The sequence below is a fragment of the Schistocerca gregaria genome, unplaced genomic scaffold (assembly GCF_023897955.1).
Source record: "Schistocerca gregaria isolate iqSchGreg1 unplaced genomic scaffold, iqSchGreg1.2 ptg000286l, whole genome shotgun sequence".
NCBI lineage: Eukaryota > Metazoa > Arthropoda > Insecta > Orthoptera > Acrididae > Schistocerca > Schistocerca gregaria.
This window is the reverse complement of record NW_026061776.1, coordinates 862,844-1,439,559: the sequence shown is the minus strand read 5'-3', so window position 1 is coordinate 1,439,559 and position 576,716 is coordinate 862,844. Positions and strand designations below refer to the sequence as shown.

At 41.8% G+C, this 576,716-nt stretch overlaps 2 protein-coding genes and 1 long non-coding RNA gene across 3 annotated transcripts; 2 read left to right on the top strand and 1 right to left on the bottom strand.

Annotated features, from left to right (window-relative positions):
- The first annotated feature begins 31,757 nt into the window (after positions 1-31,757).
- On the top strand, positions 31,758-89,355 carry LOC126305236 (polyhomeotic-proximal chromatin protein). The gene is made up of 7 exons (XM_049992026.1): positions 31,758-32,706; positions 32,809-33,013; positions 73,299-73,411; positions 75,852-76,092; positions 84,890-85,083; positions 88,574-88,746; positions 89,121-89,355. The coding sequence occupies exons 1-6, from the start codon at positions 31,810-31,812 to the stop codon at positions 88,730-88,732; spliced, it is 1,809 nt and encodes a 602-aa protein (XP_049847983.1). The 5' UTR covers positions 31,758-31,809; the 3' UTR covers positions 88,733-88,746; positions 89,121-89,355.
- A 5,872-nt stretch (positions 89,356-95,227) lies between these two features.
- Positions 95,228-366,502, bottom strand: LOC126305238 (annexin-B12-like). Its single transcript, XM_049992027.1, has 7 exons — positions 366,443-366,502; positions 210,179-210,292; positions 194,171-194,261; positions 158,045-158,181; positions 128,980-129,175; positions 102,688-102,800; positions 95,228-95,531 (listed from the first exon to the last, which is right to left on the bottom strand). Exons 1-7 carry the CDS (start codon positions 366,500-366,502, stop codon positions 95,406-95,408), a joined length of 837 nt encoding a protein of 278 aa, XP_049847984.1. The 3' UTR covers positions 95,228-95,405.
- On the top strand, positions 160,677-169,292 carry LOC126305235 (uncharacterized). The gene is made up of 2 exons (XR_007553348.1): positions 160,677-162,105; positions 165,433-169,292. It is a non-coding gene; the product is annotated as an uncharacterized LOC126305235 (long non-coding RNA).
- Positions 366,503-576,716: the final 210,214 nt, after the last annotated feature.

The following is a 576,716-nucleotide window of genomic DNA, read 5'->3' as shown; positions in this document are numbered from 1 at the left end:
TTAAAAATGGTAATATCAGAGTATGGGACGTAATTTTGGCTGAACCATAGAATTATAAAAACACACGCTGCACAGCTAGCACACTGCTGTATTTGCCATCAAAACTTACCTCTTGCATTAATAATGCAAACGTGAGCATGATTGGTGCAAGAGACATATGCCCCACTACACGTGAACTATACCGGGAATATCGGAAAAACATTAGTGACCAAATACAATCGTGGACCACGTAGCGTTCGGATAGATTTACCAGACACGTAACTCCCGCAATATTTGAATACAGCACTAATAAAAGACGAGTAAATAATCGGAAGTACAAATGACCTTACCACACACAAATGATTCTAAAAAAAAATCTTCATGCACACTGTCATAGAATCACAAAGGTCACTGTGCATATACAGCTATACGGTGGAAAAAAAATGCACTCCTAGAGACTGAGCATTGTACCCCGACAAGATATTTAGCTAGTGGTAGATCCCTCGGCCAGAACTGATAGAGCAGCACTGTAAGGCACAAATCAGATTCTCGGCAATTGCAGGGCACGGAGTCCGCAAGCGTCGGCGTTCTACCTACACACCCTCATCGATCTAATCTCCACTTGGCAACGTGCTTTTCGCTGGGACTGTTGCAGATACTGCTTACCCTTCTCAACAGGAATATTTTTTTTGTAGCGCTGGGCTACAAATACACTATCTTTGGTTGGAAGCATCAGAATTTTACCACCACTTCACGCAATTAAGTAACGTAGTGTGTGGTACTTCTTATATAATATCTTAGTAGTGAAGGGATGTCTTAGCAATGACACACAAATCGGGACCAAGTTCACATTATGATGTCGATGCGCCACTGTGATGCGTCACGATATTGACACATAACTCGTGTAATTTGGTACAATGACCAAAATTTTGGAAACTACAGAGGAAATACGCGAAACGGAGAGTAATTACAGATCTTTCTGGCTGTGGTGTCTGGTGGTGGCTCTAAATATTAAACTGTTATTAACGAATACACCTCAAGTGAGGCAACTGTTGTCTTCTGACTCTGCCTATCCTTATGGTTCCCAGTTCGTGTGTTCTAGTTATAGAACATGGAGTTGGGAGGTATGCTTCAGTATTAGTGACCACTCATTCTGCTTTGTGACTGTCTGAAAGCATCATGATGTCGAAGCGACGTCGGGAATAGTCTTGCATAATTGGGCAAAATACGTAAAATTGTGGTGAACTCGGTAAATATACGAAAATGGGTGACAAATACGTAAAATTGGGAAAATGCAAGAAATGCATAAAACTGAACGTACTTACATATGTAGGTAAATGAAGTCTCTGCTGGTGCCAGGTAATACTTAAACGCTATTAACAAATAGAACTAGAATGACGTAATTTGTTACAAATAGTTAACATCTACCTATGCCACCCAGCTGCAGAGTGCCTCCTGTTATAAAACAAGAAAACAAATGAAAAATATAGAATAAGGAGAGTACTTAAAATATCTGCCTGGCTGTGCGCTCTGTTGGAGTCACGCAATAGTATTAACAAATACACATCCTCTCCCTATGCTGTCCCAGTCCATAGTACCCCCCCCCCCCCTCCCCCCTGTAATAAAAGATGGCGAGGAGGTGTTGCACGATCCTCATGGCGCCATAGGGTGGGATAGTGCGAAGGGGAGGAGCTGGTGATTCACCTTGGTAGATAAGTTGGTTCCCTGGGCAGAAGGAGCACCAAGGGGCCCACGTAGTGGATGTTATCAGTCTAGTCTGACCTCAAGCTTCAGTTCGTACCGGCAGTAGAGAACTGAGGAAATGTGGTAAATGTAGTGTGGGGTGAACATTCGACAACTTTGTCATACACTAGTCAATCCATTACGTCACATCAGTGTAGAGAGAGAGAGAGAGAGAGAGAGAGAGAGAGAGAGAGAGAGAGAGAACACCACAAGCTGAAATGTGAAGTCCGTCCTAATTACGGAACTAATAGTCGTGCAATTCTTTCACGGTGTTTACTTCTCATGTGCAGCGAAGGAGTTTCTTCGTCTGGTTGATCGGCTCCAACATAGCGTGATAGAACTGAAATGAATCTAGGCCATACTTGCAGGTGGATGCACCTGTTAACTCCAACTTGATGTGTTGTTTTCTCGACAGTTAAAAACAGTGCAGAATTCGACAGGTGTTCGATTCTCCAATGTTGCATACTTAACTTCGTTACCGTGGACTGTAACTGGATACGGTTTCAAGCCAGACGAGTTTAAAACACCGCACAAAATACGTGTAATGTTGAAAATAGTGGGACTAGAAGACTGCTGAATGCACACGGTTCGTGAAAGTCACGTTTCACTTTCGTATAAGCACACACTCAACAAAAAATTTCCTAATGCTTATATAAATTTATAATGGATGTTAACATATTAATCTTCTTAAGAAACACCTTTATTTCTACTGCGAATCTTGAATTTTACATCTTTACTTCGTACTCTTGTTTTACTTTGATGTTCATCTTCCAGCCCCTTTCCAAGACAGATTCTATTTCATTCAAATGATCAAGTTCCTGTACCATCTCTGAGAGAATTACAGTACCATCGGCAAAGTTTTTATATCTTCCATTCCCTATCTAAATCTCTCTATGGTTTCCTAAATGCTTGCTGAGTGTTAAGATTGGGTAACACAAGGGATTGGCTACAACCCCTCTCTTATCCCCTTCTCTTCCATGTCCTTGGGCTCTTGTAACTACTGTTGGCACAAGTTAGCCTTTGGCTTCCGTTATTTTATCCCTGATGATTTCAAAATTCCAGTGTGTGAGTCAACTTTGTAAAAACATTTTTTTCTAAATGTACAAATCATACAAGTGTGGTTAAATGAAACAACAAGTTTACTGTTACTGTAAAAGCTCTTTGGACAGACCGGTTGTGTTGATATTTCTTATGCGCTTATTTTTGAAGTTTTAGTAAGTATTAAGTGCACTGTCTAGATTTTAATAGGTTTAATTGCTTTCAGTAGTGTAGTAACTGTTGGGGGAGGTGCCGCATTTTTAAAGAAAGTATTGCAAAACCGTTACCGCTTAACAGCCGTTTTTAGGCCTAAATTTTGTGCGCGAAAGTTAAGTGATTTGAAGTGTAATTAAGTACTTTAATCACATTCATATTAGAGCACTATAGAGCGTAGTAAATAGGAAATTATCTTTTCTTAGTGAAAGCTTAAAAAGTAGGCCTATATGTAAACAATCATGAGTGTGAAGTGTTTTAGCTGCCATAGGGAAGTTAGTTCTGGGGTGCTATGCAGCTGTTGACAGATAGTTTCACTGGGAGGGGAAATGTAGTTGCATGGAAATTGGGGAACAAAATGACTCTTCATAGGTACTGTAGTGTGTGTTCACGGATACGAACACAGCAGAAGAGGGGAAGATTAGAGTCCTTCAGGCTGAACTAGATAAATCTAAGGAGGAACTGATTAGGTTAAGGGGGGAGAAGGGTGAAGTGAAGTGGGAAGTGGTAGCAGGGAACAGGGCCACAGAAAGAGGACAGTATCTGACAGTTTCATTATCAGCACAAAAAATAGATTTGCCCTGGTGCTGGTGCCACAGTTAAGTAATGGAGAGCCTCATGTAGATGTAGGTGTAGCTGATGCACAGCTTCAGAAAAAGTAGCAAGTAAGAAGAAAATTCTGCTCTTAGGTAGTAGTCATGGAATAGGTATGGGCCAACTTCTGCAGAGAAAATTAGGTGACAGCTACCAGGTCACAAACTTTTTCAAGCCTAGTGCATCTCTCAACCAAGTGATAGAGGGCATAGGATCTTTGTGTAAAGGTTTTACCAAGGAGGATCATGTTGTAATAGTGGGTGGAACAGGAAACAGTATTGATAGGGACCAGGGCTACAGTATTGAGAGTGACCTGGTAAAAATAGCATCAGCAACGAACCATACTAATGTTGAGTTTGTGCCTGTTTTCAAGCTGTACAATCGACCCCAGTTGAACAGCTCTGTGAAGAGTTGGATCGACTGCTTTGGGCTGGTCCTGGGTTGGGGAATGGTTCGGTTCCCATTGACACTATTGGTAGGTGGGGCTTTATTTCTCATGCCCTGCACCTCAATAGAATAGGGAAGGATGAACTAGCTAGGTTGATAACAAATTCTTCAATGGGGGACACTGCAGCTCGTGGAAATAGTTCTTTATTAGGTTAAGCTCATTATCTACACGTTCAATATTGAAACAATATGTATCTGAAAATGTTAAGCATAATACTTGTGAAGACAAAGTAACAGTAAATTTACTACATCAAAATATCAGAGGTTTAAAAAGCAAAATTAATGATTTTCAGATCTTTTTAGATCTAGTCAACAAATACTGTTGATATTATTTGTATTTATGAACATCATTTAGGTAGTGAAATTGAAATGCTTAATATGGAAGGGTATGCCTTAGTTTCAAAGTATTGTAGAAAAGAGATGGAGAAAGGAGGAGTTGCCATTTACATTAGAAAGGGTCACAATTATAAAAACATTCTTAAATAGTGTAGTGATCAGCATTTTGAAGCATGTGCCCCAGAAGTAGAAACACATGCAAGAAAAATGATTATAGTGACAGTATACAGGGCTCCAACCGGTAATGTCCAGTTATTCACTAAACAGCTTGATGCAGTATTAAATTTCTTAACTTCTAAAAATAATGAACTCATACTAAGTCGATATTTTAATTTAAATTTTCTGGAGGATAGTTACCCACGATCCATACTAGTCTCTTACCACTTTTTATATTCCATTCCCTTAGTACAGTTCCCAAACAGGGTTATGAGTACCATCAGCACTGCTAATGATAACATTTTCATATATACTACCACATTAGTAAATAATAGTATAAATACAATATTTAATGGCCTTTCGAATCATGATGCCCAGTTACATTTAATATAGTGGGGTCTGATTCAACTAATAACAGGAAGTGGGGAAACAATGCGAATAATAAATGAAACAGGAATTGAAGGTATAAAAAACTGTTTCAGGAATACAGACTAGAAAGATGTATACAATTCACCCGCGATAAATGAAAAACATAACTGTTTCTCTGATACTGTCACAGGTCACATTGAAAACTGCTGTCCTAAGAAAGTATCAAAGCAAATAGATTAAATGTTTCAAAACCTTGGATTACAAATGGAATAAAAGTATCTTGCAAAACAAAAAGAAGACTGTACTTAATGTCAAGAAAAAACGATGACTACAGAGCTAAATCACATTACAAATTATATTGTAAAATTCTAACCAAAGTAATCAGAACCTCGAAATTTATTTATTTTCAAGAAAAAATACATGTCTCTAATAACAGAACTATATGGAACATAGTAAAAAGTGAAACAGAAAAATTACTCAAGCAAATGAGGAAATTATGTTAAATGTAAATAACAAGTTGATTAGAGATACGTCCAACATTGCAGACACTTTCAACAACTTTTTCGTTTCAGTAGCAGACAACTTAGGTTTACATAGTTCCCCAGAAGACAGCTTAAAATATTTATAAATGCATTTCCGCAGAAGTTTGACAAAATTCAACTATATCCTACCTCAGAGAAAAAGATTTCTAATATTATTAGCTCTCTTAAAAACAAATGTTCCAGTGGTTATGATGAAATCAGCACTACCATAATTAAATGTTGCTCCTCAGAACTGGTTGCCATACTGAGTTACTTATGTAATGAATCCCTCCACAGTGGTCCAGATAGGCTTAAATATGCTATTGTCAAACCATTACACAAAACAGGAGACAAATCATCAGTTGAAAACTTCTGTCCCATTTCATTATTGGCAATATTCAAAAGTGTTTGAAACGGTTATGTACAATAGACTTTATAAACACTTAGCACAGAAAAATATTCTCATTTGCAATTAGTTTGGATTTCGGGAAGGTTTGTCAACTGATCAAGCTATATTCACTTTTACGGATGATATATTAGAATCAATAGCCGGTCGCGGTGGTCTCGCGGTTCTAGGCGCTCAGTCCGGAACCGCGGTACTGCTACGGTCGCAGGTTCGAATCCTGCCTTGGGCATGGATGTGTGTGATGTCCTTAGGTTAGTTAGGTTTAAGTAGTTCTAAGTTCTAGGGGACTGATGACCACAGATGTTAAGTGCCATAGTGCTCAGAGCCATTTGAACCATTTTGAATCAATAAATCAAAAGTTATTACCACTTGGAATATTGTGACCTGGCTAAATCTTTTGATTGTGTTAAGCATGATAGCCCTATGAAGAAGTTAAAATATTGCGGGATAACGGCAGTAGTAGGCTCGTGGTTCCCATCCTATCTTTTTCATAGAAAACAATGTCTCTGTATCAGGCTTACAGCATAACAATATTCATTCAAAATATGAAAGCATCAGACAAGGGATGCCCCCAAGGCTGTATTTTAGGTCTCTTGTTGTTTGTGTTATATATTACTGATCTTCTATATGCAGTCTCACAAAATGCAAATTTTGTCGTATTTGCAGATGATACAAGTATTGGTATAAAAAACAGTAGCCGTGATCTCACTGAGCAATCAGCTAATGAAAGGGGTATCAATGGGTGGTTCACAGCAAATGGATTGTCACTGAATTTTGACAAGACCCAGTACATACAGTTTAATACTTCACAAAAAATACCTGACCCTATAAGTACAATGTATTCAAACAATGAAATTAAAGCTGTAGACAATGTCAAATTTTTAGGGCTACAAATTGACCACAACCTAAATTGGAAAACTCACACTCTAGACTTCATGAAACGCCATAGTTCAGCTATATTTGCAGTACACATGGTAGCAGAAATAGGTGATTTAAAAATGAAGTTAGTTTATTCGGTCTACTTCCATTCACTAATGAGTTACGGAATCATCTTTTGGGGAAACTCCTCACACAAAGAGAACATTTTCAAAATTCAGAAAAGAGTCATTAGAAGCATATCTGGTGTCAGCCCTAGATCATCGTGGAGAGACCTCTTTCAGAATCTTGGTATTCTTACTAATACCAGTGCATATACTCATTGATGTCCTTTGTCATTTCCATCATGTCTCTTTTTACACAAAATAGTGCAAAACATGATTATAATACGAGAACCAAAAACAATCTGTATAAGGACTATAAAAGCTTAACATTAGTACAAAAAGGAGTCAAATACATGGGCACTCATATTCAATAACTTAACACAACATATCAAAGGTCTTGTAAGTGATAAAGAATCGGTTTCAGAATTAAAGAACTTCCTATTGGCCAACTCCTACTCCATCGATAAATATCTTCACAAGGATTATAGCTCATAATTCTCTTTGCATTAGAATTGTACAATATCCATGTATCCGAGTGACAAACTAGACTCTTTCCACATTCCAGAGACTCATCTCCAATGGATTCTTGAAAACCGATAAATGTAATGTTACCAGTCACTGTTTATCTCCACGACGCGTTTCAATGGTTTAAACCTCCATCATCAGGTGGATTTACATTTGTTAATATGACATTTATGTGTGTTGTGTTAAGATTTTTTGGAGGAACTTGGGGCAGTCTCCAGTGGTCACAGGTTCCTTTCACTGTTGTGACACATCACTGTCATATTTGTTTACAAAATATGACAATATACAATATTTGTTTAGAAAATATGACAGTATACATGTGATGTGTTAAAACAGTGAAAGGAACCTGTGACCACTGGAGACAGTGAGACAAGTTCCTTCAAAAAATCGTAACACAACACACATACAAATGTCATATTAACAAGTGTAAATCCACCTGATGGAGGTTTAAACTTTTGAAACGCGTCGTGGAGATAAACAGTGACTAGTAACAATAAACTTGTTGTTTAATGCTAATACGTCACAGTAGTGCCTGACTTAAAATGTTCGCATCTAAAAATTAAAATAGAAGTGTGGAATTGTTTTTCTGCAACCCTTCTCCTAAGACAAGTCTCGCATGTTCTCACATTGCTGCATAACCTCAAACGATCTCCCCCGGGGCGGCTTGCACCAGTTGTTGCTGTATGATTATTGAGTTTCTTCGGTACATGTGATGTCAGAAGTTTGTTTCAAAGTAAGTACTGCCACCCAAAGTGCCCACGCTAGAAAAAAGTTTAGCTAGAGTAGCGCTAGGAGAGACAACACGGCAGTGCTTTGTTATGTGATGTCGGTTAGCTTCGGCAATACAGTTGTTACAGACCGTAGTTTCTGTTTTCGTCTGAAGGCTGCAGAAAGCGCATTTCCAGGCGAGTGGGACTGCTGATGCTACCGCAACGTCTGACGGGGAATCTTGTTCCACGAGGAAGTGTTGTACAAGTTGTAATCGGAGACGAGCTTACAGGCAATAATACATGTCATGTTTGTTCGCTCCCGTGTGTGTGCTGCTAGAATCACAGTGAGCCGAAAACCCACACTATAGCAGCCAGCAGTGATCAAATCATTCCTTACAGTGTACACTTTCAGGGGTTTTGCAAAAATTGTCTGATATTAAACGTTTTATCAATTCTCACTGAGGAGAATGACGTGACTTTCATTGGCAAGGAAATTCTACTTATCGACAAACATTTCACTAGTTTTTGTGAACTGTCTAATTTCCCTGATTATATGTAACGATATTTCTGGCAAAGACCGAATGTTCCACAGATTTACGGGAGATTCCTGTCTACTTGCCTAACACAGGAAATTTTTTTTTAGATTTATCACTTGATGCGAGCACATCACTACTAATAATTACGTACATGTGTTTAAAGACAATTCCAATATATAACAGCTGTGCTTTATTCGAAATAGGAAAGCTACAGTACTTGAAATACAGAAGTGCACGTGTTGTAGCTCTTAGTTTGATTGTTAAGAGGACACACAAGAATTTCTGAAACTCGTAGAATGCTTATCTACAGGGTGTATCATAATCAACGGCGTAAACGCATACAGTTGAAAGTACATGATACTAGGAAAAAAAAAAACCTCCAGAAAACAGGGGCTCTAGAATATTAACCTCAAGAGCTATTTGCACTTAATCATCTTCGCTACTGTGAAACATCTCTGTTCTACTGAACAAGTGCTCATAACTGTTTGCGTATGCGTGTTTAAGTACAATGTTTACGAGATCATCTTGCTTCTGGTATCGTCTATATTCAATTGCATGTGTTTACGCCACTAATTATGGTACACCACGCGTACAGCGAAATTCTGTGCTCAATCTGAAGACCTAGTCACTTACCGGTATGGTAATGCAATGCCACGTGATAAAATAGAGAAATGTTATGTTGCGAAGTATGACACATTACTCGAAGAGTTAATTTTCATTTATGATTAAGTGTTCGAACATTGTTGTAGCAATATGTCATTGCAGGTATAGTAGAGGTAATGTAAAAGATAACTTCGGTTGACCACGGCGTAGTAGTATTAGCACAAGTAGCTGCTTTCTTAGTAGGCAGAGAATTTCGAGACCATTATTGTTCTTAAATAGTTCTACTGGTGTAACTGAACTTAGACGTAGTTTTTTTCAGTAACTGTAACATTTACCATGAGCGAAAAGTGTGGGCTCTGTCGTAGGTTTGTGAGTAGTGGATCAAGGTGTGGGATTTGTTCAAAGTATTTTCATTGGGGGGAATGCAGTGGGGAAGCCAGTGGTCATTTTAGGGAGATCCTCTTCTGGGACTGTAGAATCTGTAGTAGAAACAAGTTAATAGAGGAGCAGGAGCTTAAGATCTGTGCCCTTCAGGTGCAGTTACAATGCGCAAAGGAGGAACTAGATAGGTTGAGGAGGGTGAAGGTTGGTGGGGAATGGGAATTGGCAGTTGGCGAGAAGGTAGCTAGGAAGAGGAGGTACTCAGACAGTTTTACTTTGCATACATGCAATAGATACGACCAACTGTCAGAGTTGAGTGGACAGGAGCCTCGTGTAGCCGTAGATGTAGGTAACTTGCAGCAGTCCTCAGCAATTAGGAGGCCTAGGTTAGTTGCAAAGTCTAGCAGGAAGAAGGTTCTGCTGCTAGGTAGTTCCCATGGTAGAGGTGTGGGCCAACAGTTGCAGGAAGTGTTGGGGAGTGAGTACCAGGTCACCAGCATTGTGAAGCCTAGTGCAGGGTTGGCTCAGGTGACTGACAGCATAGGAGAGTTATGTAAGAATTATACAAAAGAGGATCAGGTAGTGATAGTGGGTGGTGCAGGGAACAGTCTCGATAGGGACCGGGAATATGATGTCGGTGGTGACTTGGTTAAGATAGCTACTCAAACTGGTGGTACTAATGTGCACTTCGTGCAACTGTTTCAGCGTCATGATCGGTCTCATCTTAATGCGGCGCGTTAATGTGGGGCTGGGGAGGGCACTGATGGCGGAGGGCATGGATCACATCTCAGTGGAGCCAGTTGGGTCTATCAGTACATGGGGTTTCACTAGGCATGGCCTCCACCTCAATAGGTCTGGGAAGGGGAGTTATAGGTGACAGTGTGGTGGGTGGTGGTGGTAGTGGTATCACTCATGGAAAAATTCCTATAGTAGTTGGTGTTAGAGTTGCACCTTTTTTAGACTGAAGTCAGCTGATAGGTATACCTGCTTAAAGGAAGTGCCTCTAAGGGCTCACCTCCAGAGGATGTAATGTTTCCAAGTAGAGAAGGAATTAGCATATTTCATCAACGTATAAGAGGTATTAGAGATAAAGTCAGTGAACTGCTAACAGATGTTAACTCTGAAATTATTGGTATATCAGAGTACCACTTAAATAATTTGATAATTCAGAGGCCTCCTTTACCAGGCTACAGATTAGCTGGCTGTTTCTCAAGGAGTTCCTTGCGGGGTGGGGGAGTGACCTCTGTACGTAAAAAACAGTATTTCATTTGAGTCCATAGACGTATCACGACACTGCACTGAACAGATATTTGAAAGTTGTGCAGCATTAGTTGAATTTAGTGAAACTAAACTTCTAATTGCTGTTGTTTATAGGTCCCCTAACTCTGACTTCAGAGCATTTTTGCTTAAGTTAGTGGGGGTTCTTGATTCACTTTGTAGGAAGTACCAGAAAGTAGTTCTATGCGGTGACTTCAATATTAATTTTGTACATGATTGTGCAAGAAAAAGAATGTTGGTAGATCTCCTAAATTCTTATGATCTGATGCAAACTGTGTTTTTTCCAACTAGGGTGCAGGGGAACAGTAGCACAGTCATAGACAATATTTTTATTCAGACTTCATTACTAGATGGGCATACTGTTAGTAAAAGGGTGAATGGCCTTTCAGACCATGATGTACAAATATTAAGACACAAAGGTTTTTGTACTCAAACCAATGTCGTATTTAATTACAAACTACGTAGGAAAGCAGTGCCGATAATATAGACGATAAATACAATGCTTTCCATAACTCATTTCTCATGCTCTTTGAGAGTTGCTTTCCATTAGAACATTCTAAACGGGGCACTATCAGTAATGGACAGCCCGGCTGGCTGACTAGTGGGATAATGATATCATATAGAAAAAAGCGGGAATTATATCAAAATGTTAGAAGTAGTCACAATCAAGCTACAGTAGCCCATTACAAACAGTATTGTAAGGTACTTAAAAATGTTATCAGCAAGGCAAAAAGTATGTGGTATGCAAATAGAATAGCTCATTGACAGGATAAAATTAAAGCCATATGGTCAGTTGTGAAGGAAGTGTCTGGTCAGCAGCACAAGGCTGACGATATAAAGTCAGTTTGCAGTAATAATATTTCTGTTACTGATAAACCAGGTATATGTACAGTATTTAACAACCATTTTCTGAGCATTGCTGGTGAATCAAGTAAAAATTTAGTATCTACAGGAAATCATATAAATTTCTTAGCAAAAGCCTTTCCGAGATTGATGTCTGAAAAACTCCTCTGTGATACAGACAAGAGGGAGATTGAGACAATAATCAAATCACTGAAGACTAAAGACTCTCATGGCTATGATGGAGTGTCTAGCAGAGTATTAAAGTACTGTGCTGCACATGTTAGCCCTGTATTTAGCCATATTTGTAATTTTTCCTTTAGGACTGGTCAGTTTCCTGAGCGTTTAAAGTACTCAGTAGTAAAGCCGCTTTATAAAAAGGGAGAAAGGGATAATGCATATAATTTCAGACCTATTTCTATGCCATCAGTGTTTGCAAAAGTTATCGAAAAGGCTGTGTATGTAAGGTTAATTGATCATTTTATATCACACCATTTGCTATCAAATGTACAGTTCGGCTTTAGAAGTCGTTTGAGAACTTAAAACGCTATATTCTCTATTCTCTGTGAGGTACTGGATGGACTAAACAAAAAGTTTCGAACGCTTGGAGTATTTTTTTATTTAACAAAGGCATTTGACTGTGTTGATCACACAATATTGCTCCAGAAGTTGGACCATTACGGAGTAAGGGGAGTAGCACACAATTGGTTCACCTCTTACTTTAGCAACAGGCAGCAAAAGGCCATTATTCACAATGTTGATAACGGCTGTGATGAGGGATCTGAGTGGGGTACTGTTAAGTTGGGGGTGCCCCAGGGATCAGTGTTGGGGCCGCTCCTGTTCCTTGTTTATATAAATGATATGCCCTCTAGTATTATCGGTAACTCTAAAATATTTCTGTTTGCTTATGACACTAGCTTGGTAGTAAAGGATGTTGTGTGCAACATTGACTCGGTTTCAAGTAGAGCAGTACATGACCTCAGTTCATGGCTTGTAGAAAATAAACTAACGTTAAATCACAGTAAGACTCAGTTTTTACAGTTCCTAACAATTCAACAAAATCTGACGTTTTAATCTCACAGAACGGGCATTTTATTAGTGAAACTGAACAGTTCAAATTCCTAGGTGTTCAGATAAATAGTAAGCTGTCGTGGAAAGCCCACGTTCAGAATATTGTTCAAAGACTTAATACTGCCATTTTCACTATTCGAACGGTATCGAAAGTGAGTGATATTTCGACACGGAAATTAGTCTACTCTGCTTATTTTCATTCACTTACGTCGTATGGTGTTATGTTTTGGGGTAACTCTTCCCATTCTAGAAGGATATTTTTGGCTCAGAAAAGGGCGGTTCGGGCAATAAGTGGTGAGAGTTCACGAACCTCTTGACCTCTTTTAACGAGTCTGGGAATTTTGACATTGGCCTCTCAATATGTGTATTCCTTAATGTCGTTTCTTGTTACCAATATTAGTTTATTTCCAACAGTAAGCAGCTTTCACTCGGTTAATACTCGGCAGAAATCAAACCTTCATTTGGATCGGACTTCCTTAACACTGGTGCAAAAAGGTGTGCAGTATACTGCTGCATCCATTTTCAATAAGCTGCCACTCGAATTTAAAAATCTTAGCAGTAATCCACGTGCTTTCAAATTGAAACTCGAGAGTTTCCTTATGGGTCACTCCTATTTTGTTGAGGAGTTTCTTTGAAAAATTAAGATGATTCTCATTGTATTGTTGATAGCGTTTGCTTAAACTTATGGACTGATTTTCTTTCAGGCTCATGAACATTTATTTTTATCTGTTATTACTTTTTATGTTGTAAGTTCATGTACTGACACGTTCCATGACCTTGGAGGTTTGCTCCTAAATCTGGTCCTACGGAACGTGACATTTAAATTAAATTAAAACGTGGAAGAGCTCATTGAAAACCACATAACAACCATTTTTGTAATCATTCAATTCTTGTGTGTGGATTAAACCAGAGAGGGCAAAGGTCAAAAGGAAACGGGAAAGGTGTGTTAACATGCGTCTGTGTAAGTGTAATGTGGCCCTAGAAGAGGCAGATCATTTATTCTCGCGAGTAGGTTCCTCCCTAACTTCGAGGATGCGATAATATTAAGACTTAAAAAAGTTACACAGTATTACGTGGGCGAAGTAGCACACGTCGGAAGAATGTGCAACTTGGTCGTAGGTGTACCTGGAGCTCGCCCTGTGCGATTCTCGAGTGCAGTGCTGCCCGCTAGGGCGCAGCCATGTACACTGCTGCGCCGTCGCGCTATCTGCCGGCAAACGCGCAAAGCTCGTGATTAGCTGGATGCTGCGGGTTGCGGAACTCGAGGTCAATGTGGCTCGACTTACCTTCGGCTCGCTTAATTAAAAGCTGTTCGGAAGGTTGCTCGAAAGCGTAACTTAAGTGTATGGACATACTAAAAACTCGTTTCGTCCTTAACTATCCAAACTTTCTAAGAGGGTGGTCAGCATTTTCGTCACAGCTTTGGTACATGATCACCCCTACTAATAAGGAAGGACGATTGTAAAAGCTAGCGCTAGCTCTCTCATGTACAAGAAATTTTTCTGCTGTAAGATTAAAATCCACCTCTGACGTTTCGTTACACGCACTGATTCGTAGCGATAGAAACGGGGTCGGTGGTCGTATGCGACAAATACCAGTGTGGAGCAGACTTCATAATGATTCCCTCTAGTATCAGGGAATGAACCATGAAGATTGTAATAGACGGATCTACCTCAGATTGTTATAATAGACGTACCAAATGTTCAAATGCACTGGTACTAATGTAAAATTTATGTTGCGAGATGTACATAGTCTCCTAACTACAGAAGATACGATGTTAAGTATTAAAAGCCGAAGTTCAACGTCATGAACTGGTTGCCTGTAATTCTTCACATATGAGTTACAGCAATGATGCGATGTCTCATGCCTGAGAAAATAAACATGTCATGCTAACGGATCTAGCACCTTCCTTTGTCGACAGTATTTTCGACCGTCGGGTGTTCCTATAGACACACAGCTGCTATAAATGCTACAGAAATAAGACATTTTATGACACACACACACACACACACACACACACACACACACACACACACACACACCTATAGATGCTACAGAAATAAGACATTTTAACACACACACACACACACACACACACACACACACACACACACCTATAGATGCTACAGAAATAAGACATTTTATGACACACACACACACACACACACACACACACACCTATAGATGCTACAGAAATAAGACATTTTAACACACACACACACACACACACACACACACACACACACCCTATAGATGCTACAGAAATAAGACATTTTAACACAAACACACACACACACACAAACACACACACACACACACACACACACACACACACACCTATAGATGCTACAGAAATAAGACATTTTAACACACACACACACACACACACACACACACACACACACACACACACACACACTCACTGCACAAGTGCAAGTAAATATGTATATGTGGGTTGGGAAACGGATGCGAACACGCGACCCTTTCATTAGCCACGAGTTCCCAGACAATGGTGAGGGTACCACTAGTGGTACGCGAGGGCGTTTCTGGTAGTATGCGAACAAGTAAACAAAACATGTACTGATATAAGTGAAATTATTCTGTTACTTTATTTTTAAACGAACATGATCGATAAACGTGGCATCTGTAGAATGTTAAAGAAAATGGATTTACCGCAGAATGTTTGGTTCGCACTGTACGCAGGACACAGGAAGGTCGGACTGTATCTTCTTCATTCCTCCCTCCCATTAATCGTCGTTGCGTTAGATGGGAATGATTCATCTAGTTTTGACCTTGGCGATGTTTTGGCCGGATCTTGTTGGTGGTTATTCTTCAGTTTCGTGCCGCTTTGCAACAGTGCTACTTTACACGGTGCACGCAATGAACGGTTAATAACATAAAATTTAATGGCATCGTGATACGAACCGGACTGTGCATACTAAAACGAACTGATTCTGGACTAAATAATTGCGATGTGAAGTTTAACTTGATTGTGTGACTTAATACGTAAATGTTTTAAATTAACCATGACACAATTTTAAGCTAATAAGCTCTTTCTACCACCACGGATGAAATTAAAAACCTAAACCAACACCTAACTGCAAGTATAATGAAAGCCACTTACACTTCGGCTTTACAGTAAAGACCGGTATAGAAACCAGTGATAATCCAATTCTCCATTGCGTTGTATGCTTAGAAACGCTTTCGAACCAATGCATGAAGCTTATTTATTAAAACGTCATCAAAGTGCTAAGCACTGTGAGGTTGAGGTTGTTGGTAAACCTATTGACTTTTTTCCAAATGAAATTTGCATATTGTAAAATATGATCCAAATGCATGAATACTTTTATCAACTCTAAAGCTAACTTGATAAGTCTCATACCAGGCTACTTTCAGAATTGCAAAGGAAGGACCAATTCACCCCCCCCCCCTCCCCCACCTCAGGGTTCGTTAAAAAGTGAACAAGCTATTCTGGTAAGGACAAGTTTCCACAAATATTAAGTGACACGCAATGAGAAAAAGTGTGGGGACCTCTGGGTTAGGGAGTAGTATAGACGACGTACGCCACTGGATCGATGCTTCTGCTGCCAGAATAGTTACAGCTAAAAGACTTGACGCTCGTGCTTGTACTATTACAAGTTTAGTCTATGCCCTAATTACTCACCACCACTTTCCATTTCCTTTATTGACATTTTCCTTCGGCAACTTTCAGCATGCAGTTCCATCGTTTCAGCCTCCTACCTTCCCTCTCAAGAGCTTGCTCTTCCACGCCCACTGCAGAATGCACTGAGTCTATTCCAGCGTCAACCCCCCTCTTTTATCCTGCTCCACATGACCTTACGTGTGAGGGAAAGTACTTTCCAAATACAACAGTTGGCATTTTTTGACTTCCTACACTGTCATTGTAAATTTTATCCTGATGCCATAATATCATGACCATTATCGAAGCACACAACAGTACAATACAAAAGTTAGTGGGGAAAAAAAGTAAGAGATGGCAGTCGACTTGCAGTACTTCTTGCAGAACACCTGTGTATCCAGGTTTTGATATTTTGATGTGTTCAGTAATAACTTCAGTCAACTTCTATTACTCGTCTTGCAGCAAAGAGGCAATTTTTTTCCATGCCACATAATTCTTGGAAAAGAAATGAAATTACTACTCATTTCGCAAATAATTACAAAATACGTCACATACTTCCACACACAACAATGAAAAAGGCAAAAACAAAACCGAATTTAAAAAACTGCTGTTGTGTGTGATTTTATGTTGGACAGCGGGTAAAATGAGCACTTCGTAGCACTTAACGTAGGACATGAAACAGAATGCAGTCTCGGTATACATACAACTGCGTATCTACCGGCTGTCATTGCTAGTTACCTAACCTTTCCTGCAGATCACACAACCATATGTATTACCTTTTGTACGAATTTTTTTCATTACAAAAACAGCTAAAACTAGTTACATTGCTTATGTCGTTCGAAAATCTTGGCAGGCAACGGGGTAGTGGCAAATAACTCATTACAAGCTAACGTTTCAAACAGCGTTAAATTTCTTTCCCCGATTGGTACATAAAAAATTATATGAAGATAAGTGTCACGCAGATCGTAAACTTAGCTTCGACCTGCGTAGTTTTTGTTGCATAAAAGTTAAAATACCAAGTAACACGTATTACGCGAAAAACTTTTTCTTGGAAAAACTGTAGTCCGCTGTATGAATTGGTAGAAATATGCAGTGAACTCTTCTACCTGTATTCTTGTCAAACTTACCTTTGTTAATTTGGAAGTAACTCGTGGCATATTGAGTGCAAGCCTCTATTTTCGGCGTAGATTCACGTTGATAACTAATGTGAAGAACGCTGAATTGACTGATACTGTCTCATACAATCCTGTAACAGCACAAAACAAAGAGGTTACGTTGCAGCATACCATAAGATGGCTTCATTTTCGTCCTCCAGTAGTGAATCATAACATTTACGACCAGTGTGTTACGTGAAAGTTCTTAAACTGTTATTCTGAAAGGAATATTGTCAAACGACACGGCTGCAGCGGTTAAACGAAGCAGAGCAAAATTCCTCGTAAAAATGAGTAAATAATGCACAAAAATAAATATCACTGCAGAAATTGTGCATCTAAATTAGTCACAAACGTAGTTGCCGCCATGACGTCACCGCAACAGATAAACTAACAGTCCTGCAGTATCAATATTTTAGAATACGTATGCGATATGAAAGAATTAACAGCAGATTATCATATAAAAAGAAATTAGAAATTGTACCTTTCATTTTCATCAAAATTCAAAACGAAGATATGATCCTCACCTGTGTAAGATATGGGATAAAACCTGTTGAGATGAATTCTGGCTTCAGATCACATTCTCACAATTAATAGTCGAATAACGCACACGGACACGCCCCCTTTTGTTCGTTTATAAGACGAAAAAGCACAATTCACTCATAAATAATGCAGCGAGTGACAGACGCTGAAACCGGCTCAAAGTATAAAGACAAACACGTTCACAGTGTTTGTTTGTCTCCGGAAGTATCACTGCCTGCTGAAAACGAGATTCGATATTCTTACGAAATATTAAAAATTTTGACTAGTATAATGAAAGATATTAAATTATTTCCATAAATTTGTGCGCAATGACCTCTTACCGTGCTGCTGTTGTGACGAAAGAATAGGTAATTCCCGGGCAAGTAGAGGCGAGAACTGATGTGGCATCCCTGCGAACTTAACATAAACCGCGCTGGTAGTAACTTACACGCTCTCTGGAAACTCGTAAACGGTATCGCATGCCAGCCACCAGCCGCGCTTCGCATCGTGCTACTGCGCACGCCGAGCACGGACGTCCCGCGGTTTTTCACACTCACCTCGGCGCGGCTCAGCTGCTATCATCTCGGGGACTGAAGTAGAGCTTTTAGGACACCTACGATCCCTTCCATTTCAGTTTGACGAGGTTTACTGTCTTTGGAAGAATAAACAGATAACATGAAATGTAGTAGCAGTGCGGATATGGGCAACCGTCAGCTGTATAATAGAATGACAATGAAAATTTGTGCCGGTCCGGAACTCTGATCCTGATTTCCCGCTTATCGCTAGCTCTGCGATGTCGAATTTTTCCGCAGACACCAGGCAGGCGACTTTCAATTAAAAAGTTTCTCCTATACTGGAATATACATAAAGTATAGTAGGTTGTGGATGCACGGTTGACGAAGTTAGGGTCTGCCTGTGAGGCGTGCTCGGATATCGTAATTGTACGACGACCGCTAGCGATAAGCGAGAAATTCGGGGTCGAGTCCCGTCCGGCACAAATTTTCGTTTTCATTCCATTATGCAGCTGACGGTTGTCCATATTCGCAACTGCGAATGCATTTCGTGTATGTAATAACGGCTGCAGTCGCCGCTGTGCCAGAAAAGGCCTCGTTGGTGTTATAACGATATTTATTCAGGTCATTTGTAGCTTCCCGCTCCGTCCATCGAGGACACCCACCACTTCGTATACAGCTGTGCTTGTAAAGGACCTGTTACGTTTAGTCAGCGTACCTGCTAAGCAGGTATGTCATTGGCTTGGGCACGGTCTTTCTCCTTGGGTTACCTCAGCACACTTCCAATTACCGACACAAAGCTACACCGCTTTTGTGTCGTAATCTGAAAAAGACAAACGCCCTGTCGTAACTGCACTTCACTAACTTCACTGGTAAAAGGGATTCAGCGGAGAAAGGAAAATTTAATCTTGCTGCAGACTTCAGCGTCAGCCTAGATGAGTCATTTTCCCCATGTGGTTTCACTGTAAAGTTTCCGTTGCCTGTTACTTCGATACGAGTAAAAGAGGCATATTTAGAATGCCCGGCCAGGGACTTCTTCGTAGAAACGTTGATCACAGAGATGAGTTATAATACTTCGAAACCATACAGAAGACAATGCACACTCTCGGACTGAGTATGGGGTGCCTGCATAAAGCCATCTCCCTTCCTCACACAACCGACGTAATATCAATTGGTGTATAGCTACTGTTCCTGCGCAGCTTTGCAATCCCACTATCGACGATTATACTGCGCTGTCCACCCCCCCCCCCCCCCCAATCCCACCCCTGTCCCAGTGGCTACAGCTTTAGTTTCACAATCCACTGCTTCCCAATGGCCACAATTCTAGGACCGCAGTTTTGCTCCCACATAACTCCCCCCCCCCCACCACCCCACCCCACCCCCTTGGCGTTCACTGAAGTATTCTTCCCACCTCCCCTTCCGACCTCTCCTTAGCTATTCTTCCCCTCCCCTTCCGACCTCTCCTTAGCTATTCTTCCCCTCCCCTCCCCTAGTGGCCACTCCTTAGCTATTCTCCCCCTCCCCTCCCCTAGTGGCCTCTCCTTAGCTATTCTCCCCCTCCCCTCCCCTAGTGGCCTCTCCTTAGCTATTCTCCCCCCCTCCCCCAGTGGCCTCTCCTTAGCTATTCTCCCCCCCTCCCCCAGTGGCCTCTCCTTAGCTATTCTCCCCCCCTCCCCCAGTGGCCTCTCCTTAGCTATTCTCCCCCCTCCCCCAGTGGCCTCTCCTTAGCTATTCTCCCCCCTCCCCCAGTGGCCTCTCCTTAGCTATTCTCCCCCCCTCCCCCAGTGGCCTCTCCTTAGCTATTCTCCCCCCCTCCCCCAGTGGCCTCTCCTTAGCTATTCTCCCCCCTCCCCCAGTGGCCTCTCCTTAGCTATTCTCCCCCCTCCCCCAGTGGCCTCTCCTTAGCTATTCTCCCCCCCTCCCCCAGTGGCCTCTCCTTAGCTATTCTCCCCCCCCTCCCCCAGTGGCCTCTCCTTAGCTATTCTCCCCCCCTCCCCCCCTCCCCCAGTGGCCTCTCCTTAGCTATTCTCCCCCCCTCCCCCAGTGGCCTCTCCTTAGCTATTCTCCCCCCCTCCCCCAGTGGCCTCTCCTTAGCTATTCTCCCCCTCCCCTCCCCTAGTGGCCTCTCCTTAGCTATTCTCCCCCCCTCCCCCAGTGGCCTCTCCTTAGCTATTCTCCCCCCCTCCCCCAGTGGCCTCTCCTTAGCTATTCTCCCCCCCTCCCCCAGTGGCCTCTCCTTAGCTATTCTCCCCCCTCCCCCAGTGGCCTCTCCTTAGCTATTCTCCCCCCCTCCCCCAGTGGCCTCTCCTTAGCTATTCTCCCCCCCTCCCCCAGTGGCCTCTCCTTAGCTATTCTCCCCCCCTCCCCCAGTGGCCTCTCCTTAGCTATTATCCCCCCTCTCCCAAGTGGCCTCTCCTTAGCTATTATCCCCCCCTCCCCCAAGTGGCCTCTCCTTAGCTATTCTCCCTCCTCCCCCAAGTGGCCTCTCCTTAGCTATTCTCCCTCCTCCCCCAAGTGGCCTCTCCTTAGCTATTCTCCCTCCTCCCCCAAGTGGCCTCTCCTTAGCTATTTTCCTCCCCCCCCCCTCTACCTGTGGCCACTCATGAATTATTCTACCCTCCCCCCTCCCCTAGCAGACTCTCCTCCTCCTCCTCCTCCTCCTCCTCCTCCTCCTCCTCCTCCTCCTCCTCCTCCTCCTCCTCCTCCTCCTCCTCCTCCTCCCCCCCCCAATGGATTCTCCTCAGGTATTCTCTCCCCCCACCCTTGTGCCCCCTCCCTCCCCTGTGGCATTCATCACAGTAACTCTACATTGGGTACATATTCATCCAACTACCAGCTGTATACAGGGTGTTACAAAAAGGTACAGGCAAACATCCAGGAAACATTCCTCACACACAAAGAAATTAAGTATGTTATGTGGAAACGTGTCCGGAAATGCTTACTTTCCATGTTAGAGCTCATTTTATTACTTCTCTTCAAATCACATTAATCATGGAATGCAAACACACAGCAACCAAACGTAGCAGCGTGACAACAAACTTAGTCTCTGCAGGCCTCTTCCCACTTTTTGCAAACTCCATAGGGTCCATGTCTCCTCTCCCCCCCCCCCCCCCCCAAATGCTATGGGACCAACAGCTTCAATGGAAAGCATACAGCGAGGCTGTGTAACAATTCAGCAATTGAGGAGAGTATTGCTGAACAAGAAATAAGATATAGTATCTGCCTTTGTAGGCCGTATGCCACATGAACAACTGTCTTGTACAAGCAGGACAGTGTATATTCCACAAGAGCACAATAGGAACACTTTGGAAATACCATAAATCAAGTTGAAGAATAGATATGTGCAAATGGGAAGAGGTGGGGTAACTTGTGACTGGTGTGGTAGACTGTGACACTGATCTCTTAACCATTATGACATGGACTGCATGCACAAAGTGGTGTAATCCTTGAAGTAGCAACTATATTACACTTAATAGAAATTACAGAAATTGAGCTGGTAACCTAAGATGGATACTGTAGAAAGTGTAAAAGGGGATGGGGATTATGTAAACAAAAATAAGAGTTAAAGTCTAGATTGTAAAGATAAATGTATGATGTGTTAAATAACTGTTTATATTGTTACACAACATTTGAACTGACAACACACAAGCTTTTGCTACTCACTGTAGGTAATATTTTCAGGTTCGTGAAACTTTGGCATTTTAGTTAGGGATTACAGAATTTTGTGGAAAGCAATTTTCTGTGAAGCTTTTTGAGAAATAAAAAGGCAGGTGACTACTTCAAGGTGCCCTGTTTTCATTATTTCTCTTGTTGTGTCTGTAAATAAAATCTTCATTTCTTGTGTTGGGAACGAAAAATGCGTGTGCATTGCACAAAAATAGCATAACTAATAAGAAGCAAATATGACTTGGGGCATTATGAAATAAGAGACACACACAGGCACAAATCATTTGCTGCCCAAGGTAACAAATACTTACAGACGGGCAAAAAACATAAGATGCTGTAATGAGCAGTTAAGTGCAGATGTTTCAGATTAACTCCAGCATAGAAACGGTATGCAACAGCAGATGCAAGTTCAGACAATAGAAAACAGCAAAGAGCACCCAACTAAATAAAAATAATGATTATTGCACCACACCCACCCCCCTCCGTGACCTACCTTTGTAGTGGTACAAGGCATTTTTGCTGATACTTAAATATTCAGTACTGCATATTTTTTAAATTTATACTATGTTGTGCAGAAAATACTGCTGTAAGTCTAAATGTTCAACTTCTTCGCTTAGTAAGATCCACCTTTATGAAGCAATAGTTTGTCACACAGTCACCAAGCTGCAGTCAGTGTTCACTACTTTCTCAACTCAGTACTCACTGCAGCATTTTACTGCCAGATAATGGGAAGAATGTAGTTAAGAAAGCCATTGGCATTTAAGCTACCAGTTACTCAGTGATCAGCCTCACAACTTGAGAACTGATGATTGGAATCTGTCTCGTAATAAAGACGCTTTCAACCACGGTAGTTACTTCCAATATCGGCGAAACGTAAGGTACACAGTGTTCAGCTGCCATATCGTGGTCAAAACATAAAAACGCAACTGTTGTGTGAGCAATAATTTTACCTAACAATGTTTTGTGACGTTGATAAGCCTTGCTCGTGACAGCCGAAAGTAATGGCGATACGTCGACAAAATCTCAGAGAAAAATTATTTCATGGTGCACACTGTTTCGTACATTGAAAACTGATTTTGTTAAAACAAAATGTGCAACGAGGGAGTATAAGATAAACGCTAATTACTTGATAAATATCACCACAAGAATGCCTACAGTATGTTCCAACTCCCAAAAGAGGTGCTCCCTACGCCGTCGTTAAGAGAAAGATCCTAAACCGGCCACGAATAAATATAGCCAGAGTGTTTTCGTGTTTGCATTTGCAGGAAAAATCAATTTCTTTGACAGTCTGTAAAACTTGTCTTTTACGAATCCCCACAAGAAAAAATCCAGAGGCGTCAAGTCTAGCGAACGAGTCTGCCACGGCACATCTCCGCGTCCAATACAACGATTTGGGAATTGTCTCTGCAACTCATTTCTAGCCATCAGCGAAAAATGTGCTGGACTCCCATCGTGTTGATACCACACGTGTTCTTAAAGGCATTTCTTCCAATAACAGACCTAATGTTTCTTGCAGGAATGTGGTGTACTTCCTATCAAGAAAGTTTCCATTGATGAAATAGGGCCTACAATTGTCCTCCAGAATCCCACACCATACAGTCACCGACCAGTGTTTTTGGTGGCAACTTGCCGCAGCCAGCATGGATTTTCAGTTGCCCAATAATGCATGTTATGCAAATTAAAATTTCTGTGGTTCGTGAATGTAACCTCGTCAGTAAACAAAACCAAATTAATAAATGTCATCCCTCTGAATCTGAAGTTGAGCCCATCGGCAGAATTCAATGCGACGCATACAACCCGTATCCGTTAATTCTTGGTGGAGGCTGATATGGTAAGGATGATATTTACGGCGATGCAGAACACGAACAACACTGGCTCATGCCAGATTCCCTTGTGATTTGACTATAACAAGGATCTCGACTCATAGTGGCAAGAGAACCAATTTATTTCCTTGTTAGTAACTTCCCTCCGCCGAATATGTTTCCGGTGCGTTAAAGATCAATTGTTCTCAATTTATCATACACATATTTAAATGTACAATGCGTAGGGTGAGTAAGTTGAGAATATCTTTCTGTGTGTAAGTATCTAGCTCTCACTGAATTTCGTTGGCATTCTCCGTAAATGAGAAGCATATCGACTTGTTCTTCGAAGGAACACATCCTTCACTTTCGCTTCATTCGACGACATTAGTCTTACCATTCCTATAAGTGTTTTATTGCGAAACCGTCGAATGGTGTTTACAAGTCAATGGCACGTTAGATCGATACGCAATATTCGGCGAAAATTTATTATTTTCACGATATACGAAGGAGAATGTCAGAGCATGTGCTTCGATAAGTGCGATGTGATAAGGAATACCACTCCATGACAAGAAGATTGCGGTACTGCATTGATTCCAATGGTCATCACTTCGAACACCTTTTGTAAATGGACCTTCATGCCACCTTTGTGACCTTCGTTGACCTTCAAAGACCTTACTGTTACATATCATTGGATTCGTCTCGATAGCCGCTATCAGAAAATAAGTGCCAAACTACAGCAACCCTTCAAAAAAAAAAAAAAATTGACCTTCATATCTCCGAGGCGACCCTACCTAGCAACAAAAAACTCCCTTCCCAGGTTTCTGCCAGTGGTTGAAGAGCTCAAAAGCAGCTGGTTGTAGGGCTTCACGCTCATCCTCAGTTTTGGAGACTGACCTCTCAACCAGGGAAACCCAAGGAGCAGCTAGAGAAATCCAAAAAGAAGACCCCAAGAACAAGGAAATTGCGGTGGCACCCACACCACCACTACCTGCAAGCTCTGCATCTGAGAATGGGGTGGAGATTCTGGCATCCACTGAGTACCTAGATCTCGCCAGACCCTCAGCCACAATGGATATAGATTGCCCAGGTCTATAAGTCGGTGGCAGCAGGCGACTCTAAGGCGTAAACTGCCTCATTGAATGTTCCATGACTTCCCAGTCTCACGATGTCATTCTCCAGTGGAATTGCGGCGGTTTTTTCTTCCACGTGGCAGAGTTACGGCAACTGTTAAGCTGAAACACCTGCTGAATGCATTGCCTCCCAGGAAACATGGTTCTCGTCAATGTGGACCCCTGCCTTCCGCGGCTGTAAGGGATATTACAGGAACCGTAGCGACTATAATAGTGTCAGTTGTAGTCTGCATTAATGTCCTAAACTCAGTCTGTTGTGAACGTGCACCCCCTTCAATCCCCTTCTGAGCCTGCGGCTGTCAGAATACGGACGACATAGGAAATGACCGTCTGCAATGTATATCTTCTGGTGCAATGCCCCTGAATGTATTAGCTGCACCCGTTTGTGGGGTGGCACTGTGCTTACTGGCCGGGCAGAGATGTCGAAACTTTACTGTCTCAGTGCGACCTCTGCATCTTAAATACTGGGGCTGCCACACATTTCAATGTGGCTCATGTTTGTTACTCGGTCATTGATTTATCAATTTGCAGCCCAGGACTTCTCCCGTCTATCCACTGGAGAGCACATGACGACCTGTGTGGTAGTGACCACTTCCCAATCTCCCTGTCACTGCCCCAGAGTCAAGCCCACGGACGTCTACCCAGATGGGCTTTAAACAAGGCGGACTGGGGAACTTTCTCCTCTGCTGTCACTGTTGAATCTCCCTCACACGGCAACATCGATGTGATTGTTGAGCAGGTGACAATTGTTTCTGCGGTAGAAAACGCGATCCCTCGCTCTTCAGGGTGCCCAAAGTGTAAGGCAGTCCCTTGGTGGTCGCCGGAAGTCGCTGAAACAATTAAGGAGCGTCGGCGAGCTCTAAAACGGAATAAGTGGCGCCCTTCCGTGGTGCATCTCATAGCCTTTAAACGGCTTCGTGCCCGCGTTCGCCGACTTATCAAACGACGGAAGCAGGAGTGTTGGGAGGGATACGTCTCGACCATTGGGTTCCAAACGTCACCTTCCCAAGTCTGGGAAAAGATCAAACGTCTTTTCGGGTGTCAGACCCCAAGAGGTGTTGCTGGTGTTACCATAAATGCCGTGTCATCTACCGACGCAAAACGTCATTGCCGAGCACTTTGTTTGAGCGTCTGCGTCTGAAAATCTCCCCCCCCTCCCCCCCCGCCCTCCGCGCTATCAAACGGCTACTGGAAGGGAACGTCCTCTCATCCACTACACGCCACAGTGAATCCTGTAACGTCCCATGTACAGAGTGGAACACACTGCGCTTCCACATTGCCCCGACACAGCTCCTGGCCCTGATCGGATGAACAGCAAGATGATTAAACATCCGTTATGTGACAACAAGCGACGTCTCCTCGTCATCTTCAACCGGGTCTGGTGCGATGACGTCTTGCCATCGCAATGGCGGGAGAGCACCATCATTCCGGTGCTAAAACCCAGAAAAAACACGCTTGATATAGATAGCTATCGGCCCATGAGCCTCATGAACGTTCTTTGTAAGCTGCCAGAACGTATGGTATGTCGGCGGTTGGATACTGGAGTCACGTGGCCTATTGGCTCCATGTCAGGGTGGCTTCCGCCAGGGTCGCTCTACCACTGATAATTTTGTGTCCCTCTAGTCTGCCATCCAAACAGCCTTTTCCAGACTGCAACACCTGGTTGCTGTCTTTTTGACTTACGTAAAGCATATGACACGACCTGGCGACATCATATCCTTTTCACATTGTATGAGTGGGTTCTCCGGGGCCCACTCCCGATTTTTATCCAGAACTTCCTGTCGCTCCGTACCTTAACTGTCCAAGTCAGTGTCTCCCATAGTTCCATCCATATCCAGGAGAGTGGAGTCCCGCAGAGCTATGTACTGAGTCTCTGTTTTTAGTGGCCATTAACGGTCTAGCAGCAGCTGTTGGGCCCTCCGTCTCACCTTCTCTGTATGCAGACGACTTCCGCATTTCCTACTGCTGCTCCAGTACTGGTGTTGCTGAATGTCATCTACAGGGAGCTATCCATAAGGCGCATTCATGGGCTCTATCCCACGGCTTCCAGTTTTCAGCCGCAAAGTTGTGTGTCATGCACTTCTGTCGGCGTCGTTCCGTTCATCCGGATCCCGCACCTTACCTTAATGATGATCCACTCACTGTAGTGGAGACATACCAATTCCTAGGACTGGTTTTCGACGCCCAATTGTCTTGGCTCCCTCATCTCCGTCAGCTTAAGCAGAAGTGGTGGCAGCACCTCAATGCCCTCCGTTGCCTCCGCTGCTGCGGCTCTACAGAGCCCTTGTTCAATCCTGAACTGACTTTGGGAGTGTGGTTTTTTGGTTCGGCAGCTCCCTCAGCGTTGCATTTACTCGACCCTGTGCACTAAGGCGAGGTTTGACTAGCGACAGGAGCTTTTAGGACGAGTCCGGTGACCAGCGTACTGGTGTAGGCTCGGGTCCCTCTGTTGCTGATCAGACGTACACAGTTACTCTGAGCATCCGAATTACAGTCTTCTTTTCCCGCCCGCGGCAGTCCATCTCGCGCATTGGCGGTCCACGTCGGGGCTAACAATTGCGATTCACGTGCGGTCCCTTCTCTCCGAACTGGGGTCTTTCCCTTTACCACCTCTACTTGCGGCCCGTTCACGTACACCTCTATGGTGCACGCCTCGGCCGTAGCTTCGTCTGGACCTTGCACGTGGTCCTAAGGACGCCGTTAACCCTGCGGCTCTCCGCTGTTACTTCCTATCGATTCTTGACGTGTTCCGGGCTCTGAAGTGGTTTACACCGACTGCTTGATGGCTGACGGTCGTGTTGGCTTTGCCTACGTTCATGGGGCCATATCGAACAGCCCTCCTTACTCGATGGCTGCAGTTATTCATGCATAGCTGGTGGCCATTTCTCGTGAACTTCAGTGACTCCGTTCATACCATGTGGAGTCTTTTCTTGTATGTACTGACTCCTTGAGCAGCCTGAAAACTATCGACCAGTGCTACCCTCTTCGTCCTTCGGTAGCGTCCATCCAGGAGTCCATCTATGTTCTGGAACTGTCCAGTCATTCAGTGGTGGTTGGCTGGATACCTGGTCACGCCGGAATCTCAGGAAATGAACTTGCTGACAGGCTTGCCAAACAGGCTACACGGAAACCACTTCTGAAGATCGGCATCCCCGCAACTGACCTGCGTTCGTTATTAATCCGCAAGGTTTTTCAAGCTTTGGGAGACGGAATGGCAAAATCTCAGTACCTCACGACAAACTGCGAGCCATTAAGGGGACCACGAATTGGGGAGGTCCGTGATGAGGGCCTCTCGCAAGGACTCTGTGGTTCTCTGCCGGCTCCGCATTGGCCATGCCTCCTGCGCCTTGAAGACCCATCTCAGTGTCACTGCGGCCCCCGGTTGGCAGTGGCCCATATTCTTCTGCTCTGTCCTCCTCTGTCTGCCCTGCGACTTCATCTTCATTTGCTGGACTCGTTATCATTGAGTTTAGCAGACAACGCCGCATCGGCTGATTTGGTTTTACGTTTAATCCGTGAGGGTGGGTTTTATCATTCAATCTGAGTTTTAGTGCATGTCCTTTGTCCCTCTGTATCCTCCACCGTAGTGCTTTGAGGGTGGAGGTTTTGTGTTGCAGGGTGGCTGGCTTTTACTTTTTATTTTCGTGGTCTGCTAGCCATTGTAATCTGCTTCCTTGTTTTACTCTCTTCGGTTTTTTGCATATATCTGTTATTTTCTTGTCCTCTTTTGTTCCTTTTAGTGTTCGTTGCCTTTCCTTCATTCTAGTGGTCTTTCTTTCCGATTTGTGTTATATGTCTCATCTGTTTTATTCTCACATTGGTGGCATTGTTTTATTATGAACAAGGGACCGATGACCACGTAGTTTGGTCCATCACCCCTCTTTTAAACCAGCCAACCCCTATGACCAGTGTCTCCTCCGGGTCTTCAACCGTATTCGGCTCAAAGCCATTCCCCCCGCCACCTCGCCCCACGCCCCTTAATGGGGGGGGGGGGAGGAGTTTTGTGGAACCTATTCTTAAGTCTGGCAAGGATCTGTCGTCCCTTGTTAGTGGCCCATCAATCTGACTATTGTTCCCTGTGAGTTACTTGAATGGATTATGGCTTGTCGGCTGAGCTGGATCCTCGAATCTTTTTGACCTTTTATCGCCTTACTAGTGCGGCGTTTGGGAGGAACAGTCTGCAGTCAGTTGTCTGCTTCGATTGGAAACTGCAGTTTGGCGGGCCTTCTCCCAGGGCCATCATGTTGTGCCACTTTTTTTTTTTATCTATGTAAGGCGTACGACACAGCTTGGTGCTATCGCATTCTACTTTCGCTGCAGGAGTGGGGTCTTTGGGGCCCCCTCCCTATTTTTATTCGCCAGTTCCTGTCCCACCAGTCGTTCAGAGTTCGGGTTCTCACGATTCTCAGCTCTCTGCAGACTCAGGAGAATGTTGTACCACAGGGTTCTGTATAACATGTCCTTCATTTTCTCATCACTATTAATTGGCTAGTGATCTCCAAAGGACCGCTGGTCAACCCTGCTCTGTATATGGATGATTTCTGTATTTGTCCTAGCTCCCACTCGATGGCTTCTACAGAATGACAGCTCCAGGGAGTCATCCAGCACACTTCCACATGGACACTCTCACATTGTTTTCAATTTCCTTCCTGTAAGTCAAGGGTGGTGCATTTCTGTCCCATACTACATTCTATCCTGATCTGCAGCTCTACCTCGACGCCCAACACCTGACTGTGGTCCCCCAGTTCTGTTTCTTGGGTCCTCCTCTTGACAACGAGCTTAACTGGTTGCCCCGTATCTGCCTTCTGAAGGTCGGCTCTTTGCATAAACTCTGTGTACTTCACTTCCTTGCCCACACCTCTTGGGATGTGGATTGTTCGACCCTTCTCTGCCTTTATCGGACATTGGTTCTGTCTCGGCTGGACTATAGTTGTCAAGTTGATGAATCGGCTGGCCATTACATGCTACTCCTCTTGGACCTGTTTCATTATCATAGTATCCGTTTAGCCACTGATGCATTTCACACCAGCTGTGTCGACAGTCTTATGGTTTGCACTGGGATCCATCCCCTTTCGGTTCGTTAGTTCCAGCTCTTAATTTCCTATGCCATCACTGTCCACTCTTCCCCTGGTCACCTTGTGAAGTTGTTTTTGCTGCTTCAGAATGTCGCCATTCTGCTCCCCTGGGATGGATTTACCGGTTGCGCTCCCCCTCACTTTCGACACCGCGATTTGTATTCCCCTCATTGTTCTCCTCCCCTCGTTCTCTCCTGGCCACCGCCCTTGGTTAGTTCCTCAGTCCTAGATTCAAATGGGTCTCTTTCCAGGTTCCAAAAGCCACCGTCATCCCAGTGGTGTTAGTTGATTGTTCCGCCAACTCTTCGGGAGTTTCAGGGTGCCATTGTTTTTTATGATGGCTCTCAATGCACTGATCATGTCGGGTATGCCTTCACATCGCCTGTTGGCACAGAACACCACCTCTTGGCTGCCACGTGTGGGGTGATTTCTGCGGAATTGATGCCCATCTGTTGGGCTCTCTACTTTGTTAAACGGTCTTCGCTCACCCAAATACTGTTATGTACGAACTCAGTGTTTTTCCTGCCACCCCTTTGTCTCTGCCACACACGACCTTGAATTTCGAGCTGGAAATGGAGTCTTGGTTAGTGTTAACGTTGGTTATGGAGGCCTTGGCCATCCCTCCATACCTGATGGATCTCTCCTCCCCCCCCCCCCCCCCTTTTACCTTACGTTTTGTCTGGCCTTTTGTGCCATTCTGTTTCCGCTTTTTTTTGGTCCTCTTTCCCTGAGGCTGTCCTCATTTCAGTTCTTCTGTTCAATTCTAAGGGTTTCACGGTTTTGTCGTTTGTCATATATACTACTCCGATTTTGCAGCAGGTTTTCTCTTCTGTAATGTCGAAATAAAACAATTCTTTCAACATCTTTCTCGCGATTAGTTTCCCAGGAACGGAAATGTGTGTAATCTGTCTCTTCCCCCCCCCTCCCCCGTAATGACACACTTGTGGTTTGGGACAGCTCAAAGCTTTAAAGCAATTGCTGTATTACTCTGACTGGTTATTACGTCGTCGCTGCCATAATTTATTTCTGATAACGTTTCTATGAATGTTAAACCAACATGACCGGGTTGTCATTCGTATTTATGAAGATTTTACCAAAGAGAATGAGCAACAGCACCCAGATATTACTACGCCGGGCCTTCTGTTTGATAGCTTAGGGGACGTAGTTACAGTCACATAGATTGCAGAAAAATAACTAAGGGTAGATCGTGAGCTACAGGTAGGCCGTGACTTACTGAACAGGTAGTTCCTACGAATGCTATGTGTAAATTTTAGATTTTTCTTTGGTCTCAAATTTCACTGGACGCAGTTTTCATGTGTCTTGTCACTGCAGTCGAGAATAAAAGAGGAAGAAAAATGGTATCTTGCACCACGGTCAATCACCTGAAAATATACATTTGTACTTGCGTCAGCCTCCTCTCTGCAACTTGGGTACGACAACCCATAGTTCCAGCTGTGTAGTCTGAAGTGCCTTACTCCATTGCAGTAAGGATTCTTTTCATACAATCTGATTTGTTTTACTTTTTTGTTTTCAGGAAAAACTGTCCATTGGCGAGAAGAAATAAAGTTCTTCTCACTCGTCCGAAATGACCGAGATAAAAAACAAAGAAAGAATTTTGGAAGCGATTGACCAACTCCGACGTCGTAAAGCGAGACCTGATATTGACAGAATCTGTAATTTTGTGTTCAGAAGATTTGGAGTGGACTGTAAAGACACACTAGCCGATTTGCAGCGGCTAGTAGAGGCTGAAGTTGTCATAAAAGTAGAATACAAAGGAAACACGAGTTACAGAAATGCAGCAAAATGGTCGAAGTATGCAATGTACAAACACAGAGAACTGCGTAACAGCACGGGATCTACGGAAATCCACAACATTCTGAGTCGAGCATTCGCGTCCTTGCTGGTGGAGGACCCAGATTACCTGGACATCGGTGTGCCCAGGACAGAACTGGAAAGGTTTATGCTACAAGACGATCCTCTGACGGATTTGACGGAAATAGAACTGATTCTGACGAAGGAAACCAGCTCGGGATTTCTGGTCAAGCTGAAGAACGGGAATTACTCCCTCGCGGATCATCCCGTGCCACCGAGTACTAGCCCGAAGAGTACTTCCCCCGTGAACAATACCTCCATCACCGTCCAGGCCAAAGGTACACAGCAGAGCATTAGCGTAAATGCTGCCGAGAAGCCGCCAAAATTGAAAACGAGCAGCCCTCATAAGGAGAAGAAAGCAAAGATAGAGGCACTGCCGCCTCCTGCGATCACAACTACTACAGTTACTACCTCGTCGCCAGTGGCCACTACGACCACCTCGACGGTAACTGCACCGACGACAGCAAGCATGGCGAAAACACCGACGAAAAGTGCACCGAAAACTCCTCAAAAAGCAGCCGCTGCGAGTGCACAGGCGTCCGGGAGCGGCAAATCGGCTGAGCTCGGCGCCATCAATGTCGGCGGCTACAGAGTCGGAGTACGGAGAAAGGTGCGTTCAAGTGAACATTTCCGTTCGCAAAATTTGGATTATAAGTGAAAGCCTTTGATTTGCTTGCAACCATTTTAAGTAAATTTAGTCACTTTGTTTCAGACGGCGAAAAAGGTGTTCGATCCTTCGGACAATTACACGCCGACACGGAAACGTGGTCGTCCGGCTGGAAGTGGTAATAGCAGCAAAAAGGAAGTGCAGCAGACAGGCGGAGTATGTTGTCTCTGCAACAGCAGCAGTAAAGACACCAGCACTCGCAAGGCTGCTACCGAGAAATTACTCCAGTGCAGGGACTGCTCAAACAGAGGTTAGTGGACGGATCATTTATTAACATACAGGGCTGTGTTGCATATGCTTCCGATTTTTCCTGGTACCTGGGGGCGAGTAACTTGGTTCAAAAAGTCTCTCCCATTTTACTACTGTGAAATATTACCGAAATTCTACCAAGACTGCTAAAAGCAAAAAAAGCAATTCCCAGTGTGGTTCGAAATGTTGGACGATCAAGACGCTGCTGCTGTGGTAACCGCTTTATTTGTTGCAAGCAGAAGAAAAAAGATAAAAAATTGGTCCAAGAAGTGTCAAAAATTCACTCACAAATACCTGAGAGGGATTTAACGAGATAAATTGTTACTAGAGCTTTTTATACATTGATGTTGGAACATTTGATACGTCACTGCCAAAGGTTTTCCCCTATAAATAATAATTAAAAAAACACTACAAAGAGAAGTAATTGCAACAAGTCTGCACTAATCTGCTATGATATCTTGCTACTGCCAATTCTTTCGAAGACGCGATGTTCCCAAGTGCAATTTCACATCCAACTATTGGGGCCAGTTATACTTTGCATTTATTTAAAATTAAACAATAGGACCCATAAAATTGGAAATTATATGGGCAACTGAGTGTCTTAATTTTCCGGATTTTTTATCATTTTTGACATTTCATTATGCTTGGAATGATTCGTACAATTCGATACACTTTAACGTGAATCATCCTCCTTGTTTTGAACCAATCTTACTAAATAATCACAGTTGCGAACGCAGAAGAAGAGAGGTTGTTCTTAAAGGAAGTACGTGAGCAACTGGCAAAGATATTGTCAATATTGCGCGCAGACGGCCCAATATTTCTCAGGTAACACTATATGATTTTAAAGATTTTCATCTCATTAATATTACTGTAAAATCTCTCAACATAGCTCGTACGTATTCAGTGTTATTGCACACAAGGGCATGTTGAGCACTAACATACCCCGTCTAGGGCCCAAATTAGTATGTGCATTAGTGTGTACGGGAAATGTGTTAGTTGTTTAAACGTGCGGCCGAAAACTTTATGACATCATTCCGGTGAGTAGGAAATACACTCCCCTACAGCTCACCGCTCCAGCACTCGTCGTGCTACCACAACACGGACCTCCGTTAGTGAGATCCTATGAGGATGACGCTGTCGCCACAACTGCTGGACTTCTGCTGATGTTGCACGAATTGGTTTCCAAACTGCTGTGCGGATTGTCGAAGCATTGGTCATTGGGCCAACCTCTTTCAGCTTCGTAAATTAGGCGGCCATTTATGCATGTGACTAACTTTTGAACGGCTGCAGAATTCACATCTGCTCCAACACTCAACTTTCAGTGAGGGGGACAGGGGATTGTAGAATCCCTTCAGCGAGTAGAATGAGCTATGCGCCGCCACATAGGATCAAGCTGTTTATATGAGTACATATTATCCGTTTATTGTGGGTACTTCAACCATAGATCTATTAAATGAGTGTAGCAGTTATCCACTCAGGACAGGGATGGCGAACCTTTGTGCATCTACGTGCGGTTTTTTCCAAAGAAATGTTACATACGGCTATGGTGTGGTATCAAGCAAATCGTAGAACAAAATTTTGAGACGGTACATTACTCTTCTTTCCTGCCTTTATTATGTGCATGTTTAGACTTATGTTAATGCATGAATATATGCGTATTTTAACATTTGATAGTGCATAGAAATTGGGGCTCTACTGACAAATGAAAAAAATACTGAATACTATCGTATTAACACACTTTATCTACAATCACAAATAGACCTTTTATAATGCAATCATAATACAAACATTTTTAGTTTGTTTTGTTGTTGTTGTTGTTGTTGTTGTTGTTGTCTTCAGTCCTGAGACTGGTTTGATGCAGCTCTCCATGCTACTCTATCTTGTGCAAGCTTCTTCATCTCCCAGTACCTACTACAACCTACATCCTTCTGAATCTGCTTAGTGTAGTCATCTCTTGGTCTCCCTCTACGATTTCTACCCTCCACGCTGCCCTCCAATACTAAATTGGTGATCCCTTGATGCCTCAGAACATGTCCTACCAACCGATCCCTTCTTCTGGTCAAGTTGTGCCACAAGCTTCTCCCCAGTCCTATTCAATACTTCCTCATTAGTTACGTGATCTACCCATCTAATCTTCAGCATTCTTCTGTAGCACCACATTTCGAAAGCTTCTATTCTCTTCTTGTCCAAACTATTTATCGTCCACGTTTCACTTACATACATGGCTACGCTCCATACAAATACTTTCAGAAATGACTTCCTGACACTTAAATCTAGTTTTTTTAGTTTATCGAAATCAAAAAATCGTGATTTTTGTTGTTGCAAATTAGATGCCAAATAATTTATATTAGGTGCATACTCTGTAATTGTTATCAGAATGCAAGCTGAACTCGACACCTGACACCCGATTTTTAACAAGTCATTAACGTTATACTTTACAGAAAATGACTCGTATTCTTAGAAACAGAAAATATTGTCAAGATAGCAAACGCCAGTTTCTTCAGACAACCATCTGTCTGGAATTCCACATGTCCACGATTTTAATGTCTGTATTTTTGCTCATATTGCCTGACAATCTTTCTAATTCGTTTACTTCCAATTCTTTTCTTGTTTCGAGAAATTCTTGAGCCCATATTAACTAGACTGGAAATCAATTAGCTGCATTTCAATTTCAAACCAATTAAATTTAGACAGGTTCAGTTTATCCAATGAAGTCACATCTAGATACATTATAGATTTTAGTGTTTCCGCCAACTCTTTGAACTGAGAAAACATCGATGAAAATTCTTCTATTGAAGAGTGTCTTACAGAGGAAAATTCTTTGGTAACTTTTTCTTTGCCAAGCTTTCCGTGTAAATCAAAATCGCTGGTCAATTTTTGTGCAAATTTGGGAAACAACATCAATAAGCTGTTGGACACTGAGCTGACTTCACCCAATAACACTTCGAACTTTCTTTTATTAGAAGCTTGCGACGATACATGTTCACTTTGTCTACGGCCGTTATATTATCAAGGGAAACGAAACCACCTTTGGGGCACACAAGGCTTTGTTGATCTATAATGCAACAGAATTAAAGAAGAGGATGTTCACTGTGTGCTTCGAATAAACTAATAACCTATTTTTTCTCACCATATTGAACCCAATATCAGTCGTTGTCTAAACAGTTTTGTTAAATTCTATTTCTACTTCAGTAAGTGAATTTCTAATGTTCTTACAAATATCTGCGCACTTAGTAATTGCTGGAAACTTTTTATTTGATGTTACTTACAACACAATATCGAGAAAACGCAGCTAAACGGGCAAATTTTGTTACATCTGTATTTTCGTCAAGACAGCGAATATAAGACGACGACTTGATGTCATGTTTTTTTGTTCTTTTACATTTTCTGCCTGGTTTACGATTCTGTCGTTTATTGTGTTTCTAGATAAAGAAATATCTTCTACGCACTCAATTACCTTACCTTTATTTTCAAAATCTTCAAAAAATGACCGGGCACATGCTAACCAAGTTTTCTTCAAAAATTCTTCGTCGCCATAAGGTTTATCACGGTAGGCAATGGTATTTTCAGCAGAGAAACTTGGGGCGCTGACATGACTATCCTTAGTACTGTACTTACTTATAGATGTCGACTGTGTATTCCTGTCCGTAATAGCTCATGCAGTGAATTCCTTTTGCTGTAGTTGGCGTTTTAGACAGAGATTTGTTTCATAGTGCCGTTTTGCAGACAATGTTTTACATACCGCTGTCTCGGTTCATAAATCACACTGATATTTTCTTCAAACATCTCAATTTTCTCAGTCCACCAAGTTTAAAATCCTCTGTTACACGTAGCTTTAACTTCTGCCAAACTAGTCATGATGAATCAAACAAATTTAAAATAGTACCATGTGAAATTGCAGCAGACGACGTAAGCGTGGCAATAAACAAAAATAGACATGTGACCACTGTTTAGGCAGTAAGGTACTGGTCGGTAGAGGTCGGGAGTCGTTACTGGAACAGCTGCCAACCTATGCAATCTAAAAGTGGATGATGATGCATTAGTATTAATGCATTATTATTAATGCACGATGTACTCAAGTAGATTGTGATTCACAGTTAGTGAAAATGACCTATGATCTGTCATCTACAACACTGGAACGATAGCCCGTTCGCGATGAACTTCGCTACTATTACTTCAAATGCAGTCGAATAAATTATTTCGTTTAGGTAAGCCTATCTACATTCCCCATTATCGCCGTGACCACATTATTTGGTTGCGTACCACTAACGACATGCGTGTCACAGCTTCACCATCCGTGACATATATTGCTTTTTCTTTGTTTTACAACTAGTGTCCACTTTTTAAACCATTAACCAATGTTAAGCTTACAAAAAATCACACTGTGCTACTGCTACGAAATGGAACATACTGATGTGTAAGTAAATTAATGGAAAAATGGTTACCTAGAGACAGGTGTCAAACATATGGCAGTGTGTTTTGTTTCCAGTCGCTTTGGTTTACAGATTTCCCTATTGTTGTTTTGACAGTTGTTATACAGAAGTTCGAAAATGTGCAAGGATTACATTATCTCCAAAGAAAGACTTAATAAAATAAAATTTCTATGATGTACGAAACCGGAAATTCTAAAATGTAGAAATTTCACTATGTATAAACAAATTATAAATAATACTACATGTCAGTTTGGAAACTACGTATGAAATTCACTACTTTTGTTTTCATTAACTGTAAACAGAGTGCCAGTAAAATTGTCGAGATAACTTCTGTTTCATAGGTCAGTTTGGTGGAGTAGTGGTTGATTTTTTTTAAATGACTAAAGATTTCGATTTCTTCTACATTGTTCATTTTCTTCCCGTCGCATGGAGGTAGTCAGTGTTTCGGAACGTATTTCGATTGTGATTAGTTTCATTAGATTCTCTGTTTTTAAGTCCAACCTGAAAATAACTTCAATTTTTTTATATACTCCAGAATTTTATATATAACTGATTATTTAATGGTTCTATTCTAAGGATGATGTGTTGTATGATACTTTAAATTTTGTTTTCGGTGCAAAACCCTATTTTGATTGTAGTTGATTTAAAATTTTCACTATATTGCTTCATACATTGCTATAATATGAGAGTAATGCGAAACTAGTCTTTCCTTTAGTTGTTTTTCTATCCAGAGTAATGTAATTGGTGGCAGACTTAAAATTTTAATTACTCATTCCACATTTCTTTTATCATTCGAAGATAAAAATCTTTTAATTTGATTAAATTTTCAAGAATTGCTAATTTTTTACTAATCTCGTCTTCAAACTGACAATTTATCATTTTCCAGAGCACTGCATGAAAGTGTACTTTCTATGGATTGCTGGGTGTCACGATCCCTTACTGTTTGTCTCCGTAGTTGTTGGTTTACAAAAAATTGGGAATTTGTGCATTAAATATTTTTATTAGAGCATCCAAAATGTTAATACAGTTATTTGGAATTCACTGGCGAGTTGGGTCTTCTCACTATAGTACTTGTGACTGCATATTAGCATTGTCCATTACTGCACCATTCAGCTTTCATCATTCAGCCTAAGATGTTGTGTGAACTACTTTCTCGGCTATATGTTTAGATTGCTCAATTTTTTTTCTCTAATACCGCTAATGAATATGTTGGCTAAGGTTCACCCATGCTATTCCCCATTGCTAAATTGCTAAGCTGTGTGTATATACACACAATATTCTGAAAACTAAAGTAGTTTTAAGAAATAGTAAGTTAAAAAAGTTGAATAAGCTGACATATTTCAGCTGGACAGACTGTCGTTTGTAATTATCTTATTTTCAATATCTACAGTTTCTTCATTGGAAACATGACAATATAATATCAAAAGAGACCAGTTTACTGTTGTTATGAATACTAGTATTTTTGATTTGGTCAGTTAAATCTTGCTTATTTTTTATAGTGTATTTCTTCTCATATCATCTTTGAGTAAATAAGAGTTTTTACATAAAAAGTATGAGGGGCTGTCGATACTCCCAGCAATAGGTCATATGGATATGACCCTTTCATGAATCTTTGTGCATGTAGCATTAACGCTTTGCATTTTTTATTCTATCTGTGAAGAGGAAATGGCATTTTTTTGGGTGTTCCTGATTTATCCATAAAATTTGTGTGTGGGATCACATTCCAGCATATTTATATTGCTTTTTTCAAAAAAATTCGTAGATGTTATTTTTGTACTGATTAGTTTGTATTGTAACTAGTATTGCCTTTGTGAACTTTAATACGTCTTGCATCATGTGCTTTTAATTTATTGTTAATGCGTCAAAGTGTACAATGGACAGTGTATTTGTAATTTACACCCTGATAGCTAGGGTCATTTATATTCTCAATTTGCTAAGGGAACTTTTTTAAATTTTCGTATTTCCCTATTTCGTAGATCTTAGTAATTTCATTTTTATGAGCTCTTTCTTCTTTGGATACACAAATACATGTATAAATAGATTTCTGAAACTGTTAGATCACCCTCATTTCTGTTCTTTGTCAACATTATATTATTGCTCATTTCCCACACTGTCTATAAACTTTTAAAATATCAAGAACTGTTAGATTTGTAAACCAAAGTGTCTGGGAACACACAATGCAAATTTGCTGCAATTTTTGTACTATGGCAACTTTTTCTAGTTAAACACTGGATAACGACTTAAAAAGTTGAAACTAGTTGTGAAACGAAGAAAATATCAGTAATCCGAGTGGGAAAATGCCACATTCATTTGACTATACCGTTCCTTCAGCACCCAACTGATGTGCTGATGCAGCACTATGTGTCGTTTGTCTGCTTTTGAAATTCACTACTACCTCTGGTGTATGTTGACCAAGTATGGCAGATCAAGTATGTTTTCAAACGCTGAAGTGACAGTGGTTAAGACGCTGGGTTCCCATTCGGGAAGATGGGCGTTCAAATACTCGTCTTGTAACAAGACTTTTGTTTCTGTAGTTTCTCTAAATCATTTGAGACACATGCTGGGTTGGTTCCTTTAAAAGAGACATGGTCAATTTTTTCTCCACCCTCCCCCAGTATGAACCTGTTCACTAGGTAAAGACCATCTTCGACTGGATGCTCAAAACTTCGTTTTATGTTCGCCCTGTAGAATGCTCGTTTAATGTTGGCCCATTAGGCTAAAGTGAACAGGGTGGCAGGGGACATTTTGGCCAGAAATTTGCTAACAACCTAATCTGGCTTCACTGTTACAGCAGACACAATTGTGCAAGTCAGATTTCACTGACAACAGCGTCAGTACTTCATTATCTCCATGGTCAGTCCAGGAATCATGACATCCTGACACATGCCAAAGTCAGGAAGAGGGGAGTGGGATACACTGTTGCAATTTGCATGAACCACTCCCACCCCAAGTACCCCCGCTCTGCAACCAAATAGCGTAAAAGTATGTGAATTGCGGAAATTTTGTCCATTGTTTGCATTACTGACCTCAAAAACTCGTTTAAGCACTGGCTCACCGGTCACATTGGTAACTTTGATTTGAAGCTGTACGTAATTTGCAATAGAATATTAGCTGTACTGAAAAATCGAGTGTGTTTCGATCATTGTACCACACCAATGGATGGCTCCACTGTTCAAATTGTCCTTAGTTCGTTGTATCATGGGAAAGTAGTGTTCACTGTTTCCAACAGACTGCTCTATAGAGCAGAGTCGCAAGCTAAGATATTGCAGCATTCTCAAGTATCTGCAAAAGACTTCGGCACCGCTAATACTGTGATATTTACGTTGCATTTTGAGGTCAACTCATGGCAGGAAAAAAAAGCTATAGGGCTCAAATCAATCTGTGAAGTCACAGTACTGCATAAATATGCCTTCAGCAAAAAAGTAACTGCATGTTCGCAAATTTCTATAAAGTATGCACCCGAATGATAGATTTATATGTCTAATAAGCTGACATTTGGAAAAGACGCTGAAACTAGGAAGCTGGAAGCGAGACCACCTACAATAAATCAGACCTTAAGGCAGATATCGATAGTTGACAATATGGCGGCAATCGTCGGGGACAACAAATCAGCGTTCTTGCAGTTTCGTAACGTGGTTTTACAGAGATTATTAGCTGAAACACTAGTTATTACCTGTTATTTATGTTACATGCTGTGAATGTCGTCACAAGTGCTACGGTAGTATGTATTTTCTAGATTCTCTAGTAATTCGTCATAATTCAAAGTGTGAACTGTTCTTGCGATGGGTCGTAGCTGTTGTGTACCAGGATGTAAATCCAATTATGGAAGCCGCACAATATTTCAACATTTAAGTTTCCCAAAGAGGAACAAATGGAGTAAACTAATTCGGAGATAATTTTGAAGTGAGCGATGAAACTGTGGTATGCATTAAGCATTTTGACCCTAAGTTTTAGTTGAATGAAGACATTTTTCCTCTGGGATATAGTGAACACATACATGTACCACGTCCGAAGCTCGTGGTCTAGTGACTAGCGTTGCTTCCGTTGGGTCACGGGATCCCGGGTTCGATTCACGTCTGGGTTGGAGATTTTCTCTGCCTGGGGACTGGGTGTTTGTGTTGACCTCATCATTTCACCATCATTCGTGACAGTGGTTACATTGGATTGTGAAAAAACTGGACTGTGTAAAAATTGGGACTTTGTACGGGCGGTGATGACCGCGCAGTTTAGCGCCCAACAAACCAATCATCATCATGTGTGTACCACGAAAAATACCAAGCTAACAAATGATGCAATTTCGACTATCATTCTTAATCGACCTTTGTATCACACAGTTCTGGTCCTAAGGAAAGGAAGAATCCTGAAGAATGTGTTAACAGCTTGTGGATGGTGATGGATGTAGTTTCAGTAGTTGGTGTGAAAATGACAATATACCTGACATTCAGCATTTTAAAAGCGAAGTGCAGAAAAGGAATGTTTATCCATTTGTTTGTGTAATTGATGACAAAGTGTCTTTTATTAAATTAAAGGACGATTCAGTCAGTGGAGTTGCCATTAGTTAGTGTGCTTAAAAGTATCAAGTTCCTTGGTAGTAAGTGGTTCACTAAAATGTTTGCCTACAGAAGCCTTGAAATGGATATTACAGTCTGGGGAGCAAGAGGACTTGAAATGCGACAAATCGACGAAATTTAAATGTGACAAATAAAAGAAATTTGACAATCTGGTTAGTCACCTAAATGGTTTCACAGATAGCTCTGTTGGTATTATTGACAAGGTTATAATTTTAGTCAGTGTTGTCAAACAACCACTGAAAGCTGGTAGTGATTTTATTGATATAGCCCCTAAAATAGAATTTGTTTCCGAGCAATTACAACTTGCAGGTACAAAGCAAATTATTCTCCTGAGCTTTTGATATGAGCAGCAACCATTTGCTTTTCATTTCCTGGTGCCTACTACCAATTGAGAAAAACAAATGTGTTAACATTATCTCAGCCTGCCTATTTAAGGCGGTTTCTGTGTAAAATGGGTCCAAATAAACCATGTATTGGTCTATCACAGATTTTTTGAGGGGGGGAAAAATAAATTTCTTCATGTAAATGGCATGATAATTTCAGTGATGCTAGATGAAGTTTGTTAACTCAAAATTCTCTTATAAGGCAGGAAAGACACTTAGTGTTGCTGAGAATACTTCAGATACTACAAGAGCAGGTACAATGCAGGTTTCCATGGCATCATCTTTATATTCTGATTATAAAGAAGTAATAGGTCTTTTTCTTGTAAAAATGTTAATTCTGATATACTACTGAAAATGACAATTGACATACTATAGATAATGCATGAGCTTGGATATAATATATATATATATATATATATATATATATATATATATATATATATATATATATATATATATGATGTATTTTTGGTAACAGATAGTCATAATACTAATAGGAAAATGTATCAGCTCCTATGTGGTGGCACTTTATAGCCATATATTACAACTCCAATTGCTCCATCCAAATAACTCTTTCTTCTGTTTGACAGTGTGCACTTGCTTAAGTGTATCAGAAATTAAAAAAATTGAATCATTCATAATGACAAATATTGAGGAAACATTTGCTTTCATTAATGTCTTTCTACACAGTGATGAAGGGAATGTTGCATGTGAATATGTCAGTGAAGCAAATTTTTTAGATTTGAGGAACCTGTTTCATTCTGAGAAAAATAAACTGTTGAAACATGCACCAAAGCTAGTGAGAAAGGCAGTGAATCCAACTTCTGTCGAGACTCAGAATGTTACCATTGTTCTCAGTGTTTTTGATTCTAAAAATGTTGCTGCACTAGAAATTTTGAAAAGTCATGGGATTGAGATGGCTTTGGTGGCACTATTCAGTTTTTAAAATTAATCATTAAATGACCAGTTTCTAATATGTAGCATCTCATGAAAGGCAAATACACATCAAATGATAATGCTAGCCCAAACACTGACTCCAAACTTCTGTTTCTTGAAAATTTGAAAACATATGTCTATATGTGGCACGCATTGCACATTCCAGGAAAACTAACTAATGAAACATATACTGCTTTCTCTCACACACTTGCAACAACAGTTCAATTGTGCAGATATATTTTTAACAAGTGCATCTGGACTTACATTCTTACAGCAAAATTACACACTGATGCTTTTGCAGCAAGATTTGAAGCTTATAGAAGGCTAAGTGGCTGCACACACACACACACACACACACACACACACACACACACACACACACACACACACACACACACACACGTGTGTGTGTGTGTGTGTGTGTGTGTGTGTGTGTGTGTGTGTGTGTGTGTGTTTCAGTCAAGCAAATCTTGGAATCCGAGAGGAAACTCAAAGTAATAAGTCTACTAAAGCTCAGATATATGAAACATGGTGAAGTTACTTTAAATGGTTTTGCAGCAAAAGTAAATTACATCCTAAAACACCAAACACGTGAATATTTATATAAATTAGAACCTGTTCTAGAGGAACCAGCAAATATTCCGATGATGGATGAATATTTGAAAGTGTTGGTTTCTGTGGCTAACTACACTAGCAAAACAGAACTTAAAAGCTGAGAAAAGGTTGAAAATGTTCAGATTGTGAAGAAATGTTACAAAGGACGAAATTTCGTTGCAGTGTGAAACCAAAGAACTCCTTTCCTATTTCGACCAACTGAATCGTATGCGATCAAAATGTCCTATTATGATTTCCTCATCTTGTAATATGTATAAAATTTTTCATGTACTGATTAGCAGCACATATGAATCACAATTTCTCAAACTTGAGAATCAGAGAGATGCAGTACTTGCCTTAGGAACCGGATTGTGTGAAAAGGCCATAAGTAACCTCAGTGATGTGTGCAAATGCGGCGTTCCTTTTAAGACAATAATCAACGAAAGTATTAAAGTACTTTCCAATATTTTTATTAATAATTATACAAAACTCTTAATGAAAAGTGTTTCAAAGGAAATTGCTCGAACACTCGTAAAACAAAAAAGAGGAACTCATGCAGACATTGCAGCAAAATAACAAAACGCAAAGTGGAAAAGCTGAGCAGCAAATAAATCCAACGGATACTCAAAATCAAACCACTTCTAACGAATTACATAATGACAGTGGCTAGATTTAACTGCATGTTGTTTAATAAAATTTTTAGCTTTAGCTGCACCCTTCACTTATTATTGCTATGTAGCTTCTGTTTTGCACATTATTATTAGTGTCCAAATATGCAATTTGCATGTGTTGTGTAGTAGTCTGTTTGGATTTGATTTTGAATTGCATCTCCAAATTTTACTTCGTCATAATTTGTGACTTTAATACAACTTTTTGAGTTTGAAAATAGAAAAATACACAATAATGCTTTCTTACCCAATTTAGAACCTATTTTTTCCATTTATGAAGTTCGTAAATAATTCGTATTAGGGTACCGCTGAAGTACTTGGCCTAAGACTACCGCGATCTTGGTTTCTGTGTTGTCTGATTTATTGTAGGTGATTGTGGGTAATCCCTGTAGTTGCGCAAAGCCACTGTGCCAGGGTGACGTAGTGGTTAGGAAACTGGAGAAACCCCAGGTTTGGTATAAATTTTCGTTCGTCACTTCAGTCTGCATATATGCATCAACATGTGTTGAGTCGTTTTATCTATTTTCTGAATTATAGACTCTGACGTTGTCTTTGGAAATTTCACAGCTCTCACTGTTACTTCGGTTGCGTTTTTACGTTACAAGCTGTCCATGTCCATCTACATTTGAAGTGATATTTTATTAATAAAAATACCGTATACCTTCCTTCCCTAATACGACAGTTCTGTTGTGCATGTGTGTGTGGTGGTGTAGTTAGTTACAGGATTTTATTTTCACGAGCTATAGTTTCCAGAAATGCATCTGCAAAGACTGAATATACACTTTACTTATTTAGATACTGCTGCAAAGTCAACATCGCACTTTTCGCAGTGCTAACGTATTTTTAGAATATTTTGAGCAATTTTTCTAGGGAATAACGTGATGCATTATCATTTCCCCTCGTAAAATGGGACATGATAACAATTTAAAGGCGAAAATATTTAATTTCGGGGTGTGTTGTGACCAGCATCGAGAGTAGGCCTAATTACTTAAATTCAGTCTTGTCAATTGCCCACTTAGGGCAGTATTTTTCAGCAAACATGTATTTTTCTGCAATTGTAGGCCCGTTCGGGTTAGTTTCACATCGAATTATTAGGCCTAGATTCTGAAATGTCGACTGTTGTTAGATGTTGAATCTATCATTGGAAGTGCATACTTCAGAGACCTGAATACTAATTTGGCAAATATATGTGTACGTGGACATTTACCTTTACATTTTTTACATTGAAGATGTATTTCTGCAATATTGTGAGATCACTTTGATTAGAGTTCTACAGCGTTTCTTTTTTCATGTATTAGCATGAAGTGCATCTTTCGCCTTGTCGAAGTATTTTGCAGATATTATATTGCAACATCTTAACCGTGGAAAGTAATTTACGACTCCGTTGCGTTTTTTACTGCAGAACCATCTGTTGGCAACAGCAATAACTTATTTACTACTGGTACAACCAATGAACTTTTAGTTGACCAGTACGTTGAAGAAGTCTTCTTAATTGGATAAGCCTGTCTATGTAACTCAGTACTCAGATTCAGAGTAGGCTTTTCCTGCTGTGTCCTATGGCAGATATGTGGCTGATAGTTTCCCATCCACTCAACTTCTTGTGGAACACGTGTGTATGTGATCCCACCACTGGGCTCTAGAGGGAAAAAAAAGGGTAGAGGCGATTTCAAAATGAGGTAGAGACACGACTAAGGCGTGAAAAATGAGTAACGGATTTAACTTTTCTTACTGGCATAAAACCATTTAAAGAACAGTCAAAATTCGTGTATTTGACAATAAACTTTGCAGAAACGTAACATTCAAAAGACGTCTTCCATCACCGCAGTTCGCTCGATGTGCACAGGTTGTAATTTATTAACAAAATACCAGAGTAACTTCAACAATTTCAGTACCTGCATAGTGCAAAAATTGAAATTATTTAGTAGTGTTTTTCCCGTTGCACGAGTTATTGTATCCTGGAAAATGCAGCTGAAGGTAAGTGATTTAAGATTTTGCCTTACCAAAGGACATCTATGAAGGTGTGCTGGTAGTAAAGCCTCCGAATTTTTTTAATCTCTCCTTAATATCGATCGATATCGTGCATATTATGGAGACAACTTTCCCACGTCTGCTGCTACAGGCTCCAAATTGTAACATGCAACATAGCGATGTGTAACGAAACTATGTTGGTGCATGAGAAACAGCGTGCTGTAAATTAGTTTTAACCGCAGAAAACGTACCTCCAATTGAGATCTATAGAAGAGCGAAAACTGTGTACGGTGGTGATTGTATCAAAGGGGCATGGTAGGTTGTTTGTGTCCTTACTGAATGAGTCGGTGATACTAACCTCAACATGTGACAGAGTTTGGAGTGTTTCCAAAACTTAAAGATCGAGGATTTCACTTTGACAGTGATGAAGCTATGCAAGCAGAGGTGAGATTGAGGCTCCATCATCGAAGTTAACCAGTCTACATAAATGGTATCACCAAACTGGTCTCTCATTGGGAGAAATGTGTTTGTTGCCAGTGACTGTTGAAAAATGGATGTGTAGAGATGAAGAACGAAGATGTAGACTGTTAATAAAGTTTGTTTTATATAAAAAGCTTTGAGTTTCACACAAAAAATCCGAATGCATTACTTTCCAGCACGCGCTCGTTTTTTAGCGCCATGGATATATTGTGGTGGTATTGTCATGTTTCTGTCTAAAATTTTCCAAGTTGCATAGAGACAGATTTTCAATCATCTGCGTTCTGCTAAACTCGTCTTTGAAGTAATTTAAAGTGACAAATTGAGTACTGATCTGCATCCTGCTGTGACTCGGTGTCTGACACGAAAGTATATCTTCATTTAGAAACAAGTTTCGCTGTCTACTCAAATTTTTGTTTCTGCTTTCGATTTTGTTTCTTATCACAGCCTTCTACAATCACATTTACTGAGTTGTAAGCTCCTCGATAAAGAGTATCAGTGTTTCATTTTGAACAATATCTGCCTACTTGGAAATAGACTTGTAGTTTGATCGATATCGTTCAGAGTATTAGACTAAGTACATTTCTGCCTTAGAGTTCCTTGTACAGGTCAGCTTACTTGATTGGCAGTTTCAGGATTTCTTAATCTATACTACTATTTAAAGACATACCGCTTAATGTTACCTAAAATTTCGAAAACTGCTTGACTAATATACTTCAAATTTCTACAAGGTACTCTTATAAACATTCAGATGGAGATGGGTACATATTTTTAATATATACGGTATATACATTTATATTTACTACATAAATGAGAAACGTAGTTAGCAAAAATCTCGATAATTTAAGTAATGTACTTCAAATTTTTACACGACACACTAATAAATCTTTGGATGGACATAGGCTACAACTTTTTGAAATATGTGGTGTACTAATACATATTTATAATTTACTCTATTACACCATGCCAAGTCGATGTTGTAAATTTGTTGCTAAAAATCTCAAATGGTTTATGGCCGATTTGCACCATATTTTTACATGAGATTTAAAAAATACATTTGGTTGGACATGGGCTATATATGTTTTTACTGTATATAATATATATCAGGACATAGTTAGCAAAATACACAAAAGTTCTTACCAACTTTTAATTTTTAGTCGATACTCTAATTAAACATTTAGAAGGATATAGGCAGTATATCTTTTCAAACTACAAAACACAGGCTCTGTTAAAACCATCTGCAACAAAATATGCTATGCTCTGAAAATCTGCGGTTTCGCTCGATTTCTCAGATAGAGTTTTAACTGTGATAACAACGCTTTTAAACCACTAGAAAAATTGATTCTGCCATATATTTTTCCAACTGGCATGTAACTTTCAACAAATTATATACACCCACTATATCCTGTGTATGGCTTATCACGTTCTGATTAGAATAGTACCCCAGAATCTGTATCGTGCGAAACTTTGAAATCCTCCCCTTGTGCGGAATGAACCTAAGTGTAATACTGTCATTGAAGCCTCACAGGTCTAGCAACTGGAGAAATACGTCATACCCTTTATACTATTTAACCCAACCAGTTTACCAACTTACTGTAAGGAACTTCAATTCCCAAGGAGTTTTCGATGGCTATAACAATAAACAAGAATCAAGGTGGGCAAGAGGGGAGGAAATGGACATGGAGGGAGGGAGGGGAGAGAGAGAGAGAGAGAGAGAGAGAGAGAGAGAGAGAGAGAGATGGAGAGAAAGAGATGGAGCTTCCTTCTTTCAGCGTACTACATTCCGTGATAGAAAGTCGGATGGAGTATTGTATGATAGAAATAACTTTAAAAAAATCGTACATTATTATGGCCAGACATCGTTTAATAATGGTGATGTTCAGACTGTTTAAAGCAATCATCCAAAAAGGAATTGGTCTGCTCTCAAAATAATTCCCTGGTAAGTGATCATAAATTCACAGAAACGTTAAGTAGTCCGTTTATCCTTTCATCACAACACAATTTTAAACATGAAGCCTAAAATCAGTGGACAGTGACTTTGTTCACGTTAATAGTTCATGTTGATGCTGACGATAAATGCGCGTAGTGGCAATTAAAACTTCAAAATGGAAGCAATATGTCTATTAAATTAGGAACTCTCCCACACATCCCTTTCTGAAACCAATAAAAACATAAATTATGTGTAAAAGTTTATACATCTGATATTTCTGTTGCAATCATAGAGCGGTGTCCTCACCCACTTATTCTTGTAATTTTTGAAATATATCGTGTATCACAGATTATTTGAATTTTGCTGAGATTAAAAATATCATTTCGTTATTTACCTACCTGAGGACCACGGTAAACATACAACCATTATGACGTTTGTTGCACTGTTGTTTAAATAAAATTTGTTAAGAGTTGGTTTTGCACTGCAGTCCTCACACCTTTTGCCACCAGTTGGTTACTCGTCCCGGAAAAGTCCAAATGTTCCTCTGGCTGTTTCGTCTCTTCAGGTTGTCTCGCCATTCCCGTCACATCTTTTTCGACGTTAATGTGCCAGCAGGGTATTCTTGTTTCCGCTTTCGAGTCAGATTTGAGAGATGCGTTTCGTGCGTTTGCAGTTATTCATTGTTCGTATGTGGCCGTAAAAAGGGAACTCTGCATCTGTGTAGTGTGTGCGTGTTTTCTTTTATATGCTCGAACATTTTCTAGTTTCGATTTCTAGATGTGGATGCCGATACTGACAGATTTGTAAAGATGAATTTTGTTGTTAATGTTTCGTGTAGTTTGCAAAGCTACTTTACATTTTTCTTGCTCTTCATCTAACCCATTGGCTGTCATACATTTTCAGACTTACTTATAATTGTTAACACGTGTAATCGTTCCGTATCTGATGTTTAATTGCTTTGTATCGTACTTGATGTCCGACATTAATTTTTTCAAAATATATTTGCAAACCACTGTTCTCCTACTAGTGTTAGTGCATTAATTTGTTCTGTTACTGTTTGAAACGGCGTGAGGTATACACAAGGAACTGTCCGTTGGAGTTGACTAACAAGGGTTGCTCTTATCCGTAGTACTTTCTCATCAAATCCTATTCCTCTCAGTATGTTAATTAGCACAGGACGCTCAGTGGAGTCATTTGCCTTTTCAAAATCTACCTGTTAAATACTGAACCTTAAAAGGTATTCTGTTTTATTGTAGATCAGCTTTTTAGCAATCTTCACAATATTTTGCATTGTTAGTCTGTTTGCACAAAATTCCTCGCAATTAGTAACTTGAAAATAGTCCTTTTCCACATCTAAAAATCTGTCCTCAGCAGCTGTCTGCTTTTCATCCTTCAATGGATTTGGTACAACAGTATTGATGAATGTCATCTTGCGATCTCAGTTAAACGTTTAGTCCAACAAATCTCTTGTTTTTATATTTGATAAAATGGTAAGTTCTATAAATGTCATAGTTGCTTAGACACCTCTCGAGTGGACTGAGAGCTTGACCATTTTCCCCTCAGAGTTATGTCTTTTTTTTAATGTGTTTATAAATAACTTAAAGATGCATATTTTGGTAGCCCTAGAAATTTTTGTAATATTAAGATACCTGTCAGGACATACTTTTGATTTCACAGTTATCATAGTTTATCTCATTGCACTGAAATTTACGCACATGTAAATCTTCACTCACACTTGTTTGTTTGCGTAATATAATATGGTGGAAATTTCGTGTAACATTGTTTCCAAACAGTTGAGATGAAGAGGTGTTCTGTACTACTGGTTTACATGTAATTTAACCTGTCACATACATAACTGTCACGAATGTGATTATTTGAAATCACTTATGCTTGACATCGTATTTTTATACTATTTTGTTGCAAATATTCGAGAGGGAATGCATGTAGGAATAAACATATTTATGCATTTATTGTAGTTACTATAAACGTAACATTTGAAGAAATTAATCGATACACTATCTAGCTTGTCATGCATAATTTTTGCTCCTGGCCTTTTGTGGAGTTTCTGTAAACCACAAAAGGTCAGGAGAAAAAAATTTTGATCAGAATGACAAGCTAAATGGTAATCGATGTTCTCTAAGCGCCTTACTTGTATATAACAACTATAATAAATCCATAAATACTTTATTTATTCATTTCTCTCGCATATCCGCAAGGAAACAGTAAAAAAAGTAAAATGTGGAGCGTAATTCTTGATTTAAATAATTGCTGTAATTACCAGGTTTGTTACCTTTGAAAAGCCAAAATAGAAATACTTCAAATAAAAGGTTGCACTTAATATTTCAAATCGGCAGTTCTTACTAACATTTGTCACTTTTTTCCTCAAACCAAATATTAAACTGCAAATACTATACTTCAAACTTAAAATATTTAAAAGTTAAGAGTATTTACCATATGCATTGTTCGATTCTACTCATGTACGGACACAGGACAATCATAGAAAAGTGCGGACGATCCCTACAAAATTGGGACATGCTGCTACCCTAATTATTACTGATACCGGTTAAAAATAAGTTCCATCTAAGTAATGAATCTATTAAAATAGAACACTTGTGACTTCGTATCAGATACCGTCGCGTATGTTATTTTGCAAATGATGTCCGTGTGTGCGTGCGTGCATGCATTCAGTAAAGGAGGCACAATACATGTAAGTAGATATACTGGAAGTATTATTTCCTAAAATTAGCATCTAAACAATAGAAAGACAATTGCTGGACAAAATTTTTAGTAACACACACACACACACACACACAAAATACTAATGTAAAAAGTAGCACTTGAAAAGGGAAATATTTTCCTGGAACGCGCCGTATTACGCATGAAACTCATGAAGGGCGAAGTGTTTTATTATTTTAATCATTAATGACTTACTTGGAGGCTTCTGAAAATCATCAGTTGAACTTCGACTAATTGCTGTTAGAACGCCATCGTTGATCATTCAGTGTCCTAAAAACAAAGTTAACAACTTACCCAATATTGAAATTTTATTTTTTGTAAGATAGGTTAGTTATCTGTGTGGATCACTTTTTGTATGTCTAGGATCCAACTGGTGCTCTAATGATGGACAGTGGACTGGTACAAAAGCCATTTGTAACGAAATGTTTAATTTTGATCCTAAAAATGGCGTTTCCTTTTTACTTATTGGATAGATTTATATTTTTATGGGATTCCGAATTCTCATAGTTTGCCACAAAAAGTTCAAAGGCTTTTTTGAAGCCAACAGAGACAGTGCATGAATTTCTTGATCATATCATACTTCATGGTACAAATGCGTAATCCTCATAAGATTTGTTTCTCATGGAGTATATTTTCAGTAAGTATTGTAAGTTTTGATGATAGGATATAGATTATTTTGTATGCAGTGCATACCAGTGAGATACTTCTGTAGTACGTGCGTCTGACTGGACCACATTTTATTTATGAATCAGATTGATGAGAACTTCTTGTCAGTCTTAAAAGTATTTTCTCCTGGTTTCATGTTTTACGTATTAGTTAATGTAGAGTTCATATAAATGGGAAGTTCTTAATTGTGCCAGTTTCAACGTTATGAAGTGAAAGCATATAGTCTTAAGTTTCACTTCATGATTGGGTGGACCTTCTGCTAAGGGATCTGCAGTTTGGTAATGAGTTCGTTGTCGTGAAATATTGGTATATTTGGTCACTAAATAATTTATTAACCCACTTAATTGAGAAAGTTGATAGGAGAGGGTATCAGTAATTGCTAAATTCTTTCATTGCTCAGGTATTGTAAAACTGAAAATGTTCTAGACAGCAGAGTCCTTCATTGGTAGTAATGTTATTCTAATACAAAATTCGGATTTCAGTAACTTTAATTAATTGTGAATGATATTTTCTTATTCACTCGTCATATTTTACAAACATTAATTAATAAAATAGTGCAGTTTATTTTTTATGATTCATCAAAGTCAGATGACCACTAAGTACAATGATTCGTCTCCCAGGAAAAAAAAATCTTTGTGCGAAGGTGTACTGTAAAAATGTGCAGTTTTTAACCACAGTCTTCTTGTGAAAGCTAGTCGTGGTTTTAAATATTCTAGCTGTCCCTCATAGTATGTATATTTTGCCATGAAATTCCCGGTAAGTAGTAAATTAAAATTCAAAACGACTAAGTCCGTCCATTACCAAAATGCTTAATAAATCCTTTATGGCTTGAATTGTTGTTCATTGGTGTTGAAATCTCCTAGATTTTTTATATCGCTACGGCAAGTTGGAAATTGCTTTGGAAGAAAGAGGTAAATATTCGCTTTTTATTTCATTTTTTCATGTAGAAGGCACTCAGTCCCGTCAGGTAACAATGGTGCAATCGACAAACATTACTTCATGAGAACTAATTTTGATAAATTTCTCTCACTGAAACATAAACATTGAAAACACCTTACATTGGGAACATTTAGGATTAGCTCTTGATTGTATAAGGTAAACAGCATAGTTTTCACACTTGCATGACTAGCAATGAAATCTGGCCATAAGCTCCCACGATTTTGAGTTCAAATTGAGTTTGTAAGTGCAAACCCTTTTTTTGTCCTGAAAATATTTGGGCGCTATTTCTTGTCATCACTGCCATCTTCAAATTGAATTTCCTCAGCTTCTAGATAATTAATGGAAATAATCTGTTGATATGTAGAGTGGTGTCATTTACTGTTTGGGCTTTAAATTGTTCGAATTACTCAAGAACCTGTTCTGTAATGGAATCACTGCTTTCCCTAATTGGTGTATTCGTATCAAAGAGGGAAAACATCTGGATTACCACATTATCTCCTCTGAATTTTCTTGCCATGGCCCGTCGTGCAAAAGACATGAATCCTCTGCCAGGAACTTTATTGTGAATAACAGAGTAATCACGTAGATGTAGAAGGCAATATTTCTACAAATATTAAATATTTGTGCTTCTAAACAATCATTAGCACAAACAGATTTATCACAAAATTGGCGAAAAATTTAAGACAACAAATTATCACAGTACAGACTCAAAACCAAGCCCAGAATGACCGACATCCAACCACACGCAACAGAGTAGGACAAAGAGTGCTGAAATTAAAACTGCTCTGGAGCCACAGAAAATAGATCTGTAAAATATCTGCGGCATGTTAACAATGTACGAAACTAAGAGCCTATCAGGCTCGTAACGAAAGATACTTTGTTTTTTTTTTTTTTTTTTTTTAAATTGGACTCGGTATCACGTTAGATCATGCAGGGTTAAAATGACTCAGCTGAAAATAGGATGAGCAATGCTACTCCCAAAATTCTCCATTATTTATCTACTCATAAATTGTTAAACTGATCGCAAAGCTATATCTAAAAGGTGAGAAAGTTTGTTTTTGTCATACTTCCGTTGTACAGAATTTTAATTTACAAACGCGTAGCTTGCTTAGTATGAATTACGAGAAACAACAGTAAACAGACACAGCTAAAAGTCCCATATACCACAGATTAATATATAACGTAATGTAAAATTGTTGTTAAAGTCTGCATATAGCATTTTAGTAATATTTACCCATGCAACCTTAAAGCCCTGGTCGGCCGGGGTGGCCGAGCGGTTCTAGGCGCTTCAGTCTGGAACCGCGCGACCGATACGGTCGCAGGTTCGAATCCTGCCTCGGGCATGGATGTGTGTGATGTCCTTAGGTTTGTTAGGTTTAAGTAGTTCTAAGTTCTAGGAGACTGATGACCTCAGAAGTTACCTCCCATTGTGCTCAGAGCCATTTGAATCTTAAAACCCTAAAAACACCAAAAGGTATAGGGGTAAGTTAACTCGACCTTGTTTCTCTCATGATTAGTAAGGGTCGTGCATTACTCAGTCAAGATTTCTGTGCTTGTTAAAATGTCGTAGATACGAAAAGCATATCCTGTGACCGATAAACTAAAAATAACTGACTGTGTGAAAGATTGTGACACAGTAGCAAGTTTAGCACGTAAACTAATGTTGTGCCTTAAGAAATGGTTGAAATAATAAACTTACATGTTTTGTTAACACAAATGAAAGTGAAGTGGAATGGACAGAAAAATGCACAAAGTTTTGGTTTGATTTATATAGGAGCAAATATTTTATTACGTACTATGGTTGGTTTTCAAAGTGGAATTGTTGCCACGGAATTAGCCCACGAGCATTGAAGAAGCAAGGTCTTCCGATAGTGAATCGACCCCAGTTTCCGTAAATTATATACAAAGTTATGGTAGATGAATATTCAAATGATGATGAAGTGTGTAATTGTGATGAAACTTCGCCTTATTATCGACAGTTACCAGCTAGATCTATTAGTTTGCTTGTTGTTTACAGCTCTTTAGGCTGTTTTTCGCAATCTCATAGCCCAGCTTCTCGATCCTAGTATAAATATTCTTTCAAATTTGTTTGTTGCATGTTCTCCACTTGACTTTTCCATTCTCTACCGGGTCTTCGTCTTTTCTCGGCTATTGTTCATCCCTTAATCCCATCATATGCCCATACCATTTTAAACGCCGGTTTTGCATCTGTTCAGTGATGTACGTTAGAGTTAACATCCGCTTCCAAGTTGCTTCAGGATCTTCTATCACCTTGAAACTCAACAACTTCCCAAAATATCCATTTGTACGGCTTCAAGTCTTCTATCGTGTTTTACCATTTTCCAAGTTTCCACTCCATATAAACAAATGTTTTCTACTATTGATTCATATAATTTTGTATTTATTTTATCGTACCAAATGATGGAATTCAGTTTACTGAGTTCTTAGATTGTGTTGTCCTCTGCCTTATTTCTTGTTTACTGGGGACCCTAATCTAAGATTGACTCTTAAATGTTTATACTTTTGACGTACCACAATGTTTCTCTATCTAGGATGGTCATGTTGTACGGAGATATTTTGCTTTTAGAAAAGTACATTGTTAATCCGACATTGTTGTATGTTTCTCATTTTCATCGTGTACCAGTACTCTAGTCTATATCATAGTCACCTGCAGGCAATATTACTTGATCGACGAATAGTAAACTCTGTAGGTAACGGTAGTATTGGTCTAGGCAAGTTCGTTCACAATGTTTCATCCATTCTTTAAGAACTAAATTCAGATAATATTTAAGCAGTGTAATTGCTATGCAGCACGGCTATGGTCGCATTAATCGGGAGATTTTTTCTTTATTTTAATTCTTGTCTCTAATGCCCTGTGAACTTTAACCGCAACAGCATATATCCAGTGTGTATCAAAAAGAATCAACCGATTTAAAAAACAATCGTAACTATTATGCCCTTTGAGGTATTTGCGTGAACAACGTGCTGTTGGAAAGAGCAAACAATTGAGGTTTACATGGTTCCCGTTAGGTAGCAGCAATGTGTGCCCACTTCAGTTCTAGTAAAAATATATCGGGACAACAGAAAGCGTTCTGCGCTGTACGTTTTTTGCAGTGTGGGTCAGTAATAACTGTTCAGCACGACGTTCGTACTACGTATGGTGTGTACCCTCCTACAGCACAGAAAATCAGATGATAGCATGAACAATTCCGAGAAACCCGTTGTTTCTGTATAAGTAAGTCGGCGGCCCGTCCCCGAGTGTCTGATGCAGACGTCGAACGCATCCGTCGTAGTTTCAGGAGTCCGCAGACATCTGTTTGCCGTGCAGCTCGACAGCTCGACAGCTCGACAGCTCGACAGCTCAACAGCTCAACATGCCCCTGATGTCCGTTTGGCACGTGTTTAACCGACGTTTACACGTGAAACCATACTGCAATCTCTTCGTGAAGGTGACAAACGACGACGTAAGGAGTTCTGTAATTTCGTTCTTGGCAAGATGAGTTTTCTTCCGCGTTAGTGTTTCGTGATGAGGCAACATTCCGTTTAAATGGAAAGATGAATCATCATAATATGACAATATGGGGTACGGACCGACGACGTGAACTTGTATATCATGAGGGCCTTTCCAAAATTTGTGTTTCACGCGGTTTCACTGGAAAAGGTGTATGGTCCATTTTTCTTTGCCGAGAACACTATTACAGAAATCTAATATGCTTGAGAACTTTTCTCACTGTTGGAGACTGATTCGAACGACTTCATATACCAACAGGATGGGGCGCCGCCACACTGACATTCGAAGTGCGGTAATATTTAAATCAAAGGATTACTGAACGATGGATCGGTCGCACTCGACCGAATGATTCAGCCTTACATTACTGCCTCCAAGGTCACCGGACTTTGACCGTATGTGATTATTTCTTGTGGGAGGTTTATAAAAGATTGTTTATGTGCTTCCGTTACCAACAACAATGAAAGAACTGAGACATCGCATAACAGCTGCTGCGGAAGCTGTAACTAGAGACATGCACGCTGCAGTCTGGGAACAATTTGAATACCGCCTTGACACATGCCGTGCAACTAGGGGCCGTATTGAACACCCATGAAAAGTTATGAAAAAAACTTGAGTTTTCCGTTAATAAAAGAACAAAATTCATTGTATATGTTTATTAGTTTTAGTAATATAGACGTACCAAATCGGATGAATGTTTTTGATGCACCCTGTGTTTATTGTACTCTCATAAAGATAATGACGTAAATCGTTTATTGGTATGGTGGCGCTTCCTTCTTGTAAATATAAGAAAAAACATGTTTTCCTCTTTTTTCCAGTTGTCTCTCTTATAAGAAATATATTCACAGGATCAATCTATGGCAGATACACTGTTGTAATTTCGTTCTCCAGGTTTTATTTTATAATTCGGCCGCACAGCCATCCCAGTGTCGCTGTAATGCTAATACCCCTGGATGCCTATTTGTTGATCCTTTCTTATGAAATGGTATCAAATACACTTTTTCCGTTCTTTTGGAGGGTCTTGTGTGGTAAACCACTTGTTAAGGCGAAGTAAATTCATGAATTGAAGGGGAGGAAGGGAGGCGGAGAAAGGAAAGGGAAGGAGTTACTGATGTCAGCTGCATCGGGACATCAGTGAGAAGGCATCAACATCAGCGATCATTTAAAGCTTGGACACGTAACTCTATTAATCCTTGTTCACTGTCCACCCCATTTACCTGCTGATGTGTTGAAGTCGCAAGACTGAAAGTTTAATGAGGCTAATATCCCACGCAAATTAGGAAAAATGGGGGAAATAATCAACATAGTTTTGATACTTTGTGAAAACATTCGGTGGTGGTGGTGGTGGTGGTGGTGGTGGTGGTGGTGGTGGTGGTGGTGGTGGTGTCCATCTCCCCCTTAATTCTTTCATTTGTAGTGAAATTTTGCTGAAAGAATGTCAAAAGCACTTTTGCGGCAAGATAACCAGTTCTCGAGACACTGTCTGAAATTAGTTTGGAATTTTTTTAATTTTAATTGAGTTATATAAAAAGAGTAAAGGGAGGGTAAAGAAAAAAAAGTGAAACTCCTTTTATAACTGGCATTTATTGGTTCAGAACAGTTCTCCTCTACAGTTTTTTTAGTCCAGTATTATTCACCTTAATATTTATATTGGAATCAAAATCATTTATCGTGTGAATTATAACGCAGCAAACTGAACTGTCCCGCACGGCCTTAATAAGTCCACAACATAAATTAACGTGGCACGTGTAGGGAAATACCACAGTAACAGTGGTAGGGGAACGGCGAGCGAATGGGAAAGGGAACTTTGCATTTTCACTGTTGGGCAGCTAATCCTGCTTTCAACAATACTGACCACGCAGGAAATTTCATAAAGTTGAAAATATACAAAATATTTCCATACACTTAATTACTCTTTCCATTTATGGAAAAAACTGCAAAAAATTATGCATTAACATAATCCTGTTCCTACTCATGTATCTCTAAAACTATTCGCCTGATTTCAAATATGCATAAGGCCTTTTTGTTTAGAATTTCACGGAGTAATTAGTTTTCTTCGAAAAGTGAATTATTTTGTGCAAAAATTTAAAAAATGGAAGAAATTTGTTTGGTGATATGAGATTCTATTGGAATGTTTTGAGACCCATAGCTAAAGCAACTTATTGGTTTGTGACGTCATCACGATTAGCAAGGTCAAACGACCATCGTGAACGTTTTAGTGTGAAATTAGAGCCAGACAAGTAAGTTTTTAAGAAAATGTGAATTTGTCAGAAACATTTTAGATGGTATTAATTGTGTAATCAACTGGTTATACTTGTAGTGTGCTGTTTTTAAAATGGAAATAATGATTTTTGTATGTACACAGTTCCAGCTTTTTGTTCTTCAAAAGAATCCGTAAATAAGTCACGTTGAATACCTTAACGATTCCAGTACCCTTTGTTTTTTAATTTCGTCACTCCATTAAATCATACTCCCGTATGGTAAAATTTTGTACAAACAAATTATAAATCCAAAATACCGTTGTTGTTGTTGTTGTTGTTGTTGTTGTTGTCTTCAGTCCTGAGACTGGTTTGATGCAGCTCTCCATGCTACTCTATCCTGTGCAAGCTGCTTCATCTCCCAGTACCTACTGCAACCTACATCCTTCTGAATCTGCTTAGTGTACTCATCTCTCGGTCTCCCTCTACGATTTTTACCCTCCACGCTGCCCTCCAATGCTAAATTTGTGATCCCTTGATGCCTCAAAACATGTCCTACCAACCGATCCCTTCTTCTAGTCAAGTTGTGTCACAAACTTCTCTTCTCCCCAATCCTATTCAATACCTCCTCATTAGTTACGTGATCTATCCACCTTATCTTCAGTATTCTTCTGTAGCACCACATTTCGAAAGCTTCTATTCTCTTCTTGTCCAAACTAGTTATCGTCCATGTTTCACTTCCATACATGGCTACACTCCAAACAAATACTTTCAGAAACGACTTCCTGATACATAAATCTATATTCGATGTTAACAAATTTCTCTTCTTCAGAAACGCTTTCCTTGCCATTGCCAGTCTACATTTTATATCCTCTCTACTTCGACCATCATCAGTTATTTTACTTCCTAAATAGCAAAACTCCTTTACTACTTTAAGTGTCTCATTTCCTAATCTAATTCCCCTCAGCATCACCCGATTTAATTTGACTACATTCCATTATCCTCGTTTTGCTTTTGTTAATGTTCATCTTATATCCTCCTTTCAAGACACTGTCCATTCCGTTCAACTGCTCTTCCAAGTCCTTTGCCGTCTCTGACAGAATTACAATGTCATCGGCGAACCTCAAAGTTTTTACTTCGTCTCCATGAATTTTAATACCTACTCCAAATTTTTCTTTTGTTTCCTTTACTGCTTGCTCAATATACAGATTGAATAACATCGGGGAGAGGCTACAACCCTGTCTCACTCCTTTCCCAACCACTGCTTCCCTTTCATGCCCCTCGACTCTTATTACTGCCATCTGGTTTCTGTACAAATTGTAAATAGCCTTTCGCTCCCTGTATTTTACCCCTGCCACCTTTAGAATTTGAAAAAGAGTATTCCAGTCAACATTGTCAAAAGCTTTCTCTAAGTCTACAAATGCTAGAAACGTAGGTTTGCCTTTTCTTAATCTTTCTTCTAAGATAAGTCGTAAGGTCAGTATTGCCTCACGTGTTCCAACATTTCTACGGAATCCAAACTGATCCTCCCCGAGGTCTGCATCTACCGGTTTTTCCATTCGTCTGAAAAGAATTCGCGTTAGTATTTTGCAGCCGTGGCTTATTAAACTGATAGTTCGGTAATTTTCACATCTGTCAGCACCTGCTTTCTTTGGGATTGGAATTATTATATTCTTCTTGAAGTCTGAGGGTATTTCGCCTGTCTCATACATCTTGCTCACCAGCTGGTAGAGTTTTGTCATGATTGGCTCTCCCAAGGCCGTCAGTAGTTCTAATGGAATGTTGTCTACTCCGGGGGCCTTGTTTCGACTCAGGTCTTTCAGTGCTCTGTCAAACTCTTCACGCAGTATCATATCTCCCATTTCGTCTTCATCTACATCCTCTTCTATTTCCATAATATTGTCCTCAAGTACATCGCCCTTGTATAAACCTTCTATATACTCCTTCCACCTTTCTGCCTTCCCTTCTTTGCTTAGAACTGGGCTGCCATCTGAGCTCTTGATATTCATACACGTGGTTCTCTTCTCTCCAAAGGTCTCTTTAATTTTCCTGTAGGCAGTATCTATCTTACCCCTAGTGAGATAAGCTTCTACATCCTTACATTTGTCCTCTAGCCATCCCTGTTTAGCCATTTTGCACTTCCTGTCGATCTCATTTTTGAGACGTTTGTATTCCTTTTTGCCTGCTTCATTTACTGCATTTTTATATTTTCTCCTTTCATCAATTAAATTCAATATTTCTTCTGTTACCCAAGGATTTCTAGCAGCCCTCGTCTTTGTACCTACTTTATCCTCTGCTGCCTTCACTACTACATCCCTCAGAGCTACCCATTCTTCTTCTACTGTATTTCTTTCCCCTATTCCTGTCAATTGTTCCCTTATGCTCTCTATGAAACTCTGTACAACCTCTGGTTCTTTCAGTTTATCCAGGTCCCATCTCCTTAATTTCCCACATTTTTGCAGTTTCTTCAGTTTTAATCTACAGGTCATAACCAATAGATTGTGGTCAGAGTCCACATCTGCCCCTGGAAATGTCTTACAACTTAAAACCTGGTTCCTAAATCTCTGTTTTACCATTATATAATCTATCTGATACCTTTTAGTATCTCCAGGGTTCTTCCATGTATACAACCTTCTTTCATGATTCTTAAACCAAGTGTTAGCTATGATTAAGTTGTGCTCTGTGCAAAATTCTACTAGGCGGCTTCCTCTTTTATTTCTTAGCCCCAATCCATATTCACCTACTATGTTTCCTTCTCTCCCTTTTCCTACTCTCGCATTCCAGTCACCCATTACTATTAAATTTTCGTCTCCCTTCACTATCTGAATAATTTCTTTTATTTCATCGTACATTTCTTCAATTTCTTCATCATCTGCAGAGCTAGTTGGCATATAAACTTGTACTACTGTAGTAGGTGTGGGCTTCGTATCTATCTTGGCCACAATAATGCGTTCACTATGCTGTTTGTAGTAGCTTAACCGCATTCCTATTTTCCTATTCATTATTAAACCTACTCCTGCATTACCCCTATTTGATTTTGTGTTTATAACCCTGTAGTCACCTGACCAGAAGTCTTGTTCCTCCTGCCACCGAACTTCACTAATTCCCACTATATCTAACTTTAACCTATCCATTTCCCTTTTTAAATTTTCTAACCTACCTGCCCGATTAAGGGATCTGACATTCCACGCTCCGATCCGAAGAACGCCAGTTTTCTTTCTCCTGATAACGACATCCTCCTGAGTAGTCCCCGCCCGGAGATCCGAATGGGGGACTATTTTACCTCCGGAATATTTTACCCAAGAGGATGCCATCATCATTTAATCATACAGTAAAGCTGCATGTCCTCGGGAAAAATTACGGCTGTAGTTTCCCCCTTGCTTTCAGCCGTTCGCAGTACCAGCACAGCAAGGCCGTTTTGGTTAATGTTGCAAGGCCAGATCAGTCAATCATCCAGACTGTTGCCCCTGCAACTACTGAAAAGGCTGCTGCCCCTCTTCAGGAACCACACGTTTGTCTGGCCTCTCAACAGATACCCCTCCGTTGTGGTTGCACCTACGGTACGGCCATCTGTATCGCTGAGGCACGCAAGCCTCCCCACCAACGGCAAGGTCCATGGTTCATGGGGGGGGAAATACCGTTATACGCTTTTAATTTAAAAAAGTTATTTTTTCGGGTTAGTTATCATAAAATTTGTGCTGGTAGGGCCCGCGCCACAGGTTCAGCTTAGGGGTGTACACATCTAAAATAGGGGCCTCCATCGCCGTCAGCTGCTCACTTGTAGATGAGGTACGGCAAATATTCATGCAGGCAGTAAATCTAAAGACTGTTACGTATTGAAAGTTGGCCTGGTGGGTCAAAACATCAGTATGCTCTTTGGAAAAGTGTTCCGGTGAAGAAAATGCAACACAGAAGAATATAGTGACATAGTTTTCAACAGCAAATATTCACTCTGCAGGTGATGTTCTGGAGTGCAGTATTTATTTTGAAGACTTCAACCGACTTCTGAGACAGATTGATGCTATGTGAAACGAGACAGGTAGAATAGTTAAGGATGAACAACATAGCATTGACAATGATAGCGGTACACGGGAAATACTGGTTATTATGAACACTGATTACGTGGATGGAGAGACAAAATGAATCGAACTGTACTCAGTTATTGCACCTGATGAATAGATAACAATACGGACAAACGAAAGTGCGTCGGATGACCCTCCAAATGACTCCTGTAAACCGGAGTAAAGAAGAACAGCTTGCAGACAGTGTTCTTAAATAGCCGTGTATTTTTAATACCACAATATATTAAAGTACTGTATTTGGAACTCCTGTAGTGTTTTTTTCATCGTCATTTGATTTAATTGCTGTATGTGGTAGGGTACATAAACTTTTTATTTCTGACCTTTAAATACTGTACAATATATAGTATAGCATTGCATTATGTACTTTTCCGAAAATCCCATGCAGCTAAACTTCAGATTGTTGTTTCCGTCAGGGGCAGTCACTTATTTATAACTCGCATCTGGTCTCAAAATATTTTATTGTGGGCTTGTCGGAACTTCATGCCCGCACTTGTTCTAGATTGATACATTTTGTAACACGTTTCAATTCTTGAAACAGCATTCAGTTGCCAGTCAGAAGTGCCTTCGTCGATCTTTGTTATTTGACCAAAGTTCTGTCACATGATTAAAGACTCTGGAAAATCTATGTAGACGTCTAACAAGCTCTCCTCTGAGCAACGCACGTGAAGAATCAACTAGTCACTTAATTGTGAACGCAGTCTTTCCTGGGCAGTTTTTTGGTGGTCTTGTAGATCGTGTGCCTCATAAATACTTAGTGTGTTGACTGATGAATTTTCCGTGAGTGGGTGTAGTTCTTCTATTCCAGAAACTTGAGTGGTGATCGGTGGAGTGGCGTCAGCAGGTAGAGCTAGTGTACTACCAGCCAGTAGTGTTATTTTGTTGCGTGACTGTAGCCTTCGTTCCAGGGTACATCTAAAATGTTTAGAAGCAATTTTCAGTTAAGTTTACGTATGGCAATGCTATTCTACCTTTGTAGGGTTCATTGTGGGTTCGCACAGCGGATGTTACATTAACAAGCAATAGCTGTAGTTTCCTTGGAGTACATGTCAGCCTTCCCAGTATCCATCGGGTGGAACAGCTGGCGCGTGCGGCGTGTGACAGACAGAAATTTCTCTCTGAGCAGATTGCGTTTTCACTTGCTCTCCATGTGTAATAGAAAAGTCTGGTGTCGACAGGGATTAAACTAACTGATGTTTTTCTCTTATTGTCGTGCTGCCGTACTTCAGTGAGAGTTACGTTAACACTTTATTTATTTCGCTGTGGCGAAACGAAACACACGTACTTCTATTTTTAAATGAAAATGGTTAAGATATCCGGCTGAAGCTTTAGGATTTTTAATTTATTTCTGAGAAAGATTGGATCCTATTAAAAGTTTACAAGTTAGTTGCAGTCGACACAAGGGAACTGTCGTGCACGTTTTTTGCATTAGCATTTCGCGGAAGGGAGGAAACTGTCAAAGTGTGCATTTTATGAGCTGATGGGGAGGAGAGGATAAAATTGCATTTTTCTAAGCTTTAATACATCAAAAGGTGAGGTAAATTCCAGCGAACTTAAACAACCGATGACACACGCAAGATTCCTTAAAATAAGTAAAATTGCTCTGACAAATTAAAACGCTTCATGCAAGATGCGAACATGAGAAATAATTTGTTTCATAACATTTCATGAGACTGAAAACAATATTTCAGACGAGTAACCTTGCTACTCTGTTTAGAAGACGCGGCAGTGTGGCATGAGTGCATTCCTGAGAGCTACTGTTCACGAGCAGAGGCCGCGTCCTTGGAGGCCCAGTAAACCTGTTTTTGCGCAGTTTTGAAGAACTTTCTTGCCAAAAGGTTTTGCTCCAGTTGTCATTACTAGTACACAACAAAATAGTATGCTGCTAACGTAGATCCATTAGACTCAAATTTGAGCACACATGATTTATAGTATCGGCCTACTACACAGTGTGCTGTTAAAATATACATCGCAATTTAAGTGAAACTTGTCATGCACTTAGTTGTTAATTAAAGATAACTACAAATGACGGGATCGATTGTTACGAAGTTCAGGAAGTATATTAACTTTGCCTGTGAAGTTGACGAAGATCCGTGATTCCAAGGGTTAGATCCTTGCTTCCTGTCCGTCTTTCTGGCTCACGTGTGGTTTTAGTTGTGATAGGATAGTTCAGAAGTTAGAAATTTCGAACCATGGATAAAGAGTTACAAGGAGGAAAGGACACAGGTATTAAAGAAGCTGTGGATAACGAGATAAAAGGAGCCATGGGCACAGAAACTGACGAGTCTGATATTGATGACTCTATTGATAGCGAGGTGGAAGACTCTATTGATAGCGAGGTGGAAGACTCTATTGATAGCGAGGTGGAAGACTCTATTGATAGCGAGGTGGAAGACTCTATTGATAGCGAGGTGGAAGACTCTATTGATAGCGAGGTGGAAGACTCTATTGATAGCGAGGTGGAAGACTCTATTGATAGCGAGTCAGAAGAAGCTATGGACACCGTAATAGCAATGTATGCCGTTAATGGAAAAGCCACGGGCTCTGGTATTGCAGACGCCAGCGGCGGCGATACAGAAACCACCGATTTTGAAGAAGCAGGTGACGAGACAGGTGAGAAGCTTTTCTCCAACATTTTCTCCGCCTGACAGATACGATGAAACACGAGGTGATTTACCTCTTAGATCGCAGTAAAAAAAAAGTCCCTGCTTGCATTTGTTTAACGCACGTTAAATTAGTTCATTAGACAGCATTTGGTAGAAAATGCTAGAGCAACTAATTAGTAGTGCTGTTACGCCATTGACCTTGAACGGAGCAATAGCGAATCCCGAACGGAGCAATAGCGAATCCCGAATTGAAGGAGGAAATATCACTTCAAAATTTACAGTTAAATGAAATCAGTTTATCTCAATAATTATAGAGATAATTAAATTGAACCTGATTTTACATTGTGTTTTAGTTGGTCTTTTAGTCAAAAGCAGAAACTGCTTAATGAAAAGTTTAGCTTCCTGTCATGTTCCTTGCTTAATTTTAAACTTACGGATGCAAGTTATTTGATGCTGGAACTCTGGCTTTATTGTTATAACAATGTAAATCGGTTTTAATGTTTTGTAATTCTTAGGCTTGCACATGGTACTAAACTAAAAAGCAAAATCTTTTATTTCCTTGTGGATACTTGTAAACAGTGTTTCTGTACAAATAACAGTGAAGAGTCAAGTTGCAGATGTGTGTCAAAACACGTAGCCAATGTACACACACACACACACACACACACACACACACACACACACACACACACACACACACACACACACACACACACGCCCCTAGTTGGTTCTATTAAGAAATTAAGAGGAGTTGGCCACCAATAAATCCTTTATGCCTATCTTAAATGCAGTATTATTGGCCTTGGCAGCGAGATTGTGTGTGTGTGTGTGTGTGTGTGTGTGTGTGTGTGTGTGTGTGTGTGTGTGTGTGTGTGTGTAAATTCAGGTGGTGGCCTTTTGGTCAAAAGATTACTTGTTTAGCCGACTTTTTGTTGTGGCTGTCTGCAGCTCACCCTTTCCACTTCCTCTATATGGTGAGTAGCAATTTATAATTTTCATAATATTGTCATTATTCCAGCTTGGATTTTCCATTACATGATTTTATTATTGGCAGTTCAAATTTTTATGGCTGCTGGCAAGTTATTGAAAATGTGTGTATCTGAATAATAGACACCTTTTTGGACTAATGTAAGTGACGTAAAATCTTTGTGAAGATTTTTCTAGTATTGATTTCATAAACAGAGCTGTTGGTTTGATAAAAATATAATTTTTTTAATATTTGACAAACTTCATTAATGAATAAATATATTGGGAAACAGTAGTTACGATCTGTAGTTCCCTAAACAGGCCTCTGCAGGGTGTCATGAATTCACAACACAAATAAAGCTTATTACACGTTTTTGGACCAGATAACTTTAGTTTGGCTTGACAAGTTTCACCAAAAAAAAAAAACAATGCCATATTATGACAATATGGAATGAAAGTAAACATTTTCATTTTTATATCCCCTATGTCTGACAGCATTTGCATTGCAACAGGGGATTTGTTCAGGTGTTTCAACAGTTCAGTGGTTTGCTCTTCCCAGTTGAATTTATCATCAGGCTATAATCCCAAGAATTTAGCACTGTCCATTTCTTCTGTCTGGTGTCATATTTTAGGCATTTACTGGTGGGAAACCTGTTAAAAGTTCTAACATGCATGTAGTGTGCTTGTCCACAGGATAGTGACATAGACTTATCCAGGAGCCAATTATTAATGTGCATGAAAATTTCACTAAGTGACTTTTCTAAGACTACATTTGTGTTGCTATTTATTGCAATGTTTGTATCGTCTGCAAACAAAACAAACATGACATCTGATAGTATGAAAGATGGATGTATATGAGAAAATGTATGGGCCCTAAGATGGAACGTTTGAGGCACATGTAATTAGTTCCTAGATGGATAATGCCCAATAGCTTACTACATCTCTCTTTCTTAATGGCACCCTTTGTTTCCTGACAGAGATATAGGATTTGAACCATTTTGCACCATTCTTGTAACACTGTAATAATCTGATTTACTTGAAAGGACTTCGTGATTTGCTCAGTGGAATGCCTTTGACAGATGACAAAATATACCAGTAGCCTTGTAATTTATTGTATAACGAATTAAGTACATTTTCACTGTGTGTGTAATACCCTTCTCAATATCAGAACCCTTTAAAAATCCAAACTGCAACTTTGACAATATTATTTGCTTCCAGATGGTTAATGCCTTTTAAAAAGTTTTACAACACTGCACAGATCTGTTATCTATTATTTACTCTTCATGCTATCTGCCCCTCTTCATGTCTGGTCCTGCTGGTCTAATCCTCCACTGTATCTCACATTGTCTTTATTTTGTTACATGATGTGATTATCTTTGTCTTCTAATGCTTCGATGATGACGACGACGATGATGATGTTGATGATGATGATGATGATGATGATGTCCCATACTCAAGGAGCATAGGGGATGATGCGGGAAACCCGCTCTGCTTTGATGTCCATTTTATTATTTTGCAGTATGTCTTGTAATATGCTATATCATCATCATCATAATCAAAAAGCTGTTTCTGACATAGTTTGCTTTTTGTTTTACAAGATACCTTTACTTCTTGAGTAATCAGTGGCTTCTTTGTAGACTTCAGTCTAATTTGGATTAGTTTCAGGGGAAAACAGTATTCAAATAAGGTAAGTACTTTATTAACAAAAGTGAATTGTGTTTCATTCATGCCATGAATACTATTCATCATTCCAGTTCATTTGTTTGAGGTGGTCCTAAAATGATCAATTTTTTAATTACTGAGTGCCCACTTGAATTCAGATGTAATAGATTTTGCATCCAGTTCAGTATTAGAATTTAACAAAAGAAGCTGCGTGTCATGATGTGAGAGGTGATTGGGTATTGGTTTTGCAGTATGAAGTTATCTGTAAGTACTCAGTATACACTTATAATTATCAAGAATTTAGTATGAAATTCTTAACAAATCTGTAACAGTGGTCATAATGATCAAAGAGGCAGAACATGTCAAATGGGGTCTGATGAGTCTTTTACCTGTGCAAAAAGGTTTTTCATTAATTATACTCCTTAGTCCTCAAATATTGTTGTGCAATAATGATAGGTGGCATTTTACCTTGACAGAGTTAAAACTGTGTGGAAATTAGCTTTTGTGTGATGGCTGAAAATTGTTAATGAAATGTTGTTTGTGCTGAAGCAATACACCAGAATTGTGTTGTTTGATTTCTTTCTAAAATTCTGCTAATAAAGTATGGCACTATAGTTCACTTTTACAGACTTGATTGATGACTTCACACGGATTTAAATTATTTTTTTAGTTTTTGAAAATGAATTAAGTAATCAGCAAAACAATTGTCTTTGAATGTAGGGGCAGACCATTTGCCTTCCCTTAAAGTATTCTCTCATCTCTTTCTTTTTCTTTTTTCCCCTGCATGTACATGCCTTGTGCCAACCACCTTCATACAAGCAAACCTAAGCAGAAGGTACATTATCACTTGCATTCATTGGTGTACATTGTCCACTACAAGACAATCCTAAAACATCAACCAGTTTGCATATAACGTCAGTACTAATTGAAGAGGTGTGGTGAACCTTTTTTTTTTTACAGATGAGCAAAGGAAAAATAATAAAAACAGCAAGTCTGAAATTGTCCAGCAATGAAACAGTGTACAAAAATATTGGAAATGCTTAAGACTATGAAAGTTGCAGTATTTTAATACTTTGTTATAGAGACACACTTAACTGTTTTAATGAATTTCTATCATAAATGGTGTCACAAATGATAGTACAAGGCTGTATACCTCATAAAAAGGTACAAAGAATTACATTGCTTTACATACCAATAGGCAGCTGAAACTTTTTGAAAATCATAAGAGGATGTATATTTAGTGTGTGTAGTGACACTGTAAGTGTACAAAAAGTGGAATGTCCAATACTTACTAACATTTTATACATAAAGTGTATCTAACTCCTGCCCACGGAGTGCAACTCGGCAGCCATTTGTAGACTGTAATGGCTTTGCATTGCCTATTATGTAAATAGTTTTGGTCGCAGTTAATTTAGTCGCAATTGTTACGCAAAGATAAGCACGCATGTGAAATAATTTCACATATAAAAGTACAGTACTTGAAGTGTAAAATTGGGTAGGCTATGTAGAATGATTGGTACCAGTCTAATAAAACAGAATTTTATCATACAGGCGTAATCAGTTTCTTGCCCAACAGTACCTTATATTTACTTCCTAACCTGACATCTATTTATTTTAAATACAATTATTACAAAGGTAAAATTTGCTACACTGTTACTTCTTAAAAGTAGAACTCCCTATATTGTACTCCTCTCCTTTCCCCATATGGCCCTCTTCTCTTTTGTCATGCGCACACGCACACACACGCGCGCGCACACACACACACACACACACACACACACACACACACACACACCCCTCAGTTCTGGAGGCTATTTTGTAAAAAGTACTAAGTGGGATACACATAATGGAAGGCTTAAAGGTGAGCACTCACTATATAGTTCAGGTGAGGCATTGATTAGTTGACAGGTGCACGATTAAAGTAATTGCTTTTCCATATTCAGATACATTTTTCTAATTATACACACTCCATGGAGATGAGCTTGGGTAGAGGAACAAGGAAACTTGATGCTTGAATGATTGTATAGATCACTTGAACTGAACTGATGATACTCTCAAGGGAAGCTGCCCATTGCACCCCCCCCCCCCCCCCCATATTTAGTGGTAAGATTACCTAATGGATAGCCTACCAAAAACTGAACTCAGATCAAGTGTGAAAACAGGAAGAATGTATACTGAATTGTGAAATACAAGCAAAATAGAAACTGTGAATGGTCCAAGCTTAATAAGTGCAATACTTAGCAAGCATCGACAGCCGCAGCGTCATGGTTAAGTTGTCATGGTGTTGGATGGCGAAGTGGATGAGCCATGTTCATAACTGTATTGAGCCATTTATTTTTCTTTCTTCCCCCCCCCCCCCCCCTCCCCCATAACATTATGAACTGTCCTTCTGGTCACTGAAATGTTTGTTCTTTCTGTAGTCTTGGCAGTTGTCAAAGTATACATTGGTTATACAAGGGCTGAATGAAAAGTAATGCTTCCACCCTCGTTAATTGGGTTTAGATGGGAATACTTTAATAAATCAAACTCGGAAATAATTCTTAGAATAATATTTCTTAGAATGTGATCTTTAATTACCAATATTCACTTTTCGGCATAATCACCAGCCAATCAGATTTATGTTAACGACGAAAAAGTTTTCTGAAGCCATCACGGAAGAAGTCTGTTTCCACAACCACAGTATTCATCAGAAGCATAATGATGTCCCCGCAGATAGTCTTTCATTATTGGGAACAGATGGAAGTCAGGCGGTGCTAAATCTGGACTGTATGGAGGATGCCGTACAGTCGTGAGATTCAGTCTCTGAAGTTGTGCCGTGGTGGCACATGAAGCGTGTGGTTTGGCATTGTCATGCTGCAGGAAAACATTTCACTTTTCCTTTCGGACCCTTGGTAGCCGTTGTTTCAGAGTTTGCAACATTGTGAATACTTTGCACTGTAACAACACAGCTATTCAATGCTAAGGCTTTCCGCCAACGGGAGCTGTTGAAGAGGCTACGGAACAAGCCAGTACCTGCCGCATGTTGAAGAGTTACGAATGTGGAGGCATTACTTTTCAGTCAATCCTCATAGAATATGAGTCATGTGGTAAGAATACATTACCGTCACAAGTAAATGTGATGAATAGTGAGAGCAGTATGACATACATGTCTCACAGAAATGAAAACAACAAATAAATGGGTGTGAACTATGTTACAACAAAGGAATTCCAGAGTCAGAACTTCCAAAATGGAGCACAACTTCAAAAACATTAAAAACATATGTAGTGACAGAGCACAGAGAAACTGTGTGATTGTAAAACTGTTGCATTTATCATTTGTTGCAGCTTGTGTGACAAACTATTATGTTTCATTGTTTCCTTGGAAGTGATCACTTTCACATTCAACCGTACACCTAAATCGGGCAAGGAGGCATCTCTCACTCAATTACTAAGCTTACAAATTAGGTGTGTCACTAAGAGATTCCTGTCATATGACACATGTCCTGTCACTAATATGTGTATGGCATCCCAGACATGTTTTCTGATGACAGGGTTGACTTCTCGCCTTGTCATAAAAAGTTTGTGGGTCCCATTCAAAAGCCATTTCCTTTCGGCTGCTAATAGCATAGTTGTTCAGAATCAACTGTTATTATAGGTCCCTTCTTTACACCTCGTTGTTGCAAACGGACTTAAACCATGACAGGCACAAATTTGAATACAGCGAACAGAAGGGAAGGAAAGAAAATTTGGTACAAGGGAGGTCTGAATACAGCTGGCCCGCTTGGCAATACAGCACCGTGACCTCTTAACCACAATCCCATTGCTCTACTTTGCTGTTCTGTATTGCACTTCTTGGCCTTGGAATGTTCACTGTTTCTATTTTTTTCACAGTTCAGTGCTCCTTCTTCCTATTTTCATGCTTGATCTGTTTTCAGGTTTTGACGGGCTATCCACTGGGCCCTCTTACCATAAAATACGATTGGGGGGGAGGGGGGGGGGGCTGATGAGGAGTTTCCCTTGTCAGTACATGTTTGAATACAGTGATGGCAGTGTGTGAATATGCTGAATCCCACTTCATAAGTGGATACTGTGTAGGCAAGCAGTGGAGGTATTATCATGTGGGAATGTTTTACACAGTAAATGGGGGCCCCACACGAATAGTGCCATAGTTTTGCCAGTGAACAGTATGGGAACCCACCTCACTTTGAACATATGTTTGTATATCTGTAACATGTCATTGGCAAAATGTCCATTAGTAAAAAATGCACCGTGCATCCCTCTGAAAGTTTTGAAATACTGTGATGAATACTCTATCTGCTCCTTTGCCCACCACTCCTGACGAGAGAGAGAGAGAGAGAGAGAGAGAGAGAGAGAGAGAGAGAGAGAGAGAGAGAGAGAATTATTTTTTGGATTTGGTTGTTACTTCTCAGTGAAAAATATAGTCAGATACATTGAAATTTTAAGTAGGTTGGTCACTAAATTGATGGTAATGACTCCGGATGGTTGAAACCACTGAGTTTACTAGCAATTATTGTTCATTCTGATCCTCCTTTGTTCTGTTATGTCTCACTACTTACTTACTTTCTTTTCAAAAAGACAAGTAATATGGCATATTTAATAACATCATATTATTTTCTGCTGGGATCATTACTTGTTTTACATCCTGAGGTTAGGTTTGGCATTTTGCAGTGTTTTCTAGCAATCCATCAATTCTGTTTGTAGACAGTTATTAGTTGTTTAACTGCATAAAATTTAATTTCATGCCTCCATGTAGTTTTATATGTTGTGATGAAGACAAATGTTTAATTTTAAAGAAATGCATGTTTTATATGATTTATTGTTACATGACAGAGTGAGTTACAAGAACAGAAATTTCATACAATTTCCTAATTTTGTGGGCATTACATTTTCTTAGCATTATAAATGTGTGCACATACTTCAAAAATATTTTTGTCATAGGAAACTTAATCCTAATTTTTAATTCCAGCTCATCCAAGCTGCATAGTCGGAAAAAACAGTGGGAAGGAAAAACCACAGTTGAATCAGTGGGTGTGCCATGGCTGTAAATTGTGTGCTTTCTGCTTTGAGACAAGTGAAAATGTAAGTAAAAAGATATGTGAATATTTATTGCTTTAATTGCTTGAAGTGTTACTTTATCTTGTTACTCAGTTTCTGTGTGGCACGTTCTGTAACAGTTTAAAGTATCCAGAAACTTTATTCTGTTTTATCTGATCATTGCACATAAAGTTTTGAAGCATTCCAAAGTCAAAAGAGTTCAGTATTTTGTCATTTTGTTTTTAGAAAAATGTTATGAAGATTTTGATATAAATTTCACTAATACATATTTTATACATGGAATCTGTGTTTGCTTTGTCTTGCTCCACCGTGCTTCACATTACTCGGTTAGAAAATCTAAGTAGTGTTTGAAAGCAAACTTTTGCATCTGTAACAAGTTGGGACATTTTAATCACTACTACAGGCATATCTGCACTTGAAAACAATTACCATGTACTTTATTCAATTTTATTGGAATTTGATGTACATATCATGCAGACTCATACATTAGTTGTACAGGGTGATTATAATTAAACATTCACTACTTGAGACAGTGTTGATGGATAACTATTGACCTTATAGGTACCCAACTTTACGTGAATGATGTTCTGACTTGTGTTATTAGTAGTGTTAGTGTTATGACTTCTGTTAGATACTGGCAATGATACTGTGACATAGGGTTGAAACACAAGCATCAGTTTGCATTACAATTGCAGACAGGCAACATGAGTGTGGACAAAATGAGCAGAGCTTCGCTCCTAAAGCTGTTCCATCAAAACAATGACAATAGTGCTGCTGCTCTTTGTGACTGTTGTTACATTAAAGAAATATGGAGATGTTCTCTTTCCACACTGGGATTGAAGAACACTATTTCGAAGTTTGCATTAAATGGTGATTTGAGAATGGCTTGTCAGGGAGGCTGATGGCCAATTGTGCCACAAATTTTTCAAGAATTTATTGTTACTGCAGCGAAGAATGCTTTATGCAATCTGCAATTCTTGAACAGTGCATGAGCTGTGTCAAGACTGTTAAACATTCCATGGTCCACCATTCAAAAATGCTGTGAACAGTTACGAAATGGTATCTGTAGTAGAGTTCCAGGTTGTTGTGGATGCAGATGGCAGTCACATTAAATGATGTTAGCAATCTGGAAAGCAAATATGGTAAACTATTAATAAATGTTTCTTGTGTAAAAATTAAATGTTGCTTTCAATGTTTCTTTCAATGGTTTATTCATTATTTTCTCTTCCTCATGTCCTTACAACGTTTCATTGTCTACAATCGCTTGTGATGGGGTTCCTCTCAGATAGGGAAAGTTTAATTATGACCACCCTGTACATGCTGGTGATAGCATGCAGAGCACGTGGTACTAATTATTATTGTGTAGGCTATAATACTTCGTCAGTAAAAAGTCAATTATTACTTCATAAGTTTTTGCATTTTTTGATATGAAGATAGTAGTGATATTTTTGGTATATTGACATTGGTTTGCATAGTTTGTTATGCAGAATTACTTGCTGATTACTGTACCACTACCATGAAAAGAATATGCGATTTGAATCACTTTCTGAGGTTGAGCCACACAAACAAGTCAAGCAGCTTCCAGGGCCTATCCTTTGGAGGTTACTGGTGATACTGCGATGGAACAACATCCTAATTAACATAGCATATTGTTTGCTTTGTGTCCAATCTTTAAGCTACAGTCTTCTGACCACATATTTTTTGTACCAGTGAATAAAAACTTCCAACATTTGCACTATGCCTTAGACAGAATTATTTTTTACCCATATATGGCTTTGACTAGCATGTAGACTTCATTACAAAATGGAATAGTTACTCAGCTCACTATATTTGTGCACTGTGGATGCTAGCTTAGTGAATTTGCTACCTTCTGCTCCTTTATTGGTCAAGGGTACCAGTGTAGTGCAGTGTCGGAAGAAATAATCTTCAAATTCTCAAAGTTTAAATTTGCAGAAGCATTACTAGAAAACCCTTAAGTCACTGACAAATTTGGTTTCATATCTCACCAACACATTTTTATGCATATTAAATCCAAATTTTCTCATTTCTGTGCAGTCTCGATCTTCTGTTACCCGTTGCTTTCGTTACTCAAAGAGCACTGAGCAAAAATAATTGTATGCACACAAATAAAAACAAGTTAATGAAATAAGGGCACCATGTACTAGTTTACAATACAGGCTATCAAAGAAGTTGCTGGGCACCCAAAGTCAACTGTGATGAACTGGCAGACTTTGATGTGTATTACTCTCTAGGAAACTAGCCTTAAAAATGTTTTCCTTTGTTTGTGTATTCTAATAATATTTGAAGCGATCTTTTGTGAAAGCAATCTCTAGATTTTAAAATAAGTTTTCTGTGGTATTACAAAGCTGTGAGAATGAGTCTTATGAGTTATTGTCACAATGCATGTCCAGTTCCTTGACAGTGAAACTGTGTGTGGTATCTACAGTTTGTTTCTGTGTTGCAGGAAGCAATGGCAGTTTGTGTGGAGTGTGGAGATGCATACCATTTGACATGTCACAACCCACCTATAACTGAAGAACAATGGCATACTAAGTGGCTGTGTTCTTCTTGTGATGATATTGACAAGGCTGATATCAAGCCTCCTGTTGATATCAAACCTCCTGTTGATATCAAACCTCCTGTTGATATCAAGCCACCTCTCGATATCAAGCTGCCTCTGGATATCAAACCAACAACATCAAAAGGTAATTCATTAGTCACCCCTTATTTTTGTCCCATAAGCTTCCTAGTGCACCTGTTAAATGTTGAAGTTGATATGACCTCTTCCCATCAAAATTGTAGACAGAATTTCAATTTGTCACCTATGATTTAAGTGCTATTTCTGTGTAAATATTCCCATCTGCTGTTACAAAGGGTTTATTTACTTACAATTTGACAGTCAGTTTTTGGTTCCATGTCAACAGCAGTTTAACATAGTACTGAAAGAGGTTATAATCTGTGTGTGTGTTGACAAGTTTGAATATGATGTCACAGTAGGAATAGCAATACTTGTTTTATGAGAAATATAGACTGCTGCTCACCATAAGAGACGACGTTGAATCGCAGACAGGAAAAACAAAGTGACTACTAAACATATAAGCTTTTGTTAACCAAAAGACTATTGTGTGTGTGTGTGTGTGTGTGTGTGTGTGTGTGTGTGTGTGTGTGTGTGCATTTTGTCTACTTTAGGAGGAGGTCTTTTGGCCAAAAACTTGCATGTTTAGCAGGCTTCTTGTTGTGCCTGTGTGTGACTTAAAATACTCTGTACAAAGTGAGTAGCAGCATATCCTTTTCAAAATATTGTCATTATTCCATCCTGAATTATTCATTGCTTGAGTACTCATTTTAATATTACAAAAGCATGCTTAAAGAAAATTGGCTAGTTGTCATTTTTTCAAAGATTTAACGCTGTTATTGTCTGACAACAAAATATATGAAACACTGGACTACCAGTAGGTTAGAATGCCAATACCTACCAGAAAATCCATCTTATGTGAATGGAATGATTTTCTGCTGTTGGATGCAATTGCAAATTGGTGGCATTGGTGATTCCTTTTGGCTTAGATTTTTCTAAAAGTAGACAGAGTAGTTCTGTGAAATCCAATAGCTTCGATTAGAGACTGAATGAATGAAAATTCTTGGTTGATAGGTATAGTGATGTGCAAATGCAGCTCATGTTTGAAAGAGAATATGAATTTTCACCAAAAACATCTGAATCAAGTGCGAGGAATGTGTTGGAGCATTTTTGTGATGGAAATGCCAATTTCCTGTTGTCTGCAAATTAAGTCTCTTGCGCCACATACAATCACATAGGTGACAGAGGACATCCTCTTTGACGATTGGTTGACCCTGTGGTGTGTACTTGTGGTGTACTACACAGTGGGAGTCAAAGAAAGCAATCAGCATTACTTTGACATTGCTGCGCAGTTTGTGGCCCTTCTTTGGTCTTGGTGATGAGAAATGCTTCCATTGTGACTACTGGGATTTTGTTTCCGGTTTGTACCCGTACATCCAGGACTTGTCACAAGTGGTGATGGTGTTCATGAAGTCGGAGTCACTGATTGTGGAGTCCAGCATGTCCTGTGAGACTTCAAACACGAAGTTGCTTTTGCTCCACTGTCAGTAGCTATGGCATGACTTTCTCTGACACTGTCTGCATGGCGAAGTCTTTGGTCTCAGTGGAATATGCCAAAAGAACGCTGATGTCCGCTTCACTCAAAGTTTCTCTGATAGTCACACGATGGTCCCGTATCACCACAGCGTTCAGTTTGGCAGTGACCTGTTCATTTCGGCATGTTGGTGGCTGACCTGAGAGTGGTTTGCTTCCACCAATGTGCAGCGGACTTTAAAACAGTTCTACCACACTTTAATCTGTGCAACGCCTATAGCGTTGTCACTTAAAGCCGTCTGAATCTTCCAAATGGTTTCCACCTGACGATCGCCAAGTTTCTGGCAAAATTTGATGCAGCAGGTTTGCTCCAATTGTTCTGTCATTTCCCTTGCAATGAAAAACTGACACAAGCACTACATACTACCTCACTCAACTGCTGCTTGCCTGCAACTGACACTGTTGTCAGGTGGGAAAAAATTCACGCATGTGCACGAAGGTTCAAGGTCGGCTCATAAAAGCGTACTAGATTCAGATCAAATCAGGTGCCCGCAAAAAAATATGGTTGGATACTTTTCTAACAGACCTTTTGCACTGTATAAACCCCTATGTAACATACTTAAGTACTGGTGGAATGTGTGGGATTCATATGTTGAACTAATGGGGGACGTAGAGAGAGTGTGTACAGAGGAGGACAGAGCAAATGAGTTGCCCAATTCATGGACGTGTGTTAGTAATGCTGCGACATTTGGAAGCAGGTGCTCTTAAGAAAGACACTTAACAGTTTTTGAAACCATCCAAGGAATTCCAAAATTAATTGGGAATACTAACTTGGACAGTGACATTTAAATACTTTATAAATGCACCATTTGATTCATGGTACCATGGAAATTAGCCTCTGCCTTTAAATTTCGTCCATGAATTAGGCAATTCATTTGTTTTGGTATACACTCTTAATATCCCCCATAAATCCACAGGTTTTGTGTATCTCTTTAAGTTTAATAGTTGCATGCCAGTGCCTCATTTAAACTGTAGCAAAATCGTTACCACTTTCTTTAATCACACAACAACCTTTACCAGTTTCAGCCATACAGTGTTCGTTTGTAGATTCTATTTGTAGTGATCAATAGAATCTGGAGATGGCCAATGATGGGCCAGTAATAAGTATTATAGTATAAATATGACAATGGCTGCAAAGAAGCAGATTAATATGAGGCCTGATGAACAAAGACTGAGATTTTTTTTTCTAAGTACTCTCTTCCTACTCAAATCCGCTTTTATAGAGCCTCTGCCAGTTCTCGAGCATGTGGTGCAGACCATTCTGTCAGGTCCTTGAGAATTGCCTCACTTTCCATACTCACTGCCTCAGAATGGGCGAGGGGGAGGTGCGAGATCTTGTTTGTAAGGTGGATGTGGTACACAGGTAATTATGAATAGAGCCAGAAGCAGCACAACTTCATGACAGTGCTCAGCCTCGGGTCGCAAATGAAGTCTCCACTCAGTCAAAGAAAGGTTTGGTCATTTCTTTACATTGTGCTTCATCAGTTTAGCTATCACTTATGTGTAGTAAATAATTAATGGAAAATCTCATATAAAGATGTGAAACAAATACTAACAAAGAGATAGGGGGCTGGCCAGTACTTACCTCAGCTCAGTACAACCGATAGATACACAAAAAAACAACCGAAAATTTACGTTCCTAGCTTTCGGAATAAATGTTCCTTCATCAGGGAGGAGAGAGGGGAAAGAAAGGGAAGAAGGGAAAGTGGATTTAGTTATTCACAACCCAGGTTATCAAGCAACAGGGAAAGGAAAACAGGGAGGGTAGCAAGGATGGAGGCATGGTTGTCAGAGGGAAGCCAAAGATATTCTACTGTAGGTACTGTGCCAGCTTCAAACCAAAGAGGATGCATACAGAGGTAAGGAGGTATATAGTATAAAGATGTAGGATGAAAAGATGCATGAATGGCTAAAGAGGAAAGAGAAAGAGGAGAAGACTGAAGAGTAAATGGGAGTGAGGTTGTTTAACGTAGGTTCAGTCCAGAGGGATGGCGGGATGAAAGGATGTGTTGGAGTGCAAGTTCCCATCTCCGCAGTTCAGAGGGACGGGTGTTGGGTGGGAGAAGCCAAATGGCACATACGGTGTAGCAGGTTCCTAGGTCCCTAGAATTATGCTGGAGGGCATGCTCCGCTACTGGGTATTGGACATCTCCTAGGCGGACAGTTCGTTTGTGTCCGTTCATGCGCTCAGCCAGTTTAGTTGTTGTCATACCAATGTAAAAGGCTGTGCAGTGCAGGCATGTCAGCTGATAAATGACGTGTAGTTTCACACGTGGCCCTGCCTTGAATTGTGTATGTTTTACCAGTAGCGGGGCTGGAGTAGGTGGTTGTGGGGGGGGATGCATGGGGCAGGTTTTGCAGCAGGGTCGGTTACAGGGGTAGGAACCGCTGGGTAGAGAAGGTAGTCTGGGAATATTCACGTTGTAGGAAGTGGTTTGTGTCCTTGATGTAGGATGGGAGTCTGCGGGTGATAGGTTGGAGGTGTTGGTCTACCAGAGTTGGTCACCCCCTAACCTCCGTAACATCCTTGTTAAACCCTACAATATTCCTGGCTAGATTTCCACGCTGCTGGCTAGATTTCCACGCTGCTGGCTAGATTTCCACGCTGCTGGCTAGATTTCCACGCTGCTGGCTAGATTTCCACGCTGCTGGCTAGATTTCCATCAGGATTGTAATGATGCAGCTGTGATTCAACATCAGTGATAATTGATTCCAGAAACATGTCCCCTCCATCAGCAAGCAGGTACAGCACAACATGGCTTGTCACCATTCACACAGACTTCTATTTAGGAGTCGACAGATGTGGCACCCAATGGGCACAGAGACAAATCATATGGAGATGATCATGCATAATAGTAAAGACTGTGCTTTATGAAATTCATAACACTTCACTGAGGTTACATATTGTTATCAGCCAGTCCTTACGGACAATCACAGCAGCTGTGTTGACGTTAACTTCAGCCACAATAGAAGCCAAAACACCTGGCCCACTTTGCTTAACACAGACAAGTTGGCCTTTTTTTAAGTCCTTGAACCATCTAAACACTGTTGCATGAGATGCTGCATCACCACCATACAGTTGCTGCAGCTTTTTATAAGTTTCAATGGCTGTATGGTTTAAACACTCACAGTATTTTATTGCACTGTTCTAGTCCTTGTGTGTCATCTGCATTGTTTGGTATGTGAAATGTATAGTGTGTGTCGACAAGGTAGTGTGAGACTACCAATACGAGAATGCTGCCGCCTATGGGCATTATATATAGAAACACGCTCTTTTCAGATATTTGTGGTACAGATAGTTTCCTATCACGGAACCTACAAAGAAAAAAAAGTATTGGTCTTTGTTGAATCCCCCCTTGTATGTCAGTCACTAGTCTCAGTAGACACAATATCGCCTTTTCCGGAAACTTTATCAACATAATTTTTGCTTTAATTGAATTGTATGTTTTTAAAAGGCTGTTGGTCCATAATTATGTGATTTTTGAGTGTGCCATTGCTTGAGATACTACATATGAAACTGCATGAAATAAATACTTCCAGTGCTATGGATGAGTTAACTTGTCATGTTGTGCTCTTCCCAGGTGCTAAGGACATTTTTGAATGCAGCCTCAAGTGTTTTCCTTAAGCACTATTGACGTGTTTACATATCCTTTCCGCCACTTCTCTGTGATGCTGACAAGTTACTTCCATATCACAGTGAATAAAAAAGTTTCGAGTATTTACATAAAAAACATGTGCCCCTTTGCAAGTTATCATTTGCCGTAAAAACTTGGTTTCGATATCTTCAAATGTTTATGAAATATGACCATTGGTATGACCATGTTTTCCGTTATGCAGGGAATATAAAAACCAATATCTCGAGAATGAAATCAGATATTGTTGTGCTCATTTTTAAATGAAATTTTGGTATGTTGTGTATATTTCATACACAGCAATGTACAAGCTAAAATCAACGATACAGAAAGTCTACTCAATGCTTTTTTACCTCTGCAAACTCTTTAATTTTTTTTTTTGCAGTGCTTTACACATCACAGTAACTGTGATGATTAATGAAATGAAATTCAGTCCTTTATTTAGCGAAGATGTCAGCTGATACAATGTCAAAAATAATTTTTTTTCACCTAATAGTTTTCTTAAAAGCGAAAAATAAATATTTCATAGTGTCCAGAATGTCATCTTTTCAGCACAGGTATCATCACTGCACTATTCACCTAATGTTGCTCAGTCGTGCTTGGTACGGACTGCAGAAATCACGTCTGTAATAGTCCAATGGTTAAAGGGGTATCAGTCCATCAGTTAATGTACATTCTATAGGATTCTGACAAAATGTTGTTGTTAGTCAACGACTCTTACCCTTTTAAAAGAGTTATTACAGTCGTGACTTGTGCTCCTTTGAAAATAAAGCTTTGATAGCAGCACTGACAATGCTGTGTATCATTTAATACTTTCTCCTCACACCACGTCTGTCAGGTATTTTGAATACACAATAGAAAGACTTAAACAGGCATAATGTGTCCTAACATCAGGGGGAAGGCAAGAAGAGTCCAAATGAAGTGTGCTCATTTATACCACAAGAATACAGTAAACTTCATCTATTTTCAGATGACTGCCCAGATCAGAATAGAAGTCTCTTGGCAGATTTCTGTTGGACCTGACAGGTACTGGGAGATTCAACAAAATTTGAAGTCACTTTCTACTGATAGGACACAGTTTCTTGACCATACAGTAGAGATTTTGGCATTATAAAAAAGAAACAAGGACAAAGTGCATGCTGTGTCAAGTTCTTAAAAGTTCTAAACCGGGTAAATTTTTTTGTTTGATGCTTGATTTCAAGTCACGGTGGCAGCCATACTACAGGAAAATGAGAATTTCTGAGGAAACTGGAAGTATTGGAAAATGAGGAACGGTGACATTCTTTGTCAGCACTTTGTCATAAGACTGTTTTTGACGACACAAGAAAGCATTGTATTACAGCCCTTATAGTGAGAGACATGCTAGTATCAGCCTGACAAGCACTTAACCTTTCTATGAAAAAAATCTGTAGTGGCCTGCACAGAATGGCAGTCAAGACGATGACTCAGTGGACTGTCAAACACTGATTGTTGCTGTGGAATGATGCATTGGTATTGTGAAATGTAGAATTGTGTCTGTTAGCCGATTGTTACAGACTACATCGATAGGTCCCCTTCCTACTCCTCCTCCTCCCCACTCCTCCTCCTCCTCCCCACTCCTCCTCCTCCTCCCCACTCCTCCTCCTCCTCCTCCTCCTCCTCCTCCTCCTCCTCCTCACACCCCAGTGGTGTGGTTTAAAATTTCAGTGAAAACTGTTTTCACATAATTGGGATTTTTTTTTTTCCGCTTTGAAGGACACAAGAGTTTATATTGTAGACTTAAGGGGTGTTAATGCTTTAATAACTAGTACAAAGAAGAGGGCCTACTGGCAAGTTGAGTGGAGGAAGGTAATCATTTAAAAAAAATATTGAGACTCCCTGGGAAACACACACTACATTGATATGGACCCACAGTAATTTTGGAGAGTCAGTGCCCTTGAAAAGGAGTGTGTGAATTCAGTATCTTATCAGTTTCCAGCTTTTAATGATTAATTACATAATCAAAATATAACATTAGAAATAATTATCTTTTTTTAACAATCACACTTGCATTGTATAACTCATATAAAGTTGTTATGCAGAGTTTAAACAATTTTCTGAATTTCCCATAAAAGTGTGTCAGTTGATTTAAGGCCATCATAAAAATATAAGATTCAGTATTTATATAAGTGTGTGTGTGTGTGTGGGGGGGGGGTGGGGGGGTGTTCATTATGTTTCTGTTATAAGACTGTTACTTCTATTACCTGCCACCATATTTGTGTGCATTGCTTAAATTTTGTTGTTGAAATTCTTATGATCTAATATATCATCAATTTACTCACTGTTACGTACAAAGTTTTCATTAAAGTCCTTACAAATTGTGTTAGCGCTATTATGGGAAACAAATGGCTCATAGAATAAGCTGGATTCCACAGTGGTTGGAAAGCAATTCACTGTATGTACACCCGGCATGAAGCAGTTAATCACGCTAATGAATATGAAATTCAGTTATGTGTAGCTCTTATAGACTTTGAAAAAGGCTTTGGCTTCTCTCAGCTTAATTGCTCTTATACAGAATCTGACTGAACAAGGTGTGGAGATAAAGTACATAAATATTTTATGTAAAATCTATGATATCTAAATGGCTTCTGTCTGCATAGGAAAACACTTAAGGGAATTTTCAATTGGAAAGGGAGTAAAGCAGTATGACCGTATATTCCTGAAACTATTTATAGCAGTCCCTAAGACAACTGTGTCCAGAACTAAGTGGAAAAAAAGAGAAATTAGGAAAAATGGGAGAAGATTCACTAACTTGAGATTTCCAGATGACTCACTCCCGGCCAACAGTATGCTGCAATTGCAGTCCTTCATAAAGGATTTATCAGATAGTTGCTATAAAGTGGTCTTTAAAATAACATTTGATCAAAACAAATACTATGCACAAAAAGTTGGTAACTGCGAGACAAATAATATTGAACAACTACTATCTAAAAATGTTAGCAAATATGTTTACCTGGGACAGTTAATAAGTACCCAAGGAGACTTAAAACCTGAAATTTTTCATTGAAACAAGATAGGTTGTAAGGTTTAAGGAAGAGATTCAAGTTTTTAAATCTAATATTGCCAACAAACTTAGGAAAAAGGTTGTTTTCGAACACTGTGTTCTTTCTGAACTGACATATGACTGAAACTTCATTTTGAATGAGCTTTTTAGAAGAAAACTTAGAACACGTCAGAGCTGTTGAAAGGTTGGAAAACGCTGGAAAAGAAGTGAAGACATATGAGCAATAATAGTAGTTCAGGTTGTAGTGGAATGGCACAAGCTGGGAAAAGCTACAAAATAAAAATGGGCAGGACATATCACATGAAGAAATGATGAAAGATAGACATAAGCATTACTACAGTGAAGTCCCAGAGAAAGGCAAAGACCGCAAGGCAGACCACCTGACTGTTGGGATGAAGAACTGAAGAAAGTCACAGGCTTCAACCAGCAGAGGGCAGCAGGAGAGAGAAGTGTTTGAACAGTGATTGAAATTGTATGTTAGCTTGTTATTAAAGAGGCTACACATTATAAAGTTTGAATTAGCTGAACAATAAATAAACATTAAACTAATAATTCTTAAACATTAAACTAATAATTCTTAAACATTAAACTAATAATTCTTAAACATTAAACTAATAATTCTTTATAATCAAATGGGATATAATTTAGATTATAACATATTTATTACCGTTCTGTTTCAGTTACTACAGCAGCAGAAGTTACATCAACTACGGCACCAGACAAAATTAAACGTTTAATAGAAGAAGACCCATTTTTTAAAAAGTACGTTCCAAAAGAAAAAACTCCTGACCCTACAAATTGGACAGTAGATGAAGTTTGCAAGTATTTGCAAGAACACGGCTGTGCTGCTCAAGCAGAAGCTTTTCGTCATCACGTAAGTGAAATAGCTATAGACCCATTTTGACATAATTTATTTCAACTTTGATTTATAGTGTGTTGGACAAAATAGTGTTGGGAATCGGAGAAAATAGGAAAGGCAGCAGGAAATGTCTCTCTGCAAACCAGGCAGTTGTTGCAGACTTTGCGTGGTACTAGTTCAGCTTAGTGGTGCATTGCAAACTTAACCATTTTTAGGATTCTGTCACTCAGACAGTAAAAACTGAACCTTTATAGGATCACGTTAATTCCTATCTGTCTGTCTGTCTGTCTGAGTGTTAAGAGCCCTTTTTCTCAGGGACAGGTAGAAGCATCAAGTTGAAATTCATGTCAGGTATTAAGGACAAAGGTCCCATGGCAGTGTAAATAATGTATGCTTCTAAGTCAATGCCATCAAAGGTACAACCATGTATGTCACATATTTTGATACTCACTAACTCATCCATCAAACCCTATAGATGAGCTATCCATACACACCTTGGGGCTCAGGGTCTAGCAGTAAAGTTCATACCTGGAAACTGAGAGGATAGGGAATCAAATCTTGGCTGGACTGTGGATGTTTGTTTTCAATTAGTCTTGCCCGCTGAACAGTTTGAGGAGTTGCCAGCTTTGGGTTCCACGATCAACTGTAGGTTCCCTTACCCCAGTTGGATAACTGAGATAGGTTAGCGACATGCAAGTCACCGATCTGGTGTCAAATAGGAAGGCTTGTAAAAGGCCATTGTGCCACACAAAGTTGTTGTTGTTGGTTGTTGTTGTTGTTGTTGTTGTTGTTGTTGTTAGTGTTACCACTACCACCACCAGTCATCTACATACGTAATTTAGTTAGTACGGAACCCTCACGAGTGCGATTCCTACTAGCACTTCCCTGGTTTTTATAGTTGTTTTTGCGGGCAGCCTGCAATAGCTTATGTGATTGATTTTTTTAAATTTATTTATTCTACCGTCACAGCATATTTGATGTCTGTAGATATAGTCTTGCTATTTCTTCCATCCCACAACCCGCTGATCCTGGATACTGCTGCACCCGTTCATGTTCGTACATCCCATTTATAATGCTGGGTAGTTGTCGCTATTCAGTATTCTTTGCCAGTCTGTGAAGCACCTATCATTTAATGTTTACTGTGGCTCATCAATGTAGTGAGTGCTTGAAGTTGCCCTTGCAGTGTAATTCTTGCATAAAAGTATGAACATATATTCCTCAAAGTTGGCAAGTGCATAGAGGGATAGTTCATGAAATCTTAATGTGATAACTAAATTTTGATAAGTTACATATGTAATAATAATAATAATAATAATAATAATAATAATAATAATAAATGAAAGTTTCATACATAATAATGAGTTATGATCCCCATGCCCTGCGCCCCCACTCCCCCAACCCCCCAACACTCCTCCTGGATCTGTGCCTGCTACCAGATGTTGGTTTTCTTTTATTAATGCAGAAATCTTGAGATATGCAGGGTGTGCATAATTAAAGTTTCAGTTTCAAAATGCTGTAGAAAGAGAATCATTGCTCAGAATGGTGTCAAATTTGGACAGGATGTTATTGACGAGGGGCAACATCATGGGGGGAGGGGATGAAAATTTTACCAATAGGGAGCACTGTAAGTGTCTTAATGTAAATGTGGTCAGCTACAAATGACATGAATCACAATACGATGGCTATGGTTAGAGTTGCACATCACATCAGCTATAATGTTAAATATGCATGACTGCACAAGTTTGGCTGTCCTATGGCGAAAAACCACATAACAAGCAAAATGACATTGGTTTGTAATTGTTGTAAGACTGGCACAAGACATGTTACATAGGCTTTCCACCATTTGCTGCCCCAAGTTGAAATTGAGGGACAGCACATTCCAGAACAGAGCGGAACGTCTCAGAGGGTCTCATTCAGAATGTGTTGGACAATGTGTGTCTTCATTTCAGCTACATTCATAATTGGAGCACTCGACACATCGTCTTTCAGATAACCTCTCAGCCAGAAGAGACACGGATTACTGAAGGGAAACAACGGTTGATAATTCTAACATTTCCGACATGCCTCTGCAGCAGCTGCTTCACTGGCTGTACAGTGTGTGCAGTCTTGCATAAAAATAATCCTATCAACACTGTTGAAGGGCTGGAATGATGTTGGTGCGCAAAAGATACTGGTAGCGTTTACCAATGATGATACAGGAAAAGGACTCTCAGGGCTCATCTCCTTAAAAAATACAGCTGTATGATAAATGCTGCTGCCGTCAACTCGCACCACAGCCACCTTTGCAGAATGAAGTGGTACAGGCTTGTGTGTGTGTGTGTGTGTGTGTGTGTGTGTGTGTGTGTGTGTGTGTGTGTGTGTGTGTGTTGCTCGTATTCTGCAGTTTGGTGTGCTGACATGTCCTTGGAGATGGAAATGGGCTTCATCTGTCAACAGAATTTTCCATGGCCATTCATTGTTCGCTTCCATGTGAGCAAGAAATTCCAGAGTGAATGTTTGTCTTGCTGGCAGGTCAGCAGGAAGCAGCTTCTGGACATGGGTCATATTGTATGGATAGCAATGCAGGAGGTTTCATAGGATTTTGTGCACTGTGCTCACAGGCATATCCAACATTTGGGCAATTCTCTGTACACTGCTCGACCCCTCCTGGTATACTGTGGCCTCATCTTCGACGACGTCGAATCGACTGCCTTCCTTCTCCTGCCCCACTGCACTTCAAAAGCACCTGTCTTTTCAAATTTAGTGATCATTTTTTCCAGACGCTTAGCAGACATCAGACCAATGCCTCTCTTTCACACCCTCGAGTGTCCGGGATAGGAGTAATGTGAATATAGCCATTTGAATGTGAATATAGCAACTTACCTTAGAAACTTTTGAAGCTGCTTATCATTTCAGCTTCATGTCACTTCGACAGTGTTTAATTGCTACCCCCCCCCCCCCCCCCCCTCAATATCTAAATCTTACAGCCCTTTGAGTAAGATGCATTCTGGGTTCTTACTCCTCCTGCAGAGTTAAGTGGAAAAGAAAACTTATTTAGGTTTTCTGAAAAGATGTTGGTGTTACTCTTGTCCATGCTGGACCAGCATCTACAGGGACATTTCTGTTATTGGTACATAGAAATGAAATACTGTAATCAAACAAAAAAGCAATTGACAATCTTCCATTCTGTATGAAGATAAGAAACTTCCCCCCGTGTATATGCAGTGCTATTTGTGAGCTACAGTGAGATAATTTTCCAGAAAATTTGTAATATGCTAATTAGAAACCAATGAAAAATAAATGTTTGTAATAGTACCCTAGTATATCAACAACGCAATTTCACCGCTTTCATTTCTTGTAGCCATCTCACGTTCTTGGAAACACATTTTGAGTGGAGTAATATTCAGTGTAGAGAATAAAATTTTGGCGAAACGCTTTGCTATGAATAGACTATTACTATTATGTTTTATTTCACACACTTATTTTTTAATGTAGTAGCAACTAAGTTGTATTTAATTGCTTTTAGGAAATTGATGGAAGGTCATTGTTGTTGCTAACACGTCGTGATGTGCTGTATGAACTTGGTCTTAAATTGGGCCCTGCTCTCAAAGTTAATCATTTTGTGCAGCTATTGCAGAAGAAAGATATCAGAAAAGTTTTCCCATTCAATGAAATGTTGCATTAAACAGAATGGAAATGGTGAGTATGTTGTTTTTATCATGTGAATGTCATTATTAAGCTTACACAGATTAAATTCTTCATTTGTGTAGCCATATTGTCTGTAGTTCCTTGACAACCCTTCAGGGTAGTTTGGTTCTGTCAATGCAGCTACATAAAATGCATTTTTTTCCCCACCAGATGATTTTCGCTTTATTGAGGTATAGCAAAATGTGTCTGGTGGAAGAAAACACACATTTTATGTAGTTGCAACGACTGGAGCAAAATACCCCCAAGGAATATACAGATTTAAATTGATGGTTTTATTATGCAATGAAAATAAAAATGTTCATTATTACATTGTTGAGTACAGCTTACGCATTTTAGATAATTCTATTAAAATTTTTATCTTTCAGGTGATCAGTGGCTCTAAAATGATCATCCTAGTGTTGATTTTCAATTATGTCATTACTGACATGAAGATGCTAAAGGCAGATATAAAAGTTTCTGTGTGTTCCATATTTTGTGAGTAGTTGGTGGTCTCTGTGATGTAATTTTTCTATGCCAAAGCAAGAAAGACAATAAAAAGTCTGACAATTACTTTAGATTGTAAAGTTATATGGAAGATTTAATAAAATCTGATGATAAACACTCCTTTCTTTCCTGCAAGAATATGTTTATTAAAATAGCTGACGCTCATTGTAATAGAAAAAAAGTTACCAATACGCATGAATGTGTGTTAATTTGTCAATAACCAAAGAGGGATATTTGTATCCTTGGAATGAAAGTGATAAGCCATTTTCATTGTTGTGTTACTGTGTATTTGCTCAAAGGGCTCTTCCTGGGTGAGCAGTAAGTGTGTTTGTAAGAAAAAGACTCTTAGTTTAAAATAATTTATGCCTATAATTATCAGCTTCCATGGTCTTTTTCCTATTTGAATTTTACTAACTGGAGCATAAGTGCGCAGCATTAATAGTTATGTTGTGATTGGGTTAGGATGTTGTTTGCTTTTTGCAGTATGTACATGTGTTAAGAATGTGCCTGGAACTGTTAAAGGAGGGGAAATTTTTCAGTCGTAGCTGTGGATTGCATGTTAAAAGCATGAAATGCCTTTATATAAACATGGTGAGGAAAGTCAAGGTGGAAATTGATACATAATCGTACCATGGAGACATATTTAGTTATTTGTTAATGATACAGAATGTGTTTTACACCTTCATCTGCAAGATAATAAGGTGATAGAGTACATCTGTGCACATTGTGAAGAGGAATAATTTTTACGTTTTTGTGGTACAAGAAATTTGTGGTTAGCAAGAAAAGACCGTGGAGGTCAAACTAATGATTATAGCAACATACGTGTCTTCATATTCAAAATTCTTGTAAGTATGTTTTATCTCTTTTATGACGTGAGGATTTAAAAATGTCCCTAAATAAATATACACAAATGTTGGTCAGAAAACTTACTGTGCACAATTATACAATGTTAATAAGGTGGATATCTGCCACCTTAGTCTCCCACAGTTATAACAAATGCTCAAAATGACTAGCACCACTGTTCAGACACTTGTTGTAATGTCAAGTGGTTGATCCACTTGCCATTTGTTTCTTGCTTCTTCTTCAGCTGTTGCTGTTGGTAGCAAGTTGCATTACTGTATGACACATTCTTTAGCATTCTCTGCAAGTAGGTGACCAGCACATATAAGCCGAAGTATGCAGGTGACAGACTTTGTAGTCTTACTCCAGGACCTGATAGATTGTCAAAAATGGGAACACAATATTTGTTGTTGTTGTTCTTCTTTTGGAACTTTTTTACAGGGCTGTTAAACATGTCATAATATTACAGTTTAGTAAAGAGAAACATTGGTACTATGTTCAGACATTCACATGTTTACAAGTATAGTTTGACAAAGATTTGGCAGATAGTTGGTTGTGGCCTTACAGTAGGAACTATCCAAACATTTGCCTGTTAGTATGTTAGGGAAACCATGGAAAACCTAAATCAGAATAGTCTGATGAGGATAGGGTCTTCAGCCACCCCAAATACAAGACTGGTCTGTTACAAACAGTGCAACCTCATTTGGTTTATTCATAGTAAACAATATTGTTTTGTTTGTGTGTTATTGCAAAGAAGTATAATTGCATTATGATGAAAGCTGGTTCTATGCTGTTCATTCATTTTATGAGTGATAAATCCGCTGTTGCAAAGAGTTCTGAGAAATTAACTTATTTGTAGATAACTTATTTTCCCCTCCATTTCCAATACTTCCCAGTTCTTTCATAGTGTAACATGAGGCAGACAGTATATTTCCAGTGACATGTTAATTTTGTTTAAATAAATGCATGTGAAATCATATGAAAATGGTAGTAGTTAATATCATACCAAGAAGCTGCAATTTTATTGGCTAGTGTGAAATATACAATTTTTACTGTCTCCAGTAAAACTTTATTCTTAGAAAAACAGTTGACTGTTATTGTGTTTATGAATTGCACTACATAGACAGTTATTATTTGTATGAAATATCTTGCATACATTATGTATAGAGCCTACAATTTCGTTCACTAGGAAACATTAAACCTGGTGACATGTTTGGGGAAATTTACTGCAACTTCACACTGATTACTAATTTGATCAGATGGCTGGAACTGCTTGCATGGATATAACTATTTTAATATTACCTGTCTTAGGTATGTGATGTAGTGATAGCTAAGTCATTATGTTTGATTGGCATGCGACACACACAAGTAGTGTTAGAAACAGCTGTGTGTTTTAAAGTTGCACTCTCATCATTTGTCTCTCTCTGTTTACGCAGTCATCCAGAAGTTCCGGAATATACTGTGAAAAGTAACTACCATAAAATATTTATTTTGACAAAAAGTTCACATCCTACTTTAAAATTTCTAACTTCTGTCCCTCTATTCTGTCTCATCACACTACCTCTAGTCTACCAGTGTGTGTCTTTTTCTTCAGCAGTGTCTCTGACAGTGTTCACTTCCTATGTCAGCTGATTTTTCAATACATTTGTCTGTCTAGTGCACACAAAGTGGACATAATCACAGAGGGATAAAAGTTGGAGATTTTGAAGTAAAACTAGGCCGCTTTTCTTCATAACTGTATTTCTGCATATGCAAGTATTCATTATGGAAGATATTAAATATGGACATCCAGATGATGGTACTGTGATTCAAAACTAGTACCTGTGTGTAATAGTGCTTTGTTTTTGTATGTTAAAATCAGATGTGGAATTTAGACTATACGAACTTTGTCACCAATGACAATAATATTGGCATAGCCGGCAGCAGTCCTGGAGGCACTCAAAAAAAGCACTGCAGTAGAAAATTGTGTCGTGATAGTCGGACTCTAGATCAGCTTTTTATCTCGGTTGTCAACTGCTTTAAACATCATTGTAATAGCCTTTATACACTGAAGAGCCAAAGAAACTGGTACACCTGCCTAATATCATATAGGGCCCCTGCGAGCGCACACACGTGTCGCCACATGACATGGCATGGACTCTACTTATGTTTGCAGTAGTGCTGGAGGGAACTGACACCATGAATCCTGTGGGGCTCTCCATAAGTCTGAAAGAGTAAGAGACGGTGGAGTTCTCTTCTGAACAGCATGTTGCAAGGCATCCCAGACATGATCAATAATGTTCATATCTGGTAGGTTCAATGCCCATCAACAGTGTTTAAACCCAGAAGAGTGTTCGTGGAGCCACTCTGTAGCAATTCTGGACATGCGGGGTATCATATCGTCCTGCTGGAATTGCCCAAGTCTGTTGGAATGCACAATAGACACGAACGTATGCAGGTGATAGACGAGATGCTTACATAAGTATCACCTGTCAGTCGTATCTAGATGAATCGGGGGTCCCATATCACTCCAACTGCACATGTCCCACACCATTACAGAGCCTTCACCAGCTTGAACAGTTCCCTGCTGACTTGCAAGGTCCATGGGTTCATGAGGTTGTCTCTATACACGTACATGTCCATCTGCTTGATAAGATTTGAAATGAGACTTGTCAGGCCAGGAAACATGTTTCCAGTCATCAACAGTCCAATGTTGGTTGCAAAGCTTTATATTATGCAGTTGTCAAGGGTACACGAGTGGGCCTTCAGCTCCGAAAGCCCATATCAATGATGTTTCGTTAAATGAATGGTTCACACACTGATGCTTGTTGATGGCGTAGCTTTGAAGTCTGCAGCAATTTGTGAAAGGGCTGCACTTCTGTCGTATTGAATGATTCTCTTCATTCATCGTTGGTCCTGCTCTTGCAGAATATTTTTCTGGCTACAGCGATGTCGGAGATATGATGTTTTACAGGATTCCTGATATTCACGGTACACTCGTAAAATGGTCGTACAGGAAAATCGCTACCTTGGAGATGATATGTCTCATCTCTCGTGCACTGACTATAACTGCACCTTAAGACTCACTTAAATCTTGATAATTTGCCATTGTAGCAGCAGTAACCGATCTAACAACTGCACCAGACACTTGTCTTATAGGTTACAATGCTGTTTCTGCCTGTTTACATATCTCTGTTATTGAATATGCATGCCTATTCTAGTTAAGTTAGAAAAAGGTGTTATTCATGTGGTTGAAGGCACACAGTAGCATATGAAGAGCAAGAGAAATTCTCAACACTTAAATTTAGCACATTTGAAACATAAGCTGATATGATACTGTAAAGTCCTGGCCAGAATACAGATAATACAAAATAGTTCAGCAGTCAGAAGGCACATAAACGAGATGAAAAACATTACTGAAGTTTTGGATAATGTCTTCCTTCAGAGCTAACTAATAAAAAATGCTCACGTGCACACGCATGGCTGGGTACATTACTGTGGCCATCTACATTGTCAAAACCCAGCATTTTGAATGGGATGAGTGGTTACTCAGTTGAGTGATTGACAGAAAAATGGAGATACAGGTGAAGGGAAGAATCGTAAATGGCTGGAAGGTAGAGAAAGCAAGGGGCTGGCATAAGAATGTGGCACTGGTGAGCTTACCCCAGCAGTGGTATGGGTGTGTTGTGAAGCACCTAATGAAGTGGCTGAGTTGGTTTGCAAGGAGACAGTTAGGACAGAGGTCATGGGAGACTACAGACAGGAACTGTGAATGTGGATCAGTCGAGTGAAATGAAATGTGGAGATGGGAATAGTGGTGGGATGGGCTTGCAGAGGCTGAGGCAAGGAGGATTTTGGGATTAAAGGATGTGCCAAAAGGACAATTCCATCTGTGTAATTCAGACAAGATATAAATTGTGCCTTGTTAGGACGTAAAAAAAAAAGGTTGTTCTCAGTGTAATAAGTAAATTTATAAATATGTTGATGAGCTGGAATGATGAATTATCAACTTGCCTGATGATGCTGTTGATTTCCAAATACATAGAAGTTTACAGAGAAATATTAAATAATATTAAATGACCGAGTACTTTTTGTGCTATTTACCCATGGTATAGTAATTTACTATCGCTGTTTCAGCAACCAGATATGGGAGAGAGGGAGGGGGGGGGGGGGGATATATTGCTGTATGGAAACAAAACATGTTCCTGTTCAAAATTCTATGTACTTAGTCACCACTATAAGCCCCATCAATATTTCAACGGGAATTCTGTTCAAGGATCACAGGGGAAACACTTGAGACGAACTGTCATACTGATTGCAAACATTGTATACATGTATCAATATGGAAAGAACTGGGAATTATGATACTTCATGAGGCAATAGCTCTAATATTGATGTAGTGGACATCTATTGTGTCTTTTGATCAAGACATGTTAATTAACAGTTACTTAAAAAGAAAAATTAAGGTCACGGCCTCTGATTTGCTCAATATGAGTAACAGAACATTAGAAGATAACAGCCAACATTAGATATGAAACAACTGTTACCAAAATTGAGGATAGACTTTTGCACTGTATTCATTGTGAGCCACAATTTGAAGCAGCAGTTCTACCTCTTGAATAGCTGTTGTTCCAGTAAACAACAAAACTATATAACAATGTACCATGAGCTGTAGAACATGCTTTTGCACAAAATTGAGACTGGAACACATGGTCGCATGACTACAGGAGATGAAATCTTCTGAAAACTCAGTGCCTGTAGAACAGAACCTCTTTGACTAACTACATGTTGGTTCACTGACATTCATCGAGTTGGGACTCATTTATACTGGATCCAAATGCACATGTGATTTATCTGTGGTATATGTTCTAGCAATTGTGCTTAAGGCACCTACGAAGTATTATGAACTTGCCTTACATGTGTTCATTAAATCACAAGAATTTGCAATTTTGCAGAAGATTCATGGTTGGTGTCGGGGTGTTTTGAGCAGAGTTTGTTGACAGTCTACTGCCATCATGTATAATTCCAAAAGGAAATTATCAAGGGAAAAAGATGTAAAATTGTTCACACCATGAAAATCACAGTTGGCTACTATACATTGCATATACAATACAAAACCAAAAATATTGAAATTATATTGATTATGTAACTCAAAATGGACTCACTTGAACACCTTCCTTTTTATTTCATCCATTCATGATATAGTGTACATTTTTTGTTATAAAAACATCCTTTACCCAATTAGAGGAAACTCTGTATTAAGAATAAACATAAGTTACACTTAATTGTCACAGATTAGAAGTTCTTTTTGTATGTGATGTGTTAGTTTTGCAGTGAGAAAAGTACTGCTAAGTAAATTCTCTTAACATATATTTTAGGATGTTATAACCACCAGACCTGAATTTCGTCATAGCTGATCCTAAAGTTTCACCATACAAATGAAAATATACATTGTTTATGTCTGCAAGGTCAACCTGAAAACAAAATGGCCACTTATTACAATTTCAGTATCAAAACTAGCAACAGCTTTTCTCTTACCACTGAAATGAATGAATACGTGTGCTTGTATGAAGAGATCATAACATAGCGTACTACTATCCAAATTTCTCTCTCATTTGGCTTTATTCAAAGAAATCAGGGTTGTTAGATTATCATCAGTTTTCCATGAATTATCAGACATTTGGTTTGTTAATAATTCCGAAAATTCTAAGTTGTGTTAATGCACACAACTGGAGTAAAGTATCAAGAATAGTACACCGTGTACATCTGCCAGTGGTCTGGCTCTTTACATATCAGATTTTGATAATTTTTTTGTATGTCAATAGTAGCAGTTGTTTCCATGGAGACTCCTAAATAAATTTTTTTAAACTGTTTGTTTCTGAGTTACTAATTTTTTAAATTTCTGAAGTTCTGCAATTTTTTCACCGTTTGGAACCTTCAAATGGCTGTAACTCAAAAACTATAACTTACACACCTGAAATATTTATTAGTTTATTCAGTTTCTTATAAAGTTTAAAAATATATGCTGCATTACTATATTTGTAAAATAGTTGAATTTTTCAAAACTTTGTTTTTAAAATTCTTAGAATTTCAAAGTCATATTATTTTTCTTTTGAACAATTTGTTATTTATACACTATTTGTAGTTATGTACACCAAATTTCATGGTGGTATTCCAATGGGAAGATATTAAAATTTTATTCTACTGGTAAGTGCAGCATCTAGCACAATTGGCAGGACTACACACTCATTATGAAGTTGTAATGGAAACCTTAGATGGCAAAAATCATAAGGCTGCCATATCATTGCTATTTTTCATTTAATGGCAATTCATTGCATTATTAGAATTTAAAGTCTGTATTGGCCTTCCCAGGTTAATTATGAAAATATTTGAACCTACAATATAACACTACATGCACAAGAAAGACTAAAAATAATTTACTTAACTGTACCTATATTTTACAGATACATTCATATTAGTTAATATTTAGTAATTACCCATTTGTGTAGCTGTTACTGTGTAACAGTGGGTTGTTTAAATGCCTTTCAGTGAGAAATTTTCTATTCACCTTCAACAAGAAAAAAACATAATGATCCTGTTAAAATCTTATTACACACTAAGATAATACATGCATTCTTCTTTTATATGACATTACTTAGTCCTCTAAAACTAGAGTGACATATTATTGGTATAACAACACATCGTTTTGCATCATAATCTCTGAGGGTTTTCGTTTCTCTTCATCTGATAGTCTGTATGTTCTTCCAGTGGCTGTCGTAGGGTGTAATTTACAGAGTATGAAGTTCTTTGGAACAGACAATTAATGTGGTCTTCTTGGGTATGAAGGAGGAGGTGCTGATTACTTCTTTTTCATCTCTTTCATGTCACACAACCTATCTACCATTCGTCATAAGTGCAAGCAACAAATCCTGTAATCTGTTCAAAGGACATGTCACGTGCATCTGGACTGCTAGAATTTTAAGAACATGAAGGCCTTCAAAATTGGAACAACTTTTGCTTTAACATTGTCTGCTCAGTTGAATAATTGCATGATATTTCTGAGTCCTTGGGACTGTTGTGGCTTCATAAAATCTTTTTGCTAATATCCTTTCTTCTGCTGCATTCTCATCATTTGACACACACAAAAAAGTGACTGACTGGATGTTTGCTTTACCCCACTCAAACATTTGGGAGGGAATTAATATTTTGTTATTGATAAGATTTTACAGAGTACCTTTTTACTGTGCCACCAACACTGTCGCACACACTCTATGTGAAGTAGCATAAAAATGTCATTCTCTCTCAATTCCTTAAAAATCTTCAGCATAATGATGTAAGTCAGTAAAGTTTTTTCAGTACTTATATTTTAGACCTGAACATCACTGAAGTATTACTTTTTTTCCAAGTTAGGAAGAAAATCAAGTTTTATGAACACACTGAGCTGTTTTGAATACCCATACAAGTACTGTGTTGTGCATTAAACTGCCCTATACAGAAACAAAACTGTTGTCTTGTAATAAACAACACATGGATGCACTATGGCCATGGAATTATTCCAGTGGATTCATTGGACACAAAAGGATAGTGTTCAGCAAAGTCACATACAATAGTTGCTTCTTTCTGTATTAGTGAAGTTTTCTTCTCAGAAAAAAAGTAGATTGATGTTTTGCGACAGTCATGTCATTTTAGTTGTGTTAACAGTGTACAAGCATCTTGCTCGAATCCCTGTGTTGATTTGGTTACAATCTGAAACATGCAGTGATCAACAGTAATCCACTGTTTGTAATGTATATTTTCAATCATTTCCTCTTAAAGTGCAGAAATTAAGGCATCTGTAAAAGTACTTGCATCAGGTCTTTACTGATGGATTTGTGAGACTTGAAGTATTTGTTACACATAATTTTGGACATGCAGTATTTGTATGTGGGAAGTGGGCGTCCATATTCTGGTGTGGTGATCTCACTCAAGTTTGCACCAGCAATCATTAGGTTCACATTTTGATTAGCTGTACAAATGCAAACAGTGTGTCCCACTTGTACCAACTATAACACAGTTTTTTGGAGTTAATTCAGCAAATTTTAAGAATCCAGTTTTGACCTGTGTGTAATTTGATTTGATAAGTTTGTACACTTGTCTTAGATTTCCAAAAAAATAATTTCATTGGGCTTGCTCAAGGTTTCCATCATTTATCTCTACCCACAGAAAAGTAATCCTTGCTGCCAGGCATTTGCCAGCTAATATAATCAGTACAGTAAAATTCTATCACTAACAGACTTGGGAAATAAGCACTGTCCAGGCTTAGGATCAGGAGTAGAGACTATGCCCTTTTCTGTCACTAGTAGCCGAGCAGTCCAAGGTGCTGCAGTCAGGGACTGTGCGGCTGGTCCCGGCGGAGGTTCGAGTCCTCCCTCGTGCGTGCGTGCGTGCGTGCGTGCGTGCGTGTGTCCTTAGGATAATTTAGAGATTTCACACACATTTGAACATTTTTCTGTCATTAGTTTTTTGTTTTTCTTGCTGTGTAGTATCTTACTTCAAACTCCTTTTCTATACAAGTGTACAGCCAACTTTTGGGTAGTGAAGTAAACACCAAAAATTTTTCACTTTTGTTGGGAGTGTGAAATTTGTCTTCAAACTGATCAATTATTTCTGTTTATGGGCCATCACAACCACATATTTTCTGACTGTCACCAGTTTCTCCCTAAAAGAAGGTTCATCTATTTTGCGTGCAATTCTTGTGGCGTTATCTTTGCAGTATTTCTTTGAGCTGATATATTTTTTAGTTTTTGGGATTATCCTATTGCAGTCAAAGTAGTGTCCAGAAAATGCAAGCTACCTTTAACATCCACAAACTGCCAGGGGCAAGAGATGTGCTGCAACTTGGTTGTACCATTCCATAATATTCTTTGTTTTCTGTTAATAGCAGTTCGATTCCTTTCAGTGTACGTAAAGTGCAGATTTTCATTCCTTCTTCAGTCCCAAAGTTCAGATCAATCGTCTAAGAAGTTAAATGTCTAAGATCATTAATCAGCCAGTGTGTTTCTCATAAGGGATTACAACAAAATTTTGACCACTTTTTATCCATAGTTCCGATTTCTTAAGAAGTAAATGAAAGACTAGCCACGAACATGAAAAAGATGAAACCTGTAAGAATATAAAAATGTAAAATTGATTAATTTACATTGTATTAAAACAATAATTATGAAGAATTAAAAAAGTAGAACACTTTTTTAGAATAGCATTTTACAAACATATTAATGTAGTACAGTGATTAGTGCAAACATAAAAAATAAAATTGTCATATAAAACGAAAGAGACATAATATGCATTACATTATTTGTTTCATTGTATTGTATCATTTATTACAGTGTTAAAACCATAAACTGAAGTCTGCTTAATTATGCCACAGTAATTTCATCTTAAATTAAATTTTATGAACTGCCTGCTTAGGGTGTGATGTAGTTTGCAAAGCAAATTGCACTAAAATAAACTTTATTTTAGTATGTTTCTATTGGGACACAGTCATGGAATTTCTCACACCCATTAACAAATAGTGTATAAGAAACAATTAATTTCAAAAGAAAAATCTTTTTTTTTGTAATTTTAAGAACTAAAAAAAAATTTTGGAGAATTAACTTTTTTGAATATAGTTAAGTGGCATATATTTTTAAACATTATAAAAAAAACTGAATAAATTGGTACAAACTTCATGTCTGTAAGTAAAATACTTTGAGAGAGAGCCATTTTAAGGTTTCAAAAAATGTTGAAAATTGCATTATTTTCAGAACTTTAAAAATTAATAATTAAGAAACAAAATGGCAAAAAATTACAAAATTCTAACTTATCAGTGTTCAAATTTATTTTTTTGGTTTCACATGAACGCTTAGGTATGAACTCTTCCCAACACTACCATAGCATGAGAACTAAGGGCAGTTTGGTAAATTTTACTAAACATATTGCAAGGATAAGTGTAGTATCGATATTGTCACCACAAGTTATCTGAGCTACTTACCACACACATTTTCAGACTTGATGAATTTATTCATGGTGTGCTCAACATCCAGATTATTGCTACCCTTGAATTTAATATTTTTACACCCACAGTAATTAAGTCATAATTAATTTAAATGCCATTTCCTTGGTTCAGTTGTTAAGTGACAGACTAAGGACCAAAAGGTCTGGGAATTTGCTTCCCACTCAATTGTGGGATTTTTATATATTGCATTTTGCTTATTTCAGTTTTGACAGTGTTTGTTAATGTGAAAATTGGTTGGTTGTATTGCAGTTCAGAGTCAAGATTAAACTGTATTTCCCCCTATAAGTGGCTGGTTCAATCAGTTTTAACATTGGATGAAGGCAAGAGCATGCCACCACCAGTGAGACCATGCCTGTAGTCTGTGCAAGATTGCCTTAGGGGTGACAGCCACGACAAAAATATTGTAGTGAGACTTACGTTGCAGGCACAGTGCACATTTACAGTAATGATATCCCAAACTACCTGCAGCTTAACCTTAGGTTTGATTACAGCTTTACCTTAATTAATTATCATTTTATTTATACCTTCTTCTTTTCAGTTATAATGCTTATTGCATCTAGAAATAAAACAATGTTTTTGGAAGTCTGAATGACTATTATAGAATAAAGAAGTACTTAAATTGGATTTGCCTCTAATAGCGTAATGTGTCCACTTGAGTGATATGTAATGAAATGGGTAGCCAATAGATTTTTAAATACTGCAAACAGGCTTTATTAAAAATTGGTGACGTTACACTTTCTACATAAAACTATAGGGGCACAACATGAATTGAAATTCTGTGCAACCATTTGAAAAGAGAAGAAGCAATCATAATGGTCCTGGGAATAACAGTTCAAATGTCAATGAAATGAATAGGATTGTCTTCTTAGTAATAAAATTGTTAGATAAGAATCTATTTTGAATTAAAATAATAAGTATATTGCAAATTCATAATTTTTTAAATTGAAAGTCTCTGACAAGGCATCATTTGGCCACAGGTAACAATTTTATGATAAATTATTGGACCCTGGCATATTGGTAAATTTATGTTATTAGCGTGATCAGCATGCAGACATTAGAAATCAAGTGTAACATTACTTCTGGAGGAATGAAAGGGGTTAAATGTATTGGTATTGACAACTACAATCTGCAAAAAACTGTAAAATAAGGGTTCTCTTACCACCTCACCCTGTCAGGAAACAATGAAATTGTAGTCTGATGAGAATTACTGCAAAATTTTGGTGTGTATGAGATTAAATATAAACTGGGTACAGTAAAATGCCAAATACTGAAGCATACAATACTGTGCACTTGCTTTGATCAATTAAATCATCAAAATGGCAGAAATGAACAACTCATTGAAGTCCAATATGTGCCATAACAAGACTTACAGATATTCTGATGACATCATGTTCATTGGCTTTGCCAACTCACCAAACTGTGCCTTCCAATCTAGAATAGATTTAAAGCTCTCTCCAGATTGATCTATTTGTCACCACAATGTACAGTCCATAAAATCACTTAAAAGCAAACTATATATGACCAGTGTTCTATCTCTCTTTGCACAGACACACAACATCGGACACAACTACATTGCTATGCCACACTTAAAAGACACAACCTGCTTAAAGATGATCCAATAATTCCTACAACTAATTTAGATATGCATGATGCAAATAACATAGTCTTAATAATACTTGCAGACTATGCTTAATGCATACTCATCCAAACAATGTATACTTTACAGAAGTTTGTCATGAGCAAAAGTACATCTGAATATGAACTCTACAGGCCACTGTACAGTGTATGGTGAGGGGTACCTTGTATAAATATATATTACTTTTTGTTGTGATCCACTGCAAATGAAGATTTAAAAATGAACATATGTGGCTTGGTATGTGTCTTAAACACTCTTACCACCCCCCCCCCCCCCTCTCTCTCTCTCTCTCTCTCTCTCTCTCTCTCTCTCTCTCTCTCTCTCTCTCTCTCTCTCTCTCCCCACCCCACCCCACCCCACCCCCCCACCCCTAGTAGATACATGATGAAGGCAGTAGAAATCTTGCAGTTTTCCATGAATATCGGTTATCTATATAAACTCAACAGGGTTTTTAACAATATTCCCTTTTTACCCAGATATGCGCTTTTAGTCTTTCATATGAACTATAAAAACATTCAGAATTATAGCAATCTGTATGAATTTTGTTGATATGTACTGCAATGCTGATGCTTATTAAAGTAGAGGTCTAAACAGAGGAGCAGTACTCTGGGTAGGTCACACACACCTTGTATAGTTTCCCTTATGGATTTGGCAGTTTTACAGAACTTTCTCAACAAATCTAAGTTGCCCTTTCACCTTCCTTACTATTGATTTTATGTCTTTGTGACATTCCATATTGATTAATGAGACCAGTCTGGTACATTTTCGATAGAATTAAGAACTTATGACAGTAAATTATGCTTTCCACAGTAATGTAGAATCATATTGCAGCAATTACTTCAATGTTCACCTTCTTGTCTTGTTGTAATATAAAGAGATTACCAGAAAAGCCATAGGGTATCCATAATTCTAAGTTGCCCATTGGAGTTCCTTATAATGAAAAAAAACTTGTTTTCCTTACCTCTAATCTCAATACAAAAATTCTCATTAATTTCTCATATTGATCCTCTTCATTGTGAAGACATTTGTATATTTCTTCTGCATAAAATGCAAGTGGATCCTCTATGATGTTCACTGAAATTGTTGGAATCAGTTTTACGTAATAGTCCAGAGTTGTAACATTATTATTATTATTATTATTATTATTATTGCATTTTATAACTACACTGCAAAACTTAAGGAAGAAAGTAACTTTAGCATGATGTGTCACTGTCAATTAGCATAGCTCTGTGAAGCTTGGACCATACATAGAACTGCTAAAATATAGTACTGAATGTAACTGAAAGAAATATGCAATTACAAAAATAGAAATGACACACTTTTCAAAGACAGTACTTACACTTACCACAATTTATGGTGATCCCACAGATGTTACAAGGGCAGAACATGATACTTAATTGGGGGTTTGATAACTGAAGACAGCAATGCCTGCTCCGCAACCTGTTCCCATGCTGGCAACAAGGCTGATAAGGAGTCTTGTGCTAAGGCATTACATTCCTCCATCAATGCGGTTGGCAACAGCTGAATAGTCACTAATGCATGTGGAATTAAACTTGGGGGAGGGACGGAGGGAGACACCAGTACATTTGCTTGAAGAAAACCACACACACACACACACACACACACACATACACACACACCCACACCCCTACCATCTCTTGAGCAGCTCTGTGGGCCAGCGACAAACCACAAGCCACATGTTCCAGTGTCCTACATTCCGCATGAAGAATGATCTCCTCCAAGCCATTCCAAGCGCCTTCGAGGCTGCAAGGCTGCAAAGTACTGGGCAAATGTAATATTAATGATGTGACTTACCAAACAAAAGCGCTGGCAGGTCGATAGACACACAAACATACACACAAAATTCAAGCTTTCGCAACCCACAGTTACTTCGTCAGGAAAGAGGGAAAGATGAAAGGATGTGGGTTTTAAGGGAATCATTCCAATCCCGCGAGTGGAAAGACTTACCTTGGGGGGGGGGGGGGGGGGGGGGGGAAAGGGACAGGTACACACACACACACACACACACACACACACACACACACACACGCCCACGCCGCGCGCGCAACCATCCGCACATACACATACACATACACAGACACAAGCAGACATTTGTAAAGGCAAAGAGCTTGGGCAGAGATCCCTTAAAACCCACACCCTTTCATCTTTCCCTCTGCTTCCCCTCTTTCCTGACGAAGCAACCGTGGGTTGCAAAAGCTTGAATTTTGTGTGTATGTTTGTGTGTCTATGACCTGCCAGCGCTTTTGTTTGGTAAGTCACATCATCTTTGTTTTTAGATATATATGTGTGTGTGTGTGTGTGTGTGTGTGTGTGTGTGTGTGTGTGTGTGTGAATACAGCAAATTTGTATGTTTCTGACTCCAGTAAAGGGTACATCCAGACCCACTACTCAGACTGGATCTGTAAAAAGCACAGAACCCCCACTTCTCAATGATATAGTCCCTAGGCTCCTTGCACCATTGCAAACTGTGCCATCAAGGTGCTGATGTTGATGGAAGACAACATCCTGGTTGTTCGGCAAAGAGATCATCTCTATGCAGTCACTTTGCTGCTGTGGAGCTTCAAATTGTGTGCCTCACAGTCCTGTTAAATGTGGTTGCAATAGCACAGTTGGTTGGTTTTATGTGGTGTGCTTTTTGCCCGATGCAGAGTGTAGCTGTCATCTACTGCTGTCGTAGAGAATGGGCAATCACCTTTCCCTCAAGCAGCTGTGCTTGTGGTTATGAATGTTCCTGAGGTATGTGCAACAGTACTGGAGAAATAGCAAACTCCTGGGCTACAGTCATCACACATCGCCCTCCTTTCAGTTTCCTGGTGATTATTCCCTGTGTGAAGTCATCCAAGATGTTGTCTTCGAGCCACATTGTAATGACCACCTCTGCAGTGCACCGCAACTGTTTGCTGATTGAACACACTGTCTTTTCCTGTTCCTATAACTGCCTTGTACTGTGGGGCCAGCATTATTTGGCACTATAGTCATGCAGACGACACATCGCTGCAACATCCAGGATTTTGTGTGAATGACTAGGAGACCTCTGGCAACATTCTCCCACACCTTCAGTTTCACCAAGTAGTGGAAAGGCAGATTCAGTGTCTTAACCCCTTGCCACATTGCTTAGTAAACCACATATTTCAAAATACTGTGCTGAAAGATTTACGTACATAACCTTTACTGCAGAAATAAGTAATATACAGAAAGAAAGCTGTCCTGACATGTAATTAGTTATATGGAGAACAGCCCCCAATACTGTTGACTCAAACATGCTGAATAACAATTAATGTAAATAAAATTACCAAGGTGATTTTATTATAAGCAGTACTCCTCTTCCTCCATGTGCACTGAAATGCCAGCCCACACGTCTGATGTGTAACAGGTGGCTGAGTAACGCGTAAATTGGTCCCTCTCTCAGGATGTGTGACCTGAGGTGTGAACAGTTGCCTAAGGCAGTTGAGCCCCCCCCCCCCCCCCCCCCCCCCTCTGAGGTGGGGGCACTTGGAAGGAGCATGCCATCAGACACACTAGCAGTCATGGGGTTTTCTCCCAATGAGCCAACCATCATCTTCACAGCTCACATCTACCAAATGTAAACGGAATGAAGGCCGTTAGTCAAAGACCCTCCCTGCTGCACCACGGTTCCTCATGGTTTCATGTATGGAAGACAGTCAGTCCTTTGAAACGGTAACTCCATTTCTTATTTAGAAAGGTGTTGATGCAGTCGCCGGCCCTGTCAAATTCTGCTCTTGTTTACACAATGGCACCTTGCTTTTGGAGACTACTTCTGATTCTCAAGCACAACTACCTCTTGCCCCTTTGCTTCTCCACGGCTATCCTGCTCGTGCCAAGGCCCATAGAACTCTGAATTCTTCCTGTGGTGTTCTTTACACTTGGCTGATCAAGGCAGAAATCCAAACGTACCTCACAGATCGGGATCACGTTGCTAACCATTGGCTGATGAAGAAGGTGGATGTTTCCTTAGTGCCCGAACACACTCTTTTTTTTTTTTTTCCTCACCTTTGACAGAGTGGTGCTTCCATCCAAGACCAAAGCAGGATATGAAGTTATCACAGTCCAACCATACATTCTAAACCCGATGTGCTGCTACCAGTATCATTGTTTCAACCACACTTGAATGTTTTGTGGACACCTGGTTAAATGTGTAACCTGTGATAGGGATGCACATGAGGGCGATTGTCTGCCTATTCCTCCTACTGTATCAACTGCAATGGTGACCATCCCACCTGCTCTCAAGATTGTTCAATGTATCTCGATGAGTGGGCTGTCCAGGAGATCTAGGTAAAGAAAAAAGTGTGTTACCTGGTTGCTTGTAAGTTACTGGCCAATCACAAACCCCGCTTTCTATCATCTGGCACTTAACATTACTTTTATTGCTACATCTCACTCCATGAAGGACATGGCCACACAGAATTGCGACCTCAAATACAGCACTGAGGTTGTGAAATTACCCAGTGTAACGGTAGCATCACTGTCTCCTTGTCCAGCTGTGCAACAAGACACCAAACATTCGCCTCCCTGGGAAAACCACCTGCTACAGGACTGGCAGGCTGGGAAGGACAGAAGGAATACTCTTGCGAAGACTTCATGCATCCCTCCAGCCAACAAACATCTGAGTCTTCCTCTGCCAACCAGAAAAGCTCCAAGAAGTCAAACAAAGGCAAACGGTCTTCCCCTTCAACAACTCAGAGTTCCTCTTCAATGGTGTTGTCAAACGATACCCTCGCCCGACCGACCTCTGTCCCGCCTGTGCCCCTGTCAACCATTTTGCTGCCCTAGACTTGGCAGATCGGCAGAGGGAGCCTGGCAATGTCTGTGTAGATTTCATGGAGCAGGATCCTCCAGCCTCTGCACCCTGCAGTCACGAGTCTTTGAAGCCTGGCACTCGGCAGCTGCCAAGGTGATACCCCTTCATTTTTTCCCTCCTCCCCTTGCCTTGTTATGACTCTCCTTCAATGGAACATTCGTGAACTTTGATCAACAAAGATGATTCACAGGTGCTCTTAGAATTGCAGCATCCACTTGTTCGCTGCCTCTAGGAAACAAAATTGCATCATCATGACTGCTTTGAGTTCCTGCATTGCTTCCCGGTCTGTTTTGACCTTCTCTCCGAGGATCGCATTCCACCTCGTGGAGTAGTCATGCTGTAGATACAGGATATCGTACATAGTCAACTCATCTCCCTGACTATCCATCTTCAAGGTGTTGAAGTTCACCTTTTCCTTCTTCACTTGCCTTTTTCCCTTTGTACTTTTTACATCCCTCCATCATTCAATGTCACTAGGGCAGACTTCCTCCAGCTTATTGGGCAGCAACCTCACCTCTTTCTGCTGCTTGGTGACTTTAATGCACACCATCCCCTTTGGGGTTCTCCCAGAATCTGTTTGAGAGCTGCCCTCTTGGCTGACCTTCTCAATCAACTTAACCTCATCTGCCTTAACGCAGGAGCACTCCTGTTCAGTTCAGTCCACACACACACCTATTCCCATTTGGACCTATCCTTTTTCATTGTCCAGCTTGCCCATCATCTCAGAGTGGTCTCTCTGACGCATACATGAGCGACCATTTCCCGTGTGCTGTGCATTTGCTGACTCGTACTCCACTTCTGTGCATACTCAAATGGTAGCTTACTAAGACTGACTGAAGGCTTTACTTCTATCTGGTGACCTTCGACAAACAACATTTCCCCAGTTGTGATGCCCAGGTGGAATAGTTTACAAACATTATCCTCTCTGCCGCAGAATATTCCATTCCTCGCACTTCCTCTTTGCCACTCTCTGTCCTGGTCCCTTGGTGGACTGAGGCACTGAGATGTGCTTTCTGTGTTTTTAACTGTCATCCTACGATGGCAAACTGCATTCACTATAAACAGGTGCTTACACAGTATTGTCATGTTCTTCGGGATAGCAAAAAAGCTAGCATTATTTAATTCACTAGTTCTTTTAACAGTTCCACTCCCTCTTCTGTTGTGTGGGCCACTCTCTGGCAGCTCTCTGGGACCAAGATCAATTCCCCAATTTCTGGCCTGACAATAGCAGAGAATGTCATCGTGGACTGTATTGCTATTTCCAACACCGTGGGCCACCATTTTGCGGAGATTTCGAGCTCCTCACACTATTACTCTGTCTTCCTCCATCGGAAATGAGAGGCGGCAGCTCAGGCAATACCAGTCTCTTCTCAGAATTGTGAGTGCTACAATGCCGCCTTTACTATGAGGGAGCTAGATCACACTCTCACTTCATCCCGATCCTCCGCCCCAAAGCCAGACAATGCTCACATTCAGATGTTGCAGCACCTTTCTCTCCACTTCGTACGTTCATCCTCATCTGAATAGAGGTGTGAAGCCACTGTCATACTCATACCTAAGCCCAGTAGGGACAAACACTTTCCTTCTAGCTACCACCTCATTTCTCTCACCAACTGTGTTTGCAAGGTGATGGAACATGTGATTCATGCCCGAATGATATGGTGTCTCTAGTCTTGCAATTTACTAACCACTGCACATCTACATCTACTTCTACATCTACATCTACATGACTACTCTGCAATTCACATTTAAGTGCTTGGCAGAGGGTTCATCGAACCACAATCATACTATCTCTCTACTATTCCACTCCCGAACAGCGAGCGGGAAAAACGAACACCTAAACCTTTCTGTTCGAGCTCTGATTTCTCTTATTTTATTTTGATGATCATTCCTACCTATGTAGGTTGGGCTCAACAAAATATTTTCGCATTCGGAAGAGAAAGTTGGTGACTGAAATTTCGTAAAAAGGTCTTGCCGCGAGGAAAAACGTCTTTGCTGTAATGACTTCCATCCCAACTCGTGTATCATATCTGCCACACTCTCTCCCCTATAACGCGATAATACAAAACGAGCTGCCCTTTTTTGCACCCTTTCGATGTCCTCCGTCAATCCCACCTGGTAAGGATCCCACACCGCGCAGCAATATTCTAACAGAGGACGAACGAGTGTAGTGTAAGCTGTCTCTTTAGTGGACTTGTTGCATCTGCTAAGTGTCCTGCCAATGAAACGCAACCTTTGGCTCGCCTTCCCGACAATATTATCTATGTGGTCCTTCCAACTGAAGTTGTTCGTAATTTTTAACACCCAGGTACTTAGTTGAATTGACAGCCTTGAGAACTGTACTATTTATCGAGTAATCGAATTCCAACGGATTTCTTTTGGAACTCATGTGGATCATCTCACACTTTTCGTTATTTAGCGTCAACTGCCACCTGACACACCATACAGCAATCTTTTCTAAATCGCTTTGCAGCTGATACTGGTCTTCGGATGACCTTACTAGACGGTAAATTACAGCATCATCTGCGAGCAGTCTAAGAGAACTGCTCAGATTGTCACCCAGGTCATTTATATAGATCATGAACAGTAGAGGTCCCAGGACGCTTCCCTGGGGAACACCTGATATCACTTAAGTTTTACTCGATGATTTGCAGTCTATTACTACGAACTGCGACCTTCCTGACAGGAAATCATGAATCCAGTCGCACAACTGAGACGATACCCCATAGCTCCGCAGCTTGATTAGAAGTCGCTTGTGAGGAACGGTGTCAAAAGCTTTCCGGAAATCTAGAAATACGGAATCAACTTGAGATCCCCTGTTGATAGCGGCCATTACTTCGTGCGAATAAAGAGCTAGCTGCGTTGCACAAGAGCGATGTTTTCTGAAGCCATGCTGATTACGTGTCAATAAATCGTTCCCTTCGAGGTGATTCATAATGTTTGAATACAGTATATGCTCCAAAACCCTACTGCAAACCGACGTCAATGATATAGGTCTGTAGTTAAATGGATTACTCCTACTACCCTTCTTGAACACTGGTGCGACCTGCGCAATTTTCCAATCTGTAGGTACAGATCTATCGGTGAGCGAGCGGTTGTATATGAGTGCTAAGTAGGGAGCTATAGTATCAGCGTAATCTGAAAAGAACCTAATCGGTATACAATCTGGACCTGAAGACTTGCCCGTATTAAGCGATTTTAGTTGTTTCGCAACCCCTAAGGTATCTAATTCCAAGAAACTCATGCTAGCAGATGTTCGTGTTTCAAATTCTGGAATATTCCATTCGTCTTCCCTGGTGAAGGAATTTCGGAAAACTGCGTTCAATAACTCCGCTTTAGCGGCACAGTCGTCGATAACAGTACCATCGGCACTGCGCAGCGAAGGTATTGACTGCGTCTTGCCGCTTGTGTACTTTACATACGACCAGAATTTCTTCGGATTTTCTACCAAATTTCGAGACAATGTATCGTTGTGGAACCTATTAAAGGCATCTCGCATCGAAGTACGTGCCAAATTTCGCGCGTCTGTAAATTTTAGCCCATCTTCGGGATTTCGCGTTCTTCTGAACTTTGCATGCTTTTTGCGTTGCCTCTGCAACAGCATTCGGACCTTTTTTGTGTACCACGGGGGATCCGTTCCATCTCTTACCAATTTATGAGGTATGAATATCTCAATTGCTGTTGCTACTATATCTTTGAATTTGAGCCACATCTCGTCTACATTTGCATAGTCAGTTCGGAAGGAATGGAAATTGTCTTTTAGGAAGGCTTCTAGTGGCACTTTATCCGCTTTTTTAAATAAAATTATTTTGCGTTTGTTTCTGATGGGTTTGGAAGAAATGGTATTGAGCCTAGCTACAATGACCTTGTGATCAGTAATCCATGTATCAGTCATGATGCTCTCTATCAGCTCTGGATTGTTTGTGGCCAAGAGGTCAAGTGTGTTTTCGCAACCATTTACAATTCGCGTGGGTTTGTGGACTAACTGCTCGAAATAATTTTCTGAGAATGCATTTAGGACAATCTCGGAAGACGTTTTCTGCCTACCACCGGTTTTGAACAAGTATTTTTGCCAACATACCGAGTGTAGGTTGAAGTCCCCACCAACAATAACCGTATGAGTGGGGTATTTATTTGTTACGAGACTCAAACTTTCTCTGAAATGTTCCGCAACTGTATCATCGGAGTCTGGGGGTCGGTAGAAGGAGCCAATTATTAACTTAATTCGGCTGTTAAGTATAACCTCCACCCACACCAATTCGCACGGAGTATCTACTTCGATTTCACTACAAGATAAACCACTACTGACAGATACAAACACTCCACCACCAATTCTGCCTAATCTATCTTTCCTGAACACCGTCTGAGACTTCGTAAAAATTTCTGCAGAACTTATTTCAGGCTTTAGGCAGCTTTCTGTACCTATAACGATATCAGCTTCTGTGCTTTCTATTAGCGCTTGAAGCTCAGGGACTTTTTCAGCGCAACTACAACAATTTACAACTATAATTCCGACTGTTCCTTGATCCAAGCACGTCCTGTAATTGCCAAGCACCCTTTGACATTGCAGCCCATCCCGCACTTTCCCGAGGCCTTCTAACCTAAAAAACCGCCCAGTCCACGCCACACAGCCTCCGCTACCCGTGTAGCCGCCAGCTGAGTGTAGTGAACTCCTGACCTATTTAGCAGAACCCGAAACCCCACCACCCTATGGCGCAAGTCAAGGAATCTGCAGCCAATACGGTCGCAAAACCGTCTGAGCCTCTGATTCAGACCCTCCACCCGGCTCTGCACCAAAGGTCCGCAGTCGGTTCTGTCAACGATGCTGCAGATGGTGAGCTCTGCCTTCATCTTGTAAGCAAGACCGGCAGCCTTCACCAAATCAGATAGCCGCTGGAATCCAGAGAGAATTTCCTCAGATCCAAAGCGACACACGTCATTAGTGCCGACATGTGCCACCACCTGCAGCTGGCTGCACCCTGTGCTCTTCATGGCATCTGGAAGGACCCTTTCCACATCAGGAATGACTCCTCCCGGAATGCACACGGAGTGCACACTGGATTTCTTCCCCTCCTTAGCCGCCGTATCCCTAAGGGTCCCCATTACGCGCCTAAAAATGGAGCTCCCAACTACCAGTAAGCCCACCCTCTGCGACTGCCCGGACCTTGAAGGCTGAGAATGATCCCCTGAAACAGGGCAGGCAGCTGCATCTGGCTCAGCCAGAGACAGTGCCTGAAACCTGTTTGTCAGACGCACCGGGGAGGCTTTCTGATCAGCCTCCGGGGACGCCTTTCGCTGCCTGCCACGCCTTGGAACGACCTCCCAATCAACCACAGGCGAGGGCTCAGCCCCACTGCAGGCAGCAACTGGGGCAACCACAGCAGCAGACCGATCTGGGGACAGACGGGACGAGGTTGACATCCCCGTGATACCAGAGTCCGGCTCCCCACAGTGGTGCCCATTGGCAACAGCCTCAAGCTGACCGAAGTCAGCGCCGATTGCAGCTGTGAGCGAAGGGATGCCAAGTCAGCCCTCATCCGAACACAGCAATCGCAGTCCCTGTCCATTCTAATCGATGTTTAACAACAGTTACCGAAACACGAGTCCGTGCCTAGATAACGCAAGTGGAACACGCAAAGAATGTATCAACTAACCTGTACAAATGCCTAACGACTGCGCTACAATCTGCTGAATTTACGATTACAGTAACTAAAACTCGAAATTGCACCTCCTATACGAAACTCTCACGCAATTTGCACTATTCAGGTACTAAGGCGCGGTGCTACAACCCTCAAATACTATAATACGCCCGAAATATATGAATTAAACAATGCAAGTACCCAAAAACACGCAAAGAAATTAATTAAACTATCTAACAAATAAGTAAGCTAGGGTTATACGACTTGCTGCTGCAGCTGCTTATCCAACGGCGGCAGGGAGCACACTGACTGACCAACCGACACTGGCCGTTCAAAACAAAAACAGAAGACAGACGACTACGCGAATTTGCACTATTCAGGTACTAAGGCGCGATGCTACAACCCTCAAATACTATAATACGCCCGAAATCCACAGTGTGGATTCCGAGCACATTCTCCACCCATGTCATGAATGGTTTTCTGCTGAAATCCCAGATGATGGCTGCATTTTTGATTTTGAGAAAGTCTACAACATCTGTTGGAGGACTGGCGTCCTCCATGTTCTGTACTCACTCTTTCATATGCCCCGCCCCGTTTCCTTCAGGAATTTTTAAAAGGTTGAGTTTTCGAGGTACGTGTGGGTTCTGCCTTGTTGGACACTTTATCCAGGAAAATGCTGTGCCTCGGGTTTCTGTCGTGAGTGTGGTCTTGGTTGCTATTGCTATTAACCCTATAATGGCCTATCTCCCACTGTACGTCTTTGACTGCCTTTTCATTGACAATTTTGTCATCTATTGCAATTCTCTATGGACTTGTCTCATTGAATGGCATCTTAAATGATGTCTCGATCAGCTTCACTCATGGAGCATCAACAGTGGCTTTTGTTTTTACACCTACAAATCTGTTTGTATGAATTTCTGGTGGCACAATTGGTTTCTTCCACCATCTTTACATCTTGGGCCTGTTGCTCTTCCCTTTGTTGAAACTACAAAATTCCTGTGGCTCATGCTCAATAGGAAACTTTCTTGGTCCTCCCACATGTCTTACCTGGGAGCCCATTGTATGTGCTCCTTCAAATGTCCTATATGTCCTCAGTGGTACTTCGTGGGGAGCAGATTGAACCACCCTCCTCTGTTTGTGCCGGTATCTCGTCTGTTCGAAACTAGACTATGGGTGTTTTGTTTATGCACCTGCATATCTGTTTCTTTTACACTGTCTCAATACTATCCACCATCGTGGCATCCATTTGGCCAATGGTGCCTTTTACACTATCATGGTTGAGAGTCTGTATGCGGGAGCTGCTGTCCTACTGCTGTCCTACTGCTGTGATTTTGTCAGCAGATATGCATGCCATTTGTCTGCCATGAGTGGCTTCCCATCCTGTGTGTCCTCCTTCAATATCTCCTTTGATAACCAGTATGAGGTGTGTCCATCTTATCTGTTACCTCCTGGAGTTGCTCTGGCAACTTAACTTCACGCTCCCTGCAACATTCCTGGTGGGTGTGAACCCTTCATCACCTTGGCTTTATGCGGCGGCCTGTGTTCACCTTGGCCTTCATTCACTTGTGAAGGATACTGCTCCAGCTATGCTCTATCGCCTTCAGTTTCACGACCTTAGCATGGAACTTCGAGATAGTACCTTTGTATACATTGATGGCTCTTGGACTGGCCGTGGTGTCAGGTGTGCCTTCATCATTGGAACCAATGTTTCCCAGTATTGGCTTCCAGAACACTGCTCACTATTTGCAGTAGTGCTCTGTGCCCTGTATCAGGCTACGCAGTAGATCCGGCAACACAGGCCCTTCAAAGCCTCTGTGTGCTGTACACCATCCCTTAATGCAATGGATCCAGGAAAGCTGTCTCTTGCCCAATCTTTATGGAGCCACTGTGATGTTCACGTGGGTTTGTGGTTACGTCAGTCTGACAGGATACGAGACCTCTGACACTGCTGCCAAGGCTGCAGTCCTCATACATCAGCCCGCTAGATCTTACATTCCCTCCAGTGATCTCTGTGCTGCTGTCTGTCAGCAAGTAGTGTCACTTTGGCATTATGTCTGGTCCTCCCTTCATGGGAACAAACTCCAGGTTATTAAGCCTCTCCCAGCAGTTTGGATGACCTCTCGGCTCTCTTGCTGTGAGGAGATCATTTTAGCAAGGTTGCCTTTCAGGCACAGTCTTTTTAGCCATTGCCATTTGTTAAGTGGTGCTCCCATCACTTTGTGATCATTGGGCTCAGCTTTTGATGGTTCACCATTTACTGATTGAATACCCTCTTTTTAACCGCTTACGTTCTTGTTTGTGTTTGTCGTGCGAGTTACTAGCTGTTTTAGTGAACGATGCACGAGCTGTCAATTGCATTTTACTTTTTATCCGTCGTAGTAATATGGCGAAGGCCATTTAATTTTTAGTTCAGGACGTCCATTTCTGTATGATGTATTTTATAGATCTTTCTTCGTGTCCCTGTTTTTAGCTGTCTTCTCTTCTGTCGATTGGGATTAATGTGTAGTCATACTTCAGACAGACTTGCTGCCCAGTACTTACACTGAGGAGGCAAAACATTAAGTCCTGAAGATACAAATCTATAAATGTGCACACACTATCCTAGGTTTTGGAACTAATAGTTACTCCTTCAGAGAGGGCGGAGACGAGTAAGTTGGGGAAGGTAAAAAGAAAGGGCAGACCACTCTGGATAAGAGGGACCTATCTGTTGTGAGGGCAAAGGGAGAGGTGTTGGAGGAGGATGAGGAGGAGGTCAAAGATGGTAAACTGGTAAGCAGTACACCAGTTCCGAGGTTACAGTAGAGTGGAGGAGGAAAACGGGAATCAACAGAATGGTGGTGGGAACTAGTGAAGATGTCATCATGCAAGTGAAAGTGACACGCAACTAATACGGTTAGTTAATCTATTCCATACACAGGCAATGGGGATTTCTTTTCCTGCTTGCAACGGGGGTTCCTGTCCTGTAATTTAAGTAATAGTGATCATATCTTGCAGGGAATAAGCTAATTACCCCCCCCCCCCCCCCCACCACCACCACCATTAAATGTAGTGATAAGATAAATTTGTCCTGGATCTTCCTTAGTACAAGTTAAGGGCGGGCAACTACCACAGTTGGCAAAATGCGGCCATTTAGTGCTGAAGGTAGTGGAGGGTTCAGAACCACAGCTGCCACTTATTTGGGATGTAATTTATCCCAATGTCAAAAGGCCAAAATTGGTGCCATTTGTACGAGCCTGAGGCTTGGGATGTAGGTTTTGCACCCTTATTCCCAGTGTTAATGTCTACACAAATGAATTCACTATCAATGCCACACTACATGATATGTTATGAGAAATGGGGGAGACTAGTGGGTGACTAGCTGCTCTGACAATTTATAATTAAAATATTAATTGGCTGATTAATTTTGATATTTAAGATACAGCTTTTTGGAGAGATGACAGCAGCTGCTGTTTCACATCTGCTTTAGAAATGAAGTGGTACAAGTCCAGACACAAAGAGGACAGTGTGAGAAGTAAAGATGGATTGGATGAAGAGAAATAAATAGTGCAATTAAAAGGCTATAAAGAAAGTGAGATGTCATTGGCATGGTAAAGATTTATTGATGACATTTTTATGTTCCGAACTCGTGAAGAATAACTCCCCCACTTTGGGCAACAGTTAAACTTCTTTTCCCTACTAAAATTCTCCTGTGTTCTTGCCAAAAGTAAACCTGTGTTTCTTGACGTTGACCTCATCCTCACCGAAGTCCACATCAAAATCTGTCTGTATAAAATTGAGCAATAAGCAACAATACCTACACTTTGACAGCTGCTACCCCTTCTACATAAAATGCTCCCTTCTGTACAGTCTAGGTGTCCTCTACAAGCACACGGGCTCCACTATTGACTAACTCAACACCTACACCAACCATCTGTCCCTGGCTTTTCATTCCCTCAACTACCCCAAAGATCTTATTTGCAAACAAATTTTCTGGCTTGTGTCCTCTCTCACTCTGACTAATACAGTTCCCATTTCAAAAAGCTCTGAAGTTTCCCCCTTGTTACCCAGTACTACCCAGGCCTTCAAGGTCTCAAAATGTTATTCTGTCAAGGCTATGACTTTATCAAGTCTATCTTCCCCACACCATTCACTGTTGTTTTCAGCCATCCAAACGCACTACAATATCCTACTCGTACCATATGACTTTCCCAAATTGTTATCTTTGTCTCATCATTATCTTTTTTACTTTTACTTTTTCATCTTCATGCTCCTCATTTCTCATCTAATAATGCACCTAGTTCTTAACTGTAGTACTGATTTCTTTTCCCCCAATACATCTTTAAACTGGTATGGTACACTGCTTACCAATGTACCACCTTTGGCATTTCTCTCTCGCCAACACTTCTCCACTCATCCTCATAACTGGTGAGTCTCTCTCACACTGGGAGTGGCCTGCCCTTGCTTGTTAACATTTACCAACCTACCCCTCTTTCATTCCCGAAGAAGGAACTATACAGTGTGTGTACTTTTATAAGAGTCATTCTGCAGAACTTAATGTTTCCCCCACTGAAAGGTAAGCACTAGCCAAACATTCTATCTAAAAACAGGGAAATCCTAAGTTCTGAATACTTTAATTTCTTTGAACTTATATGTTGGATTTTGGAGAATAAAACACAATCGAATTTATCTCTTTACATTCTATGATACTAGCTGCAGAAATTATTATAATTCCTTTTGTTACAGTTAAATTGATACTGGTAATTCTTTAGTTAATATAAACTGCTTACCAGAAACAGTGAAGTGCACAGAAAGATAAGAGGAAATGAAATGAAACAAAACTTCACAGGTTGAGAGGGCATGTGACGTTACTGCACTGATTACAAAATTGAGCAAAATTGACAAAGAAATTGGCAATATGAGCCCACTTGTCAGTATGACTTGAACCTACCCCAGCCTGGATGCATGCACTGATTCATTTGGGAAAGGTATCATAAAGCCTCTGTATCCTCTCCAGAAGCAAGCTGTCCTCCAACTGTTACAACTAGTTGTTGATATACTGGCACTGGGATGGAGCTGATGTACGAGCTGGATCCACACCTGTTCAATCGAGGACAGGTCTGGTGATCTTGCTGGCCATAGAGTACCACATTATGAATTATGATGCAGACAGTTCATAGAGGCACATACCATGTGTGGATGAGCATTGATCTTTTGAAAAATAACGCCATGATACTGTCAGACAAGAGGCAACACCAGAGGATGCAGGATATACTTGACGTTCCATTGCCATGCAATGGTACCAGGAGTAATACCAATGCACCTTTCCCCAGGTCATCACAATAGTCACTGGAAACAGTCAACCAAAGTAATGCAGAACAACTGATCTCTGAACACAATGCAATGCCATTTCTTAACAGTTCGTTTCCCAGTCAGGGCATCACACCAACTGTTTGTGTTGTGGTGTTAAAAGCAGTCCATGCACGAGATGGTAATTCCCTACCCAGATACAACTAGTCTCAAACCAATGGTGTAAGATGACACAGAATGTTGCAGGGAGTCAATTACTTGTTCTAAGATGACAAGCACAGATGTGAAGGGGTTATGATTTGCTCGATGCAGAATACAGCGATCATCTCTTGGTGGTGGTCAGACTTGGTCAATCAGAAACTTGACGATGAGTATGCCTGCTTTCATGTGCCCGTGCAGACTGACATCAGGCCACTGTTACAACCGAATGCTCGATGAATGTGGATATTGCACAATTCACCCAGCCAACCAAATAGAGACCCACAAATAGAGACTATTCAAATTATGTCAGATGCTGATAACACACTCTCACACAAGTATGAGGCATCTTGCTGACTTGACATTGAACACTCATCTGACACTGTTCATACCTCTTATGTACTCTACCAGGCTTGGTAACAACACTAAACATGAACAACACTTATGCAATCTGGTGGCATTCTGTCTGTGCAGAGAACTGCAGCTCTGATCATTTCCATACCCAGTAACGGTGTGCAAGTGTACAAAGTTACAGTTACATTAGACCTTGTCTTCTGAGTGCTTCACTTATTTTGTCAGGCACTGTAGGCATGGCAAGAGCCTGCATGTCATCTAGTGAGGATTTTCTAATAATTGATCAGGGTGAAAACTGATGTACAGCTTAGCTGTTCACCTCATATAGTTCCAAATAGTTTTTAGATATTAAACAGCTTTGGAAATATTTGAGGTGAACAGCTTAGCTGAATCACCCTGTATAGTGTGAATAGCATCATGTGTCATTTTTACCTTCCATATTATTATTATTATTATTATTATTATTATTATTATTATTATTATTATTATTATTATTATTTTCATTGGTGATGGTGAAGTATGTGGGGACAGGATATTTGCAACAGGTTCTGCAGCAGGATCAATTGCAGTGGTACAAACTTTGCTGTAAGGTTGGTTTTCTTGGGACTCTGAATTTTTGGTGGCCCATGTTTGGCCACTGTGACTGATGTAGGAAGTGCAGGGAGGATAAGTAACAGGGATGACTTCACTTCAGAGCATGGTGAGAGAATTCTATCACTGACAGCAAAATACACTGTGAAATAAAAATTGGTATGCAACTGTGATGGAAATGCTGCTGGGTTATTTCTAAATTCAAGCTTGCTTGATGCTGATCATCTTAGGGAGCTCAGGCTTCATTGGCTGGGACTAGTTAGGGGAATCTGAGTTTTCTGAGCTGAGAAATGGTGAGCACCACCAGTCTTCTGTAACCGTATGCTCTGGGGATGCTTTTTAAGTGACAACCATTCAGTGTGTCAGTTGAATGTTGTGTGTCACAGGGAGCAGGGATCTCTGCTTAACACTTTGAGTGCCATGCCTTTAATATTACATTGTCTTCAATGTTGGAAAGAATTTTGTGCCTGAAATATTACTGGTACCTCATCTTAGTGAGGGCTGCATGTCCATAATATTACGGGTGTGACAGTCATCAGTAAGATGATGTGCCTCTAACATTACGTGCCTGGCATTCTTTCCAACATTGAAGAAAACATAATATTACAGGCATGGCACTCAAACTCTTAACCACACATATTGTGAGACTGGCGCAAACTGTTATTATAACAACTCGACCTCAAGGTGTGCAACATAACAAAGGGGTAAGTGGGTGTTGAAATGAAACCTCTTCTGAACCTGCTGTATGCCTTTGGTATAAGGCTTATCCAGGAAATTTTCTCTATCTACTCATGGGAAATCTATGAAGCCAACATGCAATTCAGTGACTCCTAGTGAGTTTGGTGGTCTGTAGAATGGTATTAACACCCAAACCCCAGAGAGACTTCATGTGGCTGTTCCACTTGAGATATCTGTCAATATCAGAGGAAGTGCTAATAATAAATCACCACCACCACCACCACCACCACCACCACCACCACCACAAGAAGTATGATCCACCTCACCACTGACTTATCCATCGAAAAGTTCTCAGGTCATTTTAGAACACAGTGTGTGCTTGGTGGAATGATGAGTGCATTTTGGCCATTTGGGTCCAGCATGTGGCTCTGCAACAGTTTCAATACTGACCAATAGCAGAAAAAACCTTGCCGCGTTTTGGATAGCAAGGGTTAATGCTTGTTAATAATAAAGCAGACCAGGAAAAGGTCATGGCAAGTGTTCTTGGATTCTATCAACTGCTCCATTTGCTCTAGATAAATACGGAAAATCATCAGAATTTCTGGTAAATTCAGTCAAGGTCACATATAACAATGTTGCTCAAGCAGGGGGGTCTGTAGACAACTTCTGGAGACATCACCCATATGATGGCAAAGCATTTTCTTTTGACAACTGCCATTGCCAGCCAGGTTCCAGGATTTTCCTCCTACTGTGCGAGAATGGAGAGGGGAGGAATGGACTTCTGATCCAACAACTCTGAGTCATGTAAGTGATCCTTTTCCCTGTGAGAACTGGATTTGGCACTGTCTGAGACTTATGATACTGCACTTGATTACAATAGAATACTTTACAGCATGCTGTGACACTCGAAAATAAAATCAAAAGAACTCCTCCTAGAATGCTTTAATCCAGTACAGCAAACAGGAAAAGTTCCCAACTCTTGGAGGAAGACAGTTTTGATACCTTTCCCCTTTGCTGTAACAGTCAGTGTGGGAAAGTCACTGGAGTGAATGGTTAAGGCAGCTGGTATAGACATTAGACCAGACATCTACTTAGCTGCTTTCAGTGCAGGTTCAGGTGGTGTCAATCCACAGTAGACAACCTAAAAGGTGTGCGATGCTACTGGGCAGCAAAATACTATATATATATATATATAATAAATAAAACAGAAAGAAACTTCCACATGGGAAAAATATATTAAAAACAAAGATTCCAAGACTTACCAAGCGGGAAAGCGCCGGCAGACAGGCACATGAACAAAACACACACACAGAATTACGAGCTTTCGCAACTGGCAGTTGCTTCGTCAGGAAGGAAGGAAGGAGAGGGAAAAATGAAAGGATGTGGGTTTTAAGGGAGAGGGTAAGGAGTCATTCCAATCCCGGGAGCGGAAAGACTTCCCTTAGGGGAAAAAAAGGACAGGTGTACACTGGCGCACACACACACACACACACACACACACACACACACACACACACACACACACATATCCATCCGCTGTGTGTGTGTGCCAGTGTACACCTGTCCTTGTACACTGGAGGGTGGGTGGGTGAGAAAGAAAGACATAAGAAAAAAATAGTAAATTCAGGCTTGTGAGTTGGTATATTGATGACAGCTGAAATTGGGAAAACCGTATAGAAGACATGCTGAAATGTTCAGTTTCAGCTACTTTTGTCACAAGAAAAAATTCTAACTTTGGGGAGAAAAATTAACCAAGTTAACATATTTTTGCACCATCTCATCCACTGATGTCGCATGGGGTAACTTCTCACTTAGTGATCAGAACACTGGGCTAGCATTTGGGAAGACGATGGTCTAGCCGTCCATATTTAGGTTTTCTGTGACTTCCTTAAATTGCTTTAGGCATATGTTGAGATGCTTCATATCAAATGGCACAGCCGATTTTGTTCTTCATCCTTGCTCATGATAGCTTGTGCCCAGCTCTAATGACCTCACTTTTGATGGGCTGTTGCACTGTAATTGTCCTTCTTTTAACTTCTCACTTAAGTAAAAAGGGTTCCTTGCACAAAAGAAAGTAGCTTCACTCACGTACATCTTGCAGGCATCTACTGAAGCAAATTGAGATATTAATCATTGCCTCACTGTATGTTTATTGACTGATGAAATTTGTTCTGAACAATCCATTGTTGTTTGAAGGTAATAGAGATAATATTCACAAATATAATATGGGAAGGGAAAATGATCTATATTGCCCTGTAGTGATTGTAACTTTGGTACTGAAAGGAGTGAATAATGACACAGGTATGAAACTCTTCAATGATTTACTCATGGAAATGAACATCTTCATGAGTTCTGCTGATATTCCACATCATAGTGCTTATTGTAAATGTGATATCTGGTACTTGGAACTAACTTACTACCTAACTTAACAAATATGGTAACAAAATAGATTGTAATGGCACTTTTGAGGTATGTTTGGACAGGAAGTATTCAGAGAGAAAGGCTGTTCATATATGAAATGTTGGTGTCAAGAGGGCTAACATAAATAGTGACAAGAAATGTTTCTGAAGAAAGATTGTAAAATAATACACTGTGTGATCAAGAGTATTTGGACACCTGGCTGAAAATGACTTAAAAGTTTGTGGCATCCTCCATCGGTAATGCTGGAATTCAATATAATGTTGACCCACCCTTACACTTGATGACAGCTTCCACTCTCGCAGGCATACATTCAGATGCTGGAAGGTTTCTAGGGGAATGGCAGCCCATTATTCACAGAGTGCTGCACCGAGGAGAGGTATTGATGTTAGTCGGTGAGGCCTGGCATGAAGTCGGCATTCAAAAACATCCCAAAGGTCTGTTATAGGATTCGGGTCAGGACTCCTTGCAGACCAGTCCATTACAGGGATGTTATTGTCGTGTAACCACTCTGCCACAGGCCGTGCATTATGAACAGGTGTTCGATCATGTTGAAAGGTGCAATCACCATCCCTGAATTGCTCTTCAACAGTGGGAAGCAAGAAGGTGCTTAAAACAACAATGTAAGCCTGTGCTGTGATAGTGCCATGAAAAACAATGAGGGGTGGAAGCCCCCTCAATGAAAAACATGACCACACCACACCACACCACACCACACCACACCACACCACACCATAACACCACCATCTCCGAATTTTACTGTTGGCCCTACACACGATGGCAGGTAACGTTCACTGGGCATTTGCCATACCCACACTCTGCCATTGGATCACCACATTATTTACCATGATTCGTCACTCCACACAAAGTTTTTCCACTGTTCAATTGTCCAGTGTTTATTCTCCTTACACCAAGCGCGGCATCATTTGGCGTTTACCAACATGATGTGTGGCTTATGAGCAGCCGCTCGACCATGAAATCCAAGTTTTCTCACCTCCTGCCTAACTGTAATAGAACTTGCAGTGGACCCTGATGCAGTTTGGAATTCCTGTGTGATGGTCTGGATAGATGTCTGCCTATTACCCATTACGGCCCTCTTCAACTGTGTGGCCTCTGTCAGTCAAGATATGATATCGGCCTGTACGCTTTTGTGTTGTACGTGTTGCTTCACATTTCCACTTCATTATCACATTGGAAACAGTGGACATGGGGATGGTTAGGAGTGTGGAAATCTTGCATACAGACATATGATACAAGTGGCACCCAATCACCTGACCACGTTCGAAGTCCCTGAGTTCTGCAGAGTGCCCCTTTCTGTTCTCTCATGATGTCTAATGACTACTGAGGTCGCTGATATGGAGTACCTGGCAGTAGGTGGCAGCACAATGCACCTAATATGAAAAACGTATATTTTTGGGGATGTCCGGATACTTTTGATCACATAGCAATATTCACTGCTGCCCTCCCAGGGGAAACCACCTTATAGTTGGCATCTTCAGTGCCATGCAGAGGGTTTGCATAGTTTGTTGAAGTCGAAAGCTGTGCTGGCCATAGAGTAGCTATTGGCAGGGTGACCCAAGCTGGATTGGTCTCAAGTAAGGAGGCAGATGAAGTGTATCCCACAACATAGGGCAAGGAGGGTGCTAGAGGTGTAGTGAAGCCAACTTCCCTAGAGGAGTAAACCAATACAAATCCTGGTCCTCCAGGTTAGAGGTTGGGCATGGGGCTAATAACCCCATAGAAAGTATATTACGGAAATTCAAGAGAGGCCTCAGAAACTGGATGGAAGACGTGTATCACAACCCCGGAAAAGAATACGAATAAAGGGTCTGAAAGTAGCATCATGGTATGTGACGACAATGCTTCAGCCTGGAAAAATGAAAGAAATAGCCAATGAAATTTTAAAATTTCAATATGACGATGTAGGGCTACAGGAAGTAAGATGGCAAGGAAATGGGCAGATACATAAACCAACTACTCATTGATATATATTGGACCAAAAGAAAGATCAGACCAACTTGGAACAAGGTTTATAATTACTTCGGATGTTAGGAAAAGCCTATTAGAATTTGAACCCATACATGAAAGGATGTGCAGATTCAGATTGAGAGGGAAATATAGGATTGTATCAATAGTGAATGCACATGGACCAACAGAGGAAAAAGAGGGTATAATTAAAGAATAGGTCTATGAAGACTTGGAAGAAAGTATGCTGGGCAGTACCTATATGCATGACCTGATGCTAGTAACAGGAAATTTTAATACAAAAATAGGGACAAATGAACAACCATATGGAGTTTTTGGAAAATATTCACTATATGAGGAAAACAACAAGAATGGAGACTTACTATGCTAATCTGCAGCAAGAAATAATAAGTTTATTAAACATACCTGCTTCCCACAAAAAAGAATCCGTCTGGGTACTTGGAAGTCTACAGTCAATGTCGTAGTCAATCAAATTAATCATATTTTAGTGATTGCTCACCACTCCATGTCTGATATGTGTGTATGGAGCTCCAGAGGATCAATCTGTGACTCGGACCACTTTGTGATAAAATCAGTCTTGAGAGAGAAACTGTCACTAAGGAATGGCAACAGAACAGGAAAGATGATGAAATGGAATACTGACAAACTGAAAATCCCTGATGAAGTGAAAAAAATACCAAATAACACTAAGTAGGAAGTTGAGAAATGAAGAGAGTGTAGTGGGAGTAGACAAAAGGTGAAGCAGGATTGAAAAAGCCATTAAAGATGCTGCAGAAGAAATAATAGTCATAAGAAAGAACAGACGAATTCAGGAATGGTTTGATGAAGATTGTAGGTCAGCAATAGAGGAAAAGGACATGGCAAGAACAAAAGTGCTACAGAGAGAAAACACTGAAATAATGTGGAACAATATAGGGAATTAAGAAGACCTAACAGACTGGGCAAGAGAACGAGAAGAGAATGGACTAAGAAGAAATTTCAAGAACTAGAAGAGTTAAAGGGACAGAGTGAAATAAGAAAGTTCTATCATGCTGCAGGCAAAATAAAGAACAGATTGCAGCCAAAAATAATGGAATGTTCAGTAAAGATGGGAAAATGATAAGGGAGGAAGAACAGATAGTGGGAAGGTGGGCAGAGTATTTCAAAGGTACACTAAGCACCAGCCTGGAAGATGAAGAAACAGCTGTACAGGAAGAAAGAGTGGAGCTGAAAGTAGACAATGATGCCAATGAGGCAAGAAAGCCAACAGTAAAAGAGGACTCCCAGGCTGTGCAGTAGTCAAAAAACAATTAAGCCCGTGGGGAAGACAGCATAATCCCCGAATTAATAAAAGCAAGGAACTGCACACATTAATATCAGTTATGTGGGAAACAGAAACTATGCCGTGTAATTGGAAAACTGGAATAACAACTCCCCCCCCCCCCCCCCTTTTATAAGAAAGGGGCGCAGATCAGCATGTGAGAGACACTGAGGTATAACACTCCTAAGCACACATTATAATACCTTCACAAGTATATTAAACAAAAGGATACAGAAGTGCACAGAAAACATACTACCCAAGTATCAGCTTGGCTGTCGACAAGGCAGAGGAACAACTGATTAAATTTTGTGATAAGACAGATGATGGAAAAGTTCTATGAATATGATATAGATCTGTATTTCCTATTCATTGGCTTCAGACAAGCCTCTGACAGCATAAACCAGCAAGAACTCTACAGAGCACTGGAAGAAGTTGGTATATGTGCTAAACTAGTAAGATTAATCAGAATGACAATGACAGAGACAAGAGGAAAAGTAAAGGTCCTTAGCAGAACAAGTGAAAGCTTTGACTTTAATAACAGCATGAAGCAAAGTGATAGTCTCTCCACTTTTTTATTCAATATAGCCCTGCATAGTGTAGTAAATAAAAACAGCAAAAGATGCTCCATGTTTATGAAAACTAGCTACATATGTGTATACGCTGATTTCATTGCTGTAGTAGGAAGAAATATCAGTACACTCCAAGAAACATACCAGGCAATAGGAACAGAAGCCTTAAAAACTGGCCTCATAGTAAATGAAAACGAAACAAAATATATGGTAATGTCACAGTCTGATGCCAGAAGAACCCCAAAGACCTAAACATCAATGGGAAATGCTTAAAATGAGTGTACTCTTTTAACTACTTGGGAGTCCTAATGACAAATGATAACAGTATTGGAAAGTCTTTAGGGGAAAGAATACAAGCAGGAAACAGAACTTACTTTGAAAATATGCAACTTTCCAGAAATAGCTTTGTTACAAGTAAAACAAAACTGCTAATATATAACTTCCTAGTCCACCCAGTCATCACATTTGGGTCAGAGCTGTGGGTCATTGACAGAACACGATAAAAATAAACTAAGAAACTTTGAGCAGAAAATACTGTGCAAAATCTTCGGCCCAATAAGGAAGGAAGAAGGCTGGAGAATACACTACAATACCAAATTACAAGTGTTAATACAATTTAGGGATATAGTAAAATTTGTGAAATCGCAGAGAATAGGATGGCTAGGACATGTGGAGAGAATGGCAGAGGATAGAATTCCAAAGAAAATGAAAGGTGTGATCCATTCAGTTAGGCAAAAAGGGAGACCTAGAAGAAGATGGATTGATAACGTAATAGGGGATCTCACCAGTATGGAGTCCGGGGGTAGAAAAGAGCAGCAAACAACTGAGAAATGTGGAGGAAGATCGCTGAAGAAGAAGAAGAAGAAGAAGAAGAAGAAGAATATTCACTTCTGTGATACATTTTAAGAGAGACAATAAAACATAAAGAATAATGAGTTCTTCAACAGCGACTGGGTAGCACTGGGTATGGCGGTAGCAGATAGCAGTGGCCAGGGTGGCACATGAGACAGGGAAGTCAGGCAATGAAGACATAATGAACAAAGATTTCTTACATTTTACTGTCCCTGTTAGTACATATCTCTGAACCTAGAATCACACTAGACTATTTCAGGACTGATGTATTAAATTGACATGTAACATTTTACTTTAAAAATAATTTTGTTTGTAATGGGAAACAAATGGACACTTTCTGTTGACACTGAGCATTGCATGAAATATGTGATGGGCAGTATTTGTTTGGGCTGACTCGAATTACACATTGCAAGAAGAAAATTTAAAATATCAGTGGAAGTACAAGAGAGAATGCTTGTACAAACTCTTAGGAGAGAGACCCAGAATGTTTTGGAGTTATATGTTGGCTGATGAAAGATGTACGTGTTGCATTGAAAAGTAATGCCTCCGAATTTTTAATGCAAAAATCTTAAAGTGTTTTAAACAAAACAAAAGTTATTAATATTCTACAGCTTTCTTCTTCATGTCTACATATTTGCAGCCTTCTACTGCTAGAGGCACATGGAGATGTGCTATGCAATTTATGAATGGTGGGCTCCGTGTGGTTCCCAAGTTGTGTAAACCATAAAATTATCAAATATGCAGCAACCAGTCACGAAGTCATGTTTTACTTATTCACTTTTGCAAATTGATTTCAACTGATTAACAGCCATCATTGGTGCTTTCAACCAATATGTGTCCCGAGTAGTAGCACTGTCTTAAGCAGAGGTCAAATATAAATTTTATGTTTAATGATGATGGCTGTTAATCAGTTGAAATTGATTTGCAAAAGTGAATAAATAAAACATGATTTTGCGACTGGTTGCTATATATTTGCTAATTTTGTACTATGCAATTGTTGGTGTATGAGAAACAGCATTTAGTAATCGTATTTTGAATTAGAAGAGTTCATCCACACATAGAGCATCCTCTCCTTCAGCATAACAATGCCAGACCACACATGAGTGATGTGACATCTGCAACACTCTGATGTCTTGGGTTCACTGTCACTTATCATCCTCCATACAGTCCTGACTTGGCACCATCCAGTTTTCATCTGTTTCCAAAACTTGAGGAACACCTTCAAGGACTTCACTTTGACAGTGATGAAGTGGTACAAACAGAAATGGGATTGTGGCTCAGACAACAAAATCAAATATTCTGTAGTGACAGTAAGAACTCAATGGTCTCCCATTGAGAGAAATGGGTCATTGTAATTATTAGAGACCCATTGCTGAGCTATCACACAGCTGCTCATTCTGTGAAGGAAATCTGCTGGTTAAAACGTGAGGACACAACAAGAAATATTGCTCTGTTCCATCAATGTATCTGATTATATTAATATCTAAAAACAAAGACGATGTGACTTAGCAAATGAAAGGGCTGGCAGGTCGATAAGACACACAAACAAACACACAGGTGAGGTATGAGTGGCGGCAACTTGAAATTAGTGGAGGTTGAGGCCTGGTGGATAACGAGAAGAGAGGATATACTGAAGGGCAAGTTCTCATCTCTGGAGTTCTGACAGGTTGGTGTTAGTGGGAAGTATCCAGATAACCCGGACAGTGTAACACTGTGCCAAGATGTGCTGGCCGTGCACCAAGGCGTGTTTAGCCACAGGGTGATCCTCATTACCAACAAACACTGTCTGCCTGTGGCCATTCATGTGAATGGACAGTTTGTTGCTGGTCATTCCCACATAGAAAGCTTCACAGTGTAGGCAGGTCAGTTGGTAAATCATGTGGGTGCTTTCACACGTGGCTCTGCCTTTGATCATGTACACCTTCTGGGTTACAGGACTGGTGTAGGTGGTGGTGGTGGTGGTGGTGGTAGGGTGCATGGGACAGGTTTTACACCGGGGGCGGTTACAAGGGTAGGAGCCAGAGGGTAGGGAAGGTGGTTTGGGGATTTCATAGGGAAGAACTAAGAGGTTATGAAGGTTAGGTGGACGGCGGAAAGACACTCTTGGTGGAGTGGGAGGACCTGGCACAGAAGCAAATAACCAGAGCCACTTCCTCATCCCCCCAAACCCAGAACCTCCCACAGAAGAACCACAAAAGTGCCCCACTTGTGACAGGATACTTTCTGGGACTGGAGCAGACTCTGAATGTGGCTCTCCAGCAGGGATACGACTTACTCAAATCCTGCCCTGAAATGAGATCCGTCCTTCATGAAATCCTCCCCACTCCATTACACTTGAATTTTGTGTGTATGTTTATGTTTGTTTGTGTGTCTATCGAGCTGCCAGCTCTTTCGTTTGGTAAGTCACATAATCTTTGTTTTTAGATATATTTTTCCCACGTGCAATGTTTCCCTCTATTATATGAATATGTTAATATTGCATTTTAAAAGAAATTGTTGTTACAAAACATTTAAAAGTAAGTAAATCAAAAACTTAAATTACCATATAGCACTAGGGCATGTTGGAAACATTCTGTCACAAACTCATTTTGTATTTTTTCTTGAATGGTCTTCCCAGTTAATCTATGATATGCTTCAAACATTTTTTTAAGGTGATTGTAGCTTCTACTATTAAGGAAGGTGAACAATACTGCTGCATCTGTGGCATACTTAATCCCAACTCCAGCTGCTCTTAGAACCTGCAAACATTTTAATACAAATACTAATCTGCAAGAGGTAATTTAATTGAAATGTGAAATGTAATATATGTGTCTCATTTTAAAATTTATGTTCATTGTTTAGTGTACAACACAAGCTAACTTATGTTGCCTCCATTTATACTGCTATAGTATTTAAATTAATTTATTTTGTGAATGGTACCTTTGGTTGGTCTGCTGTTAAAACAGATTTTTACATTAAAATTTTGTTGAACAGATTAACATCATCAATATATACTAGTAAATGGTAAGCACCACCAATCTTTTGTAGTGATGCCATGATTAGGATTAGAACATTGTAACTGAAGGACTTAACAGATTTGTGGAAATTTTTCAAGAATTGCTGGTGCGATGTGCTGGCTGTGGAATATTCTCTCATTGTTTGTTGGGTCACACTCTTTTTGTTTGCCACTGGTGCTTCTGTTGATTGCTGGTGCTTCCACTATCTGCACAGTAGCCAACCTCCTCCTGGTCTTATAGCAATATGGAGTTGTCTCTTCAAAATGTGCTAATTTATTATTCAAATTGTTTTGCCTTTTTTAATCTTTTTTACAACATGGCATTTAATATGTAAACTAGAACTCTGCTGACAAACTTTCAGAGATTATTCAGGAATACTTTCTGAATATTTTGATATGAGGAACCCACAGTCTATGGCGGCTTCTTGCAGACTAATAATGAAATTCAAATTTATTTGCTTTGGCACCACAGTCACCATTGTTTCTGTGAAAAGATCTCCACAACAGTGAAGGAGCCTGCAATAAGTAATAAGCAAAACACACAACACAGAATATTGCAACCTATGATGACATACATACACTTTTATCACAGTGCGTTAAGTCTGTTTTGTCCATATAGCACATAAAAACTGCAGAACTGTTCGATTACAGGTATTGTTTAAATTATCAACCACGCTGATTATGGCAGAGTGTACATTGACATATAATTGACTGTCTTATATGCTCAAGATTTCCGAGCATAGTATGCCAAACTGTCATTGTTATTGCCTTGAAGGAAACAAACACTCATTAACATTTACAACCAAGCAAAACAATATGCAGCTTCACCCATAGCATGGCCAACAAATCAGATAAGTATGAAATCAAATTCTTGATTGCTGCTGATGTAGTAATGTAACACATACCTATACCTCTACAAGGAGAACACACATCCATAAAATAAATTGAGAAGAGAGTTGTCTTGCATCTCCCAGAGACATTTCAAAACTAATGGATGTAAGTGATGTCACACAACTTATTTACATTTATCTAGCTAAGAAACTGCAAAAGGATCTAGTGTCAGCAGCGGGAAAAATAAACAAGATGCATCTGAGATGGGGTGTAGAGAATACACTGCAGTTTACAACACCACCAGCTGCAATTTTTTGGGCACAGGGTTTGCATCTTGACTGTACATCAAGGGAAAAAAAGTGAGAATGTCATTTTTCTAAGTGCTGTGCATGACGAACTGCAATGACCAGAGTAGAAAGTCTAGTTGAGAAAGAGTAACTCTCTGTAACAGTTCACAGTACAGGGTTCATATGGCTGACCAAATGACCCATGTACACTACTGGCCATTAAAATTACCACACCACGAAAATGACATGCTACAGACGCGAAACTTAACTGACAGGAAGATGATGCTGTGATAAGTAAATGTCTAGCTTTGCAGAGCATTCACACAAGGTTGGCGCCAGTGGCGACACCTACAGTGTGCTGACATGAGTAAAGTTTCCAACCAATATCTCATACACAGTTGACCAGTATTGCCTGGTGAAAGGTTGTTGTGATGCCTCGTGTAAGGAGGAGAAAAGTGTACCATCACGTTTCTGCCTTTGATAAAGGTTCGATTGTAGCCTATCGTGATTGCGGTTTATCATATCGCGACATTGCTGCTCGCATTGGTCGAGATCCAATGACTGTTAGCAGAATATGGAATCAGTGGGTTCAGGAGGGTAATACGGAATGCAGTGCTGGATCCCAATGGTCTCGTATCACTAGCAGTCAAGATGACAGGCATCTTATCCGCATGGCTGTAACGGATCGTGCAGCCACGTCTTGATCCCTGAGTCAACAGTTGGGGACGTTTGCAAAACAACAACCATCTACATGAACAGTTCGACGACATTTGCAGCAGCATGGACTATCAGCTCAGAGAGCATGGCTGCAGTTACCTCTGACACTGCTTCACAGATAGAAGTGCCTGCGATGGAGTACGCAATGATGAACCTGTGTGCACAAATGGCAAAACGTCATGTTTTTGAGTGAATCCAGGTTCTGTTTACAGCATAATGATAGTCACATCCGTGTTTGGTGACATTGCAGTGAACTCACATTGAATGCACGTATTCGTCATCGCCATGCTGGCGTATCACCCAGCCTGATGGTATAGGGTGCCATTGGTTACACGTCTCGGTCACCTCTTGTTCGCGTTGACGGCACTTTGAACAGTGGACGTTACATTTCATATGTGTTACAACCTGTGCCTCTACCCTCCATTTGATCCCTGTGAAACCCTACATTTCAGCAGGATAATGCACGGTCGCATACAGAAAATGTTCGAGTGCTGCCCTGGCCAGCACATTCTCCAGATCTCTCACCAATTGAAAGTGTCTGGTCAATGGTGGCCGAGCAACTGGCTCGTCACAATACTCCAGTCACTACTCTTGATGAACTGTGGTATTGTGTTGAAGCTACATAGGCAGCTGTACCTGTACACGCCATCCAAGCTCTGTTTGACTCAATTCCCAGACGCTTCAAGGCCGTTATTACGGCCAGAGGTGGTTGTTCTGGGTACTGATTTCTCAGGATCTATGCATCCAAATTGTGTGAAAATGTAATCAGATGTGAGTTCTAGTATAATATATTTGTCCAATGAATACCTGTTTATCATCTGTCTTTCTTCTTGGTGTAGCAATTTTAATGGACAGGAGTGTACAACCAGTGGTTCAGTCAAAGGTCACCAATGCATGTTTTTCTTCACTGTCTTAGACTTGGTGGCAATAAATGAATGAGACATCTGTAGCACAGCATCAAACCAACACAAGAAAAAGAATTTCATACCACAATGAGTGAAGAAAGGTAAGCTGGTAAAGTGCAAAGAATAGAACACCAATGAGAACAGCAGGCAGAAGATGAAGTTGCACCACAAAGACAAATGAAAAGAAGGAAAAAATGTCTAACTAGCTTCTGAAAGGCAGCAAAATTGGTGACTGCCATGAAAAATGCCGTTAAGCATCATACAAAAATATGTGGACAAATAAAAATCTCACATGTGGAGTGTTATTAGTAGATAAAAAGAGACTTACTGAAAGATGCAGCAAATCTAATGCTAATGTGTGTCTCCAAATAAATAATTTATGTAAGATACAAGTTTTTTGTTCAAATCACAAGAAAGTTGTAGTAAAATGTGTAATTTATTACAGGATACAGAAATGACATTCCTGAGATCTGAAAAAGGGCTGCAGGAAACTAGACAGATTTACAGAATGCAACAAGGAACAATACCAAAATAAGTGTTACTGTGTAGACCAAATTGTAGAGGAGACCTCAGAAGACCAAGGAAACATTGGTAACAACTTCTCCTGTGGCTACAATGGTGAACTGCCTAGTCTTTGAAAGTAGCAGCAGCAGCAGCAGAAGAAGAAGAAGAAGAACTGTAGTTCACAATAATTTCAAGCATATTTAATGAGGTGAACAATAAATAGTAATTTATAGTTGAATGAACAAATAAAAGAACTACACTATTATGCAGTATTAGAATGAAGTTTACTTCTATAAGATATTCTTGGCTTTCATGCTACATCATTTCTGGGTAAAGCCTCAAGCTTTCAATGATTACCACCAGTGTCTTCATGAGGAGCAACTGATGTCATGGCTCCTACTGCAGTGGCACCATATGAGGTATGTCAATCAATCAGAAGCCATCCACATGCGATATAAGGTGACATCAGCAGTAGCCATGAATGTCAGTTGTTTCTGGTGAAGATGATGGTGGTAATTATTGTAAGCTTGATGTTTTATCTGAACTGATGTGCAATATTGCTGACTGACTAAAAGAATAAAATAAAATTCAATAACATTTTTGCAATTTTTATCCAAGAATCAAAATGTCCCATTCTTGTAATTCCAGGAATGTCACATTCTCTGCTACTCTAGTGCTAACTACTGCACACTCTCATGACCTGTCCTCTAAGCACTGAGCTACCATATGGCTATAATCTTGTAACAAAGCAGAAAAGCATATACAGAAAAAAAACCTCACCCAGAAAATATTTAGCAGTTGTACCTAAATGGATTCATCATGTGTGTGGTAGAACCAAAACTAGTAGCAGGAGGAAGGCTGTTGTACCCTAGTCCTCAAGAGAGAGATTTCAAGGATACTCATGCCACAGTGCTAAGAACATGCATCCTATACCAAAAGGATGACGTCAGTAAGGAGATGGCTAAAGTAATTGTAGACATTGTACTTGATGACACTTCCCTATAGCCATAAAGAGGAGCCCAGTGGATGTTCCTCACCTGTGAAGAATTTTGAAGCTGCTGTACACACAAACCACACATTAAACTGAACTATTAACTTAATGTAGAGCAGGCATCTGATGTGGGAACTTGGCTTTATCACACAGCATTGTAAATACTGTATGTATGACTAATAAATGTTAGTAACAGGAAGAGATGGAGAGATCATGCAATTGTTCTGTGTGTGAAAGGTAGTTCATGACAGGTCATTGTGGATATAATTAAAGTGCTGTGGTATCTCAGTAAATATTTGACTTAACATATCAAGACAATGCTGTGTCCTGTTAATCTTTCACTAGACTGAAACAAAATACAGTGAACATGAGGGAACATCAATGAAAGAATAATCCAAGTGAGTGAGTGCTATTTGATTCCAGTATCCAACTCGGCAGTTGCAAAACTGAAATTTTTCATCCCAACTCAATATAACCAATCCCATGAGCCACAGTCAATGAAAATGAGATAGGTGGAAAAAAAGTAAGTTCACTTTATTATTTCAAGAGTAATCCTCATATAACTGTTAATATATTTATCACACTGTGAAACAATACGGTCATTGCCTTCACGGAAAAATGTATACAGTTGCCTACAGAACCAAGGTTGTACCTTTGTATGCATCTGTTCATCTGAATCTAATTGAAAGCCATGAGTGTCTTTCTTCTGGGCTTCAAAAATGTGGATTTGCAAGGAGAATGTGGCCCTATATGGAGTATGTGGAAGGGCTTCCCAGCAAAACAACTACTGCATAATTGGAACAACCTCAGCATTATGTGGGCACGCATTATCCTGCAACAGAATGACTGTTGCTAAGGTTGTTTCAACTACAATGCAGAAGTTTTCCTGGGAAGACCTTCCACAACCCCCACATTGTCCCAGTCTCTCACTGTGTGATTTGTGGGTGTGCATTGCCCTGCAATGGAATGAATGTTACCAAGTTTGTTTCAGCTACAATGCAGAAGTTTTTCTGAGAAGCCCTTCCACATCCTCCACACTGTCCTTATCTCTCACCATATGATTTCCTTATTTTTGAAGCCCTGAAGAAAGACATTTGTGGCTATTGGCTTGCTTCAGATGGAGAGGTGCACTCCTGGGTACAGGCAACCACAAACACTTTTCCATGAAGGTTTTGACTGTCCTGTCTCTCAGTGGGATATATGTATTAACAGTAATGTGATTACTTCTGAAGCAGTAACTAGTGTACTTATTTTTTCCATTTGCCTTGTTTCCATTTGAATGACTCTTATAGTTCCCAACTAGCATCTGGATTTGCTACTTATTTGGACCTACAATATTTAGATGTGTTTTGGAGCCCCTCAGAACCAGAAAGAAAGCCAATGCGCACTTGGTATGTTTGGCAGGGGGGGCTCATATGAGATTTAGAGGCCCTTCCTGCAGCTGCTGTGTGTGCAGGGTGCAGCTGTTTGCAAGTTGGGGCTCATGTTGGCACCAACAATGCGTCTTGCTTGGTTTCTGAAGCTATTCTCAGTTCATAAGGAGGCTGGCAGAAGTGGTGAAGGCTGCTGGTCTTGTGCGCAGGGAACAAGCAGAGCTCACAATTTGCAGCATCATTTCCATAGTTGATAGAGTTCCTTTGGTTTGGAGCCGAGCTGAGGGTCCCAGCCAAAGGCTTCATCAACTCTGTGATGGTCTTGGGGCAGATTTCTGGAAATGTGTTATCAAATGGGGATGTCCCTTGATAGGTCAGTCCTGCACTACACAAAGGAAGAGGCTACCCAGGCAGCAGAGAACTTGTGGAGTGCACACACACTTTTTTCATATTAGGCAGTAGTTTGAAGTACTCTGATTAACACTCACCAGATGACCTGAAGATAAAGAAATCACACTGCGTTCAGAGTAAAGGTACTGTCAAAATTTTATCAGTAAAGTGTCAAAAATTTCATAACAAAGTTTCAGAATTTACTACTCTCCAGGAAATCAATTGTGCTCAAATTATTCTCAGGACCTAGAGCAGGCTGAAGCCTGAACTAGAAAGCTCTCAGATATTTAGCAATTAATGGAATATATATTGGAAAGCCAGATTAGAACCCATAGGAGGTGGAGTGTTCCTTGCAGTTAACAAAAATGTTGTCTCTGTTGCTGTCCCTAGACATCCCAGTCTATACTCAATAGGTTAAAGTCACCTCCAACTTTTACTGCATGGTCTGGATATGTCAGTGCTAATGACAATCTTTGAATGACCTGTCATAACAGAATCAGGTGGCCGGTTAAAACATCCAACAACTAACCTGATTTCACAAAGACCTGTTATATATGACAAGATAACTACAATGAACCATGAGCCATGGACCTTGCCGTTGGTGGGGAGGCTTGCATGCCTCAGCGATACAGATAGCCGTACCGTAGGTTCAACCACAACGGAGGGGTATCTGTTGAGAGGCCAGACAAACGTGTGGTTCCTGAAGAGGGGCAGCAGCCTTTTTAGTAGTTGCAGGGGCAACAGTCTGGATGATTGACTGATCTGGCCTTGTAACAATAACCAAAATGGCCTTGCTGTGCTGGTACTGCAAACGACTGAAAGCAAGGGGAAACTACGGTCGTAATTTTTCCCGAGGGGATGCAGCTTTACTGTATGATTAAATGATGATGGCGTCCTCTAGGGTAAAATATTCCGGAGGTAAAATAGTCCCCCATTTGGATCTCCGGGCAGGGACTACTCAGGAGGACGTCGTTATCAGGAGAAAGAAAACTGGCGTTCTACGGATCAGAGCGTGGAATGTCAGATCTCTTAATCGGGCAGGTAGGTTAGAAAATTTAAAAATGGAAATGGATAGATTAAAGTTAGATACAGTGGGAATTAGTGAAGTTCGGTGGCAGGAGGAACAAGACTTCTGGTCAGGTGACTACAGGGTTATAAACACAAAATCAAATAGGGGTAATGCAGGAGTAGGTTTAATAATGAATAGGAAAATAGGAATGCGGGTAAGCTACTACAAACAGCATAGTGAACGCATTATTGTGGCCAAGATAGATACGAAGCCCACACCTACTACAGTAGTACAAGTTTATATGCCAACTAGCTCTGCAGATGATGAAGAAATTGATGAAATGTATGGTGAAATAAAAGAAATTATTCAGATAGTGAAGGGAGATGAAAATGTAAAAGTCATGGGTGACTGGAATTCGGTAGTAGGAAAAGGGAGAGAGGAGGGAGGAGGACATTAGTGTTTAATGTCCCGTTGACAACGAGGTCATTAGAGACGGAGCGCAAGCTCGGGTGAGGGAAGGATGGGGAAGGAAATCGGCCATGCCCTTTTGAAAGAACGATCTCGGCATTTGCCTGAAGCGATTTAGGGAAATCACGAAAACCTAAATCAGGATGGCCGGAGACGGGATTGAACCGTCGTCCTCCTGAATGCGAGTCCAGTGAAAGGGGAGAGAAGGAAACATAGTAGGTGAATATGGACTGGGGCAAAGAAATGAAAGAGGAAGCCGCCTGGTAGAATTTTGCACAGAGCACAACTTACTTATAGGTAACACTTGGTTCAAGAATCATAAAAGAAGGCTGTATACATGGAAGAAGCCTGGAGATACTGACAGGTTTCAGATAGATTATATAATGGTAAGACAGCTATTTAGGAACCAGGTTTTAAATTGTAAGACATTTCCAGGGGCAGATGTGGACTCTGACCACAATCTATTGGTTATGACCTGTAGATTAAAACTGAAGAAACTGTGAAAAGGTGGAAATTTAAGGAGATGGGACCTGGATAAACTGAAAGAACCAGAGGTTGTACAGAGTTTCAGGGAGAGTATAAGGGAGCAATTGACAGTAATAGGGGAAAGAAACACAGTAGAAGAAGAATGGGTAGCTTTGAGGGATGAAATAGTGAAGGCATCAGAGGATCAAGTAGGTAAAAAGACGAGGGTTAGTAGAAATCATTGGGTAACAGAAGAAATACTGAATTTAATTGATGAAAGGAGAAAATATAAAAATGCAGTAAATGAAGCAGGCAAAAAGGAATACAAACGTCTCAAAAATGAGATCGACAGGAAGTGCAAAATGGCTAAGCAGGGATGGCTAGAGGACAAATGTAAGGATGTAGAGGCTTATCTCACTAGGGGTAAGATAGATACTGCCTACAGGAAAATTAAAGAGACCTTTGGAGATAAGACAACCACTTGTATGAACATCAAGAGCTCAGATGGAAACCCAGTTCTAAGCAAAGAAGGGAAAGCAGAAAGGTGGAAGGAGTATATAGAGGGTCTATACAAGGAAGATGTACTTGAGGACAATATTATGGAAATGGAAGAGTATGTAGATGAAGATGAAATGGGAGATACAATACTGTGTGAAGAGTTTGACAGAGCACTGAAAGACCTGAGTCGAAACAAGGCCCCCAGAGTAGACAACATTCCATTGGAACTACTGACGGCCTTGGGAGAGCCAGTCCTGAGAAAACTCTACCATCTGGTGAGCAAGATGTATGAGACAGTTGAAATACCCTAAGACTTCAAGAAGAATATAATAATTCCAATCCCAAAGAAAGCAGGTGTTGACAGATATGAAAATTACCGAACTATCAGTTTAATAAGCTGCAGCTGCAAAATACTAACGCGAATTCTTTACAGACGAATGGAAAAACTAGTAGAATCCGACCTCGGGGAAGATCAGTTTGGATTCCGTAGAAATGTTGGAACACTTGAGGCAATACTGACCCTACGACTTATCTTAGAAGCTAGATTAAGGAAGGGCAAACCTACATTTCTAGACTTAGAGAAAGCTTTTGACAATGTTGACTGGAATACTCTCTTTCAAATTCTGAAGGTGGCAGGGGTAAAATACAGTGAGTGAAAGGCTATTTACAATTTGTACATAAACCAGATGGCACTTGTAAGAGTCGAAGGACATGAAAGGGAAGCAGTGGTTGGGAAGGGAGTGAGACAGGGTTGTAGCCTCTCCCCGATGTTATTCAATCTGTATATTGAACAAGCAGTGAAGGAAACAAAAGAAAAATTCAGAGTAGGTATTAAAATCCATGGAGAAGAAATAAAAACTTTGAGGTTCGCTGATGACATTGTAATTCTGTCAGAGACAGCAAAGGACTTGGAAGAACAGTTGAACGGAATGGATAGTGTCTTGAAAGGAGGATATAAGATGAACATCAACAAAAGCAAAACTAGGATAATGGAATATAGTATAATTAAGTCGGGTGATGTTGAGGGTATTAGATTAGGAAATGAGACACTTAAAGTAGTAAAGGAGTTTTGCTATTTAGGAAGTAAAATAACTGATGATTGTCGAAGTAGAGAGGATATAAAATGTAGACTGGCAATGGCAAGGAAAGCGTTTCTAAAGAAAAGAAATTTGTTAACATCGAGTATAGATTTAAGTGTCAGGAAGACATTTCTGAAAGTATTTGTATGGAGTGTAGCCATGTATGGAAGTGAAACATGGACGATAAATAGTTTGGACAAGAAGAGAATAGAAGCTTTCGAAATGTGGTGCTACAGAAGAATGCTGAAGATTAGGTGGGTAGATCACATAACTAATGAGGAAGTATTGAATAGGATTGGGGAGAAGAGAAGTTTGTGGCACAACTTTGCCAGAAGAAGGGATCGGTTGGTAGGACTTGTTCTGAGGCATCAAGGGATCACCAATTTTGCATTGGAGGGCAGCGTGGAGGGTAAAAATCATAGAGGGAGACCAAGAGATGAATACACTAAACAGATTGAGAAGGATGTATGTTGCAGTAGGTACTGGGAGATGAAGAGGCTTGCACAGGATAGAGTAGCATGGAGAGCTGCATCAAACCAGTCTCAGGACTGAAGACAACAACAACAACAACAACAACAACAACTTCAATTTGACAGTGAAGTGATATGGTCACGTATAACAAGAATTAACTTGATTTCACATAGACCATAGATATGTGACCATGATGTCATCAAAGCACTATTTTTACCAAAGTTAGTAAATCAATCAAGAAGAGGGTGCACAAATAATGACAGGAAAAAGTGACCCCCTGCGGTATTCCTGCCTGTCGTAAGAGGCGACTAAAAGGAGTCTCAAACTTTTCGGCCTTATATGATGGACGCCTGTTGGGTTTGACCTCCATCTCTCAAAATTTTCCGAAGAGCGAGCCGATTGGGGAAGGGCGCCTTACTTGGTGCATTGTGTCCATCTTGCGATCAGATCTTTCGCCAGCTTATACACCGTTGAACTGCAGTCCTGTCCGCTCTCCATCTCTTGGGCATGACTGTGTTTCTGCGTGCAGATTACACCTTGCACTGTGCAGTGCCTCTTTCTGCACCAACGGCGACCATGGACCACATGTTACCTAACATCCAGCACGGTAGCCAGTCCGTTGTGGTGGGGCCGCCATGTACCCTGTTGGTTGTAGCCCCCTGACAACACAGGGATCGCTGTACTGATGCCTGCGCCGTTAACTCCCCACGTATGCCAAGGAGTAGATGCATATCCTCCTGAGGTATCGGGACTCCCGGCAACGGCCATCCTGCCAGGTGGCTCTTGCCGTGGCTGGGTGGCGCCCGTGGGGAGGGCCCTTGGTCAGAGTAGGTGGCAACAGGGCGGATGACCCGCAATGAATCGTGGTACATTGTCTCTCACTGGTGGCCAGCCGCCAGCAGTCTCTAAGCGTTCTCGGGCTCAGTTTAACGCTCAGAAGTATGATCCGAAAACGTTCCCCTCCCTGGCCACACCGTGGGAGGAACGTAAGTCTCAGGATGGCAGAAGCAGTTATTCGCCCCGCTTCTTAGTTTGTACGAGGGCTGATGGGGAGTCTTTCCTCTCCACAAAGCCTCAGTTCTTCATCGAGCATTTAGAGGACAAGTTTGGGGAGGTGGAGGGCTTGTCAAAAACGCGCTCTGGGTCAGTACTGATACAAACGGCATCCTCTGCCCAGTCACGACGATTACTCGCTTGTGACAAGTTGGGGGATGTTGCGGTTACGATCACACCCCATAAGAGTTTAAATATGGTCCAGGGAGTTATTTACTATAGGGATCTTCTTTTGCAGTCTGATGAAGAGCTGCGCGCCAATTTAGAGCCCCGGGGTGTTCATTTCGTCCGGCGCGTTCATCGGGGTCCGAAGGAAAATCAGATTGCTACCGGTGCCTTCATCTTGGCCTTCGAAGGGGATACATTACCGGAAAAGGTCAAGGTGATGGTCTACCGATGTGACGTTAAGCCCTATATCCCTCCCCCGATGTGGTGCTTTAAGTGCTGGAAGTTTGGCCATATGTCTTCTCGCTGCACTTCCAGCCTCACATGTCGAGATTGCGGACGCCCATCACATCCCAATACTCCATGTGCCCCGCCTCCCATCTGTGTCAACTGCGGGGAGCACCATTCACCTTGCTCACCAGACTGCTGAATTTTCCAGAAAGAGCGTAAAATTATGGAATACAAGACCCGGCGTGAGAAACCCAAGAAGAGCTCTCAGGCCAAGGAACTCGCGGTGGCAGCCATCCCACCGCAATCTTCCGGCTCTGTGTCTGAGGATGCGGTGGAGATTCTGGCGTCTGCTGAGGACCTCGATCTCGCCGGTCCTTCAGACGCCATGGAAAGCACTATCACAGGCGCTAAATCGGAGGCAGCAGGTGACCCAGCGGCGTAATCTCCCTTCCCAGTCCCGTCAAGCCTTTCTCAGCCATGGACAACACCATCCTCCAGTGGAACTGTAGCGGTTTCTTCCACCAACTAGCTGAGCTCCGCCAACTTATCAGCCTTCAGCCTTTCTTCTGCATTGCTCTGCAGGAAACTTGGTTTGCGGCAATGCGAACCCCCGCCCTCCGTGGCTACCGTGGTTATTATAAGAACCGGGCAGCTTATGAAAGGGTGTCTGGCGGCGTCTGCATATATATCCTGAACTCTTTTCACAGCGAGTCTGTACCTCTCCAAACACCTTTAGAGGCTGTCGCTGTTCGGGTGTGGACGCCACAGGCTGTTACCGTCTGCAGTCTTTACCTTCCACCGGACGGTGATATCGCGCAGCGTGTCCTGGCTGCTCTGATAGCCCAGTTGCCGCCACCTTTCTTGTTACTGGGCGACTTTAACGCCTATAACCATCTGTGGGGTGGGTCGGTGGCAACAGGTCGAGGCACCATCGTTGAGCATTTATTGGCGCAGCTCGATCTCTCGATATTAAATGATGGTGCCTTCACACACTTCAGTGTGGCGCATGGCACATACTCCGCCATTGACCTTTTGATCTGTAGCCCTAGCCTCTTACCGTCTGTCCAATGGAGAGTGCATGACGACCTTTGTGGTAGTGACCACTTTCCGATCTTTCTGTCACTGCCACAGCGTCAGTCTTCTGTGCGCCCTAGCAAATGGGCTCTGATTAAGGCTGACTGGGACTTGTTCTCCTCCACCGCCGCTATTGAGCCTCTCTCTACCGATGACATTGATGCAGTGGTTCAATCGGTCACCACCGGCATCGTTACTGCTGCCTAATCTGCCATTCCCCGTTCTTCTGGGTCCTCTCGGCAGCGGACTGTGCCTTGGTGGTCGCCTGAGATCGCTGAAGCGATTAAAGCTCGCTGGCGGGCACTCCAGCGTTACAAGCGACATCCCTCAATCGAACACCTTATCGCATTCAAACGGCTGCGTGCTCAAGCCCGCCGCATTATCCGCCAACGCAAGCAGGAGTGCTGGGAGCGGTATGAGTCCACCATTGGCCTCCATGTCACTCCATCGCAGGTCTGGGCCAAGATTCGCCGCCTCTATGGCTATCGGACCCCTGTCAGCGTCCCTGCGCTCTCACTGAATGGAGCAGTTTGTACTGACTCCGACATCATTGCAAACCGTTTGGCAGAGCACTTTGCTCTGAGTTCCGCTTCTGCCAACTACCCCTTGGGCTTCTGCTCCACTAAAGAGCGGATAGAACGTCGGAGTCTTTCTTTTCACACACACCATCCTGAATTGTACAATGTTCCATTCAGTGAGTGGGAATTCCGCAGTGCCCTCCCCGCTTGTCCTGATACCGCTCCTGGGCCAGATAGCATCCACTCTCAGATGCTGAAACACCTTTCAGTGGACTGCCAGCGACGCCTCCTCGACCTTTACAACCGCATTTGGGTCAAGGGTGAGTTTCCGTCGCAATGGCGGGAAAGTCTTGTTGTCCCCATTCTGAAACCGGGGAAGAACCCTTTGGAGGTGGACAGCTACCGTCCTATTAGCCTCACCAACGTTCTTTGCAAGTTGCTTGAACGGATGGTGAGCCGGCACTTGAATTGGGTCCTGGAGTCTCGGGGCCTTCTGGCTCCGTCTCAGGGTGGGTTCCGTAAAGGCCGCTCTGCCACCGACAATCTGGTGAGCGTGGAGTCAGCCATCCGTACTGCCTTTGCCCGCTGTCAGCATCTGGTCGCTTTCTTTTTCGACATGCGGAAGGCATACGATACGACATGGCGTCATCACATCCTTTCTACGCTTCATGGATGGGGCCTTCGGGGACCTCTGCCGATCTATATTCGCAATTTTCTGTCATATCGTACCTTCCGCGTGCACGTCGTGGCCTCATATAGCTCCTCCCAAGTCCAGGAGAACGGAGTGCCACAGGGTTCTGTTCTAAGTGTCTGTCTGTTTTTAATAGCCATTAACAGGCTCACTGCGGCCGTGGGAAATTCTGTCTCCACTTCGCTGTATGCTGACGATTTCTGCCTTTACTACAGCTCTATTGGCATTGCAGCTGCTGAACGTCAGCTACAGGGCGCAATCCGCAAGGCGCAGTCTTGGGCTGTAGTGCATGGTTTTCAGTTTTCCACAGCCAAGACCTGTGTTATGCATTTCTGCCGGCGATGCACTGTTCACCCGGAGCCGCGGCTTTATCTTGACGGCGAGCTTCTTAAAGTGGTGGAGTCACATAGGTTTTTGGGGATGGTTTTTGATGCCCGGTTGACTTGGCTGCCTCATATTCGGCAGCTTAAACAGGCGTGTTGGCGGCATCTAATTGCTCTGCGATGCCTGAGCCACACCAGGTGGGGCGCTGACCGATCTACTCTCCTACGGCTTTACCAGGCGTTGATCCAGTCCCGTCTGGACTATGGGAGTCTGGCTTATAGCTCAGCATCCCCATGTGCGTTGCAGCTGCTGGACCCAATCCTCCACAGTGGGATACGCCTTGCCACTGGTGCCTTCCGGACGAGCCCTGTGGACAGCATACTTGTGGAGGCAGGTGTCCCTCCACTGCGGTTACGACGCCAACAATTACTGGCTGCTTATTCTGCCCATGTTTTTAGCTTGCCCGGGCATCCAAATTATCGTGTCCTGTTCCCGCAGTCAGTCGTCCGTCTGCCAGAACGTCAGCCCGGGTCGGGTTGTCTGATCGCCGTACGCGTCAAACAGCTTCTCTGCGGGCTTGGGTGTTTCCCTGTACCACCTCCTTTCGGGGCCCCTCTGCGTACACCCCCATGGTGTGTGCCTCGCCCTTGCCTTCGGCTGCACTTGGCACAGGGCCCAAAGGACTCAGTCCCTCCGGTGGCCTTCCGACGCCGCTTTCATTCCATCCTGGTCACGTATCAGGGCTCTGGCATTGTCTATACCGATGGTTCGACGGTTGCTGGTCGTGTCGGTTATGCACTAACTCTAGGGGACCATTCTGAACAACGTTCGTTGCCGGCTGGCTGCAGTGTTTACACTGCTGAGGTGGTCCCCATCTTTCGTGCCCTAGAGTATATCCGCTCCTGCTCAGGTGAGTCCTTCGTTATCTGTAGCGATTCCCTGAGCGGTTTACGAGCTCTCGACCAGTGTTTCCCTCGTTCTCGTCTGGTGATGGCTATCCAGGAGTCCCTGCATACTCTTGCCCGTTGTGGCAGATCTGTGGTCTTTGTTTGGACCCCGGGCCATGTTGGGATACCCGGAAATGAAACTGTTGACCGCCTGGCGAAAGAGGCCATTAGTGCACCATCTCTGGAGATTGGCCTCCCGGCAACTGATTTGCGGGCACTATTACTCCGCAAAGTTTTCTTATTTATGGGACACTGATTGGCGCAACCTGCCCGTGCCAAACAAACTCCGCCGTATGAAGGAGACGACTACTGTGTGGCAGTCATCCATGCGAGCCAACCGCAGGGAATCAGTCGTCCTTTGTCGGCTCCACATTGGCCACACCCGACTCACGCACAGGTATTTACTGTGTCGTGAGGATCCCCCTCTTTGCCGTTGTGGGGCGTCCTTGACGGTGGTCCATATTCTGTTGGAGTGCGCCCTTTTAACTGTTCCCAGGCAGACTTTTGCACTGCCTGATACGCTCTCTGCGCTTTTATCTGACGACTCTTCCATAGCGGACATAGTTCTGCGTTTTATTCGGGCAGGGGGATTTTATCGCTTAATGTAAGTGTGTGAGTTTTTGTGTTGATTCTGGACTCTGGCCTACGATTTGTCTGATTTTTAATGTGTTTCTCAGTGGTCAGCTTTTCCCTTTTTCTTTGTATGGTCAGCCAACCACCGTCACACTCTGTGTGATTTTAGTTCGTCTTGTCTGGTCTTTGTCTACGTTTCTCTTGTTCTGTGTCGTCTGTCTTATCGTCTGTTGATCGTTTTTATTCTCTGTGGGCGTTCTTAGTATTTGGAAAAAGGGACCGATGACCGTAGCAGTCTGGTACCTTTAACCCCCACAAACCAACAACCAACAGGAAAAAGTGAGTAGACATTTGTGTGTCTGTTATAAGATTGATGCACAAATCATATAACAACTAATACCATCATACCTTAGCAAAAAGATCTTGCTGAGAACCTGAGAAAATATTGGTCTTATGTAAAATAGTTAAGTGGCTCTGAGGTTTCTATCCAGTTACTCATTGAACACACTGTTGCGTCAATTGAAGATAACCAAAGGAAAACCAAAGTTTTAAATTACATGTTTAAGAAATTGTTAATGGAGGAGAATCATACTGATGTTTGACACACACACAGACTGACATAGTAATAGGCATCCCTGGCAAAGAGAAGTAACTGAAAGTGTTGAAAACAAATAAGTCACCTGGTCCAGGTGAAATCCCAATTCAGTGTTACAGAGTACTCTAGGCTATTGGCAAGCACAAAGTCCGAAGTGACTAGAAAAAAGCTCAGGTGACTCCTCTATAAAAATGGACCCAAAAAATTACAGACCAATCTCTTTAAAATTGGTTTGCTGCAGAATTCTCATAAATTTCCTTGAGACAGAAAAGTATCTGCCCATGAATCAGCACAGTTTTAGAGAGCACTGCCCTTTTCTCACTTGATACCCTGCAAACGCTGGATGAACAACAACAGACAGATTCCAGATTCCCAGATTCCCTTGCAGATTGTTAATGAAACTATGAGCAAAGGAAAAGGTTCCCAGATATGTGAGAGGTTTGAAGACTTCTTAACACTTTGGAGACCAGCCACTTACAAGAATATTGGACCTATGAAGCTGGACATTTATACAGCTATTTAAAGCATTACTGGTACACATGTGCTCGATGTATCTTACAGAGTAATATATACTAAAAAAAGGCCAAGCTCCAATATTTATTTTTCATGTTTTGTTTTAGTTCTTTGAGAGGTTAAAAATTTTAAATTAATTTTGACAGAAAAAAGTTCAAGGTGAGTTATTGAGCAATTTCTTCCTCTTGAGCTTCCAAAATTTCTTGCACACTCAACAAACATGGCTTACTGGTAGCAGAATTTCAGCAAACTGTGAAACCTAATGAGTACACACACACACACACACACACACACACACACACACACACACACACACACACACACACACAAAAAATTGTGTCAATGTGATCATATATGCTCAGCAATTCATGATGGCAGCTGTTACATTTACCAATATTTCTTTCACAATAATTCTAGAAATTGACAATGGTAGCAGCACCAGTCAAGGGGCAGGTTGCGAGATGCCTGTGCATTGTTCTTATATGAAATGAATCCAGTTTTTGAGTGATATTTAGCTTGCAAATTGAGAAAATCACAGTCCAACCTAAACTTGGGCATAATCTTTTAACATAAAGTTGTGGCTCAAGCTATGCTCGGGCTTGGTTTCCAAAGTGTTTAGTAAAAGAGCTCAGTACATCATCCTCACTGGTAAGTCTTTATCGGAGACACAGATACTCTGCTAAACTACTCAACTGTAGCGAAGATGGCTCTGTTAGCTTCAGAGAGGTAGACTGTTTAAATTACTCAATTGTAGCCAAGATGGCTCTGTTACTTCAGAGAGGTGGACTTGTTCACATCAGATAGTCTTTCCCTTAATCCTCAAGCAGGCAAGTGGCATACTTTGTACACATGTAGTCAAAAGCTGTCATTATGCTACCAAGGGAAACGTGTATGAGTTAATCACAGTTTAATTTTAGTTTATTTTAACAACAATATGATAAACTTATATTACAACACTAATTTGCTATTTGATTAAATAAATAAGAATCTTTCATATCATTCTATTACCACAGCTGACATATCAATCTATTCCAACACTTTTGTAAGCACATGCTGAACAAAAACACACTTTCATTGCAGTATAAAAGGAAAAAGTCTTTATATATTGAAGTATCAGTTATCACAAAGTTCCTTTCATCTACACAGTTAATTGTCTCTTGCATTTTCAGGAAATACTTTACACTTCTGACATGAATGCACTGTTTTTGTGTGTCCTTGGCAAACAAAGCTATGGCATGAGTTACACCTTATGGTAGTAAATGTGTTTCTTGCTCATCCACACGTCACACACTGACCTCTTTTTCTTGGTGGCAGGCTCCTCAGTTCATTCAACACATTGTGTATTTCATGAGGAAAGTTGCAATGTCAGTAGGAAGTGAAGGAATATTAGCTCTTTGCACTAGTTGCTGCTTCTTAAGAGACAGTGCTAAATCTTTCAAGGAAATTATTCTCTTCTTTTTTTGGATTTGCCTCATTTGCATGAAAAATTATTGGAGCATTGATTCCTGTTATATCCATTAGAGCATAGAATACAACCAATGGCCATCTTCTTGTCACCCGTGTGATGGAATACGCACCTTGCAGTTGATTCACTGTGTTGACTCCTCCCTTTCTTATATTGTAATTCAAAACTATCTCTGGTTTACCTGTAACTTCGTCAATGGTTCCATTGCATAGTTGAAATTAATATTGTCACAGAAGAAGCTGAGTAGCTCTATGGTGTAGTAGTTATGATACTAAACTGTTGCATGGAGAGTCGTGAGCTCAAAACTCACCTGGACTGTACAATTTTAATTTCTATACTTGGTTCGAGTACTAGAAGTATCCACAAATGTCAAGAATCATTGTAGGAGGCAGTTCACTCCGTGCTCTTGTATGTGCAAGTGCTGAATAAACCTTCATTAAGTGAAGTTAGTGTTCGGCATTCACCTAATTCCACCTTCTTCTCTCCCATCAGGCCACGACAGATGGCGAGAAACCCAAGTTCGAGCCATATTCAACAGATCGCAATCTATCAGAGACAGAAGAAGAAGAAGAAGAAGAAGAAGAAGAAGAAGAAGAGGACGTTACGATGACAGCAACTGTGTGCCACCACATGAGCCATCCTTCCAGGGTCTCTGGTGATGATGGCCAAGATCCAAACAAGTGGCTGAAGGTATATGAGCATATAGCCAAATTTAACAAATGGGATGACACCGTGTGTTTGGCTAACGTATTTTTCTACTTGGAGGGCACTGCCAACCAGTGGTTTGAGAACAACGAGGAGAAGTTCACAAGCTGTGAAGTATTCCAGGTGGAACTGCACAAGTATTTCAGCAACACACAATGACAAAAGTGCAAGTCTGAAGATAAATTAAAGTACAGGGCACGGCGTCCAGGAGAAACTAAAGCATCCTACGTTCAAGACGTCTTGGAGCTGCGTAAAATAGTAGATCCTAGAATGAAGGAGGAAGATAAGGTTGCACGTCTCATGTAGGGTGTTGCTACTCCTGAAGGAGGTTTCGACAGCAGATGACTTCATAAAATGGTGCCAGTATATCGAGACAAGGCATCAGAAAAGAGTTACATGCAAGAAGTTTGAATGGCTTCCAAATGTCTTATCAATGTCTGTGATGAAAGAAGCAACTGATTTCACAAGTGTTATTTGTCAGATAGTGAGAGAGGAAGTTCAGAAGGCACTTGGATTGCACGGTGAGCAAAAAACTGAGACGCTTCAAGAGGTCATGAGGGGGAAAGTGGAACAGACATTGAACCCAATCTCTCGTCCTTCATTTCCCTTTAAAATGGTGAAAAATTTGATACCCAGACAGAGTTACATTCCCACAATGCCACATGAGGAACCTGTTTGTGCACCAAGGAAGACTGACCTCTGGAGGACCCAGGATAGCCAACCAGTATGTTTCCACTGTGGACAACAGAGATATGTGGTGTGCTATTGTTGAGAAAGGCAGTGGATATTTGATGACGCCCGCACCGGAAGAGAGCCAAGTCTAGGATGACGAAGATGAACAAGAAGATGTGGGTGCAGGACGACGTGGGTCACCATCGCCACAAGCTAGTCACTGGAGAGGACACTCCCCAACATGCTGATCAAGGTCTCCATCGCTGTTTAGAAGCTCCAGCCAATCACCTAGCAGCCGCAACCTGGAAAACTAAAGGGTGCGACCTTCCTTGGATGTGAGGCCTCCACTGTCGATCACTACAAAAATGACAGGAAACTACATCGATATCCTCATGGATGGCCAACCAGCCCAAGCTCTTGTGGAATCTGGAGCACCATATTCAGCACCGTCACCAGTTGCAGAAAACCATATTCGACGACAACAAAACATCTCTGCTGAAGGTGACTAATGGGCAATATGCAAAACCTACAGGAAGATGTATCATTCGTGTGGGTGTAAGTGGCCATACACAGGCTTTTGAATTCATCGTCTTACAAGAGTGTAGTCATGACATCATTCTGGATGGGAATTTTTGAAAGCTTCTCAGGCAATTATAGATTGTGGTCGCTAGAAGATTATGCTAGATGAGGTGAGATACTGTGGGCAGGAAGATGCACATCCGAGTGTGTGGAGACTATGTGTGCTGGATGAAGTGATCATTCCTGCAGTCAGTGCTAGAAAGGTAACTGTCACATGTCCTTCCATGCATCAACCTATGGATCTTGTAGTGGAATGTAAGAGAAGCATACCACTGAAGAATAACTTGGTCATCCCACCCTCGTTTAAAAACAGATTTGGTGAATTGTGGATAGTTAACTGTCGTCAAGAACTACAGATCCTTCCAAGATGCATGTGCATAGCAAATGCTGAGCTGTTAATTGAAGAACAGCTGAGAATCATAGAAACTTCCCATGCCGAGTCTGTGGGCGAAATTAGCGTTACCATTACGAGACAAGATCTTCTATCTCGACTATAACCAGATCTCACTAAGTAACAACAGAAGAAGCTACTTGCAATTCTTAAAGAGTTCTCTGAATGCTTCAATCCACAGGTGAAGAGCAAATTAGACAAGTCGACGGGGAAGCACCGGAGACCATCAACCAATAAGCCAGAGAGCATACCGTGTGTCAGCAATGGAATGTCGAATAATTTGTGACAAGGTAGAGGAGATGATGAAGAATGACATCATTCAGTCTTCATAGAGCCCATGGTCATCACCAGTGGTCCTCGTCAGGAAGAAGGATTCCAGTTGGCGCTTTTGTGTTGATTACAAGAATCTTAATAAGATAACTAAAAAGGAAGTTTACCCTCTTCCACGAATTGACGATACACTAGATTGTCTGAAGGGGGCTAAGTTTTTCTCAACCATGGGCATGTACTTGGGATACTGGAAAATTGAAGTAGATCAGGCTGATCATGAGAAAAATGCATTCATCACCCCTGAGGGCCTGCATGAGTTTAAGGTAATGCCATTTGGTTTGTGTAATGCACCAGCAACTTTTTAACAGATGATGGATAATCTTGTAAGGCACCTGAAGTGGATGATGTGTCTTTGTTATGTATATGACATTATAGTGTTATCAGAGACATTTGATGAACATGTAAAGAGACTGAAGGCCATTCTTAAGTGTCTCCAACAAGGTGGACTGAAACTTAATCCAGGAAAGTGTCTCTTTGGAGCAAAGGAAATCAAAATACTTGGACAACTTGTGTCAAACGAAGGTGTGCGGCCAGATCCAGAAAAAGGTGAGGTCTATAACGGAATTTCCTATTCCTAAAAGTATTAGAGATGTGAGAAGCTTCCTCAGATTATTTTCTTATTACCGTCATTTTATCAAAGACTTTTGTACCTAAGCCAGACCACTCCTAGAGTTGTTAAAAGCTGATGCTAAATTTATCTGGGTTTGTGCTCAACAAGACTCTTTCGATGTGCTGCAAAAAGCTCTGATGGCTCAACCTGTATTTGGTCTCTATGATGAGAGAACACCTACAGAACTACACACAGATGTCAGCAGGTATGGGATCCGTGCTGTTCTGGTGCAAATTTTGGATGGAAAAGAGAAGGTTATAGCCTATGCTTCTAGGACACTTACAAAAGCCGAGAGAAACTACTCAGCTACAGAAACAGGATGTTTGCTGTGATCTGGGCCATGTGCAAATTTCGACGTTATCTCTATGGAATGCCATTCACAGTTGTTACAGACCATCATTCACTTTGTTGTTTGACAGGTCTTAAGGATCCAACAGGATGACTCGCCAGGTGGGCACTAGGTTTTCAAGAGTATGACATTACCATAGTGTACAAAAGTGGAAGAAAACACCAAGAAGCCGACTGTCTCTCAACAAACACTGTGCAAGACCAAGAAACTTTGATGAAGATAGTGACTGTCTCTCTGCACTCCAGGATCTCTCTGCTGAGCAGGAGGAGGATGCCAAGATATCTCAAATTATGCTTGCCATAAATTGATCAGAGAATGTGAAACAACAATTTAAGGTAGTTAATGGATTAGTTTGCAAGAAAAACTTTGATCCATTTGGAAAGAGATGGCCACCAGTGATTCCTAAACACATGCACTTAGATGTTCTACAGAAATTCCATGACATACCCGAGGCCAGACATCTAGGATTTATTAAGACATACGATATAATCCGCAAGAGATTTTTATGCCAGATTTATTTAGGAGTGTGCATCACTATGTGTCGCACTGTCGAGAGTGCCAGAGGAGAAAGGCAGTTCCTCAGAAACCACCTGGCCGACTCATACCAATTCCACCAGCCAAAACGCCCTTTCCAGCATGTTGGGATTGACCTCCTCAGATGATTTCCAATGTCTGCTAGTGGCAATGGATGGGTTGTTATTTGCACTGATTATCTGACTTGGTATGCCATTACATAAGACATGAAAACAGTCGAAGCATCCGAGGTAGCCAAATTCATCGTGGAACACATTGTATTAAAACATGATGTCCCAAGGTCGTTAATTACAGATCAAGGGAAAGTTTTTCAATTGAATCTTGTGACAGAGATAAACCGTCGGTGCAACATTACTAATCACTTGATGACTGCCTACCATCCGCAAACTAACGGGCTTACTGAACGCCTTAATAAGACCTTGGCTGACATGCCATCAATATTCATCAATGTTGAGCAGAGCAACTGGGATGAGTTGCTAATTTTGTGCCATTTGCCTACAACACTGCCAAACAAGACACCACAGGATGTATGCCATTTTCCCTGGTTCGTGGGCATGAGACGACTACGGTAATGGAGACTGTGTTTCCGTTACATCCTGATGACGTGGATGATGACTACATCGGCCAGGTGTTAACCAGAGCTGAGGAAGCTCAGCTGTTTGCTCAACTCCTCACGTTGCAGGCTCAAGAAAATTATCGCTGAAGGTATGACGCGAGCCACCGCCCTGTTGTGTACCAACCTGGTGACCTCGTCTGGATCTTTACTCCTGTTCAGAACGTTGGTCTCTCTGAGAAGCTCCTCAGGCGCTACTTTGGACCTTATAAGGTTGTAAGACAGTTGTCTGATGTTACTTATGAAGTTGAAGATTTTGACCCTGACACAAGACGATGAAAGGTCACAGCTATGGTCCACGTCCTTTGAATGAAGCCCTATAAGGATCCTGCAACCCAGGGTGAATTCAAAGCTCCAGCTACAGGAAACAAGCAGAAAGGTGATGAAGAGCATAGCAACAAAAGAAGTTCTAAGAAGATCACTCTCTGCCAGGGCGAGAATCGGTCATCAGAAGTCGAAGTACGCAGGACCAATGACCTGTACCCAGACTAGGAGGGCATAACACTAAGAGACTGTTCTTGTAAGGAGGGAGCAATGTCACAGAAGAATCTGAGTAGCTCTGTGGTGTACTAGTTATGATACTAAACTGTTACATGGAGGGTCGTGAGCTCCAAACTCACCTGGACTGTAAAATTTTAATTTCTATATTTGGTTCGAGTACATTCAAAAAGTATTTACAAATGTCAGGAATCATTGTACTGGAATGTTCTGTAGCTGTATATATACTGTATGTGTTCTGGCCAGAGGCAGTTTCCTCTGCACTTTTGTATATGCATGTGCTGAATAATCCTTCATTAAGTGAAGTTAGTGTTTGTCATTCATCTAATTACACCTTCTTCTATGTGACAGTATATCTGTCTTGTTTTGTTTCGGCATCATATCATTCTGAAAACCAAATAAAGAGGAGTGGATAGCCCTACATTTCCCAGGTAAAATTTCTTGTGGGATCTTGTGTTTGTTTTTTTCTCAATGTGCCAATGTATGTTAGTCGCTTTCACAAAATGGAGTTGACTAAGGAAGAGCTAGTGTACCAATTATCCACAGTAACGTTTCTTCCCAAGCCTTCAGTGTATGTAGCTAGACTTCTTACAATATTACAGGGAGAATTAGAAACATTGTATGGTCCTTAAGGTTGTTTTCCACAATATACTTCAATACTACTAGTGAATAATGTTTTATTTTCTGCTGAAACAAAAATCTCTATCCGTTACTCCACTGCTTTGCTCGGGATACACTGAACAAAAGCTTGCAACTTCTCGTTTACTGTCAAAAATTGTCCTACACTATAAGCGTTCTTGTAGTTCACCACAAAGGCATCCAGTATGTGCCTTATTGCAGCAAGTTTATCAGCTATTCTTCTTTCTTGCCTTGTACTCTTGTCGTCAAAATGGATATATCGTAAAAGGAATAGAAATCTTCTGTAACTCATCATAGCTCTCGTAACCTACATACCAGTACCATCTGCTGTCCACAGTTCAATGGCATTTGTGTGGTTTGGTTTCTTAGTCCTGATGAGATACAGCAATCCTAACAGTGCTGTTATTTCACACCTTGTAGTTTCTTCAGCATCCCTGTCTCTGGAATAATGTACACATTCTTTCTTAGATTGAATGTATAGTTTTGTGTATTTTACAATTTCATCTATCATTTCCAAGCTAAGTATTGACCATAAACCCTCTATTTCACTTGTGACCCCTCTGGCGACATGTGCAGCCTCAGGGAATATTTTCACAATATTTTTTTCTTTTTGGGTTTCAAGTCACATTAGGACATATTTTATTCCATTTACATGTTTTGTTCCTCCCAATAAAGATACCACCAGTGGAGAGTGGCTCTTCACAGTCATCATTTGAATCATGGACTCGATCAGAATTTGAATCGTGGTCACTTTGTGTGATAAATTCCTCTTTTTTTCTTCAGAGTCATCATGATTTTCATTGTCTGGTACAGAGTTGAGCTGTGGATCCTTGTTGAGTAACCAATCAACATTGTTGTCTGTCAGCTTTGATCTTGCTCTGCACAGTGATATAACTGCTTGTTATGCGTTATCTTTTGATTCAATTAAAAAGGAACAAAATAAAAGTGAAGGAAAGACCGGGTGCATGGCGTACTTTGCACACTAAGATAACACTCGCAGTTTAATTTAAATTACTTTAGCTCATGTGAACCTATGACAACACAACTTCTTACTGTGCTAGCTTAAACAATAATGCAGAAATAGGTAGGTGCTTACTTCTGTAAACTGACAATGGAACTGTGCACGACAACGTTTTTTGTGTTTGGCGCACTTTGTACACAGGGATGCCTGCTGAAGGGTTGAGACACCTTTTATTCTGCTTCACCCAGTACGCAAATATGAGAACATGAAAACATGTAATAAAGGAATCTAGAAGTGCTGATAGTAGAGTCTCTCAGATCTCTGGGCCTAAATAATAACAATAACCTTGTTTGGTCAGTAAACATCCTTGACTTACCTAAAGCAATGAATTAAACAGTATTTGCTGTTTAAACTAATGCAGGTATTTGAGACAGAGACATAACCAATGTTAATTACTTAAATAAATCACTTCTGTTGTGTGGTATCATACTCTGGAAAAACTAAGTGCAAGCAAAGAAATTTGTTATTACACAATAGGGATTCACCAGAAATGCATGTGTGTGCTCTGAATCAATTTATGGAAAAGCTAGGACTTGCTACTAATCCTGTTTGCTTTTTACTGTAAAAATCATATCTGTTCAATGTACAAGCAATATAACTTGTGTCAGTGACAAATGAAAACTCCAATTTATACAAAAAGGAGCTCCTCTATCCTTTTTAGCACTTGCTTTCACACCACCAAAGGATTCTCAGTAAGGTGGTTCAACATTAAATAAACAAATTGAAGCAACAGAGGGGAAATGAAACTCTTTAACATTCGCTAAATGTGTGTATTATGCACCAAAATCATTTTTCCCCTAGGACTTACAGAAAGAACTGATGACAGGCTTCAGAGCAGACTTGTACGAGGGTCGGTCCAAAAGTAATGCCTCCCATTTTTTTTCTACTTAAAAAAATTAAGTTAAGTGAAAAACTTGAATTTGGCGCCATTCCTCAAACCTTCTTCTGCAATCCACTGCAGTAGTAACTTTCTGTGTCAACAGGTGGCAGCACAGCAGAAGTTTGTAAGATGGCCGACATCGATGTTCGTTTGAGACAGCGTTGTGTGATTGAATTCTTGAATGCAGAAGGTGAAACGCCCATACGCATTCATGAAAGACTGAAGAAGGTGTATGGTGTTGTGACAGTGGATGTCAGCACTGTTAGACGATGGGTTCGTCGTTGTAAGGAAGCTGAAGGGCAAACACCGTTGACTGACGAAAAGCGGAGCGGCAGGCCGGTGAGTGCAGTGACTCCACACAACATTCAGCAAATTGATGACATCATTCGTGGTGACCGTCGGGTGACTGCAGATGAAGTGTGTCTTATTATTTCTCTTAGTAAAGGCAGTGTGATCACGATTATTAAACAATTGGGGTACTCAAAAGTTTGTGCACGGTGGGTTCCAAGAATGTTAACCGATCAGAATAAAGAGGCAAGGAAAACAATAGCCTCCCAACACTTGCAGCGCTTCCGTTTGGAGGGAGATGAGTTTCTGAAAAAAATTGTGACCGGGGACGAAACATGGGTGCATTTTTTTGAACCCAAATCAAAGAGGCAGTCAATGGAGTGGCGTCACACAAGCTCGCCGAGGAAGAAAAAATTCAAAACTGTGCAATCGGCAGGGAAAGTTATGGCAACAGTTTTCTGGGATACAGAGGGTGTGATTCTGGTTGATTTTTTGGAGCAGGGATGCACAATAAATTCTGTTCAATACGTCACAACCCTCAAAAAACTTAAAGCACGTCTTCAGCGAATTCGCCCAACAAAATCAATGGCAGATGTTCTTCTTTTGCATGACAATGCAAGACCACACACCAGTCGTCACACCTCTGACGAGATTGTCAAAATTGGATGGGAAGTTTTGCCTCATCCCCCATACAGCCCTGACCTGGCACCATCAGACTTCCATCTGTTCGGGCCACTAAAAGAAGCTCATCGTGGGATTCATTTTGAAGATGAGGAGGCCGTCAAAACATCCGTGCGTCAATGGCTTAGGAAGCAGAGCTGTGATTTTTACCATGCTGGGATACATGCCCTTGTTCAAAGATGGACCAAAACTGTAGAGATGGGCGGAGATTACATTGAAAAATGACAAAATGATCCTCAATGTTGTGGTTTTCAACCTATGTAGTTGCATTTAAATTTCCTGACAGTTAAACGTAGAAAAAAAAATAGGAGGCATTACTTTTTGACTGACCCTCGTACATTGGTTAATAACATTTCCACTCTCATTGAATCAAACTTATCATTAAATTCTGTAAACTTGGGATTGTAATATATGAATCAGTGAAACTGAAGAAATTTGTAATACCCAGGCTTGTTTTCACCCCGATATTTTCAATTGTATTGATATACTGGTTATCCATCAGTACATGTGTCATTTTTAGACTCGAGAAACGTATTTACAGTTATGTGAGAGTTTGGGTAGTGGCTTTCCAGTTTAACAAAAATTTCCATCCTTCAAATTGACCATGTGATTTTACTCTTTTATGAGCTATAGCAGGGCTGTTGGTCATCAGCTCACCAATTTAAAAGTGTTTAATAGGAAGCAGTTTGTAGGTTGCAATTCAGTGTTTGTTGTTTCGCAAAGTCATTTGCCATATTGGCCAGAATGGATATAATAAAGCAACAAAGACTGATGTTAAGCAAGGCCATCAACTGGATGCCATACAGTTGACTGTAAATTTGAATTTGTCAACAAATGTGACAATATCAAGCTTAAGGTGTTAATTTCTAAGTTCACTATAATGTTGTGTTGCATTTTTCTGAAGTATTTATTTGTGTTTATATGTTCCATTAATTTATTTTATGTTTTTTGCTCAATATTAATGAAGTTATAGATGACACCTACTTTTCTCATTAATCATTTAGTCTCTTAGGTGCCAAATTACTTCATAACAATACATGAAAAATATGGCATTCTACAGCTCTGAATTCATCATTTCCTAGAACATGTTTTTTTTTTCACCACTGACATTAGACAGTTAATGTAACTGTATCTAACACATTATGTTACAGCATTATAGTTCCTAAGCAAATGGACTTGGTACAGTGGTAACATCAGTTCCCATCATATTACCAAAGCTAAGCATTGTTGGGCTTGATAACCACTCAGATGGGTGAACATATGGGTACGGTGAGCGCTGTTGGCAAGTAGGGTGCACTCACTCCTTGTCAAGCAAATTCAGGAGCTATATCACTTTCATAAACCACTGACAGCCAGGAGAGTGGTGTACTGTCCACATGCCACTCCATACCTTCATCCTATGAAGCCTACAGGCTGAGGATGACACGGTGCTCGGTCAGTACCCTCCAGCTTTGAAGGCCTGTCTAGACAGAGTTTAGGTTTTTATGATTGTTCATAAAGGCAGCTAATTGTTTTAGGTTAATGAGAATCTCAGTGAAACTTTTTAAGCTTTTGTGATGTGAAAAGTTTTCTTGAAAGGTCATAATCTTGTACTTGTCTTTATTTGTAAATTGGTGATTACAGTATTAATTATTATTATCATCTCTGTTGTGTACTTTCTCAAGAATTTTGACTTTATTATTTACCTTGGCATCTTCTTCAACTTTCTGATGATCTACTTTAAATGATTCATCTCTGTCTGTCTTCAGCAATAAAGCAATTATCTTCTGAAAATGGCTGTGCACTTCCTTCTCTGCTGCAGCATCTAGTTGACACCTATACACTGAGACAGAGGAAAATCTTTGAAATAGCGTGGCTGGAAAAGTAATAAAAATGGAATTTTTATGAATATTGTACTTGACTTGTCTTGTGTTAGAACTGTTTGTGTTTGTAGGTCAGATTGTACAAAGGTAAGTAATAATGTATGAAGTTTGGCTTAGTGAATTGGTAGCAATGACTGCCATCTTATATATCCTGCCTGAAAAAAAGTATGTGAATAGTTCTGTAGTATCATTCATAATGTGACTAAATGAGAACAATAACCAGAGATAATGAAATGATTAACACATCACACATGTTGGTCTTTCCTGTAGTACATCATTTTCTCACTTAACACACTTAGCATTGTTTTTTAATGTCAATGTGTTGTTTACATCCTTATTTTTTGAACTGAAAACTGCATAATATTTGAGGTATGCGTAAAAATTGCAATGACTTTTTGGATAAGAAATTAACATTATTTTTCTCAATTAGGAGAAATATAAATAATAAATGAAAACACTATATTGCTTATGTTTGACTGAATTAATTTATTCACGTTAACTGGTTTTTGGCTTATGAGGCCATCACCAGGCTTTAACTGACAATCGTCGCCAGAGAAGTTACAAAGTTTGTAAACGACATGAGAAAAGATGTTACTCATCTAGACTGAGGCACAAACACTCAGGCCCTCAGGTCCTTTAAAAAGAAAGTACATCCCCAAGATACTGCCACAAAATTAGATAAAGGCAACAGTATTGTACTCTTGAACCAGCATAATTGTCTTGAGTCCACATGCTTCCAAGTCCTTCCTAAAGAACCTACTAAATTATTCAAAGATGACATTAAATGTGTAAGCAATTCATGCAAAAGCATATTTTCTGATTTTGAATCAAGCCTGTTAACTGATATGAACCCAGTGCCTCCTAGACTGTACAGGCTTCCTAAACTGCATAAGCACATGTGCCATATGGGAGTTGCCACCAGTGTCTCTCTTGCCTTTTGGCTGTGGTCGGATAGAGGTTTAGTTTGAAAGACCCACTGATTCAGTGTGTTGTGCATGGGATAAGCGACCAATACCTTCTTGCATAGGGCAGTGGTGTGTGGATCTCTGGCATCGACACGGAGGTGGAAGCGGGTTGGCAAGTGTGCTTTGGTGAGTTTCTGCTGTAGACAACCACAAGTACGTTGTGCTGGGTTTTCCATTTCTTGAGGGAATTCTTTGACAGTTTTCTTGAATGGCTCTAGGCTTGTGTTCAAATGTTAACTCAGTTCCAAGTGTTGCAAGGATCAGTCTGGCAGTTACTGAATTTCTTTGGGTGTTGCAGTTGTGATTAAATTTTCATGTGGTTTTAGGTACTGCTCAGATCAGCTGGGCAGCTGTTGAATTCATTTGCAATGATGTAGTTACTGACTGAATTTTCATGGATTTTAACTCTGCTGTACAGATTAGCCAGGCAGCTGTTGGCATGGTTAATGTTGCTGCAGATTTTGTGGGTTTCGCACCATGTAGGTATCATTTAAACATTCAGCCACTATCTGCTACATAGTGACCACCTACAATCAACACCATCATCTGCTGAATGCTACTTGTAAATAATAACTTTTAGGTCCCAGAGGAAATTTAACGGAACTGCACAGTACCTTCTTGGAAGCAACTTGAGGGGCTATGTTGATCCAGGGTGTATGCAACTGCCTCGATAGGATCGATTCAGCCTCTCAGTGCCCACTGCAAGCAATAGTACACGACACCAGGAAAGGAACCTGGATCACTGGCACCAGCTTCTCTTCACTTAAAAATGTAGTACTTGGCTGATACCTTGTGATCATCATAGAAGAGTGTGGCAGTGTTCAGGTTCTACTGTATGCCATAGGCATGTAGACCAGTGAGTTCATGAGGGAAGTGGGTGAGTCATATTTTGGTCCAGTATCATATATGCGTGTCAAACACATCTCATGATTATAAAGGGTAATTTGAGGGCTGTGCAATATTGGGACAAGATATTCTAACCTATTATCTAGACCTACAGTCTGTGTTATAGCAATATTTTCATATTTCATGATGATAATAAATGAGCATGCCATGTCTTCCTTATGTACATGTTCTGCTGGGAAATAGGAATAAATCAAGTGCAATGGTCCCATTGTTTCAATCCATACTGCCCTTCAATCTAAGCCGACCCAAATTCACAGATTTTCAGCTAGTACAATAAATTTTGAGCAATTTATTATTAAATAAATAGCAGTTCTATGGATTTACAGAAAATGCTGCATCATTGGTGAAATGTTGTTTAAGTTTGAAGTTAATGGTGCAGAGTCTGCACACTTCCCTGTACATATTGATGCCCCTCAAGGTTCTGCACTAGATCCAGTCTAATTTATATAAACGACTTATCATATTATTATTATTATTATTATTATTATTATTATTATTATTATCATTATTACTATTATACTGCATGAAGAGTTTGACAGAGCACTGAAAGACCTGAGTCGTAACAAGGCCCTCGGTGTAGACAATGTTCCATTGGAACTACTGACGGCATTGGGAGAGCCAGTCCTGACAAAATTCTACCATCTGGTGGGCAAGATGTATGAAACAGGCAAAATACCCTCAGACTTCAAGAAGAATATAATAATTCCAATCCCAAGGAAAGCAGGTGTTGACAGATGTGAAAATTACCGAACTATCAGTTTAGTAAGTCACAGCTGCAAAATACTAACGCGAATTCTTTACAGACGAATGGAAAAACAAGTAGAAGCTGACCTCGGGGAAGATCAGTTTGGATTCCGTAGAAATGTTGGAACACGTGAGGCAACACTGACCCTACGACTTATCTTAGAAGCTAGATTAAGGAAGGGCAAACCTATGTTTCCAGCATTTGTAGACTTAGAGAAAGCTTTTGACAATGTTGACTGGAATACTCTCTTTCAAATTCTGAAGGTGGCAGGGGTAAAATACAGGGAGCGAAAGGCTATTTACAATTTGTACATAAACCAGATGGCAGTTGTAAGAGTCTAGGGACATGAAAGGGAAGCAGTGGTTGGGAAGTGAAACATGGACGATAAATAGTTTGGACAAGAAGAGAATAGAAGCCTTCAAAATGTGGTGCTACAGAAGAATGCTGAAGATTAGATGGGTAGATCACATAACTAATAAGGAAGTACTGAATAGGATTGGGGAGAAGAGAAGTTTGTGGCACAACTTGACCAGAAGAAGGGATCAGTTGGTAGGACATGTTCTGAGGCATCAAGGGATCACCAATTTAGTATTGGAGGGCAGCGTGGAGGGTAAAAATCGTAGAGGGAGACCAAGAGATGAATACACTAAGCAGATTGAGAAGGATGTAGGTTGCAGTAGGTACTGGGAGTTGAAGAAGCTTGCACAGGATAGAGTAGCATGGAGAGCTGCATCAAACCAGTCTCAGGACTGAAGACCACAACAACAACAATAATAATTATTATTATTAATCATGATACAAGCACTGCATGCAATGTGATAAATATTTCATTCTTACCTGGGAAATAATAAGTGACCAATAGTTCAAGCAGTATACTGTTTTAACCCAGGAATGGGCCACATTGACATCACTGGACTGTGCTGATATAAACTTTTCTCAGGAACACTGCACAGGCTGCAGAGGATAGGAGTATTTATATATAATTGTTTTTGTTACATCACATTTGCAGGGTCTTAAAGTGTCAAGCTAACTGAAGCTGTACAGAGGTTTATTGCATCTAGCTATGCCAATCTGAAGTTATTTTGGAGATTTCCATATGATCTAATTCTCCTTGCTTCCAGCTGCTAGCTCTTCTGACGGTGAGGCCTAGCTAGGAAGTGGCCTGTTCTCTGAATGCTGTAGAAGATCTAAAAAAAACTGTGTCTGGACTTCACCAGTGCAATCTCTGGCTATATGCAATGAAGTAGTTGTCATGGAGAAGTAAGCAGGTGATTTGGTTCTCTTCTTGTACTCTGCTGCATGTCTTTGAATTGGTTAAGATGCATCACCAGCCAGGTAATAAAGTTTCTCGGTTGGAATTGGTCATAGATCTGTAGGTTTCATTTAGGGTGCAGGTGACTTCCTTGGCAATTGTTGATTTATACCATACTGGTCTATCATACTCATCAGTGGAGAAACACATAACTAAATCTGTAGTTTTCAATGATTGTTTGGCTCCTGAAGTTGTGCTGCTTAATATCCAAAGTATGATATTTCTACTACTGGTCTTCAAGTTTTTGTTGGAACAATATTTCTGGGTGGTTAGCACTTGATTTAGAGTAACTCCAAAATTAGTGCAATTAGCACTTTGCCATGGTATTGTCAGCATCCTCAAGGCTTCCCAGTTGTGATGATTTTGGTAGCATTTGGCTTGAGCTGGTTTTCTATGTTGTACTGACCTATGTAATGCAATGAGACAATCTGCTTGCAGTTACATTTTTGCTGATGCTTCTGAGGTCTGAATAATGTCAGAAACAGTGAAGATATTGATATCTGAAGTAGATCAAACCCGTGGTGCAATGTGTCAATCAAGACTGCAGATAGGTTCTACATATAAAATTGAATCACAACATGTAAATGGAACTAGATCTACTTGCTGTTAACTTCCTTGGGATAATAAATGAATCAAACTTGTTTAAACATATAGAAAAGCTAATTTTTGAAATTAGTAAGTGTACATCTGTCTTAAGAAAACTACACCTGTATGCTAATATTCCTGTTGTTGAAGTTGTTTATTGTGCCTTGATATAAAGTCATAAAACATATGGTATCATACTATATGGCCATCAAAAGCTTGCAATGAATATTTTTAAACAGGAAAGAAGCCAGTGAGGATACAATGCAGCGCCTCAAATGTATCGGTTGTTGTTGCAATTGGCTCCTTTGTAAGATCCTGCATCTTTGTCCTTTGCTGAAATGTGGTCACTTCTGTTTCTATTTTCAAAAGCAAATGCATGTGGTAACCTCTCGTGTTGCCTTTTATTGTTTTCAAAAACAACCAAATCAATCATCACGCTTGGGCTGCTGAACTTCACGGCCTCAGTAGAAAGTTTCAATTTGTTACTGAAGTTCACAAAGAATCCTATGCCGATTCCATGGTACGGGATGCTATTATCCGATTGGATTGGCGCCTGACAAAGAAGTTAGGCTACATACCCTACAGTTGGCAAATCTGACTCTAGATGAAGTCCTATCCATCGGTCAGTCTTTTGAAATTTCTCATGCTGCTGGAGTGCAAATCGAGGCATGGGGCGATGTTGGGGAATACAACCTCTGTGCGATGCTGACAAAGCATGTGGTGTGTCCCTGCCGCCGACGTGGCGGCAGTTTGCTCCAAAGCGCAGCCTTGGCCTAACCATAAACAAACCTCTAAGAAACTGCAGCAATACCCACGTCAACTTCCTTCATGTCCGTGGTGTTTTACAAAACATTCACGAGAAGATTGTCCACGACGTTGGGCCATGTGTCACAAATGCAAAAAAAAAAAAGGGTCATGTGTCATCTGTTTGCAAATCCAACCACATACATGATGTTCACGAACATGCCACTGATTCTGATTCTGATACCGTGTTGTCTGTCAATTGACTTCTTCCCTTTCAGGGAAGTTAATCCTCACTGTCCAAATACTTGGTTGAGATGTTCGCATGCGGGTGGATACTGGTTCTGTTGCCACTATCATCAATTCTCAGACGTATCTTCAGTTGGGTTCTCCAATCCTGTCACCTGTCACTAGGCAATTATGGACTACAGAAGATTTCTCTCTTGGGACAATTTGATGCTGAGGTATCTTACAAATCTGTCATTCACACTGTTCCCATATTTGTGGTCGACCATAGTAACGTAGAGAATCTTTTTGGTTTCAATGCCTTTTGCATTTTTGGGTTCTCCATAGATGACTCTGTCAATATTGTTTCTGATGCTATTCCTTTTGCTCAATTGGATTCCTTGTCGATGACATTTTCATTCCTTTTTTCTCCTGGGTTAGGCCGTGCAAACGTATTTGAAGCTCATATCACGCTCAAACCCACTGCTCAGCGTAAATATTTTTTGGGCTTGGCCCATTCCTGTGGCCCTTCATGATCAGGTCAAATGGGAGCTGGATCGTCTCACTGCTTCAGGGGTCTTGCTTCCTGTCACTTCCTGTGAGTGGTCCTCTTCTGTCGTTGTTGTTGCTAAGCTAAATGGTGATATTCATCTCTGTGGCAATTTCAAAGCCACTGTAAATGCTCAATGCCTTATCGACACTTACCCTATGCCTCGACCTGGAGAATTGTTCACTAAACTAGCTGGAGGCCAGTATTTTTCTAAACTTGACCTGTCAGAAGCTTATTATCAATTTCCTCTTGACGCTGCCTCCCAGTAGTTTCTGGTCCTTAACTTGCCTTTCGGCCTCTATCAATACCAATGATTGCCATTCGGAGTTGCCAGCGCCCCTGCTATCTTTCAGCGGTTCTTGTAGCAATTATTACTCACTGTCCCTGGGTGTATAAATTACCTGTAGATAAGGTTTGTGTGTGCATTAACGTAACATGTATTTTGTTTACAGTTTTAGGAAACGATAGATGATACAGTAAGTTGCAGACAGGCACAATTAAAAGACACTTGATATTCCAACCTGGAGTGTCCATTGTTGGACATATTTTATTGAAATGATTGTAAAATTGGTGTATATGTTTATATCAATAACATTTTGACCTCATTGTGTGGGCATATATTTGTATTATGTATTATAATATACTGGTGCATGCAATGCCTTGGATATCCTCTGTGGTTTTTACAAAAATACCTACTCATTCATTCAAACAATGGAAAATCCTGAATGGAATAATGTGCACATTGTGAATGTGTGTGTGTGTGTGTGTGTGTGTGTGTGTGTGTGTGTGTGTTGTCACTCCAACCATCTTTTTGTTGTGCCTGTCTGCAACTCAATGTCTCCACTTATCCTGTTCATAATATTCATACACACAAAAAAACTGCACAAAATATTTGCATTGCACATTTTTCTATAGATTTCAACTTGATGGGGGGGGGGGGGACTTGCATCATATTGTGTTTTTTTTGTTACATTTGTGTTTGTTTGTATTTAGTGTAATATTCCTAATTAGCCCAAACTGTATTATTCTTTTTTATTTAAAAATGGCATTGCAACTAAGACTGTACACCTTAATTCTATCAATTAAAGCTGGATATAGCTAGGAACGAAAAAAACGATCTCTTAATCTTGCTAAAAAGAAAACTGTATGAGCTGAGAGGAACAAATGTTATTGTTTTTTCAGTGCCACACCATTACGACTTGATAGAATGGTCCTGCGTAAAAAAAGAAATTGAAACTGCAAATAAAAAAATGCAAAATATTTGCAAGCGGTTTGACAGTGTAACATTTGTGAACATCAGCAATTTAGGGAAAAGATTTCACACAACACATGGTTCTCATCTAAATGTACTTGGAAAAAATGTAATAGTAACAAAAATTTTAGGACTTGTAAATAAAATCTCAAATGTGCAGTGTGATGATAGAAAAGTCACACCTCTCATGGACAGGAAGTGTGTGTTACCTGTAGACTCCAATGTGAAATCTGCTGTCAGTGAAGCTACACCTCTCCAAGACAAATGTGAAATTTTATTAATGCAACTGAACACTCCAAATGTTAATAATTCACAGAAAGGCACAGCAGTTATGGAACAACAAGCACCAGAAATAAGTGAAACAGCAGCAGCACCATCATCATCAGCAGCAGAACCAACAACGACTGGAGCAGCAACACAGCAATCCTTAAGAAGGAGCCAAAGGAAAAATACATCTGTGTCATTCAGTGATAATTTTTTTGCTTTCAAGCCAAGAAGAAAATAAAAATGTGAAAAACCAGCCTGCTAACTCACAGATAAGTCACAACAACATCCTATTTTTAAACATTCAGGGTCTTGAAAATAAAGTTGAAATTCTGGAGGAGTCATTGCCACAGAATAAGTATTCTTTCTTATGTCTATCAGAACATTGGCTTAAACCAGAACAAATACAATACTATGTACCAGAAGGTTATAAACATGGAAACAATTTTTGCAGATCTCAGTACTGTAATGGTGGTACTGTTATCTATGTTTCAAATGAAATAGAGTGTAGAGAACTAGATCTTAGTTGGGCATGTGTAGAGAAACACTTTGAAATTACTGGGCTCATATGTGATATAATGAAACTTATCATAGTATGTATCTACCATTCCCCTGACTCAGATGATAAAACTTTTTTATATATAGTATAGACAGTGTACTCTGCTACATAACGAAATGGAAACAGTATGTAACTGTAATTGGGGGAGACTTTAATTCAAACTTTGATGTAACATGTAACAAACCCAGTGTAAATAAGTTACTGAATATGCTAAGGCAGCACAACTTCCATCATGTAAATTCAGAACCAACAAGACATCGAAAGGGTGCAAAAAATGGCAGCTCGTTTTGTATTACCACGTAATAGGGGAGAGAGTGTGGCAGATATGATACGCGAATTGGGATGGAAGTCACTACAGCAAAGACGTTTTTCGTCACGGCGACATCTTTTTAGGAAATTTCAGTCACCAACTTTCTCTTCTGAATGCGAAAATACAGGGTGATTCAAAAAGAATACCACAACTTTAAAAATGTGTATTTAATGAAAGAAACATAATATAACCTTCTGTTATACATCATTACAAAGAGTATTTAAAAAGGTTTTTTTTTTCACTCAAAAACAAGTTCAGAGATGTTCAATATGGCCCCCTCCAGACACTCGAGCAATATCAACCCGATACTCCAACTCGTTCCACACTCTCTGTAGCATATCAGGCGTAACAGTTTGGATAGCTGTTGTTATTTCTCGTTTCAAATCATCAGTGGTGGCTGGAAGAGGTGGCCGAAACACCATATCCTTAACATACCCCCATAAGAAAAAATCGCAGGGGGGTAAGATCAGGGCTTCTTGGAGGCCAGTGATGAAGTGCTCTGTCACGGGCTGCCTGGCGGCTGATCCATCGCCTCGGGTATTTGACATTCAGGTAGTTACGGACAGGTAAGTGGCAATGTGGTGGCACTCCATCCTGCTGAAATATGAATCCTTGTGCTTCTTGTTCGAGCTGAAGGAACAGCCAATTCTCTAACATCTCCAGATACTGTAGTCCAGTTACAGTAGCACCTTCGAAGAAAAAGGGACCAAAAACTTTATTGGCTGAAATGGCACAGAAAACGTTCACCTTAGGCGAGTCACGTTCATACTGAGTTGTTTCCCGCGGGTTCTCAGTGCCCCATATACAGACATTGTGACGGTTGACTTTCCCGTTAGTGTGGAAAGTTGCTTCATTACTAAACACAATCTTTGAAACGAAAGATTCATCTGTTTCCATTTGAGCAAGGATAAAATCACAGAAATCGATTCTTTTAATCTTATCAGCTGCAGACAGTGCTTGAACCAATTTCAGATGATAAGGTTTCATAACTAACCTTTTTCGTAGGACTCTCCATAGAGTTGATTGTGGAATTTGCAGCTCTCTGCTAGCTCTGCGAGTCGATTTTCCTGGGCTGCGAACAAATGCTTGCTGGATGCGTGCTACATTTTCATCACTCGTTCTCGGCCATCCAGAACTTTTCCCTTTGCACAAACACCCATTCTCTGTAAACTGTTTATACCAATGTTTAATACACCACCTATCAGGAGGTTTAACACCATACTTCATTTGAAATGCACGCTGAACAGCTGTCGTCGATTCACTTCTGCCGTACTCTATAACACAAAAAGCTTTCTGTTGAGCAGTCGCCATCTTAGCATCAACTGACGCTGACGCCTAGTCAACAGCACCTCAAGCGAACAAATGTACAACTAAATGAAACTTTATAGCTCCCTTAATTCGCCGACAGATAGTGCTTAGCTCTGCCTTTTGTCGTTGCAGAGTTTTAAATTCCTAAAGTGGTGGTATTCTTTTTGAATCACCCTGTATTTTGTTGAGCCCATCCTACATAAGTAGGAATGATCATCAAAATAAAATACGAGAAATCAGAGCTTGAACAGAAAGGTTTAGGTGTTCGTTTTTCCCGCATGCTGTTAGGGAGTGGAATGGTAGAGAGATAGTATGATTGTGGTTCGATGAACCCTCTGCCAAGCACTTAAATGTGAATTGCAGAGTAGTCATGTAGATGTAGACTACAAGTGTGCTTGGATAATGCTTTGTCAACTGTGCTCATGATATGTACTCCACCAAGGTAAAGGAATTTGTTTTCTCAGACCACTCCATGTTAACAGTAGAGTTAAGACATTTTATAAAAGGGGATGAGAGCAAGGCTGCACAAAAGTTAACAAAATCTAATACCTTAATATTAACAAAACACAATCTCATAAAAGTAACACACCAGCTGAGTATAACAAACTGGGACAAATTATTTCAAAACTGTGATTCCAGTGACTAAACAGTTTATGAAACATTCCACAATTACTTAACAGGTATTTTAAAAGCCCATCTTGTTCAAAAGAAATACCATGAAACAAGAAAGGGTAAATTTTGGTACACCAAAGAACTGGAGATTCAAAAAATAAGCTACTGCTGCTGAAGCGCCTTGCAAAGTAAACAATTCTAATGAAATTAAGGATCTTGGAAAAATCACTAAGAAACTGTATAAGAAAGAGTTGCAATTGGCAAAACAAAGATACAACACAAATTTCATAAGAAATAGTAAAAACCAATGCAAAACAGCCTGGTCAGTAATTAATACTTTTAAAGGTGAAGTCAGAAACTTCCACAAGACAGTCCCAATACCAGCAGATACATTCAATAAATATTTTGTAAGCTGTGCTGATGATATCAAAAAGCTGATCAGTAAACCCAATGTAACATGTATAGATTATCATAAGAGAGCAAACCTAAATCCTAATAGGACCAGATCATCATTGAAACTCTTCAAAGAGGTACACCAACATGAAGTTCTTAAAATAGTCAAAGAAATGAAAAATTCATACAGTACAGATATTTTTAATATGCCAAACAATCTATTGAAAGAAATCATACATTACATTGCAGCACCAATAACAAATTCTATAAACCTGTGTCTCGCATAAGGATTTTTTACTGACCCTCTCAAACTATCCAAGGTAACTCCAGACCAATTTCACTAACTCCAGTTCTAGGAAAAGTCTTTGAAGGAATAATATATAAGCAGATGTATGAGTACCTAGAACTAAATGGTATGTTAAGTGAATCACAGTTTGGTTACAGAAAAGGAAGGTCAGCTACACATGCCATAGAGCTCTTAGTCAGAGACATTCTAGCAGCATTTGAGGACCATGCGCACACATAGTTAACCTTATGTGATCTGAGCAAAGCTTTTGACTGTGTTGACCACCCACTTCTGCTCTCTAAACTTGAGTACTATGGAATATGTGATAAAAGTTTAAAACTCATAAAATCATACCTCAATAAAAGGAAACAGGTGATGAGTTCAGGAAGTCATCTGTCAAACATACTCGAAGTTCAACATGGAGTGCCACAGGGATCGAAATTGGGACCACTTATTTTCCTTATACACATAAATGACTTACCAGGAAATAAAGCTGTAAAGACATATATGTATGCAGATGACACAAATTTTCTATCTGTAAACCATGTACTTGATAACCTTGAAAGTGATATGAAATTGGCAAAAGAAAATTCAACATCGTGGTTTAATGCCAATGGTCTGCTATTAAATGAGGAAAAGACCCAGAATATGTGGTTCAGTCTATCAAAGACTACAAAAATAGAAAAACAAAAGGCAAAGTTTTTAGGTATTGTACTTGACAACAGTGTAACATGGAACTCTCATGTTGATCACATAGTGGTTAGATTGTCAAGAGTTATGTATTTGTTGAAGAGACTGATGTGTTGTGTGACATTTAAGTACGTAAGGACAGCGTACTTTGCCTTTTTTCAATCTGTTTTAAGGTATGGGTGAATACTCTGAGAAAACAGCAGAAAAATAAATGAAAATATGGTGATCCAGAAGAAAGCAATCAGAGTAATGGCTAAGGTAGATAATAGAACACATTGTAAACCATTGTTCATTAAGTATAGAATTTTAACAGTTATTAATTTATATATTCTTGACAGTGTTAACTACATACTTGCTGAACTACCTAATTTAAGTGTAACAAATGAAAGGCATGACTACTATACAAGAATGTGTACTTCTCTGCTGTTGCCACAAAATATATTAGCTAAAACTAACAATAGTCATAAGTATATGGCAATTAAAATATATAATAAATTGTCTAAAAATGGGTCAATCAAGCCTGACAAATTATTTAAAGACAATGGTCATAACTTCTTGTTAGCTAATCCATTCTATTCAATAGAAGAATTTTTAGAAATGCCCAATATCAACTTAAATATGTAAAAATTCATTTTGTAAAATTAATAGGTTAAGTGAACTGACGTAGTCTATTGCATGTAATAATGCTGAATGACCAATAAAGAATCTGAATCTGAAATTGGCAGTTAATGGAAAAAACTGTTAATGGTTGAAGAGAAGAGTAGCTGTAGGGGGAGGTGGTAAAGTAGTTTTTTTGTTGGAAGGAAGGTTGTGTGACTGTGTCCAAACAGATTTACGAGTAATATTAACTGTGAGGTTGAGCATGATTTGACATATTATTTGTGGTCCTAAAAATAAATAGAAACAACCTGGTGTTAGGTTAATTTATGTTTCAACATGCTAAATAAGTTTAACATCTCTCTAGCCAGAATGAGATTTTCACTCTGCAGTGGAGTGTGCACTGATATGAAACTTCCTGGCAGATTAAAACTGTGTGCCCAACTGAGACTCGAACTCGGGACCTTTGCCTTTCGCAGGCAAGTGCTCTACAATCTGAGCTATCGAAGCACGACTCACGCCCGGTACTCACAGCTTTACTTCTGCCAGTACCTCATCTCCTACCTTCCAAACTTTACAGAGCTTCTGTATCTGAGCTTCAAAGCAGTCTTGCTACATAATGGAAATGTATTTGCATCTCTTCCTATGGGACACTTGGTTCATATGCAAGAAAACTATAACACATACCTACAATTCTTGAGAAAATCAAATATCAAGAGCATCAATGGATGGTTTGTATAGATTTCAAAATGGGTCAGAAGGGAGATATACAAAATATCTTTGCTGTCATTGTTTATGAGATACTAGATCCAGACAGCAGCAGTGGACAAAAAATGATTGCCCACCATGAGTCAGTTTAATCCCCGGCAAGCAAAACATCAAGACAATCTGTATTCTCCAAGAAAAGTTTTATTGCCACCTCTTCATATTACATTGGGGATTACAAAACGGTTTATCAGTTCACTGCCAACAAATGGGGATTGATTCAGATGCCTGTTTTACAAGTTCCTGAAACTGTCTGAAGCCAACATAAAAGAGAGAGTTTTAACTGGCCCATTTTCCAAAGATAGCTCGAACATCTCATTTGTGAAGTGCCACATACAGCATACTACCAGCACGACATTCTTGTAGTGGCCAAAACTGCTGAGGATCTGGAAAACAACTTAGAAAGATTGTTTTCAGTATTACTGAAAGCAAATATTGAGTGCAATAAGGTTAAGTTTAGCTTTTTTGTTGCACATGTCAAATATTTGGGACACATCCTTAGTGCTATAGCCATTTGTCCCACACCTCAGTACATGGAGGCAATCCAAAAATTGCCCATTCCAAAAGATATTGGCCAACTGAAGTCAGTACTGAGACAATTGAACTATTACCTAAAATTCACACTACAGGCAGCAGCTATCATAAACTCCTCAGGTAAAGCCTAAAGTGGAACTGGATGCCAGTATGTGACAAGGCTTTCAGAGAACTTAAGTAGGCCTTTCTCTGCCCCATGTGTCTCGCCACCTGTGATACACCCCATCCACTTGTCTAAGCAGCAGATACGTCCAACTATGGTGTGGCAACACTCCTATGGCACATTGTCAATGAGGTGGAGCAGCCAATTGCATTAATCTCCAATAGTCTGCCCACAGTGTAATGAAACTCTGATGAAATTTCTGACTCATCATATGCTGTTGTTATCCCTTTTCAAGCCTTCCACATCCATACCCACCAAGATGGCTTGCCGCCTACAGTAGTGGACACTGTTTTTATCTGCATTTAATTATGATATCCAATACCGTGCCACCACATAACATGCGAATGCTGATCTTCTATCCTAATTACCAGTAGACTAGGATCCAGAAGAGGACCCAGAAATATGTTTCCACTTAGAAAGTAAGGGAGAAGAAGCAGTGGTCAGTCTTCTTCTGGTGGCCAGATGCTCCAAAGATGACCCAGTTCTCAAGGAACTCCTTCCTTTGGTGCAGAGGGGGTGTCCCTCTGATTGCAGACACATGGAAGTCCGGGTGTACTGGCACAGAGACATGAGCTTTCCTCCCTCCATGGTGTGCTTCTCCTTACATATCATGATATTACATCAGCGAGGTTGACAACACACCACACACCCCAGCATCATGGGTTGTCCACTTGTCAGGAAAATACATTTTGCCAAAAAGTAGATTTCCTGTGTTTCCACTAGGTGGCACTAGCAGTGTTTGTTTTTTTTGTTAATAAACTTTTTGAAGAATCTTTGATACTGTTTGAATCACCTATGGTGGATACTTCAAAAACCTTTGTACAACACATGCTAATAGCATATGAAACACAAGCTGCAAGATGAGCTTAAATAGTTCATTTCTTACACTTCCATACTGACTATTTTCCAAGAAACTATGGGGCTATAATGAAAAACAGGGTTAAAGATTCCACCAGGATGTCCGTGATATTGAGAGATGTTATCAAGGAAGATGAAATTTCAATATGTGAGTTGATTACTGTTGGATTCTCTGTTGAGAAGCCAGGGTAAAAATTCAGAAACTAGATCACAGAGACATGAAAGAGAAAAAGAAAAGGTTCCACAAGAAAAAAATTTGTATACATCAGAAACAATTTTTTGATTAATTGTAAGAAAATATAATAAGTTTAGTTCATTGTAATAAATGTTTTTATCAAAAATTTGTTTACCTTTTTGAAAAACTTGTAAGTGATGGGATTTTATGGAAGTCATTTTTAGAATCTGTGACATTTAAGTCATATAATTAAGCAAAAATATCGTATGCAACAGTTTTTTTTTTTTTTTTTTTTTTTTTTTTTTTTTTTTTTTTTTTTTTTTTTCCAGCCCTGTGTAATGTTAACTTTGTGCTGTTGCACAGTGGAGACTGCCTGACACTTTAATGAATACAGTTTATTCAACTTTGACCACTTTACACATTATTGGTGCACATATTTACACATAAAGCTACATGAGGTACATAAAATGTCTTGCTATGTACGTCATTGGTGCATTGTTGCATATAATGTGAAAATTATATTTGCAGGTACCTTTTAAATAGTGATTTTTACAGTCAGTAATCAGAATTTTATGTCACTTGAATCTGATTCCTCATACTCTTTTATGGAGTACTATGCTTCCTTCTTAAACCAAACAGCTAAAACAAATTGAAATGTGCTGAAGAAAACAGAATGGGCACCTTTTGGAAGTCCATCAAAAACTCTGGAGCCTAGGTATTTGTGGTTATTGTAAACTTTAGCTAGCCTATTGTCAGATGTATCAATTGATTGTCCAGTTATTGTGTTGTGTTCATGTGCAAAAACACTAAGATTAAAATGATTTAAATTCTAGTTAAAACAGAGAAGGTAAAAATCGTTATTAGTAACAATATGATAAGTTCAGTAAGAAATTTTATTACAATAATCCATATTGTCCAACTCAGTAGCAATACTACCTGATTTTATAATAGATACAGTCAACCATCCATTATCATTACAAAATCATTATTACTAATTCTAAAATTAAAAACATGTCCTACAAAAACAGCAGGACCATCCAGAACAGACCTATGTGCAGTTTCTTTCAACTTATTACTAGTGATATCAACATCAGTACCACTCTTCCCTTCAGTATTGTTAATAGTCTTAATGACAGTAATATGATGCTGCTAACATTGATGAAAGACAGTCATAATATTGAGCTCTTTGAAGTGATCTTTACAAGGTTCTTTCAGAGTAAGTATTGCTATGCATCTGAAATCTAATAGCCTTTCTTCTTCTCCTCCTCCTCCCCCTCCTCCTCCTCCTCCTCCTCCTCCTCCTCCTCCTCCTCCTCCTTCTTCTTCTTCTTCTTCTTCTTCTTCTTCTTCTTCACCACTCAGATACAGTTTGCAGTTTTTGAGCTGTGGTAGTTACCCCATGAAAGAGTTTCATAGGTAAAATGGGAGTGGAAAAATTCAAAATATGCATATACAAGTACAGTTTTCCTTACACGATTCCTGAGCTTGTGCAACAGATAAATCACTTGCGACAGTCCGCAGCATAATTTTTCTGTGTAATTCACCCAGCTAAAGTTCTGATCTATGTAGAAACCTAATAATTTATTTATTTTGTGATCTTCATTGGAGACACTTTAATTGAAAACAATGCTTTCAGTTATATTATTATTAATTTGTAAACAATTTGCCTAGAACCAATTAGTTCATCAGTCCATTGCTATCTTTACATTATGTTGCAGCTCCTCTAGTTCATCAGATTGTGTGGTCAGAGTTATATTATCTGTGTACAATACTCCCTCACATAACAAGTATGAGCATAAGTCAATTATGTGTACAATAAGCAGGAATGGACCCAGGACCGAGTCCTGTGGAATTCCTTTGGTTGTTTGTAGTTACCATCTGCTGTCGGTTGTTTAGGTATGACACAATAAGGTGTAGAGCATTTCCCAAGTCCATAGTACTAGAGCTTTTTGATAAATATGCTGTGGGAGACAGCATTAAAAGGCTTTCTCAAGTCCATTAGAGTTGTACAAGGTATTTTCTTACTGTGGAAAGAATCAAATGTTTTAGTGATGATGGTCTCAACTTCTTTTATAGTGAGAATATAAGGTCTGAACCCATATTGTGGGGAGCTCAGTAGATTATTTTGTCTGAAGTGCTGGTTCATCTGTGTTGTGCATACAATATTCTATAATTTTTGATGTGGTTGATATGGATGAGATGGAAAGATACTTCTCAGAGGATGTTTTATGACTTTTATTTTGGATAGATGTTACAATAGTAGTTTTCGGGCAGTGTAGGAAGATACTTTAATGTAGCATTTGTTTGATGATTTTGGTTAGTGGCAGCAGAATTTCTTTCTTTATGTGTTTTATTAAATAGTTTAGAAGTAGATAAAAATCTTCTGCTTTTGAGTTGCTAAGTTCAGCAATTGCTTCACTCACTTATCTGCAGGATACATGAGACAAGCAGAAGTTGTTATGTGGCTTACTATCTAAAGCTGCTTTATTTCCATCTTCAGTGGGATTATTATTTGAGCAAGAACTTGTGTGTTTAACATGTTTGGTTGAATTGGAATATTATTTTGCTTATTTTCAGAGCTTATCTCTGCTTTAATAACTTTCTACACTGCTTTACGGTTATTTGGCGAATTGGGTATATAGTTGTCATTGATCTTCTTCTTGCCTGCTCTCGTTTCTAATCTATACATGCATCTCACAACAGTGTAAGTTTCCTTCTCAGCTTGACTCTGTAGCACTCTGTCATAGTGCAACATCATTTCCTCCCTAAGGTTGCTCAGGTGTGGCGTGTACCAGTTCCCCTGTTTTTAAGGTTTATTACACCAATTCTACTTCGGGTTTTTTGTAATGTCTGGGACAACATGAGCCAAAGTTTTCTATTAATAATTCTAAAAATTTCTTGGTTGATTCATTGGCAGACATATCATTAGTGAGTACTGTACCCCAGTGTGGGGATTAGTTTTTTACTGATTCTATTTATGTTCATTGGCTGGTCTGATTACCCTTCCTAGTTCATTTGAAGAACTGTCTGGTTTGTTGTGTAGAGGATGTCTGAGCCACAGCCATACCTGATCTGAAATCTTGAGGTTTAAAGTACCAGAGGTCTTATGGGTTTGTTATTTAGACAGTAGAAGTTTAGTGATCTTAATGTGTCTAATTGAGTGCTTGACATTTTTTCACGTTTTTTAGTCTTATATTTAATTTCTATGACAACGAATACCAGAACACTCCATTTCTACATTCTGAGAGCATTATTATCCATTTTTCAAGATTTTCTATAAATTATTCTTCATTATTACTTGGGGGGTGGTATTCTGATACCAGTATTAGTAATGTGTTGCAGAAACTTCAAAAACTGCTTCCATACATAAAGATCTTACATCTATCATCTTTTATTCAAAATTATTTGTTTCTTTGATAAAGACTGACACATCATCATGCTTCAAATTTGTTCTACAATAACATGTTGCTAATTGGTATTGACAAGATACATTTAGTTCAAATTCAGTATGAATTAGAGAGTATAAATAACATACTGAATAGCAGATGGTGACTGCCATTACCTCATTATTATATGCAGTAGACAAAGACTGTTATCTATCACATAAACAGGTCTCACATGAGTTGTTGTATGTTTTGTGTGATTCAAATTTATCATACAAATACGCCATTTCTTTCTTTGTTCAAACTACATACATATGATTTTTATAAACATTCTCCCCAATATTCTATAAGACCATTATCATCATCATCATCCTCACCACCATCATCATCATCATCATCATCACCATTATCATCCTCTGTAAGATCAATAACTGTCAAAGAAATGAACAAAATCATAAGATAGTGTATTTACAAATACTATATTAATTGAATATAATTCTAACAAACTGTGAACTCTTGTATTTCAATAAAGATGAACTTACCCTGGATGCTTGTATTTACCTCCTCCTCACAACATATAGAATACAGTATCAGGCAGCTGAGGAGGTATACTGGTTCTAGTCAGTCAATTGTTTTACATTTTGTAGTAACAATGCATAATGCTGAATAAATAGAATTACTCAACGAACTGGCAAGGTTGCATGGCCTCTCAATAAAACAAATAAATACCATCTATTCTTGCTACATTTGATAAACTGAATCAATGGTTGTGACTGGCCACCTGCAGCTACATCTGAATCTACATCTATATACTGCTAACCACTGTGAAGTGCATGGCATAGGGAACATTTCATTGTACCAGTTATTGGGTTTCCTTCCCCTTCTATCCCTTCAATTCATGTATTGGGGAAGGGAAGAATGATTGTTTAAATATCTCTGTGAGTGCTGTAATTCATCTAACCTTGTCCTCATGATCCCTACATGAGTGGTAAGTAGAGAGTTGTAGTATATTCCTAGAATCATCATTTAACTTTGTAAATCAGTTTGCTCCGGATAGCTTACATCTGTCTTCAAGAATCTGCCACTTCACTTTCTTCAGCATATCTGTGACACTCTCATATGGGTCATACAAACACATGACCATTTGCATTACCCTTCTCTGTACACATTCAATATATCTTCTTAGTCCTATTTGGTACAGGTCCCACACACTTGAGCAGTATTCCAGAATGGGTCACATGAGTGATTTGTAAGCAATCTCCTTTGTAGACTGATTGAATTTTCCTTGTATTCTGCCAATAAACCAAAGTCTACCACCTGATTTACCCATGACTGATCGTATGTGATCATTCTATTTCATATCCCTACAAACTGTTACACCCAGGCATTTGTAGAAGTTGTCAGATTACAGCTGTGACTCACTGATATTTTAGTGATAAGATACTACATTTTTTTCATTTTTTCAAGTGCAAAATTGTAGATTTCTGAGCATTTAAAGCAAGCTGCCAATCTTTGCTTCATGTTGAAATATTAACAGGATCTGATAAAATATTGATGAAGCTTCCTTCAGACAGTACTTCACTACAGGTAACTGCATCATCTGCAGAATATCTGAAGTTACTATTAATATTCTCTGCAAGGTCATTAATATACAACATGAGCATCAGGGCTCCCAACACACTTCTCTTATTCACACCCAAAGTTACCTCTACATCTGACGATGACTTTCCATCCGAGATTACATGCTGTAATCTCTGCTTGATATACCAAATGATCATACTTCTGATGATAAGTGTAGATGTGGTACTGACTAAAATGCTTTTTGGAAATCAAGAAATACTGCATCACCCTCATTTCCTATATTGAAGGAAGTGGGTTTCACATGATCGATGTTTTCAGAATCCATGCTAGTTAGCATGGAGGTCATTCTGTTTGAGATACCTCATTGTTTGAGCCTAGAAATGTTCTGAAATTGTACAACAAATTAATGTCAGTTTTGTGGATCACGTCATCTGCCATCCTTGCAGACTGGTGTCACCTGTTTTTACTTCTGTCTACGGAGCATGGTGTTTTGTTCAAGGAATCTGTGACAGGTTATAGTTAAAAGAGGGGCTAACTCTTTTCAAATTCAGTATATAATCTGATGGGGATTCTATCAGGCCCTGGAACTTTTTTTACAAGGTGTACAACTTTGTTTTCGTCATTTTTCCCCAACATTTGAAGCTTTAATGAACATGTTGGTTATACACGTATCATTCAAAGTATTTTTCATCGCTGACGACCACTTTCTTCCATCTTTCAGGCAGTGGCCACTTTTAATGTTATTAATTAATTAGTGCACAATTTAGAAAAATAATTTCCTATATATTCCTCACACTAGAGAGAGAGAGAGAGAGAGAGAGAGAGAGAGAGAGAGAGAGAGAGAGAGAGAGAGAGATAGACGGTAGTTAGATATTAATCGCTAGGCACGGAATTGTTTGTGTGTTATTTTAATTTTGATTTGTGTCTTTAAAGGAGGATATAAGATGAACATAAACAAAAGCAAAACTAGGATAATGGAATGTAGTCAAATTAAGTCAGGTGATGCTGAGGGAATTACATTAGGAAATGAGACACTTAAAGTAGTAAAGGTGTTTTGCTATTTGGGAAGCAAAATAACTGATGATGGTCGAAGTAGAGAGGATATAAAATGTAGACTGGCAATGGCAAGGAAAGCGTTTCTGAAGAAGAGAAATTTGTTAACATCGGGCATAGATTTAAGTGTCAGGAAGTCGTTTCTGAAAGTGTTTGTATGGAGTGTGGCCTAGTATGGAAGTGAAACATGGACGATAAATAGTTTGGACAAGAAGAGAATAGAAGCTTTCAAAATGTGGTGCTACAGAAGAATGCCGAAGATTAGATGGGTAGAACACATAACTAATAAGGAGTTATTGAATAGGATTGGGGAGAAGAGGAGTTTGTGGCACAGCTTGACTAGAAGAAGGGATCGGTTGGTAGGACATGTTCTTAGGCATCAAGGGATCACCAATTTGGTATTGGAGGGCAGTGTGGAGGGAATAAATCATAGAGGGAGACCAAGAGATGAATACACTAAACAGATTCAGAAGGATGCAGGCTGCAGTAGGTACTGGGAGATGAAGAAGCTTGCACAGGATAGAGTAGCATGGAAACTGCATCAAACCAGTCTCAGGACTGAAGACCACAACAACAACAATCCTCAAAGAGATCAGGTCTATTTTTTGCCATCTGAAAACATTGTATAATTCAAAGTTAGTGGCTATCTGACACCCTGCAGTTTGAATTGTTCTGCTTTGTTAAATATTTAGGTACTTGTTTTGTCTTTCAACTGCTCGCATTGTTTACGAAGTAATGCGTAATGTATTGCAGCAGATAAATCAGTTGTAAAAGATGTCGTCAGAGAAGTACAAGTACAGCTAAATGGGTGGATACCAAGAGACTGTGCAGTGAGTAACTATTGAGTCTGAACCAAAGACATGAGAAAACAGATGAAAAATATCCTGCATCTGGACATTTGCCACAGTTCACAATAAGCCACCACTCGTCCAAAATGTGAAACTTCATTTTCACCCTACAAACACCACTTCAGATTTACAACCATTAAACCAGGAAATAATTCAAAATTTCAGTTGTTTGAACCACAAAGGAACTGCAATGATAATGTTGGATTACATAGAACATCATCAGAGACCCAAAACAAAGGTTTTGGCAGTGATGACTGTGACTGGTGAAACTACCCCAATGATCATTTTAAAGTATTTCAAGAAATGCAGATTCACAGAACCAACTGCAACACAGAGAAAGTGGTCTTCTTGATGACTTAAGAAAAAATGTGACATTTGATGATTTCACAAGTTTTTATGATCATATAGAAGTCTGCAGTGCCCTGACTAATGTTGAAATTTTGGCTGCTCCAGGTGACAAGAATGAAGAGGATAAAACAGAAGCAGAAGATGAAGAGACAGAGCTGATCATATCTGTGATTACCAGAGAGACAAGATGGCACTGGAAGCATTGTATACACTCCTGGAAATGGAAAAAGAACACATTGACACCGGTGTGTCAGACCCACCATACATGCTCCGGACACTGCGAGAGGGCTGTACAAGCAATGATCACACGCACGGCACAGCGGACACACCAGGAACCGCGGTGTTGGCCGTCAAATGGCGCTAGCTGCGCAGCATTTGTGCACCGCCGCCGTCAGTGTCAGCCAGTTTGCCGTGGCGTATGGAGCACCATCGCAGTCTTTAACACTGGTAGCATGCCGCGACAGTGTGGACGTGAACCGTATGTGCAGTTGACGGACTTTGAGTGAGGGCGTACAGTGGGCATACGGGAGGCCGGGTGGACGTACTGCCGAATTGCTCAACACGTGGGGTGTGAGGTCTCCACAGTACATCGATGTTGTCGCCAGTGGTCGGCAGAAGGTGCACGTGCCCGTCGACCTGGGACCGGACTGCAGCGACGCACGGATGCACGCCAAGACCGTAGGATCCTACGCAGTGCCGTAGGGGACTGCACCGCCACTTCCCAGCAAATTAGGGACCCTGTTGCTCCTGGGGTATCAGCGAGGACCATTCACAACCGTCTCCATGAAGCTGGGCTACGGTCCCACACACCGTTAGGCCGTCTTCCGCTCACGCCCCAACATCGTGCAGCCCGCCTCCAGTGGTGTCGCGACAGGCGTGAATGGAGGGACGAATGGAGACGTGTCGTCTTCAGCAATGAGAGTCGCTTCTGCCTTGGTGCCAATGATGGTCGTATGCGTGTTTGGCGCTTTGCAGGTGAGCGCCACAATCAGGACTGCATACGACCGAGGCACACAGGGCCAACACCCGGCATCATGGTGTGGGGAGCGATCTCCTACACTGGCCGTACACCTCTGGTGATCGTCGAGGGGACACTGAATAGTGCACGGTACATCCAAACCGTCATTGAACCCATCGTTCTACCATTCCTAGACCGGAAAGGGAACTTGCTGTTCCAACAGGACAATGCACGTCCGCATGTATCCCGTGCCACCCAACGTGCTCTAGAAGGTGTAAGTCAACTACCCTGGCCAGCAAGATCTCCGGATCTGTCCCCCATTGAGCATGTTTGGGACTGGATGAAGTGTCGTCTCACGCGGTCTGCACGTCCAGCACGAACGCTGGTCCAACTGAGGCGCCAGGTGGAAATGGCATGGCAAGCCGTTCCACAGGACTACATCTAGCATCTCTACGATCGTCTCCATGGGAGAATAGCAGCCTGCATTGCTGCAAAAGGTGGATATACACTGTACTAGTGCCGACATTGTGCATGCTCTGTTGCCTGTGCCTATGTGCCTGCGGTTCTGTCAGTGTGATCATGTGATGTATCTGACCTCAGGAATGTGTCAGTAAAGTTTCCCCTTCCTGGGACAATGAATTCACGGTGTTCTTATTTCAATTTACAGGAGTGTATATACCTCCTTAGAATAAAAATCATAACAGAAAATGCATTTTGCTAAACAAGTTGGAAGACACTGAAGAGATACAGATGACAAATTTATTAACAAAGTAAAAATTAATTAATAAAACATTTCAGTCACTTGCTTTCTTGCCAGATTGTCATATTATGATTAAGAACTTCTTCTAAGGAATAATAACATTTCTGTACCAACATACTTCAGGTAATTTATTTGCACCTTTCGTTGAAAATGTTAAAGTAAATAAAAAACAATAAAACAGGTATAAAAGCTTCATTTTAAATTGTGCTCTAATACATGAATATACCTCCTGCTCCTCTTTGTAAGGAAAATGAATGTTATTAAAATTTCAGTATTATTTTTTAACTGTGTGTACTTAATTTTGACTTTTTCTTGTTTCCACTTTGATCAGTCAAACTTTCAAAGAACTGAACTCTCAATTATTTGAACTATTTTTCAGAATCCTTGAACTCTGAATTATTGAGAAATTAGTTTATGTATAAGAAGTCTTCAAAAAGTAAGTTACACATTATTATGGCAGGCCATGTAACTTTTATCAAATGATGCACCACACATCAAAAGGGCCCAGTTACATAATACTATTTTTCAAGACAGTCATTGAGAATCTGTAAATAATACCGGGGACATTCTACCAATCATTCAATTCTTTTATGACAGAAATCTGCTCCTTGGTCAGGGAGCTGTTGAAGAACCACTGTGTGAATGTCCTCATTGTGGAAAATCAGTGACTGGTGCAAATCAGTTCCTCAACTGTATCCACATCATCATCTGGGGTAAATTTTGATGCCCTTCCTTCACAATCAGTATCACTTATGTCTATGCAGCCTTGGTCAAATTGTTACCACTGTGGTGACATATTAGTCCAAGACTAAGTGTGGACTATCTCTTTTGTTGAACTCACATTTACTTTATGTCATTGTTTTTGCTGCCAGTGCTGTTTTTTTCTGTGAACTGAGTATCCTCATGGTGTGTTGCATGCATTCTTCCAGTAAATTAATAAAGTGTGTGTAATTAATACTGTTCACACTTTAATGTGGATCAAGATTCTCATGAATAGTGGCCCAATAAATGCCACAAAAACATCAGACATGAGGATAATACCATGCATGCCACATTGTCAGGACAGTTGTCCAGTAATATGAGGGAAGTGACTACTGTTCCACAAGTGCTAATAAATTTTGGACAAGTGCCAGGCACTTCATGTGATTTTCAGCTCACAGACTATTTGGTAATAAGCTATATTGCGTCTTCCACACCACAAGAAAAATTCTTCACTCCACCATACATACCACAACAACTGGACCTGTGGTTCTGGCTTTTGGAACTTTCAATTGATACCTATGGTATTAATGATGCCTGACCTTAAATGTTTTAGACATTCAAATCTTGTTGTTATTTGCTGACATTTTGCAGATACATTGTGTTTAATTGAATGTGTAAACTGACAGAACTTTGAATTAGGGAAGTTGTTACAAGTCAAGTTATCAGCAAAAAATCATCTTCTGCCTTCTCGTGTCATCTTCAATCACTTGTGACAGAACCTGAAGTGTCAGAGGTATCACTAAAATAGGTGTGATTTAATTATCTGCCTTTGGTAATGAAAAATGCTGTGGTTTCATGTAATAACACCATTTTACTTATTGCTGTCCAGATACATACTGAAATTACTATGAAATTCAGACCATTAGTTGCTTACAGGCATTGATAAATATCAATGGAGACAGTTGAAAATGTGTGTTCTGACAGGAACTCGAACCCAGGATCTCCTGCTTACATGGAAAATGCTTTATCCGACTGAGCCATTGAGGACACAGAGAATAGTGTGACTGCAGAGATTTATCTCTATCATTTTCCCTGTGAAACCCCCCACCCCTCCCCCTCCTCCCCCCATGAACCATGGACCTTGCCGTTGGTGGGGAGGCTTGCGTGCCTCAGCGATACGGATAGCCGTACCGTAGGTATAACCACAATGCAGGGGTATCTGTTGAGAGGCCAGACAAACGTGTGGTTCCTGAAGAGGGGCAGCAGCCTTTTCAGTAGTTGCAAGGGCAACAGTCTGGATGATTGACTGATCTGGCCTTGTAGCAATAACCAAAACGGCCTTGCTGTGCTGGTACTGCGAATGGCTGAAACCAAGGGGAAACTACGGCCATAATTTTTCCCGAGGGCATGCAGCTTTACTGTATGATTAAATGATGATGGCGTCCTCTTGGGTAAAATATTCCGGAGGTAAAATAGTCCCCCATTCGGATCTCCAGGAGGGGACTACTCAAGAGGATGTTGTTATCAGGAGAAAGACAACTAGCGTTCTACGGATTGGAGGGTGGAATGTCAGATCCCTAAATCGGGTAATGCAGGAGTAGGTTAATAATGAATAGGAAAATAGGAATGCGGGTAAGCTACTACAAACAGCATAGTGAACGCATTATTGTGGCCAAGATAGATACGAAGCCCACACCTACTACAGTAGTATAGTTTATATGCCAACTACCTCTGCAGATGACGAAGAAATTAAAGAAATGTATGATGAGATAAAAGAAATTATTCAGGCAGTGAAGGGAGATGAAAATTTAATAGTCATAGGTGACTGGAATTCGAGTGTAGGAAAAGGGAGAGAAGGAAACATAGTAGGTGAATATGGATTGGGGCTAAGAAATGAAAGAGGAAGCCACCTGGTTGAATTTTGCACAGAGCACAACTTAATCATAGCTAACACTTGGTTTAAGAACCATGAAAGAAGGTTGTATACGTGGAAGAACCCTGGAGATACTAAAAGGTATCAGATAGATTATATAATAGCAAGACAGAGATTTAGGATCCAGATTTTAAATTGTAAGACATTTCCAGGGGCAGATGTGGACTCTGACCACAATCTATTGGTTATGACCTTTAGATTAAAACTGAAGAAACTGGAAAAACGTGGGAAATTAAGGAGATGGGACTTGGATAACCTGAAAGAACCAGAGGTTGTACAGAGTTTCAGGGAGAGCATAAGGGAACAATTGACAGGAATGGGGGAAAGAAATACAGTAGAAGAAGAATGGGTAGCTTTGAGGGATGAAGTAGTGAAGGCAGCAGAGGATCAAGTAGGTAAAAAGATGAGGGCTAGTAGAAATCCTTGGGTAACAGAAGAAATACTGAATTTAATTGATGAAAGGAGAAATATAAAAATGCAGTAAATGAAGCAGGCAAAAAGGAATACAAACGTCTCAAAAATGAGATCGACAGGAAGTGCAAAATGGCTAAGCAGGGATAGCTAGAGGACAAATGTAAGGATATAGAGGCTTATCTCACTAGGGGTAAGATAGATACTGCTTACAGGAAAATTAAAGAGACCTTTGGAGATAAGACAACCACTTGTATGAACATCAAGAGCTCAGATGGAAACCCAGTTCTAAGCAAAGAAGGGAAAGCAGAAAGGTGGAAGGAGTATATAGAGGGTCTATACAAGGGCGGTGTACTTGAGGACAATATTATGGAAATGGAAGAGGATGTAGATGAAGATGAAATGGGAGATATGATATTGCGTGAAGAGTTTGACAGAGCACTGAAAGACCTGAGTCAAAACAAGGCCCCTGGAGTAGACAACATTCCATTGGAACTACTGACTGCCTTGGGAGAGCCAGTCCTGACAAAACTCTACCATCTGGTGAGCAATATGTATGAGACAGGTGAAATACCCTCAGACTTCAAGAAGAATATAATAATTACAATTCCAAAGAAAGCTGTGTTGACAGGTGTGAAATTACCGAACAATCAGTTTAATAAGCTGCAGCTGCAAAATACTAACGCGAATTCTTTACAGACGAATGGAAAAACGAGTAGAAGCCGACCTCGGGGAAGGTCAGTTTGGATTCCGTAGAAACACGGGAACATGTGAGGCAATACTGACCCTACGACTTATCTTAGAAGCTAGATTAAGGAAGGGCAAACCTACATTTCTAGCATTTGTAGACTTAGAGAAAGCTTTTGACAATGTTGACTGGAATACTATCTTTCAAATTCTAAAGGTGGCAGGGGTAAAATACAGGGAGCGAAAGGCTATTTACAATTTGTACAGAAACCAGATGGCAGTTATAAGAGTCGAGGGACATGAAAGGGAAGCAGTGGTTGGGAAGGGAGTAAGACAGGGCTGTAGCCTCTTCCCGATGTTATTCAATCTGTATATTGAGCAAGCAGTAAAGGAAACAAAAGAAAAATTCGGAGTAGGTATTAAAATCCATGGAGAAGAAATAAAAACTTTGAGGTTCGCTGATGACATTGTAATTCTGTCAGAGACAGCAAAGGACTTGGAAGAGCAGTTGAATGGAATGGACAGTGTCTTGAAAGGAGGATATAAGATGAACATCAACAAAAGCAAAACGAGGATAATAGAATGTAGTCGAATTAAGTCAGGTGATGCTGAGGGAATTAGATTAGGAAATGAGACACTTAAAGTAGTAAAGTAGTTTTGCTATGTGGCGAGCAGAATAACTGATGATGGTTGAAGTAGAGAGGATGTAGAATGTAGACTGGAAATGACAAGGAAAGCGTTTCTGAAGAAGAGAAATTTGTTAACATCGAGTATAGATTTAAGTATCAGGAAGACATTTATGAAAGTACAGTCCTGGAAATTGAAATAAGAACACCGTGAATTCATTGTCCCAGGAAGGGGAAACTTTATTGACACATTCCTGGGGTCAGATACATCACATGATCACACTGACAGGACCGCAGGCACATAGGCACAGGCAACAGAGCATGCACAATGTCGGCACTAATACAGTGTATATCCACCTTTCGCAGCAATGCAGGCTGCTATTCTCCCATGGAGACGATCGTAGAGATGCTGGATGTAGTCCTGTGGAACGGCTTGCCATGCCATTTCCACCTGGAGCCTCAGTTGGACCAGCGTTCGTGCTGGACGTGCAGACCGCGTGAGACGACGCTTCATCCAGTCCCAAACATGCTCAATGGGGGACAGATCCGGAGATCTTGCTGGCCAGGGTAGTTGACTTACACCTTCTAGAGCACGTTGGGTGGCACGGGATACATGCGGATGTGCATTGTCCTGTTAGAACAGCAAGTTCCCTTGCCGGTCTAGGAATGGTAGAACGATGGGTTCGATGACGGTCTGTGTGTACCGTGCACTATTCAGTGTCCCCTTGACGATCACCAGAGGTGTACGGCCAGTGTAGGAGATCGCTCCCCACACCATGATGCCGGGTGTTGGCTCTGTGTGCCTCGGTCGTATGCAGTCCTGATTGTGGCGCTCACCTGCACGGCACCAAACATGCATACGACCATCATTGTCACCAAGGCAGAAGCGACTCTCATCGCTGAAGACGACACGTCTCCATTCGTCCCTCCAATCACGCCTGTCGCGACACCACTGGAGGCGGGCTGCACGATGTTAGGGCGTGAGCGGAAGACGGCCTATCGGTGTGCGTGACCGTAACCCAGCTTCATGGAGACGGTTGTGAATGGTCCTCGCCGATACCCCAGGAGCAACAGTGTCCCTAATTTGCTGGGAAGTGGCGGTGCGGTCCCCTACGGCACTGCGTAGGATCCTACGGTCTTGGCGTGCATCCGTGCGTCGCTGCAGTCCGGTCCCAGGTCGACGGGCACGTGCACCTTCTGCCGACCACTGGCGACAACATCGATGTACTGTGGAGACCTCACGCCCCACGTGTTGAGCGATTCGGCGGTACGTTCACCCGGCCTCCCGCATGCCCACTATACGCCCTCGCTCAAAGTCCGTCAACTGCACATACGGTTCACGTCCACGTTGTCGCGGCATGCTACCAGTGTTAAAGACTGCGATGGAGCTCCATATGCCACAGCAAACTGGCTGACACTGACGGCGGCGGTGCACAAATGCTGCGCAGCTAGCGCCATTTGACGGCCAACACCGTGGTTCCTGGTGTGTCCGCTGTGCCGTGCGTGTGATCATTGCTTGTACAGCCCTCTCGTAGTGTCCGGAGCAAGTATGGTGGGTCTGACACACCGGTGTCAATGTGTTCTTTTTTCCATTTCCAGGAGTGTATTTGTATGGAGTGTAGCCATGTATGGAAGTGAAACATGGACGATAAATAGTTTGGACAAGAAGAGAATAGAAGCTTTCGAAATGTGGTGCTACAGAAGAATGCTGAAGATTAGATGAGTAGATCTCATAACTAATGAGGAAGTACTGAATAGGATTGAGGAGAAGAGAAGTTTGTGGCACAACTTGACCAGAAGAAGGGATCGGTTGGTAGGACATGTTCTGAGGCATCAAGGGATCACCAATTTAGTATTGGAGGGCAGTGTGGAGGGTAAAAATCGTAGAGGGAGACTAAGAGATGAATACACTAAGCAGATTGAGAAGGATGTAGGTTGCACTAGGTACTGGGAGATGAAGAAGCTTGCACAGGATAGAGTAGCATGGAGAGCTGCATCAAACCAGTCTCAGGACTGAAGACAACAACAACAACAACAACAACAACAACAACAACAACAACAACCCACATTTGTAGTGCCCCTGCCCTCTATACTCATTACTCGTGGCAGCCAATCTACCGATTCTCAAAGAGTTTGAGCAATGTGAGTGCATTCACACTAGAGAAGATCATTGGCTGGTAAGCCTTAGTGATATGAAGATGGTACCTGTTCTTTTGGACATGGATCCTTTGGACAATAAATTGTACTGATGTGGAATGGGTCATTTTACATTCACATCACAAATTAATTTGTAAATATGGCTTCATGCTGTACATAAGAGTCTTTTTTTGTTATACAGGTGAAAGTTAGTAATTGCTAACCATCATCATTACACATTACAATAATAGCAATTCTTCATCAGAATAGAAGGAGTTGTCAAGGACAAACTTTTTCAATTTCTTTTCAAACTTTACTTTGCTGTCTGTCAGACATTTTGTATTCCTGAGTAAGTGATGAAAATTTTTAGTTGCATCATTGAGCACCACCTACCGTGCTAAAGGCAACCTTAACATGGAACTATCCAACTAACAAACTAACTGTGCATGAGCACTTCAGCCAGCTCATAACAAATCTTACGTGCTGTGAGAGAGAGGAGAGTACAAGCATCCAGGGTAAATTCATCTTTATTGAAATGTAAGATTTCATGGTTCGCTACAGTTGAACTAGAGTTAAAATGAGGCCTATTGTGATAGATAAGGCTTCTTCTGTTATGTGTAATAATGGGACATTTGCTTGAAAAAGATTGTGTCACAATTTTAAATAAGCTAAACAATTTCAGTGTAGCTTCAATTTTCTGTAGAAGAAATAGTACCCATGAAGGCTCATGCATACTTGTAAATAACTCTTTAGAAAACAAAGTGAAAGATGATTTTAATTTTCTAAATGAAGAAGGTGTATTTGAAAACTGCTCAGTTGAATTAGAAAAACAAAATATTGTCATTATATCAATAAACAGAATTCCAGGTATCGCAGTAACAAAATTATTTTTACCAAAGTTAATGGGTCTTTTACAGAAAGTCAGTAATGACGAAAAGAAAAGTGTTTTAATATCCGCTGATTCTAATATAAATTTATCAAATGAAACCAGTGATTCAATGTAGTTTATGGGCCTAATCCAAAAATTTGTGTTCAAGGCAAACTTCATGGAATTCACAAGAGCAAATGACAGTATAGAAACCTGTATTGATAATACTCTAACAAATTATAAATTCAATGCTAAATTAGATCACTGTTGGAATAAAAGTATCTAGTGAAAAAAGATAATTTCACAAGGAACTGAAATACAACAAAGACCCTGTTTTCATTCACTATGTCACACAGTATAAAAGCATATATAGGAGGGTATGAAAGCAGCAAAAGGAATGGTTAATAATAAATACATCTGGGCTCATGGAAGCAAATCAAAGGCCGTATGGTCCATCATAAAATCAGAACTGGGGATTACAACTGACAGCAAAGATACTTCCAAAATTAAATGGCGAGTAAAATTGTAACAAACCCGGCTCAGCGTCAGAGTCATTAAACACTTTTTTTAATAAATATATCAAAATCAGATATAAGTGCATTTTAGACACAAGGCAGAAGAACACTTTAACAAATTTGAGAACATTTCTGTTAAAGCTGTAGAGAAAACTATATTGCAGCTAAAAAACAAAAACTCTGCTGGATGGGATGGCATACCTACCAAAGTTGGCAGCTGCCAGGATAATAGCTCACCCTCTTTGCTCAATAATTAATAAATCACTCGAAGAAGGCCACTTTCCACATGTCCTAAAGTATGCGGAGGTAAAATCTTTGTTTAAAAAAGGCTCAAGAGAAGATATGGGGAACTACCACCCAATCTCTATTCTCGCAATTTTTTAAAAAAATATTCGAAAAAGTGGTGGAAACACAAATTACAAAAATTATAGAGAAATCAAACATAATTTCAGATAATTGAAATGGCTTTTAAAAGGGCAAGAGTACCATAGAGACAATTAATGAGTTTTTGAAAAAAATCAGATCCGCCTTAAACAAATCGAGAAAAGTTGCAAGATTATTCTGTGACCTCACGAAAGCATTTGATTGTGGAAACCATCACTTGCTCCTGTATAAAATGGAAAGATACAGAATTGGGGGGGGGGGGGGGTGCTTTAGAGTGGTTTAGGTCATACCTCATGAACAGAAAACAAAGGGTAGTTATATCCTCAAGTAAGGCAAATTCCTTCTCTGGATGGGTGATTATTTCTCAAGGCATTCCACAAGGCTCAATTCTGGGTCCAATTTTGTTATTACTTTACATAAATGGTCTAACCCTGAGCATAAATTCACTCTCAGTGTTATTCGTCAAGGATGCTTCTGCCCTTGTTGAAAGCAATGACCCCAAACAAATTCCTTTAACTTTCTCAAAACTATTATACAGTTTCGAAAATTGGTTCCAGCTAAATGAGCTAAAATTTAATACTGGGAAAACGCATTTGCTGCAGATTAAAACTAAAAACTCTACGGTAAAAGAATTCCACATTAGTCATGGAAATCAAGAACTGAGATAAGCAGACTGTGTTAAATTTTTAGGCATGCATTTGGACCAAATCTATCCTGGTCTGTACACTTAAATTATTTAGCAAGTAAATTAAACAGCTTGACATTTGCAATGGAGATTCTGTCATATTCAACTAACATGGAGACAAGAAAAATAGTTTACCACAGCTACTTTGATTCAGTTATAAGGTATGGCATTATTTCTTGAGAAGCACAAGCAAAATGACAAGAATCTTAAAATTGCAAAAATCAATTATTAGAAATATGTCTAATGTAAAACCAAAAGTATCCTGTCACCCACTGTTAAGAAATTTAAAAATATTAAGTACTCCATGTTTGTACATTTACAAACTGATTATTTTTGTACACAGTAACACCAAGTTATTCATAGACAATTACTTTAAACAGCAATACAGTACTAGGAACAAGGAGAATTTCATGCTTCCCAATCATAGATTAAAACTGTTTGCACAAACCTCAGAATTCATAGGCCTGAAAATTTACATTCTAAAAAAGAAACAAATCCTCAGAATGGAGATGAGGCAACTAAAACAAAAACTATGACAGTTGTTGGTACAGAAATGTTATTGTTCCTTAGAAGAAGTTCTTAATCATAATATGACAATCTGGCAAGAAAGCAAGTGACTGAAATGTTTTGTTAATTAAGCTTAGGAGTTTGACATCTAATAAATAAATGTAATAATTATTCTTTCTTTTTACAGTAATACTGTTGTTAGGATAGACAGAGTCTATGTATATTCTAAATTAATAATTATTGTTTCTGTAATACACAAAAACTGTAATTGCAGCATTGACGAGTCCCCTGTACATTAAATCTTGTGATTTAACTCTGAATGTTATGGGACAGTAAAAATTCTGATTCTGACAGAAATCACCATTTACTGTTCAGTATGTTATTTCACCAAAGAGTCATATAGTCTACTGTGTGACAGCACAAGTGAACATTGTCAGTAAAAGATGGCAAAAATTGTATAGTACAAGATAAAATTTTTACCCTAGCACAGAAACATTGTAGAGTTTGGCTGAATTTGAAAACTAGTTGAAAGTAGGTAGTTGAAAGCATATCAACCCTTGCTTCTTGCATAAATGAATATGTATTAAATCCATATATCAAAACCACAGTCAAGTATATTATTTCATCGAAGTGTCATGTAGTTCACATTGTACAGTGTCATCGCATAGCTGGTAAAATACTGGTCTGTGATTGGAAGATCTAAATGTGTGTGTGTGTGAGAGAGTATTTGAGAGAAAGAGAGAGAGAGAGAGAGAGAGAGAGAGAGAGAGAGAGAGAGAGAGATATGTGCATTCAAGGTCTTTGATGATGTCATATACCCAAACTCAAAGACCATTGATGATGTCTTGCATTTGTCCCTGTCCCTGGATTTAGGCAACCCAAAAATCAGTGGCCTTATATTTGGTTCAAAGCCCTGTCCAATCATACTGTTCGTGTTTCCCTAAAATGCTTAATGTAAATGCCACAATGGTTCCTTTGAAAAGGTGTGGCAGATTTCCTCCATCATCCTTCCTTAATCAGAGTTTGTACTCCATCTCCAGTGACCTTGAGGTCAGTGGGGTGTTGAAACTAATCTAACTTTCTTTCCAAAGGTCAGCAACCAGCCACTGTGAATAATGCCATTTATTTGCATAAATACTGCCATTACTGATTTTGAACTGACAGGCTCTTCTTCGGATTCACATTTGGATTATGTTTGTTCTTGTTTTATTATATTTGTTTTTGTTTACATTAGTTGTCAGTTGTTTTCTGCCATTCTGTTGAAAGTCTCTTGTGGTGGCCATGCAACAAAGTTCTTGCATCATTATGTTGCACTGATGATTGCTTGTGTTCACATAGCAGTAAAAAATATATAAAGCTAATTTTTGATGTATAAATATGCCCTTAGTGTGGAGCACCTTGCAAGAACACTGAATGGTTTATGCTGCAATTTCTAAATTTTATACAATCAGACATTTATTCTGAATTTATAAAACATCAGAACTCAATATATTATCTTAGAATGTATTGTAGAGATATAATCTGAAACTGATTTATAGACAAATTATCATCACATACAATGCACATAAGACATCCTAAACCCTTAATGACTTAAGTGATTCTGTTTCACTTTTTAAAAAATCAAACAGGGTATGAAATTTCAATCTATCCCAGGAGTGTCTGGAAAACATGATGGCCACTCTCGTTGAGCAATGTATTTATGCTGAAGGAAGTAGTGCACAAGACGTGCATGATGGGTGCACGAATTGTCATCCATGAAGATGAATGCCTTGCCAATATGCTCACAGTAAGGTTGCACCTTTGGTCAGAGGATGGCACTCACATATCATACATCCGTTATTGTGCCTTGAATGACCACCAGTGGCGTACATTAGCCCCACATAATTTCTCCACAAAACAACAGGGAACCTCCACCTTGCTGCACTCACTGGACAATGGGTTGCCTCCAAACACGTCTCCAACAATTATCAGGTTGAAGGCATACGCGACACACATTGGTGAAGGGAACGTCCATTCGGCATGTTGCTGGGCCTATCTGTTCTGCACTGCATGGTGTTGTGGTTGCAAAGATTGACCTCATCATTACAACGGGAGTGAAGTTACGCATCATGCAGCCTATTGCACACGATTTGAGTCATAACATGATGTCCTGTGGTTGCACAAAAAGCATTATTCAACATGGTGGTGTAGCTGTCAGGGTTCCTCCGAGCCATAATCCATAGGTAGTGGTCATCCACTGCAGTAGTAGCCCTTGGGTGGCCTAAGCGAGGCATGTCATCAACAGTTCCTGTCTCCCTGATCCCCTCCATGTGCGAAAAAAATCACTTTGGTTCATTCTGAGATGCCTGGAAACTTCCCTTGTTGACAGCCCTTCCTGTCACAAAGTAACAATGTGGATGCAATTGAACTGTGGTATTGACTGTCTAGGCATGCTTGAATGACAGACAACACGAGCCGAGTACCTCTTACTGGTACAATAACTGGAACTGATTGGCTGTCAGACCCCCTCCATCTAATAGGTGCTGCTCATGCATGGTTGTTTACACCTTTGGGTGGGTTTAGTGACATCTGTGAATAGTCAATGGGGCTATGTCTGTGGTACAATATCCGCAGTTAATGTCTATCTTCAGGTGTTCTGGGAACCGGGGTGATACAAAACTTTTTTTTGATGTGTGTATTTTGATATAATATTACTTCTATAGGTCATAAGTTAAATTTCATTTTACAATCTTCAATGGACAATTACTAGAGGAAATGATATATACTTACTCTTGTAGAAAATCTCCTTGATCTTTTGTGTGTTATTATTATTCTGCGCACCCAGAAGTTCTATAAAGGTGGCTATATCTGCAAACTTTTTCTGCAAAAAATACACCATGCCTCTAGAAACAATATATGTAATTTTGGAATAAAATTTTTATTTAATAAGTAAGAGTCATAGATTAAAATGGCCTGGCTGATACTGTTTGAAATCTATCTCATGTTGGCCAAATTGATTTCAGTAAATGTAGGCGAGACCAATATTTAATATAAGTTGACAGGATTCCCATTTTGACCTGCTCATATAATGTAAGGTATAGCATGCTAGTTTGTGAGACAGAAAACTTAGCGAGACCAGGATTGAATCTGTGGGGCACATTAATGGCTATAACTGATGCACCAGCCACCATGAGTGTGATTTTTAGGCAATTTTTCTATGTTTGTTTAAGCAAATGCTGGGCTGGTCCCAACTTTCCACCTCAAAAAGTAAGGTACGCAAACACTTAATATATGATCACACACAGAACAAGGTTTCCACAATTAGCTGGCAGGTGGCACACATGATTTCCCTCCGTTAGGCAACTAACAACTGTGGTGACAGGAAAGAGTCTCTGGCCACAAAGTTAAATAAAATAAATTTGCCAAATTCTTGAGTCCAGTGAATCATTTACTAGACACAATTGATAATAAATAAAAGAAAAAAAAAGGGTTCCCATTTTATTAAGGTTAAAAATGAGAAGTATTCTGATTTTCAAATATTATTGCCAAACATGCTCTATTTCTGAATCATGAATTTCAGGAGTCACTTTAGTACTAACAAAAGTGTGGCTGTCTATAGTCTGAACACTGTGAATTTAGCTTTCATATTTATTCCATTATTTATTCATATGTATTCCATTATTACAACAGACAGGCTCAAATATGCAATATTCTGCCTGATGACCATTATGGAGCTGATTCATGGTGATTACAGTGACAAAAAGAAGACTATAGGGTCTATAACTGACATGGTTTAATAAGTAATTTAAATTAGATCCATACAAATCAGAATCACAGATTCATAAGCTTGTTATCATTCCTATGACAGACATAGCTACAGTAATTTAAAACATATTTTCAATCTGTGTTATGTATAATCAGAAAATTATTTCACTGTATATCAGTAGTACTTTATTCCCTCTGTATATCCTGACTATTATGAAATACACCCCACATACAGAAAAATCCTAAACAACAATTAGTGGTTAATCATATGCAGCAAGTTCTGGAGGAGGAGGAGGAGGAGGAGATTAGTGTTTAACGTCCTGTCGACACCGAGGTCATTAGAGACGGAGCACAAGCTCGGATTAGGGAAGGATGGGTGAGGAAATCGGCTGTGCCCTTTGAAAGGAACCATCCTGGCATTTGCCTGAAATGATCTAGGGAAATCACGGAAAACTTAAATCAGGATGGCCGGACGCGGGATTGAACCGTCGTCCTCCCGAATGCGAGTCCAATGTAGCAAGTTCTGAAACACATTCTCCTTAAAGAACTTTTCCTTTTTATTTTATTCATTTATTATGAAAATAACTTGAGCTGAGAGTGAGCAAGGAAGACTTCCAGTATACTTGTAAAATAATCATAAAAACCTGTAGTAATGTGTTACCACATTGTTCCATTCCACATGCCTCCTTTTTAATAGTGTCTATAAGCTACACTGTTGTCAATGTACTGGAGGAGAAAAGGCCTGATCAGACATTCTGATCAAAATTTTCTCTAATTTCCTTAAAATGCTCGCTACCATATGCATAGTGATGAATGTTTAACCACCAGGCCGTGGCATCAGGTGTAAGTGTCTGCTGTGGCTGGTGGTGGTCTCGCAGCTATCAATGTATTAAATTATTTCAAATAAATCCATAGATGATTTTTCAATTACTTTGAGTTGATTCCTTCTACAATACTTCTTCAATTTCCACTGTGTCAACTATAAAATTGAATGCATGGTTACTGGTCTATACTTAGTTTAAATGGTTACATTTTTAGTCCTCTCTACAGCTACACATGAAAAGTACATAGCACTACATGTATCATACCTTTCGGTTTGGAGAACAGAGAGGAATAGTTTGGGAAAGGAGAAAAAGAAAGGGCCAGCGACTCAGACTCCAAGATGGGAACCCACCAGTTAATTCCAATAGCCAGGATTGTCTCATGTGGGTCTACTTTTATGAGTGTCTATCAGCAGTACTAAAATTCTTGCCTCCTGAAGTTGATAACGGTGCAACAACTATGCCTCCAATTTTTTAGTTCTTTAATGTGATTTTCCATTTTGTACATTTATATTTGTGTCAATTAGATGATGAGCTCTAACCATAACGCCTACTGGAAGAAGTCCTACGAAGCTGTTGCAGTCTGTTGGAAGCAGTCCCATAATGTTGATGCCAACATTCTGTCAATATTTTCCTTTCTCAGTAAGTATATAATGTCTAACATAAAAACTGGTATATTTCTTTGGCAGTTTATTTACGTGGCCAAGGTTAATGAATTGTGGTCCACCTGAGCTACTTGACCTGCAGATAGAGGACTGAAATGAAGATTTTTCAGATCTGGAGCCTTACCTGCAAGAGAACAGGTGATGAAAAACTTTTCATGAGCAGGCTGGGTGCCATTGTTCTTGGTTCCAAACTGTTCAGTTTTCTTTAACTGGTTTAATGTAGAACAATCATATAACACTAGTTAGGGAAAACTAAATGCCAGAAGAGTCATTCAAAGTATCCTAAGGAAATGTAGTTCATGCATAAATAAGGCAGTCTACATAATCCAAAAGTAACTGCTTCTTGGATGTATGAATTTTATCATATAGAATAAACAAGGAGATTAGAGAAGATTCAAGGAAGAACTCATGTTTAATCACCACATGAATGTCACGGGAATGTGTAGTGATGTGTGTACACGCTTTAAAAAGGCTGCATGTGCAGCAGTGCTATGTCGTCTGCAGAGAGTGCCTCAGACTATTTGTGTGTGTGTGTGTGTGTGTGTGTGTGTGTGTGTGTGTGTGTGTGTGTGTGTGTGTGTGTTTAGAGAGGGGAAGGGATGGGAGGGGGAGACAGAGACAGAGACAGAGACAGAGACAGAGACAGAGACAGAGACAGAGACAGAGACAGAGACAGAGAGAGAGAGAGAGAGAGAGAGAGAGAGAGAGAGAGAGAGAGAGAGAGAGAGAATCACTGTCAGAGCTCACCATGGGCCCCAGTCTGTCTAAGGCCAGCTGAGCTGCTCTTGACCTCAGTTCTCTATGTGTATTGCTACTCCACTTTGTATATATAACTGGTTTCTGCTGAGTGTTTCTTAAATACTGAGTTCAAGTTCTTAATGCTTCTATGGAATAAAGTTGTGTTCAGTCTACTGGCCGTGTTGTGCTTATACCTCATTGCAACACAATTACAGATGAGTGTGGTCCTCTTCTCCATGCAAATTTCTACTCTGCTTGGTCCTCTGTTTACTCTCACAGTGGCTGATGATGTTATGGAGGACATTTTATGCTGTTTGGTCAAACACCAAGAATCGTTCACCATGGTGTTGCACCACCAATCATAGGTGCTGTACAGTCAAACTCAGTTCCTTTGAAAGGCCACGGCCGATTTCCTTCCTAATCCTTCCCCAACCTGAGCTTTCCCTCCGTCTCTAATGACCTCATTGTCGATGGGACGTTAAACACTAACCACCACCACCACCACCACCACCACCACCAGCAGGTGCTTCAATCATTGGCTTCTACTTTTCCAGACAGCATGCTCCTCCATCAGTGTTGCCTGCTGATTTTCCCTCTATGACCCCCAAGGTTTATCTGCCTCCCTTTTCTACGTACAATGAGTCTGTTGAGGATTGAGACACATATGACAAATGTCTGCAACAACACTTTCAAGCTTTTGGGATTGGTGACACTATTTTTTCTTCCTTTCATGGTTATCACCAAGAATGTATCAAGTTCTATGTCAACTAACCCCTTTGCAGGGTCCATCTTCCTAAAAATTGACTAAATGTGTGAACTTCTTTCAAAATACTACTGTAAGCATACCCATGTTATTGCATCCTGCATTGAGTTTTACCTCTGTAGGAAGCAACGACATCATTCCTATTGACCATGGATAGTTGAACTCCATGGGTTAAGTGATTATTGTCATTTTGTGTCCAGTGTACGTAAAGAGCTGTATGCTGACCATATGGTGAGAGAAGTGTTTAGCTCTGGATTGTGAGGGTTGAGAGCATGCCCTTCAGCATGAAAATCCATCCCTCTCCAAGGTTTTAGCTATTGCACAGTCGTTTAAGGTGTCATAAGCTGCAGGTAACCAAACTGAATAATGGTGTGAGGTATTAGCAATCCAACCCTCTCCTCCACACCAAGCTTCAGATAGTTCACAGGGAGAAGACATGGTTGCAACACACAGTCACAGCATCAAGATGGCTGGCCTCACTGTCAGTACCAGCGACACCAACAAAGTTTTTAGTTTTATTTTATTTACTTGTCAAGTTCTGTAGGACCAAACTGAGGAGCAAATCTCCAAGGTCATGGAACATGTCAGTACATACAGTACAACATAAACGTAATAATACATAAAAATAAATGTTCATGAACCCTAAAAAAGTCAGTCCATAAGTTTAAGTAACTGCTGTCAGCAATACAATAAAAATCAGCCTAATTTTTCAAGGAACTCCTCGACAGAATAGAAGGAGTGACCCTCAAGGAAACTCTTCAGTTTTGATTTGAAAATGCGTGGATTACTGCTAAGACTTTTGAATTCGAGTGGCAGCTTATTGAAAATGAATGCAGCAGTATACTGCACACCTTTTTGCACAAGAGTTAAGGAAGTCTGATCCAAATGCAGGTTTGATTTCTGCCAAGTATTAACCAAGTGAAAGTTGCTTGTTCTTGGGAATAAACTAATATTGGTAACAAGAAATGACAATAAGGAATATATGTATTGGGACGCTAATGTATAAAATACCTAGAGTAGTGGACAGAGGTTCGTGAACTCACACCACTTATTGCCCAAACCACCCGTTTCTGACACAAAAATATCCTTCTAGAATGGGAAGAGTTACCACAAAAAATAATACCATACAACATAAGTGAATGAAAATAAGCAAAGTAGACTAATTTTCATGTCGAACGATCACTCACTTCTGATATCATTCGAATAGCAAAAATGGTAGTATTAAGTCTTTGAACAAGATCCTGAATGTGGGCTTTCCACCACAGCTTACTATCTATCTGAACACCTCGAAATTTGAACTGTTCAGTTTCACTAATCATATGCAAGTTCTGTGAAATTAAAATGTCAGGTTTTGTTGAATTGTGTTTTAGAAACTGTAAAAACTGAGCCTTACTGTAAGTTAGCATTAGTTTATTTTCTACAAGCCATGAACTGAGGTCATTTACTGCACTATTTGAAACTGAGCCAATGTTGCACACAACATCCTTTACTACCAAGCTAGTGTCATCAGTAAACAGAAATATTTTAGACTTACCCATAATACTAGAGGGCATATCATTTATATAAATAAGGAACACGAGTGGCACAAACACTGATCCCAGGGGCACCCTCCACTTGACAGTACCCCACTCAGACCCCACATCACAGCCATTATCAACATTGTGAATAATGACCTTTTACTGTCTGTTGCTAAAGTAAGAGGAGAACCAATTGTGAGCTACTCACTGCATTCCGTAATGGTCCAACTTCCGGAGCAATATTTTGTGATCAACACAACCAAATTTCTTAGTTAACTCAAAAAATATGTCAAGCGTTCGAAACCTTTTGTTTAACCCATCCAGTACCTCACAGGGAAAAGAGAATATAGCATTTTCAGTTGTTAAATGACTTCTAAAGCCAAACTGTACATTTGATAGCAAATCGTGTGATATAAAATGATCAATTATCCTTACATACATAGCCTCCTTTTCATAACTTTTGCAAACACTGATGGCATAGAGTTTGGTCTAAAATTATCTATGTTATCCCTTTCTCCCTTTTTATAAAGCGGCTTTACTACTGAGTACTTTAAACACTCAGGAAACTGACCATTCCTAAAGGAAAAATTACAAATATGGCTAAATACAGGGCTAACATGTGCAGCGCAGTACTTTAATACTCTGCTAGACACTTCATCATAACCATGAGAGTCCTTAGTCTTCAGTGATTTGATTATTGACTCGATCTCCCTCTTGTCTGTATCACAGAGGAGTATTTCAGACAACAGTCTCGGAAAGCATTTGCCAAGAAAGTTATTTCCTGCAGAAACTAAATTTTTATTTAATTCACCAGCAATGCTCAGAAAATGATTGTTAAATGCTGTACATATATCTGATTTATCAGTAACAGAAATATTTTTACTGCGAACTGACTTTATATCGTCGAGCTTGTGCTGCTGACCAGACACTTCCTTCACAATAGACCATATGATTTTAATTTTATCCTGTGAATTAGCTATTCTATTTGCATACCACATACTCTTTGCCTTCCTGATAACATTTCTAAGCACCTTACAATACTGTTTGTAATGGGCTACTGTAGCTTGATTGTGACATTTTGATATAATTCCCGCTTTGTTCTACATGATATCCTTATCCCACAAGTCAGCCACCCAGGCTGCCCATCACTGCTAGTACCCCGTTTAGAATGTTCTAATGGAAAGCAACTCTCAAAAAGCATGAGAAATGTGTTAAGGAAAGCATTGTATGTATCATCGATGCTATCGGCACTGTAAACATCCGGCCACTCTTGTTCCTTGACAAGGTTTAAAAACTCTCTATTGCTGTTGGATTAACTTTCCTATGTAGTTTGTAATTAAATATGACCTTGGTTTGAGTAAAAAAGCCTTTTAGTGTTAAAATGTGTGCATCATGGTTTGAAAGGCCACTCACACTTTTGCTAACGGAATGCCCATCTAGTAATGAAGAATGAATAAAAATATTGGCTATTGTAAACAGGCCAATAAACAGCAATGTATGCATTCCACACTCCCAGCCTGCCCTTATTGTTTCATTAACCATGAGTGCACAGACTGTTCAAAACTCAGGGCAACCTCTCATAATTGCAATAAAAAGGTCACATTGCTTCTGTTTGTAATGCAAAAATTCAGCACAGTGATCCTGATAGGGACAGGGATTTAAACATTGTATGAGCTATTTCTGTTGCACTAAACAAGCTTTTCTGTAAAGTTCTCCACATGCAACTGGATACAGGAGCTGTGGTAACCACCTTAAACTCACAAACTTATATGGACTTTGACTGCCCTTCACTTCTCCCTGTGTCATGACAATTAGTAAATTACAACAAACAGAGTATTCCTATTCTAGGCCAGTTCTCTGTCCCAGTGACCTACAAGTCAGTAGTCCAGTTCCTTACATTTCTTGTTGTAGGTAACACACATACACAGAGCCCTTTTGGATTAGATGCTTTTAAGTTGTTTGGTTTTGCCACTTTAGATGAAATGAATTTAGTGTCTGAATAAATACCATATGCACAGTTGGATGCATTATGTTCTTAGTTTTCCTCTTTGTTCTCTCCTGGACTGGGATGTGCCAATAATTTTCAAATGCACATTACTATGAAACCCTCTTCTCAGCCTTGCTTTTTCTCGGCCCGTCGGGTTCCAGTGGCACTCAGGGAACAAGTCAAAGATGAATCAGATTGCCTCATGGAATCCAGCATTCAAGTGAATGGTCTACCCCCTTAGTTATAGTAAAGTAACCAATGGCCCAATTACATCTTTGTGGTGGTTTTAAAGTTTCTGTGGATGCACAATCTATAGTGGATAAATACCCCATACCATACCCAGACAAACTCTTTGCAAAGCTAAAAGGTGGTCAAAATTTCTCAAAAATTGACTTGTCGGATGCCTATTTAAAACTCTCTTTGGGTATGGAGTCGCAAAGTATGTTAATTGTCAGTACCCCTTTTGGACTGTACGAATACTTGCAGTTGCACCGAGCGAGGTGGCGCAGTGGTTAGCACACTGGACTCGCATTCGGGAGGACGACGGTTCAATCCTGTCTCCGGCCATCCTGATTTAGGTTTTCCGTGATTTCCCTAAATCGCTTCAGGCAAATGCCGGGATGGTTCCTTTGAAAGGGCACGGCCGATTTCCTTCCCAATCCTTCCCTAACTCGAGCTTGCGCTCCGTCTCTAATGACCTCGTTGTCGACGGGACGTTAAACACTAACCACCACCACCACTTGCAGTTGCCTTTTGGTGTCACCAGTGCTTCCACTATTTTTCAACATTCAGTGTACATTGTATGAATTTCGCCAAAGAACATAGTATAACAAAAGTAAGATAAGGGTGTACACTTTCCTACATAATACAATGGTTCATTGTACCCATCACAATATTTTTGGGCAATACAACTTTGATTACTGTAATAATATAAAAGTAGGAGAAGGATCTTTTACATGAAATACATTACAAGTAAATAATTTATTTAACACTTTTGTTCAGAAAAACTAACATTGATGCTGTGGTAAGCATTTCATTTATGGTACTATTAACATACAGTAAATAAATGTAGTTACTTGCCACAAGGTTGCTGCAGATATTCATTTATACTATAATATCAGTTGGTCATTAAGAATTTAAATATGGCTTCCTTGCATGTAAACAATGTTTTTATTTCTTTTAGCTGAGTTGGAAGTTTGTTGTACAAAATAGTACCGTGAATGTCGGTTTGTTTTGTGTTAAAGCCTTGTTTACTCTCTTTATGTGGATGTCATTGCACATTCTCGTATTGTATCTGAGTTGGTTTTATAATTATCAATGTGCATTTTTATATTAACAATTTGGAACAACTTACAGCATCTGTGCGTGCTTGTGGAACTACTTAGATGACGTTGTATTTTCTGGTACCTCCAATGACGAACTTTTACAAAATCTCTGTGCTCTTTTTTCTGTGCTCCAAGCAGCCAGATTGAAGTGTAATTTAGAAAAATGTCAGTGTTCTCAACCTTTTATCATTTATCTTGTGTTTGAAGTTTCTCATGAGGGTCTCAGACCCCTGCATCAACATGTTTCTGCTATTGTGTTGCTGCCACACCCTATGTCACTCGAAGAACTTCAGATTTTTCTAGGCAAAGTTGCCTACTTCCACAATATTTTTCCTGAGGCAGTGACAATTATCCAGCCATTACATGTGTTGCTGTGCAAATGGACTCCGTTTTGCTGGTTGGTGGCTTGTGAAACTGCATTTTCCACCCGTAAGACCACGTTACAGTCTGCACCCTGCTTAGTGACGTGCCAAGCAAGCTTCCATTTGGTCCTTGCGATGGATGCTTCACAGTACGAATTGGGGGCGGCACTGGTTCATAGATGTCCCAATGGTTCCAAGCAGCATATTGCTTATGCCTCAAAAATGCTGACTCATGCTCAATTTGGATACTCTCAGATAGAAAAGGAAGATTTGGCCATTGTATATGCTGTGAAGAAGTTGCATGTTTTACTCTATGGTACCAAATTCCAACTGGTCACTGATCACAAACCATTGATTTCCTTATTCAGTCCTTCTTCATCATTACCAGATAAAGGGATACATCACATTCAACACTGGGCTCTTTTCCTTTCACACTGTGACTATGAGATTCATTTCTGCCCTATTAATTAGCACGCAAATTCTGATGCTTTGTCCCACCTGCCAGTCAGGCTGGACCCAAGATATGATCAGGAGGAATTACTTTGTTTTCATATTGATGTTGCTGCAAAGCAGGTGGTTGATGGTTTTCACCACCCTGTAACTAGCACTCTGATTGTGAAGGCGTATCTTCATTACCTGTTCTGTAGAAGATCATAACATTTGTGCAACATGGTTGGTCAGATTCATCACCTTCTCATGTGTCCGATCCCCTCCATATTTATTGCATCTTTTGACATCAATTCTATGATGTGGTTGGTGTTCTGCTTTTAGACATGAATCATGCAGCTTATCTATTAGTGAGCCTCTCAGTGCTTCATTTGGAGGTTCTCTGTTTATGTAGATCATTGAGGTGTATCATGCACAAAACTGTTGGCCGGTCAACATGTGTTTTGGCCTGCCTTTGATGGTGACATTACCCACCTGGTTCACTCCTGTTCACAGTGTGCGATACAACAAGCAGCTTCCCAGGCCTCATTGTCTCCTTGGCCGATGCTGTCACATGTGTGGGACCATATACGTGTGGATTATGTTGGCCCATTTCCCAACACTTGTTGGCTGTTGGCCATTGATGCATATTCTTGTTTTCCATACGCTGTTCATTATGTATCCATATCTGCAACCGCTGCCATCACAGCCTTGTCCAAAATTTTTTCACTTGAAGGCTTGCCCATGATGTTAGTGTCTGAAAATGGTCCACAATTTTCATTGCAAGAGTTTGCAGCATTTTGTGATAACTGTGGTATCTGCCACATCCTCCCCCACCCTCCCCTGCTGTTCCATTAACAATCTAACAGCAAGGTTGAACACCTCGTGCAAATGTTCAAAACTCAGATGAAAAAATATATTGCCAGCTCTGTGTCCAATGATGCCCTAGGCTGCTTTCTCCCCTCATACCATTTCATGCCGTTTGGCGAGAAGAGACCGGCAGAGCTACTCCGTGGATGCCAGCTGAGGACACTGCTACATCTCCTGTGTCTCCACCTAGATATCAACCAATGCAGCCACCATGCCCCTTCTTGCTGGGTGTGGCTTTCTGAGTATGTGGTTTTGGATGTCGCTCTAAATGGATTCCAGCTGTCATTGACAGATGCTGGGGACAACAGGGGACAACCTGTGTCTGAGGCACCATTATCAGCTTTGCCTTTGCGTGCATGCCCAGGTGCCCACTGATATTACATAATTGCCTCTGTGTCCATCCACATTGGGCGTCATATCACTTGCTGCTGCCAATTCTCCACTACCACGTGGGGGAGGGCATCCATCCTCAGTGGCTGAAGCAGCAGTTCCTCTATTGCTTCTGGCACCATCATCAGGGATTCTGTCATCCATTCCTGGTATCAGTATTATTAGTACCATCACCAGAGCTGATGCCTGAGGTTGGCATGGAAACAGCCCCTGCACCTGTGTTACCATATGGTATGACATGGGAAGGTGGATACACAATGTGTTCATGTCCAAACCACTTCAGACTGTATGCTCCCATTGCAGCCCACTACCTTGGATGGAGCCCAGAGGATGAAGAGAAGAACATGGATGTCTCAAGAATTCATGATCTGCCTAAGAGAAGAGGAATGCAGTGACACATGTGCATATTTTAAAAAGGTCACACATGCCTCAGTGCTATGTTGCCCACAATTGGTTCCTGCTGACTGTTACTTAAGTACTGCATTCAAGTTATTACGCTTCCACGGAATAAAAAGTTGTGTTCAGTCTGCTGGTCATGTTGCACTTATTCCTAATCACAATACATACTCAGCCAACTCCAGTGGCATATGCTACAAGAAAAGCTCATTGCTCATAATGGAGTTTACTGTGGAAATTCTGAAAGCATGTGTTACAAGAAGAATCAGGAAACACATTACTTTCTCCCACATATATCTCGTGAAGTAACATAGATTTATATATACACAGTCCAGTCACATTAATTAGACCACCTGTCAAAAGCTTCAATAACCATCTTTTACAGTGCAGACAAGCAGCAAGGTTGAGTATCCATGGCACAAACACCTTGATTGAGGTGGTGTCACAGGTTTTCAACAGAGTTTAAATCCAGGGAGTCTGGTGGCCAGGGGAATATGCTAAACCCCATCACTGTGCTCTTCGAACTATACACATAAACTGCAAACTGCATGATACATTGCTTTTTCCTGCTGGTAGATGCCATAATGCTGAGAACAAAACAAACTGCATGCAAGTTAGTTAGTTACACAGTTACATGTTCCATGTTCCATGGGTGATTTTGTATCATAGATCATAATGATGTAGAACAAGTAATGTTGGAGTGGACATTGTCTCCAAGGATAAATGCATACTCGAGTTAATCCATTGTTTCCTACAGAATGATGAGATCATGGAGGGAATACCACGAAAATGTTCGCCATACCATAATGCTTCCTTCTCTGGCCTGAACCCTTTCGACAATTGTTGCACGGCTGTACACACAAATGGCCGCCCGTCTGATAGAACATAAAACACGATTCGTCTGAAAAGGACATGCGCTGCCACTCAGTGGATGCCCAGTTGTGGTACTGGGACGTAAATTTCAGCGTTCTTGATGAGGATCAGCAGTCAGCATGGGTGCATGAACCAGGCACTTGCTGTGAAGGTCCATATACAGCAATGTTCACTGAACAGTCATTAAGGAGACACTGTTGACAGCCCTTGGCTCCTCTGTCCTGTTGGTTGCTCAGCAATTGGAACTCTGTTCACCTGTACATATCTCTGCAGTCACCATGCACCTCTGTCATCTACAGCTTGTGGTGCGCCACAGTTGCCTCGGCACCAGTTTTGGATAATGTCATTTTGCCATGCGTGGTATACTTTAACCATGGTGGCACACAAAAAACTTAGCCATTTCATAAATTCTTGCATCCTTGGTGCAAAAGCCAATGATCATGCCCTTTTAAACATCATATAAATCACTCCGTTTCCACCTTGAGACAATGAATGCACTGTTTTCTGTGTCCCCCCCTCCCCCAAGCTTTATATACCCACCACTTATAGTGCTGCCACCTGCTGTCTGTGAGTGGTTATTGCATATTGATGTTGAACGTAGGTGGTGGAGACATTAACATGACTGGACCATATATGTTTCTCTACTGGTGACTCTGTGGTGTGCTAGCCAATATGTGGGTGATTGAAGAACTATTGTAAACCAAGTCACTAGCATGGAAAGTATTGAGCCTTGCTACAAGCTACATGCAAAGTGCCTTTTTTGTGAACCTATGTATTAATTGCTGTGGATTTTGGATCTGTGGGTGCACTTAAACACCAGTAATAGTTAAAAGGAAGGAAGATTGGAGTTTAACATCTCATTGACAGCAAGATCCTTATAGATGGATTAATAATAGCAAAAACAATTTAACTTATCAACATTCAGCAGAAGAGAGGATTATAATCTCTGGGAAATCACCCCATTTATGTTTTCTGTGGTTTTCAGATAACTACATGCAAAAGCAACTATGGTTCCTTCAACAGAGCCACATATCGTTCATTCCCTTGTCTTATGCAGGGGTGCTTAATCCCTATCTTTGATGATGTTACTGGGATGTGAAATGCTTCTCAGCAATTAAATTTTCCCAAACAGATGTCTTAAATGAATATTTCTTTTCCTCTTTAATATGACATTCATACAATTAAGAAAGTATTCAGAGTATATGTGAAAATGCTTGGTTTGATTCTTAACAACACATATAAAGAGAATAAAGATGGTGCTATAGTACTACTTGCAGACTGTACATTACAATATATCCAAAAGGTTGTGGAAGCAGTAGTAAAATATTATCTTCAGGATATAAAGTTGATGCCCAACATTTAAAAAGAAAAGTGTAACATAGAAAAAGAAAAACTGAATCGCTCAAAAACTTAATGAACGAAGTAAGACTGGAAACATATGAGCTTCAAACTACACTGCATTCTTACACCATAATTCTCAGACTTTATAGCAGCCCTTCATTTAATGTTTTCAGTATTCTAGATTATCTTGATTCTTCCCTTGTATTATTATTATTATTATTATTATTATTATTATTATTATTTTGCTTCCTTCTTTGTGTGCTTTCATGAGAGTCATCTGTTCTTATCTTCTGCCCTTTTCTTATGTTATTTTGAACCTTGTTACACTTATCATTTCTGTCCTGTTTTTTAGAGAGCCTTTAATTGTTACTATTGTTCTCTGAAGAAGGCCTTATTCTTTCCTTAAGTGAGACATTAGAGATTTTGACCATCTGGAACTCTTGTCTTGCTATTTTCTTGGTACTGAAAACAGTTGATATATTGACATGTGGAAAAATCGGGTCTACTGCCAGATGTTTGTGTTGCTCTGGCACAATATTTTGGCCACGTAACTCGTTGCCATCTTCAGGTGCTACCTGAGACTGCCGTGTTGGAGGATCTTGTCCAGTATTTATGCCCAGAGGGCACTGGGTGCTCTCTTTGCCGTCTGCAATCGCCTGGCGCTGATTGTAATGTGTTGTTTCTTCCCCGGTGTTCTCTCGGATGTCTGCGCCCGACTTGGGTGCCATCTGTGGCAGCTCACTACGGCCTGTTCTGTGTCGGGTGTTCCGTTTGCGGCCCGCACTTGCCATGTGATGCTCCTGAGGTTTTTACACCCTCTGGTGCTCCCACGGACATCCGCACCTGGCTCGTCCACCATTTGTGGTCGTGGCAGTTGTCTGGGGCTGCACCCGCATGTGGCATTCCATTCATTGTCTGCGTCTGCTTGGCGCTGCTCCCAAGGTGTTGGCACTTCCCTGGTGTTCCAACAGACGTCCGCGCCCGCCTAGTCCACCATCTGCAGTTTTGGCAGCTGTAGGAGGCCTGTCTTGCGTCGGGGGCTCTGTTCGCGGTCCGCACCCGCCTGGCGCTGCTTGTAAGGTGTTGTTTCTTCCCCAGTGCTCCCTCAGACATCCGCGCTCAACAAAATGAACCACAAACTCCTCAAGAAGTAGTAAAACTGCAGGAGTAGCGCCAGGTGGGTGCAGACCACGAACGCAACTCCCGACGCAGGACAGGCCTCTGACAGCCGCCACAACCACACATGATGGACGAGCCGAGCATGGACGACCGTCGGAGCACCAGGGAAGTGCCAACACAGCAGGATCAGTGCCAGGCAGGCGCGGACCGCGAATGGAGCGCCCAACAAAGGACAGGCCTCAGAGAGCTGCCACAGATGGAGACCAAGTCGGGCGCGGATGTCTGAGGGAGCACTGGGGATGAAAAAACACCTTACGAGCAGCGCCAGGCGGGTGCGGACCGCGAACAGAGCCCCCGAAGCAAGACGGGCCTCAGACAGCTTCCAAAACTGCAGATGGTGGACTAGGCGGGCACGGACGTCTGTCGGAACACCAGGGAAGTGCCAACACCTTAGGAGTAGCGCCAAGCAGACACAGACAATGAATGGAATGCCACATGTGGGTGCAGCCCCAGACAACTGCCACGACCACAAATGGTGGACGAGCCGGGCGCAGATGTCCGTGGGAGCACCAGAGGGGGTAAAAACCTCAGGAGCATCACATGGCAGGCGCGGACCGCAAACGGAACACCCGACACAGAACAGGCTATAGTGAGCTGCCACAGATGGCACCCAAGTCGGGCGCAGACATCCGAGGGAACACCGGGGAAGAGACAAGACATTACAATCAGCACCAGGCGAATGCGGACGGCAAAGAGAGCACCCAGTGCCCTCTGGGCATAAATACTGGACAAGATCCTCCAACACGGCAGTCTCAGGTAGCACCTGAAGATGGCAACGAGTTACGTGGCCAAAATATTGTGCCAGAGCAACACAAACATCTGGCAGTAGACCCGATTTTTCCACATGTCAAGATCTCCCGGGAAAGCCTGAAGAGTTACAGTTTATATATTGTTTACCGTTATCCTGTTTTCTGATTAATTCTTTTCTAGTCACTTGTTCCCTCTGCTGCTTTGCAACACAGTTTTGTTGTGGTATTCTTTCCTCCTAACTGGTAACAAGGAAATATTTGATTAGAAAAATCATGTTTCGTTGTTTACTTTGAATGGTCACTTCTGTATATGCTCCTCATTCCATGTGTCTCATTTTGTGTTGATTTAATTAACTATTTTGTTTCTAATTCGTAAAAGCTTTTTACTTAATTATTAAGAAGGCATGTGAAGTAGTAGGTTTTTGATAACTATGTTTAATATTTCAGTTGTAATGCTATAATTTAAGGTACATATTATAATGATTTTTCATTCAGCCACATTTATAAATCCAAATTAGCATCTCTTTAAACTCTTAGCTGCCACAGTAATATTTTACAGAAGACAATAACATGATAAAATTAAATTATTATTCAAACTATGGAATGGTGGTAGATACTCAGTCTTTCATACCTTCATTTCACAGTGAATTTTCCTTGCAATCAATTCCCTTTTGTCCTGAAGAAGCATAAGTGCTGCATCACACACATAGCCACCTAGTTGCTTATTCACATCTGTTTGCAGATGCTGAAAAGCCAATACAGTAGTTGGGATATTGCATCAAGAATTGAGGTACAGTTGAGAGACAGCAATAGACAAATGTTTTCATTTTCCTTGCAATAAATATACATATTTCAGCAAGCAAACACAGAGAGAAGCTCTCAGGAATACTAAATATATTATAAGAAGGACATAATTAGCTGAGGGTTTGCAAAATTTCAGTTTGGTAAGGAAACAAAAGCACTGAACCCGTTAACTAATTTATTTGTGAAAAATTCTTCACTTCTTGGATATGAATGAAAGAAAATTTATTGGTTATAAAATTATGGAGTTATTTTAGAGAAGTGTTATGAAAGATACCTAAAACATGCAATTGGTAATATTTCAGTGGCTCATAATACTGACCTGCTTTTATGATGGTGTTAAAACATGTGTATTAGATATAAAACCCATAATAAATTGTTTCTATGATTAAAATGGTGAAATAAGAACAGTAAAACATCATTTTCAATTAGATTCATTTAATAAAAGAGGTGGTTTTCAGGCACTGTTGACGAGAAAAATGATATACCTTTTTAAAGATATGCTTATAGTACTTTGAGTGCAGTTTTCCATTGAGGCATGTTAAAGCAGTAGTGGGAAGATACGAGGTGTCCTGTTGGTGCCATGGACAGACATCAGTTTCAAAGATGCAAAAAGCAAAGTGATTTTTAAAAAATAATATCATCATAATATCACGGTCAGATGCAGGGGACTGCACTGACTTGAAAGTTTCTTCCTCCACTGGTCCTATTTTTTCTGGCACCAGTCCTCATTTATGCCAATCTGCAGAGTCCACATATCCATCTTCATCTTGATCTGCCTCATGGCCTTTCTCCATCAGGAACAAAATGTATCAGTTTTACTGGCCAGCAGCTGGCATATATTTGAATGACATGACATGTCATGTTTGTTTTTCATGGAACCTACAATATTTGGGTTCTTGTACATTTTATCAAATTTACAAATATGTGAAATCGACATTTTTCAGTGTTTGTGGTTTGACTGTAGTACAATTACTCATTTTGATCTGTCTTTTGCATGATGCATCCTCTGTTAAAATCACTTTCAAATATGTGAATTCCCTTACTTTCCATTGGATTGTTATTCCACTGTCAGTGGCTGGAGTTGATTTTTGTCTTTGCTTATTTCTGCTGATGTCATACTATCACTGAAACCAGTAAATTGTGTGGTTTATTTGAAGTGTCCGAAAAAGAAATAAAAGCCATTGCTGACATTATGGGACTCATCTGGAGCTATTGTCACCATCAGCTAATAACCCAGGCTGCACCAAACATGGGATGAGTTAGTCGACATTCATAAGCAGCTGCAAATCACCTTCATTACTGTCAAATGACTGGAAGCTGTTGTGAACCGGTGTGCTGAGAGAGCTCTCGGGAGTCATGTACCAGATTTACCAAAGGTGTCTCAAGTACTGTCCTATCCTGTGGAACCTGTCTCCTCTGCAGGAAGTAAAGGATCTACTACTATTTGTCCACTTGCCTGCAAGTGGCATGTCAGTGGTTCCTCTGTACAGCACAGACAGGAAGCAGGGAGGGCTCAGGGTGCATGTCTAATGAACAGATGCAAGATGCTGTCTTCCACTGAAACTGAAACTGAGGCAGAGGCATTTGTTTCACCTGTTGGGCAATCTGCTTTGTCCTTTGTTAAGACAAAGCAAGTGCTAAGGGGTAGGGCTCATTAATCGCAACAGTATCCCTTAGGGAAATGGCAGAAAGGGACAGGAAGGAACACCAGGTGCATTCAGTGAGTCCATCTGAGGGCCTCATACTGACAGAAAATCAGATGTGTATTACACTGTATGCTGTCTCAAGACCTTAGGGAAAAATGGAAAAGGTGATATGAGTTTGTAATTGGAGGTTTCATAAATGGGCACATCTGCTACATGTTCTATGACTGCATCTATACTACACAAACCAATGTGAAGTACATGGCAGAGGGTATGTCCCATTACATCAGTTACTAGGGTTTCTTCCCTGTTCCATTCACATATGGTGCACAGGTAGAATGATTTGACTTCATAGGCTTTCTCAGTGTAATAAGTCTTGAAAGTTTCTTTAGGTTTGCTGCCGCATCCTAAAATCAATTTGATATTTCGGCAATCCAACTGTTTAACATCCTCAGGAGACTGCTGCTTCTGCTGATGAGACCCACTGAGAACTGACGCCAGGCTGCAAATTGACATCCTATATAGGCCTCTGTACTGTACACAGTGCATGTGTGCAGACCACATTTGCTGCCCTCCAAGACTGGGAAGGTGGCGGCAGTGATAGAATACACTCGAGGATGATTTTTGAACAATCGGACTAGGCGCACCAAAGAATGTTCTGTTTTGATGCTGTTCCATGTCCTGATAATAGGAAACCCATTGTCTCTATTAATTAAATTATCTGCCAACCTAATTTCAATTGCCTCTTTGTAGTTGTTGTTCCAAAAACTGGAAGTGTTGACAACTGCCTCAGTTTCATCAAATTTCATAACGTGTCCCTCATTTAAGCAGTGTTCTGCTACTGCCAATTTTTCCGGCTGTTGTAGCCTCATATGATGCCCATATAGGATGTTGATTTGCTGCCTGGCATCAGTTCTCAGCAGGATTCATCAGCAGAAGCAGCCTTCTCCTGAGGATGGCAAACAGCTGGATTGCTGAAATATCAAATCAAATTGATTTTAGGATCCGGTAGCAAACCCGAAGAGACTTTCAAGACTTATTATGCCAGGAAAGCCTACAAAGTCAAATCACTCTTCCTGTGCACCAGACACTTGTTGTCTTATATAGGCATTGCCAACCACAGTGCCTGCTGTATTCTGCCTGTTTACATATCTCTGTATTTGAATACACATGCCTATATCAGTGGCTCCAGTGTAGTATGTTAAATACTTTCATACCCCTGTGGATAATAAATTACAACTGAATTAAAACATTAATAAACTTATCAAAAAAATTTATTATTATCTGATTTGTATGTAAAAGTCTGTGTTCTGTGTTGAACTCTTGACAAAAGACTAGCATATTATGTATATTCCAGTCCCTGCTGCCTATTTGCATAATCACCTGTGTATTTTGTACAAGGGAGGGTCGAAAAGTTTCTAGCCTAACAAATAAAGAATGACAGGAATTTCATAATACCAGTTTGTTTTCCATTAGAACATCCATGTACTCTAATACACTTGTGGGCATGCTCAGACCATGCTGCAAACCATTCACATAAAAGGTCTTCAATTTTGAGTCCAACCAAGCGTTCACAGCATCAGTCACTGCACCATCATTGTCAAATTGTCGTCCTTTGATCTCCTTTTTTAGGTTTAGCAGAATAAAAAAAGTCTGATGGTTCCAAATATGGAGAATAAAGCAGATGACATAGCAATTCAAACCCATAGTCACGCAGAGTTTCCTGTGTTGTGGGGGCTTTGTGTGCAGGTGCATTGTACTGATGCAAAAGAACTCCACATGCCAATTTTCTGTACCTTTTTTTATCTCTTCTCTGAAACAGCATAGGAGGGTGCAATGATATGATGCATTGATAGTTATGCCCTTTTGCAAGTAATGCACTGTAATTACCCCTTCTGCATCGCAGAAGACTGATGCCATCACCTTGCTGGCTGATTTTTGCACCAGAAATTTTTTGGGGTAGGGGATCAAGAATGTTTCCATTGCTGTGACAGTTATTTTGTCTGAGGATCAAAGTGATGAAACCACATTTCGTCCATTGTCACATACGTTGCAAGAAAGCTGTCTTCATTTGTTTCAAATTGGTGGACAATTTCTTCACAACACTGCACACGCACCTGTCTCTGGTCTGCATTCAAGTCTTTCGGGACCAACCAAGATGAAACTTTTGGCATTCCCAAAATATCCACAACACTGTCATGATCACACCCATAGTAGATCACAAATGTAGTTTCAATGTGCTGCAATGTTGTTCAACAATCCTACAAAATTGTATCGTGAATTGCAGTCACTGTTTCATCAGTGGCAACAGTGCCAGGCCTTCCCCTCCTTGGCACATTTTCCACATTTGTTCTTCCATGTTTGAAAATTGACACCCAGTTCTTCACTGTTGCATTAGATGGAGCACTGTCGTTCAGTGTATTCTGCATGTCATTTGCAATTTCCTTGGGCATCATTCCCTTCAAATGAAGATATTCTGTCACAGCACAGTTCTTGATTCTCTTGATATTCACCATTTTGCTTACACTGCTGTATACAATGCATCCTAGCAGCAAAACTAACGAAGCTAGAGCTGCATAATTTGACTTGCATGCACAAAAAGGGTCACAATAAAAGTAGCTGGTGTTGTTTTTACAAAGTTTTTCGACTGCTCCTCGTATTTAATTTTACATATGGAGGTAATGTCAAAATATATGTGGTAAGTGCAACAAAAAATATATTTTTTTTAAAAATGGGCAATGTAAAATCAATCATCATAATGCAGAGACCTCTTCCAGGGCTTTTGGAAGCCCTATGCTTACATTCCAGTCCATTTACTCCTGGCAAACCAGTTTTAAGAGCTCCATGATATACATGACCGTAACCCAAGAAACAAAATTAATTTTTATTTGTAATATGCACCCCCATGTAGGGTCTAAAGGGAAAGTTCAAATTATGGTTCAAACATTTTTAACATATTACCCACACAAATAAGGGAGGTGGAGAGTATCTTCTGAAATTTGAAAACAAGTTAGAGTGTTAAGCTACCCACCCTGTTTTTGAGATTGGTATTTACATGGACCTTTGCTCCTCACAGAAAAAAATTGCACCAAATGAGCCATCCAGGTACAGTTCATAACCTGACCATAAGCTTCAATCTATAAGTTGCTCACTCTCCTTGTTCAAATTCCACAGTGTCCTCCTACATATCTTGCTAGACTAGCACCAGTAGGAGAAAAGTATATAGCAGAAAATGGCAAGATATATAAACAGTGGAGAAAGGTAGAACTAGGTCATTATTTTAATGTATAGAGAAATTTCATAGAAGAGTACAATTTGCTACGGAGTGCAAGACTGATTCAGTAAATGAAAAGAATACTGTAATATCATCTTGTGCTACCTAAATGTTAGAATTACTTGTTTGAAAACCTGTAGTGATAATATTCATCACAAACAAATTTTAATCATACAGTATACATTAACTGTTATGAGTAAGTGGCAAGTATATTGGAGTAGATGAACAGCAACTTGAAATGCAACAGCTAGGACTTTTCCACTTCCTTAATGGGTGTTAGCAACAGATTCTCTCTCACATTAATTAATAGAAAAGCTAATGACATGTGAACAGCATTCCTGAGCATAGTCAAATATGTGAAATATAAATAATACTACACTTCGGGAACTGTTATGAGGAAATAAACCTGAACAATGTATTTCTTATGCCCCAAGTAGACACTGTAATTTTTAAAAGACTATTATGACTGAAAGGAAGTTCATTTTTATTAAAGCTAGGAAACATGCTAGGAAGAAATTATATTCAATATTTTATGATTAATCCACATAAAATGTAATATGTATTGCTATACTGTATTTTACAGACTATAAGACATACTTTTTTCCTTGAAAAATTGCCTCCAAAATTTAAGTATTTCTAATACTCAAAGTCAATATAGAAATGTCAAGGGTTTGATTTAAAGTTCCCACCAGTCTTAAAAATGGCCATATATTCAATGTTGTTGGAAACCTATCTCTAAACACTGTCTCCCTTTCACCCCATCATCACAAACCCAGAACACTGTCTAGTCTGTGATGTGTCATCATTGTCTATGTTGCCAGCGAACTTGAACTGAAAGTGATTTGTGTTATTGATAACAGTACAATAATTTTGTTAGGAGCTAGTTTCATTATGGAAAAAAGAGGTATTCATATGATGTGGGCTATAAAATGAATATAATGGCATATGCAGAAGAACATGGAACAGAGCAGCTGAGTGGCATTCTGGCCCTCCACCAACAGAAAAAAAACATTAGTAATTGGCAGGCTAGTAAAGAAAAACTAAAAAAATGTAGAAAAACTAAATACACAAATAGAGGATTGAAGGCAAAATGGCTAAAATTATAAGATGATATACTGAAATGGATTCAAGGACATCATCAAAATGGCATTGGAATTAATACAAAAATGATTCAAATACATGCTCATAAAGTAGTATTACACTGGAACGTAACAGACTTTAAGAGTGCATTTGGCTGGTGCTACAGGTTTATGAAGTGTCATGGACTTAGCATGTGAACCAAAACCAAAATATCTCAGAAAATGCCACAAGAGTATGAAGAGATAAAATTATCTTAGCATCACTTTATTATTCAACATCGAATGACAATCAGTATGGAACTAAGGCAAATATGGACAAAAAATCTCTGACATTTGATGTTCCAAGAAACAGAACTGTTGCCATGAAAGATACTAAAATTATAACTATAAAAACAAGTGGACATGAAAAATGCACTACACTGTTGTCCTTTGATGTTGTATTGGCGGTACTAAACTTAATCCAGTGATCATTTGCAAGCACAAAACAGTGCCAAAACCTTCTAAAATATCCTCAGGTGTTGTTGTTAATGTCATGTACATGAACAACAAGGATGGATGGACAACGCTGCTATGAAATTATGGATTGATGGAGTGCGGGGGAGAAGGAAAGGTGATTTATTGAGAAAGACTTTTTTTCTTGTGCTAGATCACTTTAGCAATAGTTTGAAAAATTCTGTGAAAGAGAAACTGAGAGAGGGAAACACAGAGCTTGCTGCTATTCCAAGAAGATATACTTCACAACTGAAACCTCTTGATATCTCAGTAAACAAACCATTTAAAGTGTATATGAGAGAGCAATGGAATAAATGGATGGTGGATAAAACCTAACATGAATTCATGCTGAAGGCAGCTTTAAAATTACATATAATCAAACAAGTATGTCAGTGGATAAAACAATCATGGACTAGAGTGACAGATGACATTATTGCTAAATCTTTCAAGAAGTGTGGCATAAGTAACACTCTTGATGGCAGTGAAGACCGTCTAATGTATGAAGAGGAATCAGAAGCAGAAGAAGAAGAAGAAGAAAAAGAAGAAAGTTCAGATGATGATCTGCAGAGATTTTAAAAGTCAGTTCTATTTTATAACTAAGAATTTTTGTCTGGCTTTGCAATCTAATGACAAAAATGTCATTAAAAAACTGCTTAAAAATTAAGGTGCATCTTATAGTCCATAGCATCTTATAGTCTTAAAGACACACACTGTGCCAACTTTGTTCAGTTGTGCCACAGTTTGTTTTATTGCTTGAATGACTTCAATACAAAAAAATAAACAACACTGAACCTCAAAATCACATGTGACATGAATTAATGTGGTTATTACTACCTACTTGGTCAGTATTTGTTATACCAGGACTCCAGTTTATTTCACAAATAAACTCTATGAAGCAGATAACACTAGTTAAGTATTTGAAATAGGAAACATTACAAACTGTGAACTAGAATTAGAAAAAGCAGCAGATTCACTGCCCCCCCCCCACCTTGGAATGTCTGTTTCTTTTGTTAAATAGTTCAGGCACTAATTTGCATACCAATTATGAATTATGTGTTTACAGACTATGGCAAGTGCCATTTAGAAATAACATAAGTGATAATTGTTTTATAATAATACTTACTAATGTACACTACAGAATATGATTCTCCTAACATGTCTGTATAGCAGTATATATTTTGACTTTGTCAGTATCTCTGAGGATTCTGCCTCACAATGAGATGGGCAGAACTTAGTGTACAAGTGGGCGTATGAATGACTGAACTTCCCTATGTTCATAAAAAAAACGTTTCACCAGTACAGAAATTTTTATTTTGGAAGTTTAGCATTTGAATCAGATAAGGGAAGTGCTTCATAAACAGCTGGCTCATATTGCTTCTACAAAGGGCGCACCCATACACCACTGATACAATTTCAGAGGTTGTTTAGGGCTATTTTCGGAGTATTAAGGGATTCATTATCTTGGGTGACTCATTATAGAGTAGTTATGTAATTATGATTTACTCAGTTTGTTATCCCAATTGCCTTTCTTTTATGAAAATACCTTCACAACAGTTAAAGACCTACAATATGCTATTATAATGAGTAATATGTCATCATAGCTCAGTGTAGCATCATGGCACCTCTCTTCCACTGCATTTGTGGCACCGATGAGGTCAACACCAGAATCGATCTGAGTATCGTCTTTGAACTAAGCTAAACATTATCTTTGTGCAGTGCCACCATGTCAGTTCTGTGTAATCCTTGCTTGTGTAAAGAGGTGAATAAATGAACTATTGCAAAATGGGAGTATTGTTTGGTGTAAGCGACCTGAACTTCTTCCTCACTGGTGACCCCGAGCTGTAACGTCTTCCGTTTTCAACATTTTACTGTGTCCGCAGCCTCCATGTTGGTTATGTTCGCGTGTATTACTTTGACACAGGATTCAAACAATGACTTCGGCCCAATGCCTAACGCCGGATTTTGTGATCGATATGCATCGTGTTGTGGGCGATGTACACCTGCCAGGACTGCAACACAATGCCTCTCACTCGCCCATTTCGCCAGATGTTTTCGAGCCTGCAACAATAAGTGACGTTAGGAGTGTGCATGACTCCGGCTATCTGACGCCTTTGTTCCCACCACATGTGCCCTCCCTCATCGATGGTGCAGTTACCTCTTACATATCTCCATACAGTGCAGGACCAATGTCAATTTCTGCAAATGCTTCATTGGACAATCTACCACCACCAGGACAACGATTTGCCTCACCGCAATCCATGCAGTACCATGCGGATTCCTGCCACGTGGCCAGAGCCTCTATGTTCACAGGTCAACCTCCTCAGCATCTGACCATGCCCGCGCCTGCCTCAGTTGAGCATCAGCACATGCCTTCCTGCTTCGATACCTCGGCCTGCAACAGGAACAATAACTTGTTATCTGTGCCTGACCTCCATCTCCATCCCACGCCTAAGTGTTTTTTGCCATGACATTCACCTTATCTTCACACCGTTGTGAGTGGAGTGACTACGAACAGTGAACATTCACACACTCTGTCCGACATTCAACATCATTTTCCACACTTTGCTTCTGGACAGCCGGCACCAGTCGAGCTTCCGCTACCATTCTTGGCACATCCCAATGTCTCGTCCACATCGATCTTCCGCGACACATCAATCTGATCACAACTGCAACGTGTTGAGCTTCCACAACCACAATCGGCACATTACGGTGTCCCACCCACGTTGGCCTTCCGCGTTATGATGGGTCGCGCTCTACCACTACACGTCACCTTCACGTTGCCACCCAACCAGCCGTTGTACATCCCCGGGAGGCACACTCTCTTGGAATACTATAGCAACAACAGCTTGTTTCAGGCAGTGCCCCAACGAGTTCAACTCAACCTGTTCTTCCGAACATTCTACAACGCTTACCAACACTGCCGTCGTTTAATCCTGACAGAGCAACAACCTGGTTCAAAATTGTGGACGAAGTGTTCAACCATTACAAACTCGACGAGTCAGCCAGGTTTCTGTGCGGCATCACCCACCTGCACGACCAGGAGGACTTGATTGCTGACCTGGTCGACGCCCCGGACTCATCTACCTGGTACACTCTAGCCAAAGAGGCAGTTCTACATTGGTATGCACGCTCAACTAAGACAGCAATACGGCAAGTGCTCCACATCGAGCAACTATGCAGCAACAAACCTTCCCAACTCTGGAGACAGCTACGCGCCCTGGTCTACATCTACATCTACATCCGTACTCCGCAAGCCACCTGACGGTGTGTGGCGGAGGGTACCCTGAGTACCTCTATCGGTTCTCCCTTCTATTCCAGTCTCGTATTGTACGTGGAAAGAAGGACTGTCGGTATGCTTCTGTGTGGGCTCTAATCTCTCTGATTTTATCCTCATGGTCTCTTCGCGAGATATACGTAGGAGGGAGCAATATACTGCTTGACTCTTCGGTGAAGGTATGTTCTCGAAACTTCAACAAAAGCCCGTACCGAGCTACTGAGCGTCTCTCCTGCAGAGTCTTCCACTGGAGTTTATCTATCATCTCCGTAACGCTTTCGCAATTACTAAATGATCCTGTAACGAAGCGCGCTGCTCTCCGTTGGATCTTCTCTATCTCCTCTATCAACCCCACCTGGTGCGGATCCCACACTGCTGAGCAGTATTCAAGCATTGGGCGAACAAGCGTACTGTAACCTACTTCCTTTGTTGTCGGATTGCATTTCCTTAGGATTCTTCCAATGAATCTCAGTCTGGCATCTGCTTTACCGACGATCAACTTTATATGATCATTCCATTTTAAATCACTCCTAATGCGTACTCCCAGATAATTTATGGAATTAACTGCTTCCAGTTGCTGACCTGCTATTTTGTAGCTAAATGATAAGGGACCTATCTTTCTATGTATTCGCATCACATTACACTTCGCTACATTGAGATTCAATTGCCATTCCGTGCACCATGCGTCAATTCGCTGCAGATCCTCCTGCATTTCAGTACAATTTTCCATTGTTGCAACCTCTCGATACACCACAGCATCATCTGCAAAAAGCCTCAGTGAACTTCCGATGTCATCCACCAGGTCATTTATGTATATTGTGAGTCAGTGCCGATCTACTTTCTGACACAGCTCTCCTCGCCATCTGGTCAGATAAACTATCTCCTCACATCCGCTTTGCTCTGGTTCAGAGGCCTCCCGAACCTGTTGAGCAAACAGTGACGATTGCTGACAAGCTACACGATGCACCACTGCTCTATTTCGCCAGCCACTTCCTACCTGACAAGTCTCAGGTTCAGGCTCACCGTCTTGCGGCCGGACGTGGCCTGGGCCGTACTGTGCCGACCATTCCGCTCGCTCCAGAAAGCAGTAAAGAAGCTACTGGGACGTCACCGGCTCCGCCCACGGACATGCCCCCTCCTGCAATTGAGCCTGCTGCGACCACTGAATCTCGGCCACTGCCACTGGCAAAGAACGTTCTGCAGGAAATGCAACCGCACCACCCGTACTGTTACTTCCACATATGGTTTGGTGAGGCGGCATGGAAGCACTGACCACCCTGCTACTTCCCAAATGCCTCCTGCGCACAACATGACAGACACCCCTCAGTGCTACATGATGTCCGGGAACAACCGGATAATTGTGGACGACTTTACATGAAAGACATTTCGTCGGGATAACCCTTTCCTAGTGGACACAGGCGCCGATGTTTCACTGCTGCCCACGTCCTTAGAGTCGTTGAACATCCGCTCTCATCATACTTCACTGCATGCCATAAATTCAACTACACTACAATGCTTGGGTTCAATTGATGAACCTATAATAGGCATTGACTTCTTGCAACACCAGAAACTTTCACCGGACCTAGTGTGAACCACCGTGTTTCATCACCCGTCCAAGACTCACTTCCCCTGTGCTCTGTCGAGCAAACCCCCCCGTGATAAATCGATCAGGGCTCATCTCATCTGTATATGCTCATCTCTGTCAACGATGTTACAAGAAACCACGAATTAGTGCCTTGTCGAGCTCGAAAATGTCGCTCTCCTATGCAAGGAAAACTTCGAGCTCTCCCTCCAGCTCCACGGAACTCAGCTCCAGCTCTCTGACGCAGCGAAGGAATTACAGACACTGCAGCAAGGTCAGTAAGTGCGCCGAATCTGCTTGCAGTCCCAGCCAGCAATCGAGCCTCCTGTGCTTACCTCCCGCTACCCCTCGCAACTTTGCAATCAAGTCTACCATAACGTGTACTGACAGTTCCACAGGACCACACCCCTCTAACACGGCAGCATTTGACACTCAGCCAGACACAAGTGCGCATGTGCGACGAGCGTCACGTGCTCCCGAACTGACAGCTCCTACTCCTCCCCTCGCGGACAGCACCTCAAACTATGCAACTTCGGCTTCTGCTCGCTGCCGTGCGACCACCTCTGACAACACAAACAGTGCACACACGCCTAGAGCTTCGCCCGCGACAGTGCTGTCACAGGCCGCGCCCTCGGACAGTGGACTCACTAAACGCTTCAGGAGCTCTGCTGAGCTCACCCGACCATGGTGCCACTGCTTCGGGCCCGCGGCCATCTTGGCACGTTGACTCCTGGGACACTTCGCCACCTCGGCTCCCGTCTGATCCGCTGAGTAGCTCCGAACACCACGACCACGTCTCGCCTGTCCCGCCCACCACACATTGTAAACAAACCACCTCCCATGCCGCCGGCAACATTTCCGACGTCACCAACGGCACGGTTCACAAGCTTCACCTCATGCCAACCCCCCCCCCCCCCCCCCGATCTTCAGTAAACCACGTCGACTTTATGACTTTATCCCAAGCATCTCTCCGACCTTATAAAACAGATTTCTGAACTACTACGCTCCGGAGTTATTGAACCCTCTGCCAGTAGCTGGTCTACGACCATTCATATGACACCCAAGAAAGACGGGTCCTGGCACATGTGCAGAGACTACCGTCGACTAAATGCACGAACAATTATGCACACCTACCCCCTACTCAACATTGCCGACTTTACCAGTTCCCTCGCCGGTGCGACTACGTTATCTGTCATTGATTTCAAACGAGCCTATCACCAGATCACCATGGCTCCTGAAGACATCGAGAAGACAGCAATCATCACCCCAATCGGGTTATTTCAGTTTCGATTCATGCTCTTTGGTCTGAAAAACGTAATGCAGACCTGGCAACGCTTCATCAACGAAGTGCTATTCAAACTAAAATTCTGCTTTGCATATCTTGATGACATTCTTGTGTTCAGCTCCTCTGTCGAGGACAACATTCCACATGTGCAAACTGTTATGAACACTCTCGCGGCAGCAGGTATTGAGACCAACCAGGACAAATTGCAGCTACATCAACCCGCTGTCACTTTTCTTGGTTTTCGGGTCTCTGCCGACGACATTTCACCGCCCCCTGAGAAAGTACTAACAATACTAAACCTACCCAGACCTTCGTCATTCAAAGAGCTCCGGCGCCTTCTGGAGACGGTTAATTATTATCGCCGAAATCTACCTCGGGCTGCGCAGATTCAGGCTCCACTGACGGACCCCTTGGCAGGCACCAAGACTTCTGGATCGCGGCCCGTTCCATGGACCCCTGCTATGACTGCCTCTTTCACTGCCCTCAAAAATCTTGTTGCCAAGGCCTGCACCATCATGGATCCTCATGCCAATGCGCAGCTTTTCATCACCACAGACGCAAGCAATACTGCCACGGCACTATCCTTAGCCAGACAGTCGACGGCCAAACTTCGCCTCTGCAGTTCTTCTCGTGCAGGCTCACCAATGCACAACGGAAGTATTCTGCGTTTGACAGGGAGTTGCTCGCGGTCTATGAAGCAATCAAGCATTTTAAGACTGATGTTTAGGGACACCCTTTCTATGTTTTAACAGACCACAAACCCTTGGCTGCGGCCAATACAAGCCCGCCAGCTGACCCGCCTCATCACGACTTCAGATACATGGACTTCATATCTTAGTTCACCACCGATGTCAGACACATAAAGGGTGCTGACAATATAGTTGCTGATTTTCCTTTCGCTAGTCGGCGCTGTTCATTTGCTGTTAGACCTCTCTGAACTGCCTAACCTCCAACCCGCTCACAAGGACACGCAAAACCTGATTTCAGACTCTACCTCTTCACTAAACTTCATCCGCACCACTTTCCATGGCATTTCCGGTGAGATGTGGTGCGACAACAATATGGGCACATTATGCTCCCTCATCCCAACCATGCTCCGTCGAGCTGTCTTCAACTCACTGCATAATTTAGCCCACCTCAGTGGTCGTGCGTCCGCCTGCCTTGTAGCGGAGTGCTTTGTGTGGAGAAATGTCAACAAGGACTGCCAGCATTGGGCATGCTCCTGCGTCACGTGCCAACGCTGCAAACTACACAAGCACACTTCACCACCCCGCCCCCCCCTCTGCGCATTTTCAGTCCGTCCAGCATATTCATATTGACATTGTCGGCCTTCTCTCCACCTCTAACAGCTTTCGTTATGTTCTCTCGTCTATCGACCAAACAATTCGCTGGGTCGAGGCTGTCCCTCTCCCCAATATCATGGCAGAAACTGTTGCTCGAGCTTTCGTTGAGTCATGGGTATCGCGTTTCGGATGTCCAACTATCACCACTGACCAGGGCAGACAATTTGAGTCGGCCCTGTTCAACGAGACTTGTAACATTTGTGGCATCCGGCGCATCCATACCATAGCATATCACCTGCAAAGTAATGGGCTAGTTGAGCACTGGCACCACACTTTCAATTCGGCTCTTCGATGCCACAACTCTCTATGGAAGGAGGCCCTTCCCCTTGTGCTACTCGGCATTCGTGCGATCTATAAGGAAGACCTCAAAGGCACAATAGCCGAGTTAATATACAGCCAGAACATTGTTCTCCCTGGTGAACTTGTGAGCCCTTCCGCTTCTCTCCCTCAGTATGGCTTACCTTCCTTCGCGTCAGACGCCAATTCATCAATCTCGACATCCCTCCACCCACCAGCCATTCCCGCCCTAAGGTTCATGTCCCAAAATCTCTGGACAATTGCGAGTACGTCATGCTCCGAGATGACACTCTCCGTGCTCCCCTCCAACCTCCATATACCGGCCCGTACCGAGTTCTCTGGCACTCAGCCAACACATATGACATCCAGATAAAAGATTCAGCTGTTCCAGTCTCTCTCAACAGACTCAAGCCTGCTCATGTCGAGCCTGCTTCTACCCCCCTTCAGGCCATGATGATGCCACTCACTGTCATGGCTCACGAGACTCCAACCAATCCCTCTACATTGGACTTACACACTCGGTCGAGTTACTTCCAGCTCCAATCGTCAAGTTCTTCTCTGACCTCGCCCTCTACTGCAGTCTTACACACTCTGTTGAGTGGCCACATGCTCCCCACGTCGAGCCTACCTACGATCATGCCCTCGCCCTGTTAATGGGTATAGAAACATTGTCTTTTCACAAGTTGGTACTTTTATGTTTTTGTTGTTTGAATTGCACAGACTTTTAATTAGGTTCGATGCTATGTTCACATAATGTTCATTTATGTTTTTGTTGTTTGAATTGCACAGACTTTTAATTAGGTTCGATGCTATGTTCACATAATGTTCATTGAGTATATTGGCAATCTGTTGAGCATCTTCTATCACTTTACCCTCACTTTTAATTTTGAAATTATGGGTCTTGGTTTTACATTTTCCTATGATATTGTTTATAACCTTCCAAATCGATTTTGATTTATTGCTTCCCTTGTTAATGTATGAGTCACTGATTACCCTCTTTGCTGTGTGTAAAACTTTCCTATAGACACTCTTATATTTTCTATAGTATGCTTTTATTGTTGTATTTATTTTAGCATGCATGCTTAGGTTTCTAAGGGTGATTGCTGATTTTTTAATCCCTTGTGTTACCAATGTGTTTGTCTTCTCACTGACTTTAATTCTTTTTAATGGGAATGCCACATCTAGCAATATTTATAAACAGTAAGAAAACTGTCATACTTTTTGTCTACATCATCAGTTTGTTGTATGCTGCACTGCACCCTTTTTAGCATACTATTAGAAACTGTTATGTTGTTTGCATTAATAAGTCTTCTTTGTACATATTTTTCAGTGACTGTGCATTTCTTATTGTTCCCATTCCTTATCATCATTTTTAAAGCCCTATAGTCAGAAAAGCCTTTATCTGTTACTTCAATATTGTACTCACAGCTTTGTTTGCTGGTTAATATCTGATCAAGTGTTGTTTCAGAACCATCCCCATATCTGGTAATTTCCTGCACAGTAGGTTACATGTTGTATGAGTTAAACGGATTTAATAATTGTACCTTGTTCTTATTACTTTTGTTGAAATTAAAGTTAAAGTCACAAAGAACTATTGTGCATTTTGACCTGCCTCACAATTCATTTAAAAGTTCATTTATATAATATAAGAATGGGTAAAGTCACCTGAGGGGGACATGTGGAGGCAAGCAGTGATACTTTGACAGCCTGTAAGTTTACAAATACAACATTCAAAATATTTTTCTGCACACTTCACCTTCCTAAGTTTTACCTCTTTACATTTAACGTTACTTCTAACATAAATGCATACACCTACACATTTATGTTTCCCTGCAAAAGCTACTTATTAAGTCAAAGTATGGTATATTTGCTGCACAAATCTGAGTGCCCCGAAGCCAGTACTCATTGATACACAGCACAGAAACCTCCTTATGATTACAGTTTACAATTACTCCCAGCTCACACATTTTGTTGCTTAGTCCTTGTACATTCTGATGCACCAAAGCTAAGTCACATAGTGTCCCCTTCAGGCTGCTTTGTAGAAAGAAATCCTTCAAGTGTTCTAAATTGCTGCTACAAGATAATTTTTTATTCACTATATTAAGTATTTTTTGGGCCAGCAGTGTCTTTCCTAATCCACTTAGGCCTTGACCATGTCTTGTATGCCAAATTCTCAAGCATTTACATTTCTGACTGCATTGATGTTTACAACTGATACATTGCCTAATATCTAAAAGAATTACATTTTTAAACTGTCTGCAAATCGTTTTAAAATAATTTTTAGCTTTGGTTATTTCTCTGTTTACACATGATGATTCAATTAAAACGTAATGATGAGGTATTTTAAATAATATAACATTTGTGTTTGTTAACTTGCCCAGTGTCGTCTTAAGAGCTGTTGCTGCTGCAGCTGTTTCATTGTGGTGTACACCATTGGAACCACCTATGAGAACTGCAAAATCACTCCTTGAAAAATTATTGCAGTTTTTTGTGTTTTAAGTGTTGGTGAGGATTTGGTTGAATCTTGCTCCAGGTTTCACTATGCCTTCAAATTTTTTTTTTTTTTTTTTTTTTTTTTTTGAGTTGTCAGGGTCTTCATTTTTGTAGCCGTTCCTCTTCCAAAACAACTGGAGTAGATTATGATGTCATTGTTTTTTCTCTTGGTATTTCTTGACTCTGTGTTCCATCTTGTTCTTTATATGTTTCATTTGATACATTTTTTGTTTTACTCAATTTAAAACAGGCACCATCAACTCTTGGTTGCTGCAAGATTTTTTGCTGTGTTTTTTATTATCTGATTTAAATACATCTGCACTTTTTGTGCCACATTCCATGTTGTTCTGTTTCTTGTGTTTGGCTTCAGATGTGACTGTGTATTTCATTATCTTCAAGTCCATTATAATCAGGTATGTCACATATTGTAGGCCTAATAGTTTTTGACCTACATTCATCACAGTTTCAGTTTTTTATGGTTATCTCCTGTCCCTTTAGTCAGGCATCTACTTTCTCACATCCAAAATGAAATATGTTTACACATACTGTGCACTCAACACCACTTCTCATAGTTTGCTGGCATTTTTGACAATGTTTATTGCTGAAACTTCCTGGCACATTAAAATTGTGTGCCGGACTGAGACTCGAACTTGGGACCTTTGCCTTTTGCGGGCAAGTGCTCTACCAACTGAGCTACCCAAGCATGACTCACGCCCTGTCCTCACAGCTTTACTTCTGCCAGTACCTCGTCTCCTACATTCCAAACTTTACAGAAGCTCTCCTGCAAACCTTGCAGAACTAGCACTCCTGAAAGAAATGTTATTTTGGAGACATGGCTTAGCCACAGCCTAGGGGATGTTTCCAGAATGAGATTTTCACTATGCAGTGGAGTGTGTGCTGATATGAAACTTCCTGTCATATTAAAACTGTGTGCCTGGCCAAGACTCTAACTTGGGACCTTTGTCTTCCGTGCGCAAGTGCTCTACCACTTGCCCGTGAAAGGCAAAGGTCCTGGGTTTGAGTCCTGGCCCAACACACACTTTTAATCTGCCAGGAAGTTTCATATCAGTGCACATTCCGGTGCAGAGTGAAAATCTCATTCTGGAATGTTTATTGCTTCTTTCGCCTGTATTTTTACTAATCAAATTTTCTGTTGCCACTTCACTGTACTATGGAGATTCACACTGTTGTTTTCATTGTTTAAGTTTATCATTTTTTAGCTTTAACCCACTAATTCCATCTAACAGAAATGGTTTAATATCATCTTTAGTGTCTTTGTTGTTTACGTTTTTGTGTGTTCATCTTTACAGCAACAGTACCAAGTCTTTTGTTTTGAACTTACGTTTGCACACTTATAGTGGTAAACTGTTTCACATTTTAGACACTTTATTCCTATGGCAATTGTGGGATACCATAGTGACCTTGCCTCTCTCTCACATCCCATACAGTAAGAGAAGAGTTACAGCAGTGTATGACAACAGAAATATCAGACCAATTACGCAGTGGATAATAACATTGAATGTTGACTTGATATGTCATGGGGTAACAGAGAATGTTGAAGAAGGTGTATATCAGTCTTTAGCATCAATCTTAACCACCAGCTCAACACACAAGGTAAAATGGCTCAGCCAACTTGAACTTATGCTGTAACAATCAAATGACAACCCAGCACCTGACCAATGCAGGTACAACCAACTCTCACACCAAGTAAAATGTCCCACAGAAAAACAAATATTTGGAGGACTGAGGATGATATACCAGTGTGCTTCCTTTGCAATGAAAGAAAGCAAATTTTTGATGACTACTACACTGACAGACATCAACCATCACAACAGATTTATTAATGCCAATCATCTGCAGATGACTATAGTCGAGCTGTGGGAGGAAGCTCATTGTTGTACCCGGGATGAGGTTGCTCCCAAACACACCGTAGTCATTCCCTGCCACCCTACAAAGGTACTAGCCAATTGCCTAGCCACCAACTTTGGAAAACTAAGTGAAGTGACTATCTATTAAGGTGAGGCTGCCACAGATGCAAATTCTCCACAGACAACAGTCACCAAGATGTCAGGAAATCTGCCTGATGTGTTGACTGATGGCCAAGTTGTCTGGGTGCTAGTCGACTCAAAGGCTTCCTTTACTGTGATTTGAATGTTTATCATCAGTAGCTAAAGAAGACTGTGTTCTGTGATACAAAAGTGATTGGGCTGAATGTCACAAATGGATAATATGTCTGGTAATCAGGAATGTGTAGTGCAAGAATAACTATCAGTGACAGAACAAGATCTTTGAATTTGTCATTTTAGCCAAATCTAGTCATAATGTTATACTTGGGTCATAAGCCATCATAGACTGTGGAAAATCAGAGCTCTAGACTCACAAAGCCATTCCAACAAGCACACAGAACAAAGACTGCTCTGGATGGTTGTCTGCTGTTGAAAACATTGTTTTTCCACAGTCATGAATGAGATGAGTTCCAGTCATGAAGTGTGAAGCTCAGTTAAACTGTGAAGCTTTTGTCAATTGCAAAAAGCTTCTCAGGGTCACAAAAGAAATCTACATACCAGTAATGATCATAAGAATTGTAGGTCATCGTGGAGAACTTTGGATCACTAATTGTCACGAGCAGCCACAACTCAATTCTAGAGATATGTGTGAAGGGGTAGCCAAACCAGTCCAGGAAGAGTAGCTTGCAAGGGAACACTCCCAAATGTCAATAAAAGACCTTGATGAAACTTGACGGGTGTGTAGATGGGGCAAAATAGTACAATACCTATTCTTTTGTTTGCGCCCAGTTTCACTTGTAAGGGGTAAAACACCTGCTGAAAGGTAATTTGGCATTTTAGGTTTAGAATCTTTGTAATGATTTTTCATATAAGATTTGGTATGTAATGTATAATCCACTTTTGTAATAATTTGAAATTTTGCAAAATAACCCACTACAATTAATTAATTTTGGAATGTGAAAACTTTTGTTACAACATAAATTAAAACTGCTTTCATATCATATACTTTCCTGTGTATTAAAGTTGGTTTCTGAAATACCATTTTTGGAAAATAAGCTCTACACAATGTGCTGCCAGAGTACTTTCAACTTACCTAATTAAAATATCTAAACATACATTACTATTCTAATTATTTATTTTACTTACATTTGTTTTATGTTGTAAATTGTTATTTTATATTTATTTTTATTTTTGTTTTGTTAATTGAAAATAATAAATAACTCATTTTTATGATAGAAAATAATTACAATAATTGACATAAAAGTTTTCTGAATATTGTACCGCATCATAATGTAAAGACTGTACTGGATAAGCCAATATTTCAGCTGTGGTTAAAGTGTCCTTCTTCATCTGTACACCCAAAAGAAAGCCGCTGTAACTGTGCCTAAAAGTTGGTTTCTCCAGTATATTTTTTACATTATGATGTAGTATGATACTCAGAAAACTTTAATGTCAACTGACTCTGGCCATTGAAGCCTAAGCAGTTAAGTTACATTGATGATAATCTATAACAAAATGCTTAAAGTATAACACTTTTTACATCTTGCTCATAAAATGAATGAAATTTCTTCACATAATATACACAACAGAGAAGATAATATACAACAAAATTCAGTAGGATTTCTAATTGTCAGGGGTGAACCTCTAAATATCCTGATTTTTATCAGGAATATTTCAGTGCATTAGTAAGTCTTGGAAAAGAGAAATGATGATGTACTAGTGTATGCAGCTTGAATGTATTGTTTCTCAATTTGAGATTGATATCATAATCATTCAACAGAAATAGATCTGCAAATCTTCTTGCAAAGTTCTTCCAACACCAAAAGCTGTATATGTTCCACAGCTGCACCTGTGCCATTGAGCCATTTGTGATCAACAGATGTTTCTTGCCCTCAGATACGACACTCAAAATGGTTTTTTCACACTGATCACCTGCCTTCTCATAGTTTTAAAAGAAACTAATAATGAGTTTGGACACATGTGCAGCCATGGGATGTATACAGCTTTCGATGAGGGAGGAACTTTGTGAGAAGACTTTCAGATCTAGTTCTGCTGAATGCTTATGATGACTGGTGAGAGAGACTTGGAGGCTTGTGGAGTATGATGTCACAGTTATATGCAAAAGCAGATGTAGATACAAGGATGCTGACTGCTTTTTAAGAAATCCTTTGGTGCCACACATCAGCATGGATGAAAACTCAGTCATCACTGCATTAAATGGCATTGTTGCTGAACAGAAGGAAGAACCAGCATTGCTGAAAACCATAGAAGCCTTAAAGAAAGAGAAACCAACCAAAGGAGAATTCCAGTTAGTAAATGGAGCACTGTACATGAGGAACTATTGTCCACTGGGACAGAAATGTTAGCTTGTCATCCCAGTTATCTACTGTCTTGTAGTATTTTAATTACACTGTAACTTCTGATCACCTAGGATTTGCTGCCTGCAGCAGAACCATTCAACTCATTCATTCATTCATTCTTTTTTTTAATCCAAAGCATCATTTTGTGTACAGAGAGTACTACATGATATGGGACAAGTCATTATAGTAGTTAAACATTTAAAAATACATAACACCAAATTAAATACCTCTAGAGTTCCACTGCATGGTCCAAGTCGCCTTGTTATGGTTCACGCGCCTCCCCTCATCGGAGGTTCGAGTCCTACCCTTGGTCTGGGTGTGTGTGCTGTCCTTAGTGTAAGTTAGTTTAAGTTAGGTAACGTAGTGTGTAAGTCTAGGGACCGATGACCTCAGCAGTTTGGTCCCATAGAAGCTTACTATAAATTTCCAAAATTTCCTAGACTTACTCAATTGTATGATAGTTACAGATTATAAGATATAGTATTTGCATACTCATTAGTTGTTCAAAATTATGGTCAGCTTGGCTTAATTAAAAATAAAATTTGAGGATAAATTTAAAATCAAATTAAGTACAGATAAACATTATATAATATATACAATAGTTAAGATTTACTAGATAACTATAATGAGTACATACAAGAAGATTAATTTTTAACAGTCTGTTAGGCCTTATTGAAATTTACATTTTGAAGATTTTTGTTTTGGACCTTAAATATTTTATTGGATTCATAACTGTGGCCCCCGAAACATGAGGTCATACGTCAAAATTGAGTGAAAAAGAACATGATACAATGATATTATGATTTTTATACTCGTGACTTCCCTGACTGACAAAAGCATAAAGCATACTTTACTTAGCTTGGTAGCTAAGCTGACAATGTGCCTTTTCCAGCTCAGAGTGTCACAGATAGATATTCCAAGGAATTTAGTTACATTTTCCAGTTCAGTACTATTTCCGCCTATTTGTATAGTTGGGACATTGGGATTTCTGTTCTTGACTGTATGAGTCTTTTTTGCATTAAGAGGTAGCCTATTAACTGTAAGCCATGAATCCAATAGAGTTGTACCTGGGTTGACTGCAGTCAGATATCAGAATATTGATGTCGCCTGCAAAAAGGAAGGTACTGCAAGTCGGTAGGTGAAGAGTAAGATCATTAATGAAAATAAGGAATAGGATCAGGCCTAAAACTGATCCTTGAGGGATACCAAGTTTTACAGTTTGCATATCAGGACATGAAACTGTAGATTTTCCTGAAGGGGTGACCTCTCATAACTGCACATACTGTTTTCTGTTTAGCAGGTAGCTTGCAAACCAGTCGTAGGCAGTGCCCCATATACCATAGCTATATAGATTTTGTAATAGTATTCTGTGGTTTACAGAATCGAAGGCCTTTGTAAGATCAAGGATCAACTGTACAGCTGGCTGTTTGTTATCTATGAGAGTAAGAGTTGTATGAAGAAATTTGTAAACAGCATCTACTGTTGATTTCCCCTCCTGGAATCCATATTGAGCTGGAGAAAGGATACTATACTTATTCAGAAATGATTTTAGTCTGTCAGCCACTACATATTCAAATATTTTACTAAACACAGAGAGGACTTCTATTGGCCAATAATTATTGGGATCTTGTTTAGAGTCATTTTTGTGTATCAGTATAATTTTCACTATGATAAGTAATTTAGGGAATATGCCTTCCAAAAATGAAGAATTAATGATATGTGATAGAGGCTTAATTATTATACTTGAACATCTGTGAACAAGGAACAAGGGATTTAATCTTATCCTGCAGAAGGAACCTGTTTTTATTTTTTTGGCTGATTGTATTTTCAATTTCTCCTTCTGTGGTTGGTGATAAGAATAGTGAAGCAGTAGGGGTGTTCGAAAGAGGGGCCAGCAAAGAGTTATTCTTTAAGTAACTAGTAAGGGTTTCAACAGAATTTGTGAAGAAGGAGTTCAACTCATGAGCCGTTTTTTTTTCACCAGTAATCAGTCTTCCATTTATTTCTAGGTTACTTTTATATGTAATGTTTTTAGTCCTATCTGTATTAGTGTTAAATATCTGCCACATACATTTACTTTTGTTAGTTGAATTTTTGAGTAGTATATCAAAATGAAGTTTTTTGGCTGCCTTGACAACATTTCTAAATACTCTCCTGGAAATGGAAAAAAGAACACATTGACACCGGTGTGTCAGACCCATCATACTTGTTCCAGACACTGCGAGAGGTCTGTACAAGCAATGATCACACGCACGGCACAGCGGACACACCAGGAACCGCGGTGTTGGCCGTCGAATGGCGCTAGTTGCTTAGCATTTGTGCACCGCCGCCGTCAGTGTCAGCCAGTTTTCCATGGCATACGGAGTTCCATCGCAGTCTTTAACACTGGTAGCATGCCGCGACAGCGTGGATGTGAACCGTATGTGCAGTTGACGGACTTTGAGCGAGGGCGTATAGTGGGCATGCGGGAGGCCGGGTGGATGTACTGCCGAATTGCTGTCGGCGGAAGGTGCACGTGCCCGTCGACCTGGGACCGGACCGCAGCGACGCACGGATGCATGCCAAGACCGTAGGATCCTACGCACTGCCTTAGGGGACCGCACCGCCACTTCACAGCAAATTAGGGAAACTGTTGCTCCTGGGGTATCGGCGAGGACCATTCGCAACCGTCTCCATGAAGCTGGGCTATGGTCCCGCACACCGTTAGGCCGTCTTCCGCTCACGCCCCAACATTGTGCAGCCCGCCTCCAGTGGTGTCGCGACAGGCGTGAATGGAGGGACAAATGGAGATGTGTCGTCTTCAGCGATGAGAGTCGCTTCTGCCTTGGTGCCAATGATGGTCGTATGCGTGTTTGGCGCCGTGCAGGTGAGCGCCACAATCAGGACTGCATACGACCGAGGCACACAGGGCCAACACCCGGCATCATGGTGTGGGGAGCGATCTCCTACACTGGCCGTACGCCTCTGGTGATCGTCGAGGGGACACTGAATAGTGCACGGTACATTCAAACCGTCATCGAACCCATCGTTCTACCATTCCTAGACTGGCAAGGGAACTTGCTGTTCCAACAGGACAATGCACGTCCGCATGTATCCCGTGCCACCCAACGTGCTCTAGAAGGTGTAAGTCAACTACCCTGGCCAGCAAGATCTCCGGATCTGTCCCCCATTGAGCATGTTTGGGACTGGATGAAGCGTCGTCTCACGCGGTCTGCACGTCCAGCACGAACGCTGGTCCAACTGAGGCGCCAGGTGGAAATGGCATGGCAAGCCGTTCCACAGGACTACATCCAGCATCTCTACGATTGTCTCCATGGGAGAATAGCAGCCTGCATTGCTGCGAAAGGTGGATATACACTGTCCTAGTGCCGACATTGTGCATGCTCTGTTGCCTGTGTCTATATGCCTGTGGTTCTGTCAGTGTGATCATGTGATGTATCTGACCCCAGGAATGTGTCAATAAAGTTTCCCCTTCCTGGGACAATGAATTCACGGTGTTCTTATTTCAATTTCCAGGAGTGTATCTTTTAATAAGCAGTGAAGTATTTTTTTTTAAAATGAACACTCCTGCCATAGCTTTTTTTTTGCTCAGGGAGAAAAGCTCCATCTTTCTTTTGGAGGAGGTTATAATGTCTAAAGTGATCTACTTTTTGGAATAACCAGGAACAACTATTTTTCATTTCAAAGGAAAATTGTAATTGAAGTAATAGGAGAAAATGTTTAGGAAGGATTCATATTTATCATCTACCATTTGTGATTGGAAGTGTGTCTGCCAGTTTTCTTTACCCTTGTGGGATAGAAAATATAGAATATTGTTTTTGAAAAGTTTCTTCTTTCTCTTACTACATTTTTGAGTAAGGAATCCCCATGTGGTAACTTTGCAGTTATAATTATAGCATTGTGGTCTGAGAAATTTCGAAGTTACTCATAGACCATTTAATTTTATGCACAGAGCACCCTGTGGGTTAACCACTGATTGTGGAAAAGTTTTCCTGTCTAGACTTGTACCAGAAGTAATTTCATATTTCGGTATCACACACTGGATGACAACTGGAAAATTGGAAATTTATGGTAAGTTCTATGGGACCAAACTGCTGAGGTAATCAGTCCCTAGGCTTACACACTAATTAATCTAACTTAAACTAACTTATGATAAGGACAACACACACACCCATGCCCAAGGGAGGACTCGAACGTTTGATGGGGGCAGCCGCGGGAACCATGGCAAGGCGCCTCAGACCGCACGACTACCCTGTGCGGTGGATGACAACTGTCTGCCATTCACAGACACTTCATCAAGAAGACAAAATTGCAGAGATGTTGTTCACGTCCTCCATATGAAGCCGTACTACATCCTAGATCAACAATGGGAAGTCCAAGTAATGATATCAATGCCTCCACTGGAGGGGCAATATTCGATGCTCATCATAGCAAATAGGATGTAACAAAATGATGAGAACTTGAGGCTTCAACAATGCCCCAAGGAGCAACTGTAGTCAGCTCCAATGAGAAAGAGGGAGCAAGGCCACCAGCTGTGGTGCAACTACTCACCATATGCAGTTCACATGCAGCAAGATGTTTCCTCTCAACATATGCATAAATGTTACATGAAGATAGTGGAGGCTTTTAGTGATTTTTTTGGAATTTAAAATTTGATAATAATTTCAGTTTGGGGGGAGCATATAAGAGAAACTGCTAAAATGTCTAAACAAATCTTTGTTGTCAAGGTGAATATAGTCAGATATATGCGATATAAAACTAAAACAACATACTTGGTTCACTTTCATTGCATAGTGCCATATGGTATCATATGATGAGGTACTTCATAAAGGTATGTTAAAATTTTCCAGGTTCAAAAACATGTAATACAAATTATATATGGAGTGAACTCAAGAATGACTTGCAGAAGCCCGTTCCAAGGAATGCGTATACTGAACCACTGCTTCTCAATATATTTATTTTGTAATTAAACTTTTCATAATTAATTGTATGTATTTTAAACCAACAACTCAATTCAAAATATCGGTACTAAGAATAATTGCACTTTCAGTGCAAAAATATAATCTGTGTAAGTAAGTCTCTTAAAATGTTTTTGCTTTGATGATGCTTGACTTGCAATAATGTATGAATTATTTTATGTACTTAAGTTCATGTATATTTAAATATTTGTGGTGAGGTTTTTTATTGATGTATAAATCAGAAAATTATACGAGTTGCTACCTTGGCCTCATCCTTAAGGGTAGGTAGAAGGAACATAGCTTAACAGTTCTTCTGTAACTCTATATTATGTATTTTTACAGTATTATGAGAAGGAAAGTTGCTATTCACCATGTAAAGGAGATGTGAGAACAAAACCATAAGTGATCCTTTATGTATTGTCAATATATTCAACTTTCATTTTACAAGTATTGTACAAAACCTCATAAAAACCCAAAGACAAACAAAGATTAAACATAACATCTCCACACATCCTAAAGCTATGTTCTTACACCCTGTAAGTGTACAAGAAGTACAGAATACAATCAACAAACTAAAAAATAAATTGTCTTTTGGCACTGACGGCATTCCAGATAAAGTGCTTAAACACAGCATAAATATTGCTCATCCCCTTGTAGACATAATTATGCCTCTTTCAGCACTGGCATGTTCCCTAAAGAACTAAAGCTGTTAATAATAGAACCATGATATAAAAATGGTGATCCTCATGATGTAAAAAAATTCAGACCCATGTTGTTCATATCCTGCTTCTCAAAAGTTATTGAATCTCCGCTTTCCTGAACACAAGTAGAATATTAGTCAGTGAGCAAAATGGCTTCATAAAAAATAGGTCAACTGAAACAGCTGTATATAATTTCCTAAAACTTCTCCTCATCTCTATAGATCATAACAAAGTAAACTGTTGGGTGTTTGTAGAGTTATCAAAGGCATTTGATCTTATTGATCATGAATTATTGGTTAAGAAACTATATTGCTATGGTTTATGTGGTACTGTTCACAGCTGGTTTTAATCATACCTGTCAGACAGATACAAGAAAGCAGAAATAGTTCATGAAGGAACCTCTTACTTTTCAGAATATAAGAAAGTTAGTAATGGAGTGCTACAAGGTTCTGTGCTGCGACCTCTCTTGTTCTTGATTTTCATAAATGACATACCAAACTGTTTAACACTAGCTAATGCTGTATTGTATGCGGATGATACAAGTCTTTTTATTAAAGCTCAAAATGAGACTAACTTGCAACGCAAAGTTGAAATAAGAAAAGAAGAAACAGGAAAATTGTTTAGAGACAACAGTTTATTTGTAAATGAGAAAAAACAGTATGGATGAATTTCAGCCATGTATCGAATAAAGTAAAGCCCAATATAGTTTTTAAACTTGGTGAACAGAAGATTTTACATACTTCAAACACAAAATTTTTAGGTATCTTGTTAGACGAGCATCTAAAGTGGAATAAACATATTGAAATGCTCAATAAAAAGCTAAGTAAATGCTGCTATATACTGAGAATGATGAAAACCTGCTGCACTGACAAAACAGTACTATGTGCTTATTATGCTCTTATGCATAGTCTATTGTGGTATGGTGTCTTTTTTTGGGGTAATTCAAGTCTGGCATACTGGTCATTCATTATTCAAAAATGAGCATTAAGAATAATGAAAGAGGCTGCACCAAGAGAGCCCTGCAGGGAAATTTTCAAAGAATTTCAAATAATGTGACTACCATATTTATATATCTACAAAAGTCTCTGCTTCTTCAAATCGCACCCCAATTTTCTTCTTTAAATAGTGAGTGCCATGACTACCGAACAAGACACAGGAATGATTTCCACAGAGAAAAACAAAACAGCCCAATATCACAAAAGGGCAATGTCACTATGTTCTGAAAATCCATGTACTCTGTAACACTGTAAAAACATTCTCTTAATAAAATTTTTTAAACTCATTTTTAAAAATGTGAAACTTTTCTATCTTTTTGATGAGCAAGGGAAGAGCACTAAAAGGGATTTTGGGGTGATATATAAGAAATAGAACCTGCTATCAAGAAGCAAACTGTTGGTTTCAAAATAAACATTACTAGAAGTAAATAGAAAAAAGATAATATTGCTGTAAAAATTTTAGGTATGTATAACTTCTGATTGCATGGAACTGTAAAGTTTGGGTAAGACTTTCACGGACTTTGATGGCTTTTCTTATAGCGGTATAATTCTTCTCATTTACTGTGAAATTACCTTCAAATGTGTTTTATCATCCATTCAAAAATGATTATTAAGCAACCTTCAGTTCCTATAACAAATTGGCATGTGAATACACTTGCCTCTTCATCAACCATTCTTTAACCATTCAAACAGAACAGAAAAATGGGCTGAAGTAAGGGATTGCACTATCTCTGCTACTTTTCACCATTGTTATGGATGAGATAATGGCAGGATTGGAAACACAAATAGGAAATGAAAATATGAAAGCGATGGCTTAATGGTGTGGGGAAATGAAGGAGAGGTAGAAGAAACACTATGTATATGGGAGGAAATGGTGATAGAGTATGGATTGAAATTTAATAAAAAGAATTATGAAATGATGGTGACAATGAGGATTAAGATGAGAGTAGCAATGGAGATAAGTATTAGAGGGCAAATACTAAAGAAATTGAAAAATTTCGAGCATTTAGGGAGAATAGCAGAAGACAGCAGGAGAAACAATAAAGAGGTTAAGGGAAGGGGAAGACAAGCCAAAGCATCCCTGCAGATTGTATGAAGTCTGATGTGGAGGAAGGCTGCAGTACCCAAAAGCAAGAAAATTATTGTTACACCATGCATAATATGTTCCAATACTGAAGATGATAGGGGGAAAAAGACCTTGGGACAAGTGGACTGTTGGAGTGAAGGAAAAAACTGGCACAAAGTAGAGAAACAAACATGGTGGGAGGACAGGAAATGATGCAGAGTGAAACAATTAATCAATTTATGAACCTTTCTGCACATTTAGTGATGCAGTGAACGGAGTGAAAATAGTCATATTATGAATATAATGAAATGTTAAATACCATTTTGGAAAAGGTATTGCATTCATACTCAGGAAAGAAAATTACAAAATGTGTTGCAGCACTAATGTAAATGGTATTTCTAGTTGCAGAATGACTTGGCTGACAGTTGTGAATATCATAAAGCTGATTTGTCTGTTGCTGAATTACTGGCAACCACTGTAAATGTGTGTTATGGGTTAACAATCCTGACACTAAAACAGGTTTAAATACCATCTCTTCATCTATTATTATTACTTCTCTTAAGAGATGATTTGCCTGATAAATATCTGTCTTTTGGTTATGAGTTACATGTCACTGGCAGATATAAGTACACCATAGAGGAAAAAGTTAGTTTGATTGTTTGGGATGCAGGGACTATTTTTAATGCAGCTGACATTTTTGTCAACATACTGAAAGTGCTGTCAAACTAACAATGAACTTGATCAATACAACACACTTCACTTGATGGAAAGTGCATGACATTATGGGAAAGGGTACAGCAAGAGCAAGAAAGGAAGAATATATTACTCTCCAGCAGTTAAAACCCATGACAGATCCTACAGCCTGTTAGGGAAATTATATCAAGGAGTGGGAAAGGTCATAATGTGCATTGAGTGTGTTTGCTTCAGTCCTCAGCAATCATTGCGAAGAGACATTCCCAGATGGTGTCAAATGCACAGACCCAACAAGTTGCAGATTTTGTCTCATGTAAAAGTAAATTTACATTTAAATAATTTTTGATAAACTCGAAATGGACAAATTTCAGTTTACAGTGAAGAGTTGATTGACTCAGTGTTTAAACGATAGGAGACAGAGTGTCATATAAGACAATGCAGACAGTTTTAATAATGAATTATCATTTGACTGTGACCACATCATTAATGGTGCTCCATAGCATTTGCTACTGGTTCTGCTCCCATTCTTTCTGTATGTGAATGACCTTCCATATTGTACTTGTAATAATGATTGTACCAAACACACATAGTGAAGTGAACCAACAGAATGAATGATAAATGAAATTTCCACTAAAATATTGATTGGTTTCCTCTTTGTGAGAACAATTCCTGCAGTAAAACTTTCAGAGTAATTAACACACAGTCTATCAATAGCTTCTGTAATTCCCTACAAGAAGTAGACTGGGACCAGATTGAGCTCTTTGACAATGTTAATGACAGGTATAATGCTTTTCTAAATGAATTTATCTGCCTATTTGAAGCGGCCTTTCCTGAAAGGACTGTCAAATCCAAATGCGAGACCTACTCTAATAAAAACTGCTTAACGTCTTGCAGAAGGAAAAGGAATCTGTATGTCTCACTCACTCAGAAATTGATGTCTCTAATACCAAAATTAAAACCATATGGGGCACAATAAAAAGGGAAACAGGTAAAATCCCTGCTGCAGAAAACACAATAGAAATTAAAACAAATGATACCATTCATGACAATGTTGAAATAATCACTGACATTTTTAACAACCACTTTCTGGCATCAGCAGTGGAAACTAAATAAACATGTTCTGTTAATGAAGCCACGTTATCCCTCCAAAAAGCTATTAATAAAAAAAAAACCAAACAGATTAAAGTATCTCCTGTCACAGTACATGAAATTGAGAATATAATTAGAGAGATGAAGAGCAAGAATTCTGTTGGCATAGATGGTATCTCTTCAAGATTACTGAAGGAGTGCTATAAGCCGATAAGAAAAATACTGTGCCACATATTCAATGAATCCATCGAGCATGACATTGTTCCTGAGAGACTAAAGTATGCTATTGTCAAACCTCTCTTTAAAAAAGGCAATAAAACCAATGTTACCAACTATCAGCCTATCTCCGTTTTAACAACCTTTTCTAAAATTCTTGAGAAATTGGTTCAGAAAAGACTTATTGAACACCTCATGCATTATAAGGTATTAAACAGTAGCCAGTTTGGATTTCAACAGGGTGTATCAACAGAACAAGCTATTTTTTCCTTCACCCATCAAATCATAGTCTTTTAATAATAAATTATCTCTTGTTGATATCTTCTGTGAGCTTTCTAAGGACGCTGATAGTGTTAATTATTAAATCCTCTTAGCAAAGGCTGAATATTGTGGTCTAAGTGACTCAGTTGGCTGATGGATTAAATCCTACCTAGCTGGAAGAAAGCAGAAAGTCATGTTAAACGACTCTGAGGGGTAGTCTGTGTCATTTAGCTGGGGCTCAATTGGCTGTGGTGTTCCTCAGGGCTCTGTACTTGGCTGCCTTCTCTTCCTCATTTTTATCAATGACCTTCCCTTGCATACTAGCTTTAAAACTCAATTTACTCTCTTTGTTGATGACACCTCTATCCTCACCAACAAAACTTCCAGCCTCAATCTTGAGGAATCAGCCAATATTGTCTTTAGTGAAGTATGTAATTTGTTTTTAAATAATGGAGTATCACTAAATGTTAATAAGACCCAGTTTGTGCGTTTCCAAGGAAAGAAAAAAGTTGAGGATCAATTAAGTATTACATTGAATGGTAGTGAGTTACTACAAGTTGTGTCAATGTAATTTTTTCTATACCTATTAATGTGTATTTTGTCTTATACCAGATATCCTCTTGCAAGAGGTACTTTTTAGTATTCATTGTAATAATATTATTTGTAATAATTCTGACACATCCCACATCCACGCAAATGCCTAGAAATATTGGATTTATGAGATATAAATAAATAAATAGTCTTGATTCAGGAAAAAACCACAGTTCATTTGATGCTGTGATTGGCAGGATATAACATTAATAACAGTGGAGCATGGCAGGAAGAGAATGTGTAAAACATGATGTTCAAAATTGCTGAGTTAGCATATTGAAGAGAACTTGACTTGGAAAACACATATCATAGATATTTTAAGTTTACAATTGCTTTGTGTGTTTGCTGAATAATTTAGTGATCAAAATGTCAGACATTTGGAGTTAGTTGCTTTGTGTGTTTGCTGAATAATTTAGTGATCAAAATGTCAGACATTTGGAGTTTGTTGCAAGAAACATACTGTAGTTGAACGTCATGCAGGCAACTGATTTTTTTTTAAAAAACTGGAAATACTGACAACAGCTTGACAACTCTTTCAGATCAAATGTCAATAGTTGTGAAATGAAAATAGCAGCACTGTTTAGGATCATGTGCACATTATTGCACACTGACAAAAAATTGTATTTTTGAACATCCTGTGGAATGTTGTAGTGTTATATTTCCAGCTTCCACTGCTAAGCACAATATACGTCAGGCCTACCCAACAGGTGTGTTATGGCTTTTTACTGTATGGTATAGTCCTATGAAATCTATCATGAATGTTTATTCCAACAAACAGGTATAAACTTCATTAATTCATAATATGACTCATTTTACTTTTTAATGTGAGTTATAATAATTAGAATTTGGTCTCAGTAATTAGCATTCCAACATCGGTGGATAAAGACAGTGGGACTTTAATTGATAATGTTTTCTTTGGTGAAGCTCAAAGCAAAAAAATAACTGTGAACCAAATAACAAACGCTCTCTCTGATCATGTTGCCCAATTAGTTAGGATAAATAATATAGTGTCTTACAGTATTGATATTCCTCAGTGGAAATCAGTTAGGATAATAAATGAATCCATGACAAGTATTTTTAAGAATAGTTTATAAGAGATGACCTGGGATAAAATTTATAATGGACCAAATGCTAACATAAAATCTAATCTATTCCATGATAAATTAATATCATTATTTGACAACAGCTTTACACAAAAGCTAACCAGAAAGGACATTAAACAGCCATGTGAAGAACCATGGATCACTAGAGGGCTTAAAGTCTCTTGTGAAAGGAAAAGGGAAATGTATCTTATTGAGAATGAGTAGAGATCCTGCAGTAGTTGCACACTACAAAAAGTGCTCAAAATTATTAAGCAAGGTTATTAAAAATCAAGGAACATGCACATCATGTCAGAAATCAGTAATTCCGTCAACAGACTTAAGGCTATATGGAATGTAGTGAAATGAGAGACAAGACAACCAGCCACAGAACAGGATTAATATCACTACTGAACTGAGTGGATGCGCTATAAATGTGGGTCACAGATGGCAAATATATTTATTAATCATATCTCATCTATGGTAGTAAGTAGAGGGACAAAGAGAAAAATCACAGCAGTATCTTGGAAAAGCAAGTCTCAAAAATTCAACGAGATGAATGTATCACCAACTTCTCCTTCTGAAATTAAGGAAATTATACATTCTCTCAAAAACCAAAGCTCATTTGGTTTTGACTGTGTTTTATATAGAATATTCAATGTCTGTTCCATAAGCCCTGTATTACAGATTTGATCCCATATAATAAGCCTTGTCATATCTGAAATATGCAATGCATCACAAACACAAGGCATCTTTCCACAGAGACTAAAATTTGCTATTTTCAAACCCCTCCATAAGAAAGATGATAGGAGAGACATTGATAACTACTGGCCTGTTTCACTGCTGACATCATTTTCCAAAATTTTTGGGAAGGTGATGTATTCCAGAATAGTATCTCACCTCAGCAACAGAAATATCCTCAGAAAAACACATTTGCTGCTGAAAATGCCATTTACATTTTAACTCAGAAATTTTTACAAGCTTTAAATAATAAAATAGTGACCTATCTAAGGCATTTGACTGGGTAACTCACAATATTCCTGTAGATAAATTGAGGTTCCATAGGATTGATGGTATAGCCAACCAGAGTACTATGTCATATTTAACCAAAAGAATGCAGAAAGCTGTACTTCGCATTTCAACCACTGTAGTAGGGCACATTATTCTGAGTGGGGAGAAATCATGTATGGGGTTTTAAAAGCTCTATCTTAGGTTCACTACTGTCCCTCATATATGTAAATTATCTTCTGTTTAACATACAACAAGCAGAATTAGTTCTTTTTTTCAAATGGTACTAGTGTTGTAGCCAATTGGAGCATACATACAGAAACAGAAGGAATAGTAAACAATGTTCTTAAAAGTATTGTTGATTGGTTTTCTGTGAATGCTCTCACAGTCAATTTTAAAAATACACAACATATTCAGTTCTCCACATCTAGGGGTACTGCATCAATGTTAAATGTGCCACATAGTGAGGAAATAATAGAGCAGAAACTTCAGAATTCTTATATGTTCATATAGATGAGAATTTTAACTGGAAAAAGCACGTTTTGGAACTTAGTACAGCCTCATTTGCACTTAGGGTCATTGCAAATCTTGGGGAGAGACAAATCAGAAAGTTGACATGCTATGCGTATTTTTAGTCAATAATTACATATAGAATAATGTTCTGGGGTAACTAATCTTTAAGGAAGAAAGTCTCCATTGTTCAAAAATGTGTTGCATAAGAGTAATATGTGGTACAAACTCATGATAATCTTGTAGACATCTGTTTAAAGAATTAGGCATTCTGAATACTGCATCACAGTATATTTATTCCCTCACAAAGTTTGTTGAAAATAATCCACTGCTGTTCAATGAGAACAATGATGTACATAATTAAAATACCAGATGACATTCATTACTCCACACTAAGGTTGTCCGTGGCACAAAAAGGTGTGCACAATGCTGCAACAAAAATGTTTGGTAACTTGTCCAGGGATATAAAATGTCTGACAAATAGCAAAGTAAAATTTTAAAACAAACTAAAAATGTTTCTCATTGAGAACTACAATTCTGTTGAATGATTTCTGTTACTGTAATGTGTAAAAGACAGTGGGTAGGAATTACTAACTTCAGCATGTAGTCATATTTAAAGATAAAGTTCTGATGTGTATGTAAAATGAATCATTCCACAGCATTACAATTAACATGCAAGTGATCCATGGAACATGAACATAACTAACTAATCAATTTTGAGACAGCCTGTACATGCCAGTACTTGCAATGGAGGCAGGGTACCTGTCAGTTATGTTTGCCTCTGATTCAAGTGTGGTAAAAACCTGAAATTATTGCTATTTCCAGCCGACGGCTCAACATGTGAATGCTGATGTACTGTCTTGCCTTTCCATGGGCCCTGATCTGGCATTCGATAGGAACGAACTTTTACGTTTCCACCTGGATGTTGCCGAGCAGCGGGTTGTAGACGGGTTCCCCATCACAGGGGGCCGCCTGGCAGTTGCTACGGGTTTTGATCCTACCCTCTCCTGGGTTTTACGCTGTATTCACAAGGGTTGGCCAGATCGTTTGTCCGCTAAGACTTCTGATCCATTGCGGAACTACTACACTTTGCGTTACCACTTCACGGCTTCACCGCATGTTGTGGTACCTGCGCCTTTGCATGCTACAGTCTTGCGCCTCCTTCACCAAGGGCACTTGGGTGTCTCTCACACAAAATCTCTGGCGTGCCATCATGTGTACTGGCCCGGCATCGACTGAAATCGCACACATGGTCGCTGCCTGCGGCCCTTGTGCATCACAGGCCACCACCCCGAAGTCATCTTTGTCACCGTGGCCTTCGCCTGAGGAGCCCTGGGAGCATATTCATGCTGACTTCATGGGACCTCTTTTAGGTACTTATTGGCTTCTCGTTATTGATGCCTACTCTAACCTTCCTTTCATTGTCCGTTGCACATCGCCTACCACCGCGGCAACCACCAATGCTCTAGCTCACATTTTGTCTTTGGAAGGCCTTCCCTCTACTGTTGTTTTTGATAAAGGTCTGCAATTTGCCTCTTCCGATTTTGCAGATTTTTGTACCCGTCATGGCATCAGGCATGTCACGGCCCCTCCGTTCCATCCACAGTGAAACGGTGAGGCTGAACAACTGGCCCGCATATTTAAGGCTCAGATGAGGAAACTCCTGACTTCTTCTGCTGCTGATGATGCGCTTCTCCAATTTCTGGTTCTTACCATTTCACCCCCATGGGCGACCACAGCCCATCTGAGTTATTACATGGACAACAGCTCCGCACGCTTCTTCACCTTCTGTGGCCTTCTACCTCACGTCCGTGGGTGCTTTCGCTTGGCTGGTTCACTGCCGGCGACCTTGTATGGGTACGGGGATATGGCATGCGGCCAAAATGGAGTCCTGGCTGCATCTTACAACACCGTGGCCAACGCCTGTATGAAATCCAGATGGACACGAGTGCTTCAGTGCGTCATTCGGACCAGCTTTGGCCTCGTGTGCTGGCAACGCCTGTTCTGAATGCCACTACACCACCTTCGCCTCTACCTGACACTCGGGATCTTGAAATCTCTCATTACTCACAACTCAGTCCTCTCATCATCATCTCAGTGCCAGCACAAGAAGTGACGCCACCAAGAGACGTGCGCATGCAGCAATCAGATGACCATCATCTTTCGGAGCAACTCTACTCGCCTCCTTCTCCTACGGACGCCGACACATCGCCCATGTCTCCTGTTATAACAACCGGACTTGCCGCAATGGTCAGATTGGGGCATGGGGCCCAGAATATTCGACCCACACGTCTCCTGTCGTCTCGACCTGTTATCATCGGGGACACTTCCGTCCGTACGGGAAGCCTCCTCCTCGAGACTTTTCGGCCAGTCAAACAACACCTATGGACGTTAGCAATCAACAGGCCACCTCCATCAAGACCAGTGCAAAAAATTCAAAGGGGGGAAAAGTGTTGTGACTCGCCGATCTTTCAAAGTGCCGCAGTGCAGTTACGAGTGTGCTCTACATGTGACGCTGTCTGCCAGCCATGCAGCAGCCGTGCCACCTAAGCAGCCAGCCAGCCAGCCAGCGGCCGCTAGACTTGGACTCAGTGCTGATTTGACTGTTAAAGTGTACACACGTCTTTGTTTACTTGATCTGTGACTGACATGTATTGTGTCGTCCTAGAAATATATTTGTTCAACTTGACATTATAACAGTTATCTTACATTTTCCCCATATTGAAAACAAAAGGAATAATGCACTGGTCACTTAGTATGTTTTGGAGCATACACAGCTTAAATAGACAGTGGTCCAAAAATTGTGTGATTAAGAGACTTATTAGTCATAAAAAGTGGTTAATAAATGTTTTATACTTACAACAATCCTATTCGAGTTACAAGTAATGTGACTCAAAACTGTGATTCTCTTTGACATTTATGAGAATATACTGTAGGCCATAAATACAGTGCAGAGTATTTGTTATATGATTATAATATGATCATTTAAAATTTATTTTCAGACATATGATTATGAACTGGATCTCCTGCTCTTTGTGAGTGGTTGCTGTAACCATTTTTTTGGCTATCTTGAAACATATTTATTTCTTTATTTTTGTCTCCTTCCTCTGTTTTTGGCCCATCTTGTATTCATCATAGCCACCTATGCGTTGGCAGTAGCACTTGGCTGAGGTATCTCATTATGAAAGCTTTCGTTCTGGTATTGGAAGTAAGAATTTTAGTAAAACCCAATCGACATTCTTCAAGCGTGAAAGGATCAGAAGACAATAAATGGCAAACTAAAGCTCTTCTTCAGAACTAAGATGGGTCTGAAAGCTAAAAACCTTCTTCAAGGATAATATCTTCTGGAACACTAATATTGTCACTTAAGTTAAAAATCTTGAAATTAAAATGTACACTAGCTCCATTTGTACAGTCAAGCTCTAATCATGGCACAGACAGTGCCATGTTGAGCATATTCTGAAATGTTTTCATGAATTTCTTATGGCGCTTATTTGGCATTATCGTCTGTTCTTGAAGCAGGTAATGGAGCCACTCTCTAATGTTCAAGTACTTCACTTGTCTGTCTGTACAGTGTTCGGTGCAGTGCTGGTAATGACAAGAAGCTTTTCTCCTGTTCAGTTCCAGAACTGGCATTGTTCTTTGCTGCTAAATAAATGTGGCACTTAGAGAACTGCTTGGAATTTGTCACAATATGGACACACAATAAAATGTATTTTCAAGTTCTCCTCTTTTGTAATTAATCATTCCATTATCAAATCATACCAATCACTGCATCCATTTAATGAGAGTGTTGCTAAATGTGTGTGGCTGAAGAGCAGTTTTTAATTGGATTACATTATAGAATGCCTGTCTAAAGTGCTTCCTTTCCAATATAGTCATAGTCTCCAACATTGACATAGTGATATGTCAATGAGAGGGGAAATAATCTGTTGCTCTGTCTAGAGCAGTGGTTCTCAAACTTTTTGAGCTTCGGGCACATTTCAAAGGCTGCAAATAATTGTGGACACACTATATACACATTTCTGAGGGATATTTTACAACAGTCAATAAAGGGAATAAATACTGTGATAAAATAACAGTTAAGTCATTTTATTTTGAATTTCATGTCCAGACTACAGAAAATACAACTTACATTAATCAAAAACATACATTATCACAATATGATCAAATAATTTTTGCATGAAAAATGTGAGAGATTCATGAAACACAATTGTCACCCAAATGCGACAGCCAAGGCAAAAGGCAAGAGAAACTGTTAAGTAAAACGTATTGAAATGAAATAATGCAATAAAACTAACAATTAATTCAAATTATAGAGAAAAGTAATAATGCATTTCAAATGCACCTCTTTCTAGTGTTTATGAGAAACATGAGGTTGATGAGTCCTCACAATTTCTTCAGTGTTTGTAGATATATTTGAAAGACAAACTCTCATTTCCTTGTCAATGTATTGAAGAGTTCCTCTGTTTTTACATTCAATTGTGGTGAGGGTAGAAAATCCTAATTCACATAAATATGACATTGAAAATTGAAGTAATATCTTCAAAACCTGTATAGATATTGACAAATATCCTTCTTTTATAGAAATCCAAAAGGCTTCAAGAGAGAATTCCTTATGCTTAATCATCAGTCCATGAACAGTAGATATAAGTGCCAGTTCTTCTTCTGTTAATGTTAAGCCGAAATTTCCATGAATGGGTTTTGAATGCAATCATACTGTTCAGTGTTGAGTCATGGAAAATATGAACTCAGTTTCTCTTCTAAACTTATTAAATGATCTACTACTATTGGAAGTATTTCATTTATGCACTTGCTCCTTACCAATGGGAACATTTCCATGTTACCTTGAACAGCTTCTCTTTTCCATATTTTTAGTTTTCTGTGAAATGCTTTAATTTTGTTGGTGGATCTGAGGATACTTTCTTCTTCCCCTTGCATGCCAGTGTTCAAAATATTGAACTGCTGAAATATATCAGCCATCTGCAATCTGGCAATCCAAAATTCGCACTGAGGTTTCAAAAATGAAAATGTTTCATTTCTTCTAAAAACACAAGAAGTTCTTGTCATAGCTCATGCACATGAGTAAGTACTTTCTCCCTTGTAACTCTTCAGGCTTTCCCGGTGAGATCTTGACATGTGGAATAATCGGGTCTACTGCCAGATGTTAGGGTCACTCTGGAACTTCCTCTCCCTTGATGACCACCTGACTTCTGTGTGTGAAAGCAACCATTTGTGTTATGACTCCATATCAGTACAAAGTTTTTCGAATAAACAGGTTTTGACAGGTCTTGTTTTAATAAAATTTACCATCTGAACAACTTGTTCCAAGACTTCTCTCAATTTTTCTCCCAATGTTTTAACTGTTAAGGGGTCCCTATGAAGAAAGCAATGAGTTATGATAACATCTTCATTTTGTTCTTGTAGAAAAGAAATAAGGTCCTTAACACAGCCTACCACTGAAGGGGCACCATCTGTACAAATGCCTACACATGACTTCCATGTTAACTACCTCTTATTAAGATAATAATTTAAAATTTTGAAACGTCCTAATCTTTAGTCGACACATTTAATTCTTTGCAAAAAAGAAACTGATTTACTATTTGACCTTGATTAATGAAATGGACAAATGCTAAGAGTTGAGATTGGTTGGTAATGTCTGCTGATTTATCAACTTCCAATGCAAAGTTTGAGTGCTTGAGTTTATTACTGCATACATTTTCCTCAATATCAGTAGAAATTCTTACAATACACCTGTGAACTGTATCATTTGACAAAGAAATCTTGCTTATTTTCATATCTGCTTCATTTCCTAGAATTGTCATGACCATTTTTTTGCAAGTAGGCAAAATAAGTGACTCACCTATAGTATGAGCTTTCATACTCTTTGCTATTAGATCAGAGACTTGTTAGAAAGTGATCAGAGCTTTATCAAAAACAAACATTACACTTTTAAAAGAATTTACTGTCCTTGTTTGCTGTTCAGACAATCTCTTGAAACAGCTTACAGGTTTATCGTGCAAATGTGAATGCATTGTTTTAAAATGTTTGCTCAGTTTACTAGGAAGCAAAGATTCATTTACCATTTTATACCCACATACTAAGCATAGTGGGAAAGGATTCCCAGCCCAAGTGAAACCATAGCTTAAGCACCTTTCATTGTACATATGAGTAGGCCACTGCTTTGCTTTTTTACTTGCACTTAGCGTTTGTTCACTTCCAGAATCGGCTTCTTAGATGGCATGCTTGTTTTTCATTAATCTGTCCATATTATTCGATTGTATTTTGCATATAAGATTCACTTCTAGTGCTTTGAAAATAAGCAATATGCTGTACACAAAACATGAGCCCCATGTATGCTAACAGCACCCCACTGACATTTCACCTGAAAGCTCTGCAACAATGTCAAGCGCACAACAATGGAAACGCGTGTTCCTTCCAGGTCTGGATTTTTGTGTCTCCATGGGTTAACAGTGCTGTCAATGATAATTTTCAAGTTCTATTAACCTAGCTGGTAGCTTCTGTCATGAATCTGCTGAATCACTAAACAGCAGTCGAAATGATGCTCAGAAGTAGCAAGGCTTTATGAACAATGAAAATCATGTTCACATATGATACTCATCTGTAGCAAATAACATGAAATGAAATTCTTTTAGTCATGGACAGCTTGAGGTCAAACAATAAGCAGCTCTCATAGATAATTTCCTCCGTCAGTTTCGCTTTTCAATAACATTTTATTGACAACAGAAAGGTATGCATTTTCAATAAAATATTATTAAAAAATTACTGGTTGCAGATGTTATTTATAATTTTTTGATACACTGTCACAGTACCTAAATAGGTCATAATGGCCAATAATAATAATATGCAATTCACTTCCAATGTGCTGTTGCAGTGCCACTAGGGGTTAGGTGGAATAGGTTCACAATCATTGGGAACGATATGAAACCTTCCAAGTTTTACGGACAAGTTTTGATCACATGCACAGTGCACAAGGCTCAATTTCAGCACAACTACAATCGTAAAAGAAAAATGTCTGTAGGTAAATCATTTGTGAAACAAAAGCACGACATGATTAGATAACATATGTAAGAGTTTCCATCAGAAAAATCTGTCAGTCATCAAATATTTTTTCAATGTTTTCTCCTGATTCTGAAAGTTGGGATCTGACCAGAAATTGATTAATGCTCGACAACACTGTTGATTAACACAATGTTTATTTACAAACACAAGTTTCATACCATTTGGTTACAGGAAGAAGGCACGGAATCAGGCATGCAAAAATAATTTGCAAGGTGCCTACAGGGTGAATGGTGGTGAGATGGGGGATAGTTAGGAAAATTTCATGACCCGTGCTAGTCATCTGTGGATGCCTCTGCAGCTGGTACCGACCAGTGACTAAGATAGTTATATTTTACACACAAAAGTAAAAACGGTTTACTAAAAGTGCATTATTTCTATCAAAAATTGTGAAATAAAGGTAAGGCTGTTGTAAGGCAGTTCTAGTGCAAGAAGTTGAAGAAAATGGCACTTGAGGCATTTGTTAAGTGTGAATGACCATGAAGCATTATGTTGTAAGAAACATTGCAGTCTTGGACTGAAAGTTTTTTTACAACATATCAAATAAGTAACTGTGTTGGTTATACCAAACTTTATCGTGGATAAAGTGTTACATTTATAAATACAGCAACATTAATTATTAGAATTAATCACTCCTGCCACTGCATATTGTTATGGTTGTAGAAATGTGACAATTATCTGACCATTCTGTCACTCCAGACCGCAGCATTCTGCCACCTGAATAATTATTTTTCTCGTCCCACTGTGAATTACACTTTCCCTAGAATTCCTTACAATTCTTGATGGTATAAGGGATGACATTGATGGGCCAGCAATGGCTTTATCATTACTCATTATTTTGAAATATCTTTGCCCACTTCCGAAACAGCCGCTACTGTTAGGTAGCTAAGATCAGCAGCAATGGAATAAACGTTCCCGGGTGGGGGGGACTTAAGGACACATTCCGTATTTAACCTGTCATGAAATGGATAAAATTGAGTAGCTATATTTTCTTTTATATTTGCCCATATGTTTTCCTAAAATACTACAGGACGCACCTGTAAGTGGTCTAGGGCACGCCAGTGCATCCTGGTGCACACTTTGTGAACCACAGGCCTAGAGGAACAACTGCTTTGTGATGGTGTCCACTATTGCTGTAAGAATTTTATATGCTCTTCAAAGAAACTGCTTTTCAGTGGACCAATGAGTGATATAGACTTTCTAAATACATATCTATTAATGCAGAATGCCTCATGTATCTTATCCATTGCCTTCAATTTGTTTTCCATGATCGCTGCTAGATCTGTGCTACCCTTGCAAGTGATGAACCATTTAATTTGTAGTTGTGGGTTGGTTTAGAGCCCTAGCTGCTTCTGTTCAGTTACTTGAGGCAGCCACTGGGAGGCTGTGTCATTGGGATTCCTTCCCAGTGCCATTACTACTGATTTGTTCATGTTGAGCGGTGCCACACTATCTTATCTGTAATCTTAGACAATCTTCTCAATATCTGCTAAGTCTTGGACATTTTTACTAATGACACATCATCTGCATATACATGGACAATGGTCTTAATCCCTCAAAAGGAGAAACCCAGTGAGATGGAGTGAATTTTCCATAGCAGTGGGTCTGCTGCTAAATGCATTTGCTTGTGGAAAATGGGTATACTTGTTTCAGTGCTGTTAAATTGCAATTTGTTATGTGAGGGCATTATTTACTTTTACCTTGGCATGGGTGTTCTCAATACTTCTGTCTAAACTGTTCACAAAAACCTGGCAAAAACACATTATGTTCACCATTGCTCTTATATAGCTGGGTTTCATTCTTTCTTAGGCTGTTTCATTGTCTACACATGCAACACATGCCATGAACTGTGATTCTCAAGTCATGTGAACAAGTTCTCTGTAAGTGGATGCAACTCTGAACATTGCAAATTGTATTATTTAGTATAGACATGTAGATTTAAAGTCCACTTTCAGAAGTGTGAGCATCTCTTACACTGTCAGAGTGTTTGTGTTTGGGTGTTAAGATGGTTGCCCTTTCAGTAACCATCTTGGGTAAATTTTATTTTGCTAAGTCATTATAAATTTTAGTAAGTTTTCCCCCTATGCATGCCAATATTTCCTATGCAGCTCCAAGGTTATGATGTTGGTACCCAGTGACTGGTACATTTGTGCCAACAATATAATCATTTTGACCTCTGTGATGGAGAATGGTTCTGTTAGGTTTTAACTTTGCTGTGCTGATATTGTGATGTGTGTCTTCTTCACCTACAGCCATTAATTTATGTTACCCATTGTGATTCCAGGCATTAAATATATGGGTTGTAAATTAATTAGTGAATTTCTACCCACATCCTGTAAGTTTTACCCTGCACATCCTCCAAGGATGTTATAATTCCATTTTCTATGCATTTGTATTCTCTTATTACATGATGCGTAGTGACTGGATGCTGAAATTTGACCTGTGGTTCTTGCACATGACATTTTTTCACCTCTGAAATGTTGCATAGGATGCTGAAAATTTTTGCCCTATGTCTTCTAATATAAAAATTCTTGAGCTCTTAAATTGGTCTTAATCTTGCAAAATACTTTCCTTAGTATTCTTCACCCAGGTATGTGTTACACATCTTTCTAAAAACTGTATGATTTGGGCTTGGCTACGCAAACCCATCAATTGATGGTACTGTCAAATCTTGCAAACACTATCAACATGCATTGCTAAAGTAATAGAAACTCAATTTGAGTTATACAAGGTGTTTTTCTTTACTTGAGACAACTAAATAAACCAAAAAAACACATGTGGTAAAACAAATCTTCATGATGAAAGTTAATACTTCCAAGGGTGACATATGTGTGAGCTAAAACTGACCCCCTCCCCCACATGGAGGTACAACTTTTCATTTTCAAAAGGGAATCGTCCCACTTTCTTGCAGATTCAGATTCTGTGCCAAAAAATACATAGTGTTTACTAGAAAGATTTTCCGATTTGTGGTAAATGACAAAATTCAGATTTTCCATTTTTTTCAATTAAGAACTAACTCATTTGATTCCACAGTATACTTTTGATAAAAATGTAACTAGACAGTTGACATTATTGTTAAAAATTTAATTTAATTTTGCAAGTTTGCTTGTACAGTAAAACTTTTAGTTTTGGACATTTAAAAGTCTGTTAAATAAGTTACTTTCAATGTAAGTATGTTACATTGAAAGTACTACAGTTTTCTGTTACTTTTGGGGTTGCTTTCAGTGAGTCCCCTCACCATCAGGTGCTTGATTTCATTGAGTCTCCTTGAATCTCACATCATGCCATAACTCTTGATTACAGCAACATCTACTGTTGCTTCAAATAAACCCTAGGTATTTTTGGCATAGAATCCAAATCTGTAATAAGCAAGAGGTTTTTCCATTTGGAAATAAAAAGCTGACACCCATGCAGTTAGGGTTAGGGAGTGTCCATTAGCACAGACAGATGTCTTGTTTGAAAATATTAAGTTTTTCATGTAGTACTTTTTGCATTGTGTTTTTCTTGAGATATTAGTTGTTTCAAAGAAAAACAAGCACCCTTTATATTCTCCAGAAGATCAAAATTTCGGATCTGCATCCCACTTCTCTGCTATACCTTTGTACTCAAAGGAGAATTAGGCAAGTTTTGTTTGTGCAATTGATGGAGAGACTGGCAACAGTCTCTCATATGAGTTTCCATCACAATTTCTCATATGGAGGCTCAATATGGAGGCTTGTTAAACATTTGGATTTAAAATTCAAAATGTTAATTTCAGGAAGGGGTTTGGAAGAGTGGTGGCAAAAAATATGGCATTACACGAGGGAAGGGAATAACGCATGCAATCTGTTAGTGCTTAAATTAGTGGAGTAACATTTTATTAAAGGTTACCTTCACATAATATATATAATTAAAGTAATATGTTTAAGGGGTAGTCTTTGAAAATTTCAGAAAATGTATTTTTTGCTTAAAATGTTCTCTAAGAAGCCTATTTTATTGCAGTGTGCATCCCGAGCTTCCCAGAAATTCCATTATTGAGTTACAATATGATATGTGAAAAAGTGACTAAAAAACCATTCACAGCAGGGAAAAAAATAGTTGAGATATAATTTCAATGACAGCCTAACATTAATTATGCACATTATGAATGTGTGTGAACTTAAGATCAGACAAGTCTGTTCCAAGTTCTCCACAAAAGCAGACAAGAAGTGTATCAAGTGAGCAGAGCAGGAAATGACAGAACCTGCAAAAGAGTGCCACAGGACCACCAAAGCTGAGAAGAAGATTTTTGGTTTGCAAGGACTGCTGTATGGTCCAGAGGTCGCTAACTAGAGGTACGTTTAAGTTAACTACAAAAAATGTAACCCAAAAACTTTCAAATTATTGGAAAGATAATGTGAGAATGGTACATATGGTTTTGATCAGAATTTGGTGCCAGCATTTGATATTGAACATGTCAACCTAACTTCAAAAAGCAGAAATGGATTACAACAGGTATTAGAATCTCTTGTGCAGAGAAAAGAAGATTACACAATACAGCAAAGATACAGTACATGCCTCATGAATTTCATTTGTACCTGAAGAATTATAAGAGGATCCTTAAAAATGTTGTAAGGAAAGCTAAAACAATGGCAAATGATAGATACATTGAAAATTCAAAAAACAAATCTAAAACTATATGGAAAGTTATAAAAAATCAAACAAGTGAAACTAAACAATATAAAAATATAAACTTATGTTATGAATGCCAAATGATTTCTTGCCCAACAAAAGTTGCAGGGACCTTCAACAAATATTTTGCAAATGTAAGTGAACAGTTGGTAAGTGGACTGGAAGAACACAACAAAATATCACCTCCATCATCCACTAGCATGAGAAATGTGTCTACATCATTGTTCCTTTCACCCACAAATACTGAAGAAATTTTATCAGTTATAAAAACCTTGAAAACAGGGCACTCATGTGGAATTGATGGAATACCAGATGCAATTATTAAAAAATGCTGTCTTGCCTTAGCTGAACCCTTGACACATTTGTGCAACAGCTCACTGACATCAGGAACCTTCCCTTCCCTTCCACAGCAAAACTGAAACTACTGCTCAAAAAAGGAAATCCAGAATGTGTTTCAAATTATAGACCAATAGCCCTACTGCCTGATTTTTCAAAATTTTCACAAACTTTTTTATAAGAAATTGTCTGATTACCTAAATAAAAACCAAATTCTCACTCCCTCACAGCATGGCTTCAGGGAAGGCTATTCAACTGAAAGTGCAATATTTGAATTTCTTAATGAAATCTATACTAAACTGGATGCAAGTGAGTCTGTGACAGGCATATGTCTTAATTTATCTAAAGCTTTTGACATCATTGACCATAATGCTTTACTGCAGAAGCTTGAACAATTAGGAATTAGAGGTATATCCAATGAGTAGTCACAAACAGGTGGTTGAAGTGCAATGTACTGATCATAAAAAAATCAGCTACTACTATTCAGGATATGAGAATGTGAAATATGGCATCCCTCAAGGATCAGTATTAGGACCCATTTTGTTTCTCCTCTATGTCAATGATCTTATGTACAACAAGTATTACCATCTACCCTCCAATTTGCAGACAATACACACTTCGTTTTTAGTGGTAAAACAGAAGAAAAACTAAAAGACTCACTATCCAAACACTGAACAGTGTAGAACAGTGGTTCAGCTATGACAAGCTAATTATAAACAAAGAAAAGACAGTAGCATTGAACTTTTATAATCTAAAAGGAAGACATCAGCCAAACGTACAAATAGAACTTAGGGACAGAGTTCTTGAAAGTGTTAACACCACACAATTCCTGGGACTCTGGCTCCAGAACAACACAAAATAGGAGGTACATATTGAATATTTGCAAAGAAAACTAAGCAAAACCTTCTATATGATAAGGATCTTAAAAGCTTGTTGCAACAAAGCCAGCTTATTAAATGTATACTGCTCCTACCAGAAATACAATATCATGCTATGTCAAGATGAAGAGAAAATAACAGAGCCAAGGAAAGTAGCAAATACCTACAACAGCTGTTTTACAAAAATAAGTGGGCAACTAATCAGTGAGGTTACTCCAAGTAACCAAAATACAACAGAATCAACACTAAAGATCACAGTTCTGCTATCTCATTCTATCTGTACCCGACAAATGAAAAAGAAATCCTGATCATCATTAAAACATTAAAAATCGAACAGTCCTCAGGAGTAGGTGGTATACTTGGAAAAATAATGAAAAGATGTAGTGAACTCATTGTAAAACTACTAACATATTTATACAGTAGTTCACTGGCATCAGGGACTTTCAGTTCTTGCCTAAAATTGCAAAATTGAAACCAATCTACAAAAAAGTAAATGCAAAAGTTGGCCCTATTGTCTGGCTTCTCAAAAATTTTAGAGAGGATCTTCCACAAAACACTTATAGTCCTTATGGGAAAAAATCAAATCCTATCCACAGCAAAACATGGGTTTAGGAAGATCTGCTAAACCAACAGTACTATCTATGAATCCTATGCAAAATTTACCAGAAAGTGGAAAGTGGTGAATATATCATTGGTGTATACCTAGACTTGTCAAAAGCATTCAATATTATAGATCATGAAGTGCTCCTACAGAAATTAAATCAACTAGGCACCAGAGGCACAACTAATGACTGGGTCAGGTCATACCTCTGTGGACAGAAACAAATAGTGCAAATAAAACATGTTGACTGCAACAAAATCACAAACCATTACTCAGATTACCAAGAAATGAAATATGGCATTCCCCAATCATCAGTACAGGGATCAGTGCTGTTCTTCCTATATGTAAATGACCTACAAACAAACATATAGCATCAAAATACTTACCAGTTTGCTGATGACACAAGCTTTCTCATTACTGCGAAATCAGAAGACCTACTATGAAAAAACGTAACAAAGACAATGGATAGCATAGCAGAAAGGTTAATATACAATAAGTTAATCATAAATGAAGGAAAAACTTTTGCAATCAACTTCCATAATGTCAAGAAAAAGGCTCCACAAACTGTAAATATAGAATTGTCAAACAAAGCTGTAAATAGAGTTCACCTGACAAAGTTTCTCAGGCTCTGGATCCAGGATAATGACATTACACAACAATTTATCTGTAAAAAAATGCACCACATGAATGAAATCATGAAAACCATCTGAAGATGAATTATAGTGATTCGAAACTGGTAACAGTACCTTTTGAATAAAGCAACTTAGGTAAATTTGTGGCTGGTTGCTGTCTCAACACAATCAACATTTGTCATCAAATAACAGACACCGTCTCCAACCATGTCATCATATGACAACATTGCATGAATAATAATGTACCAGTCTTATCTACTGAAACCATAGTAACATTGTAACCACTGAACAAATACAAGTAATGCACCAATAATAAGTAGTGTAACCATAAGAGATTAATGATATTAAAATGATAGAAACAATATTGTGTTAAATGATTCCAGCATCTTATGTACATTCTATGCACCAACAAAGTCTCATGGACAAGTGAATATAATCTCTATGAGTGGTCAACTGTGGTCTGAAGAGTGCACCCAAGACTTCCAAATATGTTCGTGTCTACATGATTCTCAGAGTGATGCCCAAATGAGCATATGCTAGGAAATATCACATTTTGTTAGCTATTTGAATCTCCTACCATATGGCACATAACAAATATGGTATGAATCACTTATAATCTGTGTAAATGTTGTATATGCTTCACACACTAGTTATTCTTCATGTTTTTCTAGTAATTAGAAAGAAATTACTCAATGGCTATATTTGTGGAAAGATATTTTGGATGTTAGGTAGTTGTCCTTTACTGGAAGGTATACAGTAGCTTTAATAAGGTAAATAAGGCAGAAAAGAAAAAATTGGGCTGTATCAACTTCTTTGTGTACATCATAAGATATCCACTTATACACTCATATTCATAAAAAACAGAACACCTTGAACGACTAGAGATAGGACATTCAGATTCACAGTACATGTATATTAGTATGTTCTGCAGAAATGACTAGCATTTGAATTGTGTCAGCCCATGGGTTCAAGGTCAACACTGATATCGCAACACAACACCACCTACCAGTAAAATGTGCCTGTGGCTCTCTTTGTCACTATAAACTGAAAGTAATGGATCAGTGTGACTTGAGCAGACATGCAAAATGTCTCACAGATGCATGTATGAACCATACTCTTAAATCAGTGAGTTTGAAAGAGGTTGCATTATTGGTATGAGTGAATGTGATGCATCCATCTCGGAAATTGCTATCCTAGTGGGATGTAGTGTTTTGGCAGTGCAACAGGTTTGTGCAGAATGGTTCATGGAAGCCCAAAGAATACAACAAGATGGTCAGGTTGCATCACCTAGACCACCCCCTGAGAAGACCTACACCTCATCCAATTGCAGGACAGATCTGCATGCTCCTTGGCTGTGGCGCAATGGTGGAACACATTGTATACTGTCACACCATTTATTACAGCACAGATTACATGAACATCATGCACTTCTCTGCCTACCTTTGACAAATGTGCAGAAAAATGCTAGGTGGCAATAGTGTATGGAACGACATCAGATAGTGTTTCCAGAGGAATCCAGGTTCTGTTTGTTTGAAAACAATGGCCACATTTTGTGTCAGTGCAAACATGGGGAGTGGCATCACAGTTACTGCATTCACACAAGACATACAGCACCAACTGAAGGCCTTATGGTGTAGGGTGCTATTAGGTACAACTACAAATCACAGTTGCTGTGTGTCCAGGACACTGTCCTACGTGAATGACATCTTGTGACCTGTAGCCATACCCTTTCTGCACAACCAAGATGCCATTTTCAGCAAGATGATGCATGACCACATGTTTCTGCATGAACATGTTCCTTCTTGGTGTCACAGGATGTCAACCCTTTGCCCTGGCTTACCAGATCACCAAAATTGATGCCAATTGAAAATGTGTGGGATATGGTGAAAACATAGTTACATCACTGAGACCCAGTGCCCACCACCATAGGTGAACTTTGGGACCAAGTAAATGCAGCATGTATGGCTATGCCACAGGATGCCATTGACACCTTATACACATTACTGCCATCACACATGGATCAAGTTTTCAGGATCCATGGTGGGCCCTGTACCTACTAGGCAATAGGACACATGTTGAACTGAGGTGACTGAAATGGTAATCATTTCTGCAGAACATACTAATGTATATGTCCTGTGAATATGAACGTCCTATCTCTAGTCATTCAAGGTGTTCTGTTTTTCGGAACATGAGTGTACAGTGATGGAAAATGTGTGATCAAATGTCTCTGTACATGAGGATAGTTTGTCTCTCACCACCTTAGGGAGTAGCCGAGCAGTGAGGAGGAACATAAAAATAAATAGAAAATTGCTTAGCTTTTGGACAATATTCTTTTTCAGGGATAATACACACACACACACACACACACACACACACACACACACACACACACACACACATACACACCAACTACACTCCTCTACTCACATATACATAATTATTTTTGCTACAGCTGAAATACTTCAAAAATTTAGAGAACTACAGTACAATTACATTAATAGTACCTGAGCAGTCAGCAGATGATAATGTCTGCAGATGGCCTGGCATTGCTTATGAGAATGAGTGGCCAAAATGTAAATTATGAAATCTGCAGAGGCTGTGTAACCAAACAGGGCATCTTTCAAGCAGGTGGCTAATTTCTCTGGGCTAAAGTCATCTCTTGATGTTCCCAGTACCTTGAAATGACAAGAAGAAATTATGTCAAGACAACTGTGCATTTGTTCAATTTGTAGGAACTAAGCTAGTGAACATCTGTGTTGATTTTCCAACTACATCTTAATTAGGTAGGGTTGTTCACAGAGTTCAGAGTTGTGCTCCAGTAACAATCAGCTGTCTTCAAAACATGTTTTATTTAGATAATAGAGCAAAATATCTATGGAACACAGAGAGAGACCACTACATTTTGTTAGGGAAGTGAAACAGCAAATGACCAGGTATTTATTGACAAACAGTTATATTTATGTCATTTAAGTGACTGGAACTAGCTTTTTAGATCATAAGGCAGTAAAGCCGAGCTAAAACTTTTGATTCATGAAAAATGGAAAATAAATGGCAACTATGTGACAAGAAGACTTATGAATGAATACAACAACAGAAATTTCAACTGTATGAAACAAAAAGTAGCTTCCAAGAAGGTGTCCTGAGATTATGTCAACAAAGTGTTTGATGCATTTTGCTATAATTATAAATATTGCTTTGATGTTGCATTTCTAGTGAAGAAATAAAAGTTAAGGTAAAGTGCAATGTCCATAGGCTACATAGGCTATACAAGTGAGGAACAAGATTAAAATGGTACCTGCAGATGTGTCATGTACTTAGTATACTCAGTGAGGCCCTGTCTTTTGGACATACATTTACATTGCAAGGGTGCCCTGTAGGCATCTGTCTGCACCTGCTCACCTGGGTGATAGCACTATCTCACACAGTCACATGCTAGTTTGGAGTACCATGAAAAGACTGTGTGCAAAACTCATAGCACACCATAACTAACACAATTTTTCTAGTGTACATCTTGTACCAGCTGTGAGGCACTTTCTCTACCAATTTTCTATCTAAATCCATTACCTAATAATACTCCCAGCCATACTTCACTTGTACAGTAGTGTGCTAAACTTAAGGATGAAATTGACTTGTGTATGATGTGTCACAGTCAAGTAACATAGATTGATGAAACTTGGACCATGCATAGAAAACACTATACAAAATAGTACAGAACACAACTGCAAGAAATACACAGTGAGATGAACTGAACTATACTTTTATTGAATGACAATAAATATGCAGAAGTCACTGTGATTTATGATGGTCCCCTGGAATTAGAAAAGGCAGAACTCAGTTTTTAGTAGGGTGTATGATCACTATGGACAGCAACGCATGCTCTGCAATGTGCTCCCATGTTGGCTACAAGGTTGGTAAGAAGTTCTCATGCCAGGGTATTCCATTCCTCCATCAGTTGCTGGATAGTTGTTTGTGCATTTCCACCTGTGCTGTTTGATGCCATTGCACATTGTCGTCCATAAAAGTGAACTCAGGATTGAATGCACGCTGAAAGAACGTACATGGGGGAAGGAGTAAAGTGTTCCCATAATGCTGACTGATGGGTGTTTCAAGGTTTGGAGGTCAGTATGCCCTTGCAGCATTATGTCTCTCCACACAATATGACCTGGAACACCAAAGCAGTCTTGTTCGACAATGTTCCTGGGTACATTACGTGTTCCCACCTTCCACCTCTTTCCACATGATGGTGCACCCAGGTTACTACTTGGACTGAATCTGCTCTCATCTGAGAAGAGTACACAACCCCACTCTTCATTGGCCCAGTCCCTATGTTCCTGGCATCATCACAAATGGTGCACTGATATGCGGGTGTCAACAGAACACAGCATAATGGTCATTGTGCACAGAGGCCATCAGCATACAGTTGCTGTGCCACTGTGGATCATGAAATTGCATGCCTTGCAGTCCTGTTAAATGTGGTTGCAATTGCATCTGTTGTTTGATGTGGGTCACCTTTTTGCCTATCTCACAGTGTAGGAGTCATCTGCTGTCTTAGTTGACTGTGGTCAACCCCCTCCTCTCCTTTGGGCAGCAGTGCCTGTTGTTCAGAATGCCTCATGTTGCAGGGCCATTCTCATTTGGTACTATAGTATCACTGACCTTGTGCCATATGACATTCAGCTTTCTGTGCATAACTGGGAGTCCTCTGGTAACATGATCCTGCACTTTCATTTCTTATATTACTTTATTTATCTAGTTCTTAAGTTTTGCAGAGCAGTGTTCTACACTGACACACCAAAAAAACTAGTATAGGCATGTGTATTCCAATACAGAGATACGTAAACAGGTAGAATATGGTGCTGCAGTTGACAATGACTATATAAGAGAACAAGTGTCTGGTGCAGTTGTTAGATTGGTTACTGTTGCTACAATGGTAGGCTATCAAGATGTAAGTGAGTTTGAATGTGGTGTTATAGTCAGTGCATGAGCAGTGGAACACAACATTTCTGGTGTAGCAATGAAGTGGAGATTTTCCAATACGACCATTTCACGAGTGTACCATGAATATCAGGAATCCAGTAAAACATCAAATCTCCAACATCGCTATGGCCAGATAAAGACCCTGCCAGAACAGGCCCAACAATGACTGAAGAGAATCATTCAACATGACAGAAGTGCAACCCTTCCACAAACTGCTGCAGATTTCAATGCTGGGAAATCAAGTGCCAGCATGCAAACCATTCAATGAAATGTTGTCAATATGGGCTTTTGGAGCCAAAGGCCCATTTATGTTCCCTTGATGACTGCATGACACAAAGCTCCATTCCTTGCTTAGGCCTGTCAGCACCTAACATTAGACTGTTGATGACTGGGAACATGTTGTCTGGTCGGACGAGTCTTGTTTAAAATTGTATCAATCAGATGGACATGTACCGGTATGGAGACAACCTCATGAATCCATGGACCCTGCATGTCAGCAGGGGACTGATCACTGATCAAGCTAGTGGAGGCTCTATAATGGTGTGGAGCATGTGCAGTTGGAGTGATATGGAACCCCTGATACATCTAGACATGACTCTGACAGGTGACACATATGTAAGCATCCTATTTGATCACCTGCATCCATTGTGCATTTGACGGACTTGGACAATTCCAGCAGGACAATGCGACACCCCATATGTCCAGAATTGCTACAGAGTTGCTCCAGAAATACTCTTATGAGTTTTAACACTTCCAAACTCCCCAGACATGAAAATTATTCATAATATCTGGGATGCCTTGCAATGTGCAGGTCAGGTGAGATCTCCACTTCCTAGTACTCTTGCAGGTTTATGGACAGCCATGCAGGATTCATGGTTTCAATTCCCTCTGGACTACCTTCAGACATCAGTCGAGTCCATGCCACATCATGTTGCATCACTTCTGCATGCTCATTGGGGCCCTACGTGATATTAGGCAGGTGCACCAGTTTCATTGACTCTTCAGTGTATATTTCAACGACAAAATAAACAAACATTGGCCGCTGAAATCTGAAATTCTTTGTTCCCCCCGACCCCCAAAGAAAAGAACCACTCAAATTATTGTTAATACACCACAAGAATAAAACCAATCTATGCATTATAACTTGCAACTTAAAATTATGTGAAACAAAATTAAATACACAAAAAAAAAATTAAATAAAAACAAAATCTTTCATTCAATAATGCACCTAATAAAACTCCAAAAAAATTTAATACATGATCCCTTCCCCTCTACATTGGCTTAATACTGGGTCTTAACACATTAAACAAAGTGCTCATAGATTGTGCAGGAGTTGTCTGCTCTACTTACTGTGTTACTTCCCCTTCTGACATCCTCCCTCCTTTTTTGGGACTGGCACAGGTAATGGCAGTAAAGAGTCCACAATGCTGAAATGCTACGATGATTGTTGTATGAGTAGGAAACTGAAGCTTCATGTTCACTGGTGAGGCTATCTCAATCAATTGATAAGGACCTTGATGACGACTGAAGAATTTATGTGTCTTTCCCTTCTGGGTATATGGGCTCATAAATGTCAACCACTGTATTACACTGTATTCAGGTAACCTAGCATTCTGTTGCAGCATCCGTTCCTGAAATTCCAAGGTCTTTGTGTTCTACACACATCAAAAAAAGTTTTACATCACCCCAGTTCCCAGAATTCCTAAAGATAGACATTGCCTGTGGATATTGTGTCACAGACACAGTCCATTTGACTGTTCAGAGATGTCACTAAACCCACCCAAAGATGTTAACAACTATGGACGAGCAGCACCTATTAGACGGAGGGGGTCTGACAGCTGAGCAGTTGCAGTCATTCCACTAGGAAGGAGGTACATGGCTCGTGTTGTCTGTAGTTCAGCCATGCCCAGATGGTCAATATCACAGTTCAATGCATCTATATTGTTACTTTGTGCCAGGAAGGGCTCTCAAAAAGGGAAGTGTCGAGGTGTATCGGAGTGAATCAAAGCGATGTTGTTCGAACTTGGAGGAGATTCAGAGAGACAGTAACTATTGATGACATGCCTCGCTCAGGCCGCCCAGAGACTACTACTGTAGGGAATGACCGCTGCCTATGGATTATGGCTCAGAGGAACACTGAGAGCAACGCCACCATGTCGAATAATGCTTTTCGTGCACCACAAGACATAGTGTTACGACTCAAACTGTGCAGAATAGGCTGCATGATGCGCAACTTCACTCACAACATCCATGGTGTGAGGTCCATCTTTGCAACCATGACGCCATGCAGCATGGTACAGATGGGCCCAGCAACATGCCAAATGGATTGCTCATGATTGGCATCACATTCTCTTCACCAATGAGTGCCACAAATGCCTTCAACCTGACAATGGTCAGAGACATGTTTGGAGGCAACCAGGTCAGTCTGAATGCTTTAGGCACACTATCCAGAGAGTGCAGCAAGGTGGAGGTGTTTTGAGGTGGCATTTTGTGTTGCCGACATACGCTGCTGGTGGTCATGGAAGGTGCTATAATGGCTGTATGATACGTGAATGCCATCCTCCAACTGATAGTGCAACCATACTGGCAGCATATTGGCGAGGCATTTGTCTTCATGGACAACAATTTGCACCCCCATTATCCACATCTTGTGAATGACTTCCTTCAGGATAATGACATTGCTCAACCAGAATGGCCAGCATGTTCTCCAGACATGAACCTTATCAAACATGCCTGAGATAGACTGAAAAGGGCTGTTTATGGACGACATGACCTACCAACCACTCTGAGAGATCTACACCAAATCACCATTGAGGAGCGGGACAATATGGACCAGCAGTGCCTTGATGAACATGTGGATAGTATGCCATGACGAATACAGGCATGCATTAATGCAAAAGGTTGTGCTACTGGGTATTAGAGCTACCAATGTGTGCATCAATCTGGACCACCACCTCTGAAGGTCTCACTTTATGGTGGTGCAACATGCAATGTGTGGTTTTGATGAGCAACAAAAAGGGTGGAAATGATGTTTATGTTGATCTCTATTCCAGTTTTCTCTACTGGTGCCAGAACTCTTGGAACCAAGGTGATGCAAAACTTCTTTTGATGTTTGTATTTTGGTGCTTCATTCCAGACCTTCTGTTAAGTTGCAAAATACTGTACCAATTCTCCATTCTTCCATATTCTGGGCTCCACTACATCAGGTGGTGATGGCATTTTTTGGTCCATATATTACCTCATATGGTAACTGGCTCATACTTTCATGAACCTTAAGAATTATATGCTGTGAGACATATGATAACAACATATTCCAATTGTAATGATGACTATTTACATGAAGACTTACTAACTTCAGTAATTCATGATAAAATCACTTTGTTTTCCCATTCACTTTTGGACGTAATGTGCTTATGTATATGCAGTAAATGGAGAAGTTGCTTTATTAACTCTGACATGAAATTGGTGCCCTAATCCAGACTCAGCACCTCTGTGACACTAAACTTCAATATCCAATTATTTACTATGGCCTGAGCCACTGTGCCAGTTTGCTGATTTGGGATAGCTACCGTTTCTATGTGGTGTGAAAAGTAATTTATTACAGTCGGCACATAATAATTTCCTGGCAGTGTTTGCCCAAAAGGGCATGTGATTTCCATACTGTGTTAATCTTTGCAGCTGAATATGCTGATGGCTTGTCTCAGATCACTGCTAGGATGGCACACAGCTCTTCACATATTGTTCACCATCCTGATTATGTTTTCTCCACCAGTACTGTTTGGCCACATGCCAATTCGTGGCTCTTCAATCCCTGTGCCTTGCTAAAACATGATTCTGTGCCTTTTTCAATATTTCCCTCTACAACATGGTTGGAGCCACAACTTACACTCTGAGTTTTGTTTTCTTAACATAAGACTCCATTGTGTGCAATTAACAGCAGTGGCATTGCAAATAACCCAGTCTTCATCAACTGCTTGTGCTTTCTGCCACTCTGCAGTGGTGTGACCCAATCTTCGTAATACACAAACCTTCTGACTGAGGCCATCGGAATTCCCTTTCTTCTTGTCAGGTCAGTAGGTTACTTAAAAATTGAATTCACTCATCTCCAGTGCCCAGTGCATTGATCTGCTCAATCAACCTTTCCACCCTAATAGCCACTTTAATGCTGTGTGATTTGTTATTACTTTAAATTCGCTACCATGTAAATAGCATCAAAACTATTTTATGCCATGTATGAAGCTCTGTATTTTCTTCTCCACTGCAGAGCAATTTCTCACCACTCCATTTAACTGATGTGAGGCACAGGCTACCAGATGGTCCACTTCATCTACTTCTTTACTCAATATACAAGCCAATTTCATGATTTTTCGTATCCTATTACAAAGAATTCCCTCTCATAGTTCTGCAACATCACCACTGGACTCTTTAATTTACCAAAAGAATCCCCACCCTCTGACATCCAACGATACTTCAGTCATTTTATTAATGAGTAAGAGTTTGTGCAATTTCTGTGAATTTTGGAAAAAACTTTCTAATATAATTTTTTAAGCTTCTGCGAGGCACTGGGAAATGCTGTGTGGCCTTCAGTACACTAGGGTCTCTCCAGATTCCATCATGACTAATCCCATGTCCTAAATATCATATTTCCTGTAGTGTGAAGTGATACTTCTCTGTACTGAGTGTTAGATATGCTACATGCAACCATTTAAACACTTTGCTTAGCCATAGCACATTTTCTTCCATATCCTTCACAAACACAGTTATGGCATCCAAATATACTATACTCTGCCTTGGTTTTAACTGCTGGAAAGCTCCATCTAATAAATGCTGAAATGTGGTTGGCACATTCTTCAGCCCAAATAACATATGAAAATATTGATAATGTTCTGAAGCAATCACAAATTTATTTTTTTGGCCACTCCTCTGGTGTTGCTTCTAATTGATAATAGCCTCTCTAAAGACCCATGAAGGAAAAAATACCAGCACTATCCCAGGTTATTCAAAGTTTCCATTATATCTGAGATCAGATAAGCATCTGTAATCATATGACTATAGAGATATATGTGATCACAATAAAACAGGTATGCTTTTGTGCCATCCATACAATTTTAATAAATGAGGTTACAGTTTGGTTTATGATACATCAGTGCTATGCACTGGCCAAGAACAATTTTAGCACAATGTTCAAATACAAAATCTAACCCTAAGATTGCACAGTAACCATTGCCTATATGCCAGACACCTGTACACCTATATCCAATAACATCTTATGCTCCTTTCCATCCAATAAGCCAATTAAGTGAGATTCTGCCTCTGCACATGTTTTAGTTGTGCTAAAATTTACAGGGAGCAACATTCAGCATCTCTGGTGCTCAATTGCCATTTAATGGGAGTTACTATTCCCATTCTGTGCCTTTTCATCATGCCTCTTATTCTGTCAGCACTCATGTTATGATTCCTGATGCAATCTTCCTCATTCTGCACCTGACAGCATTCTCATCATATTTGACCTATGTGTAACAGTTGATGTCAGTGGAAAAATCCCCCTTTCGTCGAAGACTTGGACCACTGCATCTGCCTCCTCCAATGCTATTGCCATTTCTGTCACTGCACCTGAGTCTTCAATGAATTCTACCTACACCATCCCCGATACAGCAGGTGGCAACCAACGCAGAAATGCATGTAACTCTTTCTGTTCTGCTTCCTGCAGCCGGACCTTACTAGTGTCATCACTTTCCATCAGCTCATACATATTGACATTAAGCTTTCAAATCATGTCCACAAACTTCTCAATAGACTCACCCTGTTTTTATGATATATTGTTTAATTGCTCCAGGTAAAATCTAAAACTATTCTTTTTCCTATAACGCTATAACAAGCCTGTCCTCAAGAATTCAAACGTTTGAGCATTCCTTAACTCCACATGATACATCGTATATGGCTTCCCATCTCCTGCTAAATCTAACTTGGCGCTATGAAACAATGGAATCCCCAGGTTGGAATGTCAACAGTTTAAGGAAAAGGATAGATTACTACTCACCATGATGATGACACATTGAGTTTCAGACAGGCACAGCAAAAAGACTGTTACACATTTAGCATTCAGCCAAAGCCTTCTTCAGAAAATGAAATACACATACATTCATTTACACATGCAAGCACATCTCACACACATGTCTGCCATCTCTGGCAGCTCGGACCAGAATGCCCATGTGTAACAGTCTTTTTGTTGATCCTGCCTGCAACTCAGTGAGTCATCTTGACAGTAAGTGGCAATCTGTCCTTTTCCTTGGCAATATGCAACAGTTGTCCCTCTAACCAATATCCCAGCTTCATGGCTATTACCAAGTTGTCTGTAAATGCTGAAATATTCTCCCCTGCTTTACCCAAAAAAGGAGAAACTAGGATAAAGGTACTAGTATCTAAGATGGGCACTGACACATTTGATGAGGATTTGTGCTCCCTTCAGGCATCTAATTATTTATGCAAGTCTATGTTGTTTGCCTGCATTTGTGTCATATTGTCACATAGAAGAAGGTATAATTAGATGAATGACGAACACTAACTTCACTTAACAAAGGTCTATTATCACTTGCACAAACAAGAGCGTGAAGCGAATTGCCTTCGACCAGAACACATGCAGTATATATACAGGTACAGAACATTCCAGTACAATGATTCTTGACATCTGTGGATACTTCTAGAATGTACTCAAACCGAATACAGAAATCAAAATTGTACAGTCCAGGTGAGTTTTGAATTAATGACCATTCCTGCAACAGTTTAGTATCATAACCACTACACCATAGTGCTACTCAGCTTCTTTTGTGACATTGTTCCCTCCTTAAGAGAACAGCATCTCGGTGTTACGTCCTCATAGTCCGGGAGCGAGTCATCTGTCCTGCATACTCCGACTCCTGATGACTGATGCTGGCCCTGGCGGTGATCTTCTAAGAACTTCTTTTGCCGCTACGCTCTTTGTCACCTTTCTACTTGTTGCCTGTCGCTGAACGTTCGAATTTACCCTGGGTTGCAGAATCCTTATAGGACTTCATTCGAAGGACGTGGACCGTTTCTCTGATCTTTCGACGTCTTGTGTCAGGGTCGAAATCTTCAACTTCATAAGTAACATCAGGCAACTGTCTTACAATCTTATAAGATCCAAAGTAGCGCCTGAGGAGTTTCTCAGAGAGACCAACCTACCAAACAGGAGTGATGATCCAGACGAGGTCACCAGGCTGGTAGACAACAGGGCGGTGGCTCGCGTCTTACCGTCGTCGATTGTTTTCTTGAGCCTGCAGCGTGCGGAGTTGAGCTAACTGCCGCGCTTCCTCAGCTCTGGTTAACACGTGGCCAATGTAGTCGTCGTCCACGTCATCAGGATGTAACGGAAACACACTGTCCATCGTCGTAATCGCCTCACGCCCATGCTCCAGGAAAATGGCGTAAATCCTGTCGTGTTTTGTTTCGCGGTGTTGTAGGCAAACGTCACGAAAGGTAGCACCTGATCCCACTTGCTATGCTCAACATTGACGAACATTAACTGCATGTCAGCTAACGTCTCATTAAAGCGTTCAATAAGCCCGTTAGTTTGCGGATGGTATTCAGTCGTCATGTGATGAGTAACGTTGCACCGACAGGTTATCTCTGTCACAAGATTCGATTGAAAAACCTTTCCCTCGATCCGTAATTAACGACATTTTGGCGCAGTGTTTTAATACAATGTCTTTCACGATGAATTTGGCTACCTCGAATGCTTCGGCTGTTTTCACGGCTTTTGTAATGGCATAGCGTGTCAGATAATCAGTGCAAACAATAATCCATCTATTGCCACTAGCGGAAGTTGGAAGTCGTCCGAGGAGGGCAATCCCAACACGCTGGAAAGGCGTTTCGGCTGGTGGAATTGGTATGAGTCGGCTAGGTGGTTTCTGAGGAACTGCCTTTCTCCTCTGGCACTCTCGACAGTGCGAAACGTAGTGACGGACACTCCTAAATAAACCTGGCCAGAAAAATCTCTTGCGGATTCTATCTATTTACAGTTTGTACAGAAACCAGATGGCAGTTATAAGAGTCGAGGGGAATGAAAGGAAAGCAATGATCGGGAAGGGAGTGAGACAGGGTTGTAGCCTCTCCCCGATGTTATTCAATCTGTATATTGAGCAAGCAGTAAAGGAAACAAAAGAAAAATTAGGAGTAGGAATTAAAATCCATGGAGAAGAAATAAAAACTTTGAGGTTCGCCGATGACATTGTAATTCTGTCAGAGACAGCAAAGGACTTGGAAGAGCAGTTGAACAGAATGGGCAGTGTCCTGAAAGGAGGATATAAGATGAACATCAACAAAAGCAAAACGAAGATAATGGAATGTGGTCGAATTAAATCGGGTGATACTGTGGGAATTAGATTAGGAAATGAGACGCTTAAAGTAGTAAATGAGTTTTGGTATTTGGGGAGCAAAATAACTCACGCTCGTCGAAGTAGAGAGGATATAAAATGTAGACTGACAATGGCAAGGAAAGCGCTTCTGAAGAAGAGAAATTTGTTAACATCGAGTATAGATTTAAGTGTCACGAAGTCTTTTTTGAAAGTATTTGTATGGGGTGTAGCCATATCTGGAAGTGGAACGTGGACGATAGGTAGTTTAGAAAAGAAGAGAATAGAAGCTTTCGAAATGTGGTGCTACAGAAGAATGCTGAAGATTAGGTGGGTAGATCACATTACTAATGAGGAGGTATTGGTTCAAATGGTTCTGAGCACTATGGAACTTAACTTCTGAGGTCATCGGTCCCCTAGATATCTTGGCGTCCTTCTTCTGCTAAGTAGAAGTGCAGCGAGACAGTCACTATCTTCATCAAAGTCTTGATGGTCTTGCACAGGATTTCTTGAGAGACAGTCGGCATCTTGGTGTTTTCTTCAACTTTTGTACACTATGGTAATGTCACACACTTGAAGGCGTAGTGCCCACCTGGCGAGTCGTCCTGTTGAATCCTTAAGACTTGTCAACCAACAAAGTGAACGATGAGCTGTAACAGCTGTGAATGGCCTTCCATAGAGATACTGTCGAAATGGCCCAGATTACAGGAAGACATTCTCTTTCTGTAGTTGAGTAGTTGCTCTCGGCTTTTGTAAGCGTCCTACAAGCATAGGCTATAACCTTCTCTTTTCCATCCGGAATTTGCACCAGAACAGCACCAATCCCATACTCACTGGTATATGTGTGTAGTTCTGTAAGTGCTCTCTCATCACACAGACCAAATACAGGGTCAGTCGTCAGAGCTCTTCGCAGCACATCGAAAGAATCTTGTTGAGCGCCATCCCAGATAAATTTGCCGTCAGCTTTTAACAACTCTTGGAGTGGCCTGGCTTTGATACAAAAGTGTTTGATAAAACGATGGTAATAAAACATAATCCGTGGAAGCTTTTCACATCTCTAATCCTTTTAGGAATAGGAAATTCCGTTATACATCTCACCTTTTCTAGGTCTGGCTGCACACCTCCGTTTGACACTTGGTGTCCAAGTATTTTGATTTCTTTTGCTCCAAAGAGACACTTTCCTGGATTAAGTTTCAGTCCGACTTGTTGGAGACACTTAAGAATGGCCCTCAGTCTCTTTACATGTTCATCAAGTGTCTCTGATAACACTATAATGTCATCTAAATAACAAAGACACATCGTCCACTTCAGATGCCTTACAAGATTATCCATCATCTGTTAAAAAGTTGCTGGTTAATTACGCAAACCAAACGGCATTACCTTAAATTCATTCAGTCCCTCAGGGGTGATGAATGCAGTTTTCTCACTATCAGCCTCATCTACTTAGATTTGCCAGTATCCCGAGTACATCTCCAAGGTCGAGAAAAACTTAGCCCCCTTCAGACAATCTAGCGTATCGTCAATTCGTGGAAGAGGGTGAACGTCCTTTTTAGTTATCTTGTTAAGCTTCCTGTAATCAACACAAAAGCACCAACTGCCATCCTTCTTCCTGTGAGGATCACTAGTGACGACCATGGGCTCTACTAAGGCTGAATGATGTCATTCATCATCATTTTCTCTACCTCTCCACGAATTATTCAACGTTCCATTGCTGACACACGGTATGCTCTCTGGCTTATTGGTTGATGGTCTCCAGTGCTAATCCGGTGCTTCACCGTCGACTTGTCTAATTTGCTCTTCACCTGTGGATTGATGCATTCAGAGAACTCTTGAAAAATTGCAAGTAGCTACTTCTGTTGTTCCTTAGTGAGATCTGATGAGAGTAGAGCTAGACGATCTTCTCTCGTAGTGGTGGCGCTAATTTCGCCCTCAGACTCGGCATCGGAGGTTTCTATGATGATCAACTGTTCTTCAATTAACGGCTCAGCATTTGATACAGACATGCATCTTGGAAGGATCTGTGTTTCTCGGCGACAGTTAACTATCCACAATTCACCAAATCAATTCTTAAACGAGACGACAGATGCTGGGATGACCAAGTTATTTTCAGTGGTATGCTTCTCTTACATTCCACTACAAGATCCATGAGTTGATGCAGGGCATGACACGTGACAGTTACCTTTCTAGCGCTGGCTGCAGGAATGATCACTTCATCCAGCACACATAGTGTCCACACACTTAGCTGCGCATCTTCCTGTCCACAGTATCTCATAATCTTCGAGTGGTGTATGGCCACTTATACCCACTCGAATGGTACATCTTCCTGTAGGTTTTACATATTGACCATTAGCCACCTTCAGCAGAGATGTTTTGTTGTCGACGAATACGGTTTTCTGCAACTCCAAATTTAGTGAATATGATGCTCTAGAGTCCACAGGAGCTTGCGCTAGTCGGCCATCCATGAGTATATTGACGTACTTTCCTATCATTTTTGTAGTGATCGACGACAGAGGATTTTTCTCTTCGGCAGCCTCACCTCCAAGGAAGGTCGCAGCCTTTAGTTTTCCAGGTTGCGGCGGCTAGGTGATCGGCTGGAGCTTCTAAACGGCGATTGAGACCTCGATCGGTGAGTTGGGGAGTGTCCTCTCCAGCGGCTAGCTTGCGGCGATGGTGACCTACGTCGCCCTTCACCCACATCTTCTTGTTATTCTTTGTCCCCGGAGTTGGCGTCGGCTAAGATCGGTCTGTTGCTTCCTGGCGCGGACGTCATCAAATATCCGCCGCCTTTCTCGCAAATAGCGCAGCACATGTCCTGGTCGTCCACATTGGAAACATAATGGTTGGTTATCAGGGGTCCTCCAGACGTCAGTCTTCTTTGGTGCCCAAACAGGTTCCTCATACGGCATTGTAGCGCTGTAACTCCGCCTGGGTCTCGAAGTTTTCACCGTTTTATAGGGAAATGAAGGACTAGAGATTGGGTTCGATGTCTCTTCTACTTCCTCCCTTATGACCTCTTGAAGAGTCTCGGGTTTTTGCTCGCAGTGCAATCCAAGTGCCTTCTGAACTTCCTCTCTCAGTATCTGATGAAGAACACCTGTGAAATCAGTTTATTCCCCCATCACAGACATCGATGCAACGTTTGGAAGCCGTTCAAACTTCTTGCATGTAATTTGTTTTTGATGCATTGTCTCGATATAGTGGCACCATTTTACGAAATCGTCTGGTGTTGAAACCTCCTTCAGGAGGAGGGATTGATACATGTCCTCAGTAACACCCTTCATGAGATGTGCAACCTTATCTTCCTCCTTCATGCTAGGACCCACTCTTTTATACAGCTCCAAGACGTCTTAAATGTAGGACGCTGTAGTTTGTCCTAGACGCTGTGCCCTGCACTTTAATTTATCTTCGGCCTTGCACTTCTGTCGTTACGTGTCGCCGAAATACTTGCGCAGTTCCGCTTGGAATAGTTCCCAGCTTGTGAATTTCTCCTTGTTGTTCTCATACCATTGCTTGGCAGTACCCTCCAAGTAGAAAAATACGTTAACCAAACACACGGTGTCACCCCATTTGTTAAATTTGGCTATACGCTCATATACCTTCAGCCACTTCTTTCGATATTGGCCATCGTCACCAGAGTACGCGGAGGGATGTCTCATGTGGTGGCACACAGTTGCTGTCACCGTAACGTCCCCTTCTTCTTCTGTCTACGATCGATTGGGATCTGTTGAGCATGGCTCGAACTCGGGTTTCTCGCCATGTGAACGGCGGCTCTGACGTGGCCCGATGGGAGCCACTGTGTCGTCGATAACGAGTGCTATAACAAGTTCCAATACCCAGCGCCTCCACCAGAATAATGTCACCTAGAAGAAGGTGTAATTAGATGAATCACGAACACTTAACTTCACTTACCGAAGGTTTATTCAGCACTTGCACATACAAGAGCGCGGAGCGAACTGCTTCCGCCCAGAACATATATAGTATATATACACCAACAGAACATTTCAGAACAATGATTCTTGAAATTTGTGGATACTTCTAGAATGTACTCGAACCAAGTATAGAAATTAAAATTGTGCAATCTAGGTGAGTTTTGAACTCACGACCCTCCATGCAACAATTTAGTTTCATAACAACTACACCACGTTGCTACTCGTTTTCTTGTGCGACAATATGAGTATGAAGTGATTTCGTACTGACTGCTTCCTAAAAGAAAGACTTCTATGTTCGCATTTTCGTTCATCACATCATTTTGATCGGCTAAACTGTGAATATTCTGAGTGCTGGCCAGTAGGAGGTCCTTTTTGGTGTCATTCCATATTGTCAAAGGTGGCCTTACTCTGTGGTTCTCCCTCCTCTTGCTGATGTTGTATTTTGGTGGCTATGTATTTTGAAGAAGCTCAGATTTCTATGTACTATTCAAAATAGCGTTCTTCCAGGCCTCACTGAAGACTGGGTGCTCAGAGCCACATGTTACGTCACCCACAGCTAACTGGGCACAAACCATCATTCTCTCCTTAGTGTGACCTCTCAAATCAGTGAGTGAGTCCATTTTCACCAATCAACTCTTCAATACGACCCTTCAATCCAAACAGTTAGACATTATCTTCCAGTCACATGGGAAAAAGTAAAGAAACTGTTTGCTTCAATCTGCCACATTTAAATTTTGCAGCTAATCATTGTCCTGTGAACTAATTCTTGTAACTGGTTTTTTCTGACACCAAATGTAATGGCGTCAGAGGTGTGCACTACATAAATGCCAGGACGATCGTTCCTGACCGAGGAAGGTGTGTGCAGGACAGTGTGTATTCTACCAGCACCATGGTGAGAGTGGAATCAGAAGAACTCAATTTACAATAACATTTTTTATTCTGTCATCCGTACAGAGATTACTGGTGTCATCTTGTGGTGTGTATGGCCACTATGTGCAGCCATGACTACTTGAGCATGAAACACAAAAGAATCCTTGGCTGACGGCAGCACGAATACACTGAGAAGGAGTGCTGTGTCAGTGGAATAACAGCAACTAGTGCAGCCTTGCAGAAGCAAGGCTGTTGTCAGGTGTCTGGCAGATGGTGGCCTATGCTGGACAGGCATTCAGGTGCACAGGGCTCATTTGAGGTGCTGAGAGTTTTGCATGAAGACAAATTAGAGGAGGTATTTTCTTTGTGGCACCTGCCCGAGATCTAGTGGTGGCTCATAGACCAGCAGATATCTGATGGTGCTGGTAGACGTAATTGAAGCTGCTTATTCCTCTTGGGACCATTTGCTGGAGTGGAGAATGACACAGTATCGGCTGTAGTTGAAGAGAGGCTGCTGCTAGCGGCTGAGCCCATCTGCGCAGCTATACTGTCACCTTCTCCGATCACATACATTGCCACACACCCTGACATTGTGGCATCACATGTGGAAATTTAGCCCCTACTGTGGCGACCTTTGGTCTTGCACCATGCTGCACGGGAAAGATTCTAGTACTCACCAACAGGATTTTGTAGGCAGCTCTCCTGCCCACCTTTTGATTGTCAAAGCTGGGCAAAGGCAGGTGCCACAACACATGTCATTATGAAATACTATGCAAGTGGCCCTGTGAAACGTTTGCATTATAATATATGCTGTAAACTCATTAGTTCCACTATGTTACATTTCAATATACACTCCTGGAAATTGACATAAGAACACCGTGAATTCATTGTCCCAGGAAAGGGAAACTTTAATGACACATTCCTGGGGTCAGATACATCACATGATCACACTGACAGAACCACAGGCACATAGACACAGGCAACAGAGTATGCACAATGTCGGCACTAGTACAGTGTATATCAACCTTTCGCAGCAATGAAGTCTGCTATTCTCCCATGGAGACGATCGTAGAGATGCTGGATGTAGTCCTGTGGAACGGCTTGCCATGCCATTTCCACCTGGCGCCTCAGTTGGACCAGCGTTCGTGCTGGACGTGCAGACCGCGTGAGACGACGCTTCATCCAGTCACAAACATGCTCAATGGGGGACAGATCCGGAGATCTCGCTGGCCAGGGTAGTTGACTTACACCTTCCAGAGCACGTTGGGTGGCACGGGATACATGCGGACGTGCATTGTCCTGTTGGAACAGCAAGTTCCCTTGCCGGTCTAGGAATGGTAGAACGATGGGTTCGATGACGGTTTGGATGTACCGTGCACTATTCAGTGTCCCCTCGACGATCACCAGAGATGTGCGGCCAGTGTAGGAGATCGCTCCCCACACCATGATGCCGGGTGTTGGCCCTGTGTGCCTCGGTCGTATGCAGTCCTGATTGTGGCGCTCACCTGCACGGCGCCAAACACGCATACGACCATCATTGGCACCAAGGCAGAAGCGACTTTCATCGCTGAAGACGACACGTCTCCATTCGTCCCTCCAGTCACGCCTGTCGCGACATCACTGGAGGCGGGCTGCACGATGTTGGGGCGTGAGCGGAAGACGGCCTTAACGGTGTGCGGGACCGTAGCCCAGCTTCATGGAGACGGTTGTGAATGGTCCTCGCCGATACCCCAGGAGCAACAGTGTCCCTAATTTGCTGGGAAGTGGCGGTGCGTTCCCCTACGGCACTGCGTAGGATCCTACGGTCTTGGCGTGCATCCGTGCGTCGCTGCGGTCCGGTCCCAGGTCGACGGGCACGTGCACCTTCCGCCGACCACTGGCGACAACATCGATGTACTGTGGAGACCTCACGCCCCACGTGTTGAGCAATTCGGCGGTACGTCCACCCGGCCTCCCGCATGCCCACTATACGCCCTCGCTCAAAGTCCGTCAACTGCACATACGGTTCACGTCCACGCTGTCGCGGCATGCTACCAGTGTTAAAGACTGCGATGGAGCTCCGTAAATCACGGCAAACTGGCTGACACTGACGGCGGCGGTGCACAAATGCTGCGCAGCTAGCGCCATTCGACTGCCAACACCGCGGTTCCTGGTGTGTCCGCTGTGCCGTGCGTGTGATCATTGCTTGTACAGCCCTCTCGCAGTGTCCGGAGCAAGTATGGTGGGTCTGACACACCGGTGTCAATGTGTTATTTTTTCCATTTCCAGGAGTTTATTATGTAACGTTACTCAACAGGAAAATAGTATAAGTCTTAAATATTTCGAGTCACATATTACTTTAGCTTATGAACTGTAAACAGACGAGAATAAGTGGCACATTAAATGTCAGTGTTAAGTTATTATTCATATAAAAATAGGGTATTCCACAGTAGGGCATATTTACTGATTGATTAGCAGTGAAAGACATACATATGTAAACAACATGGTTTTTCTCTCTGAACATAGAATAAACTCATGAGCGTGTAGTTCCTAATTAGTTGACAGTTAAGTAGTACCTTTACACTCATGAACAATGACACGGTTTTCATTATTTATTTGATCATTTCACCCACCAGTTGGTATGACCACACATTTGACTTCGCTTTTGAAGTTCTTTTCTCTTTCATCTGTATTTCCCCATTCTCTGCCTCGCACATATGTTTCTTCTGAACCTCAAGGCCCTATATCTTCTTAGTTGTTCTCACAATTCCTTAAACTCCATACAGCGAGAGAAGGGTGCTGACAGTTGTGACAGCCTTGGCGCACGTGCTTCGCGCATCCACGATGGCCAATCAGATAGTGAGGTTTTGTTTACATTACTGTCACATTGCCCCAGTGTTGACATAGTGCTCGACAACGAATGCTTTCAGTCAGTTGCGCCATGTGCTACGTTCAGAAAAAAAATGGGTAAAATGGCTCTGAGCACTATGGGACTCAACTGCTGTGGTCATCAGTCCCCTAGAACTTAGAACTACTTAAACCTAACTAACCTAAGGACATCACACACATCCATGCCCGAGGCAGGATTCGAACCTGCGACCGTAGCAGTCGCACGGTTCCGGACTGCGCGCCGAGAACCGCAAGACCACCGCGGTCGGCGCTACGTTCAGATTTGTGTGTACGCGTGTGTATTCCGCTACTTCTGTGAGTTTCCTGCCATGTGTATAAGTGGAAAAGTTTGTATAAATGGAAAAAGGCTGACAGATTGCGTGTTTACTTTGAAAGGGAAAGGAACAATGGTGGGCCTTTGACATCAGTTAATCAAGTGGTTGACAGAGTGGCAGAAGAATTAAACATGTCTACAGCGACAGTGAAGAGAGTCACAAATGATAAAGAGGCTGCCAATTCAGCTGCGAGCCCTGTTATTGTGACGCCTGGAAAGTCAAGGAAGAGATAGTGTCGTGTGACTGAAGCAGACAACTTTGACGAAAGTGCTATCAGGCAACACATACATGCATACTACAGCAGGAAGGAGTATCCAACACTTAAAAAGTTGATGGCATCACTGTCAGACAGTGATTTGTTCACAGGCAGAACGACAAGTCTCTCCATTGTTTCGAAAAAAATTGGCTTCCGTTGAAAAAAGTTCTCAGGACGAAAGGTATTAATGGAATGCATAGACATTGTAGCATGATGTCGTTTCCTGCGCGAGTTGCTAGCAGTGAATCAGGAAAATGTAATATGGATTGACGAAACATGGGTTAATGTGCGACATACACGTTCCGTTGTATGGAGAGACTAGAAGCGCCACGGAACTATGAGTGTGCCAACTGGTAAAGGAGGGTGACTAATTATAGTTCATGCTGTCTCTATGAACGATTTTGTGTCCGGTGCTACCAAACGTCAGTTCTGGTTGTGTTTTTGTAATGAACAATGCGCCGTACCATTGTGTACAATTAAATAAGGAACCAACGGCTGCTGCAAGAAGAGACGAAATAGTCAGCTGGTTGAAAGATAATAAAATAGGCTTTGAACAGAATATGCGTAAATCGGAACTTCTGGAATTAGTGAAACGATTCAGGCCGGTTGAAAGATAATAAAATAGGATTTGAACAGAATATGCGGAAAGCGGAACTTCTGGAATTAGTGAAACGACTCAGGCCACAGGAGATGCATAATGTGATTGATACATTAGGAGAGAACCATGGCCACAAAATTATGTCTTCCACCATACCACTGCCATTACAACGCAGCTGAACGCATCTGGGCTCAAATAGAAGCAGATGTTGCGGAGCGAAACAAAACCTTTACGTTGCGAGAGACAGAGGGGCTGTCGCTGGTAATTGAGGCTGTCACACGAATAACGTCAGAAAATTTGAAGAACGTCGTGAACCCCGTGTGGAAAGAGATTACTAGGTCAAACATAGAAGAAGGTGTAAGAGAAGAATCCGTTCATAATACTGTAATTTCTTTATCAGACGGTGAGGACAGTAGAAGCGAAGATACCGAAGACTATGTGGTCGTGACGAGAGATGACCAATCGGATGACGATGGTCTTAGGGTTTCCGTTCTCCCGCGCGAAAAATAGAGGTAACGTCCTTATTCGATATTTTACACGTAACGTTTGTGCAATTTGCTTTACGTTGTTAATGTTGAAAATCTGATTGTGTGTAATTTTTATTTTGGCTGTAACCACGGTCATGGTAATTTTCTTAACGATGTTACCGCCGTTTGACGATTATAATTTTATTTTACTGTTATACGATCCAGAGTTCGGCCATAGGCCATTTTCAAGTACAGTAACCTATTTCTCTGTCAAAAGATATCAGACTGGTATGAAATACAGCAAAATTTGAACGGTATAACAATGAAATAAAAATTATACCAGTCAAATGGCTGCAACATCATTAAAGAAAATATTTGTGTGTGTGTTTGTGTAAGGTGACAAAAACAGGTAGTGCATGTGAAGAAATATTCCATAAACACATCGTTCGACAGAATGCTGCCTCTACAGGAATGCTGCAACGAATGATGGGGCATTGTTAGGTTATGAAGGAGCCGAGTGATGCCGCGGGCCCAAGGGTGGGACGGGAAGGTCTGCCATCCCGCTGCTGGCTCGCTGCCCATCCGTGCCGAATACTGGAACTGCACTGCCAGCTGTCACAGCTCTTCTCTCGACGTACGGATTATAGATCCTGATGTACTCCTCTCACCAATGGAATTTGTGTCTTTCTGTTCGCTTGGTAGGTCAATATTGTCATGGCATAACCACAATCAAGTCGAAATCCGAAAGCAGGTCGTCAGTAAAGTATTACACGTAGCATTGAAAGCACATTTATTATGAACACCATTGTACAGACTGAACAGGGCTTTCTCCTTTATACAAACAGTAACTACTATAGAATAGGCAAGCATTACAAAAATATGAAATTTCGAGAATTTCTAGACACAATAATAAATATTCGCTAGTGATCGAACCTTAACTGGCGACCTGCAACATGCCAACCAGTGATGCTAACGGATATTGTACATAAAGTGCAGATCGCAGCAATGCTCCCTCTCCTTGAGAAATACTGACCACCTATTTTGGAAGCTCTCATTGAACCCGACTACAATATCCTAAATCTAATTCTTGTCAGTGGTCCTACGTATGGCAGTAGTGGAGGATCATCGCATTCAGACCACGATGTAACGTTCTCTTCACTATGATGGGCATCAAAAGTGGCACTGATTCTTTGCGATCATTGAGTGGGCCTTCAATTGCTTGAACGACTAGCCCTCACTTCAAGACTGCAGTATGGCTTCAATTGGTGAACATGGGGAACATGTCTGACCTTTTGTCTTTTTGAATGATCCTCTGCTTCGTGTGTGACGTCTGAAAAGTGATGAAGTACACAATACAGCATAAAATAGCATTTTAGTGACATTTTTGGTAGTCCTACTTTCATCACAAAAGTAAAAATCCATACCACATCTCCTAGGCTGTATGTCACTGGCCAGTGTTTGGCATTATAGCACTTTTGGTCTTTCTCCTGAAGGTCCAGAAATGGTACCAGCTATTTAGCTTCTTCACTCCCGGTAATGAGGCAGTTCCCACAGTCATCTGGAGTATCATACAGTTGAAAGAGGAACAGTATATCCACTGTCGTTTCAGCCTCATGACAAGGAGCTGAAGCCTGTAGTTCCTTGCTTCGCTGTGATATATGCGAACATAATGACGGGAAGTACAGTAACACAATCTCTGTTGGTTGGTTGTGTTTGGGGAAGGAGACCAGACAGCAAGGTCATTGGTCTCATCGGATTAGGGAAGGACGAGGAAGGAAGTTGGCCGTGTCCTTTGAAAGGAACCAAAAAAAAAAATGGTTCAAATGGCTCTGAGCACTATGGGACTTAACATCTGAGGTCATCAGTCCCCTAGAACTTAGAACTACTTAAACCTAACTAATCTAAGGACATCATACACATCCATGCCCGAGGCAGGATTCGAACCTGCGACCGTAGCGGTCGCGCGGTTCCAGACTGTAGCACCTAGAACCGCTTGGACACTCCAACCGGCCGAAAGGAACCCTCCCGGCATTTGCCTTGAGCGATTAAGGAAAATCACGGAAAACCTAGATTAGATTAGATTAATACTTGTTCCATAGATCATGAATACGGCACTTCGTAATGATGTGGAACGTGTCAGGTTAAAGAAAGATGTCTACAAGATATTACATTACACAAAATATTGCATGACACTAATGCTTAAGTTAGCTTTTTTTCCCTCCCTTAATTTATATCTAAAAATTCATCCAATGAGTAGAAGCAGTTGTCATCTAGAAATTCTTTTAATTTATTTTTAAATGTTGGTTGACTATCTGTCAGGCTTTTGATGCTGTTTGGTAGGTGACCAAAGACTTTTGTGGCAGAAAAATTTACCCCCTTCTGTGCCAAAGTCAGATTTAACCCTGCATAGTGAAGATCATCCTTTCTCCTGGTGTTATAGCTGTGCACACTGGTATTACTCTTGAACTGGGCTGGATTATTAACAAAAAATTTCATAAATGAATATATATACTGTGAGGATCCATAGATCCTTAAATAGATGTCTGCAGGATGACCGTGGATGGACTCCAGCAATTATTCTGATTACACGTTTTTGAGCAATGAATACTTTTCTACTCAACGATGAATTACCCCAGAATATGATACCATACGAAAGCAGTGAATTAAAGTAGGCATAGTAAGCAAATTTACTGAGATTCTTATCACCAAAATTTGCAATCACCCTAATAGCATACGTAGCCGAACTCAGACGTTTCAGCAGATCATCAATGTGTTGCTTCCAGTTTAACCTCTCATCAATGGACACACCTAAAAATTTTGAAAAATTCTACCTTAGCTACAGACTTCTGTTCAAAGTCTATATTTATTACTGGAGTTGTGCCATTTACTGTACGGAACTGTATATACTATGTTTTATCAAAATTTAAAGAGAGTCTGTTTGCTGAGAACCACTTAATAATTTTGTGAAAAACATCATTTACAATTACATCACTTAGTTCTTGGTTTTTGGTTGTTATTACTATACTTGTATCATCAGCAAAGAGAACTAACTTTGCATCTTCATCAATATGGAATGGTAAGTCATTAATGTATATCAAGAACAGTAAAGGACCTAAGACCGAACCCTGTGGGACTCCGTACTTGATAGCCCCCCAGTTTGAGGAATCAGCTGTTGTATTAACATTACATGAACCACTTATTTCAACTTTCTGCATTCTTCCAGTTAAGTATGAATTAAACAATTTGTGCACTGCCCTCCTCAAACCATAATGATTTAGCTTATCTAAAAGAATTCCATGATTTACACAGTCAAAGGCCTTTGAGAGATCACAAAAAATACCAACTGGTGATGTCTGGTTATTCAGAGCATTTAATATTTGATCAGTGAAAGCGTATTTAGCATTTTCTGTTGAAAAGCATTTCTGAAAACCAAACTGACATTTTGTTAGCACTTTATTTTTACAGATATGGGAGGCTACTCTTGAATACATTAATTTCTCAAAAATTTTTTATAGAGCTGTCAGAAGAGAGATTGGGCGATAGTTGTTGACATCCGACGTATCCCCCTTTTTATGCAATGGTTTTACAATGGCATATTTCAGTCTATCAGGGAAAACACCCTGCTCCAAAGAGCTATTACATACATGGCTGAGAATCCTACTTATCTGTGGGGAACAAGCTTTAAGTATCTTGCTGGAAATGCCATCAATTCCGTAAGAGCTTTTACTTTTCAGTGAGTTTATTATTTTACTGATTTCAGAGGGAGAGGTTCGTGGAAATACAGTTGTTTCAAACTGCACAGGTATGGCCTCTTCTATTAGAAGCCTTGCCTCTTCTAGTGAAGATCTAGATCCTATTTTCTCCACAACATTTAAAAAATGATTATTGAAAATATTTCCAATTTCAGATTGTTTGTTAGTACACTTGTCATTCAGTTTTATGGCACTAAAGTCTTCCTGTGCTCTTGGTTGCCCTGTTTCCCTTTCAATAATATTCCAAATTGCTTTAATTTTATTATCAGAGTTACTGATCTCAGACATGATACACACTCTTCTGGACTTTTTAATAACTTTTCTTAGTACCGCACAATAGTTTTTATAATATTGAACAATTTCACGGTCAGTACTCCCTCTTGCTGTTAGATACAGTTCTCTTTTACGGTTGCAAGATATTCTTATTCCTTTAGTTAGCCAAGGTTTTTTATGTTTTCTTGGAATTATGTTTCACTATTTTCTTGGGAAAAGAATTTTCAAATACCCTTAAAAATGTATCGTGAAATAAGTTATATTTCAAGTTTGCATCGGGTTCCATATACACTTCATCCCAGTCTAGCTCCTTTAGGCTTTCCCTAAAGTTTGCAGTATTTATATTGTTAATTGAATGCACTGCTTTGAAATTCTGATTTGATATACTGCATGGAGCTATGTCATGTACTGTAACTAGCTGTGCACCATGATCTGAAAGACCATTCTCAACAGGATAAGCATTTGTGTCTAAACTTATCTTGGTCTATAAAAAAGTTATCTATCAATGTCCTGCTGTTCTTTCTTATCCAAGTAGGAAAATCAATGACGGAGCTCAAATTGAAAGAACTGAGTAATACTGCAAGGTCATTCTTCCTATTACACTCTTTCAGGGAATCAACATTGAAATCCCCACAAATGATAATTTGCTTCCCCCTGTCTGACAGATAGCACAACAAAGCATCCAAGTTTTCTATAAATAGCTGGAAATTCCCTAAGGGGGACCTATAGACTGTTACAATTATGAAAGTGCCATAATTTAGTTTTAGTTCAGTGGCACATGCTTCCATATGTTGCTCTATACAAAAATTTTTAGTTTCTAAATGTTTTGCGCTGTGGAAGCTTTTGACATATATGGCAACTCCTCCTCTCATCATATTATCTCTACTTACATGTGCAGCTAATTTGTACCCATTGATGCTAACCTTTTGCATATCAGTGACAATGTGATGCTCAGACAGGCATAGTACATCTATTACATTCTCAGTTTCTGTATCTTCTAAACAGAGCAGAAGCTCATCAATTTTATTCTTCAATCCACCAATATTTTGATGAAATATACTAACATTTTTCATTTTACTTTTGTGAGTATCTTGAACTTTTTTAACATCTTTAGTACTTGCCTCGCTGAGTTTCCCACTGGACACTGATCTTACACTAAAAAAGAGTTACCACCATGAGATGTAGTTCCTCCCCCTTTTAAATTTCCTGCTATCAGCCCAGCCAGTTTACCCTTCCCCTTCTTGTTGAGGTGTAGGCCATGTCTAGTATAGTCCCACCTACAGACTGAATCAACAGGAACCACACCAATGTGTGACCCTGCATCAAATCCAAGTAGCCGTTCTAACTCCAAATTAACTCTCCTGACAGTAGAGCTCAAATGAGGCTGGGCGTGGCGCTCCAGAACCGACACAAACCCAACACTGGTATGACTCGATGCCGATGCAATATTTGCCAGGTCACACTCTGTGCTATACCCCAGGTCTCTGTCAATACTGTTGCCCGGCCCACCCACAATAACCACGGTATCTTCCTTAGTAAAGCCTCTACATAGTGAACCTAAATCCTCTGTAACCTGCCCCAGTCCAGCACTAGGTTTGAAAAAACTTGTGACCAGGTATTCTGACCCTAATTCATACTGCAGAAGTTGGCCCACACCCCTAGCATGCGAACTACCTAGCAACAAGACTTTCTTTCTCTTTGCACATTTCCCTACCTTCTTATTCAATTTGCTGCTGAAAGCTTGTTGACCCCTGTCTACATCTACTTCTGTGAGAGGCTCATCAGTTTCCGACTGAGGCAACAGGTCAAACCTATTTTGTACATTAATAACAAAGCTGTCAGAAGAATTTCTTGGCCTGTTCCTTATGCCTGTTGCCACTTCCCACCCCTGTTTACCCTTCTCCCCCTTTAACCTGCACAATTCTCGCCTAGCCTCATCTAACTCAGCCTGAAGGGCAGCAATTTTCCCCTCCTGTTCCACAATCTTTCTATCTCTACTGCATAGCCTACAGAACCACTGATGAGTCTCGCTCATTTTCCCAATTCCCACGGTCTGTGCTTCAAAATGATTTCTTCTGTTTGTCAACTGGAACACTTTTCTATAATCAAAATTCGACACACAGGGTGGACTGAGCTTCAAAATGATGTCTTCTGCAAGGAATCTTGCAATTTCTAGAGCTTTAGCAGTCAGCAGAGCTTTGGTGGCAGAATCATGAGCGAGATAGTCAGTGTGAACTACTATTCATCAACTCCTATTTGTCGATTTTGGGAACCTCCCCAAAAGGTCTATTCCAGCCCGATGAAATGGCGCTGGTGCTGTCAAGATTGGTATAAAATGCTATGGAATTAACTGTGGCACATACTTCCATCAGCGGTATTCCTTACATTGGCGCATTTAGTGTCTAATGGATCGGTGGAGACATAGCCAATGATAAGTGCTTTTGATTCTGTCTAGAGTCTTCACAAATCGCAGTTGACCAGATGTTGGAGTGTCGTGGAAATACTTCAGTATAGCTGGCTGTAGATGGGGTGTGACGATGAGCAATCATTTCTGCACCATTGGGTCATAGTTCTTCTTATACCATGTTAAACATAATTCTGCTTTTGTAAGATTCCACTTCTTCAAAGCTTCTATGGTTTCCAGCAGTGACGAATTTTGCCTCTGTTCAGCGGCAATATCATTTAATGCAGCGATCACTTAGTTTTCATCTACACTGCTGTGTTCCAGCAAAGGAGGCCTTGAAATGCAGTAGGGATCTTTGTGTTTGAGTCCACTTTTGTGTACCACTGTCACATAGTACTCCTGAATCTCCAGTACCCATGTCGCCAGTCGGCCTGATGGCTCCTTAAGGTTAGAGAGTTAGCTTAGAGAACGGTGATCTGTCACAGTGGTTAATGGTTAGCCATAAAAATACGGCTGGAACTTGTTGGTTGCTCAAACAACTGCAAGGCACTCCTTATTGATTATAGAGTAATCATCTCAGACTTGGAGAGTACTCTGGAGTTATGAGCCATCACCTTTCCAGCACCTTCCTGAATTTGTGCTAGAACTGTCTCTACACCTATACCACCAGGGGCAGTGTGAAGTTCTGTTTCAGCATTCTCATCATACAGCGCTAGGACTGGAGAAGGTATTAACACTCTCTTCAAGATAAGGAAAGATCGTCTTTACACCTCATTCCAGGAAAATGTGTCATCTGCCTGCAGTAATCCTTGCAAGGATTGTGCTCGGTACAGAAGTCTGTTATGAAGCACCACTTGTACAAGCACATTCTGAGAACTTCCCACACCATGACTGTGCTGAGGAGTCAGAAAATTAGTCATACTGAATGTATCGTAACCACAATCTCCAAGTTTTTTATTTCTTAAGTGATGAAGATGCACTTTTACGGATTCAGGCAGTGGCCTGTGGTCTGAACACATTCCATACGTTGTCAGGTAGCTTAGATATTCTTCAAATGTCTTCAAAAAAACTATATCCAAATAGGAAATACGCATCATCCATTAAGGTGCCAAAGCAGGTTGTGAATCATATGCTCAAATGTGGCTGGAACATTATATAGTCCAAATGGGATAACTTTGAAGTCATAGAAGCTATCAGAAGTTATGATGGAAGTCTTTTCCCAGTCATTCTCTTCAAACTCGATGTGCCAGTAGCCTCTTTAGATGTACATAGTTGAGAATTACTTTGCTTCTTTCAAGCAGTCTAGGGTGTCATCAATGCACGACAATGGGTAGACACCAGTAGCAGGACAAGGGCGGCATCAGTGAATTTTGTTAGTGTGGGATTCCTATATCAGGGGCAGGTATGTAATCAGTGGCAAACCTATTGTTCTCCTTTGACTGAGAGGTCATCAACCTACACTGTTCTGCTAAAAGGATCCTTCCTTTTGATTGACAGGTCCTTAACCTCTTGTTCCCCCACCCCCTCCCCTCCCACCCCCACCTCTCAGGAAACCTCCAAACCACTCCCTCCCCCTCACTGATATAGGTACACTTTCAGGTCTGAGTTATTCGAATAGCTCCCTCTTGCTATTATCAATTTGGTTGACTATCTAATCAAATTGATCAATTAATTAACCCCACTCCTCTAGTAATCCCCCCCTCACAGAACCCCCCCATCCCATCTCCCCCTCCCCTCCTCAACCTGGAAATTGGCGGCTCTGTGGTGGAGAGATAGGATCTCATGAGAGGAAATTCAAGGCTGTGTTGTTTACTTATAAAAAATTCAGTTTGCGGGGGTTGGATTTCTCCTGCTCATCATTCACTGATTTTTGGGAAGATGCAGGTTTTGTAAGAAGTAATTCAGTTGATCGCCTTTCTTTTTATTCTGATCATGTAAAGAATACCACCATGAAACACCTATCACACATTATTACACAGTTAAAAATCTTCTGATGGCAAAGCACCTACTGCCCACCTTCCCCTGTACATTGGACCACACAGAATGCCACCGCACATGCTGCCAGGACTCAGGATGTACCAGTGGCCCCTGCAAAGTGATGAGGCGGCCATCAGCTACCGAGCCATGTGCAGGTGTCTGTTTAGGTCCCACAAGCATGAGGTGGTGGCATCCCTTTCATATTTGACACCTGAGAAATATCTGCCCAAACACTTGTATACCTAGGCACCATTGCTGGCATTATGGTGCATAGCCTTTGCACCTGCAGTCCAGCGAGATGTTTCCATAGCAGCTCACCCTCAGCAAGACATTTGTATAGCGGCTCTCCCTCCAGGCACAGCTGTAAGGTTGTCGGTGTTATACTGACGTCATGTGTCTATGTAAATAACAGACAAGTCTCCCTCTGGACACGATATAGAAATCTTTTGCAATGCTCCCCAGAATAGCACAGGATGCAGTGGTGGTGGTTAGTGTTTAACGTCCCGTCGACAACAAGGTCATTAGAGACGGACCGCAAGCTCGGGTTAGGGAAGGATTGGGAAGGAAATCGGCCGTGCCCTTTCAAAGGAACCATCCCGGCATTTGCCTGAAACGATTTAGGGAAATCACGGAAAACCTAAATCAGGATGGCCGGAGACGGGATTGAACCGTCGTCCTCCCGAATGCGAGTCCAGTGTGCCCATTACATATCAGTCCCATCCCAGAAATGTTAAAGTGTTGCAGAAATAGTTAATGGTCCTTTTGTTGTTGTAGGAGCTTTCGTGATGTCTCAGCTTGTCTTCATGGAAATTCTTGTCCTAATAGGACCTCTTTACGAAAATAGCCCAGAATAACACCGAAAGCGTTCTTCCTGATGGTCCTAATGAGGCACTCCATGCTACCTTCCTGGAAGTCATGACCCCATGCTTTCAACATACGTCTCAGAAATGGCAATCTTTCGCCTTTGTCCTCAGGTTACAACATGTCTGTGCATGGTTTTGAAAACACCATTAGTCATAAAATGATTCTTGTTCTTTAGAAAGAGACCATTGTCTAAGCAGAGATGGGAAAATCAGGACAATTATGCAAACAGCATTCACACATTACTCTCAGAACTTTCTGTAGATACCTTGCCTCCATCTTGTTCAAACCAATCTGTAGAGGCTCCCACGTCCCAACACAAAGGATATCTTGTGAATGAATGGAGCATTCTGATTGGCTCTTACTGAATTTACCTGCCAAACTGCTGCTGCTGCCAGTGTGAGAGCACTGTCCGCCATTTTTTTCTGCAGACGAGACTTTCAGTGGCAAAACTATTTTGTACAGATCGCCATATTGCATTGACAGTTATAACGCTCCAAAGTGGTCTACAGATCGTCAAATACATCCTACGTACTCACCAAGCCACAGTGCAACACCAACGGAGGAAACTGCACGTGGTGCATCATCGCAGCTGCAGAAGAGAGTGCCAGACAGAGAGAGGCCAGTCGGCCATGGACGACCCCACACCCCAGGAGGACCTCAGTGGTAGGAGTTCGAACGCTATCAGTACTCCCAGACACGAGGCCCTGAATGTGACTCAATGCAAACTGAGTATTTGTTCACTATTCACCCATGCACGGGGGGGGGGGGGGGGGGGGGGAATCATGAGCCAAATCTTCATAAGCGGGAAACTTTCTTGGAGTCTCTGAACTGGTGTACAAAGGATGGACAAGCCACACCCTGGATGAAAGATACTCACTGAGATGCTATTTCTGGCCCAGACCTGCTTGGTTGCTGCTATGCTTTCTATGGCCATCTCCAGACTCACAAGAATATTGGAAGCCAGGCACATATTTATCAGTGTAACTACAATTAAATAGGATTGCTGCTGCAGTCTGACACTGGGTGATGTACTGGAAATGTCTCCTCTTAGCCCGCATCTCGTGGTCGTGCGGTAGCGTTCTCGCTTCCCGCGCCCGGGCTCCCGGATTCGATTCCCGGCAAGGTCAGGGATTTTCTCTGCCTCGTGATGGCTGGGTGTTGTGTGTTGTCCTTAGGTTAGTTAGGTTTAAGTACTTCTAAGTTCTAGGGGACTGATGACCATAGATGTTAAGTCCCATAGTGCTCAGAGCCATTTGAACCATTTTTTTCTCCTCTTAATGACCGTGGTTCTGGAACAAATCTCAACGTCTATAGCGCACATAAATTTCCATGTAAAAAATTCTTTCATCTCCCTTACGGCTATCGCAGTTTTCCACGTTAAATCCACACCTCCCTCACGATAGGGCAGACAGTCTTTTTCTCTGGACATGCCGAAACGCAAGTCACAGTAACTTTACACTGCAACATATATACATTTCAGACAAGCAGTACAGTTATCGTTTATGTGTACAGCACAAGAAAAAATTATGGTATGCCCACACTCACACCAGCTATGTGTCAGGATTCTCTTCAGTTCTAGGAAATTATCTCACATTTAAGTTTTCCAGTGAGTGCTTCCGGAAGCAAACAAGTCTTATAAAGCACAGACGTCTGGCACTATGTGATAATCACTAACACTCCCTCAGGTGAAAGGTTTGGAAAGACATCACTGATACGAGTTGGTGTACTGTAAACAACATCACTGTCGATAGTGCAACAAGAAAAACGCGAGAATACGCTTAGGGCTGCCGATGAGAGGACGTTTTGTTGCAGCGATACTGCCTGTCCTGTTTGTACACTATATCAGGTCCAGCTGAACCCTCGGATTGCAACACTGTGTGATCAAAAGTATCCGGACACCTCCAAAAACATACATTATTCATATTAGGAACATTGTGCTGCCACCTACTTCCTGGTACCCCATATCAGCGGCCTCAGTAGTCATTAGACATCGTGAGGGAGCAGAATGGGGCGCTCAGTACAACTCACAGGCTTCAAATGTGGCCAAGTGATTGGGTGTCACTTGTGTCATAGTTTGTACGCGAGATTTCCACACACCTAAACATCCCTAGGTCCACTGTTTCTGATGTGATAGCGGAGTGGAAACGTGAAAGGACACATACAGCTCAGAAGGGTACAGGCCGACCTCGTCTGTTAACTGACAGAGACCGCCGACAATTGAAGAGGCTTGTAATGTGTAATAGGCAGACATCTCTCCAGACCATCACACAGCAATTACAAACTGCATCAGGATCCACTGCAAGTACTATCACAGTTAGGCGGGAGGTGAGAAAACTTGGATTTCATGGTCGAGTGGCTGCTCATAAGCCACACATCACGCCAGTAAAAGCCAAACGACGTCTCGCTTGGTATAAGGAGCGTAAACATTGGGCAATTGAACCGTGGAAAAACGTTGTGTGGAGTGACGAATCACAGTACACAATGTGGCCATCCAATGGCAGATTGTGAGTATGGCGAATGCCTGGTGAACGTCATTTGCCATCGTATGTAGTGCCAATACTAAAATTCGGAGATGCTATGGTGTGGTCATGTTTTTATGGAGGGGACTTTCATCCCTTGTTGTACTGCGTGGCACTGTCACAGCACAGGCCTCTTTCCTCTGCTGAAGAACAATCAGGGGATGGTGATTGCATCTTTCAACACGATCGAGCAGCTGTTCATAATGCATGAACTGTGACGGAGTGGTTACACGACAATAACATCCATGTAATGGACTGGCCTGCGCAGAGTAGCGACCTGAATCCTATAGAACACCTTTCGAATGTTTTGGAACGCCGACGTCGTGCCAGGCCTCACCGACCGACATCGATAACTCTCCTCAGTGCACCACTCCGTGAAGAATGGGCTGCCATTCCCCAGGAAACCTTCCAGCACCTGATTGGTTCTAGCGTCTTTTAGGTTTATCGATTTCACCACTTCAACGGAGCATTCTGGTATTTTCGATACTTGTAAATCCAGTCAGCACTCAGGGGCGTCTTTTAGATTTTCAGACCGCCAAGCCGGGGTTTGAGCCAGTACGTTCCATCCAGAGCGACCACGACCTAGATCACGCAAATTTCCCCTTACTAAGAAATCATTGCGAGTGTAATATGCATACTAGAGTACGTCCGTTCGGAGTTAGTTTTCACGGGCTGAGCAGATGGGAGGAGAAACCACAAAATTGTTGTTGTCTAAGCACATTTATAAGTTCCTCTTCCTCAGCACCGTACTTGGATAACACTTTGGAACGGGAGGAGGATCAAGCGAGACGGATCTTCCGTTGAAGCTGGCAAAATGGTCTTTGTTATGAGAAAACAAAAGAGCCTGTTACAGCGCCATACAAAGATTTTGTTTCTCACATCTGCCAGAAACGGTGACATAATGATACCGACATGTTTATATCCAATAACATGTGGGTGCGGAAGCTGAATTTTCGGAAAGGAATACCTTGTTGTGTAGAAACCTCCTATAAGCCTGAATGCAAAGAATGTTTTATTACAAGTGTACAATAGACTTCTGTTTGTCCGTTTCAGCGCACCAGCTGTATGTAACTGAATAATAACTACGAATCCATCGTCATGCAGTTATTCGACTTCAACTGTGTGCAGGATGTCTATGAACAAGGTATTGAAATAGTTCTGAGGAGTGATAGTGAGTGTATTGTGCAAAGTACGGTCATGCTGTAGTTGGACAGTGACTGCACAACTCTGCTTGTTCAACAACAGATCTGTGACCACACATTAGAAAAAATATTCTAGAGCTCTTACTTCCTCAATATTTTACCCCAATTAACTTCGAGAACTACGGATTTGCCGGGAAAAGAGGATGTTACTGCTTACAGTGTATTTGATCTGTTGAAATCAAGATATGTATGTAATGTGCTCTCGGATATTTATGTGAAACTGTGGTGTCACCGCCAGACACCACACTTGCTAGGTGGTAGCCTTTAAATCGGCCGCGGTCCGTTAGTATACGTCGGACCCGCGTCTCGCCACTATCAGTGATTGCAGACCGATCGCCGCCACACGGCAGGTCTAGAGAGACTTCCTAGCACTCGTCCCCAGTTGTACAGCCGACTTTGCTAGCGATGGTTCACTGACTTCTTCGCTCTCATTTGGCGAGACTATAGTTAGCATAGCCTTCAGCTACGTTATTTGGTACGACCTAGCAAGGCGCCAGTATCCGTACTATTGTATTGTGAATCATGTACCATAAAGAGCGACGTTCTCCATTAATGGATTAAAGTTAAGTATTCCACCAGCTGCGTCCGTTTTTCTCAATTCTAATTCCCTTGTCATGTTCCAGACCTCACGCCAGCCTGCGTGAGCTAAAACGCGTGCATTTCGGCCTCCTTTAGGTATACGGGTTGGCTCTCCTGCCAACCACAACAGAAACTGATTAAGAGGTGTCGCTACGTGAACGCTTTTGATTACTAGTTCCCTACATAACTTGTACCATCACTGTGTGATATATATTTTATTCGCCACCTGACGTGTTTCAGTGTATGAGCCCCACTTTAAGCACTGACTCGAATCCACCACCGTCAGTGTCCCTTATGTCACTTTACTTTAAGCTACACAGCAATGTGATTCTCATTTTCACTGAGTCGTATCACGGTTAATTCGTTAATAAAGTTTTTTATTGCTTCAAGAGAACTCAAAGTGCCGAAGAGTAAAAGTTCATTCTAAGAAAAACATTGAGACGAATGGTTTTTCAGAAAACGAAGGAGGCGTGACTATGAAGCAGGACGTGTAATTTGTAAGTGTTATGATATTATGTTGCGGATGGGGGAAAAGCAGATATTAAGGATCATTTAGCTGACGTAAAGCACAAATCAAACATTCACTCGGAAGGCACTCAAAGATTCGGACAGTTACTTTGTTCCGAATTCGTTCAAACAGGGACAATTAATAAGAGCAGCGAAATTAACAATGTGCTGCCATACGGTTAAACGTCATCATGTCATTGAAATCAATAAACTATACGTTCAAACTAAGCTCCAACCTGTTTAATGTTTCCGAAGCCCCAAAAAAGAATGACGTTGAAAATAGCAAAATCAAGAGCAATTATGAAATAATTGTTGGCGCCCGACACTGTCAGACAAATACACAATGATCTTTCAAAGTTTCCTTTTTCTTTGGTATAGCTGCAGCTGTTCGCAACTAAAAGCAGCCTTTCCGCGAATCTTTCACTTTGTTTAAGCTGAAGAGAAGCAGTCCGCTTTGTCCCGATTTCTCCTTCCCAGATTACATCCGTTTTTAGTCAATTTGAATGAAATGTTCCGGTTAGTCAGACAGAAATTATGGCCGCCCTAGATACATAGAAAGCTGAACATAGAGTTATCGCTAAATGGGGGGCAGAATTACCTACATTTAATCTTACATCTGGCTGGACGCAGGCAGTGCTCGTAGACCAGCTCAGACTTGTCCAGCCTGGTCAGACCGGCACCGACTTGTACAGCGCGGTCAGACCATCATTCACCTGCTCGTGGGGTAGAATACTGCGTTCCTATTGGCTCCCTGAGGGAAGTGGCGCCTGGAAGGGACCAGAGGGTATATAAAAGCCACTCCATCCCCGGTAGCACTCAGGAGTCGAACTGGCGCTGTATGCTGAAGATACAGCCCTGTTCACGCGCAGCATGAATGCCCAGGTGCTAAGAAACCGCCTCCAACGCGGGTGCGACGCCTTGGGCTCATGGGCAACAAAGTGGCGGTTGAAATTCAACGCCACAAAGAGCCAGGCAGTCGTCTTCACTCGAAGACTTCTGCCGCCAGGGCTTACGCCGCTCGAAATCCTGGGAGAACCCATCCCATGGAGTGGGACGGCGAAATACCTAGGGGTTACTCTAGATCGCAGGCTCACCTGGAAGCATCACATCCGTGATGTGAAAGGGAGAGCAATTGGACGCCTCCGCGCCCTGTATCCACTGCTAAACCCGCAGTCGACATTGCCACCGCAACACGGCATCACGCTTTACCTAACATTGGTTCGCCCACTGTTAGAGTATGCGACCGTGGTCTGGAGGAAAGCCGCAGATGCTCACATTGTGACTGTGCAACGGATACAGAACCGCGCCCTGAAGACTGCTTTGCATCTTCCGAGGCGCTTTTCGACGCGCCAACTCCACGAGGACACCGGAATCCTGCCTCTTCGAGAAGAGGACACCGGAATCCTGCCTCTTCGAGAAAGGTTCCGCGCCATCGCCAGGAAGTTCTACGAGAGGACGGAACACTCCCGCAACCGGCTCATCCGTGGACTGGGCCAACAACCACATCACAGGCCAACCACGCGTTGGCCTGACCTGCTGAGGGATTAAGTTTTTACAAATCACTCAACAGAGTGTGTCTTTCTCTTTTTCAGGTAAAACCAGACAGGACCATTCGACTAGACTGTTAATTAATATTTCTCTCCCCTACAGGAACTGCAGGAACGACATATGTATGTCTATACTGCATCACCTCGAGCCAAGGACAGGCTCGTCATTCCAGCGTCAGCGTCAACCAGTAGCACTCATTCTGTCGTTAACCACCACAGTGTAAGGTCCATCGTCTTGGTCACGTTCGTGCGTGGCAGTTTGCTCCTTTCTTGCGTGCGTGCTACCAGTTTAGGTACAAAAAATGAAACGTTCATCAGTGGCATCAAGCACCATCGATAGCGCCAGTGGCGGCAAACGGCAGAGACCGTTAGTGCATGATGGGGAATTACCTGGTAAGTATAGATTCAAATCAGTAACTGCTAATTTTCTCTTCAATTAGAATTTCATAGTATTGAATACATTTCTTCTTATTATTGTTTCAGTGCATATAAACCAACACCAAAGCGTGGATGAAATGAATCCTGTGGTCACGTCCATGTCCACGCCAACCACGTGAGGTATAGCACATACACCTGTCCACCTCACCAACTCCATCGACTAGTTTTTGTAGTTATAGTATTAGTAATAGCAAGGATCCTGTGGCTATTGGCAGTTCCCTCTCCTGTCCTTTTGGTGAAGGACATCAGGTCAGTGACACCATGCATCAGTTAGAATACTCGGTAATTGCAGACACCTTTGAGGAGCGAATCCCATTCACGCTGATCGAGAACCTGGCAGGAGGGTATCGTGACCCTGTTGGTTTTCTAAGGGCGTGCCTTCTTGTCGTGGAAACGGAGCTTCTCAAGGCAGTGCATGATCTGTGGTATCCTGCCATTAAATGTAGTGAGCTGCTCTGCATCGAAGCTGTTGGAGAGGCAGCTCCTCATTATCTCTGGGGGGAAAATGGCGTGATAATGCGGAGCACGTCAATCTCCGAGTGGTTTCGTAAATCCACCTTGAGCGCTATACTGGCTCAGTTTTGTGGTCTAGCTCTATCAACCTACCTAAAGATATAGCTAATAAAAGGGCATGTATTAATGTCCAAAATGAAAAGGATCAAGCTTCTTTTGTATGGTCAATCCTGGCTTCCTAAAGAAATATTAAACATGATCCAGACCGCACATCCCAATATGTAGATACCTTGACATTCATAAGTGTTATAACTTTAATGGTATCAAGAGTATTGAGGCAACCTACTTTCTGGCACACTCTGCATTGTTGCCAGATCTATCCTAGATGGCGGCGATGACGCCAATCCAATGTGGCGGTGTGTAGGCTTGGCAACAGCACATGAAGTCATCCAAGATTGCTTACATCAGCTGATGATGCATATACGATTATCCAAGATGGCAACTTTTGGTGGGAAAGTGCCACGCCCCCCTACCCTCCTCTTGCCCAGAAAAATGGAGGGAAGTTCAAACTCTAACAGGATTATGCTTCACACCACTGTTATCTCTACTAACCTAATAAAATCGCAGAAAGATAGGTCACTTGGGTTACCTCCACTAACCTAAGTCATCCGACCGCCACCTCATCCTAGAAACAGGTGTCAAGTTTGAATTTTGGCGGTAACGTAAGGTCAATTTGCATATCTCTACTATGCTAAGAAAATGGCACAAAAGAAAGCACACTTTTACTAACCACAGTCACCTGACCGCCACCTCCTCCTAGGAACTGGTGCCAAGTTTGAATTTTGGTGGTAAAGAAAGGACCCTTGGGGTTTCTTTACCAACCTACGAAAATTGCGAGAAACAAAGCTCACCTCCACTAACCTAAGTCACCCATCAGCCACCTCTTTCTAAGGGTTGGTGGGAAAAGGACTCAACCTGCACTGGGGGGGGGGGGGGGGTTGTTTTGGGGAAGGAGACCAAACAGCAAGGTCATCGGTCTCATCGGATTAGGGAAGGAAGTAGGCCGTGCCCTTTCTAAGGAACCATCCTGGCATTTGCCTGGAGCGATTTAGGGCAATCACAGAAAACCTAAATCAGGATGGCCGGACGCGGGTTTGAACTGTCATCCTCCCGAATGCGAGTCCAGTGTCTAACCACTGCGCCACCTCGCTCGGTAGCCTGCACTGGGCTGCTGGTGAGAGGAAGGAGTGTTCTTTATTTATTTTGGAACAATTTATTTAGGGATGGAGTGTATTTATCACAGTGTTACAGAACACACGCTCTGACATGCCACACAGCATACAGACCTGCAAACTACTCCTACATAACTCATGTGTAATGCTCTACACATGCATTTGCTAGTTGCGAAATGTCAAAATAACTCATTGCACAGCCTAGAGACATGCAAACCACTCGTAAGTAACGCAACCAGTTTACGCCCAGAGAGCCAAAGAACTCGTAATATCTCAAAATAATAATCCATCTAAAAGACTCTGCAAACATACTTGCTAATCGTCAACTGTCGAAACCATGCACCAGTGTTTATTTAAACAATTATATGAGGCACCACCATCCAGCATGTTCCGCACTCCAACTGAATTAGTACACAGTACCACTACCAGAGGGTCCTGTCGTCCATTCTGTGCCGTAATCCAAGATGGCAGCCATGATGTCAGCTGATGACGCGTGTGCCGTTATCCAAGATGGCGGCAAACAGTGTGTTCACCACGATGTCGAGACCTAGTACACAGTACTGCCACCAGAGGCTGCTCACGTCCATCCTGAGACATAATCCGATATGGTGGTCTGGAGGGGAAAAATGGCATGAAAATGACTCAGCCTGCGCTGAGCTGCTGGGTAGAGTGAAGAAGTAGTGTACTCTATTTATTGTAGAACATTTTGCTTATGTGTGGAGTATATTTATCACACTGACGCAAAACAATTGCCCTGATGCGCTTGAGGTCACAATACACAGTCTGCAGACCTGTAAACTACTTCTAAATAACGCTTTCCAGACACACAAACCACTCCTAATTTTCCGAAATTATTTTCAGTTCAAACATACAAACTGCTCCTAAATAATGCAGTACACAGATGTGCAGACACCAAAGTAACTTGTAAACTGTCCAAATAGCACACAGCACAGCCTACAGGCCCGCTCGAAAAATAATGCAACAGACACGCAATCAACATGCGCAAGCACCGCCCCCCCCCCCCCCTCCCCGCACTGGATCGCACACGAAGTTAGCGGCTGCCCCCATGAAGTGACGTGACTTTCAGCTGTCAAACCACACACAGATGATCATTATGGTCCCGCACGCATGAGGCGGTGGCATCCCTTTCATACTTGAGCCGCCGCCGGACGCAGGTGGAAGTTACCTCTATTTTCGAGTATACAGTCACTGTTATACTGACGTCACAGAACTCCAAGGCGCGCTCATGCAGACCCCATGTGCGAGACCCCTCCGGGCACCACGTGTGTTTACTGTTGATGACAGAGTTGCACAGGGCGCATTATTCCTAGCACGACATGAGACACGCGTCTTACCCTGCTTAACTGCCCAGTGTGGCTGACCCAGCGCTTCGAAGTGCACCCGTGTAGCTACAAACCTTCGCAAGCGCATCTAAGAATGTTCTCAATCTTATACTGATGTCACACGACTATGTAAAAAAAAAGAACCAAGTCAACCTCGTGGAAGTTGTATAGTGTCCCAGAAATAGTTAACGCTTGCTTTCTTGATGTCCCTGCTTGTATGCACGAAAATTCTTGCCCTAACAGAACCTGTTTACGAAAATAACGCAAAATAATGTCAAATGCAATCTTCCTCGCAGACCTAATGTGATACCCAGTCCATCACATGCTACCCTTTCTGCTTTCAACACACACACACACACACACACACACACACACACACACACGCACACACACACAAACGTTCCCTCTGCTATGTAGAGGCTCCTATATCCCAGCACAAAGGATGTGAATGAATCGAGCATTATGATTGGCTCTTATCGAATTTACCTGCCGAATTACTGTTGCTGCCAGTACCGAAGCACCATCCACCTTTTTTCCTCTGGCAGGCGAGACTTTCAGCGGTTATTTTACACAGATCGCTAAATTGCATTGACAGTTAAACCCGCAAAGTCATCTACAGATTATAAAATACATACACGACTCACAAGAATATTGGAAGTCAGGAAGATATTTACCAGTGTAACTACAATTAAATATTACGATTGCTGCTACAGTCTGACACCAATCGACATACAGTGCTTCTGGAACGAATACCTGTATCTATATTGCACATAATTTTTCACGTAAAAAATCTCTCGCGGTTATCGATGTGCTGAATCTATATGTCCCTGACGATAGGACACACAGTCATCCTCTCTAGTCATGCCAATACATAAACCATACTAACTTTACAATACAATATATACACATTTTACACAAACAGTGCAGTTATCTTTTATAACTGTACAGCAGCCAAAAATATTATGGTATGCCTACACTCACACTGGCTATATGACACGACGCTCCTCAGTCCTAGGGAAGCACCATCAGCCTTTTCTTTCTTTCTACAGACGTGACATTCAGCAGCAATAAACCATTTTACACTGATCACCATATTGCACCGACAACTAAACCTTGCAAAGTGCCATACATATCGTCAAATACGGGAAGACTCTTACTCAATTACATTGCTCTCCCACTGAGGACAGGAGCTTGAATATTAGTGTGTGAAACCGATCTCCAACCCAGCAATATATCACTGCATACTGTGTCAATGTAGTAAACATACAATTCATATCCTCCACCATACAAAATCATCCCTTTTATATCAGAGCACCTTCAGTGGACCGAAGTTGCTCTCAGAACTGTTCTAGAAATTCGAGATCGTTTCGCCTCGGCACAAACGCTTTACTGTTTCTGCTCCGAACCTGCTTCCTTGCTTGCTCGCTTTTCTACGCACATCTCCAGACTCAGGGATTACAAGAACATACGTATTTTTGCATGGTGCACCATAATATTATACCATTTTCGCGGTACTTCTCAATATCAAGCACTAGGTAGCATCCTACCGATAGTTAGTGCAACATAATTCCCAAGATATAGATTGGAAATTATTTCTCCACAAACCCCAAACTTTAGCAAGGTGCAGCATGCTGTAAACCACTGAGTAACTAGAAAACACTAGAGGAAACTCATATTTCCATTCTCGAATACTGATGTCAATGATGTGAATGATTTCAAATCACCTCTATAATATACAAGCCAACTAAGGTCTTTCCCATCTCTAGAGAACAGGCAAGCATGTTTTTCACATGACAGATGCGCACACCACAATAGATCATCTATTAACTAAATAAAGGCGCGAAATGTGCAGAAGCAGTCAACCAAACAATTTACATGGGAGGGAATAACGGTCCAGCGCAAACGCATCTCCATACGCAATCTTCTCAAATTTCTACTTGATCTCGAAGGCCACCCAACACATACTAAGTATTAGTTCGCTATTCGGTCGTCTAGAGGATGGCAAAGTTAACTCAGATACATTCCTACACTCCAACAGGCCTCTGCATTCGGACGGCTGCTGCCGTTAACAGGAAATGTGAATCATTCCCACCACAGGTCACGCATACACGGAATCATTCTAGAAAACCGGTCACGTATGTGTTCTATCATTGTACTTACAATTAAATGTTACGATCTCACTCTCAATTGAATGGTACTCGACAATGAGTGAAGTATCGGAAATACATCCTGCTGAAGGCTGTGGCTCTGGATATGAAAATATCACAACTGGACATGTAGGAACACAAACAGATACATTATAAGCCTGATGGTCAAATGCGAACATTTCACGCAACCCCCACTACTACTAAGTATAATACTTGACCAATAAATGTCTCCACACGATGAAAAATAGTACTGACCGAAAATCAACGATGGGTGGGCATGTCTCTTAGGTTTTTCTTGTGAGTAATACCAACGTGTCTTAGAAAGAGAGACGTCATCGACCAGATGTTAAAAAAAAAAAAAAAACGATCGCAACAACTACTGCATGTTACTGTCACAAGCGGTCTTGGTTCTACAGTTGCACACAAGTATCCATGTTAAAAGTTATACCTGCTTTACAAATCGAGTTACGGCATTACCTCTGAATGAGGTGGTTCTTTCCGGACAAATACCGGGGTTGTTAATCATTGTTGTTGTTGTGGTCTTCAGTCCTGAGACTGGTTTGACGCAGTTCTCCATGCTAATCTATCCTGTGCAAGCTCCTTCATCTCCCAGTACCTACTGCAACCTACATCCTTCTGAATCTGTTTAGTGTATTCATCTCTTGGTCTCCCTCTACGATTTTTACCCTCCACAGTGCCCTCCAATGCTATATTTGTGATCCCTTGATGCCTCAGAACATGTCCTACCAACCGATCCCTTCATCTAGTCAAGCTGTGCCACAAACTCCTCTTCTCCCCAATCCTATTCAATACCTCCTCATTAGTTATGTGTTCTGCCCATCTAATCTTCAGCATTCTTCTGTAGCACCACATTTCGAAAGCTTCTATTCTCTTTTTGTCCAAACTATTTATCGTTCATGTTTTACTTCCATACAAGGCCACACTCCATACAAACACTTTCAGAAACGACTTCCTGACACTTAAATCTATGCCCGATGTTAACAAATTTCTCTTCTTCAGAAACGCTTTCCTTGCCACTGCCCGTCTACATTTTATATCCTCTCTACTTCGATCATCATCAGTTATTTTGCTCCCCAAATACCAAAACTCCTTTACTACTTTAAGTGTCTGATTTCCTCATCTAATTCCCTCAGCATCACCCGACGTAATTCGACTACATTCCATTATCCTCGTTTTGCTTTTGTTGATGTTCATCTTATACCCTCCTTTCAAGACACTGTCCATTCCGTTCAACTGCTCTTCCAAGTCCCTTGCTGTCTCTGACAAAATTCCAATGTCATCAGCGAACCTCAAAGTTTTTATTTCTTCTCCATGGATTTTAATACCTATCCCGAACTTTTCTTTTGTTTCCTTTACTGCTTGTTCGATATACAGATTGAATAACATCGGGGATAGGCTGCAACCCTGTCTCACTCCCTTCCCAACCACTGCTTCCCTTTCATGTCCCTCGACCTTTGTAACTCCCATCTGCTGTTTGTACGAATTGTAAATAGCCTTTCGCTCTCTGTATTTTATCCGTGCCACCTTTAGAATTTGAAAGAGAGTATTCCAGTCAACATTGTCAAAAGCTTTCTCTAAGTCTACAAATGCTAGAAACGTAGGTTTGCCTTATCTTAATCTTCCTTCTAAGATAAGTCGTAAGTCAGTATTGCCTCACGTGTTCCAACATTTCTACGGAATCCAAACTGATCTTCCCCGAGGTCGGCTTCTACCAGTTTTTCCATTCGTCTGTAAATAATTCGCGTTAGTATTTTGCAGCTGTGACTTATTAAACTGATAGTTCGGAAATTTTCACATCTGTAAACACCTGCTTTCTTTGGGATTGGAATTATTATATTCTTCTTGAGGTCTGAGGGTATTTCGCCTGTCTCGTACATCTTGCTCACCAGATGGTAGAGTTTTGTCAGGACTGGCTCTCCCAAGGCCGTCAGTAGTTCTAATGGAATGTTGTCTACTCCTGGGGCCTTGTTTCGACTCAGGTCTTTCAGTGCTCTGTCAAACTCTTCACGCAGTATCGTATCTCCCATTTCATCTTCATCTACATCCTCTTGCATTTCCATAATATTGTCCTCAAGAACATCGCACTTGTATAGACCCTCTATGTACTCCTTCCACCTTCCTGCTTTCCCCTCTTTGCTTAGAACTGGGTTTTCATCTGAGCTCTTGATGTTCATACAAGTGGCTCTCTTTTGTCCAAAGGTCTGTTTAATTTTCCTGTAGGCAGTATCTATCTTACCCCTAGTGAGATAAGCCTCTACATCCTCACATTTGTCCTCTAGCCATGCCTGCTTAGCTATTTTGCACTTCCTGTCGATCTCATTTTTGAGACGTTTATATTCCTTTTTGCCTGCTTCATTTACTGCATTTTTATATTTTCTCCTTTCATCAATTAAATTCAATATTTCTTCTGTTACCCAAGGACTTCTACTAGCCCTCGTCTTTTTACCTATGTGATCCTCTGCTGCCTTCACTACTTCATCCCTCAGAGCTACCCATTCGTCTTCTACTGTATTTCTTTCCCCCATTCCTGTCAATTGTTCCCTTACGCTCTCCTTGAAACTCTATACAACCTCTCGTTATTTCAGTTTATCCAGGTCCCATCTTCTTAAATTCCCACCTTTTTGCAGTTTCTTCAGTTTTAATCTACAGTTCATAACCAATAGATTGTGGTCAGAGTCCACATCTGCCCCTGGAAATGTCCTACAATTTAAAACCTGGTTCCTAAATCTCTGTCTTACCATTATATAATCTATCTGATACCTTTTAGTATCTCCAGGATTCTTCCATGTATAAAACCTTCTTTTATGATTCTTGAACCAAGTGTTAGCTATGATTAAGTAATACTCTGTGTAAAATTCTACCAGACGGCTTCCTCTTTCATTTCTTAGCCCCAATCCATATTCACCTACTATGTTCCCTTCTCTCTCTTTTCCTACTGTCGAATTCCAGTCACGATGGTGATCATAGGAATGTGTATTATCAGACCAACACGTAGCCTATGATACAACCTCATCATAACATTACCCCGTTCTGAATATGATTCTGCTAAGGAACATGGTATGTAAGCGGTATTTGCGACTCCCTCACACCGCCTCAGCTAGATAATTCTATAGTATTTGTAGCACATTCTGTCTTGATACCATATCAGAGGTTCCGCGATATATCCACCGAGTTATAGGCGATGACTGATTGAGAAGCAACACAAACAGTAGTAGTAGATGATGTGCTGACTGAGGTCGCAAGGAAATGTAGCAGAGCATTAGTGTTATGTTATCCGCTAGAAATGATGTCCATTATTTGGAATCAGGTCTTTTCATTCAAGCACATATCTGCGTTGGATCCTACTGACAATTCCTTTAATGATTACAACCACAACTCAGTCATATTTCTGGCACTCTCATATGTCACAGTGACTCACCTTCCTCAAATTTGTCTGCTACAGTAAAATTACAACCTGGTTTTAGTCAGTCCTACGCATCTTGTAACTGATCCCATTTCTACAACTTTGCACATGTTATCATTCCAGTTTGAGTCGGAACTGAGCAGAAGTCAGATAAAGACATACCCACCACGTTTTCCAACCTGTGTAGAAACAGGACTGTGTTTTGACCATTCGGTGGAAATGCGCACAATGTTGTACGTCTCCAAACTAGATACAGATACTACAGTCTGAAGCAGATTCGTGTCCATTCAAATCATTAGCCCAGCATGCTAACATCATTATTCTCTACCCCCCATCAGAGAAAAATTACGAACTATAAAAGTTCCACTAACTTCATCCGATATAGAAGTCACCGAGGCACTGATGATGGCGCAATGATGCATAGCTGCTGTGCGATCCAGTGCGGACAAAGAGATTTCGCAATGCTTCCTCCTAGCATTCGTAACGGGACACCCAGTCCGTCATAGAATTCACCTGTCAAACTGCTAATGCTGCCTATGCGGGATGATACTATTAAATATACAGCTTTTGATCCATTGCAGAGGTCAGTTTAAGGTTTCATTATCCATACAGTAGGAAGATGACTGTATTCCACAGACTATACTGTAACTCGCAAGAGACGCTCCCTGTGACCCTGTGTCGTTGTTGGAAACATTGTTTTCTAACATGCTTTGTACACTGCCATACATTTTCTTTTTCTCCCACGACTTCGAGGTCTGTCTCAGGTCCTAAACTGACATTAAGCACTCTGACCCACGGCCTCTCACAGAAAACTAGACATCGCACAGTGTTAATCATTTTTTTTACTACAGCTACCATAACACTTGACATACGGTGGATGATTTTAAATAAAAGACAGTTACAATATAAGGAAACTAGAAGAGTTTACTAGCATTGTGTAGAATCTCCAAACTACGGTCCGAAAGTGATTGACAATCTCTACATTTAGATTTGTCTCTCACACTGACAGAATTGATGATGGCTCTGCGTTCCCTTTTTACTGATTCCTCATATTGCGCTCATGTACACGATCACTGTTTTGGTGGTAGCAACCCCAGAAGGAGTCATCCATCGACAAAACTCTTTCCCCAACTCAAACAAGCATTGTCAGTCAATCATTATGTGGTAACCAACAGCGCGCCAAAGCACGGATGTGATGGAAAAGACACTGTCGGTGTAATGTAATAATAAGCATCACAGTTAATAGCGTGAACAATTTTAGCAATTTTATAGTAACTTCAACAGCGACCACTGATGTGACAGCATGTTTCCTCAATTTCAATATCATAGCTAAACCATCCCTTCTCCACTATGCGAGTATAATTGCAAACGTGGATAGATGACTGAGCAGTACATACAATCAGTGTTAATTCTGGAACACATTAATCATCAAAGTACACCAGACAGCACTCCACATATTTCTAACACCTCGAGCATAGAGCTTAATTTACGATCTCTCTCTCTGCATATGGGAGTCACAGAGCATTCTCGTTGTCTTAGGGCAAAATTAGAGAGTGGAAGAGCCTCCTCACAATGTCATTGACCAGCCCACCATGTAGCACCGTTACCAAATTAGTCTGCAACCTGCCAGAAGAAGACTGTTACTCCACGTCTCGTGAATGAATGGAGCTTTCCGAGTTCTCACCCATCTCGAGAAGTGTCCATGTCAAGGAGCTTAGCACTCCTTATCGATGTATAGTAACAGATTTCAAAGTGCTGTGATGGAATAGCAGACGGTTAAGAAGAAGAAGAAGAAACGAATGATTTTTATACGCGATGGAGCTCCAGACGGTTGCAGTTAGACACATTTTCACGTAAATCAACGAAGTTATCAGCTCTAAAGTATTGTTATAGTATCTAGGATCGGTACCTGGAAGGTATTGGTAAGAGAGAACATAAACACACACACTCCTAAGGCTACAACGTTCTGCACTAAAACGGGCTATAATGTTAGATCGCTTATTTCCCAACCTATCACTCGTATGGAATGTGCTGCTGCTAATATTCCAATGTGAGAAATATATTTCAAGGGCATGACATGCATCCTTCTTCCCGGTTTCTCTACGATAAACTATGTTGTCTAACCGTAAAACGGAAAACTACTTCCATAAAACATTTGCTCTGCGTGATACGAGCACAATATAGCTTTCCAGAGACGTATAGTGTCAACTGTTCACATCCGATCACGGTTCACAAATTATACGATGCCTGCATCAGGCCTATATAAAATGAACGTTAGTAGTGGGGGATACCTCCTACAAGGAAACAGATAAACGCATAGCAGCAGCGTCCGACATGTGAAAATTACAAGTCATTCCGTCACTAACTGTGTAAACAGCACATCTGTGAAGCAAGTGTGTACACGAGGACTGCAGCACATCACAAGCACCCATCGCTAACTTAGTTATGACAGGGGGGGGATGGAGTACATTGCATAAATCAAAGTTCGTTTAGAGGAATGTGTCAAGTTTCATCACACATGAGATGGAAGTCCTCTGATGACCGACAGGTTTACCGTTAACGATCGCAAGTAGATAGTGCTTTAAACCACATACAGAACTCGAGGCTGTAAACGAGTAGAACGCAGGCTATGTCACGTGACTGTTGCATCCAGACAGAAAGGTGGAAAAACTGACCTGCAGCAATTTCTCCTTCCCTAGAATGCATCAGTCAACCATTAAGTCGTAGCTCATTACAGTTCCATCTCAACCGATCACCCCGTCTGCTCTCTGTTATCCTTCAACGCAGATGCAAGTAATTTTAGAGGTCAATGGTTCTCTGTCTTCCTGAAAAGCATCAAATTCAGTCAACTCACAAGTATCACTGGTACCTCAATAGACATACAATACTGATGCCTCGATGGAAAAAATTGACTGCCTCCCTGATTCCCTTCGTTTCGATGTCGACGTTTTCCTGGAGTCCTCTTGTTGCTGCATACTTGTCCCCATGTACAAATTGTTCGGCGCGAACCAGAAGATAGGCAAGTACTTCCTCAATTTCCCCGCATTTCGGTGTATATTCTGTCAATTTATACCTATTCCCTCATCATTTTTCGCAAGTCTATCGATTTTATGACAGATCTATCCATGCGATCACGAAATAATTGTTTAAATAAAGACTGGTGCATGATTTCGACAGTTGATGGTTAGCAAGCATGTTTGCAGAGTCTTTTAGATGGATTGCTATTTTGACAATTTACGAGTTGTTTGTCTCTCTGAACGTAAATTTATTGCGTTCCTTATGAGTAGTTTGCATGTCTGTAGGCTGTGCAATGAGTTATTTTGACAGTTCACAATTAGCAGGCGTATGTGTAGAGTTATGTAGGAGTAGTTTGCAGGTCTGTATGCTGTGTGGAATGTCAGAGTGTGTGTTCTGTATTATTGTGATAAATGTAGTCCATCCCTAAATAAATTGTTCTAAAATAAATGAAGTACACTCCTTCCTCTCTCCACCAGCCTAGTGCAGCCTGAGTCCTTTTCCCATCAACCTCTAGGAAGGGGTAGCAGCTGGGTGACGTAGGTTAGTGGAGGTGAGCTTTGTTTTCCGCAAGTTTCTTAGGTTGCTAGAGAAACTCCAAGTGACCTTTCTTTACCACGAAAATTCAAACTTGGCGCCAGTTCCTAGGATGAGGTGGCGGTTGGATAACTTCGGTTAGTGGAGGTAACCCAAGTGACCTATCTTCCCTCGATTTTCTTAGGTTAGTAGACATAACTGTGGTGTGATGCATTATCCTGTTGGACTCTGATGTTCCCACCATTTTTTTCGGGGAGGGGAGTGCAGGGGGCGTGGCACTTTTCCACCAAAAGCCGCCATCTCGGGTAATGGTACGTGTGTCATCAGCTGACGTCATGGCAGCCACCTTGGACATATTTGGCAACAATGCAGAGTGTGCCAGAACACAGGTTGTCCCATTAGGTATAGAGTTCCCCGTCAACATGCAGGACATACATAATTTGAGGCGCTGAATACCGGAATATCGGTTCACGTTTATGGTCTGGAGAAGAAACGCAAATCTGTTGAACAAGACAAACATATTGTCGTCCGTCCCCTCCATTTTTCAAAATTTGCTGGTGAGCGTGAGTTGCATGTAAACATGCTGCTCTTCTCTGAAGGTGATAATTATCACTATGTTGTGATCAAAGAACCGAATGAGATGGGCGTTATGGCGTAAGAAAAATCATTGCCATACCAGATTTTAAGTTGGTCGCCATACTGAATAAGAACTTTGCTGCTGCGGAGATGACGAAGACTGCAGTAGAGTTTACGAAATCTATTTATGTGGGGATGTGCATACTAGACCCGTCCAAATTCCACATGTACTACATTCATTATGAGTTTGCGAAAATTCATTTCTCATATCCTAATTTTTTTATATGAATACGAATAGCTTCTCCTATGGGGTGAAGAACTGTGATCCATATGAAGTAATGAGGTATCACGGTAATGAATTCGACATGCCCTCATACACGGGCGATAATCCTTATGGTATTGTCTCACAGAACAAGGATGAGGTGAATGGATTGCCGATTGTGGGGTTTGAAGGTCTGCAATCAAAAATGAATGCTTATTGCACATTTTAAGGTGCCACCCAGAGACGAGCTAAGGGTATGCGTCATCTGGCATCGAGAGCCCTCTCTATCAGTGACTATTTGCGGTGCCTGTACAGTGGTGTTTGCGGAACTGTACCGCAGCCGCCGCATGTGGTACGGCAGATCAGTATTCAATGGAGAGGACACGAGGTGTACAATGTGCTGCAGTCTAAAATCGGTCTATCGCCTCATGACGATAAAAGGGTGACAGGATAATAATCTCGATAGGGTATGCCAGGACCATCCCTGTGAATTCCATGGTAGAAAAGCGTAAACCACTTTGCACTCCTCTGTGTCTTGAAAAGCCATGGTGATACAATGTTTGCAGAGAATGTCTCTATTATTCCTGCATCTTCTGTGTACGCCATATCTTCAAATATTATCTGTTTACGATCATCGTCATGGAAAATATGAAGTAAAGAAATAGGTCATTAAAAAGTAATAGCATTTTACTTGGCTACAGAACAAAAGTAATTATTATTGATCTTTTAAGCTATACAACCAATACAATACATCTTAACTGATGGCGGCCCATCAGTCCGGCATCGTGCGTTCAAGTCAGTGCTTAAAGCAGGACTCATACATTGAAATACGTCAGGTGAGAAATAAAATATACATCACACAGTAATGGTACAAGTTGTGTAGGGAACACATAGTAATCAAAAGCGTTCACGTGGCGACATCTCTTAATCAGTTTCACATAAATATCCGAGAGTACATTACACACATTTCTTGATTTCAACAGCTCAAACATGCTGTAAGCAGTAACATACTCTTTTCCCGGCAAATCCGTAGTCCTCAAAGTTAATTGGCGAAACTTACTGAGGAAGTAAGAGCTCTAGAATATTTTTTCTAACGTGTGATCGCAGATCTGTTGCTGAACAAGCAGAGTTCTACAGTCACTGTCCCCCTTTAATAGCAATAACTAAAGCATGACCATACTTTGCACAATACACTCACTATCACTCGTCAGAACTACAGCAATACCTTATTCACAGACATCCTGCACACACTTGAAGTCGAATAACTGAATGAGAATTGATTCATAGTGATTATTCAGTTACATACAGCTGGTGCGCTGAAACGCACAAACAGAAGTCTAATAAAGCATTCTTTGCATTCAGGCTTATACGAGGTTTCCGCATAACATGGCATTCCTTTTCGAAAATTCAGCTTCCGCACACACTTGTTATAGGATATAAACAGGTCTGTATCATTATGTCACCGTTTCTCGCACATGTAACAAACAAAATCTTTGTGTGACTCCCTAACGGGCTCTTTTCTCTTTTGTTTTTTCGTAACAAAGTCCATTTTTCCAGCTGCAACAATCGATCCATCTCGCGGTGATCCTCCTCCGGAATAAAAGTGATGTTGATTACAGTACACTAACAGTACACAATGCGAGGGTTTAGCTGGACCTGATATAGTGTACAAACAGGACAGGCAGTATCGCTGCAACAAAACGTCCTCTCATCGGCAGCCCTAAGCGTATCCTCGCGTTTTTCTTGTTGCACTATCGACAGTGATGTTGTTTACAGTACACCAACCCGTATCAGTGATGTCTTTCCAAACCTTTCACCTGAGGGAGTGTTAGTGATTATCACATAGTGCCAGACGTCTGTGCTTTATATCACTTGTTTAAGAGAGTCTTGGCAGTTTGCAGCACCTTCCGAAAGCGCTGACTGGAAAACTTAAACGTCTGATAATTTCCTAGAACTGAAGAGAATCGTGACACATAGCTGGTGTGAGTGTGGGTATACCATAATTTTTCTTGTGCTGTTCACATAAACGATAACTGCACTGCTCGTCTGAAAGTGTATATGTTGCAGTGTAAAGTAACTGTGGCTTATGTTCTGGCATGTCCAGAGAAAATGACAGTGTGTCCTATCGTGAGGGAGGTATGGATTTGACATGGAAAACTGCGATAGCCGTAAGGGAGATGAAAGAATTTTTTTATGTGCCTGGTTCCCAATATTCTTGTGAGTCTGGAGATGGCCACAGAAAGCATAGCAGCAACCAAGCAGGTCGGAGTTGGAAACAGCATCGCAGCGAGCGCCTTTGTTCTGGGCTGGGGCTTGTCCATTCTTTGCACACCAGTTCAGAGAGTCAGAGAAAGTTTCCGGCTTATGGCGATTTGGCTCACGACTCATCCTGGATGGATGAATAGTGGGCTAATACCCAGTTTGTGTTGAGTCGCCTTCGGAACTGCGAGAATTTGAGAAGATTCAATACGACGAGTGTTTGCAATGGGAATATTGATAGCGTTCGAACTCCAACCACTCAGGCCCCCCTGGGGTGTTGGGTTGTCCACGACCGACTGGCCTTTCTCTGGCTGACACACTCTTCTGCAGCTGCGGTCGTGGGCCACGTGTGTGGCGGCAGATTCCTCCGTTGGTGCTGCACTGCGGCATGATGAGTACGTAGGATGTATTTAACGATCTATAGACCACTTTGGCGGGGCTTAACTGTCAGTGCAATATGGCCAAACGTACAAAACAGTTTTGCTGCTGAAAGTATCGTTTGACAATAAAAAATGGCAGACAGTGCTCCCACACCGACAGCAGCAGCAGTTTGGCAGGTAAATTCAGTAAGAGCCAATCAGAATGCTCCATTCATTCACAAGACATCCTTTGTGCTGGGACATAGGAGCCTCTATAGATTGGTTCGAACAAGATGGAGGCAAGGTATCTACGGAAAGTTCTGAGGGTAATATGCATAATTGTCCTGATTTTCCCATCTCTGCTTAGACAGTGGTCTCTATCTAAACAACAAGAATCATTTTATGGTTAATGGTGTTTTCAAAAGAATGCACTGACATATTGAAACCTTTTAGCGGTGAGAAGAAAGGCGAAAGATTACCATTTCTGAGACATATGTTGGAAACATGAAGTCATGATTTCCAGGAAGGTAGTATGGGGTGCCTCATTAGGACCATCAGGAAGAACGCCTTCGGTGTTATTCCAACCTATTTTCGTAAAGAGGTCCTGCTAGGATAAGAATTTCCATGAAGACAAGCTGAGACATCACGAAAGCTCCTACAACAACAAAAGGACCATTAACTATTTCTGTGACACTTTAAGATTTCTGAGAAGGGACTGATATACAATGTATGGTGTGTCGTTAGGATCGCTAGGAAGAATGCATCCTGTGCTATTCTGGGGAGCACTGCGAAAGATTTCTATAGCGAGTCCAGAGGGAGACTTGTCTGTTATTTACATAGACACATGAGGTCAGTATAACACTGACAACCTTACAGCTGTGCCTGGAGGGAGAGCCGCTATACAAATGTCTTGCTGAGGGTGAGCTGCTATGCAAACATGTCGCTGGACTGCAGGTGCAAAGGCTATGCACCCTTAATGCCAGCAATGGTGCCTAGGTAGACACGTTTTTCGACAGATATTTCTCAGGTGTCAAGTATGAAAGGGATGCCACCACCTCATGCTTGTGGGACCTGAACCATGCGTGGCTCAGAAGCTGATGGCCGCATCGTCACTTCGTGGGGGGGCACTGGTGCATCATGACTCCTGGCAGTATGTGCGGTGGCGTTCTGTGCAGTCCAATGGACAGTGGACGGCGGGCGGTGCGTGCTTTGCGATCGGGAGATTTTTAACTGTGTAGTAATGTGTGATAAGTGTTTCATGTTGGTATTCTTTGCACGATCAGAATGAAAGAAAGGCGATCGATTTAATTACCTCTTACAAAACCTGTATCTTCACAAAAAACAGAGAATGATGAGCAAGAGAAATCCAACGCCAGCAAACTGAATTTTTTATAAATTAAAAATGTACCACTAAATTTCCTGTCATGAGACCCTTCCCCTCCACCTCAGAGCCGCCGATTTCCATGGTCAGCACACTGGACTCGCATTCCGGAGAACAATGGTTCAAACCTGCATCTGGCAGTCCAGATTTAGGTTTCTCGTGATGTCCCTAAATCGCTCCATGCAAATGCCAGGATGGTTCCTTTGAAATGATGTGGCCGATTTCCTTCACCATTCTTGATACAATCCGAGGTTGCACTCCCATCTCTAATGACCACGATGTTGATGGGACATTAAACTCAATCTTCCTTCCTTCCTTTTGCAATACTTCTAATCGTCATTGGCACGCATATTTATTTTTAGGGCCTGATTAGCTTTTTGCAATCGACAAAAGCTTCACACTTTTTCGGAATATCTAGATTGATGAATGGAATATGCCTTATTGACAATGGCCGGATATCAATGACTTCAGTTGCAAAGAACCACTCACAGCAATGTTTGTTGGAATAGCTTCGCCAGTCTGGAGTTCTGACTTTCTATAATCTACGATTGCTTGTGATGCTGCAAGAAGTCCCGTCCGAGAGTAGCATTATGACTACATTCTGGTAAAACGACGAATCCGAAGGGCTGCGTCCTGTTATTGGGAGTTATTCTTGCATAGATGTTCCTGTTAGCTGGGTATACTTCGCATTTTTGATCTTCAGCACAACCAGCTGGCGATGACAAGATTTCATCGTTACAGAAGAGGAAGCCGCTAGCCATCTAGGCCCGGATAGATTGTGCATCGATGATGACATTAGTGAAACTTCCTGACAGCTAGACAATTGTTGTCCATGGAGAATTGTCATCTGAGGCGGCCTCTCCTCCATAGCTGACCGCCTCGCTTAGCTATCCTCAATTTGTAGGGCCAGGCGAGTGGTCGGTGCCTCCATAAGCTAACAGGGAACAGTTACGATGTGTTGGAGAGTGACCTACACCCCGGTACAGAGTTGGGCGTCATCCCACACGTCGGCAATAATTGTGTATTGTTGACTGGCATGAATAAGCCTGTTGTGATGGTTGCATCCAGGAACATTGTCAATCGTAATCGTTTGGTGATCCATGTGTTATAGTGTGGGGATACATGATGTTACGTGGCTATTCTGCTACCCAAATGTTTGAATGTGGCGTACCCACGTTATTGTGACACTGTCCCCCTTCCACCTGTGCGTCTTTGCAGGCTTGCATTAGGCCCTGATTTCATTTTATGGACGACAGTGAGCGACCGCAACGAATGGTGCAGGTGGAGCAGCTTTCGGAAGGAGAGCATATTCTGCAAATGGTCTGTCCTGCTCACTCCCCCGACTTAAATCCCATCGAGCATAAGTGGAGAAGTACTGCGGCACGTCCAAATGCACCGACGACTATCGAGCAGTGGTCAGCTGCTCGGGTGGAGGAATGGGATGCCTCCCCACAAGAACTCCTTACCAACCTTGCGACCAGCATGGGAGCATGCACTGCTGTTTGTGGTGATCACACACCCTATTAAGAACCGAGCCCGGCTTTTAGGAATGTCCAGGGACAGGGTGACTTCAATGTAAAAGTGTCATTTCTGTGCATCTCATTGCGTGTTTATTTCAGTTACCTTCTGTGCTATGTTGTAGCAGTTATTTCTATGAGTGGTCAAAGTTTCATTAAGCTATGTTACTTGGCTTTGGCAGATCATACGAAAATTATTTTCGCCCTGACGTTTTACACAACAGTGTAGAATTGGTTAACTGCAGGAGTGTCTTTGGAAATGTTCAAATGGTTCAAATGGCTCTGAGCATTATGGGACTTAACTTCTGAGGTCATCAGTCCCATAGAACTTAGAACTACTTAAACCTAACTAACGTAAGGACATCATACACATCCATGCCCGAAGCAGGATTCGAACCTGCGACCGTAGCGGTCTCGTAGTTCCAGACTGTAGCGCCTAGAACCGCTCGGCCACCCCGACCGGCTTTTGGAAATGCCCTCTAACTAGTCACGCTTATAAATCTAACAGTGCCCACTTGGTACTAGGGACAAAAAGCTGATAGAAACTAAGTGTTAGTAGCAACGAAAGTCTAAATTCCGATTTGAATGTGTATCGTAAAGATAGGGTAAGCGCCGGTGATGGAGTCGTGTTTATAGTCGTAAGAAATACGATAATCTGTAGTGAGGTTAGTACAGTTTCCGAATGCGAAATGTTTGGGGTATAGATCAGTGTTAAAGTTGGATCAAACATGGTAATCGAATGTTTTTGTAGTCCCTTTGCCTCAAAAGCAGTAGTGGCGGAATATTTAAGAGGAAACTTGACTTACCAGCGATAAACTGGGTGATTCAAATGGTGAAGGTGGATAGTACAGACAAGAAATCATATGAAAGTATTCTAAATACCTTCCTTGAAAATCGCCTGGAGCAGCTAATTAGGGAACGGACTTGAGAAAATAACACACTGGACCTCCCGGTCACCAAGAGGCACGAAATGTTTTAGTCAGCATAGAACAGGGAATGAGCGATCATCACTGAATACGGCTGTGAATAGGAATATAAAGAGAGGAAGGATATATTCCTGCTTAGCAAAGGCGACAAGAAACAGATTTCACACTGCCTAAGCGGTCGACATGAAAATTTCGTCTCCAGCACAGCAATGGACAAAGTTCAAGAGTATTGTGCAAAAAGTTTCAGACAGGTAAGTGCGTAACAAAGTTGTGAGGGATTGGAAAGACCCGTCGTGGTTCGACGGTCGTGTTAGGAAACTGCTACGAAGGAAAAGAGAGCTTCACTGCAGAAGTAAGCGTAGACACAACCAAACAAAACATGAACGAAGCCAAAATTAACACACTGACTGCCACAAGACCTGAAACCGGGTGCCCGCCTGCGGCCATAACAGAACCTTGCGCCTGTCTTCGTGGCCTTGCGGTTAAACATCCATCACTTTGTGTGCGGTAGTCAATGAGTTAACGTAAAGAGACTCATGTGTGGAGCGTCCAACGAATTTGACAGTAAAATTCTGTCAACCGTGTTGAAAAGCAGCGCTGTATCACTTTGAGAGATACAGAGGCGAGCGAATGGGCCGGGACTTAAATGCCAGGTCACTATTGCCTGCGCCACATCATTATAACGTGTCTCTGCTCAGCATTCAAGCGATTGCACCATAATCTAAGAGTGAAATAAAAAATGAATATAGCTATTTCAAACTTTGTCAGAGTATACTTCAGTTTATTAATGTTTAACATTACTAAGTTTCAGAATGATCTACTGAACATGTTCCGCTAAATATATTATTTTAATAAAGAAATACTCGGCGCTAAATAATGAAGCTAGAAAGCTAATAATCCTTCATAATATGCAAATGTATGTCATAATAAAAAATTGCCAAGTCTCAACTTGATCGGCCAATAATTTGGTCAAAATCGGCGTTTTTACGAAAATTTAAAAGCGCTAAATATTAGACTCAGCAAGGTCCAGGTGTACCAGCACACAGACTGGGACCAAACCGTAAGGGCATAGAATTACACTGTTTAGCATTTGCTGACGACATGGCACTGACCACTCAAGACATTACCGATGCACAGAAACAGCTAGAATTATTACAAGAGCAGGCAGCAAAAATATGATTAGAAATTTCATTTGAAAAAACAAAATTTATGACTGACATCAAAGATGCACCTTCTGATTTCAAAATTGGTAATAACAACATCTCTCGCGTAAAAGAATTTAAATATTTAGGTGAATGGATTGCAGACAATTGTAATGAAAAGAAATCTGTCAGATCAAGAGTCCAGAAAATGGAGAAGACGTTTCAGTTAACAAAAAAGTTTACAACAAAAAGTGTCTCTCGTGAAACTGCAAAATACGACACTACACAACAGTAATTAAACCCGAAGCTCTCTACGCATCTGAGACACTAAATCTTCAACACATAACATTAGAAGTGGAATTAGAAGTGAAAGAACGTAAAATAATAAGGAAAATCCTAGGACCAAGAACTAAGGTGGTGTGCATTACCCAAACCAAATGCAGAAATATATAAAAATATCTCCAAAATAACAGACGCAATGCGCATGAGAAGAATCCAGTTGTCCGCAGCTCGTGGTCGTGCGGTAGCGTTCTCGCTTCCCGCGCCCGGGTTCGATTCCCGGCGAGGTCAGGGATTTTCTCTGCCTCGTGACGACTGGGTGTTGTGTGATGTCCTTAGGTTAGTTAGGTTTAAGTAGTTCTAAGTTCTAGGGGACTGATGACCATAGATATTAAGTCCCATAGTGCTCAGATCCATTTGAACCAAGAATCCAATTCATGGGGCATTTATAAGAATGGATTCAAACAGGTTAACGCACAAAGTCCATATATTTTTAAAGAACGAAACTAGAAGATCGAACTGGTACAAACAGACGGAAAGAGACCTGAGAGAATTGGGGTCTCCAAATCTACATGACAGAAATGAAATCAGAAAAATTACAAACACAGGGTGTTTTGAGGGAGAAGAGAGGAAAACTAACCGACATACGAGGTCTGCGCAACGAAAACTAGCCCATTCGTTGCGTATGAAGGAATGCTGGGTGAAAAGGGAGCCCAACAAACGTTGATTACACGTGGTCCTAAGTGATCCATCTGCCAAGAAGAAGAAGAAGAAGAAGAAGAAGACTCAGCAAGACGAATATTCGCAAGTAGCCTCAGTTTCATGTAAAAATATTAACTAAGCAGCTGCTGAGAAGTACAATGTAGTTTAGCTCACGTGCAGCAAACAAAAGTAGAGGAAGTCGTCGAGTACTTTGATTTAAAATTGGTGGACGTGTTGGAAAAGGCAACTGAGAATCTAGAGGTCGATGCTCCCGTGAATCTAAGTATAAATGTACTTGCAACCAAACAAGATTACTCTCATTCTGGAAGATTACTTAAGCTGGAAACTGATCGAAAATGATTTATTAGAAGACTTTTGTGAGGAACGTGTTCAAACTACATAGAATAACTCACCCAGTTATAAAGTCTCAAATCTCGGGAGTAACAGAGCGTTGCCATTTTGATAGTTTGTCCCAAGCATTATTTGATTCTATTCCTAAGAAAAACGGTCATGAAAGTAAGAGGTTTAAGAGTAATAGGAGCTACTGGAAAAGTTTCTAGACCAGTACAGCATGAAACTTTGCTACTGACTGGTGTAGGTAATATAATAATAGATCATCCATTTTTAATCGTGCTCAGTTTAAACGTTGAAATGTTAATTGGTACAGATCTTTTAACGAAATAACAAGGTAAGATTGACTTTGATCACAGCTACCTAGTATTAACCTTACCAGATTCTCCAGTGATTATGGAGCCTGTTATTGGAAACAATGTGACCAGTAATAATGAAGTATGGGAACTGCCTTTTAAAGTAATGGGGAATAAGGGACACTTGGAGGAATATACTGAATTTGGGAATAATGTGCAAGATGCTAATGCGGAGGAGAACTATACCCTGGAAGAAATTGAGGCTATTGGACAGTCAACAGATCAAATTTCTGATGAAAGAGCGTTGGTTAGAAAAAGACGGTCTGACGAAAAATTTTCACCCACCAGTTTTAGTATTGGTGAACAAGTTTAGCCAAACCTAAAGAAAAATCTATGAAAATTTCAGCGAAAACAACGAAGTTTATGCATGTTTATCAAGGACCATTCAGGATAATAGGTAAACCACATGCAAACGCATACCATTTGGAGTATCTGAAAAGTAAGGGAGAACTAGGTCTACGAAACGTTGTAGATATGAAGCCTTTCTAAACTGGCAGTAATTAAGTGCTGTAGGGAATCTGCCACTCTTTTGTGGATCCTCAGTTTGGTGTAGTGTTCTTCCTCACTTGGATGAAAAATTATTTCCCTTTCAAGTTTAATTCTCTTCTTTCGTTATATCTATAGTATGTGAGGAATATATGTCTTCATGTGGTACATATGTTATTACCTTGCAATGTCTTCCTAGTAAATAAGAATGATTCCGGAAAACAACTATACCTGAATGATAACTTACAAGAGGATATAATAGCGTCACATCATTATAACGCGCCTGTGCTTAACATACAAGGGATTGAGAATTTGTACCATAATCTAAGAGTGAAAATAAAAATAAAAATTAATTTTCCAAACTTTGCCAGTGTATGCTTCAGTATATTAATGCTAACATTATGAAGTTTCAGTATGACGTAATGAATATGATCCGCTAAATATATTATTTTATGAAAAAGATACGCGGCGCTAAATAATGAAGCTAGAAAGCTAAAAATCCTTCATAAAGTGCAAATGTATGTCACGATCAAAAATTACAAGTCTCAACTTGTTGGTGTAGTATTTTGGTCAAAATTGGCGTTTTAACGAAAAATTGAAACCGCTAAATATTAGACTCAGAAAGATGAAAATTCATATGCAACCTGAGTTTTATATAAAAATATGAACTATGCGGTTCCATTACTTTTGAAGTTGTTTACGAAAAACCATATTTGGAACGAAAACACCCTCATTCATAATAGATTAAGTATAATTTGTGTTTGTTATAGAAGGTTCTAACTACAGCACTCGTTTACATTGATGAAATAATACAGCTGTACGAAGTTTCAAGATTTTATTATAAATAATAATTATTACAAGCAATCTTAAAGAGACAGTTCTGAGGCCATGTTCTACTGTCAGTTCCGCTTTAAAAATTCTAGCCAGCGACGCTTAAACACAGTCGAGCTACAACTTTTTCGGTAACTAAAGCAAACTTAACTTTAAATAGATGAAAATTAATAAAATTGTAAATTGTTAAATGACAGAGTTATTAATTGATACGTGTCTGAGAAAGGGGCTAAGATATATACGAGGGTCAGTCAAAAAGTAATGCCTCCTATTTTTTTTCTACGTTTAATTGTCAGGAAATTTAAATGCAATTACATAGGTTGAAAACCACAACATTGAGGATCATTTTGTCATTTTTCAATGTAATCTCCGCCCATCTCTACAGTTGTGGTCCATCTTTGAACAAGGGCATGTATCCCAGCACGGTAAAAATCACAGCTCTGCTTCCTAAGCCATTGACGCACGGATGTTTTGACGGCCTCCTCATCTTGAATCCCACGATGAGCTTCTTTTAGTGGCCCGAACAGATGGAAGTCTGATGGTGCCAGGTCAGGGCTGTATGGGGGATGAGGCAAAACTTCCCATCCAATTTTGACAATCTCGTCAGAGGTGTGACGACTGGTGTGTGGTCTTGCATTGTCATGCAAAAGAAGAACATCTGTCATTGATTTTGTTGGGCGAACTCGCTGAAGACGTGCTTTAAGTTTTTTGAGGGTTGTGACGTATTGAACAGAATTTATTGTACATCCCTGCTCCAAAAAATCAACCAGAATCACACCCTCTGTATCCCAGAAAACTGTTGCCATAACTTTCCCTGCCGATCGCACAGTTTTGAATTTTTTCTTCCTCGGCGAGCTTGTGTGACGCCACTCCATTGACTGCCTCTTTGATTCGGGTTCAAAAAAATGCACCCATGTTTCGTCCCCGGTCACAATTTTTTTCAGAAACTCATCTCCCTCCAAACGGAAGCGCTGCAAGTGTTGGGAGGCTATTGTTTTCCTTGCCTCTTTATTCTGATCGGTTAACATTCTTGGAACCCACCGTGCACAAACTTTTGAGTACCCCAATTGTTTAATAATCGTGATCACACTGCCTTTACTAAGAGAAATAATGCGACACACTTCATCTGCAGTCACCCGACGGTCACCACGAATGATGTCATCAACTTGCTGAATGTTGTGTGGAGTCACTGCACTCACCGGCCTGCCGCTCCGCTTTTCGTCAGTCAACGGTGTTTGCCCTTCAGCTTCCTTACAACGACGAACCCATCGTCTAACAGTGCTGACATCCACTGTCACAACACCATACACCTTCTTCAGTCTTTCATGAATGCGTATGGGCGTTTCACCTTCTGCATTCAAGAATTCAATCACACAACGCTGTCTCAAACGAACATCGATGTCGGCCATCTTACAAACTTCTGCTGTGCTGCCACCTGTTGACACAGAAAGTTACTACTGCAGTGGATTGCAGAAGAAGGTTTGAGGAATGGCGCCAAATTCAAATTTTTCACTTAACTTAATTTTTTTAAGTAGAAAAAAAAATGGGAGGCATTACTTTTTGACCGACCCTCGTACATTCAGAGAGGCATCAAGAAGAGACACTTCGCAGCGAGATATCAACGTGTCTTCCTCACTCAAATGCCTTCGTATGCTGTACCTCAGACATCGTCACAGCGAGATAGCTACTAAAAGCGTTTTCGGTAAAAGTAGGACAATAACTTGCGAGTACTGGGTTCCTTAGATTTCACGGAAGTAACTGTTTGTGTGCCATCCGTAATGTTGACAAAACCGCGTAGCAAGTGGCGAGAGTAAGGCGAGCAATTAACTTTGATAATTAGAGGTCAAGGTGATAGACCATTTTACTTGGAATTTCTCGTAGAGGTCACCTCTGCGCTGTTAAGTGTTGTTCCCGACAGTGATATTATTATTATTATCAGAAATATTATTACGTTTTGTGCGTGTGAACTTTTACTGAGTGTATCAATTAGTTAAAACTCTAAACTGTTATTTATAGTCATAGCTCCCAATCCCACTGAGTAAATAGAATGTAGGGACATTTTCTTTCAGTGAATACAATGACTGATGTGGACTTGTAGACTGGAAATTAAGTTCAGTATGCTCTTCATCGATTTCTGGCTGACGGCAAGAAGAGGTTTCAGGCTGTTGTAATCGGCGGTGACAATTTACCCGCCGCCTCATAACTGGTTTGTCATAATATACTAAGACGTTTTGGCCTCATATTAAATCAGTAAACGAATCGAAGCCAACTGTCCAACAACTCCCTGACCATAACGCCATGGTAACGGAGAATGATACAGAGAACGACGAAATGGTAAACGTCTTTTTCCAAAACTGTTTCACAGGGGAAAGTCGCAGTTTTGTTCGTCCTTTAAATCGTCGCAGGAATTTCAGTGTGATAGATATCGAAATAAGAGACACCGAGACAGAGAAGCAACGGAAATCACTCAGCAGAGAAAAAGCCACTGCGCCCGATGGGATATCACTACAATTCTACATAGGAAGAAGGAACTAACTCCACTTTTAGCAGCAGTGTACCATCGGGTGCTGGAGGTTATTCACATTTTCAAGAAGGTCGTCGAACAGACGCACAAAACAACAGGCCAATAGCTCTGACGTCGCTCTGTTGTAGAATTTTTGAACATATTTTGTGCTCGTGTACTATAATATTTCTCGAGACTGTAAATTTTCTTTTTAGGAAGCCTAATGCATTGCAGAAACTACACTCGCTCTAAACCGAAGTCGTCCTGTTACTTTAAGAGACTCAGAAAGCAGTAGATACCAGCGCCTAGAGATGCTGTGCTGCTTAAATTATGGAAGGCGTTCGATGCAACTCTGGATTACCCGCTGCAGAACAAGATACGATAGTGCGGAATATCAGACCAGTTGTGTGATAGGATTGAAGCATTTCTGGCATACAAAATACGGCGTGTCATTTTCATCGACGACCAATCTTTAGACATAAAAGTAACTTCGAGCGTTCCTTAAACGGGATGTTATAGGATTATCACTTTTCACAGTATATACTGTCTGATAAAAAAGGAAAAAGTAGCCACAAGGCATGATCGAATGTCAGTGTAACTTCTTGCATGTACACACCATTGGCGGGCATGTAGATGATTAGCGTTGCAATTCTCCATGACAGATAGGACGGTCACCAGAGTGCATTAATGTAGTGCGTGTTTTGTGTTTTTACCAGGCCTGGCAGGGCATATAAGTGGCGTGAAACGCGTCATATGTTGAGTGATCACGCCGAATATTTCGGAGATGCTGCATACTCGTGTGGGACAGCGTTATGAGCACCTGACATAGTTTGCAAGGGCCCTTATTGTAGGTCTCCAGTTGTCTGGCTGGTGTACTCGAGCAACATCAAGTTTTGTGCAGCTTTGGGCTGTGACATAGGCCCGATATTGAACTGTATGGGAATGTGAGAGCAGGCATATTCATTGTCAAGGTTTCAGTAGACCAAGTCTGACTACCACAAGGGAGGATCGCCGTATTGCGCAGCGAGCGCTTCCTAACCCCTTCGCATCTGGGCCTGCCAGCTGCAAACGAGTAATCGACTCCTTGTAACACTGTGTGCCATCCTGCACAATTAGTCAGACTATCAGCAGCTGGTCTAGCGAATTACCGTCGCATGTGCAGGGTGCCGTTAACACCGTAACACAAGTGACTGCTTTTGGAGTGGCGCATTGGCCAGGAAGCATGGACTGCTGATGAGTAGCATAACATTGCTAAAAACCACAGTTCTGCACAACCCAGATGACCAGTGTTGACGAACATGACAGTGACCTGAGAGGAAGTCCCTTTCTTCCAATGTTCTGGAAAGGTACGGCGTGTTACTCCTGGCACCGTTGTGTGGGGAGTTATCAGGTATGATGTGGGGTGCGGCTGGTATTGATTGGGGTAACTAACGGCACAGCGGTATGCCATGAACATCCTCTCATGCGATACTAATATGGTGTCACTTTTCAACTGGACAACGTTCATTTAACTATGGCAGGTCTTTCTACAAACTGTCTGCACTACTCTGAGGTACCCCCATGGCCAGAAACATCTCCATATGCATCCCTGACAGAACATGTGTGGAACCAGCTCGGATGTCAACTCTGTCCCAGAGCTGGTATCCAGGATCTACTCTCACTAGAGGATACAATGGCATTGTGGCACCCTAACCAAATCAGAGCAAGCTTGCAAGCCAGAGGGAGTGTAACATCGCACTTATCAGTGGGTTCATACTACTAGGTTCTTTGTAAATTTGATACGATTTTGTAACCACCGAAATAACATCACATACCTGACCAGCTCATGAAGTTTCGTTTCGTTTTCTCCTACTTTTCTGGGTGCTTAATTTTTTCTTATCAAGTAGTGTATATAAATGGCCTAGTAGATGATTTCGCAAGTTCCATGGGTATTTTCGCGAATGTTGCTGTTGCATGCATAGAAGTAGCAACGCTATGAAACTGTAGCGTAATGCAAGAAGACCTGCAGAGCTTAGTGCAGGAATTGGCAGTTGACACTCAACGTGAACACATGCAACGTATTGTGCATAATTAGGCAAAAGACTCATTATTTTATGATTACACGTTTTCTGAAGAATCACTAGAAGCTGTACACCTAGGTGTACGTGTGTGGAGCTATTTGAATTGTAAGGACCACATGAAACTAACCACAGGTGAGGCAGATGCCTCAGAGAATGTAGTCATCCCACGAAAGAGATAGCTTATAAAACTCTCGTTTGTCCAGTACTTAAGGGGACATGCTTGTGAAAATGACCAAAAATTTCCAAAACGATTTTTGGTCTATAGAAAATAGCGTTTCTTGCTGATTTCAAAAATGTATACTTTATCTGCATTATCATTTTCCGTTCGTTCCAAAATTGAGGTTGAACGTAATGTTGCACTGGAGCCACGCCCATCTGCCAGTTTGCTTTATTTTGTTCTTCCGTTTTTTGGTGTCGTTCGTTATGGATCATTGGCACAGGTGTATTCTAGAAGGCACTGACTCCCAGAACTAAAGTACAGGCATGTCTAGAAAGCTATGCTTCATATGTAAACAAAGATCTGAGAATGTATGATTTCAGAATTTCATACACGTGTGGTTTGTAGTTGTTGTGTGTTGTTTTGTTTCTGTGTGTGTGTGTGTGTTTCCTGTGCTACAAATGCCGAGAGTAAAGAAATTTAGCCCCAAAAGTTTCGTGGCAACGAGTTCCCAACAACCGAATAATACACATCACTTGCTTCAAAAGTTGCCAGCAGAAACTGTATCTACAGGTATTGCTTCTAGACGTAAACATTCGCTTTCTGAATGTAATAAGAACAGGCCTAGTAGTATTGTGAGCAGCAATAACGACAGAAATGTTATTGTGAACCTAAATATGCTGTCAAGACTTTTGAAGAGAGCTGTGAAATGTAAGGACTGCAATTGTGAAGATAGTGTTGATATTTGAGGAGACATTTCAGCAAGGAAGGGTCTTTCAAGTCGGTTAGTGATTGGCTGTAACTCGTGTAAGATGCACAGTGATACTATGACATTGTCAGTAACTGATTGTCGACATTACAGTGTAAATATTCAGTTTGCTTATACAATGCAGTGTATTGGAAGGGCAAGGAGAGATGCCCAGACATTTTGTGCAGTGATGGATTTACCTCCACCTCCACTGAGGTTTGACAGAGACAATAAATTAATACATAATGCCATATGTGGTGTAAGTGAACATTCAGTGAAAAGAGCAGCTGAAGAAGCAGTAGCCTTGTCTGACAATACAGGCATTGTAGCAGCATTTTATGAATTTTGGCAGAAGAGAGGTCACACTTCTCTGATTTCTGCCACATTTATTGAAACTAGTAAGATACTATATTATGAATGTCCAACAAAGCACTGCAAGGGTTGTTCAAGTAAATTTATTGGAACCCATGTTTGTGTAAAGAACTCTGATGGGCCAACCAGAAACAGGGAAATGAAACGAGTGCTAAACATTTTTGAAAGATCAGAGGTCAGTCATGATGTGAGGTATGTAGGCTACATTGAGGATGGAGACTGTAAAGGACACATTACTGTTGTTAATGACAGACCATATGGGGACACTGTGATAGAAAAGCCTGAATGTGTTGGGCATGTACAAAAAAGAATGGGAGCTCAGCTGCGAAAATTACATAATGGCTTCAGTGGAAAAAAAAACCGTCAGATGGAAAACACATACGTGGCCTAGGTCATCTTACAAAAACTGAAATTGATTCTTTGACTCAATATTATGGACTAGCAATAACGAGAAATGTAGGAGATTTGGAGAACATGAGACGAGCTGTTTGGGCAACATGGTTTCACAGAGTGTCAACAGATGAAACCCCAAAGTGTGGTTTGTGTCCAAAAGAGGAAGATTCGTGGTGCAAGTACTGGTTGAGCAATGCTACAGGCATACAATATACCCACAAGCATTCCTTACCACGTGCTGTAATGGAGGCAGTTAGCCTGTATATAGGGATCTGGCAAATAAAAATCTACTTGGGAAATGTATGCATGGTCTCTCTCAGAAGGCAAATGAAAGCTTCAACAGCTGTTTATGGGAGAGAATACCCAAAACTGTATTTGTTGGGCTGACAGTGTTGAAGATTGGTGTAATGGATGCAATAATAACATTCAATGATGGTGAAAATTCAAGGATCAATGTTACGAAGAAATTGAACATCCAGACAGGAAGGAATATGGCTTCAGGTCTAACTGCTATTGATAAGTGGCAGGTAACTGAAGCAGAGACAGTTGCAGAAGCTGCTACCAAGGAGTCAAGGATAAAGAAAAGAATGAAGAGAAAGGGTATGGAGGATAAGGAAACAGGGGAACAACTGGAGTATACAACTGGAATGTTCTAAACGAGCATAGTGGTAAGTTAATAAATCTGTAAATCTGCTTTTGCGATTCACAATAAACTTGAATTTTCATCATTCAGGTACACTTCTCTCCTAAATGATTGGAGTTAAACTTACAAACATTTGTACAGATGTTTAGAATGACCTCCACTGTCTCCCTTGCCCACTGTTTCCTGTGAAATTTATAACATGATGATGATGTCGGTGATATTAGAGCTATATTTTTATGTATTTTTGTTGTAGTAAAATAAATTACTTGTCTTTTTCACAGATCAGCATCAGGGAAGGAAACTGGGGGCATAAAACACTTATGTGAATGACACTTCCTAGCAGATTAAAAGTGTGTGCCGGACCGAGACTGGAGCTTTGCCTTTCGCGGGCAAGTGCTCTACCATCTTTTTTTTCTATTTTTTTTAAAGGAGCACATTGGATTAGTAGTCCAACGCCTTAACCACTTTTTTTGTTTTTTTAATTCTTTTTTTACTTTTTTTACGTTAGTTAACCCTTTTGTAAAATGGAACTAAAAAAAAGAACCAAGTGCCACCGCCACTTTTCATCCTAAAAAAGGAAAAAAAAATCTGTTCCACTTCAGACGTTGGCTCCTGACTAAACCTACCCCAGAGAGCTGCCTATCTACCAGGGTAAATATAGGAAATCAAGGTTAGGGCTATCCTTACAAACAAAACAAAATCTTCTTTTTCTGAATTTTATTTTTATTTTTATTGTTGTTATGTAATTATTTTTTTGTTTTTGTTTAGTTTTGTTGTGTCATTGATCAGAGGCCTTCTGCGCCCCGCTGGTAATATGTTGAGTCACGTCTTCTCGAAATTGATGTGTTCTGTTCAATTGTTCAGAAATGTTCATTGGTTCAAACAGGAAACGTTCTTCTCTCTTGGCTTAACACATTCCAGCTGCGAGGCGGGTCGTGGAAAGCACTCCCAAGGAAGTTCGAGAAAAATTGTCTGTATTTTGGGTGACGGACAACGACATAATGACGGTCATTGAGGTATGTCCAAAAATCGAGTACAGAGTCTACAGTTTGTCCAAATAGGTAGTGAATGGCATGTCCGCGAATCCAATTCACAGCATTGGTCTTTGTCCGAGGAAAATATTCACGATCCGGAAATAATAATGAAAGGGGAGTAATCCGATCCGGAATGTCCCGCGATAGAAAAGCGACAATAAGACGAATCAAGTGCCAAACCTCCTCCGCCGGTCCGCAAACAAACCGATGTTCATCATTGTCTGGGACTCCACACGTGGAACAGAGAGGTGATTGGGCGAGGTGGATACGATGAAGGCGAGATTGATTGATTTGCTTACGATTGACAGTTAGGTACCGGACAGATTGAACATTCGTGTCAAGGTAACGGGCGAAAACCGCGCGCCATACATGACGCCAGTCCACCTGGGGGAACTTTTGTTCAATCGGGTTAGGTGGACGACCTAATTGGAGGACATTGTATACTGCCTTTGTCTTGAGTAAAAGCTGTCTTGGTAAAGTGAGGCGTAGATAACTGAGTTCAAGAAAGAAGTATCGTATATAATGTAACTGGACCGGAACGTCCGAGATCATCACTGGGGCCGACAGTGAGACCGGCGTATATGCCGTCAGGAGGAGACCAGTGAGGCTCGTTGGGCATCGTGTCCATACCGTCATCTGGGAGCTGACAAATAGGGCGCGAGCTCTATCCGGCACGTGAAACAGACCTATCCCACCTCGTTCACGGGGAAGAGTAAGGGTTGCATAGTTAACTTTGAACAACAGCCAGAGCTGACGAAAGATGCCATCGCTGCCAACATGCGACGTGCCACAGTAAGCGGGAAAGGTAGAACTTGTGCTACATGGGGAACTCGGGATGCGATATATATATTGACATATTGAGCTCGTTGGAGAATATCTAGGGATCGAAGGCGATGGTCCATAAGACCTGCTCTGATCATTAAAAGGAGGCGTCGGCAGTTGATGGCGGCCGAACGCCGGAGATCAGATGAAAAGTCTATTCCTAAACAGCGAATGGTATCAACGGTGGTGAGAGGTGTAATACACTCCACAGGGAGTCCCGTGCCAATGAACATAACTTGTGACTTACGTACGTTTAAAGAGCTACCCGACGCCTCACCATAAGTCGCTACCCACGTCAAAACAGCTCGAACCTCGTCGGCATTACGTAAACAGATGACTACATCGTCAGCATAGGCCGTGCAACAGAATCGGTATCGATCTATGGACAACCCTACCAACGTTGTCTGAGCCCACATAGCAAGGATTCCAAGGAAAAGGCGTACAAAATCGCTGATAGAGGGCAACCTTGACGTACGGATCGACCTATTTTTACCGGAGGAGTGAGTCTGCCATTGTACATAATCCTGGAAGAGGCACCCCGCAGAAGGCGCATCACTACCGTGATAACGGCAACTGGGAAAACCATATAGTGGAGAACGGCCGTAAGGAACGAATGGTCAACCCTATCAAAAGCTTGACTAAAGTCCAAAGACGCAAGTGCCCCAGAGAGGCGTTGTGCCTGGGTAACGGCGATCATATCCCTGTAGCGGCATAAAGCCGTGCGGATATTATTATCCCCTCCCAAAGATGCTTGGTCTGGCGACACAACATATCGGACAACGGTTTTAAGTCGTGCCGCCAAAAGGCGAGTGAAGAGTTTCATATCACTGTTAAGGAGGGTGAGGGGCCGATAATCACTGATATTGTTGCCACCATGCGGTTTATGTACAGGAATAATAATTCCTTCCATGAAAGAGTCCGGCACAGATACTTCCGGAGACATCAGTTCCCGACATATGGAGGTGAAGGTGGACTCTAACAAATCACGGAAGGTGCGATAAAATTCGAGGGGAAGACCGTCGGGTCCTGGGGAGCGATTGATGGTTCCTGCTCGGATCGCATCGCGGACTTCATCATCAGTCACCTCTGACACCAAGTCAATCGCCGCATCTCCTGGGAGACCACCGAAGTTGAGCTGTGAGACTTCCTCGATCAACTCTGGGGAATGTGGAATTGCGGCGTAGAGCTGCTGGTAGTGGGCGTGAAGCACATTCCCTATTGCAGATTGGGTTGCGTAGCGACGCCCGTCTTGGTCTGTTAGGATGGGAATAAATTTTCGGCGACGATGTTGGCGTTCTTGGATGATATGGTACATAGATGGATGTTCATGAGGCATGCGATCAGGAGTACGAGATCGTACTATCGCTCCTTCCAAATGCCTTCGCATGAGATTGGAGATTTGGGCCTTAGCATGGTTTATCCTTGTATGGCGCTCACGGGAGGCTGGCATCGTGGAGCATTCTCGTAGGATCCTGTAGTAAAAGTCCATAGTGCTCTTCCTCCAGGCGACAACATCTTTGCCATATCGGATCAAAGTTTTTCGAAGAGCAGGTTTTGCACACTGGATCCACCAGGATATGGTAGACGGATACGTGGGACGGCGTCTATTACATGTGATCCAAGTGTCTTCTATTAGTGTCCGTGCCATACTGCCTGTCTTGTGAGAACAACGTCACAGAAGTAAGCCTCATGATCTGAGAAAGCAACAGGCCAGATTTCAGCCTGTCGTGTGTGTTGAATTAGGAATCGCGAGATGTAGATGCGATCCAGTCGGCTAGAGGAGTGCGCAGTGTAGTACGTAAAGCCCAAACGATCACCGTGAACATGTCTCCACGTGTCGACAAATTGTAGCCGCGTCACGACTGTTTCCAGAGCTGCGCATGGTGAGTGACGCGGCACTTGATCCTGAGGTCGCTGGGTGCAGTTGAAGTCTCCACCCATGACCCAGTCATCGTGTGGTCCCATAAAAAGCGGTGTAACTTCATCTGCGAAGAAGGCATTGCGTTCACGACGTAGCTGGAGCCCGACGGCGCATAAATGTTGACGATGCGTACGCCAAAGAGAGTAAGGGCCATACCTCTGCCGTTGGGGAGGTATAGGACATCTTCGGCAGGAAGACCTTCTCGTAAGATGATGGCAACACCACTACCGGTGTCCGAAGCGGGAGAAAGATGCGCCGTGAAGCCATGTGGTGGCGAAAAATCGGCGACATGCACTTCCTGAAAAAGCGCAATATCAATGTCCGCATCATAAATCATATCGCGGAGCAGCGCTAGTTTGTGGGGCGCACGAATGGTCGCGAGGTTAATCGTTCCGACACGATAATGCTGGTATTGGAGTCCCACAGGCACAGGTGGGGCTGCTTCTTGAGGAGCGAGAGGTCGTCGATCTTGCCGGTCCGCGGAAGAGGTTGCTGTTGTGGAGAGCTTGCTGGCGCGGGCGCAACCGATGGGGGCGCCCCATCATCAGCACCGTCCACCCCAGTCCCTTCGATCTCCACGTCGTCTGCCCAGGAGACTGATACTGCGGCGGGGGTACCGACTGTGTACATCATCCATATGGAGAGGAGACGTATTTTTCGGCTCAGCATATAGACTTTCTTCAACGTCGACTTGTGGGGGCGACGGCGCCAGTAAGGAGGGGTGGTCGTTGCCAGTGGTCGCCTGTGGCGGGTCGTTCGCATCAGACGTTTGGACATCATAGAGCGGTTTATCGTCCATCTTCGGTTCAGCATCTCTGGCATCCATCCGTAGAATGGATTCATCAGGGGGTGTACGGCTACGTTTCTTTCTCTTTCGTGTCGACCCTTGTTTTCGAACAGGTCGTTCCGAGTCTGATTGCGGGTGGCCTTCGTCTGACTCCGGACCAGTCTGAAGGAAAGCAGAAGTAGGTACCACTCCCGGATCAACGTCCATCTCAGCAGCATTTTCAGTCACAGTGCTGCGATGATGTGGAAGGTCAGGATCTGGCGTCTGTGGCACCTCAGAAGGAATCTCAGTAGCAGTTGCATCTGCCTGATCAGACGACGTCAACAGAGCAGGAAGACCCTGTGTAGAGGTGCTACCTTCCTGTGGAGCCTTGGCATATGTGACAGGGAGCTGAGTGATCACCGCTGGGGACGCTTCCTCGCCGACCGGCGTTTGGATCAGGCGGCGTGGCCTTCTTGTCCACAACCCGCACATGTTCGGGGTTGGCCGTCGTACATGACAATGGCTCGCACACCGCCAATTGTCAGGTATGATGGTATATGTTTTTTCAGTTCAATTTTTACTTGACGTACACCATTAAGGACATGGTAGGTCGTGAAGGTTTGCCATTTTTCCTCTACGTAACCGATGACGTTACCGTATGGTTGTGACGCAGAGACAACTACGTCTTTCGGCACTTCAAATGGTAGTTCAAACACCCTAATCGTGCGTTGACCGTACTCTGCGAGTTCAAGTGTTACTGCTCCGACGTGACCATCAGAGTATTTGAACTTAAGTCCATTGGTATGGCGGCGAATAACATCTTCACACACCTCGGTGTTTGTCATTTTAATATGAACGACACTACTCGTGATCAAAAAATGGATTCCGATAACGTGGTTAGGATCTAAACGAACTTCTTCACGTAGGAACGTTTCAACTTCATGTGCACGAGGTCGCGCATGTTCAGCTGGGAAGGAAACTTTAAGGGTCGCACGGCGGTAAGCGCTTGACATGTTGCTCGCGGTGGACGGACACAAGCCTTAAAGCTACGACGCGGAAGTAAACAAACCTGCAGCGGAGCACGGGGCCGGCGCGCGGGCCGTCCGCACGCTGCCACGGCTGAGAGACGACTGACTTTACAGAAGCTCTCCTGCGAACCTAGCAGCAGTAGCACTCCTGAAAGAAAGGATATTGCGGAGGCATGGCTTAGCCATAGCCTGGGGTATGTTTCCAGAATGAGATTTTCACTCTGCAGCGGAGTGTGCGCTGATATGAAACTTCCTGGCAAAACTAAAATTGTGTGCCGGACCGAGACCAGAACTCTGGACCTTTGCCTTTCGCGGGCAGGTCCTCCACCGACTGAGCTACCCAAGCACGACTCACGCCCCTTCCTCACAGCTTTACTTCAGCCAGTACCTCGTCTCCTACCTTCAAAATTTTACAGAAGCTCTCCTGCGAAACCTAGCACGACTAGCACTCCTTCAGCAAAGCGAAAAAAGTGGTACAACTAAAACATTCGTGTTTCTTTACGTACTACACGAATATGTAATAAAAATGGGGGTTCCTATTTTTAAAAACGCATTTGACATCCGTTTGATGTATGGCAGCGCCATCTAGCGGGCCAACCATAGCGCCATCTGGTTTCCCCCTTCAAGCTATACGAGTTTCGTTCTTGGTAGTTTCTTCGTTTGGTGCTTATTTCGAGAGATATTTGTCCCGGTCACTATCAATGGACCACCCTGTATATTAACTCCCGCTATGTGTATCTCACGAAAAGACGGTGAAGATAAAATTAAGGAAATTCGAGCTCAGAGGCTTACTAGCACTCGTTCTTCCCGCAAAACATTCGCGACTGGAACAGGAAATGGAGAAGTGACAGTGGTACACAAAGAATCGTTTATAAGGTGGGTTGCAGGGTGTAGATGTAGGAATAGATGTACATGTAGATGTAGATATCCGTTGGCATCTATGGACAAACACCAGAACATGGAACAGTAGTGTTCCATATGATACTGGTTCCTAGCCCAGGGTGTTGTCATTCTGTGCATTTTCGATGTTACCAATGATTCAGTATTAATTAAAATGAGGGAAACAGTTAGTTTTCAAAATATGGCAACGTTAACATTCATGTAGACTGTAGCTGCTTTATAAAGCTTTTATCCATTACGGGTTTGGAACACTGCGACTGTGGTTAATAAAGGTTTCCACACATTACTGCAACCAGTCGTCCTTCACACACCGACGCCAAGAACGCTTCTGATATTGCCCTTCAGTACATCAAGCGGAACTCAAGCGCAAAACCTATGGATATTTTGTGGATCAAGAAATGGAGGAACAAGGAAGCTAAGTCTAGTATTTCATCTGCCACATGAAAATCTATAACTGACTTTCTTCCTAAGCAGTTTCTTGCTAGTGTATAGGCTACCTTCAATTTTTACAGCACTGTACATATATACCGTATGTAATAATAACCTCTTTAATGCTGTTTAATGCAATGTTTTTACTGTAGAGGTGAATATACATACGTACAGTAGACTTTTGGAGTTTGGTGATTCTTTATTTTAACGTAAATCCGTTTTTTTCTGTGTTTTCTGATAATCTGGCCTTTTTGCGTTCCGACCCATACCCCAGTCCCAGAGATGACGAATTACAGGGATTGTAACGTAGAATTAAATATTGGAGAATACAGATAAATCACAACCTGAATTCGAAAACTCACATCAGTAGTATACCTATAGGCATTGTAGCACACAGTGAAAGCATCTACCGCTAGTCAGCACTTCAGTAGTAAAAAAATCCAAGATGGCGCTTGTGGGAAATTTAAAAAAATACAAAATGGTGGTTGTGAGAAATCTGAAAATATTTAAGATAACGGTAGTAGGAAAATTTAAAAAAAAAACAACAAAATGGCGGAACCAGTGGAGTTATGCTTTTTAACCCTCTTCCTCTGATGTCACAATCCAAGATGGAGCCATGTTCAAAAAGTTTGTGTCAAATACTGTACTTTGTAATGGGACATCCTCCTCTAGCGTTAATTTTCCTCCACAGTAGTTGTCAATACCAGTATTATTTCTCGACTTTTGGACACATCACTATTATCTCAGTTACTTTTCTGAAAATTTTCATATAATTTCGTACACAGGTTGTTATATTTTAACCTAAAATTTATGTAAATAAATTACGTTATAAAATGTTTTAGTCTCAATGTTATAATTGATAAGTACTATCTCTGAATGCACAGTTAAAATTATTTGTTTAGAAGCTTTTGAAATTAAGAACTATTGAAAACACTTAAAATATATATTATTAATTACGCAATACTGTACCGGTGACTGTTTATTTCTGGATTCATTTCTGAAATAGTAATCGAAAGTAATAATGTAACAGAAACTAGTAGAAATTCATCGGTTAAAAAAAAAATTGTAAACTGTTTGGAATATGGTTATTTCCACACAGCGTGAGAGCCTCTGATGTGATCGGACGTATTTTTGTGTTTTGTGCGAATAACGTAATTTCGACTTTGTTAATGAGACTGTATGATATACTGAAATGTGGAAAAACGGATTAATGTAAAAACAAAAATTCTGCAAAAACGATATACAGATTTATTTAGATCAATCCAACCGTGAGGACCTAAAACGTGGCATTTTCAGCTTCAAGAATCAGGCCCCTAGACAAGAAGAACTGGCGCCAACTTTACATGACAAGCTAAGTAAACTAGAAAGTTTATTGTAGTTTTCGCTCCTCTCACATCTTCATAAAAGACTAATGTAGGCAATAGGTGGTATTATGGAGGAGGGGGGAGATTATAAACTTCCCATATGTTAACAAACAGCATCAAAAATGCGTTAAGCTTCACCTGGTTTATACAACTGGTGCCACGTTCAAAGGTATTTGCCGTTACTACAGTATTCCCAAAAAATGCATACGTTTCACTCGAATTATGTAAATTTGCACTGCTATCAGAAAAAAATGTTGCCAGTACCACAGTATTTGCATGACGAAAAATTTGTAACCTTCTCCTGAATTGCATAAAAATGGTGACGTGTTTAGAAATGTACTGACAGTACTACAGTATTTCCAAAAATTTTGGAAGTTTGTTCTTCTGAATTGCGTAAATTGCTACAATTCCTCCTCCTCCCCCCCTCTCTCTGTCTCTCTCTCTCTCTCTCTCTCTCTCTCTCTCTCTCTCTCTCACACACACACACACACACACACACACACACACACACACACACACATCTCCAGCCTTCAATGCAGCTACTGGCTGGGTGACCGAGAGCAGTCCAGCGTTAAAAATAACTTGTTTGGTTTTGTGCCCCAGCAGCAGGGCGCCTCTCAGTAGAAACCGCTGGTGCCCCCCAGAGGGATGCATTAGCCATATAATTTTGAAAAACTGAGTTCTACGATGACCCATCATTTTCATTATGGATGCATGTGCATAAAGTAAAAAATACCCTCAGAGCCGAAAGTTTATGCTCTTGCAAGCAACAGTTCGGAAGTTATTAGCAATTAATCGATGTTTAATATGGAATTGAGATCCGATGTACGATTAAATCTATGAATACCAAAATTGGTATGAGCTTTTATTATATATTATATTCAGGGCTTAGTGTCATTTCAGTTTTTTGTGCAAATAAACTGTGGGGTGGAGCTTTTAACTGATTCCAAATGAGGAGGAAATGCATGGCTTTCAAGTAATAAATTAAACGTTTGACTGTAAATACATCTTCATTTTGTTATGAAATACTTCCATGAACTGAAGAAAAACTTTGTGATATTCCAGGACACCCACAGAAGACACCTTGTGAAAGTGTAAACGTGTCTGGGTGAATCAATAAAATAAAAAGAATTCATGTGCAGCATCCAAAAAGGATTTTTTTTAAAAAAACTACTGCCATTTACATAATATTTTGTTTTGTTGACTTTCAACTACAAACAATTTCCTGTGATGTCTTCGATTTACTATATCACCCTGTAAACCGAACATCACCACCCTAGGGGTAATACTGGGTCGTCCAGTGAACTGACGTAGGGGTGATGGTGGTCGCACTGTAGTGGAATGGAACGGGTCAGAACGTAAATAAAGTAACGTAACACGCTAACAATATTCTCTAGAAACCTCTTTGGAACCTCACAAAATTAACGTCTCGGGACAAGAGCTCAAAAGTGTTATGCTAAAGTAAGCACTTCAGTTTATTTTAACAAATCTCGCCAGTGGAATTTTTCCTCCAGGTTGCTGTCAGCCCGACAAACTAATGGAAGACTCCCAAATGGTTCAAATGGCTCTGGGCAATATGTGACTTAACTTCTGAGGTCATCAGTCGCCTATAACTTAGAACTAATTAAACCTAACTAACCCAAGGACATCATACACATCCATGCCCGAGACAGGATTCGAACCAGCGACCGTAGCAGGCACGCGGTTCCAGACTAAAGCGCCTAGAACCGCACGGCCACAACGGCCGGCGAATACTCCCACAGAATAATAACACCACATCGTATGTCGTACATTATTAGACAAGGCTGACTTCGAAAAAATCACAAACCTCTCCTTCGGAAATCGGAAACGCAACAGCGATTGCAAAAAAATGCTGAAAGTAACGTCCACCTCACATCCCTCTGAACGTTAAGAACCTTCCCGTAGGGTGTGCGATACACTCGAAGACAGAGTGAGTTTCGAGCAACTCGTGAAATGATTCAACATTTTGCTCTTTGAGTTTGTCAGCGCTTTTGTTACAGGTTAACTGACTTTTGCAGGAATCAGCCCCTCAGTCGCCAGTAGTATTTGTCTGCAATGTCATAAACTCCGTAAAAACCTCTCATAATACATTTTTTCAATTAATGTACAACTAAATTTCTCTGACGTCAAGAATAAATCTTCGAGAGTTGGGAACTTGAGAAATTCCTAAGCTCATCAACAAACAGCTGAAGATAAAGTAAGCATTTCCGGGAAGCAATTCCAAGATAATTCTTGCACACACAGATATGTATACACTCCTGGAAATCGAAATAAGAACACCGTGAATTCATTGTCCCAGGAAGGGGAAACTTGATTGACACATTCCTGGGTTCAGATACATCACATGATCACACTGCCAGAACCACAGGCACATAGACACAGGCAACAGAGCATGCAAAATGTCGGCACTAGTACAGTGTATATCCACCTTTTGCAACAATGCAGGCTGCTATTCTCCCATCGTAGAGATGCTGGATGTAGTCCTGTGGAACGGCTTGCCATGCCATTTCCACCTGGCGCCTCAGTTGGACCAGCGTTCGTGCTGGACGTGCAGACCGCGTGAGACGACGCTTCATCCAGTCACAAACATGCTCAATGGGGGACAGACCCGGAGATCTTGCTGGCCAGGGTAGTTGACTTACACCTTCTAGAGCACGTTGGGTGGCACGGGATACATGCGGATGTGCATTGTCCTGTTGGAACAGCAAGTTCCCTTGCCGGTCTAGGAATGGTAGAACGATGGGTTCGCTGACGGTTTGGATGTACCGTGCACTATTCAGTGTCCCCTCGACGATCACCAGAGGTGTACGGCCAGTGTAGGAGATCGCTCCCCACACCATGATGCCGGGTGTTGGCCCTGTGTGCCTCGGTCGTATGCAGTCCTGATTGTGGCGCTCACCTGCACGGCGCCAAACACGCATACGACCATCATTGGCACCAAGGCAGAAGCGACTCTCATCGCTGAAGACGACACGTCTCCATTCGTCCCTCCATTCACGCCTGTCGCGACACCACTGGAGGCGTGCTGCACGATGTTGGGGCGTGAGCGGAAGACGGCCTAACGGTGTGCGGGACCGTAGCCCAGCTTCATGGATACGGTTGCGAATGGTCCTCGCCGATACCCCAGGAGCAACAGTGTCCCTAATTTGCTGGGAAGTGGCGGTGCGGTCCCCTACGGCACTGCGTAGGATCCTACGGTCTTGGCGTGCATCCGTGCGTCGCTGCGGTCCGGTCACAGGTCGACGGGCACGTGCACCTTCCGCCGACCACTGGCGACAACATCGATGTACTGTGGAGACCTCACGCCCCACGTGTTGAGCAATTCGGAGGTACGTCCACCCGGCCTCCCGCATGCCCACTATACGCCCTCGCTCAAAGTCCGTCGACTGCACATACGGTTCACGTCCACGCTGTCGCGGCATGCTACCAGTGTTAAAGACTGCGACGGAGCTCCGTATGCCACGGCAAACTGGCTGACACTGACGGCGGCGGTGCACAAATGCTGCGCAGCTAGCGCCATTCGACGGCCAACACCGCGGTTCCTGGTGTGTCCGCTGTGCCGTGCGTGTGATCATTGCTCCATTCTCCATGGGAGAATAGCAGCTGCATTGCTGCGAAAGGTGGATATACACTGTACTAGTGCCGACATTGTGCATGCTCTGTTGCCTGTGTCTATGTGCCTGTGGTTCTGTCAGTGTGATCATGTGATGTATCTGACCCCAGGAATGTATCAATAAAGTTTCCCCTTCCTGGGACAATGAATTCACGGTGTTCTTATTTCAATTTCCAGGAGTGTATAACAGATGACACGCACGTAAGCATCATGACTGATCACCTGCATCCATTCATGTCCATTGTGCATTCAGACGGACTTGGGAAATTCTAGCAGGACAATGCGACACCCCACACCTTCGGAGGTGCTACAGAGTGGCTCTAGGAACACTCTTCGGCGTTTAAACACTTCCGCTGGCCACCAAACTCTCTAGACATGAACATTATTGAGCATATGTGGGATGCCTTGCAACATACTGTTCAAAAGAGATCTCCATCCAGTCGTACTCTTACGGATTTATGGATAGCCCTGCAGGATTCATGGTGTCAGTTCCCTACAGCACTACTTCAGACATTAGTCGATTCCATGCCATGTCGTGTTGCGGCACTTCCGCGTGCCTGCGGTGGCCCTATACGATATGAGGCAGGTGTACCAATTTCTTTGGTTCTTCAGAGTATATTTAACAATATTTTTGGCATATTGAAAGTCACTGTAAGGAAAACCAGTTTGTTAATTCTTGAGAGAAGAAAGTGGTCCCTAATCCGTCTCATACGCAGATTCACAGCACTCACTTCGTCTAGCCACAACGCGAAATTTAACTTAAAAATTACGTTCTGAGGGTAAAATTGACTCACTGTCACACAATATAACTTCTTCCAATATGCGATAATATCGACGGTCACCTTATTAACGTTAAAACAACCGTGTGGTATTAATGGCAATACAATTACCTTCTCAGTTCACTGTAGTCCTCAAAATCTTAATCATGCCGATATTTCTTCAAGTTAGCATAATCGTTCCGACACTGGGGCCGCAACCCAACCGTACGAGACTGATCTGCTTCTTGCTTAAGGGTGCGCGATCTAATGGGGGGGGGGGGGGGGGGACTCTCGAATTGTTCCTTTCTGGAACCTTCCAGAAGACCAGCGATGTTGTCTCCACCGGAAGTAAGTGGTTATAATCGATTACATAGTAATGGTATTTGACAACGGCAGCCCTACAAAGACGAACGAAACACTACGTCCACGTTTTCCTGGCAGAATACTCAAAACGTGTAACAAGTGTACTGAACAGTTGACCTACTCTAAGTGTGTCCCACATCTTCTGAAGCATTACTGCACATTGTGGTGTGGTGTCCTTGACAGACAGCATTCACGGAGGCCGGCCGGTGTGGCCGTGCGGTTCTAGGCGCTTCAGTCTGGAACCGCGTGACCGCTACGGTCGCAGGTTCGAATCTTGCCTCGGGCGTGGATGTGTGTTATGTCCTTAGGTTAGTTAGGTTTAAGTAGTTCTAAGTTCTAGGGGACTGATGACCACAGATGTTAAGTCCCATAGTGCTCAGAGTCAATTGAACTATTTTTGATTTAATTCACGGAGGGCATAGGAAAAATGGAAAGAAGGGCAGCTGGTTTTCTGTTATCGTGCGACAGAGAGTGGGAGAGTGTCACGGATTAGAGAAGTGCATGGAGGCTATCCTTAAAACAAAAGACACTTTTCTTTACAACGAGATCTTTTCATTTTATTTCACTTATCAACTTTCTCCTCCAAATGTGAAAATATTTTGTTGACTCCCACGTGCGTAGAGGAAAATGACCATCGTGACAAGAGAAATCGGTTTTTGCACGGAATAATTTCGCACTTGCTGTTCGCGAGTGGGAGAGTAAAATAATATTCTAGTACACTGAACTGGGTGTTATTGCCTAAACTGCATAATAGTTGTGCGAAGCGGCTGCTCGTCACATTCTATTTTATTCTTTCTCAAAATACCTGCCTTGAAAATTTATGCACTTTTGCCTGCTTCAGTTTATAATTCTGCAAATGGCTTAAGCGTTTTGATTTGAAGTTACAGCTACTTCGTACAGATTTGGGTGTTCTGATAGCTGCTTGACAACATTCGTCAGATACATTACACGAAAAGAAAATGAAGTAAGTTCAGGATTTAACGTTCCGTCGACATCGAAGTCATTAGAGATTCAGCACAAGCTCAGACTGTTTTAACGACGGGGAAGGAAATCGGCCGTGCTCTTACAAAGTAACCATTTCTTCATTTGCCTGCAGCGATTTAGGGGAATTACGAAAAACCTAAAACTGGATGGCCAGACATGGACTTGAACCATCATCATCATCCCAAATGCGAGTCCTGTGGGCTAAGCACTGCGCCGCCGTGCTGAGTTACATGTTACGAAATACGTTTCCACGTTTTAGGGACACGTACAATGTGACTAACATAAAATACACTAATCAGCCAAAATATTATGACCACTGCCTACCGCGACAATGGATGCCGCTTGGTGGTGATGTGGGCACGTGACACGGTAACAAAAGTATGCAAGTGGAGCAGACACGGACGGGTTTTCACCGTAGGGAAGATATGGGCTGCAAATGGGGAAATCCATTGACATAAGCGACTTTGACAAAGGGCAGATTTTTATTACACAGAGCCTGTGAACGAGTATCTTGAAAACGACGAAGCTGTTCGAATGTTCTCGGACTAGTATTGAGAGCATCTACGGAAAGAGGTAGAAGGACAGACAAACTACCACTAGGCGCTAAATGCTTGGAGTCCACGACTCTTCACAAAACGTGGGGTTCGGAGGCTTGTCTGTTCTCGGTGTGCTACAGTGGTTTGAGGAGCGTTATAGTGAACTCGCGTTGATGTCTTAGCGACTACATTTGCCTGATGTAAAGCGTATGGAACCCATCTGTGTTGCTATCTGGCGCCATCACCGCGTACGCAAATCAGCGGCCCCTTATTTACTCGAATTACATGACCTATGTGTGGACATCTAATGCCAAAAAATGGTTCAAATGGCTCTGAGCACTACGGGACTTAACATCTGAGGTCATCAGTGCCCTAGAACTTAGAACTTCTTAAACCTAACTAACCTAAGGACATCACACACATTCATGCCCGAGGCAGAATTTGAACCTGCGACCGTAGCGGTCGCGCGCTTCCAGACTGTAGCGTCTAGAACCGCTCTGCCACCCCGGCGGCATCTAATGCCACATACCTACAAACTGTTGGATCATGATTTGCGAAATCGATGACACATTTCGTTCCAAAAACGGACAAATAAGATATTAATCAGGTTGATATTATATTTTGGCTCATCAGTAACACGTAAATATAAACCATATTCACGTCATGTTGCCCAGAAATTATGTCAAATACAGACTGAATTACTTCGATAAGCACTTAATACAAAATTATAGTTAAGCGTGGAAATACAATTGACACAGTATTTGGGATTAAGACAGCAACAACAGCTTGCTCAGCAGGCACTGGCGGACGGCTATCGCTCCACAGCTGGCTGGCGATATGACTCTGTTATCAGAACACTAGACTCGTTTATCAGCAGAGTTTCATATGGTCCCAACCAGTAGTTAATTTTCACCGTGATATTATAACTTATTGTTATAAAACGTGTCATTGCAACCGAGCAGCATAGGCGTGAAAAGCCAACACTTGCATTTGAGATTACGTTACCAGTTCCCTGGATGTACATATCTTAAGGATACACTTGACTTCGAGATTGTGTTTGCTGTGCCTTGAAATGTCTAAGCGCATGTGCACTGAAATCGCTTCAGCAAAATACACTGACGGAAAAAGTCACAACGCCAAGAAGGCGGCCGGTCGGAGTAGCCGAGCGGTTCTAGGCGCTACAGTCAGGTTAGAATCCTGCCTCGGGCATGGCTGTGTGTGATGTCCTTAGGTTAGCTAGGTTTAAGTAGTTCTAAGTTGTAGGGGACTGGTGACCTCAGCATTTAAGTCCCATAGTGTTCAGAGCCATTTGAACCAACCAAGAAGGCATCGTGCAACATAAACAAAAGTCGGTAGGCCCGTTCCAGTGTCTGAAAGACGATGTCTGTTCAAATTTCGGATCACTCACACAAGAGTGGCACTAGTAGCACCACGATGAGAATGCAAATCAGCCTTGCTTTAAACACACGCTGTAACGGTCTTAAGCGTTAGATACCTTTGAGATTGGGCGTAGTGAGCTAGTGTTAGTCAGGAATGCCTTGAAGGTGGCAGTGGCGCCATTATCAACACCTGACTGAGTTTGAACGAGATCGTGTAACAGGGCTACTGCAGGAGGACTTGGCACGAATGTAGCCACTGTACATGATTGCTGGCAGTGGTGGTCACGAGAATGTGCAGTCGCTAGAAGACCAGCCTGCGGACGGTCACGTGGCGCTACCGAGAAGGGAGACAGGCAAAGCATCGTGTTCCGCGTATGGCTCTGGCGCATCGTATTGTATCTGCAGCAGCAACCTGAGCAGCGATTCGCACCACAATGACACAACAAACTGTTACAAATCGGTTACTCCAAGGACAGGTTCGAGTCAGACATTATGTAGCGTGCATTCCACTGATCCCAAACCGACGACATTTCCGACTTCAGTGGTGTCAAACGAGAGCTCATTGGAGGCTAGGTGGAGGTCTTTTGTGTTTTCTGGTGAAAGTTGGTTCTGCCTCGGTGCCAGTGATGGCCGTGTGTCGGTTAGAAGGATGCCAGTTGGGGGCGTTCAACTGGGCTGTCCGTATGCTGGGCACGCTGCACGTTCACCTGGGGCTATAGTCTAATGAGCGATTTCGTATGACAGCTGGAGTACTCCTGTGGCTGTCCCACGCACCCCGACTGCAAAATCGTTCGTCAACCTTGTGATTCGCCTGTTGTGCTGCTATTCGTGAACAGCACTCAAGGGGGTGTTTTCCAAAAGGGGAATGCTTGCCCACATACAGCTGTTGTAACCCGACGTGCTCTACAAACTGTCAGCATGTTGCCTTGGCCTGCTCGATCACCAGATCTGTCTCCAGTCGAGCACATGTGGACTATCATCGGAAGACAACTATAGCTTCATCCACAACCAGCATTAACCGTCTCTGTATTTACCGACCAAATGCAACAGGCATGGAACTCTATCCTACGAACTGACATCCAGTACCTGTACAAAACAATGCATGAACGTTTGCACGCTTGCATTGACCAGTTTGGTCGTTACATCGGTTATTAATGTACAGCCGTTTCACATTTGCAATGGCTTAAAAATGGCTCTGAGCACTCTGGGACTTAACATCTGTGGTCATCAGTCCCATAGAACTTAGAACCTAACTAACCTAAGGACATCACACACATCCATGCCCGAGGCAGGATTCTAACCTGACTGTAGCGGTCACGCGGTTCCAGACTCAAGCGCCTAGAACCGAACGGCCACACCGGCCGGCTGCAATGGATTATCTCATGCTTATATTTACCTGTGATTTTGCGATATTAGTCAGTTACATATGTTACCTAGACAAACGTATTCCCGATATTTCATTACTCCGAAATAATTATTTTTTGGCGTTGCGATTTTTTTTCCGTCAGTGTATGATGCAAATATCGGCTGGACAGGACTTACTACTACTAAGTGTGGAACATCTTTCATCAGGTCAGAACAACTTGGAACTGGTTGGAGTCAGCTGACTCACCAGGAAGGGGGCTACAAAAGCTGATTCAAATGGCTCTAAGGACTATGGGACTTAACTTCTGACGTCATCAGTCCCCTACATTTAGCACTACTTAAACCTAACTAACCTAAGGACATCACACACACATACATGCCCGAAGCAGGATTCGAACCTGCGACCGTAGCAGCAGCGCGGTTCCGGACTGAAGCGCTTAGAACCGCTCGGTCACCAACGGGCGGCTATAAAAGCTCAGCTGCAGTTTGTAGTTGCATGTTATCGATGCTGGACCATCATGGACATCATTGTTGTTCAGTGCTTTCCTTCTTGGATATATGCGAAACAAAAAATGTAAACCTCGCATATACATTACCATTAACAATCTTACATTTTCACCTACTGATTACTTGCTGTAATTCAGATGGGCTTTTTTTTTCTCATTCAGTGTTGCAGAACTTGCAGGGGCTGTCGTCTAGTACCCAGCTGCTGTCATCGGAACAGCACTCGAAGACCAAAGACTGACGGCCAAGCGTCAGTAGGCTGACCGTCGTGCATATCGTCGACCTTGAAACTAACCTAGCAGTGTTATTGCAATAGTGAATTTGTGTCACTGAAATGCCAAGTTATGGTTGAAACATCTCCAAAGTGTGTTTAATGATCTTGAGTGGTTTGCTGCTCACGGGTATTTAAAAGTCGGATACGTACAGGTGTGATAGTTCATAAGGTCGGATTTAAATAGCCTAGACACTTCTCGGATGCCTGAGCTTACATACTTGAGAACAGAGTATGCCAAATCACCCAGACTCCTGACACTTAGATAGGAACGTCGTTTTACAGGAAGAATATAATTTTTCTGACATATATTAAGTCACTGTTGAATATTGAGATTTATCTGAAAATTGAAAATGAATGAAGTGTTGAAATTCGAAGATTTTAAATTTTTATTCAGTTTCAGAGAGAAATTTCACCAGTCTCAAACAAAGTTTTATCAGCCTTCCATGATATTTTAACCATACAGAAATAACGAAGTCACACGTTGGTAGTCCTGAGATAAAATAACAGAGCAATTTGGAACACTTGGTGAATCTGGAGAGTCACTTTCAATGTTTACCGTATCTAGCACATTATCATCAGAATGAGATTTCTCACAGCAATGTTATGCTGATCGATTGTAGTAGTAATAGTTGCATTCTATTCATACAAAGTATTCTGATTGAGTTCCTTTTCGGATATTTCTCAGCTTGTGTCGTGTTCTACCCTCGACAGATCGTTTTCGTCAGGGACATTATTGGAGTCGACGTGAGAGTCAGAGTCTTTAGGAAACATCCCCTCCGTTATCTGCATGATTCGTATGTTTCTGTTAGACACATTTGCAGGTATTTTTCCAGCCATTGCACTCTAAAAGGACAGCCTGGATTAGGAACCAATACATTATAGGATTCCTTGTTGAATGTAATTAATGAAAAGAGTTACAAAAAGAGTAGTTCCCTATATTCACAAACTAGCAAGCAGCCAAGAAACAATGGTAAAATGAATGGGCCATAATAAATCAAATCAAAACTGATTCTGCGTAAAGTACATACATATGTACAGAAAATATTTTGAACGGGTAAAATTGTAGTTTATAAAGAAAGAGAACCACGCCAAAACGGACTGAAACCGCGCTTGGTACTTGTGATTTTATGAACAAAGTTATTCACTTTAAATTTCTTTAAGGAAACTCACTATCTGTAAATTAAGCTGTAGCGTAATCATGTAACTAAAAATATTATTTAAAAGAGCTTAAAGAGTAAGATGGATTATCCGCCTGTGAGGCACAATTGTGAGATTTCCAGAACATCAGTTTGTGAGGCGGATGAATATTTGCCCTTGTCTGGAACGTTTGCCTGTGAGACCATGTGAGGCTGGAGTGGAAGCAAGTTTTGTTGGGTAAATCGGTACGACGAGGCACGTGATCTTCCCTGCTCTGCGAATAAATACCAAATGAGACTCTAGTAGCCGATTAGAACTGTGGGCGAAAACTAGCGCCTCTAGCGGAACTAACGTAATCCACACCCTTATGTCAGACGCATGTTTCGTTCTAAGTGTTACAATCAGTTTAACTTTCTAAAGTTTTCTCCTACCAAGTCAGGTGATGGAAAACGAGTGTACTTCAGTACAACGTAACATAGTTTAATGCCATATGAAATTGCTGCTGAGTGATATTCAACTAAAGTTATTAACAACAGATTCCAGTTGGGTATTGAAAGAACTAGTTCAGCTGTCTATTAACACAAACGAAAATAAAATGTTTTGTGCAGTATTACACACAAAACTACCAAATAAAACCTCAGTAATAAACTGTCACTCATATGGCAATACCTTTTTCCAGCGGTCAATTTTAGCTGGTTTGTATCCTGTAAATAAGGATGTGAAACATATGTCTAACTATTTTTCACATGCAATCAAATTAAACTTTACTAACATACCTTTTCCTACAGAGCTGAAACATGTTAACATATTCGACAAGAACAATGAAGACGTCTCTGTAAATGTCAATGGCATTTCGGTATTCTGATTGTGAGTGGATGACTGCGGAAGATAAGAGTGACAAGAAAGAATTTCCAGTTATACCGATATATCTTAGAAAGCATCGTCATGAGAAACATGTAAATCTATCAATGTTGCAGGCTACTAATACAAATGCATGTCATTTCCATTACATAAAAAGACTTTCGAGGCTACCACGTAGTAGTATTACTGCTTATCATCTTTCAGCTATAGTATTTGAGCATTGGCTGGGGTAATTTCAATTCAAAGAAAAGTTAGATTCACATTTAGTTGACTGCAAACAGTTTAAGCCAGTCAGCGGTGTCATGCCCAGCTGTTAAATAAATATACAAAATTTAGCAAGTAAGTAACAAGCTAAAGCTGCCTTTTGTAATTTTTACTGATACGTAATACATATTACAGCCAGTTACTACTTGCAGTTGTAGTAAGAACTTTGGCTCTTATTCTGATTCATAACCGTTCAGTGTAACCTATTGGACACACTGTGGCTATGATCAGCAATATTCTGAGTTTAAATTGTGCAGAGGCAACAACTGCATGAAATAGTTTACTGAACAGCTGTACGTCATTGCTGAGACTGTGAATGACTTTTAATTGCAAAATAAGAAGATGGAGTAAGCCCCAAAGAAGAATTAGCACTCAGCAGAGATCTGTCATGATTACCGAGAACCGTTCAAGGTAGGTGATGTTGGGCACAGAAACCACTGTCACTCCTCTGGTACATATCAGGGTGCTGCAGATGCCAGCTCCTCTGTCAACTACAGACTTCATTATACAGTGCCAGTTGTATTTCAGAATGCAAGCAACTACAACGGTCATTTCTTAATCACAGATTTATGTGACAAATGATGACAGAAGGCGGTGAAGAAACTAAATTAAATCCATGTCGCATTTCTCTGCTGCCACCGGATATGGAGAAATATAAAACATTTACGAAGTGCATTGCAGTTATGCGCCAAGAGTGGAGATACAATATTAATTTCCTATTTATTGATTGCAGTTATGCGCCAAGAGTGGAAATACAATATTAATTTCCTATTTATTGATTCACTTAATTTTTTGACACGCAGCCTCGAAAAGTTGGCATCGTACTCGAAATGAGACAAATTCAGAACACTAGGATAGTACTCCGATTTGCATTTGAAAATTAACACTTTACTGCCTGCTGATGCGTTCCAAAACTTTCGTGGTCTGTGTCTTGGAACATATAAACTGGATCCTGCTCATTACACTGTCCTGTATGAAACCGGGGACCTAGAGACGACGGAGAGGCTTCGTCCCGCCGCAGCCCTCAGTGGTACACAACCCAACAGGCACAGCAGTCCACCCACCCCACCGCCACTCCACACCGAACCCAGATTTATTGTGCGGTTTGGCCCCTAATTGAACCCCCCCCCCCCCCCCCCTCCCTCGGGAACGTCTCATTCCAGACGAGTGTAACCCAAAATGTTTGCGCGGCCGAGTAATGATGGTGTACGCGTACGTGGAAACGCTGTTTGTGCAGCAATCGCCGACACAGTGTAACCGAGGCGGGATAAGGGGAACCATCCCGCATTCGTCGTGGTAGATGGAAAACCGCCTTAAAAACCATCCACAGGCTGGCCGGCACACTGTACCTCGACTGTGATCCGCCGGGCGGATTCGTGACGGGGACCGGCACGCCTTCCCTGTCAGGAAGCAGCGCGTTAGACCGCGCGGCTAGCCGGACGGGAGTTCATTACATTACTTCACATGGCTTCGCTGAAAACTACTAGAGCAGGATTGCAACGTATTACCTATACTGAACAACTTTAGTCCGTTGAAAGAGGCATTAGAGGTAGTATTGCTCACTGTTCATACAGCCATGTTGTTGCAAACAACAGATTCATGGCCAATTAATGATGACAAAATTGACAAATCTTACATTATACTCAACTCAGAGTCACGCTGAAGCCAAACCAAAGAAGTAAACTAAAGGAAGTGACATGTTTAGAAATAGAGAAAGTAGCACAGAATGAACTTAAAGTTGAGATCAGAAATCGTTTTACAGTACTGCTGGAAACAGAGGACTCAGATGTAAATCAGCAATGGGAAGAAATTATAAACGTGGTTACAAAGGCTGCAGGATCAGTCATTGTAAAAAGAGTGGCAAGGAAGAAGAAATGGTTCAATGAGATCTGTGAAGAGGCGGTCAACAGGAGAAAAGAATCCCGTGACAAGTGGTTACAGTCAGCAACTAATCAGACCAGTAAGGCAGAATTTGACAGAGTCCGAAGAGAACCGCAAGCGGTATTGCGGAGAGAAAAGAGGAAGTTCGTGAGTGGGGTTATTGCAGAAGCAGAAGAAGACTTCCAGGGAAGGAGGATAAAGAACATGTACAGAAAGGTCAACTATCCGAGGAAAACCTATAAACCTACTGAGAAAATGCCAAAGGAGAGATGCTGACAAATGAATATCAAATTGCAAAGAGATGGGAACACTTGTTAAATTATTAAGACCCACTGACACTCTTTAATTTCCCCCTACCACATACAGCAGATCTTGAATACCTACCGCCAACTGTAGAAGAGTTCAGAAAGCATATAAAACGGCTTAGAAAGGACAGAAGCCCAGGAGAAGATGGCATCCATGCTGAAATAATTCAGGAAGGGGGTGAATACCTTGTCGCAAGAATTCACAAATTAATAGAGACCATTTGTAACACTGAAAACATTCCAGAAGACTGGAGGAATGCACTAATCTGTCCCATCCACAAGAAGAATGACGGAATGGCATGTGAAAACAACCATGGTAACGCTCTGCTTAATATTTGTTATAAGATCTTCTCAAACTATCGTCTAGATCGAATCCAACCATTGGCAGACACTATTATTGTAGAATATCAAGGAGGATTTCGTCACGGGAGATCTACTATCGACCAAATCTTTGTCCTGCGCCAGATCGTAAAGTAAAGGTGGGAGTTTGGCCAAGAACTACACACTCTGTTTGTCGACTTCAGAAAAGCATATGATTCCATTCATCGGGAAAGTATACTGAGGTGTCTGGAAGAGTTTGGTTTTGCCAAGAAACTGGTAAGCCTCACGAAGGCCTGCCTGATGGATACTACAGCAAAGGTAAAAATTGGAAATAAGGTTACTGATTCATTCAAAATAAAAAACTTGGCTACGGCAGGGCAATGGACTATCACCAGCTCACATCTCGTGGTCGTGCGGTAGCGTTCTCGCTTCCCGCGCCCGGGTTCCCGGGTTCGATTCCCGGCGGGGACAGGGATTTTCTCTGCCTCGTGATGGCTGGGTGTTGTGTGTTATCCTTAGGTTAGTTAGGTTGAAGTAGTTCTAAGTTCTAGGGGACTGATGACCATAGATGTTAAGTCCCATAGTGCTCAGAGTCATTTGAACCATTTTTTTGACTATCACCTGTTCTTTTCAATCTCGCATTAGAGAAGGTAATTCGAGAGATGTCATCTAATGAACTCAGAGGAAACCAGACCGGGGATGTGAACACCTAGTGCCTCAGATATGCCGATGATATAGTGCTACTATCTGGGTCGCAAGAAGAATTAGGGGAAATGGCTGACATTCTGGAAACAACAGCGAGGAAAATTGGACTCCAAATCAATTGTTGCGGCCACATGTAGTAAGTGTTGCTTCACACAGTGGAGAATGGCATGACAGAGGCAGCCGGCGATCGTGGCATTGCGAAGTAGGCGCGGCACAGATATCCTTGCTGACAGTTGCAGTCTACCAACCGGCTGACGCAAGGGCGCATGCAGACCGAGCGCCGGGCGTAACCTAGAGAGTACTGAGTAAGGGAAGTGAGGCCAGTACGCTAAGTTACGGTGCAATATACTGCGGCAGGAATAACAAGAAGTTGCCACCGAGGGTAAGAAACGTCGTCCTGCCGGATATAAATAGTGGAGCACAGGCAGCAACGGGCAGAAGCCTTTAGGAAGCAGTTCGGATCTGCGGACGGACGTGGTCCGTGTGCGAATGTTCCATCTTCGTAGGTGGCGATTCCGGAAGTCTGTTCCAGCTCGGAGGAGTCATCCGTTCGCCGCCAGATGTCTATTTGAGCTCTGGGAGTCGGCCAGAGTCCGGTCGGCACCATGGCTGACTACCCACAGCGAGAACTTGCAGCAGGACCGGCAGCACAGGCGCCGCCGGGCTACTGGCGGCCGGACTCCACGGCAACCCGGCCCAAGGCGCGTGGTCCGTCCATGACGCGAGCTCGCGGACATTGCGACTGATGGCTCCCAGCCGCTGGTGCAGCAGGCGGCGGCAGCTGCGGGTGCCGTACTGGGCTGCCGAGCGGCGAGTTCCTCTCAACCACAGGGCATCCTGCTTCAGCGGAGCACTGGTGGCGCGCATTGTCGGAGAATCTACACAGCAGCAGCCAGGCGGAGGGATGCGCAGGGCTGTGCAGCGACGACGAGGGAAAAGTTGTAAAGAAAGCTCAATAAATAATTGTAAAACACCACGCCGTCTCAGTCTTTGGCGCAGCCAGTGTCTGCTGATAACGAGTACTGCAGAAGTCGTAACAAGTGGCCATCTGACCTAACACAATCGTGACACGGAATACATGGCTGTACACCGTAGACATAATGAAACTCGAGAACCACTTCCACCCTTACAGACAACTGAAGGTTGCTATCATCAAGTTAGGGGTTCCTAATAACTGGGCGCAGTATTCAGAGATGAACCATCCAATAAAACGGAGAGACAGGCAAGTCTACAGATAAATAACCGCTGTTAGCACGGCCTTAATGCACTCAAAAAATGTTCAAACGTGTGTGAAATCTTATGGGACTTAACTGCTAAGGTCATCAGTCCCTAAGATTACACACTACTTAACCTAAATCATCCTAAGGGCAAACACACACACCCATGCCCGAGGGAGGACTCGAACCTCCACCGGGATCAGCCGCACAGTCCATGACTCCAGTGACTCAAACCGCTCGGCTCATCCCGCGTGGCCTTTAATGCTCTCCTCAAAATCAAAAGTTTGTCAAGACATTTGAAAAAAAAATCTACAAAACACTCCCACAGTCAGTAGTACTATATGGATATGCCACCTGGAGTACAGCCACGCAAGGTTTGAACAGACTAATGATATTTGAAAGGAAAGTCCTTCGGAAGATTTTTGGACCAGTTTACGATAAAGAGGGTGAAGAATGGAGGATTCGTCACAATACAGAGTTGTGTGATATTTACGAAGAGGCGAACATCGTGGTTTTAATGAAAACACGACGACTCCGGTGGGCAGGGCACGTTGCTTGCATGCAGGATAACCGATGGCCAAAACTGTACTCAACACCAAGCCAACGGGCGGAAGGCCCGTAGGAAGATCTACAACTCGAAGGAATGACTGCGTATCCAAAGACTTTCAGAGAGTGGTACTGCTGGAAGGATGGCAGAAAGGAGCTGAAGACAGGCTGAAGCGGAGGCAATCTCTCAAAGCAGCGCACGGTCCATTGAGCCTAATCGCATAAAGTAAGTAAGTACATTATAATATTTTGACGTGAATAGCTTTTACAGTTGGGCAGTATTACAGTAGCTTCGAGTGTCCAATTTTGTATGGCTGTGGAAAATGTACCAGACGGTTCCGACATACGGAAGTTTTAGAAGTGTATGATAAATATTCTGTGACTACTCACGATTTTCATTCAGATTTACCTTTAAGTCCTGAAAAAACTGCCATCACCGTCCTGCAGTTACAGATAAAAGAAATTAATTTAGACTTTACATTATAAGAAACACTGTTACTACAGAAATCTGAAACTATGTTGCCAGTATGGATTGGTATTAAAAATATTCATAAAATTTTATCGTTTAGACAAGCTCCCTGGATGTAGCCATATATTGAGATGAATGCAGAAAAACATATGAGTGCAATGAAATAATCGAGACTGAGATTGATTGAACAGACACGATGGAAGAGTTACTGTAAAAATTTCATGGGGTAGAGATGCTTTCGTCGATGGACATAGAGGTCAGCTACCGGCAGGCTGAGCTTTACCCCAAGTGTTGGACGTTTACAGCATTCTTATGGACTTCGCTATAACTTTCGGAAATTGCTATTTGGTTAATGTACAATCCGCATCGTTTATACGTCTGTTGAGTATAGTCAGTCCTGATGAGCTGCGCAGAAAGGTCACCTTTTGTGTGGATGATGGGCTGACTGGGGAGAACTCATGGGAAGCACATAACTAAACCATAAGTGAGCCCCTGTGATTTCCCTAAACCACTTCAGGCAAATGCCGGGATGTTTCCTCTGAAAGGGCACGGCCGACTTCCTTCCCCATCCTTCCCTAATCCGGTGAGACCGATGACCTCGCTGTCTGGTCTCCTTCCCCGAAACCAACCAACCAACCAACCTATGTGAGCCCCTACAGGCATTCAAGAAGCATGAGATGACAGTCAACCAAAATAAGTCTGACTCAGGATGCAACTGTGTGATGTTTCTCGGGCATGTAATCAGTTCTGAAGGACTCCGGCCCAATCTAGAAAAGCTGAGGGCTATCCAATAGTATTCTGTACCAACAACGAGGCATCAAGTGTGCGCGTTCCTCAGTGTCACAAATTTCTATAAAAGATTTATTGATAGAAGTGTCAAAACCCCACATTTGAGTTGTAGAACCGGAAAGAAAACAGTCTGGGAATTGGGAACAAGGTGCAGCGGGAATTTGATACGTTGAAGGATGTATTACTAGGTTCGCCAGTCTTACTCTTTGCAGTCCTAGATAAGGACTTCAGACTCGACATGGATAGTTCCCAGGTCAGACTGGGGGCTCATCCACCCCAAGAAAAAGAAAGGGAATGCAAGACAGTACAGCTCACTGTGGCATTTGCAAGTAGAATGTTGACTAAGGCAGAAACAAAAAAGCTATTCTGTTACTGAACTAGAAGCTCTCGTCATTGTGTAGGGTTTCTCTCGATTCGGGTATTTCTTATACAGGAGGAATATTCACATGTACAGCAATCATAGGGCTTTTCAGTTCCTAATGATAGCCAAACTGACACTTGGAAGGCTAGCACACCGTGCATTATTCCGCGTCTCAATACATTACTTGCCCAGAAATGACAATGTCATTGTGGATCCGCTGTTGCATGCTCTACCATACCTGACCTAGTCTAATGATGCTCACCTACAGAAAAATCACATAAACGTGATGTACTTTAAGCATTAACCATTCAAAAATTACATCAGTATGACATAAGAAGATATTGCAAATGGACAGGACAATGATCCAGTATGGGTAGATGTGAAGGTAAAGCCTAGAGATAGGGATCAGTGAACATACAGTTTTCTATTCTAGCAAGAATCTCTTCTCTAAAGAAGTCAAACAGAGGCAGCTGGGTAGTTTGTATCCCAAGGAGTTAATAAACGAACTAATATGGTATATGCTTCTGACCCTTTCACAATTTGGACCGCTGCAAGTACTAAGTAGTGTGAGTCCGTATATTTCTCCAGTGTGGAGAACAGTATTTGGAGAGTACTGGCAATATGGAGAACTTGTACGCTGGCCAAACTATCAATTGCGGTGCTCAAGACTCAGCTAGATTGAGGGAAACTGTGGACACTGACCTGTTTCATCATCTTCCCTACTTTTCATGTCGGTTCGTATAATCGAGACTGAGACTGACTGAGCAGACATGATGGAACAGTTACTGTAAAAATTTCAGGGCCTAAAGATGATTTCGTCGATGGACATAAAGATCACCTACTGGCAGGCTGAACTTTGCCCCAAGTGTTGGACGTTTACAGCATTCTTATGGACTCCACTATCAGTTTGGGAAATTTTCATTTAGTTAATGCACCATCTGCATCGTTTATACGTGTGTTGAGCATGGGCTTAACCTCAAAGTATCTAACACTCACCGCATTGCATGGCACCATCACTAAATCTGTCATGAGGGTGATCGTGAAGACAGTTCAGAAAGAAGTCTAGAAGATAGAAAGGATCTTCTCCGACAACATGGCACAATTTCGGTCCAATAAATGGAGGAAGAATGGCAACGAAGGAAGATCATGACCATTTATACGTCCAGGTTTCACCTAGCCTTGAACCCATCAGAGAGGACCATGAAAGAGATAGGGAAATTATGCCGAATACAACTGTCACAGGCAGCATTGGTGGTGGCATGCTTACCTGGAAGAGTTTCAGATGATACTGAATGATTTGCCCCGGTGTCACCGGTACTGGCTCTAAAGAATAAACAACCAGTGTACAAGCTGAGCAAATCATTGCCTTTCCCACCAGATGAGAGATTATGCATTTGGACATAGTAAATCTACCGACTGAGAGAATCAGAAGTCAGACATGGAGAAGACGGGAGAAACGAAAGGGAACTTTCCAATAGTGTAATTTGGCAGTTATGTGTAAATTATTAATGAAAATACATAAATTATCAAAGAAATAGAAATTTCTCAACCGCAAGTTTTACAATGTATTCTCTGGACCATTCCAAGTATGAAGGTTAATTCAGCCAAATGCAGCAGAACTTGAAGCACTACATACAAAGCGGTTGTGTGCTGTGCACCATCTGAACAATTTAAAGTTGTTCGAGAATGAACAAAGTAGGGGTAGTGGCATGTTGTATAATGATGAATTATAAGGTTAAGGTTGACGTGATGGTAACTGTTCTGTTGTCATCTCAATTTAAGGTGCACGTGAATTTTCTATTGATGGGTATGTATTTCGATTGAAGAGTGGGAATTCTGTGTGTAATTTAGATAAACGGAAGTGCTGTTTAATGTTCCGTTGCCCTAGATGGACATTTCTCTAATGATGGGAGGAATATCAAACTAGTCACTGGGAGTCTTGTTGTAGTGTAACGTGCGATCACTGTGTTGAAATTGTTTGCCAGGGACGAAGGCTGCACCGACCTTATTGAGTGAAATTCCAGATGCAAGGAATGCCATGAGCTTCATTTTATGGTGAGAAGAAAGGGTCGTTTCAGAGAGGAGAGATGATTCTGAAACCGCTCAGGATGAGGCCGCTGGGGAACTGGCGATGTGCAACGCAAAACAGTTTTGTAAGTGATGAGTGTGAAGCAAAACATATGGAGCAGGATTCCAGGAAATATCAGAGACGAGAACAAGAATAGAACTCAGTCCCTATTTCAAGGAGCAGCAAAAAGGAGTGCCAACACCTAAGTGAACAACCGAACAATGGAATGTATGCCTGTGCCACTACCTCTGCGAATATAGGTGGTACATATTTTATCTATCACATTTCGATTTTGTGTGCGAGAGATGTATACATTATTTTTGAAAATGTTGTAGAGTCAGTCCACAGACCCATATTTAAAGGAATCCTGATTTCTAAGGCCAAATACTTGAAGAGAAGAAAGAGAAAATAAGGCACTGATGATAGCTTCACTGGATAGTAATTAAAAGTCTGCCGGCACATAATGATGAAGACAGTTTTGAGTAGATGGGGAAGATACTAAGGAGGAGAAAAACTGGATGAAGGAGAAAGGTTTTTCTACCGATTCTGGTAGTTATTTGAGTAACTGAATTTCGCAGTATACACTCCTGGAAATGGAAAAAAGAACACATTGACACCGGTGTGTCAGACCCACCATACTTGCTCCGGACACTGCGAGACGGCTATACAAGCAATGATCACACGCACGGCACAGCGGACACACCAGGAACCGCGGTGTTGGCAGTCGAATGGCGCTAACTGCGCAGCATTTGTGCACCGCCGCCGTCAGTGTCAGCCAGTTTGCCGTGGCATACGGAGCTCCATCGCAGTCTTTAACACTGGTAGCATGCCGCGACAGCGTGGACGTGAACCGTATGTGCAGTTGACGGACTTTGAGCGAGGGCGTATAGTGGGCATGCGGGAGGCCGGGTGGACGTACCGCCGAATTGCTCAACACGTGGGGCGTGAGGTCTCCACAGTACATCGATGTTGTCGCCAGTGGTCGGCGGAAGGTGCACGTGCCCGTCGACCTGGGACCGGACCGCAGCGACGCACGGACGCACGCCAAGACCGTAGAATCCTACGCAGTGCCGTAGGGGACCGCACCGCCACTTCCCAGCAAATTAGGGACACTGTTGCTCCTGGGGTATCGGCGAGGACCATTCGCAACCGTCTCCATGAAGCTGGGCTACGGTCCCGCACACTGTTAGGCCGTCTTCCGCTCACGCCCCAACATCGTGCAGCCCGCCTCCAGTGGTGTCGCGACAGGCGTGAATGGAGGGACGAATGGAGACGTGTCGTCTTCAGCGATGAGAGTAGCTTCTGCCTTGGTGCCAATGATGGTCGTATGCGTGTTTGGCGCCGTGCAGGTGAGCGCCACAAGCAGGACTGCATACGACCGAGGCACACAGGGTCAACACCCGGCATCATGGTGTGGGGAGCGATCTCCTACACTGGCCATACACCTCTGGTGATCGTCGAGGGGACACTGAATAGTGCACGGTACATCCAAACCGTAATCGAACCCATCGTTCTACCATTCCTAGACCGGCAAGGGAAATTGCTGTTCCAACAGGACAATGCACGGCCGCATGTATCCCGTGCCACCCAACGTGCTCTAGAAGGTGTAAGTCAACTACCCTGGCCAGCAAGATCTCCGGATCTGTCCCCCATTGAGCATGTTTGGGACTGGATGAAGCGTCGTCTCACGCGGTCTGCATGTCCAGCACGAACGCTGGTCCAACTGAGGCGCCAGGTGGAAATAGCATGGCAAGCCGTTCCACAGGACTACATCCTGCATCTCTACGATCGTCTCCATGGGAGAATAGCAGCCTGGATTGCTGCGAAAGGTGGATATACACTGTACTAGTGCCGACATTGTGCATGCTCTGTTGCCTGCGTCTATGTGCCTGTGGTTCTGTCAGTGTGATCATGTGATGTATCTGACCCCAGGAATGTGTCAATAAAGTTTCCCCTTCCTGGGACAATGAATTCACGGTGTTCTTATTTAAAATTCCAGGAGTGTAGTTTGTGCAATGAACATAAGTTTCCTGAGTCATAAGTGACTATCAGCAAGCATCAGTGGGAATGTCAGAACATGGCATGCGGCTTTGTTGCTTAGAGTCTTAGGAGAGGCTTGACGCTCCATTGACAAGTGTGTCTCACAAACGTTTGTAAATAACAGTAGCTCGGGATATTTATACGTGATTGTATGTTAGGTTCTGAATAGTTAACAATGGCATTTTTCTTTCCCAATACCAGCCACATGTGGAATCCCCACCTTAGTAACACCTACAGTATTTGTGTAATGTACAATTACACTGAAGAGCCAAAGAAACTGGTACACCTGCCTAATATCGTGTAGGGCCTTCGCAAGCATGCAGAAGTGCCTCACCTGGACGTGGCATGGACTTGACTAATGTCTGAAGTAGTGGTGGAGTGAACTGACACCATGAATCCTGCAGGGCTGTCCATAAATCCGTAAGTACGATAGGGTGGAGATCTCTTCTCATCAGCATTTTGCAAGGCATCCCACATATACACAATAATGTTCATGTCTGGGGAGTTTGGTGGCCAGCGGAACTGTTTAAACTCAGAAGAGTGCTCCTGTAGTCACTGTGTAACAATTCTAGACGTTTCGGCTGTCGCATTATCCTGCTGGAATTGGCCATGTGGTGCCGCATTATCCTGATGGAATTTCCCAAGTCTGTCGGAATGCGCAATGTACATGAAAGGATGCAGGTGATCAGACACGATGCTTATGTACGTGTCACCTTTCAGAGTCGTATCTAGGCATAGCAGGGGTCCCATACACTCCAATTGCACACACCCTACGCTATTACAGAGCCTCCACCTCCTTGAAATATTCCCTGCTGACATGCAGCGTCCATGGACTCATGATGTTGTCTCCATACCTCTACACGTCCATGCGCTCGATACACTTTGAAACGAAACTCGTTCGACCAGGCAACATGTTTCTAGTCATCAACAGTCCAATGTCGGTGTTGATGGGCTCAGGAGAGGCATAAAGGTTTGTGTCGTGCAGTCATCAAGGTTACACGAGTGAGCCTTCGTCTCCGAAAGCCCATATCGTTGATGTTTCGTTGAACGGATCGCACGCTGACACTTGATGATGGCCCAGCATTAAAATCTTTAGCAATTTGCTAAAGGGTTGCACTTCTGTCACGTTGAACGATTCTCTTCATTCGTTGATGGTCCTGTTCTTGCAGGATCTTTCTCCAGCCGCAGCTATGTCGGCTATTTGATGTTTTACCGGATTCTTGATATTCACAATACACGCGTGAAATGGTCGTACTGGAAAATCGCCACTTCATCGGTACCTCTGGTATACCGTGTCCCATCGCTTGGGCGCCCGCTAAAACACCACGTTAAAACTCACTTAAATCTTGATAACCTGCCTTGTAGCAGCAGTAACCGATCTAACAACTGCGTCATACACTTCTCTCATACAGGTTTTGCCGACTGCAGCGCCGTATTCTGCCTGCTTTCATGCACTGAAGCGCCAAAGGAACTGGTATGGGCATGCGTATTGAAATACAGACAGATGTAAACTCGTGAAATGGTCGTATGGGAAATTCCCCAATTAATCGCAACGACGGAGGTGCTGTGTCCCATCGCTCATGCGCTGACTATAATACCACGTTCAAACTCACTTAAACTCGATAACCTGACATTATAGCAGCAGTAACCGATTTAACAACTACGCCAGATACTTGTCTTACTTTGGTGTTGCCGATCGCAGCGTCATATTCTGCCTGTTTACATATACCGAAGCGCAAAAGAAACTGGTATAGGCATTCGTATTCAAATACAGAAATATATAAAGAGGCAGAATACTCTTTAAATATCGTTTGTCATAGCTAATGCGTATTTAATATGCTGTACTGAATGATGTAGATAAATGCACTTATTTGGGATTGGCTTTAACTGTGCGCTGTCAACCAAGTGGGCCTCTAGCTTTTCTTTGGAATATATACTTTTTTGTAATAACATTTGTATCTGGAATATTTTTGTTTGATTTTTTTCAATTACCCTAGTAAAAAAGAAAGACAGAGAGAGAGAGAGAGAGAGAGAGAGAGAGAGAGAGAGAGATGAAATTTACGAAGGCAGTGCAGAATGTTTTGTGCTGTATAAACCAGAAAGTGGATTGACATTTTCTGATGAGGCAGTACAGTATTTGATAAACGCTTTAGCAGAGTATAAAGCAGAGAAAAATGAAATTTACTGATGAGACATATGAAGCCGAAAGAGAGGGAGGGAGGGAGGGAGAGAGAGAGAGAGAGAGAGAGAGAGAGAGAGAGAGAGAGAGAGATCAATTTTACAGATAATGATGACGAGGCAGATGTGGAAATAATGCAGATAATTATTTTTTATGCTATGTGTGCACATGTGAAATGAAATTTAATGATGAGAGAGTGCAGTATTTGGTCTAAGTGTTTTTCTTCGTAGTGAGATGTGAAAAAGAAAGAGAGTTAGAGAGATGAATAGCGCCAATTTAAGCAGTTTGTATGGAGTTTAGGTAATTTTTAGTAATACTGTAATACTGATAATACATTTTTTAATATCATACTTACGTATTTTTCGACATACTGTGGTATTTGTTATATTTGTTGCAACATGGTGACATCTTACGCAATTCACGTTGAGGTGACAAATTTTTTTGTTGTAGGCGCCCATATGAAACGACCAGTGCATTATTTGGCATGAACATTTTGAACATGGTGCCATACTGGATAGTAACAGCAGAGAAGGGAGAGGGGCTATAAAGCATAACTGGGCAAGTTCCTCTATCTTGGATTTTTTTTAAATTTGTCACCATCGCCATCTTATACATTTCCAAATTTCTTGCATTTTAAAATTCCCACCAGCATCATCTGGCAGTTTTGAATTTCCGTCCAGTACTGGCTTAGATTTTTTGGCAACTGTAGCTCCAACCCGCAGTGGACGCTTGAACTGTGTGCTGTAATGTCTATTAAATGTAGTTATTACACTCATCATTGAATTTATGAATGATTACTGCTACAAGAGATTTATAAATGAGTATTTTTTTATTTTGCTTGTTTTCACTCACTGATGAGTTAAACAATAAATTTTTATGTGGTACACAACTTACAGGGATAGAATTTCAGAATGCAAAGGTATCTTACAAGAATTCTGCCTGTTATTATTTTTAGATTATTCTACAAAAAACTTTATATATTTTGACATCTGCTTCACAGTACATACACTTGTTAACGTATTTTGTCGTCACTGATATTTTTCTTTTCACGAAAATAATTCAATGCATGCATATAATAACAGGATGAAACCAAGCTTTACAAAGAACAAGTTGCAGAGAATTTCGACAAAATAGCATCTGTACAAAGACTTCAAGGGCTTATCATTAGCATAGAAAGAAGTCAGATTATGGTTACCAGATTTCAGAATGCCAAAAAAGGGCATTTTCCATATTTTAGGAAGAAAAAAGAGGACACTTTCTATTTCTTGAATTATTACATAAGAAACAAAAAATAAAATCATTCACACATTTCACACACCAACAACACTTTAGAATTCACGTAGTTTGCATTTGACACAATCTTTTTGAAACTTACTTTTCTTGACACAAATATTTAAAAAAGTTACTACAATCCAAATTTCTAAAATTAAATTTCACCATTGCAATCCCCCTTTCAGAGTCAATAGTGAATCTGTTTATCTCCTTTGTCTGCTGTGCCTGTATTATGGAGGACAACCTCTCAACACAAGCATTATGGGCTGGCAACGGGAAGATGAATTGTGCAGTTTTAATTAACCCACTAAACTGTTCCTCACTACTATATGATGCAACATACTTGCACCATTTCTTATGGGCCAGTTGTAAGGTGTCAGGAAAATCCAACACCTTCCATGAAAACCCTGACATGATGAGCAAATCCAGTAGTATGTCACATAGCTCCGAATAAATCGTGACATTAAATTAACCAAAGTAATACGAGTAACGAGTGAGCAAATGGAATACCACAGACTAACACAAGAATGCCTAAATGCATGTCGTACCTTCCCACCGTGAGACCGACGCAGTTCTGAGGGGAGAAACGAGAACAGAAGCCGAGAGCAGAACTGTGATAAGCTAGAAGGCCCTACGTTAAGGGATGGACTGGACACCCACGTCGCCAGCCTACCTGTAAGACTACCATCCGCAAGTTTCACCCCCCAGCCCATGTTAAAAGCTAGAGCCCTCCAGAAAAACAGTATAGATCTTACGATAACACAAAAAGGGTCACTACCACCCGCAGGTTTTAGCGTGAGACTTTTTCGTGTGTCTGTTACATTAGGACCACCCCCAGCCCATGTTAAAAGATAGAGCCCTCCAGAAGAACAGTATAGATCTTACGATAACGCTAAAAGGACCACACCAGCTGCAGGTTTTAGCGTGAGACTTTTTAGCGTCTCTGTTACGTTGCAAACTTTAAAAACATTGCCCCACCACGAAAAGTATAACGTTTCTCATTGGATAGACAGAATTTTTGTAGGCGGAGCTTAAGGTTAACATTGAGACCCTGATTGTTCAGATGAAAACACAGCCAGATAGTTTTTTTAAACCAACTTCGGTAAATTGTAGTAAGGAGAAGTTAGGTAAGAGTTGCTTCCGAGATGGCGAGGTGAGCGGAGCTGTGCTGCCCGCCGCTGCCCTGGCGCTGCCTAAACACCGACAAGGTAATGAACGCACGCGATGCCGCATTTTTGAGCGCAGAAGGCTTCACTCAGAACTTCAGAAGTCTCATCTGTTACACCCCCTTTTTTGTGTAATACTAGTGTCGATCGTTAATTAAAACTCATGGTGTTCGCATTTGCCACTTAAAGAACAGATCTGAAACGCGATGATTTTTCTTTTATATAGTTATTGAGAAGCCACATCAGCCACTGTAATTTACGACAAGTTAAATAAGTAATTAAAGATAATTGAGGGTCACTGTAGACCATTTTGATAGTTTTCTCTTTTGTGAAACTTAAATTAAACCTAGATTATAGATGTGATATGGCATAGGTCATCCTTCGATCGATTGTAGAACTTGGAAACCCATTCAGGGTATATACGTTCACATTTTTGTTGAACGCAGTTGGTTTTTACCATCTTGTATTAAAACATTTCCTTTTATCAATAGTGCAATTTATAAACGATGGTTTGTGAGTAGAATAAAATTGCCAATGGTAAACTTAACTGCTTTTTCGACGTTATTTTACCAGCTAACTAAAAATAGGAAAGCCTTGAACCCTTTCCACTAAATTTAGTTAGTATTAAGATTCTTTTACAGGGAGTGCAGTGGAGCTGACGCTGAGATCATTAAGTATTTGGTTATATCATCGCATAAGCAAAATACACAAAATATACAAACTGAGTAGTCCATGCGCAACATAAGCAACATCAAGGAGAGTGTGAACTGAGGAGCGCCGTGGTCCTGTGGTTAGCGCGAGCAGCCGTACGAGAGGTCCTTGATTCAAGTCTTCCCTCGACTGAAAAGCGTAAAATTTTATTTTCAGTTTGTCACATAAACTCTTATGTTTTCATCAATTTTTGGGAGTGATTATCACATCCACAAGAAAACCTAAATCGGGCAAGGTAGAAGAATCTTTTTACCCATTCGCCAAGTGTACAAGTTGGTGGGTCGACAATATATTCCTGTCATGTGACGCATATTCCGTCACCAGTGTCATATAGACTATATCAGACGTGTTTTCCTGTGGAGGAATCGGTTGGCCTATGACCTTGCGATCAAATATTTTCGGTTCCCACTGGAGAGGCACGTCCTTTCGTCTACTAATCGCACGGTTTTGCGGTGCGGTCGCAAAACACAGACACTGAACTTATTACAGTGAACAGAGACGTCAATGAATGAACGGACAGATCATAACTTTGCAACAATTAAGAAAGTAACTCTTCATTCGAGGGAAGACTTGAACCAAGGACCTCTCGTTCCGCAGACGCTCACGCTAACCACGGAACCACGGCGCTCCTATGCTCACACAATCCTTGATGTAGCCTATGTTACGCATAGACTACTCAGTTTGTATGTTTCGCTAAATTTTTTCATAGTTCCACACAACTTCTTCCTGTTTTCGCGATTGATCTGTGTTCAGTTTTTCAAGGCCTATTCATTGTGCCAACTTATAACTAAATCTGAGGGGGGTGCGATGAGGAGGTTCCCTTGTTAGAATGATTGTTCCTGTCATATTCCTGAATATTGAGACACCCTGTGTTAGGTTGAATAGGGCAGACGGTTTTGGAACGTCTTCTCTTGACCGTGGGACAGCTGTTTGGGCCCTGTGAGCTTGTTAGTATTTGATCAGGTTCCACAGATGTTATTTCCTTGAAATTCACGTCGAAAGTTCTTTCCAATGCCACAGAGAAAGGATAAAATTCTGTCAAAAGAAAAACAAAAGTGAGGTCAGATTTGTGGTAACGTATCGGTACCACCCCATGGGCGTCAAAGCTGAGGACGGAACTGCAAGTTTCTGTGAGGCGACGATAGCGGCGGACCTAATGGCACACGCCCTTTGGGCCACGTGTCCAGTGGCTCCGTACCGTGGGCCCACTCGCACCTGGAACCTCCTCGGGAAGTGACGCCACTCAGACACCGCCTGGTCGCGGCACCGACCCCATCGTTCGTGCTTTAGTTCAGAGAGCCTCTTAGTTGTTGACATTGAGAGCTGGACTCTATTTCTTGCTGGATTATTTATAATGAATCTACGTACGTATGTTAAGTAAATCTTCTGTTCACTGTGCTAGCTTGTTCGCTAATCTTCTCCGCTCCTGTCCAGCTTTCCTAAGAGGGCAGTTGTTGCATAATGCTGCAGCCCATTTCTTCTTATAGTCGTGTACGATGTCGTACACAGCAATATTCAGTAGATATGAACATTATAAATTACTCATGTACATCAAAAATTGGCCACGTTGCCCTCTATAAGTTAAAGACACGCGCACCTCCAAATACTTGTTCTTTCTGAGCATATCTTGCGATGTCTGTCTTAACTGCTTCACAGTGGATATCAACAAAATACAAACACATTGATAATTGCTGAGTGGGAAGATATTCTCCTCGCCCTCGTATCTAAATCCTTGTCTGACAATACTGACTTGTTCCGACAACAGCCTATAAAATTTCAAAAAAAATGTTCAAATGTGTGTGAAATCTTGTGGGACTTGTCACTAGTCTCTAAGCTTACACACTACTTAACCTAAATTATCCTAAGGACAAACACACACACCTATGCCCGAGGGAGGACTCAAACCTCCGCCGGCACCAGCCGCACAGTCCACGACTGCAGCGCCCTAGACCGCGGTCTTATAAAATTTGCCCACCAATTATGCCGACGTGGAAAAGCAGTGTAAAAGTGGAATGCCATGTGTTCGCTGAGGTGCACTGTTGCAGGATACAGTGGAATGGGTGTAGAGAACTTACGCTGGACGAATGAGGGTGCGCGTAGCGGCCGCAGCACCACCGCCGACCTGCTTCTCCCATCGCTGCTGACTGCACTGCAGAGACGGCCGCTCGATGCCATGGATTTTCCGATATACTGCCGCAGTTAATGTAATGACGAAATCGCGTGTGTGTGCGCACTGTATACCCTTTCACTTCCGCCTTCGGCTTATCTTCACTGGTAGCGAACATCACGAAAAGAAAGAAAGCCGTTGCTGAAATCATCCTCGTATCCATTTATTTCAGCTCGTTGCCAGGTTATGTCAGCAGACTGAGAAGGGTGGCTTCACACCGTCACAGGAATGTTCCATAAGGAGTTCGGAGGAGATCCCAGCCTCACGAGTAGCAGCCCAAATCCAACTAATGGTTAGCCTCGGTTGGGGCACGATGACACCTCGATACTTTTACATTTCCCGCGGACTAATTTGACTGCACAACATTTTGTGGAGTTGAGCCTGCACGAGTGAACTGAGGATTGCAAGTGGGCCTACGAAAATAACGCGTGAAGTCCTCATTGATAGTGAAAGACTGAGTTATCTGTTACCTTCGCTGCGGATGAAACCGACTTCGCCTATTTTCATGAACTGCCGCCAACAGGTACCGTAGTGGCATACGTAGCTACCAGAGCGCCATCTATGTCTACTCTTTGGCACAGAATGCTCAAGCCAAAAGGCATAGTGTGCTGCAAACATGTGCAGCAAGCAGGCAACCACACTGCACAGGATCGTCGTATCTTGAGGGCAGCAGTGGTAGATACTACAGCTGCCACAGCACAGATAAGAGAGTCAGAGAGCCCAGAAATATCAATAGGAACACGAGCTGTTGCGAACCGGTTATTAGCAGTCGGACTACAGACACGCATACCATCATACAGAATGGTGCCTTCAGAGGACCACTTAGAAGACAGAATGGCGCTCCGTAGTCTTCAGTCGTCAGAACAGATAACACTAACTGAAACACTCCAATGCTTTATTACATGATATAGTGTGGTGTGCGTACTGTAAGACCTTCGGTACACACACCATCAGATTATTTGACTTGTCGCTCTAACGAAGTAGGCGAGTGTCAGCAATATGTCTCGTGGTCTTATCGTGGCGTGTTTATCTTCTGCTGTTAGGTCAGACGATAGAAACGCCACTTGCACACTTAGAGTAGCAGATTGACGGTGACTAACTTTAAACAGAACTTGATTAATTTTCTCACATTTATTAAAATAATAAAAATCATAGAGATTACGTAACTTGATTCTGGATGCTGTTTACAATTGACAATCTGAAGTTCCTTTGGTCTTGGTACGTTAATCTTATTCTCACATATCCCTGATACTTGACAAAGTGTCTATAAATTTCTCTTCATAGCTATGTACAGGAATATGATAATCTTATTAGGCGCAGACTGAAACTTGACTATAGACTAATGCAGACAGATGCAGACTGACTGATCGGAGGTCTGTACACTCGTTATAATACCTCACGCGTTCAGGCATCACTGCACGAGTGTGATCTGCGAGTAGAAAAGGTTCTACGTTAGCAGCAATCTCATTGGTTGCGTTACATATTAATACGTTGATAGGCGGAAGCAGAATTTGGTCTGTCTCTAAGACAGCGCCATCTCGTAGTGCGGAGACGGACAAGCGCTGCGCCTGCGCTGTTGTGCTTAGCGGGGCGCGCTCTAGTGGGAAAGTTGTGTACGCGCTGACTACGCGGAACTATGTACACAACATATAGATTTTTTGGGTTGGGTTATTTGGAGGAAGAGACCAAACAGCGAGGTTATCAGTCTCATGGAATTAGGGAAGGATAGGGAAGGAAGTTGGCTATGCCCTTTCAAAGGAATCATCCCAGCATTTGCCTGGAGCGATTTAGGGAAATCACGGAAAACCTAAATCAAGATGGCCGGACGCGGGATTGAACCGTCGTCCTCCTGAATGCGAGTCCAGTGTGCTACCACTGCGCCACCTCTCTCGGTCTACAGTTTTTTTTAAAAATCTTATTACCTACTGAATTTTTCACGAAAAGGAGGCGAACAAGGCATTCCGTTAAATTTAATTGTCTCCTATGCCTCAGGCACGCCTGAAAGACATACCTGAAATCAGGACTTTTTCTACTGGTTCAGTTTAAGTTGACGCTTGTATGTGGATGGTATGTTTAGTTCGGTATTATCTATTAGAAGATAAGCACACCGGACTGAAAATTAGCCTCCTCTGGTTCATATCACACTAATACTACGTAACACTGCCTCTTTTGATAATGGAATCAGTTCGGCGAGTATGAGGGACCACAAGCTTTTTTTTGTTTTTTTCAGATAAGCCATATCCACATGAATCCACTAATTGGTGCTTAGATCGTATAGAATTACAAAACTGCGAGATGTGTCTTATTTCGTTTCATCCGCAGTTCGAAGTACACTGCCGGAAAAAAATAGCACACCTGGAAAGACGGCGTCGATTTTGATCCGATGTCACCAAATACGGCCTAGGGGATAGAAGATGTACTGATACTGGTTTCAACGTTGTCCGCCAACAGATAACGTAGTGGCATACGTAGCGACCAGAGCGCCATCTATGTCTACCCTTTGGCAAGGTATGCTCACAGCCAGAAGGATTGGTGTGCTACAAACATGTGAAGCAAGCAGGCAACCAAGCCACGAAGACGAACTCGTGCTGCCTACAACCAGCTGAGTGAGTCTGAAAGGGGCCAAATTGTGGCCTTCCTTTCGGAGAACTGCCACACGAGTTGGACGTGCTGCGTCAGTTGTGCAACGGTGTTAGTATCAATGATCACGCGAACATTCTCACACTCGTGCACTAGGTTCTGGACGTCCACACTGCACAGACGCCCCCAGGATCGTCGTATCGTGAGGGCAGCAGTGGTAGATACTACAGCCGCCACAGCACAGATGAGAGCCCAGAAATATAAATAGGAACACGAGCTGTTGCGAACTGGTTATTAGCAGTGGGACTAGAGCCACGCACACTACACCATCGACGTATACGGCTTGAGTGGTGGCGTCAGAGGACCACTTAGAAGACAGCATGGCGCTCCGTAGTCTTCATCGATGAAAGCACATTCTGCCTGCACGCAAGTGATGGTCGTTTGCCCATACGACGTAGACCTAGTGAGCGCTCTCTCGTAGAGAGAGCTTTATGGTCTGGAGCGCGGCAAGCTACAACTCTAGTTCACTTTTGGTGTTTCTGGAGGGGGCGCTAACCAGTTCTCGGTACGTGCAGAATGTTGTTCGATCCGTTCTTTTGTCGTTCTTGCAGAAGGAAGGTGATGTGTTGTTTGAACAGCGTCCACGCACTGCCCATGAAACTCGAAGTGCTTTGCGAGATGTGCAGCAGCTGTCCTGGCCAGCACGATCTCCGGTCTTGTCTCCAACCGAGCACGAGTGGGATATGAGGGGCGAGAAGTGACTCGTCGACCAACAACTCTTACAGAACTACGTGAGTACTACTGGATACTCCTTTATAAACAACAAAAAATGTTTAGTTTCATGCCCTCTGTTATTTAAAAAAAAAACAGAGTTAGTTAATGTGGTACTTCCTGTATAGTGTTCTACTACAATCAAAATAATTTGGAATGTAGTGAACCATGTCTCTCATTTTCACTCTAATCGGATGAATCATTAATGAATGTGCAAAGCTTAAATATATCGAGAAAAAATATCAGCACTATTATAAGGGCGATCAAAAGATTTCTCTTCGAAGGCCATACACTCCAGAATCAGTATGTCAATCAGGCAAAATCGCCGTGGGCACTGAAGCAGTCATTCCACCGACGCACCAGGTTGAAATACCCGTTTGGTTAAATGCTGTGTCCTAATGCCCGAAGAAATCTGTAATTGCCTCCTGCACATCCTCTACCGACAGGAGTTGTCGATCCTTAAGGCCGTTTTTAAGGAACGGAAGGCGAATACTCTCATGGGAAGAGATCAGGACATTCTCCGATGGATGTCTATGACTGTTTGTCCTTCGGCAGCCAGAAAAAGAATAACAGCACGTTGGACACGTCTGGACGCATTTGGTAATAATGTCGCGACAGTTCACATTTCCACATTTATTGCACACACATTGGTCCTTTGCCTACGTATCGGTGCTTCTGCACCCACATCGGAGTCATGTTATGTTGCATATACGCTGCGACAACACCCTCAAACGAAAACTTTTCGATCGCTCCTTGTAATGAGTATTGGTTTGAACAGTATTGATGGAAACAGTTACCAGGAACAGAAGACCACCATAGCTAGGCAAATGGGTGATAGCCCGACCGAGACCTACACGACAAGACAGTAAACTGGTGTGACTGACAAATTTCCAAGTTCGACTTCAGATGTTACTCAGTAATCAATTATTGTAAAGTGTGTATACAGACCAGTTAATTTAATTTTTAATTGATTTAGTTTACTTTCACTTCACTTTAAAACAATTTTTGTATGGCAGCGATGTCCAGTGCCAGTGAGGCTACGGTATTGAGTGATCTGCCCCACTCGTTCCCGGCATCGTCACATATCAGCGTCACTGACTGAATGTAAAAGATGCGTATAGCTACACATAATTCGGAAATAAGAGCGAAATTTTAAGCTTGTGCATCTTATTCAAGAGGTCTAAAGTTTCCGAAGTTCAAATTTTTAAATATGAATTTTTTTCAAATATTTAATGTCTTCTTCAAAGTCTGTTGTTGCATCATTATGGTATTCATTGATAAATAACGTCCGAGCAGTGTAAGGCGCTGCAGTCATGGACTGTGCGGCTGGTCCCGGCTGAGGTTCGAGTCCTCCTTCGGGCATGGGTGTGTGTGTGTTTGTCCTATGATAATTTAGTTTAAGTAGGGACTGATGACCTTAGCAGTTAAGTCCCATAAGATTTCACACACATTTGAACATTTTTGAGAACTACGTGAACAGGTCGAGCAAGCGGTGTGTAACATATCCCAGGACAGCATTCGCCATCTGCATGATGGACTGGATGCCAGAGTCAGCGCCTGCACTGCCGCCCGAGGAGGCTACTCCACGTACTCATATGGGTGTTTCAGCATGGGTCGATACCTGGCACCACAGAACCGCCTGTGCTACTGATCTGTAAATGTAATAATTTCATGTACTCCATGTGCACTGTTGCAACAATAAATCTTGAGTACATTGGAAACCGCTATAAGGGTGTGCTACTTTCTTTCCGGAAATGTAGCTCCATACATTTTCTATAGGTTTAACAACGGCGATGTAGGAGGCCAGTCGAAGTGCAATATGGTCGCCAAACTAGGAATTATGCACCACAGTGAACAAGGCTGTTGTCAGCTTGGAAGGTGGATGTGTTCACGCTATTTTCTTCATGCAGCTGTAGAAGAAAGGACAACAACTGGTCATCGATAATGTTCAAATAAACGCCCTGTTTCGTGTCCGCGGTAGCCTGAATGATTGGACCCAAGTTATGGTACGAAAAATACCCTCAAAAAATCACAGATTCACCTTCTACATGAATTACAAGCTGCACATATTGCGTATTAAATAAAGCATTGTGTCGTCAGTCCATTCGGTGTGCCAGCCGTTGTCGCGGAGCGGTTCTAGGCGCTTCAGACTGGAACCGCGCTGCTGCTACGGTCGCAGGTTCGAATCCTGCCTCGGGCATGGATGTGTGTGATGTCCTTAGGTTAGTTAGGTTTAAGTAATTCTAAGTTCTAGGGGACTGATGACCTCAGATATTAAGTCCCACAGTGCCCAAATGGTTCAAATGGCTCTGAGCACTATGGGACTCAACATCTGTAGTCATCAGTCCCCTACAACTTAGAACGACTTAAACCTAACTAACCTAAGGACATCACACACATCCATGCCCGAGGCAGATTCGAACCTACGACCGTAGCGGTCACGCGGTTCCAGACTGACGCGCCTAGAACCGTACGGCCACAACGGCCAGCCATAGTGCCCAGAGCCATTTGAACCAGCCATTTTTTCCATTCGGTGTTCTGTACCGTTTAAAACGAGGTACAACCGCGACTGATTGGACGATACTACACGGCTCCCGTCAGCTACTGTCCAGTCACCCTGTCGTTGGCCAACTGAAGACGTACGGCATTATGTGCCGATGGAGTGATGGCCTCTTGCGAGGTAACCGACTCCAGATGTACACTGCATGCAGTTCCCTTCGCAATGTTCGCTCGGAAACTCATTGCGATGGACATGTATTCACTGACAGCAGCAATGTCTGTCGGGTTTGAAACCGAATGTCACTGACAACGCGTTAAATTCGTCTCCAGTCCCAGTAGATTAATCTCTGTTTACGGCCACTGTTCTTACATAGCTGCGAGCTGTACACCATTCCTTCTTGAGACGTCAGACAGCCGCCTTGATACATCAACAACCCGAACGAATTCACTCACGGTGTGGTCATTGGCTGGTCCAAAAACGGTAGCTCCTTTTTGCCATTCAGCTACGCCTCCACACCCACCCAAGTTACTACCCTGACTCAATACAACCGATGACTCACTCCATTTCACTGCCGAGAATTACGTCAGCACTGAAGGATCACACAATCAACTTCTACCAACTGTAACGCCATCTACAGCCCTTGTGAGCGACCAGTGTGCTCTTCTAAAGCTACGAAGCTAATCCAGAAACTAAGGTTACGAGAATCTTTTGAAGTACAAAAAATGAATTTATTTTAATAAAATTTACTTGCATTGTAATATAGGTCTTGCATTATTTTTCCACATAATCACTATTTACTTCAATACATTTTGTCATCCGTGGGAGAAGGTTTTTGATTCCTGAGTCATAGACGTCTCCCGTCGTCATTTTCAGCCAGTTCTACACTTCGATTTTCACCTTGTCGTCGTCGTCGGAAAAGTGTTTTCCACGGAGATGTTCCTTCAATTTAGTCAACAAATTATAGTCACTAAGTGCGAGGTGGCTGTAAGAGGGGTGGCTTAAAACATCCCAACCAAACGAAATCAACAGCTCTTGTGTTACATGGGCGGTGTGTGGACTTGCGTTGTCATGAAGGGGACAGATTGCCGTTGTCAGCATTCCGCAACGTTTGTTTTGAATGGGTCTGCAAAGTTTCTTATGGTCTCTCAATATCTTGCAGAATTTATTATTTCACCTCTTTAGAAACAATCAACGAGCAGAACCCCTTTTCTGTCTCAAAACACTGACACCATGATTTTTCTCGTTGTATGCTGAGTTTTGAATTTTTTGGCTGGAGGCGAATAAATACGGCTCCAGTTTATTGATTGCCGTTTGCTCTCTGGAATATGGTGATAAGCCAAAGTTTTATCTCCTATAGAGTTGAGAAAAGCCTCACCTTCTGTCCCAAAACGGTCAAGAAATTCGCGAGCGGCACTGACTCTGTTCATTTTGCACGCTTCGGTAAGCTTCTTGGGCACCCATCGTTCACACAAATTGTGATAATTTAGCCGATCAGTAACGATTTCATGAACAACAGTTCGTGAAATGTTTGGACAAACTGCATGCGGGTCGTCAATTGTCGAATGGGCAGAAGCAAAGACTCGTGTGAAGTTATTCTAGGAGCGCTCCCAACATACAAACTTGAGCAATTTGTTAGAAAACCTACTCGAGATGGGAACATATTACATATCTTGGAGACAAACAGACCTGATCTTTTTGAGGTAGTTAATCTAGAAGAAAATATTAGCGACCATAATGTCAAGCAAAGAAGCAAAAGAAACCGAAGAAACAGCGTAGAGATTTCTTGTTTGGGAAAGCAAATAAAAGTGAAAAGTGTCATTAATGAATATCTTCATAGTCAGCTCCAAGCATTCACCGTGGGGCACAAAGATATTGAGCATCTTTGCTCTAAAGGTATTGTCCACGGCCGCTGTGGCCGAACGGTTGTAGTCACTTCAGTCTGGAACTGCGCTGCTGCTACGGTCGCAGGTTCGAATCCTGCCTCGGGCATGGATGTGTGTGATGTCCTTAGGTTAGTTAGGTTTAAGTAGTTCTAAGTCTACAGGACTGATGACCTCAGATGTTGAGTCCCATAGTGCTTAGAGACATTTGCATTTTATTGTCCACCACGTGCTAGAGAAATATGTGCCTAGCAAAAATATAGGGGAGAGAAAGGTTCCATCTTGGTACAACAAACATATTAGGAAGTTGTTGAGGAAACAGAGCACAGCCGTTTTAAACGTAGTCACTGCCCCGCTGACATACCAAAATTACGCGAAATGAAAGCAACTGTCAAAAGGTCAATGAGAGATTCTTTTAACGAATGTGAAAGCAATATTTGATCTGCAGATTTTAAAAATAACTCCAAAAAAGTTTGGTCCTACGTAAAATCTATGAACGCTACAAATAATTCAATATCTTCTCTTGCTGACAATGCTGGTAATGTAACGGATGATGATAAACAGAAGGCCGAAATTTTACGCCTAGCTGTCAGAAACTCGTTTACAGAAGAGGACTGCAGCAACATTCCCACTTTCAACTGTCGAACAAACGCAAGGATGGCTGACATAGCGTTTAATGTATCTGGGATTGCAAAACAGTTAAGATCCTTAGACGCCAGGAAGGCATGTGGCCCAGACGGTATCCCCGTAAGATTTTATGTTGACTCTGCTACAAATATAGCACCATTCTTATCCATCATCTACCAGAGATCATTAGAACAGCAGAAAGTTCCACAGGACTGGAAGAAGGCCCAGGTCATAGCAATCTATAAAAATGGTAGAAAATCGGATGCACATAATTATCGGCCAATTTCACTGACATGGATTTGTTGTAGAATCATGGAACATATATTGTGTTCAGACATAATGACCTTTCTAGACTGTGAGAAGCTCATCTGCGGAAACCAGCACGGTTTTAGGAAACAGCGGTCATGCGAGACACAGGTGGCCCTCTTTGTGCATGATAACAACAGGCTCTAGATACCGGCTCCCAGGTTGATGCCATATTCCTCGACTTCCGAAAGGCGTTCGACTCAGTTCCGCACTGTTGCTTGCTCCAAAAAATGCACGCTTACGGTCTATCCGGTGACATATGCGGTTGGATAGAAAGTTTTCTAAGAGACAGAGAGCAGTATGCCGTCTTGAATGGGCTGACTTCAACAGAAATAAGCGTAACTTCAGGTGTGCCCCAGGGCTGCGTAATAGGTCCGCTGCTTTTTACGATTTACGTTAACGATATGGTTGATGGTACTGATAGCTGCATTAGACTGTTTGCCGATGACGCTGTAGTCTACAGGAAAGTAGTATCACAAGAAAGTTTTGAACAAATCAATGAAGATTTGTAGAAAATAATAGCGTGGTGTAATGAATGGCAGTTATGTCCCAATATTAGTAAGTGTAACCTACTGCGTATAACGAGGCGAAAATTCCCATTAATGTACGAGTACAAAATGTATGCCCAGTCTTTGGACGCGGTAACATCCTTCAAGTATCTGGGTGTGACTATTCGAAATGATCTCAAATGGAATGATCAGATTATACAAGAAACGGACAAGGCGGTTTATTGGTAGAATCCTGAAGCGATGCAGTCCTTCAACAAAGGAAATTGCTTACAATATGTTAGTTCGTCCAGTCTTAGAGTACTGTTCGTTTGTATGGGACCCTTACCAGTTAGGTCTGATTCAAGAGATTGAGAGGGTCCAAAGAAGAGCTGCAAGATTTGTGACTGGTACATTTAGCCATCGCGAGAGCGTTATAAATCTCATAGAAAGTTTGAAGTGGGACACACTTGCAGACAGACGACGCACCAAACGGAAGGGGCAGCTCACTAAATTCCGAAATCCGATCTTCGCCGTGGATGTAGAGCATATATTATTACCACCAACTTTCAAATCGCGCAATGATCATCATTCAACGATAAGGGTAATTAGAGCTCGTACTGAGGAATTCAGACAGTTTTTTTCCCTCACGCGATTCGCGAGTGGATCAGTGGGGGAGAATATGACTTTGGAGCGAATTGTGCCCTCCACCACACACCAATTGGTGGCTAGTGGAGTATATATTTATGTATGTAAACATGGTCAGTCACAACAGACGGCCTTTCGCATCTGTCTTCATCGTGAATTTCCCTCCTTCCAGAATTGAAATTCCGTACCCATTTCGTCAGATGCTGTCTTGACATTACGTCCTCCCCATAAACTAAAACAATTTCATGATGAATCGCAGCGGCGTCCATGCCCTTAGCATTTAGGTAGCGAATTACAGCCCGTACTACTCACTTGTCGGGAGCCGGAATGAGAACGCTCATTTCTAAATCACCACAGCACTAATCAACGAACTACTGGTAGTTGGGAGTGCTCGTTCCTTCCACTGCCTTCCCGCTACACCGCAGTGGTACCAACTTCCCCCCACGGACATTTCATGCTGAGGCTACATGTCCTGTAACCTTAGTTTCCGGATAACCCTCACATCACACGAGGGCGAGCTGGAAAATAGAGCCTCCCGGATTTTTCATGTAAAAACCCCTAAGCTTTTAATATAAAGCATCTTTTTTCTTAATGTCTACATAATTACCGCAAGAGTGCTCCGAATTGTAGCTAGTAACATGGCAGTATGTAATGTAACTGTGTCAACGCGTGAGAAATAGCGTGCTGTAATCGAATGTCGAATTCGAAGAGTTTGACCACAGATGTAGTACCCTCTCCTTCAGCACGACAGTGGCAGACTACACACAAGCACTGCGACATCTGCAACAGTCCGACGCCTTGGGTTCACTGTCATAAATCATCCTCCACACAGTTCCGACTTGGCCCCATACCATTTTCAAAGGTTTCCAAAACTTAAAGAACATATTCCAGGACTTCACTCTGATAGTGATGAAATGTTGCAAGCAGTAACGTTGCTGTTTCATCAATAAAGTCAACGATTCAACAGTGACTGTGTCAACAAACTGGTCGCTCGTTGGGGGGAATGTGTTCGTCACCAGGGTGATTATGTTGAGAAGTAAATATGTATATGTGAAGAACAGATATTTACAATGTTAATAGCATTCGTTTTATTTTATAAGCTTTAAGAGTTCCCACATAAAATATTCAGAGGCATTATTCAGAATGCCCTCATAGAAGTCTCTTAAACCAACTGTACTGTGATGATGGTGAGTCAATTTAATTCTAACATATACCATACAGAAATATGTGTACACAAGTAGTGGGACAAACTTTGTATGAGCACATTTTGTTAGTGCAGGTTGCCTACGTCAGGGGCAGGTATGCACTCAGGGACAAACATATTTTCCTCCTTTGATTGACATGTCATTAACCTATTGTTCTCCTTTGATTAACAGGTCCTTAACCTACTTTTCTGCTAAACTAATCCTTGATTTTTATTAACAGGCACTTAACCTATTGTCCACTCACCCTCCACTCCGTTCCCCCATAGGAAACCTCCCCACTCGCTGCTGCAGGTACACTTTCAGGTCTAAGTCACTGGATAGCCCCCCTCACTCTTATCAATTTGATTGACTACTTAGTTAAATTGAGCAATTAATTAACCTCTCCCTGCCTGGTAACCTCCCCCCTCCCTCCCGGAAATCGGCGGGAAAAAGACTCAGTTGATCGATCATTTGGAGGTTATTCGATTGTAGTGTATGGAATATTGTTTGAACAATTTAGGCAATGTGTGGAATATTGTTTATTTAAACAATTTAGGGGATTAAATGCACTGGATGAAACATAGTTTATTTATTTATTTATTTAAAGAATTTTTCGGGAAATTGATCAATACCCCTGCCACCCCATCCCCCCCCCCCCTCCCTTCGTCCCCTCTCATCTCCCCTTACCTCCTTTACGTGGAAATTGGCGGCTCTGCATTGGAGAGAAAGTAACTCACAAAGGGGAAATTCAAGGGTACATTGTTTTTTTTATAAGAAAGATCAGTTTTTCAGTACTTCGATTTCTCTTGCTCATCATTCTCTGCCGTTTGAAAAGATGCAGGTCTTGTGAGAAGTAATTACATCGATCACATTTCTTGTTTCATTTCGATTGCGCAAGGAATACCATCATGAAACACACAGCATACGTGATTACACAGTTACAAATCTTTCGATCGCAAAGCACGCACTGCCCGCCGCCCTCCAGTCCACTGGAGCGCACAGGACGCCACCGTGTACGCCCCCAGGAGTAGGGGTACACCGGTGGCCCCTGCGAAGTGACGACGCGGCCATCAGCTGCCGAGCCACGCACAGGTCTCCGTTCGGGTCCCGCAAGCATGAGGTGGCAGCTTCCCTTTCGTACTTGATCTCTGAGAAATTCCTGTCGAAATAAATGTTCACCCAGGCACCGTTGCTGGCGTGATGACGCACGTATTTGTACCTGCGGTCAGGCGAGATGTTCGCATAGTGGAGCACCCTCAGCGAACTTTTCTAACGCAGCGTATATACAATTAAAGTTCTTCGAGTGTAATACTGACGTCGAATGTCTATGTAAATAAGAGCGAAGTCACCCACTGGGCCACGCGCGCCTGTTTACCGTTGCTGGCGCGATACCTCTCTACCTGTGGATACTGGCGTCACAGGTCGCACTATATAAATCTGCTCCAGTGCTTCCCAGAATAGCACAGAGTGCATTCTTCCTAGCGATCCTAACGGGACATGCGAGCTGCGTCTAGCAATGCACGCGTTTTTACCCACCCAGCTTGGCTGACACATCACCACAAAATGTTCGGGTAGCAACACACCATCTAAAAGGTTCTCAACGTTATATGGAAGTCGCGTGGCTATTTAAATAAGAGCCAAGTCGACCTCTCGGAAATTTCAAAGCGTCGCAGAAATAATTAACGCTCGCTTTTGTAGGAGCTTTCATACAGGTTGTCTGCATGGAAATTCTTGTCCTAGCAGCACCTGTTTACGAAAATAGCTCAGAATAACACGGAATGCATTCTTTCTGATGGTCCTAACGAGACATCATGTGTTCCCTTCCCGGAAATGATGACGTCATGCTACCAACATATGTCTCAGAAATGGTAAACGTTCTCACGGCTAAAAGCCCTCATCATGTCTGTGCACACTCGCGGAAACACCGTTAACCTTTTGAGTACTGCAGACGTGATACGCCGCGGCGCTCCACCTTGCCGCGGGGCGTGCGGACTTTGCTTGCACCGAAGTGGGCTTTCCGGTGGGCCCTGCAGACAGAATTGGCCGCGCGGCCTGGCCGGTACTTCAGTACTAATGACGGCTTATATCGCAGCCGGTTCCACTGCCTGTGGGCCTACGGATGTCAATAGCCGCTCAGGGCTGCATGCCAGCCTGTCGCAAGCTCTTTTGTCCCGTGCACTCCCTGGGGTGCATGTACCCTATTTATTGTTCTGTGCCGCTGTCCCTGCTATCTGGGGAACACTCTGCTAAGGATTTCGCAGTTGCTGTTCGACACTCTCGCTACCTGGTTCATGTGATTTTCTGCATTCTGCTTCTGTGGTGTTGTTTAGCTATCTGCCGTTTCATCAGGATATTTAGGGTGCTGTCACTTTTCAGTTCCACAGCGAAATGGCACATCGGAGTCGTTGCACTGACGAAGAGATACTGAAGATACTGACAAGGAGTGACAGTGACGGTGAATGTGGCATCTTCAATGAATGTAGTGACGATGAAGATTCATCAGAAGAATCTGGTAGCAATACACCTCCACGTACTTCATCTAGTAGATCTCGCGAGGACAGTTCTTCAGATTCTGAAAGTGAATACGAATCGATCCGTAAATGGCCATGCCATAGTGAGAATGACAAATTTAATTGGCAAAAACGTGATTTCACTTCAGCACTTCATGCATTTGATGACTCATCTTCAGAACATAATTGCCAACTAGCGCTGATTAAATTGTTCTATCCTTTTTCATGCTTTTTCTATCAGAAGATCTGTTGAAATTTATAGCATTTGAAACGAACCGATAATTCACTTTCACCATGGCAAATACGTCGGAATCAGTTCGTTCTGGACTATCCACCTGGAAAGATACAGGTTTTGAGGAAATGTATAGCTTCGTTGGTATTTGGCTTCTCATTGTTCGTATTAAAAACTTTAGAATAAAGAAGTATTAGTCCAGAGATGTGCTTCTGAGTACTCCAGTTTTTGACGAAGTTATGTCCCGTGACCGTTTTATGTTACTTTTGAGAATGTTGCATGTTAGTGGCAATTCGGCCAATAGTGGAGATGATAGTTTGTTTAAAATTAGGAAAATAATTGATACAGTTCGTGCAGCGTTCCGCAGTGCATTTAAAAAAATGTTCAAATGTGTGTGAAATCTTATGGGACGTAACTGCTAAGGTCATCAGTCCCAAAGCTTACACACTACTTAACCTAAATTATCCTAAGGACAAACACACACACCCATGCCCGAGGGAGGAATCGAACCTCCACCGGGACCAGCCGCACAGTCCATTACTGCAGCGCCTTAGACCGCTCGGCTAAACCCACGCGCCGCAGTGAATTTAATCCATGCAGAAAACGCAGTGTCGATGAAAGCCTAATTGTTGAAAGGTCGCTTATCTTTTAAACAATACATTCCTTCGAAACGAAGTAGATTTGGAATCATAACATTCGTGTTGTGCGACTGTAAAACAGGATACGTCCTGGATTTCATTGTTTACACAGGCGCAACAACAGAAATTGAAGTGGGGAAATCTGGTGGTATTGTGGCAACGCTAATGAAGCCATACCTTGAACGTGAACATGCCCTGTATGTCGACAATTGGTATACAAGTCCAGCCTTGTTCCTCTGGTTTCACAACTAGAGAAAAGCAGCATGCGCTATTGTACGTAGGAACAGGAGCAATTTTTCGAAGCTACAAAAGCAAATGAAATGAGGAGAAGTTGAGTTTTTGTCAACTGACGCAAGGTACCAGAACTCTTGGAAAAATTTGCTACAGAACGGAGAAGAGATAGGAAAGGAAGTCGCTCTGATTACGATAATCCTCTTCGCTTTACTGGGAGGCATTTTCCACATGTCATTCCAAGTGACCAGTCCCAGAAACGCGAAATATGGCGTAGATGCGCAATCTGCTCGAAACAGGATGTGTGTCGAGAAACGAAATATGAATGCAAAACATGCAATGTACCTTTCTTTGTGCATTGACCCATTTTTTGAAACATACCACACAAAGAAGAACTTTTAGCCATATTGCTACAGCTGGAAGATGAAAAAATACTTAAAAATTAAAATAATTACAAAAATTTAAAAAATATATTTTTAACTTCGTCATTGCCGGTCCAAAGCCCGGATGAGAAAGAAGGATGGGAAATATAACTGTGCAAAAAAACAAAACAAAAAATCAGTGAATTACCTGAGCTTGAAGAGCTTCTCGAGATGAATTACTTTGCTGACAAACACCTTATGTACGAACATGTGAAACATCCAGTCTGTGCTGACAAACACAGACTGGATGCTTTAAATGTTCATACAGAAGGTGCAAAAATAAGAACTTAGTACACATTTATGGATTCTCCCATAACTTCTTGGTAGAAGTTAAACCTAAAACTTAGTGCAAACATCATTAATTAAACAAAAAATTCTAGCATTATTATTACTACAGAATTGTAGCCTGGGTTGCAGTAAAAGATATTTATTTAAGCGGCGACTAGTTTCGGGCGAAGCCCATTTTCAAACCACCATGTAAAACAAACACTGTGACAATCACATTATAGTGGTTGATAAAACCATAAAGATGGATAGCTATCGATATTCTATGGTTTTATTAACAGCTATAATGTTTCTCACATTCCTTTTTGACACGGTTGTTTGGAAATGGGCTTCGCCCTTAACTATTCGCCGCTTAAATAAATATCTTTTACCGCAACCCAGGCTACAATTTTCTAGTAATATTCAGTAACTGATTGCTGTCTTATTTTTCCAGGACACTGGATTTGTGAAAAAATTCTAGGCCTGCACTTGGAAAGGGCGTCTCGGCACACGTTGGTCAGTTACACATACTCGCCCGTTTCTGAAGCATAAAAGGCCATTAGGAATGAAGGGTGACGTTTAATTAGGTAGTTTAGAAACTTGAGTATTACTTATCTAATTCTTAAACAAAAGTTACAAATCATTGTTTATTTCTACTGTACAATAACAATTGCGTCCCATATAAAAAGAATTCAGAAATACTGCCTTTTTTATTTTGAAGTTTCCTTGGAGATAATTTATTGAGTTAATGCTCTCAAAATATAGTGATTAGCTTCAAAAGTGTGTGTCGGCATCCAGGCGCTTCCCTCGAAGGTTGTTTGCTTGCGAATTATTGAGCTAGTACAGAAGAACGTTAACGTTTGGACCTTACGGATTCTACAACGCTTACATCGTAAGTTGAGTACAAAAATATGATAATTAAGTATCAGTATGCGAAATAAAACACAGATGTATACTGGGACCTTATGACGATTCTCAAGAACTGATTTCAAATTAAAGAAAGCCTTTCATGAGGAGTTTCATGTTAGCAGCGTAAGCAGTTTCAGTGTACATTAGGTCTGTCGAGCAATTCCTCTCCTCAAAGCTATGGAATAAGTATCCAGATATCCTGCGTTTATTTGTAACGTCGGCCATCACACTAACTGCACTCACGCCATGGCGATCATATATGTTGGTGACTTGTGGTCTAGGATAATTCTGTCTAGGAAAGCGCGGCGCGCAGGCGGTGGTCTGTGGCGGGAATGATTCCCTTTTCCAGCTAACGGTAGGAGCTATCCGGATTGAGAAGCCTGTAGGAATGCAGGAATGTAGCTGCTTAACTGAGTCGTCCTCTATAAGGCCCAACCGCCAACTGAACTAACACTTAAACACCATTCCCCGAAACAAGAGACGTACTGTAAACACGGCAAGGCGCTGCCGTCGAGGGATGAACAAGTCAGAGGCGTCAGAAATTAAAAAATGAAAGTCGTGTTTTTCATAATTTGGCACCTGAACGTGATAAAGTGATCCAAGAACTACCTTCCGACACCTTTTTTTACATTACATTAAAATTTATTGTCACTGAAAAAGAAAAATACACTCCGGGAAATGGAAAAAAGAACACATTGACACCGGTGTGTCAGACCCATCATACTTGCTCCGGACACTGCGAGAGGGCTGTACAAGCAATGATCACACGCACGGCACAGCGGACACACCAGGAACCGCGGTGTTGGCCGTCGAATGGCGCTAGCTGCACAGCATTTGTCCACCGCCGCCGTCAGTTTCAGCCAGTTTGCCGTGGCATACGGAGCTCCATCGCAGTCTTTAACACTGGTAGCATGCCGCGACAGCGTGGACGTGGACCGTATGTGCAGTTGACGGACTTTGAGCGAGGGCGTATAGTGGGCATGCGGGAGGCCGGGTGGACGTACCGCCGAATTGCTCAACACGTGGGGCGTGAGGTCTCCACAGTACATCGATGTTGTCGCCAGTGATCGGCGGAAGGTGCACGTGCCCGTCGACCTAGGACCGGACCGCAGCGACGCACGGATGCACGCCAAGACCGTAGGATCCTACACAGTGCCGTAGGGGACCGCACCGCCACTTCCCAGCAAATTAGGGACACTGTTGCTCCTGGGGTATCGGCGAGGACCATTCGCAACCGTCTCCATGAAGCTGGGCTACGGTCCCGCACACCGTTAGGCCGACTTCCGCTCACGCCCCAACATCGTGCAGCCCGCCTCCAGTGGTGTCGCGACAGGCGTGAATGGAGGGACGAATGGAGACGTGTCGTCTTCAGCGATGAGAGTCGCTTCTGCCTTGGTGCCAATGATGGTCGTATGCGTGTTTGGTGCCGTACAGGTGAGCGCCACAATTAGGACTGCATACGACCAAGGCACACAGGGCCAACACCCGGCATCATGGTGTGGGGAGCGATCTCCTACACTGGCCGTACACCTCTGGTGATCGTCGAGGGGACACTGAATAGTGCACGGTACATACAAACCGTGATCGAACCCATCGTTCTACCATTCCTAGACCGGCAAGGGAACTTGCTGTTCCAACAGGACAATGCACGTCCGCATGTATCCCGTGCCACCCAACGTGCTCTAGAAGGTGTAAGTCAACTACCCTGGCCAGCAAGATCTCCGGATCTGTCCCCCATTGAGCATGTTTGGGACTGGATGAAGCGTCGTCTCACGCGGTCTACACGTCCAGCACGAACGCTGGTCCAACTGAGGCACCAGGTGGAAATGGCATGGCAAGCCGTTCCACAGGACTACATCCAGCATCTCTACGATCGTCTCCATGGGAGAATAGCAGCCTGCATTGCTGCGAAAGGTGGATATACACTGTACTAGTGCCGACATTGTGCATGCTCTGTTGCCTGTGTCTATGTGCCTGTGGTTCTGTCAGTGTGATCATGTGATGCATCTGACCCCAGGAATGGGTCAATAAAGTTTCCCCTTCATGGGACAATGAAATCTGGGTGTTCTTATTTCAATTTCCAGGAGTGTATTTAAGCTTTCAGGAAAAGTTGTTTTTTCGCGTTACTCTATATTTATCATGCCATATCTCCTAAACTGTGTGTCGCACAGCAAAATAATTTTATAATTATCTTCAGTACTATATTTTGATGACGTCTACAAATTTTCTGCCCAATAGAATCAGTAATAGTGAAGCAAGAAATTAAAATCTCACGTCTGATGCAGAACTTTTACCAAATCATCGTCCGAAATATAGTAAGCGACAAACTTTTCCCCTTTAATTTTTTTTTTGGGGTGTAAGAGAGAAAAGTTTAAGAAAGGTTTGAGTTTAATTTTGTAGTTTGTTCGAATGCGATGGGTGCAACCGTTTGTCCTTTATGAGCGATGCATTGTGCGGTTCGCAGGCGCGGCGCTCAGTGTGGCCGTCTCAGTTGCAGGTGTGAGCTCGTTAGTGGGTGTTGTACAGCGGCGATTTCAGAATATCTTAAGTTCATCTGTAAAGACGCTTGAAAGACTAGTTGTTGATTATTAGAGTAAGTATATGTGTTTGTAGTCACGCTGAGCATTCACTGTCTATGTGCGCATCCAATAGCATCGCATGGTTTCTTATTTTATGTACTCACTTATTTCATTGGAATCACATACGGCTGTCCTCATTATGTCATCCACGGATTCAGCGAGGTCGACGTGTCAGTTCTGAGTCCACCAAAGTAGCGATCAAAGAAGAAATCATTAAGTTCTTCTGAGAAGCACATGGTGCTTAATGTGTATAAAACGGAACTGTTACATCTAGAGCAGTCGATGAGTGACACTGTTTCGAAAACAGCTGCACCTACGGGTGTTGGACGTTCTTCAGTGTATCGTGTGATAAGTGAGTTTAAGGCCACACACTCTTTTTGGAGTCTCCCAAGAAAGGAAAATTACGACAGAAACTTTCTGAAAGTGCTGGTGACTTCGATAGAAATGCGATACGAAGGGAAGTACACGAATTTTGTTTTCGTTACGAATTGCCAACAATTGACAAAGTGCTTATAGTCGTGAACAAATATGCAGATCTGGGCAATTTTCGGAGAACTACATTTTATAAGTTATTGATAGAAATGAATTTCAAATATGTCCGGCGTGGGCGCGATAGCATGCTAATAAACAGGGATGACATCATTTTATGGAGGCGGCCTTATCTTCGAACCATTAAACGGTTGAGAGATGAAGGCAGGCCCATTTACTATTTGGTCGAGACGTGGGTGAACGCAGGACATACGCGAAGTTACGTCTGGGTAGGTGACACTATGAATTCCTCAAAACAAACGTTTCTGTCCGGATTATCCACCGGAAGCAAGTCCCATCAGGTAAAGGGAAACGTCTGATTATCGCACACATTAGCAGCAAAGCAGGGTTCGTTGAAGGATGTTTGTGGACTTTCAAATCCAAGAAAAGTGGCGATTATCATGAGGAGATGTGCGCCGAAACCTTCGAGAAGTGGTTTCAAGACGTTATTCCTCGGCTTCAGGAAAATGCAGTTATTGTTCTTGATAATGCGCCGTACCATTTTCGGAGAAAAGAAAAAGTTCCCAATGCGAATTCCAATAAGCACGAAATATCAGAGTGGCTAAAATCTAAAAACATCGATTTCGAAGACGGTATGTTGAAGAAAGAACTTTAGTTAAAAATCACAGAACAGCGCACAACGAATACGCAATAGATGAAATGGCGAAGAATGCAGGGAAAACTGTTCTCAGAATTCCTCCGTACCACTGTGAATTAAACGCCATCGAGTTAGTGTGGGCCAGAATCAAAGGCTATGTTGCAGCGAAAAACAAAACATACAAAATGCCGGAAGTCAAAGTACTGCTAGAAGAAGCAGTAAGAACAGTGACTGCAGAGGACTGGAACAAGTGCGTCCTCCATGTCGTAGAACAGGTGGAAACTCAAACGTAGAAATTAGACTGCATTGCTATAAACCTCAATGAAAACAGTTAAAGTTCGACAGAGTGAACCTTGTTTCGTCCTTAATCATTGTTATTACTGGTATTGTTATTAAAATTAACAATTAGTTGTGTTTGAATGGATTGTTTTGTTAGCAACCTGAATGAAAATAAATCTGCTTCGACAGAATGAACTCAGTTTAATATTATTGTTAAATTTATTTCGTACATTGCTACCCAGGTTTCTCATGGTCTGCTGTGACAGCTCGTCAGCCAGCCGAGCGCCACCAGCTGTAAAGCGTGCGCCGAGGATTTTCCACACCCCTATGTATCACGTGAACACCGAATGCTTTTTCTGGAAACGAGCGTAGTCGCTCACGTGACACTGTTTATATTTCGTCCCAGCTCACGGTGGATAGACTATAGTATGTGTTGGATAGCTCTTGTGATCGTGAGGAAATTTGAGAAGATTCAGTATGGACATGTGTGTTTGTGCTGGACCGTTAATACCTCTTATGAAAATTGTACGATTGACTGCATCTTCACTTTCCCCATCTTTATTTAGTTGAGAGACATTGATTGTGGTGTGCGCATCTAGCAGGTGAAAGACAGGTGGAAGACACATTTGCTCGTTCTCTAAACATGAGAAACACCTTAGTTGACTTTGTAAATTATAGGGATGATTTTGATTCTATTACATCACCGACATCGGTATTCGCGAGTGGAAATATCAGTTTCCTCTATTTTTTTTCGAGTTTTCACATAAAGGTCTTCGCAGATGGGATAAGTTTCTAGTTATTCATTGGTTTACAGTATGCTCCACCTCTCTAAAGTTTCGGGTTTCTAGAGAAATAATTTCCAGTGTATATCTTCGGAATTCCGTTGCGTAAGCGATACTGGTATGCAAGCGATATTACTATGTGGTTGATATCGAGAAGTATCGCATAAACGGTAAAATATTCCGGAAAACAATGTGAAAAATACATGTGTTCTGTAATCTCAGAGTCTGGAGATTGGTTTAGAAAGCAAGAAAGCAAGCAGGTCGGGACCAAGAACAGTGACGCCTTTGTGCCGAGGATAACCGACCCAGTATTCGCGGAATATGTATGAATGTCTCGCGAAAATTGCATGATATTCCGGCAGACCATGTGAAATTACATATGTTCTTGTAATTCCAGAGTATGGAGAGGGGTGTGAAAAGCAAGCAAGCAAGCAGGAAGAGGCCAAAAACAGTAACGACTTTGTTCTAAGGGGAAATGCCCCCGACTTTGTACAGCAGTTCTGAGAGTGACTTTGGTCCGCTGAGGGAGCTCTGGTCACGCGTCAGGTGTGGATGACCGCCCGACCTTGCGGGAATTATCTAGTTCAACGAGGAGTATAACTACGGCGCATATGCTTATGCTGTCTGTCTTCGCGGTATATGTACGAGTGTCTGGTGGCCGATAGCGATATGACTGATGGAAAAGGAGCGATTTTGTATGGCGCAGGACACCTTCACTACATCGACATGGTATGCGGTGATATATATTAACGGGTTGGGGATTGGTTTCACGCTGTAATATTCTAGCTTCCACCCTTAGTGGCAGAGCAGTGTAATTGAGTAAGGGTCTTTCCGTATTTGACGATCTGTAGGCAACTTTGTAGGGTATAATTGTCAGTGTAATATGGTAATATGTACAAAATAGTTTTTGCCGCTGAAAGTCTCGTCTGCAGAAAGAAAAAAAATGAGAGATATTGCTACCACAGCGGCAGCATCAGTAATTTGAAGGGTAAATTCAATAAGGACCAGTCAGAATGCTCTAGTCATTCACAAGTCGTCCTTTGTGCTGGGGCATAGGAGCGTCTACAATCTGATTTGAACAACATCGAGGCAAGGTATCTGTGGAAAGTTCTGAGGAAGCAAGTGTTCTGACAATTTGAATTAGACTATCCATCTCTGGCGGGGATGCTGTCACTCATCTGTTACTGTGGCATTAGGACATCTCCAGACCAGTAGTTGTAGGCCACCAAAAATTCCAACAATTTTCTCTTCTGTAGGACAGTGCTTCGAATTCTATTTGCATAATTGTTCTGATTTTTGCTGTCTGTGATTAGACAGTGGTCTCTTTCTAAACAACAAGAATGTTTTTATGATTATCAGTGTTTTTGTGAGCGTACAGAGACAAGATGGGAGCTTTTAGTGGTGATAACGTTTTCCGTTTCTGAGACATATGTTGGAAGAAGGACGTCGTAATTTCCGGGAAGGAAACATGTTATGTCTCGTTAGGACTATCAGGAAGAATGCATTCAGTGTTATTCTGAGCTATTTTCGTAAACAGGTCCTGTTACGAAAAGAATTTCCATGCAGAGAAGCTGAGACCTCACGAAGGCTCCTACAAAAGCGATCATTAACTATTTCTGAGACACTTTACAATTTCCGAGAAGTCGACCTGGCTCTCATTTACATAGCCATGTGACGTCCATATAACATTGAGAATCTTTTAGATGGTGAGTCGCTACCCGAACATCTTGTGGCGATGCGTCAGCCACACTGGGCGGGTAAACATGTGTGCACGGCTAGACACAGCTCTCTTGTCCCGTTAGGATCACTAGGAAGAATGCACCCTGTGCTATTCTGGGATCACTGGAACAGATTTCTATAGTGCAACCTGTGACTTCAGTATCCACAGGTACGTAGGTATCGCGCCAGCAATGGTAAACACGCATGCGAGGCCCAGAGGGTGACTTGACTCTTATTTACATAGACATGTGTCAGCGTGCCAGCAACGGTGCCTAGATGAAAGATATTTCGACAGGAATTTCTCAGAGGTCAAATACGAAAGGGCTGTCACTGCCTCATGCTTGCAGGTCTCAAACTGACACCTGTGCGTGGCTTGGCAGCAGGTCACTTAGCGGGGGCCGCCGGTGCTCCCTGACCCCTGGGGCATATGTGGTGGCGATCTGTGCAGTCCAGTGGTCAAGGGGTGGTGGGCGGTGCATGCTTCATCAAAGAAGGATTTTTAACTGTATAATTATGTGTGTTGTGTGTCTCATGACAGTATTCCTTGAGCAGTCAAGATAAAAAAGAAATGTGATCGATGTAATTACTGCTCACGAGACCTTCATCTTTATAAACGGCAGAGAATGATGAGCAAGAGAAATCCATGCCCCAAAAAACTGATTTTTTTTTAAAAAAGAAAGCAATACACCCTTGAATTTCCCCTTCGTGAGATACTGCCTCTCCACCGCAGAGCTGCCAATTTCCAGGTAAAGGAGGGAGGGTGAGGGGGGTGGGAGAGAGGGGGTGGGGATGGTGTGGTGGGGGTAGTGATCGATTTCCTGAAAAATTCTTTAAATAAATAAATAAACTATATTTCATACATTGACTTTAATCCCCTAAATATTGTTTAAATTGTTTAAACAATATTCCATACACAACAATCGATTTCTGGACAAATTCCTTAACTAAATAACTAATTCATACACTGTCATAATTAACTAAACAATATTCTAAACATTGTCTAAATTGTTTAAACAGTTCCCTCCAAATGACCAATCAACTGAGTCTTTTCCCCCCAGTTTCTGAGAGGGAGAGTGGGAGTGGAGGGGTTTACCATAGGGGGAGAGGTTAATTAATTAATCAATTTAATTAAGTAGTCAGTCAAATTGATAAGAGTGAGAAGGGCAATCCAATAACTCAGACCTGAAATTGTACCTGTAGCAGCGAGGGGTGAAGTTTCTTGAGGGGGGAGGGGAGTGGGGGGAGGTGGACAACAGGTTAAGTGCCTGTCAGTCAAATGGAAGTATGCTTTTAGCAGAACAATAGGTTAAGGACCTGTCAGTCAAAGGAGAACAATAGTTTAAAGACATGTCAATCAAAGGAGAACAGTAGGTTTGACCCTGAGTGTGTGCCTGCCTGTGATGTAGGCAACCCACACCTACAAAATGTGTTCATACAAAGTTTGCCTCACTACTTACACACACACACACACACACACACACACATCCACCCACCCACCCACCCACCCACCCACCCATACACACACACACACACACACACACATACACACTCACTCAAACACACCCATACACATGTGCACATCACAAAAACACACACAAACACACACACACACACACACACACACACACACACACACACACATAGATGTGCACACAGTCAGAGACAGACAGACATGTGCGAACGATTTTGCATTTTTTTCTGTCGATGAAAATAAGTTCTCAAAGGAATATAAGGTTCAATATTGTTTTAAAATTACTTGCTTCATCTGTTAGATCATTCATATCGCTGGGTGAACGGTCAAAGATCACCATAGCTCATTAAAGGGTGGTTATAGCCAGTGAAGACGGAAAACTATTTACTGTATGGGATCCAGCTTCACAAGATGATGTAAAAACTATGCCCTGCGGGATTTGCTTTGCTGGTAGTGTTAGCGTCATGACTTGCTGTTAGGCACTTACACTGTGGCCGTCGCTTTTAGGTGCAAAATTTAACAGCTTTTCTTTATTTCTCACTGTTTATATGCTTATCCCATAAACCTGAGGAATTTTTACTGTAGATTCACCTTTTTATGACTACCTTGAGAGGTAGCTACTCTTTCAGGCTAGCCACATCTCACCCATGAGTTGAGATGGTAGGAAGTATACATATGACACGTATAGCGGGATGATTGATCTTAGTATCGTAAGGACAGTGATTGTGGAGGAGTACTAACAGTCTATGCTTGCTCTTCCTCTACGAGGCTTCTATGGTTCTGTGTTTGGAGCTGTTAAGTCAGGGACAGGCAAGTGCAAGGCAGCAACGGACTGGGGATGCAGGCAGTGTTGACTTTTCATAGAATTCACGGCAGTGAGAATGAGCAGAAACGGTCTTTGTGCGAGAGGATGGGCAGGCGCCAGGTGTCAGACTGGCCAGGCCTAGGAAACTGTTACAGTGGCTAAAATCATTGCTTTCTCCAGCCCAGTCTTCAGACAGCATAGCGCAGCCGCTGGTGGTCGAGGAAAACTAGCCAGTGGTGTGAGGGAATTCAGAGAAACGCTATTCTGAACGCACACAAGTGTACACTCTGGATGAAGATAACAGCTTCAGAAAGGGGATCAAAATACACCACCGACTATGCCAGTATTGCGGGGTTGGTGGCTAGCCGAACCGATGCTAAGAGACAGGAACTTTTTTTAAAATTTTATTTTTGTTTTCCGAATGTGGCGAGATCATGCCATGGAGAAAACATGCCCTCTCATTGCTATGCAACATATGACATGTTTCTCGAGTGCCGCTTTTTGGGCAGAGATGGGCGTAAAGACTCTGACAAGGAAAACAGTTCTATGGAGCTGACGGAGGTAGTATGACAGACTTTATGGAATTATGCTATTGCGGAAAGTCGTGGCTAAATGTGAGGTTGGTTAGGAAATTTCAGGCGTGCGAAAAGCTGTAGCAAGATTCGGTGGAGTGGGTTCTTTAAACATTCGGAAAAATTTGGAATCTGATGGTCAGGTAAGAATGATTAACATTCGTATGCTGACTTTGGAACCTTGGCAAGACTGGACTTCGAACCTGGAGATTGAAAGTCGACCATCAGCAGAGGAGTGCACACATGATGGAGGGCCCCTCGAGGTACTACGGTTGGACACCAACCAGCACAGCTCACGGTAAGATTACTTTGCTGCACCAGCGCGCTAGGGACGAATAAGGACCATAATCTGTTCGTTCGGATGGTAGTCGTGGCCTCATTAACTGTTGTTCTACCGGAATAGGAGAGTTGTTGTCATTCGCTGTCAGTTTTTTGCCGTGCGATCGCTGCATACCTACCGTACGATGTCATCCTTCGCTAATCATGATAGGGAATCGTCATAACCAAATTGACACCCTTGCTCATCTCCGGACCTTGTCAATCAATAGTTGCAGTTATTAATAACTGCATGACCCGTCATGTACCACCGGAAATGAGATTTTGAATAATGAATGCGAAACGTCCCCTTAGAAAAATTATACAAGATTGTGCTTAAACTGACACACAATATTTTTAGCACAACGCAATCTGACTTCCAATAATCCCTACAAAAGAATGGCCCTGACTAACATTAACCTATACCTTTCACAAATCACTTACCTCACCAAAAATCTTCGTTACTCGAACTACTGCAATACAGCGAGCGCCACTACTGCCAGCTAAATAAAAGATTCAAACTACGGAAGTCACTAACTACTGATAGGCACAGTTAGCAAATGAAAGATTTTTGATAGAAAACAAACAATGTTTGTCATAATGTATGTATCAGTTCATGACATCCAGTCTTACAAATTTCAAAACTCCGCCATATTTCTCCCCACATCCACCACTGCTGGCGGCTCACCTCCAACTGCGCAACACTACGCGCTGTTAATAGCCAGCTGCCGGTGCCCAACACTACAATGGCAGACAACAATGCAAACCAGCCACAGACTGCACACAGCACAGCCAGCGATTTTCATACAGAGCGCTAAGTGGCGTTACCAATAAGAAAACCTAAACAGCCTACATACATAGCCCCCATGCTCCCCACAAAAAATTTTACAATTTGTTTTGGGCAGTGGCCAATACAGATTTGAAAAAAAAATTCATAATTACAATAACAAAGATATCAAATGCACACACTTATTGATAAAATGTTGGTCAAAAGCTAAAATTTTCTCACAGTCTATAAAGACAGTCCTGATCGTTCATCACAATAAAATAGCAGTGTTTTTCTCAAAGTCTGAGGAATAAAAGAAAATGCACACGGAAGTAGTGGATTTCCATGCAGTCTTGAAGAAGTAGTGTTGTCCTTCAAACGGAAAGACAGTGCTGACTCTTGACATGCAAACAGGTAATGGGCCACAACAGAGCAAACCCACAGCAGAGTCAGTCGAATTTTTAAAGAATATTGGTAGGTAGGTCGTCACAGAGTAGACCCACTGTAGTCCTGGTAGAGATTACGGTATTGGTGGGCCACCAGAGGTGCAGACCCACTGCAGTCCTTCTAGAAATAATGGTACTGGTGGGTCATCAAAGGTGTAGACCCACTGTAGTCCTTGTAGAGATGGCCAGCAGCCATCTGTTTGACTGTGCAGGCACACAATCACCATTGAAGAGTCTTGCGGATAATATAGCATGTCCATAACGACCATTTGTGCACTCACAAACATTGTTTTTGAAATGTCCTTAGAACCAGCAATGCTGTTATGCAGTCCCTTACTGAATTATTAACACCTGTGCAAACACTATCAGTCCCTACTTCTCACATATTGTCCATATACTATGACCAACAGAAATGTGTGCAGTGAAATGTAATTTACAAGTTACTTAATTTGATGAACTGGTGTCAATTACAATTTTATAACATGAGAATACAATAACAAAGGTACAAAATATATCATTAAAGAACATAATAGTACAGATAACATTTGCAGTAATACAGGCTTTACAAAAGAATCGAAATAACAAATACATCAGTGTTACAGGAATTATGATATGAGTACATACATCAAAGATCAGAATAACTTTTGAAACATCAACTTCACACATGAGCATTAGAACAAAACAGAATAAATAATGTTTAAACATCTTTACGAAGTAAATAGCATGTTATTAATGCAAATTATATTTGAGGATAACAGTATTTCTCATCATAGTGAATGTAGCTTAGTATTAGAAGAGAAAAAATTCTATGAAACAGTACACAGAGATAGGAAGAACATAAATACACAAGGGTACACAAACACATAGTGGGATAACAGAAGGAAAGGACAGGGTTTGTTTTCAGTGTAACATTTGGTACTGCAGTCCAACTCAAAACTTCATTCTGTAGATCTTTCGTCATATCTCAACATTTGTTTCCACCAAAAATATCCTATCCAGGCATGCTTTCTGTATTTTGTTCACATCCTCTTTCAAAAATCGTTTTTATCCACTGTACACTACTTTTTTTTTTTGGCTAAATCGTTTCTTATAGCTTCTCAATGCATTTCTTCCAATGGATCACAACTCGTTCTCTTTTATAAACAACCCCATCTTAAGCTTACTTAAAGCTACTGAGCTCAGATGATGAACTAAGGGACGAGGCAATGCAGCAGCACATAACAATTAATACAAACAGCAATAACAAAAACAAACAATGGAAATTGGCAAAGCAAGCAGCAGTAAATGTAATAACTTATATCTAAACATGACAAACCCACAAGCAGAAAAAAATAGTACACTAAAGACAACAATGCAGATAAGAGAAATGTATATTCACATCTTAATGCCTATGAAATTAAAGTGGCACACTACAAAAACTAATTCTAAAAAAAATTACCAAGTACTGGAAAAGAAAATTATATATGCAGTTACTGTTACTAGTCCCTTCATATTGTTCTTTCCTTTCCAAGTGCTCCTTTTCTTGAAGAATGTGGATCATAAAATTATTATTTAACATATCTGTTGACAGAAAGTTTTCACATTAGCAAATGCATTTAATTTTATTTTATAAAACCAATGCTGTAACACAGCTGGAAAACAGATATCAAATGAAACAAGCAACTATGAAAGGCAAAGCATAAAAATATCATTCAATAGTCATGTGACATTTCATAAGTTAGTACAAATTCTCTCAAGTCTCGTAGAAAGACGCTTGTCATTGTAAGGTATGCAGATGTAAGAAAATATCTTTCCAAGTAATGAGCGTGTCGTTTTTGCGATGCTTTCTACAAAGGAATGTCAATAGCGAGGATAATGGCCTCTTTATTTTTTTTCCACCTGTGCCTCTGAAAGGCACACACTAATGGCTTGTTTCCAGGTGGCTGTCGAGCAGCTGGGTGCCCACGACGCATTACGTGCAGGTGGTCACTTAATTTTCTTACCGAAATATTTACGACAGCAGTTTGCACTACAGTGGCAGTCTCATATAAAAAATTTCACAGGTCAAGAATTTGCGTTACACATCTGTAGAAACAAAATCCTATTGATATAACAGTGTCCAAAAAATTTTCGTCGGCATTGTAATACATTCACGCATTTACATACATTTCATAGCTCTTAAAGTACGATTCTTGGTTTCCAACCACCTTTTTCACAAACCAGAGTCCCTAACCACTACTCATTATTCCTTAGTTTGTTTCACATATACATATTCGTCGACATTCTTCAATATTTCATCATAACAGATACGTAGCATAATCAAATAACTCATACAGCATCAGCTTATTGATCATAAACATACCGCAACAGCGTAATACACATCATCATCATAACATCATAAAACCTCAGCCAAGTCTCAAAATCGTCGTGGCTTCCTTCAATAATTTCAAAACCTAAAAAAAATTCTATGCTCATGTCAAAAGTGTCATCTGCCTCAAACGTACTTTAAAAATCATGATCCCATACCAAATACATCATTCAAAGCTCTCATAGTATCACAATGGTTCTGAAAAAATATGAACATTTCACAAAGTAAAAATACAATTTCATTAGTTTGAAGTTATCCAACGGTGTAATTACGTAAACATCTGTCATTGATGTAGTAAAATAAATGTTTGTATCTCTCAGTTAAATGATCAGATTGCTGTGTAATTTATGTGTTAGAGAAATATGGTACCGATATGTAAAGTTGTGTAAGCAAATACCATATTAACTAGGGCTCCTTGTGCTTGCCAAACAAATGATACACAAAGTAAGCGTGTACCCCCCTGAGGATTAATGTAATTATATCCTCAGATGTTACAGATTACAGCAATGGAATGAAATGTATCACGGAAAACCTTTGTATCATTGTATTTCAAATATCTTTAAAAATAAATGTTTTAAGTATAAAATTAGTCACTCAAATACGCGTACTGTAGCGCTAAACTGTGCGTCGTGTTGTAAGATAATCTCTGTGGAAGTGTCGTAGTTATCGTCCTCCAAAAGCTAAGTTCTACAGAAGTCAATGTACTTACCTCATGATAAACAAAAGTGAAATGCTTTGGGTATAGATATCGTAGTTACTACGCTTATTGCCGTGATGAAGTAAGTACTGTAGTGTAACGTATTGTTGTGCTACAGAAAAGGCTGTCTCATTGTAGCTATACCACAAAGTTACTACTAAAACATGTTTTACTTTCCAGAATAATACAGAAAAACTGTGCAGATATAAAACAGATACAGTGCAAAAGCAACATTGTAAATTGTCACTCATTAGTAGCGTCGTGATAAAATCGTGTAGCTGTCTCATAAACTAACCACTGAGTCATCTGGTATCTCACAGAAAGTACTTTAAATCCAGAATGTATCTTCAAGTAAACCAAAATTTTGCATTAAAATTTCATTAGCAGTACCAGTATATGTCCTAAGTATGTAAGCCTGATAGTCGTTACGTGATCGTGCAACTAACAAGCAAGAATGTTCTTTGTCGTCTGTTCTCTATAACAATGTATTCGTAATTTCTGTTTCAAAATGTTCCCTAGGTTCTATACTGTATAGTGAACTTCAAAACATTGTTGCATGTTAACAGTTTCTAAGTCTGACAAAGCATGCTAGTACGTGAAGTGAAAAATTCTATGGCAGAGACTAAGTTATAAAGCAGATTATCTTTCAATAAACGGTTTTACATGTGAAATGTGGTGCAATCCTTTACTCTTCATAGTACTCAGTGTTTGAACTTGAAAGCAATTATCATGCGGTATACGTCGGTAAAGAATACTGGAATTTTTCTCAAGATTGGCGTCTATGTTATTTTTCGCCGAGCCAGCCGGCGTACGTGGCTGCTTGCGGTGTGAGTCAATGTCTGTCTCTTTGTTGGCGCGCGTCGTTATTGGGATTACGAGACCTAACTTCTAAAAATCCACCTTGTCGAGAGGGCCCTGTCCTGTAGGAATCCCGCCAGTTCTGATGCAATTCAGGTCTGTCGTTTTGTCGGTAGTTTACATAGTTTCTTGTTTGTCGGTCATGTGGTGGAGAATTTCTCCCGGAATCGTAATTGCGTGGTGGACCGTTGCGTCTGAAGTTATTCTGTCTCCCCTGGTAATAATTATTTTGGTTCCCATATTGTCTGTTTCCATGGTTATCTCTGTCATATTCATTATTACAGAGATGCGACCTTTCTCTGTAATCATTACTACTCTGTCAATGGTTGTCATATGGGTGGTGTCTGTTGTGGTCACGATTTGAGTTGTGAGAATAGCCTTGTCGTGTCCAGTTATTATTTCTTTCATCGCGGAATTGCGACGGATGTGACCTGTAATTGTTGTGTTCCTGTTTTCGCTTTCCGCGATTGTCAGTGTCTACATCTACATGACTACTCTGCAATTCACATTTAAGTGCTTGGCAGAGGGTTCATCGAACCACAATCATACTATCTCTCTACTATTCCACTCCCGAACAGCGAGCGGGAAAAACGAACACCTAAACCTTTCTGTTCGAGCTCTGATTTCTCTTATTTTATTTTGATGATCATTCCTACCTATGTAGGTTGGGCTCAACAAAATATTTTCGCATTCGGAAGAGAAAGTTGGTGACTGAAATTTCGTAAAAAGCTCTCGCCGCGACGAAAAACGTCTATGCTGTAATGACTTCCATCCCAACTCGTGTATCATATCTGCCACACTCTCTCCCCTATAACGCGATAATACAAAACGAGCTGCCCTTCTTTGCACCCTCTCGATGTCCTCCGTCAATCCCACCTGGTAAGGATCCCACACCGCGCAGCAATATTCTAACAGAGGACGAACGAGTGTAGTGTAAGCTGTCTCTTTAGTGGACTTGTTGCATCTTCTAAGTGTCCTGCCAATGAAACGCAACCTTTGGCTCTCCTTCCCGACAATATTATCTATGTGGTCCTTCCAACTGAAGTTGTTCGTAATTTTAACACCCAGGTACTTAGTTGAATTGACAGCCTTGAGAATTGTACTATTTATCGAGTAATCGAATTCCAACGGATTTCTTTTGGAACTCATGTGGATCATCTCACACTTTTCGTTATTTAGCGTCAACTGCCACCTGACACACCATACAGCAATCTTTTCTAAATCGCTTTGCAGCTGATACTGGTCTTCGGATGACCTTACTAGACGGTAAATTACAGCATCATCTGCGAACAGTCTAAGAGAACTGCTCAGATTGTCACCCAGGTCATTTATATAGATCAGGAACAGTAGAGGTCCCAGGACGCTTCCCTGGGGAACACCTGATATCACTTCAGTTTTACTCGATGATTTGCCGTCTATTACTACGAACTGCGACCTTCCTGACAGGAAATCACGAATCCAGTCGCACAACTGAGACGATACCCCATAGCTCCGCAGCTTGATTAGAAGTCGCTTGTGAGGAACGGTGTCAAAAGCTTTCCGGAAATCTAGAAATACGGAATCAACTTGAGATCCCCTGTCGATAGCGGCCATTACTTCGTGCGAATATAGAGCTAGCTGCGTTGCACAAGAGCGATGTTTTCTGAAGCCATGCTGATTACGTGTCAATAGATCGTTCCCTTCGAGGTGATTCATAATGTTTGAATACAGTATATGCTCCAAAACCCTACTGCAAACCGACGTAATTGATATAGGTCTGTAGTTAAATGGATTACTCCTACTACCCTTCTTGAACACTGGTGCGACCTGCGCAATTTTCCAATCTGTAGGTACAGATCTATCGGTGAGCGAGCGGTTGTGTATGTGTGCTAAGTAGGGAGCTATAGTATCAGCGTAATCTGAAAGGAACCTAATCGGTATACAATCTGGACCTGAAGACTTACCCGTATCAAGCGATTTGAGTTGCTTCGCAACCCCTAAGGTATCTACTTCTAAGAAACTCATGCTAGCAGATGTTCGTGTTTCAAATTCTGGAATATTCCATTCGTCTTCCCTGGTGAAGGAATTTCGGAAAACTGCGTTCAATAACTCCGCTTTAGCGGCACAGTCGTCGATAACAGTACCATCGGCACTGCGCAGCGAAGGTATTGACTGCGTCTTGCCGCTTGTGTACTTTACATACGACCAGAATTTCTTCGGATTTTCTACCAAATTTCTAAATCTTGTAACAATCCGTGAAAAGCCTAAATGTCATCTTTGCAACGTCCTGCCAAAATAATATGTCGTAAATGTTCAGGTAGTTTGATTAGGCAAATGCGGATGAGTTCTGAGGGGCTGTATGGGTTTGACAGGTACTGATTCTTGTGCAACATATCTTCGAAATATTTGACAAGACTGGAAAATTCAGATTGTTGGAAATGTTTCATCATTATGATGCTATGTTTTACTCGGTCCTGTGTAGCTTGAGACCAATATGCTGAGAGGAAGGCATGATAAAATTCTCCTTCACTGTGACAATCGTGAACGACCGATCGCATTCTTACAGCTTGTTCATTCTCTAAGTAGCCACACATAAATTCTAATCTGTGCTGCAGTGACCAGTTGGGAGGAAAACAATGAGAGAATTGATGAAGCCATGCTCGTGGATGAATGTCGTTGCCAGAATTCTTAAATGTTTTGAATTTACGTGCAGTAATGAACAGCTTATAGTCAAAATCATCGTGTCGGCGGGTAGCATATCGGTCATTGTTACGTCGTGTCGGCGGTTCCATCTCAAAATTCGGTGCACCTTGCCAATTTCTTTCATAATTTCCGAAATGCACTGTGTTATTATTTTGTGGTTGTTCCGTATTTCTATGTCCCTCTTCACGTACTGGAGCGCGAGTGTCCTCTGAAATATGTAATTCTTGTATTACTTGAGCCAACTGATCTTGTACTTCACGGATTTCTCTTTTGTACTGTGTATTGATTTGATTTTGATTTTGTTTGAATTTTCTAATTTGTTCATACTCTTCAGTGTCTGTGAAGGCTACAGGTCTTGTGTCATTCAAATCATCATCTACCTTTGTAGATACGTTAGCGAACTGATCTGAAAGTTCGGCTACTTTATCCGTTAGTGAAATTATTTCCTCTGTGTGTTCTTCTGAGCCAAATTTCAGAGTGTCCATTTGTGTTGAAATCATATCTACTGTGTCCTTTAAGTTTTCCTGAGTTTTTGAAAGTTGCGTAACCGAATCGATGGATGCAACTGAGTCCATTTTAGCTTGCAAGGTGTCGTGATTTTCACGAACAATAGTTTGCAATTCTTTTATGGCTGCTTCGTGATTCTGTAATGCGTTTTCATGCCGCGAAAAAATAGGTTGAAAATGCTCACAAATTTGTGTTTTTACGTCATTACAGATTTTTTGACATTTCGATTCAATGTTATGTAACTCAGTAGTTAAATCTTCACGTGTTTGTTCAAGTGTGGTGTCTAACTTCCGAAGATTTTGTTCCATTGTGTCTAACTTTGGAAGATTATGTTCCATTGTGTCCAACTGTTGCTGTGTTTGTCTCTGGTGTTGTTCCATTGTGTCTAACTTTCGAAGATTTTGTTCCATTGTGTCTAACTTTTGAAGCTTTTGCTGTGTTTGTCTCTGATTTTGTTCCATTGTGTCTAGCTTTTGAAGCTTTTGTCCCATTTGTTGCATTAACTGTAATAACAATGCACTGGTGTCTGAAACATGTTCCTCAGTGCTATTTGGGAATGCATTTGAACCGGCAATATTCGCAGTTTGAAAAACAGAAAATGTGTCTTGACTTATTTGAGAAAACGGTGAGGACGCAAAACCTGAATCTACAGTATTTGCAAGATTGTGCTCTGTCATTCCCGATTCCTGAGCCGAGCTGTTCCCTACCGATAGATCGATAATGCTTCCCTGTTCACTACCTGTTTCACTGTCTACACCATTATTTGACGCCCGCTCCATTTCCCTATGCACTATTACCAAATTACTACTTTGAACATTAGTGAATTCATTACATGGTGGCGCTAACACACTGCTTTCGTCTTCACTGTCATTTCTCAGTTTACTTTGGAGCCTAGTATTACGTTTTTCACACTCCATTATTGTCACAATATTTCACACGATAACACAGAAAAGCACAATTTGAGGAGCAAAAATAAGAGAACACATTAACGTAGCACTGAAAATAATATCTAGTTAATTGCAAGCGCAGCTGCGAAATACTTCGTGCAAAACTACATGCATGCCACAACTATTTTACTGTACAACAATGAAAGACTGCAACTACAAAGGAAATTCTCTCTATGATTACGCGCTAGCAATAAACAAAAGCTACACTAATTACACAAACTACAAGAAAAAAATCAGAAGATTCCAGTGAGGTATCCTCGGCTAAGGGTCGACATATGAAACGTCCCCTTAGAAAAATTATACAAGATTGTGCTTAAACTGACACACAATATTTTTAGCACAACGCAATCTGACATCCAATAATCCCTACAAAAGAATGGCCCTGACTAACATTAACCTATACCTTTCACAAATCACTTACCTCACCAAAAATCTTCGTTACTCGAACTACTGCAATACAGCGAGCGCCACTACTGCCAGCTAAATAAAAGATTCAAACTACGGAAGTCACTAACTACTGATAGGCACAGTTAGCAAATGAAAGATTTTTGATAGAAAACAAACAATGTATTTACCTTAATAGTCATAATGTATGTATCAGTTCATGACATCCAGTCTTACAAATTTCAAAACTCCGCCATCTCTCTCCCCACATCCACCACTGCTGGCGGCTCACCTCCAACTGCGCAACGCTACGCGATATTAACAGCCAGCTGCCGCTGCCAAACACTACAATGGCAGACAACAATGCAAACCAGCCACGGACTGCACACGCCACAGTCAGCGATTTTCATACAGAGCGCTACGTGGCGTTACCAATAAGAAAACCTAAACAGCCTACTTACAAATGTTCAGTCCTTGCAAGTTTTAATGCTGTTTATGAAATAAATTCTTAATCTATTGTATTCTATGACTACTTTCATAGCCAGTAAATCCAGTGTCGTAGTAAAAATTAATGGAAGATTCAGTGAGGCCCCACTCAGGATACAGGGTTAAAGGTCCCTTGTACCAGAGTTCTTAACGTAACTTTCTTAACTAGCACTGGCTCCTGAGGATAGATCTGCTACCGGTCAGGTGAACGTATAGCAGAAAAGGAGCTGAAGCTCTCGAAAACTACAACTTATGATTTCTTATCGATTGTTAGAACACCACAGTGTCATATACGTACCTAGCACATGTGAGCCGTCCATTACGTCATGTTATTGTAGTGTTTGTGGGTCAGGGGGCCCTAAACAACGAATCATCAGCGGCTGTGCGAAAATTAGCAGAATAGAATGTGAATAAACGTTGAATATGGGGTAAAAATATAAAAAGCATTCGGACATAAAATTTGACTCACTCTCTCCTAATCTCACATCTGATCATTTTCACAATCACACTCGTACACATCAAGTAAGATTCTTTAAAGAGGAAAACTAAAAACGATTCACAGTAATATACGGTTTGCTGATCACTTAGGAAAAATGCAGATGAGTCAGCCACCCTGCTAAAAAATTAAAAACGTCGTACTAAGATATTAGGGAACAAGTCAGACATTCACAAAACAGTAAAAGACGTACCATTAGTATCATCGTCGTTTAAAATTTAGGGCAACTCGAACGACAAACGAGCTGCTGTCCTTTTGTCTGAATATCAGACACAGTCTACTTCAAATGTGGTGCACCGTGATCTGTACACCACAAACATCACGGTTGATGGTTCTCTCACCAAAGCATGAAGCCATGTTTCAGAGTGCTGTACCCTATGTGAAGTCGAGTGAGAGAGATCTCACGGTATCTGCCTGACTGGAAAGAGGCATGCCACGGCCGAGTTGTGGACTTCAACAGGCGCAGTTTGTTGACTCTTATTTCCAGCCACACGTCTTCCCATCGACGCATGACTCTGTACCTAAGTGACAAAGTGACAGCATGCAGGGTGATGGGATACTGAACCAACTGAGGGTCGCGGCACTCCACATTGGTTGCTACATCCGCCATTTCGTTACCCTTAATATCCATGTGGCCTGGCACACAGCACAAAGAAACCTCCTTCCCCAGCCTTCGAAAGTGAAGAACGACGAGTTGGATACTGTGGACTCTTTTATCTGCTTGGTACAAATGTTGTAGAGACAGAAGAATACTCAGGTTCTCGGAACAGACGAGGAATTTAGCAGGCACGACACATCTCATCTGCTCCAGTGCCCTGAAGACCACGTATAATTCGGATCGAAGATAGTGAAGTCTAGAGGCAACCGAAACTGAGGAACGATCAGGGGAGCAACAGAGCAACCAACAGGATCCATCTGTATCCGAGAATACAGCTGCTCATTTAAAATGTCAGAAAATGTATTAAAAACATCTGCAAAGTGTACAACCTCTCCCATATTGCACTAAATCTAGAATTACTCTTGGCCTCTGTCATCAACAAGGTGCAGTCGGTTAAAATACTGGATTTGAGCCTGTGCTAGCACCACGTCAAGTGACTGCACGTCGCGCTGCACGCGGATTCCAACTGACCTTGTTGCTCGTGAACAACCAGAGAAAAGGCGTTCCATAGCTAGACAAGTATGGTACACTGGTGAATTCGGAGGAGCGAGGGTCTTATATAATGAGGTGACAAAGGTCATGGGATAACGATGGCGGTAGTATCCCGTACACACGCTACAAAAGACCAGTGTAATGGCGGAGCTGTCATTAGTAAGCAGGTGATGCATGTGAAAAGGTGCTGACGTGATTACGGCCGGACGACGGGAATTAACAAACTTTGAAAGCAGAATGGTAGTTGGAGCTAGACGCATGGGACATTCCATTTCGGGAATCGTTAGGGAATCCAACATTCCGAGATCCACAGTGTCAAGACCGTGCCGAGAACGCCAAATTTCGGGCGTGACCTCCCACCACGGACAACGCAGTGGCCAACGGCCATCACTTAATAGCCGAGTGCTAACAGAGAAGCAACACTGCGTGAAATAATCGCAGAAATCGATGTGGGATGTACGACGAATGTATCCCTTAGGACAGCGCCGGAAATCTGGCGAGTGCCTTCGCTAACAGCAGAACGTCGCCCGCCGCGCCTCTGATGGGCTCGTGACCATATCAGTTGGACGCTGGGTGCTAGACATACTGGATGTGAGTATGTGGCCAGCCTAATATCCTCATGGCGGATAGCGTCAATAATCTTCCGATAAGAAGGCCTCGATGATCCGTACACTGTGCACACTTAGTCTATTCACGATCGCATGAAAGCTCTATAAAACTGGAGCAGACGCGACCTGACTTCTCCCTAAGACCTGTGGCTAGCGCATTTTAAGATATTCAGTGTTTCAGTGTCTTCTGGGCCCGCTCCTTCGGGTCCTTTAGATGTTATAACCACAAAAGTTTGTAACAGAAAATGAAGGCCATTAACCGCGCCTAGTCTTTAAAAGTAAAATGGTATCTCTCATATACAAGTCACGTAAATTAAAAATTCGTCCAGAACGATTAAAACGAACAGACACACACTTACCTGCAGAAAACTGAAAACCCGTCTATGCAGCCCACTGCTGCAATCTCTGCACTGTAAGCTGCTACTGAAGATTTGCTAGTGCTGTGTTGGACGAGGAACAGAAAGCTGCAAACTCGTTCACAAATAATGGACATTGCACAGGATTCCTTTTGTGATGGTGACGATAGTTATGGCAAAGAGCGCAACACTTAAAACATATTCCTGAGGAACACTTTCCTCCTACTCAAGACTATTCGACGGCACGTGACCAAGTTCTTACCGAAAAATAGCTCTTATATAACAAGGGCCGCGCAGCGGAGGGTATAGTCCCATAGCACAATTTGTTTCTTGTAAACACTAGCACAGGGGGTGTTTCTGTACTTGGAGTTTCAATTCCTCCACATGCGTTCGGATCCCATTGACATTCCACTGTAACATGGGAGCCATTTATCAGGTGTGTTGTACTTTCACCCTGTCTCACCGCGGGGATAGAGAGCCTGCAATGGGTGGAGGCTCAGGCTTGGGGTGAGATGGTTGCCCCAGGCAGACTTCATATTCCATTGGCTGTGAAGCAGAACAATTAGAACCGTCAGGTGGAACGACGCTAACATGAGAAGACGGCTTACTGCCTGTCTTCGTCTGCGGCTAAAGCTTCCTATTTGAATTATTGCCTGGGTAGATTTTTTGGGAATTACCGAAGTTCTAGAGGGAGTTATGTGCTCCGGCAATACAGTACCTTTACAAGTGCAGTGATAAACGCAGGTAGTAGTGTTGAGATCAACAACCGCAGTTAGTGTAGGTGAATCGAGTTTCGGAATAGGCTTTTTTGGAGCTGAAGCGAAAGAAGTAGTGAATGTGGGTGGCTGCATGGCCTTAAAGATCCTTTTGGCCCCACCATCCAGAATTCGCTGCATTGTTCCCAGATTTAATATCTTCCTTTCTTGAAGGAAGACGCTACAGTCCCTACTCCAGACTGGGTGCGCAACACAACAATTTAAACTCTTCGGAGGAAATGAACAACCACTCCTCCACTGGCGGCCATACCATATTTGCCACAAGTGGCTTCTCCCTTCCATCTGAGAGTAGTGTGCCCAATGCCCTGGCACTTAAATCATTGAATCAGGTTGCAACCAAGTGGCCGTTCATTCAAATGATGGGAACCTGCCTTGACATGCTTTGGAAGTTTTATGCTATTGTGTTGTTCCTTTTCGATGGCATTTTCCCTGAGACATTTAGCTTCCTGGAGGTTCTTTGCTTGTTGGGGACTAGAAGCGTCAACCAATAATATACCACAAGCTCAGTCGCTTGACAGATGTTAATGTGTCAACAATGCCCCCTAAATCCTTTTGAATGCAAAAATGTGGAATTCTCTCAAAGCTGTCCTCTTTTATTTTAACTACTGAAAAACAGATTCTCACAAGCTGTATGTGTGCTGTTACTAGAAACTGATGTCCTCTAACTAATTATGGGTCAGGACGACTGGTTACATGAGCCCTTTTGTCAGGTTGGGTGTTGATATTCACCAGCGGTACCCCATTCCACTGGGAGTTGATACAGCAAAGTTCGAGGGTTCGATGGTTCCATCTCTGTCTCACGAGCAGTTAGTGAAATAAGGGTCCAGACGGAGCCCCACTTGCCTTGGTACGTTTTATACAACCGAGCTGCTGCAGTTTCCCAAGAGGCTGCCCGCTACCGACTGTTCTGCCTCAACAGCTACGCATCTCATTGGCGTACAGCATACTCTGAGATTGAGTTTTTTTCTTTTAAATAGAGTTTTGACTATTCTCGCGATCTAGGCGGTTAAGTTAAGATTTCGACCGCCTGTGATACACAACATTCCACCACCGTCTAGCGTTTACGGTGAGACAGGACTGGAGGCGCTTTATGGTCTCCATCTCAGGAACCATGGGCTTGACAAGCCTATATGCAGCAACGAGTATGGAGCTCCCGGGGTGCTTGGCATTCAACATGACCAAGAGGACGTGTGTGGCAATGACATGGGCGTAAAGAGAAGTACCACCTCCATTACTTCAGCAACAACAGGGAATGTGGTATATGTTAATACTTACTGTTAGTGATCGGTTTTTGAAACTGTTATTAAGATCAACAATGCATATCTCGTGGATTTGGTTAAAAGTATCCTTTCATTTCATACCAAAACAGAGCAAGATTTCTGAAGGGAACCATGCGTGAAGAAAATATATATCATTTTCTTGTATTATCGACTTTAAGTGATTAAGTGAGTTGCAAATTATCGACTCTTAGCTCCTAGGGAGCATGTTGTGACAAACTTCAAGGATAGGAGCTCGTGTCCGGAAACGTCATTTAACGATGCAACAGTCTCGAAGTGGAGCTAGCTGCTGCATAAACAGGACTCTTTTCTCCTATGAGTGTTTAGCTCTGTTGTCTTGGAGGATGACTGTTTCGGTCACGGGTTTCCATTTGCAGTTTAGCTCCTCCTATATACCAAAAAACAAATGGTGATTCCAGGCGAAAAATAAACTGCGGATGGAAACCTGTGTCCGAAGCGGTCATCCACTCAGGCAACAGAACATCCCATTCTTAGGAGACAGCGTTTCTACGCAGCAGCTAGCCACACCTTCTCCGCTGGCGCCGTGGCACTCTGTGGCGATCACTGGATAACAAACAAGAATGTGAGACACTCCAACTAAGGTCCTTCATCGCACGAAGTCATATTTGTTGCCAATCGCAGGCGCTGACGCCTTAACTTTGAAGCTTTGTCACCAACATTGCCAGTCTCTTTAAACTTTCCATACAGTCCTTTGAAGCGCTTCACAGGTGACGGGTCGACCACAGGCACTTCGGAATTGTTACAGAACTGTCATAGACGACCGCATTTCATGAAACCAGAGAAAACATTTCGCATTCTCATGCGCAGACACCACTGTCATAGCAGCACTCCTAAGCTACACTGCCTATAACAAGAGAGAGAGAGAAGAAATCAGATTCTGTCACAACACATGTAGAAGTCTGTCCATAAAAATTACGTTAGTTAAGCTACCGTTTGTAAAAAATCGCATAGACAAGAGGAAGCGGCAACAAGTATCTATTACAGCTCCTTAGAAATAAAATTCTGTAACTAGAGAAAGATTTTATGCTGACCCTGCATTTCAGGGATGTCCGACGACGGAGTCGGGACCCAAATTGCCTTCCGCTGCTAAAACATGACTCATACGGATAATACTATTTTATAAACGAAAATATTCGTTTAAATTAAACCAGAGTAGTTTACGCCGAGTTTTTCAATTTTTTCTTAAATCGCCGAAATATGGCAGAATAATCCATGCCTGGATAATCGGGAGTTACCACTAATTTCATCTATACGCTCTCAGATCAAAAGTATGCGGATAAATGGGATGGGTCCACCCTTCATCTTTATGACTGCTTAAACTCAGCTGGAGACACTTTCAATGAGGTGTCTGAATGTTTGTGGTGGATCAGCAGCTGATTATTCATCAAAAGTGGAAACCAGAGACGGTAGTTGTGTTGGACGCTATGGTCTGGAGCGAAGTCGACGTTCTGACTCCTCCCAAAGCTGTTCCATTGGGTTCAGGTTTGGATTCTGGGGGGTCAGTCCATTTCAGGAATGTTATTATTCAAAACCCATTGCCTCACAGATGTTGCTTTCTGACAAGTTGCTTTGTCATGCTGATACAAACACTTATCCTTCCTGAACTGTTTCTCAGCTGTACGTAGTACAGAAAGCTGTACAACGTATTCGGATGCGTTCCCATTTAGCTTTTTCTTTCGCTCTATAAGGGGGCCATAACCTAACCGTGGAAAACACTCACATACCTTGCCACCATCTCTTCTGCATTTCACTGTTGTAACTGGATTGCCACAAGGTACAGATGGTTCCATCGCTCCAGATCATTCGTTTCCTGTCATCCAGCGTCCAGTGGCGTCGGTCTTTACACAGCCTCAAGTGTCGCTTAGGACGGATTACAGAAGTGAGTGGCTCATTGGAAGCTGCTTGACCACTGTACCCTATTCCTCACTCATCAACAAGAGAGGATGAAATGATGAGATGCATTAAATGCAAAATATGGAACATGCAGTTGTGCAGGGGTAGGGAAAGGAGCGTAAAAGTTATGTTGCAATGCCTGCAAATAGTGATGTAAGATTTAAAATGTGGAGCAAGTCCTTAAAAACAGTCTAGTATATATCCTGAAGCTCAGGGACACCGTATATTAGCGTTCTACAATTCACTCAGCCACTGGTACAAATGAGGAAACGAGCTTCCAAATTTGTGTCATTTGCAGACGTTTAGAAAATTAAGTATAGTCTGTTTACTTTTCTCAGAATTTCCATTCTTTAAATCAGATACCAAGAAGAACATCCTGCAGTTTAAGATGACATTGTTTAAATACTTGTGTAACTTAAATCAATAAAATCTCCAAATTGGTATAATTTAAGTAACTCGCGCCTACGACGAGACACTAATTAACCAGCAGATCTCTCGGTCATATTAACTGATGCGGAAATATTCTGAATGATACTGAGCTATGGAGCACCTGATGTAATCAAGGATATTAATCTACAGCCCTACTTCCATTACATAGATATATCATGAATATAAGTACACATCAATGAACATAGCCTCCACACTTGCACAAACATTGAAATAAAAAAAATTATTCTTTTCTCTTGAATGTTTGTTGAATAAAATTTTCAGCATTGATTTACTGATTGACTTTTCATGAAAAACTGGTTCTATTACAACATAACGTAACTTATTAGCTGAACTGAATCGTTAAGTGTCCGCAGCTCGTGGTCGTGCGGTAGCGTTCTCGCTTCCCGCGCTCGGGTTCCCGGGTTCGATTCCCGGCGGGGTCAGGGATTTTCTCTGCCTCGTGATGACTGGGTGTTGTGTGATGTCCTTAGGTTAGTTAGGTTTAAGTAATTCTAAGTTCTAGGGGACTGATGACCATAGATGTTAAGTCCCCTAGTGCTCAGAGCCATGCATGAATCGTCAAGTGGTTTTTCAAAGTAACACTAATTTCTGACAGCCTTTGTTATAGAAATACGACACTTTTCTCTTTAAAGTTATGACGCTATGGTAACTTTTATGGTTAGGCCCAGCCAGTATAAGACTTGGGTCAATAATAGTATGTATGCATATGTAAATTAACTATACTGATAAAAGAACAGGCTGACGAAATGGCCGAACGGTTGTAGGCGCTACAGTCTGGAACCGCGCGACAGCTACGGTCGTAGGTTCGAATCCTGCCTCGGGCATGGATGTGTGTGATGTCCTTAGGTTAGTTAGATTTAATTAGTTCTAAGTTCTAGGGGAGAAGTTAACTCTCATAGTGCTCAGAGCCATTTGAGCCATTTTTTTTGTTAAAAGAACACACAGTGAACACTGGCCCACATGACTTACAATGCTAAAGAAAAGGGTACATTGGTTGCAGGCGACGATTGGAAGCACTGCTTCGGTATCGGCGAATACTGGGTAGTTTGAGCCTCACCGTTTTACAAGGCTCATACATGGATCTTTCTCTAATTAACGGTTACCTCTAGAACCTGTTTACACATTCTCTATCTTTACTACCGGAGCCAGTGATCATCAAGGTAATATTTCCAAGGAGTTTTATAAATTTTAACTCGTATACGATCCGAGTTTTTCACACTATGATGTCCAACTAGCGTCTGGTGCTTGGTCCCCACCTGGCGTGCTTTCCACGCGCATTGCACCTTTCCCATTGGAAAAGGTGGAATTTCCCCTACTTAACACAGAGGGATTAGCCTCCAGTTTTTCCTGTCCTACCATCACAGTTCTATTGACCCTATACATGGACCAGTAACTGATACCATATTTTCACAGATAACCTTACGGGTACAGAAATAGTTCATATTAGGTACAAAATCAGAAATAAACATAAATACCGATACAATATACATAAAACAGGCAAAACATTAAAAAAGACTGAAAATTATGAATACCAAAAAATGTTGGTGTTACACATTCATTTCACTTCAGTGCATGTAATTCAGTTCCTCAGTTGTTGTTACGAGGTAGAGCGGATCCTGGCGCATTTCTCCCATTAAGAAAAGCTCCGTGGCAGAACCGCAGATCGGACCCGGTTTCTCTGTGTGACCGACGGATACGCTTACTACTAAGGCAGAGAGATTGAGCCAAAAATGTTCAGCCCGGTTCAAATAATAATCCCCAGCCAACCAGTCCGTAGCTGGCACGTTTTTGTGGTTGAAACCTCCGCTTACACAAACTACAGAGTACAAACGGGTATCGTGTCACGCTTATGCGAATAATTCTCGGTATCGGACGCGCTTATCGACAGTATCTCCTCGCCGGAAACGGCCGCTTTCTCAGAGACTCAACTACCTTGGAACTGCTGACTCAGAGTGCGCAGGTTCCAAGACTGACATCCGGCGGGCACCATCTCACATCGACCTCTAACGTGGCTACACAAAGTTAAGGCAATGTATGGGATTATCTATCTCAATTACGCCAAGACAGCCGAATTGGCAGTCAACGTATCTTTCTGAGCTCCGGGTAGTGCACTGTTACTCACAGAAGATATATAAGACGCACGAGTGTAGATAGAAGTGTTTCTACCCTGGCAATGAAAGATTGTTTTTGGGTCAAATACACTTACTTTTTCAACCTTCATTTTCCACTGAGTAGATGTCATCGCAGCAGTGCGATCCTGCATGCTTTGCAGAGTGCAAACCAGTGGCCGAAGTAACTTCTTCACTGGTCTCAATTAGCTTTTCAGACACAAATTCCCCCGATGTGGTAAAAGGTGGAAGTAGAAGATTGGCAGTTCTGGTGAACAGGATGGTCGTTCCCGCAGCTCTTATTTCATACACTTCGATACATCTATTGCAAAAACAGAGCTGAAGAAATAAGCCCTATTTAATCGAACTTTTGGAAGCACACAGAGTAAACTTCTCCTTGTGCATTCGTGCAGGGTCTTCGGCTTCCAGCTTTTCATCACTATTTCGTATCCGTGAGTGTCCTCATCCAAAATAAAAATTGGCGCTCAGAATTACCTTTTTTTGTTATTACATCTGCTGGCATGTGTTTCCTCGGAGTAAGGCTCTTAGTGGCGTCCCGAAGGCTCTGGTGTTTCGCCTAAGGATGTCCTACCAACCTGCACACAATTGTCGCGTTCCACTGCTTACACGAGAAGGGAATGAACATAATTGCCGAAAAACTATGCTATCGAATCCCTGTCTCAGTATATCTCTATTATGCTTTGATGTGTTTTGAATAGACGTTTAGTGTGATTGTTTTGATAGTATTTTAAACAGTTTTTTTGTTTCTGCTGTTATATGGGCCGCTGGAAAAAGTTTGCAAATGTCTCACCATTGTGCACTAGAGTACGATAACAAAGGTATATCATCTAACAAGGATTTCACGAATGCTTAGAGGAGAAAGCACATGAAATATACCACCTGCTTTCTGAATGTGGCTAACGTGCGTTATTAGCAAGTTTCTTTTTGTAAGTGTATTATGAATGAGTTTAGTGAGTTTTCTTTCTTTAGAACAAAAGCATTCTGCCACGAGTTCGGAAACAACACAACAAGAATTCAATGTGCAATGTGTCAGATAAAATTTTGGAACATGCGGTTAGAATGAAACTGAAGGAAGTTGGCACGCACAGATTCGATGTAAACATGAATCTAGAACAATAACAGGGTAAATCCAGGCAAGGGTAAACAGGCAATTTTAACAGAGCAATGTACAATGCAACTGAGTGGTTGTGTGCGCTATATCACTTAAAATGCATATTTATGTAATACACAAGTATAAATGCGACAAACAAGGTCTTTACATTTCTATTGCAGATCACCATGTTGCTCATGTCAGTCAGTCACAACACAAGATTCGTGTCGTCATGGAAACATCACTGTTCCGTCACGTGAATCCAGAAAGGCCACGTCTGAGTTCACAACACATTAAACGTCATAAGTTTAGAAATTAAGATACGAGAAACCGTAAGTCTCCCCACCATGTTATAGTTCTGGGTGGCGATTTTAATTGGCCGGGCATAGACTGGGAGACTCAAACGTTCATAACGGGTGGCAGGGAAAAAGAATCCAGTAAAAATTTTTTGAGTGCTTTATCTGAAAACTACCTTGAGCAGTGAAACAGAGAACCGACTCGTGGCGATAACATATTAGACCTGCTGGTGACAAACAGACCCGAACTATTTGAAACAGTTAACGCAGAACAGGGAATCAGCAATCATAAAGCGGTTACTGCATCGATGATTTCAGCCGTAAATAGAAATATTAAAAAAAGGTAGGAAGATTTTTCTGTTTAGCAAAAGTGAAAAGAAGCAGATTTCAGAGTACCTGGTGGCTCAACACAAAAGTGTTGTCTAAAGTACAGATAGTGTTGAGGATCAGTGGACAAAGTTCAAAACCATCGTACAATATGCGTTAGATGAGTATGTGCCAAGCAAGATCGTAAGAGATGGAAAAGAGCAACCGTGGTACAACAACCCAGCTAGAAAACTGCTGCGGAAGCAAAGGGAACTTCACAGCAAACATAAACATAGCGAAAGCCTTGCAGACAAACAAAAATTACGCGAAGCGAAATGTAGTGTGAGGAGGGCTATGCGAGAGGCGTTCAATGAATTCGAAAGTAAAGTTCTATGTAGTGACTTGGCAGAAAATCCTAAGAAATTTTGGCCTTATGTCTAAGCGGTAGGTGGATCAAAACAAAATGTCCAGACACTCATTGACCAAAATGGTACTGAAACAGAGGATGACAGACTAAAGGCCGAAATACTAAATGTCTTTTTGCAAAGCTGTTTTACTGAGGAAGACTGCACTGTAGTTCCTTCCCTAGATTGTTGCACAGATGACAAACTGGTAGATATCGAAATAGACGACAGAGGGATACAGAAACAATTAAGATCGCTCAAAAGAGGAAAGGCCGCTGTACCTGATGGGATACCAGTTCGATTTTACACAGAGTATGCGAAGGAACTTGCCCCCCTTCTTGCAGCGGTGTACTGTAGGTCTCTAGAAGCGCGTAGCGTTCCAAAGGATTTGAAAAGGGTACAGGGCATACCCGTTTTCAAGAAGGGACGTCGAACAGATGTGCAGAACTGTAGACCTATATCTCTAACGTCTATCCATTGCAGGATTTTGGAACACGTATTATGTTCGAGTATAATGACTTTTCTGGAGACTAGAAATCTACTCTGTAGGAATCAGCATGGGTTTCGAAAAAGACGACTGTGTGATACCCAGCTCGCGCTATTCGTCCACGAGACTCAGAGGGCCATAGACACGGGTTCCCAGGTAGATGCCGTGTTTCTTGAGTTCCGCAAGGCGTTCGATACAGTTCCCCACAGTCGTTTAATGAACAAAGTAAGAGCACATGGACTATCAGACTAGTTGTGTGATAGGATTGAAGAGCTCCTAGATAACAGAACGCAGCATGTCATTCTCAATGGAAAGAAGTCTTCCGATAAGAGTGATTTCAGGTGTGCTGCAGAGGAGTGTCGTAGGACCTTTGCTGTAGGAGGATCTGGTGCGAATTGACGCGTGGTGCAGGGAATGGCAATTGCTTTTCAATGTAGACAAGTATAATGTGCTGCGAATACATAGATCCTTTATCATTTAGCTACAATATAGCAGGTCAGCAACTGGAAGCAGTTAATTCCATAAATTATCTGGAAGTACGCATTAGGAGTTATTTAAAATGGAAAAACCATATAAAATTAATCGTCGGTAATGCAGATTCCAGACTGAGATTCATTGGAAGAATCCTAAGGAAATGCAATCCGAAAACAAAGGAAGTAGGTTACAGTGCACTTGTTCGCCCACTGCTTGAATACTGCTCAGCATTGTGGGATCCGTACCAGATAGGGTTGATAGAAGAGATAGAGAAGATCCAACGGAGCAGCGCGCTTCGTTACAGGATCATTTAGTAATCGTGAAAGTGTTACGAAGATGATAGATAAACTCCAGTGGAAGACTCTGCAGGAGAGACGCTCAGTAGCTAGGTACGGGTTTTTGTTGAAGTTTCGAGAACATACCTTCACCGAGGAGTCAAGCAGTATATTGCTCCCTCCTGCGTATATCTCGCGAAGAGACCATGAGGATAAAATCAGAGAGATTAGAGCCCACGCAGAGGCATACCGACAATCCTTCTTTCCACGAAGAATACGAGACTGGAATAGAAGGGAGAACGGATAGAGGTACTCAAGGTGCCCTCAGCCACACACCGTCAGGTGGCTTGCGGAGTAGGGATGTAGATGTAGATGAAATATGCGACGAAGCTAACACGCACCGCTTTAAACGCCTCTCCAAAATTCGTCTTTTAGTACGATTTGTTGTGGTAAAATGTCGGATAATGCAACGTTGGAGAATAAATAACCTATCTATAGATTTTATCATGGAGTTAGCTTCTGATGTTATTTAATAGTTGATGGTTATGAAACGGAAAGAAGATCCAGTACTTAAACGTTTGGCTGAAGTGTGATGTTCCACCCCCCGTCCGCCTCCTGAAATCTTGGTTGTGATGACAGTCTGATCTGTAGCGTAGCCTGAGGTCTAGGATACGATCGATAAATGCCGCAGCCTTCCCCAGTATGAAAACCACGAGTCAAGGTTGGTTTGCAAAAGAAGGAACATACCTTTGATAAGGAAAATGCATCTGTTCATAAAGGTGCTTTAGCAGATGAGACAACTCAGGGATTTGAAGCACGAATCCACCACATCTCTTGAATTTTGCACCCTCCATCTTTAACATATTCAACAGCCTCAGAAATATGATCGCAGTGGGTCGTGGCAGCCGCAGACAAGTATTTTGCAGATCTTTCACAATCGCACTTCACTGACGCAGTCGAATCATAAGGAATGTTTAACAATCTGAATGTATCTAAAACATAACTCCGTCGAAAAGTAAGTGTACTCTTATTAATAAAACACTCTTTCATTGAGAGACCGTGAAATGTTCATGTAGGTCACGCATACTGTTAAGAGTTGAACTTATTCATCTTCTGGTTTTCCAAGTTGAGGCTAAGATAGACCTGTTACGGTTTCACCCTCTTGTCCTCAGTATGTCCTTCGATTCTCTCCATAAAGGCTTATAGTGCAAGATTAGCTTTGATCCCTTCATTTCTGACTTTCACAAAACATGTTCTGTACATTCACTGTCATTACATGGACTACTCTCTATTATAGATGTCACACCTAATCAGCACCTAATGTAGATGTTCCTGATTTGGTCTTCTCCACTGCAATTTCTTGGAGCCAACATTCTGATCCCTCCTACAGGACACCGCCTTGTTGGAACACCTTCATTATCGAGCGGGAAGATTTGTGTCCGTCAGTGATGTCAATTGCTATACCGGTCGCAGTGTAGGCAGGTATCTGCAGGGCACCCAAGCAAGACAGACCACTATAATGCAGGAAAGACTGAAGAGGCATACTTAAGACAACTTCGCCAAGTGCATCAGGAAACAGGCAAGTCGGGACGTCATACGTCGCAGCCTCACCGCCACACTTAACCCTATCAAGAGGTCAGAGAGAACGCAACACAACATACTCGTCAGTGTTACTCACAGCTTTCGATGAAAGATGGACCCAAACGGTGACAACTTACAAGGAAAATGATAAGGGGATCTATCTGAATTTCTGACAATAAAATCAACGTTCGTCTTCCGGGAGAGTACAGCAAGAAGCTTGTCTTTCCTCTAGTGCAGATTCGTACTTTCGCCTGTACTGCCCACACAACCTGTTGTCTCGGCGAGGCAACTTCAGGCAGTGTGTTGTGTCTATTGAGATGCACTGCTGCTGCAAAAAGGAGACGCCATGTACAGCATAATATTTTAGATTAAAATATTACTTTCAGGAGGTTTATTACATGACTTGATGAATGGTCTCACTTCTCACAAAATTCGGTGCTTCTATTTTCAGACACTCGGTTTCAGGAAAAAGATTATAACAAAAATCTATCAATACGATAAAAAAGAAGCAGTTTTCCAAATGTACTGTACAGTGTCTTGCTATACATATAGATGTAGAAAAACTGCCACGCGGTGTAGATGTTTTACAAATTAAATTCTCCGTAGAAAAATCAGAATGGCAGGAAGAAAACTTGTGAAAATAGTTAACGTCACAAATGCAGATAGAAAAGCGTTGTTAGAGCAAATACGAAATTCGATCAGGTAACATGAATACACTGAAGCCCTGCCACTTTTTGTCACGCATTTATTTGTCAACCAAAGAACTCCTGAGAGGCGTGGAGCGCTGCTTTGGGTTGAAAAAAAAAGTATCCTGTAATTTCGAGTTTGGCGTGTAGGAGTAACACCTTGAAGAAGCCAGAACACAACGACGACTCATTGCGCATTGGATTTAGTAGACGATAGAAGGAAGATTAGGGTTCAGTGGCGGCGTTTGTAAAGAAGCTTGAAACAATGGTAGCTCTGTAGGAATCATTTCTCATTAATCAAATTGTATAACATGCTGAAGTATGAACCCATCATTTGCTATACGTTTGACACTATTTGATAGTTACCAGTTAATGTTCGCCGGCCGCGGTGGTCTAGCGGTTCAGGCGCTCAGTCCGGAACCGCGCGACTGCTACGGTCGCAGGTTCGAATCCTGCCTCGGGCATGGATGTGTGTGATGTCCTTAGGTTAGTTAGGTTTAAGTAGTTCTAAGTTCTAGGGGACTGATGACCACAGATGTTAAGTCCCATAGTGCTCAGAGCCATTTGAACCATTTTTGAGTTAATGTTCGCGCACTTAATGAACAAACTCTCTAGCAGTATGGTACATAAGATTCATATCATTATTTTCGCAATTGGAATATCTGGTTTGACGAGTTGAACGGCGCAAATAAATGTGATGGAAAGAAGGCTTCATTGTTTTTTACTGTGCTGTTGTGGATGACAGCTGTCACCTTCAAGGTAGTATCAAGTCCTGTCAGATATGTGCCTCACTACGAGAGTCGTTCAATAAATAGTGCTTGATATTTTTCCTCAAAACATATTTATTATTGAGGGTTAGAATTTGGTGACTACATCAACCAACATTTCTTTTACGTGTACTATTTTTCTACATATTCCCCATCGCGTCGCATGGTCTTAGCCAGGGCTGTGTTGGTGAAAGCTCATGTACTAGTACAATACCATTTTGGTCACTCTGGTTTATGACCCTTATGTAAGCAAACACTATCTGTCACTTTCAAGGTCAACCTGCCAGCCGTCCTCCGCTCCCAGGAGCGCACTTGCACTCTTATCCGTAAAACTGGTCACTTGCCTGGAGCACTCAAGTCAACAAAATAGATTCTTTTAGCCTCGTATCAGCATAGAGATTGAACAGCGGTATAACGTGATTTTTTGCAAATAGCAACGCTAATTAAGGGGACGTCTCTAGCACCTTATTTGTTCGTTTTGTAAAAAGGTATATTACTTATGACCTTTTATCTAAATTTTCTGCATTGCACCTGAAAACTTCGACTGACTTGTCTTTATAATCGTCGTGATTGGTTACTTGTGCTTTTATTTTATGTTTATGTAAGTCTAATTTATGACCTGATGCTATTAGCCTTGCTTTATGTCCATAATTTATGACCCATAAAATGGCTGCTGTCTCCACATTCTCCTTCCCACTCCTCTAGTCCAATTGGGTGATGTATAAATAGTGTGGTGTGCTGAATTATCTTAATTAATGTAACTAATGGTTTGTAATACAGCCACTATTTTCTGAGTGCTACTCTGCCACAGCAGGTGTGATGTGCCTTAGAAGCCGGTGGGAGGCAAAACACCATCACGGGTGTTGCGGCAACCATCCTGTAGATGCATTGTGAGCTGAGCCGAGCCGAGCATCGCAATACCGATAACACTGGGCTACCGCGGGGCTGGCTGGCCAGTTTCCACACGTTTGAGTGACGGACTTGTTATACCGTGAGTTATTAGAAGCGATACATCGCCACCAAAAATGAGCACCTAACCGATACAAATACCACCTGTATTCCAATCTAGCAGCACCGACCACGAGCAGAGGGCTATGCCAGGTGACGGGGCGATACGGTTCTGCAAGCAGCGACGACAAATTTGGTCCTTCACCACCCTCAGCCCGACTTCAGGCTCTGAGTCCACCACCTCGGACTTGGCGTCTTCCGACTTGTGAGCCGCCTTCTGGCTCGCTCTGGTCACGGCAGACTCCTGCAGCTGTTTGAGACCGGCGCGGTGCAGCCGCTGGCCCGTTTAAGCTGGTGCATTCGTCCCGGTCCGCCCACCTTCGCTCGCGAGGGCGTGTTTCACTTCTGCAGGCTGACATCCCCTGCAAGTTAGATCGGGCACACCTTACTGAAAACAGCCGTGCTTCGCACAGCTAGTGCACATGCTGCTCCGAGGGCTCCATACCTCCGCTTACTCACATCACAGCTGGCCTCTGGCCACCTGCTGGCCTCACACGTCCACCACATGCTATCCTCACTACTCACCAAAAGGGTGGGGGGGGGGGGGGGGTGCACTGAAAAAAAATTCTACGAGTGTTATAGCTTGAGTCAAAATGAAACGTTATCTATTGATGCTATTTTTACGTGTTGCCAATTATTTTTGTATTTAACTTTTGTTGCAAGACGGATTAGTTCATTATAAGAGATCATGTAAAATGTATTAAACGAGTGATAGTGGCGACAGTGTTACACCACCGTCAGAGAAAAGTGCGACAACGCGCGTCCCCCTACGCGACGTTGGCGACAATAGTGATGGCGTTGAGCCATCTACGAGCAAGTCGAAAAGCCCAGGAAATGTGAAATACAGATATTGCAGGGAACTCTGCATGAAATATAGATTCGTATCAAATATTATAATGCACCTCTTTCACTCTGATTTATTTGCAACCAAATTCTGTCGAATAATTCTTTCAATTTGGATTCCGTAGAAATATTGGAACACGTGAGGCAATACTGACCTTACGACTTATCTTACAAGAAAGATTAAGGAAAGGCAAACCTATGTTTCTAGCATTAGTAGACTTAGAGAAAGCTTTTGACAATGTTGCCTGAAATATCCTCTTTCAAATTCTAAAGGTGTCAGGGGTAAAATACAGGTAGCTAAAGGCTATTTACAATTTGTGCAGAAACCGGATGGCAGTTAGAAGAATCGAGGGGCATGAAAGGGAAGCAGTGGTTGGGAAGGGAGTGAGACTGGGTTGTAGCCTCTCCCCGATGTTATTCAATCTGTATATTGAGCAAGCAGTAAAGGAAACAAAAAAAAGTTTGGAGTAGGTATTAAAATCCATGGAGAAAAAATAAAAACTTTGAGGTTCACCGATGACATTGTAATTCTATCAGAGACAGCAAAGGACTTGGAAGAGCAGTTGAACAGAATGGACAGTGCTTTGAAAGGAGGATATAAGACGAACATCAACAAAAGCAAAACGAGGATAATGGAATGTAGTCGAATTAAGACAGGTGATGCTGAGGGAATTAGATTAGAAAATGAGACACGTAAAATAGTAAAGGAATTTTGCTATTTGGGGAGCAAAATAACTTTTGATGGTCGAAGTAGAGAGGAAAAAAATGTAGACTGGCAGTGGCAAGGAAAGCGTTTCTGAAGAAGAGAAATTTGTTAACATCCAGTACAGATTGAAGTGTCAGGAAGTCGTTTCTAAAAGTATTTGTATGGAGTGCAGCCATGTATGGAAGTGAAGCATGGAAGATAAATAGTTTGGACAAGAAGAGAAGCTGTCGAAATGTGGTACTACAGGAGAATGCTGAAGATTAGATGGGTAGTTCACATAACTGATGAGGAGGTATTGAATAGAATTGGAGAGAAGAGGAGTTTGTGGCACAACTTGACAAGAAGAAGGGACAGGTTGGTAGGACATGTTCTGAGGTATCAAGGGATCACAAATTTAGCATTGGAGGGCAGCGTGGAGGGTAAGAATCATAGAGGGAGACCAAGAGATGAATACACTAAGCAGATTCAGAAGGATATAGGTTGCAGTAGGTACTGGGAGATGAAGAAGCTTGCACAGGATAGAGTAGCATTGAGAGGTGCATCAAACCAGTCCTGAGACCACCACTACAACAACAGTTCTATGGAACAATCCTCACTTCATAGAAGCTTGGAAACCAATCACGTAGGTTATAAAGACAAGTCAGTCGAAGTTTTCAGGCGAAAAGCAGAAAATTTAGATTAAAGGTCAAAAGTAATACACAATTTTACAAAACCAACGAAGATGGTACTAGAGACACCCCTTAATTAGCGTTGCTATTTGCAAAAAATTACGTTATACCGCTGTTCAGTCTCTTATTCGTGGTTATTTTACTATAGCAGATAAAAGTTACACAAAAATTCCGCTAAACTAGTCAAAACAATTTCAATTTGTGGCACAATGTATGGAGTAGAATTCAGCCATCTCATTAACAGGTCAGAAACATATACAAATACATGTAACTGTTTGTGTATGTGCTATCTGTAGCGCAGTTCCTGTGTTTATTTTATTCGTTTATAGCAGAATAGTCCATTTTGTAGTATTTAATAAGTTTTAAATTTATAATCTGTTTTAGATATGGTTATTCATAATGTGAATGAAGGGTAACTGTAGGGTTAGGCCTAGGGCCTAGGCCCTCGGAGACGGGCCAGAATGAAAAGTTTCTCTTTGGGGATAAGTGGAGAAAAAAGTTGAATATCATTGCTCTATATCCTTGCCATTAATAGAAGGTCCGTTAAACTAAGGCCTTCCTAATATAAAGCTTGTGAAACTTCCACCTTCCTGAATTTGAAACGCGATTTGCTCATTGTCGCCAGCAGTTCTCTTTCTGTAATTGTTACCTCGCAATCTGGCAATCGTCCAACAGTGTTCAGATCACTTATTAATTTTCTATACTGATAATCCTCTTCAAGGCATTTCACGACTGTACCGTGAATATCAGGACTCCCGTAAAACAAAAAATCCCTGACATCAGTGCGGCCGGAAAAAGATCCTGCAAGAACGGGACCAAGCGCAACTGAAGGGAATCGTTCAACGTGACAGAAGTGCAACCCGTCCGCAAATCGCTGCAGATTTCAATGCTGGGCCATCAACAAGAGTCAGCTTGCGGCCCGTTCAGCGAAACATCACTGATATGGGCTTTCGGAGCCGAAGGCCCACTCGTGTACCCATGATGACTGTAAGACGCAAGGCTTTACGCCTCTCCTGGGCCCGTGAACACAGACATTGGACTATTGATAACTGGAAACATGTTGCCTGGTCAGACGACTCTCATTTCAAATTGTATCGAGCAGATGGTCGTGTGCGGCTATGGAGAAAACTTCATGGATCCATGGGCCCTGCATGTCAACAGGGGACTGTTCAAGCTGGAGGAGGGTCTGTAATGGTGTGAGGCGTCTGCAGTTGGAGTGATATGGGACCCCTGATGCGTCTAGATACGACTCTGACATGTGACACGCACGTAAATATTCTGTCTGAACACCAGCATCCATTCATGACCATTGTACATTCCGACGGACTTGGTCAATTCCATTAGATCAACGTGACACCCCATACGTCTAGAACTGCTACAGAGAGACTCCAGGAACACTCTTCTGAGATTGAACACTTCTGCTGGCCACCAAACTCCCCAGACATGAACATTATTGAGCATATGTGGGATGCCTTGCAACGTGCTATGCAGAAGAGGTCTCCACCTCCTCGTACTCTTACGGATTTATGGACAGCCTCCAGGATTCATACTGTCAGTTACCTCTAGACATTATTCGAGTCCACGCCATGCCGAGGTGCGGCACTTCTGCATGCTTGTGGAGGCCCTACACGATATTAGGCAGATGTACCAGTTTCTTTGACTCTGCAGTGTATTTACTTATAATAATTTCGTAGAGAGACAACAGTTTGTAACACACTTATGTGATGTGACATTGCTAACATTGTGCTCTAAATTTCACTCTTGTTTTGCAATGTAGTCCTTTAAGCACTTTTATTACACTATACAGTTTCCTTTTTCGAAGTACAAGTTCAAAACGACGCACTACTGGATACTCCTTTATCAATAACAAAAATGTTTAGTTTCATGCCCTCTATAATTAAAAAAAAAAAAAACAGAGAGATTTAATGTGGTTCTCCCTGTGTAGTCTTCTATTACAATCAAAATAATTTGGAATGTAGTAAAACAAAAAATAGAGTTAAACCATGTCTCTCATTTTTCAATCTAATCGGATGAATCATTAATGAATGTGCAAAGGTTAAAAATACTGAGAAAAAATATCAGCACTATTATAAGGGCGATTCAAAGGTTTCTGTTCGAAGGCCGTACACTCCAGTATCAGTATGCCAATCAGGCAAAATCGCCTTGAGCACTGACGCAATCATTCCACCGACGCACCAGGTTGAAATAACCGTTTGGTTAAACGCTGTGTCTTACTGCGCGAAGCAATCTGTAATTGCCTCCTGCACATCCTCTACCGAAAGGAGTTGTCGACCATTAAGGCCGTTTTTAAGGAACCAAAGGCGAATACTCTCATGGGGAGATATTCAAGTGTGTGTGAAATCTTATGGGACTCAACTGCTAAGGACCAGTCCAAGACTGGCTAATCTCTAATGGGGAGAGATCAGGACATTCTCCGATGGATGTCTATGGCTGTTTGTCCTTCGGCAGCCAAAAAAAGAATAACAGCACGTTGGGCTCGTCTGGACGCATTTGGTAATAACGTCGCGACAGTTTACGTTTCCACATTTATTGCACGCACATTGGTCCATTGCCTACGTGTCGGTGCTTCTGCAACCACATCGGAGTCATGTTATGTTGCATATACGCTGCGACAACACCCTCAAACGCAAACTTTTCGATCGCTCCTTGTAATGAGTATCGGTTTGAACAGTATTGATGGAAACAGTTACCAGGAACCGAAGACCACCATAGCTAGGCAAATGGGTGATAGCTCGACCGAGACCTACACGACAAGACAGGAAACTGGTACGACTCACAAATTTTCAAGTTCGACTCAGTAATCAATTATTGTAAAATGTGTATACAGACCAGTTAATTTAATTTTTAATTGATTTAGTTTACTTTCACTTCACTTTAAAACAAAGGGCTAACCATTGCCCTAATTTTTGTATCGCAGCAATGTCTCGTTCCAGTAAGGCTGCGGTATTGAGTGTTTTGTCCCCACTCGTTCCCGGCTTGGTCACATATCAGCGCCATCGCATATAAACGGCAACGAGTTGTACAAGGCGTGGCATATTGTAACTTACTCGTCTATAACAGTGTCAACGGTGCTTTGCGATCCCTTCGTTTAGCAAACGATGGAGACCCAGCATGGAAGTCTAGCTGCCCTGCCAAATTATATTGAGTTGTTAAGGTTCCGAAATCTGTGAGACATTGCTGATGAATATTTGATTTGAGATAATTTTTCAAATGGTTCAAATGGCTCTGAGCACTACGGGACTTAACTTCTCAGGTCATCAGTCCCCTAGAACTTAGAACTACTTAAACTTAACTAACCTAAGGACATCACACACATCCATGCCCGAGGCAGGATTCGAACCTACGACCGTAGCGGTCGCGCGGTTCCAGACTGTACCGCCTAGAACCGCTCGGCCAGCCCGGCCGGCGAGACAATTTTTACACGAGCCAGAGTACTGAATGATTTTTCTGCTTCAGCAATAGTCATTGAATGAATGTAAAAGATGCGTATAGCTACACATAATTCGGAAATAAGATTGAAATTTTAAGCTCGTGCATCTGATTCAAGAGGTCTAAAGTTTCCGAAGTTCAAATTTTTAAATATGAATTGTTTTCAGAAATTTAATGTCTTCTTCAAAGTCCGTTGCGGCATCATTATGGTATTCATTGATAAATAACGTGCATGCCTCAGCAGCCTAATCGTCAGTCATCTTTGAGTATTTCCATAAAAATCCAAATGTTTCAACTAAAATCTTCGGTGTTAAAATATAGAATTTTCAAGTTACGCGCTAGATTGTCAATAATGGTATAAAAACATTTACCTAGAATAAATTTTCTGAATTCACTTATATCACTTCATTCCTGGTTTAATCATGAAATGATTTCCTCTTTCTTCTGTGCACCTCCTAAAATCTGGATCGATTTTAATTGTCTCGACAACAATTTTAGATTAAGGGGGAACCGTGTCCCATTTTTCATGCAGATATATAAAGTCATTTAGTAAGCTCCCAAAGTGTCTTACCTCAGCATCAGTGGCAGTATTTCGAGCTTGTAGTAATTTGCTTCTGCTTTCAATTGGCACCAACTTAAGTCAAATTGTGCTATGAATAAAGACTGGAAAGATGTTCTATAATCCAAAACACCTAGTACCGCAGAACGTGCTTTAGGTGGCAAACTTTTAACATGAGCTCTCCAGCGGGTATCAGAGATGGAATATAAGGAACTTCCAATACACTGTTTTAGAATTTCGCATCGTTGCGGACTGCTGCTGAAGAGGTTGGAAAGTTATTGAATCATTTCGAAAAAGTATCTGTTTCATGACAACTGTCCGTATAAGGCTTCGACAAGCATACAGAGAAAATTTTGCAAGTGGGTTCCAGTGAAGAAAATACACTCCTGGAAATTGAAATAAGAACACCGTGAATTCATTGTCCCAGGAAGGGGAAACTTTATTGACACATTCCTGGGGTCAGATACATCACATAATCACACTGACAGAACCACAGGCACATAGACACAGGCAACAGAGCATGCACAATGTCAGCACTAGTACAGTGTATATCCACCTTTCGCAGCAATGCAGGCTGCTATTCTTCCATGGAGACGATCGTAGAGATGCTGGATGTAGTCCTGTGGAAAGGCTTGCCATGCCATTTCCACCTGGCGCCTCAGTTGGACCAGCGTTCGTGCTGGACATGCAGACCGCGTGAGACGACGCTTCATCCAGTCCCAAACATCCTCAATGGGGGACAGATCCGGAGATCTTGCTGGCCAGGGTAGTTGACTTACACCTTCTAGAGCACGTTGGGTGGCACGGGATACATGCGGACGTGCATTGTCCTGCTGGAACAGCAAGTTCCCTTGCCGGTCTAGGAATGGTAGAACGATGGGTTCGATTACGATTTGGATGTACCGTGCACTATTCAGTGTCCCCTCGACGATCACCAGAGGTATACGGCCAGTGTAGGAGATGGCTCCCCACACCATGATGCCGGGTGTTGGCCCTGTGTGCCTCGGTCGTATGCAGTCCTGATTGTGGCGCTCACCTGTACGGCGCCAAACACGTATACGACCATCATTGGCACCAAGGCAGAAGCGACTCTCATCGCTGAAGACGACACGTCTCCATTCGTCCCTCCATTCACGCCTGTCGCGACACCACTGGAGGCGTGCTGCACGATGTTGGGGCGTGAGCAGAAGACGGCCTAACGGTGTGAGGGACCGTAGCCCAGCTTCATGGAGACGGTTGCGAATGGTCCTCGCCGATACCCCAGGAGCAACAGTGTCCCTAATTTGCTGGGAAGTGGCGGTGCGGTCCCCTACGGCACTGCGTAGGATCCTACGGTCTTGGCGTGCATCCGTGCGTCGCTGCGGTCCGGTCCCAGGTCGACGGTCACGTGCACCTTCCGCCGACCACTGGCGACAACATCGATGTACTGTGGAGACCTCACGCCCCACGTGTTGAGCAATTCGGCGGTACGTCCACCCGGCCTCCCGCATGCCCACTATACGCCCTCGCTCAAAGTCCGTCAACTGCACATACGGTTCACGTCCACGCTGTCACGGCATGCTACCAGTGTTAAAGACTGCGATGGAGCTCCGTATGCCACGGCAAACTGGCTGACACTGACGGCGGCGGTGCACAAATGCTGCGCAGCTAGCGCCATTCGACGGCCAACACCACGGTTCCTGGTGTGTCCGCTGTGCCGTGCGTGTGATCATTGCTTGTACAGCCCTCTCGCAGTGTCCGGAGCAAGTATGGTGGGTCTGACACACCGGTGTCAATGTGTTCTTTTTTCCATTTCCAGGAGTGTATGTCTGAGATCCTTTAAAGACCCCGCTCGTATTACTTCCGTTATAGTAACCTTGTCCGCAGTGTTTACTGATAGGAACTGAGTGTTTCTCAAATATTGTTCGTATTAAATGTGGAATAATAACACCGGTTTTCTGATTAAATTCCACAAATCCCAATAACTGTTCATTTATAATTCATTTTGAGTATCACTTGACAGACAATGCACTTATAAAGTTATAAACACTTGCCAACTTCTTGTCCGTCTCTTGCAAATATGTTTTACAAGGACTTGATGATAGTGACTCAAGAGCTCTAATATTCCCAGCAAATTTCCAGTATTTGGATCTCAAGTTGAGATGAATCTTTGAGGACCAAGCATCTTTGACTAAGAAATAATGTCACTTCAAGTAATATAAGAGTTCCCATGTAAGATGGCTGTTCAACAGACGAACGACAGAAGAATATTTCCTCTTTACTTTCGAGCAGCAGCATAACCAATATACCTCATTCATGTCTTTTCATTTCTTCACTTCTACAATTCTTCCAGGACAACTACACAGAAATAGATACAATTCATTTTGTGTTTTCTCTCGAATGCAAGATATTTCCTGTACATTTCGTGTAAAATCATCTTGTGATGGAAACAGAACTGCCATATCTTTGAATTTGTTAGCACCCTTATCAAATTATAACGAAGTTCCACAGCTGTTGCCATGTACATTTGTCGGGGAAATGTTGTGATAGGATTTCCAGTATATAAATAAAGTGCATTCTTGATTCCATCACAAGACGGTTTTAGGCAAAATGTCTAAAGAAAAAACTGTACATTCACGATTAAGCAGGAAATGGTATTGACAGCAGTTGGTGTGTAAGAATCATACAAGTGAGGAACTGAAGTGAAAAGCAAGAGCTAGATTGCCTACCCTGGTGCTTACTGCATGATACAAAATTTGTTTTATAATATCAGACGGATCTGAATCCTTGAAGGACGTGGGCCCCCTCATGGGGCTTAAGCCCTGGGTATTTTGCCCCCGTCGGGCCTGAGGGAACGTTAGTCATTGTATACGAGAGGGAAACGAGATGGCTCTATGGTTGGCCCGCTAGATAGCGCTCCCATACGACAAGCGGATATCAACTGCGTTTTTTAAAATAGGAACCCCCATTTTTTATTACATATTCGTGTAGTACGTGGAGAAATATGTATGTTTTAGTTGGACCACTTTTTTCGTTTTGTGATAGATGGCGCTGTAATAGTCACAAACATATGGCTCACAATTCTAGACGAACAGTTGGTAACAGGTACATTTTTTAAATTAAAATACAGGACGTAGGTACGTTTGAACATTTTGTTTCGGTTGTTCCAATGTGATACATGTACCTTTGTGAACTTATCATTTCTGAGCTTGCTGTTACAGCGTGATTACCTGTAAATACCACATTAATGCAATAAATGTTCAAAATGATGTTCGTCAACCTCAGTGCAATTGGCAATACGTGTAACGACATTCCTCTCAACAGCGAGTAGTTCGCCTTCTGTGCTGTTCGCGCATGCATTGACAATGCGCTGACGCATGTTGTCAGGCGTTGTCGGTGTATCACGATAGCAAATATCCTTCAACTTTCGCCACAGAAAGAAATCCGTTGACGTCAGATCCGGCTATTCAATACCGCCTCAACTGCACGCGAGCTATGTGCCGGACACCCATCATGATGGAAGTACATCGCCATTCTCTCATGCAGTGAAACATCTTGTAGTAACATCGGTAGAACATTACGTAGGAAATCAGCATACATTGCACCATTTAGATTTCCATCGATAAAATGGGGGCCAATTATCCTTCCTCCCATAATGCCACACCATACATTAACCCGCCAAAGTCGTTGATGTTCCACTTGTCGCAGGCAACGTGGATTTACCGTTGCCCAATAGTGCATATTATGCCGGTTTACGCTACCGCTGTTGGTGAATGACGCTTCGTCGCTAAATCGAATGCGTACACAACATCTGTCATCGTCCCGTAACTTCTCTTGTGCCAAGTGGCTGAACTGAAAACGACGTTCAAAGTCGGCGCCATGCAATTCCGGGTGCATAGAAATATCGTACTGGTGCAATCGATGTTGATGTAGCATTCTCAACACCGACGTTTTTGATATTCCCGATTGTCGCGCAATTTGTCTGGTACTGATGTGCGAATTAGCTGCGACAGCAGCTAAAACACCTACTTGGGCATCATCATTTGTTGCAGCTCGTGGTTGACGTTTCACGTGTGGCTGAACACGTCCTGTCACAAAGCGAAAGAAGTGGTCCAGCTAATACATTCATATTTCTCTACGCACTACACGAATATGTAATAAAAATGGGGGTTCCTATAAAAAAAAAGAACGCAGTTGATATCCGTTTGACCTAAGGCAGCGCCATCTAGCGGACCAACCATAGCGCCATCTGGTTTCCCCATTCAAGCTAGACGAGTTTCGTTCTTTGTAGTTTTTTCGTTTGATGCTTATTTCGTGAGATATTTGGCCCGGTCGCTATCAATGGACCACCCTGTATAGTTGTGATACGGACACGGACAAGATTCAAGAATTAGTGCATGTTATTTGACTACTGTTAAACACAGAAAATCAGATTGTACATCATTGAAATTAAGTATTCAATTGGTTCCTGTAATAAAGTGCATTTTAACCATGTGTGCATTTTGTGTTGTAGTCAGAGAAAATCAGCCACCCACCTACCATACCACCCTCTCCTTATCCATCCAGGAACTACAAAACATTACAAGAGGGCATAGCCACAACACCTAGTATGTCACTCCAGCGAGATGTATCCAAATATCTTTTGACGTCACCTAGTACATCCTAATCATGAGGCACAATCAAAACATGTTCTCGAACAAGAGCCAATGACACCAGGCTGCTGGACGGGAATAGATTTTATGCTGTCCACGTATGGCGACAGGTGGGATCCATGTCCACTTGGATAGCTAATGAGCAGCTAAAATGACAATTTTGCGTAATTGAAAACTTCATTTCCGTCCAGCACAACACTTATGCTTTCCAAAAATCACTGGATTTCAGTAGGTAACAGAAGTTTCATGAGCCTTTGTCGTCAGTTGAACGGTGACTTCTAAGAGGATCACATTGGTTTTAGAACTATTTGTCCCTACACAACAAACTTCGGACGATTCTCCAGACATTTCGCAGTTAGTGGGTAATGGGGTGATTCCACATTAGATTCGAGTTATCTTCATTAGCAATCTCAATATTTGATCGATTATTCTCTCCGTGGCTGCTTCTGTGGATCGCAAAGACGGAACGTAATTTCCGTAACAGCATTGCGACAGTGTACGACCTTGAACACACAGGTCCATTTCGCACAGCAGGGGGTTTCTATTAATATCGTCATTCATTTATTCTTTCTAATTGCTAAACCAGGTTGACAATTTCAAACGCCTTTGATGTGATGTATCGGTAGATCGTTTAAAAAAGGCGCACCACATAAACAAATGTTATAAACTAACACTTTTATCATACTCCGTCCGTTTAATGCAACACCTTTCAGCATCTGCCGATGCCCACGAGAAAGGCAGGCCTTGGAACGTACGTCACAGCAGGTGACACTGCAGGTCTTACGAGTACACAGCAGCCGTCTCTGGCGGGGAGAGAGTAACTATCTAAGACGAATTTAGTAATTCACGAATGTGTGTTTAAACGTTTTGAAGATTTCGATAGTACACGACAAAATTAAGCCTTTTCAATTAAATATTGATTCCCCGTGGGCCCTGCATGGAGCCGAGCGTTGACGAAATTTGTCGGTCAAGCCGACTTGTGTGACGTCACAATTTCGTTGCAGGGCCCTATGTCTCGTTGCCCCTCTCCATTTGCATGTGACGTTCGGAACTACTTGTGGCACCCCTGTAACCGATGTTCGCAAGGTTCCCAGTAAATTTACCACTTGATGTCTTCAGCTGTCACGTCTTCTGACGAATGTGTGTATCGACCATGCACAGGTGCTACCTGAGACTGCTAATCGAGTGGAACTGGTCCAGTATTCGTACCAACTGATTTCCCTGTCCATTATCGGTTGTAGGCTCTCCGTTTGCGGTCCATTCCCACTAGAAACGTCCTGAGTACTGACTATGGTAAGGGAAATTAGTAGATATTAATATTGGAACCCTACTATAGTCTCACGTAGTGCCTGACGAAGACAAAAAGTCACGTTATCGAAGTACTGTGCGTGGCAGAACACCCAACACCTCAAGCTGTCAAGATATCGCCGGAAAAGCCTGAAGAATTACATCAAGATACCACTTCTTAGTAGACTGGAATACAAGGTTACAAGAATAAAATGCAGGGAACAAAAACTTATACAACTTGTACTGATACCAGACGACAACTATAAGAGACGAGGGGCCAGAAAGGAAAGCAGCGGTTGAGAAGGGAACTAAACACAGTTGTAGCCTGTCCCCCATGTTACCTAATCTGTACGTTGAGCAGTAAGTAAAGAAAGCCAAGGAAAAATTTGGAGAACAAATTAAAGTTCAATAAGAAGAAACAAAAATTCTGAGATCTGCCGATGACACTGTATTTCAGTCAGAGACAGTAAAGGACTTGGAACAGCAGCTGAACGGAATCGACAGCGTCTTGAAAGGAGGATATAAGATAAACATCAACATAAGCAAAATAACGCTAATGGAATATAGTTGAATTATTCGGGAGAAGCTGAGGATTAGGAAATGAGACCTTAAATATAGCAGATGTGTTTTGGTATTTGGTCAGTGAAATAACTGATGATGGCCGAGGTAGTGAGGATATAAAATATAGACTTGCAATGGCAAGAAAAGCGTTTACGAATATGAGAAATTTATTAACATCGAATACAATGTAATTGTCAGGAAACGTTTTCTGATGGCATTTGTGTGGAGTGTGAAACGTGGACGGTAAGCAGTTCAGACAAGAAGATAATAGAAGCTTTTGAAATGTGCTGCTACATAAGAATGCTGAAGATTATATGGGTCGATCGCCTAACGATCAGGTACTGAATAGATATGATACTGCGGTGTCTGTGTTGATAAGAAGAACGATGCCAATGTTCCTTGGGGTTTGCATGCATGACCGAAGGTGCAGGGACTGTGGCGACTACAGCCGTCATGGAATATACGAAATGCGTTCGCAGCTGCAAATACGAACAACCATCAGGTATATAAGAAAATGACGACATTGGAAATTAGTGCCGGACCGGGACTCGAACCCGAACTTGTCGCTTTACGGGAACGGTCGCTATCCGTGCACGACCCAGGGCGACACCCAAACTTCCACATGTCGTTTCTGTACTCGTGCACGCATTACATAATTCCTGTACAGGGGACGGCATTTTCATTGAAAGTCACTGCCCAGTATTGGGTGGAAAACTTGTACAACCGGTTCTTCAAAATAAAGACATAGCGACTTGTGTTTGCCGGCCGAAGTGGCCGAGCGCTTCTAGGCGCTACAGTCTGAAACCGCGTGACTGCTACGGTCGCAGGTTCAAATCCTGCCTCGGGCATGGATGTGTGTGATGTCCTTAGGTTAGTTAGGTTTAAGTAGTTCTAAGTTTCAGGGGACTGATGGCCTGAGAAGTTAAGTCCCATAGTGCTCAGAGCCATTTGAACCATTTGACATGTGTTTACGATGAACAGTGGTGGATTGGCGAAGTTCATAATATTTATTGTCAAAACCAAGATGTACGTCTTGTATTTTATCACCCTCCAGGGCCAAGGACATTTTTTTTAAAAAAATTGATAAGTATCAAGTCTAGATGCTTCTTTAAAATGTACTACGGAAGCTGTCTCCCATGGAATTTACCACTGTGATTGGAAGAACTGATAATCTAACACCCAAACTGAGTAAACAAATTTCTCAAATGTTCAACGAACGATGTACTAAAAACAAATAACAAGAGAACAATACAATGTAATTAGTAGGTTTATTTTCAATAAAAAAGTAAGTAATCAGAGATATGATTAAATTATATGCTGTAACTGATATATTTTATTCCTTAAGCCTAGATATCGCTGATGTTAAAAAAACTTATTTTTGACTCGTATTTGTAATCTTTTTCCATTTCTTCCAATTGAATCTCAAAGTTGAAATTTATACTGACATTTGATATCATAAAGGTCTATTAGCTGTGAAATTTTCAGATTTTTATGTGGTCCCCCAACAAAATGGAATTTTTTAAAAAAAAAGCCCTTTTTTATAATAGTGTATTTTTTTAAGTGTAAGCTGCTCACCATTGATACTCTACAAAAAGTAACTATACTATACAGTGTAATATCAGAAAAACATTAAAGCTGAAAAATTAATCTTTCTGTGGAAAACTACTGTTCAAAAATTGAGTTTTTTTTAAATTTGTGGCTGATAACTTTGAACTATTAAAATATATAAAGAATACACTCATTGAGGTGATAATGATGTTAATTTGTAGCCCAGAGTGTGTTGAACTAAACGCATTTTATCTTAAAGGCTTAGGACAATCCACTACTGAATAATTGTAAAATATGTAGCTGCTTGCAAATACGAAAAAACGCATGCGGCCTGGAACAAATATGGCTGCCATTTCAAAATAATACACAATAATTTTTTTTCAAAAAGAATTTGTGGCTACTAAACATTGGGGAATTCACCACCCAGCAAATATAAAATTTTTCTGAGATTTTTGACCCTTTTATGCGTTGATGACGTAGTTCTAATGGTAGAATCTCTACCAAAAATTCAAGACGACCTTAATGCTTACACTGAGGTGACAAAAGTCACGGGTACCTTTTAACAACGTGTCGGACCTCCTTTTGGACAGCGTAGTGCAGCAACTGGACGTGGGCGGACTCAACAGGTCTTTGGAAGTCTCCTGCAGAAATAGTAAGCCATGCTGCCTCTATAGCTGTCCACAACTGCGAAAGTGTTGGCGGTACTGGGTTTTATCCTTGAGCCGACCTCTCGATTACATCCCATAATTGTTCGATGAGATTAATGTCGGGCGGTCTGGGAGGTCATATCATTCGCTCGAATTGTCCAGAATGTTCTACAAACCAATTGCGAACAATTGTTGCCCGGTGACATTGCAATCCATAAAAACTTCATGGTTATTATGTTCTCATGAAGCCCATAAATGGCTACAAATGGTCTACAAGTAGCCGAACATAACCATTTCCAGTTAATGATCGAAACATTTGAACCAGAGGCCCCAGTCCATTCCATATCAGCACAGCCCACACTATTATGGAGGCACCATCAGCTTCCACAATGCCTTGTTGACAAATTGGGTAAATGGCTTCGTGGAGTCTGCATCACACTAGAACTCTACCATCAGCTCTCACCAATTGAAATCGGGACTTATCTCACCAGACCACTGTTTTCCTGTCGTCTACGGTCCAACAGATATCGTCACAAGCCCAGGAAACGCGCTACAGCCGATGTCTGCTGTCAGCAAATGCACTCGTGTCGGTCGTTCGCTGCCATAGCTCATTAACGCCAAATATCACACACTGTCCTAACGGATACGTTCGTCGTATATCCTCCATTAATTTCTACGATTATTTCACGCAGTGTTGCTTGTCTGTTAGCACTGACAACGCTACGCGAATGCCGCTGCTCTCGGTCTTTAAGTGAAGGCCGTCGGCCACAGCGTTGCCCGTGGATAGAGGTAACGCCTGAAATTTGGTATTGTCGGCATTGTTTTGAGACTGTGGATCTCGGACATCGTGCGGCCATAATCACGTCAGATATCTTTTCACATGAATCAGCTGAATACTAATGACAGCTCTGCCAACACACTACCCTTTTATACCTCGTACACGGGATTCTACCGCCATCTGGATATGTTCATATCGCTATCCCATGAGTATTGTCACCTCAGGGTGTGATAACAGCTGATCAGATCAGGTACCTCGGATCGGTAATAAAACGGCAGGTTCCACGGATGAAGACATCGACATTGACTGGTTGGTTGAAATGGCAGTCACTAATAGAAGCTGTCTGTGATTCGAAAATATCTGCCGAAGTCAAAGGAAATACACGCAAACGAGCGATAAGATCAGCTCTGGCGTACCGTTCAGTACGCTGAGCCATGCACAAATCAGACGAACGGAAGCTCCGGATTACAGAGACAAGGATGCCACACTGTTCTGGAGGAGTGACCCTAAGAGACAGAGTAAGAAACGTCCACATACAAGGCAGCAATCATAGGGAAAAGAATTGAAGAGTATTGCCTACAGTGGCTCACACAAAAGAATGGAAAAGAGGGCCCGGGTCCCCAACGAATAGGACCATAAAGACGGATCTGAAAACTATGAAGCTTAACGCTGAAATGAGGTAAATACGTTCAGAATAGCGTAACAAGTTTAGGAGAGCCGACCCCAAACGAGGTGGGAAATAAGAAGACAAGTAGAACGATAGAGAATTGTGAACTATATTTTAGTCTCGCTTCCAATGTAAGTCCATTTTTCTTTAGTGTACTTTACGGAATTTTATGGCAATATAGACGGCGTTACGAAGAAATTCGGCTATAGAAGGATTTACTCATTATACTCCTGAAATATATATCAACGGTAAAATACTCAGCTTGTTAAATTTATCTCGCTTCATTCTTTTTCAGCCTCATAGTCAGTTCGCTTTCCTTAACGAAGGTAATATTAATTCTTGACTCGAATTTTTCTGTTGTGTGCGTGACTTTGCAGTTGTCTGTATGTACTCTTTTAGTGGAGCTGCCGAGTGTTGTTTGTATTCCTCTTTTCTTTTACGTAAGTTCACTTACTTGTCTTCACGCTATGTCACTGTGACGCGTTTTTTCTTTAAATGTGCAGGTAGTGCTTTGCTGCACTAGACTGTTGTAATGATAGAATCGCATTGATGGGAACAAGTTTCGATGAAACAGCATTGAGAATGAACGGTGTAACGGGTCAATATGTCACGCAAACTCTGCGAGCTCAAATAGACGGCTACGATTTCAGGGACGGAGTGTCGAACAAGTTCTGGAAACCTGTTAAGTTATCTCGAAACAGATTTGAGTAAACTGTACCATCAGCTTGTACGTATTATGGGAAAAAATGTCAGCCGTTGCTCTGTTCTCTTCTTTGATGAGGAATTTCAACTTTGTAATTCTTCGTCTGATACCTAAAGAATATGCACTGTGTATTACTATTTTACGATGTCTCTGATTACAATATCACAGTTGCTATTGTTCATAGATTTTTTCGAATGTTTGTTTTTCCTCTGCTGGTTCTAAGATGTGTAAAGAGATAAATGTCATGAGATGTCGCTTACGTTTGTTACACGTATTATTCGTTTACTTTTTTAAAAAAATCATCATTTTTTGTTCAGTGATTCCCCTTCATATCAGTTCAGCAGTAAAGGGAAAAGCAAATATTACGTCGTGACTCCAGTGCGATTGCATAATTATCTCACATGTTGCTATGAATTATGTAACACGAGCAAAAACTGGTGTATGTGTCTGTGTGACTAGTTTCCAAGAAAGTCAGGAGATGTATCTCAGGGAATAAGTTAAAACTTCGAGCATTTTAAGGGAAACAAATCATGAAGTTCACGTAATTTTGACGCGTTTTTATTAGGTAGCTTTCTTGTCTGTTTGTTAAGTACAAATCTTGCAATTGATTTAAACTAATTTCCCGATGAGCTAGAGACATGAAACTCTCAAAATAGCTCATAAGTGTGTGACAATGCAATATTAACTTGCTTTAGCGTCTAGTTCCACTTGCGAACGCTTAACGGTGGGAACAGTTGCTAGTAAGTACCCGTAAGAATTCGATCCTCTCTCATTTCTGCCTTCGACGATTTTTCGTGAGATAATTGTAGGAGGAGGCAATCTATTGATCGATTTAGATGGAGAGAAATAATCCTCAAATTTATCTCATGTCTCTGTTTTACTCTCATGAAAATGTTTGAAATCAGTTGAAAAGCAGAAAACAGTTTTTAAATAAAAACTTTTTAATATAACACATTTTTAAAACAGTCTAAAGAGTATAAAACTATTTCTCCTAGCCCCATACAGATTCCTAGCTTGATACGGATAGTCCTGAAAATCTGCATGTGTGAATTTTTAATAGCTATGAAACTATTTGCAGAACTGAAAACGAAAAGCATGGGGTGCATGCAATACATAACTGATGCATGAATATTTCAGCTCCTCGCTATTACCTAATCCTAATGCATTCGCTCCATCGAGCGGGGTGGCGCGTTGATTAGCGCACAGGGCTAGCATTCGGAAGGACAACGGTTCAACCCCGCTTCCGACCATCCAGATTTAGGTTTTCCATGAGTTCCCTAAATCACTCCAGGCAAATGTCGGGATGGTTTCTTTGAAAGGGTACCGCCGATTTCCTTCCCCATTCTTGACACAATCCGATCTTCTACTCAATCTCTGAAGACCTCGATGTCAACGGTACGTCAAGCCCAATTTTCCTTCCTACCTACCACGTTTTACGTTTTAAATTCTGCAAGTATTTTCATAGCTATTAAAAATTCAGAAGCACAAATTTCCAGGACTGTATGGGACTAGAAGATATTATTTTATACAGAACTGTTCAAAAAGAAGGAACAGATTTGAAATACTTATGCTGCAAAACTACAAAAGATAGAAACACAATTCCAACGTTCCTGGAAAGAGAGATGTTCAAACTTTTATGCATTCAGCGTAAGCACCATGAGTTACACAGCAAATATGAAAACGGTGGCTCATTTCCTGCCGCACACGAAGCAGCTGGCCTCTCTTTATCGAATTCATAGCTTCAACAATACGATGTCACAGACATTCAAGAGTGTCTGTCAGACATAGGAGGATAAAAACGGGGTCTTTTACGTAACCCCACCGACAAAAGTCACAAGGTGTAAGGCCTGGAGACCTGGGAGGCCACCGGCGATGCAATTCATCTTCTGTTCCTCCTCTTCCAATCCAACGTCCTGGAATGGTGTCATGAAGGCAACGTCGGACGTGCTTAGACAATTCTCCGTGAATTCCCAGTGAATTCTCCATGACGATGAACTCACATTGAATGCACAAAAACCTGGACTTTTCACATTCCAGGAATGTTTTAGAAATTTGTGGTAAAGTGCTATGGGACCAAACTGCTGAGGTCATCGGTCCCTAGGCCTACACACTACTTAGCCTAACTTAAAGTAACTTACGCTAACGACAATGCACATACCCATGCCTGAGGGAGAACTCGAATCTCCGACAGGGGTAGCCGCGCGAACCGTGGCAACGACCCAGACCGCGTGGCTACCCCGGGCGGCCCCTTTCCAGGAACGTTGGAATTGTGTTTCTATAGTTTGTAGTTTTGAAGCAATACATATTTGAAATCTGTTCCTCCTTTTTGAATGCCTCTGTACGTTTTTGTCCGTTTTAAAAATATGTTATATTAAAAAGTTTTTTTTAAATAATTTATTTGCTGATTTCTAAAGAAATGAATTTCTGCAGTTATTCGTAGTTTAGAAAGTATGCTTTTGTTCGAGGGAACCTAACTGTGAGTGTACTTTGTTATAACTTTCCATGATAGTCTTACAGACGTTTCATTTAGGCATTTTAATGACAACTTTGTGCATCCTTTTTTGAAACTTTTAGTAAGTATTGCACTTCTGAAGTAATAATGATGTCCCTAATCACAATAATCTATGGGAAAAATGGCCGTTATTCTCCATTATTATTTATTGAAGTCCTATTTTTCTCAAAAAACAGTGAATTATTCTGGGACCAAAAATTTTGGCAATTTGCTAAATGACGTAAAATATGTGACAGATATGCTATACTCAAAAATAAAGTGAAATTTCGTTTACTTGACTGCTAAAGACGGAGAATGATGTAATCAGAAAGTTTTATGTATTCGAAATAACGGCATACATGTTGGTGCTATCATGCTACAGTAATTTTCAGTGTTGTACGTATACACCAAGAAACTGGCCAGCATGGAATGACTTCTGTTAAAGATACTACACTCCTGGAAATTGAAATAAGAACACCGTGAATTCATTGTCCCAGGAAGCGGAAACTTTATTGACACATTCCTGGGGTCAGATACATCACATGATCACACTGACAGAACCACAGGCACATAGACACAGGCAACAGAGCATGCACAATGTCGGCACTAGTACAGTGTATATCCACCTTTCGCAGCAATGCAGGCTGCTATTCTCCCATGGAGACGATCGTAGAGATGCTGGATGTAGTGCTGTGGAACGGCTTGCCATGCCATTTCCACCTGGCGCCTCAGTTGGACCAGCGTTCGTGCTGGACGTGCAGACCGCGTGAGACGACGCTTCATCCAGTCCCAGACAAGCTCAATGGGGGACAGATCCGGAGATCTTGCTGGCCAGGGTAGTTGACTTACACCTTCTAGAGCACGTTGGGTGGCACGGGATACATGCGGACGTGCATTGTCCTGTTGGAACAGCAAGTTTCCTTGCCGGTCTAAGAATGGTAGAACGATGGGTTCGATGACGGTTTGGATGTACCGTGCACTATTCAGTGTCCCCTCGACGATCACCAGAGGTGTACGGCCAGTGTAGGAGATCGCTCTCCACACCATGATGCCGGGTGTTGGCCCTATGTGCCTCGGTCGTATGCAGTCCTGATTATGGCGCTCACCTGCACGGCGCCAAACACGCATACGACCATCATTGGCACCAAGGCAGAAGCGACTCTCATCGCTGAAGACGACACGTGGCCGGCCGCGGTGGTCTCGCGGTTCTAGGCGCGCAGTCGGGAACCGTGCGACTGCTACGGTCGCAGGTTCGAATCCTGCCTCGGGCATGGATGTGTGTGATGTCTTTAGGTTAGTTAGGTTTAAGTAGTTCTAAGTTCTAGGGGACTAATGACCACAGCAGTTGAGTCCCATAGTGCTCAGAGCCATTTGAACCATTTGAAGACGACACGTCTCCATTCGTCCCTCCATTCACGCCTGTCGCGACACCACTGGAGGCGGGCTGCACGATGTTGGGGCGTGAGGGGAAGACGGCCTAACGGTGTGCGGGACCGTAGCCCAGCTTCATGGAGACGGTTGCGAATGGTCCTCGCCGATACCCCAGGAGCAACAGTGTCCCTAATTTGCTGGGAAGTGGCGGTGCGGTCCCCTACGGCACTGCGTAGGATCCTACGGTGTTGGCGTGCATCCGTGCGTCGCTGCGGTCCGGTCCCAGGTCGACGGGCACGTGCAGCTTCCGCCGACCACTGGCGACAACATCGATGTACTGTGGAGACCTCACGCCCCACGTGTTGAGCAATTCGGCGGTACGTCCACCCGGCCTCCCGCATGCCCACTATACGCCCTCGCTCAAAGTCCGTCAACTCCACATACGGTTCACGTCCACGCTGTCGCGGCATGGTACCAATGTTAAAGACTGCGATGGAGCTCCGTATGCCACGGCAAACTGGCTGACACTGACGGCGGTGGTGCACAAATGCTGCGCAGCTAGCGCCATTCGACGGCCAACACCGCGGTTCCTGGTGTGTCCGCTGTGCCGTGCGTGTGATCATTGCTTGTACAGCCCTCTCGCAGTGTCCGGAGCAAGTATGGTGGGTCTAACACACCGGTGTGAATGTGTTCTTTTTTCCATTTCCAGGAGTGTATAAACTCACAGGTTCCACATCATTGCCTCTTATCGTACAAATAAGTTTAAAAGTGACAAAGAAATTAATCTAGCCTTCGGCCAGAGACGAAATGGACATATAAAAGTCTCACATTATCCAGCGACACTCATAACTGACGAACTACTGTAACTAGACTGAAAATTATGCATCCTCATCTAATACTGTAATATTCTATCTATTGTACATAAAAAGGTTTCTGAGAGTCCTTGTTACGTGGCCACATTCATGTGGCGCTAAAAGTTCACGAGCAGATCTGAGTAAACAACGGGATGGTTTGTCAGCTCTCACTTGGAGGTTGATGACATTCGAGATATATTCAAAGAGTATTGATTTTACCCTAAAGCACTAAGAACAGTCTCAGCAACCGTTCGATCCCTTCAACGTTTGTTCAACAAAGGAAGACACAGCGAAAAAAAAACACTTTTTGGTTTCACTTTAATCAATTGGAAAATCATTAATATTAACATACAATATGCCATATGTCGGGCTTTAGCATATACCGTGTAGGTGGTCAACTCTTCTGTGATACAGAACATGTATCTGTATAGTTACTACATTTAACAAAACATGGGCTGTTCCACGTTACACCAGAATCAAGTAACTGTCCTTGGAATGGAGGCATTTAATTTCCCCAAAGTAACTATAATACCAGTAAACAATTACAGCCCGAAAAATTATGTGCACTGTGTTCTGCGTGACTATTTTTTGCTTCAGGTTTGCACAGTCTATGCAGACACTTGCTGTTAGACCTTAAACGAACTGTGCAGCGCAATCTAAAACAAAAGAGCTACGTAGAGCGATCTTTTGGCTGCACGACAGTGCTCGCTTCCATTTGTCTTATCAGGCTCAAGATCTGATCGCGTCGTTGGACTGAGAACAATGTCCCCCATCCCTGTCCCCGACAGACCTGACCTAGCACCCATTGTCTATCATTCGTTCTTGCACGTAATAGAAAGAATAGAGATGGAGCTGTAATATCTGAAGAACAGAATGGTTTAGGACCATGGTGCTCATGTAATGATGGAATATTCAGATAGAGATTCTTTAGGCTGCGTGTATTTGCAGAAGGCCAATGGTACGGTACCACAAAACAATCTGTGGACAAGAGTGAAGAATAGTGGCGTGTCAACTATTTGCATTAAAGCAGTGAAACAGTTCTATATGGACTGAGTGAGTGCCGTCAAAGCAGGAAATTCAGTGTCACCGGAGTTTCCTGTTACAATAGGGCTACACCATTGGTGTCCTAGAGCACCGATTCTATTTAAATCCTATGTAGAGGAAGCTTTTAAAGCCGGGAGGAACAAATGTGAAGGGATGGGAGTCATTGTTGGGGATGTAACCTTGTACACACTTCTCTTCGCTGGTGACGAAATTATCGTAGCAGAGGACCATCCTTAGGATGTTAAAACAGGAGTATGAAAGACGATGCTTCACAATAAGCATGACAAAATCGAAATATCTGAAGTTTGGCGACAATACCATATAGGATATGGAGGTTTTAGGCAGTAAGGTCAGGGGATGTAAGTCTTTTAAGTGTATGAGGATTATGATGTCAACAAACGGAAAAAGTGAAGATGACTTGAAAAATAAGATAGGACACTAGAACAACGAGCTCAAAAATGGAGAAAATGGAGATTTTCAACAAAAGAGCACCATTTAAAAGAATTCAGACAAAAAAGAAAAGAAACATCAAAATAATCCAGAAAACCAGAAGAACCTTTGAAAAAATGAGTTTATGGAAATAAAAGCGAATTTTACGAAAAATAATATTAAAAATTTTTACTAGTGAAATTGGAATTTCCAGCAATACCACAAAATCTGCAGCAAGATTTCCCAGTAACAGAGCTAGAAGTTCATGAACCTATCACATCAATCAAAAACAACAATGCAAGAGGTGAAGACTCCATTGTAGCAGAATTATTGAAATGGTCAGAACCAAAGATTATACATGATCTACAACTACTTTCTGAGAACATCTGGAAAACTGAAAGACTCCAGAAGAGTGGAAAATAGCGTTAATCCACATACACAATCTACATAGAAAGGGAGACAAACAAAATGTAAACAGTTACAGAGGGGTGTCAATTCTGCCAGTGGCATACAAAATTTTATCAAAAATTCCCCTGGACAGAGTTGTAGAAACTTTAGAGGAACAATTGGGAGAATATCATGGATGTTTTGAAAAGGAAATATCCTGCACAGAACACATTTTTAACTTAACATCAATAATTCGCCACAGAATGTTAACCAGCAAACCTATAATAGTATCATTCATTTCAAAAAAGCATTCGATCCGGTAGATAGAGAAACAATAGCTACAGTCATTAGAGAATTTGGTGTTAAAGGAAAATTAGGAAACATAATTCGTGAAAGTCTTACAAATATGATATATAATGTTAAATTTATCGGAGAAGTATCACAGCCGTTTGAAATAAAAACTGTTGTTACACACGGGGGTGGTTTAGCACCTTTAATGTTGAACTGCTTTCTAGAAGAAATTGTAAGGTTCTGGAATTTGGAGCAAAAGAATGACAAAGTCGAACCAATAATTCTAGGAAGGAAAGCTAATGGAATTAAGGTAAACTGCCTGGCTTTTGTAGACGATTTTGCAATACTTTCAGAAAATCTGGCAGACGCGGTTACTCAGATAAATCTTCTCGAAGAAATAGCAAATAGAACTGGTCTCAAAATTTCAGCTGAATAAACAAAATTCACGACAAACATAAAAATGCACCAAAATTCATAGAACCACAAGTAGATAAAATAGAGCGAATAAGTAAATTCAAATTTCTTGGAGAAACTGTGCAAAAGAATGGACTAGAAAAACTTGCAGTACATGTAAGAGTTAACAAAATGGAGAGATCACATGGTTTGAGAAAGAAAATTTACAACAAGAAATGCATATGCAGCAAAACAAAACCAAATCACTACACCATAGTGGTATGACCAGAGTGTTTATATAGATGTGAATGCCTAACAATGAATGAGAACAGGCTCGTGAAACAAATATTCCTGTATTTCTGGAAAAAGAAATCGACAGTAGCATGGATTACAGAAATAAGGAAAGGCCTAGAAAGAAACAGTATCAAATAATCGTAAATACCAGACAAAAATCTTTTTAAGAATAAAATTTTAAATTTAGAAGGCTTTCAGAGAAGAAGAAATAAGAAATCGGGAACAACTTGCTCAGAAGGAAGGAAAAGACAACATGGGGAGATGATGAAGGAGTACTGAAAAAATGAAAACCAGGAAAGAAGAGGAGCTGGGTGTGTTACGTGATCCTAGGTGGTTAATACGAAAATAAAATAAAATAGGGCAGGGCAGGAGGGCTATAAGAATAATTGACATCTGTCCTTTGGAATAACAAAATAACAAAAAGGACCAAATAGGTAATATATCGTACAGTTGTTGAAAACACCTGCGTACGGAGCCGAAACGCAGGTAATAGCAAGCATCAGAGCCGGCCGCGGTGGCCGTGCGGTTCTAGGCGCTGCAGTCCGGAACCGCGTGACTGCTACGGTTGCAGGTTCGAATCATGCCTCGGGCATGGATGTGTGTGATGTCCTTGGGTTTATTAGGTTTAATTAGTTCTAAGTTCTAGGGGGCTGATGACCTAATATGTTAAGTCCCGTAGTGCTCAGAGCCATTTGAACCATTTTTTGCAAGCATCAGAGAAACAAGTTGCTTGCGCTAGAGATAGACTTTTGGAGGCGACGTTGTGGCATCTCCATGCTGGACCGTGTACCAAATTTCAACAAAAGAGAGTCTGTGTGTGACGATATATCGGTACTAGACACCACAGAGACGAAACGTCTAAAATGTATGGAGTCTGGAAAGGATGGACGATAGCAGATGGCCATAGAAAGTGTGATAGTGGTCTTCCAATTTAGTAGCAGTGTTTGAAGTTAAAGAACCATTCACTGCTTCCCTTGAAATCTACGATAGGTCACTATCATGCACATCCTGTAAAGTTTATCGTAAACACCAGTTTTTGTAACAAGTACGGCTTGTCCTCCGTTGAATATCCGTAGCTTTCCTTATGCTCTACACGTCGTATTGCTGCGGACTTATTCGAAATCTGTTCGTAATTGTGTTTTTACTATGCTGCGGATGATCTTCCATGTGCGTAATTTTCTTTAGTAGCCACTCCTTGGACAATGATTGTTCTTTACCACGTTTCACTGGAGATGGGATTTGTGGCTCCCGGTCCGACAACTATGATGAACTAAATGGCTCGAGACCTGCTTCGATATCACTTTCACTTGTTAAGCGCGTATCGCCATCATTATACTCATTATGTACATTGTCCGCACAGTCGAGCGTATACGACACGACAAATTCCACTCACTCATCCCGCAGAAACGATACTACACTCCTGGAAATGGAAAAAAGAACACATTGACACCGGTGTCTCAGACCCACCATACTTGCTCCGAACACTGCGAGAGGGCTGTACAAGCAATGATCACACGCACGGCACAGCGGACACACCAGGAACCGCGGTGTTGGCCGTCGAATGGCGCTAGCTGCGCAGCATTTGTGCACCGCCGCCGTCAGTGTCAGCCAGTTTGCCGTGGCATACGGAGCTCCATCGCAGTCTTTAACACTGGTAGCATGCCGCGACAGCGTGGACGTGAACCGTATGTGCAGTTGACGGACTTTGAGCGAGGGCGTATAGTGGGCATGCGGGAGGCCGGGTGGACGTACCGCCGAATTGCTCAACACGTGGGGCGTGAGGTCTCCACAGTACATCGATGTTGTGGCCAGTGGTCGGCGGAAGGTGCACGTGCCCGTCGACCTCGGACCGGACTGCAGCGACGTACGGATGCACGCCAAGACCGTAGGATCCTAAGCAGTGCCGTAGGGGACCGCACCGCCACTTCCCAGCAAATTAGGGACACTGTTGCTCCTGGGGTATCGGAGAGGACCATTCGCAACCGTCTCCATGAAGCTGAGCTACGGTCCCGCACACACCGTTAGGCCGTCTTCCGCTCACGCCCCAACATCGTGCATCCCGCCTCCAGTGGTGTCGCGACAGGCGTGAATGGAGGGACGAATGGAGACGTGTCGTCTTCAGCGATGAGAGTCGCTTCTGCCTTGGTGCCAATGATGGTCGTATGCGTGTTTGGCGCCATGCAGGTGAGCGCCACAATCAGGACTGCATACGACCGAGGCACACAGGGCCAACACCCGGCATCATGGTGTGGGGAGCGATCTCCTACACTGGCCGTACACCTCCGCTGATCATCGAGGGGACACTGAATAGTGCACGGTACATCCAAACCGTCATCGAACCCATCGTTCTACCATTCCTAGACCGGCAAGGGAACTTGCTGTTCCAACAGGACAATGCACGTCCGCATGTATCCCGTGCCACCCAACGGGCTCTAGAAGGTGTAAGTCAACTACCCTGGCCAGCAAGATCTCCGGATCTGCCCCCATTGAGCATGTTTGTGACTGGATGAAGCGTCGTCTCACGTGGTCTGCACGTCCAGCACGAACGCATGTCCAACTGATGCGCCAGGTGGAAATGGCATGGCAAGCCGTTCCACAGGACTACATCCAGCATCTATACGATCGTCTCCATGGGAGAATAGCAGCCTGCATTACTGCGAAAGGTGGATATACACTGTACTAGTGCCGACATTGTGCATGCTCTGTTGCCTGTGTCTATGTGCTTGTGGTTCTGTCAGTGTGATCATGTGATGTATCTGACCCCAGGAATGTGTCAATAAAGTTTCCCCTTCCTGGGACAATGAATTCACGGTGTTCTTATTTCAATTTCCAGGAGTGTATTTCATCTGCCACTTCTTTCTCGCTCTGCGAAATTCCTTGGGTTCTTTTCTGACGCAGTGTCAACTTCGGCAGCTATTGTTTAGATATGATGCACTGTTTGTTTTGTTTATCGTTGCCACTGATCTGTTTTGTGTCCACACCTCTACCACTGTAGCACTGTTGTGATTTACTTGCCGACTAAACAGTTCAACTACGGTCCGTAGCCTCAAGCTGTGCTCACCATTGGCACCTCAAGCCCCGCCCCATGCTGTCATTAGCTGCCAGTGTCGTGGCTGCATGGTAGACAATATTACTGACCTACGTCATTATTACCTGGGCTGGGGTCGTGAGTCTAAAACTCCTATTGGCATAAGTATGTAGCAGAATTTAGTAGAATGACATAAAATTTCCTTAGGGCCTGATTCCAAGGTTTCTATTTGCATAAACGAATGACAGAAATGTGTAAAACAATTTAGTAGATTATATCAAATTTCATTACTTTGAAAAAACCATGTGTAAATCTAAATTAAGTAACAGATAATTTGCGGAATAACGGGCCTTCAACCTAGTATTCTTTTATGTGGATGTAATTACTTAATTTAATTTAATTTAAATGCTGGCATTAAACAAATAATGAAAGGCATTTGCTTACACTTCTATATTATTATTGTGCGTTGATAGCTTGGTATGCAGTATTCAGCGCTGTTTCAACATTTGTTGTTTCATAATGAATTTCAGTAGTTTGAAAGAATTATTTTTATTATTTTTTAATTAATCTAAAAATAAATTTGTGGAGGTAAGTGTTAGTATGCTGCGAAATTTATGTATTGTGTTCAGGCTCATTTCTTGCTCCAGAAATCCTTAAGTTCGCAATCACACGGTCAGTTGATTACGGGAATGTGGGGGAAGCTACAGTATGTGGGAACAGCGGCACTGGGGAAGAGCCTTAGCTTATCCTGCCATAACGGACACTTATCAAATAAATTAGATGTACTGAAATGTAATGAGTGGCTGGATGGCAGTGAAATGAAGGAAAATACGATGACACAAATGAAATCAGTGCAAACCTTGGAGATACGTTTAACCTGCAATACTAAACAAGTTTGCGATTCGCAGCACAGAGGGGAACGGTTACACTGCCGTGGAGGAAGAAGTTGCTTCTTTAACACTGCAGAGCTGACAGCTGTAGTGAGCCAATTTGTACAGACAGTACACTTGGTCGTCTACAGATTCATTACTTTATTCATTTAGTCTGGAGATGCACTATCTTTATTCACTAATTTCATTGAATCTTACACATAAAATTATGAAAATTACTAACAAGTAAAGCATTCAGCTGCTTTCCCCAAGAGACACTACCAGGGTCCATTTCACTTAAGCAAATAAATTTAACACTGACAAAAGAACCGTAGCTCTCAGCTTGAGCTGCCCCATCCCCCATCGTCAGGTGATTGACTCCAAGACTGGCTGAGGCTAGCAGACGGTAATGTCTCTACAGAATGAAATGCCTTTCACGTGATCGCCGGATGACTGAAGTCTTACTACATTAGTGACACAATATTATGATAAATAAATTAAAAAAATAATCGGTGTGACAAGAGACATCACAATCGTCAGTAAAAGCTTAACCAAGCTCTTCGGACCATTCACATGACAAAAAGATTTAAGATGATTCTTTCTGTATAGTAAATACATTTTAAATATCCAGCATAGGTTATCAAATTCTTAATACAGTCATGCACATTTTGACAGGTGTGTGATTTGATCTAGACTGTAAGTTAGATAGTACTGAATGTCATTTCTTATCATTTTTTGCTTTATCCACCGTTCTTGCTAAATTACTAAACACAGATTATCAGAAAAGTCACTATACCTTGTGCCCAGGCGATCAGACGATTTCCTGCATTATCACAGTTCCTGTACTTATCGACGATCTGGCGGTCAGTCACAATCGCTTAACCTTCGTATTTGTATCTTCTACAAGTGTGATAAGTACTTCAGTTTCGGGATATGAGTAACCTTCTATGACTCATTAGGGTCAATGATATACTAATAGCCCGGTGCTTTGTCACGTAATCGTCTCAATTGGTCACGAGCGTACTTTTTACCATAACTCTCTCCAAAGAATCAACCCGAGACCAGAACTGTACTTCTGCTATAGTTAGGACGCTGATTTAGTGAAACATTACGCAACTAACATTCATTCTCTCCCCTCGAGTCTTCCAGAGATGGCGGATATTGGTGAATATCGATTCGTATTTCCAGAATGAATTTTCGCTCAGCATCGGAGTATGGGCTGACTTCGAACTTCCTAGCAGATTACAACCGCGTGCCACACAGACTCGAATCTGGGAGCTGTACCTTTCGCGGGAAATTGCTCTACCGACTGAGCTACCCAATCACTACTCACGACCCGCCCTCACAGCTTTACTTGATTCGTATCCTTTCTGAGCAAAAAATCTCAAAGGGTAAAATATTAGACCCCACCCCAAAAAAAAGTGCATTTTGGAAATTTCGGAGTGATGTAGACACCCTAAACGATCAGACAGGAACAACTGTTGTTCAGAGAATCCAGGTCCACCTCAACCAGTTAGTGTTCAAGGGACCAAACTGCTAAGGTCATCGGTCGCTAGACTTTCACATTACTTAAACTGACTTACTCTAAGGTCAACACACACACCCATGCCCGAGGGAGGACTCGAACTGCCGGTAGGAGGGGCCGCACGATTCGTGACATGGTGTCTCTAACCGCGCGGCCACCCCGCGCTGCCTAACGAGTTTGTGAGGCGACATTATTGCAGCTCGCAAAAGACCACTACTTATTTCGGCATGTAAAGCTACGTGTCTTCAGTGGATCAGACAACACAGAAACTGGATTTCAGCTGACAGTAGGCGTGTTGTGTGGTCCGACGAGTCGCAATTTGCCCCATTTCCACCGACGAAGGCGTCGAGCACACCGAAATTTCACCTGCAGTGTCTAATTTCGGCGCCGGCCGCTGTGAACGAGCGGTTCTAGGCGCTTTAGTCTGGAACCGTGCGACCGCTACTGTCGCAGGTTCTAATCCCGCCTAGGGCATGGATGTGTGTGATGTCCTTAGATTGGTTAGGTTTAAGTAGTTCTAAGTTCTAGGGGACTGATGACCTGAGAAGTTAACTCCCATAGTGCTCAGAGCCATTTGGGCCACTTTATAGTTTTAGCTGGAAGTGGTCCTGTGGTTTTTTTGGGTGTTTCCCGTGCCATAACCTGTGCTTATGTGCTTACTCATTCAGTTTACCATGAACATGAACCAGGACGGTTACGTCAAGATTCGCGGTGACAAAGTTTTGCTCTTGCTTCTACATACTGATGCTGAGTGTGCTGCAGACACTAACGTCTTCGAAGATGACAGCAGAAGTGCTCACAGTGCTTCACGCATACTTTACTAGTTTGAAGAACTCTCGGGCACTTTATCGCTAATGCAATTGCTGTTCTTATGGAAACTAGGCTCAACAATTAATATCTATACTAACTATAAAACTGCCGAGTCTGTGTGTTTGTCTGCTTGAACACGGTAATCTCCAAAGTACTAGGTGAATTTTCATGAGGTTTTCGCAGGTAACTTGCTTGAGGCAGCGTATTGGCTTTATTTAATCCAAAGTGGATCATAGAAAAAATATATATCGTCACTTAAAGTCTTATCAAAAACTGTCGTGTCTGTCTGTTGGAACACGCTAATCTCTAAAATTACTGTACGAATTTTCATGCGGTTTTCGCAGGTAACTTGTCGCTTGGGGCTTCATTTCGTCAAACTTGGATCACGGAAAAAATATCATAATTTCAAGTTTTATCGATGTTCTTGTTGTTGTGGTCTTTAGTCCTGAGACTGGTTTGATGCAGATTTCCATGCTACTCTATCCTGTGCAAGCTTCTTCATCTCCCAGTACTTACTGCAACCTACATCCTTCTGAATCTGCTTAGTGTATTCATCTCTTGGTCTCCCTCTACGATTTTCACCCTCCACCTGCCCTCCAATGCTAAATTTGTGATCCCATGATGCCTCAGAACATGTCCTACCAATCGGTCCCTTCTTCTTGTCAAGTTGTGCCACAAACTCCTCTTCTCCCCAATTCTATTCAATACCTCCTCGTTAGTTATGTGAACTACCCATCTAATCTTCAGCATTCTTCTGGAGCACCACATTTCGAAAGCTTCTATTCTCTTCTTGTCCAAACTATTTATCGTCCAAGTTTCACTTCCATACATGGCTACACTCCATACAAATACTTTTAGAAACGACTTCCAGACACTTAAACCCATACTCTATGTTAACAAATTTCTCTTTTATCGATAGTAGTAATATAAATGCCAAAGTAACTTTCTCTGAGACGTTCTCACGTCTCAACCTATTTCGATAACGTATATGTTGCGTCACGTATAGACACTTCAGTAGCACAACGCAGAGATGCACGCTGTTGGCCACGCCCCTCCGCACACACTACTCGGCAGCGATGCTGCATCATGCGTTGGTGGGGGCAGGCGGGGGCGCACATTAACAGCTGTGCCTACCCGAACAGTCAGACACACGAGGTCACTGACGTTACTGGACGCACACTTACCATCACCCATCATAACAAAACCACTGAAATGTGAACACAGCTGCAGGTAACAGTTAGTAAAGAATATATCCTCGGCGCAGTTTTTTGATAAAATGAAATGTGTCACTACGGCCTCCCGTGGGGTAGACCGTTCGCCGGGTGCAAGTCTTTCGATCTGACGCCAATTCGGAGACTTGCGCGTCGATGGAGATGAAGTGATGACGATTAGGACAACACAACACCTAGTCCCTGAGCGGAGAAAATCTCTGACCCATCCGGGAATCGAACCCGGATCCTTAGGATTTACGTTTTGTCGCGCTAACCACTCAGCTACCAGGGCGGACAGTTTTTTTAATGGTTAATAACGACATTCTTCAAACATAACATTTGGTTCTAGGGTATGATGAAGAAGACTTGGGTGTTGAGGGGAACATTGTTAGGGCTTGCAGACAATTCAGTTATCTTATACATCATCCGTCTGACAAGAACCCATCTATTGAAAAGGATATAGAATACGGAATGACCTAGGTATGGAAAGCCCTACCTCATATTAACCGGTATATCGTGGATCAAAGCCGTAAGAAATTTACTCGAGTGTTTCAAAAACATTCATTCGATCTCACAAAACTATTATATTTTCCACACCAATGAAGATGGAAACTTGGGCTGAATTTTAACGTACACATCTAAACTACAAGTTTGCATTGGCGCCAGTTGCAGTTTATCCGTTGATGTGGTTCGCAGTAGCCCTCTTGGTGGTGCCACTAACTCGCCCACTTGCTTGTTCAATACCTAACGTGCATAGAGTCGAGGTGGCCGTAACAGTAAGAAAAGGCTTTCCATTTTTCAACAGGACCGAATACCACCTTAGTGGCACGTGCATGTAAGAGCATTTCTCACCGACAAGTTGTCTCAAAGATTGTTTGGCCGTAAGGGGCATACGGATTCCGCATAATATCAACAGCTCCCAAGGTTTCCCGATCTCAGTGTATGTGATTCCCTTGTGACTATTTGTAAAGAACTCCGTCAATGTGTCTTCTCTTCCTACAACTTTGAATGAATACTGGGGCTGCTTAGCAACAGCAGTGCTTAACTCGAGACATGATCGCAAAATTATGGGAGGAGTTTGGCTATCGTCTGCATATTTGTCTTGCGTCTTGTTAAGATCGTTCAAATGGCTCTGAGCACTATGGGACATAACATCTGAGGTCATAAGTCCCCTAGACTTAGAACTACTTAAACCTAACCAACCTAAGGACATCACACACATCCATGCCCGAGGCAGGACTCGAACCTGCGACCGTAGCAGTCGAGCGGTTCCAGACTGAAGCGCCTACAACCGCTCTAGCACAGCAGCCGGCTTGCTTCCTGGGGAGGGCACATTAAACAATTGTGAAAGGTAAATGAAAACTTTGATGGTAAGCGTAATTTTCTTTTCTGATGGGCTAGCAGCATGAATTAGTCAGTGACTGGGGTAGTATTTTTTTTCGGTTTCTGTTGCACACTGATTTTACGAGCTCGTTATCTACATATCTACATACGACGATTCTTGTTTCGGCTATTATGCCATTTTCAAGTGATCTCGTAATGTTAACGATGGTATAATATTTTGTATATAAAGCTATAAAAGTATGCCTTTAGTTTATGTTACTAATTGTTTACGTTGCATTTTAGATGTACTGGAATGTTTTGCTGGTAGATTTTCTTAGTTTTTCTGCTGTTGGACTTCCTTAGGGCTTTAAGTATGATGCTCTCTTTTTATTTGCACCTGTCTTCATTTGACAGGAAACTTACTCCACGCCACTGAAGCGCTTCTGTAGACAATGAATTTACATTACAGAAATCGTATTACTACAATTTTTTATCCATAATGCAAAGATATGATTAGTGTTGATATTTCTGCTGTTTTTAATTTATTACTAAGAGTCGTGAGGCGCTAAAATTCATCCTTTGCCTTTAGGAAGGCAATAAAGGTTTCTAAATACTGTTTGTAGTTTGGTTTCGTTTGTTCATTAAGAGTTTCGTCGGGATACTTGTCTCTGTGGGTATAAATCTCTAGTTCCAGGATATTCATTATAGTTCCGTTGGGTAGATGATTTAGAATTTTCATTGCATTTTCTGTCCGTTGTGATTTGTGTTTATGGTTGCGCAAATGAACATAAAATGTACATTGATGACTTTCACTACTTTCGAGTTTGCTCTTTGAACATAACTGCGAAGTTTCTTAGTGTTTATCCAATGTAAAGTTGGTTACAATCATTGCATGAGATTTTTATACATTTTTGTATTAGAGAAAATAGGGATTTTAATTTTTCCTGAATATAATTTTGTATTTAAAGTGTTACGTGTACGAAAGACGTTTTTTAAAATAACGAGACAATGAAAACGGTGTGCAGTAGAAAATGAAAAAAAGTTGTTAACAATATCAGTTTCTTCTGTAGAGTTAGCAGCTTTTATTCAGTTAATACTAGGTATAAATCCAGTCTGCATTTGGAACTCACCTCCTAGACTCTTGTGCACATAGGCGTGTAGTATTCTTTCTCTGCATGGATTTTCAGTAAGCTGCCACAAGAATTCAAAAATCTTAGCAGTAATTCAGGCACGTTCAAGTCCATACTGAAAAGTTTTCTCGTTGTCTACTCCTTCTATTCTGTCGAGGAATTGGAAAAATTAAAAAATTTAGTTAATTCCTGTGTTTCGGTATTGATTATGTTTATTGAAATTTATAGCTTGTCGGCTCTATGGGACTCATATACGTTTCGTTTCATCTATTTTTTCTCTGCTGTTATAATTTAATGTACTGACTCGTTCCATGACCATGAAGACTTGCTCCTTAATTTAGTCCCAGGAAACATGACATATAAAATTAAATAAATCCGACAGAAGATAATACGGACAGGATGAAATGAAATGAAATGCGACAGAAGATGATACAGACAGGACAGATTGAAATGAACTGTTTTCGTACGAACGTGACAAGGATGGAGGAGGAAGGGTAGCCTTTATAAGTTGAAACTGAGTGTCTCCTGAAAGATGAAGTTGAGGAATGCCTAAGAGAACAAGTTGCTGCTGTGTTGTTCTTCGAACTTGCTACTATCGTAGACTAACTAGCGTGGCTAGGCTACCAGCAAGGAGGCGCTTGCAAGTCACGTGGCCATCCGCGTGACCTTGAGAGAAGTTTGGTGCTTCTCTGCACACAGCCGTTACTCGCACGCTTTGGGCTCGCAGTCGGAATACTCTTTGGATTTTGGTTCTGCTCACTTGCTTCTTCCTGGCTTCGAATACAAATTTCCCACTCTTCTTAGTAGCTGCGTCCAGTGCTACGATACCCCAGTTATAAAAAAGCTCCCACTCGCCGCTAAAGACTTTGATGTCTCCAAGTCCAGTACTGTCATTTATGCTATAGTTCTGCTATATTTTGTTCTGTTTTGTGAGTTCTTCTGCACTGTAACTAAATATCGTATTCAACATTTCGGTCCGACATCAGTTTGTATGTTGTTGTGTTCTTATCTGTGATTCGTTAGGTCGTTTGTGTCTTTCTTGCTATTCATAAACGTTACCGTACAATATTATATGAATAAATAAACAATTCGTAGTTTCTGGGATCATATCTATTTTACGGTATGTCCGGTTCAAAGAGTTTAGGATACTGGAAAGTAACTTACATTGGCCGTTACTCTGAAGAAAATGTTCTTTGTAAGTCACATTTGGATTTAACAGATTTTCTTCTGATTCTTGAGTTTCTCCCGGCGTATTTTGATTAGATTTTCTTTTGATTTTTGCATTTATAGCAAACCACAGAGTTTCAGTTTTATCGAGATTAGCACTTTATGGAACCGTTCAGATTAGTTTCGTACTATACACAACGAACAGTACGCAATCTAAAGAGTTATCCTGATAGAATAATAGAATACATGTCCTTCCGTATTCATGCTGTCATCAATTTACGATTCTGCTGAAAGGCGGATAGTCCCAAATCACAATAATCTCTATCAAGTTTGACAAAACGTTGGATACGTCTAATATCCAATTCCAGCTTTAGTGTTTCGCCATGTACCAAAAACATTCAACTTCTTCTTATCAACAAAAACAGCGTCACCTCACTAAGATTCATGTTCAACAACGTAGGTTTTAGCGAAGTGCAACCTTTTCTAGCTACGAATTTTCACCTCAAGAACAGTTTCTACATGGCCACTCTACGTTGATACCGTTTACCTAAAACTCGGCAGTTTGTTTCGGAATGAACTCTTTTACCAGGCTACTGTGACAATGCTAGCGTCATTACAGAAAAACTGCCTAAATTTTCCTTTTATAGTGCTAAGGATTGCCAATTAATCACGTGCAATGGATTTCTTGGGACAGCATTTTCGAGGCAGTGAGTTTTGTTAATATTTATATCTATACAAGGTGTGTGACAGAGGTATTTTTTATTATGTTATATACACTACTGCCCATTAAAAGAAGAAATGCAGATGATAAACGGGTATTCATTGTGCAAATATATTATGCTAGAACTGACATCTGATTACATTTTCACGCAGTTTAGGTGCATAGATCCTGAGAAATCAGTACCCGGAACAACCACCTCTGGCCGTAATAACGGCCTTGATACGCCTGGGCATTGAGTCAGAGATTGGAGGGCGTGCAGACGTACAGCTGCCCATGCAGCTTCAACACGATACCACAGTTCATCAAGAGTAGTGACTGGCGTATTGTGACGAGCCAGTTTCTCTGCCACCATTGACCAGACGTTTTCAATTGTTGAGAGATCTGGAGAATGTGCTGGCCAGAGCAGCAGTCGAACATTTTCTGTATCGAGTCAAACTGCCCTCAATGCGAACAAGAGGTGACCGAGACGTGTAACCAATGGTACCCCATACGATCACGCCAGGTGATACGCCAGTATGGCGATGACAAATACACGCTTCCAATGTGCGTTCACCGCGATGTCGCCAAACACGTATGTGACCAGCATGATGCTGTAAACAGAACCTGGATTCATCCGAAAAAATGACGTTTTGCCATTCGTGCACCCAGGTTCGTCGTTGAGTACACCATAGCATGCGCTCCTCTCTGTGCTGCAGCGTCAAGGGTAACCGCAGCCATGGTCTCCGAGCTGATAGTCCATGCTGCTGCAAACGTCGTCGAATTGTTCGTGCAGATGGTTGTCGTCTTGCAAACGTCCTCATCTGTTGACTCAGGGATCGAGGAGTGGCTACACAATCCGATACAGCCATGCGGATAAGATTTCTGTCATCTCGACTGCTATTGATACGAGGCCGTTGGGATCCAGCACGGCGTTTCGTATTACCCTCCTGAACCCACCGATCCCATATTCTGCTAACAGTCATTGGATCTCGATCAACGGGAGCAGCAATGTCGCGATACGATAAACCGCAATCGTGATGGTACATATATCTCCTCCTTACACGAGGCATCACAACAACGTTTCACCAGGCGAAGCAGGTCAACTGCTATTTGTGTATGAGAATTCGGTTGGAAACGTTCCCCATGTCAGCATGTTGTAGGTGTCGCCACCGGCGCCATCCTTGTGTGAATGCTGTGAAAAGCTAATCATTTGCATATCACAGCATCTTCTTCCTGTCGGTTACATTTCGCGTCTGTAACACGTCATCTTCGTGGTGTACAATTTTAATGGCTAGTAGTGTATTAAGGTTTCTTCCAGTTTAATTCACGGATGGAGCGTAGGACACTGCCTCCCTGCGAGTTTCTATTAGTCTGATTTTATCTTCAAGTCTCCACGAGAATGATATACACGGTGAACCAGAACTCTGCCAACAAACTTTCAAAGGTTGTTCAATGATTAGTTCTGAGGATTTTGGTATAAGAGTCTCCGGCGGCTCGTTCCAGAATAATACTGTAATTACGATTTATTTTGTTTGTTATGGCAGTTGCTCTTGTTTCTGTGAAAATAGCTTCACAACAGTAAAGAAGTCTGTAATATGCAGCCCGCATCTCGTGGTCGTGCGGTAGCGTTCTCGCTTCCCACGCCCGGGTTCCCGGGCTCGATTCCCGGCGGGGTTAGGGATTTTCTCTGCCTCGTGATGGCTGGGTGTTGTGTGATGTCCTTTGGTTAGTTAGGTTTAAGTAGTTCTAAGTTCTAGGGGACTGATGACCATAGATGTTAAGTCCCGTAGTGATCAGAGCCATTTGAACCATTTGAACTAGCACTATAATATGCAGTAACCAAAACGTGCAAAACACAACATACGAGACAACACAAAGCGATCCAACAACCCTCAGATGAAACCTGTACTCTCTTAACACGCTGTGTTCAGTCTGTTCGGCCAGTGCACAGTACAGTCACGTAGCAAACTCAGAACTGTTCCCTTACAGATAGCGTTCAAAATTTCTACCACGATGATCATGGCAAAGTGTGCAGCGGCGCACCATCGACAGTCTTACAAGCTCAGGAGTTGCAGGAGTTTGGCGTACTTCCACAGTCGTGATAGTTCCGGCAAACAGGCACATGTGTAACGTAGTGACTGTGCCAAGCACGTAGGAAGGCCACAGAGTCTGTCGAGATCAGCCCTCACCACAAATGAACAGAAGGAAATAAAATTATTCCTTTAATTCTGATTACAGATTCGAACTCCATCTAAAATTTCTTGTAAGCTGATACCTAACTCCAACCAGTCGCATAAGTAACAATTCATCATACACTCCTGGAAATTGAAATAAGAACACCGTGAATTCATTGTCCCAGGAAGGGGAAACTTTATTGACACATTCCTGGGGTCAGATAAATCACATGATCACACTGACAGAACCACAAGCACATAGACACAGGCAACAGAGCATGCACAATGTCGGCACTAGTACAGTGTATATCCACCTTTCGCAGTAATGCAGGCTGCTATTCTCCCATGGAGACGATCGTAGAGATGCTGGATGTAGTCCTGTGGAACGGCTTGCCATGCCATTTCCACCTGGCGCCTCAGTTGGACCAGCGTTCGTGCTGGACGTGCAGACCGCGTGAGACGACGCTTCATCCAGTCCCAAACATGCTCAATGGGGGACAGTTCCGGAGATCTTGCTGGCCAGGGTAATTGACTTACACCTTCTAGAGCACGTTGGGTGGCACGGGATACATGCGGACGTGCATTGTCCTGTTGGAACAGCAAGTTCCCTTGCCGGTCTAGGAATGGTAGAACGATGGGTTCGATGACGGTTTGGATGTACCGTGCACTATTCAGTGTCCCGTCGACGATCACCAGAGGTGTACGGCCAGTGTAGGAGATCGCTCCCCACACCATGATGCCGGGTGTTGGCCCTGTGTGCCTCGGTCGTAGGCAGTCCTGATTGTGGCGCTCACCTGCACGGCGCCAAACACGTATACGACCATCATTGGCACCAAGGCAGAAGCGACTCTCATCGCTGAAGACGACACGTCTCCATTCGTCCTTCCATTCACGCCTGTCGCGACACCACTGGAGGCGGGCTGCACGATGTTGGGGCGTGAGCGGAAGACGGCCTAACGGTGTGCGGGACCGTAGCCCAGCTTCATGGAGACGGTTGCGAATGGTCCTCGCCGATACCCCAGGAGCAACAGTGTCCCTAATTTGCTGGGATGTGGCGGTGCGGTCCCCTACGGCACTGCGTAGGATCCTACGGTCTTGGTGTGCATCCGTGCGTCGCTGCGGTCCGGTCCCAGGTCGACGGGCACGTGCAGCTTCCGCCGACCACTGGCGACAACATCGATGTACTGTGGAGACCTCACGCCCCACGTGTTGAGCAATTCGGCGGTACGTCCACCCGGCCTCCCGCATGCCCACTATACGCCCTCGCTCAAAGTCCGTCAACTGCACATACGGTTAACGTCCACGCTGTCGCGGCATGCTACCAGTGTTAAAGACTGCGATGGAGCTCCGTATGCCACGGCAAACTGTCTGACACTGACGGCGGCGGTGCACAAATGCTGCGCAGCTAGCTCCATTCGACGGCCAACACCACGGTTCCTGGTGTGTCCGCTTTGCCGTGCGTGTGATCATTGCTTGTACAGCCGTCTCGCAGTGTCCGTAGCAAGTATGGTGGGTCTGACACACCGGTGTCAATGTGTTCTTTTTTCCATTTCCAGGAGTGTATTTGATCATAGAATTTATACCACTAGAATAATTTTCCAACGTCCACAGACACTACCTGCGTAGAGGACCATCGGTTATAGGAGCAGGGTAATTTTAGCATTATCCGTTTAATTAATTTAGAAAACGCCCAAGATGGCGAAATCAAGCTTGCTGTTCTGGCCGTTATTTCAGATCGTCGTTGGAGGCGACGGCGGGGGCACACACGGTTCTCCCGCCTTCCGAGAATTCTTGCCAGTTCAGGACATCCAAGGTGAGGGGCGGAACTCCACCACTCCTGGCGGGCAGAACAGCAGGAACGGCTCCACCACTGACCCCCGTCAGGTTGGAAACGAGGACCTTCCCGCGTACCGCGGAGGTGCACTGTAGCCCATCGACCCGGCCGGCGATGGTGTTGAGTCCCATAGTGGTCAGAGCCATTTGAACCATTTGAACTGCGCGACATAGCCGCGCGGTGTGGGCGCCTTTGTCACGGTTCGCGCGGCTCCCACCATTGGAGACTTGAGTCCACCTTCGGGCATGAGTGTGTGTTGTGCTTAGCGTAACTTAGTTTAAGTTAGATTAAATGTTGTGTAAGCCTAGGGACCGATGACGTCAGGTGTTTGCTCCCATAGCAACTTACAACAAATCTCCAAATTTCCTCATCGACCGAGCCTTTAAATAACCTGGAGGTCAGCTCTCCAGCCCCAATGCGTGGCAGTTTCTAGAGGAGTCAACACCGCGAAGTTCAGTGTGCGATAGTTACTGCCATTAATGGCTAGTGTTTCCCATTGCCCTGGGAACTGCGTAGTTTTAGTCACCCGGGAACCACTCGTGATGTTACTGAAGCACTCCGCAATTACAATGGTTGCGACTGTGTTAGTGCTACGTCTGTACAGCAAGAAACTAAAGCTGCAGACCAGCATGTAGCGTAGTAAGTTGTTTTGTCCGACCCCTGTTTCGGTTAGTGTGACCCGTGGTTAGTTTCTTTGGTTGTAATGAGGTTTTCATTCCTATGCTCTCTCTGAGGACTGGTCTTCAAACTGGAGACGGGTTTGTGACTGATATTTGTACTTTCAACTTGTCCTACAACAAGTATGCCCACCCAGCGGCTACATTTCGGGTGTAACAATATGTGAATACTTGTGACAGGGCTACCTCTGAACTTATGTGTTCATTTCTGAATATATTTTTCGCCAGATTACCCCGAGTTTCATTGTCTGTGGCTTCCCTACTGTCCCTTTTCTAATCAATATTTTACTAGGCTGCGAAACACCTGCAGAAGAAACGTAGTCCGTCGCCTGGGACAGAAGATCGTCAAGTGAGTGGTCTGCTTGGAAACATTGTCAGTCGGAGCTCCATTGCTGATCTGCTACAGTTACTTCCACCAAAAACCCAAACGCTACACACGCGAAAATCGATAGGAGTCTCGTAATAAACGAACGCGACAATTTTGTTTCCGGACAAGACACACAACGCATAGCATCGACATTTGCACTGTTGAGCACTATTTTCGGTGCAATACAGATTCAAAGCAAAATGGGGCAAGAAAATTATCGAAATGCAATAAATCTGTAACGAGCCGCCGGAGACCACGGGTTCCTTGTAGCGAAATACTCAGAAGGTACCACTGAACAACCTCTGACAGTTTTGTCGGTGGAATTCTCGTTCACTCTATATGGGAGGCTGCACGATATCTCTAGATTCCGACCTGAAAATCAGCTCTCTGGCTTTTCTAGTCAAGAGTTCCGCGCTGTTCGTAGCTGTTCACACTCGTAGCCCTACCTGATGCGCACCCTACACACTTGAGCGGCGTTCTGATATAGGGATATTACTGCAATTTTTATCGGATAATGCTTCCCTGTAGATAACTATGTCAGGTTGTCTTATTTTTGAGTGTGTCATGTTTCATCATATATTCTGCTCCTTGCCCCTTTAAGAATGACGCTAATATGTCACTGCACGTTCCACTTTGCCTACTGTCTTTGTTCAGAGTTAGTATTCATACCACTCAGCTCCATTCTGTGTCATTATATAACATCACCTGACAACCAGGAAGCTCTGCCTGAGATAAGCCCCACCGTGGATTGACAAACAAACTGCATGACCAAATACTACAATCGCACACTTGAATGATGTCAATTTCATTCATACAAAGGCTTAAAAAGTGTGCTTAGTTTATATATTTGTAGAGTGCCTACTGAGCTCGGTGTCTTATTAAGTGTTTATTACTGTTCCCATGGCACGAAATAATAACCATCTTCAGAGAAAAAGACGTGGTTGCAATGTTAGTGACAGTCATTATATAGTCCATCTGGCTTCTGTAAGTATTAAATTTTTATATGTTGGGAACAGAACAAATGCCACTTCTGAACGTAGGAGCGTCGTCCTACTACTTCATATATTGAATTTTAATAACCTTTGAAATTTTACCTAAAAGGTTCATAAATATATAAGTTTTGTTCGTTAAAATTAAGTTCTATGTTTCCCCGTACGGGACTTTATATGCTATGTGGTTGCTCTCGCAGTGAAGAAATTGACACCTAAGCGTGTCTCTTAATAAATGTTCCAACCGACTGTGATCATGAAAGATAACTACTGAAAAAATTCCGTATTTATATTTGGGTGGCAAGCATCGTCGCTATATCGCTTACATCCACACTGTTACACTTCATGCACGGTGTGTCAGAGACCGGGTCTTGAAAAGACGTCCTCACGGTGAAGTTGTAACAATGGTGTCTCACTCTTAAATGTAGTTTTCCGTATTGCATCACTTTTGCTGACATTCAATAGCTATAGAAAAGCTTCTATGGAGCTACTAAAATTACGTTTTTAAAAGTAAAAAGCACGTCAACTGGTTTCACCTACAGCAAAGTACTGAAGTGGCATGACATGTTGCAGAGATAAAGCGTGCGACTGATAAAACATTATCTACAGAGGAACTATGTCACTTTAGCGAACTGGTACTTCCACTTGTCATTCTTCGAAGCAAATTCAACCAGGTAATTGTACAGTTCGGAAACTCAAAGTCCCAGCCTAGCAGCTTGATGCAACTGATATCTGTCAAAAAAACTTCATTTACTACAAAATAAATGACGTAAATGAACAGCTTTATAAACTATAACAAAAAACTTTGATTATTTGAGTGAAGATGTGATTCAGCTTTCGACATTGAGAGCCATCAGCAAGGATCGACAGACAATTGCCATCAAAAACGATGTAGTGCAGGACATCTCTGAAATGACAAAAGCTACCATATAGAGACGTAGTTGGTATGTCACGTAAAATGAATTTTATGTCTTTACAGTAAAAATGTTACAATATGGTAAAAGAATGCATTTCTCATGCCTATACAAAGCCTTAAACGCATTTACTTTGGTCCATAATGCTGTCTGTTGTTCGGGAAGACACGTTTCAGTGACTATACAGAAGTTTGCTTACGAAAAAATTGCAATCTAGAAGGACCTGAAGGATTGGTTGGTGTCTAACTGTTTCCACTCCAGCGATAAATTTATTTGCAGAACTGATTGATGCTGGTATTGTTAATAACACCACATAGTCGATGTTCTGTGAGATTCTCGACTTCAGCACGTCTGAAGCCCCGTAATACATTCAGTATAAGTGAACTTTCTAATATACACTGAAGAGTCAAAGAAACTGGTACTACCGCGTAATCTACCTCTACATCTACATGGATACTGTGCAAATCACATTTAAGTGCCTGGCAGAGGGTTCATCGACCCACCTTCACAATTCTCTATTATGCCAATCTCGTATAGCTAGCGGAAAAAATGAACACCTATATCTTTTCGTACGAGCTCTGATTTCCTTTATTTTATCATGGTGGTCGTTCCTCCCTATGTAGGTCAGTACCAACAAAATATTTTCGCATTCGTAGGATAAAATTTGCGATTGGAATTTCGTGAGAAGATTCCGTCGCGACGAAAAACTCATTTCTTTTAATGATGTCCAGCCCAAATCCTGTATCATTTCTGTGACACACTCTCCCATGTTTCACGATAATACAAAACGTGCTGCCTTTCTTTGAATTTTCGCGATGTACTCCGTCAGCCCCATCTGGTAAGGACCCCACACCGCGCAGCAGTATTCTAAAAGAGGACGGACAAGCGTGATGTAGGCAGCCTCCTTAGTAGGTCTGTTACATCTTCTAAGTGTCCTGCCAATAAAACGCAGTCTTTGGTTAGCCTTCCACACAACATCTTCCATGTGTTCCTTAAAATTTAAGTTGTTCGTAATTGTAATACCCAGGTATTTATTTGAATTTGCGGCTTTTACATTAGACTGATTTATCGTGTAACTGAAGTTTAACGAGTTCCTTTTAGCACTGATGAGGATGACCTCATACTTTTCGTTATTTAGGTTCAACTGCCACTTTTCGTACCATTCATATATCTTTTCTAAATCGTTTTGCAGTTTGTTTTGATTTTCTGATGATTTTATTAGTCGATAAACGGCACTGTCAAAAATGGCTCTGAGTACTATGGGACTTAACAGCTGTGGTCATCAGGCCCCTAGAACTTAGAACTACTTAAACCTAACTAACCTAAGGACATCACACACATCCATGCCCGAGGCAGGATTCGAACCTGCGACCATAGCAGTCTCACGGTTCCGGACTGCGCGCCTAGAACCGCGAGACCACCGCGGCCGGCGACAGTGTCATCTGCAAACAACCGAAGACGGCTGCTCAGAGTGTCTCCCAAATGGTTTATATAGATAAGGAACAGCAAAGGGTCTATAACACTACCTTGGGGAACACCAGAAATCACTTCTATTTTACTCCATGACTTTCCGTCAGTTACTACGAACTATGACCTCTCTGACAGGAAATCACAAATCCAGTCACATAACAGACGATATTCCATAAGCACGCAATTTCACTACGAGCCGCTTGTGTGGTATATCGTGTAATATCGTTTAGGGCTCCCGCGAGCACGCAGAAGTGCCGCAACACGATGTGGCATGGACTCGACTAATGTCTGAAGAAGTGCTGGAGGAAATGGACACCACGAATCCTGCAGGGCTGTCCATAAATGCGTAAGAGTACGAGGGGTGGAAACCTCTTCTGAACAGCACGTTGCAAGGCATCCCAGATACGTTCAATAATGTTCGTGTCTGGGGAGTTTGGTGGCCAGCAGAAGTGTTTAAACTCAGAAGAGTGTTCCTGGAGCCACTCTTAGCAATTTTGGGATGTGGGATGTCGCATTGTCCTGCTGGAATTGCCCAGGTTCCTCGGAATGCACATTGGACATGAATAGATGCAGGTGATCAGTCAGGATGCTTACGCACGTGTCACCTGTCAGAGTCGTACCTAGACGCATCAGGGGTCCCATACACTTCAGCTGCACTGGCCCCACACCATTACAGACCCTCCAACAGCTTGAACAGTCTCCTGGTGACATGCAGGGTGCACGGATTCATGATGTCGCCATACCGTACACGTCCATCCGCTCGATACAATTTGATGCGACACTCGCCCGATCAGGTAACATACACTGATGGAAATTGAAATAAGAACACAGTGAATTCATTGTCCCAGGAAGGGGAAACTTTATTGACACATTCCTGGGGTCAGATACATCACATGATCACACTGACAGAACCACAGGCATACAGACATAGGCAACAGAGCATGCACAATGTCGGCACTAGTACAGTGTATATCCACCTTTCGCAGCAATGGAGGCTGCTATTCTCCCATGGAGACGATCGTAGAGACGCTGGATGTAGTCCTGTGGAACGGCTTGCCATGCCATTTCCACTTGGAGCCTGAGTTGGACCAGCGTACGTGCTGGACGTGCAGACCGCGTGAGACGACGCTTCATCCAGTCCCAAACATGCTCAATGGGGGACAGATCCGGAGATCTTGCTGGCCAGGGTAGTTGACTTACACCTTCTAGAGCACGTTGGGTGGCACGGGATACATGCGGACGTGCATTGTCCTGTTGGAACAGCAAGTTCCCTTGCCGGTCTAGGAATGGTAGAACGATGGGTTCGATGACGGTTTGGATGTACCGTGCACTATTCAGTGTCCCCTCGAAGATCACCAGAGGTGTACGGCCAATGTAGGAGATCGCTCCCCACACCATGATGCCAGGTGTTGGCCCTGTGTGCCTCGGTCGTAGGCAGTCCTGATTGTGGCGCTCACCTGCACGGCGCCAAACACGCATACGACCATCATTGGCACCAAGGCAGAAGCGACTCTCATCGCTGAAGACGACACGTCTCCATTCGTCCCTCCATTCACGCCTGTCGCGACACCAATGGAGGCGGGCTGCACGATGTTGGGGCGTGAGCGGAAGACGGCCTAACGGTGTGTGCGGGACCGTAGCCCAGCTTCATGGAGACGGTTGCGAATGGTCCTCGCCGATACCCCAGGAGCAACAGTGTCGCTAATTTGCTGGGATGTGGCGGTGCGGTCCCCTACGGCACTGTGTAGGATCCTACGCTCTTGGCGTGCATCCGTGCATCGCTGCGGTCCGGTCCCAGGTCGACGGACACGTGCACCTTCCACCGACCACTGGCGACAACATCGATGTACTGTGGAGACCTCACGCCCCACGTGTTGAGCAATTCGGCGGTACGTCCACCCGGCCTCCCGCATGCCCACTATACGCCCTCGCTCAAAGTCCGTCAACTCCACATACGGTTCACGTCCACGCTGTCGCGGCATGCTACCAGTGTTAAAGACTGCGATGGAGCTCCGTATGCCACGGCAAACTGGCTGCCACTGACGGCGGCGGTGCATAAATGCTGCGCAGCTAGCGCCATTCGACGGCCAACACCGCGGTTCCTGGTGTGTCCGCTGTGCCGTGCGTGTGATCATTGCTTGTACAGCCCTCTCGCAGTGTCCGGAGGAAGTATGGTGGGTCTGACACACCGGTGTCAATGTGTTCTTTTTTCCATTTCCAGGAGTGTATTTCCAGTTATCAACAGTCCAATGCCGGGCTTGACGGACCCAGGCGAGGCGTAAAGCTTTGTGTCGTGCAATCATCAATGGTACACGAGTGGGGCTTTGCCTCCGAAAGCCCATATCGATGATGTTTCGTTGAATGGTTCGCACGCGGACACTTGTTGATGGCCCAGCACTGAAATCTGCAGCAATTTGCGGAAGGATTGCGCTACTGTCACGTTGAACGATTTCCTTCAGTCGCCGTTCGTCCCGCTTATGCAGAATCTTTTTCCAGTCGGAGTTATGTTGGAGATTCGATGTTTTACCGGTTTCTGATATTCACGGTACACTCGTAAAATGGTCATACGGGAAAATTCCCACTTCATCGCTACCTCGGTGATGCTGTGTCCTATCGCTCGTGCGCCGACAATAACACGACGTCCCAACTCATTTAAATCTTGATAACCTGATATTGTAGCAGCAGTAAGCGGTTTAACAACTGCGCCACACTTATACTCGCGTTGCCGACCGCAGCGTCGTATTCTGCCTGTTTACATATCTATGTATTGGAATACGCATGCCTATACCAGTTTCTTTGGCGCTTCAGTGTATTTTCTATTAACGCCACTTACTTCGCTCACTTTAGAATATGAACTCAAATTTGTGTGACAGAAATGATTTCAATTTGTAACTGAAAATATGCTCAAATATGTCTGATTTTTTTCCATTACCTTGAGGACCCAAAATATGTAAAAGAGCATTGAATCTAAGCATATGAGTTCTTATGTAAACTTATGTCTATATTTTGTATTCCTGACGTGTACAGCATACCGGTATGCAAGAATCTGCTCACTCTGGGTCTTGTAGAGAAAGACAGATATTAAAGTACACACAGCAAATAACTGAGGACGTAGCTCGCAAGTGCTACCCTGAGATGAAAACGTCGGCACAGGAGAGGAATTCGTTGCTGGCCATATCGAACCAGTCAGAAGAATGAGACTCAGAAAAAATGGGATCTGTGGAACGAGCACTATATCTAATCTAATCTAATCTATACCTCAGTATATTATTAAATGCGGAGAAAATGCGAACGTGTTGGAGTCAGACTATTCGAGAAGGATTATTTAAACTGCATTCACCTGTTTTAACTAGAACACAACGTACTGATAAGCGATTATAGCTACTTTCTTGTCATTATCACATGTGGCATAATTACGGATAGAATGTAATATTAAATAACACGAGAGGTAAGAGATATATGCTATGATATACTTTGGAGCAGCGGGTAGACGAGTGACTAGGTCCAAGTGGGCCAATACAACACAGGGTAAACATGTTTACATAGTAATCGATACGTTTATATGAAGTATTCGCCAACGGCCTTGTCGCAGTGGTAACACCGGTTCCCGTCACATCAACGAAGTTAAACGCTGTCGGGCTGGGCTAGCACTTTGATGGGTGACCATCCGGTCTGCCGAGCGCTGTTGGCAAGCGGGGTGCGCTCAGCCCTTGTGAGGCAAATTGAGGAGCTACTTGATTGAGAAGTAGCGGCTGCGGTCACAGAGGGCGGTGTTTTGACCACATGCCCCTCCATATCCGCATCGAGTGATGATGCCTATGAACTGGGGATGACACGGCGGCCAGTCAGTACCTTTGGCCCTTCATGGCCTGTTGGGGTTGAGTTCAGTACCTTTGGGTCTTCATGGCCTGTTGGGGTGGAGTTCAGTTTTTAGTAGTTTGTATTCAGTTTTCATTTTACGTATCCTAAGCCTTCAAGGATGTGGAACAAGTCAAACAAACTGGAGCACGTTTTGAATTACAAATAGAAACAACAGTTATTACGTAAATTTAAATGTAGTATTGGCTTACAAAACACTCGTTCGGTGGCTTACAAAACACTCGTTCGACCTATACTTGAGTATTGCTCATCACTGTGGGATCCGTACCAGGTAGGGTTGACGGAGGAGATAGAGAAGATCCAAAGAAGAGCACCGCGTTTTCGTCACAGGGTTATTTGGTAAGTGTGATAGTGTTACGGAGATGTTTAGCGAACTCAAGTGGCAGACTCTGCAAGAGAGGCGCTCTGCATCGCGGTGTAGCTTGCTGTCCAGGTTTAGAGATGGTGCATTTCTGGATGAGTTATCGAATATATTGCTTCCGCCTACTTATACCTCCCGAGGAGATCAGGAATGTAAAATTAGAGAGATTCGAGCACGCACGGAGGCTTTCCGGCAGTCGTTCTTCCCGCGAGCCATACACGACTGGAACAGGAAAGGGAGGTAATGACAGTGGCACGTAAAGTGCCCTCCGCCACACACCGTTGGGTGGCTTGCTGAATATAAATGTAGATGTAGATGGAAAGTAGATGGAGTAAGTACTAAGCTGTCGAAGAGTACTCTGTGCAGAAATACGCAAATGTACAGCTTTAACCAGTGACAAAGAAATTAATTTTTGTTAACGAAATGTTAAGAGGTCGAAATATAGTAATTAAGAGAATTGTCTCTTCAGTAATAAATGCGCATATCTGACTTGACTCACTCGGAATTTGCGCTCTATTGATGCAAAAAATTTATCTATAGATATACAAAACTTTAGTGCACATTTCAGAACGAAATGAGGTCTAAATTTCATTGTGATTGCGCGTTTTTATAGAGACATTCTCCCTGAGCGAGTCAAGAAAGTTGTTAGAAGACATGAAGACACTATGTTTCGGAGATTTACGAGTATTTTGAGTACTGTTAAATATTTCTCCAAACATACACAGATATTAGGCCCACCAGAAGTTACACACATCAGTAAGGCTACCGAAACGATCTCGAACATATTAACTATTAAGGACAAATAGAATCGATAATAATGAATTTCTAGCTTTTTTATGGATCAGATATCCCTGTAATAAATTTTTATATTGCAACCATGTTTCATATTTTTATTTTGTTTGAGGAACTTGAAAATAAACTGTAATGCGTATCGATTACCCATGTGAGAAAGCATCTTGTGTGTAGAGACAGCTCAGCTACACATTTAACGGGCCTACTTGAAGAGTCATTCGTTGTTTCGAACTCTCAGCTATCAAAGCTAGCGTTCAGCGTCAGGAGATAGTTTTCAAAGATTATATCCAGAGATCTGAACCTCTGTGCTTCCAATAGTAAGCATGAATACTTCCGATTCTAGAGTTAATTCAGTTTGTCAGAAAATCGTGAGGTGCACATTTAGTGTTGGATTTTAGGAAGGTTTTACATATCTAATTACTGGAACCGCTGCTATGCGAGTGCACAGCCGGTGGTTTTTACTGCTCGCCAGTTTTGTTTTCTCCGCTTTGTCTGCTACTTCGTGGCGCATGTCAGGTGGAGCGGTCCTCTTGGGCTCACTAACATCACAGCTGAAAGTACACTGTGGTGAGCCTATACGTCTTGTTCAGATATTTTGTAATGGAAAGAGATGTTCCACGCTCTCATATGTGGTGTTCTACAGGATACGAATCAGGGGCGGTTGAGAACACATACAGGGTGTTACAAAAAGGTACGGCCAAACTTTCAGGAAACATTCCTCACACACAAATAAAGAAAAGATGTTATGTGGACATGTGTCCGGAAACGCTTAATTTCCATGTTAGAGCTCATTTTAGTTTCGTCGGTATGTACTGCACTTCCTCGATTCACCGCCAGTTGGCCCAATTGAAGGAAGGTAAAGTTGAGTTCGGTGCTTGTGTTGACATGCGACTCATTGCTCTACAGTACTAGCATCAAGCACATCAGTACGTAGCATCAACAGGTTAGTGTTAATCACGAACGTGGTTTTGCAGTCAGTGCAAGGTTTACAAATGCGGAGTTGGCAGATGTACTTTTGATGTATGGATTAGCACGGGGCAATAGCCGTGGCGCGGTAAGTTTGTATCGAGACAGATTTCCAGAACGAAGGTGTCCCGACAGTAAGACGTTCGAAGCAATTGATCGGCGTCTTAGGGAGTACGGAACATTCCAGCCTATGACTCGCGACTGGGGAAGACCTAGAACGACGAGGACACCTGCAATGGACGAGGCAATTCTTCGTGCAGTTGAATGTCACCGTCAGAGAAGTTGCTGCTGTACAACGTAACGCTTACCACGTCACTGTATGGAGAGTGCTACGGGGGAACCAGTTGTTTCCGTACCATGTACAGCGTGTGCAGGCACTATCAGCAGCTGATTGGCCTCCACGGGTACACTTCTGCAAATGGCTCATCCAACAATGTGTCAATCCTCATTTCAGTGCAAATGTTCTCTTTACGGATGAGGCTTCATTCCAACGTGATCAAATTGTAAATTTTCACAATCAACATGTGTGGGCTGACGAGAATCCGCACGCAATTGTGCAATCACGTCATCAACACAGATTTTCTGTGAACGTTTAGACAGGCATTGTTGGTGATGTCTTGATTGGGCCCCATGTTCTTCCACCTACGCGCAATGGACCACGTTATCATGATTTCATACGGGATACACTACCTGTGCTGCTAGAACATGAGCCTTTACAAGTACGACACAACATGTGGTTCATGCACGATGGAGCTCCTGCACATTTCAGTCGAAGTGTTCGTACGCTTCTCAACAACAGATTTGGTGACTGATGGATTGGTAGAGGCGGACCAATTCCATGGCCTCCACGCTCTCCTGACCTCAACCCTCTTGACTTTCATTTATGGGGGCATTTGAAAGCTCTTGTCTACGCAACCCCGATACCAATTGTGGAGACTCTTCGTGCTCATATTGTGGACTGCTGTGATACAATACGCCATTCTCCAGGGCTGCACCAACGGATCACGGATTCCATGCGACGGAGGGTGGATGCATGTATCCTCGCTAACGGAGAACATTTTGAACATTTCCTGTCACAAAGTGTTTGAAGTCACGCTGGTACGTTCTGTTGCTGTGTGTTTCCATTCCATGATTAATGTGATTTGAAGAGAAGTAATAAAATGAGCTCTAACATGGAAAGTAAGCGTTTCCGGACATACGTCCACATAACATATTTTCTTTCTTTGTGTGTGAGGAACGTTTCCTGAAAGTTTGGCCGTAACTTTTTGTAACACCCTGTATAATGCAAGCACCCTTTTAACGGCTTTCGTCGGTTATCTCTTCCACACATACGTGTGTGTGTGTGTGTGTGTGTGTGTGTGTGTTATCTGTGAGGTGACTAACACACAATTGGCTTTTTCTGTAACTGAAAAGTAGTTATTTATTCTGTTATTCATCTCTTTCAGTCGATCTCCTACATACGAACAGCTCCATGAGAAGACCATTCTCTGAACTGCCGATGTCAGATCATCAAATGTAAAACACTTTTGCACTGCAGTGAACAGAAAGGTGGCGCTTCCTATTACAGTGTTTTCGTCGAAGTGTTTTCTGTCTGCGACAAACTTGAAATTCCACATAACAGGTCCTGGTTCCAGTCCTGACCGCTGCCTGACCCCCCCCCCCCCCCCCCCCTGTCAGCCTCCGCCTTGCGGCGCCATTTGCAAGCGGTTTGGAAGGCTTGGAGGATAGCACAACGCTCTCCCGGCCGTTGTCGGCTTCCTAGAACTTGCAGCAGCCGATCAGCAGGCCTGAGTGCATACCGTTACAGTCCTCTCACCGTGAACCAGCAAATGAACTCGGGTCCTCTGCAGGATAGCTACGGAGGCAGAGTCTAATCCCATGTAACACACAAAAACCGAATCTTCGGCTTCAATTATCGAGCACCGCATACAATTACAGTTCAGCTGAAATAATACTTACGTAGTACAACGCTATTCGTAAAAAAAGTCATATTTAAGGAAGGAGTTAGTCGCTGTTGCTACAGTTGACGAGAGGATTCTCGCTATCTATTCGGCAAAAACGCTGAACATTTTATTCTGTGCACAGTATTTCCATTTGCGTTGTCGCAAGAGTGGTCTTACATAATGTTGTTCTGACTCAGTGGCCATTTGAACCTTCATCAAACCTTTGATGCACACATGGTCCATCTAGCGCGGCTTTAAGTTCGCTGTTATTATTGTGTTATGTGTTGTAAGACGATCCGTAAATCTTACAGCACATTGTCCACCAACTAATATGACGTCACGTAAACAAATCTACAGCTCCATCGTGGACATGTTGTCCAGTGATGTCATATTTTACGTCGGAGCGAAACACACTGGTTTACTCATGTACTCGAGGCAAGTGAAAAAGTGAAGTAATAAAAACAATTTGTTACAGGCGAATTATTCCTCTCTGGAAAAGAAGACAAAGGAATAAGGAACAAAGACGTTGTGGGGACACTGTACCTCACGTTGCTCCCACTCGTTTCGCTGCCTCTTCAGGTATACTTCCTCAGCCGAGACATTTACGTGTTGTAAATGGTGTTAGGATACGTGACATGTATTGTTGTTGTGGTCTTCAGTCCTGAGACTGGTTTGATGCAGCTCTCCATGCTACTCTATCCTGTGCAAGCTTCTTCTTCTCCCAGTACCTACTGCAGCCTTCTGAATCTGCTTAGTGTATTCATTTCTTGGTCTCCCTCTACAATTTTTACCCTCCACCCTGCCCTCCGATACTAAGTTGGTGATCGCTCGATGTCTCGGAACATGTCCTACCAACCGATACTTTCTTCTAGTCAAGTTGTGCCACAAGCTCCTCCTCTCCCCAATTCTATTCAATACCTCCTCATTAGTTATGTGATCTACCCATCTAATCTTCAGCATTCTTCTGTAGCACCACATTTCGAAAGCTTCTATTCTCTTCTTGTCTAAACTATTTATCGTCCACGTTTCACTTCCATACATGGCTACACTCCATACAAATACTTTAAGAAACGACTTCCTGACATTTAAATCTATACTCGATGTTAACAAATTTTTCTTCTTTAGAAACGCTTTCCTTGCCAGCGCCAGTCTACGTTTTATATCGTTCTACTTCGACCATCCTCAGTTATTTTGCTCCCCAAATAGCAAAACTCCTTTACTACTTTAAGTGTCTCATTTCCTAATCTAATTCCCTCAGCATCACCCGACTTAATTAGACTACATTCCATTATCCTCGTTTTCCTTTTGTTGATTTTCATCTTATACCCTCCTTTCAAGACACTGTCCATTCCGTTCAACTGCTCTTCCAGGTCCCTTGCTGTCTCTGACAACCTCAAAGTTTTTATTTCTTCTCCATGTATTTTAATACCTATTCCGAACTTTTCTTTTGTTTCCTTTACTGCTTGCTCAATATACAGATTGAATAACATCGGGGATAGGCTACAACCCTGTCTCACTCCCTCCCCAACTACTGCTTTCCTTTCATACCCCTCGACTCTTACTACTGCCATCTGGTTTCTGTACAAATTGTAAATAGCCATTCGCTCCCTGTATTTTACCCTTGCCTCCTTCAGAATTTGAAAGAGAGTATTCCAATCAACATTGTCAAAAGCTTTCTCTAAGTCTACAAATGCTAGAAACGTAGGTTTGGCTTTCCTTAATCTTTCTTCTAAGGTAAGTCGTAGGGTCAGTATTGCCTCACGTGTTCCAACAGTTCTACGGAATCCAAAATGATCTTCCCCGAGGTCGGCTTCTACCAGTTTTTCCATCCGTCTGTAAAGAATTCGCGTATTCGCGTATTTTGCAGCTGTGACTTATTAAACTGATAGTTCGGTAATTTTCACATCTGTCAACACCTGCTTCCTTTGGGATTGGAATTATTATATTCTTCTTGAAGTCTGTGGGTATTTCGCCTGTCTCATACATCTTGCTCACCAGATGAAAGAGTTTAGCCAGGAGTGGCTCTCCCAAGGCTGTCAGTAGTTCTACTGGAATGTTGTCTACTCTGGGGTCCTTGTTTCGACTCAGGTCTTTCAGTGCTCTGCCAAACTCTTCACGCAGTATCATATCTCCCATTTCATCTTCATCTACATCCTCTTCCATTTCCATAATATTGTCCTCAAGTACATCGCCCTTGTATAGACCCTCTATATACTCCTTCCACCTTTCTGCTTTCCCTTCTTTGCTTAGAACTGGGTTTCCATCTGAGCTCTTGATATTCATACAAGTGGTTCTTTTTTCTCCAAAGGTCTCTTTAATTTTCTTGTAGGCGGTATTTATCTTACCCCTAGCGAGATAAGCATCTACATCCTTACATTTGTCCTCTAGCCATCCCTGCTTAGCCATTTTGCACTTCTTGTCGATATCAGTTTTGAGACGTTTGTATTCCTTTATGCCTGCTTAATTTACTTTATTTTTATATTTCTCCTTCTATCATTTAAATTCAATATTTCTTCTGTTACCCAAGGGTTTCTACTAGTCCTCATCTTTTTACCCATTTGATCCTCTGCTGCCTTCACTATTTCATTCCTCAAAGCTACCCATTCTTCTTCTACTCTATTTCTTTCCCTCATTGCTGTCAATTGTTCCCTTATGCTCTCCCTGAAACTCTGTACAACCTCTGGTTTAGTCAGTTTATCCAGGTCCCATCTCCTTAATTTCCCACCATTTTGCAGTTTCTTAAGTTTTAATTTACAGTTCATAACCAATAGATTGTGCTCAAAGTCCACATCTACCCCTGGAAATGTCTTACAATTTAAAACCTGGTTCCTAAATCTCTGTCTTACCATTATATGATCTATCTTATACCTTTTTTATCTCCGAGATTCTTCCCTGTATACAACCTTATTTTATGATTCTTGAACCAAGTGTTAGCTATGATTAAGTTATGCTCTGTGCAAAATACTACCAGACGGCTTCCTCTTTCATTTCTTACCCCCAATCCGTATTCACCTACTATGTTTCCTTCTCTCCCTTTTCCTACTCTCGCATTCCAGTCACCCATAACTATTAAACTTTCGTCTCCCTTCACTACCTGAATAATTTCTTTTATCGCATCATACATTTCATCAATTTCTTCATCATCTGCAGAGCTAGTTGGCATATAAACTTGTACTACTGTATTAGGCGTGGGCTTCGTGTCTATCTTGGCCACAATAATGCGTTCATTATGCTGTTTGTAGTAGCTTACCCGTACTCTTATTTTTTTTATTCATTATTAAACCTACTCCTGCATCACCCCTATTTGATTTTGTGTTTATAACCCTGTATTCACCTGACCAAAAGTCTTGTTCCTCCTGCCACCGAACTTCACTAATTCCCCCTATATCTAACTTTAACCTATCCATTTCCCTCTTTAAAACCGAGCGAGGTGGCGCAGTGGTTAGCATACTGGACTCGCATTCGGGAGGACGACGGTTCAATCCCGACTCCGGCCATCCTGATTTAGGTTTTCCGTGATTTCTCTAAATCGTTTCAGGCAAATGCCGGGATGGGTCCTTTGAAAGGGCACGGCCGATTTCCTTCCCAATCCTTCCCTACATCGAGCTTGCGCTCCGTCTCTAATGACGTCGTTGTCGACGGGACGTTAAACTCTAACCACCACCACCACCACCTCTGTAAATTTTCTAACCTACCTGGCCGATTGAGAGATCTGACATTCCACGCTCCGATCCGTAGAACGCCAGTTTTCTTTCTCCTGATAACGTCGTCATCTTGAGTAGTCCCCGCCCGGAGATTCGAATGGGGGACTATTTTACCTCCGAAATATTTTACCCAAGAGGACGCCATCATCATTTAACCATACAGTGAAGCTGCATGCCCTCGGAAGAAATTACGGCTGTAGTTTCCCCTTGCTTTCAGCCGTTCGCAGTACCAGAACAGCAAGGCAATTTTGGTTAGTGTTACAAGGCCAGATCAGTCAATCATCCAGACTGTTGCCCCTGCAAATACTGAAAAGGCTGCTTCCCCTCTTCAGGAACCACACGTTTGTCTGGCCTCTCAACAAATAGCCCTCCGTTCTGGTTGCAACTACTGTACGGCTATCTGTATCGTTGAGGCACGCAAGCCTCCGCACCAACGGCAAGGTCCATGGTTCATGGGGGGGATACGTGACATAAAAACAATAATACTCCTAAACTCACTCTACTTTGTCCATCGATTCACAGGATGTCTGATCATTGACCAAATAAGGAGACACACTAAAATCAATAATTATAACATCTATTACGACAGCGCAAAGGAAATCATCGTGGGTGGAATAAAACATTCGTTGTTTCTTTCTCACGGGTGGTAAAGAATCTCACACTGGGTCGTCAGCAATATTTCCAAAGACTGCGTCTAAAGCTGCCTCTAAACGTTTATAGTTTGTGCGACCAGGTTTTCTCTCTGGCCGAAGACATATCCACGGTAGTCTATTTTCTACAAGTCTTTCCATAATAGCGTAGCTATTGCCCAATACATTAGTTTGACATTCGAATCTGCTTACTGTAATTAAGCCTACACTCTAAAGTTTCTTCTATTATCAGATGAAATATACCCTGATGCCTCAGGACATATTCTCTCAACTTACTCTTTTAGTCAAGCTGCGCCATTAACTTCTTTTTCCCTAATTCGATTCAATACATTTTCATTAGTTAGTCGATATATCAATTTAATCTTCAGAATTCTTTTGCAGCACTACATTTCAAAAGCGTCTATTCTCTTCTTGTCTGTACTTTCTATCGAGCACGTTTCATTACTATACACCTTTAATTAATATGTTCAGAAAAACTTCCTAAGAATTAAATTTACATTTAAGATTAACATGTTTATCTTGTACAACTTTTTACGACTCATTTGGTACTCTTAATTCCCTTGGCATCGCTCGGCTTAATTCTAGTACACTCCACTACCCTGGTTTTTACTTTTTTTACAGGGTGACACAAAAGTCCATTAACATTTGAAAATGCACAAATTCACGGACTAACGTAGGTAGAGAGGTAAAACTTAACACACATGCCTGAAATGACATGCGGTTTTATTGAAACCTAAGACGAGTGCAAAAACTGGCCGACAGATGGCGCTGGACAGCAACACGTCAGTGACGCCACATGAGAACCGTGTATAAAATGAGCTGTAGTGAGAGAGGGAGTTTGATAACGATCTGCTGGAAGGTGCGAGGTTTACGCAGGATGGCATTCCATATCACACTGCTACACGTATGAAAGATCTGTTCCGCACATCGTTTGGTGTGCTCATGCTGAGCCGCCAAGTCCATCGTGCTTGGCCTCCTGTTCTCCAGACCTCAATCCTTGTGATTATTGGTTGTGGAGTTACCTACAGCCGCGAGTCTACCGCGACCGTCCAGCCTCATTAGGGATGCTAAAAGACGACGTCCGACGACAATTTCTCACCATACCTACTGATAAGCTGTACAGTGCTCTCCACGATATTGTCTGTCGACTACAGGTATTGTTGATAAATGACGGCTGACATGCTGAGCATATGTTATAAAGAACCATCGTCTTTGCTAAAAATCAGTCGTTATACTATTTATTGCTTTTGTATCATATGAAGCGCCATTTGATGGTCATTTAGTGCACAATTTTTTCGTTGCGATACAATCCCATGTCATTTCAAGCATGTGTGTAAGGTTTTACCTCTCTGCCTACGTTATTCCGTCAAGTATTGAATTTTCTAATGTTAACAGACTTTCGGATCACTCTGTAATTTCGTCTCATAACCTCTTCACAGGAAGCTAACCATTCCGTTCAACTACTCTTCGAAGTCGTTTGCTGACACTGATAGAATTACAATGACAGAGGGAAACGTTAAAGTTTTTATTTCTTTTCTCTGCACTTTAATCCGTTTAAGAAGTTTACGCATAGTCTCGTTTACAGCTTGCTTTATGCACAAATTGAGTAACATGGGGGGGTGAGCTACAGGCTTGTCTTATTACTCGCTCTTCAATTACTGTCTTCCTCTTACTTGGATTAAGCATTATTTAGTTACTTTAAGCCTTTACTATATGCGCAATCTGAAGATGAGCGTCCAGAGCTCAAAATTTAAAGTGATTAAATAAGCCAGCCAAACAATCTTTTGCATATCAACTGTTTTAAACTTCATTGATGGTACTTATACTTTATGACTTGAACACTGAATTTTTACTTCTCAGAGAAACAGAGAATTTGTCCTCTAGAGGAGCACTATTTTCTAATAAAACTACAATGGAAGGAGAAAAGATGTTTAACGTCCCGTCGACAAGTAGATTGTTAGTGGCAGAGCACAAACTCGATTTAGGCAAGGGCGGGGAAGGAAGTCGGCGCGGCATTTCAGAAGAACCACCCCCAAAATTTGTATTAAACGATTTAGATAAACCAAGGAACACCTAAATATTGGTGGGCGGACGAGGATTTGAACCGTCGTCCTCCCGAATGCAATAAGATCAGAGGGTTAGTTGCAAAGCTATGATGATTATCTCGAGAAAATAAAATTTCGTAATCAATTTATTTGTTTGTTCGCCTGTTCATGGGTACGCTCTAGGGACAAAAAAAATTTCTGCACTACAGTACCGTAACACGCCATTAGGGGAGCCAAAACGAAATGGCGCAGCTCATTCATAATGTGCGGTAATTCGTTTTCTCCATTTGAAGGGAACAACGCTATAAGAAGCTATGCTTGGTTGATGGAAGTGTCTGGCAACAATGCACCACCATGTGACACAGTGGTCAGGTGACACAGACGCTTCCAGCGTGGTCAAACAAGTTTGAATGACGGCGAACGAAGCAGCGAACCATCTCCTAGTGGAGAACACAGAATCGCAGGAAAAGTGGAGGCCCCTGCACTCGAAAACCAGAGTATCACAATCGAGGCGACAGTGGAAAAAGTGAAAATCAGTCACAGATTAGTTTTCAGCATATTGCACGATATTTTGAATACAACGAAGGCCGCCGCGACTGCTGACACACATTCAAAATTCCTGGAGGACTGAGGCGGCTGCAGAAATGCATTAGGCCAGTCTAATGAGGTGCGGAGAGTCCAAGCGAGACGTGAAGAGTTCTCAGAAGTCTACGGTAGCCAGTTGAAATTAGTGATCCCTATAATAGTAAAGATGTTTTCGAAGACAGCGGCCTCAAGGTGGCGCCAATGAGGTACCGAAACTGGTAGACAAATAAAATAAAACACAAAGCTACGACTGTTTGGACCCATTTTCTTCAAGTCTTTTACCAGACGCAGTCCCATTCCATTTAGACGAGATGGAGCTGCAGATAATTGGCGAACGCGATGCTGTGTGTTGTTTTGGCTCTGCCAGGGTTGGTTCTAATAAAGGGGTACAGCGTCACAGGAGCGTGCTACCGAAATCTCCTGACGACTTTACAGGATGCTGTCAAGATGAAGCTCGGCGGAAAGCTGTTCGAGGGGTTGCTTTTGCTCCAAAGGACACAATCAATCACGCTGTTTCTGTGTACTGCCAAGTTTTGCCACACCTCCCGTGCTTCCCTGGCATGGCACCCCCGTCACACTCTCTTTTTCCTCTCACGACGAAACCATTTCGTGGTAGGCATTTACAGAATGACGACGACGTTATTTTTGAAGTGGAACGTTTCATCAAAGACCAAAACGCATTCTTGTACAACTGAAGTCTCGGCAAATTCGCGCATCGTTAGAGAAATATGTGTCGTACTGAAGGGCTTATATGTAAGGGAGGACTAATACCATCGATCAGTTTCAAGGTCGCACTTCCATTAGATCGAGGTGATACTTAAAACTCTATGATTACTCCTCGCCAGTGCGACGCACCTGTTGTATCTCAATACATAAAATCCGATGTCCCGACTGACTCACTGACTCGTCATCACCCAGCCCAAACCGCTTTGGATAGAATATTGAAATTTGGGGAAGGTGTTGATCTTATACTGCAGGAATCGTTTAAGAAGGGATTTTTCGAAATTCCGCCCCTAAGGGAGTGAAAGAGGTATGAAAAGTTTTTGAAACTTTTAAACTTTTAAGCTATTAAGGCAATTTTCAAGCCTGGCCTACGGACATTGGTATCTAGTTTCTCGGTCAGAAATAAAGAAATACGAGTTCAGCATTTTTGGAAATTTAACTAGTATGGGGGTGAAACAGTCGGTAGAAATTTTTTTGAAAGTGAATCGTTATTGAAGAACTATTAAAGTACACTACTGGAAATTAAAATTGCTACACCAAGAAGAAATCCAGATGATAAACGGGTATTCATTGGACAAATATATTATACTAGAACTGACATGTAATTACATTTTCACGCAAATTGGGGTGCATAGATCCTGAGAAATAAGTACCTAGAACAACCACCTCTGGCCTTAATAACGGCCTTGATACGCCTGGGCATTGAGTCAAACAGTGCTTGGATGGCGTGTACAGGTACGGCTGCCCATGTAGCTTCAACACGATACCACAGTTCATCAAGAGTAGTGACTGGCGTATTGTGACGAGCCAGTTGCTTGGCCACCATTCACCAGACGCTTTCAATTAGTAAGAGGTCTGGAGAATGTGCTGGCCAGGGCAGCAGTCGAACATTTTCTGTATGGAGAAAGGCCCGCACAGGACCTGCAACATGTCGTCGTGCATCATCCTGCTGAAATGTAAAGTTTCGCAGGGATCGAATGAAGGGTAAAGCCACGGGTTGTAACACATCTGAAATGTAACGTCCACTGCCGTCAATGCGTACAAGAGGAGACCGAGACGTGTAACCAGTGGCACCCCATACCATAACGCCAGGTAATACGCCAGTATGGCGATGACGAATACACGCTTCCAATGTGCGTTCATCGCGATGTCGCCAAACACGGATGCGACCATCATGATGCTGTAAACAGAACCTGGATTCACCCGAAAAAATGACGTTTTGACATTCGTGCACCCAGGTTCGTCGTTGAGTACACCATCGCAGGCGCTCCTGTCTGTGATACAGCGTCAAGGGTAACCGCAGCCATGGTCCCCGAGCTGATAGTCCATGCTGCTGCAAACGTCGTCGAACTGTTCTTGCAGATGGTAGTTGTCTTGCAAACGTCACCATTTGTTGACTCAGGGATCGAGACGTGGCTGCACGACCCGTTAAAGCCATGCGGAGATGATGCCTGTCATCTCGACTGCTATTGATACGAGGCCGTTGGAATCCAGCACGGCGTTCTGTATTACCCTCCTGAACCCACCGATTCCATATTCTGCTAACAGTCACTGGATCTCGACCAACGCGAGCAGCAATGTCTCGATACGATAAACCGCAATCGCGATTGGCTACAATCCGAACTTTATCAAAGGCGCAAACGTGATGGTACGCATTTCTGCTCCTTACACGAGGCACCACAACAACGTTTCACCAGGCAACGCCGGTCAAGTACTGTTTGTGTATGAGAAGTCAGTTATAGACTTTCCTCATGTCAGCACGTTGTAGGTGTCGCCACCGGCGCCAACCTTGTGTGAATGCTCTGAAAAGCTAATCATTTGCACATCACAACATCTTCTTCTGTCGGTTAAATTTCGCGTCTGTAACACGTCATCTTTGTGGTGTAGCAATTTTAATGGCCAGTAGTGTATTTTAAGGCTACATCTACGAAAACTGGCATTTGACTTCTGGGTTACAAATAGAAAAAAATCGTATTTCATCGATTTTTGTAAATTCGAGCCCTAAGGGGGTGAAATAGGGAATGAAAATTTTTAAGAAAATATTTATTTGTATTAAAAAATTGAAGCTAAATCTACACTCCTGGTAATGTAAAAAAGAACACATTGACACCGGTGAGTCAGACCCACCATACTTGCTACGGACACTGCGAGACGGCTGTACAAGCAATGATCACACGCACGGCACAGCGGACACACCAGGAACCGCGGTGTTGGCCGTCGAATGGCGCTAGCTGCGCAGCATTTGTGCACCGCCGCCTTCAGTGTCAGACAGTTTGCCGTGGCATACGGAGCTCCATCGCAGTCTTTAACACTGGTAGTATGCCGCGACAGCGTGGACGTGAACCGTATGTGCAGTTGACGGACTTTGAGCGAGGGCGTATAGTGGGCATGCGGGAGGCCGGGCGGACGCACCGCCGAAATGCTCAACACGTGGGGCGTGAGGTCTCCACAGTACATCGATGTTATCGCCAGTGGTCGGCGGAATGTGCACGTGCCCGTCGACCTGGCACCGGACCGCAGCGACGCACGGATGCACGCCAAGACCGTAGGATCCTACGCAGTGCCGTAGGGGACCGCACCGCCACTTCCCAGCAAATTAGCGACACTGTTGCTCCTGGGGTATCGGCGAGGACCATTCGCAACCGTCTCCATGCAGCTGGGCTACGGTCCCGCACACCGTTAGGCCGTCTTCCGCTCACGCCCCAACATCGTGCAGCCCGCCTCCATTGGTGTCGCGACAGGCGTGAATGGAGGGACGAATGGAGACGTGTCGTCTTCAGCGATGAGAGTCGCTTCTGCCTTGGTGCCAATGATGGTCGTATGCGTGTTTGGCGCCGTGCAGGTGAGCGCCACAATCAGGACTGCATACGACCGAAGCACACAGGGCTAACACCCGGCATCATGGTGTGGGGAGCGATCTCCTACACTGGCCGTACACCTCTGGTGATTGTCGAGGGGACACTGAATAGTGCACGGTACATCCAAACCGTTATCGAACCCATCGTTCTACCATTCCTAGACGGGCAAGGGAACTTGCTGTTCCAACAGGACAATGCACGTCCGCATGTATCCCGTGCCACCCAACGTGCTCTAGAAGGTGTAAGTCAACTACCCTGGCCAGCAAGATCTCCGGATCTGTCCCCCATTGAGCATGTTTGGGACTGGATGAAGCGTCGTCTCACGCGGTCTGCACGTCCAGCACGAACGCTGGTCCAACTGACGCGCCAGGTGGAAATGGCATGGCGAGCCGTTCCACAGGACTACATCCAGCATCTCTACGATCGTCTCCATGGGAGAATAGCAGCCTGCATTGCTGCGAAAGGTGGATATACACTGTACTAGTGCCGACATTGTGCATGCTCTGTTGCCTGTGTCTATATGCCTGTGGTTCTGTCAGTGTGATCATGTGATGTATCTGACCCCAGGAATGTGTCAATAAAGTTTCCCCTTCCTGGGACAATGAATTCACGGTGTTCTTATTTCAATTTCCAGGAGTGTATATGCATAAGAACGGAAAATGCACGGTGAACAAAAACTTTGCACTCCGGCTACAAGGCCGGCCAGGGTGGCCGAGCGGTTCTAGGCGCTACAGTCTGGAACCGCGCGATCACTACGGTCGCAGATTCGAAACCTGCCTCAGGCATGGATGTGTGTGGTGTCCTTAGGTTAGTTAGGTTTAAGTAGCTGTAAGTTCTAGGGGACTGCTGACCTTGGAAGTTAAGTCCCATAGTGCTCAGAGCCATTTGAACCAACCGGCTACTAGACTCACTTTTTGGTGAGAAGTACATTCGGAAAAGACCACATTTCAATAGGCTTAATTAGCGTGGAAAGTTTAGAAAGTTTTGCAGTTTGTGAAGAACACGAAAATTCGAGAAAAGAAAAATAAAAAAAGTCTGTGCAGGCCACACAGTGAAGTAGCAGGCGCTAAGCTATTCTTTGTGTGAAGCGCTCGATACTTCGATCCCACTTGCAATAGCGGTTCGTGAAGTGAAGCGGTGTGATGAGCCGTGTTCCTTCCCTTAGCAGATCCCGGTGTGTATCAGCTGGCAGCAGCTGCAGGAGGCGGCCGGCAGGGTCCAAGGGCCGCGGCGGCGGTGGCGGCCTTGGCGCTGCAGGAACGCCTCTAGCGTCGCGCTGCGCTGTGCTTACGTAACGCGCCGCCGCCCGCCGCCCGCCAAATCTGCTGCCTCATTGTGACCGAGCTCTGCAGATCCCGCGCGCCGCCAGATGCCTGTGCTGCTGCTCTCAGAATACTAACCGGGCGAGTCTTCCTGTAACTGGGTCACTGGAGGTGAAATGCGAGGAACGGTCATAATGTTCTCATTAACCCGTCGGAAAAAAAAAACCAAAAAAAACCACGACGATCACGAAATTTGGTGGTGTTGTCAGTCATTCTCTACATATTTCCCCTTAAGTCTAGCGCACTTTTCCTAACGAAGCGGGACTTGAAAACCTTTACTGTCTAGTCTAGATTTTGGATTTTCGGGAAACGTCTCCTGCACAATGGTTTCTTCATCCGAACAAAGAGAAGGAAGTCATTGACTGCCACGTGAGGAAAATACGGGACTTTAAGCAAAATTTAATATCCCAAACAAGCAACATGTGAGACTGCATCGTATGCCAACTGAACTGGGTCGTTGTCGTTAACAAAAACGCCCCTTTGGACAAATACATGCGGTGCCTTGCAGAAACTCGTCAGTGTATTTCGCTTCATTAACGGCTTGCCCCTTGCAAGTGTTGTCTGTAAGGACTACACCGTAGCAGTCCCAAAAAACATCATCATCTTACCGATGATTGTTGCGTCTTCGCCATTTTCGCAGATGATTTTAAACCGAGGACAACCACAGCTAAAATACTTATACATAGTTTACAGAACTTTCAAACAGTAAAATACAGATGTCAAAATGGGTAAAAGTGACGAACATATAGCTGAATGAAAGCTCGTTAATCCACTATAGCTGTGTTTATTGGAGTCCTTGTAGACTCGCACTACTGTTTAGTTGCATCTTCTGGTGCTTCTGTTGCTGTTACATGTAGTTGTTGCAGCTTATGATTGGCAAGGGTAATGGTCGACGTTGAGCCGAAACATCCTCAGCAGCTATGAAAATGAAAACATGCCTGATCATCCTTGGTGTGTGTGTGTGTGTGTGTAGTACCTGCAGGAGTCCCTTAAAACCAGTCGGTGAATATCAAACGTGCCTTTGTCCTGTGCAAACAATCACTGTTGTAAGGCCTGATTGCCAGTGCTGTGGTGACAGACGATTACATCTCCTTAATTTAAGAAGCTGTAGTGGATTAACGAGCTATACGTTCATCGCTGTTACCCATTTTAACATCTGGATTTTACTGTTTGAACGTTCTGTAAACTATGTTCGCTATTTTCGGCGATATCGAAGCCACATTTTTCCACTGGTTGCTTTGGTCCTTCATCTCAGGCTCGTGGTGATACACGTAGCACTCGTCTAAAGAAGTCACCTGGATTAGCCTGAGGCAGCTGCTCCAAATGACGACTCGATGTCGCAGAGTTATTGAATAGATCTGAACAGCCGCAGAACCCTGTGGGCGATGTATGTAAACTTCCAAATGTGCTTGCTACTCGTTGAAAACTTATTCGTGACTTATTTTCATTTTTTCCACCAATACCTCGATCGTGATACGCCGGTCTTCGAGCACCACGGCCTCCACTTCTCTTGCAAGTCCCGTTTCTTCAGAGAGAGATGGTCCCTCATTTTCTTCTTCGTGGTTCAGACCACTGAAGTAAGCAAAAACGCCATCTTCCATTTCCTCAGTATTTACGAAGCGTATCTATTGCTGTATGTGATATAACAGGACATAAAAGGAGCCTGAACCCATAGGAGACAGTCCCACGGATTATCCCTACTCGTACCCATAACACAGGCAGAGGGTGGACAAATACACTGCACAAAAAAGGGTTACTTTCTTGAAACCCCGTAATTTTGTCCCGTTGCGATGCTTGAGTTTGACATTTGGCTCTAAGGTGGCTACAAGATTCTTCTGTAATGGTGCAAAAGCGTGGCGCCCTGCGACATCACCGTCGGGCTCGGAGACGCTTCAAATACCAAGGTATGGACACATGCTGCAGCTCTGTAAGATGGGTTACTAGTGTCACATTGGAACCAAATTTCACTATAATTCCACCCAACGCCATTGTGGACATGTCTTACTATGGGAAGGTCGTTACACTCCCTCTTACTCACGTTTCATCCCTTCTTTTGACGCCTCTGCTATGAAGGTCAGAAGCGCGTTATCTAGCTTTGAAATCTCGCGGTTTTCTTGCAGGTGATCGAGGAAAACATTTCAGACACATCTTGGCTCAGAAGTGCCAGCAAAAGCCTCAGGAGATCGCATAAACGACGTCAATGAAACCACCCCTTTCTTTGGAGCGTTGTTCCCACATATTTCGCGGTCTGAAACCTCAGTTCGTAGTGCAGTGAGCAACAGCATAAAGTCCTTGACAACGTTCGACACTCATGAAACCTCCCAGAAAATTCAACCATACTGTACGGAGATTGTGGGTCTGTAAATCCAATGAACGTGATCTGACCCCTCTGAACTGTAGTGCGACTGAAATTTTTTCTCTGATATACAGGGTGAAACAACTAGGGACCGTTCAGAATCATTCGACGACATTTGAACGTGATCAGAAGCAGTAAAGGGTGTTTACCCTTTTTCAGACCTTCTGCTTTGCGCCCTCCTGTGGAGTGATCATGGAGGGGTGGAACATTGGCATATGCGTGAATAAAATAGCAAATGGTTCCTCTAAACCCTCTCACTTTGGCAACACCTTCGGTGCCACCCACACACCTTTTCTGAGCACGTTAAAAATGTACCTGTCAGAGACTTTAACAGCCATTCAGCTGAGTTCTGCTTTGCAGCTGCTCTAGCGCCTGAGTGCAGGCAGTCCCACCGAAAGGGTGCCTAATACATTGGCCAGATAATGGTTCAAAAATCTAAGCGTAAAGCATTTGTTGCTCCTTTAATGTGTAAAATAAAATTTCATTAGATGTTAACTTCCTGTATTATTTGGAAGTAGCTTAAATGAGTGCTGTGGGCCCCATGTGACCTTACACTCGACTGGCTCGAGCTCAGAATGCACGAGGACGAGGCGAGAAATCGACGGTGAAGCCATATCTACATTTGTCTTACTTCATTTTGAAAAACACAGGAAAAGTCGACAGGGTACGGTTTGAACACCTCTCCTCTCGAGTGCGAGTACAGTGCCTGTTCTACCTGGTGCCCCAATTTAGTCTCTCTTTGTCCTCCTTGGACGAAGCACAGAAGTCACGTAGAGCCCCTTGTCAGAGGTCACCCTTTGTTGTTACTCCTTGTACGGGAGTACACAACACTACAACTTCTGTCCGGTACAAAAGAATGAAGGTAAGAGTTTAGGAATATTTACTGATTGCGGCGCGTAGACGTCGAGATCATTACCGGCGTGCCGACGTCGAGATCATTACGAACAGACCAGTTGGTTGATTGTACGAGGATGGTGTGACATAATTCAACTCAAATCGCCGCGCTTTTACTAAACATAAGTCCGACTGCGACCAATCGATTAATTCCAAATCGACTGCTTTAGATGAAGACTGCTTTCTTCCTAATAGCCTAGATTCTAGGTAATAAAAGTTGATTCTGATATAACATGGCTTACACTTTCAGCTACTACAAAAAAAATTGCTTGAAATTATCCTTTCCTTTTCACATTCATCTCTATTTTATTATATTTACTCTATCAGCTTTCTCCATTTGATTTGTTGTCTATAAATTATGTCCAGCGTAACTAAAATGTATTGGAAGTCAAAACCACTTCTTATTCATAGTGACTTAATAGGTTTTGTGGAGGACGGTTTCTATCAACTAACACCGAGAAGCCTAATATGAGAATGCTGCTCATCCTAACTTTTACACTTTTTGTTAGAAAACCATTTTGTGTGCAAGTACGACGGCAGGCTGAGGCGTAATGCCTCCGAATCATTAATGCGAGAAATCTTAAGTCTTTTCAGATAAAACATACATTGCCAACATTCTGTTCTTCATGTCTACGTATTTATTTCTCAACATAATCACCCTGGTGACGAACACATTTCTGCCGACTAGAGACAAGTTTGCTGATACCATCAATTTAGAATGTATGACTTTGTTGACGGAGCTAAAACCTCACCTCTTCTTGCACCACTTCAGCGCTATCGAAGTGCTAGAGGTGTTCTTTAAATTTTGGAAACAGATGAAAATCGGGTGGGGCCAAGTCGGGACTGTATGGAGAATGCTTGACGACAGGGAACACAGGGCGTTGGATTGCTGCAGATGTCGCAGCGCTCGTGTGTAGCCTGGCATTGTCATGCTGATGGAGACGTCCATGGCAACGGTGGGGTATCACCGACCTGGCAGTCGCCCGCCACACGGTCTGTCAGCTAGGAGCGATGGTCTGGGGTGCCAGTTCTTTTCAAAGCAGCTTTCATTGTCATCCGCAACACCTTTACAGAACGGCCTTATGTCGACGATATTCTACGCCCCGTCTTGCTGCACTTCATGGGAAGACATCCTAGGCTTAAATTTCAGAAAGATAATGCCCGCCCGCACACGACGAGAGTTCTACTGCTTGTTTACATCTACATTTACATTTACACTCCGCAAGCCACCCAACGGCGTGTGGCGGAGGGCACTTTACGTGCCACTGTCATTACCTCCCTTTCCTGTTCCAATGGCGTGTGGTTCGCGGGAAGAACGACTGCCGGAAAGCCTCCGTGCGCCCTCGAATCTCTCTAATTTTACACTCGTGATCTCCTCGGGAGGTATACGTAGGAGGAAGCAATATATTCGATACCTCATCCAGAAACGCACCCTTTCGAAACCTGGACAGCAAGCTACACCGCGATGAAGAGCGCCTCTCTTGCAGAGTCTGCCACTTGAGTTCGCTAAACATCTCCGTAACACTATCACGCTTACCAAATAACTCTGTGACGAAACGCGCCGCTCTTCTTTGGGTCTTCTCTATCTCCTCTGTCAACCCGACCTGGTAAGGACCCAACACTGATGAGCAATATTCGAGTATAGGTTGAACGAGTGTTTTGTAAGCCACCTCCTTTGTTGATGGCTTACATTTCCTAAGGACTCTCCCAATGAATCTCAACCTGGCACCCGCCTTACCAACAATTAATTTTATATGATCATTCCATTTCAAATCGTTCCGTACGCATACTCCCAGATATTTTGCGGAAGTAACTGCTACCAGTGTTTGTTCCGCTATCATATAATCATACAATTAAGGATCCTTCTTTCTACGTATTCGCAATACATTACATTTGTCTATGTTAAGTGTCAGCTGCCACTCCCTGCACCAAGTGTCTATCCGCTGCAGATCTGCATATCGCTGCAATTCTCTAATGCTGCAACAACTCTGTATACTACAGCATCATCCGCGAATAGCAGCATGGAACTTTCGACACTATCTACTAGGTCATTTATATATTTTGTAGAAAGCAATGGTCCCATAACACTCCCTTGTGGCACACCAGAGGTTACTTTAACGTCTGTAGACGTCTCTCCATTGAGAACAACATGCTATGTTCTGTTTGCTAAAAACTCTTCAATCCAGCCACACAGCTGATCTGATATTCCGTAGGCTCTTACTTTGTTTATCAGGCGACAACACGGAACTGTATCGAACGCCCTCCGGAAGTCAAGGAAAATGGCATCTACCTGGGAGCCTGTATGTAATATTTTCTGGGTCTCATGAACAAATAAAGCGAGTTGGGTCTCACACGATCGCTTTTTCCAGAATCCATGTTGATTCCTACAGAGTAGATTCTGGGTTTCCAGAAATGACATGACACGCGAGCAAAAAACATGTTCTAAAATTCTACAACAGATCGATGTCAGAGATATAGGCCTATAGTTTTGCGCATCTACTCGAAGACCCTTCTTGAAAACTGGAACTACCTGTGCTCTTTTCCAATCATTTGGAACCTTCCGTTCAAAAAAGGGTTCAAATGGCTCTGAGCACTATGGGACTTAACACCTGTGGTTATCAGTCCCCTAGAACTTAGAACTACTTAAACCTAACTAACCTTAGAACCTCACACACATCCATGCCCGAGGCAGGATTCAAACCTGCGACCGTAGCGGGAACCTTCCGTTCCTCTAGAGACTTGCGGTACACGGCTGTTAGTAGGGGGGCAAGTTCTTTCGCGTACTGTGTGTAGAATCGAAATTGGTATCCCATCAGGTCCAGTGGACTTTCCTCTGTTGAGTGAATTCAGTTGCTTTTCTATTCGTTGGACACTTATTTCGATGTCTACCATTTTTCCTTTCATGTGAGGATTTAGAGAAGAAACTGCAGTGCGGTCTTCCTCTGTGAAACAGCTTTGGAAAAAGGTGATTAGTATTTCAGCTTTACGAGTGCCATCCTCTGTTTCAATGCCAATATCATCCCAGAGTGTCTGGATATGCTGTTTCGATCCACTTATTGATTGAACGTAAGACCAGAACTTCCTACGATTTTCTGTCAAGTCGGTACATAGAACTTTACTTTCGAATTCACTGAACGCTTCACGCATAGCCCTCCTTACGCTAACTTTGACATCGTTTAGCTTCTGTGTGTCTGAGAGGTTTTGGCTGCGTTTAAACTTGCAGTGAAGCTCTCTTTGCTTTCGCAGTAGTTTCCTAACTTTGTTGTTTAACCACGGTGGGTATTTCCCGTCCCTCACAGTTTTACTCGGCACGTACCTGTCTAAAACGCATTTTACGATTGCCTTGAACTTTTTCCATAAACACTCAACATTGTCAGTGTCGGAACAGAAATTTTCGTTTTGATCTGTTAGGTAGTTTGTAATCTGCCTCCTATTACTCTTGCTAAACAGATAAACCTTCCTCCCTTTTTTCTGTTCCTATTTACTTCCATATTCAGGGATGCTGCAACGGCCTGATGATTACTGATTCACGATTCTGCGCTTGTAGAGTCGAAAAGTTCGGGTCTGTTTGTTATCAGTAGGTCGAAGATGTTATCTCTTCGTGCTTGCCAAACCTTACCTTGGCCAACAAGGTTGCTGGATCTCTCCCCAATCGATAACGTTTGGAGCATAGTGGGCAGGACCCACCAATCAGCTCGGGATTTTGGCTACCTGATGCGCCAATTGGACAGAATCTAGCACGACGTCCCTCAGGAGGACATCTAACAACTCATAAGGCTTGAATAAGGACCAGAGGTGCACCAGCGTGTTGTTGACTTGCTCATTTTGAGAATATCATTATCTTGAATTAATCATCCAATTTTTCTGAAATTGTAATCATTTGTTTGTCTCTCTTTCTCTTGAATAAATTATCCAATTTTTCTGAAATTGTAATCATTTGTTTGTCGGTACAGGTACATCACATCTGCTGCTCTAAGTCCCAAACGGATAATTCATTCAGGGTCCGTCTTTTTTGTTTTTTTCTTTGAGGGAATTTTGCCCAGACGAGATCAAATTACAGTTTTGTGATCCTCTGATGAAACGGAATCATTTGATGTGTATCGTGATAACATTCTGTAAAATTTTATTTAACCCTTTCCACCCATTTCAACCCGATTCAGCCGGCCGTGGTGGCCGAGCGGTTTTAGGCGCTTCAGTCCGGTACCGCGCGACTGCTACGGTCGCAGGTTCGAATCCTGCCTCGGGCATGGATGTGTGTGATGTCCTTAAGTTAGTTAGGTTTAAGTAGTTCTAAGTTCTAGGGGACTGATGACCTCAGATGTTAAGTCCCATAGTGCTCAGAGCCATTTGAACCATTTGAACCAACCCGATTCGATCGAAACATTATAAACACAATTTGCATGAGACGAGAACTGCCAGTTTGTGAGGGACTCATAATGTGGTTTGGATGCACTGAACTATCTTTTTTACTTGCCATCAACATACTCGTAACTTCAATTTATAATCTGAGTCATAAGACACATCGTAATTATGACGCCCTCGCAACGACGTCACTAGCCACAATAATAAAAGCACCAGCCTCAACAGAAGGTGGCATTAGCACTGGTGTGACCGGTTGTTGTGGTGACAGCGTTGGTAGAAGCTTCAGTACACCTCATAAGTTCGTATGTTTCCAAGATGGCGCTGCATTGTTTTTTTCTAGGGTGAAAGAGGCGACACTGACCTATTTCGGCAGCAAGATACTTCAGTCGTTCCGTGTATCATTTTCATGTTGTTGTTAACGATCAGAAAAATAATAATGCAACATTATTCGAAGTTCAAAAAATGGTTCAAACGGCTCTGAGCACTATGTGTCTTAATTTCTGAGGTCATCAGTCCCCTAGAACTTAGAACTACTTAAACTTAACTAACCTAAGGATATCACACACATCCATGCCCGAAGCAGGATTCGAACCTGTTTGTTTGTTATTTATAGAACCGAAACATCACCTCAAACATACACAAACTGTAGAGCTGCAGCCCTGGGCAATAAACGACTGCAAGTATATTCACGGTAATGTTTGGATTTGGGAATCTACGTTGTTAATGGGGGCTCGAATGAATACCATTTAAAATAAACGATAATGTAGTGTTCGTGGGATTTAAATCAGCCATTCGCTTGACGTGGTAAAGGAAAGGAATGTATTCAAGGACACTGCGATCAGGCGCTGACTCCTCAATGAGTCGAATGTCTTAGGTATGGTGGCATCTAGTTCGATGGTGATGATGTCATAGTATGGCGCTCCACATATTTGCATCAAAGGGTACTTACTCCTTGTAAGGTACCCCTTATGTTGAAGACACATTTCATTTTCTTACTTTCTAGTTTTACAATTTTGTATCGCGTCTGGAGATATTATGTAGCATTCAGTGAGTATAGCGGTATTACAGAACGAACGCAGATTTCAGTTCCCATGCTGGCTGAAAGAGCCAATGGAACAAATGGCGTTGCCAGTCGGCGGTGGTGTAAGGCGCTGTGGCTAGACATGAGAAAGCTCGTTACGCCAACAGCGAGGCACGTAGGGAAAGCACAGTTTTTCTGGCGGCAAGCGAGTAATCTTGTTTGATAAATATTTGCTAATGAAAGTAGCTTATTCCGACTGAGATATTAGGAGAAGCCTACAGGTCGTAAGTAGTTTCAAACAGCAACATTAAAACGCCAGAAATCGATCATCTCAATAAATAAATGAATCATGTTTAAGCTAAAAAATATCTGGAGTGTAAGCACGAGGGAACAGGCTGCGCACCATAGTCGTCAGTCGCCTTCCGGTGTAGCCCTGTCGTGAGACCATGCTCCAGGGAATTTGTTATTTTTCAGTTATTCATTGTTAACAGTGTCGATATTATGGGCTTCGTAAATATGTACATCATAATGGCATCCCTCTCGAACGTCGTTATTCCGAATAATATACAGTAGCTTCCCTCTTCGTCACTTACAATCACAGGAATTAGTTTTGCACTTTACAGAGAACCCAACTACTCAGATACTGCTTCTGCAAGACACATAGACTTCGAGAACTTCTCGCCAATACAATAGAAAGTCTCCTACACGACGACTCATTAAAACAGTCCGAGAACAGATTCCTCTTATACCATCTCTAAGGACTCACGAACTCACTGGCTAAACTGAGACATTTCTAGAGGTTTAGTACAAGTCGGGCGGAAGGGGGGCGGTTCTTGCGCTCTCTCGATCCATCATTATTGTTTCCAATATTTATAATGTCTTCGATAGTGAGATCATACATATCGTTTCATTCAGTCGAGAATGTAATAGTTAGGCGACCCACGCATGGATACAAAGGGGAAGGGGCTGTTACTTTCCCTCACAAAGAACATTTTACTAAGAGAGTTTATATTTTAAAGTGTGTCGATTGACAAGTTTCTTAGCTAATTTTCGGAAAGTAAAATAGGATGAAAAATTTAAAATTGGGAAAGAGTTCTAGAAGATTACGAGCTATGTTTAGCACAGAGCACTTTTCAGTTGCAACTGCTGGCTGACCGGCTCCAGAGAGCGTTGCAGCCAAGCAAAGCCGACGATCCACATGCTGACCGTATATGCTGGCCGAAACGCAAATACGATTCGGTTCTTGGTTCAACAGGCAGAACCGGCAAACTACAGAACGTCGAGTAAGCAAGACAGAAAGGGAAAGACCTTTTACTGAGAATAAAACTGCATTTCTGACTTTCCTGAACCGTAGGCCGGAAAGGCTGAAGAAGCGGCATTGCTCTTATTTACACGCTCTCATAAGGGTAATCTGCAGATCTATGTTCAAAACCGTATAGCTTAGTGAAATACTGATAATGGTGCATGCACACTTCCATTTTATATCACGAAAATTATAATTCTTGTAAATTATGTTAAAGCAATGTACTAAGTATTAATTCAAACCAATCATTATATTTCTGTTATTGCGAAGACGAAACGGCCACAAGTGCCTAAACCTTGCAGTGCACAAGATTATTATTATTATTATTATATTAAAACACGTGATATATTTTATGGTTGTTATTATTGAATCCTAGACAACTGTGGAATGTTAGATGTTGGACTGGCAGCAAATTATATTTTCGTGAGGGAAGGAGAAAGTAAGAAACTGTGATCCTCTCCAGAACCCAATCCTCTAACTGCACTTGATAGGGCCCAACATGTTGCATCCTTGTGCGGTCTTACGTTAGCACTTACGTTTACTCACTTCCTCGGTGTCTGGACGACCATCTGATCCAAGGCTATACGCTCATGAACGAACCACTGCATTCCCTACCACACAGCACAGTCTTCAGGTCCAAAAGTAAACATATGGCAGAGGATTCTAAGCTGAGCACGCTGAGATAAGAAACTCACAGACAGAAACGAATATCTATTGACATAAGCCACTTCCACCTTACAGGAGAAACTTTTGCTAATCGAAACTGTTCAAAGGGACTACTGCAAGGATCGGTCCGATCATTAGAACGTCATTCAGAATTCCTGTGCCTTCCATGAGTTACCCATTTTGTCTGCTGGACAATGAGGCACACAGATAGATAGGTTGCTAACAACAAGCAGAATGGATTTTCATAGACCAAAGGCTTCATGTAACCCTGCAGGAAAAAATACAACGTGGACACATCACAGAGACTGTGCTGTTTCTCAGGGAACCATCACCAACTTCTATGCAGAAACATGAACAGTTTACAAGAACGTGCTCGTTGAAGACCTCGTATCGCTTTTCGACCATTAGTTCCTTATCTCGAAATGCTGAGTCTAGGAACCTGTACTGTCTGCGTAATTTCTGACCTTGAGGTTTGAGACATGCTGAAGTTCACAAACGAAGATAGCAAAAACCCATAAAAAACAAGCGAATTGTGGTAATAGATGTACAAATTACAGCGTAAGTCTTTAACCTGCAACGAGAAACTCCTGCGCTAAATAAAGGTAGAGTGCCGCGAATAAGCTTTTCAAATTGAAACTGAAACTATAAGGACTATCACTGAGATTTCTTATTTTCGTTGGAAGCCTACAGAAAAAAACGTGCTCTCTGTTCTGTACTGAGACCTTTCCTTATAGTTCTCTTATAAAGAGACACATATTTTCTATTTTAAAAATAATAAATTTGTTTTTTTGAACTGTAAATAATTATTCCGTTTGGAAATTATTATAGGATAATACATTCGTCTATTTTCACCAATTAAAAAAAATCTGATCGATTGATTGGAAAAATGACGGACTTCATCGAATTCTGATGAGGACACATTAAACACTCAGTGTTTAAACAGGTAGATTCCTACTAGAGGGATGGAATGATAGACAAAACTCGGGGAGCGTTACTGGACTAGCAGTCGCGAAGACGACGGTTCAAATCTGGTTTCGAACATCCAGATTTATGGTTTCCGTGATTTCCCCAACTCGCTTAAAGCAAACGCCGGGATGGTTCCTTTGGATGGGCAGGGCCGAATTCTTTCCCCATCATTAACCATCAGAGCCTATGCTCCGTCTCTAGTTAGTGTGTTGTCGACGGGACTTTAAACCCTAATCTTCCTTCGGGAGCGTGACGACCTCCACCGGCTTTAAACATACTTGTCGTAATGAATGTAAAACACGTAGAATGTCTGCGTCAATGAGCATGATGGCCCTCATCCTTCCAGGTTAAATTAATCAATAAATAATAAATAGAAATTCTTTAGGGTACGCGAAGGGCTCAGAACAAAGCGAAATGTATATTCAACATTTGGTAAAGTGGCCTGAAAACAGGAGACTGTATTTTTGTAACGATTTCTTAACATAAGGCTATTTATTACTTAAATGTCGTCGTTACGTTTTACTTTTAAAATGACGCAAAATACGTTTATCTGAAATAGTAAATGTTAGAACACTTATTTTCTCACTGAAACGTTAAACATATGGTTTGTAGCACATTAAAGTTACCACGGATTCTCTCCTTTAAATCTTTCTGAATAGGTCCAAATGACGGTGATTGTTTTGCTGTCACAGAATTACCACAACATACTAAAAAAGTCTTTCGAGAGAAGAAAATCCTCTTTCCTCAGTGCTCTATTGAATCGCAGTAACTATGATCCATCTTTCTATGTGAAAATACGAAGCTGCTCGTATTTCCCCTGTTGCCTGTATGAGTTTCGTAATTACATTAACATTTTATCCAAAAAGCTAGCACACACCTTTTTCGAGAAAAAATTGCTAGTATGATGAGCCTGAGACACATCGTCCACATTCCAGCATCGCTCTCAGCCAAAACTCTCGTCTCTCCTTGGCTGGGAAGTAAAAGATAGGAGAGCGTCCATGGCGACGGATGGAGCGCAGCACTGGGAGAGCCGACCTTGGCGCGCCGTTGTGTGATGCAATATTTCCCCGGGCGGCCGCGTAATGATGCAGGAAGTGCGACCCGCATACTACTTCATTACTCAGGATACATCTGCAGTCCAATTTATCCTCGATAAACGACAACTATTATTACTTGTCGGCACCCTCCTTCCTCCCACAGACTCTTTCCTACAATTCTTATACCGTTAACGGACGGAGAAAGGAGAATCGATTGTTCGGAAACCTCCGCGCATGTCCACTTTCTCACATTTTACCAGACAGATTTTAGCATCGTCTGTATGACAGCGGAATATTCTTACTGTGCTCGCTTGAGGAATTTTTCCGAATTGAAGGAGCAATCTGTATGAAGTACGAAACTGTTCTTCAAGTAAAACCTATGCAAGTTCACTGGCTACACGTCCTAATTAGATAAACAACTTCTGAATTCTACAGCACTGCTTGAAGTCTTTGCATTCTTTTCAGCTATGTGAACATTCTGTACTCTCCCAGTCAGTTCTGAAACGACGTCCTTCGTTGGTAAGCTACACTTCGTTTGTGTCCTTCATAAAGATACAGTCTACTTTCGGTCTGATCTACTGTTTGCTTGCGTGTTCCTACAACTTTCATTCTTTCAAACGGTTGAATCAAGGCAGACCTATGTGATTTTACTGACTGGAGAGAAATAATTGATTCACAAAGCTCAGTCTAAGACCCACAGCTATACATTGTGATTGAGCCTAGCTTTTTAATTTAAATACACGGGCGTGCTGAAATGTAACGCCTCCGAAGTTTTCTGTGAAAACTCTTAAAGCTTTTCAAATATAACAAACGTTTTAACATTGCACATGTTTATTCTTTATGTCCACATATTTATATCTCAACACATTCATTGTGGCGGCGAACATATTCTTAATACCGTCACTGTAGCATGTTTGACTTTTTTGATGGAACCGCAACCTCACTACTGTTTCCCTCGCTTCATTGCTATCAAAGTGAAATCTTTCTTTTTTCTCTTTATTGTTATTTCATGTCCCCAGGCAACATATAGGCGGTGGGGGGAGGTGGAGTAGTGTGGCAAAGGGGTTCATACCCACATTTTGATATCAAATTAATTTTGCAAGGCATCAAATTGATCAGTTAATTACCACACCCATAGATGGTGTCATGGGTTTTCCAAAGTTGGCATGTGGGTTCCCCTCAGTGAACTCCCAGCCCCTCCCAGCATCTCCCCTCCCCTCCCTGCTCCTTCCCCCTTAACTCCTCTCCCCCCTCCCCCCCCCCCCCACAACGCCGTCTCGCCCTCTCCCTCCGCATCCCCTCCCATGATGTAATCCAAGACGGCGGCCCAGCAAAAGTGGCGGGAAATACAGATTTACTCGTGCGAATATCAAATTTTGTGTGTGTTCACCTAGACGTTCAGATACTAACTTAACCAGTTTACAACACCCCAACCAGAGGATGATGTTTGTCATCCCCTCTCCCGTCATTTCCCTCCATCTGCAAGTTGGTGGTAAAAGGACACAGTCTCTGCTGGGCCCCCAGATGGAAATAAGCGTTTGGCATCATTGGCCGGGAGGCCCCTAATGGGGCAGCTCTGGCTGCCTTGGTGCAGGTCTTATCACATTCGACGCCACATTGGGCGACCTGCGCGCCAGATGGGGATGAAATGATGATGAAGACAACCCAACACCCAGTCCCTGAGCGGAGAAAATCCCCGATCCAGCCGGGAATCGAGCCACAGCTCGTAGGACGGCAATCCGTCATGCTGACCACTCAGCTATCCGGGCAGATGGGCCGCCAGATAGGACTGACATAACCCTTTATATAGTGCACAGTGCGGCATATTGTTTATTTAAACAATTTGAGTTGAAGTTGATGAAGCACTAGACAGTAGCTCCATCCAGATTCGTCAATAACGCTGGATGTGCAACGGATGTTTTTGTATTAGTCAAGCCTGCCTAGCCATTAGCCCTATATAGGAAATAATGATAGGGCAGCAGGGGAGTAGCTTCCTGCCAAACTACAAGCGAATAACTGCTGCTGGGAAGAACATAAGGATGGGTAATAGTAACATTAGAACTGCAACCCACTGTCCCACTCCACCTGCAACAGTTTGTCCTACATACAGGTCTCCTGTAGCAACGTAATTTGAGAACGAAACACACTTATACCTATTTCCGAGTCACAAGTCTGGTCCTAGCCAACAGAAACATGGAAAATATACAGAGTGTTTGGGGATGAAAGGTCAATATTTTACACAGTGATAGTATAAGTAATTCTGAACAAAAAATGTTAAATGAATATAGGTCCGCAAATGCTTCGTTAGGGAGGTATGGATATTGAAAGGAACTTCAATTCTGCAAAATTGATGCGCACAACGTGAACGTATACGCAATACAACTGGATCGTAACGCGATTATCTTGAAAATAATTGCTACAAAGAAGTACAGTTATGCTTCACATTTTTACATAATGTATATTTACTTTTCCTTTAGTACATAATGCACTACAACATGAATGTCACATGTATTCAGTTGAAAAATACGTACCACGTCTTTTACAAACGGCTTTAACACTTATCGTACAGATGTTGTACAGTTCACAGAACAGGTTCGAATATCCCATTATGAACTTCAATGCACTTTTCCGCTGTAGCGATAACATGTTGCGTAACTTGATCAATTGCCTGTGGTTGATTCCTAATCAATTCAGCAGCGTCCATGATGCAAAGAAGCAGTTCATCTCGTGTATTTATCTTCTCTTTGTGCACCTCTGATTTCAGCCAAGCCCATAAACAGAACTATAAAAGTGTTGGGTCAGGTGATCTTGGAGGCCAGTTATAACACCGCCACGGCTAATCCACCGATTAGCGTAGGTGCGGATGAGATGGTCCCCCACATGTAAGGTAACATGTGGAGGCGCACCGCCATGTTGAAAGTACATTCCACTTCGCTTGGCTAAAGGAACGTCTTCCAATAGTTCTGTTGTAGCTGCGACAGGAACGATCACGGGTTTGCCGCCAATGAAAGCGCGGCGGGACCTAACAGAAGCGGCCCGCCAACAAACAAGATGGACGAACGGGAATGGTAGGACAAGCACGACGATAGACAACAGGGAAAGACACCAAAATCCATTACAAAGTATTAAACAACGGGGTCACAAGAGATAACCTCACGAATTCAAAACAACGCCCATTCGTAAACGGGAAGTAAGCACACGCAACGTAAACAATACCAGCCTGTGTCACTGAGTGAGAGGCAGCTACCTAAATACATGACAGGCTATGTCGCAACTGGCCACTGGGACCACGTGCTCCACAGTGGCGCTCTCACATTAGACGTGGGGCCAGGAGCAAGTGCAGCCACGGCTTACGTTGCAAGCCCCCCTCAGTCCTTCGCATCTTGGTGTGTGCCTCGCCACCCCTGGGATCGCATCCATCTCGATTTTGCAGGCCCGTTTTAGGGTCCATGTGGTTACTTACCGTTGATCCCATCCTCGTCGCCAAAATGTTGTAACCGCAACAGGAAAGGGCGCGGGTTTGCCGCTAATGAAAACGCAGCGGGACTGAATGGGAGCGGCCCGCGAACAAACAAAACGGACGCCCGGTATGGTAGGACAAAGTATTAAGCTATGGGGTTACAAGAGACAACCTCACGAAATCAAAACATGTTTATAAGCGAGATATCAACCGACTCAATGCGAATACTAGACTGTGTCACTGAGTGAGAGGCAGCCACCTAAATACACGACAGGGTATACCGCTATTGGCCGCTGGGACCACGTGCTCCACAGTGGCGCCCTCACGTTAGACTCGGGGCCAGGAGCGCGCGCAGCCATGGCTTATGGCGCGACTGCTGGTCATCGAGTTCCATGCGGTATGGCTCGGATTCGAAACCCGTGGTGCTCAGTACCAGAAGTTCAACAAATGAATTTTCCAAAAAATGCAGGTACCTCTCTCCTGTCTATCGCTGACTGATAATAAATAGACCTATCCAAAGTTTACCGATCATGCCGCACCAAACATTTCTGGCAAAACGAACTTGGAAATTGCTATCCACTGAAGTGTGTATTTTCCTGTGACCATTGATGATTATTGCATGTGTTGTTTATTGCATGTCGTGAAAAGTAGGCTTCGTCGGTGAATAGTATGCAAGCAAATGAGTATTCTCAGTTACCTAGTGACAGAATTGAAGTCGTTGGGCATTGTCGCCAACATGGAGATTTCGGACACACTGTATATGAAATGGATACAGGTTTTCCACATGTAATGTTTCCCATACACGTGTCTGTGGGACATTCATACGCAGGAACATTCTTCGTATGCTCGTACTGGGACTTCGCTCAACATGCTCGATAATTTTTTCCTGTTCTTACAAAGTTTGTTGACGTGCACCCTCGGACGGAAAATGTCTGCTTGGAAGAGAGCCTGTTGCACGCAAACTGATAAACACTTTGGCAAATACCCTGTGATCAGGTAATCGTCGAGTTGGAAAGCGCCTGTGGTATTCTTCTCTTGCAGCAGTAGCACTACCGCCACAGAAGCCATAAACGTACACAACATCTGCGTATTCCTCATTACTGTAGACGTGTGGCATTGTTAGCAGCGCTTGTACGAACACGGTTAACACCATACACTAAACAGCTAACCTATCCGTTGTCGGTACACTGCACAGTGCGGCTTATACAGCAAAACTGCCAAACAATGGTTGACTGTACTACTGTACTAGTACGTCACATGACCATAATATATGGTAGGTTGCATAGCGTAAACATGACATGTATTCGTGCATTGTCTGCAAGAAAATCATGTTACGGTCCAGTTGTATAGCATATACGTTCATGTTCTGCACATCAATTTTGCAGAATTAAAATTTCTTTAGTACCCATACCTCCCTAACGAAGCATTTGCGGACCTATGTTCATATAAAATTTTTTGTTCAAATTACTTATACTATCACTCCTTAAAATATTGACCTTTCCTCCCCAAACACCCTGTATAGTACGATCTATCTTTTATCTCACCTGAACTCCGTGTCTCAAGACGAAAAACAAAACTGACCATTCATCTCCAGTCTAGTCCAGTGTCATCTACCACGTGTGATGAGTACCCAAAGAGCTGGGGAGCGACCTCCTGTCACAGTCCATGCTAATTCTCTTCTTCCCACCTCCCGAGCACTCTCCCCGTCAGCCATGGCACAAATCCCCGACTTGGGTAAACTTCAGACCCTCAGTGACATAGACGCCTCAGTTTAAAAAATCCGAAATGGGAATGTTGTTTTGTCAATACACCTCCAATTTCGCATGTGAAATGTAGATTCCTCCAGTTTATACGAAATATTTTCGAAGACAGAAGAAATCGGACCATACACCTGTTTTCATGTCGGTAAAGTATTGTTCCTTTTGTGAAAATCGTGTACAACAGTGTGGCATAGGCTATATTTCCTCTAAGTATTCTCTTATCAAGTAGAAAAATCTGTTCTTATCTGCGACGTCCTGCATCACAGGACTAGAATATTAAACTCATTTTTGGCTTATAACAGAGTGCCTCGAGCATGCTCTACCTCTGTCACAGAATGCCGCGCAACTTTCGTCTGAAAGTAAAGAAATGTCTCGTCACAATCAGTCTCCCAAGGTAACAGCACAGCGAAGATGCAAATATCAGGCTTACACAACGTATTACTTTATAAATTCGATAATACAGCTGATTTTATTACAATGATCATCTCGCCCTGTGTAGGTTCCATTAAAAGATCTCACCACAACGAAAACATGCCAATTCTGGAATAAATCCATGGTACTCGCACCCTCGCATCACCCGCCCTGCGGCACGTCATTGATATGAAATTGAAAGTCTGATTAATTAATTCGATCACGAGAGTCCCTTTGTATAGTGAGTCATTTTTTCCTTCTATCACAGGTGACGTTTACAGACACTTCCGTGGCGTCTCTGACGTCTCTGGAGGCTTCCCACAGGCTAGGTAAACACTTCCTCTGATACCCAAATGGGTGGTAATCGTCGTCAAATAGCTGAAGACATCCAATGCTATTTGCATTCTGTCTCTCAGTTGTCTTGTCATCCTGGTGGAAGTAAATCACTTAGAATTCTGGTATACTGCTCTCGAACTAACCCTGCTGAGACCTGTCGGTCTGTGGGGGCAGTAGGATATCTCTTCTCTTCCCCCCAGATACCATGTGAACAGTTGTCACTGGGGCACGAACCTCCACCCGTGCGACAGTACTGCACCTACTGTACCATCCCCCGCCGACAACCCACCGCTTGTCATGCTGGACAGCTGTTAATGATTTCAGACTTGGAAAATTTGTCCTATCCTTCCCATAAGGACCGGGCTCTTAAGTGTCACTGGTGTAAATACCGGGCTGTTGAACAATATGCTTCCCCTCATCCTTCCTTCCAAACAAAACTTTCTGGATGTGTTTTCTAGATATCCTGGAAAGGCTGACATGGTGAGCAACAACTAAGTAACAGTATACTGACCACCACATCCCAAACGTGTATGAGTCTGCAGACCTAGGTTTGCCTCAGAATACAGACCTATAGAAGCGTTCCTATTGCCTCCTGCCAAATTAGTGGATGGATGATTCGAGAGCTTGAATGTGAGTCACTGGAGGGAAGACGACGTTCTTTGTGGGGAACACTATCGAGAACTGGCATTTGAAGCTGGCTGAAGGAGGATTCTACTGCCACCAAAATATACTTTGCATAAGGACCACGAAGATAAATACGAGGAATTAGCGCTCATAGGGAGACATATAGGCGGTCCTTTCCATCTCTGTATTTGCTAGTGGAATAGGAAAGAGAATGACTAACAGTGGTGCAGGATACCCTACATCACACACCTTACGATGGTTTTCAAAGTAAGAATATAGACATAAATTTAGTCTACTTATTAAGATGTCAGTTCATCCATTGATATGCACTCAAAACTCAAGGAAGACTGTTATCTCCAAACTACATACAGGTTCTACAGTCTGAAGGAAATCTGTGTCACTTACAGTGCATTCATGTCTGTAACTCAAACATTCTCTCTATCCTCGTTAGTTTGTACCAACCAACAGAGAAAAACTACGAAATACAAAGGCTCTGCTAACATCACCTGGTAGAGAACTCGATAAGGTATTGCCATGTCCCTCTCTGCCGATATATCAGAAACAAATACCATCTGCATAAGTGGCGATCCTATTAAATGTACAGGTATTGATCTCCTTGAGCAGGTGGCCAGTGACCGAAGTTGCTTGCACATACCACTGTGCAGTTTCGCCTCCCATACTGTAGGAGGACCATGTCTGACAATCAGAAGAGTATGTCTCTGTTATGTACATAGTTCCGCGTAGTCAGCGCGTACACAACTTTCCCAATAGAGCGCGCCCCGCTAAGCGCAAAAGCGCAGCCGCAGCGCTCGTCCGTCTCCGCACTACGAGATGGCGCTGTCTTAGAGACGGCCCAAATTCTGATTCCGCCAGTCCGCGTATTACTATTTAACGCAGCCAATGAGATTGCTGCTAATGTAGAACCTTTTCTCCTCATGGATCACACTCGCGCAGTGATACCTGAACGCTCGAGGTATTATAACGAGTGTACAGACCTCCGATTAGTCAGTCTGCATTAGTCTGCATTTGTCTGCACCAGTCTGTACCAGTCTATAGTCAAGTTTCAGTCTGCACCTAATAAGATTATCATATTCCTGTACATAGCCACGAAGAGAAATGTATAGACACTTTGTCAAGTATCAGAGATATGTGAGAATAAGATTAACGTACCAATACCAAAGGAACTTCAGAGTGTTAATTGTAAATAGCATCCAGAATCAAGTAAAGTAAGGTTTATGATTGTTATTATTTTAATAAATGTGTGTGAAAATTAACCAAGTTCTGTTTAAAGTTGGTCACCGTCAATCTGCTACTCTAAGCGTGCAAGTGGCATTTCTATCGTCTGACCTAACGGCAGAAGATAAACATGCCATGATAAGACCACGAGACATATTGCTGACACTCGCCTACTTCGTTAGAGCGACAAGTCAAATAATCTGATGGTGTGTGTACCGAAGGTCTTACAGTATGCACACTACAGTCCCTGTTTTGTTCTTTCATAATCAGTCTGATAAGTTGTTTTTTCTGCTGTAACACATGTAAGCAGTGTATGACTGCAGCTTTGAACACCACCACACATTTTGTTTGTCCACTATGACTTTGAGGTCTGTGTCAGGTGCTAAACTGACATTAACACATTTCAATCCATTGGCTCTCACAGAAAGTGGGACATCACATGGTGTAAATTATGCTACTCCCACAACTCACAGGGTGGTTGAAATAAAAGACAGTTGGTAGTGTTTCTTATTGACAAAAATGTGGAAGAAATCGGAACATATGGAAACTAAAAGATTCTGTGGCATTGTGGAGCGTTTTCAAACAGCTGCCAGAAGGTGACAATCTCTACATTTAATCTCATCTTTCACAGTGATGGGGTAGCAGATGTCTAGGTGTTCTGTTTCGAAGAAACCAACAGCGTTGATTCCTAATAATGCAGGCAAGTAAGCGACCACTGTTTCGGTGCTGGCCAACCATGGAAGGAGTTGCTCCCATCAAGACTCTCTCCATCTCAAACAGTCAATAATTATGTGGTAATCAACAGTGTACCAGTGGAGAGATGGGATGGAAAAGACACCATCGGTATGGGACAATGTACCACAGTTTTTCCATAATTTCAATGCCAACCAGTGACATGACAGCATGCTTACCAATTTCTGTGTCATCACGAAACCACCACACCACTATTTTGTGGGTACCATATACTAGACTGCAAATGTAGAAACGTGACTGTGGTAGCATGTCCACTAGCGGTTAATTCTTGAACATATACGCCAAAGTGTACCAGACAGCGTCCTATAAAAATGCAGTTAGGTTATCTATGTATTTCTAGCACTTTGATCATAGTGCATAATTTACGATAACGATTGCCATCTTTCCCTATGTGGATGAGAGTCAGAGAGCATTCTGGAATTCTCAGGATAAAGTTGGAGACTGAAAGATCTCCCTGCAGGGTGCTGACCAACCCTCCCTACAACATTGTCACCAATTTAATTTTCAGCTGACCCCACTACATTCCATGTCTCATGAAGGAACAGAGCGAGCTGAGTCCATAACTGCTGTTCAGCAAAGAGTGTTCTGCGCCCATCTTACTCATAGCACCTGTCAAAGTGTACAAGATCTTCCCAGATGCCCCCATGTCGAGAAGGTTAGCACCCATTATTGGTGAATAGTAGACATGAGAGTGTTGTGACGATATAACAGATGATTAAAAAGAACCGTGTGGTTTATGCATGGTGGAGCTCCAGATGGGCGGAGTTGAATCGTTTTACGTAACTCAACTGCTCTATCAATTCTAAAATGTTGTTCTAATGTCTGGGATCTGTACCAAGAACGTACTGGCAAGAGAGAAATGATCGTACAACATAAACACATGCACTCATAAGGCTACAATGGTTCTGCACTTAAACACACTGTAATGTTAAAGTCATGTGGTTTCCAAAATATTTGTCATGCTGAGTGCAACACTCTTAATACTCTAACGCAGGACATATACGTCCAACATCTGACGTACATCCACACTGCAAGTTTTCTATTCCATTCAATATGTTGACAAACTTTAAGATGATAAAACTACTTCCTTCTACACCAAATAAAAATATAGAGTCTTTGTGATACATACACAATTTAGCTTTCTGGGCCGGCCGCGGTGGCAATGCGGTTCTGGCGCTGCAGTCCGGAACCGCGGGACTGCTACGGTCGCAGGTTCAATTCCTGCCTCGGGCATGGGTGTGTGTGATGTCCTTAGGTTAGTTAGGTTTAAGTAGTTCTAAGTTCTAGGGGACTTATGACCTAAGATGTTGAGTCCCATAGTGCTCAGAGCCATTTGAACCATTTTTTTAGCTTTTTGGAGGTGTATAGAGCTCGCCGATCACAACCCTACACAGTTCAGAAATTATACTATGCTCGCATCAATCACATGAAACGGTCATCAGCACTGGAGAATGCCTCTTACAAGGAAACAGACAAACATATAGCAGCAGTGTCTGACATATGAAATTACATACCAAGCTGCTCTAACTCTGGAACAGAACACAGACTCTCTCACACACATCTCTCAAGCAAATGTATACACAGGGATTGCGGGGGGGTCACAAACACATGCCACTAAGTTAGAATCACCATAGCTATGAAACTGAAGAGTCGATTTATGTCCAAGATCTTCAATCGTCTGGAGGAGAGTACCAAAACAGATTTTCCACTGGTGAACATATTTCATCACACATGCGTTAGAAGTCCTCTGCTGACTGTGGTATGGAGAAGTTTGCTGTTAACGATCACAGGTAGATAGTGCTCTGAGTCACACACGGAACACGTAATTGTATATGAGTCGAACACACAACTGCTAAACTCTGAGAGAACAACCGAGGAAAATGGTTAAATGCGCGATAAATGACCTGCAGCAACATCTCCTTTTCTCTAGAGTGCATCATCAGTCTGTCATTAAATCATACCTCGTTACATCCACATCCCAACCGATCACTCCATCCACATCTATTTGGAGGCAGATGATTGTCTTTTCCAGGAAAACATCAAAGACAGCAGTGAACCTTCATGTATCAGTATTACCTCAATAGACATACAACAGAATGTTGTTAAAAAACCATACAGCAACTGTTCTGTAAGGTATTTGTTAGTTTACCCCACATGGTTGTGACTGGTGGAGAGTACAGATAAAGACGTTGTAAATACTACTTGTTAGGGTTTAAAACACCTAAACAGTTCTGCACAACGTCAAATACGTGATCAATTCTGTAGCTGTACTGGGTGGTTATAATTAAACTTTCCCTATTTAACACATTATAACACAGAAACTAATTACCGTACGAGAACCAAACTTGGTAGCATGAATGTCCAGAGTATGGGGTGCATGATTTCCATGCAACACAGCGCCACTGTCCAGTTCCACCTACGATCACCAGGTGTCGCGGTCAATCATCGTGATTCATAGTCTCAAATACCTGACCAGTCGCAGTGCATTTCGTGACATGTCAACATGAGCTTGGATAAAAGGAGCAGGACATTAATGGTGAAACTGTATTATCAAGCCGGCCGAGCGGTTCTAGGCGCTACAGTTTGGAACCGCACGACCGTTACGGTCGCAGGTTCTAAACCTGCCTCGGACATGGATGTGTGTGATGTCCTTAGGTTAGTTAGGTTTAAGTACTTCTAATTTCTAGGGGACTGATGACCTCAGAAGTTAAGTCCCATAGTGCTCAGAGCCATTTGAACCATTTGTATTATCAAAACAATAGTAACTCTGAAGCCGCACATCGAGAATATCGCCAGTTGAAAGGATTATGCAAGGGTCGTCATTCTCCATCTGCTGTGAGGATCATGATGAAGAAGTTTGAATCAACTGGAGAAGCGGCCGTCACTCTAGGAAGAGGCAGACGACCAGTTGCACCGCAGATGGTTGATAAAATTAAAGATGCTACGGTAGACAACGCTGTGCGCGATTCGCAATCGTCAGGCAGTGTGTGTGCTGCGTCACCACAGTTGAACATCTCGTGGTCCACCGTACAGAACGTGCTTCAAACCATTCTCAAAAGGTATTCGTACAAGATCCATACCGTACAGTAGCTTACACCACAGGACGAACAATGACGTGTTAACTTCGCTCTTCACTTTCTCACAAGGATTTAAATTAACGACGAGACGAGCCGTGTGACTGGTCAGCGTTACTGCTATATGCTCTGCCAGCATGTCATACCAGCCCTGCAGAAGAGAGACGCATTGAACGCGACAGTTTTCATGCAAGATGGGGCCACATCACACATAGCTCGTGATGTTCACCTGCTTCTCCGAAACACATTTGGAAACGATGGAATTATCAGCCGATCGGTCGTTTCCAAATGCTTGGTCGGCCTGATCACCTGATCTCACTCTGTGTCATTTCTGGTTGTGTGGCTTCCTGAAGGACAGGGTTTACCAGGGGAACTTTCACACACCTACTGACATGAAGCACAGTACATCAAGAGAGGTAGCCAGCATACCAACAGACATACTTCGTTCTGCTGTGCTGAATGCAATCCTGGATCGACTGCTGTGGCCTGTTGTGGGTTTGTGAATCACTGAGGGCTACGACAGGACGAAGTCTCTCCGTCGCTTGTAGACCCCCAGTACACACACTCCCCCATTCCCCCTCAATATACCCGCATTTCGGCCTCAATTTACGCGTACTTTCCGTCAATTTTGTAATTTTATCGCTTTAATGTCATTCTACCCATGCGATCATGACTTCACTTCTCGTCATGTATTCTAAAAGTGCTTGTAAATGTGGTATAGTTGTCCACACTGAGAATACGGCAAGCGATACTGTGACGTACGGGAGTTGAGAGGTGAGCTCCATACCGTTTATTCTAAGTATTGTGGGCGAACACATTACAGTGTCTTACATACATCTGGCGAAGTGACTGCAATGAGAAAATTGGGGGCTAATACGAAGGTGTCTACAGGGAGACAATCAGCAGCAGAAATTCTGTCTTTTCTTTTCTCAATAAATGAGGGACTCGTACACGTTTGGAATGTGGCGGTCAGTATACTGGTACTTGGTTGTTGCTCACTGTGTTAACCTTTCTGGGATATTACAAAAACACTTCCAGAAAGTTTCGTTTGCGAGAGGGACGAGGGGAAGCATATTGTTCAACATCCCGGTATTTACGCCATCGACATTTAAGAGATCAGTCCATCTGAGAAGGATATGACAACTTTTGTGAGTCCAGAATCATTAACAGCTGTCCAGCCTGGCGATCGGTGGTTGTCGGCCGGAGGCGATACAGCACTGACGCGCGGCTGAAGGTTTGCGCCCCAGTGACAGTTGTGCACATGAAATGCGTGGGAAGAGAAGAGACATCCTACTGCCCTCACAGACCGACAGGTCTCCGCAGGGTTAGTTCGGGAGCAGTATACCAGAATTATAAGTGATTTACTTCCACCAGGATGACAAGACAACTGAGAGACAGAACACGAATAGCATTGGATGTCTTCAGCTATTTGACGACGATTACCACCTATTATGGTATCAGAGGAAGTGTTTACCTAGCCTGTGGGAAGCCTCCAGAGATGTCACGGAAGTGTCTGTAAAGGTCACCTGTGGTAGAGCACTCCGTCTTCAGGCCACGAGTGGCCTACTGGGACCATCCCACCGCCGTGTCATTCTCCGAGGAGGATGCGGATAGGAGGGCGTGGGGTCAGCACACCGCTCTCCCGGTCGTTATGATGGCATTCTTCACCGAAGCCGCTACTATTCGGTCGAGTAGCTCCTCAATAGGCATCACGAGGCTGAGTGCACCCCGAAAAATGGCAACAGCGCATGGCAGCTGGATGGTCACCCATCCAAGTGACAGGCACGCCTAACAGCGCTTAACTTCGGTGATCTCACGGGAACCGGTGTACACCTGTGATAGAAGGAAAAAAACTACTCACCATACAAAGGGACTCTCGTGATCAAATTAATTAACCAGACCTTCAATTTCATATCAATGACGTGCCGCAGGGCGGGTGATGCGAGGGTGCGAGTACCATGGATTTATTCCAGAATTGGAGCGTTAATTAAGCATGTTTTCGTTGTGGTGAGATCTTTTAATGGAACCTACACAGGGCGAGATGATCATTGTAATAAAGTCGGCTGTATTATCGAATTTATAAAGTAATACGTTGTGTAAGCCTGATATTTGCAACTTAACTGTGCTGTTACCTTGGGAGACTGATTGTGACGAGACGTTTCTTTACTTTAAGAGACGAAAGTGGCGCGGCATCCTGTGGCAGAGGTAGATCATGCTCGCAGCCCTCTGTCATAAGCCAGAAATGAGTTTAATATTCTAGTTCTGTGATGCAGGACGTCGCAGATAAGAACAGATTTTCTATTTGATAAGAGAATAGTCAGAGGAAATATGGCCTATGCCATACTGTTGTACAGGATTTTCACAAAAGTAACAATACTTTATCGACGTGAAAACACTTGCATGGTCCGATTTCTACTCCCTTCGAAAGTAATTCATATAAACTGGAGGAATCTACATTTCACATGCGAAATTGGAGGTGTGTAGACTAAACAACATTCCAATCTCGGATTTTTTAAACTGAGGAGTCTATGTCACTGAGGGACTGCAGCTAGCCCAAGTTGGTGCTTTGTGCCATGGCTGGCGGGCAGAGTGCTCGGGAGGCAGGAAGAAGAGAATTAGCTTGGTCTGTGACAGGTGGTCGCTCCCCAGTTCTTTGGGTACTCAACACACTTGGTAGATGACACTCGACTAGACTGGAGGTGACTGGTCAGTTTTCTTTTTCGTCTTGAGGCACAGTGTTCAGGTAAGAAAATGATCGCTACAGTCATAAAGAAATATTGTACTATATATTTCCCATGTTTCTTTTGGCTTGGATTGCGACATACGACTAGGAAATAGGTATAAGGGTGTTTAGTTCTCAAATTATGTTGATACAGGAGCCCTATATGCAGGGCAGGCTGTTACAGGCGGAGTCGATCCTGTGGGTAGGAGTCTCACAACTTCCACACCCGACGATTTTCGCTGCCTGTGCTAGCCTTAAGGAAGAAATCGACGCTTTGAAAGCTGCTGCTGTCTGCTGCCGCCTGCTGCCACCATCCATCGCCGTCTGCAGCCCCCGACGGCCGCTGCCTGCTGCTGCTGCCGTCTTTCGCCGTCTGCTGCCATCCGTCGCCATCTGCTGCCGTCAGCCCATTCGTCGCCGCCACCCGCCGCTGCCGCCCTCCACCGCCGCCCTGTCCTCCTGTCCCCTTTCCCTTATTGACCCTGCCTTTGTTCTCTTTCCCTGTCGCCAGTAGACTGCACAGTCCACCACGAACACCCCCACCACGACAATCGTATACACCTCCCCTTCCGCTGCCTCCTCCATTAGCTCCTGGAGTACCTCCTCCAGACATCTCCCCTCTGCTCCACTTCCCCTCCTCACAGTCTCCACCCTTTCCATCTTCTTCCCTCCCCTGTAAACCTGTATACTGCCTCTGCTGCTGCTCCTCCCTCTGCTCCCTGCCATGCTTCTGGCCCCCCTCCCACCACTAACCACCTATCGGGATGACTTTCCCCATTCCCCACTTGCGCTGCTATGACCATCCCTGCTTCCCCTCCCCATGTCACAACCACTGCAGCAGAGTCGCCGCTGTGGAACACCTATCCTCCTGTCAAAGTGTCTCTGCCCCACACGAGAGGCCTGCCTCCTCCAACTTCCCACTCCAACCAGTTCGTCACTCCTCCTCTCAGGCCACTACGACCAAAAAATCCCCCCAAACACCTGAGTGCGAACCTCACCTCCACCCCCTTCTCCAAGAATCTATTGTCCACTCCTCTTCCTTCTGATTCCCTATGTACATCACCCCTCCTCCTGCATCCCAGCCCCTGCCCTCCATACATTCGTCTTTCTCAATCCCGATCCCAAATTCCTCAGTGCCCGCACCCTCGAGCTACATAGCCGCAAGTATATCCCCAGAGCCCCCATTGATCAGCTTATCCCCTGTAGAGACTATGTCTTTATCAAATCCCCCTCTCCCTCTTCCCACAGACCTCCAGAAACTTCCCCATATCACCTTGGGCCCACGCAGATCTCTCACACTGTGCCTTACCTCCTCCTCTCTCCATCAGCCCCAACCCGCTCATCATCCGCCACCCATCACTACCGTGATCACAAAGGTCTGCCCTGTGGTCATGGAGACCAAGGTGATGGCGGAATTGAATGTACACCCTGCCTTGGAAATCTACTCATTTCGACACATCTATAATAAGTCCGGTCCTGCCTTCCTGATCTGTGTGTTCACAGAGTCTGTCTCCTCCATACATCACTTCCTCACACACATAGCCCTGATTTTTAACCATCTCCACCCAGTTGCCCCCTCCCATTACCCTCCTCAATCATATCAGTGCCAACACTGTCTCCTCTACTATGACCACCTCATCTAAAACTGCAACCCCCCCCCCCTCCCATGTGCCCCTACTGTAAAGCCTCCCACTTCCTCAAACAGTGTCCTAACCTAGCCTCTCCTCTTTCCTGAAACATCTGCAATGAACCCCATCTCACCTACTCCTCCAAATGCAAGGCCAAATCACATCCCACAAATACTGAGCTAACCATTCCCATTCGCCCCATTGATCTGCCCGTGCAATCCAACAATTTCCTCCAACCACCCCCTACAGCCAAAGACATCATCCATTTCCTGAATATCGTCCTCCACAATATTCACCAACATCCCCACACCCTGCAGTAGATCGCCCATGCTGCCCACTCCATCTTCCATTTGAATACATACACCACATACTCCCACAACCAGGCCTACTTCACCTCCAACTGCCTCGACCCCCTCATTTAAGCCTCTCTCCTCCTCCCCCTCCTCCCTTCCCCCCTTCTCAACTACCTGCCAACAAATACTTCATAAATATCCAGTCCTAGCACCAGGTGGACCGCTTAATTCTTAATGAGACCTTCCTCCAACCTCACCATTTTCTCCATATCTCTCCCTACCTTCTTCACCACACAGCCAATCCCCTTTCCCTAGTTCGAGGTGGGGTCATTATTGGCCACCACAAACATATCAATGTCTGGCCACAAAGCCTTCTCAATGATCCGACCGAACATATAATCTTCAGTGTCTTTTTTACCTCCCTCACCGTCCCCTGTGTCACTATCTATGTCTGTCCTCTCTACTACGAATTCATCTCCCATGTTGACCACAACTTCTCCATCTATGTGATTGCAGTAGATCTCAACATCCACAGCTGTGACCCTGCCACCCTTCGGCAATGGCTTCAGTTCCTCGCTACCCTCCAAGGTGACCTCGTTCCCCTCCCACAGCACACCTGTCGTGGAAGTAACTCCACCCCTGATGTCATCCTGGCTGCTGCCAACCTCCTTGGTCATATTGCTGCAGACATCCTAGACTAGACTGGTAGCAACCACCTCCCAATCCTTCTCACTGTCTCCTCATTCCATCGCCCACCTCTTGGCCCCCTGCCCAGCTGTCCCTCTGAAGTACGTCCATGACTACCACCAAACTGACTGGGATGCCTGCAGGAATCCATTGCATCCCAGATTGAAAGCCACCCACTTACTTTTTAACATGCTGCTGACATCACCCATGCCTCATCCTGCCTCCAGAAGATCATCACTGATGCCCTGGAAGCCCACATTCCAACCAAAAGTATCCACTCTCACCACTCTATTTCTCCACAGGTCGTCCTTCTTCTCTGCAAATCCTGAAGACTGTACCGCTCTTTCCTCCACACTCGAGACTGGAATATACGCCTTTGCCACCGGCAATTACTACAAGACATATGTGATCTTTAAACAGCAAAGAAACGCCAGGATTGGTGCCAGACATGTACATGACTCAACACCGCCATCCCTGTCAACTCCTCCTAGTACTGGTCTGCCTTCCACCACCTTACTGGTACCCATCCTTCCCCGCATCACCCTCTTCTCTATGATGACTGCTTCTTCCCTGACAACTTTAGTAAGGCTAACCATTTGGCTTCCCACGTCTCTGAGTTCTTCTCCATTCCTGATGATCCCCACTTTGATAACTCTCTCTTCCCCACAGTCCTTGAACGTGCCTATACCTCTGTCCCACCACTCACCCCCAGTTTGCCGGCCGCTGTGGCCGAGCGGTTCTAGACGCTTCAGTCTGGAACTGCACGACCACTACAGACGCAGGTTGGGCATGGATGTGTGTTATGTCCATAGGTTAGTTAGGTTTAAGTAGTTCGAAGTTCTAGGGGACTGATGACCTCAGCTGTTAAGTCCCATAGTGCTTAGGGCCATTTGAACCATCACCCCCAGTTTCCTGTACTTGGATCAGTTACCTCCTAAAATTTAAACACTTCCTTTACAACATATGATATCAAACTCATACTCCACTCCAAACGCTACACCATCCCTGGTCATGACTTTGTCACCTAACACCACCTCAAGGAATCTTTCTCCTCGTTCCTGGTTGTTCTTGCTACTGGATTTTACCCCGACCTGTGGAAGACTTCCCATGTCCTACTGTTCCCTGAACCCAATAAACCACCCTCTGACAACGCTTCCTACTGTCCCATCTGCCTCCCCTCTGCGTTCAGTCAGGTCCTCAAATCCATCCTCTCCTGACATATTCATCACCACCTCAGTCAGCACAATCTCCTTCCCTTACCCAGTGTGGCTTCCAGCCCTCCTCCACTGACGACCAGCTCGTTAACCTTACCCGTCTTCTTTCTCTCCAACTTAACTCCTGTTGTTCTGCTACCTTTGTTTCCCTCAACCTCCAGATCGCCTATGACCGTGTCTGGCGTCATGGCTCCTCTTTAAACTCTGGGCATATGCTTTTTCCGTCAATTTCATCTGTCTTGTTGTTTTCTTCCTCTCCTGTCGTCCCTCCTGTCACGATCCACAATAACAACTCCTATAATTTCATCGTACTGCTGGCATGCTCCAAGGCTCTGTTCTTTCCGCTTTCTGTATTTCATGTATACTGCAGATATGCCCAAACTGCCCCTGCCTGTTCACCTCCTCCAATTTGCCGATGATGTTGCCTTCCTGGCCCTCAATCCTACCCTTAAACAGTCCCCAAGTACCCTCAAATGCCACATTGATGAGTTCACTGCTTGGTGCAACCAGTGGCTCCTTAATATTGACCCTTCCAAGACCCAGGCAATCATCATAGGTCATACCACTGCCTCCTTCTGGCTCCACGATTTTTACTTTAGCATATATGGTCAGCCTATCCAACTCACTCCTACCCTGAGACACTTTGGCTTCATCCTCGATCCTCACCTCACCTGGACTCCACATCTCCTTGAGATCCAACATGAAGCCCACAATAGATTCCACCTCCTGAAACTTCTGTCTGGCCAGACATGGGAACTGCATCCTTTGCAGCACAGAGTGGCTGTGCAGTTAGTGGCGCCATGTCACGAATTGCCCAGCTCCTCCCGCTGGAAGTTCGAGTCCTCTCTCGGGCGTGGATGTGTGTTGTTGTCATTAGTGTTATTTAGTTTAAGTAGTGTGTAAGTGACCTCAGCAATTTAGTCCCTTAGGAATTTCCACATATTTGAACATCTTGAACTGCATCCTTTCACCATGCTTCACACCTACAAATCCTTGATCCATCCCATCCTTTGCAATGCCAGCATCGCCTGGATTTCCATCCCACCCAGATTCTCCAACTCGTCGAACGCCTTGCACTTTGCCTCGCTTTCCATATTCGCCTTCCATCCTATATGACCTCCTCTCAGACATCCCCTCCCCCAGCAGGTCCCTTCCAACAGTTTTTAGTCTTTGTCATGTGTGATCCATCTCTTGCAGTGATTTTAATAGTGCTGTTGTTCTGGTGTGGATTTTTAATATTGTGGCCAATTTTTATCTTGTGCTTGTGACTACAGTGTATTTTACATGCTGCATACATTGCCAACTGTGTTTTTATCTTTATGTGATTGAATCTAAAACTTTTTTAAGGGGAAAAATAAAGTGCAAGTTTTTATACAGACGACAGATATGACCTCTTGCTCTGGTATTTAAAAATAGTTATAATAAAAGATAAAACGAAACAGAATAAGCGCACATTTAAAAAAATTACATTATGATGACGAAATAACGATATTTAGAAGAAGCACTTTTCAGTCACTAGGAAGTGCAAGGACCTGCCCTGGGATAGGTGGAGTCTATTGTTAAATGGGGAAATTTTGGTTGGTGGGAAAGGTAGGAATTTAATGGTATAAGGCTGGAGGATTGGTGCATAGCAGCGATGCGATAGGAGTGGCTGTTAAGGAGTGGAGTAGAGGGGGGAAGTAGTGACGCTAATAGTTGTTGGGAAAATGGGGGATGGGGAAAGAGAGGCAGATGGGAAAAAAGGAGTAAGGAGATGTGGGGAGGGGAAGGAGAGGGAGCTATGATAATGTGGAATGGGTGGGATCGACTAATAACTTGTAGCATGTGTAAATGTCGGAGCAGAGTTCGTGATCTAGGAGTTGGAGATAGTTGATTTCTTTGGGAGAGTAGGTGGAGGGTCGTAGGTGTAGGGTTGGTGGAACGTGTTGGTAAGGTGGTGGCAGAATATGAGAGTTGGAAAGTGGAGATGAAACGATAGGATTACTGGAGTCAAGTTTTGGCTGGTGTAGCTTGTTTGGAGGTGTTCGGTGTGAGTGAGGAAAGACGGAAATTTGATCAATTGTTACAGGGTTCTTGTGGTGGAAAGTAAACGGATCCGGAAAGCGAGGGGGAGTGCATGGTATTCGAGAATATGGAGTGAATTACAGAACTTAGGAGGGGCAGATATTCATGCAACATTTGCATAGCAAAGGATGGTGCAGATGAGGGAAATGTACGTGTGAATGACAGTGGAGGGGTGTGGTCTCCACGTTCGTCCTGTTAGTTTTTTAGTAGTTTTAAAGTGAAGTTGTCAAAGTATTCCTTAAATTTTTCAAACAGATGAAAATCGTATGGGGCCCAGCCAGGTCTGTATGTCAGATGATTGATGACAGTAAACCCAGTCGCATTGTTGCAGATGTCGCAGCGCACATGTGTAGTCTGGTATTGTCATGCTGCTGGATGTGTGGAGGAGCTCTTCGCATTCGAAACTCGATTACAGCATGCTGTTTCTCACGCACCGACATAATTACGTTTATGTATCACCACACTACACGCTGCAATTCGGAGCCCTCTAGCGCCTGATGGTGATAAACAAGTAGACATGAAGAATAAAGGTGTAGAATGTTAATAACATTTGTTTTACTTAAAAATCTTAGGAGCTTTCACATAAAAAAATCGGAGGTATTACTTTGGAGCACACCCTCGTATTTCTGGAACCATTTACGGTATCGTGCTTCTGTTTTCACTCAGATGAATAATAAGGATGTTCTGACTAGAACACGTATAGCCTCTTGTTATGATGGGTTAATTACAGAGATATCGGTATCAAATACGTTTCTTCAACGCTTATGCTGGTAGAATGGTAAATCCTAAAGAGAGAACAGCCCTTCACGCTCCGAATACCGGTAACTAGTTTCTTCGAAATTATTATTCATTTAAATGGCTGTTACAGCCATTAAAACATAATCCACAATTGATGTAACTGAAATAAAAGTACTTAGAACTGAGGTTTTATCTGTTTTGAACAACAAATCATTTGTTGTCCTACGTGGAAGCTCGTGATTTCATGGTCAAGTAAGGAAATACATCACGTCGGGTAAGTGGGAAAGTGTTGGTCACCCGCGATACTGATATAAGAAGGATAGAAAGGAAATGTAGATTTGTTCTCTGTGTCTGTCATTCACGTTTGTTGCGTTCTTATTAATTGGGAAAAAATGTCATCCACAAACCAAAAACGTATTCCATATCTATAGTGGGACTGCAGAAAGAGCGCGAAGAGAATAGTTAAGTTGTACGCACAAAAGTATTCTGACAGACGGTCTCCAGTCAGAAGCTGAACTGAGCGAATGTGCAGAAAATCGCTGCACAGTGTGTAAACGGCAATCTTGCAACGAGCGGAGTGAATGAAGTAGGTGTTCTGGCAGATATTGCTCGCAGTCCACACATTAGCTCCAAAAAACTGGCGAGTGGAATGAGTGAGTCAAGCGTTGTTCGCATTTTGTGCATGTTCAGTATCATGTGTCACTTCAGCAGCAGATCATCCACCGAGACTGCAGAAGCCGCATGGAATCCTGTTGCTCTGTTCTGATGCGAGATCAGGACGATAGGTTATTGCTTCACGTAACACTCTTTTTTTCTATAAAGCAAGCTTTACAAACTTACAAACCTTAGCCAGCTGAAAGTAAGAAATATGCATCGTTATGCTTCCGAGAATCCGTACTGGCTGAAGCAAGCTGAACATCAGAGACAGGAGTGTGAACGTCTAATGCTCGATTAATGGAGTCTACCTAAATGGACCTTACTTCACTGAAGGAACCTTAACAGATAACACATACACACAACATCTTCTGGAAATGGTATCGACTCTTCTAGAGGAAGTAGCATCTGAAATACGTAAATATATGTGGTGCAAGTGGGATGGCTGTCCAACTTACTACACGCTTGTGTCTAGGCAAGCGCTCTCTCTCTTCTTTCCTGGGATTGCTTGTGCGTACCATTGCCGGCCTCTGGTGGCAGAGTGGTTCTAGGCGCTTCAGTCTGGAACCGCGCGACCGCTACGGTCGCAGGTTCGAATCCTGCCTCGGGCATGGATGTGTGTGATGTCCTTAGGTTAGTTAGGTTTAAGTCGTTCTAAGTTCTAGGGGACTGTTGACCTCAGATGTTAAGTCCCATAGTGCTCAGAGCCATTTGAACCATTTTTGCGTACCATTTGACGCCATTGGACTGTTTTCTGTGAAGTAAGCTCAGACATATAAAAACATAAATCAACTTGTATGTAAATGACCCTCCATTTAGCACTCACCAAACGAAATTGCTTGTTTTTGAAACTGATATGATCATTATAATCAGTCCTCAATGAAATGGTTGCAGAGGCACTTTCAGCCATCAGTTTCCCAAGAAATCCATCTGGTCCAGCAACCATCCCATCAACCACGACAGATAGCAGCCATCCATTCGACAGGTACGCAACAACAGTGGCATCGAGGAGTATCGTATAGCCAGCCAGATCAAAATGCCTTTGAAGTTATTGCAAATTCTTTTGAGAGTGGAAGTGCACGTCCTGTTAATGAAAACCCTCGGTAACCAGCTACAAATATCAAGACCCCTAACGTGTTTATATACGACACTAAAAAGTAGAAAGATATGGCAAAAGACCTAAAGAGTATCCTTTTCCATGCCTACTTCGATCACGATGTGATGCTATAAGAATTGCGACCGACACCCCTGACGATTATAAAAAGGGTGTTAGTTTCTTGGAAGAGAACCACGTCGAATTTTACTCTTACGAAATTGATCAGACTTCCAAACGGCTGAAAGTAGTCTTTAGAGAGCTGCCAATCACAACAGACGTGGAGGAGATTGCTGTCGAATTAACTAACTGACGACATAGAGTAGGCTCTGTAGTACAAATGCATCTGCCATGGGACAAACGACCATGTCACTCGTTTTTAGTAATATTAACTCGTAATGCTAAAGCTGCAGACATATATTCCTTGCAAAAGTTATGTCGTATTTCAGTTCTGACTATGGAAAAGTACATATCACGTGGTCCCAACCTTTGTCATAGGTGTCAAAGATTTAATCATTCATCAGTGCACACCAGTGCGGAACAGTGTTGTGTAAAGTGCGCTCAAAACCACCTATCTTCAGACTGTAAAAGACCAGTGACACTCCAACCTCGTGCATTAACTGTGGCGGAAGACATTCCGCGCTATACAAAGGTGGCATTGTTTACCAGCAACTACGCTCGCGCCAGCATCACCAAGCAAACACGTTGGCGCAGCAGGAACCAAAAGACACGACCACTCCGGCTGTCCAACCACGTTATACCTCATTCTGCAGGAAGAGCGCATCGTATGCCGACATAACGTAAGGCGCTCTCCCTCAAGTATAAGTTAACCAGCACCTTCTACGGCAAAACTTGGTTCTCTGGAACTGTTACACAGTTCAATGACACCTCTCAGAGATTAACTATTAAATCTTTTACAGATGTTAGCGCAACCCAGAGTGTTCTCCACAAGATACTTCAGTATAAGAAATCTCATGACATCTGATCAACATTCCTCAAATGGCGAACAGTGTAGCAGTGGAAAACCTCACAATCATTGCCTGGAATGCAAACGGTGAAGAAAACAAAGTTCCTGAATTGAAACCTTTCATTAGTGAAATCTTACCTGATGTAATCTTTCTCAGTGAACCTCACTTGCGACCTTAAGAAACTTTTAAGATACCACAATTTAAATGCGACCTCACTGATACACAGCTGCGACGAGGCGGTGGAACTGATGTATTCGTCCGGCAAAGAATACAGCGCTGGGAAATTATTTTACCGCATTCAGTTAATCTAGAGGCAATAGCTGTGAAGATACAAACGTCTCAGGGTGACATAAGATTAGTCTCTGTGTACCAGCCTCCCCAGAGGAAACTTCTACCGATTGATCTCAATACTGTCTTGGGCGGCCCTACTGAACCTTTAACAGTAGCCAGTGATCTGAATTCTAAACATCTCGTGTCGCATTCAAAGATCACCTATCCTAAGGGAAGTGTATTGTTTACCTATTTACTGTACTGGTGATTCTTTCACCAAATCAACCAGCTTATTACTCCACAGATACTGCGTTCTTACCAGACGTTCTGGACGTCGTTCTGTATAAAAATGCGCCGACCTTTATAACTGTTGAAACTTTTAGTACCCTAAATTCTAATCATAGCCCGTTCTAAGTACCGATCAGAGGCAGAGAGATGATTAAGTCACATCGGAATATTAACTGGGAACTATAAAAGCCACGACTTGAAACAACGATTGATGTTGTCCCTCATATACAGACTGCTGAAGAGCTGGAATTGCAAGTTGTATTATTTACCGAAATTTTGATCACTGCTGCTAACATCAGCACCTTGCCGCTCTTCCATCAAACAGTTACATCCCTCAATTTCCTTCTGAGTTTCTGCAGTTTAGAGACACTAAAAAATACATACTGAAATTATCGCAAACGACGCTTAATTCAGCAGTAAAAACTGAATTAAACAGACTAATTAAGGAATTCAGCGAAAAAATAAAGTAACATGAAAACGACGCATTGCGTTACAGACTTAAACTGACCAACCCAGGTTCAGATTGTGTCTGGAACGTTACCCGGAAAATAAGTCATAAGCCGACTGTTATTACTGCCTACTGTGACTACTTCACCAAGAGAACAGGCTTTAGCAAAAGAAACTGCATCTACTCCAAATTCTGTACCCTTCGATCCCTACAACATTGTTTCTGTTAACAGTACTGTCACCAATTACATCGATGATGAATATGAGCGCATCGTTTTCACTAGTCTGTGGGAAATTCATGAAGTTCTGTCTCATCTAAAGTCACATAAATCTACATAGATGCTACGCAACGGTATCCTGTACCACTACTTGTTATTTCCAATAATTTGCCATAATCTCCTGGTATTGATGGGGTAAGCAACATTATGTTACGAAACTTGTCTCCCAATGCTCGAGAAGCGCTGGTCATCATCATTAATTCAATGTGAAAACTAAGGCATTTTCCCAGCCAGTGGAAGCAGGCAAAGGTCATTGCTATATCCAAAACAACTAAGGATCATATGTTACGGCGTAGAGTCAACGCCGGCACGTCAGTCGAGAACGACAGAGAAGAGACGGCTGGGAGAGGAGGTCAGATAGTCGCACGCTGACCAACCTCCCTCCAGGAAAACAACCAGACAGCAGAGGCCCCTATGGAAATGCCGTGTGGCTAGGGGCTCCCGTCGAGTAAACCGTTTGCCTGGAGCAAATCTTCCGAGTTGACGCCACTTCGGCGACTTGCGTGTCGATGGGGATGAAATGATGATGATATGGACAACACAACACCCAGTCACTGAGCGGAGAAAATCTCCGACCCAGCCAGGAATCGAACCCGGAGTCCCTATGTGAAGAGGACATAAGCGCCGTGCCCGACTGATGGCAGCCCACTTCGATAGCAGCTTCAACGTTAGACACTTCGTTAGCAGACGCATCGTAGCCTATATCATTCGCACATTACGTAGCACAGACTTGTGTTTGACTATTCTGAAGAAGACTGATTATTTTGTATGTCGCCCTTTGCTTGCGGCACATCTGTCAGAGTTAAGTATTGTAATGGTCAGACTGTAATAAAGCTTATTAATACGAGGTGTTTGATTGTTTAGCGAACCGAGTATGCAGAATTCCTAGACACAACATCGTAGGTATCCCAAAAATTACAGGCCAATTTGTCTCTCATCACCCACTTAGAAAGTAACTGAGCGGGTTATATTTCTTCGCAAAGCATGCAGTGACAAACCAGTTCTCCCAAATATGCGCTTTGGATTTCGTCCAAAAAATTCAGCTCCACTACAGTTGCTGCGGCCAGTGGAAGCAATTATAGGCGGTTATAATGGAGTACAACCCACGGCAATTTTATACCTGAAAATTGCTCGAGCCTTCGATTGGGTGTGGCAAAATAGTTTACTGTATAAGTTAATAAAGTTCCCACGTTATGATGTCGGATTAATTAGTTTGTATCTTACAGACCGTACTTTTATTGTATCCAGTGATGACACTGCCACTGTTGCCTACCCTATAAGGGCCGACGTGGCACAAGACTGCCTTTTTGGACCGACGCTCTTATATATATTTATCAGACATAGCTTCCTTCGCTAATGATACGGCGATGTATTATACTGACAACAACGTACCGAACGTTCATGACAAACTCCAGCGGGCTCTACAACTGCTTGAAAAACGGTTTGCGGCATGGCGGATCAAGATAAACCCAGGCAAAAGTCACGCCACGTTTTATACAATAAAAAGACAGGATTTACATACCCCGTTCCTGATATTCAGTGAAGATATTCCTTTGACTGATTACGCCAAATATCTTGGAGTTCACCCCGATAATCGTCCTACCTTTAAGAAACATACAACCGAAGTCACGAACAAAGCACACAGTGTATTAGCTGCCTTGTATCCTTTAATAAACAGAAGGTCTTCTCCGAAGTGGAAAAACAGTATCCTACTTTATAAATCGGTAATACGACCAGTCATGTTGTATGCCTGCACCAAAAGGGGACATGCCGCGTCTACACATCACCACATACTTCAGGTTGCTTAAAACAAGACATTGGGCATCATATTAAATGATCCATGGTTCGTTAGAAATATCACGATTCACAATGACTTACAAATAAAAATGTTCCAGAGGAGATCCGATCCATATCATGAAGCTTTTATGCCAAACTTCTTCGCTCCACCAACACACTAATTCGTCAATTATCCACGTATGATATCAATGGCCAGCACAAACATAAACGCCATAAACTGATGCTGTTACCGCGTCGGTAATCCAAAATGAGGCTGACATCCAACATGTAATGTCCTCACATATTTATGTATGTGTCGATCACACATCATCGTAAATAATGGTTTGTAATACTGTAAATTATATTGTTTTAATTGTAATATTGTGCATTGTAAATTATGTTCTGTTCTTTTACTTCTCAATGTATCGTACGTTGTCCAGTAGTTATGTATAAGGTTATTTGTAAGTCTTCCATTACTTATAGTTACTAATACCCCAGTCCCTGTAACGCAAAACTTGAGTACATGTTCTATACTCAATTGTATTTTGTCGTGATGGGTAGTTTTTATTGCCTCTATGGCAAATGTTTTGCCCCATTACTGTCATGTCCTGCTATATATACGAAATATTATGTAGTTGGGAGTAAGGATCCTTGGGTCAGAACCCTATAAAATAAAAAGAAAAAAAAAGATATTTCCCTATCTTTACGTCCCCTCCGCAGTAAAAGCCATAACTAAAATCAGCTGGCATACTTTCCCACATTTAGGAGAATCATTCAGCGAATTAGCTAAAACTCTTAAATCTCGCAACATGACAGTTATTGAACGGAAAGAATAAAACAGATTTATTATATAATAGTGGTGTTAACAAAACCACCTGCATTGCTTATAAAATCAGTCAAACAGACAAGGGTATTGCTGCTAGATTGGTTGAGCAAGAATGTAGTTGAATATCACACAAGTGAGAGACTCCTCTTGCTGAACGTATGCTGAAGGGAAGTCATAGCTACAAAGTCAGCACAGAAATGCTACAACGAACCAACAAAGAAAGTTTTAGAAGCACTAGAGGTAAACAAGCAGTTAGCTCGAAAGTCTTACCTGGTTCTAAACGAGCAATTAGAGCTGAGCACGCCCCCATTTTTAAACTTCACATGAAGACACATGAAGCCACACACTCATAGACCTTAGTCAAAATGACCACATTAATCTCCACATCATTAATCACAGTGAGTTACATTATGTGAGATAGCTCCATACAGTAATGCATAACAGTACTCCAAAATAGTGCATTCAATTAATAAGTTAACAATTCAAAATATTAGGGAAAGCTTGCAACAGTTAGACTGGGATGAGGTGTACAGGGAACATGATGCTAATTTAAAATTTAACCTATTTCATGTTACCTTTGTGAGTATATTTGAAAACATTTTTCCTAAGAAAACACTGAAATATAATTATAAGAAACCATGTAAAAAGCCATGGCTTACTAAAGGGATAAAACAGAAAAGGGAAATGTATCTTATAGGTAGGAGGAGTAATGATCCTGAAACAGTGAAACATTATAAAAACTACTGCACTGTATTAAGAAAAGTTATTAAAAAGTCCAGAAGTATGTGCATTATGTCTGAGATTAGCACATCTGATAATAAAATTAAAACAATATGGAATATTATTAAAAGGGAAACAGGGCAACTGAGAGCACAGGAAGACTGTATTTCTATCAAACACAATGAAAAGTTTGTTAACAAGAAGTCAGAAGTAGAAAACATTTTTAATAATCATTTTTTAAGTGTCGTAGAGAAAAGGGGATCCAGCAATTCATTAGAAAATGCAAGGCAGTATATGGAAGAGGCAGTACCTATGCAATTTGATAAAATTGAAATTCAACCCACCTCTCCTACTGAAGTTAGGAAAATAATAAATTCACTCAAAAGTAAAAGCTCCCATGGAATTGATGACATTTTCAACAGAGTACTAAAAGCTTGTTCCCAACAAATATGTAGGATTCTCAGCCACATATGTAGTAGATCACTGAAACAGGGCATTTTTCCAGATAGACTGAAATATGCCATTGTTAAAACATTGTATAAAAAAGGGGAACAGATCTCATGCTAACAACTATCGCCCAATCTCACTTCTGACAGCTTTATCCAAAATTCTTGAAAAAGTAATGTATTCAAGAGTAACAGCACATATTTGTAAAAATGAAGTACTAACAAAATGTCAATTTGGTTTTCAGAAAGGCTTCTCAACAGAAAATGCTATATATGCTTCCATTGATCAAATATTAAATGCATTGAATAACTGAACATCACCCATTGGGATATTTTGTGATCTCTCAAAATTTTTTGATTGTGTGAATCATGAAATTCTTCTAGATAAGGTTAAGTATTGTGGAATGAGTGGGACAGTGCACAAATAGTTTAATTCATACTTAACTGGAAGAATGCATCAGGCTGAAATTAAATGGTACAGATAGTCACCAAAAACCAGCAGATTCCTGTAACTGGGGAGGTATCAAGAATGGTGTCTCACAGGGTTTAGCCTTGGGCCACTATTGTTGTTAATATATATATATATATATATATATATATATATATATATATATATATATATATATATATATATCACTTGCCACTCTATATTCATGAAGATGTGAAGCTAGTTCTTTTTGCTGATGATACAAGTGTAGTAAGCACACCCAACAAACAAGAATCAGCTGAGGAAATTGCAAATAATCTCTTTCAGAAAATTATTAAGTGGTTTTCAGCAAATGGACGCTTACTAAATTTTGAGGAAACACAGTTTATACAGTTATGTACAGTAAATGGCATAACACTATTGATAAATATAGACTATGAACAGAAGTCTGTTGCTGAGGCAGAATACTCAAAATTTCTGGGATGTGAAACTGAATTGGAAGAAAAACATCGATGATCTGCTGAAATAGTTAGGTTCAGCTACTTATGCTATTAGGGTTACTGCTAATTTTGGTGTCAAACATATCAGTAAATTAGCCTATCATGCCTATTTTCATTCATTGCTTTCATATGGCATCATATTTTGGGGCAATTCGTGATTAAGAGAGAAAGTATTCATTGCACAAAAGCGTGTAATCAGAGTAATAGCTGGAACCCACTCAAGATCACCTTGCAGACATTTATTTAAGCAACTTGGGATTTTCACAGTACCTTCGCACTACATGTATTCACATATGAAATTTGTTATTAATAACCCATGCCAATTCAAAAATAACAACGAAGTGTATAGCTACAACACTAGAAGAAAGGATGATGTTCACTATTCTGGATTAAATCTCACTTTGGCACAGAAAGTGGTGAATTATGCTGCCACAAAAATCTTTGGTCATTTGCCAAATAGTATTAAAAGTCTGACAGATAGCCAACCAACATTTAAAAGCAAATTAAAAGAATATCTAAATGTCAACTCCTTCTACTCAATAAATGAATTCTTAGATATCATGTAGTAACCATAAAATATTAATTATTTTGTGTAAAGAAAACTTATGTTAAAGTGAGACATTCCACATCATTATGTAATGTAGTATTCACGATCGATGGAACAAGAATTAATGTACGTATGTATGGTCACCCCTCAGAAGTTCAAAGAATTAGCAGCAGCTGTCGCGATTGATTACTCAAAGCAAAATGAGAATATCAATACGGATCCTATAGACATACACACAGAATTATCAGACAATTTCCCAACAGAAAGAGTGGTGTAGGCATTATCGCTGCATCATCGTCTTACTAATTACTCATCTCACTCGGGAATCGTCCAGCAAACAGTGTAAACGTGGTGGTACTGCTTCACTTCAAAATGTGAGTATTATCGCAGATATGCAGGGCTTTTACGACAAGAGTGGAAAATTTGTGTTCAAAGATGTTGCATTCCTTGCATCACTAGACGAGTACTGACAACGTTCTCAACAATCGTCTCTTCACCCAAACGGTTTATAACAGTGCATAGTGCCACGACTCGTCGGACAGAGGCATGGTTAACACACAATCAGCGCTGACAGTGGTGGCATGATGATGAAATGCAGTATGAAGAAATGGTGACACTGCTCCATGTGTACAATTATGAAGACAAGATCGTTTATGTCAATGGCCGTGAAAAAGTTGTGTGATTTCGTGATATTTTGAAAAGTGCATCAATAATGACGCTTGAACATTAAAAATGTCCAGGTATTCGGAGACTGAGGAAACAGTATGGACACAAATTTAGAAACACTTTTAAGTTGGACTACCAGTAAACGATTTTGTCATTTTTGAAAACTGTATTTTGTTTATTTATTCAGATCCATCTATTCCTCTTCCTGTTACAGGTTTAATATATGCTGCCTGTGTGGTTCACTGAGTACTGGAGTTGTAATCCTTGAAGCCTCCTCAGTATGTTTCTGGAAGCACCACTGTCCATAGCCACCTGCATCCAGGGACCCACAGGAATGTCTCTGTATACAATACGTTTCGAGTGATCTAACGTGTGAACTAAGGAACACACCTGTACTGGAAAATTTACGTTCTTTCTAGCCATCACTGCATCGGCTATGCCACATGTGGCCGCAGTCAGTGTTGGCGCTGAGCCACCACTGCCAACTGGCACAGGGCAGCAGCAGCAGTGGGCTGATCTGCCATGGCTCCGACAGTATTGTGGTCATGTGGAAAGTACTCTGAAATTAGTAGCCACATCTCGGTTGGGCAAGACTCGACAAAGACAGTTTTATCACACTTGTATATGTGGGAGACTGCAGATAGCTGGCTACTGTCTGTTACCTGCTGATTATGGAGGTTGCTAGCACGTGAAAGAGTGGCTGTCAACGGGGAAATCCTGAAAATCGATGGAAGACGATTCGTCACTGGATGTGCTGCCGCCCATGTATGTCCTCGAATATGATACACCGCACACCTGCACTGAAATATAGTAACACTGGCGTGGTAATGTTGTTGCAAAGCGTTGGAAGAAAATATAATTCTTTTGATCACAGGATACTGCAGTGTGATGTAGACAGGCAGTGGTGCGCTAGCAGCTACACCTGCTGGAATGAACCTGCCTAAGGCACCAACACGACAGCGCTGCCACGTAGCTGCAGAAAAATGACAGCAGTCAGGTCCTGACTTGCTCACACCCATGCATGCAGGAACCAGTCAGACTATGCAGCGATAAGCGTTCTTGTTTCCTATTACCTGAAATAGGTGGCTCTCGCCTACATAAACACCCTTCAGCAAAGTCGATTATTTGAGTCTGATCCCTGACAGGAGTCACTTTCTTCTGCTAGTGAGCAGACTGATCAAAGCAATACTTTGAAGCTTTTCATTAGCTGTCCAACCATTCCTTTCATCCCACTGTCGAGTAGCCTAACTAGTGCTTCTCAATAGTAACCATCCCTGCATTACTTTCATTTCCACTGCTATTATGCCTGTTCTTTCTTCATACCCAGATCCCTGCCAGCACTATGAATTATCGTATTGCTCCTGCTCACAACTAAGGTGTTGCTAATAAATGGCTAAGAATGACCTCTGACGATAAAGATACGTGGACATGATTTCTGTTAATGTTATGTTTCTCTCTCTCTCTCTCTCTCTCTCTCTCTCTCTGTGTGTGTGTGTGTGTGTGTGTGTGTGTGTGTGTGTGTGTACATATTTCCTTTTTTGTTAGCTCAAAATGGTTCAAATGGCTATGAGCACTATGGGACTTAACTGCTGAGGTCGTCAGTCCCCTAGAACTTAGAACTACTTAAACCTAACTAACCTAAGGACATCACATACATCCATGCCCGAGGCAGGATTCGAACCTGCGACCGTAGCGGTCACGCGGTTCCAGGCCTTAGCGCCTAAAACCGTTCGGCCACTCCGGCCGGCTTTTATTAGCTGCAATACCAATTTCGTCTTCGCCTGTTGCAGATAGTATCATACTGTCCCCCCCCCCCCCCCTTAAGCGACAATGCCACTGTGGGTCTAGCATGCAAACTAGGCATTCCAAAGGATGGTGGTTGGATACGTGCCCACTCATGTGAAAGTAAGTATCAGTTTCTCTCTCTCTCTCTCTCTCTCTCTCTCTCTCTCTCTCTCTCTCCCCTCCTCCTTCCTTCCCTACATGTGTGAATAGTAATGCAGTTATCTAACGTAATGTTTTTTAGTTTCTGTCTATTGTAGAATTGTCCAGTGAGCTGAAAGCCAGGGGAAGAAGGAGTGTATCCGCTGCAGCAACCAAGCTCAATAACAATTGACTTGAAACTGCTGCAGTCTCCCCGTATCATTAGTGATGATGATGTGCTGGAGATTCTCAAAGTAGCTGATCCAACACCATTCCCTACAGTGAGCTCATGGTGGATGGCGCCAGTGTTCGAAGAGTGTATATGTGAGTAGTAGTTCCTTCCCTTCTTCTTCTTCTAACAATACTAACACACACACAATTTCATGCTGCATTACTAACGTCATGTGTTCTTCTCTCCTTGTAGGTGCACTCGATAATGATTATGAATCCCAGGAGAATGTGTTCACACAACCTATGAGCCCACCCTCCAACATCAGTTTATGGAGCATGGTACAGGTCATATACACTCCTGGAAATTGAAATAAGAACACCGTGAATTCATTGTCCCAGGAAGGGGAAACTTTATTGACACATTCCTGGGGTCAGATACATCACATGATCACACTGACAGAACCACAGGCACATAGACACAGGCAACAGAGCATGCACAATGTCGGCACTAGTACAGTGTATATCCACCTTTCGCAGCAATGCAGGCTGCTATTCTCCCATGGAGACGATCGTAGAGATGCTGGATGTAGTCCTGTGGAACGGCTTGCCATGCCATTTCCACCTGGCGCCTCAGTCGGACCAGCGTTCGTGCTGGACGTGCAGACCGCATGAGACGACGCTTCATCCAGTCCCAAACATGCTCAATGGGGGACAGATCCGGAGATCTTGTTGGCCAGGGTAGTTGACTTACACCTTCTAGAGCACGTTGGGTGGCACGGGATACATGCGGACGTGTGTTGTCCTGTTGGAACAGCAAGTTCCCTTGCCGGTCTAGGAATGGTAGAACGATGGGTTCGATGACGGTTTGGATGTACCATGCACTATTCAGTGTCCCCTCGACGATCACCAGAGGTGTACGGCCAGTGTAGGAGATCGCTCCCCACACCATGATGCCGGGTGTTGGCCCTGTGTGCCTCGGTCGTATGCAGTCCTAATTGTGGCGCTCACCTGCACGGCGCCAAACATGCATACGACCATCATTGGCACCAAGGCAGAAGCGACTCTCATCGCTGAAGACGACACGTCTCCATTCGTCCTTCCATTCACGCCTGTCGCGACACCACTGGAGGCGGGCTGCACGATGTTGGGGCGTGAGCGGAAGACGGCCTAACGGTGTGCGAGACCGTAGCCCAGCTTCATGGAGACGGTTGCGAATGGGAGCAACAGTGTCCCTAATTTGCTGGGAAGTGGCGGTGCGGTCCCCTACGGCACTGCGTAGGATCCTACGGTCTTGGCGTGCATCCGTGCGTCGCTGCGGTCCGGTCTCAGGTCGACGGGCACGTGCACCTTCCGCCGACCACTGGCGACGACTTCGATGTACTGTGGAGACCTCAGGCCCCACGTGTTGAGCAATTCGGCGGTACGTCCACCCGGCCTCCCGCATGCCCACTATACGCCATCGCTCAAAGTCCGTCAACTGCACATACGGTTCACGTCCACGCTCCGTATGCCATGGCAAACTGGCTGACACTGACGGCGGCGGTGCACAAATGCTGCGCAGCTAGCGCCATTCGACGGCCAACACCGCGGTTCCTGGTGTGTCCGCTGTGCCGTGCGTGTGATCATTGCTTGTACAGCCCTCTCGCAGTGTCCGGAGCAAGTATGGTGGGTCTGACACACCGGTGTCAATGTGTTCTTTTTTCCATTTCCAGGAGTGTAGGAGTGAACACATGAGTAGTGTTTCTTCTTCTTCTTCCTCTTATTCTTCTTCCTCTGCTCCCTCTTCTAACAATACTACCATGCAACACATACAATTGCATGGTTGGATTAGTAGTAAAAGGTATTCATATTTGTTTCTAGATGCACTTAATGTGCAGGTCTACTGGACCGACTATTGCTGCAGATACCAGCCAACAGGATACCATTGACTTATTCTGACACAATGAATATTGAAAATTAGTAGAAATGCTATAGACTCCCACATATCTCTTCACTTTCTTAAGATCATGCATGATACTTCGTATTGTCACTCCTCCTGTCTGTGCAGGTGATACAGAGCAGATACTGGGTGTCAGCCTTGCTCCTCTATCAACAGCAGCAACAGCAGCTCTATTGACAGTGGTGAACTCACAGCCAGACATGCAGCAGCAGCCCAGTTCATCATCTGTGCCTATGTTTCAGCAGCTCACTGTGCCTTACATGATGATAATGCAGCTTGGTCCACCACCAGTGATGATGGAGCCCTCTCCATAGCCGTCGATTATTATGATGTGGCCGGTGCATGGATGAAGTACCCCAGCTGACCATGCACCAGCCCAATCAGTGGAAATACCAGCAGCCAGCCATGCTTCAGCAGCTGGGTCTAGGGAAGTACCTCCAGCTGGCTGTGCAGCAGCAGCCTGGTCTGTGAAGGTACTGACAGTGAGCCATGCAGCAAGTCAGTCTGCCGATGCTGACATACCTGCAGTCCATCATCATTTGCCATGACTGACCCACGGCTGACCAAAAAGGAGCAGCAACAGCCTTGGCCATTGATATCTGTGGTGCAATCCAAGCCATTGACATACCACACTTAGGATTACTTCTGCATCTATTTACAAGATTTATAGTGACATTACTCATTAATATTGCGAGAGTTAGAGCCTTTGTATTCTGCCTGGGAGCCCTGGTGGATCTTATCTGTAGTCACTGTTCTTGCATGACTGTATTTATGAATCTTATAGCATCGTCAGTAATTAATAATATTGGCCAGTTTATTTTTACGAACGTCATGTTGTGGTAGGTTAATCGCAATGCATTGGCTTTCTCCTATTAAAACCACACACACACACACACACACACACACACACACACACACACACACACACACAAATACATATGTGTGTGTGTGTGTGTGTGTGTGTGATGTCTCTCATTATTAATTTACAGTCAAGTTCTTATAGCAATAGTTTTTTTAAAAAATACTGCAGTCTGCTAGCTGTTCAGCATGTGTCTTTGAGATTCTAAGGATCAGTTTAAATTACGTTAATAGGGGTGGACATACTCAGATTTTCGTGTAGTTAATGTACAATACAATGTCATATAAACACATCAAAAAAAGTTTTGTATCACCCCAGTTCCCAGAACTCCTGAAGAAAGATGTTGGCTATGGATATTGTATCAGAGACACAGTCCCTTTGACTGTTCAGAGATGTCACTAAACCCTCCCAAAGATGCACACAACCATGCATGAGCAGCGCCTGTTATTCAGAGGGATCTGACAGCCGATCAGTTCCAGTTATTCCACCAGGAAGGAGGTACATGGCTCGGGTTGTCTGTAGTTCGATCGTGTCCGCATTCTTACTTTGTGCCAGGAAAGGCTCTCAACAAGGGAAGTGTCCAGGCGCCTCAGAGTGAACCAAAGTAATGTTGTTTGGACATGGAGGAGATGCAGAGAGACAGGAACGGTTGATGACATGCCTCGCTGAGGCCGCCAAAGGGCTACTGCTGCAGTGGATGACTGCTACCTACGGATTATGGCTCGGAGGAACCCTGACAGCAACGCCACCATGTTGAATAATGCTTTTTGTGCAGCCACAGAACGTCGTGTTACAACTCAAATTGTGTGCGATAGGCAGCATGATGCGCAACTTCACTCCCGACGTCCATGGCGAGGTCAAACTTTGTAACGACGACACCATGGAACGTGATCGAGATGGGCCCAGCAACATGCCGAATGGACCACTCGGGATTGGCATCACGTTCTCTTCATCGATGAGTGTCGCATATGCCTTCAACCAGACAATTGTTGGAGACGTGTTTGGAGGCAACCCAGTCAGGCTGAACGCCTTAGACTCACTATCCAGCGAGTGCAGCAAGGTGTAGTTTGCCTAATATTTTGGGGTGGCATTATGTGGGGCAGACTTACTCCACTGGTGGTCATGGAAGGCGCCGTAATGGCCGTACGATACGTGAATGCCATCCTTCGAACAATAGTGCAACCATATCGGCAGTATATTGACGAGGCATTCGCCTTCATAGACGAGAATTCGCGCCCCCATCGTGCATATCTTGTGAACTTGTGGATAGTATGCCACTACGAATACAGGCATGCATCAGTGCAAGAAGACGTGCTCCTGGGCATTAGAGGTACTGGTGTGTACAGCAATCTGGACCAACACCTCTGAAGGCCTCGCTGTATGGTCGTAAAACATGTAATGTGTGGTTTTCATGGGCAATAAAATGGGAAGATGTGATATGTTGATCTGTGTTCCAATTTTCTGTACAGGTTCCTAAATTCTCGGAACCGCAGTGACACAAAACTTTTTTTAATGTGTGTATATTAATAATATTGCAGGACTTATGATGTTAAAATAATATAGCTATAATTATTTGTCTTCATTCCACCTAAGAGTGCTGTCTGGCTGAAAATGAGGTCGACCATACATAGGCACAAATTTGAAGAGCGTGATGGTTGGAGAGAAGGGGTAGTTTGTTCTGGTTGGTACAGAGAGAAAGAGTTAAGGGGACAGGCATGATTAACCCTTAAACTGTTTGCAATGCTTATCTGTGAAAGCATCAGTGAGTTATGACCGGTTTGTTGTGGTAGGATGGCAATTTTTGTTGTAGTGCCTTTAGCACCAGCCACCTAGTAGGTTGTGTCAGAGACAATTACATATACATATTGCTCAAATAATGCAGATTTCTCTACTGTGCCTTGGGAGATGGTCTGGCATGATGTTAGGGACATACGTGGGGCTCTCTCATTCTCATCCAAGGATTCAGTGTGGTTGCAGCAGCTAAAGGAGTTCTATACCCTACCAACATCTCACGTGACTTATTTGACTTGGATTACCCAGCGTATGCACCAGGGAGAATTCTTTACAATCTAGGTGTGTATTTCTAGCAGTCTTTGATATTTCCACCAATGTGTTGGGATCTGTTTGCCATTATGAATACAGGTGGGAAATCCCTCAGCCAGAATCGATATTGTGCCTTTTGTCCCAGCCACCAGGCTGGAGAAGATTACACCTATAATTATGCATCTTCTCAGTCACTGCTAGTGCAGCGTTCATGGCTATATCGCACAAAATGGAGTTTGAGGGATGTGCTGTCCTACAGGTGACATGCATTTTCACTGGGGTGGTTGCAGTTACTGGTTGGCTCTACCTCTAGATGTTTATCTTTTTTAGTTCCATGTTGTACACGTGGTATATTTCTTTGAAAGCATCAGAATTTTACTATGATGTCACAGAGTCTAGTAATGTGGTGATGGTAGCTCAGCCAAATTATTTCTTATACATACATTGTCTTTGGTTGGATACTGGTATTTGTATAATTTACTATGACATCATTAATATGATGTGATGTCATTATTTTCACCTACATGGTCGTTTCTAGGACATTTAGTGTGATATCACAGACACGTTATGATGAAATGGTGGGTTAGCAATGAGAAATAATTTGGACCAATGCTGATTTGTGACTGGCTGAGAACATCATCATGTCAACATGACATGATATTGACGTGACGTCAGCAGCAGTGGGGATGGAACTCGCATAAGTGCATAAAATTTTTAAAAAATATGAAAACATGTGTAAAACTACAAAAACCGTGGAAAATACGGAATAAATACGAAAATGAGTGACAAAACATAAAGTTGTGGAGGAATGGAGTACTTACATATCTGGCCACGTGTGATCTCTGCTGGTACCTCCGATGACGTAATATTTAATTTTTATTAACAGACAGACCCTAGGTGATGTGACTTAATGTATTTTGTTACTAACAAACAGACACAGCCTGACCCACTCCATATGCTGCCCAGCTCCCTAGTGAACCCCTCCCACTCAAGAGACCCATTTATAAAGGATGAACTACAGGAGGTGGTGGTACAGTGTTATTGGTCCAATGAAGAGGGGAGGGTAGGGGGTGAAGAGAAGGGAGGAAGGGGACTGGGGTTTCCGTGGGTGACCTTGATCAGTTGTCAGAAGTTCCTATGGTGGGAGGGGGGGGGGGGGGTGCTTGCTCTGATAACCTGCTACCAGAACAGCTCTCTGCAACAGACACCGTAAGATAGCTTCGGAGTATGTAGATGCAGATGTAGATCACAATACTCAATCAAATGATAATAGATGGATTACAGTACGACTTCCATGTATCGGAATCCTGTGCAAACGTTTGCTGGAAAATGATAGCACATTGAAAGAAACTGGCTTGTAATACCTTGGAGTGCACAGAAAGCGGAAGGCGACTACGGTGGCGAGGGTGAGCGAAGGACAATGCGAGGCAACCCGTTGTGTAGGAGGCTGCGCACGGGGCATCTAGGTCATCGGGCGCCGTCCTGCCTTTTCAAAAGCTCTCTTTTAATGAAAGCCAGATGGGAGATTCTGCTGCTCCCTATTGAGAGTAGCAGACGTGCCGTGATGTCAGCCCGACGGGTCAGAGCCATGCCAGCACAGTTTCGTACTATTTTTGTGCCGTCAGTCACCAGCAACGTTTTTACGAACATTTGAGATTTGTGCTGAACGTTGCAAACTTCGTGTTGTCAGATAATGAAAACTACCTGTTGGCAAAATAGTCGCCAGAGTGAGCATATAAATATTAGCTGAGATGAAATTATGAACACCTACCCTAGGAGGCACAAAATGAAGATATCTCGGACGATCAGTAAAAGACTATGTTTTTTGAAATGCAGAATTAACTTATTTTAATGGGTAGTCATAAATGAGGCCAAAAATTCGTCTAATGTTTTCCCAGTAAGTAGATTCCAAGTTTCAAGTCTCATTTTGAAGGACCTGCAAAACACTCACTCATGTCTGAAACACCTTTTTCATCGGACACAAAAAGTTTTTCAGTTCCAATTTTCTTTTTGTTGTTGTTGTTGTTGTTGTTGTAGGTGCAGGTGACAAATAGTGTACCTGTTTGGGAAATCTGTACTTCAAATCTCTCATCTTTGCGGCCAGGTTTATAGTTACGAAGAAAGGTGATTTTCTTCTTATGCAATAAAGGCTGCGTCTTGCCCATTATTTCAACCATCTGGTCCATATAACTAGTATAGTATTCCCTTGTTATTATTTTACTCTTTGCAAGGTTATCATGAAAGAAAACGTCGGCTATAAGATTTGAGCAAGCAGAAGTGACTTCTCGAATTTTGATCCAGTGGAAACAGTTCCATCTTGTTGCTTTGACTCTGTTTCGATTAAGGCCAGAAATGGTGGATCTACGTGTCGTCTTCAGCTACAAATGGAAACAAAAGAATTATTAGGATTATTTTTAAAATTGTACAAAAATTACTGAGAAATTATTCCTATATTTACTTGCGGACGACATTCAGCGAATGAGGCAGCCACTTTTAACGGAGCCTCTTTATTGTTAATTCTCCATGTAAAATGTACTGTAGCTCATCTTCTGATAAGCTTATGGTGCCATCTATTTCGTACACCTTAGCAGATGATCCCCAAACGCCGCATTGTGCATATTCTTGATTTTTGCATCTGAGGTTGTTCTTTCGGGAAGTCTTTCACCTAGATCATCTCCGAAAGAGGTTCGGTCATCTTTGAATTAGTCACCTGTTTCTTAAGTGTCAAAAATGAAGGTACAGACTCCTTACAAATCTCTACCAGTTTTTGATGAATTTCCCTTGTCTGTAAACCGTCCGTAATCAAGAATTTTGCTATGGCGTGGTACTCCAGATTGCTCAATTTAACAAACCACGAGATAAGGTAAGATCCGAAAACCTATATAAAAAACAGCTGCTATGTATATCAATGTAATTTTCATAGCTCTACGGGATATAATCATCAATGAGTAGTTTTAGATGGATACAGCTAACTAAATAAAGTTGCGATTAAGAATTATTAAACTCGTCTGGAATAGTTACTCGCTCCCCGCCGGAGTCGGTTGCTGGCACTCGTGAGACCTGTAGTGTCACGTGCTGTGACGTACGTGCCGCGGCCTGTCTTTCCAGTGGGCCTCGGCAAAGGACCTCGCGATGGAACCACAAGCAGGTGGTCACTGCCAGAAGCAGCGACAAATGAGCGAAGACACGCCACGAAGAGTTTCATATGCCACCGCTGCAGCATGCTTAGTTACGCCAGAGCGCAATGCCGCTCAGCTCAATCTGCAGTCATCGCCGGAGACGACAGCATCGTTTCACTATAGCCGTCAGTACGATACTTGTATTAAACAAAACCATGTAGCAAACTTTATAGCCAGCTGTACTTTGAGGGAAGAGACTATTGTCTTGTGCTGTATTAAGTGATACGTAAGCTTTCAGTGCCAGTAATAAATACTCATGACATTCCTGTGGATATGGATTGTTACAAAGTTAAGTATTTCATCGTATTTAAGTTATAATAAAGTAATCTAATACTTTGTGAATGATCTAGTACACAGTCGAGCTTCTCCAGAAGTAGATATAGGAACACACCACTTTGCCGACTAGTGTTATTTCGTCCGGCACAACAATTGGCAAGCTGACTATTTTTGTTGTTGTCAGTGTGCTACAATGCAGCTCGTGTTAACACTCATCACAATGAGCCTACCTGTGCTGTACCAAACTGGCTAATCAATTTTGTATATTTAAAAAATGCCGCAGGTAGGGATAGAAATTCTTTGGCTGGAACGATGGCTGTATGTTCTGTTCATATCAAATGGTTCAAACGGCTCTAAGCACTATGGGACTTAACATCGGAGGTCATCAGTACCCTAGACTTAGAACTACTTAAACCTAACTAACCTAAGGACATCACACACATCCATGCCCGAGGCAGGATTCTAACTTAGAACTACTTAAACCTAACTAACCTAAGGACATCATACACATCCGTGCCCGAGGCAGGATTCGAACCTGCGACCGTAGCAGCAGCGCGGTCCGGACTGAAGCGCCTAGAATCGCTCGCCCACAGCGACCGGCCAGTTCATATCGTATCACATGTTCTACACTTGGCCATATTTCATCACGCTGCTACCTTACCTTCTGATGTTAACGTTATTGTTGTTTTTCCTTTGATGTAGATAAACCAGTTTATTCTCTATATTTTTCTAAAGCGCATTTCCCAAGAAAGCATGTAAATATAACTGGAACATCGATAATTGCCTGCACACGTAAGTTTCGGACAAGGGTCTTTACGTTGATACATTTTGTTCGCCAATACTTCCGTTCACTTAGATGTTGATGACAGCATTTCTTTTTTCCATTTATTTGCTACACGACTCCGTTTCAGATTCTTGCGACTCTGATTCTCCATCGTGGATTCTACATCGTCGAAACTGAGACGTAGTGAGTGAATAAAAATTGTCTGCATTGTCTCTGCGGTCGTTAACTTATATCTCTGTACTCATAATTGCGTGGCTAAGAACGTGGACGACAACTTCAGCCCCATAGCGTTCCGATAATACATCTACATTGTATAATTTCCGGCTTTGCATTGTGAACTTGACCAGTCAGTCATTCGTTAAAAACTAATATTCTTTCACCCAGTGCAACAATAGTTCTTTCCTTCTGATTAATGACAATAATCAGTCACTGCCAGAAGAATATACTTAACTTCACTCTTGCGTAGGTGACTGATAAATATGTTAATGAATCCAAATTTGCAAAGTATCTAATATTATTTTATGCTGCATTACATCCAGTAGCTGATCCCAAGTGGAATTAAACGGCAGCTTACACTGCCTGCATTGTTTAAAAGTAATGCGAAATATTTGTTTTGTCATTTACAAGTGTGTGTAAATGTGAGCAATTGTGCTGCTATGACCGTTGACGAGTGAATGTATACAGTTTTTTGTCAGTTCTATTCCACAGGTTCTCTCTGTTTGAGGTAGTGATTTTTGCAGCTTTGTGTGAAAAACAGGGCGTTATAATCGGCGTTGTTGTACAAATGAATAGCCTGCAAATGAACAGTATCATTGTCGATGAAGTGTTTCGTTATGTTACCGTGTTTCCAAACAGTTCTGAAAGTATTTCTAGAAGGGAATAATTCTAGTTACCGTGTTTGTATAAAGTAATATTGCCATCGATAGATGATTAGCTCTGGCTGCGACTATTCCGATATAATTTCACTGCAAACTTTAGACCAATTAAGCGGTAGCATTAACAAAAAAGTATTGTCTGTGCTAAGTAGAAAAAATACTGAATTACTACACAAAAGTGGCGACGATGCCACTCCATAAACTTAATTCAGCACAGTTTCGTGCAATACCTGCACTGCCATTTTATAGCTGTGGGGACAATGTGCAGGAGAAATTGAAGCATTGCATAGTTGGTTATTCAGGCCAATTAGAAACGAACAGAACGATTATAAATCACTGTAAAAGTTTCATGCAGAGGGATACATCAACATGCATTACAGAGAATGTATGACAAGGTCTACATTTTTGTAACATATTTTATAATTGTCTATATGGCTCCATTTCGTCATCTCAACAGCATCTAAGAGATAAACCATTTCACGACATGCACTCCGATGCATATGTGGACTCCAGACGCGAGCAAATTAGAAATGTGCGTTTTGCGTTCTGGAATTGTTTTTTGGAAAGGAGACACATACACTGGTCTTTCTCAGAATCCCATGAAGAGAACTACTTGGGTGTCAGCTTCGGAGATCTAGAAGGCAAGGAGCAGAACACAACGTCGTCTTGTCCACTACGACCGATCTAAAGGTTTGGATGATACTGATTTAAAAATGTGCCAACTTCCTTATCCCGATGTGCGAATGCAACGTTCGAAATTTTGAATTTTTTTAAAGTTCTTTGTAACTGTAATTGATTTTTCGCTATGCATTAGTTATAGGTATTTGCAGTCGCTATATTCGTTTTGAAATGTCCTGTATTTAGGAAAATGAAGTCGTTCGGTCGTAGGTGGTATTGCAATTTTAATGTATTAATATAGGTTATTTATGGGAAACGTTCGAGTGACCATCAGACATACATTGGCGTTCTGGCTCTGAGCACTATGTGACTTAACATCTATGGTCATCAGTCTTGGCGTTCTGCGTTTCCTCTCTTCTCCATGAGTCATACCCGCATACAAATCACTCACATCTGATAACTGTTCTGACTAGGGGACCATTAGACCTGTTAATTACGGGTTTTAATGATTCTTTCTTTTATTGTAGAATGAGCTGTCATGACTACCTGGACATAGGCCCTAGTTTCCGAAAGAATCGATGTTGAAGTTTCATACATGCCTCTTATACCCTCAATGTTCATCTTGTTGTGTAGCGGCCAACATATAAGGCTGCCACGCTTGCGGTATGAATTTGCCAACACTGCGACGTTTACTTTTACAGCTAGTTAAAATTTGCACAAAAAATCAAAATTCTCCGTAATTGATACAGACTAATAGAGATATCGCTTCGAGAGAAGATTCCATAAAATACATTCTTTAATTCTGCCTGAATTTACAGCACCTGCTTTCACATGAATGATCAAGCACGCGTGGTTGATCGAAGAAAGAACGAATTTTTTTGAATTTAAACTAGCTGTATTTTCCGACATCGCTTCTGAAAAAGCTATGTGCCTGCAAGGCAGTAGCTTTCATTAAATGTTCGAGGTGCTCTACGAATTTGTGTTTCGGATGCTTCTACACAAAATACCACCCGGAATTCTGTTCTGGCACAGCAAGCGATGCAAGCATTCTGTAACAAGTGGGATATACATTTGAAGAAAGTGTCCAATAGTGACTGATTTATTAATGAAATTTCTACAGCTAAAAACACTACTTTTGAATAATTTTGTATGGCATATACTATTTAATGATGTTATTTGCGATGAAATTGTAAAAAAGGTAATTTTGAATCTGTGCCACCAGCATGGTAGCTGTGGGCCTTAACCACTTCGCGACACTCACTCGGTCGAAACTTAACGAACATTATATGGGTGTGGTAGGTACGTGCGAAACTTCAACATCACATGACAAGCCGCTGGCCAGCTACTCCAGACAGGTCTCTCTACAACATACCTAAGACTCATCAAAATCCGTGATTAACAAATCTATTGGTCATCTTGTGCGGTACTAAATTTGAGCAGAAAACGTTTCTTGTACTCAAGAGCTATTACTCCATTTCTTTGATATTTAAATGCGCATCAACTTGTCCAACTGAATCAGTTAATGACAACATAAACCCACGAATATTTTTAACAAAGTGTCTTTTCCGAAACGTAGTAAGATTCTTACTCGTGCTCAATAGTTATGATACGTCCTGTGCCTCCACAGTGCAGATCTCTGTGGCTTCTCGAACTGCGAATAAATAAAACCGACTCATAAAAAGCGTTCAAAGGTCAGAGCCAGCAATTACTGTAATGCTTCGCGTGCTGCAGACGTCCGTCTGCGGAACTTGTTTAGAAAAGTGACTGACCCTGACGCGCCGCCACAGTATAATTTTACTGTAACAGCAGGTGCTCTAGATGAAACGAAATATATTTATTTTATCTCTTTATCTCCTACGATGACGTGGGCCCACGTGATCCAAAGATACTGGTTACTACTTACGCTAGCTGCGTCTCCTAAACTATTGATCACAAACATTTCGAATATATTGCTGGTACAGAACAACGTTTCCGAAAAGAGGTAACCATTTTGCTCTGTGGTCAAGGCACGAAAGTTCTTTAATCTACGTGGATATCAACACAGCTATTGTTGTGCTCTTCAGTTCAGACTCTGGTTTAATGCAGCTCTTCATGCTAGTCTGTCCTGTGCAAGTTTCTTACTCTCTGCATAGCTAGTGAAATCTACATCGCCTTCAACCTGCTCAGTATAGTGCGGCCTTGGTCTCGCCTCTACATTATCCTCCATTACCTAATTACCTGTTCCTTGATCTGTAATTATTTCGCCTATCAATTGATCCCTTCTAAAAGCATTTATGTTTAGCACAACTCAGCTTCAACGACTTGCGAGAGCTCTCTAAAAGAGAATATGGCTTTTGTCGTGGTTTGTATGAAGTTTCCACAAAAGTAGGTGGAAAATGTACTAAGTATGAACGTGGGAGCTGCCGCCAGACCACAAGCTCCACCCAGAAATTCGATACTGACGTGCCCAAGAGAAAAACTGTGTTCTTTTAAAAACGTGGACCCTACTAATCATTATTTTTTGCAAGCATGGTAACATATATTTGAATCTAGGCTGATTATACAGAGTGAAACACCTAAAACTTGCACCGCAAACATTGCGTAAATGGAAAGTGCTGTTGACGTGCGGTTTTCACTGAACTGTTTGGTAGTCAGGGGCTCGTACTGTTAGCAGATAAAGAAATTGTAATAATACTTTAAAAGTGTATTTTTATGCATACATACACATGTTTAAATCGAACAATGTCCATTGATATTAACAAACCAAAAGTAGGGTAAATTAGAATGTCATTGGTGTTTGTTGCAGGGCTCCAGTGCGAATCGTTTAGAATATATCGTATTTTAAATGTTCCGACACCAATACTTCTACAATACCTGTGATAGCACACACTAAAGAACAACACAAGTGCATACGGTAGTTATGTGGATTATGACCAGTAACGAGACAACTGACCATCATAGGTTGTGCTCAAAATGACCACCGACAGAGGCAGTACACGCTTCGAGTCCGGAATGGAACGACTGCTGCACAAGTGCCAGTACTTCAGCGGAGATGTCCGAGGAGGCTGCAGTAATATCATCAAGGGTAGGTGGTAGTCCTTGTGGACAGTGTCTTTCAGTTTTCTCCACAGAAAGAAGTCTAGAGGTGTCAAATCCGGAAAACTGGCCGGCCAAGGTACAGGTCCTCTGCGTCCAGTCCAGCGGTCTGGATACAATTCGTGAAGACATGCTTCGTGGGCTGCACAGCCATCATGTTGGTAGCACAGGTTCCTCTTAGTCTGCAGAAGAAAGTCTTGTAGCATCCGTGGAAGATGGTCTGTTAGGAGGCCACGATATTTGTGCGCCTTGTGTTCGGTATATGAAACACGGGCTAGTGAGCTGATGATTCACTATCCCACATGACACTTTTACATTCCACGGATGCTGAAGTTCAACCTGAAGAAACCAACGGAGATTGTCAACAGACCAATAGTCCATGTTTCGACGGTTTACCTGGCCTTGATTGGTAAAAGTGGCTTCATCACTACACAAGATACATAACACACCTGGAGTATTCTGTCTTAATGTCCATGTACAAAAATTAGCACGATTCTCACTATTGTTTCCACGCAGCTCTCGATGGAGAGAGACGTGACGGGGATGGAACCTATGTCGATGGAGAGTGCGCAGGACACTTGCGTGGCTTATGCCACTTGCTCGCGCGATTGCGCGGGAGCTAACGTGTGAATCGACTGCAACACCAGCAAGAACATTAATTTCCCCCTCTTCTGTCGTCACTTGTTTCCTTCTGTTACGCTGTGTAGGTGTTACACTTTCGCTTTCACGTAACTAGTTGAAGAGGCTGATAAATAATTGCCAAGATGGTTGACGTCTAGTGGGTTATCTTGCCGCATACACCGTACAAGAACTAACTGCATTATTCCTTCACTCTCCATGCACCATGAGCATGTCGGCTTTTTGTGTGTCGGTAAATCCCATCGTCCACTCACGGCCTACTGCTTGGACTGTCAAGCCCTAACTGAGCAGCAGGTCACAATGCACTCATGAAACACACAAGAACACTGTAAGCAAACATAACAACATCGTGCCTAGCAACTACGCAGGTTGAATGGCACAAACAAGTGTCGGCGCGGAAACTTTTAAAAATACGATATTTCGTAAACGACGCGCACTAGAATTCTGCAAAAAACACCAATAACATTCTAATTTACCCTACTTTTAGTTTGATAATGTCAGTAGGCATCGTTCCATTTAAAATGTGTATGTTTGCACAAAAATACACCTTCCAAATATTATTACGACCTATTTATCGGCTAGCAATACGAGCCCCTGAGTACCAATCCATTCTGTGAAAACCACACATCATTAGCACTTTCCATTTCCGCAATATTTGTGGTGCAAGTTTTAGGTGATTCATCCTGTATGCTAGGGCTTACGTAGATGACAAAACACAAATGGCCAGGGTTTTAGAGCGGTGCATGATATTAATGGTGGTTTCAGGCCTTTGAACGTCGTGACAAGGAATGAAATACGGGATGGTTATGTTCCTGCGAAATCTCCCGCTATACAATTTCTGAGCGAGTCTACAAAGCAACAGTAGTGGTTGTTGGAGAACCATGAGGAACAACTGTCCAACTAATCATATCCTACATATATAGGACTAGCGCGTAAGCGAAAGCATAGACGAGACACGCAATGGTACCCATCGTTCTTCAAACAAGGCTTGTACATTTTCTACCATATATGGTTGGGGGTTGTCCTGCTAGTAGATAATTGGAGGAAGGTCAATACTATGGGCATCAGATCCTCGTTGCTGTGGAAGTAGCATTTTCAGAACACTTTGACATATTTTTTGGCATTTCATGTTGTGCTATCACGGATCTCCTTGCTAACCATAATGAACTACGCAGTTCTCGGTACTGTCTTTGCCTTATTGTATACTGTATATTAAACTCCAAGTTGAAAGGTTTCCTTCTGGCACAGTCTCTCTGTTCTGTGCAGTAGTTCCTTGCAGTACCTCAGAACTTTTCTTTAGAAAGTTATAGTTCTGCGTGTACTGTCTATCTGTTTTTATTAATTATTTAATCCTTTGATTATAAATTGTATACCCATCATCCTGTAAACTATGTGCCGACTGTTTCCATGACCAAGTAGCTTTCGCTCGCTATTTGATTATGGAGTTATATTGTGTATAGATGGACGACAGCAAAATGCCTGCAAAACAAAATGACAGATACTCACTGTACACAGTTAGTACGTGGCGTGTTTTTAAAGCAAGTGCGGTTTTGAAGTCCGGCAGCTGCAGCACTGAGGTCGGCATTTGGCGCATGCGCGCTGTGTACCACAAGCCAAAGACGCAATTACAGTCATTCGGCGCGTTTAGGTTTGTCTGTGAGTATTTGAAATGCCTCCTCCGATTGAGAATCCTACCGACTGTGAAATAAGCGCTTTTATTCGTTTTATTAGTGCTAAAGGCATGAAATTGGGTGATATTCATCGTCAGATCAGTGAAGTGTATGAGGAAAACATTATGACCGACGGGCTGGTATGGAAATGGGTTACAGCTTTTAAAGGTGGTTGTACGAATGTGCATGGTAAGAAATGAAGTGGGTGAACTTAAGTCGTTGCTGACGATTTGGTGCAGATAGCTGATGAAAAAGTGAGATGAAAGAGATGCCCAGTCACTACCCTGTGTTCCTGCATTTGAAGAATCTTTTAGATGGCCAATGCCACGACGTCGATGAAGATGCCATGATGGCCGCGTTGCAATGTTTGTCTAATCAGGTGGCAGATTTCTACGAGAATAGTATTCACAAACTAGTTATATGTACAATACGATTAAGTGCCTTAATTTTAGTGCGAATTGTGTAGAAAAGTAAATTAAAGCACAGGCCTCCATGTAAAACCAAAATTGCTAGGAAAGATCTACTTGTTTTATTTTTATTTCAAAATGGTACTTAAAAATATGGATCGTACTTGTATCCCAAACCATACATGAAACCTATATGGATGCACTGGACTCAAAGAAAAAAATGAAAACTGTAATAAGGAAGTTAGCCATGTCGAAGCATTAAAGGAGGTCGAGCATGGCATCACACATATTAACTTTAAAACAAATATATATAAAAAAAGTGACTGAGGTGCACCCAACCTGAGATCCAGAGTCCAGGCCATGAGTTCGATCATTATGCTAAAATAAAGTGCCAAGAAAAAGAAAATAGCTTCACAAAACTGGCGTGAAGCATCTGTATTGCTTTGACATGGATGGTGCATCTTGAACAGTACAGTCATATAGCCTGGAAGCGTCGGTGCTCATGGAATTATCCTCTCTTTCAAATGTGGATCTGATCATTACCAGGTAAATATGATTGAAAATTCAACTGAATAAGTGTTTGATTACAAAGTGATCGATTGGAAACTATAAAATGAATAAGGTGAATGAGCTGTTTGCATGATACGTTCCAGTACATAACGCTCTGCAGCTCTGTGGACATCAACCAGACTCCACATTATTTCTCTAGAACATATGTCTAGCGCCAGCTAGAGATAATTTTAATGCTGTTTAGCACTTTGGTGTCAAAGAAGTCATCGCCAATGATCTGTTTGTGACAAGGTGAGAGATGGAGACATTTATGGAGTTTCAGTTTGTCCATGATGGAAATATGTGTGAGATGCTGAAATACGAGACCATGAAATAGACCACTTTCAGTGTAGCAGCTGCTGCTCAAAATGTCATTAGTATGTAGGAGTCGAAGTAACCGTGGAGATCTGTGATTTAACATCCCATCAGCGAAACGTTCTTAGAGAAGGTTTGAAAGCTCGAAGGGGCGCCGATTGGGAAAGGAATCGGCCGTACTCTTTTTCTAGTAACCAGCGCAGCATTCAACTTAACCGATTTAGAAAAACTTAAGGACATCTAAATGTGGATAATCAGAAGGGGATTTCAGCCCTGCACCTGCCAAATGCGAAAGCATTGTCGTAACCACTGCATCTTGCTGGGCGCTGGCTCTTCCTTAACATGAGTACGCTTTTTTTATCTTCTAGTTTCTACTACGAATAGGCGAATGTTGCTCTGTTCCCAAAGGGGAATTCAGTCAATTTTTTCTAGAACTCATACAGGTTAGTTAGCCTACGTTTAACACGCACTGAAACTGTCGGGGGTCACAAAAGTCTCGTACCTTGTGGCTAGCCTTGTTGGTAGATATATTTCAACTGCATACAGTATTTGAATGAGAAGTGATGCAGGGGGATTATTTTCTAATTTATCCTTTCTGGCATCTTGTGAACGGCTCTCCACCACCTAATTTATACAACGTTGAAATCACTAGCTATGCACTGCTTCTATGGGAAAACGATTATGCTCTAAAGCAGTTTCACTTTATCTTGAAAGTAAGAGCGTTAATAATGGAGGTAAAACTGAATTAACTATCTGTTTTCTTCGTATATTCTTACAAGTAGGATCTGCCTTTGTGCAGGTTCCAGGGTTTCACAGTAACGTACTATCGAATTAATGTTCTCAACCTCGCAAAGATAAAATAAGAACAACGTGGTATGCAATGGAAATCACCTACTTTTCCTGAAGACCTGCATATGTGTTAATTCCTTGGACATTAATTCGAACGATGTCGACATTTTTTCAGAAATTGTGGTAACATTAGACGAAAGAGAAAGTAAGTCTGGCGATTCCGTGAATTGTGGTTCGAATGATGATTGTTGTACTGATTCAAGTCCGAAGCAAAAACACAGTACCCTTCTAGCCCAAAGAAAACACGGAGAGTAATAGTTTTTAGTGAGAAAGGAAAGGCTGTAAATATTTTGGTTAAACGAAGGAGGAAAAAAACGCTCAAAGTTAAGCTCTCGGCAAAGGTGGTTTTATTTCGTAAAACCTGAATGTGAATTATATAAAAAGAAGAAAGATTTACACGTTGTGAAACGTCCCCTTAGAAAAATTATACAAGACTGTGCTTAAGCTGACACACAATATTTTTAGCGCAACGCAATCTGACTTCCAAAAATCCCTACGAAAGAATGGCACTGACTAACATTAACCTATACGTTTCACAAATCACTTACCTCACAAAAATCTTCGTTACTCAAGCTACTGCAATACAGCGAGCGCCACTACTGACAGCTAAATAAAAGATTCAAACTACTGAAGGCACTAACTACTGATAGGCATAGTTAGCAAATGAAAGATTTTAATACAGAAAAAAACAATGTATTTACCTTAATAGTCATAATATATATATATATATCAGTTCGTGACACCAATTCTTACAAATTTCAAAACTCCGCCATCTCTCTCCCCACGTCCACCACTGTTGGTGGCTCACATCCAACTGCGCAACGCTACGCGCTGTTAGCATCCAGCTGCCGCTGGCCGACACTACAATGGCAGACAACAATGCAAACTAGCCACAGACTGCGCACAGCACAGCCAGTGATTTTTCATACAGAGCGCTACGTGGCGGTAGCGTTACCAATAAAAAAACCTAAACAGCCTAATTACATAGCCCCCATGCTCCCACATAAAATTTTACAAATTGTTTTGGGCAGTGTCCAATACAGATTTGATAAAATTTTCATAATTACAATAACAAAGATATCAAATGCACACACTTATTGATACAATGTTGGTCAGAAGCTAAAATTTTCTCACAGTCCATAAAGACAGTACTGATCGTTCATCACAGTAAAATTGCAGAGTTTTTTTTCAAAGTCTGAGCAGTAAAAGAAATTGCACTTGGAAGTAGTGGATTTCTAAGCAGTCTTGAAGAAGTAGTGTTGTCCTTCCAACGAAAGACAGTGCTGACTCTTGACATGCAGACAGGTAATGGGCCACAGCAGAGTCAGTCGACGTTGAAGACTATCGGTAGGTAGGTCATCACAGAGCAGACCCACTGTAGTCCTGGTAGAGATTACTATTGGTGGGCCACCAGAGGTGCAGACCCACTGCAGTCCTTGTAGAAATAATGGTATTGGTGGGTCATCAAAGGTGTAGACCCACTGTAGTCCTGGTAGAGATAATGGTATTGGTGGGTCATCAAAGGTATAGATGGCCAGCAGCCATCTGTTTGACTGTGCAGGCCCACAATCACCATTGAAAAGTCTTGCGGATAATATAGCAAGTCCATAACCACCACTTGTGCACTCACAAAAATTGTTTTTGAAATGTCCTTACAATGCTGTTATCCAGTCCCTTACTGAATTATTAACACACGTGCAAACACTATCAGTCCCTACTTCTCACATATTGTCCATATACTATGACCAACAGAAATGTGTGCAGTGAAATGTAATTTACAAGTTACTTAATTTGATGAACTGGTGTCAATTACAATTTTATAACATAAGAGTACAATAGCAAAGGTACAAAATATATCATTAAAGAACATAACAATACAGATAACATTTGTAGTAATACAGGCTTTACAAAAGAATCGAAATAACAAATACATCAGTGTTACAAAAATTACGACATAAGTACATACATAAAAGATCAGAATAACTTTTGAAACATCAACTTCACACATGAGCATTAGAACAAAACAGAATAAATTGTGTGTAAACATCTTTACTAAGTAAATAACATGTTATTAATACAAATTATATTTGAAGATAACTGTATTCCTCATCATAGTGAATGTAGCTCAGTATGAGAAGAGAAAAAATTCTATGAAACAATACACAGAAAAAAAATTCTCTGGTCATGTCAAAAGTGTCATCTACCTCAAACGTACTTTAAAAATCATGATCTCATACCCAATTATGTCATTCAAAACTCTCATAGTACCACAATGGTTCCGAAAAAATATGAACTGTTCACAAAGTACAGACAAAATACAATTTCATAAGTGTGAAGTTATCCAACGGTGCAATTACGTAAAAATCTGTCACTGATGTAGTAAAATAAATCTTTGTCTCTCTCAGTTAAATAACCAGATAGCTGTGTAATTTATGTGTTAGAGAAATATGGTACCGATGTGTAAAGTTGTATAAGCAAATACCATATTAGCTAGGGCTCCTTGTGCTTGCCAAACACATGGTACACAAAGTAGACGTGTACCCCCCTGACGATTAATGTAATTATATCCTCAGATGTTACAGATCACAGCAATGGAATGAAATGTATCACGGAAAACCTTTGTATCATTGTATTTCAAATATCTTTAAAAATAAATGTTTTAAGTACAAAATTAGTCACTCAAATACGCGTACTGTAGCGCTAAACTGTGCGTCGTGTTGTAAGATAATCTCTGTGGAAGTGTCGTAGTTATCGTCCTCCGAAAGCTAAGTTCTACAGAAGTCAATGTACTTACCTCATGATAAACAAAAGTGAAATGCTTTGCGTATAGATATCGTAGTTACTACGCTTATTGCCGTGATGAAGTAAGTACTGTACTGTAAAGTATTGTTGTGCTACCGGAAAGGCTGTCTCATTGTAGCTATACCACAAAGTTACTACTAAAACATGTTTTACTTTCCAGAATAATACAGAAAAACTGTGCAGATATAAAACAGATACAGTGCAAAAGCAACATTGTAAATTGTCACTCATTAGTAGCGCCGTGATAAAATCGTGTAGCTGTCACATAAAGTAACAACTGAGTCATCTGGTATCTCACAGAAAGTACTTTAAATCCAGAATTTATTTTCAAGTAAACCAAAATGTTGCATTAAAATCTCATTAGCAGTACTGGTAACTGTTCTAAATATGTCAGCCTTATAGTCGTTACGTAATCGTGCAACTAACAAGCAAGAATGTACATGCACAATAACACTGTGACGTCTGTTCACTATAACAATACATTCGTAATTTCTGTTTAAATAAGTTCTCTTGGTTCTTGACTGGATATTTAACTTCAAACATGGTTGCATGTTAACAGATTCTAAGTCTGATAAATTGTACTAGTAGCGTGAAGTGAAAAATTTTATGGCAAAGACAAAGTTAAAAAGCAGATTATCTTTCAATAAACGGTTTTACATGTGAAATGTGGTGTAAACCTTTACTCTTCCTAGTACGCAGAGTTTCAACTTCAACCCAATTATCATGTGGAATACGTCGGTAAAGAATATTGGAGTTTTTCTCAAGGTTAGCGCCTATGTTATTTTTCTCTGAGCCAGCCGGCGCACGTGGCTGCCTGCGGTGCGAGTAATTGTCTGCTATCTCTTTGTTGGCGTGCGTCGTTATTGGGATTAGGAGACCTAACTTCCACAAATTCACTTTGCCGAGAGGGCCCAGCTCTGTTTGAATCCCGCCAGTTCTGACGAAATTCCGGTCTGTCGTTATGATTATATCGTCTGTCGTCATGTCGGTAGTTCCTGTAGTTTCTTTCTTGTCGGTTAAGTGGTGGAGAATTTCTCCCTGAATTATCACTGCGCGGTGGACCCTTGCGTCTGAAATTATTCTGCCTCCCCTGATAATAATAGTTCTGGTTGCCATATTGTCTGTTTCTATGATTGTCTCTGTTATATTCACTATTACGGAAATGCGATGTTTTTCTGTAACTATTATTAACTCCGCCAGTGGTTGTCATATGGGTGGTGTCTGTTTTGGTCACGATTTGCGTTGTAAGAATAGACTTGTCGTGTCCAGTTATTGTTTCTGTCGTCACGGAATTGTGACGGATGTGAACTGTAGTCATTGTTTTCCTGTTTTCGCATCCCGCGACTGTCTGTGTCAATTTCTAATTCTTGTAAGAGTCCCTGAAAAGCTTCAATGTCGTCTTTGCAACGCCCTGCCAAAATAATATTCCTTAAATGTTCAGGCAATTTCATTATGCAAATGCGGATGAGTTCTGAAGGGCTATATGGGTTTGAAAGATGTTGGTTCTTATGCAACATGTCTTCAAAATATTTGACAAGACTGGAAAATTCAGATTGTTCAAAGTGTTTCATCATCATTATGCTATGTTTTACTCGGTCTTGTGTAGCTTGAGACCAATATGCTGAGAGGAAAATATGATAAAATTCTCCTTCGCTGTGACAATCGTGAATGACCGATCGCATTCTTACAGCTGGTTCATTCTCCAAGTAGCCACACATAAATTCTAATCTGTGTTCTAATGACCAGTTGGGAGGAAAACAATGAGAGAATTGATGAAGCCACGCTTGTGGATGAATGTCGTTGCCAGAATTCTTAAATGTTTTGAATTTACGGGTAGTAATGAACAGCTTATAGTCAAAATCATCATGTCGGCGAGTCGCATGTCGGTCATTGTTACGTCGTTTCGGCGGTTCCATCTCAAAATTCGGTGTACCTTGCCAATTTCATTTCTATCATAATTTCCGAAGTGCCCTGTGTTATTATTTTGTGGCTGTTCCGTATTTCTGTGTCCCTCTTCCCGTATTGGAGCGCCAGTGTCCTCTGAAATACGTAATTGTTGTATTACCTGTGTCAGCTGATCTTGTACTTCCCGGATTTCTCTTTGGTGTTGCGTACTAATTTGTTTCAGACTTTGTTTGAATTTCCTAATTTGTTCGCACTCTTCTGTGTCATTAAAGACTACCGGTTTTGTGTCATTCAGATTATCATCTACCTTCGTAGATAAATTAGTGCACTGATCCGAAAGTTCGGCTACTTTCTCCGATAGTGAACACATTTCCTTAGTGTGTTTTTCTGAACCAAGTTTCAGAGTGTCCATTTGTGTTGAAATCGAATCTACTGTGTCCTTTAAGTTTTCCTGAGTTCTTGCAAGTTGCGTAACCGAATCGATGGATGCAACTGAGTCCATTTTAGCTTGCAAGGTGTCGTGATTTTCACGAACAACAGTTTGCAATTCTTTTATGGGTGCTTCGTGATTCTGTAATGCGTTTTCATGCCGCGTAAAAATAGGTTGAAAATGCTCACAAATTTGTGTTTTTACGTCATTACAGATTTTTTGACATTTCGATTCAATGTTATGTAACTCAGTAGTTAAATCTTCACGTGTTTGTTCAAGTGTGGTGTCTAACTTCCCAAGATTATGTTCCATTGTGTCTAACTTTTGAAGCTTTTGCTGTGTTTGTCTCTGATTTTGTTCCATTGTGTCTAACTTTTGTAGCTTTTGCTGTGTTTGTCTCTGATTTTGTTCCAATTTGTCTAACTTTTGAAGCTTTTGTCCCATTTGTTGCATTAATTGTAATAACGGTGCACTGATGTGTGAAACATGTTCCTTAGTGCTATTCGGCAATGCATTTGAACCGGAAATATTCGCAGTTTGAAAAACAGAAAATGTGTCTTGACTTATTTGAGAAACCGGTGAGGACGCAAAACCTGAATCTACAGTATTTGCAAGATTGTGCTCTGTCATGTCCGATTCCTGAGCCGAGCTGTTCCCTACCAATAGATCGATAATGCTTCCCTGTTCACTACCTGTTTCACTGTCTACACAATTATTTGACGCCCGCTCCATTTCCCTATGCACTATTACCAAATTACTACTTTGAACATTAGTTAATTCATTACATGGTGGCGCTAATACACTGCTTTCGTCTTCACTGTCATTTCTCAGTTTACTTTGGAGCCTAGTATTACGTTTTTCACACGCCATTATAGTCACAATATTTCACACGACAACACAGAAAAGCACAATTTGAAGAGCAAAATAAGAAAACACATTAACATAGCACTGAAAATAATAACTAGTTAATTGCAAGCGAAGCTGCGAAATACTTGGTGCAAATCTACATGCATCCCACAACTGTTTTACTGTACAACAATGAAAGACTGCAACTACAAAGGAAATTCTCTCTATGATTATGCGCTAGCAATAAAGAAAGGCTACACTAACTACACAAACTACAAGAAAAAATCAGAAGATTCCAGTGAGGTATCCTGGCAGGGTCGCCATATGAAACGTCCCCTAAGAAAAATTATACAAGACTGCGCTTAAGCTGACACACAGTATTTTTAGCGCAACGCAATCTGACTTCCAAAAATCCCTACGAAAGAATGGCCCTGACTAACATTAACCTATACGTTTCACAAATCACTTACCTCACAAAAATCTTCGTTACTCAAGCTACTGCAATACAGCGAGCGCCACTACTGCCAGCTAAATAAAAGATTCAAACTACTGAAGGCACTAACTACTGATAGGCATAGTTAGCAAATGAAAGATTTTAATACAGAACAAACAATGTATTTATCTTAATAGTCATAATATATATATATATATATATATATATATATATATATATATATATATATATCAGTTCGTGACACCAATTCTTACAAATTTCAAAACTCCGCCATCTCTCTCCCCACGTCCACCACTGTTGGTGGCTCACATCCAACTGCGCAACGCTACGCGCTGTTAGCATCCAGCTGCCGCTGGCCGACACTACAATGGCAGACAACAATGCAAACTAGCCACAGACTGCGCACAGCACAGCCAGTGATTTTTCATACAGAGCGCTACGTGGCGGTAGCGTTACCAATAAAAAAACCTAAACAGCCTACTTACAGTTGTAGAAGATATCCGTCAAAATTAAACTCGAGAAAGTGTGAAAGAAAAACTATTCGAAAGATTTAAAACTAATCGTGAGAGTCAATGCACCATTTCTGAGGGAAATGAGTAGTACCGTAAACAAATTCAGAGGTTCTTGTTATCCCCTAAAATACTGAGCATAAGGCCAGTCCGTCAGGTTTCATGCGAGTACTACCTGCATTTCGCACTTTATCATTTCGAATGAAAAAAAGACAGAGTCGCTTGTGGAGTCGATGAATGCCACGACACATTCATATACAACAATACCAGTGATAAGTATCAGTGGATTACTGTCTCCACAGCTGTATATCTGTCTTCAGGAGCCTCAATAACAGGACGAAAAGACTGTTAATATGATTTGGATTCCACCTGGAACTAAAAGTGTGATTCAACCCCTCAAGACAGAGATTTTTCGACGTTGTAAAGCGTTTATCAGAAAACTGTCAGAAAATACAATTTCCAATAGCTCTTTGTCCTTTCAGATTTATCAGTGTATTAGTATTTTTACTATTTACATTTGTGCATTTTCAGGATGCAATCGTCATGTTCTACTAATCTGATCAAGTATGCCCTCTACACACTACAGTCTACAGAACAACGGCAAGACCATTTCTTACTACATCCCGGTTTTGTATAAATAAAAGTAGTATTAAATGTGAAGTGGCTGGATGCACTAACTTTTTTGTATCAGGTGTGCCTTGTGTAAGGAATATGTTTATTTTCGTCATCCAATACGCGCTTTACATTTTGCGAAGACTACAGGGAATAAACAAGGAACTGTTTCATTGTCAGTAAAACATACGTTATTCAAAAATTATCATAAGAAATGTGCTACAGGAATTTTTATAAAATATTTCATGTCAACACATTAAAGTCCAGATTGATTGAAGTTGTCTGTAATGTAATGTAATGTTATATACTGCCTCGATACTGTTTCTTCTGCCAGTCACTTGTGCAAAAATTACATCTGCAACTGTTTAGCTGTCAAAATAATCTGCAAGTAATTCAAAAACTTAACGATCTGAGACATTTTTGATGTGGTTTAAGTGCTTAAAAATCGCGAGTGAGAACTCTGGACTTCGCGCTACACTATCTTCTTGCTACCTGCTTATTCACCAGTTAGGCAGGCACGACTGTACAAACAGCTGTTAGATGTGTTTCTTTGTGAGGCAAAACTGTTTTCCATAAGGATGTGCAAAGTGGTCCACAGGATAATCTAATCCCTTGTATAGTAGTAGATAGGGTACTCTGATAACGACTTCAACTGCAACAGTTATTTCTGTAGCAACCTATTTTAATTTTTTACGAGTGCCCCATCATATAGCACTCTGATGAAGGGAGGACCTTAAAGTTTCCTTATCCTTGATACTAGTTGATGAAAGAACAGTTGAACAGGTTTTTATGGTTCCTCCAAAAGACTGGGTCCTAGTCTGATCCTTAACATGTTGATTATAACGGATTGGGGATGTACAGTTGTGGGACTGAATCCTCTTGCAGCATGCTTGTCCTCAGGTGACAGTCTGCTGTGCCCACCCACCTTACAACCTGATTATTTCTCGCATCTTATTTTAACATTGTGAGTCCTATTGATGTTCATTACCTTTTTAACCTTTTCACTTTTGCTACTACGGATCTCCTGACTAGAAGGAATTATTTATCCCGGTACTGTCTTGCCCAGCATTTGGTTGCTGGGTCGTTTGATGTGAGTGAGGTGTCTCTCACTCTCGAGGAGGCATCTTCTCTTCTCTGACCTGTAGACTGGGGCAACCTATATACTTACAGCTCTATCTAAATTATTTCTCATCTCAGATGTAGATATTCCTTGAAATGGCTCGATTTATTACCACAATTCGATCAAATTTGTGGCTGATGTCACTAACTCTGTGTCATGTGTGGGCCACTCGCAGAGCAGACCTGCAAGCTCTCTCACACCTGTGATATGTGAGTAGCTTAACCCAGAAGGGATGACATCAGCAGACAAGAGAACTTCAATTGCGAACGCTGATTAGCCCAGTAGTGGGTAGCACAAGCGTGGTAGAGGTTGGTGGCTGATGCAGAAATGCTCTATGAAACAGCTGCCCAGCATCCCCGCGAGACTGGAGGTACCCAGCCAACGACCCAGATGCTTCTCTAGAGTCAACCACCCCACACACATCCACCGCAGCTTCCTGCTTCTGGTGCAACACAGCCAGTGTCATCACGACTCTGGACGACCCCAGCTGTTGCCGCAAGCGATAGCCATATGCTCTGAGGCGCCTTGCCACGGTTTGTGTGGCTCCCCCCGTCGGAGGTGTCGAGTTCCCTCTCGGGCATGGGTGTGTGTGTTGCCCTTAGTGTAAGTTAGTTTAAGTTAGACTAGGTAGTGTGAAGCCTAGGAACTGATTACCTCAGCAGTTTGGTCCCATCGGAAATTACCATCATCTTAACTGCTCACCCTGACACTCCTCTAGGGTCAGCCACCAGCATACAGCACTTTTACAGCACCTGAACCTGCAACGGCGTCTGCCCTCACATGTAGTCCTTCTAACGTTTCTTTCAAGCACATCACCAAAGCTCAATGATTCCCACCAGCCTAGCCCATCCCATGTCTCCTTCACACTCTGAGTGTCTGAGGCACTGTTCTGTGTCTAATCTCAGCACACCAGCTTCCCCTTCCAAGCAAGGTTACTGCACTCATTTTTCCATAATTCTGGCACTTTCCTAGTCGCTGTGCCTTCCAAGCACAATACTCTTCAATATCAAGTGCTCCTGCACCCAACTGTGCCCACCTGGCACACTCCTCTGCCCTCTGGGCATGAAGATTTTACATACCAAGTGTTACCGCACCAATCTTTACCCTCCCAGCACCATGATATTTCATTTTCCGCCATTCCACACTGCCGCCCGCGTTGGACTAGCGGTTCTAGGCGCTCAGTCCGGAACCGCGCGACTGCTATGGTCGCAGGTTCGAATCCTGCCTCGGGCATGGATGTGTGTGCTGTCCTTAGGTTAGTTAGGTTTAAGTAGTTCTAAGTTCTAGGAGACTGATGACCACAGATGTTGAGACCAATAATGCTAAGAGCCATTTGAACCATTTGAACCATTCCACTCTCAGTTATACCTTCTGAGTCCAACAAATAACTTTTCAAGTGCTCCAGTGCTCATGTCTGCCCTCTAGGCTCTGCAATTTTCTTTTCCAACACTCCAACCAACACATCCACACTCAAAGTACAGTTTGTCCATGTCCTTTTAGGAGTGTTTTAACGCCACTGTCAGTCATTTACATCCTGTTTGTCTATTCCTATGTTTGGTCTCCTTAGAGACTCGCTCCAGGCTGCTTGCTCTTCAGCTGCTGTCAGCCTTGCTGGCTGCTCCAGTTCCACCCTTGCCAACCCCCCCGTGGGCCCAGGAACCAGCATAGGGACATAGTTGCTGGACATATTGGACATCTACATACTTAAACACTGCCAATACAAGACGCCAGCAGGGTTGACATTGATCTTAGGCCTGGCCATGTGAGAAGTGACACTGCATGCCAGATCCATATGCCTTCAACCAGATCAACCTGGTGTACCCCTGGCAAACACTGATGTCCCCTTAGCAGTGGATTTTCATTATCTTCTGTTCCAGGCTCAGACATCCTTCATGATCGTGCCAGGGTCAACAATGTCACGGCACCATCTCTCCAGGATTGCAGACCCCAACTTGCACAGTTCTCAGCTCTCTCCACTCCCAGTTCCAATGTTGATGGATGTTGACCACAGTGTGTATGTGAGTGACCTAACCCAGAAGGGTTTACCTCAGCAGATGACAGAACTTCAATCATGCACACTCACTAGGCTAGCAGGAGGCAGCGCAAGCACTGCTAGAGGTAGCTGGCCCCACAGGCCTGTTAGCTTCTGTGGGCCACATGATCGAAAACAGTTACTCTGGTAACTGTACTGGGCCTGGATATTTAGGGCTGTGCAACAGCGTTCCAAGCCAATATTATGTCGAGCTATGGAGCAGGTTCTCACTACACTGACAGTTCTTCAAGCCACCAGCATCTGTCATCACTATCACCAACACTGGACCTCCACATCAGGGAACGATCATGACTTGAGTACAAATCATAGACCTTATCTTCATACAGCGTTCTTCTCCTAAGTGCACCACAGACTATATCTTGTTCTATAACAAAGTAAATATCAGACTTCCACAATTTCATCATAAGGCCTCCAGCTTATATTCAGACTTGTGCAAGTTCAGTGCTAATCACGAATCCTCACAACATATTGTAACTGATTAATTTGCCTCCAAAAATAGCTTTCGGTTGCACAAGACATATCATGCTAGAGTCTAGATGGAGAATAAGGGGCTGATAGTAGTGGGGCAACAAGGACGTCGCTCCATATTGCATTGTTGCCAAATTTATTCAAGATGACGAATCCAAGATGGCAGCCATAGATGTGGTAATGTTGCTGTGACGTTATGGTGGGAAATTCCAATTTTGGGAGGAAAAGGAAAATAGGTTAGTTGAGCTACCTCCACTAACCTAACCCCCCTTCCCCGCCCCCATAACCTCCAATAATGCAGCAGCTCGACAGTATCCTGCAGAAATATTGAGCCATGCCGGTGCAGGATTTTATTCACGAAATGACCTTTCGATTATGTCCCACAAATGTCCGATGGGATTCATATTGGATGATCCAGATGGCCGTACCATTCGCTCGAACTGTCCAGAATGCTGTTCAAGCCAACTGTGAACAACTGTGGACAGTGACATGGCGCATTGTCAATTGTAAAAATTCAATTGTTGTTTGGGAACATGAAGTCCATGAATGGCTGCAGATGTTCTCCAAGTCAATGATCGGTTCAGTCGGACCAGAAGATTCAGTCCATTCCGCATAAGCACAGCCCACAACATTATAGAGCCACCACCAGCTTGCACAGTGCTTCGTTGAAAACTTGGGTCCATGGCATCATTAGGTCTGTGGCAGGTTCGAACCCTACCATCGACTGTTACCAACTGAAATAGTAACTCACATGACCACACCACAGTTTTTGTGTCGTTTACAGTCCGACCAATATCGTCACGATCCCAGGAGAGGCGCTGCAGGCGATGTCGTGCTGTTAGCAAAGGCACTGGAATCCGTCGTCTGCTGCCATAGCCCATTAACTCTGAATTGCGCCTCACTACCATAGCGGATACGTTTTTCGTACGTCTCACATTGATTTCTGCCGTTATTTCACGCACTGTTGTTTGTCTGTTAGCACTGACAACTCTACGCAATGTTGCTGTGACTCTCGGTCGTTAAGTGAAGGCCGTCGGCCACTGCGTTGTTGGTGGCGAAAGGTAATGTCTGAAATTTGGTAGTCTCGGCACACTCCTGACGCTGTGCAACTCGGAATACTGAAATCCCTAACGATTTCCAAAGTAAAATGTGCCCTGCATCTAACTGCAAGTACCATTCCACGTTAAAAGGCTCTTAATTCTCGTCGTGCTCCTATAATCGTATCGGAAACTTCTTCACATGAATCACTTGAGTTCAAATGATAATTCCACCATGCACTGGGCTTCCCGGCAGGTGTGGCCGAGCGGTTCTAGGCGTTTCAGTCTGGAACGGCGCGACCGCTACGGTCGCAGGCTCGAATCCTGCCTTGGGTATGGATGTGTGTGATGTCCTTAGGTTTGAACCACTGGGCTTTTATACCTTCTGTACGCAATACTACTGCCATCTGCATATGGGCATATCGCTCTCCCAGGGCTTTAGTTACCTCAGTGTAAGTCATAATTTATACGTAAATAACACATTCAATCCTGAGTACAAACACTTTTCTAACACATCCAGCCATCATATGCACGTATGGCACAGCCGGAAAATAATAAAAAGCCAGAAAAATTACGTCGTTTCGTGTGAAAAAGTAAGTACTTCGTACAACACTTTGGAACGCACAAGTTGAATTTTTACAACATACCGAGAAAAGTAGTGGAGTGGTTAGGACAATGGAGTCCTATTCGGGAGGACGACAGTTCAAATCCCCGTCCAGCTAACGTACGTCTTCCGTGATTAACACTTAAGGTTCCTTTGACAGGGAACGACCTATTTCCTTCCTCATCCCTCCTTCATTCGAGGTTGTGCTCCGCCCCTAATGACCTCGTTATCGACGGGACATTAAACTCTAATGTTTCTTCCTTCCACGCAACACCTCTTAGCAGACTGGTGTGCAGCGACGACCGACATGCTTACAGTACTGTGTGCCAGGTGTCGCTACTGCACACTCAGTTTACACACAGCAATTAGATTTTTAATGAATGAAACAAATGTTCAAGTAATTTTCTGTAAGAGCACGCAGATGTGCTCACCAAAACGTCGGATTTTATGAAATAAATTACAGATTGGTGAGAGACTTCATTTAGCAGAAGCGACAAATATTATAAAGGAAATAGTTTGTAAAATCATAACACTGCAATATTAAAACTAGTTTCAAGAAACAATTTGAACAATGTTAGTACAATGTGGAATAAATTTAAAAGAAGGAATAAATTTAAAAGAAAGATTGTTTAGTGATGCTTACCGGTAAATATGGAAAGTGAAGCTGGCGCCGTTCTTTCGCCTCACGTATGTGGACGTCTTGCCATTATAAACCTATGATATAAATACTTTCATATACTCTAGGCAAAAGTTTTTTTAAAAATACGTTTCACATCATAATGGAGAGATATGCCAATACAAAATAAAACGGCCAATCGTAGATTACGGTCTCCCATAGGCCAAGCGCAACATGAGAGTTTACAAATTCACAAAAATTTCGAAGCGGACAGTTCTGTTAAGTGTTTGAAGGTATCTAGAAGACATTGGCTCAGAGAACGTATATGTAGCGTATCTCTATGCACAAAAATTTAGAAGCAGATAGTTTTGATAAGTGCTTGAAGGTATCTAGAGGATGCTGGCTGAGAGAACGTATACGTAGCATATCTCTATGAAATGTAATTTCTGTTTGCAGAAAATATAGCCAGAAATAATATACATAAATTGAGGCTAAGATAAAAAATAAATGAAAATAAAAGAGTTACCAAAATAGAAAGCGTAAATTGTATCCATTCAGCTCTCTCTCTGTCTCTGTCTTTCTCTTCCATCCGAGCAGGCCTTGGCAGACCCAACGGTATCGACCAACCACCGACTCATCCTCAGCCGACAGGCATCACTGGATGCGGATATGGGGGCGCATGTGTTCAGCACACTGCCCTCCAGACCGCGTCAGTTTTCGTGACCGGAGCTGCAACTTCTGTATCAAGTAGGTCCTCAAGTGGTCTCGCAAGGGCTTAGCTCAGTACGCTTGGCAACGCCGCTCAGCAGACGCGAACTGTCACCCACCCAAGCCCAAGAGGCGCTTAACGTCGATGGTCTGACGATAACCGGTGTTACTACCGCGGTAAAGCAGTTCACGTCGATCCAATTGATACCTGAATATGCTTATTCTCTGCACATCACAGCTGCAGCATAATACATTCAGTGAAATATATTAAAAGGACAATCGCATATAAGCACCTGAAATTTTCTGAGCACTGTAGCCGAACAAACATTGTTCTGCACGACGACATCGACAAAATATTAGTTAAAACGACCGAAAAGTGTCGTATGTTTTATATACTGCATGCATTACTTTACGTTACATATAAATAAAACATATGTAATTTGAGACACAATTAGAAAGAAATATAATTGATGATAAATTGAGTCGTCTTATCTTCCTTGTTCGATGATTTCCTGATCGGAAAAGCGCTCTTTTCCTAACTGCAGTTTCTCCGTCAATGCTCAGTACTGTCCAGCTGTAACTCGAAAGACAGGCTGTTAAAATCTCAGAAATCTAATCATAAAACGTAGTGGCGATAATACCGTATGAGAGACCTTCTTGTATTACCGATGTCGACTCTGAATCATTTAGCATTTACGCGACTAATTCAATTAATATTTCAGTTGCATCCGTTCTTAAAAATTTGATAATGGAGATTTTGCAGTTTGCTCTCGGCGAGACAGGTGGGCTAGTTTAAAAAAGTTGAGGAGATACTGAACAAAGTTACCACAAATATCGCTACCTTTCTTAACCTACATTCCTCAACGCATTATCGCTAATCAAAAAAAAACTTCTACTTTATTGGTCTATAGTACTCGGCATCTCCGCTTTGTATATTCGATGTGACGGTTTAAACGGTTAGAACACTTCTCCAACTCTGTAATAGTACAGAGAGTAGGAAGATCAGGTTTTAGTATTCTGTCGACAACTAGGGCATTAGAGATTTTATTTATTTCTTTACTCATACGGGGATTATCTTGCAATGATATAGATGTTGCCACTATAATACAGTAAAAATAAATAGCTCATAAATTTGTGTACACACAGAGTTTATAGGCATCGTATTATGAGTATAGGGCAGGTAGCATTGATGAAGAAACCATTTCGTCATTTGACTGAAATAATTTAGGAAAACCACGAAAAACCTAAATCTGGATGGCCGGACAGAGTAAACTCTGTGCTTCCATATATGAGGTCAGTGTCTTAATAACTACATTGCCTCATTCGATTGTTCCCTATTGTACAATGTTCTTTGATTTACACACAATTTACGCCAGATACCTTAGAATATGAAACATCGTTTTTGCTCTTCATCACTGCATACAGCAAACATACCCGCTGGTGACTCCTGAACGTGAACATGCTGCTGTGCAACTCGCACCAACTCCAGTTGGCTCGGAAAACTGACTACAGACCCTTAAACATGCACGTATACCTCCCCTCCCTCCGCCTGAATAACTGAACCAGCATCCCCTATGGTGAACCCAGCAGAATAAGACATTACGATCATGCAATATAGATTTTGGAGCATGATTTTCTTGAAAAAGCAATACATTCTCATAATATATTGTAATACGACAGGATATTGTAATTATTATGCACTACTCTGAGTCCTCTAAATAATGATTAATTGTGTAGTGCGAATTACTTATGAAGAATGATTTAGTTTGAAAGGTGGATCTTACTTGCGTGTATCTTTCATAGTGTGGATGTTTCTAGAGAGTATCTCTCATAATTTCGATTTTTGACCTGTTGCGGATTTATATTTAATCTTTACATAATCCAATTGTTCTGACACATGTCGATGCCTGGGGAAAGTTTTATAATGGACGGTTTATTTTATTTTAATTTCCTCGTGTGACTACTGAGATCAGCGGCCTCGTTCTTTTCCACGATCTAGTCCCTTACGTGACCATTTACATGAAAACAATACCACGGCGTCTATGGGGCGAGTTTGAGGCAATTCCTTCCTTCTTTCCCTCCCCACCGGGGGCAAGGAACATTCGTTGGCTTTCTTCAAACCTGAACGGCGGAAACGAGCTACAAAAGCGGAAACGCACCTTCCAGCCGGGTTCAAAACATGATCTTTCTATTCGTATGGAGAGACTGAGTGAAGAACGTACCAGAAAGCGCTAGAAAGTCCTCTGTCCTCAAGGTCCTGAGGCCGTTAGCGTTCCGGTCTTTTTGCAGTCACTGTGGTGACTTTGCGTGGCGTGTTGTAAGTGGGCGCTGGAAAATGGCCGAGACGCCAAAGTAAGATTTTTGTAGCGTCCAGCGGGGCATGTTAAGTGGGACGGACTGCTATTCCAGGCTTTGGTGAGTACAGACGTATCAGCTAGAACGTGGATCTAAGATGGATCGGGCTGGAATTTATAAGCTGGCTTGCGTTCAAACCTAATGGCTCAGGGCCTCCAGAAGTATATTCGTTTTGGTTATCGCTAGTGCATTTCAGTCTTTTCGTATGAAGTTTTAGATCGAGCTCGTGGACCTTGCGCGAGCCACGTAGTCAGTGGAGCGTGTACTACCGAATCATTTCTTCGGTATCTTAAACGCGGATGGCGTTGCGAAGCACTCATTCTGCAATATTCCCGGAATTTAAGTCGAGTGAATCTTTATGTTGTAAGATGGAATAGACCGCCACTGGTCACAGTACGCTGCCATAAAGACCGTAGGTAGCGCTATTAAAGTGTACCATGGGATGCCAGTTTAAAGGATGCCGATTTTCCCTGCGTTAAATAGTTAGTCATGTAGTTTATTCATGGCTTCATTGTAGTTGGAGTTGGAGTTGGTGATGAGACCACTTCTTAGTTTCTGTCTGTGGCGATCACTTTGGTTCAGTGCATGTCCACTTTCCTGTTACAAATCAAATCCCCTGTGTGTGATGAGGCTATCCTGCGCCGAATTATCACAACCAAAACTTAACTCCTTTTTCATACGTAACGGACCATAGTAAGAAACTGATGTTCAATATGTGTAACGAATTAAGTTGAATTTTTGTGTTAAATGGTTAGTCAACTGAACACGAAATTAATTGAAACTTCCTGGCAGATTAAAACTGTGTGCCCGACCGAGACTCGAACTGCGACCTTTGCCTTTCGCGGGCAAGTGCTCTACCATCTTTTTTTTTATTTTGTTCGTTGCTGAGCGTTGTGTTTGGTCATCGCGGACGTCACCTGACATCCGTTCAAGTTCGTTTGTTGATCCTTCCACTCAGTTTTTTTTATTACAGAGGCCAACTAGCTCTCTGACGGAACACGCTGAGCTACCGTGCCAGCTGCCATCTGAGCTACCGAAGCACGACTCACGCCCGGTTCTCACAGCATTACTTCTGCCAGTACCTCGTCTCCTACCTTCCAAACTTTACGGAAGCTCTCCTGCGAAACTTGCAGAACTAGCACTCCTGAAAGAAATGATACTGCGGAGACATGGCTTAGCCTTCGGTAGCTCATATGGTAGAGCACTTGCCCGAGAAAGGCAAAGGTACCGAGTTCCAGTCTCGGTCGGGCACACAGTTTTAATCTGCCAGGAAGTTTCATATCAGCGCACACTCCGCTGTAAAGTGAAAATCTCATTCTGGAAATGTCCCCCAGGCTGTGGCTAAGCCATGTCTCCGCAGTATCCTTTCTTTCAGGAGTGCTAGTTCTGCAAGTTTCGCAGGAGAGCTTCTGCAAAGTTTGGAAGGTAGGAAACGAGATACTTGGCGAAGTAAAGTTGTGAGGACCGGGCGTGAGTCGTGTTTCGGTGGCTCAGATGGTAGGGCACTTGCCCGCGAAAGGCAAAGGTCCCGAGTTCGAGTCTCGGTAGGGTACACAGTTTTAATCCGCCAGGGAGTTTCATATCAGCGCACACTCCGCTGCAGAGTGAAAATCTCATTCACGAAATTAATTGTCGTGACAGATAATTCCATATTCCTGTTCATTGCAAAGTATCTAGCGGCTTAGTCGTCCATGAGGCGCTTCACGGCCGGAGAAAACCTGCTTTGAGTGCGAGCATAACCTAAATTCCCCTCACCGCGGGCAGTGCGCAGATGCAATACTGGACTATAATAGTAATAACTCCCTTTCAGGCCGTATTTTTCAACAGATCTGCTTTAGAATCTTAAGCATGGCTGCAGCAGCAACTGTGCAAATGTAATGTATGGAATAAAAACAGCCTCCAGCTTGCAGCAGGTAGTGGTCAAAAGCTCGTGACCTAGGTTTCAATCCATATAAATGGTTCAAATGGCTTTGAGCACTATGGGACTTAACATCTGAGGCCATCAGTCCCCTAGAACTTAGAACTACTTAAACCTAACTAATCTAAGGACATCACAAACATCCATTCAGGATTCGAACCTGCGTCCGTAGCGGTCGCGCGGTTCCACACTGAAGCGCCTAGAACCGCTCGATACACCGGCCGGCAATCCATATAAATGGGCCTTCTTCGAAAGTCTTATTACCTAGAAATAAGGGTATACACATAAATGCAACGTTCAGAAAATTAGGATTTTGTAAAACCACAACATACATACAGTTAAGGTTATTACAATATGCAATAAGAATTCGTCTACTTGTTAGCATAACTGCAAGCTGAATGCAAACGTGCAAAACACGACAGAGTGGCCGACTCGTCAAGTGCCAAACATAGGTACTGATACAATTCAAACAGGCCAAAAGTTAGTTATTCAAATAAGCCACAATTTACGTTTTACATGAAGATCATGATGTGCCGCCAATAGGCTTAGTCATAATTAAAATATAACTATTTCAACTTTGACAATAAATTGTTCACACAGCCTTTTGGTTTAGCCACGTGACTGGCCTGCTAACATAGATTTTCTCATATTCTTCCGAGGTGAACTATCTTAAGGGAAATGTTGATGACATATCATAATTTTTGAAGGCACAAACAATGAATTAGATCAAATATTTCCTAACCTCAATCACATCAATGAAAAAATTGTGTTTACAAAAGAACTGGAAAACAGTAGCAGAGAACTGAATTACCTTCATCTTACATTACGAGTACATAACGTCAAAATAGACTTTGGTGTTTTCCGTATAAATTAATTAAATCTACAACCATTAATAACGGCTAAAATCCCCCAATAGGTGACACAATTTTCGATGAGAAAACCTCTGAAAACGTTCCGCAGTATGTGGTAATAAACAAGAAGATTTGGATGGAAAAAAATGCTTTATTTCCATGTCGTTTCCGGGTAATGTTTCATATAGAATTAGACGGCTTCTTTCTAAGAAATACAGCTGCATTGTGTCTTTTTCAATTATCAACAACCCCAGAGGAAAGTTAATACACAACTTAGAAAGTAAACAAGATCCATTTTCACAAAAGGTTATTTATACACTGAAGAGCCAAACAAACTGCGTAATATCGTGCACGGCCCCCAAAAACACGCAAAAGTGCTGCAACACGACGTGGCATGGATTCGAATAATGTTTGAAGTAATGCTGGAGGGAACTGACACCATGAATCCTGCAGGACTGCCCATAAATCCGTAAGAGTACGAACGGGAGGAGATCTCTTCTGAACAGCACGTTGCAAGGCATCCCAGGTATGCTCAATAATGTTCGTGTCTGGGAAGTTTAGTAACCAACATAAGTGCTTAAACTCAGAAGGGTGTTCCTGGAGCCACTCTGTAGCAATTCAGGACGTGTGTGGGTCGCATTATCCTGCTGGAATGTACAATGGACATTAGTGGTTACAAGTGATCAGACACGATGCTTATGTACGTGTTACCTGTCAGAGTCGTATCTAGACGAATCAGATGTCCCACATCACTCCACCTGCACAAGTCCCACACCATTGCAGAGCCTCCACCAGCTTGAACAGTCCCCTGCTGACATGCAGAGACCATGGATTCATGAGGTTGTTCCGTACCCTTACACACCCATCCGCTCGATGCAATTTGAAGCGAGACCAGGCAACATTTTTCGATTCATCAACAGTCCAATGTCGGTGTAGACGGTGCCCTGGCGAGGCGTAAAGCTTTGTGTCGTGCAGGCATCAAGGGTACACGAGTGGACCTTCGGCTCCGAAAGCCCATATCGATGATGTTTCGTTGAATGGTTCGTACGTTGACACTTGTTGATGGCCCAGCATTGAAATCTCCATCAATTTGCGGAAGGGTTGTACTTCTGTCACGCTGAACGATTCTCTTCAGTCGTCGTTGGTCCTGTGCTTGAAGGATCTTTTTCCAGCCGCAGCGATGTAGGAGATTTTATGTTTTATCGGGTTCCTGATATTCACGGTACACTCGTGAAATGGTCGTACAGGAAGATCCCCACTTCATCGCTACCCCGGAGATGCTGTGTCCCATTGCTCGTGCGCCGTCTATAACACCACTTTCAAACTCACTTAAAATTTGACAACCTGCCATTGTAGCAGCAGTAACCGATCTAACAACTGCGCCAAACACTTGCTGTCTTATATAGGCGTTGCCGACCGCAGCGCCGTATTCCGCCTGTTGTCCATCGCAGTTTTTCCGTATCACTTCGGTAAATGCGGAGACGATTCCTTGATGAAATAATCCTTCTCTTCCTCCTCTTCATCCTCCCTCATTCGAATATCAGTGTGATACAGCATTTTTACCTCTTGGAACTTCAAGAGTACGAACACACACCAACTGTAACTAAGAAATAAAAATTTCCTTTTACGGTTTTCGTCCTGTGCTGGAATTAGCATAATTTTTACACCGGGCTACTATACTGTTTTCTGAATGCCAAACACTTTATGAGCGTTCCCCTTAAAATTTTGTATATGTCTGTATAATGACGTCACTTCTCATGTAATTTTCATAAGAGTAATTGTCCTATTGTACCACTTTTTGGTGCTTCCTGTCACTCACTGTCTTCAGAATTTGAGTTATAAAAATGGTTCGATCTTAGCATGTGGTACAGTTACATCAGCTGTTTGCCGTTTGCTGCGAATTTTTCTCAATTTGAGTTCACACATATATGTTGCTCCGTCAGTTGCATGTTTGTCCGTTATTGGTCACACACATCCAATAGGTTCATTATTTTATGTAGGACAAAGCCAGATTCTAAGCCTATTGGCGGAACATCATGATCACCATGTAAAGCGTAAGTTGTGGCTTATTTTAATAATTAATAACTTTTGGCCTTGTTTGAAATGTATCAGTGCCCATATTTGGTATTTGCCCAGTCGGCTACTCTGTTGTGTTTTGCACGTAGCCATTCAGCTTGCAGCTATGATAACAAGTGTACGCCGGCCGGAGTGGCAGAGCGGTTCTAGGCGCTACAGTCTGGAACCACGCAACCGCTACGGTCACAGGTTCGAATTCTGCCTCGGGCGTGGATGTGTGTGATGTCCTAAGGTTAAGTCCCATAGTGCTCAGAGCCATCTGAACAAGTGGACGTATTTTTATTGCACGTTATAATAACCTCTACTGTACGTATGTTGTAGTTTTATAAAATCCTAATTGTCTGAACGTTGAACCTCTCTGTATATGCTTATTTATAGACAATAAGACATCTGAAGAAGGCCCATTTATGTGGGTTGAAACCTAGGTCAAGGGCTTTTCAATATTACCTTCCGCAACTTGTGGCTGTTTTTATTACATGTTTTGGATGTAACCATCTTCATTTCCTTAGGCAGTTAATGATACAGTTTTATTCCCAGAGAGAAAATGCTGTTCTGAGACGAGAGAAAAAAAGTAAGATTAGTGTTTATCGAACTATCGATGTTACGTCATAAGAAACGGAACACAAGCTCGGAATGGGGGAAATTGGGAAGTGAATCAGTCAAGGCTTTTCAAAGGGACCATCCTGTCACCTGCCCTAAAGCGTTTTAAGGAAATCACGGTAAACCTAACTTTTCGTGCGCGGACGGGAATCTGAACCACCGTCCCTCCGAATGCGAGTCCAGTACCTTAACATTAATCGTTCTCATTGGGGTTTACAGGTCTAGCTGTTGTATCCTGCCTACCCGTCAAATAGGGAGTGCCTAGGAAACCTGCTTCTCGGATCGCTAGACGGCAATTCAAGCAAATCGTATTAATGAAGTTTACTACAAAAGGAAATGATCACAATACTTAACTTTGTGTTAAACGGATGTGTCGTGAACAAAAGGCGACAGAGAAAAAAGAAATCCCTTCAGTATATACAATTCGTAATTCAAGAGAAGTAATACATTACCTAAGTCACTGCTATACAAGTGCCTTTTGAACACTGAGATATCATAGTTGTTGCTGAACCTGGATTTCTTGTGAAAACTGTTAGGTCTACAACTTAACTTCCGCCGTTTTGCAGTAGATGGCAATAGCGGTAAGTGGCGGTTCAGGTGGAAGGTCGTGTCATACAATAAACTTAGACGTTTATAAATATAACGCCATCAAACTATTAGGCCATTTGTGATCGTATCATAAAGTTATTCTCGATTGAATATGTCAACTTACGAGTCCAGTTATCGTCATTTGCCGCAAGTTTTAATTTTCTGCTTTACCTTGAAGAAATATGCGGCTGTGGGTCATACAATTCTGGGCAAGAATAATGGTGGGACACCTGTTAGTGAAAGGAAATGCAGCGTATGGTTTCAGCGATTCAATGACGATGATTTTGGCGGCGAAGACCGGCCTAGCGGTGGAAGAGAGGAGGTGTTCGAAGCTAAACTCATGATAATAATCATAGGAGTTCGTTATCGAAAACAACTGATGCGCTTGAGTCGGGCACTGAAACACAAACGGTCAAAATACAGCGACAGATATGAAAAAGTGATTTTCCAGCATGACAGTGCTCGATTTCATGTAGCAAAATCGGTCAAAACATCCTTGAAAATGTTGAAATGGGAAATCCTACGCCACCAAACACTGAGCCCTCCTACTGCCACCGTTTTCGATCCATGACACACGGACTGGTTAAGGACTTCCGGTCATATGAACAAGTGCAAAATTGAATCAATTCATGGGTGTCTTTTTAAAAGACGCGCAGTTCTTCCGCCGCGGGATTCGTATGCTGCCCGAAAGATGGGGGAAAGTAGAGGCCAGTAATGGGCGATATCTTGAATTGTAAATTTTTTGTAAATATTCCACAATAAAGGCTTGACCTTCCAGAGAAAATGGCGGATGCAAAGTTTTAGAACGAATAGTAGGATCAAGTACATTTTTAATTACCATTAAAGAACTATTCAACTATAATTACTATACTAAACGTCTAATTAGGAGCCACAATATTCAAAAGAAAACTTGTCCATCACTGTTTTTCCATATCACTTCGGCAAATGCGGAGACTGTTCCTTCACGAAATGATCCTTCTCCTCCTCCTCTTCAGCCTCTCCTCATTCGAGTACCAGTGTGATACAGCATTTTTTGCTTGGAATTTCAGAGTACGACCACACACTCGTCATTTACATGTGAATTTCTCATGGTACCCTAAACCAGGCTGTCTTATGTGATACTTCAAAAATAGGGCAGTCTCTCCCCGCTTTTCTCAGTGCCCACAACGCATTAAGCTCTCACGTCCTGTTACGCTTTGCTAGAGTCCGTAGCACTGCTCTCGAGCTAAGGCGAATGGCGGCCTCTGAAGGACAGCAGAGGTAGTAAAGCCAAAAGTGGAAAGTATCCAAATGTTTCTCTTGAAAGAGACTTTAAAAGGCAGCAGGAGTGTGCCCGTCTATCTTGGGCAGTCGCGGGCCGGCATCGATCCGTGTGGCATCACACTCACACCTCTGCGTCATTCCTCCACGGCCCCCGCTTCACACCTTCCATAGACGGTGCCTGGTCTCCTTCTAATCCCTTTACCTAATTTTTTTCACATAGTCCCTTCATTCACGTATAACGTTCGTATAACACACTAAAATAACTTTGACCAAGCCCTTCGTGAAATATTTTATAAAACTACTTCGAGGAAAGTACCTGAATGGAGTCTTTACACTATCGTAATGTATTTAGTCATAGTTGTTCGAGTACTGGTGGCGGCAATCACATTTACTTGAAAAGAAATGGAAACAGAAACGACTGTGGGGGAAACCGTGGCTAGCGAGAAGAGAAACTCGAAGTGTTCACCATACTTTGCTTCTTGGGATATGATGCAATCACATTAAGTGCTAGGAAAGTTATTTGTGAATAAAAGATCAAGCATTTTAGTTTATGCTTATGAAAGTAGCTCATCAGATCTGTAAAAAAGATTCCAATTTTTAAAAAATGACATTTTTCCTATACAGCGTCTCATGGTTACAATACGATTTTTGTTGACAAGTGCAAGTTTATTGCTAATAATGAAGTGAAACGTTTATTTTAAATTAAAAAAAAATGATTGCCCAGGAAAATGACTTTCTTCAAGACGTTTATTCCTACTATAAATCCAAGTATGAAAAGAACTAGTGTGACTTACAAATTCTCGGTCAGGTATTAACTCCTTAAGCCATTACCTTTTTCGTCACATCGTCAATCGTGCATCAGCTTCTGAAGTAAATAATCATTGCAGCTACTTTCTTATATCCCTCTAACCGCTTGTTGCTGTTTTTGTAATCACCATGGTTCGGATTACGTGGCATATCATTCTCTTCATATTGAGAAGTGATCATGGTGATAGTAGTTACAAACCAAGTAAACCATTCCAGTACACCAAGTGTACAATGATGAACTGATACAGTATAATAGGTAGGACCAAGCTCTATCGTCTGTCAAAGATCGTTTATAAAAGATATGTTTTAGGAGCACAGGATAGAGTAGCATGGAGAGCTGCATCAAACCAGTCTCAGGACTGAAGACCACAACAACAACAACATGTTTTAGGAAATGAACTTACAGTATTACTTTTATAAAAGACCTTTGTTAAACATCTTTTACGGTGTAACATGGACCTAAGCATATGAGGCAGAAGAAAGAAAACTGTTTACTGAAATACCCAGAGGTGTTTTCCGAATCTTAATATGGCTACGTGAGCGAAATGGCTCAGCGGACGATTTGCGCAAACTGTTTGTGTAGCATGCAGGCTCTGTTGAAATGTAAAGCGTAGCCGTACGTGTGGATGAAAGTCAGCTTTCCTAGAATAGTTGCGAAAACAGTGAGAGATTTGCAGAAATGGAAATTCTAAAAGTCACGTTGTTGCTTGTGGTGTCAGATGGTCCATAAAGTAAAAGTATCAATATTACACGCAACTGAGGAAGACAGGACTACAAAAGTTGAAGATGTCTAAAATCAGTTTCTTCACATTGGTGTAGATCGATTCTATGGAAGCCATATAGGAGAAGGTGGCAGAGTGTGCACTGACCTTGTGGGAAGTGTGAACGCTCGAGTATTGTGTATACTTACACTGTTTCAGAATATGTGGCTCGCGAAGATATGGAGAACATAAAGGAAATAGAATAAGATCAAAGATCAAAAAAGATTCCTTTCTAACCAAAAACTGTGTAATTCCTTTCGATTAAATTTCACTTCAGACTTGAAATTTGTACCCCTGTACATAGTGAATGGTTGTGTTTACATTTTCTGTTCCCAGGGAGGCTAATTACCATCAAGTGAAGAAAAAGTGTTTTTGCATTTGTTTTTAGTTCGCGGTTCTCTCAAGGACACGATCATTGGAAACAGAGCAGTGCTTCAGTCTGAAATTGGGCAGAAGGAGAAATGTTAAGGAACATATCCCGACATTCATCTTTAACGAACCATGGAAAACGCGAGTCAACTAACTGGGCTATTGCATTCACTAGGCTCAACACGAATCTGAAACTTTATGTATGTACATTGTATTTAAGTGATTACTTCTGGTCAAAGAGTTACAGGCATGGCGTCAGACTTAACTGGAGCATGGGAGATTGTAATAACAATGTCAAAAAGTCTACAGTAACAGTTGCTGAAAGAATATCTTGCGAAAATGTATTTACGGGAATCAAGGAATTGAGAAAATTGTCGACCGTCCTGCGTGAATAATTGTGAGGATATTTTTGTCAAATCACAATTATTCAAAGTCATATAAGCTCCATCAGTGAATGGAAAAGGAGTAGCTGTACCAAGTTCACAGACCATCCGCAGTATCGTACCCACTGCACTGAAGGCAGTTACGATGTGCACTCCCGATCTCAGATATATTTGCTTGATGGCAATGCTTCTTGGTTCTATTTGCTATATTGATAAATTGTATTGTTAACTATTTTTTGTGGGTGGTATCTTCTGGAATGAATTATCGAAATCGTTAACCTGGAGAAAGAGTGATTATATGTGTCATATAATTTAAAGTACGTATATTTATCACACTGCGCTAATAATGCGACAAAAATGAATAAATGAACAACTTCTATCATATTGTATCAATAATGAGAAAAAGGTAAATGGACTATGCATCGATGTCTCCAATAACTTTGGGGCATACGTTACGCGTTCACTGGTTTCATGTTGCCTATTACAACTTTTAAGCGATTGGCAATAGCTGGCGCCAGCATACTTTTAAATAGACGTTTAAATTAATTTATGAAATGAACTGTCAACTACAGAATCCAGTTTATCATTGATACTAATAAAGCATTGCAGCTGGACATTTTTATGAATGCTGACAAAGTTCAACTGCAGGTATGTTGTTCTATTAGACTCCATAACTTATTATCACGGTTCCGTTTCTCCTATTAGTTTTCTGTTTCACTTACTCGATGCTTTGCATACTCTCAGTCGCATATCCCTTATTTACTCTGAGTGATTATGTTTATAAACGTGGTAATTTTGTCATTTCTTTGACCACTAAGTGGTTCAGCTCGGTCCAGGTATCTCAGAATTATGTGAGTAGCTTCAGCATCCCTTTACGCACTTTTCCTCATGAGACTTGTTGTAGATTATAAGGACTCATTCAGAAGGAACTTCAACATTCAGTAAGTGAACACTAGACAGAATCTGCAGTCGTGTACTATCTTACAGGTTTTATTTGTTATAGACACGCAAAACACTGGAAAACATGAGCGATAAACTTCATATTTTAAATATAAGTAGAAAGGTTTCGTTGTGACCGTTTATTGTGTTGTCTTATTTATTTGTATAAAATGTTCTAAATCAGTGTTCAACGAGTAGGAATTACGTATGAAGTGTATCGATCGATCCATGACAAAATAACTTTAAATCAGTTGGTCCCATGGGAAAATGCTCAACAGAATGTGCATTTTATTTTATTTCCAGACTAGTATCAAACTTATGGCCATCTTCAGCGGCATCTTTTATACATTCGGTTTTAACACATGCAGAATCATTTGCTGACAACATTCAGATCATTATCTAATTATACGTGTGTGATAATTAGCATATAAATTTTGACGTGTTGAAATTATGAATGAATTGATAGTATCAACTTATTCATCACTTGTGAATGTAAATTCCACGGTTATTGCCAATTCCACAGTATCAAAACTACTCCACCACCAGCAATGGAGGGCGAACATTTTTGTTAATGGTTCACTCGTACCGGCGAAACTACAGGAAAATCGTTAAACAAACGTCGGCCAGAGACAGAAGCCTAGATCGTTGACATTCCATCATAAGTAGCATTACTCCCAGCTGCTCTACATATAGGGGTTCGATAAAAACATGGAAGCACTGCGCGAAATCCATGATTGAACATGAATGCAGATACCTGCCAAGCCTATAGGTGCTGCTGTTACAGTTGGCCACGGATGGCTCCTGTGCAATGTTCGCAATACGTTGCAAGTGTCAGCCGTATCCAGAGCAGTGTTGTGGGTACTTCTGATTACGTTACGTCGCAGATAAGTGAAGTCAAACGTGGACAAATTGTTAGTGCCCGTATGGTGGCTGCTTCCACAACCGAGGTAGCCGAAGTGTTTAAACTAACGCACCGAAGATTTATATCGTATACAGGGAAAGCGGAAAAAAATCATCTTCTGAGTCAGAGCCCGGACGAAAGTGTGTGTTGAGTGATCGTGACGGAGGATGCTTAAGAGGATCGTGAAGAAAAATAAGAGGAAGACACCTGAAAATGTCACTGCAGGCCTAAATGTCGCACCTGCGAACTCTATCAGCAGCAAGCCAACGCGAATGGACCACCATAAGCTGCGGATTGCAGCCACTTGTCGATGATACGAATGCCCCTAACAGGAAAATGTGGTGCCGGAGCCATAAAATCTGGACTACGGAGCAGTGGAAGGAAGTAATTTGGTCGAATGAGTCTTGTTTCAGGCTGTTTCCAGCTTCCGGCCGAGCTTACGCCCCGAGAGTAAAACGTGGCGCGGATTCTGTGACTATCTGGGCAGCTGTATCGTGGTTTCCCAAGGCCCTCGTGGTTACTTCGGAAGGTCACGTTACTGCCAAGGATTATGTGGCCATTTTGGCTGATCGGGCCCATCCTGTTTGTTCCGACAGTGGTGGCAAATGCTTTAATTGGTCTCATGTTCGGAAGGAGTGCAGTTCCAGAAGCCCTCCCAATGGTAGAAATTTTGATTACCCGTGATTTCGTTCCGAAAGAACTCGGCCCATTCATTATTCTATGCTGGTCGAGTTGAACTAGTGCTCCGTCTCGAATGACCTTCACGCCGAGGACACGACTGATCTTTGGAAACGTGACACAGAAACGCACAGCGATGACTGTGCGTTTGAGAAAGTGTAGGCAGTCTGACGGTGACTGGTAGGTCGTGCTTGAGAGTAAGCCACGCGATGAGTTCAGCTGCCGTTTTGCAAGTCACTGTGACGGTTCACAAGACGAGGCGCGGGGCGAAGTACAAGTGTCGAGCTGCGTCATTTCAGAGCTCGCAGCTGTCATTATCCCGAACTTGAGCTGACAAGAAGCACCAGGCTCAGGACGAGGGAGGAAACTTGGCTTGTCATCGTTAATCCTTTAGCAGACGAATCTTCCGTAAAAAGCCACAAACGTAGCTATACACCTGAAACGAAAAAAGAATAAACTATTTTCAGACACAAAATTTGTAGCAATAGTTATTATAATGTGAATAATTCCTCCATAAACGAGACGAAAAAAATATTCTCTGATTTTTGCCTTTTATTGCACGATGCGTTCAACTACAAGGGGCGATCTGAAGGTTTTCTTTTGAGGGCATTGCTGGAGCGTATATGCAACGCAGCGCGACTCGGATGCAGCTATATAAGCACCGAAATGTAGGCAAGGCGACTTTCTGACGCGTGTGCGATAATTGAGAAAACGTGAACTACAGCGATGTTATTGCCATATGCG

What these genes read in the sequence shown, in the direction of transcription:
- LOC126305238 (XM_049992027.1), bottom strand. Translation starts at nt 366,502, where the DNA reads ATGGGAGAAGCAGGTCGGCGGTGGTGCTGCGGCCGCTACGCGCACCCT. An exon ending in AAATTCACTGTGAAATGAAG is followed by an intron (nt 194,262 to 210,178) that starts GTATGAAAGACT and finishes TATTTTTTGCAG; the next exon opens with AAAAAGTTTGCAGATATAGC. An exon ending in TTTTTGTATTGAGATTAGAG is followed by an intron (nt 95,532 to 102,687) that starts GTAAGGAAAACA and finishes TTTTGTTTTCAG; the next exon opens with GTTGACCTTGCAGACATAAA.
- LOC126305236 (XM_049992026.1), top strand. Translation starts at nt 31,810, where the DNA reads ATGACCGAGATAAAAAACAAAGAAAGAATTTTGGAAGCGATTGACCAA. An exon ending in CAAACCAACAACATCAAAAG is followed by an intron (nt 76,093 to 84,889) that starts GTAATTCATTAG and finishes GTTCTGTTTCAG; the next exon opens with TTACTACAGCAGCAGAAGTT. An exon ending in CAGAAGCTTTTCGTCATCAC is followed by an intron (nt 85,084 to 88,573) that starts GTAAGTGAAATA and finishes AATTGCTTTTAG; the next exon opens with GAAATTGATGGAAGGTCATT.